Source organism: Cydia amplana, chromosome 21 (genome assembly GCF_948474715.1).
Source record: "Cydia amplana chromosome 21, ilCydAmpl1.1, whole genome shotgun sequence".
Taxonomy (NCBI): Eukaryota; Metazoa; Arthropoda; class Insecta; order Lepidoptera; family Tortricidae; genus Cydia; species Cydia amplana.
In genome coordinates this window covers 831,854-1,329,498 of record NC_086089.1, presented here as the reverse complement: position 1 = coordinate 1,329,498, position 497,645 = coordinate 831,854, and the positions used below count along the sequence as shown (strand labels likewise).

Here is a 497,645-nt window from a genome sequence, read left to right as displayed (position 1 = left end):
CTACCCCTTCCCACTTCCTCTTCCACTTCTCCTTTATACACTCTCTTTGTCAGCCTTCTTTGCTGCTATAAGATTCATAAGAAATGTCTTGTTTTGCTGTCGCTAGCACTTGCTGCGAGCGCACTTACCGCGCGCGCTGCAAAGTTATAATTCCGTTCATTACTTGCCCAGCTACACTAATTGCAGCAAACTTGGACTGCTTTTTACCAAACACCTGCGAAATGAATAGTCTGCGCGGATTATGAAGTTTTTGCACGTTTTCAGTGTAAGAAGTTGAAAAGTTTGATATCAGTCTGTCTATCAGTGCGCTGTGTTTTATGTTTGTCGTAATGAATATAATAATATTATAGAGGTGTACACGACACCCACTTTCCCCACTTTTCTAGTTAGGTATTTAACTTTTTTTTAATTAGAATGATAGTTGAATCACTTATTACATGACTTATTCTTCAGTTTAAGCTCTCAGAGAATCTTCACATAACCTCAGAGCTTCATGGTCGTAAACTCGGCAGTACATCGCCGTTCCTCGTCCGGCTCAATCTCCATAAAGCGAGGCTCAGCTCGTCTATTTACAAACGATTTTAACTCGACGGCAGCTTCAAACTAGAATCATTTGAACTACAGAAATTATGAAGTAATATTAGAAGTTTTGCTGTGTATCAAAACCGATTGTTAGCAGCTAAAGGAGACGTATGATATGCAAAATAACATGGAAACCGCAAATCATTGGGACATTCATTAGCTTAGTTAGCGCATGCAATGCCCTAAGCTAATGAGGGTACCCTTACCATGAGTTTTATGCACCCGTAACCATAGTTATATAACTTCTCTTTAAATAATAATAAAATAAAAATAAAATCTCAAACGCAGTGCGTCTCGCTTGCATCAATGCCAGTACAAGGGAGATGCATTGTGAAAAATATCAATATTTGAATTATCCTTAATTAAGTGCTACTATGTTTCTCAAGGAATTATGAAAATTTCAACCGTCTACATATTACAGTTCATGAGATACAGGCAGACAACAGAGGCTTAGAAGTAGGTACGGTCTTATTGGTACTTTTCTGATACAAAAACCTAAAAAAAGGAGGTCAGCTTCGAGCAACACCGTCTTCCGACACTTCGGAAGGGACGAGCCCAAGCGATATCTTACCGTACAAATCATTCTGCCATTTTTTGCGGGAGAAAATTGCACACAGTCGCACTTCTCACTCACTACACACCTCGAGGTACAGTTGTACCTATGCTTCGGCAGAGGAGAGGGGAAATAGTACGAATGCCGTCTCCCTTCCGTGTGGATCGCCGGAGGTCAGTCTTGTATTAGCTGGCCTGTAGCGATGCAGAAAACATGGTGAATCACCAGCCTGGCTTTATCGGAGTGCAGCGCTATATGGGGATGAACCATACTCATAAAACCACACCTACACTTACGAGCAATGCCAACGGGTAACGTTTGTATTGAATTTCTGTATTAAATTAGTTATTTTCATTGCTCTTGGGTGCAGTTATGTGAGTTGTGTGCAATAAATAGTAAAGTAGGGACGACTTTAGGGATAAGGAATGCGGGTTTAAAATGGTAGAGTTATATTCTTAATTATTTTTTGCGTTATTTTATGTCCATATTCGAGTATAGAAGAATGTTTGACATCATATTTGTATACATATCTCAATAATTAATATAGCAATAAGAAATGGTCGGCGATATATTATGCAAATTTCTAATTTTTTTAAAAATGAGTGGTGTGATTATTTTACACGGGTAGAATTAGTAAGTAATTAGTATGTAGTTGAATTTTGCAGATCATATAATTTCATAATTTATAAAGCAAAACTTTACCTAGATAAGAGGTTTTCATTATCGACAAGAAATATTTACTTAAATCACCACATTAAAAACACTCTCGAAAGTGTTACCTAAAAAACAAAATCAGAAAACCCGTTTACCGTCAAAATTAATGCCTCCTTTCCCCATACGAGCCTAAGTAACGGTTTACTAATGAATGGGCCAAAAACGTTTCCCAAAGTATCACATCCCAAACTATGTTTCCCAAATTATCATTTCCCAAAAAAATGTTTGGCAAAACAACTTATCGCAATTTTTCAGTTAGCAATAGTCTTTTTTGGCAAGTTATTGTTTAGCAAATAATTACTTGGTCAAGTTTCATTTTACCAAGTATTATTTAGTCAAATGTATCATTAAGCATAACTTACATGTCCCAAAATTTACGCAGATCCAAACGTAAACGTCAAGCGTCAACAGTACCCTTACCACGAGTGTCAAAACTGACATATACGCTAACGTCTACGTAATTCGCTCTTACTGACATATTAGTGCGAGCGAGATGTAGGTAACTATATAAAGTAAATTACATGGTTACGTATATGTCAGTGTTGACACTGTCAGTGACTCATGGTTCGGGGTACTGATTGTAACCGTAAAGTTCCAATTTTAAAACGTATTTATGTGTGGGTTGTTTCACGTTTGCCGAACTAACACGACAATTGATGTAAATATAGTAGTTTATGCAACAGTGATATAATAAGGGTTCTTAAAATTCAAGGGTCGAAGTTACAAAACGAGACGTAGTCGAGTTTTGTAAAAAAAGACCCGAGAATTTTAAGAACCAATTATGAGCTGTTGCATACATTACTTTTTCTATGACAGCTGCAGCAAAAAAAAAAAAAAAAAAAGTTATTATTAAAAAAAAGAGTTATTATTAAAAAAAAGAGTTATTATTTAAAAAAAAAGAGTTATTATTTAAAAAAAATTGAGTTATTATTTAAAAAAAAAAAGAGTTATTATTGTAAATGAAAACATACCTCTTTCAATCAAGATGATCGGAACTTGTATCTTTAAAAAAAATAAAGCAGTTGTATTATACTCATAAGATGACTGCTAGCAGTCATCTTATGAGCCTATAGACAAAGCATTCAAATGACATTGCTTTAGATATCACTGTCAGTCATTTAATTGACACATTTAAGTGCTGGAGTAGAAAAAATATATTATGATTTTGACATTTTGATGATTAAAATTTTTAAAAACATAGTAATTTTTTTGGTACTGCATTGTACCTACTATTGTATTATTTCCAGTCAGAATCACGAGCTCTTTCAACCCTAATTACGAGAAAAAAAGTGTCCCCATTATTTCATACAAATGCACCAAAAACTTGTGGACATTTTTTCTCAGTAAGAATGGAAAAAGCTACTGATTCTGAGTAGAAATCTATATATATAAATGCAAGTGTCCTGACTGACTGACTGACTGACTGACTGACTGACTGACTGATTCATCAACGCAGAGCCGAAACTACAAAAGCTAGAAAGTTGAAATTTGCACACTAGGTTGCATTTGTAAAGTGTACAAGAGATAAGAAGCGATTTTGAAAAATTCAACCCCTAAGGGGGTTAAAAAGGGGATGAAAGGTTGTATGGGGTTCAAGTTTTAGTTTAAGGTAGGAATTTGAAACTTTGTGAAAATGTATTATATTAAAAAACAAGAAAACTAATTTCAGCGTTTTCGAAAATTCATCCCCCAAGGTGGTGAAAAAGGGGTTGAAAGTTTGTATGGAGATCAAATTTTTTTGTGAGTGTGGGACTTGAAACTTTGTATATGGGTATGTTATTATAAGACAGGAAAAGTAATTTCAGCGTTTTTGAAAATTCATCCCCTAACAGGGTTAAAAAGGGGTTGAAAGTTTGAATCCATTACAAATGAAACTTTTTAGAAAGGAATAATAGCCGATTGCAAAAAAAGGAATTGCGACGTTTTAGGAAATTCAACCCCTAAGGGGGTAAAAAAGGGGATGAAACTTTGTCTTGGGGTGCAAATTTTATTTTAAGCTAGGACCTTGAAACTTCGTAAAAAGGTATGAAATTAAAAAACAACAAAAATAATTTCAGTGTTTTTAAAAATTCATCACCCGAGGTGGTGAAAAAGGGGTTGAAAGTTTGTACGGAGATCAAATATTTTTTAGAGTGCGGGACTTGAATCTTTGTATAAAGCCATATTATTAGATCTCAAGAAAAGTTATTTCAGCGTTTTCAAAAATTCATCCCTTATAAGGGTTAAAAAGGGGTTGAAAGATTGTATAGGGTTTAAATTTTTTTTCAAGCTACGAATTTGTAACTTCGTAAAAAGTTATTTCATTAAAAGAGAAGTTTTTAAAAATACATCCCCTATAAGGATCCAAAAGGGGTTGAAAGTCTGTATAGGATTCAAATTTTATTTAAAGCTAGGAACTTGAAACTTCGTAAAAAGGTATTTTATTAAAAAACAAAAAACCCCATTCAGCGATTTTAAAAATTCATCCCCCGAGGAGGTGAAAAAGGGGTTGAAAGTTTGTATGGAGATCAAATATTTTTGAGAGTGCGGGACTTAAATCTACATATATAAATGCAAGTGTCCTGACTGACTGACTGACTGACTGATTCATCAACGCAGAGCCGAAACTACAAAAGTTAGAAAGTTGAAATTTGCACACTAGGTTGAATTTATAAAGTGTACAAGAGATAAGAAGCGATTTTGAAAAATTCAACCCCTAAGGGGGTTAAAAAGGGGATGAAAGGTTGTATGGGGTGCAAGTTTTATTTTAAGCTAGGAATTTGAAACTTTGTAAAAATGTATTATATTAAAAAATAAGTAAACTAATTTCAGCGTTTTTGAAAATTCATCCCCCAAGGTGGTGAAAAAGGGGTTGAAAGTCTGTATGGAGATCAAATATTTTTGTGAGTGTGGGACTTGAAACTTTGTATATGGGGATATTATTATAAGACAGGAAAAGTAATTTCAGCGTTTTTGAAAATTCATCCCCTAACAGGGTTAAAAAGGGGTTGAAAGTTTGAATCCACTACAAATACTTTGAAACTTCTTAGAAAGGCATAATAGCCAATTACAAAATAAAGTATTTGCGACGTTTTTGGAAATTCAACTCCTAAGGGGGTTAAAAAGGGGATGAAAGTTCGTCTTGGGGTGCAAATTTCATTTTCAGCTAGGAACTTGAAACTTTGCAAAAAGATATTAAATTTAAATACAAGAAAACTAATTTCAGCGTTTTTGAAAATTCATCCCCCAAGGTGGTGAAAGAAGGGTTGAAAGTTTATATGGATATCAAACATTTTTTCGAGCGCGGGACTTGAATCTTTGTATTTGGGGATATTATTAGAAGACAATACACGTAATTTCAGCGTTTTGTAAAATTCATCCCTTAAATGGGTTAAAAAGGGGTTGAAAATTTGTATGGAGATTTTTGAGTGCGGGACTTGAATCTTTGTATGAAGGCATATTATTAGAATTCAAGAAAAGTAATTTCAGCGTTTTTGAAAATTCATCTCTCAAGGTGGTGAAAAAGAGGTTGAAACTTTGTATGGAGAACAAACAGTTTTGTGAGTGCGGGGCTTGAATCTTTGTACAAAAGCATATTATTAGAATACAAGAAAAGTAATTTCAGCGTTTTTGAAAATTTATCTCACAAGGTGGTGAAAAAGAGGTTGAAACTTTGTATGAAGAACAAACATTTTTGTGAGTGCGGGGCTTGAATCTTTGTACAAAAGCATATTATTAGAATACAAGAAAAGTAATTTCAGCGTTTTATATAAATAATCCTATAAAAGGGTTAAAAAGGGGTTGAAACTTTGTATGGGGTTCAAATTTTATTTTAAGCTAGGAACTTGAAACTTCGTATAAAGGTATTTAATTAAAAGAGAAGAAAACTAATTTCAGCGTTTTTGAAAATTCATCTCTCAAGGTGGTGAAAAAGGGGTTGAAAATTTGTATGGAGATCAAACATTTTTGTGAGTGCGGTGCGGGTCATGAGTTAAAAGGGTTAAAAAGGGGTTGAAAGTTAGTATGGGGTTCAAATTTAGCCAGGAACTTGAAACTTCGTAAAAATGTATTTTATTAAAAGAGAAGAAAACTCATTTCAGCGTTTTTGAAAATTCATCCCTCAATGTGGTGAGAAAGGGTTGAAAGTATGCATCGGGCGCGATTTTTTTTTAAATAGTGGAGTTGAAAATCTTCTAAGGGCCACGCAAGAGGGATTCTATCGAGAATTTTTTTTTTCAGTTAGGGAGCTTGAAACTTCATGAGTAGTTTGTGACAGACAAATTTCATGCTTTGTATAATTATTAACAGTCCCTACTGCTATCTTCTTTAGGTGGTCGCCGACATCCGTTAGGGCATGGCAATTAAAGAAGAAGAAGAAGACTACTATATTTTGCCGCATTAATGCTCTATGCTCATGTAGAATATATTACCACCAGGCACCAACATACAAATCCACGCGGACGAAGTCGCTGGCAACAGCTAGTATTATATAAATTCAAAATTCTAACAGAACGAATTTAGGTTCAAATTTAAATCGAGATGATGCCTACTTGCCAAATTTGCGAAGTGACAATTTGATCAAACATCTTTTTGGAATATAATATTAGCCAATAAAAAACGTTTGCTAAATAAGTTTTTGTCCTAATAACATTTGACAAAGTAAAATCATGCCAAATGATAATTTGACCAAATAAGTTATATGCGAAGTGTAACTTTGCTAAAGGTTCCTTTGGGAAATGAAACTATTGCGATAAGTTTGTTGGGAAGTGAAATTTGGCGAAATGTATTTGGGCCAAACGGAAGCACACCCTAAGTAACGCTATGGTGCTGGTGCTACGTCGTAGTCTGTAGCGGATTTTTTCCATTAATGGTGACTCTACTCTCTCCACTAAATGAAAAATGTATATTGAATTTTCTCTGAAATGCTCAATAACGATTATTGTGACTCCTAAAACATTCTCCATTTCCATATTATTATGCTGAACATACATAATTATATGTTTAAATTACAGCAACGTTTCGTTGCTGCATTTCAGCATAATTAAATATTCAGTAACTTGTCTACCGGTCCCCAAAGCTTCCTTGAATTAAGCTGTAATCTCAGCGTCTTTGCTGTGCCGTAGTAACATTAAATTGCCATTCACCTTAGAATTTCCATTTTACCAACTGAAATAAGGCGGCAATCCAGAGTCACCATACTTTTAAACATACAGTAGAATGAAAACTAGATATTTAGTATAATATTTAAAACTTTCGCGTTTTGAACACATATTAACTTTATTATTAGCGCAATCAGTACTCGCTTACTGCATTACCGTTTGGGGCGGTGCTACCAAAACTAAGTTCCTAGAGCTTGAAAGGGCTCAAAGAGCACTCCTAAAAGTTATGTTGTTCAAACCCTACACATTCCCTACTAGCGACCTATATATTATCTGTGACCAATTGTCTGTACGAAAACTCTACATACTTCAGCTCACACTAAAAACTCATAAAAATACCAATTATAAGCCAGACACAAAAATCTCACGCAGAAAAAATAGCAATGTTTTGATCATTCCGACAGTAAAAACTGCATTTGCTAGGAGGCAACAAACTACACAATCTGCCTACCTATATAACTTCTTAAATAAACATATTGATATTTATTCCTCTTCCAATTTCGAGTGTAAAAATAAAATAATAAAATGGCTAAAATATAAAACTTATAATGACATAGAGAAAATAATATCTAGAAACTAATGTAATCGTATTTAATTCATTCACTCACACATACACAATCAAACACACACACACACACACACACACACATACACATACGCCCGCGCCCGCGCGCACATATTTATTATATAAAATATTCTTACCATTATTATTAAGTACTTACCTATTTCGTACACTAGTCGCTGGACTACTGTTCAGAAAATAACTGGAATTGTACCTATTGTTGCATATACAGTTTTTAGTTTTTAGTTTAATATCAATATTTGGCATGACACCTACTGTTTTTGTAATTCTAATTCTAATGTTTAATTGTAATTGCTTGTTATCTAATGTTAATAGCATAATAAAATAAAATAAAAAACTAACTGTAAGTTACCAACAGTGGAAGAGCGGTATTCTCTTAATACAAGTATTTACAATACTTAAAAAGAGGTACCAGCCCAATTATGAAAAATTGTATGCTACCAAATAAATAATTTTAATTTTTAATTTAATTTTAATTTAATTTTAATTAACTCATATTTATAGACGGGTCTATCGCGAAATTTATTTTATTAAGTAATAGTACCTTTATTTACTGACGTTTCGACACAGGTTTCACTGGTCGTGGTCGTGGTGTTAGCCGCAACATAAATTTCGCGATAGACCCGTCTTTAAATATGAATTAATAGATATTTAGTGTAAACTATATTACCGACAGGCCAATTCGAATGTACACTGACATCAAAATGATGTCATTCAGTAATCGTGGATTAAACTCGTACTCGTCAGTAAAATGTAAATGCGCGAGTGATATCGATACGCAGTTTCATAGGACACCAGAGTTGCGAAACACCAAATACGCAGAATATCAGTCACAAAACCAGAGCCGACCCATAGTTTGGTCTGCTCATAAAGATTTTGGAAATTACCATATTTAATCAAGTTTATTAAAATTATTTATTTATTTAGTTAATTATTAAAAAAAAAAACAAAGATATCCACTTAACAGCTAAAAAGCACTCAAATCAATTCATCCGTTTGGGAGCTACGATGTCATAGACAGAAACACAGTATAATAGAAACCCTCTATTTGCTTTTATAGTAGTAGTAGTAGTAAACTCTTTATTGTACAAAAATACATATAAAAAAATAAAAAAAAACATACAACCGAATTGATAACCTCTTTCTTTTAGATTTGGAAGTAGGTTTATAACATACAAGTAGTGAGAAGTACAAAGGCGAACTTATCCCTATGAGGGATCTCTTCCAGTTAACCTTTGAGTAGATGAGAGGAGAAAGTGAAAAGAGGGTGACGAATGCAGCAAAATGTACAACAAGGTACCAAAAAGATAAAGGATATAAGTACATACAAAATTTATAGGAAAAACATACATATATTACACAAAAAGAAATGGGGAAAATACACTAAAAATTGGAAAGAATTAGAAAAATATAAAGCAACTAAAACAATAGAAATACCTATTGACAAATTAAACAGCCAAATCAGATAACCATAGCTTCTTTAACGTCTCCTTGAACGACGCAACCGATTGTGCCTGCCTGAGCGAAACAGGTGCTTTTGGGGTTAAAAAACGGCTTCTTAGAATTCTAGATCAACCAGTACAGTAGTGCGCACGATAACACATCGGAATATAACCTCAGCACTTTATTGCACAGGACTTTACTTTCCATCACATTGGCTTAGAATTTATTGCGGCGGGATATGGGGCGCATTTCGGGAAATTTGGTCCTCGCCCATAAACCCCCAAGGACGAAAGAAGGGTGTTAATGCTTGTCCTTGCGTGTGATTATCTGCATCGTAGGTTTGAAATCGATGTAACAGTTTCTGTGGTTAACTGCCGCTGAAAAAGAATTGTTAAAGTAAGTGTAAAATACACAATAACACCACAGAGCCACTCTCGGCACGACCGCTCGGCGCCACGGTTAACAGTCAACTCCCCCCACTCCTGCAGGTGCAGTATACTACATCCCTTCCTTATTAACGAAAATAAAAGAGTACTGATTCGTTCTGGCTTGTAATCATTCAATTATTTGGAAATCGATACATGTTGTATTTGAGCTAATTATACATAGATTTAACACAATAATCATATTAATCTTCATTTTGGTCTTGGTCCGGGTAGGGTGCATTTTCACTATTTTTATTTATAACAGCCCATTCACCAGTTTCGGCTTTCTTGAGGTGAACAACATTTCTGCGATATTCTTTCCCAGTCACATCATTCCTTACTCTAACATCACCACCGTTTACGTCTGTAACAGTGTGCGACTCAGGATTAAAGTTGGGAGTAAGTTTGTTATCTTTTATTAAGTTTTTGACATATACCTTTTCACCGATTTCTAGATTACTGTCCGCTGCTTTCCTCTTCCTATCCGTATATTCCCGTCCCTTTTCTTTCTTTTCTTTATCCCTATCTCTTACATCTGAATCAAGTATTTTGCACTCCATATCAGCCGCTGTGGGTATTTTGTCTCGGAATTGCCTTCGAAAGAAGAGTTCCGAAGGTGTTTTACCTGTAGTGGAGTGCGGAGTGCTGTTGTACATTATTAGGTATTCTAGGAGATCATCTTTCCAATTCTTTTTTTCTACCTGACTGATTCTCAGCCGTTTAAGCACATCTCTGTTTTGGCGTTCGACTTCGCCGTTCATCTGCGGCCAATAAGGAATCGTATTGTATATTACAATATTGCATTCATTGCAGAAAGTCTTGAAGGTTTCGCTGGTAAACTGATTACCATTATCGCATGTTAGAGTCGCAGGATATCCCAAACGGGAGAATATTTCTTTCAGGACCCTGACCGTGTCTACAGCCGTGATACTTCGCATAATCTTGATTTCTTTGTAGCGACTATAGTAGTCGATGAGAACCAGTAAGTAATCGTTTGATGGCAGAGGTCCTAAAAAGTCAACCGCGACATCGATCCACGGTTCGACTGGAAGCTCTCGTCTCTTAATAGGGTGTGGGGCGTTCGGTGCTGAAACGACTGTGCATCATTTACAGGCCTTAACTCTGTTTTCAGCGTCTCGATCTATCTTTGGCCACCACACTTTGGTTCTGAGACGAGTCTTCATGGCTACAATGCCTGGATGACCTTGATGTGCAGCTTCCAGTACTCTGCCTCGAAGTTCTTTGGGGATAATCAATTTGTTCCCTCTCAGAGGAATATTTCCTTGGAAACAGATCTCAGCTTGGAAAACTTTATAAGCGCTGACCGATTCATGCCATTTGTTTTCATAGATTCCACTTTTAAGCGCCATTATTTCTTCATCTGTGGCACAGACGGCTTCAATTTCTTTAAGTGGTACTGCTGTCGGCCTGCTGTATTGTACGATAGCATTAATATAATTTTCATTGTCAAACGGTTTGGGACTGATTGATTGGCAAAGCCGAGAAATGGGGTCGGCAATATTGTCCTTGCCTGGCCGGTAAATCACCTTGTACTTGTACGCCTGCAACCGGAGAACCCAGCGCTCTATACGTGCGCATGGTTTAGATCTGGGACCAAATATGGTTTCCAAGGGCTTGTGGTCGCTTATAATCTCAAACTCTTTGCCGAACAAATATGTTTTAAAATGTTCGACTGCCCAGACGAGGGCTAAGGCCTCTTTCTCGGTCTGGCAATACCTTTTCTCACAGTCGGTTAGGCTCTTGTTACCGAACGCTATGACACAGGGACCATCTTGGCCTATTTGTATCAGTACGGCCCCAAGGCCCACTGGAGATGCATCAGCTACTATTTGCGTTCTGTCAGCTGGATTATAGTAGCCCAGCGTTTGTATATTTGACAACCTCGCTTTTAATGTATCAAACGCTTGTTCTTGGGAGCTAGTCCAATATTTACGAAGGTCCGTCGTTTTGCTCAATTTAAGTCGTACAAGCTGACGAAGGGGCTCCGTTAATGATGCCAAATTAGGGATCCACTTTCCCACATAATTAACCAATCCGAGAAAACTTTGAATCTCCTCGACATTGGTTGGTCTCTTCGCCGACTGGATGGCTTGGATATATTTATCCAGGGGTTTTACCCCTTTAGCAGTGAGTTCATGGCCAAGGAACTCAATTTTATCTGTCTTGTAAATGCATTTGGTTTCGTTCAGCAGGACGTCGTTGTCCTTCAACACTTGTAGGACTTTCTTAAGCCGTGTGTCATGTTCTTTTTCATCAGATCCGTATATAATGATGTCATCGATGAAGTTTGCAGTGCCTTCACATCCTAACAACATCTTCTCTAGCACCTTTTGGAACATTTCCGGCGCGCATGACACCCCAAACATCAACCTTTTGTACCTAAATAATCCTTTACTGGTGCTGAAGGTTGTAATGTGCCTGCTGTCTTCGTCAATCTCCAGTTGATGAAAAGCGTTTTTTATGTCAAGCCGAGAAAATAATTTCGCTTGTCTGAAATGAGGCAGCAATTCATCCATCGTAGGAAGAGGGTGGTTCTCCCTTATAATAGCTTCATTAGCCCTCCTCATATCGATACAAATTCGAAGGTCACCATTTTCCTTGAGCACAGGTACCATAGGCGATACCCATTGCGAAGGACCGTTGACCTCTTCTATAATATCAGCTTCTTGGAGTTCGGTCAGTTTTAAGTTTACTTTTTCTTCCAAAGGTATCGGTATTCTTCTATACGGTTGGATAACCGGTTTTACCTTATCATCGATTGGGATTTGAATTTTAACACCTTTGAATTTGGAAAATGTACTGATGTTGTTAACCGGTATGCCAGTCTGAAGAACACCGAGTTGTTTTGCCGTTATCCTTCCCAAGAGGTTACGCGACCCGTTTCGAATGACATATATGGTAGCCGTTGTTTCAAGTCCATCACGAATGTATATCTGTGTTTCGAATCTCCCCATTACATCCAGTGGCGTTTTACTGCCATAGGGCACTAATGTCTTGTCAGGATTTGCGATTTGATTTGAGGTGTTCACGTTATGGCTCTTTAAATATTCCCACGTTTCATCAGTAATGATATTGCACCTACATCCAGAGTCTATCAACATCTCAATAGTGACACCACCGACCTGACAGTTGATAACTTCATCATTATCCAGATGGAATACGTAGTCCACTTCTTCAGTTTCCTTTTGTGAGTGGTCAAACTTTTGCCTTTTTGCTTTATCAAATTTTTCATTTTTTTTGTGTTCAAATTTCCGCTTTAATTTTCTAGTTTTGCAGTAATCTTTAAAATGTCCGACAATACCACATTTTAAACATTTTTTGTCCCTAGCAGGGCATTCCGGTGCAAAAGACAAATGTTTATTGTTACCGCATCGGTAACAAGTCTTCGAGGTACCTCTAGCTGGTAATTTCTTAGTGTCAATTTTATTGATGTCCGATTTATCCATGTCAGCCTTAAATGATCCGGTTTTCCCAAAACTGTCTAGTTGCCTATTGACAGTCTCCAGTGTGGTAGCTATAGTGATCACTTGGTGTAAAGTGACACTATCGCCGGCCGACAAAATCTTTTTCCGTAATTCAGAGCTATTTCCTTTCTCAATGATTTGGTCGATTAAATGTTCGTCCTTTGCCATAAATTTACATTTGTCAGACTGTTGACGAAGTCTCACAAGAAACGCTTCAAACCTTTCGCCTTCATCCTGTTTCATAAGTCTAAACATGTAGCGTTCATAATATCTACTCTGCTTAGGAGAAAAATAAGCATCTAATTTTTCCATAGCCACATTGTAGACATCCACGTCATCAACTTCTTCGGCATGAGCACCCGGCAAATTGTAATAGACTTCTTGCAGAGCAAGGCCACCAAGATGTAATAAGGTGGCCCGCTTGACCACGTCATCATCAATATTAGCGGCCAGAAAGTATATCTCAAGCGCCCGTTTCCATTTCTCCCATCTTACACCGACGGAAACCGGGTCGCCGCCACAGTCGAAATGGTCTAAACTTGGAATTGTTGATGTTACTTGTGCCATTTTGGTGCGATCTGCAACAACAAGTGATTCTGTATAGTCTAATTTGCAACTACACAGGATCCATTGCGCGCCTAGTCAACATTCACCACATGTCCACATCACACATGACCACCATATCTCGTAAACATCCACAACCAGGGTCTGTCATATTGACCTTTCGTATAACAGTCTTCCAAATCACTTCTATATACGGCCTGTCAAATTGGCCTCTAATAACTCAGCAACCATAGTCTATCATATTGACCTTCCATATAAAAGTCATCCAAATCACTTTTATTATTACGTGGTCTATCAAATTGACCTCTCATATATAAATATAACTTTAACTCGGGCAAACCATGGCCTATCTAATTGACCTTTCATATAAAGGTCTTCCATAACACTTTTAATATCTACATGGTCTGTCAAATTGACCTTTCATACCCGTACAACAAAACAATAACAACAGTGAAACTATGGTCTATCGTATTGACCTTACGTGTAACTGTAATACCCGCCATAGGTAGGTACCGGCATGGCCCATCGTATCGACCTCTTAAACCAAACGATTAATATTACCGTACCTACCCTAAGATCTTATTCACTTAAATACAGTTATTTATGTGTAGGTACATCAACGTACCGGTAATGACTTTTATAACATTCGCAAGCATTTCTTGCCTATGAAAGCGAATACCATTCTATTATTTAGCCGTTTGGTAGCACGCGTCATCACAACAAATAGCGGTGTAGTTGTACCTAATAATTATGCACCCCAAATTAATTATAACACCGTTAATTTAATCCGTATTTTAATGTAGTAAACATGTTGCAATACAAGTGCTAGAAGTGACTTAATTAAATCTGATCTGATCATTCATTAACGGTACTTTCCGATCATACTAAAGTAAGCTGATTTCCATCTAAATAGGTAGGTACTTATGGTTTCAATGCAAGTAAACAACACAATAATGCATGAATGCTCCGCGCTGCCCGTCAGCTGGTGCAAATTTCGTAAACAAGACAATTACCACCTTTTCTATCACTCGAGCCGTAACGAATAAGTAACAGTCGTTGTTTACTATTCATATTAGGTATATTAATTTCATAGCTAATAAACAACACCTCGATATAAAGTTCGCTTCCATTCGTACCTACATTTTTAGCTAGGTAGGTACTTACTTAATGTTCCTTCCCTTTCCTTTAATTAAACAATTTTCCTGAATGTACTTACATTTTCCTCGTTCGCCACTTGTAAAATACACAATAACACCACAGAGCCACTCTCGGCACGACCGCTCGGCGCCACGGTTAACAGTCAACTCCCCCCACTCCTGCAGGTGCAGTATACTACAGTAAGAAAGTCTACGTTTAAATAAAGAATTAGGTTTCTGATTGGCTTAATTTTAATATGATGGTGGATGAGCGTTCTGTATGATGACGAAGCCTGCGCTGTGGATCTGAATGAAAGTATACCTATGCTGTTATTATTATGTTGTTTAATAAATAAATTCAATTTCAATAAATAAAAAAATATATAATTCATAGGTTCAAAATTAATTATTATAATAATGCTTACATAAATAGATAATTACACATTTTCTGAAGGTGAATTAAAAACTATAAATAAAGTCCATTTATTGATGCGTCCTGGGCCCATAACCTGCAGAAAGAAGTATTTTATATCAAAGTCAATATAAAAAAATACGTTATTTCGATTGCTAACAAGTACGTGTATAGTCTATTAGCTTTTGCGTTTTAATTTTATGGACTAAATATTATTTCTAGAGAGAACAGTTAACAACTGTGTCATGTCGGAAAGTTAGTTAAAAAAATATTATCCTGTGAAACAGGTTAACAACTTTAATTAGTCCACTCCGTGCGCCAAATAAGGATGCAAATACTCTGAACAGTAAGTGGAAGGGGGACGGAAAACAATAGAGTCGGGATATTCGGCGTGGGAAAATGTTCAGTGAAGGTATTGCTCAGTTTGTAGACCACACAAAGGATTCGGGGTCGTGGTGGCAATGTGGGTGGTTACCCTGTTTTAGGGAAGATTGTGGTAATGTGGGGAACTTAATAGTTCTTACTTATATTGTTGTGGAAACTTTACATAACAATAAATAATAAAGTCGATGGAAACGTGAGTTTGACTCAAAAAACGTCGATAAACATTTTGAGACAGTGCGCAACCCTCAGTGCGCGAGCAAGACTCTTACATGCCTGGTTTTATTTTTCTTTATATTAATCAAGCTGAATGCTTCCCCTTACCTAATAATTCTCTATTAATTTGGTCTAAAATTCGTGTAAATAGTCGCAGAAAAGGAAAAAGTACAGCAAATACGACTCCAGCGGCCGTGACTTAATCGCCTGCAGTACTCGTAGCATACGAGCGCTAGAATTCGCTCCATCCGAGCGGAAAATGCGTCACTACAAACGCGTAAAAATAACCAGGAAACCCGCACCCGGCGCTGGCAACACCGACGGAAAGCCGGGAACCGGGCTCGAGCTTCAGTCGGTCGCCGGATCTCGAGCGGCGTAGTCACGCCGAATCCCACCGCGCTCAAATTCCGCCAAAATAGAACACCGAATTCAATAAACTGACATAAAAACAAAGGCCATTTTCCAAATTAGAATTAGTTCGTTCGTTTTTCGTACATATTCCTTCGCGTGTGGACTTTTGGTATTTAAAAATGGAACTAGGCTAGGGATGTGCGTAAGGTTCGAGTGAAAACGCGTTAAGTATTAATAAAAGCCTGTTCACTTCAGGTGAGTGTAAACATTTAATATTGATGAGATAATTTTTCAGGGAAATGCCTTAGCATTTAGATGGTAAGCAAATGACTTGGAGATTATTTTTTATTGTTCTTTTGTTATGAGTTGGAGACATAAGATTACGACTGTTGTATTAAGGAACAAATGGATTACTTTATCGTTGTTTAATACCAACTTGGGGATTGTCAGGAATTAAGTAAAGATTTAAGTGATCTTGACGAAAAATAATTTGTAAAGGTCAGTGCTCGAAACGTAAAACCATGCTTCAAAAAGTGACTTCAAGACACTTAACGGGAAAAATAAAGTTAGTTAAGTTATCAGGTTTCCTGTTGTTTCTAATAGATGGCATTCATATTATAGCTTATTTGACTTATTTGTAGAAACGCATCTTCTGCATTAGCTATACTCATAATTACACATCGGTAACTCGTGGCATTTAGGTAGCACTTAAAAGATTAGTGATGAGCACACATCGGTAAGACACGTCTTACCGATGTGTGCCACGGCACTTATGTAGCACTTGACAGTTTCTAACAGACTAGTGATGTGACAATGTTCTTCCTATACGAGTCGAGAAAAAGAAACCACAAAAAAAGGAATTAATTAAACTAATCATAATACACAGAGAGGGCAATAGTTATTTGTACAACAAGAGATCAAAGTTTGATATTTCTTCGAGTGCTTATTTTGAGTCCCGTGCAAGCGAAAGATTCTATAGTAGAATGCGATTTTGCTCACTGTTTTTAAGTAGCAAAGTACCCTTGTTCGAACTGCTGAGGTGAAAATAATGTTGATGCCTGTCATTAACGTCAACACTAATTGACCATTTGACTAAGATAGTTGTACTAATTTAACACATTCATTGCCAGTGCGGGCTACGCGCTACCAGCGTAGCTCCGATGACACGGGAATAACCGTATCTAGCGAAAAGCGCCTACTAACAGAGAACTCGCCTAGCGGATTGCTGGCAGTGAATATGTTTAAGCTAAATCTACGGTTTCACTCACGTATGAATGCGTTTTAGTGAATATGTTAACGCAAATCTCGAGTAAAATCATAGTGTATTTCTACAAAAACATGAAATGTAACCACACTTATTCAACCTAACGTAACGTAACGTACGTTAGGTAACGGAGCCCCGACCGGCATGCAGGCTGAATTTTAAAAACTTTGATAAAAGTTGCATCATGTAGGTACTTACTTAGTTTAAAAACTTCGACAGAACGGTGCATGACGATGACGTGAACTTAGGGGAGGTAGTAGGAGCCGAACGGTGTAGTTCTACGAGTAAGTTTCGATCAATTGAGAATCTTCTATTTGCAATAAACTTTGGCGAACGTGAGATTAGCTACATTTTAGATTTTTTAACGTTATTTTAACGAACACTGACGCTATTCGCCAATTTCGCCATCCGCATCGATGTAAGTAAAGGTGTTTAACGAATATTTTATTGGTCTTCAGCGGCAGTATCACTTCACGAAATGGTACTTTCGGGAAATGCACAAGTTATAAAAAATACTCAAACCACTCTAGGTAGTGTAGGTACATGTCTATGAATTCTATGATAGTAGAAGAGTTTTCTCGATCCCAGGATCCATGATTTCAGCATCAAATCCTAACGAATCACAATAAAACGAACTGTGATGTACATAATACTGAACTCCAAAAACCTCAGATGGCTCAGATAATATCTTGAATTCGGTAAAAACGGTTTAACTGTGGCTAAAAAATCTATGTTCCTACCTAAAGGCAATGTGTAAAAAATGGTAATATTATACTACTATACAAAGTAGTCCTATACCTAGCTATAAGAATACTTGCTATACCCTTTATAGGGTGCCATGTGATTCTATGTTTTTATTGTACCAACTATGTACCATGGTTCGCAATATACCATTTCTGATTTCTGAAAAAAAAAAACATGCGCACAATTTTATTATTTCATATCGAACCCCGGGAACTCATAGGAATAGGCACGAGCGATAGGAAATGGTACGGAAATGACTCGTTTGCTTGATTCCGTAATGCTGATCGATACAGGGTAATTTGGTAGATTAAGGACGGATCCAGTCATCAGCGCTAAATACTGATGTATGGGTTAATTTAAACACATATTATTGTAAAATATGTAAGCAGAGTATATTCAGCACAAGAGTAAAAACAAGAACAAGAATAGAAAGAATAACAAGCACGTCAATCACATATGTCATATGCCGTCGGCCAGGATTACAATAAGTAGGTTACTATTCTACAGATATGAAACCTCTAACACGCCCTCTTAATCTTGGACGACTTCCATCAAGTCCTGAACAAAAGACTCGTGTTTACAATATGGCAATGCCTTCGTAAGTATATCAGCAGTCATCTGCTCAGTAGGCATATAAGACAACTCTATGACGTTATTCTCAATAGTCTCACGAATATAGTGATATCTAACGTCCACATGTTTAGATCGTTTGTGGAAAACTGGATTAGTAGCCAGCTTAGCAGCAGACTGGTTGTCACTATACAAAGTAACAGTATTACTACGACCTGTCAACTCAGCAAGAATCGCACGGACGTATACCGCCTCTTTAGCAGCTTCAGACAAAGCTATATACTCCGCCTCGGTAGACGACTGTGAGACACAAGATTGCTTGTAACAACCCCAGGAAATGACATTCTTACCTAGCTTAAATAAATACCCCGTGTATGATTTACGATCCGCCCCGTTAGCCCAATCAGCGTCAGTAAATCCAAAAACACGAAATTTATCATTAACATCACTTTTCCTGTACACAAGACCTAAATTCATTGTACCTTTCAAATAACGTAATACACGTTTGGCCGCAGAAAAATGTTCAGCTGTGAAACGATTATTAAACTGACTAAGAAAACTGGCAGCAAATGAAATGTCAGGTCTAGTGGTCACAGACAAGTACATCAGGCAACCTATTAACTCCTGATATGGTAGATTACTATTGTGGGTAACATTATCAGAAAACTTCAGACCTAAGTCTAAGGGCGTCTTTGCGACTTTACAGTCTTTCATACCGAACCGTTCGAGCATCTTTTCGATATAGTTTTTCTGACTCAGCTTCAACTCACTACTAGTGCGATCTACTTTAATGCCTAGCATATGTTTAACTTCACCTAAGTCTTTTATAGTGAAGTGAGACTTCAGTGACATTTTCAGCTTATTTGCAAGCTCGTCACAATCGTAAAATACGAAAAAGTCGTCTACATAAAGTGCGATAATAATGGTTCGCTTACCCACACGGCGACTGAAGATACAGCTCTCGTACTTGCTCTGCGTGAACTTCTCTGCGTGTAAAACTTCCTTTACCTTATCGTACCAGGCGCGGGACGCCTGCTTTAACCCATACACAGCTTTCTTGAGTCTATAGACTTTATGCTCATTGCCTTGTTTGATGAATCCTTCCGGCTGTGACATATAAATCTCTTCACTCAAATTGCCATTCAGGAAGGCAGTTTTAACGTCAAGGTGATCAATCTTCAGATCTAAGTCGACCGCAAGAGACAGCAACATTCTCAACGAACTATGTCGAACAACAGGAGAATACGTATCCATATAGTCAATTCCGAACTTCTGGGTAAACCCTTTCGCAACCAATCGTGCTCTATAACACGCTATTTTTCCATTAGCGTCGCGTTTTATTTTGAATAGCCACCGGTTCTTCACAATATTTTTGCCCGCCGGTCTATCAACAAGCTCCCAAGCCTCATGCTTATTAAATGAATCGATCTCATCCTGCATAGCTTGTCGCCACAGCTTGCTATCACTCGACTGCAAAGCCTCCTTGACAGTTGTCGGCTCACATGCCTCTACATCGAGTGCCGACGTAACATTACATCTCGGTAATCTGGGTCGTAAATTATAGACTGGTCCGTCACCATGCGGCTCCCTTGAAGCACCGCCTGTATCAGTAGATGAACTCGGCATCTGCGCGTCCGCCTCAAACCAAACATCAGGTACTGCTGGCCTCTCCGCCTCAACCTGAACCTCTACATTTGGTAGCACTGGCATCTCCGCCTCAAGCTCGACCACAGGCTGATCTTCCATAAGACTCTCTTCATCGGTAGCTCCGCCGTCACGTACAGGGAAGAATATCTCCACCGACCGTTTACTGGTGGCACCTGGAAAAATTGTTTCATTAAAAACAACATCACGACTACGAAAAACTTCATTTTTCGCCAAATCGTACAGCCTATATCCATTACTCTCATAGCCAAGAAAGATACAACGCTTGCTTTTGGGTTCAAGCTTATTCCGCTTCACTTTATCAACATGAGCATAAGCTTCACAGCCGAAGACACGTAAGTGTTTCAAGCTCACCTTCCTCCCTGTCCAGGCCTCCTCAGGAGTCTTGCCCGAGAGCCTTTTTGAAGGAGACACGTTTATCAAATACGCTGCCGTACGAGCAGCTTCAGCCCAAAATTTGTGATCTAGGTTTGACGTGTACAACAGACATCTTACTTTTTCCAGAAGGGTACGGTTGAGCCTCTCGCTGGCTCCATTCATTTGAGGACTATACGGAACTGTCACCTGGTGGACTATTCCCTTACCTTTCAAAAAATTGTCAAGTTCTCTGTTCACATACTCGGTCCCGTTGTCAGATCTCAGGGCTTTCACTTTATCACCAGTTTGAGTTTCAACTAGAGTAATAAAGTCTTTCGTGTACTGACTCACCTCGCTTTTGTGCTTCAGGAAATACACGAACACCTTCCTCGTATGATCATCCAAGAATGTCAGGATGTACCTCTTGCCTCCAAGCGAATTCACCGGCAACGGACCGCACAAATCAGTGTGAATTAAATCCAACCGATTTGCAGCCACAGACTTCTCAGGACTGCTGACAAAAGGAAATCGCGCTTGCTTTCCTTTCAAACAAACTTCACATGCGACATCTTTACAAGGGTCGTCCTGAAAACTAATATCATTAGCAAGTCCCTGCCTCAAAAGCTTCATATTCTTGCCACTCAAGTGGCCAAGACGCTTATGCCAAGTTGCAGTGCTAATAGTCACGTTCGCCCTTAGACTAGAGGTCTGAAGTTTGTACACACCTCCTACGTCATTTGCCTTAATCAAAACATCGCTCAACATAGAAATTGTACAACCATTAGTATCAAAATGTACAATACAACCATTCTTAATCATTTGAGAAACAGATATGAGATTAACAGACAGTTTAGGTACAAACAGCACGTTAGTCAACATCGCCTTATCCGACAACTTAACATTACCTATACCTGTGCACTGTAGTTTATCTCCACTAGCAATAGTGATGTATCCACTCTGCGATCTAAAGTCTGTCATCAAATCGCGCCTGCTAGTCATGTGATTCGTTGCTCCCGAGTCCACATACCACGAAGATTCAGAGTAAGCTTCAGTGCTGTATGCTGACAAGTCACAGTAGCCTAAACAACCAACGTCGCTACGACAGTTTTTCTTCAGGTGACCTTTTTGTTTGCATTTCCAGCACCACGGTTCTCTCTTACGATCAGTAGTGTCCTTCGTTTTAGACTCGGCCTTGTGCCGTTGCGCTTTTCTCGTCCAGGAGTCACTCGTAGTAGCGCCTTTTCTCATAGAAGACAAGCACTCACTCGAATATCCACGAGTAGTCCACCGTTGATCCTGCAGCAATTTGGATTTGACAAGATCGGCCGTAATGACAACTCCCGAATGCTCAAGTGCCATGATCATGGGCTCGTAGTCCGTCGGTAAACCTTTGAGCATCAGCGCACCAAGAAACTCGTCATCAACTGGTTTGTTCATATTCGCTAATTGTTGCGCTAGCGATAAAATCCCATTGACGTAAGCTTCCATGCTGTTGAAGTTCTCAAGTTTGACAGCGCACAAATTCTGGAGAGTTCTCACTCTAGAACCGAGACCTTTATCATCATACGCACGTTCCAGTGCATCCCAGGCGTCTTTCGCCGTGTTCGCCGACATCAAATGTACGAAACAAGACTTCTCGACGCTCAAACAAATCTTTGATTTTGCTTTTTCGTCACGTCTATTTCTTACCTCGGGCGTTGTAGTGTCGCCCTCGGCGTAGCCGCTTACACAGGTCCATAAATTGTCGTGTATCAAAGCATTTTTTATAACAAATTTCCATTCGACGAAATTTTCACGTCCACGTAATTTTTCGTGTGAGAAATGATTATTGTTACTTTCCGACATATTCACAACAACGGTAAACTATTTTACGCTGACCATAACCTGATGTATGGGTTAATTTAAACACATATTATTGTAAAATATGTAAGCAGAGTATATTCAGCACAAGAGTAAAAACAAGAACAAGAATAGAATGAATAACAAGCACGTCAATCACATATGTCATATGCCGTCGGCCAGGATTACAATAAGTAGGTTACTATTCTACAGATATGAAACCTCTAACAAAATAACGAAATCGACGAAATGAATTGAGGCAATGTCTTGAATATAGTGAATATATCGTTCAAGGTATCTAACATATCTTATACCTTTAAACAAGCAATTCTTGTATATTTATTTATTTATTCCTATATATATTTTTTTTGAGGATCTCGGAAACGGCTCTAACGTTTTCGATGAAATTTGCTATATGGGGGTTTTCGGAGGCGAAAAGTCGATCTAGCTAGGTCTTATCTCTGATGGGAATTTCAGAGTATTTATATGTCTCCCATATATTATCTATTTAACTAATCAAATATTAGCCTGAGACCTACTGATAATAGTGATAATCAAACTAAGTTTGAATTTTATTAAGTGTGCATGTACACAGATTTGAAGTCACAGATTTGAAATTTTGTCACTTTTCGAATAAATGTAATGCATTAAGGTTCCAACATCAACACACAATATTACTCCAAAAATCACCTTGAAAGTTTAAGATAAATCAGTTAATTTTATACCATTTAATGATAAATATTCATATTTTCAGCGAAACCGCAGTAATAAAATATAAAGCTGCGACCTCATTACGGCCCCACTGCCTAACGACTCGGCTCGACAAGTGCGTGCTTCTGTTCCAACGCACGGGGGAACTCTGATTACGCTAATTACACAGCTTAATAAGTATTGCAAAAAAAAAACATAATAGAATGGCTAAAAATTACACGCATGTACAGTCGCCATCAGATCTGTCGGAGCGATCGAGGTGTTCAAAAATATTAGAACACGCACTCTAACGCCTTGACAATAGAGGCGTGTTCAGATATTTTTGAGCGCCTTGGCTGCTCCGATATATCTGATAGCGACTGTACAGTCAACCAATATGATTCCTAGGCCACTTAGAACCATTCACCTACATACGAGGGCTGTTTGATAAGTACCCGTTTATGAAAAAAATAATCAGTTGTTTTTGTTTATATGCATTTATTTTTCTTCATAGTCTCCTTTTAACTCTATACACTTGTTCCACCTATATTCAAGCTTCAATAAACCATCCAAAAAGTATGATTTCGGAAAGTCATTAAAATAGGCCTCTGTGGCGGCAATGACTTCGTCATTTGATCCAAATCGCTTACCACCGAGCCATTTTTTCAGGTTGGGAAACAAAAATAAATCGCATGGGGTCAAATCTGGAGAATACGGGGGGTAAGGCAATAGGGTGTAGCGTAATTGTGTTAATTTAGCCATCACAACTCTAGACGAATGAGCTGGTGCGTTGTCGTGATGAGACAGTACTTTTTTATTTTTTAAATGGGGTCGTTTGTCCTTCAACCCAGCGTCAAATTCATCCAATAAATTGGCATAATACTGCCCTGTTATCGTTTTCCCCTTTTCTAAGAACTCAATATGTATAATACCCTGCGAATCCCAAAAAACGGTCGCCATGACCTTTCCAGCCGATGGAACGATTTTTGCTATCTTTCGCGCAGGTTCACCCGGTAAAATCCACTGTTTCGACTGCCCTTTCATTTCCGGGGGGTAGTGGTGACCCACGTTTCGTCTACGGTCACGAAACGACGCAGAAACTCCTTCGGGTTACGTTTGAACACGGCCAAACACTGCTCCGAAGTAGTCAGTCGGTTCCGTTTTTGCTCCTCCGTGAGTAAACGCGGCACCCACCTCGCCGATACTGTCTTCATACCCAATTTTTCTTCTAATATGTTTTGTACCCGCTCGATTGGAACATTTACAGCATCAACGATTTCTCGAAGTTCAATTCGGCGGTCGGCTAAAACGATATTTTCAATTTTCTTAACCATATCGTCTGTAGTCACCTCAATTGGGCGGCCTGGGCGATCCTCATCAAAGACGGTTGTTCTCCCCCGCTTAAACTCGTTAAACCAGGGCCCCTATTCGACATGTGCAACTGTCAAATTTCGCGTCATTTGAAATTCAACTGTTGAAGTTCATTTGAAGTTCATCAAGTGCTGAAGTTCATTTGGTACAAACAATAATTTAACAAAAAACAACTTTGTTTTATTATTACTTTAAGGTTTATAATGGTTTGGTTTGGTTGTCACCTAACTGTGGATTGCTAATGTCAAATTTTGACAAGTAATGATTCCAAAGGTAGACTTGGTTCTCTATGACCTTCGGCACCATCTTGGAGTTTTTGACGTGCGAAAGGGTAATTTATAGCAAAGAGTAAAACTTTTTTTTTTCAGTACGTAAGTTTACATGAATTAATGACATCTTGTGAGCGATAGACCAACGAATGCGCTGTAGGCGATGCGGCGGCGAGTAGTGGAACTTACGTGACAATTTCCATCAATCAAAAAGGGACTACATTGCTGATGGTCGATAAAGGCTATTAATAATTGAATTTTAACAGCAAGAATGCCTTATTGACAAGCGATCTTTTTGTTGAACCCACACCTACACGTCAAATAATGCTTGCTCCACACATTCTCCTATAAACGCTCAAAATTGTTAAAAAAATGAAACAATTTACTCATCACCTCTCTCAACTCAAGCTGCCTATTTCTAAACCACGTTAATAAACCACAAGCCTCCTGTTGGAGCTGAGATTTAAATATTTTAGGTAAATATACCCGTCTCGCTAACGGAAGCGGCACCTAAAACTAATGCGATAAGGACAAGGTGAAAAATCCTGCGTAAAAATCTCAAATATCGAGGTCGAGTACGAAACCTCCTGTTTCCTGTTTACTTTTAACTGTTTCCTCCTCCAAAACTTAACCAATCGTAACCAAATTTGGAAATCTAAATGATTATGAAATTATCTGTGTCGGACCGTTTTGCTTTTTTGGCTAATTGATATCAGTTTTGAATACCACGCCTCTCATTGCGGCATAGTCAATTAGGCCATTTTGGCCATTTTTGAAGGGCTCTAGCGCCTTAAAAAACAAAAATATCAAAAAAAGCAAAACGGTCCGACACAGATATTGACAATATTAATCTGTGTTAAAAAAATCATTGCTCTAGCTTCAAAACCCACGGAGGAAACAGTCGAGTACGTTTGTATGGAGAAATGACCACTCCTGTTGGCTCTTAACACATTTCGTAAACCACATATTCAGAAAAGTCCGTATTTTATTACTAAGTGGAACATGAATAGCTTGTATTACTTTTTTGGCATAAAAGTAATCTAAATTAGTCAAAATATTTTGACTAAATATTGCGCTACTGCTACCTACTATATAGGTACCTACTACCTTAGTAACTTGGTAACTTTGTCAGTCACCAACTATTTTGATGCTACCTACAAAGAGCATCAAAATAGTTGGTGACTGACAGGTCAGGCTTCGGTCTTGGTAAGTAATATAGTCAAATACAGTAGGTCATAAGACCTAACATTACTACCAAGACCTAAAAGTACCTATTGTTTAATATGTATCTACTCAAAGATGATTTTTAATTAAAGGAGATTAAATACATATATGTTATTCAACTACAAATAAAAAAATTAGATCTATTTCAGTTTACACATTTTTTTTCGTTTAATTTTAATAAAACATTAAAGTTTTTAAGCATTCAACTTTATTTAATTTTCTTCACTTTATTATTTTCTGATATTTAAGTAGGTATGGTGTTTCAGGTTGGTAACAGGAAATAAGAAAACCACACCTCTCCAAAAACTCTGCTGGTGATTCACATCTGTAAGTTTAAATATGAAACATGATAAAAACACTTAAATTAAAAACTTAATGTCTGGGAGACCGAGTTTTGCTCGGGAAACATATAATAACCCAAAAATGCGCGTTTTCCCAGAGATAAAACCTAGCTAGATCGATTTTGCGCCCCCGTAAACCTCCATACAGCAAATTCCATCTAAATCCGTTTAGAGCCGTTCCCGAGATCCCCGAAATGTATATACATATAAATAAATAAATAAATTTACAAGAATTGCTCGTTTAAAGGTATTAAAAACTTATAAATAAATTATTAGCCCTAAATCCTGGTAGTGAGTGTAGTGACCTACCAAGTGCGGTAGGGTGCCCTTCTGCAGGCTGCCCGCTTGCCCCGCTGGATAAGAATGCTGATCCGCATCATCAAAAGCATACAGATATAAAGCGCTTTGACAGCTCCTCATAGAGGCAACGCGCGCTAGGCCGCACGCCATAAATCTAAGCTAAAGTCTTAAATTCGAGATCATGAACATGAAATATTGTTCGCTATAATATTAAAATCATAGGTATTAGACCTATGATTTTACTATTATAGCGAAAAGTTAGCAGGAGACGGCCGTGCCGTGGTCGTGATAGGTACAGCATGCGTGGACCAGACAAGCAAACCCTGAATTATGTCCCTACCTATTTGACTATACCTTTGTTCACCTATGTATATTTACTCTTCTTTCCAAGATAATCATCTTTTTCAAGATGTAACCCGTATAATCGGGCTGTATAATTGCCTTAATTTTTTTTACACAAAGTTGTATGTAATCTTAATTCGATAATTAATGATGTTTTACATATTTATCATATACTATTTTGCAAATTTTTCTTGGATATTTGTACGTTGTTTATTTCGATTGACGATTACTATGACAGCGTTTTTTTTTTTCTTTTCTGGCATTTACTACAGTAGCCAGTGTCATGTCGATATAAAAACACTTTAAAAATGGAAAGGTTGAGTCCTCAATACAGTGACATTATAACTCTAACAAGAACCATCCAAAGGGGGGTGGGGGGAAATTTCGTTATCTGCCTCTCTATCACTCTTGCATATACGAGCGAAATTTAATGGTGGCAGATAACGAAATTGGTATCGCGGCAGGCCCTCTTTAAACAAACCGCCTTGATTCATCAATGTTATATTTATTAGGAACAAACGTTGACTGCCGACTGTTCTATATATTATACTACTCTTTGCTGCCCACTTCTAGCGCTGGCGGTACACCGCGAAAATCAGTAAAATGCTGCAAATGGTGTTAAAGGTCTGAAAATCGGTACGATTGATCTTTAGGACATTTGAAACAATTTGACCCGAAGCGCCAACAAATAAAAAAAACGAGAGGAGTTATGACGTCATGTTTTTTTGTATGAAATAAAAAAAAATGTTTAGAAACCTATCGTGTATGGTATTAAACGAAAGGGCTTTCTGAGCCAATGCTAAAAATATATCACATAGTTACATTTCAGTCATTTTGTTTAAATTATAATAAAAATAGTTTTCAAAACATACCAAGTTTGGGCTTCTCCAGATACAATACCATAATTTTTTTTTTGTAAAATATACCTTTAATTATCCCTAATATCCTCATATCTAACCCTAATAAAGCAATTTTGAAATTATTTACATTTAGGTTTTTTTTTTTAATTTTTCAATTTTACAAAGTGTAATAATAGCCCTGCCGAATTACTCAATACGAGTAATAATGTCATTCGGGTAAAATAAGAGTATTGAAACTTGCTTTTTCTACTCCCGTACTTTTATTTGTCATTTAAAGGGTCGTGCACACACCTTTAAACCCCTAACTTATCAACACAAGTCTTTAGTCTATTCCCCAAAAAAAATATTTGTGCATACACGCAGTATCTTTTTGGCACTTTTACGATACTTCGTGTAATCACCACTTAAAAAATATTGTATGGAATACATTGTTTCCAATCTAATTTTAATTGTCATTTCTGACAGATGAGTAAACCATATACATGTTTTGGTTAATGGTACGATTATTTTCATCTTTATAGGGCTGTATCTCCTAAACCGTGCGTCGTAGCACAAAAATAATCAAATTTACGTTCCCCTTTGAAACTCCTAAGTAATATTTAGAAAACACAAAAAACAAAAAAATAAAGATTTTTTTTATAGGGTTGTATCTTCTAAACCGTGCGTCGTAGCGCAAAAATATTAAAATGTTCATTCCTCTGTAAGAAACCCTAATTAATATTTAAAAAAAACACAAAAAAGAGATTAAAAAAGACAAAAAAAAAACTTTATAATGCTGTATCTCCTAAACCGTGCGTCGTAGCGCAAAAATAATCAAATTTTCGTTCCCCTTTAAGAGACCCCTAAGTAAGATTTAAAAAACACAAAAAAAGAAAAAGAAAGAAAAAAAAAGAAAAAGAGGAAGAAAAATATTTATAGGGCTGTATCTCCTAAACCGTGCGTCGTAGCGCAAAAATAATAAAATTTTCGTTCCCCTTAAGAATCCCACGCACTGAACAACCTATCACATTAGGACATGAAACAATCATCATCATCCATTTTTATTATTATTTCATTGCATTTCAAAGTAAGTGCTTGGTCGTAGAAAAAGTATTGTATGCAACGTTGTTTAACTGAGTCAAAAAATACTAGTGGCGTCTTTATTAACAATTTTCGGTTGTTGTTTGTTGTTATTGTTACTCACGCCACTCGCCTTTTTTGACCTCTCTTAAACAACAGTTGCATAAAATACTATTACATGTTCCTTTGGTAATATCTAAGCTTTAAGTAAGAAAAAGTTCTGATGAGTGGGGGGCGGAGAACTCGGGAAAGGGGGGACGTTAAAGGTGAGTTTTTTCGGTTAATTCTTTCTTAATTATTACATAGACAATTTTTACTACGACTTATAGATTCCGAGATATAAGCGACTTTCTGAAAAAAACCGTTATATATTAATTTTATGCTTTCTTTTTAAATATTTAATTGAGAGATTCATAGATCACACTATGTAAAATTGAAAAAAAAAAAAAAAACCTAAATGTATATAATTTCAAAATTGCTTTATTAGGGTTAGATATGAGGATATTAGGTATAAGATTAGAGGTATATTTTACAAAAAAAAATTTGCCGTATTGTATCTGGAGAAACCCAAACTTAATTGGTATGTTTTGAAAATTATTTATATTATAATAAAAAAAAATACTGAAATGTAATGATGTGATATATGTTTGGAATCGGCTCAGAAAGCCCTTTCGTTTAATACCAAACACGATAGGTTTTTAAACAATATTTTTTTATTCCTTACAAAAAAAGATGACGTCATAACTCCTCTCGTTTTCTTTTTATTTGTTGGTGCTTCGGGTCAAATTGTTTCAAATGTTCTACAGATCAATCGTACCGATTTTCATACCTTTAACATCATTTGCAGCATTTTACTGAATTTCTCGGTGTACCGCCAGCGCTATATAGGTATACTTGGTCAACCAGATCTTGACAGTAGAAAAAGGCGGCAATTTTGAAAAATGTAGGCGCGAAGGGATATCGTCCCATGGAAGATTTGAATTTCGTGCCTTTTTTTACTGACAAGATTTGGTTGACCAGCTATATACATATTATACTACTCTTTGCCTACGCCTTTGTTTTAAACTTTTTTTTAACAAGTTTTCACAGACAATTAAAAATTTGACATAGACACATCAAGGCGGTTTGTTTACAAAGGGGCCTATCGGGAAGTGCGAAAATCGAAACTCAGCTATTTGCCTCTTTATCGCTCTAATATGCAAGAGTGATAGAGAGGTTAGATAACAAAATTTCTAATTTATGACTGTATTTTTCTTTAAATATTTTCAAATATAATTAAGTTGCGTTGTTTTATCACAAAGTTAAAAAGACTTAAAAGACCACTGTCTGTATCATCACCATCAGATCAGCTCGATGGTAACCATAAAAATATTGTATTGTCACCCATATTACATATTATGTACTTATGTAAATTTTCAGCTTCATTGAACACCCGAGAAGTGGGTCAAATCTAGACACGCGGTAGCGTGTCCAGCCAAGTTCAAAGAAAAAGGAACTGGCGACGCAGCAACCGTGTGTAATATTACACGAACCATTTCGAGCTACTTTTGACCCCTTCACAACTTGAAACCTACTTAACCTACACACATGAAATTTGGCACATGTATTCAAGTCCCTTAGCTTGTTCAAAATACACTATTTCATAAACATAGCTCAAACAGTTATTGATAAATTAACCTTTAAAAACCGGCATTTTTGTGACTGACTGACATATAGATCAAAAACCTAACCCACTTCCAGGTGACCTATAAACTTGAAATTTGGCATCAAGGTAGACTATTAGGTGTATATAGAAGGAAAAATGTGAAAATTGGAAATGATTGATATTTTGATGGAAAAAAAAATAATTAATACTTATAGACCAAAAACCTAACCCACTTCTAGATCACTTAGAAACTTGATATTTGGCATCAAAGTCGACTATTAGGTGCATATAGAAGGAAAAATGTGAAAACTGGAAATTATTGATATTTCGATGGAAAAAAAATAATTAATACTTATAGACCAAAAACCTAACCCACTTCTAGATGACTTAGAAACTTGATATTTGGCATCAAGGTAGACTATTAGGTGCATATAGAGGGAAAAATCTGAAAACTGGAAATTATTGATATATCGATGGAAAAAAAAATACTTATAGACCAAAAACCTAACCCACTTCTACGAGGGGCGTTCAAAATATTCTCGGTATTGATATCTTACAACCTCTTCTAAAATTTCTTTCGTTACTGGCCGCTAAGGTTTATTCATTGACATTAAAAAAAAGTATAATTCGAACCGAGATGTTCTTTTGTTTTTCTGCAATTGCTGAACAAACATGAACATCATGTGGGAATTGACAATGTTAACTAAATTAGAACATCGATGCGTGATAAAATTCTTGACAAAACAGGGTAAAAATCAAAAAACCATAAAAGAGGAAATGGATTGTGTTTACCGTGAGTCTGCTCCTTCTTTATCTACCATTCAAAAGTGGTCAAGCGAGTTTAAACGTGGAAGGGAGAGTGTTGAAGACGACCCTAGACCTGGCCGGCCTGTAGTAGCTACTTCACAAGAAAATATTGATAAAGTGGAAAAACTTATATTGGAAGATGGTCGAGTGAAGGTAAAATCTATAGCACAAGTAACCAATCTCTCTATTGGTACCGTACATGATATTATCCATGACCATCTTAATATGTCAAAAGTAAGTGCAAGATGGGTTCCGCGAATGCTGACTCGGCTTCAAAAAGACATGCGTGTAGCTTGTTGTTCCGATTTTATTGACCTGTGCGGTGAAAATCCTGATGAGGTGCTGCAAAGAATAGTTACTGGAGATGAAACCTGGGTTCATCATTATGACCCAGAGAGTAAACAAGAGTCCATGCAGTGGCACATTAAGGGTTCAGCTCATCCCAAGAAGTTCAAGGTCATTCCTTCAGCTGGCAAGGTCATGGCCACGAAATTTGGGGATTGTGAAGGAGTATTACTGATCGATTATAAAGAAAAAGGTGTAAATATCACAGGACAGTACTACGCTAACATTCTACGTCAATTAAAGGATGCAATCAAAGAAAAGAGGCGAGGAAAGTTAACCAAAGGTGTTATGCTTCTGCATGACAACGCCCCCGTCCATACTGCTCATATTGCCAAGGCAGCTATTGTTGAATGTGGGTTTGAAACTGTTACTCACCCACCGTATAGTCCGGACTTAGCCCCCAGCGACTTCTTTTTGTTCCCCAATCTTAAAAAGGATCTGCGTGGAAATAAATTTTCCGATGATGAAGCATTGAAGGCGGCAGTGGAGGAGCATTTTTACACCAAAGATAAAAAATATTTTTATGCAGGATTAAAAAAAATAATTGATCGATCTTTTAAGTGTATGAACATAGGGGGGGAGTATATTGAAAAATAAAAATATCAAACTTTTCGTACTTGTTTGTTTTCATTCTCATACCGAGAATATATTGAACACCCCTCGTAGATTACTTAGAAACTTGATATTTGGAATGAAAGTAGACTATAAGGCGTATACAAAAGAAAAAATGTGAAACTGAAACTTTTTGACAATTAACCGCGCGTTAGCGAGGGTCTCCTTTTCAGCTTAGGCAAACTGCTTTCATGATGAATACTATAGTAATTTCTGTACAAAAAGTAATGATATCCCAACAAAAACATAAATGTGAAATGAGAGCCAAGTTCAATATTGAGAATATGTGTCGTTGTTAACTCGCCGACAAAAGAATTGAGATCTATATGGGTGCCAAGTTCTGTGCTGTGTAGAAAATCCTGAAATTATAAAGGATTTGTCTTGGCTAGTTTTTACGTATAGGCATATAGGTAATATATATTTTTCTGTTAGTTTTTCAAAAACTTGGTTTGTTGTTAAAAACTAGCCAAGACAAATCCTTTATAATTTCAGGATTTTCTACACAGCACAGAACATGGCACCCATATAGATCTCAATTCTTGTGTCGGCGAGTCAACAACGACACGTATTCTCAATATTGAACTTGGCTCTCATTTCACATTTATGTTTTTGTTGGGATTTAATTTGCATGATTTGATTGGAACCACATTGGAACAGACAGACAACCAACGGGACAGATGAAACTAAGTAAAAGCTTGAAAAAATGTGGCTTTTTCAATTTCTATTGCAACTTCAGATGAAAACGGGGTCTCTATTGTTTCCCAAATAGTTTTATAATGTATTGTTTGCTCGAATTTTCGTTAGTCATAATTCATTTGGTTCAGAAACGCGTCACTTTTCAGGATTGCCATAAAACAAATCTAACCTAACCTAACCTATCTATAGGATAACCTAACTAAAATCTTGAAATGTTAACGGTTTCAGTTTTATGAGTAATGATAATATGACAAACAATACATTATGACTTAAAACTTTATGGGAAACAACGGGACCCCATGAAAACGTCCTTATTGAAGCATAAGGACCCTTAATTTATGGAAAGCCACATATAACAACCAATTCGAGGCTACTAGGTGGCAAAATACGACTCAATACGAGTAGGTAGGTCAAATACGCGAGAGTAAGGATTTATATTTGGCCAAATATTCTTGTGACAAAGTTATTCTTCCTCGCGTTATCTCGATTTTGCCACGGATCATGAGAACCTATTGTTCGCTTGACAATTAATCCCAAGGAATAGCGTAGGCACTAGTTTTTCCGAAAGCAACTGCCATCTAACCTTCCAACCCAGAGGGTAAACTAGGCCTTATTGGGATCTGTTAGGCTGTTAAAGTTTAAAGTTACCTACTCGTAAGTCTCGTAACACAACATATAAGTTTCACATAACAAAATTACTTACATATATATATATATTATGTACCTAAACATATTACTTTTCTAAAAAAAGGACTGAAATCTAGTGCTGCGAAGAAACGGTATTTTTGTTCGGCTTTTTTGTTGCTATTTTGGCATATGGATACATGGTAGAAGAAGTAAGTATGGAATCTTCCTCCGTTTTGCGTGGTCCGACGCACCTGGCCGGGTTTTCGCGATTTTCCGTCAATGTCTGTCAATACCTTATTTCTTATGAACACCTAAAATAATAAGTTTAAAATTAATCTCAATGTCTCCAGTTTGCTGTTCATTCAAACTGACAAAATCCAAATTTCTGAGGCAATATACGACCGCTGTCTTATATAAGCCATTAAAATTCATCATGAATAACCCCACGTTGCGTTGTTATAAATTTAATTAAATAAATAATTATTGTATTTAATTTATAACAACTAATTAGGCATAGCGTCCAATTTAGAATATGACACAGGCACTAGTTCTTACGAATTTTACCTTAATTTATTAATCAAAGGACCTGAGGTAAAAGTGAGAAGAGGTTAATAAGCAGATGCACCAGCTAGTCGCCGACGCTCCGCTTCCCCCGGGATTAGCCCTTAAGCCTGCACCTAACAGACTGGCTCATAGGGGGCTATGAGCTTGCTGTTGCGTCAATTTTCATTTTTAGAAAAAAAAACTAGTCTACTAACTACTAACAACACAATAAATGCTTATTTTGCCGCATTCTTCACTATCTCTCCCTATTTCACTGCCATCTAACCCAGAGGACAAAAAAATAGCTTATTGTGGCTACTGGCTACTCCGTCTTCCTCATGACTCATGATATTTTACTTCACCATAAAGTAATTGGTGTAATATCAAATGATATTTTTCACACAAGTTACAAGAAGTTCATTGCTAAGAGCCGGGGTTAGGACCCACGACGATTGGTTTAAAATTTAAACTTTATATATAATTTGTTACCTAGTAATTATACTAAATCTGTTTTCTTTTTGACATTTAGTGGTATATGTATTGCTGTATGTTTATTGTCAAGTTTTTTTTAATTCTGGACAATTGTCATATATTCCTTTTCATGATAGATCTACACCAACGCAACTGCATGTCATGTTCTTGCGGTTTATTTTTATAACGCCAAGATCGAAATTTGACTGTTAACTCCATCTTGCGTCGAGTAGGGGAATCAAAAAACTATAGAAAATAGAAATGTAGTTTACTCTATGCCATAGAATCCCCTTTTAAATGTCATAAATCCAAACATGGCGGCCATACCAATAGACAACCAAGTCTAGCGATGAAATGATTTGTTTACATGAGATTCACTGACAGGTGACACACTTTACCTATTCGACAACCCATGATTGTTCAGATTCAAATGAACTTCAACATGCGACGTCAAAAGTGGCATGTCGAATAAGGCCCCAGTATCTGACGGTTGTCATAGAAGGAGCACATTCATGGTAAACCGCTTGCATTCTTACTTTTACTTCATCACATGTTTTTCCTTCCAAAAACAAGAATCTAATTACAGACCGATACTGCTCTTTCTCCATTTTCACAATTTTAAGTTCACGCTTTCACTGAATCGCTGTCAAATGAGAAAAAAACAAAAGAATGCTGTTTTTTTTAAATTTTCCCACCTCTGAAAAATGGCTTAAAACGATTGTATACATATTTTCGGCCCGTGATATTAATACATTTGGAAAACGGGTACTTATCAAACAGCCCTCGTAATACATCCATTGGTTTATCTTCTACGACCATTGGTCATAAAATAAAATATCGATTAATTAATCGATTCTAAATATGATGAAACACAAAAATGCCTTACCTAATGCTATTTTTAATCAAACATTCATTTTTTTGTTAAAAATAACAATGATATCCGCAAGGGCACGCACGGCTTTCCGCTCATCGCTCAGCGAACTGCGTTCAGAGACGATCCTGAACTCGCTACAATTTAATGCGTAAAGCGTGATCCTACCAGTCAACAACTAGGTTCATAAGGCTGTACAGTAATCGCAGTCAGTATCGTAAAATTAAAATCATAAATCAAGTAAAAAATAAACATTAATATACATGAATTTATAATTAATAAATGCCAGACAGAACAACCCCATATTTCAGGTTAAAATCGCATGCATTGTAGGTACTTAAATATAAATTGTTTAAAAGAACTCCTCGATGTTAAAACAAGAGAACGAATGCGTTGAAACATGGAGTGTATTCAATTCGTTCTTTCATTAAATACTTTCTATGAAAATCAATTAAAAGTTTTCGCGATAAAAAGTGGATGGATAAGGGAAGTCCTGGGAATCGTTTTGTAACTGGGCTTTAGAAGTTTTTTTGCTTTGGAACAAGCTTTCAGTACGAAGTTTCTTTTGTATTTTGAAAGGTAAGTAATCGTGTTTATTAAATTGACGGTTAAATGGAATGGTTACCCTGTGAAGATTGTTTTTAAAATTTTATTCTGATGTTTAAAATCAATTCACTTAACTGAGTCATAGAGAAAAAAATACATAGAGTGCTCACTCCATACATCAGTTTTAGTACCAAAAAGACTATTAGCATCTAGCATCGAATAGCGGAACTATCAGTACTGCTACTTGATAATAGATGTAGCACCGACCGGAAAGTCTTATGCTGTTGAGATAAGACTTTCCGGTCGGTGCTACATCTATTGTCAAGTAGCAGTACTGATAGTTCCGCTACTCGATGCTAGATGTAGACACTGAAATTAATAGTCCGAACTGATGTATGGAGTGAGCACTCTTGTCTTACTATATTTCTCTATGACTAAGTCGAACGTCGAACCGTGACCGCTTTTGATTAGATTCGATTAAACTGCTTTTTAAAAGCTGACAAGAAGAAAAATACCTGGCGTATTATTCTGATTGTAATAAAAAAACATGAATTTGATCCGGAATTGATAAGGATATTATCTGTCAGTGTCAAAAGTGATGTTTCTGATTGGAGATGTGTCAAAAGTGACACTGACAGATCATATCCTTATCAAATCCAGATCAAAATCATAACCTGTTTTTACAATCAGAATACGCCTCCTTCTTACTGGACATAAAACACGAGCCGTAAACCACCATAGTAATAACAATCAGGCAAGTAAGTTTATATCTTGACTTGCAAATATAGTCTCAGAGCCGATATTAACCAGAATATGTACATTAATTATGTACAGTTCGTAAACCTTATTACAAAAGGCATAAGGTCCAGGTGGACCTTGACGTGATGTACTGTATCAAGTGTAAAAATATGAGTGCATACAACTTACTCAAAAATATGTCCCATAGTTCGTAATTCACTGACATAAGGGCTATGGAACATATTTTTGACTATGATGAGTGCACCCATATTATTATACTTGACTGTACCTACCTAACGGCTCTCAAAAAAATTACACGAAGAGTTTTGGTTCTTGGGTAGCGCTTTAGGCTTTTAGGAATAAAAATGTTAATTCATTTTTAATATCCGAGAGTGAGTCCACGAGTTTGCGCAATTAATCTTAGGTTTTCCCAGTCATTGTGGCAACGGGCATATTTTATCCCGAATTATATATTATTATATAGTTAGTTTCGCTTAGTCAGCGTCCTACTTTTATAAAGAACTTTTAAATGGAAAAATTACTCTTCAGAGTGCTAGAGCAGCATGAGTTACACAGAATTTAAGTTCAAAGCCCGAGTTTCCAGTGTATGGGCGTAATTGCTTCCTGTAGGAAACACGGCGTGTGAAAAACGACCTTTCTACTCCACCTTGTTGCTGCTCGCCTGGTACGTACTCGTATACATTTTGGAGCAGCGCGATGCAATTAAGATTATATTGCTGAGATCGTTTGTAAGAATTCCACAGCACAGCATTTTATCGGATATTCATGCTTAACATTCATATGAACACTAAGTGATAGTCGATTCATCAATGAAATGTGTCTATTTCAGCAAGTTCCAATTCCAATGACCAATTCATACGAATCTGATCTCATTGCCAAATCTCCAACACACCATATATTGATATCTGTACTGCTAGTAGACGGATGTATGCGGCAGTAACAGGTGAGCAACAGGCAGCCTTCTGACTAAAAGTGTTATCTCTGCCAATCTGTGAGATAGCTGTGCAACTAAATCGAAAGTTTCAGTTTCACTAGAACATTTTTGCTTTAATGTTATGAAAGCAAACGTGTTCTCAATCTAACTAATAATAAACGATCACTGTAGCCTACCTAATAAGAAAGGTGTCAGAAGCATTTACGGAATGTACCCATAATAACTTCTGAGTCAAATATCAAATATCAACATTTATTCAGCAAATAGGCCACAAGGGCACTTTTACACGTCAATATGGAATTTACATACAGCAAAAAAAAACACATCAATAATTATAAAATACAACTAAGCCGTAAATATCAAATCAAACTAACATAGAGATGTATAAAGCCTCTAAATGTCGAATTACAAACAACGATACAAAAACTATAATCTAAAATTATTTAGAGATGTAAATGTCTCTAAGTGTCATCATAACTAAAAGATTACAATATATAGTAGTTAATCAAATTATCCTTAGAGATGTATAGGGTCTCCAAGAGTCAAAATCCTGTATACCTAATTAAAACATTCATTAAATTAAAGAAAATGATAGTAAAAATAAAATAGCATACGAGAACCGAATGAGGTGTGTCCATGTAATTATACTCAAAAATAAAGTTACTAAATATAATAGCTCGTGTTAGCTTAAATAGACCAGTCTCCACAAACAGCACCCGTTCACGAGTATGACGCGTATCTCAGCCATCGCCTCTCTCAACCTTCTTTCGGGAAAGTGGCGACCCGATCAACAACGCCACCGTAAGCAAAGACTTTTAAGCGAGCATGACATATTCAAGCTGCCGGGCCATATTAATATTTAAATTGTAATAACGTATAGCTGTGAGACACAACATTTTGTTCTTGTATGTTACATGAAAAACGGTATATCTTCACATAATTACTAAGCAAAATGCCCTATATTGACTAAGAGATGTATAGGTCTCTCAAGTGTCAGAATCATTAAAAATATAAATATGTACAAACAAATTAAAAATAAAATTAAAACTTAGAGATGTATAAGGTCTCCAAGTGTCAAAAACTAAAATTAAATAAAATTAAATTAAGCAATATAAACAATATACCTAATTAATCGAGAACATGATGGAGTATAATCTATATATATAAATGCAAGTGTCCTGACTGACTGACTGATTCATCAACGCAGAGCCGAAACTACAAAAGATAGAAAGTTGAAATTTGCACCCTAGGTTGCATTTATAAAGTGTACAAGAGATAAGAAGCGATTTTGAAAAATTCAACCCCTAAGGGGGTTAAAAAGGGGATGAAAGGTTGTATGGGGTACAAGTTTTATTTTAAGCTAGGAATTTGAGACTTTGTAAAAATGTATTATATTAAAAAACAAGAAAACTAATTTCAGCGTTTTCAAAAATTCATCCCCCAAGGTGGTTAAAAAGGGGTTGAAAGTTTGTATGGAGATCAAATATTTTTGTGAGCGTGGGACTTGAAACTTTGTATATGGGGATATTATTATAAGACAGGAAAAGTAATTTCAGCGTTTTTGAAAATTCATCCTCTAACAGGGTTAAAAAGGGGTTGAAAGTTTGAATCCATTACAAATGCTTTGAAACTTCTTAGAAAGGCATAATAGCCGATTACAAAATAAAGTAATTACGACGTTTTTGAAAATTCAACCCCTAAGGGGGTTAAAAAGGGGATGAAAGTTCGTCTTGGGGTGCAAATTTCATTTTAAGCTAGGAACTTGAAACTTTTCAAAAAGATATTAAATTCAAATACAAGAAAACTAATTTCAGCGTTTTTGAAAATTCATCCCCCAAGGTGGTGAAAAAAGGGTTTAAAGTTTGTATGGATATCAAACATATTTTCGAGCGCGGGACTTGAATCTTTGTACAAGGGCATGTTATAAGAAGACAAGAAAAGTAATTTCAGCGTTTTTAAAATTTCATCCCTTAAAATGGGGTAAAAGGGGGTTGAAAGTTTGTATGGAGATCAAAAATTTTTTCGAGTGCGGTACTTGAATCTTTGTATAAAGGCATATTATTAGAATACAAGAAAATTAATTTCAGCGTTTTTGAAAATTTATCTCTGGAGGTGGTGAAAAAGGGGTTGAAACTTTGTATGGAGAACAAACATTTTTGTGAGTGCGGGGCTTGAATCTTTGTACAAAAGCATATTATTAGAATACAAGAAAAGTAATTTCAGCGTTTTATAAAAATAATCCTATAAAAGGGTTAAAAAGGGTTGGAAAATTTGTATGGGGTTCAAATTTTATTTTAAGCTAGGAACTTGAAACTTCCTATAAAGGTATTTATAGGAAAAGGTATATATAATAAAGGTATTTAATTAAAAGTGAAGAAAACTAATTTCAGCGTTTTTGAAAATTCATCTCTCAAGGTGGTGAAAAAGGGGTTGAAAGTTTGTATGGAGATCAAACATTTTTGTGAGTGCGGGTCATGAGTCTTTGTACGAAAGCATATTATTAGAATACAAGTAAAGTAATTCCAGCGTTAAAAGGGTTAAAAAGGGGTTGAAAGTTTGTATGGCGTTCAAATTTAATTTTTAGCCAGGAACTTGAAACTTCGTAAAAATGTATTTTATTAAAAGAGAAGAAAACTCATTTCAGCGTTTTTGAAAATTCATCCCTCAAGGTGGTGAAAAAGGGTTGAAAGTATGCATCGGGCGCGATTTTTTTTTAATAGTGGACTTGAAAATCTTTTAAGTGCCACGCAAGAGGGATTCTATCGAGATTTTTTTTTTCAGTTAGGGGTTTGAAACTTCATGAGTAGTTCGTGACAGACAAATCTCATGCTTTGTATAATAATTAACAAATTATTAACAGTCCCTACTGCTATCTTCTTTAGGTGGTCGCCGACATCCGTTAGGGCATGGCAATTAAAGAAGAAGAAGACTACTATATTTTGCCGCATTAATGCTCTATGCTCATGTAGAATATATTACCACCAACATACAAATCCACGCGGACGAAGTCGCTGGCAACAGCTAGTTCTAATCTAATTTTGTGAAAGGATCGTGCTCTGTAGCATTGCTTTTAAACTAGGATGTTGGGTGTGATGTGACTGGCTTGTCTAGTGAAGCGTATACGGTAATAGAAAACACTCCCGAGATTAAATCGAAGCGATTCTTTGTAGTATAACTAAGGGCTCATTTAGCGAGAGATATGTTGTTTAGAGCTAATAGAATCACTTAATTTACCTATTCTCACTCAACGCAGATCTAGAGGACAAATTTTTATTGGTTATTTTATTAACAAGCACATTCCTCGCTAAGCATCCTCGGTACTTGATGGTACTTGATCGGAATTGGATGTAACCTCAATAGTCCGCAATATAACTAAAATCGCATGCGAGTTCGCCGCTGTCTAAATGAGCCCTAATTATACAAATGGCAGAACACAATGATGTGTGAATACGATTCTTTGTTGTGTTGTCATTGGATCTTCACAATCGCCAAACATAGATTAATTGATTGAATCTAGATTGAAAACTGTAGTAATAATATAGTTTCATGAATATAAGCGCGACCTAAATAACAAATAGCGCAAATCATAAGCTCACTTCTCATCCAGCCATGCGGGGAGGCAGGGTCCATTTATAACTATCCAGACCCGCCCAGTGAGGTTGTGCCGACAGGCTACATGGCCAAACTTGTATATTTGATTATCCTTAATTTTTTGCGTGAATTTGTTGTCCTTTTTATCTGACTGTTTTTGGAGTAAGTATAATATGTAAAGTCCGAGTACATTTTCCAACTGCAGAAGCTGCGCTGGTCAAGTTCAAAATTTCTAAGAAAGATCAAATCGTTGGTACATTGGTTGCATTGTCATCTTGTCAAGGCTTGAAGAAGTTGCGGGAATTCTTAAAATATTATGGATCAACTGTGTCTAGATACCTGCTACTATCTATGTCTATGTTATTTTTAAAGTAACTCGTGTATTTGTTCTCAAAAACACCACTTAGTGTAGTGGAACTGCTGAGAAAGACCTTAAAAATTTGAAAAGTGTAATTAGTATTTATCGAGTTAGAACCGTAGTAAATATAGCTGATACTTATACGTAAGTTTGTATTAAAATTCAATTAAATAATGTGCTATCTCCTCATTTCTTCATTAGCAAAGCGGCATTAGCACCAACTGATTGAGAGCGATAGCCTCGGAATAACCATTATAACAATGAATTCTGATTACGTATACTTATCACAGAGCCCAAGGGCATGCTTTAGCTGGTATGCCTGAGACGAATGTTCTACAGCCGCGAAATCCATTGGAATCACGACCGAAAGAAGACCCATTTGTAACTGCCGACACGCCCTTTCCACGTCCGTCTGACCCTTCCTGTTTGATCTATGTTAATACCTATTTAATACTTTGAAGATTTTCCTTATAATATACTACTTGTTTCGCGCAATTAATGTAGATTCGTCCTATTAAGCCTTATTTCTTGGTGTTAATTGTACGATATCAATATTATTCGTTTATCATCATAGAATAACAATATAATAATAAGTAATGTCGTTTAACATCGCCCAACTCAACCTATGAGTCTCTACTCTAATAGGATCTCCTATTCGAACATATGAAAATTATGACGTTTCCATTCGCTATAATTCTCTTTGTTTGTAGGACACGCTCCGCATTTTCATTATCAGTAATTAAATCAGTATCCAAAACGGTTTTATTACACGTTTACACGTTAGTATTATCCCCGTTCACTCCGCTAACCAATCAGGAGTCGTGACGTCACGCCACAGCCTCCTTCGGGGCTTCCTTTGTAACCCGCTCACCTGACGTTTACATTTGCCTTATCTGCCCTTATTATATAACTGAAGCTGCCCTAGTGAATTATTTATAGCAGTTATCTATCATATTTGGGGATATACAAATATACAGACAGGGTGGGCCGTGTAACAGGACCTAAATAATTATGAGTTTCCTATTTTGTACAATATAAGCGCAATTTCACCGTATGTCTTAAAAATATATCTACGGATAAATTTCGTAACTGAACAAAAATTTACATACATTTTTTTCATCCCAAATTGAGATTTCGTGTTTATTCCATACGTGATTATTATAGATTTAGGAGTTCTTCAAACTTACCAAATTTTATCAAAAAACTCCACAGTAAAATTAAAATCGGCCCTGTACTCGTATGCCCTGATACCGCAGCTTAAGGACACAGGCATCTCCAGCGATGTTACAAGTTCTTGATATATTTTTACTTAATCTACCAAGATATACCTATTTTATAAATTTATAATAGACCCTCGTATTGTGATTACCAATCAAATAACTGTCTTCAAACAAGAGAACTTGGAAACAAGAACCACTTAATAAGATTGTAAGTTAGGTAGAGGAGTCTTCGTTTTAATTTAACGACGACTTGATTTTGCTCTGTAGTGATCTTAAAATCAGCCTACTAAGCGAGTCTTGTTGAGTAGGTACAACATTTATTGATAAGAGTCGTGGACGTTTTCTATGATTCATACTCATTCCATATTATGTGATAATTATTTATTTTCTAGAAATGTATTCATATTGCCTAGCAATCTTTATTAGGATTTTTAAGTCGAAGTGTAACATTTCTCACAAATGTTTATTTTTATTAAGATATTCGCTCCTGTTGCCAGCCCACCCTGTATGTATTTATATGTGCGAGGTAAGATATTCCCTCGGGAGGCGGTCTTCCATTTATGTTTGTAATATTTATAGCCACGCACGGTGTATTGATAGAGCATGGTATAATATAATGTGTTTACCATCGCCTTATAATTTAATGGAGACCCTTGGTTTATCGGATCAAAGGTTGCTTGTACCCAACTAAAGAAAAAAAATGTTATAGTTTTTTAAGTGAGCTTAGAGAGCTTGTGTAATTTTATAATTGACCGAGCGAGCAAAGCATCGCTGTTTCAGCTTGGGAAAAAATGCTTTCTCAACCGATCGATTCACGTGAAATTTTGTCAGAAGGTTTAATAATTACCTTTAGTGATAATAATTGGTCCTGCTTTATAATTACACTACTCTTCAATGCATTAAGTAGTAAGATTTATTTTAATATTTATTTAAAAGACAACAGAAATTATGTTATGCTTATGTCCGTCGTCAAAGACTCAAAGAGTCAAAAGAGAAGAGTCGAAAGCTTCTAGAACTTTACTTCATTGTTGCTATCTTAAAGGACTCGATCTACCCGGTAGTTTTCTCAATGCCTTAGTGAATAAACCTGCCATTTCCTCGAGCCGAATAATCCGGTGAAGTGCGATTCGGACTCATTCTCTGAGGGCCTACCGCGAACAACGCTCGACGTGTTGCCTCTCTGTCGCACTTGTGAATTCGTACGTAAGTGTGACAGGGAGGCAACACGTCGAACGTGGTTCGCGGTAGGCCCTCTGAAGGTACCGAGCGAGATCACTTTTTAAGACTACTTACCGTATAATTTCTTCGAATTCTGTACCTCTACGGTTTCTGTACTCGTAATTTGTCCAATTAAAAAAACAGTGGCGTTCCACCATGCAATTTCCAATAATCGCAGAAAGGCAAAATGCTCTGTTTTAAACAAAATCTTGTAACGTAGCATGGTTTACCCGCTAGCTAAAATCACTACATAGTATAAAACAAAGTCGCTTCCCGCTGTCTGTATATAGGTATGCTTAGATTTTTAAAACTACGCAACGGATTTTGATGCGGTTTTAATAGATGAGAGTGATTCAAGAGGAAGGTTTATGTATAATCTGTTAACCCGTGCGAAGCCGGGGCGGGTCGCTAGTTCTGCATAAAGGCGTAATGACGACGTGTCGCGAGGGTTATCATATTCACTGCCTACGTTTTCGTAGCGATACGCTCGTAGGCGATCTCAGCGTTTCCCCGCTTGGTAGCGGAAAGCGACTACGAACAGAGAATCCGTCAAGCGGTTTCCCGGCACTCACAGGCGTATTCGAACAATAAGATACGTCAAATATTAGATATTGAAACGATATGGATCGGATATGTCAGTGTCAAACAAGTGTCAAAAGTGTCGTGGGTTCATACCCACCCAAGACAGTGAATTTTTCCACTTTTAATTTATTTCGAAGCTTAATAGCATCGTTCGCAGACGTTTCTGTTTAATACAAAATTAATTTAGTATGGGATAGCGCATCGTTACTGGTGAAGTTCCAATATGATTTGGAACTCTGGTAGCCGTTTAAGAAGTGTAGGACTCTTACGGTAGATGTCGCTATGAGCCTCCCTAGGGCTCATATATGGTGGAAATATTCGCTGAATTGGGTACGGTCTTGGTAGCTCAGATGGCAGAGCACTGTACTAGTGATCCAGTGGTCGTGGGTTCAAGTCCCACCCAAGACAGTGATTTTTTCCACTTTTAATTTATTTAGAAGCTTAATAGCATCGTTCGCAGACGTTTCTGCTTAATACAAAATTAATTAAGTGTCAAAAGTGACGTTTTTTTTGAAGAAACGAAACAATATCTGACGACCGGTCTGGCCTAGGTGGTAGTGACTCCTGGGTTCGAATCCCAGTAAGGGCATTTATTTGTGTGATGAGCACAGATATTTGTTCCTGAGTCATGGTTGTTTTCTATGTATTTAAGTACATATTTGTATATTATATCTATCGTTGTCTGAGTACCCACAACACAAGCCTTCTTGAGCTTACCGTGGGGCTTAGTCAATTTGTGTAAAAATGTCCTATAATATTTATTTATTTATTAATTATTATTATTTAATATCTAATATTTGACGTATCTTATTGATCGAATACGGCTGTCAATATGAGAACAGTAGAAGATGTAGGCTAAATGTGTTTTAACCCTCTAGTTGATACGAAGCCATATATGGCACTAGCTGTTGCCCGCGACTTCGTACGCGTGGATTTGTATATTGGTGGTTATATATTTCTACATTAGCTTAGAACATTGTGCAGCAAGTGATTGCGGTAGGACGGTTAATCATTTGTTAATTATTAATATTATACAACGCATGAGACTTTGTCTTTCACAACCTACGAAGTTTCAAGCCCCTAACTGAATAAAATTGTCCTCGATATAATCCCTCTAAACCCCCTTAGAAGATTTTCATGTCCTCTATTTAATAAAACCTACTACCTAACTACCTATTTACGAAGTTTGAAGTTCCTAGCTTTAAATAAAATTTGAACCCTATACAAACTTTCAACCCCTTTTTAATCATTTTAGGGGATGATTTTTTAAAAGCTGAAATTATTTTTCTTGTATTCTAATAATATGCCTTTATACAACGATTCAAGTCCCGCACTCAAAAAAATGTTTGGCCTCCAAACAAATTTTCAACCCCTTTTTCACCACCTCGGGGGATGAATTATCAAAATCTCTGAAATTAGTTTTCTTCTCTTTTGATAAAATACATTTTTACAAAGTTTCAAGTTTGTAGCTTTAAATAAAATTTGAACCCTATACAAACTTTCAACCCCCTGTTTTAACCCTGTTAGGGGATTAATTTTACAAAACGCTAAAATAACTTTTCCTGTCTTCTAATAATATCCCCAAATAGAAAGATTCAAGTCGAGCTTTCGAAAAATTGTTTGATATCCATACAAACTTCCAACCCCTTTTTCACCACCTTAGGGGATGAATTTTCAAAAACGCTGAAATTAGTTTTCTTGTATCTTAATTTAATACCTTTTTGCAAAGTTTCAAGTTCCTAGCTTAAAATAAAATTTGCACCCTAAGACGAACTTTCATCCTCTTTTTATCCCCCTTAGGGGTTGAATTTCCAAAAAATGGCAATTACTTTCTTGTAATCGGCTATTATGCCTTTCTAAGAAGTTTCAAAGCATTTGTAATGGATTAAAACTTTCAACCCCTTTTTAATCCTGTTGGGGGATGAATTTTACAAAACGCTGAAATTATTTTTCCTGTATTTTAATAATATCCCGAAATACAAAGATTCAAGTCCCGCGTTCGAAAAAATTTTTGATATCCATACAAACTTTCAACCCCCTTTTTACCACCTTAGGGGATGATAATTCAAAAACGCTGAAATTAGTTTTCTTGTATTTTAATAACATATATTTTTACGAAGTTTCAAGTTCTTAACTTAAAATAAAATTTGAACTCCATACAAACTTTCATCCCCCTTTTAACCCTGTTAGGGGATGAATTTTACAAAACGCTGAAATAACTTTTCCTGTCTTCTAATAATATCCCCAAATACAAAGATTCAAGTCCCGTACTCTCAAAAATATTTGATCTCCGTACAAACTTTCAACCCCGTTTTTACCACCTCGGGGGAAGAAGTTTTAAAAACGCTGAAATTAGTTTTCTTGTTTTTTTAATTAATTACCTTTTTACGAAGTTTTAAGGTCCTAGCTTAAAATAAAATTTGCACTTTATCCCCCTTAGGGGTTGAATTTCCAAAAAATGGCAATTACTTTCTTGTAATCGGCTATTATGCCTTTCTAAGAAGTTTCAAAGCATTTGTAATGGATTAAAACTTTCAACCCCTTTTTAATCCTGTTGGGGGATGAATTTTCAAAAACGCTGAAATTACTTTTCCCATCTTATAATAATATCCCCATATACAAAGTTTCAAGTCCAACACTCACAAAAATATTTGATCTCCATACAAACTTTCAACCCCTTTTTCACCACCTTGGGGGATGAATTTTCAAAAACGCTGAAATTACTTTTCCCGTCTTATAATAATATCCCCATATACAAAGTTTCAAGTCCAACACTCACAAAAACATTTGATCTCCATACAAACTTTCAACCCCTTTTTCACCACCTTGGGGGATGAATTTTCGAAAACGCAGAAATTAGTTTTCTTGTTTTTTAATTTAATACCTTTTTACGAAGTTTCAAGGTCCTAGCTTAAAATAAAATTTGCACCCCAGGACAAAGTTTCATCCCCTTTTTTACCCCCTTAGGGGTTGTATTACCTAAAACGTCGCAATTCCTTTTTTTTTGTCATCGGCTATTATGTCTTTCTAAGAAGTTTCAAAGCATTTGTAATGGGTTCAAACTTTCAACCCCTTCTTAACCCTGTTAAGGGATGAATTTTCAAAAACGCTGAAATTACTTTTCCCGTCTTATAATAATATCCCCATATACAAAGTTTCAAGTCCAACACTCACAAAAATATTTGATCTCCATACAAACTCTCAACCCCTTTTTCACCACCTTGGGGGATGAATTTTCGAAAACGCAGTAATTAGTTTTCTTGTTTTTTAATATAGTACATTTTTACAAAGTTTCAAATTCCTAGCTTAAAATAAAACTTGCACCCCATACAACATTTCATCCCCTTTTTAACCCCCTTAGGGGTTGAATTTCTCAAAATCGCTTCTTAGCTCTTATACATTTTATAAATGCAACCTAGTGTCCAAATTTCAACTTTCTAGCGTTTGTAGTTTCGGCTCTGCGTTGATGAGTCAGTCAGTCAGTCAGTCAATCAGTCAGGACACGTGCATTTATATATATAGATTAATAATATTCATTGGCATATGGCATTAATAATATTCATAACTCTATTGGCATCCATTAAAGTTCAAATTTAAAAAAAATATTTTTTTAAGAACCCAAAAATCCATGCGAGCCCGAATTTTACGTCACAAATAAAAGACACAATGTCACTATCGTTGTAAGGGTTGACATCTCGCTTATTCTGAATCGGCCATGAATAATGTATGCACTCTGTCTCCGTCTATCCTCGCCGGGTGACTCAGGTCATCTCGCTCGCTCTAGGGTAAAGTGTCGAGTTATTTGTGCCCGAACGAATGCCTAGTTGTATTGTAACTCATTTGGGTGAGGTAAAGTTTATGATAGTGTTTATGGCTGGTCGTTTTCTATGGGTTTTCCTGTTAGTTACTTACCTCGTTTGGCGGAAAGTTAAACATTTAGGCTAGTATAGTTAAGGATGACTCACGCTAGACCTGGCCGGGCTCGGACCGAAGTTTTTAAAGGATGACTCGTCCTTTAAAAACTTGTTTGACTTTTCTTCTTGAAAAGCGTCTCCAGTATGCTGTATCCGCACCTTTTTGTGCTTTTTGTGCGCAATAACTATATAAATTACATAGATGTCATACACTAAAAAAAATACTTGAATTTACTTGGTTCGGTTTACTCTTGGGTTTACTTTTTAGGGTTCCGTAGCCAAATGGCAAAAAACGGAACCCTTATAGATTCGTCATGTCTGTCTGTCTGTCTGTCTGTCCGTCTGTCCGTCTGTCCGTCTGTCCGTCTGTCTGTCCGTCCGTATGTCACAGCCACTTTTCTCCGAAACTATAAGAACTATACTGTTGAAACTTGGTAAGTAGATGATTCTGTGAACCGCATTAAGATTTTCACACAAAAATAGAAAAAAAACAATACATTTTTGGGGTTCCCCATACTTCGAACTGAAACTCAAAAAAATTTTTTTCATCAAACCCATACGTGTGGGGTATCTATGGATAGGTCTTCAAAAATGATATTGAGGTTTCTAATATCATTTTTTTATAAACTGAATAGTTTGCGCGAGAGATACTTCCAAAGTGGTAAAATGTGTTTCCCCCCCCCCTGTAACTTCTAAAATAAGAGAATGATAAAACTAAAAGAAATATATGATGTACAGTCGACGTCAAAGAGATCTTTACGACTAACGTTACAAAAAATTATTTACACGACTTTATTGTCATAGCATTTAGGTCGTGTAAACATTTTTTTGTTACTTTGGCTGTAAATTTCTCTTTGACGTCGACTGTACATTACCATGTAAACTTCCACCGAAAATTGGTTTGAACGAGATCTAGTAAGTAGTTTTTTTTTATACGTCATAAATCGCCTAAATACGGAACCCTTCATGGGCGAGTCCGACTCGCACTTGGCCGCTTTTTTTAAATTGATAAGAGTGATTGAAGAGGAAGGTTTATGTACCTATAATGGCTCCTCTACACGATGGGCCAGCGCCGGCCACTCCAAGGGACGCAGCCATGCGGTAGATTGAGATAGCAATATCACTTGCTCCCTCTAACGCATAAATGCGTCCTTTGGAGTGGCCGGCGTTGGCCCATCGTGTAGAGGAGCCATAATTTGTTAATGCATTCACTGCCAGGGGGCGCGTGGCCTAGGAACAAACTTGTATGACGCTCGACGCACATGTGCGTCGGTAGCAGAGCCGGGGCGGGTCGCTAGTAAGTAATATTTGTAGCTCTAATTACAATTTTCCTTTGAATATCATTATACAGTCATAAAAATAATAATTAAGCCTTTATACGTCCCACTGCTGGGCACAGGCCTCCTCTCATGCGCGAGAGGGCTTGGGCTATAGTCCCCACGCTAGCCCAATGCGGATTGGGGACTTCACATACACCTTTGAATTTCTTCGCAGATGTATGCAGGTTTCCTCACGATGTTTTCCTTCACCGAAAAGCTAGTGGTAAATATCAAATGATATTTCGTACATAAGTTCCGAAAAACTCATTGGTACGAGCCAGGATTTGAACCCGCGACCTCCGGATTGAAAGTCGGGCGTCATATCCACTCGGCCACCACCGCATTAATGCGAATGTAATGCGAGTATTTCAATGATACAGTCATATCATTGAAATACTCGCATTACAATAAATAATAAATTTGAAACGAAATTCAGTGCTCCGTAATAATAACAAACCATTATATTCATAGCAAATTGACTTTTTATTAAAAACAGCCTGTTCTACCCGTCACCTGTTCCTCTTGTTATTGGCTTTCCTTTTTAACCGACTTCCAAATCTCAAAGAAGGAGGTTATCAATTCGGTTGTATGTTTTTTATATAATTTTCTCCGTTTAAATTTTCTTTGTTTCATTCAGATTATTTCGGTATGTTGATTGTACCTTTTTTGTACAAAATACAAAGAGTATTCAAGCTTTCTTTGTTTCAAAGTTGAAAGTATTGTTTGCTATTTATAAATAATAATAATTTGAGCCTATATACGTCCCACTGCTGGGCACAGGCCTCCTCTCATGTTTGCTATTTAATTCATTAAAATTTAAGATGAATTAAATATATGTAAGGCATTTTACAAGTTTTGATTACTCCTATTTTCCGCTTATACTGTACAGCATAACTCTAGCATAATTTAAACTAGAAACTCAACTAAACTAGATTGTAGAACTTGAGGCTTATTCTGATTGTAATATTTAACAGGTTATATATTTGATCTGGATTTGTTATCAATAATTATGATCTGTTAGAGACGAAAGTGACGTTTCTGGTTAAAAAAATGTCGCTTTTATTACAATCAAAATACGCCTCCATGTAATTAAATACGTGAATTTCAAGTTAAAAAGTTAATTGTCAGTAGTTAAAAAGCTGTAATATTAAAGATCTACTTGTCTGCCTACTTCAAAATAAAATTTTAGAGTCTGTGCGGAAAGAGAAGAGTCGTGGAATGTATGGGGCCCAATACATTCCACAAGTTTTCTCTTTCCAAACAGATTCTACCAAAAGATAATATCTAACAAAATTTGATTACCTATACAAAAGTAGACATTAGTAGATATACAAATTAAATATCGTTACGTACGGAAGGCACATTTAAGTAAATTTCCTATTTTACAAACTGTGAAAAAGATGAATGTATTATTTAAAACAGCCGCCGTATTTAAAGAGGAAACATCTTCTGTTGTCACAGAGCTAACAATTAATCACTGGGAGCTCGACAGCACAGCGGCGGCGGGCTTTGTCCTCGTTCGGCTAAGCTCGTGTTTCGGCCGCTCTGATGTGAGCTAAAGTTTATGCCAAATTGCTAAGTACATATATTTTATATTGCCGTAACTTTTCACTCGACTACCGGAAGGATTATGCAACCGATGCTGTTCGATGCGAAGAGGTTTTTTGAAGTGAAAACTTCTTTAGCGGCGCTGGGCACTTTTTGAGGTGGGGAAAAAATGATAAACTCGAGACAGCGTAAGGCGATCACGTAACCGTAAGGGGCGTAAAGCGATCACGTGACCGTAAGCCCCGTAAGATGGCCACTCATAATTGAAATGGCATTTAAATCAATAAAGAAAAACTCAATGTTATATGACATTTATGTTGCGGACTCCTTTTCAAGACTCTATACCTATGTTCAAATAATTTGACGTTGTCATGGCAGTATGTAAATAAACATGTAAATGAAAAAGTGTGATCTTATTTGAGAATGATAATAATATATAATAAATAAATAGAATACCTTCGCTATGTATCGTGTTACCGGGCGTCGGTAACATAGTGAGGTGAGTTTTCACTTTTATCGGCACTCCCGGAGTGCAACCGTTGTTGCTTGTTTTTACGAAAATTACCGTTACAGTTTTGAATGATTCATGGTTAGTTACACTAGACATATCGACCGGGATATGAACCGTGATTACCTTTTGTATTGTTTCCGAGTTCCCGATATTAGAATAAATGTGATATATTAAAATGATTGTATGTTCTTAAACATATTGTGGTGACCCCGACGTGTTGGTGTGAGATGATTTATATTGATATGTATGTTAGAGTCAGCTGCAGAGATAAATGACCCCCTCTGCATATAAATTTGTTTGCAGGACGGTTATACATGTCTGCAGCTGACTGTACTCAGGTATAAAGACGGGCGCATCTGCGTAATCTTCCTGCAGCCGTATGTGTGAACCTCGTAAATTTTATCACTACATTTCCTTGATGAATACCTACGCTTCATGTTGAGAAGTTTTATTTTAATGGATAGAACCTTTTCTCAGAGTACAGTCACCTGCAGTAATATGTTACTATTTGAAGGCTGGAAAAATATGTGACACGCTGTTATATGGCTCTACAAATAAGATCGTGTCAGATATTTTTGCGGCCTTCGAAGAGTAACATAATTATTATTGCAGGTGACTGTACTGTTGTTGCTGTCTTGTAATGATAACGACTGTGATTATATAATACAACGCAGAATATTTACATCGGTATGCATAAATCGTGTGGCATAGTTTTTGGTATCCAAGGCTAATTAAGGTAGCGTTTAATTTTTACAAACTGCTAAACTTAAATACTTAATTATTCTTGCTGTAGTTAATTTAGGTGTACTAAAGTATATTCCTCAGTAACCTTTTGTTCACACAATAACCCGTCTCGTTAGCCATTTTGCTAGAGCGATTTTATTTGAACACAAAATGAGCCTCGTAATTTAATAAACAGCCCAAAACAACCCTTATCCCGTCAATACAAGGTCCGTATTTGTTCTGTACGCAAACCCCAGGTCCGCATTCAGGGGTATTAATTAATAATTCGTTTTGCGCCGTGTATTTCGGGGTGAAGAAAAAAAATCGTTCCGACAAAACAAATGACGTCATTAGCATCGTTCACACGGCCAGGAATTTAATTATTCTCGGCCGAAATATGGTACAATTTGTGCTGATGATTGTTTTTTTGAAAGCACGCAGATTTTTAATTAGTTTCTGTTGGAAATTAGCTTCGTTTGTTTGTTTTTGTTCGCTTAATTGGTTAATTAGCGGTATACGTAGTTTACATCGTATTGTTATGTTTTGTGATTATACGGAAATTAGCAAAATTAATTAGAACGAATAAAATATGTCTTACGTCTCGAAAATAGTCTCTTAAAATGATACAGTATTCATTTATTGTTAAATCAAGTTGACTAAAACAGAATACCTATTTGATTACTTACTTGATACTGTCAAAAATAATTGGATATACTTTGTAATTGCTTTTGAATTCTTAAAAGATAAGAAATTCGTTTTGGATGCCTGCATGTTTGAATTAGGATATAATTAATAACTTACAAGATATACATTTAAATTTGTTTAAGAAGTATAAAAAACATTAAGTCTCTTAAAGTGAAACTGTCACTTTAAGAGACTTAATGGCTCCACACATAATAGATATTAGGTACGTTAGCAAGTACGTGTCTGTATTGCGTTATTTATGTAACAATTTCGCTTGTTCACGTACAAATATAAAAAGCGGCCAAGTGCGAGTCGGACTCGCCCATGAAGGGTTCCGTATTTAGGCGATTTATGACGTATAAAAAAAAACTACTTACTAGATCTCGTTCAAACCAATTTTTGGTGGAAGTTTACATGGTAATGTACATCATATATTTTTTTTAGTTTTATCATTCTCTTATTTTAGAAGTTACGGGGGGGGGGACACACATTTTACCACTTTGGAAGTGTCTCTCGCGCAAACTATTCAGTTTAGAAAAAAATGATATTAGGAACCTCAATATCATTTTTGAAGACCTATCCATAGATACCCCACACGTATGGGTTTGATGAAAAAAAAAATTTTGAGTTTCAGTTCGAAGTATGGGGAACCCCAAAAATTTATTGTTTTTTTTCTACTTTTGTGTGAAAATCTTAATGCGGTTCACAGAATACATCTACTTACCAAGTTTCAACAGTATAGTTCTTATAGTTTCGGAGAAAAGTGGCTGTGACATACGGACGGACAGACAGACGGACAGACAGACATGACGAATCTATTTCCGTTTTTTGCCATTTGGCTACGGAACCCTAATAAGTATCGCTAGCACTAATATGAAACGTGTAGAAGATACGGATACATTGCATTGACAAATTGAAGCTCTGGCCCCTATTTCACCACGGTGACAGGTGCGACAATTGTCGACATCACTGTTGCTGACGTCACAGGCCTCCATAGGCTACGGTAACCGCTTACGCTTACCATCGGACGGGCGGTGTGCTTGTTTGCCGCTGACATTTGATTTTTGAAAAGTCTTTTATATCATTATTAAATTTTACAACGGGACTTAATCGCGTATCTAAGTTTTAAGATTTACCTCCGACGTTTCGAGGACGGCGTTGTCCCCGTGGTCTTCTCCGAGACCACGCGGCGTCGTCGCGATTAAGTCCCGTTGTATAATTTAATAATGTGTAAAAATCGTGAAAGTTTAAATCAGTGTCTTTTATATCGTCAATAAATAAGTACTTATTTTGCGAAGCTAATGACACTTGTGACAAGAAACGACAATTGTCACGAAATTACGACACAGAACTCATTTCCTGTCAAGAATTACACGAAAAAGACACGAAATTCTTTGAAATCTTGTGAAACTTGTCATAAACATCGCAAGAGAAATATCTGTTTTTTCTGATACAAAAAGTTTTTTTTAAATAATACAATGATGGTGGCAAACTGGAATACGACCCGCCTCATGGTAAGCGGTAACCGTAGCCTATGGATGCCTGTGACGTCAGCAACAGTGATATTTTACAATTGTCGCACCTGTCACCGTGGTGAAATAGGGGCCTGGTGCGAGCAAATGGAATTGGTGGCCGTTACTTCACTGAAACGGGCATCTACTACTTTCGACATTTGCCTTTTAGAGTCGGTTGCACCGAACCGTCTGTCAGCGTTAAAGCGTTTGCTAAATTTTATTGTATGGGAAGATTCTTACTTCGTTACGTCGATCAGTCCGCTAATCAACCACAATTACAATATTAGCCGGTCGTTAACGCCAAAGATGAATGTTCGCACTTGTATCGTAAATAACTATAATAAGCTTTTATAACAAACAACACTTTAATATTAGTGTTCCGATCTTATGATTGTTCTCCGTGTTGCAGAATAAGGATTAAGTTGCTTAGAAGAAAAACAGGCTTGTTGTATGGTGGAATTTACTGTAATTCTATGTATAATCGATATAATAAATCATCTATTACCTAGTATCTATTACATTTTGAACCAAATATAACATGTTTGTAGTTGTCAATACGAGTAAGTAGAGGCGGGCACACGAGTGACATGTAATTTATCTTACACCCTTTACTTTAAGTACGCTTCGCAAAAAATATTATATTTAGAAAACATTTTACTGTAGGTAGGTATACCTACTTTTCTAACAGTCTTTCTACTGCTTATTGAATCGATTTTAAACGAGCCCAAGTTTGAGCTGGTGACGTGGATCTGTAGCAGAATTTGTATTTTATCGGGCTCCAGGGGCCCGTTTCTCAAAAGCTTGTAACTTGTAATACAAGTGGAAGTCCCTTTCTAACAAAAGCTGTCAAACTAAAATTAAAATTACTGTACATAATTATTAACTGGCTTAATTAGGATAAAAAATAAATTCATTGACATAATTAAATTGATTGTATATATAACATTAAATGATTTGGAATTAATAATTAACCACATTGAAAATAAATAATAACATGAATTGAAATCGATTGCATAATAAAATTGTAAAAATATAAAACTGTAAAATGTAAAAGTGTATAAACATAAAATTCAGAATAAATACATAAAACATTCGGCTTGACGCCCACACTTGTAACTTGTGAATGACAAGTTACAAGCTTTTGAGAAACGGGCCCCAGGTAGACATTGAATGACAGGTGAAACTAAATAAAAACCTTTAGGTTAAAGGTTAACTTGATGAGTTGTTGATAGATAAGATTCAGCTTAGGACCGGCTCGGAAGAGTGGCGTAGGTACTTAAATTTTGCTCAGATAATAAATTCTAGATGATTATTGTAGTGGGTATACTTATAAGTATAATGCTTATAATAAGGTACCCACCTTGAGATATGGATCATTTTGAATACCTGTCATACGCCATCAGCTGTTTGATTCGGTCCCTATCCCGTACTGCGATGATAATCGATACAATAAGTTTTTTTTGGCCGGTCGTGTCAATTGCATTGCTGATTGGAGACCATTTCGGCTTCACATACCGATTTGAATAATTGGGTTATACTTTTTAATTTATTATCTGTGTTAATTTTAATTTTTATAAACAGAAACGTCTGCGAACGATGCTATTAAGCTTCAGAAAAAAATTAAAAGTGGAAATATACTGTCTTGTATGAGACTTGAACTCACGGCCTCTGGATCGATACTCCAGCGCTCTGCCACGTGAGCCACCAAGACCTCATCCATAGCTAGCTATCTATCTGTGTTATTTTTATTTATGTGAACAACTAACTATTCTAAACTAACCGAGGACATGGCTTTGTATGCAGAATATCGATTAAGTTACGTGGCGGGTTACCAAAAGCGGTGCAGTTTGCTCAAAGTTTAAAGCGGACTAATCCAGGCTGTGCGGTTCGATTAAATTCAATCGAGCTCTTCCGATAGTTCCTGATTGTTTCACGGGGGTTAGTTTCACTGCGATCAGTGTGGGCAACTTAATAGACGACAGTTCTCTGGAATCCTGTGGCGTGTAGGTAAGTACTTAACCTACGCATTGCGGGCACTTAGAACACAGATTATAGTTATACAGAGTGCTTCCTGTAACAGGAGCAATAAATTAAACTGTAGGCTGTACTCCTCAAACTGACCAACATTTGTTCAGCAACTTTTGAAAATAACTCAGGTTTTGATTTTTATTACACTTTAAAGTTTATTCTAAGACGCAATGTATTGCAAATTTTGTTATGTTTAAAGCGTGACAAGCAACGTCAAACACACTGATGTCAGCGTACATTGAAGGCAATATTTATTTTGTATGAAAAAGAGGAAGTCTAAAGGATTCATAATTTTTAAAAGTTGCTGAACAAATGTTGGTCAGTTTGAGGAGTACAGCCTACAGTTTTATTTATTGCTCCTGTTACAGGAAGCACCCTGTATAATAGTTCTCTCAGAACCTGGGTCTACTAATGTATTACGTTATTAAGCGCGAACTGGATATTTAACACAGAAAAATACACGTGTATTTACCACTTAATATATTACAAAGCTTTAAAAAATGGGATAGAATAAATTCTTCAACTGAATTTAAAATTCGTAGGTTCTTAATTGGGGCATGTCTTTACTCAACAAACGCAGACAATATTTATTAATGAAAAGGATTTTCTTTCTATATGTTATATATATATTTTCTGCTATTTATTCTGGATTTTCATTTAAATGTAGGAAATAATACGTCCCTAGCCATATTTGGCAAGGCGAAAACGCATGTCATGCTTAAGGTGAAGTGGGTTCAGAAAACGGAGTTTTAAAATATTCGTAGCGCTTTATTGGATCATTATATGGCTGCCATAAATTGTATAAGCAATCTTCAGGCCTATTTCTAGGGAACTCCACGATTCGAATCCTAAGTTTTTGACTTTCGCTCGATAGAAAACAATCACGAACATAGGTAAAAAAAAAAACGCAACAATCACGCTGATCCATAATAGTACATTTCAATGCAAGTGTGAAAAGTGTGTTATTATTTACGAGGCCCGAGATGTCTTTTATGAGCCGAAGGTGAATAAAAGACACGGGACAAGTAAATAATAACACTTTCACACGTACATTGAACGACATTTTTTAATACATTTGCGAAAAAATCACAATAAAACAAATATTAGTTACACGATGGTTACACGAGTACTTACAGTTACAGTTACGAATTTTCGCTTGAACTGGAATGATATTGTATATTATAATTCAGCACTATAAACTACGTTCAGCATTGATTTACATCATTGCAAAAATTAATCACATTAACTCATTTCATACAAAAACACTCTTAAAGTTACAATTTCAGTTTATTATTTTGATACAACTCAATTTTAAGTGAAAATAGCGGGCGCCGGTATGGAGCCGGTTTTACTTTTTAATTTTTCATTTTTTCTGTTAACGACAGCCAACGCGGCAATGATAGTTTTCCATTCAGCCAAATTGTAAAAAGTTTTTTAGTGAAATATCGTATTATATAACATTTTATATATATAATAACAAATAAATATTTACTTTATATCGTGTAACAATACTTTTTGTACGTATTGTCTAATGTCAAAATAAAAATTATATAAAGTTTTTGATCATCCAAACTTTTTGGTGTGGCCCCACGTTGGGCGCCATGTGTAACGTGCTGTTTTAAAGGGGTAAATGAAATGGTAAAGCTCCGGCTTGTTCAAGAAAGCTACAGCACGTTAGCACAGTAAAACAAATGAAATTAAACAGTAAAAATGTGGTGTCTAAAAAATGCTTGCTGGGGAACTTAATTTGGAGTTAAATGGTGAACAAAAATTATATTTAAGAACTTTATTTATAAAGAAATTTTCCTGCCTATGGAAGTTTGTGTTTAGGTCTAAACCCGGGACTTCTGTGTGTAACTCTAGTTTGTTGTTATACTAATGTGACACCTATTTAATGAACTTAGATCAGTGGAAAGCTGGGCCGCTTGAGAGGTCCAGAATAAAGCTTCACACAGAATTCCGCTTATCTAAAGAAACTAAATTTATTTTAATACTATGTATGTACCAGGATTTCCAAATGTTTTTTATGCTACTTCAATGGTTGCTCATGATCTTAAACTGACTCAAAAATTGCAGCTGGCGCTGATGCCCTTTAAAACTAAAACATGGAATAGACCGACCTCAAGGTGAAGACCTTCCTCTGAAACTGCAGGGTGACAGGCTGGTTTCCCCGTGAAGGCTAGTTGCTGAGCGGAGGCGTGGAGCTCAGGATCGCGCACGTGGTATCAAGATGACGTGGCAGAGGCAGACTGCGTGTTCAAATTCCTCGAACCAGGAGGACTCCAAAACTATGCTCTAATTTCTCTAAACTTCTAAGTTGAATTTTCAAAATTGGTGAAATTCTGAAATATGGTGAATTTCTGAAATATCGTGAATTTCTGAAATATCGTGAATTTCTGAAATATCCCGGCTCCTGTAAACCGAGAAATGAATATATTAGCCGACGCCCTTTTGGCCGCTAGAGAAGAAATGAAACACTTGGAAATTTAGCTCACCGCACTGAAAGCTGCTATGACTTCTGGCGGAGCGCTCCCTTCCCTCGAGCAGGAGTCACCCTGCAAAGAACCAAAACCTGGTTAAGAACTAACCCACAACGTTTCGCGCCATTGTGGAGTTGATCACAACTAAATTTCATCTGTACTCACTCAGTGGCGTAACCGAAGGACTCAAACTGCTTCAGCCTTTCCGACCACCATGGCGAATATGTGGTCCTCCAACAAATATCGCTCATGCGAGCGAGTGTCCCCAGAGGGGATCTCAAATCAAATGTGCATGTCATCTTGAAATGACCTCCTCATATGTAGAGGTCAGAGGACCTACACAAAGGTGGGGTTGTAATCCCCTGAAGACACAAATCCTTCGAAAATTCTTACTGAATTATCTAGACAACTCAGTCTTGAGCCTAAGAAATATATTTTTACCATTAAATCTAAAAACGTTTCATTTCAGAGTCCTTTTAGGAGACTGAAGTTCCTGTGTATTGTTTTATATCTAAATTCTCGTTTGCCTAAAAAACATACCTAAATCATACAAAGTTTTTCTGGAGTGACCACATAAATATCTTAAGTTTTACTTATTTTTATTTATATGACAACCCCGATACAGATAAACATCAAGAGGTGCATCTGAATGCAACAGATTATGCATAGAAGTGCAACCAATCTATTTTGTTTAAGACATTGACGACCGGTCTGGCCTAGTGGGTAGTGACCCTGCCTGTGAAGCCGCGGTCCTGGGTTCGAATCCCAGTAAGGGCATTTATTTGTGTGAGCACAGATATTTGTTCCTGAGTCATGGTTGTTTTCTATGTATTTAAGTATTTGTATATTATATATATCGTTGTCTGAGTACCCACAACACAAGCTTTCTTGAGCTTACCGTGGGGCTTAGTCAATTTGTGTAATAATGTACTATAATATTTATTTATTTATTGTTAAAATCGTTGAAATAAGAAAGGGTATTTTACTTTTATTTATGAATCATACCAAAACTAGTTAATTAAAATTTAGGAAAATATACTACGTTACAACGTATCGATTACGGTCAGAATTAAATTAAAAAAAATCGAAAAGTAAAAAGCACTAGTTCGCAAAAACAAAACTTTGCGAACGCTAAACAGCTACGTAAAATAGCACTTTTTGAGCAACTGTATTAAAAAATATTCTGATCTAAATTACCAAGATGTTCTTACGTACAATCGTTTCGTTCAATCACACAAGTCTTTCAGAAGGAATCGAACGTTTTAAGGTTAATAAAAGTCAAGTGTATCGTAGTGTCCCGTAGCCCCAATATTCATCTCACCCACCGATGTTCATTTCCCGTACGTCGCTGCTTCGTGCTGGAGGCAACTTCCTCTCCAAAATTACCTAGATATGGCGAAGGCGGCGATGTACTGAACTGTCCAAATTGTCATATAAAGTCTACGCTGGCTTTCGTGAATAAACCCGCTCCGCGTAACTTGCTCCGCGTTCTGAGGCAGCATATAAATGTGCTCGATTTGTGAACTAAACTCTATTTATCAGATACAACAAAATAATTCAATCACCTCAATCTAACTCACAATCTGCCGTAGCGAACTCTTATTTTATTATTTGGAATCAGGAATGAAACATATTTATTTATGAAACATCGTTAATTCTCAGTGATTTGATACTTTCATGAACTATTTTATGAAACACACTTAGGTATTCACTGAAAAATATCGTGTATCGTAATTAATGTTTCAGCAAAAATAAGTTTTTATAACGGAATGGTTGCCAAATAAAATACTCAGTTTCAGTTGCCAAACAATTTGTTGATCAAGTTATCGGATCCCCATAACAAGGTTTACGTAAAAGTTACTCGGGTACGGAAAAGATACTATAGATAGTGAATATCACGACAATTTTCGTTCCGCGTTAAAGTTTATAGGTATGTATCTTGGTTATCATGGATATTTATTGAAGTGAAAACTTCTTTAGCGGCGCTGGGCACTTTTTGAGGTGGGGAAAAAATGATAAACTCGAGACAGCGTAAGGCGATCACGTGACCGTAAGGTTTAGATGTCCACTCAATTAGATGGCATTTAAATCAATAAAGAAAAACTCAATGACATTACATGAAAAAGGTTTTAATCTTGTACGGGCTGAAATACGAGGATCTCACAGTTACATTCTAACTTTATATCATTCAAATATAATTCAATAAAGCTACATCTTGATGAAATCGCTAATAAAAGTGAACTCTAGTACTGGTGAATAAAACTCAAAATATCATGACCAAAATATATTTAGATGCGAGGTCTGCAAGGTAACTTTACAATTTCTATTCGAATTTTAAACAATTAACGTTACAAATTTAAGCTCACTGGCCAGCAATTTCGGAACTAAAGTTTTTCAGTTAAAGAAGTTTTCATTACTTCAAAAATTATTGATTTTAATTTCTTCGCAGATCGTGCAATCAACGTCTCCTAGTATATATGTTTACATTTTTCGCCTTATTACAAAGGAGTAAGGTGCAAAAGTGTAAACATATCTTTGTCGTCGACTGTACATAAACTTCGACACAATTTAAATAAGCATTTAATTTTTAATGGACCACTATTCTTGGTAACTGAAAGTTGTTCTATTTCTAACCTTCTATCTGTTGCGAAAGTGATCTACGTCGCCAAACGACTTGAGTCACAGCAAGGTAAACAATTTGCACACGGCAATATACGCCAATTATGGAGTTTACCGGCGTCGTGTAATTAGCTACACTACACGGCACGGCGCGGCGGAGGCTCTGTGTGCTGATGGGGGATTAAGATGGGTTGTTGCTTATTAATAAGCACAGATGGCGCGGTTTGTCCTTGTGGTGACTATTGAGGGCACTGAAAATGTTTAGTTCTTTTACAGTACATATCGCCGCTATACTTACTCAACCTCGTATCTGCAACACTCATTTGATGACAAAAACACCCGTATTCCGAATGAAAGAAAAGCGACATTTCCATCAAATGATTGTTGCAGATATGAGGTTGAGTAAGTACAGCGACGATATGGCGCTACTTTCCAGAACTAGTGCGGGAAATAGCACTGTCCGTGCGTATGTCGAAAGTTTAAAGTGCCATATGTACTGTAAAACGTTGTACGATACACGTGCGAATAATAAGCACAACTCGTGTCGATTTAAAACACTCCCTTCGGTCGTGTTTTAATTTATCGAATTTCCTCTTTTCCGCACTTGTATCGTAAATAACTATTTTGGTGATATGCGACTTTTGATACATTTTGCTACAGAAAGAATGGCTACACTGTGTCATTACAAATTCCATGGACAGTTAGCTTGATCCGACTCTAACCCTTCGAGTCATTTATGGATTGTGAAACTTGAGAAGATTTGTAGATCGAAATAATATATGCTGTCTCATTTTTAGGGTTCCGTACCAAAAAGGTACAAAAGGAACCCGTATTAATATCTCTTATCATGAATATAGAATGTTGAGCAAGAACTTTGAATAGGTACTTTACCTTTAAACCGTTTTCTACTCTGGTATTGCACAAACAACAACAACACAAATCCCACTAGAATATTTCAGTGATCACAAATCTCTGACAAAACTTACACATACTTGTATCTCATTAAATCATCTCATTCCAAACAGAACCTTGCTCATTGTAGTTAAGATACAATTTGGAAGCGCATGAAGAATTAGTACAGAGCTGCGTGCTTTCCTCTTTAACAAAGAGACTAAGGGCCCGATTCGGATTTTGAAATAGACATCTGTTAGATATCTTTTAGACATCGCCAAGATACGATAACGATATGTTTAAGATCTAACCTGACAAATTTGACGATTCTGGAGATACTCTTGAACGATTTCCACAAGATATGGCTTAGAGATCCAATTCACATCTAATAGATATCTAACTATATCTAACGTAAAAGTGACATTGGTTGCTCGAATTGCGCTGCAAAAGAGAACTAGTTGAAATCTAAACTATAACGTATCTAGAATCGATCTAGTACGTGTCGTCTCTTGTGAATACCTTGAAGTTCGAATACGGCAGTAAGTTATCCTCTGTGTAGCCATGGAAGGGTGTAATCCTTAATGCGGATTACGTTACGTATTATGATAAAAACACGACAGTGCTTTGGTGTATAATAAATGTGAGTTCTGCGGCTGTAGTTTTGTTATACATGATGGTAAGGCTCCATTACGTTTTCTATTATCGCAAGGTCCCTAACTTCTGAGGGTCGTTTTACAAATAAAGAAAGCCTTTGTTAAACTCATGCTATATGGGAGAAGTGAATTTAAGAGATATTCTTGTCATAGAACTAAATACTCAGTTACATTCTAGATGTTATACATACATGCTTCATATATCCGCGCTATTCATATGACATATGACATAGACTTACACTTCAGCCATTAAAATAAGTTTTTGACAAAAATTTTATTTTTGGTACAAGCTTTTATCGCTAACTGTACTTTTCTTACGACAGACAACTAATACTCATTGATACAATTCTAAAAACCCCTAACACAATTAGGTTGCGTTGTTTCATCACAGAGTTCCTATGGCCACCTCCTGTCTCCATCATCAGATCAGTTCGACAGTACCATATTATTGTATTGTCATCAGAACTACATACAGCTGCCAATTTTCATGATGCTACGATCCTTGGAAGATGGTTAAATTAGTTACCTTAGATTCCATTACATAGTTACATACACGTCGACCTAATAAAAGCTTGTTAAAAATAACTGAAAATTTTAAGACAAAACTTTTTCGTGGAACCCAAAACGTGCTCACGTCTGCGTCTGACGGAGGTTAAAGGGTTTCATTAATGAGGCTTATTAAGATTAATATGGCCCGCCATTTATCACAATTAAGATTGGTACTCATTTGAAATAAAATGTTTAAAATACCACTTTTTTTACATAAACGGTACAATTGCCTTAAATGTTTGTTTCAGAATATTAAAATAATTAAACATCATAATAGTAGCTTCCGAGATAGGGCGCGTTTTATAAGGGTCAGAATTTGTTCCTCTCGGAGTCATATTGCTACGGCGTAGAGGGTCTACAGAGGTCTACGTCGTAGTCATTTGTAGCGAACAATACAAATAATTATATATGAAACAAGATATAAATTCGCACGTTCAAAAAATCCTAAATGTGTGTGTGTGTATAAAGTGTCGAAGTCTAGTCAAAGGTCCCTCTTTGTCGCTTACCATAAAGACGAGATTTGCTTGTATCTTTATACTAATAACTAGTCAAAGCGTCCTTATGGCAAGCGACAAAGTGGAAGTTTTTGCTGGGAAAGGACACATATGTACATAGTCCTTTAACGTCCACAGTCTACGATAAATTATTTCTTGTAGCTTTCACTAATGGCAGGAATTTTGGTCGGATTAGGTACTTTTGCCTTTATTGTAATACTGTAAGTTTATAAACGCTTACCTTATCGAAATTATACATGCACAATTTATAAACTGTACACCGTACTGTGCAGTAGCTTTTTGAGGCATCCTGGGAACTTTCTAATTTTGCATAAACGCTCCCCGAAGTACCAAGTTTTGGGTATAAAAGAGAACAAACAAGTGTGTTTAGTCCGCCGGGGAGTACATGCGGGTTGTTTATCGCGCTGTTTAGGAGCCCCGGCGTCTAGGCCTTGTGTTTCGGCTACACAACAACCCCATAAAAATATTACATGTATAAAATATGTCTAGTTGTGCAGACGTTTGTTTGTCCTGTGGTTTTATGGGCAGTGATTATTGTCGCCTTAATATGTAAGATAAATAAGTCTTTGTGTCAAAAAACAGTTTTGATATAAGCTCATATGTAATTACAAGTTTTTATTAAACTTGAAATGTATGTATCTAGATATTGTGGACGCATTTCCTATTATTCGATTGAGCTGAAACTTCACATGTAAGTTAGGTGACAATGCAATAATACAGTCAGCAGCAGAACTTGCTAAGCGGGCGAGGTGTTCTAAATGATCTTGATGCGACTTTATTGTTAAGAGAATAAAAGCGCGTCAAGGTAATTTTGAACACCTCGCCCGCTTAAGATAAGATAAGATAAGATAAAAGATAGTTTATTCAAGTAGGCATAATTACAATGCGCTTATGGATGTCAAATAAAGCTAGGTAGACCGGCTCCAACCCTACACCTCTGCCCCGAGAAGATTTAAATCCCCCCTCAATTGGAGGAGCGTATCCCAATATGGGACCGGCAACAAACTCGGCGGGACACATCTTTAAAAAAAAAATTACATCTTATAATTAACATGCATTACGAGAAACTTAGCAACTTCTACTGCTGGCTGTACCATCGAGCTGATCTGATGATGGAACAACGAAACCTAATTATGTTGGATTTGTTAAAATTGTCTCAATGAGTAGGTATTTATTAGTGGAATGTTTAAGGAGGGCATCGTCAGCGATAAAAGCTTGTATCAAAAATGAAAATGTTGAAAATACCTACACTTATTTTCTCTGTGTTGTTTCAGATCGAGTCCGTGCTATGTCCGTGCGCAAGAGCAAGTCAGTGAGAGTGAAGTGCGTGTGATGCGAGCCGGCTGACCTCTCTGCCGTGACACCGCAGCGGAACCCTGGCGAAGAAAACCGTCAGGATGGCCGACCCTGATGCGTTCGATGACGAGGTGAGTAAATTATAGTCAAAGTGAGTGAGTTGAGTGAGTGGTGAGTTTATTTGTAAGACGTCTTAACTCAAGTTGGTAGATATATGTATGTAAGCCGCTTCTGTGAAGTGAAGTGTCTCCGTTTTAGCTTGGGCAAAAACTCTTTAGTATGTAGGAGGCTGTAGTGTCAACCGATTCTCGTGAAATTTTGTGAGCTTTCAATTATTGTGTATTTTTATCGATTCAGTTTTTGGAATACTTTCAAAAGTTTCAAACATAGACTAATAATCCTCTAGACTGAGTTTAGAGCAATTATTTCATGAAACCGATGCTGCCAAAAATACGGGGGTGCGGGGGGACGAGGTGAGCGAATCCCGTGCCGTGATTGGTCCGTTCAAAGACACGGACCAATCACGGCACGGGATTGACTCGAAGATGGAGTAAAACTACCGTATGAGTGGCAGAGGGGGTTGCGTTACTATGCTCAGTCTAGAGGATGTCTTGTCTGTGGTTTCAAATGACGGAAGCATTTTTTCAGTTATTGTGCAAAGACAGACTCGCGAAGTCACAAAACCTCTAGTTAATATAAGAGCCTTCGTATTTCATTGTTCTTACCTACAATTACCTACATTGTGACCTTATTTTTATAAAATGTCTGACCTTGTTTCTCCAGCGCCATTCCTTATTTCGGGTTGCCACTGAGTAGAAATCTTGACCCATAGGTAGCTCACTTTTTAAGCGGCAAAAGCAATCTTTATCCCACTTCAGCTTCGTCTGACCAAAGTCAGTCTGACCAATATACGTTGATAAAGAATGCCAGATTTAATTTTTATGTACAACCAAAAAAAATCCTTCTTTAAAAAAAGCGGCCAAGTGCGAGTCGGACTCGCCCATGAAGGGTTCCGTATTTAGGCGATTTATGACGTATAAAAAAAAACTACTTACTAGATCTCGTTCAAACCAATTTTCGGTGGAAGTTTACATGGTAATGTACATCATATATTTTTTTTAGTTTTATCATTCTCTTATTTTAGAAGTTACAGGGGGGGGGACACACATTTTACCACTTTGGAAGTGTCTCTCGCGCAAACTATTCAGTTTAGAAAAAAATGATATTAGAAACCTCAATATCATTTTTGAAGACCTATCCATAGATACCCCACACGTATGGGTTTGATGAAAAAAAAATTTTTGAGTTTCAGTTCGAAGTATGGGGAACCCCAAAAATTTATTGTTTTTTTTCTATTTTTGTGTGAAAATCTTAATGCGGTTCACAGAATACATCTACTTACCAAGTTTCAACAGTATAGTTCTTATAGTTTCGGAGAAAAGTGGCTGTGACATACGGACGGACAGACGGACAGACGGACAGACAGACAGACATGACGAATCTATAAGGGTTCCGTTTTTTGCCATTTGGCTACGGAACCCTAAAAAACGATACGTTATAACAAAGTTACGTAGTATTTAAACAACAAATATTTAACCGGAAACTCTTATTCATATTCCACGAGCGCCGACAAAGGACTTTATTCCGCGCGGCGAGTTAGTTTCCATTTAACTTTTTGACCGCTTGTTTACCCACGTTACTGCAAGTTAATTGTTCAGTGAACAGAGAACAGACCAGTTAGCTCTACGGTTGCTGCATTCCAATTGATATCCGATTTAAGTTCGAATATGATTTGTAATTGTGAGTCCGAAAGTTTCAATTACCTAACTCACAGACAAGACATCCTCTAGACTGAGCATAGTAACGCTACCCCCTCTGCCACTATATACGGTAGTTTTACTCCATCTTCAGTTTTACTCATCGGCACGGGATTCGCTCACCTCGTCCCCCCGCACCCCCATATTTTTGGCAGCATCGGTTTCATGAAATAATTGCTCTAAACTCCGTCTAGAGGATTCCTAGTCTATGACCTAACTTAATAAATTTAGTTCATACGTTTGATGTGATGTGATTGCTTTGAGGAGAAAGCAATCATGTGCTCTAAATTGAAGGAAATTTTAAATTAACTTTTATTGTCAACTTTGGTGCAATCAAATGTAATTTTGATAAAAAAAAAAACCGGCCAAGTGCGAGTCGGACTCGCGCACAGAGGGTTCCGCACCATCAACAAAAAAATAGAGCAAAACAAGCAAAAAAACGGTCACCCATCCAAGTACTGACCCCGCCCGACCTTGCTTAACTTCGGTCAAAAATCACGTTTGTTGTATGGGAGCCCCACTTAAATCTTTATTTTATTCTGTTTTTAGTATTTGTTGTTATAGCGGCAACAGAAATACATCATCTGTGAAAATTTCAACTGTCTAGCTATCACGGTTCGTGAGATACAGCCTGGTGACAGACGGACGGACGGACGGACGGACGGACGGACAGCGGAGTCAGTAATAGGGTCCCGTTTTTACCCTTTGGGTACGGAACCCTAAAAAGCCCTTTCACTCACTCACAATTAATCATCAGGGTCGATCTGTGTTTGAAACCCCGGGTAGATACATGAATTTGACTAATTTCAGCTCCAAACTTTTCTTGGAAGTATAAGTTGCTTCCGTGATCTGATAAAATAAAATCCTTAGTTAAATGGGGATCCCAAAATTATTACTTCATTTTAATATTTAAATTCTATAACATTTACTGTTTATTTTTCAACAATATTTCTACGAAATACAGACATTATTATTGTTACACGATTTCAACTTATATTTAAAAATATGATCAAATTTTAATATTTAAATTGTAGACTGCAAGTGAGTGACCCTTCCAAGTTGAAGTACGTTTGGAATGATGAGCACCCTAGACATTGGATCACTATTCACTTAGCTTACCGACGTCTTATCTACACGGCACCAGTATAAACTGGAACCTTGATTAGGTATAGATGCCACTAATTCAGAAGCCTAATTATACTAGGAGCTCAATTGAGTTAAAAGCTTCCGTGAATTATGTAACTATTGGAATTCTGTTAGAATAGCTGCGCTTGGACAGTAATATTCCTCCATCGAATATTACTCAACTTTGGTTCCGAAAACTGACTTTAGTACGAATACTTAAAGTTCAAATTTCAATTTACGGTATGAACGTGATGCGAGTTTGCGATATATACAGATCATGGTTGTAATTTCGAGGATGTCCTGAATTCCGATTAGTTAATTTCGAGGAGGAACTGGTTTAATAAAGTTTGCGATTAAATTAAAATCGGTAATAAAGTAACACTCCCTTGCTTTTCGAGGTACAGTCGGCATCAAATATATCGGCGCGGCCAAGGTGTTCCCAATATCTGAACACGCACTCTAACGTCCTGACAATAGAAGCGTATTCAGATATTTGTGAGCACCTTAGCAGCTCCGATATATCTGATGGCGACTGTAAGTACTTAACTGACATTGCAACCAACACAGTGCTTTGCTCGGGTAATAATTTCATAGGCAGTAGTGAGCACATACGATCACTAATTCATTATCTGTCCGTCTTTGAAAATTTGGTCGCCTCCAGAATCTTAATCCATATTTTAGTGGTAGTGTCACGCACAATGACATCAATTTAGACCCCGGATTCTTGTCGCGATCACGTGACAAAAGGGTGATTTGGGGAGTAAATGGAATGGTAGAACAAGATAATACTTAAATTATAAGATAACTAATAAACTTTTCAAATATGCTCCGTTAACATCTGTCCCAGTGGAAAGAAGCTTTTCTTTTTTGAAGTGGATATATTCTGCTAGAAGACGTAGCCTAACCGCAAGTCATTTAGAACAACTGTTGATCTGTTACGGAGAGTCCGTTAACAATAGAGCGACGTCGACATTTTAATCTTTTTTTTTTGTATTATCTTATCTTAATAAATCCGTATTAATTAATAGGTACTGTTCCATTTACTCCCCAAATCACCCTTTTGTCACGTGATCGCGACAAGAATCCGGGGTCCATCATGTTGGTTTCATAATTTTAACATCTGAATATGCCTCTTAAAGTCACGTGCGCGCATTGTCGCAAATAGCGACCATAAGAATAACCGTCACTTTTATAGTAACACTGCAATTGCATACATAATATTCACATGAAAACATTTCAGAATTTCTCTAGTAGGAATACTTTGCATTTAACTGTCTTACTTGTGGCATACGGTCACATATTTTGTGGAAATACGCAATCTACTGGACGAATGCTCGTGCTCGGCTGTATTATGCATATCAAATCCTTGAATATACGTCTCGGTGGCTACATAGCAGAGATCAATGGCATTGAACTCGTGGGAAATGTGAACAGATTTCAAGACGAAATGATATAGGTATATGGCGCTGATTTTTGTTCCTGTACATGTTTATTGAAGAAATACATTATTCCCTGATAATTTCAGAACTCTGTAAATAAAGTAAAGTATTCTACAAAGTTTCGAAATCCAGAATGAAGCGATTATCGTCCAATCGAAAACTTGAATGAAAATGGTAAATATAATGTTTTTTAAGGTATTGGCAAAAATCTGTCAAAAGGAATATTAGGAATTCGGTATCCAATAAGGCACGTCACAATGATAACCAATAATGCAGTATCGAACTACATGGCAATATCGGCAGCGATAAACAAGAACGGCAAGGGCTTGCTGTTGGCCGACTGTGAGCTGTGCCAATGCCAATTAGCGCCCGATAAAAGAATGTTTTACGGAAAACGGATCAGCCGATTTCATTTCATCAGCGCATTTGTTTTTATAACCATCTTCAAAAAGAAGACGCACGATCACTAGAGGTTTTAAAACATACCAGGAACAAACAGCAGCATTCTGGATAAGACCCTCAAGAGACAGAAACTCCACAGAAGCCGTATTTGCATGTGTCTACACGGTGGGAATCGTGATTTCGCACTAAATCGACTTGTCGATTCGATTCGAGACTAAACAGCTGCTTCGGGTTATTGTTTCTATGCAAATTTGTGGTTTGATGTCAGGGACGTGTGCGGTGGCGTGAGAATTACACAATACGAGTACAAGACAAGAGAGATTGGTAACAATACTAAATAGATGACCTTTTGCCAGCCAACGGTTCCTGTAGAACCCGTAAATGGCACTCGTATGCAAACTGCCACGAGACAGACGCATTTAGGAGTAATCGTATGCGTGAATGTTAGACAGTGTGCGGTCAGCAGCAGAAAATTGCTAAGTGGGTTACGTGTTCAAAATTACCCTGACGTGCTCTTATTCTCTTTTTCTACTCCAGCACTTAAATGTGTCAATTAAATGACTGACAGTGATATCTAAAGCAATGTCATTTGAATGATTTGTCTATAGGCTCATAAGATGACTGTATGTTTTCATTTATAATAATAACTCTTTTTTTTTTAAATAATAACTCTTTTTTTTTAAATAATAACTCAATTTTTTTTAAATAATAACTCTTTTTTTTAATAATAACTTTTTTTTTTTTTTTTTTTTTTTTTTTTTTTTTTTTTTTTTTTTTTTTTTTTTTTGCTGCAGCTGTCATAGAAAAAGTAATGTATGCAACAGCTCATAATTGGTTCTTAAAATTCTCGGGTCTTTTTTTACAAAACTCGACTACGTCTCGTTTTGTAACTTCGACCCTTGAATTTTAAGAACCCTTATTATATCACTGTTGCATAAACTACTATAAGAATGATAGGTGACCAAACAATGATAGGTGTGATGTTGTGCCGATGTTGCTATTCCTGTTTTTACTGGGTTAAATCACCTTGTGATATATATTAGTTAAAATATCACAAAAAATAGTTATTTGAATTTAGTTTTATGCGTTCATAGATGGATTCTTAAAAAAACAAATTCAAGTATAGGTTTATTTTTTGGTGATAGAAACGTTATTTATCAGACTTGCATTCAAGAATTAAAAGTATTGAAAGCTACAATTACTATATGATTTGAATAGAAAACATTTCTATCGCTTTAAAAGGTGTCTTTACTACGTGTGCTGAATACTGAGCCCTCAATACTTTATCTTTGAAAAGATAGGGAGGCTTTGCAACGTTCGTCTTTCAAGCTACACTTAAGACGCCTGCTTTGGCGCTGAGCATTTTCAATTCACTGAAACTAGTGACCAACTTGTTTATGTATGTCCGAGTAACTACATATATATCTATATATATAAATGCAAGTGTCCTGACTGACTGACTGACTGACTGACTGACTGACTGATTCATCAACGCAGAGCCGAAACTACAAGAGCTAGAAAGTTGAAATTTGCACACTAGGTTGCATTTGTAAAGTGTACAAGAGATACGAAGCGATTTTGAAAAATTCAACCCCTAGGGGGGTTAAAAAGGGGATAAAAGGTTGTATGGGGTTCAAGTTTTAGTTTAAGCTAGGAATTTGAAACTTTGTGAAAATATATTATATTAAAACACAAGAAAACTAATTTCAGCGTTTTAGAAAATTCATCCCCCAAGGTGGTGAAAAAGGGGTTGAAAATTTGTATGGAAATTAAATATTTTTGTGAGTGTGGGACTTGAAACTTTGTATATGGGTATATTATTATAAGACAGGAAATGTAATTTCAGCGTTTTTGATAATTCATCCCCTAACAGGGTTAAAAAGGGGTTGAAAATTTGAATCCATTACAAATGCTTTGAAACTTCTTAGAAAGGCATAATAGCCGATTACAAAAAAAAGTAATTGCGACGTTTTACGAAATTCAACCCCTAAGGGGGTAAAAAAGGAGATGAAACTTTGTCTTGGGGTGCAAATTTTATTTTAAGCTAGGACCTTGAAACTTTGCAAAAAGATATTAAATTAAAAATCAAGAAAACTAATTTCAGCGTTTTTAAAAATTAATCCCCCGAGGTGGTGAAAAAGGGGTTGAAAGTTTGTACGGAGATCAAATATTATTGAGAGTGTGGGGCTTGAGTCTTTGTATAAAGCCATATTATTAAAACATAAGAAAAGTAATTTCAGCGTTTTTAAAAATTCATCCCTTAAAAGAGTTAAAAAGGGGATGAAAGGTTGTATGGGGTTCAAGATTTATTTTAAGCTAGGAATTTGAAACTTTGTGAAAATGTATTATATTAAAAAATAAGAAAACGAATTTCAGCGTTTTCGAAAATTCATCCCCCAAGGTGGTGAAAAAGGGGTTGAAAGTTTGTATGGAGATCAAATATTTTTGTAAGTGTGTGACTTTAAACTTTGTATATGGGTATATTATTATAAGACAGGAAAAGTAATTTCAGCGTTTTTAAATATTCATCCCCTAACAGGGTTAAAAAGGGGTTGAAAGTTTGAATCTATTACAAATGCTTTGAAACTTTTTAGAAAGGCATAAAAGCCGATTGCAAAAAAAAGGAATTGGGACGTTTTAGGAAATTCAACCCCTAAGGGGGTAAAAAAGGGGATGAAACTATGTCTTGGGGTGCAAATTTTATTTTAAGCTAGGACCTTGAAACTTCGCAAATAGGTATTAAATTAAAAAACAACAAAACAAATTTCAGTGTTTTTAAAAATTCATCCCCCGAGGTGGTGAAAAAGGGGTTGAAAGTTTGTACGGAGATCAAATATTTTTTAGAGTGCGGGACTTGAATCTTTGTATAAAGCCATATTATTAATTCTCAAGAAAAGTAATTTCAGCGTTTTCAAAAATTCATCCCTTAAAAGGGTCAAAAAGGGGTTGAAAGATTGTATAGGGTTTAAATTTTATTTTAAGCTACGAATTTGTAACTTCGGTAAAAAGTTATTTCATTAAAAGAGAAGAAAAATAATGTTAGCGTTTTTCATAATTCAACATTTAAGGTGGTGAAAAAGGGGTTGAAAATTTGTAAGGAGGTCAATATTTTTTGTAAGTACGGGACTTGAATCTTTGTATAATGACATATTATTAGAATACGAGAAAAGTAATTTCAGCGTTTTTAAAAATTCATACCCTATAAGGGTCCAAAAGGGGTTGAAAGTTTGTATAGTGTTCAAAATTTTATTTAAAGCTAGGAACTTGAAACTTCGTAAAAAGGTATTTTATTAAAAAACAAAAAACCTATTCAGCGTTTTTAAAAATTCATCCCCCAAGGAGGTGAAAAAGGGGTTGAAAGTTTGTATGGAGATCAAATATTTTTGAGAGTGCGAGACTTAATGCTTTGTATAAAGCCATAGTATTAGAACACAAGAAAACTTATTTCAGCGTTTTTAAAAATTCATCCCATAACAGGGTTAAAAAGGGGTTGAAAGATTGTATAGGTTATAATTTTATTTAAAGCTAGGAACTTGAAGCTTCGTAAAAAGGTATTTTATTAAGAGAAAAGAAAACTAATTTCAGAGTCTTTGATAATTCATCCCCCAAGGTGGTGAAGGGGGTCGAAAATTTGTATGGAACCCAAATATTTATTGCAGTGCGGGACTTGAATCGTTGTATAAAGGCATATTATTACAATACAAGAAAAGTAATTTCAGCGTTTTTAAAAATTCATCCCCTAAAAGTTTAAACAGGGGTTGAGAGTTGGTAGAGGGTTCAAATTTTATTTAAAGCTAGGAACTTCAAACTTCGTAAATAGGTAGTTAGGTAGTAGGTTTTATTAAATAGTGGACTTAAAATCTTCTGGGGGTTGAGAGAGATTATATCGAGATTATCGAGAACAATTTTATTCAGTTAGGGGCTTGAAACTTCGTAGCCAGGTTGTGAAAGACAAATCTCATGCGTTGTATAATAATTAACAAATGATTAACCGTCCCTACTGCTATCTTTTGCTGCATAATGTTCTAAGCTAATGTAGAATTTATAACCACCAATATACAAATCCACGCGTACGAAGTCGCGGGCAACAGCTAGTGTAATATAAGACCAAGTTCAATTTACGCCTCTCTGTAGCTAAACGTCGTAAGATGGTAATTCATAATAGATCTGGGGGCACGGCAGTGCCCCCGCCAAGTCGAGCAAAACAAAGAGGCACGGCCGAACCATCCTTTTCTCGAAGCGATTCAGGCCATTTTCGACGTCCTGTAATTTTGTGCTGGCTAAAGCTAGTCACTTACGTCATTATACGTATTACAAATTAAGGTTGAATTATTTCTATATTTCATGTTTGAGAGCACTAAACTCAGATTTGTATTACTTAGGTTATGTGGTTAAACGTGAACGCAATTAGCCATGACGCTGTATCGCTAGTCGACATCTTCTGGGCTCTAATTCCTATTACTCATTTGGTCTCTGAATCCAGTTTAAGTGTATCCCTACAAGCGTTAAAGCGGTAAGTATTCGCAGGTCATACTTATGCTGGTTTATTTAGTAACTTTGTCGAGAGTGTCTCCGACCGCCGACACCTGGTATGTGCTTACTGTTTTGTTCTCTCTTTCTAGGGTGGCAATTAGGTGGCAATAAATATCACTAAGTAGGGCATTTTCAACGATTTTCCAAACAAGGAGGTTTATGACAGAATTTATGTCGGTTCTTGCAGTTGTTAGGGTTCCGTAGCCAAATGGCAAAAAACGGAACCCTTATAGATTCGTCATGTCTGTCTGTCTGTCTGTCTGTCTGTCTGTCCGTCTGTCCGTCTGTCTGTCCGTCCGTATGTCACAGCCACTTTTCTCCGAAACTATAAGAACTATACTGTTGAAACTTAGTAAGTAGATGTATTCTGTGAACCGCATTAAGATTTTCACACAAAAATAGAAAAAAAAAAACAATAAATTTTTGGGGTTCCCCATACTTCGAACTGAAACTCGATTTTTTTTTTCATCAAACCCATACGTGTGGGGTATCTATGGATAGGTCTTAAAAAATGATGTTGAGGTTACTAATATCATTTTTTTCTAAACTGAATAGTTTGCGCGAGAGACACTTCCAAAGTGGTAAAATGTGTGTCCCCCCCCCCCCCTGTAACTTCTAAAATAAGAGAATGATAAAACTAAAAAAAATATATGATGTACATTACCATGTAAACTTCCACCGAAAATTGGTTTGAACGAGATCTAGTAAGTAGTTTTTTTTTAATACGTCATAAATCGCCTAAATACGGAACTAGGGTTTGCAAGATCCGTCAATTTTTCGGATCCGGATATTTCGGATATTAAAATTTGACGGATCCGGATATCCAGATAATTCGGATAATACGGATCTGTATAAAGAAAGGTGACGAAATTTACAACTTACATACAACGAACAGCTAGTAAAATGTAAAATGTTCATATTTTAGTTAATTATAATTATTATTATTATCTCAAAACAATATACATAAGTATAATAAGATATTCAGTGTAGTCTTAATTAGGTATTCCTATTAATAATATTAATGCATTTTTCTTTTAGGAGGCCGTAGTCGATTTGTAACCGAAAACGCCAAAAATGAAGTAATTAAAGCAAATTTATTTCTAACACTGATTTAAACTTTCACGATTTTTACACATTATTAAATTATACAACGGGACTTAATCGCGTATCTAAGTTTTAAGATTTACCTCCGACGTTTCGAGGACGGCGTTGTCCCCGTGGTCTCGGAGAGTCTTCTATAAAATTTATTTCTATATATCTGCTCAGAATTATTAATTCTAAAGGTGCCTAAAAACACCGCTTTAACTTCGGCGTTTTTTCTTAAATTTGCCATTATAAGCTCACAAAATAGAAAATGGAGAAAAACTTACATTTACTTATGTACTTTTATTATTTTATACCGGTGTGGTGTGATATAATTATACTATTAAAAACGTACTTACTTTACCTTGGTAAAATAGCTATACCTTCAGTCGTTAGATTGAGAAAAATGGCTTAGAAAAACCGGCCAAGTGCGAGTCGGACTCGCGCACGGAGGGTTCCGCACCATCAACAAATAAAAAACCGGCCAAGTGCGAGTCGGACTCGCGCACGGAGGGTTCCGCACCATCAACAAAAAACAAGCAAAAAAACGGTCACCCATCCAAGTACTGACCAAGTATGACTGCCATTATAAGCTCACAAAATAGAAAATGGAGAAAAACTTACATTTACTTATGTACTTTTATTATTTTATACCGGTGTGGTGTGATATAATTATACTATTAAAAACGTACTTACTTTACCTTGGTAAAATAGCTATACCTTCAGTCGTTAGATTGAGAAAAATGGCTTAGAAAAACCGGCCAAGTGCGAGTCGGACTCGCGCACGGAGGGTTCCGCACCATCAACAAATAAAAAACCGGCCAAGTGCGAGTCGGACTCGCGCACGGAGGGTTCCGCACCATCAACAAAAAACAAGCAAAAAAACGGTCACCCATCCAAGTACTGACCCCGCCCGACGTTGCTTAACTTCGGTCAAAAATCACGTTTGTTGTATGGGAGCCCCACTTAAATCTTTATTTTATTCTGTTTTTAGTATTTGTTGTTATAGCGGCAACAGAAATACATCATCTGTGAAAATTTCAACTGTCTAGCTATCACGGTTCGTGAGATACAGCCTGGTGACAGACGGACGGACGGACGGACGGACGGACGGACGGACGGAGTCGGAGGAAAAAACTCGTTGAATTTATTTAAAAATAGTTATTTGTACAACAAGAGATCAAAGTTTGATATTTCTTCGAGTGCTTATTTTGAGTCCCGTGCAAGCGAAAGATTCTATAGTAGATTCACGAGCGTAGCGAGTGAATCTAATTTAGAATCTTGAGCGTAGTAAGGGACTCAAAAGCGCACGAGATGTAAATAACTTTGATCTCGTGTAGTTCATAAAACTTTTCACCTCAGCAGTGAGAACATTTAGACAACCCGAAAAATGTAATCCTTCTTCATCACTTACCTATTTAGTCATGTTTCTTAAGATATACTAACAATTAAGTATAATTACCACAATCAAACACAAAAACAAACAAACAAACGTAGTAAATTTCAGTAAAATAGGTAATATATGAAAACAACGACCATCAATTGATTGACATTTGAATCGGCAACTTTTTTTTTGTAAAAAAAAAAACATTGTAAGATACGGTCCGAATTACGGATACTTACTATTTGTAAACTATTGTAGAGATTCTTAAAAGTATAATTATTTATTTTACGTAATTTACTGCGTATTTTTTGAGTTCATTATTTTAATCGTACAATAAATTACGTAAAATATAGTGTTTTTATTAGTTTTTATCAAATATGAAACTTTATTTTCATTAATTACATATTAAGAATTCATACTTGTATGTGTTTTGGAACGATGCGTTCTGACGTTTTTCGGGGGTCTATTATAAACCGTCAATATACCGTTGAATGTCGTTTGAAAATTTTTTTGTGTCTTTCTTTTTGCTAATGACGTGAAAGCGACAGAGATAATAAAATCCAAGTATTTCGAACTTGTATTAGACCCCGCATGTTGAAATGACATTTGAATATTAAGGTCACTTGAATGTCATTTTGTCTCACTCAGTGAGCAAAATGCGATTTTGCTCACTGTTTTTAAGTAGCAAAGTACCCTTGTTCGAGCTGCTGAGGTGAAAAATATATTATAAAAACCCAACACAAGTAATAAACAAACCTTTAGTTCATTGCAATGAAAAAATGGTCCATACATATTTAAAAGTTTACTTCCATTACCATAACTCATAGACGCCATTTTGAAGTTTTGGAAAATATTGTCAGTTCCTGGAAATTCCCAAAGCATGGTGGCACGAGCTAATAATGTTTAGTCTCAGAAACATGTTAATGGTATAACGATGTTGCTTAGTAAGACAGCCGTGGCGGAGCAATAACAATTGCTAAGAAAGCGTAGGCGAGTCCTAGTTCTCGGGCAATCTAGTGTATCCTGATCTTTAGATCAGTAACAACTACGTGTATTCGAAGAACGCACTTAAACTGGTTAGTTTACACTCTCAATTCGCTCTTGTTAGGCAGGCGATCGGAATACTACTGAGACGCTCACACCATTTGGATAATATTCACTTTGAAATGTATGTTGTATTTAACGGCAGACTCATATCAATTTAATTATATATGGAAAGCGGCTGAAAGGGAAGCTGATCTAACTCTCTCAGTTTTAATATATTAAAAGGTTTTAAGGGTTAAAACTAACTATAAGATTTTAAACACCGACGAATTTAATCGTACCTACGAGTAGTATTGTTGATTTGTAATTTGCTTCACTCAGTAAAAAATATGTGTATTGTAAGCTCACATTTTTCTTCGTCAAAATGATAAAGTAAACTTAGTACTGTATTAAGATGCTGGTACTCCACTTCAGTTGCTGCCATTAAGTTCTCCTAACTGAATAGGTCGCCACTGAACCTATCTCGTGCAATCTCGAATTACTCGGTATGTAAATCAGGGGTCCCCGGGCATTAGCATATCTCTGCGATATTGCGGTAGTTTCGATGTATTGAGGAATTCTATTACCGTTGGTTTTAAGTTCGTTCATTACGTTTCTAGTTCTCATGCGGCATTTTGTTCCTCGTGATTGGTTTGGTCTTTTATTGATTTATTTCCAAGAAACTTCGCTTTAGTGCAGGGATAATAAATAAGCCCTTTTGCTAGTATGGCTTTTTATATTAAATAATGGTACGGAACCCTCCACCGTGCGTGGCTCGACACGTTTTTAAATTAATAACAACTCGCGCCTACCAAAAATTGTTTTGGCTTAAGTTAAGAACGTTCAAAGTTGATAATATTAATAACACTGCCAAAGAAATATCAAAAGATAAATTCTGAAAACCGTGCTGCTTCAAACCGATTGACGTGCACAAAGCCCACAGTTCAGCAGTTTCTTTCTGCTACTAAAGTTTTGACACTAAAGGAACATTTACACTTGTAAAGAAAGTATGATATTGATTTGATACTAGTCTCAGCAAGATAAATCTTGCTTATTCACAGTAGTACGAAAGCGACGTGGTAAGATTAATATCAAATTGATGTCATATTTTTAAATCTAAATGTCTTTGGGTCGTCAACCCTAGCGTGAAAGCATTCCACAAATTAATTGATATTTTGAAGGTTGATAACTTGATAAGTGAAATAACGGCCATTAGTATATAATCGTTTGTTAAGTTCAGCCGGTTTTATTCCGGACGTTGATTTATGAACCTCTTTGGTGCGCTGCTGCCCTGGTAATGGAAATAGGTGATTTGTTACCGTTGTTACGTTAAAAACCCCGTGAGTCTGAGTTGGACAACATGACAAATAATAGGGTAGTACTTTTGTACGGTTGCCATCAGATATATCGAAGCACCCAAGGTGCCCACGAATATCTGAACACGCCTTTATTGTCTGAGCCCCACCTAAATCTTTATTTTATTCTGTTTTTAACCGACTTCCAAATCTAAAAGGAGGAGGTTATCAATTCGGTTGTATGTTTTTTTTTTTTTTTTTTTTTATGTTTGTTACTCCATATCTCCGTCATTACTGGACCGATTTTGAAAATTCTTTTTTTGATTGTATGTATATGCATACAGATTGGTCCCGTTTTTGTCAAAACCCAGTTCTGATGATGGGATCCATGAGGAATCGAGGGAACTCCTCAAATCTTAAAGGCATACATATAGTGATTTTTGTGTTTTTATCAACAAATCAAGCATATACATTCAGAAACGTGACATTTGATGAAGTGGAACTGCTGATGATGATCAGAACAGAACTCTTCAACGACGCATAGTTCACGTTTGGCGATTTGTCCTCTTCGTTATGTTTGTTAAGCAAGTTAAGTTTTTAAGTCACATTTTTGTCAAGCTCGAGTTCTGATGGTGGGATCCATGAGGAATCGAGGGAACTCCTCAAATCTTAAAGGTGTGCGTATAGAGATTTTTGTATTTTCATCAGAAAATCAAGCATTTTTATTAAAAACTGTCGCATTTGATGAAGTGGAACTGCTGATGATATCAGAACAGAACTCTTCAACGACCCATAGTTCACGTTTGGCGATTTGTCCTCTTCGTTATGTTTGTTAAGCAAGTTTAGTTTTTAAGCCACATTTCTGTCAAGCTCGAGTTCTGATGATGAGATCCATAAGGAATCGAGGGAACTCCTCAAATCTTAAAGGCATACATATAGTGATTGTTGTGTTTTAATCAACAAATCAAGCATATACATTTAAAAAGTAACATTTGAGGAAGTGTAACTGCTGATGATGACCAGAACGAAACTCTTTAACGACGCATAGCTCGCGTTTGGCGATTTTTTCTTTTCGTTATGTTTGTTAAGCAAGTTAGGTTTTTAAGCCATATTTATTTGACGACTGGTCTGGCCTAGTGGGTAGTGACCCTGCCTGTTAAGCCGCGGTCCTGGGTTCGAATCCTAGTAAGGGCATTTATTTGTGTGATTAACACAGATATTTGTTCCTGAGTCTTGGGTGTTTTCTATGTATTTATGTATTTGTATATTATATATATCGTTGTTTGAGTACCCACAACACAAGCCTTCTTGAGCTTACTGTGGGATAAAGTCAATCTGTGTAAGAATGTCCTATAATATTTATTTATTTATTTATTTATTTATTATTTATTTATTTATGTCAAGCTCAAGTTCTGAACATGGGATCCATGAGAAATCGAGGGAACTCCTCAAATCTTAAAGGCACACGTATAGAATTTTCTGTATTTTCATCATAAAATAAAGCATTAACATTAAAAACTGTCGCATTTGATGAACTGGAACTGCTGATGATGATCAGAACAGAACTCTTCAACGACGCATAGTTACATGTTTGGTGATTTCGAATTTCGACTTTGACTTGGACTGGGACCCGGACTCGGATCCAGATCCGGACTCGTACCCGGATCCGGTTCGGACCCGGACCCGGACCTGGACTCGGGACTCGGACCTGGACTAGACCCGGACTCGGACCCGGACTCGGACACAGACCCGGACCTTGACCCGGAAAACCACTATGATACCTAAACTAAATAAACCACTATGATTACCTACCATAAAATGTAGGTATAAAGTATGATGAGGCCAAACCCCTCCCGCTCAAACCCCCGTACACCGCACCGCATGCGCCGTTAAGTGGGTTAGGTTAGGTTTGAACTGCTATCCTCACAGAACCGAACAAAAGTGGGTTAGGTTAGGTTAGAACTGCGAGCCTTACAGAAACGAAATGCTTCCTTTTCTACATAGCGCACCATCTACAATAATCTTTCACCGGGCCGCATAGAAGTCGGTTTTTTTTTCTTAAAAATTATTAGTATTTGTTGTTATAGCGGCAACAGAGATACATCATTTGTGAAAATTTCAACTGCCTAGCTATCACGGTTCGTGAGATACAGCCTGGTGACAGACGGACGGACGGACGGACGGACGAACGGACGGACGGACAGACGGACGGACGGACGGACAGCGAAGTCTTAGTAATAGGGTCCCGTTTTTTACCCTTTGGGTACGGAACCCTAATAGATATCGTTAGTGTCAGAGTACGAGGAAAACACCATGTTCTGATTAGGATATGTTTGTATTTATAAAACAGGGACAGTGTAAAGTTCAGTGTAAAACTGACCGTTTTCTCATAAGACTTTCTTCTAATTCTCGTTTTCGCTGCAAACGCCTGCGTACTCTTCCGAGCCATTTCATTTTTTGTACAGTATCAATTGGTTTCGGTGAGTATGTTTCGCCAGGTAATTCGTCTCCAAAGTCCTGCACAAAAGACTTTTTAGGCAAATCAATGTCTGGGTAAAGGGTTGTAGGGTTGACGGATGTTGTACTGACTGAAGCTCTAGACACTTTTCTAGATAACGATCCTAACCTAGGTTGTCTTTTCTGTTTTGTTTCCTTCAACATGGGATCAAAAAGTTTTCTGGAAAGGCCTAGGATGCCTACAGTTATTCCTAATGCCTGGAACTCTTCCTCTGGTAAAATCAAAATACGCTTTATATACTTTAGCCGAGGAGTCAAGTTTGGGTACTTCACGACGCCGATACCCGACATACGGTACGCGATTGGGCGTTGACAAAAAATTTCATTTATCAAAGGTGATTCCGTTTTGAGTAATCGATCTCTCCGCACGCATCTGCCTGACATTAACAACTGTTCGTTGACATTTTTAGCGGCTCGGAAGTTATATTTGTGTTCTGCAAAATTAAATCTATCCGATTTAAATAGTCGACTGATCTCAACTTCGATATCCTTTCCAGATTTTCGTCCGAGAGCTATCCAAACGATCTGTATGATCAGCCGAAAAAGAGTTTCGTAGAAAACTGCGTCTCTCACTGATGCGGACAACTTTTTTTTAACACCCATGTGATGGTATTTGTCGAATCGGTCGCCGCCTAAAATCATTGTGCTGTATTCTTTTGCAATGAGAAAGCGGAGGTCTTGTAAGTCTTCGCTTAGCTCTTTTTCATATGCTACGCTGTTACTAGAAGGAAGTCTCTTCTCCAACGAGCGGAAGCTCAGTGTTTCTTCTACTTGCAGGTAGTACTGGCAGTAAAATATCAGTGCTCTGAGGAAACGTTCAGTAGCTGGCAAATGCAGTATTTTGACTATAGGTATGGTGATGAATTGCGCCGAGGCCGAGAACAGGACGACGTCTACTATGTCTTGTAGCGTCACTACGTCTCTGACGTTATTCTTAATTTGCCTTTGATAACGCTTCTCAAATCTAAGAAGTTCATATAAGTCGGGACTATCAGCGAATTCTAAGGATTTTATTATGTTAGAGGCTTGGACACGATCGGTTGGAACAGTCTGGGTCTCTTCATGAATGTTGAATTTAAACTCGAGTCTGTTATTAGCATCGTCCCACTCCCAAGAGCCATCCTCGTAAGGGCTGATAGAAATATCGTCATCTTCCATAATTTTATTTATTTATGTGCACTGAATGTGGTCCTTAACCAAATTACTTTTATTTATTCTATCAACTCACTCCATTTGAATAATATGTGCATAAAATGTAAATAAAATATAAAATATGTAAACCACCTATAAAATTATAATATGACATTGTTTGGGGGTCTGTCAAAAATCTATATGGCAAAGATCTCTAACTTACATACCTATAGGTATTAACAGTATTATAATACTGTTCAACTCAAAATTTGAAAATATTATTTGTAAAAACTTTAATACACTAATACATGACGAGATACAATTACACTTTAATAAAGATGTCAATGTATAAAATGTCTCTTCTACTATAACTTATGTCTATGGATGACGTTGACTGTTGTCTGCTATCCATCAAGTGACCCGTCTACTCGTTTGCAACTTTTTTCGTAAAATAACTAGTCTCAACTGTCTCCAGCTGGTAATATTTAAACTTGAGTTATCGTCTTTGCAACTATTCCAACTCGTGGTAAGTGTTTCGAAGTTTAAGTAGCGCCTGAATATTAATTAAATTTATCAAAACTTGAAAACTTTCCTTTTAGCAAACTTAATGCTTTCCAGGTTCCAGATTAACTTTCATATTTCTTTCAACAATTTTGGACAGAGCTTTTGAATAATGAAGATAGTTAACGTTTTGTTAAGAATATTTTATTACTTGGTATTGTTATAAATTCATCTTAAATTTTAAAGCAACTATTACGAAAAATACTTACACTATTTCATTAAAAACTAAGAACCTCGATATACAGGATTGAATGGAAGTTCTTTTAATAATAATTTAAACTAATTTTAGCATGCCATAGGCCAAGCGCTCCTTAAGTTGCAACTTAAAAAGGACTGTGGAAAGAAGAAAGCTTTCATTCGATATAATATATAAGCATGTTATTTGTTAGACGGTAGTAACGAAAAAATTTGGTATTCTCAATTTTAAAGTCAGGTCAAATAGCTTGTGACACATACACACAAACTTCTCTGAAATGTTCGCCGCGTCGGTGACAGTGACACATGCTTCCGCGACCGGCATTGCGAAGCATTTCACAACGTTCAAGTGCTTTAGACCAAATTCATTTCTAGGTTGCATGATACATATTACCCCCTGTTGACTTCTGGCGTAGCTGCTAGCTTGTGATATTTATTGCACACATAAAATATACGTATAACAAGCAAAATTATTTACCTATAGATAGATAGATTTAGCATTTTTGACTACAAAGTGCAGGACGCTTTCAGTTCATTCCTACAGTAGAAACATTCAATTTTCAAAACTACACCGCTTGCGAAGTTAAGCCAATGCACCTTATTTCCATTCCATTATCCTTTCTATATTATTTTTAATGATTATGTAAGTGGCGAGTAGGTAGTTAATATTCACAGCACATTTCAACTCTAATACCTCGATGCAATTCGCCGTTCCAAGTCGCGCATACACATTTTATATTCTATCACAACGAAAGAAACCGCGAAGAAATTCTATCTCAAAAATAAATTCCTTATTGGAATACTTTGTACGCACCGCTACATAGCCTCGAGAGCCGAGCGTGTGATAAATAGGACAGTAAGTATTCCGCATATCGCAAAAGTTGAACAACAAAGTTCATGAAGGCAACATAAATAACACCTATAATAACGGCAGGGGTGTGTCGACGTTATATATGAAAGACAATTCGTGGAATGTCTTTGTTTCTTTCTTCTTTTGAAAACAAAAGATCGTGAGAACAATATTGCAGTTGTGGAGTGCTTCCGTAAAGGCAAGGAATGTTTTATATAACTGCAGGATTTTTATTGTCAAGAGTAAATTTTATTTCAACCTGATGGAACTACCGCGTACCGCAGCGCCGGAGGCTGACAGCAGCTATTAGGATACTACGTGATCATTGAATTTGTGTGACGCAAAATAGTTTTGTGATCTGTTCTTTATTTTATGGAATGTTAAATTGTGGTCTGCTGTTGTTTAAATTGGTTAACAGCTAAAATAGCCAAGTAGTCAGCCCAATGAAAAATCTATAAATATTATTTAAAACAACTTTGACAACAATAACAAATAACTTCAAAAAAGTTGACATCGATACTTACAATCATATGCGCTTGTTACTAATTCGTTTGAAGTTTATGCCGTTAATTCTGTTACTTTGGGTACCACATATATTGAACTAGCGACCCGCCCCGGCTTCGCACGGGTTAACAAATTATACATAAACCTTCCTCTTGAATCACTATATCTATTAAAAAAAACACATCAAAATCCGTTGCGTAGTTTTAAAGATCTAAGCATAGGTACTTAGGGTCAGACAGACAGTGGAAAGCGACTTTGTTTTATACTATGTAGTGATTAGTAAGTACTGTTTTATAGCCAAAGGTAAGAATATGTGTTAAATAAATAATGCAAGTTTATATAAGACAAGCTCTGTTCATTTATTTCTTACACCAAAAAACCCGGAGGCAGCACTACGTTCTTTCCAAATTTTTGTAGCCACATCCGCCTCGCCTGCTCCTCAATTTCCATCGGATCCTCTGTCGTACTCGTCCTCGCCCTAGCCATATTCTGAAGATATGATTCATACAAACTCATCCTAGGAAGCACGGAGCTATCGCCGGTGGGTTCTAATGGCACATCGATCGGATCAAACGGCAAAGTTAACAAGAATTTTCTTGGGTCCTGGTAAATGTTTCTCGGATCCGAATTTTCAGGTTTTGGAGTTTGAGTAGAGGTATTTGATTTTGTTGCTCCTACTGTCGTCGGTTGTAGGGTGGTCGGACGGTTGTTCTCGTCCCAGATGATGGAGTCGAGCCACCTGGCGAAGCTGGAGACTTTGGGGAAGGCGTGGCTTCTGGAGTAGAGCGCGCAGGTGTGGAGGAACGAGGATACGGCGACGAGCGTGTTGTTCTGAATCACCGCACCACCGTTGTCTCTCTGAAAATTATATACATACTTACATTGAAAATACATTGAGCGTAATAAGTAGTTGCATTCATACTGTTTAGACATACAGATTTATTTAATTTTATACCAGTTTTTTCATGAAAGTCCCCTTATTGAGGACAAGTAAACTCTGTCTAAATATGTACCTATATTTATGTATATTCTTGTCTATTTATTTTATTATGTTTCGTAAACATTCCATCGAACTTATTTGTTCGTTTTACTCGTGGTAAATTACTTCTAAAAGAGAAAAATATAAACCTACATCAAATAACGATTTATAAATAAGCTACTAGGGAGGAAAGCGTAAGAACAAATCTCCAAAGTCCGTGAGTTTTTGTGCGGTTTCGCTAAACTTCTGCCCGAAGTTGAATATCACTCGAAGAGTTTTCTAACTTTGTTAAGGTCCTGTTTTTAATATTGTTTCAACTAGTCGGTTTTTAAGGGATTTACTTAATTTATTACTAATGCTACAAATATTACAAGCAATAAAGTGTACCTTTACATGATATTTTACGGGTTACTGTTGTAGAGGGATATGCTTTTAGCAGTTTATGCATATTTGTGACTGTATAGATATGCTTGTGTGGTGTGTTCTACTGTACTATCAAAACTATTTATACTGACCTATCCTTAATGTATAAGGTGTCAATCGTTTATGACACTATATATATATTTTGATTTGATAAAGGCAATTTTTTCCACTGACTGTGAAAAAGGAAGAGATTTTATTAACGAAAAAAAGGAAGTGCACGTACCTAATTTACTTTCTATACATCTCACTCGTACTCGTATATTAATGCAAACGAGATGTATAGAAAGTAAATTACGTTCTCGATTGCGTAAATGTAAGTTTTGACACTGTGAGTGACTCATGGTACGGGCTCTATTTATGTATTTGTCTCAATCAAAACGCACCTACATCCACACACAATATTGTTGGTGATTCATAAACCCCATCCAAACAAGCCGAGGGAAAAACAAATAAGAAAGTTTCTTCCACAGTTTTGTCCACGCTATCTACTAGGGTTTGTTTTTCAATTGACAGATATGCAAACGAAATAAAGGGAACGAGGCGACAGCGCGAGTAGGGCTGCCTCGTGGGTTCACTTAAGTTTTTAGGGCTCCACAACTTTTATTCAACAAGTGATTTCTGAAACTTTCTGAATGTATAAAATAAGTAACTATTAAGGACAATGTAGAAAAAACCGGAATTAATCAATTTTGCTTGGAAGGACTATCATGGGGCAAGGACTCTCGTATTTAATTATCAGACGGTCTAGCATGAGTTGCGTTCTGGCGCGCGACTCCATACTTGAAGTCGCGCCAGATGTATGGAGTCGCGCGCGAGAACGCAACTCATGCTAGACCGCCAGAAAGGAAACGCTTCGCTGCTCCTGCTGTAAGTGAAGTATGTGTACAAACGTTAGAAGCGAAGCGACGCAAGACCTACCTCCTCCTACCTGGGACCGGTTTCTGAAAAGCTTGTAACTTGTAATACAAGCGGATGTCACATTTTGACAGCTTTTGTTAGAAGGGGATAGACAATCTTGTCCACATTGATTTCATGAAGAAAAATTCGACATTTCTCATGGAGCTGTAGTCTTTTTCAAATTTAATTAATTTAAGGGTTGTTCTTATCTTATATAAAAGTTTGAAAGCGCCCGCACGTTCACATTACCAATACTTTCCTCGACTCTACAATTTATCTACCATATGTAACATTAATCCACTTTCAGACCGATGCATGCAAATTCAATGCTGAATTTAACACTCCAATGGATTAGGATAAGAGCATGCGGCCATGTTTATTTATGGATATTGAATAGCGTTTTTCGTTTCCGTCCTTCAGTACTGTACATCCAAAGGCTTGTGGGGAATTGATTGCAACCAGCCCTATAGACTTGACCCATTTTCACTGTACTCAAGTAGAAAAGGATAGAAATATCTGTCGAGATGAGACCGTTTAGGCCCTGGTCTCCTATAAACGCCATCGGCCGCTTACAGCGTCTGCGTCACGATGCTTACTATAGAGATGTACTGTTGTGGTCTGTTTTAGACGTCGACGTCAGCGTCTTTTTTGTTCAAAAACGTTGACGCTGACGCCAGACGCCGCGTACAGCATAAAATAGGAGACCAGGGCCTTAGTTTTGATTGGTGCCTTGCTGTCACTGGTAAACTGATGCATTGCGTATTTATGTTTTGTTAGGTTATACGGGAACTGAATATTGTAAAGAACATTTATGAGCTAAAGAATTATGACGTATCTGTGAAATGTATTATAGTAGTTTATGCAACAGTGATATAATAAGGGTTCTTAAAATTCAAGGGTCGAAGTTACAAAACGAGACGTAGTCGAGTTTTGTAAAAAAAGACCCGAGAATTTTAAGAACCAATTATGAGCTGTTGCATACATTACTTTTTCTATGACAGCTGCAGCAAAAAAAAAGAGTTATTATTAAAAAAAAAAGAGTTATTATTTAAAAAAAATTGAGTTATTATTTAAAAAAAAAAAAGAGTTATTATTGTAAATGAAAACATACCTCTTTCAATCAAGATGATCGGAACTTGTATCTTTAAAAAAAATAAAGCAGTTGTATTATACTCATAAGATGACTGCTAGCAGTCATCTTATGAGCCTATAGACAAATCATTCAAATGACATTGCTTTAGATATCACTGTCAGTCATTTAATTGACACATTTAAGTGCTGGAGTAGAAAAAATATTTATAAGTTCAGCAAATTCACATTTTAAGAAATTTAGGTATACACCATCGGATATATTTTCTTTTGATGTTATTTATTTTTACGATGGAGACTAATGCCTTATTTAGCTTTCACAGCACCTAATTGATCTACTTAGATTCAAAGATTCAAAGATTTTATTTGTTCAACATAGGTAAGTTACAAGATGTTAAATAAATGTTTCAGTATCACTATGTCGTTCATTATGTATTGTTCATTGTGTATTGTCGTATGTGTTCATTAGTTATTAATATAATATTTAACTAGTGAAAAAAAGCATCAATCGATAAAGGAACACTGTCAGTTAATTTCGCTCCCAAAAATGTATGGTATAGTCAGCGGCAGAAGTTGCTAAGCGGGCGAGGTATTCAAAATTATCTTGACGCGACTTTATTGCTAAGAGAATAAGAGTGTGTCATGGTAATTTTGAACACCTCGCCCGCTTAGCAACTTCTGCTGCTGACTGTATAACCGCGTATGTCTCTGCTCCAACATAACTGCCATATAATAATGTACGTAAATGAGGTGTAGCGCCAGAGTCAATTTTAGGTCCTGTACTTTTTATGTTCTTCTCAGGTAGTACATACCAAACTGTTATACTGTATTATGCTTCTACTTTTATCACAACGTAGTAAGGATAATAAAACCGGCCAAGTGCGAGTCGGACTCGCGCACGGAGGGTTCCGCACCATCAACAAAAAATAGAGAAAACAAGCAAAAAAGACAAGCAAAAAAACGGTCACCCATCCAAGTACTGACCCCGCCCGACGTTGCTTAACTTCGGTCAAAAATCACGTTTGTTGTATGGGAGCCCCACTTAAATCTTTATTTTATTCTGTTTTTAGTATTTGTTGTTATAGCGGCAACAGAAATACATCATCTGTGAAAATTTCAACTGTCTAGCTATCACGGTTCGTGAGATACAGCCTGGTGACAGACGGACGGACGGACGGACAGCGGAGTCTTAGTAATAGGGTCCCGTTTTTACCCTGTGGGTACGGAACCCTAAAAACAAACCTACCCTGCAGAAGTGCCTGTTGGGGTCCTTGACGCCGCCCACGCAGATGTAGTGGCCGGTCATCAGCTTGGTGTAGGACTCGCAGATGGATGCCTCGATCACCGGCGCGTTCACTTGCCGCATGTGCTGGAAACAATTCAATGTATTATACCACTAGCCACCCGCCCCGGCTTTGCACAGGTAGTTCAACGAATTTACACAAAACCTTTGCAAATTATACACCAAAACCTTCCTCAAGAATCACTGTATGAACAAGTGAAAACCGCATGAAAATCCGCACACTAGTTTTTGAGTTTATCGCGAACATACAGACAGACAGACGCGGCACCTAGGGGACTTTGTTTTATAATATGTAATATCTGGGTGACCGAGCTTCGCTCGGAAAACATATAAAAACTCGAAAATGCGCGTTTTCCCAGAGATAAGACCTAGCTAGATCGATTTTTCGCCCCCGAAAACCCCCATATAGCAAATTTCATCGAAACCGTTAGAGCCGTGATCGCCGAAATATATATATAAATAAATAAACAAGAATTGCTCGTTTAAAGGTATTAGATAGATTAGATAGACAGATAGACTGGCTATACAAGTATACACTTTATTATACCAAGTGAAGTCGAGATGCAACACGTACCAGTACTTTTAATTTGAAATATATTCTGGAATCTATGAAACATTTACTTTGGGAGTATTTACATATTTATTACTAATTGCATACTTGAAGAACGTTATGAATATCTTTAATACAATTCCTTGTCCACGCTCGACAGAGCTGCACGTCAAGGGAGTGATAAATCAGTCGCTACAGGCCCCGCGGGGGCACTTCAAACTTAATCCATATGTGGCCCACATGGCTAATTCATCTAGGTATACACTTGATCGATGAGCTAGATCTAACAGCCTGGCGCATTTAGTCTGCGGAGTTAAGGGTGTCTCGGGATACATCGTGCAAAACAAAAATGTATCAGTTCAAGTAAATTTTATGCTGTTGTTATTAAGGGTGTAAAATGTAGGCTATATTGTACGATTATCAGTTGTAATGCTTACCCCGGTAGGAGTCCAAGCAATCATGGTGGCTAGGAACCCAAGGGTCACCGGTTCATCGGGATTAGGTAGCCGCACGGCGCTCACTCGAGAACTGAATGCTATCGGCGCTTGAAGTTTCACTGCAGTCACTTTCAGGTCAAAATTGTTGATCATCATTTGTATCTGAAATGTCAAGTAAATATTAGGACAGTGGATGCTCGTATTCTTTACTAGCTGTTGCCCGCGACTTCGTACGCGTGGATTTGTATATTGGTGGTTATATATTCTACATTAGCTTAGAACATTGTGCAGCAAGAGATTGCGGTAGGACGGTTAATCATTTGTTAATTATTAATATTATACAACGCATGAGACTTTGTCTTTCACAACCTACGAAGTTTCAAGCCCCTAACTGAATAAAATTGTCCTCGTTATAATCCCTCTAAACCCCCTTAGAAGATTTTCATGTCCTCTATTTAATAAAACCTACTACCTAACTACCTATTTACGAAGTTTGAAGTTCCTAGCTTTAAATACAATTTGAACCCTATACAAACTTTCAACCCCTTTTTAATCATTTTAGGGGATGATTTTTTAAAAGCTGAAATTATTTTTCTTGTATTCTAATAATATGCCTTTATACAACGATTCAAGTCCCGCACTCAAAAAAATGTTTGGCCTCCAAACAAATTTTCAACCCCTTTTTCACCACCTCGGGGGATGAATTATCAAAATCTCTGAAATTAGTTTTCTTCTCTTTTGACAAAATACATTTTTACGAAGTTTCAAGTTTGTAGCTTTAAATAAAATTTAAACCCTATACAAACTTTCACCCTGTTTTAACCCTGTTAGGGGATGAATTTTACAAAACGCTAAAATAACTTTTCCTGTCTTCTAATAATATCCCAAAATAGAAAGATTCAAGTCGCGCATTCGAAAAAATGTTTGATATCCATACAAACTTCCAACCCCTTTTTCACCACCTTAGGGGATGAATTTTCAAAAACGCTGAAATTAGTTTTCTTGTATCTTAATTTAATACCTTTTTGCAAAGTTTCAAGTTCCTAGCTTAAAATAAAATTTGCACCCTAAGACGAAGTTTCATCCTCTTTTTATCCCCTTAGGGGTTGAATTTCCAAAAACGTAGCAATAACTTTTTTTTGTAATCGGCTATTACGCCTTTCTAAGAAGTTTCAAAGCATTTGTAATGGATTAAAACTTTCAACCCCTTTTTAACCCTGTTGGGGGATGAATTTTACAAAACGCTGAAATTATTTTTCCTGTATTTTAATAATATCCCGAAATACAAAGATTCAAGTCCCACGTTCGAAAAAATGTTTGATATCCATACAAACTTTCAACCCTCTTTTTACCACCTTAGGAGATGATAATTCAAAAACGCTGAAATTAGTTTTCTTGTATTTTAATAACATATATTTTTACGAAGTTTCAAGTTCTTAATTTAAAATAAAATTTGAACTCCATACAAACTTTCAACCCCCTTTTAAATGAGGGGATGAATTTTACAAAACGCTGAAATAACCTTTCCTGTCTTCTAATAATATCCTCAAATACAAAGATTCAAGTCCCGCACTCTCAAAAATATCTGATCTCCGTACAAAATTTCAACCCCGTTTTTACCACCTCGGGGGATGAAGTTTTAAAAACGCTGAAATTAGTTTTCTTGTTTTTTTTTAATTTAATACCTTTTTACGAAGTTTTAAGGTCCTAGCTTAAAATAAAATTTGCACCCCAGGTCAAAGTTTCATCCCCTTTTTACCCCCTTAGGGGTTGAATTACCTAAAACGTCGCAATTCCTGTTTTTTGTCATCGGCTATTATGTCTTTCTAAGAAGTTTCAAAGCATTTGTAATGGATTCAAACTTTCAACCCCTTTTTAACCCTGTTAGGGGATGAATTTTCAAAAACGCTGAAATTACTTTTCCCGGCTTATAATAATATCCCCATATACAAAGTTTCAAGTCCAACACTCACAAAAATATTTGATCTCCATACAAACTTTCAACCCCTTTTCACCACGTTGGGGGATGAATTTTCAAAAACGCTGAAATTACTTTTCCCGTCTTATAATAATATCCCCATATACAAAGTTTCAAGTCCAACACTCACAAAAATATTTGATCTCCATACAAACTTTCAACCCCTTTTTCACCACCTTGGGGGATGAATTTTCAAAAACGCTGAAATTACTTTTCCCGTCTTATAATAATATCCCCATATACAAAGTTTCAAGTCCAACACTCACAAAAATATTTGATCTCCATACAAACTTTCAACCCCTTATTCACCACCTTGGGGGATGAATTTTCGAAAACGCAGAAATTAGTTTTCTTGTTTTTTAATTTAATACCTTTTTACGAAGTTTCAAGGTCCTAGCTTAAAATAAAATTTGCACCCCAGGACAAAGTTTCATCCCCTTTTTACCCCCTTAGGGGTTTAATTACCTAAAACGTCGCAATTCCTTTTTTTTTGTCATCGGCTATTATGTCTTTCTAAGAAGTTTCAAAGCATTTGTAATGGATTCAAACTTTCAACCCCTTTTTAACCCTGTTAGGGGATGAATTTTCAAAAACGCTGAAATTACTTTTCCCGTCTTATAATAATATCCCCATATACAAAGTTTCAAGTCCAACACTCACAAAAATATTTGATCTCCATACAAACTTTCAACCCCTTATTCACCACCTTGGGGGATGAATTTTCGAAAACGCAGAAATTAGTTTTCTTGTTTTTTAATTTAATACCTTTTTACGAAGTTTCAAGGTCCTAGCTTAAAATAAAATTTGCACCCCAGGACAAAGTTTCATCCCCTTTTTACCCCCTTAGGGGTTTAATTACCTAAAACGTCGCAATTCCTTTTTTTTTGTCATCGGCTATTATGTCTTTCTAAGAAGTTTCAAAGCATTTGTAATGGATTCAAACTTTCAACCCCTTTTTAACCCTGTTAGGGGATGAATTTTCAAAAACGCTGAAATTACTTTTCCCGTCTTATAATAATATCCCCATATACAAAGTTTCAAGTCCAACACTCACAAAAATATTTGATCTCCATACAAACTTTCAACCACTTTTTCACCACCTTGGGGGATGAATTTTCGAAAACGCAGAAATTAGTTTTCTTGTTTTTTAATATAGTACATTTTTACAAAGTTTCAAATTCCTAGCTTAAAATAAAACTTGCACCCCATACAACCTTTCATCCCCTTTTTAACCCCCTTAGGGGTTGAATTTTTCAAAATCGCTTCTTATCTCTTGTACACTTTATAAATTCAACCTAGTGTGCAAATTTCAACTTTCTAGCTTTTGTAGTTTCGGCTCTGCGTTGATGAATCAGTCAGTCAGTCAGTCAGTCAGTCAGTCAGTCAGGACACTTGCATTTATATATATAGATTAAATCATTTACTATACCTTATATCCTTAAACGTACATATTGATTAGAGAAAGTGACTGACTCTTGGAGTTTTTGCTTTGTAATACCTACAGTCTACACTATATTTTGACGACCGGTCTGGCCTTGTAGGTAGTGACCCTGCTTGTGAAGCCGATGGTCCTGGGTTCGAATTCCGGAAAGGGCATTTATTTGTGTGATGAGCACAGATACATATTTGTTCCTGAGTCATAGTGTTTTCTAATAAGTATGTATTTATCTATATAAGTATGTATATCGTCGCCTAGCACCCATAGTACAAGATTTGCTTAGTTTGGGGCTAGGTTGATCTGTGTAAGATGTCCCCTAATATTTATTTATTTATTATTATTTATTATATTTTAATATCTTAGTTTTAGACTAAAGAAGTATTCATTTGTTTCAGGTACGTCTTCTTACATTGCTACTTACTTCTGTTAATAATGGTTCTAGTAAAACGTAAAGTAAGTTATTTTAATACAGTTCAAAAATCCGTAGAAAGATAAATACCTTACTGGAAGCCGTAATCTAAACTTTTAGAAAAAGTAAGATAAGTAGGTACTAGGTACCTAGGTACTAACGTTCAATTTTATGTGTTCTTAGTAAAAATAAAATAAGCTCAATTTGCCCGATTCTACACCTACTTACTTACGAAATAAGGTTCTTTACATAAATTATTCATTTCCGCGTCAGGACTCGAAACGGCTTTCCCGAATTTCCCAATTACTCGAAATACTCGTGATAGCTTACGCAAATGTATATTATTAGAGAGGTGCCCATTGGAACGTAAAGTTGATGAGTTATAATAATTTATCCCTGAGCTACATATTACGGTTCACTGAATTCCGGTTCACTGACTGATTCGTTAAAATTCGCTTGTAGAAACATGAAAACGAATAAAAGTCACAGAATCAGGATTGTAATTATTTACATAAAATAACTTCTTTATATTTTTTCTCGGCACCACCTACTGTGTATTCTAATGTTCTTGTCTCCACTAACCAAAGGTTGTCGGGAAGAGCTCGCACTTAAGCAATAAGATCGCCTGTTGTTATCACTATCCAATTGGCTTTGTTTATATTTCTGTAGGTACTTGTATTGCTCGCTGTGTGAGGCGTGCAAAAAAGAGTATTGTATTGTAATAAATTCAAATTTTGTTAAGACTATTATCCACAATGCTATTCAAGAGTAATCTATTTTTAAATGTTTTACGTTGTAAGATATAGCGAAGGAGAGAGGTAATTAATAACTATAAACATATCACGAAGCGATCATTAATTAAATTACTTTGTAATCGTTTCAACAAAACTTTAGCGCTACTGAAAAATAGTAGAAAAACTTGCAGACTGTTGGAAAATTAAATATGGATAGTATACTAGAGCTCATTTCAATATTAACGTCAGGTAAAACGTTAAAAATTTAAATTGCAGCATTGAAACCACGGCAAAGGAAATGTTCGAGCTGTATGAATTACCGTAGCCGCGGGAAATTAACGGATTTTCAGGCTCAAATGTTTTCCAGTGTACTTATACTTTTACTCACCGGATGTGTTCCACACTAATAAGGCTTGTATACAAAATGTACACGAGTCTCATATTCAAATCTGATTTATATTATGCTCCAATTTATGAGATGTTTGTACCTAATTGTAAAGGTCAGAGCACACTGGCTGTGCGTGTCCGTAAAGATCGGTTTTCCTAGGATAGCGGTGCCGTCATATAGCGGCCGTCTCCATACTAAATAATACGGCTAAATATGGATGTCGTAGTATTTGTATGCACACGGCCGCTATATGACGGCACCGCTATCGGAGGAAACCAAAGCTTAAAACTTGCATGTGCGCTAAAAGGTTGGAATGCAAGCGGTGTGCCGTCTCTAATAAGGATCTGACGCGTCTTTATTGGTAAGAGAATAAGAGCGTGTCAAGGTAATTTTGAACACCTCGCCCGCTTAGCAACTTCTGCTGCTGACTGTACATGTTCAGACCTACATGTTTTGTGATTGTCTCGAATTATATCATATTCCTCGCGTTGTCCCGGCATTTTGCCACGGATCATGGGAGCCTGGGGTCCGTTTGGCAACTAATCCCAGGAATTGGCGTGGCCACTAGTTTTTACGAAAGTGACTGCTATCTGACCTTCCAACCCAGAGGGGAAACAAGGCCTTATTGGGATTAGTCCGGTTTCTCACGATGTTTTCCTTCACCGAAAAGCGACTGGTAAATATCAAATGATATTTCGTATATAAGTTCCGAAAAACTCATTGGTACGAGCCGGGGTTTGAACCCGCGACCTCCGGATTGTCTCAAATTATATAATGTATCTTTTTATCTTATCTTATATAATACCTTATCTTATCTTTTATCTTATCTTACCTTGTGAAGCGTCCCGCCTTTGTTATTGTATGAGCTGCCCACGCGCACGCTGTAGTTGCCCAGCGCCCGGTGCGTCACGTACGACGCAATTACGTCTCTGAAAGATAATCGACTTCAATAAACGCTAACACCCTTTGATCGCGATTCGATTGAAGTTTAATTTGAGAAATTGGAAGACAATTTATTAAGTAGCTAGCGACTTGTTCGTTAAAGGTAAAACATTCATACCTAATTGATTAAGGGGCAAATTGAACATTTTCTGTGATATGTTGTTGCATTAAGTTGAGTACACTTATAAGTTAGAGAGTCTATAAAGAGTCTATAAATAAGCTTTCAAATTCGTTTTTAACTTAATTTGGACTTAAACTTGACTTGAAACTTGATCCTACGTGGATGTTATTAAAACCTGGAAAAGGACATAATATACATTTTATTCGGGTATCCATCGCCTAAGGGGGTCTAACGCGGAAATGCAGTTATAGGATGAAATAAGTAAAGGGGATAGTTGGACAAATTTTACACAGGTGAATTCACTAGGAGAAGTAAGTAAGTACATTAAACTAGTGGCTCTGTGAGCTGTAGACCTCGCGAGCAGAGCTTAAAACTGAATAAATGTATGGCTAAAATATTTATTAAAATATAGGTATAGTACATGTAATATAAACAAAAAATTAAAAACTACATAAAGCTACAAACAAAAATTAAACGAATACGCTTAACCCGCGCTTGATAAATAAAAAATACGAAATTTTTCATTTTTTCAAAATAAAAAATAAAATAAAAAAGCGGCCAAGTGCGAGTCGGATTAAAAAAAAACTACTTACTAGATCTCGTTCAAACCAATTTTCGGTGGAAGTTTGCATGGTAATGTACATCATATATTTTTTTTAGTTTTATCATTCTCTTATTTTAGAAGTTACAGGGGGGGGGGGACACATTTTACCACTTTGGAAGTGTCTCTCGCGCAAACTATTCAGTTTAGAAAAAAAGCGGCCAAGTGCGAGTCGGACTCGCCCATGAAGGGTTCCGTATTTAGGCGATTTATGACGTATAAAAAAAAACTACTTACTAGATCTCGTTCAAACCAATTTTCGGTGGAAGTTTACATGGTAATGTACATCATATATTTTTTTTAGTTTTATCATTCTCTTATTTTAGAAGTTACAGGGGGGGGGACACACATTTTACCACTTTGGAAGTGTCTCTCGCGCAAACTATTCAGTTTAGAAAAAAATGATATTAGAAACCTCAATATCATTTTTGAAGACCTATCCATAGATACCCCACACGTATGGGTTTGATGAAAAAAAAATTTTTGAGTTTCAGTTCGAAGTATGGGGAACCCCAAAAATTTATTGTTTTTTTTCTATTTTTGTGTGAAAATCTTAATGCAGTTCACAGAATACATCTACTTACCAAGTTTCAACAGTATAGTTCTTATAGTTTCGGAGAAAAGTGGCTGTGACATACGGACGGACAGACGGACAGACGGACAGACGGACAGACGGACAGACAGACAGACATGACGAATCTATAAGGGTTCCGTTTTTTGCCATTTGGCTACGGAACCCTAAAAATGATATTAGATACCTCAATATCATTTTTGAAGACCTATCCATAGATACCACACACGTATGGGTTTATTGAAAAAAAAATTGAGTTTCAGTTCACAGTGTGGGGAACCCCAAAATTTATTGTTTTTTTTTCTATTTTTCTGTGAAAATCTTAATGCGGTTCACAGAATACATCTACTTACCAAGTTTCAACGATATAGTTCTTATAGTTTCGGAAAAAAGTGGCTGTGACATACGGACGGACAGACAGACGGACAGACGGACGGACAGATAGACAGACAGACAGACAGACATGACGAATCTATAAGGGTTCAGTTTTTTGCCATTTGGCTACGGAACCCTAAAAACAACTATACGAAATTTAAGTATAAAAAAAATACAGAAAGTTATGTAGCAGTATACAATTACTGGGGATGGAACCAGGGACCTGCCGATGCAAACAAAAAAAGCGAACGTTTGCAAAATACGCCATTATAGTTTTTACTAAAGCTGACGAAATTTAGCTACTCATTCTCAAGTAAAAACTAAATATCTAAATACCGCCAAAACTGAATTTTTGGCCATTTAATCTATAAACATATCTCAAAAAGAAAAAACTCTTATGACACCGATACGACTATTTGTTTAGGCGGGAGCTATCACGACTCCGCCATTTTGAAAAATTTCCAAAAACCGGATCGACAAATTTTTTTTATTTAGTCATAGAATTCGGTCACAAAATTTCACGAAAATCGGTTAAGAATTGCGACCTGTAGAGAAAAACATCCGGACATACAAAAGCAAAATGCCCGAGTCAAAACGTAGACCTTCGCTACGCTTCGGTCAATAAGTAAAGCACGGCAAGTGATATAATAAATTTAAAAGTGAAAAAATTATTGTCTTGGGTGAGACAGTAATTCTAAGCCTAATAGCATTGTTCGCAGACGTTTCTGCTTGTTAAAAATAAAAAATAAGTGATATAATGTTCTCGAAATAGACTTTCTTACAAAAAAAAACTTATTTATTTAACTGAAAGAATGCTCGGACAGTTGTTTTCTTTAATCATATATAAATCTTGAAACAAAAGTCTCGGCCTACCTTGAAAAGGTCGCGGGCTGCGCACATAAGTTATGCTTTGATGTTGATAAATAAAGTAGGGGGGGGGGGGGGCCTAAACAGCCCGGTCAATTATTCGGGGGCGGACAGAGGTAATAAAACGGGGTTCTTTTCAATAATGAAAGTAGGTACTTACATCGAGTATTCTAAAGAAATTGGTACAAACTATAATCACTCACGTTTTGGCATATGACATTCGGTACAGTCATTAAGAATCAACTGTAACAACTAAAAGCTTCTACTTACTCTAATATAATTTAAGAAATTATGTGTAACATGTAAACCTTTTGAGCTTAATAAACTTTATCTTATCTTATCTTACTTGACTTGCTAAGTGACAACGGTATGCACGGGCGACTTCACCGAACTATTTCCTCCGCTGAACCATCATTCACTCCGTCATTACGCCTTAAAATGACGCGGCGTCTCCAAGACTTTTCCATCTTTTTTCCCGTCACAAATTGTCCGTGACGAGAATTTTCCGACATGTCTTGGAGCTGATCGGCAATTTTCCCAAGAAACGTTTATATGACGGTATTTTATAGTGGCGTTAGGTTGCAGACAATTTTCTTAAAACACGCGCGGCAGTGCTTGCGGGCATTTTATACCCTGCTCTGCCCTTTCACGCTTGAAAGGCTTTCTACTTGCGTGTGGTAGGTTTTGTATTTGAACCCGGGTCATACCCAGTAATAAGCAGTGATCGTTAATTTTCCAGCAATTTTAGTGCAGCATAGTAAAAATAAAGGATTATCTTCAATTTTTTTCTAGGGCGAGGATTGGTTAAGGTTAATATTACTGTTATTAACCCTAATTATCTATTCCACCTAGAGTAGGGCATATAGATGCTTTTTAACCAACACTGCTGCACCAAAATTGCTGGAAAATTAACGATCACTGGTAATAAGTTATGCATTCTACGTAAGTATAGCTCAAAATAGAAGATCAAAGAAAACAGTTCATAACATTATTAAATTGTACAACGGGACTTAATCGCGTATCTAACTTTTAAGATTTACCTCCGACGTTTCGAGGACGGCGTTGTCTCCGTGGTCTCGGTCTTCTCGCGATTAAGTGCAGTTCATAACAATTAAGAGATTTTAGAAATAAACGTCGGTGGCTTTACGAGATTAAGGAATAATGAAGGTAATGATTATACTGCACACGTTTTAACTTTAAAGTTTTCGGACTCCTTTCCGATGGTAAAAAAAATACCTATATTGCGACACTTTCTAATAGAGAAACTTTAAAGTAAATACAGGGATTTAGTCCAGACAGGTCCAGTCCGTGGTTACGTCTTTATCACATAACTGCAAACCACCAGAAGGTAGTCGATTACTATAGTTTAACGACTTTAGGAGGGTCAGGCGTTATCGCAATTAGGATCTGCCCTAACATACCGTAATAGACCCTGGATTTTGCGCGAATTACCATCGGAGTGACATAGTGAACTTTCTCGATTATTTATTTTACTAGTTCTTATATTCATATGATTTTTAATAGGAAGGTATAAGAGTGGTATAGAATAGGCACTGAAAATAAGAAAGTATTAGTTTCTGGTAAACCGAATTGCATGCTCGAATACGTTTTGTTTTATGGCCTGAGATTTCTTTTTGTTAAATAGACGAAGTAACTGCCTATTTACCTATAAAATGTAGCGATGTTATTAGTCTCAAGTTATGATGCCCCAACAGCGAGTAAGATACTTATATTACTACTTATATCGATTGATAACCAATACCGATAATCGCATTAGCAACTTTACGACCAGGTTTCATTACATGAAATATGCAACCAATCCCCAGCTGGAACCGAATCCCTTTAACCTTTCTAGTCCAAAAACTCAACCTCCCAATAAAGTTGCGAACTGACCGTATTCCCAGCTGGTGTGCCGTTTGAGCCAATGTAAACGAGGCTTAACTACTTACCGAGTTGCGCCGTGATTAGTTTACAATTTATTGGATTAATTAGACGGCCTGATAAATGGACTCAATGCTTAGACAACTTTTGTTGACTTCTTGTTTATGTTGGCATGAATCGCAGCGATGAGGAAAGCACATTTGAATTTGTGATAATATTGGTGTTCGAAGTTTAAAGTGAGCGTTAACACGTATAAAGATGTTCTTTCATGTGAAAAATGGCTTCAGTGAACATAAGATCCCCGGTCTGTTTAATAAACGGAGAATATACCGAAGGAGTTCACTTGTAAATGATTTACTTACAAATATTAGTAAAGCACATATGATATTAACTTACTTATGTTATGCTTACCTATACATATATTTACTTATTTTATGTATGTAAGTAGATAGATATTATAATAATATTTAACCCACATGTATTACTTTACTACTACTATTTAAAGGGATTTTTAGAACAGTTTCCCCTAGCTTCAATAAGGTAGACAAACCGAATGAATTCTTTTGACAAGGCGTTTGTAAAGGTCACTACGCTATAATGCCACTAACGCCTATCCTCATAAGACCCTGCGTACACATTTTTGTACATATTCAAAAAAATATTTTGAACTTTCATTAAGTAACTAAGGGTTCCAAATTCAAAAATAAAATAAATGCATCTGGGTCTCAGAAGGCTATACATACTTACTTAGTTTAGTTACGAAATGGATTAAAAACAGGTGTTTATATACTTACGAGCCAAAGCACTTGGACTGCGTAATGAGCCAGTACGTATTGAGGATTACAAGACTGCACACATATGTGTCGTTGTTCGTTAGCGACGCCGCGTACGGGTGCTGGTAGATCCTGGTCACGGCCGCGCCCAGACCCTCGCTGCTCTCCTGCGCTCCTTGTTCCGGGTTATCTGAATTTGAACAAAACTATGATCATTATCTTTGTTGCCGAATGCCGAAACCAAGGAGTTGGTGGACGAACCTAACATCATCGGTGAAACGAAATCCCACAGACTTCGCTGGTTCGATCGCCTAATACCAAAGTAGGCGATCGAACCAGCGAAGTATTTCAAAAATGGGAGAGGATCGGGCTGCCAAAAGGGCGCACTTGGGGGACTTGGGACGACCTGGTGGCCGTCCAGTGGGTCGGCCGACTCGGCTCAGATACCGCTAGGGAGATAATGTAGAAGCAGATCTGCGTCAGGTCCAAGCCGATAATAGGCTACATGACTAATTTTTTTTATGGTATCAATCGATCGGGTTTGTTTTTAGGATCAAATGTCTATATGGGACCCATTGCATTAAAGTAACACTAAAGTCAGAAATTGTAGTCAAAGGCCGACAGTCGCACTTCACTCGCGAAACGCCCTATACAAAACGGCCAAGGGCCGTGACGTCATCGCCCATCTTGTAGTATGGACAAAACAAGAAAATTGCGTTTTTGTCGGTGAAATATTGCGTTTATGTATATAGTTGCTATACAATATTTTTTTGGATGAAATGTAAGGAATCGAATGGTAGCCTTACTTTTATCGTTTTTGGAAGTTAAAAAAAACTTAAATTTTGAAACTTTCAGGTCCTGTATTTTTGTAATTTTTCAATATTTTATTTTAATATCCACATTATTGTGATAAATTGCTCGTTTGCTATCTATTTTACTAGATTTTGTTATAAAATTCAACATGTGTCATCATCCCTATTGGCAGGAAACGGCGTAAAATTAAGTAAAATAAATGTAGGTATATTTAGAGGTTCATCGGAATTTTCAAACTAAGATACAAGTGTAAGTCGCAAGATGCAAGTAGCGATATTTGCTACAAAAGATCGTCTAGCCCGGATTAACCTGGATTAGTAAGCACGCTCATTCATTAAATGTGACATCACGCGAAAAAAGCCGGAGACATGTTTCAAAGACATTCACATGTCGCCTTAGTGTCGCAAAAAATCGGGACGCTACCAAGATCAATTCTCATTCACTCAATGGACACTCTTAATTACAAGTTCATGCAGGTTTATTTTAAAACATTTTAGTTAAAAATATTCAATTCTTATATTTTTGTAAAAAAAATGTGAGATTAGAATGAAACTCGTGTTCAAAGAATGCATTATCTGACGGAAACTATATATTGCTCAAGCTTAATACTTTCTATGTAAGCTCAAGGGATAATTTTTTAAATCATACTATTTTACTTGAATAGATAACACTGTTTGTATGTCTCAGAAAGAAAAATTAAAATATTTGAGTCAAAAACTAAACCATAAAATCTATAGCAATTTATGTAGCTCATTGAAATGCGTTTACGGAGGCTCTTGCAACTTAACTTACCATTTTCGTCTAGAGTAGGTGGCACCGTGCGATTGCTGTTTTCACCGCTGCCCAAGGTCTGCTCGCCTGGTACATGACAATTGAATCAATATTGGCAAACGTGATTGCATACAAACAGGCAAATATTTGTACTTGTAGTACAGGCTGGTTAACAAGGCGCATGTTGAGTTAGATGCATGTTATAATATATGCACGTAGATTGTAGACGTAATGTGACATCGCGATGGTTTACTCGAGATTTTATTAAAATAGAAATCATTATAGAATATTGTAATATTGAGTATTTAGGTACATTTTCTTTTAATTTTTATTTCCGATCTAAACCATTTTTGTAGGGTCAACAAATCACTCACCACAACAATTATAATAATAAGCCCTAACTCAATGAGTTCACGCTATTTAGTTGCATTTTCATTTCAAGCTTTTATTACCGACTGTCCCTTTTTAGGGTTCCGTACCAAAAAGGTACAAAGGGAACCCTTATTTGCACTGACAACAATAATTATTCACCGAGGCATTGAAATAAGCCACAGTTCAATGCGGTTGCGTTGCTTTATTGCAGAGTTCCTATAGCAATTTTCGGTGCTACGTTTGCTCCAAAATTACGTAAGCAGTAGAAATTATTTGAACAACAACAACAATTATTTGAAATTATTTTACGACCGGTCTGGCCTAGTGGGTAGTGACCCTGTCTGTGAAGCCGATAGTCCTGGGTTCGAATCCCGGTAAGGGCATTTATTTGTGTGATGAGCACAGATTTGCATCTGTGTGATGGGCATCTGTGAACCAGTTGAAATTACTTAACGTAGACGACGCTGTATGCGGAATCTTTTCTTTAAACTTTTTAAAGCTATTGTTCGCTTAATAAACTGAAGCTGAAGTTGGTCAGAAGCTCGTTAAGTTGCCAGTCGCTGCATTTCGATCGACGTGACCGCGGCGCTGGTATGAGTAGTTGAATGTTAGCAAACAAACCGCAACTGTTGCAGAGTTTAGAGTTGCCGATTGAGGCTTTGATGCAATCTAACATGACTATTGTTTGGCCTAACAATCTAAGTATCAACAGAGATAAGAAGTGGTATTAAACAAGTACCTACCGATTTAAATGTAAAACAAAATGAAACTAAACGCATATGCGTTTGGTATAAGTACTAGCTTTTGCCCGCGGCTTCGTATGCCTGAAATTATGATGATAATTGATAATAAATAATTGATAATTGATTTTTTGTGTTTCTATTTATGTACTTCGACGGGTTTTGTGTAAAACTGGCATTCCACATAAAATTACCGATAGATTCATTAAAGTATGTTTTAGATAGCGACGCAATCAATCTTATCTTCTAATCTAGTAAACAAAATCAATACAATCTAATGCGTGAAACAAACTGAAACTAATCGTACATAATAGTACAATATTAACCTCTATATAGCGTGCTCGACTGCCGTAACGACGATATAACGTACAATAATGTGATCGTGTTAGTAGATAATGACTCAGTTTATTGACAGCGTAATTTTAAATCACTGGCGCACAATGGAATTATGAAATTGATAAGGATCATGAAATCGATATTGTACGCTATCCGGTGTATCCGGTGTCCGGTTTGACTATTCGTGGTCATTAAATATTATTGTTAGTCTCATATTTTTAAAAAAAGCAGTCGACTTTTAAAAAAATGGGCGTTCCCCAGACTTTACCTACTTTTTGAAATGAAAACTTCTTTAGCGGCGCTGGGCACTTTTTTGAGGTGGGGAAAAAATGATAAACTCGAGACAGCGTAAGGCAATCACGTGACCGTAAGCCCCGTAAGGTGGCCACTCATAATTTAAATGGCATTTAAATCAATAAAGAAAAACTCAATGTTATTTGACATTTATGTTGCGGACTCCTTTTCAAGACTCTTTACCTATGTTCAAATAATTTGACGTTGTCATGGCAGTATGTAAATACGTAAACATGTCAATGAAAACGTGTGATCTTATTTAAAAATGATAATACTATATAATAAATAAATAGAATACCTCCGCTAAACGTATGTATCGTGTTACCGGGCGTCGGTAACATAGTGAGGTGAGTTTTCACTTCTATCGGCACTCCCGGAGTGCAACCGTTGTTGCTTGTTTTTATCTAATGGATCAATCCACCGGACTGTTCTTTTAATATCTTTTTCTGTTATTACCCACTCGATGGGCTTCTGAACTACATGGGGTTCACAGAACCTTTGAAATAGATTGACTGACTTTTCTGGATTTTTCACGAGTATATCGTGTAAGTTTTTTTATGTGGATATTTAATATTTATGTATCAGTTTTTCTTTGTTTTTAAACATGAAGTGTTAGATATTATATTTTTCGTCTTACCAGAGTCCTCTTCTTCATCCGAGTTGAGTTTGGCCCTCGCGTGCCAAAGGGCGCTGAACACTAAGAGGTACGACAGACTCGCGCGCATGTTCTTGACTATAGTCGCCGTCTGATTTCGGCCAAACTGTGTGGAAAGTAGGCACGTGAGGCTAGTTCATGACACGAGTTAAACGTAGAGCTAGGAAAGGGGGTATCGTCTTGGGTCGTCCCATTCGTTTTTCGTCAATTTCTTAAATTAGTCCTATTCTGCTTTCGTCACTCATTCTACATTGAAAGCCACCGACTATTGTGACGAATGTAGAATGAGTGACGAAAGCAGAATAGGACTAATTTAAGAACTTGACGAAAAACGAATGGGACGACCCAAGACGATACCGGAAAGGGGTAGGGCAATTTTTATTTGTAGATATACAGAATATTTTAACTTTATTTTTCATACTATTGCCGATTTTACTGGTGTAGCGTAGCTGGGGCTGCGTCACAGTAGCGGAAAATTGAAAACTGCACTGACTGTTTCTTTAAATAAGTACGTTTAAATTCGAATGAAACCTACAGGCATATAAACAGATTTATAAAAATAATGAAATCGACGTAAGTTTATGAACCCTGTCGTATCAACGTGTGGCATGTTGATAGATTTTCACCTCTCATTTGTTTCATCAGTGCGGCTACCATTAGTTTGTCACTGACATAAACGCCGTCGACAACGTAATTTACTTTCTATACATCTCGCTCGTACTCGCATATTAGTGCAAACGAGATGTATAGAAAGTAAATTACGTTCCCGATAGCGTAAATGTCAGTTTTGAAACTGTCAGTGGCTCATGGTACGGGCTCAGTTCAAGCCAGTTTTGGTAAATAAACCTCCATATATACTCAGACTGAATTTGCCAAAAAAAACAATTGATAGTATTTTTTACATACTTCTTTTTGAAAATCGGTTTATGGATCCCTTGCAAAGCCAAATCGTCAGAGACGACGAATGTCGACAAACGTCAGTATTTTGTAAATATATAAAAGCTAGCACGTAAATGAAATAAATAATAGAATGTGCCGGTACTAAATCACTCCGCGGTCTAGGGCGGCGCACGCAGGATGTTTTCATCTCGCGAATGTTTGTGTCAACACCGATATGCCGTAACGTTTTCTAGCAAATTGCGCGAGAAAGGAGCGCGACAATTTTCCACCCGTATTTGATTTGTTAGGGATCGAGGGTCCCTGACAATTGGCGGGTACGCACGTCTAAACAACTATTTACAAATATTGACGAAGGTCTGAATGGTAGCTTCGGTTGTTGTTTAAGTAAAGTTTTTTTTGTGTTCGACTTTTTTGTTAGCCCATCCCACGAGTACCAACTAGTTAAGTACTTATTGCTTGCAGATTATATTATTAGATCAACTTTAAAGATGGCAGCTTACGTTGAAGCACTAACAGTTTTTGTATCCATAAATTTGGTGAAAAACTCTTAATATAATTTATGCACTTTAAATTTGAATATGAGAAGAGTAAACAAATGCTAAAAGACAAAAAAAAACATTCAATAAGTGGACTTTTACAGCAGTTTGTTGGACTGATTGTCCTATATTAAAAGGTCCTATATTAAAACAAAAACCTCCATAAGAACTACTTCAATCTTAATTGTTTTATAGTAATTAAATTTAATCGTTTATTTTTCCCAAGGCACTTGGACTAAATAATGTTTTTAACAAAAGGAATGCGCCCTTCTGCGAGCCTGGGCATAGAGGTAATAGAAAATAACACGGCCACTGCTATTATCAAACTATGGTATCTCAACGGCATCGGCACGTTGGTCTTATTTATTATTTGAACTTGATTCATACCAATGAGAGAGACAGGGTACTGCCATAGAGAAACAAATACATAGAGTGCTCACTCCATACATCAGTTTTAGTACCAAAAAGACTATTAGATTAGTCTTATCTCAACAGCATAAGACTTTCCGGTCGGTGCTACATCTATTGTCAAGTAGCAGTACTGATAGTTCCGCTACTCGATGCTAGATGTAGACACTGAAATTAATAGTCTGAACATCAGTTGACGATGACTTTCACTTTTCACTATTGCTGAAAGTCATCGTGTTTAAATTGGAGAAGCCTAAAGATCTACACACAAGTTATTTGCCATGCAGGTATTGTGGTATTCTATCGCTGAAGTATCAATTTGACAGTAATATTTTGTATGCACGATATGCTTGTAATAATTTTAAAAATATTGATTTATTGTGTCTCATACAAACTTCATAATTTTTGCTTTTACGTTACATAAAGAATAACTGATGAAACTAGTCTAATATGCTGGATGTTGTAAGATAGATCACCCAGCGAACGTGCATACAGAGGTCACTGCAAAGCGCATTGTGAGCCAACGCCCACACAACAGGGGTCCCTGGCGACGAGCTCTAGTAATAATTAAACAGCATTGTGCCCGTAACTTGCTGTGTCGTACATATATTTGTAATACATGTTGTTGACACAACTCTTTATATTTTCATGTGCAAAACAGTTTATCTTTACGCTAGCCATAATTTGCGGTTTTTTAACGCATCTTACAGAGTTCATGATAATATATGTTTTATTTATTTTATAAGTTAATAGTTATTATAGTTAGTTAGTTTTATTTTTATAATAATTGACACTGTTGTTTCTTTATTTAATATATAGTTTTTATGTATGTATGTATGTCTGGATGTATGTTTATGGTTATACGTATTTAAGTATGTTTATCTTTATTAATGTTTTGTGTTGTTTGGTTATATTCAATTCGACTTTTCATAATTCTTTGCGCCACCTACCGTATATTCTAATTCTTTTGTCTCCGATACCCAAAGGTTGTCTGGAAGAGATCGCTCTTAAGCGATAAGACCGCCTGTTGTTACCTCTATTGTCTTTGTTTATGTTATTGTACATTTATTGTAAACTACGTGTATGTGAGGTGTGCAATAAAGAGTTTTGTATTGTATTGTATTGTATTGTATATGTGTGTGTAGATCAAACAACATTGACTACACCAAAAAAGTAAAGTTTATTAGAACAAATTAAATTATTTTCAGAAAATATTTTAATTTGTTTTTATTTTCAAGTAGACTCACTACTACATATATAAATTATAAACTTTAAATAAATGTAATATACTAAGAAAAAGTGACCAAGGCCTCCAGTGCCCCAGGCTGGAATCGAACCAGCCTCCAGCCTGGGGCACTGGAGGCCTTGGTCACTGTTTCTTAGTATATGACATTTATTTAAAGTTTAAAGTAAAGTTTAATGTTATTATGGGGGATGTACTCAAAAACATCTTTAAGAAGAAGTAATAAATTGAGTCTTATTGCTAAAAATAGACTTGTTAACTAGCTACAACAAATGAGAATATTCTCTGTAATATTATAAATATTACCACCAACATCGCCCTTGTTGCACGCCCCCGCATTGTTGATTTTCATAAAGAGTTTTGGCGGAAGGGTGTCGCGTTCCGGGGTTCCCCGTTGCTACGTGACACCGCAAACTCGCAAAACACTCCTCTAATGTGCTTTAGTTCCTCCGTTTTTGAGTACAATAACTCTTTTGCTCACCTTGAAAATAAAACACGAAAGAATATACATAAGACATACACATAAACAACAGGCAGTTCCCAAGCCCTAACCAAGTTGCTAAACGAAACTTAAACAATGTATGGAAATAGTCACTTGACTCTTCGTAGCAGCTGTCATCCAGATACTATATTTTTATTACTTTTTATTTTGCGTTTGTGGATGTACGATTGTCATCTTGGCTAGGCCCTCTGGGTAGACTACCCAACTTGACTATATAGCCTAAACTATATATTCATTATAAGACTGTTGGAGATTTAAGATAGGTATGCTATGTAATCGGTCCGAAAATATACAATGCTATCCCAAATGACATAAAAATCATAGAAAAAAATAACTCATTTTATAGGAAATTAAAGAAATGGCTAATTAATAATGCTTTTTATGACATTCGATAATTCTGTGACATTTAATTTAAATTGAATTTACTTTAGTTTAATTTTTAAATTTATGGTTATTTCTTATTCTAGTTAACCTGACATTGTATAATTTGTTTTTTCTACTCCAGCACTTAAATGTGTCAATTAAATGACTGACAGTGATATCTAAAGCAATGTCATTTGAATGCTTTGTCTATAGGCTCATAAGATGACTGCTAGCAGTCATCTTATGAGTATAATACAACTGCTTTATTTTTTTTTAAAGATACAAGTTCCGATCATCTTGATTGAAAGAGGTATGTTTTCATTTACAATAATAACTCTTTTTTTTTTAAATAATAACTCAATTTTTTTTAAATAATAACTCTTTTTTTTTATAATAACTCTTTTTTTTTTAATAATAACTCTTTTTTTTAATAATAACTCTTTTTTTTAATAATAACTCTTTTTTTTTAATAATCTCTTTTTTTAAAATAATAACTTTTTTTTTTTTTTTTTTTTTTTTTTTGCTGCAGCTGTCATAGAAAAAGTAATGTATGCAACAGCTCATAATTGGTTCTTAAAATTCTCGGGTCTTTTTTTACAAAACTCGACTACGTCTCGTTTTGTAACTTCGACCCTTGAATTTTAAGAACCCTTATTATATCACTGTTGCATAAACTACTATTAAAGTAAACTTTGCTCATTATGTTATCAATAATAGAAAATGTAATTAAGAATAAGTGTTAATTTAATCTTATCTGTACCTACAATGTTTTGACGTGTAATGTATTGCATATACAAAATAAAGAAATATGAAATATGTAAAAAATTGTTTTTTATTATATTATGTTTATGCCATACAAATTTTAGCCATGCATTATAGTTCGTTTTTTTTAGCATTAGAAAGAACTTGAAAGAAGGTAAGCAATTTTGAAATATCTTTTAATTGAAAAACACTTTTGAAAAATCAATAACTATTACTTATGAAAGCAGAAGACTATAAAAGATCGTATTAGATTCATAATTGTTACATATTTACCGTAACTTATTTTTAAAATGTGTTTTTAAATTAAAAAACCGGCCAAGTGCGAGTCGGACTCGCGCACGGAGGGTTCCGCACTATCAACAAAAAACGAGCAAAAAAACGGTCACCCATCCAAGTACTGACCCCGCCCAACGTTGCTTAACTTCGGTCAAAAATCACGTTTGTTGTATGGGAGCCCCACTTAAATCTTTATTTTATTCTGTTTTTAGTATTTGTTGTTATAGCGGCAACAGAAATACATCATCTGTGAAAATTTCAACTGTCTAGCTATCACGGTTCGTGAGATACAGCCTGGTGACAGACGGACGGACAGCGGAGTCTTAGTAATAGGGTCCCGTTTTTACCCTTTGGGTACGGAGCCCCAAAAACACATCACGATTGTTTACCTTATTTCTAATGCTAAAAAGGCGGCCAAGTGCGAGTCGGACTCGCCCATGAAGGGTTCCGTATTTAGGCGATTTATGACGTATAAAAAAAAACTACTTACTAGATCTCGTTCAAACCAATTTTCGGTGGAAGTTTACATGGTACAAGATACAAGATACAAGACATTTATCCATAAAAGTCAATGTTTTACAGGTCAGGTAGGTACGTATTCAACTAATACTAGTAGGTACAGCATTTCAGGAGTGATATTTATGTCACTTAACTTATTATAAATAAAACATAATTGTAAACATAACAAATTCTAAATCAGTAGTATAGTCATTAGGGTCGCATATGGCTTAACCAGTCATCATTTTATTTATATGGTATACATTTGATTATACATCTCAGGTTATACATAGTACATAAATTACTTAGGGTTAGTGCACGTTTCAACAAATTCGTCGACGCTATAGCATGCTAAGTCAGTTAACATTTTTTTAAGATTTCTGTCAAACTTTAATTCAGTTTTTGATAGTTTTATTTCCTCAGGTAGCAAATTATATAATTTTAGGCCTAAGATCCCAAGTGACTTCCGGGCCTTTGCGAGCCTGCACCGCGGGACAATTAACAATTGGTAATTTTTTTTTTTTTTTTTTTTTTTTTTAAATTTTACATAAAATACAGCATTTTAGTACCTTAATCTAATGTTTCGCCAAACTGTGAGACAGTTTGTTGGCGGTGCGCTCTAGAGTAATCTTAAGCTAAATTAGGTACACTAATTATTAATAGTAACAAGTTAGCATTAGGAACATAAATTTACTTATATGTATGTATCTTAAATCTATCTTGCGAGACAGCATCACACTCAACTATAACCATGCGTAGATCTTATATCGTAGAGATAAGGTCCACGCACGGCCATCCAATCACATTAAATTGTATTAAGCTTTGTTAATGAATTACTTTATAAATATTATGTATTCCAATTACACTTTACAGTCTAGCCTAGTAGGATTTCAATTGAATCAGTTAAGAGAGATAACCTAACATATATAGTATTTGTTTAGTACATGACATTTCAGGACATGAACATAACAGGGAGAATTCTTATAATATTAAAGCGGCACAAAAATTTGTTAAAAATCGAAAACAAGTAAGAAAGTAGGTAGCTAGGTTAAGTTTTCATATTTGTGTAGTAAAATCTGTTTAAATCTCGACTTTAATCTACCTATGTTTAATTTAGGTGTTTCAAGTAAAAGAGGGTACTCGTTATAAATTTTGGGAATCAAGTATTCTTTTGTTCTCCGGCCATAAAAGTTTTTTGCTGACGGTTGCGTCAATCTTATTTTCTTAGCAGACCTAGTGTCACGCTTACTTATTCTTGTTATTTTACAATCATCAATGTAGTAACTATGTAATACATTTAAATATACAACCTTACAATGCACAGGAAGTATCTTACAAGTTGAGAAAAGTGTATCATAATTATGTCTGTGCCTTTTCCTATTTTTAAAACCGACCAAATATTTAAGTAATCTTATCTGGAGTATCTTTATTTTATCTAAATAAGTTTTAAAGGTAAGTCCGTAACAGCTGAGTCCATAGCTTAATAATGCGTCAGCAAGTGCATGGTAAACAATGTGCAAGGTGCGTTTATTAACAATTCGATTTAGGTGGTAAAATTGACCCAAAATAGACCTAAGCCTATTGCATATTTGATTTATGTGAGGTTTGAAATTGAAATGTTTATCTATAATTAAACCCAGATACTTAAATTCCTCTACTACTTCTAATTTATTACAGGTGCAATTATTTTTATTTTTATGTAAACATTCATATGAATGTCCTACTATATTAATTTCACATGCCTTTAAATTTTTTGCTATTTTGTTGTACGGAGAAAATATATGCATACATTTAGTTTTATTTAAATTCAAAATTATTCCATTGTCGTGGGCCCATTTAGTAACATTCTCAAAATCCACCTGCACTGTACTCACCATGTCTTCGACGTCCTTACCGGCGAACAACAGGCACATATCATCCGCGTACATGTAGACTGTGCAGTTTTGGACTACATTCGCCACGCTGTTCACATGCATGATGTACCCGACCGGCCCATATACAGAGCCGGTCGGCACACCGAGAGTGACATGCGCATCGGATCCCGACTCCCCGTTGATGGTCGTTCGTAGGGTCCTGTTGTTTAGGTATTCGCGGAACCATTGTTTCGTGGGTCCTCTGATGCCACATTCATCCATTGCCTGCAACAGCTGCTCGTGGTCCAGCGTGTCGAATGCTTTTTTATAATCAATAAACAAAGCAATAACCTGTTGTCCGCCGTCAAGGCACCTGTTAACATAATTAGAGAACTGGGTCAAGGCTGTAGCGGTACTACGTCCCTTCCTGAAACCATGCTGCGCTTGCGATATTATATTGAAATGTTCTAAAAAAGTGCTCATTTGTCCTACCACAACTTTTTCCACTATTTTATTTAATACAGGCAAAATAGCAATTGGTCTATAATTTGTATAGTCTAAATGGGAGCCTTGCTTGTAAATTGGCCTAATTATAGATTTTTTTAATTGATCAGGGTATAGGCCTTTCGATAAACACAGATTAATAAACTTAGCCAAAATTATACTTAGGTCGTTTTTAACACTTTTTACATCCTGAACTCTTATTTTATCCGTACCAGGTGCTTTCCCATAACTCAATTTGTCAATTATTTTTTCGACATCGCTGCCATTTACATTTTTGAATCTAAAAGACACATTACTCTCGTTTACATAGGAGTTTCTATCTAAGAACTTTTGATCGCAATTATGTTTAATATCTACAATTTCCTGTGTAAAAGTACTTGAAAACTGATTACAGATACTTTCCACATTATTTGTTTTTCCCAAATATTTCATTATTGTGCTGTCTACATTCCCCTTAACTCGACCTATCCAATTATTAATTTTGCCCCATATTTTTCGAGAATCACCCTCACATTTTACAATTTCATTTTGTCTGAATTTATTCTTAGCAACATTTATAATTTTGTTTAATTTATTTCGGTATCGTGTATATTCTAATCTCAAATTCATATTTTTAGGATTACTTTTCCAAATTCTAAATAATGTATCCCTCTGCGCAATCATGCTTTCTAATCCTTTATTTATCCATGGTTGTGTTACTCTTTTATTTTTTCCCTGTTTACATTCAGTTAATGACTCATTATAGATGTTGCTAAAAACAGAACATATTTTTTCATATAGGATCAAGGGACAGTCGATTGTTAACAACTCAGACCAATTTATTATTTTCAGCTGATCTATAATTTTACGGTTATTCAATGCATACTTATCCGCACGCACATTCGGGTCATTATCGCTTGTAACTAAGTCCAGCCGTATCCCTATGATGTGGTGGTCGGACAACTTGCAGGTAAGCATGTGCGCGGCGGCGGCGCGCGATACACTGCGCCTTCGCACCCACGCATGATCGATACACGATGACTGCAGCCTTCCATCTACTATCGCCTCGCGCGTTATCTCCGTCGGCGGTATAGCGCACTGGAGACCGTATTCACACAACATGGTTTTATAACTTGAAATAATGGTATTCATATCGTCGCTTGATAGATCTAAATTCATATCCCCGATCACGATTACGTCCTCATTAGGGGGAATCTGTTTGAGTAGGTATCTGACTTCTTCCACAAACTTTATCTTGTTATTTTTAGGCGGTCTATAAAAAGAGAAAACATGTACTATTTTATCTTCGTTCTTCAACTTCCCATGCAACATTTCCGCTGATGTAATATCCCTCTTATCCGCAGTAAAATCGAGGTTATTATTCGCATATATCAGCAATCCTCCTCCTCTACTTTCTTCTCTCGTATTAGAGTGCAGATTATATCCAGGTATTGAATAAAATGATAGTTCTTCTTCTCTGACATTTACTTCTGATAATATAAGCAAGTCTATTTTTTCATCACATTGCTTCAGTAATACAAGGAGCTCTCCAAACTGCTTTCTGAGTGACCTAATATTTAAGTGTATAATATCTAATTCTTTCGTTTTATTTTTAATACTATCACTCCATAGTGTTGTACTGTCGTATCTAGTATATTCGATATCCTCATCTAAGAAATCGAATGCACTGTTCATAACTTATTATATATTATGTAATTTAAAAAATCAAGTAGTGTGTATGCGCTCAACAACGGCGCCTGATTATGTATTATTATACTGTTTACTCAGCCGTATTTCCAATGTTTTCAATTAGGGATTTGATATCCTCTTCGCTTCTTATATTATAGATTTTCTTTTCTGACTCACTCTTCTTTACTAATATGTTAGACTTCTGGAACCACACATAACTGTACGTAGGTTTTAGCTGGTTTTTAGCGGACCAAAATAATTGGCGTTTGAACTTAGTCATATCCTCATTGATATAGATCCTTTTTTGATTGTTATTACCAAAAATTGCGCCATTAGTGAGACGAGTCTTGCGCTTGTTTATCCATTGGTCCCGTGCTGCCTTTGTGCGCATGGTAACAACGATAGGCCGCGCGCGCGCCTGCTTATCGCCGAGTTCTGTGTCTACCTTCTTCTTTGGGGCACCCACTCTCCGTACCTGCTCAATGTCCTCGGTTTCGAGATCAAGCTTTTGTGCAATAGATGCTACTACTTCGTCTAGTTTTTCGTGTTCGAGCTCGTCTACGCATGCCAACTCAATTACTTTCTCTTTCTCTTTCTGTTCGAGCATCTCTACTCTTTCCTCCAGGGCTACGTTGCACTTTTGTAAATAGACATTTTTCCTCTCTAACGCGATAATTTTACTCTCTGCTCTTTCTTTGAACTCGACCAGCTCCCCATATCGTTCTGAGTACTCATCTATCCGATCTGACATCTCCTGCACTTTTTTTTCGATATTGTAGACTATTTCGAGCTTTTTGTTTACCTCCTTCAGCAGAGCCTCTACCGTAACGTTTCCAGGTTCCAAGGAAATTCTAGGCGTTGTAGGAGAACCTTTATTTCCACAATCATCGCACAGTTCTTTTAGGCCCACCTTTCGCGCACATTTCTTATGCAAAATTCCATCACATCCACCTTTACACTTGATGGTATCTTCCTTGGCAGTCGATACAAACAATTTACACTTTTTACATTGCACCATTGTAAATATTTTTAGCACCGCGTACCGTAAACAATCACACAGCAACAATCAACACGTCCACACTCAGAGCGCTCGGAGCGGAATAGTAATGTACATCATATATTTTTTTTAGTTTTATCATTCTCTTATTTTAGAAGTTACAGGGGGGGGGGGGACACACATTTTACCACTTTGGAAGTGTCTCTCGCGCAAACTATTCAGTTTAGAAAAAAATTATATTAGAAACCTCAATATCATTTTTGAAGACCTATCCATAGATACCCCACACGTATGGGTTTGATGAAAAAATTTTTTTTGAGTTTCAGTTCGAAGTATGGGGAACCCCAAAAATTTATTGTTTTTTTTTCTATTTTTGTGTGAAAATCTTAATGCGGTTCACAGAATACATCTACTTACCAAGTTTCAACAGTATAGTTCTTATAGTTTCAGAGAAAAGTGGCTGTGACATACGGACGGACAGACAGACGGACAGACAGACAGACAGACATGACGAATCTATAAGGGTTCCGTTTTTTGCCATTTGGCTACGGAACCCTAAAAAACGAACTATAGTTGTGTCGAATCATAAAGGTCCTTTGATTTTATCGAAGCTGTGATAAACATTTATGTATTACTAGGTCAACCCGTATTCTCGTTTCAAGAAGTCATATAACTTCACACTCGGACCGAGCTCACACGAAACCAAACGATTATTCTAAACAGGCTTCAACCCTCCATCTGCGACGGCCTTAATTGATCCCAGTTTGTTCTCCAATTACAATTCAGCCCTTTATTTATTGTTTCCAATCCTATTGTTGGGCGAGTATGCTCAGGCGATAATCGACAAATTAAACTGTCAGCGCCTTTATTTTACCGGGATATTAAACCTTAAAGCCCCGCTAAACGGCTGTGTCTGCAGCTAACTAATTAAGGATCTGACATCGTGAAAACAGAGTTATAACTGACGCAGGGCGTTTAGCGAAAGCGGCCCTTTGACGGGTTAATCTGCGCTTTACCTACTGCAGTGTCAGCCATTATAAAAACAGGTCGTCAGGGCGAAATTTGGTGCAAATTTGCGCTTTCGTTATTAGGATACTCAAAGGCACTAATTTAAAGAGGGACGCGTAAGTCATGTCGCGCGCGCGGGCGATGTATGTCTGTGTAAGTCTATGTAAGTCCATTTTTTTGTGGTTTACCTACTTGGCAAGATTTTTAATTAAAGCCTGGCATTTGAAAATATCATAGGTGCCATCTGTTTCGAGCCTACACTTTTTAACCTTATTTCAATCAGGTAGGTACAAATATTAACGGCGATTGAAAATCGTTTTAAGATTGTCCTTTACTTACACAATGACGTCTTTCATTTCTGTGAATTCGAACTTGTGGGGTCCTTTTGTGCGCTGGCAATGCTGACATTCAGAAAATAGCTTTTCCAACCTACTCGTTACTACCTGTACTTGTAAATATATAGTAGGAAAAACTTAAACATTCTCAGCGACTTTATTAAAAGCGTGTAAAGGTAATTTTGAACACCTCGCCCGCTTAGCAACTTCTGCTGCTCACTGTACGAGTATTGTTAGTTATTTCTAACATTATTTCTTATCGCGAGCCAGAATACCAACAAAATACAAATAAATTGGAGCTTATCTTCCTCCTATGACCACAACTGCAGTTCAAGGTCCTCAGGATATTACGCCATTACCGCGGGTCCCATTAACTGGATGGAGTCCCCTATCCGTCCGTTTTTCTCCCATATCGTGCGGGCCAGTCGTTCCCGTGATGTAGTGCCACGTGATTAGGGAAGTCGCGGCAGTTTACTGGGCAGTGGTTGAGTGCGGTATGCTCCTGAGACCTTGGCCTAAATTTGTGATAAGTTTACCAATTGAGTGTTATTTAAATGTATTAGATTGTCCTTAAAATTAATATACCTATTCAATCAGTTTAACATCTTTTTTATAATATAGGCAAATGAGCAGACGAATCGCCTCATGGTAAGCGATTACAGTCACCCATGAACGACCGCAACACAAGAGAGGTAAATGCGTTGCCGACATTTAAAAGAGTACGCTCTTTCTTGAAGGTCCGTATTGATCTGGAATTACCGCACCAACGAATTTTTTACTTTCAAAAAGATTGATGCATGGTGGATATCAAGCAATTGTATTATTCGGAACAAACGTATTTTCAAAATGACGAAAACTTAGTCTTAAATAAAGCACACAACCGTGATTTTACTATTACGTTATCACTTACTTCAAATCCGAGCATGGACAGCATTTAAAAAGTTAGTCATAATAACGTGCCATCACCATTCTTCAGAATGAATAATGCAAAGCCGAAGTTTGAACTTGAAGCGACTGCACTTGTTGCATCGTCTGCAGCCGTTTCAGCAGGCCAGTTCTGTGTTCTACATCAAATTGACGGAGTGCGCGATTAATATTATTGGAATGTAACTGTTAGGATTAATATTTGTATCTAGCTATAGTTGTAGCGTAATGGTAAATGTTATACACTGTGCATTTAGCAACCAATCTAAGAACCGTGTGCGTGTATTCTCCGAATTCTAAAGTTTTGTTTGCCTAGAATAGCGGTGTCGTCATATAGCGGCCGTCTCCATACAATAATACGGCTAAATATGGATGGAGTAGTATTTTGTATGGAAACGGCCGCTATATGACAGCACCGCTATTCTAGGAAACCAGAGCTTAACCTCAAAGCTAACAGTAACAGAATAAAACAAATCATGAAAAATATTAATGAATGTAGGTACAGTGTAAAATAAATGCCATACGATAAATAGTTAAATTAAAAATGTTTCGGACTGAAAAAGTATTCGCTATGAAAATTTAATTAAAATGTCAAGTATAAAATGTCGGCACCAGAGTTTTGATAACCCACGCAAATGATAAAAAAAACCTTAAGTTTAGCTTTAATATTTAGCAGTTATGTCATTCACAACCTTTTACGGAATTTGTGTGTGTATGCGAGTGTGTGTATGTGTGTGTGTTCGTGTAATCATTTGCCACAACTCTCCTGCCGGAACCTAAATATATACCACAAGAACTGCACATTAAAAGTCATGTATGTGTACTTATCTAAAAGTCATACTTTACAACACAACCCTTCCTTTGTAACAAAACATACCTAGGTACATATTTCCCACAAAATCGATCCTCCACACCAGCAGCTCGTACATTATTCACCTACAAACCAGGGCTTTAAATACCGTTAAAAAGTTGGTATCGTTACCACAAGGTGACAGATTTAACGTTAAGTTGTAACTAACGTTAGACCAGGTACCGTTAGTTATACTACTCTTTACCGGTAACAAAATGGTAACGTTAGCAGCTGTCAATTTGAGCTAACGTTAAGTCAAAGGTATCGATACACCATTGTTAACGTTAGTAGGTAACGTTAACAGCTGCTTATTTACCGTTTGATTAACTGATAGGTGCCATCATCGTTGACAATCGAGCGAATGTTCATTCACTCTCAAGCAGAGATGGGCAATTTTAATAACAAAACTTCCGTGAGACAAAGACATATTAAATGGAGATGGGCATTTCGTAATTGATTCCTGGTTCCACGATTACTCGAAATTACTTTGTAATCTGATTACCGATTCCCAGATTACTTTGTAATCTAACAATACCGAATTACTAATAGTGGAGTCAATATAAAGTTAAAGTTACATTAATTGCACAGTAAAATGTTTCTACACGGGTGAATTATATATCATATTGAATACCCGTCTGCGAATTAACAACTTGATATCTGTTCCCGTTTTTTAGAAATAACATTTTTTTTATTTTATATTTTATACTACCTAAACAGTAATTTCTAACTAGAATTTTTTTGAAGAATGGGCTATGAAGCTTACACGACTACACGGTCAGAATTTCTCCCGACAATAATATTAATTATAGATTTAATGAAAAAAACAATAATTTTGTAAGTTTTCCATTACCGAGAATATCCCACACTGAGAGAAAAGTTTACTATTGTGGTTAATTTAATAGTATTTGTTTCGATCATGTTTAATTTATCTGCCCGAGGAACTGCTATATTCGCAGAATAGCAGCATGATTTTGGAAACAAACAGCAAATAATGTTCTACACAATTAATGGACACTTCTAGTTTTTTGGCAGTACATAACTGTACAAGTTATTGAAGACTACATACTTATTTTTCTCGCAATAATTAAATCAATTTCCAGCATAAAAAGTCAATGAAGTATGCTGTATTTCCAGGCTTCCACAGAGGCCAAGTCAAACTTTGTTTAAGATGTCAAAAAGATATCATTTTGTTATCATTCGCCCAACTGTCTCGCTCGCACCAATACATATTTCATCTAGTACGAGTGAAATGCACGCGCGAATGATATAAAATGACATCTTTTATAACAAAGTTTGAATTAGCATCAAGGTATATTAGGAAAATATACCTTATGACTTATGGCATTGCGTTAAGGTTTAATAATTCAATGCATAAAGTGTCTGTGTTTATGTGAAAAATGATAGGTGTCAATTTTTATATCTATTCACAAAACGTTTAGAATACAGGATGCACAGTCAGATATAAATAGACCCTTAAAGTCTTACAACTATCTATGATACTGGATCTCAAGCTTATTTGGTTAGTAAGTACCGTCCACCAAGTTATACTTCGAATAGCCACCCGGACAAATTCCAAAGCTAATTTCGAATTTTAAAATTTGACAATTCACGAGAAGAGTAACGTAACGTCAAAGGATATGTTTGTCCCTTTTCAACGATCCTGTCATCCGATGCTTGAGTAGAGAAACTAAAAGAAGCAAATGTCAGCAATTCGTAACGCTTAGTTTTTGTTAGCGATAGCGCATCGCGACATGAGAACTGGTATGAGCCTGGCTCTCGATTACGTATAATTGCAAGGAAACTTGGGATCAAGTTATCTTAGTCAATTTAGAGCAGTTGGAAATCAACTCATTGTGAAATTTTTGAACGTTTTCAAATAATTTGTTGGATTAAGTAGTAAAAGTGTTACAGTATGTTATATATTTGTGATCTACTCACAAGGCCCTTTCATTTGGTACCCCACATGGTATGTTTAAAAGAAAAATGGTAAAAACTTTGCATCACAGTAACTACTCTCACCACTTTCGCGCTTGTCATCTCATATATTTGTGTTCAGGATATTATACTGAATACACTGATACCAAATATACTCATATCCGAGACGACATGAGCGTAAATTTCTCTAGAAGACTTTTCGAGAAAAGGCCAGGCTACAATATCTTTACAGGTAGATTGATACTGAGTGTATTAACACCATGTTCACCCATATCCAAGACGATATGAACGAAAAGTAACCTAAAGCCACCCTACCAACATTTTCGTAACAATGAGAGATTACACTGATTTAAACTTTCACGATTTTTACACATTATTAAATTATACAACGATACGCGATTAAGTCCCGTTGTATAATTTAATAATGAGAGATTATTTCTTGGAAATAATGTTGTAATATAAACTCCTTGTAGAGCACCTACCTGCGAAGAGATCGTGCTGTCAAAGTTGTTAATGATTTAATATAATATTGTTAGTTAACTAAAGTTTTATTAATGCATCATTTCATCTTATACACCGCGGGATTTAATAACCCGAAAGATTTAAACCACGTATTTTTGACGACAGTACGAGTAAATAATGTTATATCAACATGGGTCCAATTATATATTTTAATTAAACTACTATTTCAGTACAAATTAAATCATATTAATTTACCGCTTCTTTGTGAACAAACCTTTATTCAGAGAGTGAGCGAGTTTAATTAATCTCAAGTGGAGAAACAGAGAGCGAGCATGACATTTCACGAATCACTCCGATATCATACGATGCACGGCGAATGCAGAGACATGTGTTCCATGACAAGAAGTGTCAAGTTATGTCTAGGATCATGTTTACGTTGAAATTATTTCAATTGATTGGCACCTCAAAATACCACAAATTGTATCAAAACTTTATTAATTACTACAACAGTAGGTACAGTGCAGTTATTATTGTTGAAACTTTGCGATAAAATCTTTTCCTTTGAGTGAGATAACCAAAGCCATTAACCATGATTATATCCGAAAGAAATCATGTCTCTTATTGTTTTAACTCATACTACAGCTGGAAAGGGATGATTACTTTGTTAAAATCAATGAATGACCTTTTGTTAAAATATCGATCATGCTTATCAGTACGTATTTTAAATTCGATGTGTTGATTTATACTGAGTAAAGTAAAATAAACAACTATGTTAAACAATTACGCTTTTTTATTAATTTAATGAATTAGGTTTTCACACCTGAGGATGCCGAAGACCGGGCAAAGTGGAGAAGGCTGAGCAGGAAAGCGGACCCTGGCGCTAGACCGGGAAAACGCTAGGTTGAAGAAGAAGAATGAATTAGGTTTTCGAAGTGTGTACCACCGTTTTCAGCACAAAGATTTAATTTTAAACGGATTTCATTATTTAGGTTTACAAAAGTGTTCTTTATTCCTTCGGAAGCCGTTCGAATTTTTATTAATAATTCTTCTCCAGACTTCACTGGTGTTGAGTATTCCTTCCTTATCTTTCAGAGTTCCCCATAGAAAAAAAAACCAATGGCGTTAAGTCGGGTGACCGGGCGGGCCAGGTTAGGACGTTGCTTCCACGGCCAATCCACCTCTCAGGGTATTGTTCGTCTAGCCAATTTACGAACTGGGAACGAGGCTGAAGTGGGTCCGTCGTGCCGGAAGCACATAGTTCTTCGGGTTTCCAAATCCGTACACAAAGTGAATATCCGCTAAATGAGCCGGAGGATAATGCGGCATGGCGAATTTTATTTATTACAGTCAATCAAATTTAAAGATTTTATCTTGCGCATATCTTGACATCAATTTCGTCATTTTCGTCAAACTATCACCCAGTTATCGTGAAGGTAAATAGTTTGCACTCTCGTGATTGAGAACAGAACAAAATTTCGTTAGAAGTTCGAATTTGACTAATAACCATGCAGTTAGTGCGTCTGCGTGTAAAATTAGTTGGTGGCTACGTCACGCATAAGGGTGTGTTAGAATTGAGATTTTTTAACTTGTGATTTGTTTTAAATAATTAATATCTCTTAAATTAAGGGTTTTTGGACTATGTGTTATATAACTTTATATACTCTAATTAGGATCTAAAATCGTTGGTTTAAATCTTTCGGGTAATAACCCCCGCGGTGTATATAACCCTATTACCCTTTGAATGACCTTTTTCACGTTTTCTACAGCAATGCAGTCGACTGCAGCAATTTTGAAGCGCCACATTGCTACCGACTGCATTACTGTGGTAAATGTCAAAATCGAAGTTCCTGTCTGGATTTTGGCGTCCATTAAAAATAAATAATCAAAGGAGGTCATCGATCAAATGGCCCGGAGTACAAGCCATCGTTAACTGGTAGAGAATGCCTTATGGCATTAAGTCCGCCTCTTGTACTATAAGGTTTTTCTTTTGTGCAATAAAGATTAACCACTTTATTCATAAACTTTACGGGCCTGATTTAGTTCAATTATGTTTATCCCTTACTTACAAATACATAAGTTAAAGTGACAGATAAGGACAAACGATTATTACTATTATTAGCTAATTGAAGTTTGTAGCGCGTTTATGAATAAGGGGTTAAAGAAATAAAATAAATACAGATGATGACAGTAATTATATACGCATTTTATTACGGAAAAAGATTTAATATTGGGTGTAAATGAAACGGGAATTGGAAATGTAAAATAAAATGATATTAAAATCTCGAGTGTCGGATTCATGTTTTGATATATTTTTTGTATTTTAATAATAGTTTGGATTTATTAAAAGAATGTGACATATTTTGTGGAGATTTCTTTTTAAATATAGTATTTGCAACATAGGTTATCACATCTCAAAAAATCTCTGGTGTGAGAATTCATGTAGAGCTCTCATACATTATGAACTGTGCTGACCAGACTATTTTACAAGCAAGCAGTAGCATCAATAAATAGGTGTCTCATTTAATATAATCCGACTAAATTACATTTCAGCAACACCTCCATATTTCACAAAAAAAATCAAGACATTATCCAACCTATATAATCTTGACGTATATTATATCAAAGACGCCTGTACCTAATATAAACCGACCAAGTAACGAATTAGCTATACCATCATATTTAACAAACTAATTTATGACGTTTTGCAACCTTCTTATTTTGGTAAATATATTCCGACACAGCCGGGTGGTATTTTATCTGTCCAATCTCGGTCCATTGTGTATTTGCGTCTCACATTTTGCTTAATGAGAGAGTGAGACGCAATGCATATTGGACAAAGATCTTAAACAAGTAGAATACCACCTCTTTCATTTGATAAACATAAAGAATAATGACAAAAGACTATGAACTCTAACTACTAGAATTAAAGTTGAGTTTTACTAACGTACATAATAATCTTTAATGTATTTTGACTGATTCTATTTCAATTTGACAGAAGCCCTGCCGTATTTATGGTCAATAAGGTCTACTGGCCTTAAAATTGTGTATGAAATTACAAGCAAATATCAGCTTAAAGAATGATAGTGTTAACGTTAGTTTGGTAACGTTAGTTTATAATGTGAATTGGGTAACGTTAACAAGCCCTGCAATAAAAAGTAAAATTACCGGTAAAATTAACGTTAACTAGCTAACGTTATAATAATGTTAAGTTATCAAGTATCGTTACCATTTACTACCGGTAATAAGGTATTTTTATGATTTTAACGTTAAGTAACGTTACTTTATAATGTGAATTGGTAACGTTAACAAGCCCTGCTACAAACTATTATGAAAGCCAAAGCAGCGGGCAATTGATCATGCGACGATATTACGGGGACGTGACGGGGCGAATTTTATTCTCGGCGACATTTTTTTTGAGGTTCACAGGTTTAGAGTAGACAAGTTTACAGCAGGCTTATAGACATACGTTATTACGGGTTACCTAGTTTAATTTTTGTTATCTAACTAAACTAAGAATGACAGGTATCGTCTTGGGTCGTCCGGTAACGGGTCCGGTAACATTCGGTAACGAATGAGAATAAAAAAAATAGAGCAGAACAAGCAAAAAAAAAAACAAGCAAAAACACGGTCACCCATCCAAATACTGACCCCGCCCGACGTTGCTTAACTTCGGTCAAAAATCACGTTTGTTGTATGGGAGCCCCACTTAAATCTTTATTTTATTCTGTTTTTAGTATTTATTGTTATAGCGGCAACATAAATACATCTTCTGTGAAAATTTCAACTGTCTAGCTATCACGGTTCGTGAGATACAGCCTGGTGACAGACGGACGGACGGACGGACGGACAGCGGAGTCTTAGTAATAGGGTCCCGTTTTTACCCTTTGGGTACGGAACCCTAAAAAGAAATTGACTAACATCAAACATGCCAAAAAAGATGATGACGAATACCGGAATGAGCCCGGAATAAGAAAAAGGCAAACAACAAAATATAACCAAAGATGAAAAAGACCACCGATGAACTTGACGAATGTAGAATGGGTGACGAAAGCAGAATGGGTCTAATTTAAGAACTTGACAAAAAAACCGGCCAAGTGCGAGTCGGACTCGCGCACGGAGGGTTCCGCACCATCAACAAAAAATAGAGCAAAACAAGCAAAAAAACGGTCACCCATCCAAGTACTGCCCCGCCCGACGTTGCTTAACTTCGGTCAAAAACCACGTTTGTTGTATGGGAGCCCCACTTAAATCTTTATTTTATTCTGTTTTTAGTATTTGTTGTTATAGCGGCAACAGAAATACATCATCTGAGAAAATTTCAACTGTCTAGCTATCACGGTTCGTGAGATACAGCCTGGTGACAGACGGACGGACAGGGGAGTCTTAGTAATAGGGTCCCGTTTTTACCCTTTGGGTACGGAACCCTAAAAACGAATGGGACGACCCAAGACGATACCATTTTAGGTTACAAATAGTCTTAAATTACGCTCAACTAGTTTGTACTACCTTTTGACCTCGGTGACAGTCAATCTACTTAAAAATCAAGACGATATAAAACTAGACAAACAAAACGCAAATATGAAAATAACATAGTTACAACTGTTTTCATCTTGAATTCTGCTGGCCATGTCTCATTTGTGGTATGAAACGACCTTTAAGTTTTTTGTACATCAAAGCCTGCGTAAACGTGCGGCATTTTCATTGAGCGACCGTTTTCGCTTTCAGGCTTCATAAATTGAATTCTGCTGATTTATATAAATTTACAGAAATTAGTTTTCCCCCCGAGTTTTCCCTGTATTTTTTTTTACTTGCATAAGTAAATCGTTCATAACATCATTGAAAACACGCCTTGCTACCTGTACCTAACTACGATTAAATATATAACATCCTAACCTGCTTTTAACCTACAAGTTAGTAACATTGAAGATAATATGTATCTACTTTCGTAAAAATGTAAAACTTGAAGGATATGGTTTGGACCAGTCGCCAATACCATCAGAAAAATGTTTGTATTTAACTAAAGACGTGTTTGTTCGAATTTATTTGATGTAATAAATAAATATGCAAAACATTTATAGAAATACTTTCATGATTCTTTGTCCGTCTGTCAATAGGTCACACTTCGCTTCTTATCACAGCAGATTTTGTGTAATTTACGGTTCAATTATATGTATAATTGGAAATCTCAAATATGTCAGTTGTAGTTAAGTCGACGTCGCATTTCCTATAAAATAAATCACGTTTAATTATCAAAAATGTAAAATTATAAAAAAACAGAATAAGCAACAACAAAAACATGGCGCTAGTGCAGGGTGGAGGTAGACGGGCTAGGTATGGCTGCACCGTCATTGAGACATTTGAGACCGAAGAAATGTTGGATGGGTTTGAATTTGTGCCGTGTCCCACGGATACACATGCTGGTGGCCATGGACCTAGAATATTACGGACGGACTGTCACCTAAGACAAACTGTGACACTGCAATGGCGGACGGTTTGAATGTGTGCGTGTAGACGAGTGTTACCATGTAACACAAATTCTCCCGTAATGGTGAAACAATTATTTTTAATGTCGTCCTTGTTTTCAAATAAAAAAAATAGGACATTTTTACGTTAGACAATAAAAAAGCTGTGTACGTATCTGATTTTATAGGTCTTGAAAATGCGCAATATTGCACAATTATTTTGTGCAAACATAATTTTCAATACCTAATGATATTTAGCATCGTAATGAAATCAGTTCGTCATGTTTTTTTAATTTATACATTTAACTTGAAACATCTGGTTTTCAACAATAAAATTATAATACATAGAGTTTGTGCGGAAAGAGAAGAGTCGTGGATTGTATTGGGCCCCATACATCCCACGACTCTTCTCTTTCCGCACAGACTCTAACAAACAAACGTTAACTATCAATGCATGTAAGCGTCTAATCTCCTTAGTATCGGGTATTACCATACCGACCTAGTTTGAAATGCACAATCAATAATTTAACCATTTACCTAAATGATCTCTTAATACATAATGATTTAATAAGAAGGGTATCAATTACCCTACTTTCGAGAAATTACCCTATTCATGTTACTGGTCACACTTCTGTTTTGCAGTTTGATAATTTATAAACAACAAATTATCGTGGTTTTACGTACTAATTGATCAACTTAAGTATCTGGGGGCACGGTAGTGCCCCCGCCAAGACGAGCAAAGCGAAGCGCAAGGGCACTACCTACCTTTTCTCGAAGCGCTTCGTCGTTTTTTTGAACCCTCATAACTTGGGTTTGGATTATACCAGATAAACAAAATTCTCGGGATATGATGTCAATAGTGGACTTATTAAACATAAAAAAATTCAATTGCATAGCTCTTATACTTAAGATTTTATTCATATCTAAAAAACCCCGATTTCGTCACTGACTCACTCACTCACTGTTGATCATCAAAACCTCTAGGGTACTTCCTGAAGTCCTAGGAAGCTGAAATTTGGTATGTAAGATAGTATTAGTACACAAACAACAAAAAAATTCAAAAACTTGAAATTTTTTGCCGCTAAGGGGGGGAAAAGGGGGGTGGAATGTTGTATGGGAAATCAATAACCGCTGAACCGATTTAGTTGAAATTTGGTATGTAGATAGTTTTTGTAATGGGGAATGGCATAGAATACTTTTCAACTCCAAAATCACCCCGTAAGGGTGAAAAGGGGGTGGAAAAGGGCGTTAGGGGAAAAAGAGGGTTGAAGTTTGTATGGGGAATCAGTAAAAAGCAGATTGTATAAAAGATGCCCCGAGGTACGTATTTCAGGATTTTTAATAGTAGGTCCTTAAATCACACGCGCAACCCTTTAAGTTAGGGGATGGAAGCAACTTACAAAAAGAAGTGAAATCCCACCAAAAACATTTTCATGTAAAATGTTGCCAAGACGAAACCTTAAGGCTCGCACTGACAAAAAGTTATCAGATCTCTTGTAGAGCCAAGCTTCTAACTCTACAAGCCCTAACTTCACAAACTCTACACCTTAGTCAAAATATGTGGCTTGGCCGTTTCGTTACTCCAAGAACTACTGTATTATAAAAAATAATGAATATAGTGAATATATTTTTCACCTTACGTCCATGTGACAGTAGTGAAACGATCAAGCCACATATTTTGACTAAGGTGTAGAGTTTGTGAAGTTAGGGCTTGTAGAGTTAGAAGCTTGGCTCTACAAGAGATCTGATAACTTTTTGTCAGTGCGAGCCTTAAGGTTTCGTCTTGGCAACATTTTACATGAAAATGTTTTTGGTGGGATGAAAAGTTATTCCGTGACTATTTTTCTTTCGATCGGTACAATTCTAGCAGGATTTAACTACGCATGCCGGCATATTTTATATTTTTCTTCGACATGTTTACTTCAATGACGTTTCGATTCGTCTGACGGCAAACTGGTGGATGTGGGCTGTCAATGTGTGTGTGTCACGCGTAAATACTATGAAACTGGTGGATGTTGGAATAACAGTTGTGTTGTAAGCGAAACTCTGTCCGTAATATTATAGGTTCATGCTGGTGGCTAGGATTGTTATATTATATTATACGTCGCATTTCCTTAAGTTTCTTATTAAAAATATCGACTTCCGGCAACAGGATAATGACGACAGAAATGATCACGGATTATCGCTGACGTTGTTGGTGAAAATCTGACAAATGAGTTTCACGTTTTTCGCAAAGTGTAAATTTATGCTAATCTTAAGGAAATTATGGGACGGTGAAAGGTGAAATTCAGAAAAAGATGTTTTAACTAATAACCAGAATAGATACCTACCTACCTACCTATACCAACTGCTTGTAAAGTTAAGTGTAGTTAGTGAAATAACGGATAGTTTATTATACATAATTTTAATGTCAGTTTTATCGCCAAGTTTGTCAACATTGTAATTAACACATAATAATGATAACTTCGAAAACCATTTCTGAGAAATTAAAAGATAATTATAAAAATCGAATAGTCGTGAACTGTCAACAGCCGCATTTGTTTCTTTGGAATGTAACCCAATCACAGTCATTTACAAATATGTTTCCGGTTGTATAATTAAATTCAATTGAATCGAGATAACGAGCACCCTTTACAACAAATCAAAGCAACTTTGTCGTCGAAACCCAAAGCCTAATGGCGGCCATTTTGGCAATTTTGGCGCGGAAACGACTTCCGCGTTATATAGGAGATTAATGGATATTTTTGATACACTTTGTTATTATTATGTTTGTAGTAACGGAGGAAATGAGCTAGGATGATGAAGCTGGAGGTAATTAGACCCAGTGTTCCAGTGGATATTTGCTTAGTGTTACGTTCTAATGCTTTCAAGGACAGTTGAGAAAACTCGTAACGTCTCAGGAGCTTAGTTTGAGAGTCGTGACGAAGGTAAAGCTATCATTGTCATTCATCTAATTAGTCCATGTAATTAATGAATCGTGAAGTTTACTAAGTATTTTATCTACGAATGCTTTCTACAGGCTGGCTATTACTTCAAAATTAAAAGAAAAGTTTGCCAAACCAGTAAAAGAAGTTAGTCAAAATACCATTACCTTTTGTGTATCCTAATAAAATGTTCTCTCTTCCTAAGAGTTATCCTGGACTTAATGAAGTTATCTAATACCTTTAAACGAGCAATTCTTGTTTATTTATTTATTTATTATATATATATATATATTTCGGGGATCTCGGAAACGACTCTAACGATTTCGATGAAATTTGCTATATGGGGGTTTTTGGGGGCGAAAAATCGATCTAGCTAGGTCTTATCTCTGGAAAAACGCGCATTTTCGAGTTTTTTTATGTTGTCACCCAGATATTTTAAAATTATGCATTATTTCGCTAAAATGCCTGTTCATGCCTTCCAAATCCTAACAAAAAGAAAACAAAACATGGAAGATAACTTGATACTGTAAGCGAACTTTTCCATTTTGGCCGTTGGCACTGTGTCAAATGACATCACACGTGTTAAACCCTTTCCACGCCCGTATAATAGAGGGCCTGGAAGAAACGCCTTCAACGACCTCCTAGCCGTTTTCCGGGTCGCCTCGTCCCACGTTTAATGACGACATTAACCGTTAATTCCACGTGCGAGTACCGGGGGGCCTAACCAAGATGACAATCGTTCGCAGAGAAAGGCAACGAAGTGCTATCTGTCTCTATCGCATTCATATGGAAGAGTGACGCTATAGCGTTTCGTTTCGCTTTCTGCAAACGATTGTCATCTTGGCTAGGTCCCCGGGTCTCGTCACGTCTCACGCCGCAAATCGGATTTATATTTATTGCTTACCAATAAAACCAGCGAGCTCTCAGGACGGAATCTGCAATGGCATTTTATATTTATAAGTGAAATATACCGCTGTGCCGACAGTGTATTTATGTTGTTAGCAAATATGCATGTTTTAGGCTGCACTTTTAGCTGTCATTATTGTCTTGGAGACAGCGTCACAATCACGACACCAAAAACTGTATGGTTTTTTACTTTTCTCAAAAATGGACGGCAAAGCCGACGTTGCCGGTTAAAAAATAAGTCGCAAAGTGCGTAGTTTATGGTCATTCAAAAAATTAAAAAGTTAAAAACATTGCAGTCTCGATTTCGGGACTGCAATGTTGCATACAAATTGCATTATTTAACGAGTTCCAAACTTTTTAAAACTTTAAATGGCCATATCCAATGAAGGCTTAGGTCCATTAAACAGCCAAACCGATGATCAGCACTTATTATTATAATGTTGGTACCGCGACTATTTAGGTGTCTCAAATACGTTGGGGTATTTTCAGCAGAAAAATACACTTCTTTTTTTTGAAAGGCGGCAAGCAAATCTTTTTAATGGTTTTACTTTTTCCTGTGAAAATTAGAACGTTGCTTCTGTAAAATATTTCTATTTATTGCACCATTTTTGAGAAAAGCTCTATACATATATGACTCGGCTGGAAGGTACTTGCTGGCTTCGGATTCAATTAAACGGACTCCCAAAGTCGTCCGTTTAAAACGAATCCTCAGCCTGCAAGTAGCTACTTCCGAACCTCGACAATAATGTACTATTATTTTAAGCAGCCTGTTTTTTATGTATCACTTATTGTTCAAGCCCAGAACCCCAAATTTGGTCAAATCGTTACAATCAAAGCTGCAATGAAGTTGCGCCCGATGACTAAGTGTTATTTGCATTTCCAATGTTGTTATTTACTGCCACTAAACTGTAAAGTTTTCACAAAAAGTTTTCAAAGAAATTAATCTTACTCGACTTCAACTTATCTTTCAATTTAAGATATGCAGAATAAACCCGCTTTGAGCGTTATTTACCACAAAGTCGATAAACTCTCAATTTATCATACTTCGAACAATGGGATTTTTGTATAGACCGCCACCCTTTCGGGCGCTGCTCTGATCAATAACGGCGTGATTGATATTCGCTTGGATAAACAAACGTTTGGGGCGTTTAAAAATGAATATAATAGGACTGCAAATGAATGGATTAGAGCTCAAAATTGGACGGCAGAGAGGATTCATGTGAATGAGCAGAATTTTGAACCTGTGTGAAATTTGAATTATCGCATTCAACAGATTAAACAAAACCCACAAATTTGTGTAATATTTAGCATCGAAATACGGAGATTCGTATTGCCTAAATATATGTATTGCATCTCTTTCCTTAATTGTAAAAGATACCTTTCAGGATATTTGAAATCGGTACTCAATCATGTACATGTACATTTTAAGGTCAGGCGGAGAGAAAGGACCATTAGTTCGTTTTGTCCGGATTGATTGACATAATGACAATCTGAAAAACTCGTTCTTCACAGTCACGGTGTTTCATACCTTGACTTTTTTAATTTGTTTTGACGTAACCAAACCAGTTTACCAAGAAGACTTACATGAAACCTCGGAAAGAATGTATCACTACATAGTATAAAACGAAGTCGCTTCTCGCTGTCTGTCTGTCTGCCTGTATGCTTAGATCTCTAAAACTACGCATGGATTTTGATGCGTTTTTTTAATAGAGTGGTTCAAGAGTGGTTTATGTATAATTTGTGAACCCGTGCGAAGCCGGGGCGGGTCGCTAGTTCTTTTATAAAGTGGTGGTTTTTGGACTGATTTTAGCTGCCTCGTTTTGCAGCATTGCCGTAACAAACTAAAAATCCTTAGTTCTGATCGTTCCCCCATCGTTCCAGAAGCTGGTGGTGGGCAACGCCACGCAGCGCAACTGGCGCGGCATCCTCATCGCGCTGCTGGTGATTGTGGCCGTCCTGGCGCTGATCGTCACGTCCGTGGTGCTGCTGACGCCGCCCGACGAGGGGCCCAGGATCAAGGGCCGCCGGCTCCGCATACAGGACCTGCTCAGCGACGAACTGGTGCCTGTTAGGTGGAATGGGACGTGGATCTCTGGTGAGTCTATTATTAAGTCAGTTTCATTTCGGCGCGCAACTCAGTTATTACAAATGTGGTTTCTGGATCTAAAAGTTTAGGATATGCCAATCTAATTTCTGGTGATGACTTAGATGCATCGCTTTGATTAGCTGTGTATAACCCACTTAAGATGCGGAAGTTAGTTAAAGTACGCCTATTGTCAAGAACGTGTATTTGAAAGGGTGGATGAGGTAATGCGATTTCGGGTTGATATTTGTCATACGACTTGCCATCAGAACATGTTTATGCACAGTTAAATCGATCGTACCCCCAAATTCAAGGACATACGGACCACCAATGCTCAGCAAACCAGTGTGTATTTAATTATTTAGAGCCTGCTGTGTCCCAGTGCTGGACAAAGGCCTCCCCCCGTTTTTTCTATTCCTCCGGTATTAATAAAATTATCCTGCTATTAAGCATAATAAGACAGTGGCATAGGCATCCCCGCACCAAAGACAATTAATATTTTGGAAGCTATTTGTCGAGATAGTGACTAAAACTCCGTATTTCGTAATAAGACTAATAAGTAATTGTTCTATGACAGCGATTGTAAACATCAATCAAGATAAAAGGAATATCGATTATATTGTCTACGTAATACAATACAAATACATATTTAATCAGACCCGTCTGAAGAAGCTTTACTTGATTTAACTAATGCAAACTCATTTCAACATGACAGGAGTATGTACGTTTAACGAATATCAATGAATGAATTTTCCGAATTCTCATTTTGTTTTGACGAGCGTGAAAACATGACACAAACGTGATTCGAATACGAAATGAAGTGCTCAACACGGATTCGGGTTTTAAAAGTATGATTTTAACTTTATATATTCGGATTTCATCTCTTTTGCAACATCATGTTGCACTGATATTATTGTCATATTAGTAGTTTTCGCCTCCATCAGAGATCTCGCTAACTCCTTAAACTCAAGGCTGATCATTCTTATGTTTGAACTTAGAAAATAAATTTATATGAACTACGTTCTTACTAAGTTTAATAATTGAAGAAAACTTAAGGTATCAACCACTAAACATATACAAACATGAATAGTGCACCCATACAATGTCATATACAATGTGATATTCGTATTTGACGCCTTCTTAGATATCATTGAGCAAGACAAGCATAAGCAGATAAATTATTTGTAACTTAATTATGTAGGTGGGTGAATCAACTTTTTCTTGTCATAATGTTACGTGTATTAGCAGTAATGCAAGCAGAAGCATGTAAACATGTAAATAAGTAGACCGTTCTTCTAACAAACTATTCTACAAGAATTAGTTGATCCACCAGTATGATATAACGTTTTCAAAGTCTAATAACTAGAGTTGCTTTGTACTAGTAATGACGTCTAAGACAGTGGTATGTACTAATTAAATAGGCTGTCAAACGACTCATAAAGACGATAATTGCTTCTAAACTGACGTCGTTCACGTAATCAGACGGCAATAAACAATTGTAATGTTTCTATCTCACAAAACTTTAGCACTGCGTCTGCGAACTTCAAAGGAACTTTTACAGTTCTCGTTTCTTTGAGACTGAAATAATTCGAAGCGACTTTTTCACACTTGCATCATACAAACGTACATTTGAATCTCGACCATGACTTAATAGCTCAAGGTTCAAATTTGATTCGCAATTTAAGAGCTCAAGAAATTTTTCTTCGGGTTTTCTTTACCGAAAGTTTTCCAGTCCTAGTGCCCTAGTGCTCTTCAGACTAGACACAACTTGAGCGTATTAAGTGACTTTTAGTGTAAGAGTCGCGCACGGTGAAACCTCGAGTCTGGAGCATATGTCGCTACGTTTCAGGAGGTAGGTGCCGGGGATATAAAAAGTATATGCAAACTGACTTCGATTTTGAAACATAGTTGGTCAAACCAATTTGACAGTAAATAAGAACCAAAAAAACTACACTCATCCTTTTCTTTTGGGTGCTAGTACTAGTGTTGTAAGACAAAGATAGTATGATCCTCTCTATGTTTGAAATGACACAGTCATTTCACAAACTATAACTCTTCTCTTATTCGCCTAAAACATTTCTTTTAAATGTATTTTATCTTGTATAAAATTAAATAATTTTTCAGTCATTTGCTTCAAATGTTAGGATCAATTTTTTAGCTAACGAAAATGATGAGTTACAATGTTTTAATAGGATCAGTTATGAACTGGAACATCTTTCAAAATTGTTGCATTTTCCGATTTAATCCTCCCATTGAGATTGTTACGAAGATGATTGTTGTAAAATAGTATTTTATGCAACCGTTGTTTAAGAGAGGTCAAAAAAGGCGAGTGGCGTGAGTAACAATTTAAGGCAAAGCCGAAAATTGTTAATAAAGACGCCACGAGTATTTTTTGACTCAGTTAAACAACGTTGCATACAATACTTTTTCTACGACCAAGCACTTACTTAGTAATAAAATTGCAAATTTAACAAATATTTTTAATTCAAGAACTAGCAAAAACGGAGGGTACGGGCGGGAAAAGAATGAACGAATGAATGAAATTAAAAAAAAACATGTCTATGGTTCACTTATTTGTCAGAGATGACATTTAAAATAAGGTTGGCAACACTGTATTTCATTCAATATTTTTTAAGTGGTCATTACACGTAGTATCGTAAAATCGCCCAAAAGATACTGCGTGTATGCACCAATTCTTTTTTGGGGAATAGACTAAAGACTTGTCTTGACAACTATAAGGTAGGGTTTTAAAGGTGCACGACCCTTTAAATGACAAATAAAAGTACGGGCTTTTATTTTACTCCCTCGTTGCTATGGTGACTTGTATACATCACTTATCTCAGTTTTACGGCGTTTTTACGGGCTATTAGCACCCCATTCCTGTGCAGAATATAGTTTATGACATCCTTGGTGATTTAACTTTCTAGTGTATTTATATTCATTTTGGAATGGAAAATACATTGTGAATGACAAATGAAATTCGCGACGGAAGATATGACCATCAAGTGGGTTTTTAATTATTATCTTAATAATGAAAATATACTTTGGATAAAAAGTTTGCTTATCTAATCCCTTGGCTATATCACTAGTTATTTTATACTAAATTTACACTGCTAATACCATAGCTCATAGCAGTACATACCATACAACTCAAAATAAGCGATTATTACTATTAGATACCTATGTTTTAATAGTGATGTTTTTCTATAGAACCAACTTTAAACTTTTTAAAGTTGTAATTGGAGCGTGCTCTTGCAAATGTAGCCTAGTTTCTGTTTTTTTCATGGCATCATACAATAAAAACTTATTATGTTCACTCCATTATTTATATAAATTCATCTGACAGCTTGGGGTAAGTTATTCTGCGTCGTTTCATTAACTCAGTGGTTCCTAACCTGGGGGTAATTACCCCCGTGGGGGTAAAACTGGTATTTTACGGGGGTAATAAGCTAACCTAATATAACAATACAACAAACGTACACGTTTTATTTTTTATTACCATTGGGAGGAGGGGTAAAATCAGGTTCTCTAGTTAGTCATAGGGGTGACCGGACTGAAAAGGTTAGGAACCACTGCATTAACTTCTGTTGCTTACTGTACCTTGGTTCCCTACAGAAACTAAAAGAAATTTTAGTCACGTTTATTTTCAGCCCAAAGCACTGCAATGCGACATGCGCAACAAACACCACCTGTCGATCAGTTCCTGTCGGTTTTTAATTAGGGTATACTAAATGTGTTGTTCTAATTAGTCAACCTTTTCAATAAAATCTATAATATTCCATGCATTTATCAATAATCTACTGTCAAATAAAGACCAGCTTATCTTTTTTAGGTGTTGAAAAAGAAGTCAAAATTCTTCTAGGAAAAGTAATAAACATTTCACAACACGGAACAAAGTTAAATATCATAGAACAGCCATCAACCGACCCGCACGTAATAGCTCAACTCCTCATTTAGTGTCTATCACAAACAAGAACACATCGTGGCGTTTCCTCCGGTAAACATTCGGATATAGCGGCGTGTCGTGAGCCAAACAATGCATTAGTGCGGCCATTGTCCGCCATCTTTATTTGTCTGTTATGGCAGTGGGCGCAATAACTGAATTGGGAATATTTCGGGACATGTAATGTACACATGTCGTATTAATGTTGGCAAGATAGGTATCAGTTATGATCTATGGTTATTTAGTTGACCACTCAATCCGTTTACCTTTTAACCGCCAGCAATTTTTGAACGAGCGTGTTCGTGTCGCCATCGACAGTAATTGTACCACGCAGAGTAAGGTTGGCATAGTTACGGGAGTTATAAAATGTGCTGTAAAAACCAAATCAGATCTTTGTCTTATTTATCAGACTGTGGCGAAATGAGCTGGATATGTAATGTCTTATATATCTCTGGCGGTTAAAGGGTTAAACCCTCTTTCGTATTTTAATGCCTTTTGATGTAGCTGTCGCAAGAAGTATATTAACGACGTACATATTAGTTAATAAACACGTTAAATACTAAGCTTATTAAAATTGATCGTTAATGGAAAGTACTAACCACATAGGCAAAGAATAGCTTAGCATAGCTTAATTCAAATCGCAGCTGAAATTAAACGAAAATTTTAATTGCGCTGCAAGGCTAATCCTCTGTTTAGTTTATTATCATGGCCGCAGTACAGAGGCATTTTTACACCAGGCACTTCGAATCCTTGCACCGTCAAACCAGTATAAGTGCGCTCTTGGATTGCGCATACTTGTTATATTTCGTGGGCCTAATCGCGATGGTTCTTCGTAGAATTCGACTTGGTGGAGTCTACGTGACCATGGACTAACCTATTAGGACTCGCAATCGCCATTTTGAGTAGCGTGACTTTATATTTAGTTCCCAAAAGTATAGCAGATGTCTCTAGTAGTGTCAAATGTTGCAATAAGTGTGATTCTGTATCAATGCCATGTGACGGGTTGGAATGACAACTATCGTCATGCTCTCGTCTTGCCTCAATGTTGATAATATATTTCGTGAGATGGCGCTTCGACCATACCCCGTACTGAATTCGTTTCATTTGACGCATTTTTTTTGGATGTTTGATATTAAAAAAATATAAATATATTCATTCATATAAAATATAAATATAATAGCATTAGCGATGTCTTACTAATTTTAATAACTCGTAATACATTTTTCTGTCACATAATATTAATGTTACCGACGCGCGGTAACACGATACATTACATTTATAGTACATTATTGCAGAGGCCGGGAAAGAGCAATTCGTGGATGAGTTTCGATTTTGTCGGACGACGCGAAGCGGAGTCCGACAAAGAAGACGAATCCACGAATTGCTATTCCTGCCGAGGCATATATAGTGCTTTTCTCCAAACATGCGAGGAAATAAGCTCAAATAATAATTATTTAAGCATCAAGCATCACTCAAATCGAACCTTCACATCAAGAATGTCAAAAACAATTCCCCTCTAATTAATTTTTAAAAGTTAAAGGCACAAACTTATTCGGCCATTCAGTACCATTCAATATTCGTTCATTCAATATAATTGTGCAATATAGTTGGTCAAACCAATTTGTCAGTTAGTAAGAACCAGGAAAACTATACCCATCCTATTCTTTTGGGTGCTAGTACTAGAGTAAGACAAAGATAGTATGATTCTCTCTGTCTATGTTTGAAATGAGATAGTCCTTTGACAAACTATAAAAGCTTTAATATTAACACGGATTTAGATCCTTAAAAAATATATAAAAATAATCTTTGATTTTATTAAGCAGTATTCGCACGATCAGACACGAGCACAACGGTCTTGTAAGAACGAGACATGAAAGGCTTACTATCTCACTCTATCCTATAGCTTGAAATGATAGCTGATCGGGTCGTGTAGACGCGGCTCGCGGCTATAATAATTGGCTGTTTACGTTTTTTATTTTTAAAAAGTAAAAAACACTACAGTAATAAGTTATTACTGTAGTGTTTTTTTACTTCCCGTCCGCTAGAAAAGGACAGCGATAGTTTGATTTTTTTAAATTAGAGTTTGACAATAACGAAGATCTTCCCGTACTATTTTTGCTACAATAAGGTGAACATTTCCGAGCATATTGGAGAAAAGTATTTTTACCTATTTGTAATATATTTGATAAAGTTCTATTTTTTTATTGACATATTTATTTACACTGGGTACCATGACAACCTCAAATATTATACTCAACATATGTAACAAGTGCGAGTTGGACTCGCGCACGGAGGGTTCCGCACCATCAACGCGGCCAAGTGCGAGTCGGACTCGCCCATGAAGGGTTCCGTATTTAGGCGATTTATGACGTATTAAAAAAAAAACTACTTGCTAGATCTCGTTCAAACCAATTTTCGGTGGAAGTTTACATGGTAATGTACATCATATATTTTTTTTAGTTTTATCATTCTCTTATTTTAGAAGTTAGGGGGGGGGGGGGGACACACATTTTACCACTTTGGAAGTGTCTCTCGCGCAAACTATTCAGTTTAGAAAAAAATGATATTAGGAACCTCAATATCATTTTTGAAGACCTATCCATAGATACCCCATACGTATGGGTTTGATGAAAAAAAAATTTTTGAGTTTCAGTTCGAAGTATGGGGAACCCCAAAAATTAATTGTTATTTTTCTATTTTTGTGTGAAAATCTTAATGCGGTTCACAGAATACATCTACTTACCAAGTTTCAACAGTATAGTTCTTATAGTTTCGGAGAAAAGTGGCTGTGACATACGGACGGACAAACAGACGGACAGACAGACAGACATGACGAATCTATAAGGGTTCCGTTTTTTGCCATTTGGCTACGGAACCCTAAAAATAGAGCAAAACAAGCAAAAAACGGTCACCCATCCAAGTACTGACCCCGCCCGACGTTGCTTAACTTCGGTCAAAAATCACGTTTGTTGTATGGGAGCCCCACTTAAATCTTTATTTTATTCTGTTTTTAGTATTTGTTGTTATAGCGGCAACAGAAATACATCATCTGTGAAAATTTCAACTGTCTAGCTATCACGGTTCGTGAGATACAGCCTGGTGACAGACGGACGGACGGACAGCGGAGTCTTAGTAATAGGGTCCCGTTTTTACCCTTTGGTTACGGAACCCTAAAAAGGTAAGTAATGCATAAAGGCGTATCCAGACTAGTCAATTTTTCGCCAGTCTGATAAAATTCTCCGATCGAATCAGGCCGAGCGGACGCAAATACCAATTTGATTCCCCGATCAAATAAGCAGGTGCGGACACAAAAATGCCAATTTTCACAGTAATTATCTATGGAATGCAAATTGGTGATTTAATTTGTGTACCTACGTGTGGATGCTAAATGAGATTGGCCAATTAGTGGGTATCCAGACGGGACTGATCAAATCAGTCGATTTGTTCAGGAAAATATTTGGCCAATCTTATCTTGCCTAGCGTCCACACGTACAGAAATTAAATCACCAATTTGCATTCTACTATGAAATTTGTCATTTTTGTGTCCGCACCTGCTGATGTGATCGGGGAATCAAATTGGTATTTGCGTCCGCACGGCCTGATTCGACACGAGAATTTGATCAGATTGTAAAAAGTACGTACAGATCCTAGCATTCCATAGATACTAGCTTCGAAAATTGGCATTTTTGTGTCCGCACCTCCTGATTTGATCGGGCAATCGAATCAGTGAGCCAAATTGCCGTTTGCGTCCGCACCTCCTGATTCGATTCCCTTCCCTTCCAGATTGGTGAAAAATTGACTAATCTGGATACGCCTTTACGTATTTGACGTATCAAAGATATCTTTGAAAAATCGAATATAGGTATAGATCAGTAAATAGGAACAAAAAAAACTATACTCATCCTTTTCTTTTGGGTGATAGTACTAGTGTAAGACAAAGATAGTATGACTCTCTGTCCTAGCGAGCGCAACTTTGAGATATTCTGTCAGAAAACTTTCAAACGTGAAGTAAGTAAACATCGTAATAATTTCAATGAAATCTAATGATATTACAGTATAATTATTCGACATATTTGGACGACGGCTGTATTGACAATTACATTAGCATTGTGGTTTTCAGTTAAAATGAACGTGCTTCTGACGGGAACAGGGTTTTTCGTGCCATAACCCATGAAATTTGGTCGTTACCGGCACGTACTGGAGGTGCAAGACATCTGGCAAGGCGACAGGAGCTACATAATCAAAGCCCGAGTGGTTCGTCAAGCCTCTGTGACGGCGACAGCGTATAAGACAGCCTTAATTCGTAATATCAATCGTCATGTTACTAGAGTAACATGCGATTGTTTATAACAAAAGTGGCAAATTCAAGCAGCATTGCAGCACTAATTTACTACATCAATCATGAAGAGAGTTCCACCTAAACCAGCCAGGAACAAAAATGGGGCAAGCCAAGTGTTCGACAATTTACGAACGAAAAGTATTCCAAAGGGAGATACTTCCACGAAATGTATCCTACATCAAAGAAACACAAGTGTGAACCTTTTCAGTTCGATGTCACAGATTTAAAGGAAGATTGTGCCTTGAAACGTGTACTGGAAGTTGCTGAAATAAATTGTACAGAAGATATTGAAATTTCCGTTAGCAAGGTTGTCGGAAAATTTAGTAGAACAGACTGATAAAAAAAAAGAAGAATGTGTTACATGTCTTGAAAACTTTAGTATTTTTAGAAAAGAGTTTGATGTGTACAAAAGTGAAGCTAGACTAAAAAGTCATAGAAAAATTTTTTTTAGTCATAGAAAAAACATTAGAAAAACTTTTATGAAGCAAATGTTGCGTTGGCAGATAAAGACATTTTTAAATTCTGTAGTGACCCAATAGAACAATCAATGTCTGAAGAGTGGTACTCGGCGAGGAGACTAAGAATTTCTTGTGTCGGAGTGATTGTTAGCAAAGATCAGCCTTGGTTGTGCACTAGTGTAGATGGTGTTGTTATATGCGATGAATGTGTCAGTGTTAGTAGAAGTTAAATGTCCTGTATGTTGTAAAAACCACCTATTGCAGATTTTGATAAACAAAAATGTAATGTCATAATGTGCAATATTCGCAGTTTGTGAATGATCAACCAGAATTAAAAAGAAGCAAACCATATTAACTTATACCCAAATCCAAGTGCAAATGTATGTCACTGGTATGACTATGTATGATCTCTTTATATATTCACCAAAAGGTAGTTGTATAGTAAGAGTAGACAGAGACAAAGACTTTATTAAAGCAGCAATTTTAATAAGTGAATAATTTTACTTCGCTCATTATCTACGGCTCTTGTATTCTACAAGAACAAACCAAACTTTGAGTGAGAAAAACCAGCCAAAGCGTAGTTTTACAGAAAAAATATAATCAATACAATGTTAGGTAATTAACTTTTCAAATAGTAGTATGTAGTAGTAGTATTAAGTAAAATAATATGTTTAAATGTTGTTAACTCAAAATGTTTATTACTGTTTTTTTTATATGTATAGTAAAGCTGAATATTGCAGTATCACGCTTTGTGAAAATTTGCAATACGCATACCTAGCTGGAAGGCCTGTAAGTAAGGAACTCAACATTTTTATATCTTAGAATCCTAGCATACCTAAATATTAACCTGACCTTATTTGATTGTTTTTGTTTTGTTTTAATAATCTTTAGCTTTAGACTATGTTTGATTCTGATGTATGTATTGTCCCTACCACATAAGCGTTTTGGCATCCTTAGCTGTAAGTTTATGCATGTGACTGAAATAAAGGAATATGACTAATGGTATGTACAGTAGAGTTCATAAATATGTATGCATTTCTTAACCTTAATCCATTGTACTTGACTTGACTGTACATTAGACTTATAAAAATGTTGATCAGTCCAGTGCTTGGACATATTAAACCCTAACCTGACTGACACATTTTCATAGGTCCACGGGCCCATGTTATAAATATGTGGTGGTCAATGCCTGTGGTTCCTTATGCTCCATGTGCATAAGGGTCCTTCAGGCATGAAAAGTCACATAATATTTACAGGTTTTATGTGTGAAATAAAAACAAATTTAAATAAAAATGCAATGTTTTAATAGCTTTTTAAATAATGTAAATATTGTAAAAATAACTGTTGTTTTATTTGTTTGAAAATATAGGTGGTTGCAGGTTTACTAGTACCCAACAATTAACCTTTTAACCGTCAGCAATTTTTGATCGAGCGTGCTCGTGTCACCACCGACAGTAATTGTACCACGCAGAGTAAGGTTGGCATAGTTACGGGAGTTATAAATGTGCTGTAAAAACCAAATCAGATCTTTATCTTATTCATCAGACTGTGGCGAGATGAGCTGGATATGTAATGTCTTATATATCAGACTCTGGCGGTTAAAGGGTTAAACATGTAATATATCATCAATATGATAAAATAACATACTAGAACAAATTAAATTATTTTTAGAAAATATTTTAATTTGTTATTATTTTGAGTAGTCACACTACTATATAAATTATAAACTGAAATAAATGTCATATACTCAGAAAAAGTGACCCTAGCCTCTAGTGCCCCAGGCTGGAATCGAACCAGCGTCCTCTGCTATCGCGGCAGGTGCCTGTTACCTCTCGATCTCGGTCGGTGGTCTCTGTTTTTTTCTGAGTATATGACATTTATTTCAGTTTATGATAAAATACATTTACAGGAATTTTATGTAGTATCTGATAAATTATTAAGTGCTGCATTATTCTTTCGACATGAATTCTGACTCGAGCTATTTTATAAGTTGCATCGGTCACTTCCCTTGTAAATTCACCTTTATTCTGGAGAAAAGGTGGCATAATAATAGTCTATAGGTAAATTAAACAAAAGTCGTCTCCTTCACGATTTTCGTCGACATCTCTTCTAAATACCTAAAACTGGTATGGATGTGTTCCTCGTGGTCTGTAGAATACGAATTGACCGGTTTTAGTTTATGGAGGGGGGGACGTGTCGAAAAAAAGGGGGGATAGTGGGCGGCCGACCAGCATTGATATGTTCACATCTTGAGTCCTAGGGAGCGTTCAAGTATTACGTAACGAATTTGGGGGTGGGGGGGTTCTTGTACAACGTTACGATGCGTTACAAAGGCGGGAGGGGGGGTTTAAACTACGCGTTACGTAACATTGTTTTTTAACCCTTCAGAACTTTTCGCCACTTTACGGTACTTTACGCAACATAATTGTGGCCTTTAGGGGGGTTACAGAAAAACGTTACGGCGCGTTACATGGGGGGGAGGGGGGGTCAAAAATGTCCAAAAATTGCGTTACGTAATACTTGAACGCTCTCCTATGGGACCGATCGGTTCGTGTGAGATGTCGTTTGAAAGAGTATTAAACGTGGTATTATTGTTTCATAATAACCGTAGTCATAACTGTAGTCGTTTACAAAATATTGTAAAATATATGATTTTTTACCGTGCATGGATGGCATAAGTACTGACAAAACATGCGTCTAACTCAATAAATTATAACTTTACCGCAATTTTTTTTACATGTTTCGGTGGCTGCCATTCCTCAACCCACCAACGGAGCGGCAGCTGACGTCCACGAGGATTCATCATACGTAGCCGTTAATTGGTCATGGAAACCTGTTCGTGGCTCGCGGTCTATAAGTTTTAATGGTGTATGATATTATATAACCAAGTCATAACGTAGCGGCAGCTGACGTCCACGAGGGCTCATCATATATGGCCGTTAACCAGTATACGAGTTTTCACCCGGGAGGCGATGACTGACGAAATTTGCGCCTGGCTCGGGGTCTATTATGTTTTTGGTAAGCTAATGAAATGTCTCGTATATTTTGTAATAAAATAATTGCGGTATAGTTGTAATTTATTGAGTTAGACGCATAGTTAATCATTTCATTACTTATGCCATCCATGCACGGTAAAAACTCAAATATTTTAAAATATTTTGTAATTGACTACAGTTATTATGAAACAATAATAGCACATTTAATACTCTTTCAAACGACACCTCACACGAACCGATCGGTCGCATAGGACTCAAGATGTGAACAAATGTGCTATTATCTATGAAAAGGGACTTTATTGCCGATGGCGCTTACGACACTGACATCGATAAGCAAAAAACGTAGTAGTTTAAAATTGGGGATTCTGGCACATGTTTAGTTGTTTTGATTCCCAATTTAGCAATTAAGTTTCTTTGAATACTGGAACATTCAATGTTGCTGTCTATCCAATGCGGAGGTAAATTTATGTTATGTGACGCTGATGAACTGATGAAGTCATGTTGTGTTAGAAAACTTAAATTGGATTTAAAGGTCCCTTTGTAGTTTTTTATAATTAACTCTTAAACGGTGGCCTGTAGCAAAAATGTTCTGATACATAAGTAATCTTCATAAAATTTTCTACATTAAATATTCTATACGCTTTTTCGCTAGGATCAATATTTAAAAAAATATTTAAGGGAGAAAGTTAATTATAATCAATTGTTAATATTTTTTGTAAATAACTCGTAAACGGTGGCCTGTAGCGAAAAATGTTCTGATACATAAGTAATCTACATAAAATTTTCTACATTAAATATTCTGTACACTTTTTCGCTGGGATCAATATTTAAAAAAATATAAAAGGGAGAAAGTTAATTATAATCAATTGTTAATATTTTTTGTTAATAACTCGTAAACGGTGGCCTGTAGTAAAAAATGTTTTGAAACATAAGTAATCTACATCCAATTTTCTACATTAAATATTGTATAAAAAATTCGGTAGGTTCAATATTTAAAAAAATATTTAAGGGAGAAAGTTAATGGGGAAGTTAGTGCACTGAGTTGTCCCTTTTGTCCCAGGCGATGCCGCTTGACACAATTGTTCCTTGGATCATACTTAATTGATCTGAAGTCTTAACCTGGATATTAACTTTTGGCTTCCCCCCAAAAAGGGAGAGGAGAAAAGTGGTTCCGGCTGTACACTGCGCTCTGTTTGATATAAAACCGCAATCCGATGATTGATTGACATAATTGTTCTCCCAGAAGCAGGTTCGTGGGGTATTTGTCTTTGGTACGGTCGTATAGAGGGCGGCTGGGTCACCTCCATAAAATTCCGACTTTTGGTCTACCGCTTCCGGTCAGAAAAATGTTTGACGGCCCGGCCAAACGGTCGGATTTAGGTGGGAGGTGCTCGACCAAATGTCATATTTTACCCTGGCAGATTTTGACGCCGCCATTTTTTTTTTCAAAATGGCCGACTTTATTTTTTTATTTTTTCAAGTTTGTCCTCGCGCGCCGAAATTTTGGTCACGAAAAGTCGGGGTCCCCTAGATTCCTATGAAAAATTTTTTTTTTGTAAAATGTTTATTTGCGGAAAAACTGGGCACTTTTATTTTGTATGGTAACTTTTAAACGATGGATGATAGGTGGGGGGTGCTCGACCAAATAACATAGAGGGCCTCGAGGGAAATAAAACTGCATTGAAAAAAAATCAAACTGGCCGACTTTTTTTTTTTTAAATTTCAAGTTGCTCCGAGCGCACCGAGATTTGGCATGGCAGGAGGCCTACGGCCTTCGGCCCGCCGTTTCGCTTGTCTAAGCCACTTTTACTATTGGGTCGTGTTTAAGCTCCAACTTCCCCCTCTCGTGTAACGCTTCGGGTCTTCGGCCCTACGCGGAGCTCGGCCTTCGGCCTTCGCGAACCTCGACGCTTCGCCAACGCTCGCTTATCAAGACAGTTGACTTGGTAGAACGCTTGGAAGCGCTGCATTCACGCAGCTCGGTTTTCGGCCTCGCTTTAAATTACTGGGGGTTGTACGCTTGGGAGTCGGTGTGAAGGCTCCGGGCCTTTGGCCCTCCGCCGGGGTCGGCCTTCGGCCTCCCAGCCTGAAGCTCGCCCTTCGGGCTCGCTTAACACAGTTTTTGTATAGGATTTTGCTTGGTTCGTCATTCCCGCAGCTTGGCCTTCGGCCTCGCCTAAAATTACTGGGGGTAGGCCACGCTTGGACACTCGGGGTGAAGCTCCAGGCCTAACGGCCCTCCGCGGGGTCGGCCTTCGGCCTCCCAGCCTGAAGCTCGCCCTACGGGCTCGCTTAACCTACTTGGAAATTTGACTTTTGCCCGTGTCCGCCGCCATGTTGGACTTTTCCAAATAAATTTTTCACATAGTATTCTTGGGCCCCCAGGCTTGTCGCATCCAAATCTCAGCGCGCTCGGACTAACTTAAAAAAAAAAAGGCCATTTTGAAAATTTTTAAATGCAGTTCCATTTTTCTCGAGGCCCTCTATGACATTTGGTCGAGCACCCCCCACCCATCACGCACCGTTTAAAAGCTGCCATACAAAATAAAAATTACCATTTTTTCCGTCATCTTGGGTTTTATAAAAAAAAAAAAAAATTTATAGGAATCTAGAGGCCTCTATCTCCTGCCATGCCAAATCTCGGAGCGCTCGGACCAACTTGAAAAAATTAAAAAAAAGTCGGCCATTTTGAATTTTTTTCAATGCAGTTTTATTTCCCTCGAGGCCCTCTATGACATTTGGTCGAGCACCCCCCACCTATCACGCACCGTTTAAAAGTTACCATACAAAATAAAAGTGCCCAGTTTTTCCGCAATTAAAACATTTTACAAATAATCTAGGGGACCCCAAGTTTCCGTGACCAAAATTTCAGCGCGCTAGGACAAACTTGAAAAAATAAAAAATAAAAGTCTGCCATTTTGACAAAAAAATGGCGGCGTCAAAAACTGCCAGGGTACCTCTATGACATTTGGTCGAGCACCCCCCCCACCTAGGTCCGACCGTTTGGCCGGGCCGTCAAACATTTTTCTGACCGGAAGCGGTAGACCAAAAGTCGGAATTTTCTGGAGGTCACCCAGCCGCTCTCTATACGACCGTACCAAAGACAAATACCCCACGAACCTCCTGGGAGAACAATTATGTCAATCAATCATCGGATTGCGGCTTTATATCAAACAGAGCGCAGTGTACAGCCGGAACCACTTTTCTCCTCTCCCTTTTTGGGGGTAAGCCAAAAGTTAATATCCAGGTTAAGGCTTCACATCAATTAAGTATGATCAAAGGAACAATTGTGTCAAGCGGCATCGCCTGGGACAAAAGGGACAACTCAGTGCACTAACTTCCCCATTAACTTTCTCCCTTAAATATTTTTTTTAAACATTGAACCTACCGAATTTTTTTATAGAATATTTAATGTAGAAAATTGGATGTAGATTACTTATGTTTCGGAACATTTTTTGCTACAGGCCACCGTTTACGAGTTATTAACAAAAAATATTAACAATTGATTATAATTAACTTTCTCACTTAAATATTTTTTTAAATACTGATCCCAGCGAAAAAGTGTACAGAATATTTAATGTAGAAAATTTATGTAGATTACTTATGTATCAGAACAGTTTTTGCTACAGGCCACCGTTTACGAGTTATTTACAAAAAATATTAACAATTGATTATAATTAACTTTCTCCCTTAAATATTTTTTTAAATATTGATCCCAGCGAAAAAGTGTACAGAATATTTAATGTAGAAAATTTTATGTAGATTACTTATGTATCAGAACATTTTTTGCTACAGGCCATCGTTTACGAGTTATTTACAAAAAATATTAACAATTGATTATAATTAACTTTCTCCCATAAATATTTTTTTAAATATTGATCCCAGCGAAAAAGTGTACAGAATATTTAATGTAGAAAATTTTATGTAGATTACTTATGTATCAGAACATGTTTTGCTACAGGCCACCGTTTACGAGTTATTTACAAAATTATTAACAATTGATTATAATTGACTTTCTCCCATAAATATTTTTTTAAATATTGAACCTACCGAATTTTTTTATAGAATATTTAATGTAGAAAATTGGATGTAGATTACTTATGTTTCAAACCATTTTTTGCTACAGGCCACCGTTTACGAGTTATTAACAAAAAATTGATTGATTAATTGTTTGATTATAATTAAGTTTCTCCCTTTTATATTTTTTTAAATATTGATCCCAGCGAAAAAGTGTACAGAATATTTAATGTAGAAAATTTTATGTAGATTACTTATGTATCAGAACATTTTTTGCTACAGGCCACCGTTTACAAAAAATATTAACAATTGATTATAATTAACTTTTTCCCTTAAATATTTTTTTAAATATTGATCCTAGCGAAAAAGCGTATAGAATATTTAATGTAGAAAATTTTATGAAGATTACTTATGTATCAGATCATTTTTGCTACAGGTCACCGTTTAAGCGTGCAACTTCATGTGATGTTGAATAAAACTTTTCTATGTCTATGTCTAAGAGTTATTTATAAAAAACTACAAAGGGACCTTTAAATCCGATTTAAGTTTTCTAACACAACATGACTGATCAGTCCATCAGCGTCACATAACATAAATTGACCTCCGCATTGGATAGACAGCAACATTGAATGTTCCAGTATTCAAAGAAACTTAATTGCTAAATTGGGAATCAAAACAACTAAACATGTGCCAGAATCCCCAATTTTAAACTACTACGTTTTTTGCTTATCGATGTCAGTGTCGTAAGCGCCATCGGCAATAAGCTCCCTTTTCATAGATAATAGCACAAATATCAATGATGGTCGGCCGACATCTTTGCCCCCCCCCCTTTTTTCGACCCGTCCCCCCCTCCATAAACCAAAACCGGTCAATTCGTATTCTAGAGATCACGAGGAACACATCCATACCAGTTTTAGGTATTTAGAAGAGATGTCGACGACTTTTCTCAAAACAGGCCGGTTTCCTCCAGTCTAAAAAAACAATTTCTTTTCCACTTTCATCAATTACATTCTTTATTGCCGGAAATCCCTTATCAGCCAAGACAATATCCCAATTTTTTAAGTAGTCTACTAATCCTGACTCGTTATTTGGGAGACACTTTTTCTTCCACCACATTCTTTTGACTTGAACGATATGAAGCCTCCCTGGAGTAATACCAATAAGCACTTTTGAGGTAAAACCCTTTTTATAGTGTGAGTAGCAATACACACGATTAGCAAAACTTGATGGTACTTCTATACTTGCTCTGTAGGTACTATAGGCAACTCTGTACTCTAGTGTTACTATACTCCGGACGGAAGCATTCTAGCCAAAAAACCAAATTTGATGTAACAGCTGCTACTTCTTCAACATACGGGCAGAATATTCTTGACACTGTTGTTCTATGAATACCGAACAAAACACTGAGTGCTGAAAATGTGACACCAAGTTTTATTTTCATCAAGAAAAGTAGAAGTCTATCTTTTTCGCTCACCATATAATTTATTTGTGTAGTTTTTAATAAAAAGTTGAAGTTGTTAAGAGTAACACCTGCAAGATCTACAAGCTGCGGCCGATTGCATAACAAATTACAACTTGCTACAACTAATATTACAAGCGGAACTCCTTTTCTAATTTAACTTATTAAATAAGGAGTTCCGGTTGTATTATTAGTTGTAGTTTGTTATGCAATCGGCCCCTGTTCGTTGGTTTTAATAAATTAAAATCCAGCAAAATATTTACTGTCAGTTATGGTGGCTAGATCCAGAGAAATACTTTTAGCAGTATTACAGACTTCGAGTTTTGTTATTTTAAAATGCTTAATAATCTTCGTACACTGGTACTGATATCTACATATTTCTGTTTGAACTTCGGCATCACGTTTTTTTACCATAAAATATGTACCTGTTGCACGTAAACGTCTTTCCTGGATTTTGTACACCTGTATACAGGTCCACTTGACATTCACTATCAATATTTTGAAGTCACACTAACACTATTTTCCAGCAATTCAAAGTCACTTGTATTAGTTGTATTAATAGCACTAACAGCTTCTATTTTTTCGCGTTTCTTCGTTCCATATAACGTTGGAACCTCGATATTGCCGCATTTTCGTCAATCCGTCTTGATTTGTCTCGATTCTTGGAACATAGCTGGGACTGGCTTGTTCATCACTTTCATCAGCCTTTCTACCAACAATAAAGTAAGCACTGCAAATTCTGTCGTCCGGTTTTGAGTGCCATCGGGACTATAACAAAATAATTCACCGTTAAAACTTGATACGTTTACAACATAAATCAAATTTTTGCGTATTTAAGGAAGGTATGATTTTAGAGGTTAGGTTAGGTGACTTACTTTTTTTCTCCTTACGGCAATTATCCATTTATTGCGTGTTCTTGTTTCCACACTACTTTTGGAAATCTATAAAATTTGCAGTCACTATTTCTGCTAGTGTTTACACAATTAACGACAACACATCTTGCTGTGAAGACCATTTTTATCTAAAACATATACATTTGATTGCTATCTGTGACAAAAAACGAAAGTCAGCCCTAATTATAATAATAACAACTAACTCACACAATGACACGTGTACAGATGCGCTGTTCACACATAGAAACGCAAATGATGCGGTAGTATACTCGGTCAACCAGATCTTGACAGTAGAAAAAGGCGGCAAATTTGAAAAATGTAGTCCCATAGAAAATTTGAATTTCGCGCCTTTTTTTACTGACAAGATTTGGTTGACCAGCTACCTAATATTAAAATTATTGCGCCATCTATCCATTCGTTTAAGAAAAACTAAGAACTACACCTTAACAACTACAACGTCTACAACTCTTCTAGTGGCAGCGCCCTCTTGCGGAATGGGCTACACAACCTACAGCCCGCTGAATGACCGACGCCATCTAAGTCTAATACAAAAAAAATGTTTTCTTCCGGGGTACGCTACTCAAAATGGCGATTGCGAGTCCTAATAGGTTAGTCCATGACGTGACCAATGTAATAGACGTTTAGTAAGTAGGTACATAGGTTAGCAGCCGTCGCGCCAGCCGCAGTCTCTTGGGACTGGCGCATATACCGCGAGTTAGGTCTTTTGATAAATAAAAGAGGTGTTATAAGGTTTCTGTGCAAAACGTTTCATTTTACGTCATATTTTATTGTGACATTTGTACCCTTAAACATTTAAATCATCATCGCCATCTTCCTAGCGTTGTTCCGACTTTTTGCCAAGGCTCATGGGAATGGGAGCCTGGGGACCGCGTTTTTTGTGAATTTTATTTTAGTTTTAGGTGTATTTACATGGAACGCCATCGAAATTGTTTTTGTATGAAAATTTAAATTAAGTTATTAATTCAACATTCATTTTCGTAGCGAGCTTAATTGTGACATTTCTACGGTGTCTTAAAAATTAGAAACTTTCCTATTTGTATTTTGCGAGGTATTTTGCTATCAGACACTAAAATCATACGGAGGTTTATTTAACCTTAACCGTACTAACACAGAATGCTTAATACAGATTTTAATTACCTACAGCATAGGAAGCGGAAAAATCCCGGCTGAGAGGGATCAAGCGAACTGAGATGAATTCTGTAGTGCGCGCCCAGATTTCCTTAATTCATTTACATCTTGAAAGCCGCTGGTCGGGTGGAGAATGAATAAAATATGCTAGTTTTTCTTTTAGATTATTTAGTTTTCAGTCTTCGGTTTATACCAATTGTGATACGAGATCACTAAAGCTTGAATAGGTAACTTAATTTTGAAACATCTTTCTACAATAGTATATGTGCCACTAAAGGAACTAAAATGTTCCATTATTTCTATGAATGATCGGTTCTTCTTACGAAGATTTTTATTGAGTACCTACCTAAGAAAAATTACCCTTTTATATTTGTAAACACAATGTTGTGTACTTTGGGAACCAATCAAATTATTTTTTCTACTCCAGCACTTAAATGTGTCAATTAAATGACTGACAGTGATATCTAAAGCAATGTCATTTGAATGCTTTGTCTATAGGCTCATAAGATGACTGCTAGCAGTCATCTTATGAGTATAATACAACTGCTTTATTTTTTTTAAAGATACAAGTTCCGATCATCTTGATTGAAAGAGGTATGTTTTCATTTACAATAATAACTCTTTTTTTTTTAAATAACAACTCAATTTTTTTTAAATAATAACTCTTTTTTTTTTAATAATAACTCTTTTTTTTTTAATAATAACTCTTTTTTTTTTTTTTTTGCTGCAGCTGTCATAGAAAAAGTAATGTATGCAACAGCTCATAACTGGTTCTTAAAATTCTCGGGTCTTTTTTTACAAAACTCGACTACGTCTCGTTTTGTAACTTCGACCCTTGAATTTTAAGAACCCTTATTATATCACTGTTGCATAAACTACTATTATTAAATACTGCCTTCACCACTCGTCACTTTTTTTCTTTAATATATGACATCTATTTCAGTTTACAATGTTTGGGTTTGGATACGTTGAAGTAATCGCATAAAAGCAATAACTAAAGCCACCCTCCTTCCGTCCTCATCCGATAGTATTCTCGCAATAGTGCTAAGCGAAAAGTTTCCGCTGACACTTTTCCACCCTTCCACAGATTTCCCCATGGATTTTCTTCACTAATTGAAAGTGGTTTACGTCTGTCAACATGTCACGCTAGAAATATAAAGTGGATATGTCGCGTCACTTATTTGTTTCCCCCGTTCGTTCTTTATTCCAACCACCCCATATGATACTGCGTAGTTTTTTAGGGTTCTGTACCTCAAAAGGAAAAAACGGAACCCTAATAGGATCACTCGTCTGTCTGTCCGTCCGTCTGTCACAGCCTATTTTCTCCGAAACTACTGGACCAATTAAGTTGAAATTTGGCACACATATGTAAGTTTGTGACCCAAAGATGGATGTGTAACGTAAATAAATAAATTTTAAATATGGAGGCCATTTTTGGGGGGTAAATGAGAAAATTAAAAAATAAAGTTTTTCAAACTATATTATGTTACATATCAAATGAAAGAGCTCATTGTAAGAATCTCAAATATATTTTTTTTATAATTTTAGGATAAATAGTTTAGCAGTTATTTAAGAAAATAGGCAAAAAATGTCCATTCCCCCCCTTATCTCCGAAACTACTGGGTCTAAAATTTTGAAAAAAATACACAAAATAGGTCTTTACCTATAGATGACAGGAAAATCTATTAGAAATGTGCAGTCAAGCGTGAGTCGTACTTAATGTACGGAACCCTTGGAACGCGAGTCCGACTCGCACTTGGCCGGTTTTTACTTTTTATATAGTTAGAGCAATAACAAATATAATATAAAAACGATACAGTTCATTACGAGGTTTTAATATTGCGTACCTAATTCAAGTATGGCCTTGTAAACATACTAACTTAGTATAAAGTTAGCTAACTAAATAGGCTATCATATTATCGTTCCTTAATAGTCAACGAGGAACTCTTAGGGCTCATTTAGACGGCGCGCGAACTCTATTGAGGTTACATCAATTCAGCCGACCGATCCAATGACGCAATGTAATGAAACTCGCATGCGAGTTCTCGCACCGTCTAAATGAGCCCTTATAGTTTCGCCATATCTGTCTGCAAAGGTTTTGAGTTAGTTAAGACACAATCTTGACCCGTGACTATAACTCTCTACATACTAAAATATTGCAAATGAAGATACGGGGCTCTTCTGATTTACTACGGCAGTAAAAGAAAACCTATAACTATATCAGCTCAATAAATACCGTATTTAATTTAATAAGGAATTTAAGACAACGTCTTATAGCTCCCAAATATTATTACTTGCTTATTTGCTCTGTGAAGTTACAAAGCTCTTACAGGAATTCTTTACATTATTTTTGCCAAGGTACATATAGGAATGCTGACAAATAACGATGCCACAAAAAATAAAAGTGGTAAGATGAAACGGTTCATAAAAGGTCTTCACAAAATGCCTCGAAGGGAATCTCATTTTCGACAGTGACTTCCGTTTGCCTACGCTCAATGGGTAAGAAAAGACGAAATCAATAATAATAAATACTGTCCTTAATAGTAGTTTATGTGACTGCTACATAATGAGAGGCATTAAAATACGAGTGTGGGTTTAAGAAACGAACATTAGTGAGTTTCTTAAAAGGATCACACGAGTGTTTTAATGCCTAATTATGTACAGTTACATACACTACTTTATCTAAACACATAGGTACTTAAAACTAACTAAAAGATAAACTGTACGTCAAATGGCGGTGAATGAAAACTTTTTTCACGCATGTCACACATCCGTAGTTTTTAGGGTTCCGTACCCATAGGGTAAAAACGGGACCCTATTACTAAGACTCCGCTGTCCGTCCGTCCGTCCGTCTGTCACCAGGCTGTATCTCACGAACCGTGATAGCGAGACAGTTGAAATTTTCACAGATGATGTATTTCTGTTGCCGCTATAACAACAAATACTAAAAACAGAATAAAATAAAGATTTAAGTGGGGCTCTCATACAACAAACGTGATTTTTGACCGAAGTTAAGCAACGTCGGGCGGGGACAGTACTTGGATGGGTGACCGTTTTTTTGCTTGTTTTTCTCTATTTTTTGTTGATGGTGCGGAACCCTCCGTGTCCGACTCGCACTTGGCCGGTTTTTATTTTTTAATTTCTAGACAAAAGAATGAAGTCCCTATTCTCATGTCACTCGAGATCAAATATCGTGCGGTTTATATTTAAAAAACATACTAAATTGACGTTTCGTATTGATAACTGTTTTAATATATATGGATACTAGAATAGAGACCCACTTGAGTTTTGACTGCTGTTCCAAATTTAAACTCATAACCTTACAAAAATCTATAACGTTATGTACATTCAAATACAAATTTTCCTACTACCACAGATAAGAAAGTTCTCATAGTAAAATTGGTTGTAATAAAGCTTGTAATTTTCTACGGTTTCTAAACGCATTATAGAGCACTAATGACATGTGTGTAGATAAGTATAATTCCATCGTAATCGATTTTCGTCTGTATTTCAAACCTCATAAAGTCAATTATGCCGACCATTTATAAGAGTGTAGTTCGCGCGTTGTTTTTGCCGCAAAGATAAAATGTGGGCATTGCCGCAAGAGATTTGGCACGCTTCCACATTTACGAGTAGCGAAACTTCATTTAAGTAAGTAAATTACAACTTCTCTTCGCTATTATTTCCTGGTATTTCAAACAAAATATGAAGGTTTCCATGGGCGCTTAGGGATGATTGATCACTAGAAAATACGTACTTTCCAAGGTCGCGAGTTGAGCGATCGAGGATATGTTTCAATTATTTACGTTTAAATAAAGCCTTATACGAGTAATCTATAAAGGATTGATCGGGCATTATAAATTATAATAAAAATGGCAATATGTTACGACAAAAGTTCAGTGGAGGAAAATTAATAACAGCTATATTTTATTTCTATGTTATTGCAACCGATATTACCCACATATGAAGCAAACTCCGCTCATGTAATATTGCGCCTTATGCCAGCAAGTGCCGGCGCTACGGCAAAGTGATTCTTAATATTCCCTCCCGCAGTAAATCAAAAGAAACTCGCAAACAAAGGAAAACGATTGCGAATAAAAATTAATTTACATAAAAACCGTAAATCTTTTAGGCCAACGAAAGCTGACATTCTTTCCGCGAAAAAAACAGTCCATTTTCAACCTTCGAAACACCGTGTCTCTTTAACAGCTCCTTTGTATAAGTTACCTTGGATGGATTCAGTTTTGGTTTACAAAAAGGTCTTCAATTCAAGAAGGTTCTTAAAGTCTCTAAAAATTTTAATTTGCCCGAGTTGCGGACACGGCCCCACGTCACGTATTAAATCATTCGTCCGTTAGAATAAAAATAAATTTCTTCAAAATGAGATTGTATTAACGAACGAAAAATAACAAGAAAATAAGTAGAATTTTACGTAAGTAGGTATCACTTGTATACTAGAGCACAAAAAGGTGAGTTGCGTTGCAAATAAATTAAGGGTATGTGCAGCAAACTAATGTAATGTACCTAACTATCAAACAGGAAACCTCAAGCGTTACGTTACATACTACCACCGCGCGTGACATTTATTATTAGTTTATTTATGAGCAAATAGGTGCAGCAGTAATGCAGCTGAGGTTGACATCCGAACGTTGTCCCGATCGACGGTTGGAGACGTACAAACAGCAACACCCTTAACTGTCCATCGGTGAACCTTATGCCTTTTGTCCACCTATGGACAGTTAACAGTGTGGACGATGGTACAGTGAAAAGCGTCAAAATTGTCTGATGTCAAACTTAAGCACAGGTAACAAACCACAACGAAAACATTAATATTAGACGCACCGTCTACCCGGGATTTGTTATGCTATCAATCACAATCACTTCTAATGTGGCGTGTCAAATGTGCCCTGTTTCAAATAAACAGATCCACTCATCACGCATGCATCCATTAGGCAAATGCCGATGCGCGGCGCAGCGCAGGCATGCATTTTGCATAGGATCATATCGACAGCAGAGAATAGAGCATTATTCACGTAGTGGGTTTACTATTGACACCAATATAAACTTTTTAACCTTTTTACCGCCGTAGACTGATAAATCGGGTTCGCCGCGGTCTGATAAATAAGACGAAACTTCGTGTTACTTCGTACCGCCGGCGACACCAGAACGCTTGATGAAAAATTATATGCGGTTAAAAGGTTAATTGATACTACATTGAACTTTATATCCATACCCTGGTTTGACGGGTGCAATCTGTAGTAGTAGTGCTTCGACAAGTGAAACTTACTACAAGTCGGTATCGATAAAATTATGACGTACGGCATGACGCAGACGTGCTGCCGCGCTGTTTGCACCCTGTAGTTCCATAATCGTACAGGTTGGCAACTACATAACGCTTTAATCTTTTGGACGCCAATGACCGATATATCCGCACCGTAGGTTCAACGCCAAAGACCGAATAATCGATCACAGACCACAGAGCAACATCGACCTACGTGCATATAAATAAAGTTCAACTTCAGTTTTGACACTTCAATGATGTGGCATTCTGTGTGACAGCTTTTGTCTTTGACACGGCGTGGAAAAGGTTAAAACCTAGTGGTATGTATTATTTATTTAGATTAATTCATAGCCTTTGCCCTGCAAAAGGCCGTGACGAATGTTCTCCGAGCTTTTAAATAGAGGACCCCATAAGTAAAGACTTATTTCGTTCGGCTATAAATTTCGACCCTTTTGTCCTTGAGAGACATTTGCGGCCGCTCTGAACTGAATAAATAATCTAAATATATTTCACGAGTTTCATGATAAACAGACTGACATAATTTAGCATATTATATTCTTCGTGTTATTTTATGCACTGCCGTGTAAAAGAATATACAGCATAATATATAGAGATACCACACAGGAATACGTTCGCCTTTGATGTATTTAATTCACTCACAGCCTTTGTAATAAAATAACACCACCTCATCAGCTTACTTTAGTTATCCTGGGGATAATTATTCAATTTATAAATACACTAGCGATCCGCCCCGGCTTCGCACGGGTTAACAAATTACACATAAACCTTCCTCTTGAATCACTCTATCTATTAAAAAAACCGCATCTAAATCCGTTGCGTAGTTTTAAAGATCTAAGCATACATACAGACAGACAGACAGGGAAGCGACTTTGTTTTATACTATGTTGTGATACCTACACAAAAAGAACTTTAGTTTGTATTAAGTCGGTAAAACAGCTATTGAATTTGTGAAAACAATTTGCGATACGGATGTACCGTATCGCAAATTGTTTTCACAAATTCAATAGCTGTTAATTAAATGGTAATATATTGAAAATTTAAAAAATTACGTTTAAACTCTATTCAAAACTTGTAAACTGAACTGGAAACTGTAAATAAGTTTGCGGGACCACGCATGCAGATTTGCAGCGCGACCGTGCAAAGAGTTTACTAATTTTGTTGGCTGATACTCGCCCTCACATTATTCGGGGCAAAACTTCGTCGGTGTTAACTGAGTTTTCATGGATCCCTCGACAAAATATTTTAATGAGAAAATGCATTATGTATGTTTGCCTTATGACTTGTGGGTCTGCTCGCTATCAGTATACGTACGATTAAGTGAGAAAGAGATTTATCAGAACCGCAATATGCAATATGCTGTAGGCACATAAATGGATGTATGTAGGTTGGGTATGTGTGGGTAATATCTCAATTTTAACACACTTCCAAAAAGAGCTGAGTTCTACACAAATAAAAATCTGTAGTCGATTAACCATAGTTAATGTAGTTCTAACTGGTAGTGTTTGGAATTCGTGTATTCGTATTCTCTCCGGGAAATGGCAATTCGTGAATTCGACTTCTTTATCGGACTCCACTTCGCATCGTCCGACTGAATCTAAACTCATCCACAAACTGATTTCCCCTCCTCCCGCCTCTGCAATAATGTTTTAGAGTTAGACCAAGATAGGTAAGTCTGCAACGATTTTGATAGCACACGCAGTGCAAGTGTTATTTTAAACGTCAAACTTCTATGAAATCATAACGTATAAATAACACTTGCACTGCGTGTGCTATCGCAAAATCTCTGCAGACCTAACTTGGTCTAACTCTATTAACGTTTTCCAGCATAGACTAGCCCGATTCAATTTTATTTTTGCTGGCAAGTGCCACGAAAGTTCACAGCTGTGCTAAAGAGAGCTTAAAGCCTTTTTAAGCCTTATGTAGAGTCGTGCCGCTATCTTCCTACCAGTTTTTAGGGTTCCGTAGCCAAATGGCAAAAAACGGAACCTTTATACATTCGTCATGTCTGTCTGTCCGTCTGTCTGTCCGTCCGTAAGTCACAGCCACTTTTCTCCGAAACTATAAGAACTATACTGTTGAAACTTGGTAAGTAGATGTATTCTGTGAACCGCATTAAGATTTTCACACAAAAATAGAAAAAAAACAATAAATTTTGGGGGTTCCCCATACTTACAACTGAAACTCAAAAAAATATTTTTCATCAAACCCATACGTGTGGGGTATCTATGGATAGGTCTTCAAAAATGATATTGAGGTTTCTAATATCATTTTTTTCTAAACTGAATAGTTTGCGCGAGAGACTCTTCCAAAGTGGTAAATTGTGTCCCCCCCCCCGTAACTTCTAAAATAAGAGAATGATAAAACTAAAACAAATATATGATGTACATTACCATGTAAACTTCCACCGAAAATTGGTTTGAACGAGATCTAGTAAGTAGTTTTTTTTTAATACGTCATAAATCGCCTAAATACGGAACCCTTAATGGGCGACTCCGACTCGCACTTGGCCGCTTTTTTTATTAGAAACTTTCTACACAACTGTTCCCATTAGCGTGCATGTTTATTTAAAGTTAAAAGTGGAATAAAAATGACTCATAAAAGTGTATTAGTTATACATTCAAATGTCAAATCAAATATCAAGATTATTTATTTATCAGTTCGTTATGGACATACTTCGTTTTACAAAAAATATCTACTACATAGATATAATTAAGTATTGACAATTAAAATACGTGGAAATCGATGAACGTTGAACAAAACTACTTAACTATATTTCATACATGTTTTCATGTTAGGTACAAATGTAATCTATCTACATTGGCCAGTATAATTCGTACATTGATCGCTTTATATCACGACCACATAACCACTGACGTGTGCTTACCCACATTCTGTTAATGCGCACATATCGTGGCTGGTCGAAGTGGACCGACTTCATTAGTAATTGAAATGCTGCTACAATAGACTGAAGTTTTTAATTTTTTAAACATTAGAGGCCTTCCATTAAAACCCCTAGTATAGGTGGGTTATTTATATCCAAGTAAAATTATATTGTTTTTGGCTATGTTGTATACCTAATACTCGTTCTCATGATTGTGAAACAGATATTATTTAATGTCTTCTGATTATATATGTCTGTACATTGTCCATCACATATATCGAAGCGGCACAGGTGTTTACAAAGTGCATTTTTAGATATTTTTAATTTTGAGCACTTTAGCCGGTATTTCGTTCTCGCAAATGTTACTTATACGTTTTTAAAATACATTTACATTTATATTACATTATAAATTGCAGGCATTTCAATCTATAAGAATTCATATTATGATCGTGAAGTCACACAGGGCGAGGTAATTTACAAAACAATGTATTCTACTTCCAGGAACCTCTGTTTGTACCTTAATAAACGTCACCCCATTCGCTTAATACAGGGGCTTATTTGAGGTCCAATAATCAGAATAGTTGTGGCTATATCGCGGCCACAATATCTGCCCGCGTCGCTAATAGAATGCGATAATGTGAGAGAATCATAACGACGGCACAGAGTCGGTGATGTTCCAAGTGTATTAGGTCACGTTGTAGGTTTATCTGTTTCTATCTTTTATCTGTGATGTTAAAGAAGAACGTCTGGGACTTAGATGATGTCACGTTACATTTTACTAGTTCCTGTAGAATTAGAAGATCACGGAACATATCAGAGGGAAAGGCATATAGCTTGGTTTACTTACATTACGCCACAACAGGTATTACAGGTACAGGTTACAGGTATTATATTTAACAGTCCGCAGATTCAAATCGAAAAATAATCACAGCTTTAGGGCGTTCGCTACCTGGCGATTGTAAGTAAAATCCGTTGCGCACGTCCGCGCTACAGTTAGCGTTGCTCGTACCTACTATTTTTCGTAATCCAACTCACCCGCTCCGTGCAAATGCGCCAGCTACATACAGCCCTCTTCCATGGAGCCAGAATATCGTGCACTGCCCTTGCCCAACGGTGCAACGAAGATCTTTTCTGTCCCAGCGATCTTTTTCACATGAGTCTAGCAACGTAGCAACTGTTACCCTTTGTTCTCCAGTTAATCTTCTAATTTCAATTCGTTCTCGCAGAGAAACGTAGCTCGTTCTGTTTGGTATTTCACTCAAATTTGTCGTTATCGGACTCGAATGGCCCGTAGCGGATAAATGTCACGCGGGTCGGGGCCGAAGTTTAGTTTCCGGACGCAACTTGCGAATGTGATTGTGATTCAAAACAAAACTGCAACAGCTGCTCATTTGAAACTGTCGAGATATTATGCGATCTGTGAATTTACCTCACTTCTGTATCAAAACAATTTTTGATTATAAGTTTTATGCAAAGCTTTCGAAGTTGGTATATGTCAAAATTAATTGAGATTCTCTACAATAAAATTACGCAATAGTATTCTTAAAGTTTCTATATCAAACATATTATGTATATCTCTTTTATTGGTTTTGTTTGGGGTGTGATCCACTAAAAACCCTTCACCAAGATTGTCTGTCAGTTAACACATTGGAGCAGTCAAGCGAATCCAATCAAACATGTTTTCCTTCGATCGGCATGAAGAGCCTTGTAGCCGGAAAACAATAAAAGTGGTATAAAGTGTTACGAGCACATAAGTGCTTCACGTAGAAATGGTGGAAGAGTCTAACGACCACAATATGTTGTGTTCTATACATAAAGAGAAGATACTAAATGGAAGTCGATGTGCTTGGACTATTACACATATATTTAAATGAAACTTAAATACGGATCAGTTTGTGTTTTTAATATTTTTGCATTGCATTCGTATTTATAGCCATATAATGCCTAAATCTGCTTGTTATTTGTTCATATTCAATATAGACATTGATATCATTCATTTTCACTACAATTTTTGTAGATTGATATTTTTTTGATAAATATGAAATGTCTCGGTGGATACAGTTTCGTATCATTTCCTGTACTTAACTATTCAATACGGAACTTGGTTAGCTCTGGAAAGACCGCAACTCGTTAACAGTAAAAGGGCCGTAAACTCTGATCTGTCGAGTAATTCCAGTCCCTTGCCAAGTACGGACGAAGCGAACGCCCGGACAAATCTTTATATACTCAAGAACAATGAGAATGAGTCACTTTGTGTGAAGATTTCTAAAAGAAAGCGACCCGTATACGCTCTTGGATGGGAATGCGCTCTATTACAATCTCATGGCATTGGTAAAGATTACTTAGGTATAGTCATAGGAGTTTTCAAGTTTTAAACTCGTCTCAATTTTTAGATTCTGGACAGTCAGTATGTCGAAATTTAAGTCTTTTCAGTACAGATGCTAGTTTAATGAACTATGTAAAATGATTGTGAGCGGTCTCTTGGAGTTGGCCAATGTTTCTTATGTGTTAAACATAGTTTAAAATAATATATTAATAAACTCAGTGTTTCATCGAATATAGTAAACGTTACATGGCGCAGCCGGTAGGATTCTATAAATACTCAAAAAGGATTTGTCTCGAGACAAATCGCAGTCTCATAAAACTAATACAAAATTCTTCAATTCTGAGCTTTTAAGACCCAAGCTATTGCCAATAGCCAACCATTGCATGGTTTTTGCGCCTGCGCAATCATTGGAAATTGACGATCCGATGACAAACGGCCATGCAAACTGGTAGATTATAGTCGACTACGTGATCCGGCAGTAAAGTCGGCGATTTGACGGCCGCAAGTTTTGATGTTTAACGTACCAGGGGATTTATCGTCTTGGTAATGGTCCATCAAAACCGATCATCCTGTATACCCGCAAAAGGCTTTGAAACATCGGTTTTATTCACGTGTACAAAGTCGCTTTTTATCGTAATTTACTAGCTTTGCCCGCAACTTCGTCTGCGTCTCAAACTATTTCCATACCGAATTTCATCTTAATGAGTTCAGCAGTTTAAGCGTGAAGAGATAGCAGATAGACATAGTTACTTTCGCATAATATTAGAAGGGATTTATTTTCCACTGTTGCCACGGTCTCCCCCCTCTTTTTCCGGTCGTCATTCCTTATATTTTAAATAAACTTATTACATAAATAAAAATTACACCATTTTCCTAGACGGGTAGAGATCACGGGATATTACTCGCTACAATTCATGCAGATATATCATCTTTAAAATGTTGAACATTTCCAAAACAAACCAAATATTTATCGATATTTCAAAACATTTCATTTCTAATATTTTACTACTTTAAGATAACTCATTTTGCGGCTAAGTGGTCCCATTCCCCCTCCGATAGGCCGCCCCCCCCCCCCACTCAGTTGACGTTTGGCAGTGACAGTCAATAAATAAGCCTAATCGTGCGTGGGAGTCGAACCGGGCCACTTAGATCCCATTCCAGATTGTTTTTGACAGCCGGTGACAATTCTGCTGATGCTACGCCTTGTATTCTGGCAAGACACAAAAAATAATGGCGAAGCTGTAGATTTTAAGCCAAGGTTCAGCATTAATAAGGTCAGGGCTTGGGGTCTTGGAGATCTGATAACTTTTTTACAGTAAAAGAGTCTTGGCCGTCAATTTTACATGTCTCATTCCATCCAACTTTCTCAAGTTCAATCCTCTCACACCAATAAAATAATGTGTATTATATTTTCTAACCTAGATATTCCTCTAGCTGTGTGCGAACTAAGCTCGTAGTAGGCTGGTCACATACTCCTATTTGTGTTCTACACGCGGACCCAATTCGTAGCAGCGTAGACACCGTGCACATTCGTAGCACGTCGCTACAGCCGATTTAAGAAATATACCAACTATAAAACTGGATGTTATTGGTACTATAACATGTAACATGGCAAACCTGCATAGTGCAGCCACCGCGCGCACTGGCCGGTTGTAAAATAAAAACTAAGCCATTCGCCCGTCTTTTGTTTTTTCTCATCAATATTCAATTGGAATTCTGTTGCAAATTGCACAACTTTGATTTTATTTATTAAATGAGACTCGATGCTTATGATTTGTACTAAAAACTATATACGAAGGCTGCCACTAATGCAGGTAATATTTGTATAATTGTATATATAGTATTAAGTTTCTGTTTATGTTTAAATTAAACCTAATCCAAGTCTTATTTGTACGTCACTGGTTTCCTGTAACGAAATGAGGCTTGGGTTAGGTTCCGACCCGACGTCTAAGAACGTACGATTGTTGCAGCCTTTACTTCTGCCTTAAAACTGAAGAGGTACTTATTACTGTTGCTGTTTCTTTTGATGGATATTTGCTGCTGAAGTTTTTCTCTGCGTGGACCTTGCTGAGCCTACGACATCGGATGCGGTAGCACCCGCGGCCAGAATTGATCGTTTGGTTCGACAAAGATCGGGATGCAAGAACGTTAAGGCCAGTGACGATATTTTATTTGTTTAGGCTTACGTACTGACGAAAATTACTTTATTTTATTGTACATATTTTTAATATTATATTGTTTTACTATATGAACCTAGTTTCATTTTCTACCGCTCTAGTTAGCCGGTTACAAACATTCAGACCAATTCCAACACTGACATCAAAATTATGTCATTCAGTGTATTTTGCTCGTACTTGTCCGTACATGTATCGCAGGTGAGACGCACGATAACTAAATGAGATCATTATTTTGATATGTCATAAATGTCACTTTTAAGAAATTAAAACCAAAATCAAACGCATTTGGACTTTATCTTTAACTAAATAAACATAATTTATAGACTTTTTCCCTGATTTATTTAGCTATCTGTATGCCAAATAACATCCAAAAATAGTCACGTGTAAACATGGAGTAAACATTCAAACTTTCACACGTATAAATATTAAGTTTCGGCGGCGGCGTGCTGTACGGCTACCATCAGTTTGGCACTGACATAAACGCCGTCAAGAACGTAACTTACTTTCTATACATCTCGCTCGTACTCGCATATTAGTGCAAACGAGATGTATAGAAAGTAAATTACGTTCTCGATAGCGTAAATGTCAGTTTTGACACTGTCAGTGACTCATGGTACTGGCTCTGAAGTCGGCTGATGGTTAAAATGGTCTTTAATAAATTCAATATTGAAATACTATATCAATTCCATTTCAATGCTACATTGGTACAATCGGGCCTTTAAATAGCTCCAGAGGACATAAGAATAAAGAATAAGAATATTTTTTATTAATAATAATATTTTTATAAATATTTTCCGTATCAATGTAGGATAGGGTCACAAACCATTTTATGAGCTTAGATTTAACATTTGATAAGGAACATGTTTTTAGATCGACAATTTTGCAAACAGAGTTATATATAAATGGGTGCATATGGGAAGTAAACCTCTTGGCGTGAGATGTATGGACAGCAGGTACCGGGACTCTATGGGCCCGATTCGGATTTTGTAATAGATATCTATTAGACATCGCCAAAATACGATAACGATATGTTTAAGATCTAACCTGTCAAATTTGACATTTCCGCGATTCTGGAGATACTTTTGAACGATTTCCACAAGATATTACTTAGAGATCTAATTCACATCTAATATATATCTAACACGATCTATCGTAAAAGTGACATTGGTTGCCCGAATTGCGCTGCAAAAGAGAACTAGTTGAAATCTAAACTATAACGCATCTAGAATGGATCTAGTACGTGTCGTCTCTTGTGAATATCTTGAAGTTCGAATACGGTAGTATATATACATAAATCGAGGAGGCCAAACCGCATCCATTGAGCGTATCTGGCTTGATTTATGTTAACTATCCCGTCCGAGTCTAGTTCGGCCCGTAAATATATCTTTATGGGGAAACTTTTCTAATCGCATGGAAAAGATGCTGTGTCGGTTTGCTTTTATGAGCGTTCTAGTTTTCAACGCGAGGCTGTACATCTGAAAGCTAATGTCTCAGCCACGAAAATACGCTTTGAGTTCTGTTGCCAGCGCTGGCTGTCGTGATTTATTCTTGTTAGGATAACTTTGGATGATGTCGGCGTCAAGCAAATTCGCTAGATATTGTTCATTGATGATCTTCGAGTAAGAGTTCAATTTTCAATCAAATTTTTCAAAAAGCGTGCGTGCAATAGTCTCATGCGCAGACAAACCATAATAGAGTTTAAAAAAATATATAAATAATTATTTATTTCATTGGGTTTGATGTTTCTCAGTGCTATTGATAAGAATCTGTGTTGGTAGTGAAGGGCTGTAGCCGATAACTATAAATGGCATATCCACAAGAAAAACTGAAGTTTTTAGGAACATTCTATGCTAATATTCGTGATTGAATTTAATCAAGATTTCAGAACAATATATCCAAATTAAATAAGTATGTACAACCAATTATTTATGTGAAAATTATACATAGTCTAGAGCAGCGGTCGGCAACCTTTTAGCAGCCAAGGGCCACATAGTTAACGAAGTTGACGCAGGCCGTACTTTGTTAATATTTAATGACTTTATCAGACATTGTCGTTTGTCAATATTAGATACAAAATAGCCAGGGAGGCTCGCGGGCCGCAAGTGACAGGTTCACAGGGGTTGCCGACCGCTGGTCTAGAGTCTTATATACCTCAATACAAATCACGATAAAACCACAATTTTGAATCATTAATATCTAGGGATTTCTCCCGAATTAATCATGACAATGTAGACACTAATATTTCATTCTGCAACGCCCAACGTAACTCAGCAGAATTAATGTGAATGCAAAAGGGTGTAGTTAGATTTAATTTAATACCTAGGTACCCCATTACCATAACTTAGCATTCAGTTTTCTTACTCCGACTCGCTGAATTGTCTCCCAGGTAATAAAATAATTCAAGTGATGTCACACTACGTTCGCTCTGACCTTATCGTTTGAACAATTACTGCAGTTTCAGATATTTTATAAGCGCATATAGCTTATAATTTCATTACATTTTACAATGCAGTTGAAAATTGATTATTTATTGCGATATCTTATTGGAACCCTTGGGGCGCGAGTTCGACTCGCACTTGGCCTATGTATGAAGAAACATATAATTTAAGCTCCCTTTATAAGGTTCTTAAACTAGCATGCTATTTTCGTTACATTGCGGTTTAAATGGGGCTTTACAGAAGAAGAAGAATTGTATTATTTCAACAGAATATCGTATAACCTCTCAAATGTTTGTAACATTTGCTTAACAAATATTGCAGATGTTCTAGACTTGGCATTCTGTTTGCAACCGAAAAACATTCCGTATTTAGAATGCCAACTTCTCAACGACTTGTTTGTGGCATCTGATAGCAAATCACTATCAGACAATGCTCAAAACATCCTCAACTAACATACTGAAAGAAGCCGTAATTTATTGTTGAAAGGGTCTATTATTGCTTGTTTTGATATGAACTAGAGTAAAATGAGCGCCGTAAACAGTTTTATGGGCAGTTCTGCCATTCACTTTGTTGTCGAGTTAATAATTTAACAATTCCGAATAGTAACAGGGTTGAAACACGCTATCGAATTATATTTGAATATAGTACATAGTCATAAAACTGCATTAGATTAAACTTAAGTATCCATTAAAGATTCCACCAATAAAAAGTGTCCTTCGCAGGAATAATAAAATAAGTTTTTGGCAAAAATTTAATTTTTGGTACAAGCTTTTATCGCTGACTGTACTTTTCCTACGACAGACAAATAATACTCATCGAGACAATTCTAAAAACCCCTAACACAATTAGGTTGCGTTGTTTCATCACAGAGTTCCTATGGCCACCTCCTGTCTCCATCATCAGATCAGTTCGACAGTACCATATTATTGTATTGTCATCAGAACTACATACAGCTGCCAATTTTCATGACGCTACGATCCTTAGAAGATGGTTAAATTAGTTACCTTAGATTCCATTACATACTTAGTTACATAAGGTCGACCTAATAAAAGCTTGTTAATATCAGTCTGGCTCAATTTATTGAGATAGTCTCAAATTATTTTTCAGCCAGTTGAAGTATAATTTGACTTCAATACAAAAAATACCCATGAACCAATTTAATAACTGTCGCAGTTGTGGAACAAATTGAATTTAAATACAAATTGAGAGTTGATGGTGGTTTTTTGGCGTCGCCACAAATTGCCCAGCTGGAACCGTATGTTATGGATTAATATTTGATTGCTCTGTTTTTGCCCTCTGCCACAGAATAAATCATAGTACTAAGTACAAAAGACTCACTCACTAACAAAACGCGTCTGTTACGATGCACAGATATGGCCGCTAGGTGGCGACAGCGCCACGCGCGGCTTATGGCTTTCCCCAAAATTGGGGCCGAACGGATGTACGATTTTAGCTACCTGTAGCAAAGCGACGAAATCGCGGAGTGAGACACGCCTGCCTCTGCGTATAGTCAAGGACTAATTTAATACATTCATGGATTCGTAGGAACTCCTTGTGGTTACGTTCATTCATTATGCTTGCAATGTGTGTTTGCTACAGCTTTACTACTTAACTCTGGGATTAGTGGTCTGTTGAAAATTAATATGTAAAATAAAATCACTTTTAAGTGAATCTATATATATAAACGTGAAAGACTTGACTGACTGACTTAAATCAACGCACAGCCCGAACCGCTGGGACTAGTCCCAATTTGGCAAGTAGGTTCCTTATAAGGTCTAGGGGTCCACTATAATAATAAAAATTATAATAATTTGAGCCTATATACGTCCCATTGCTGGGCACAGGCCTCCTCTCATGCGCGAGAGGGCTCGGGCTATAGTCCCCACGCTAGCCCAATGCGGATTCACCGCATCCACGATTCCGCATCCGCAATGCGGATTCATTGGGGTCCACTTAGAAAGGATTTTTCAAAATTCGTCCCCTAAAGGGGTGAAATGGGGGTCCAAAGTTTGTATGGGGAAAATATACTAATCCACGGGTACGAAGTCGCGGGCAACAGCTAGTGCTCACATATAAATCTGGGTAATTAAATTGAGTTTCTATAACTATGTTTAACTATATATAAATCGAATTGTAGTGTGCCCGCTATACTTGTCTAACTTTCGACAGAGCTACAACTATCCAAAGAGGCCAACAATATAAGTAGGTAAGGTCGCTTAATAATAGCGAAATAAAATTTGAATACAATTTACGTTTATCAGAAACGAACGCGAAGTGACGTGTCACGATAACTATCGGTGACGCAGTTCCATTAACGGAATTACGTGTATTTACCAAGCGACCACACGCTACACCGTTGCGTGTGTTTGAATACTTGTACTCAGAAGTCAAAAGTTCGTACCCTCATTGCAACATTAATCTTTTAGTTTAGATATTATCATAAGTTGCATATTAAGGATTTTGCAGCATAGCATTTGGATTTGTTTGCTTATAATTCTAGAAAACAAGGTTCTTCTAACATAAGACAATACATAATGGTACAGGTCTAAAGAATGAAACAAAAATTAACTCTTTTTTACCCGTCATGAACCTTTTTTCATTCGCTGCGTTATTCGTTGACGTGACTGCATGAAAAGTGCATTCATAGTACAGGATAAAGTCAATGAGTTTGTCCATGAAGCTAGAATGTAATAGATCAAGACATGGCACTAAATATCGTAGCCTAGAAATTGAATTAATTAACGAAGTAACGTAAGGTTGGCGCCTTAGCATAAGCATGAGTTGTATCGAACACATTTGTCATTAAAATACAAATGAATATTTCATTTCCGTGTGACAAACGACCACCACAACACATCAAATTGTCAGCCATTTTAATAACATTGGTTGCCGTGAACCGCATTGAAGGGTTGTCACAAACCCCGCCTCTGCATCACGTCCGCGTCATAACGTGATCAATAACATAATTGCCTACTTAATATGCTCGAGTGACTACGGTCTGTATTACATGATTAAAATAACCCTTAAATATACCTATAATTAAATGTTACAACTTTTGCTAAAGTTATTTGGATCCATTAAAATGTACTCGTACAATATGAGAATTCGACGATGTTCAGCCAGAATGGCCAGATTGTTCTAAAATACTGCAACTGCAGAACATTTTGCTTTTTCTGCCCTCCGGCCGGAAAGTTTCAACTTTCGGTCCGCTGCGCTAAACGAAGTTGCCGCTTTCCGGTTTCGTCGAGCAGAAATATAGTAAACAAACCTCGGGCAGTAAATAAACAGAAAGCCTTTTGATATTGACACTTTTGACATTGACGGATCAGTATCATATTGGAAACAGATCTAATAACTAAAACTCGCTTCGGCCTGTTAGAAATTTCTGATCGACATATGTAGCTATTAGGTATGTAATAAACTATTTATTGATTATATGACTCTTCTGAGTATGTCTTAGTGTAAGGCCTGAGTGGACGCTCGAAGCGGAGCGTTCGGCGGGGCGTGCAGCGTGGCGTCGAGTTCCCAAGTGATTTGAGCAGCGTGCACTAAGGCCGCTCCTATACGTTTGCATTTGTTTAACATGCACGCCGCACGCCCCGCCCCACTGCACGCCCAACTCGAGCGTTCACTCAGGCCTTACACTTAGGTTACCACGCGGCAAGCGGTTGTAGTTACCACCGCGGTAACAACAATAAAAAAAAAAAAAAAAAAAAAGTCATTTATTGTCGCTAAACACAGTAACAAAATAAAACAAAAGGAAAAAGAAAAAAGAAACAATAAGCACATAATTTTAAGTCCAATAGGGTTGCTGACTGAAATCAATCATGAAAATCACACTAACATACGGTCTGATTGTCCACAGGTGATGAGTTTGTGTACCGCGACGCGTGGGGCGGCATCAGCCTCATGTTCGCTGCCAACCAGTCTTCCAAGACCCTCATGCCCAATACCACTTACGTAAGTAAGAGTTGATCTGGGGGCACGGCAGTGCCCCGCCAAGTCGAGCAACACAAAGAGGCACGGCCGTACCATCCTTTTCTCGAAGCGATTCAGGGCATTTTCGACGTTCAAATTTACAGTGACATTGTTTACAAAACACACGTTCTTGTTTTGTTAAATAAATAATGTCTATCTAGCTGGCATTAATTTTTGTGGGATTTTTATGAGTATAATATATATTTGATGGGTATACGAATAATCGAGTAAAAGCTGCTTGTTCTTAGAGTTATAGCCAAAGTGTGAATATACATAGGTATATTGCAAAACATACTTGTTCCGTGTGTTGCAATATTTATGTAGGTAAAGTCTATTTTTTTATTCGGTAGACTAAAATGACATTTCATAGTATGAAATGACACATGATGTTCATACTATGAAATGTAATTTTAGTCTACGGAATAAAAAAATAGACTTTAGGTGTTTCACCACTTAAGCTCTCATTATTGAATTAATGCTGTACACTAACTTTTTATATTTATTCCATTGTACCTACAGCCTGGCAAAAAAGAGTAGAAATTAAAAAGTGGCAACACTGTAGTGTTGCCACACGTCCCGTTTTTCTTAGATTGATTTGAAAGAGACGACACTACAATATTGCCACTTTTTAATTTCTACTCTTTTTTGCCAGGCTACCTACTTACATTACTGGTATCTACGATTGTGACGCTACTTAATAATAATAGAAAGTAATTATCCAAGTAGATTAATAAAGATATGTAAGCACTTTATAATACCTCTATGCTCTATATTTCAAGATTAACCTCGACTTTGAAAACAATTTGAATATAACTTTACCCCATCTTAGTTATTAAAAAAGTTCCAAACCGCCGCCGTATTGAGACGGCCCGTGACACTTATTGAATTTTGCCACAGCACGGCGGCTCTCGGTGAAACAATAGACACAGACACACAGTAACCCGTAACTTATTTTTGATTATTGAGCAATGACGTTTAAATAGTATAGCATTGTACTTAATTTGTAAAATATAATACATATTGAGTAATAAAACCATTTACCTCAGCTAACATGACTCGGGAACAAATATTGAATCGTTTTCCTTACATTTGTCCAATCTAGCCTTACGAGTATATGAGAAACAGAAAATCACTGGTTAGATGGTAGGCTAATTAGTCTTCTGTAGATAAATGTAGGGCCTACCATCATCATTATCTTTGCACATGGTAGTTGCAACGACTAAGGAGGTAGTCTTCAGCCTACATCGACAGCGATGACGCCGATGACTGTATTTAAACCAATGGCCGATCGGCATCTCTTACCGCTTCGGTCACAGACATATCTTGACTCCTGTGGTGGTCCCATTAGGGCATATAGACAATTATTAAATACTGGTTTTTTTCTGATCTGTAAGAACAAAAGAGATATATGGCCCTATTGGCGTATATCAAGTCCAGTATAAACATTCTTCATTAACATAGATAAAAACAGCATCTAATAGCCATAGCTATAGGTATTAATCATTGCAGACAAGACTACTGTTGTCTATTCCACTACGCCCCATAGTTGCTGTGACCTTTGTTCTCCGACATCCCGTGATTAATCGCGTTCGAGAATTAATTAACACAGCGCCGACTAACGACTAATGACTAACGACTGACTAGAGCGGACGTCCTGTGACGGTTAGTCGACGGGTTTGATCGCTATGGGTATCATTTCATTCACATTTTGATGGATGGGGTTCTTACGAAGTTATATTTGGACTAAATTTTCTATTTTCGCTCATTATTTAAACCGAAAGGTACTTGTACCAACGTATTTATTTTGTCCTGATGTTAAAATAGTTGTGTGAAATTTTGCGACCGAACACTATTTTCCTGTTACTTCCTAACCTAGTTTTGTTTCTATTTTATGTAGGTATTATGTAGAATTAAGTAGATATTATAATTTTCCTTCCCAGGCACAATCAGCAGCAGAAGTTTCTAAGGCCGCTTTAAATGAGCAATTCTTGTATATTTATAAATATATTTCGGGGCTATCGGAAACGGCTCTAACGATTTCGATGAAATTTTCTATATGGGAGTTGTCACGGGCGAAAAACCGATCTAGCTTCTTATCTCTGAGAAAACGCACGTTTTGGAGTTTTTATATGTTTTCCGAGCATAGCTCGGTCTCACAGATATTATGTCTTAATATGAAACAAATTATCAGATACAGTCCCATCTACTTCATCTAGGAAAGAGAGAATATTCAATTAGTAACTACTCGGTCCATATCGAACTAATTAATTGCTCTATATTGAGCCATATTCACATAACGTGCGATGAAATTTCATGTAAGCACTATTCCAGATTTTATTAGGCCATTCACCTAACCCGTGCCCGTACTTCCTTCTATTACTATTTTCTATCCCTACCCAAACTTAAAGTGTGATAAGGAGAGCAATATTACCTGAGGTCCGCAATATTGGGAAACATATTGGTCGGTTACTTCCTAAAACTCATATGGTTCTCTTTCGAAATTTGCAAAATGAATCTTGTTTAAAATAGAACAAGGTTGCTTCCGAGTTGGTCTGCAATTATGAAGGAGGTTTTGAGGATATTAAGCAATGTATTTGTATTGGGGAAGGTGTTTGACCTATTAAGGCGATCAACTGTTTGGTGAGAGCTATCTGGCGAATTAACTGTCAGCATCTAGTCCGCAGTAAAATAAAGGATTAATCCCTGCCACTTCTTTCCGCTATCGCTCTGTAACATTTCCATCTTCATACTTAGATGGTTGACAGTCCTCAACTGTGCGTTTCTCCAGAAATTTCTTGCGTCACACAGCTAAGCTGTAGAATGAACTGTCGCCTGCGGTATTTGCGGACCGATACAACCTTCAAGAAAAGAGCGTACGCCCATCATAAATGCCGACAACGCACTTACAATCCCTCTGGTGTTGCGGGTGGGCATCAGGCGATTCATCTGCTCGTTTGCCACCTATGATTATTAAAGAAATTACCATTTTATTTTTAAGTTATTTGTATTTACTGTACGTGCAGTTATACACTCTGTATCAGAGCTCCGACCAAATACGTCTACGTTTAAGTTGGTTTCGTTAATTCATAAGTTCTATCGAAATTATACTAAATCCTGCAGCTATTTTACACTAGCCAGAATTCAAAAATCCGCAAATTGCAATTCATAGATGAACCTTTATAGAAAGACCTTTGAAATGGAAATATAAAATGACATGGATATAATTGTACTAATTTCGCTTGGAAAATGTATTAGTCGTCTTATTTAACTTTAATTACCCGAAGATTGTTTTGGAAGCAAAATAGCTTCGTGAAAACGCGCCGGGTGGGTGCTTTTCTTTCGAAGGTCAGACTTATTTTAAATTGCGCCAACCTTTTGGTTATACTGGGGCACAGAATAAATAATAGTACTAAGTACAGAAGACTCACTCTCTAACAAAACGCGTCTGTTACGATCAGCACAGATATGACCGCTAGGTGGCGACAGCGCCACGCGCGCCTTATGGCTTTCCCCAAAATTGGGGCCGAACGGATGTACTTTTAGCTACCTGTAGCAAAGCGACGAAATCGCGGAGACACGCCTGACTGGGGACGTAGCCAAGATGACAAGCGTTTGCAGAAAATGAAACGAAACGCTATCGTCCCTCTTCACTCTTCCATATTAGTGCGATAGACCCAGATAGCGTTTCGTTTCGCTGCGAACGATTGTCATTTTGGCTAGGCCCCCTGTTCACATCCAGTAGTCGACAAAATTCTGTCTTGAGAGTTAGATATGTGTGTTTTGTGGTACAAACAGCAACCCTCTTAACTGTCCATCGGTGGGCCTTATGCCTTTTGTAATAATGTTTACGAACTGTCAGTTAACAGTGTGGGCGATGGTACGTGTTTCTTAGTTTTAGCATTAAGCTGTTCACCCTACGAACTCTGCCACTATAACAAATAGTGCACATTTTCCGTCAGCTACAAAACCTCGTTAAGTTCCGTCCGCTCGGTTAGTTACCGACATCCAGTTTTCCGTAAAAGGCGGTAAAGTCCGTGAAAGTGCGGCTCGGCGGCAGAGTGAGCCGGCACGACGAAATAGGCTCTTATTTATCTGTACTCGTTATATATACTCTTTGTATAAGTAACGCTCTAATCCGTTGCTCTGTTTATCCTTCTGAGGCAATTGTTTTGTTTCGTAATTTGAAACCGTTAGTTAAACAATAAAAGTTCAAAACAGATTGTGAAATATGCCTACAAAAAATTGTACCAGGGGTCTCAGGCAGATATACCTACTTCTTGAAGTTATGAATTGTCCTTTAGTATTAGTAATCGATGTAATAATTATGATAAGGTAAAAAGTTTCATGAATTTGTGTTCTAAAGTCGGTATAAGAATAAAACCCTACTTAAAACTCTTCTTCAGATCGATTCTCTTTACTGCCGCCTTCTTTAATATTTTGTTGTAATTTTTTAAGACATCAGCTATTTTGAACTAGTTAGGGATTAGGTAACCTAGAAGCATCTCAGAGGTAACGGCTCGGTGATGCCATATTTAGCAAAGTTTGACAAGAAATTACTGTCACTATAGAGTCGATGGTAATAAAAGAGCAAAATAAAATATTGAGATAACAAAACATCATAAATTAACCTTTAGGCGTCGCGTCCATAAATGCCGTATAGAGATGAAATATCGCCGGCCATCCGGAGTTATCGTTTAAATGGTTTTCGTCTGATAAATATTTTCATTTAGAAATTTGTCATATCTGCCAGACTAGCACATGATTGGCCCGACAGTATCTCGCGGCGAGATAGACTACCCGTCCCTCTTTTATTTATTAACATAGAAAAAGTGGGTCAAATTTAGCTTGCAAGATTTGACACGTACAGTCACCAGCATAAATATATAACTGTGGGCAGCCATGCAAAAATATCATATGCTCCATTGGAGCCGTAAGTATATGACGACACTACCTCGGTAAAAATATGTGATGCTTTGTGGCCGGCAAAAATATCGTTAGTCTGTATCCGCATAAATATCGGATAGGGTTGCTTAAAAATATTTGATTACTCATAAAAATCAAAATTATGTGATTAAGTACTCTCATCTGGCATAAATATCTCTCCGCTGTGAATGCAAATACATCGGATGGCAGACGGACCGCCTATATATCTGACACGAAAGCATAGTTAACTGCATATTTACATACATAAGTAGGTACATTTCAAGTTAAATAAAAGCTTGTAAAAAGACCAATCATCTGCTAGGGGTGCTGTCACGTATACCTTAATGAATTTTCATTTAGTTTTTGGGAAATTTCCGCAATTTGCACATCTGTATTTACTAGTCTCTGGTCTGTGGCTATACAAGTATACAACGAGACGTGTAGTGGGCCCACTTGTTGGACGGCCCCAATTTATTACGGCGGCTACAATATCGGCCGAGCGCGAGTGTTTAGCTTTTATGACAGCGCGATGTTTGATGGATAGTTTCGGTGAAATAACCGAAATAAGCCACGTATTTCTTTTGTGGATTGTTTATTTGTGTTTACCTACGGTGTAAAGTCCGTAGCAAAATTATTAGCTGAGGCATTCACCCTGTATATCGGAGCGGCCAAGGTGCTCACAAATATCTGAACCCGCCTTTATTATCATGGCGTAAGAGTGCGTGTTCAGATATTATGAAAGCCTTGGCCGCTCCGATATATCTGATGGCGACTGTACATCATATTAACACTAGGTTATCTTGCACAATAATTGCCCTCTATATTATTAATTAAACTATCAATAGAGCTATGAACCGATCCAGGTCATAGCCGTGATTTTGGAAATTAATCCAAGCGCGTGACGTGACGTGTATTCAGCGATAATATCTAAATTGCCAATCTAATTGAAAATATATTGCACGGATTAAACAGGTGACGGGCGCAATTTGTTAAATTAGTGATGGCAGTTTTAATCCTTACCCGGCACGAAATGCATTAAATAATTTGTCATATTTGCACCGGGTGTCTCTCCCGGGGTTCTATGAGTTTATAATGACAGGTAGATTATGAAACTATCTTTTTTCATTTAGGTGCAAATATCAATAGTTTTTCAACATTTCGTAACAGCAACAGTGCGTAATCATCTCAGTGGGCCTTAACGTCTCTATTAGTCAGGCGTGGCTCACTCCGCGATTTCGTCGCTTTGCTACAGCTACAGGTAGCTAAAAGTACACCCGTTCCGCCCCAATTTTGGGGAAAGCCATAAGCCGCGCGTGGCGCTGTCGCCACCTAGCGGCCATATCTGTGCTGATCGTAACAGACGCGTTTTGTTAGAGAGTGAGTCTTCTGTACTTAGTACTATTATTTATTCTGTGCTCTAGTCAAGGCTTGTTCGCACTTCTCAGTCCGTGTCATAAGTGCTATCGCTTGGTTTCAATTTACTTGAATGCCCCAACAACAACCCTTAAATCATTTTGGAAAAGAGCTGATTTTCCTCAAATCCTGGATCGATTTTTATCAAACGTAACTTATAACTAGCGCAAGAAAACTCGCTTTCACGTAAAACACGCACGCATTAAAATCGGTCCATCCGTTTGAGAGCCACGATACCACAGACAGACAGACATTGGCGTGAAACACATAACACCCCTCTTTTTGTGTAGGGGGTTAAAAATGCGAAAATTCGCTCAAGATCCTTGTCCCAACACAGTATAAAACAAAGTCGCTCCCGCTGTCTGTCTGCCCCTATGTATGCTTAGATCTTCAAAACGCAACTACGCAACGGATCTTGATGCGGATTTTTTTAAATAAATAGAGTGATTCAAGAGAAAGGTTTATGTATAATTTGTTAACCCGTGCGAAGCCGGGGCGGGTCGCTAGTACACATACAAAAGGTTAAATATGTTCCGTTTGTTGCAGAGAGTACTGGAGCCGGCCTCGTTCTCGGTGTCCGCGGACCGGCGCTTCCTGCTGCTGGCGCAGAGCCTGCGGCGTCTGCACACGCACTCATACCTAGCGCGCTACACCGTCTACGACATACTTACCACGTGAGTCCCTTCTGACGGCAGGGTTGAAGGAATAGGCGACACAGCTGGTTTGTTACATATGTGCTAGGTTCATTCACACGCACTCGTACCTTGCGCGCTACACCGTGTATATGACACCGTATGATTGTGAACCCGTTAGTTTATAATCTAACGTAGGTTAGGTTAGATTATAATCTGCCTACCGTCAGTTTATAATGTAACTAGCGAGATTATAATATGACGAGTGTTTACAATTTTACGGTGACATATACAACGACATACTGACCACGTAAGTCCTTTCTGACGGCAGGGGTGAAGGAACACTAGGCGACACAGCTGGTTTGGTACTATGTGCTAGGTTCATTCACACGCACTCGTACCTCGCGCGCTACGCGCTACGCCATATAAGACATACTGACCACGTGAGTTCAGTTCTGACAGCAGGGGTGAAGGAACACTAGGCGACACAGCTGGTTTGTTACTGAACGTGCATCTACACGCCCTCATACATACCTCACACGGTACAAGACAAAGCAACACTGACATCTGTGGGTTATATGTACCTTGAGGTGCATCACAATTGTCTTTGACTGTATGCTGCTTTCATAAATTCATAAATTGTAAAAATGAAATGTCAAATGCCGATTTAGTATTAAATCAGATTTTGATCCCAAAAGTAATGACGAAATTAAAGGATTATCCCTCGCCCTTTAATTTTACCAGATAACGTTTGCCGTTCCCGAAATATCGGCGGTTTGACGACGCTCCTCAGGCCTCGAGATAAGAACTAATTATTATTTTCTTAATTAAGAAGAGCCGACGCTAAACTTTTGGTCAATTTGGAAAATATATCTGAGAGGAATCTCCGAATAACTGAAAATTATTAATTGGTATGTAGGAGGGATTTATTATTGAAGCAAAATTCCTTAGAATTGATTTTGCTAAAAATATACAGCTCTTAAACTAAACCAGTACTATCCTAAATGTTAAACTGAATTTTGGTTCAACCACCCGACTTTTAACAAGGATTTAAACCTCAAGCTAGTTAGCTAAAACGAATCTAACGACACCTCACACATAGCATAAGCGTTTTGAGCCATAGACTTAGCCAAACAAATATACATACATAAAAGTACATACAGTCAAAATCACTCGCCAATTTTAATAATGAACACAGCAAAGTTAACTGCTAGAACATGCCTTTTCTAGAGCCACTTAAATTCTTCAAGTCTTCGTTAATTCTTAGCAACACAGCTTGAACTGAAGAACACTCCATTGGGCTTCAGCCATAGACGAACTAAATAGATGGACACGCGTTGTCAAGTTTCTATACCCGAAGGACTATTATCAATATCATGCTAAGCTTCAGGCGAGAGCCTGTAGAAGGACCCCCGAAGGGCCCGAAACATGTCGCCAATAGCGACTAAAAATTCAAGTCAGTGAAACCGTTGTCGTCTAAACAGTTTAAATTATATCTCACGAAAGTTTTATATCGATCATGCTAAGCTTGCTGCTTTCCGTTTGTCTATCTGTCTGCAGGCTTAGAATTAATAGCAATATTACTAATATCCATGTGTACAAGCTATAATTTTCTACAACCGCATTAAAAATACAAACTTAAAAAATAGGTAATCAAGAATAAAGTTACCAGTAGCAATATCGCAACCTGTGACTTTGCAAAACTTACAAGTATGTTCGTTGGACACTGTCCAATCACAGGAACTTGTCCATAATATGTCCGAAGTCGTTGGCTCCAGCTGAGGCATAATCGGATCGGCGTTCTCAAGTAGAAAGACACTCGATGGAAAGTGATCCCCGACTTGGTTCTTTGGCTGCATTATTAGAAGAAAGAATTCTAATTGGCAAATTAAGCAATGCTAAAAGATAAGATACAATAATAGCTAAAGTCTTAGTAAAGATACAAATAGTATAATAGTTCTGCTTTTCATTTCAAGTTTGTGATTTTTCAAGTTAATCTTTTAATTGGGTCTAATTTATCTTGCAAGATTTGACGTGTGGGTGTGTGCTGCTAACTTATTATTTTTCTTTTGTCTTTCCTGACTTGTCTGTAATTACCGCCTCAAACCAAACCATTAGCTCACCTTGAATAAAGTCATTCGGTTCTAAGGAATGCCCTTTACTTAACGAGTCCTCTGAGGTCCGCGGCTGGTACTTTTAACGGGTCCCTCGGCAGTTTCGGTTCGTCACCGAGCGCCAGAAGGAGTGAAACGAGCGAGTAATTTATTTTTAAGGAAGTTTTACGCGTTTTTTAGGGTTTTGACTGCGGGGCCTGGAATGCTGATTAACTCCTTAAGTTATTTAATTTGTGGTGTGAATCTTTTGCAAAGAACGTTTTATTAAGATGTGTCTCGATAGCACAGAAAATACACATATTTACATACAGCTTACTAATATGATGTCGAACCATTTGAGAACAGTCAAACACTTTTTTTACTTTCGCAATTGAAAGGTTTCGGATTTTCCCCCCGTGAGATCCCCTGTAATACAGCGCAACCCGATGCCGAGTCCTAGGGCCGCATAAAAAGTAATGGGCTATATATTGACCCTAAGTATCGTGTTGCGGAGCTGCGGCAGTAAATGCAGAGTCCCTAAACTGGTTAACTGAAGCAGACAGGACAAGCCTTATGCTTTTATAGATACTTACGATTAATATAATTATTTTAATGGGATAGGTTATCAAATGATATGTTTTATATTATGGCGGACAATACAATTAATACCCGTTCAGAACTGAACTAATAATAACGTCAGTTTAAATTGACGTTTCTGCTTGATAATATGTAAAACAGACACCAAATTTTAACCCGTGTTTATAGCACGATAATGTTTTGTTTTCAGAACTAGTTAAAATTCACAACACTGTATAACATTTCTGTACCTAAATTTCGTCATGAATTATTTCTGTTTTCCGTGTACGATCTAAAAAGAATGGCGAAAAGAAGTAAAAAGTCCGAGCAACTGAACAAAGCAGTGTTCCGTGCCGCTGCCACTTTTCATTCACTCCATTGTGAGAACAAAATAAAACTGCTGGGCCGAGAAGGGGCATGCCAAAATCAACTTTAATGTATTATGTTAAGATTGATTATGAAACGGATTCACGGTGGTAGCAGCTCGGCTGCTTCGTGAATTCATAGCCTTAGCCTGTAGTTTGTACCTGCCTTAATGAAACGTGCTCCGAATTCGGGAAGAAAGAATATCGGTGTTTTTGCGATGAAAGTGTTTATTTTTCTCCCCTTTTTAAGTGGCTGGAGTCAATTTATTCGCGAAACCATTAATGATGTTCTTTTTCAATAAATGGGTCAATTCCTCTTAATTATTTTTTATTATATTACAGATATTTTTGAATTGTGTTTTTAATTTCGATGGTTTAGTAAGATAATGTTATAAGGAAGGAAGTAGAGTGAATGGTATTGTATGACACCTACCTATTTTGGGCAGATATTTGCCTATTATTACTCTTACACGTAGTTTATAATTTCATATCTCATACTGTTTTTCAAATCTGAAAAGTAGTAACTCTGTGAAACTGTTGAAAAGTATTGACAAAATGTAGACTCTATGCAATTGTTCAGTTATTTCTTGTTCCGCTCGCAATAAAGAGCAAAAGTTAAACTTACAGTCAAAATATATAAAATCGCGCAGATCATTTTGCAGCGCGTGTTTAAATAAAACATAACCAGGATTTGAACCCGGGACCTCCTGCAGAGTAGGCAGGGTCACTACCAATTATAGTTCTTTTTTTTAGCATTAGAAATAAAGTAAACAATCTTGATGTGTCTTTTAATTGCAAAACACATTTTAAAAATAAGTTACGGCAAATATGTAACAATTATGAATCTAATACGATCATTTATATTCTTCTGCTTTCATAAGTAATAGTTTATGATTTTTAAAAAGAGTTTTTCAATTAAAAGACATGTCAAGATCGCTTACCTTCTTGCAAGTTCTTTCTAATGCTAAAAAAACCGGCCAAGTGCGAATCGGACTCGCGCACGGAGGGTTCCGCACCATCAACAAAAAATAGAGCAAAACAAGCAAAAAAACGGTCACCCATCCAAGATCAGATTAACAGCCACTTTCTTAATTTACCTACTAGAAGAGGTGTCACCCTAACCAGTTTAATGTATTATGAGTTCCATAGATTTGGTTCTGCGAAGTTCATGTTAAAACCAGTAGATGAAAGCACTGTTTTGAGGATCATTAAATCCTTTTCAAGCAATGCAGTAGGCACTGACAACATCACGTTGGATATGGTTGAACTTACCTTGCCTAGAACCCTATTTATCATCACAAGTATCATCAACCAATCCATCTGCACTGGTGTTTTTCCAGATGACTGGAAATCGGCGATAGTTAGGCCTATACCCAAAACACCTCAACCTACTGACTTAAAGGACCTCAGGCCTATTAGCATTCTGTGTTTCGTGTCGAAAATTCTAGAAAAAGTGGTATGTCGGCAATTAACAGATTTTTTAGAAGCAAATAACATATTACCAAATAAGCAGTCTGGATTTCGGAAAGGGCGCAGCACAGCCACGGCACTCCTGGACGTGATCGATGACATACTAACAGCGCAGGATAAAGGAGAGGCATCTATCCTAGTCCTCCTAGACTTTTCCCGTGCCTTCGACACTATAAATATTTCACTATTGCTGTCTAAACTTGCTTACTATGGTTTCGACGTCGGAACCATAAAATGGTTTGATAGCTATCTCTCTGGCCGTTCGCAGAAAGTTGGGCTTCGTAATTATTCTGGACTAACAGATTACTCTTTAAATGTATCTGTAAATTGCGGAGTCCCTCAGGGGTCGATTTTGGGTCCCGTTTTGTTTATTTTGTACGTGGCAGACATTGCTAGTTGTATAAAGAACTGTCACTATCACATGTATGCAGATGACCTACAAATTTATAAAACGTTCCATCCTCGGGAGACACAAACTGCTGTGGAGCTGTTGAATCAGGATCTTGATCGTATCGACGTTTGGTCTGGACAGTGTGACTTAGTCCTTAACCCCAACAAGTCAAAGTTTCTAGTGCTTGGCACTAAAGGCCAAGTTGACAAAGTCACCAGGTTTGATATTAATGTTATGCTCGGGAGGGAACGCCTCGAACGAGTCTCTGCAGCCCGTAACCTCGGCCTACTCTTAGACGAGGGCTTGCGTTTTGAACAAAATGTACTCGATGTCGCTAAAAACTGCTACTATAGATTGAAAGTACTATATCAGGTTCGTCAATATCTCAGTGTCGACCTTAGAATAAAATTATGCGACACTTTAATATTATCCAAACTCAACTATGTCGACACTGTGATCAATGGTTGCTTACTGGCTCGTTCGAAGGCACTCCTTCAACGCATCCAGAATGCTTGTGCCCGTTTCTGTTTCCCCATCCCTCCACGTACTCATGTCACCCCTTATCTTAACAGTGGTAAGATGTTGAAAATGGAAGCACGTCGTTCGTTGCATTTTGCGACCCTACTTTTCGGTGTAGTAAAATTCCAACAGCCCCAATACCTTTTTAACAAGTTGTCGTTCTCCTCCCGCCCAATGAGAGATGCCATTCGACTTCTCTGTCCGAGACGCGGCGGTTGCGCAGCGTTTCCTGGCAGTTTTCGCTATTCTGCCACGAAATGCTGGAACAACATACCCCCTCCAATACGTAACTTAAAAACATTACATACTTTTAAACTTAAATTTAAACAATATCTTTTCAGCTTGCAACTGCCGTGTTCTTAGCGTTCCATGCAGCTTAGCTAAATATTTTTTTTTTTTTTTTTTTTGTTGGTTAAAGCCGTCGATCGTTGCCTTTTCTGTAAACCTATTTACAACTACCAACTCACCTATTTTATATTATATTTCTTTATTTATTCGAGTTCCCTTTTTTATGTATATATGCTCAACTATATTTAATATTATACTAAATACATGCTTTGCCTGACTATATATATTTACATATTCCCAACCCACTCACTTCCATATCAAATTTCACTTTTTTTTCTTTTTCTTTGTCTTCATGTATAAGTTTGTAATTTGTGTTAAATATTAATTAGGTACTGAATCACATTTTGACACTGCCTTTACTGTTCTGAGCTATCTTCTTGCCCTGGGCTCCACGGAAGACCAGCGCTATAGCATATATATTATGTTAGAGCATATGCTGAGTGGTGTCCATTTGTAGCCTCTATAGCAGCATCAAAACTACGATTATTATTGCATGTTAGTTTAAGCTACTAATAGTTTTAACTGTTTAGTGTATAAGATCTTCTTTCTTAAATGTATATGTGTGGTGCTGTATGTAGATGGTTTTTGCAATAAACGTTTTTCTATTCTATTCTATTCTACTGACCCCGCCCGACGTTGCTTAAATTCGGTCAAAAATCAGGTTTGTTGTATGGGAGCCCCACTTAAATCTTTATTTTATTCTGTTTTTAGTATTTGTTGTTATAGCGGCAACAGAAATACATCATCTGTGAAAATTTCAACTGTCTAGCTATCACGGTTCGTGAGATACAGCCTGGTGACAGACGGACGGACGGACGGACGGACGGACAGCGGAGTCTTAGTAATAGGGTCCCGTTTTTACCCTTTGGGTACGGAACCCTAAAAAAACGAACTATAGGCTAGGTGGCCGTTACACTAAGTAACTTTACAACAACGAAGTTAATTCTACGAGTGAGACTCATAAAGAAAATATAAACATTTTATTTTTCCATCTGACTGAGCGTATACACTTGGTTAGTAATCAAGATATCATTTTATACGAGCTCGCATGTTCACAAAAAAAATATGCGAACCTCATACGGAGTCACGAGTAAAAACTCTCCCCTAGAGATTATTTCGCCTACCGTTTTGTATTTTCTTATCTCCTGGTTCTGGTGGCCGGGAATGCAATGGCTTAAGTGAATCTATTTTGCATAACACGTATGGGCGCCTTTTCTACTTATATTTCCATGAATAAATAAAGAGATGAGTCTAGGAATTTTAAATGAGCATGCCCTCTGCAGGCGGAATGCGAACCAGTCTTTTACAAATTCTAAGGGAAGGCCAAAATAATATAAAAGGAATGTGTAAATTGCCACGTCTAGCTCGGATAATAGACCTTCATCCTTAAAACGTGAAATATTTAGTCCCTAAGCATTAAGTGACCTATTTTAATTGAGACATTAAATAAATACAGTCCAGACAAGATGAAATTCATTAGTAGAAGGTATGCTGAACATGGAAATTTTAAAATGGTTTACTTACTGTTAGTGAAAAACCAGAATTCCAAATTATTATTTTACGATCACGATAAAACAAAAAAGCGAACAGTATTATATCGCTGTTATCTATGAACACTTGCCATGCGTATAATCTAATAAGTTATTAAGAATTTACTTTATTGCCTGTTTAGGTATTTTTCGAATAAACTCGCACAGTACGTGCATTTTGACTAAATTTTGCATCTCAAGCGAAGGTCTCCATTTCACCTTGGTCAATTTTCCGTATAATTTCCAAAATGGCGGAGCCATGGCTCGCGTGGTCTACAGTCTCACATACTGCCGTATTCGAACTTCAAGATATTCACAAGAGACGACACGTACTAGATCCATTCTAGATACGTTATAGTTTAGATTTCAACTAGTTCTCTTTTGCAGCGCAATTCGGGCAACAAATGTCACTTTTACGTTAGATAGAGTTAGATATCTATTAGATGTGAATTGGATCTCTAAGCCATATCTTGTGGAAATCGTTCAAGAGTATCTCCAGAATCGCGCAAATGTCAAATTTGACAGGTTAGATCTTAAACTTATCGTTATCCTATCTTGGTGATGTCTAAAAGATATCTAACAGATGTCTATTTCAAAATCCGAATCGGGCCCATAGCCTAATCAAATATTAACCACAACCTTTTGTTCCAGCGAGTCGTATCCCCTAACGCCGCTACCGGACGAGGTGGGCGGCGGCGTGGTGACCGAGGGTCCGGCGCTGCTGCTGGCCACGTGGACGCCCAAGGGCCACGGGCTCATCACGGTCAAGGACTGCGACATCTACTACCGGCCCGCGCCGCGATCTTCAACTGGCTATCGCGTCACCGACACCGGCAAGCCTGGGACCATTTATAATGGCGTGCCGGATTGGTTGTACGAAGGTGAGTTTAGATTATAATATATGTACATTTTACTAGTCGGTACTTCGTAAGCGTCGTAATAGTACATTAATTGTCGAGGTTCGGAAGTAGCTACTTGCAGGCTGAGGATTCGTTTTAAACGGACGACCTTGGGAGTCCGTTTAATTGAATCCGAAGCCAGCAAGTAGCCTTCCAGCCGAGTCATATATAGTGCTTTTCTCAAAAATGGTGCAAGAAATAGAAATATTTTACAGAAGCAACGAACTAATTTTCACAAAAAAAAGTAAAACCATTAAAAAGATTTGTATTTGAGACACCTAAATAGTTGCGGTACCAAAATTATAATAATAAATGCTGATCATCTGTTTGGCTGTTTAATGGACCTATGCCTTCATTTGATATGGCCATTTAAAGTTTTAAAAAGTTTGGAACTCGTTAAATAATGGAATTTGTATGCAACATTGCAGTCCCGAAATCGAGACTGCAATGTTTTTAACTTTTTAATTTTTTGAATGACCATAAACTACGCACTTCGCGACCTATTTTTTAACCGGCAACGTCGACTTTGCCGTCCATTTTTGAGAAATAGTTGTGATGGGGTCACGTTCGCCGGGGCGGGCGTGGCCTCATACAACTCCCCAGTTCCAGACAGGAACCAGGGTTTCCTAGTTAGCTCAGAGGAGAGAGGGGTACAGGGTAGCTAATAGAAACACAGATGCAAAATGATAATCGACGGGCTTTTATGCCGGTTTATTGAATCTAAACTATTTAGGGCTTAAGGCTAGGTATCCTAGGCTAAGACGGCGCGGGGTGACTCCGTTAGTCACTACGGTACGCGATCCCTACGCTACACGCGATTTGGGATACTCGGGATCCCCAAAGGGTAAGGGGGATGAAGACGGATAGGTATACAGGACGATCCTGGATCTAGGGTGCCTACGCGGAAACCCCAGGCCGGCACAACCGAGACGCAGGACCGGGATAGGCGGGAAGCGGATCGGGTGCCTACGCGGAAACCCCAGGCCGGCACAACCGAGACGCAGGAACGGGATAGGGGGGAAGCAAAGGAACGGGTGCCTACGCGGTAACCCCAGGCCGGCACAACCGTGGGAGAGCCGTGCTCACAGCAGAAGGCGGCGAGGACGACTGCCGACGGTACGGACGCGCGCTCGCGCTTTTATAGTGGCTCGCGGGGTGCGGCGCGCGGAGTGGCGGGGGGCCGATCGTCGTGGGTGGTCTGCGCGGCGGTGAAGCGCGATGGCTTGGTGCGTCGCGTGGCGGTGAAGCGGGATGTTGTGTGCGCGCTGTTACAGCGCCATCACAGTCCCGTCACCCGTCTGGAGATTTTTACCTGTTGGGGAAAAATCACCGTCTTAGTACATGATGCCTTTTAATGTCCCCTTCCTTTATCCCCCTTTTTTTTTTTTTTTTTTTACTTTCTTTTTTTTTTGTTTTTTTTTTTTTAATGTAGACATCTATACTAAATGTATGTTTATATTTTTCCTCTTCATGCTATGTTTTCTCTTTTCCCTTATGGTTGCTTTCGGTGCTTTCATTTCTGTAGGTAAGTAATGTAGATACCGGTTGGTTTCTTTATTTTTGTTTTAATTTTTCCTCATTTTTGTATTTTGGCGTTGAGCCTTATGTCGCCTTATTAAGGTTGGTTTTTGTTCGGTCGTGTTGTATTTAGTTTTATTGTGTTTTTTAATTTTATTTTATGTCAGTTTAATAATGGTATGGTTTGATATCTTTTATATGGGCGGTTATGATCTTTGTTCTTCTCGTGTTATCCCGTAGTAGGTATATCACTGGTGATTTTTGTTGAAACACTACGTATGGTCCTAGGTATTTCGGTGCTAGTTTTGCGGAATAGTTGCGGTTTGCGTTTGATAGGGTGAAATTTCTTTTTAGTACAAGGTCGTTTACTTGGGGGGTCCACTGGCGTTTGTTTCCGTCGCAATACCCTTTTTGTTTTCCCGATGCTTGTTTTTGATTTTTACGTATGATATTGTATATTTCCTGTAGTTTGGCGAATCCTTGTACTTGTGGCGTCGGAAAATCGTTCTGGTCGTCGGAAAATTGTTTGTTATGCGGTAGTTCTGTGTTGTGTCGGGGTGGTTGTTTGTTTGCTTCCACATGTCCTTTCTTGAATAATTTTACTAGCGGTGCTGTTATCTCAGAGTAGTTTGGTATGAATTTGCGGTACCGGGATGTCATCCCTATGAAGGTTCTTACTTCTTTAGCGGTTTTCGGTGTGTTTTGGTTCGTGATTGCTCTGATTTTTTCTTGGTTCATCTTGATGCCTTGTCTTGTTACTGTGTGTCCCAGGTATTCGATTTCTGTCTTGGCGAACTCGCATTTGTCCCTGTTTATGCGTAGACCTGCCTCTCTTCTCCTTTTAAATACTTCTTGTAGGTGTTTGATGTGATCCTGGAATATCGGGCTGTGTGATCTTTCGATTACTCCCTGTTGTAGCATCTCGTTTACTTTCTTGTTAATAATTTCTTGTTGTTTCGGGTTTCTCGGATAGTATCTTTGTTTTACAGGTTCTGTGTGTTTCAGTTTTATTTTATGTTGTACCCAGGTGTTCCCTTTTGGGCTTTTTTGGCAGAGCTCGAACTGTTGTTGTAGCATTTCTTGCAGTTGTGCCTGTTCCACTTCTGTGAGTGGGTGGTCTGGTGGCTGCTGCGCGGAGTCTAAGTTTGTGGACGTCTGGCGTTGCTCTTCTGGCTGTGTTTCGTGTGTCTCCTCTTTGTTCTCTGCGGCTTTTCCGTTTTCGCCTCCTCCGGTCTTCTTGTGTTCTTTCCGTGTACTCTTTCCATCGTGTTCTTCGGGTTCTTGGTCTCCTCCTGGCCATTTTATGGACATTCCGACTCGCTTCAGGATGTCCATGCCTATTATGATGTCCGTTGCTGCCGGTAGCACTCTTAGCCAATGTTTTATCGTTACTTCATTGATTTTGAGGTTAACAAGTAGGTTATTGTGGGCTCGGGTGCGGGTTCCATTCGCTAGAATTATTTCTCTTGTTTTTACCTTGTCTTGGTACGCGATGTGTTTGCATTCGTTGTACACCTGTTGGTTAATGTAGGAGTTGGTCGAGCCTGTGTCTATGACGCCTCGGTATGGTTTTCCCATTATCTGTATATCTACATACAGGCGATTGTCATTCGGTTGTGGGCTGTTTGCTGCTCCCAGTTTTTCGTAACCTTTCCTGGTTGTTTTCCTGCAGCAGGCCCTGCTGAGCACCCCCAGCTTTCCACACTGGCTGCAAAATATCTGGCGTCTGCCTCTGCATTCGTCTGCGTTGTGGCCTGGCTTCCCACAGGACCAGCAACTGGTTTTGGAATCATATCTCGGATGCACTGTTTGGCTCGTACTGTCTCGCTGTTCGGGTTTCGGTCTCTGGTCGCTGTGTCGTCCGTTGGTCCTACCTTCGGTCGTGTGTTCCGGTTTTTCCTCATCTCTCCACTTTCCATATTCGGTGGTTTGCCGCCACGTTTCTGGTGATGACATGGTGTCGTCCGTAGATGTTGTTATATTTTCATACTCCTTTCCTAACTTTAATAGTTCCGGTAGGGTCTTGTAGTCTTGTTTTTTGATGTATAGTTTGTAGTTACGTAGCATATTCTCATGGATGCGGTGTAATTTTTCTGATTCGTCAAGGTTCCCGTACCTGCGTACTAGCGTCTGTATGTCTGTGACATAGTCGGTGAATTTTTCTCGGACCCTCTGTTTTCTTGCTATGATCGTGGCCATTAAGTCTTCTTCGTAGTTGATTGGGTAGTAATACTGTTTAAATACCTTTAGGAATTGATCCCAATTGCTCCAGGTTTCCGAGTTGTTCCTGTACCATAATAGTGCTCTGCCTTGCAGGATGCGTGGTAAGGCGGGTAGTATGTCTTCCTTCTCGACGTTACTGGCGTTAATGAGTTCCTCCAGTCTCTCTATGAATTCAACGGCGTCGTCTGTGGTCCTAAATGACAGGTTCCACTCTTTTAGTAACTTAGTTATTACCTTGGCTTTGTCTTCTGCCATGTTTTCTTCTTTCAGGATGTCTGCTAGGCCTTTTCGTATCTCCTCCACGGTTAGACCCTCGGTCGGGATGTCTCACTTCGTAGCTTCTTGTATTAATTGGGGCTTCTTTAGCCGGTATATCCAACTTGTAGGCATTTGCTGTACCTACCGGTATGGTTGCCAGGTACCTGATGTCGTTACCTGCAGTCTGGTGCCTTCTGGGCTTCTGGTGCCTGCATATACAGGCCGGTTGTAATGTTCGGACGGGTAGCTGTACGGGCGGGTACCTGAACGGGCGGGTGGGGCGCAATATCTCCCCTGAAATAAACTTGTTAAAGGCACATTTAAGGGCCCTACGGTACAAAAATTTATTTATTTATTTATTCCTGTCCCTCTCGAGCACCGGTTCCTTCCAGGATACCGTTTAGACTCCTACGTGAGTTATTTCGTTGGGCGCCAGATGTGATGGGGTCACGTTCGCCGGGGCGGGCGTGGCCTCATACAACTCCCCAGTTCCAGACAGGAACTAGGGTTTCCTAGTTAGCTCAGAGGAGAGAGGGGTACAGGGTAGCTAATAGAAACACAGATGCAAAATGATAATCGACGGGCTTTTATGCCGGTTTATTGAATCCAAACTATTTAGGGCTTAAGGCTAGGTATCCTAGGCTAAGACGGCGCGGGGTGACTCCGTTAGTCACTACGGTACGCGATCCCTACGCTACACGCGATTTGGGATACTCGGGATCCCCAAAGGGTAAGGGGGATGAAGACGGATAGGTATACAGGACGATCCTGGATCTAGGGTGCCTACGCGGAAACCCCAGGCCGGCACAACCGAGACGCAGGACCGGGATAGGCGGGAAGCGGATCGGGTGCCTACGCGGAAACCCCAGGCCGGCACAACCGAGACGCAGGAACGGGATAGGGGGGAAGCAAAGGAACGGGTGCCTACGCGGTAACCCCAGGCCGGCACAACCGTGGGAGAGCCGTGCTCACAGCAGAAGGCGGCGAGGACGACTGCCGACGGTACGGACGCGCGCTCGCGCTTTTATAGTGGCTCGCGGGGTGCGGCGCGCGGAGTGGCGGGGGGCCGATCGTCGTGGGTGGTCTGCGCGGCGGTGAAGCGCGATGGCTTGGTGCGTCGCGTGGCGGTGAAGCGGGATGTTGTGTGCGCGCTGTTACAGCGCCATCACATAGTTATTTGTACAACAAGAGATCAAAGTTTGATATTTCTTCGAGTGCTTATTTTGAGTCCCGTGCAAGCGAAAGATTCTATACTAGATTCACGAGCGTAGCGAGTAAATCTAATTTAGAATCTTGAGCGTAGTAAGGGACTCAAAAGCGCACGAGATGTAAATAACTTTGATCTCGTGTAGTTCACAAAACTTTTCACCTCAGCAGTGAAAACATATTAGAGAACCCGAAAAATGTATTCCTTCTTCATCACTTACCTCTATTCACTCATGTTTTCTTAAGATATACCAACAATTAAGTTTTCACCTCAGCAGCTCGAACAAGGGTACTTTGCTACTTAAAAACAGTGAGCAAAATCGCATTTTGCTCATTTTGTCTCACTCAGTGAGCAAAATGCGATTTTGCTCACTGTTTTTAAGTAGCAAAGTACCCTTGTTCGAGCTGCTGAGGTGAAAAAGTTATTAAACTGGCTTTATTATTTTATTTTAGAAGTTTGTATATCGAAGCAATCAATTAGGTACAATCTCTTAGTGAATATAAATAATATCCATAATCTCTTAATTGGCTCAACAATTAAAGAAGATCGATAATTTTGCTCACAGAGTTTATCTGCTAAACCATTCTTTAAATAAATCTCCTTAAAACTGGCTCCACTAAACTACTTATCATAAAACTTACCCGTATAAATAAAGAAAACTTGGCTCCACGTTCTGCGATAACTAACTCCCGCGTATGGCACTCCTCCAAGAGGCCAGCCGAGATACCAGGGTTACATAAATTGCACCAATTTTAAATTCGATTCGGATCGGAACAGTATAACGAGCACGCGTGGCTCAACTGCCTTGGATGCTCCGAATTTCAAGAAGTTTTTCTCAAAATGTTAAATTTTGCGGTACATATTATGTGGGGAAATGGGAGAGAAAATTAATTCTAATGTCAGTTCCATGCACAGTTAATTAGTTAATTAACTTCCAACGTTTTTGTCGATTAGTGTTAGTTCAAAACTCTAAAGACACTATATTGGACTAGTCTAGCTAACTTCTGCAAGTTAATTATCAGCCAGTAAGTTTTCAACTGCCAACGTTCGATTTCAGCAAACTTTTAAACTCCGCGTGTGACTTAGGTTGGTAACCAAAAGAAAAGTTTGGGAACAGAAAGTTCAACTAGCGATGTTTTGCCAACAATAATAAACTTTAATAATGTGATCATTTTTGGTAGAGCGTAAAGCGACTGATTGAACGCATAATTCGTAAAATCTTGTCTCTAAAGGACATTAGGAGTCGATTTTGGTTTAACAGTTGGATATGATTTTCATGTTGATCATGAATCGTGTCAAATCAATCGTGTCGTGTCTAATAAATGCAAGCGAAATTCCTGATTGAATTTTGTCAGCATCAAGAAAATATTTAGCCCAATCAACGCGTTAAACATAAACATAATCGGCCTGTAGCTTTATTATGACAAACTGCCGCTATATTCTTAAAGAACGTTATTTAGGATATTTCATCGGCCTCTTGCGAGGTGTTTTGTTTTAATTTGGCCGGGGGCGCGAGATCGTTCCGTGCCGCCGCGCCGGTTGTAAATGAGCGCTACCTGCCTAATGACTCGTCTACCTTCGCCGGAATCTGTGCGCCTGGTAACTTCATCTTGCAGCAGATTGTCTATAAAAGGTTCTTGTGAAAATTACTCCATTTTCACCATTTTGCTTGGCACCTCTGTTCGTGCAATGCAAAACAAAATGTTGGGACGTACAGTAAACTGCAGAGTTAAGTGACACAAGTGACATAAACAATTGTTTGCAGGGAGGGTCACTTAACTCTGAAGCTTACTGTACTATTAAAAACTAATCATCATATCGAATTTTAGACGCTGAATCCAGACTTCAAATTACAGCCGTATTCGAACAATAAGATAAAACGTTTCTTTTCTTTAAACAAAAACGTCACTTTTGACACTTGTTTGACACTGACATATCCGATCCATATCGTTTCAATATCTAATATTTGACGTATCTTATTGTTCGAATACGGCTGTTAGTTAAAATTGGTGGTAGTAAGCTTCTGCACCATTAATATTTACTTCCACAGATTCTACCTCCATTACCGGGATTGTGTTCACAACTGAACATAAATAAGTGATATATTATACGACAGTATTTTGTAATTTGTCACGGCATGCCTACTCAAGTACTCAGTTATATTATGTATGGATTTCCAATGTTAACTGGTAATGCTGTAATAAAATTCTCCCTCACAGTTATACGAGTATTCGACTTTGCTGGCAGTAGGGCGTTCTTACATTATTTCTTGTGATTTATAGTCATGTACTGCTCCCCAGGTAGATACTAAAACTTTTTGTCTGTGTAATAAATATGCAAGATTCTACATACCATAAAAAACGACACTATGAAATATTTTCTTTCGAGCTATACTAAATCTCGGGCGCAATAGATCGTAAGAGAACCTGTCAGATATTCCTACACATTATATAATTTTCAATAGCCTGTGCTAATGTACAGGTTCGTTTCGTTGTAGCGGCATGACGATGCGTTTCATTTATACAACTCTGTTTGTATATAAAAGGGCTTAAATGCCTTGAATTTGTAAGCATATGGGCTTTTTGTGAACAAGTGATATCGGGAAACTGGTGCTGGCAGTTTGAAGGCTGTCTTGTAATGATACGAACCCTTTTTGTTGCCAACCGCTGGAGTTTTCCTGCAGACTCTTTCAATACATATCCATTTACACGTGTTTTTCAACAAATCTGTTTATAATAATTAAAAAACTATTAAAATAATCTTTATTTTTGAAATTGTTAAAGAACCTTCAGTCCGCGGTTAACTTTCAGTCTGCATTCCGACTTCGATTATCAAAATAACGCAAAGTAGAATTATTAGTATTATTACGGACCAGTTGGCCGCAGGAGCGTATTCCTAAAACGAATATAATAAAATTGAAAAAAGAAATGAAATGTCACCGAAACATTTCCTGGCATTGTTTTTACCCAAAAAAATATTCAAGTTCAAATGACCTTCAATAGGTTCTTATTTTAAGGAGTGTAATACGAATCCTGTTTTCTGAAAAAACGCTCAGCAATATCCTACAGAACACTGGTTGCGCTGCCAGACTCTATCTTGTGTCGATTTTGTACCATCCAATTCGCATCTTCAGTGCCGTTATATTGAAAAAGATTGCGGAATTGATAATATCGAATTTCAAACTGCTGTAGATGAAACTTGGAATAGACTTCTTTCGTTTCAGTGGCTTTTTCGTACCATCTCTTTCGGAATAACGAGTACTTTGTAAATAGCTTGTGTAAGTTGTAACTTTATGAGTTTTATGACTTCCAACGATTCGGATTCGAACTTTTGCCTTTTTGAGTGCAGAAACAGATTCTGCAACTATGCATCTACCAAAGCCATCGGTGTATTAAAATATTTCAGACAATTACTAAGAAAGATTTAGACTTACAGCAGTATTCGAACAATAAGATACGTAAATATTGAAACGATATGGATCGGATATGTCAGTGTCAAAGAAGTGTTTCGAATACGGCTGTTTTTGTCAGGTTTAAATTCAATTTCGTATTTACTCAATTTTTACTACAAAATCTAAATGAAAATTAAATTTTCCAGACCAGTAGAGACTGAAATAGTAGTAGCATAGTGTAGCACAGTACACTGTTTTAAAGCCGTGCAAGTTGTTGCCACTTAATAAACTGTGACGTTAACATTTTACGGCACAGAGTCGAGTCATGAGATTTAATAACATAACCTGAAAGCAGAAAATTTATGGTCCCTTACTTTTGAAAATACAATCACATTTGCGAGTTTATATAGCCACTTTACTAATGGTAATTGGTATTGCAGTCGTTTTACCACATTTTAAGTAATCTGGCTGGCTCTACTATTTATAAACATGCCTATTTAAAAGAATGATTTGGTAAATTTAATTCGTAAAACCCTCCTTTTATGAAATCGTTTAAAAAAATGTAGTTTCGTGCTTGTCTTTCGACGTAAACAGAAGAAGTAAGTTCTCTTTCTTCATACTTATCTCATTTTTTACTAATATCGCAGAATTAATGCATTGCATTAGCAAATAGTCTGACCAAGCATTAATAAAATATGAAGATGCGCTTTAGTGAAAATGAGATTAGGGTACGTGCACCAACATGTTTCCTTCGCTCAGATGCACTTGCACCGGATGACCTCGGTGCACCGATAGCAGCAAAACCTTTATAAAATCTAACAGCTTTTCCTGCCATCGCCGCAGTCTCGGCGCAAACTCACTCGGGCGCAAAGCTTTTTGTGCACCAGCTTTTATACGTTTTTCTATGAAAGCTAATGAGCCAGCGGAGCTTGTAACATATGAAGGCTTTCATAGCGTGTGCCTTGTTCTTTCGGAGCACCTCTCAATACAGCCCGAATGAGTATTTTTAATGTAAATACTTAAATAAACGGAAATATCTACGAATACCTACACTTAGCTTGATTGAATGTTTTGCTGTAGCATCCATTCAACGAACAACCTTTAGGTGATTCGATAATAAATAATAATAATACTTAAAAGAAGTGAAGCTACTGTGGCTGAAAGCTATACAATAAATAATAACATTTACAAATACATTCGAAAAACCTTGCCCTTTCTGCTTCGTCCGTCGGGAAACAATATAAAATAACTATCCCATAAGCTGAAGTTATTTATCACTCCTCGCGTTCGATAATCTCTTGCCGGATGTCGCGAGTCGAGTCGCTTCCCGCGTGACACACGGCCTGCCGAGTTAGATGCCTAATGCTCTTTGTCACTGCTGCACTCCCAGTAATCTTTGTGATTTATCTAGAAAATTGTATCTTTATCTTGAAACGTAGCTAGCTTGGCTTTTCTCTAAGTCTTTGTTGTTATTTTAAATTGAATATGGTAAGTAGTAATTAAATGATTTCAGTCAAGGTGCTATTATTATTCTAGTCCAAGAACTGAAGTCAGGCAACTCTCGTCACCGTTGTCGGCCTCGATAGCTCTGCGAATTATAATGTTTGTGAATATCACAATGTATCGCTAAAAACCTGTATGTGTCTACTAATAGAGCTACAATTTAGGTAATTTCTTACTATGTTTTATTTATTGAGTTGACTACCTAAACTTTAATCGTGCTCCTAAAGAGAAAAATCCCGTGTGTAACGGAAAGATACCTATAGGTACCACAACCTCGCAACGTCTGCCATTTATAACGGAGGCCCATTTAAATGATAATTTTTCATCACTTAGACTTTTTTTGAAGTTAATAAACCATTGTCCCGACACGATCTGTTAGGCGCTGGGTTTTTATCCGCAAGATATTACACTTAAATTTTCAGAATATCCATTGTTCGAAGTTCATATCGATTCCATCAAATTCTCCAATAGAGCTTTGTATAAAAAAGTTATTGTCTTCACGGGATTGTAGTCATGAGTAAACTTGAAAGCACGATTTTCGATCCTTTCTGATGTATATTCATTGTATTTCTGTAAAGATATTGAAGGCAATATTACAACGTTGTGAACTATTACGACTGGCCGGTGAATAAAATCACTGTCAACTGGACAATGATAAGCTTGAGAATAGACATTAGGTAGAACTAAGCTTTTGAGGCATCTTAAAATGTATCTTAACGTATTTATTTACCTTAAAGTAGCGTACGATAGTTTGCTACTGATCATTTCACTGAAATAATGGTAATATATTTAAGACTATGAAGAGATACAAAATCTAGCTTTGTTGACAATTAAATCAATAACAATTCAAATCATATATCACGGTTGATAATAAGCGCTTATATACTGTGATGCCATACTTATGAGTAAACATGCTTCTTGTTAATTAATTAGATCCTTTAAGAAGATAACGCATAATAGCTTCGTCAACCAAGCGAACTTATTTTACTATATATAAAATAGATGTATATGCAAACCTTGAATATGGAAAGTTTATTTCCACTACTAACTATACGGAGAGCAGAACCAACGAAGAGGAAACGCGAGCCGACAGTAAACACATTAACGATAGTCGCAGCCCGAAGAGTCGCTCGCGTTACATTAGCCGAACCGGAGACAAGCAATAGTAGTTACTGTTAATCTCCATACCAAACCGCGTAGACACCGTCAACATTGTTATTATATGGCGTTATTAGAAACGCAACGCCGCCGTGGATAGGTAGAAAACGAGACGAATCTTAGTCATCTTTAGTTGTCATTATAATCAGAGATAATCCAGTAACTTTATGCATTTAGCGTTTGCGTCAAATACGGTAGTTTTGATTTTTTGCAGACTTGTTTATGATGAATAATCCATTCCAATCCAATCCAAGTTTGAGACCTCGAGCGCCGAACGCAACTTTGTTTAGTTTGTGATAGTACCTTCTCAAGAAGTTTTTAATGTAGACTAAATTTGCTACAATAAGAGATTAGAATTGTCTCTGTAGATCTAATAATGCACTACATCTGTAAATACCACAGGGAATTGGATGTGATTGAAATTTCTTGATTATTTGGACATGCCCAAATGTTGCCATCAGGAAACCAAATGTAGTTGTTTTGTCATAAGGAAAGGCATAAAGATAACGATTCTATTCTATGGGTCTACGCTTTGTTAAGCAATCCCATATTTATTCACGAAATATTTTTTGGCGGCTTCTTCAATAACATCCGTCCTATCCGTCGCGTTGTCGCCTGTGCTGTGTAAAGTTTAGTAAGTAAGTTTAGTGAAGACAGTCGATATAGACGTAACAACATACCTATAGAATCTGCAAGAAAAACAAGCTAATGTCTTCCCTGTATATATACTTGGTCTAGATACTTGAATGTATTTCATCATATACCCTGTTCAGTGTTCTTCTCTTCAGTCAGGAAAGGCCAGTAGGGCTAGATGGTCGCGCCTTTATCGCCTGTCACCATTGTCACGTTCTAATAAGTTGTAAGTGCGAAAGTGACGCATAACACGACAGGCGATAAAAACGCGTCCATGCTATCCGTGCAGCACTATTTTGTAACATCAAGTGGCCAGAAGTGGCCTGTAATTGAATGTGTCTGACCGTACCGAGTCTACCAGGACGTCAATTCTAATTTGTAAAATCTTAACTTAATATTAGGTACATGACTAACAGTGCGCAAGGCACCAAGGAGCAGAAGCGAGTGTACACTGCGGGTAATGTCAAATCGTCATCAAATCATGTTGATATTTTTATAATTCTAATCGGTTTCTGAGACAGTAGCTAAGCGACAAGATGATACACTCCATTACATTACACTTACATCACTTTAGGTGAATGACCGAGAGATGTAGGTTAGCAGCTGCTAATATTATTAGTATCATCTCACGAGACAGACGACACACAGGGTGAATGAAGGTTGATGTGATTAGAATATTCGATCATGATTATGTACTAATATATTTCTACAACGAATAGACACTGGAATTTCTTATCAACTAAAACTTGGTTGTCAATTTGGGTTTTAAAGTAGAAAAGGGGAGCAAAAGTTCAATAAATAAAATATGACTTGTTCCGATTTCTATAAAACTTGGTAAAAGCGTAGCAGGATTAAATAATTGACGTGTAATTCAAGTTTCAACGTTATGCTGTGTTTTTCTGTATTCAAAAAAACTAAAGAAAAACAACTCATAAAACCAAAAATACTTCACTTTAGACTGTGGAAGCAATAATTAATTAATATTTCTGAAATGCCTTGGCAAAAATTAATTTAGAATTCATTTCCTAAACAAAGAAACAAGATACTTCAATTCCATTACCTTTTTGAGGGATACAAAATAAGCCAAGAAACGCAATATTTTCACAAAACAAGGTATTATGAAATGTGATGAGAGGAAAAAGAACCGAATTATTTAAATTAATTATTATAATTAAAGTTGTATGGAGTGTACCCCTTCTATCCTCGAATGTACCCAACCCTGTTTGTGCTCGGAATGGTGGGATATAACCAGCTAGAGGTTAGAAGGGAATTGGCACTAGCCTCTTATATATTTCAGTTAGTGCGAGGAAAGATCAGTAACCCAGAGTTACTAGAGACAATAGGTGTTTATGCGCCGCCACGGTACGTGTGGCGGAGGCGCAGACCGCCTCTGCTGGCCGAGCCGCACGCGCGCACCGGATTGATGCACACGGCCCCTTGGACGAGAGCCCTGCGCACATTTAACCAAGTTGCCAATTGAACTGACGTATTTTATTGTTCTGAAAGTGAATTTGTAAAGGTTCTTCGATCAACACGGGCTTCCGACACGTCGGAAGGGATAGGCCCAAGCGATATCTTGACATTCAAATCATTCTGCCATTTTTCGCGGGGGGGAACGTGCACACAGTCGCACTTCTCACACACTTACATACAAAATCCAATCTGTAATGACGACACAAATACATAGAAAATGACACCCTACACAGACAAATCTTGCACACCTCGATCTGTTTTTGTGTACGGACGAGTCACAAGTGTCACAACACGCACACTAACACATTTTCGTCAAGAGATGAGAAGTCGGATTTGTCGCTCGAACGATCCGCATTTTGTACTGGGCGAGAAAAATCGATAAATCTAACAATTACATGAAACTAAAATATAATCATTGTGTTTAAATGTAATTAAACGTATGATATGTAAAAAAAATATTACATGTGAAATGTAACACCTTCTTTTTGTAAATTTGATGTCCCCGACCTCTTTTTACAACAAAAAACCGAGCAATTGGCATTTTTTCTGCTGCTGTGTTCACTAGCGCGTCTGGACTCGGTCTAGTTTAAAATCCGAGCGCAACTAGTTTTGTTACCCGCGCTAGATCAGTTGATCTTGTACCTAGGCAGAGGGGAAATAGTGCGAATGCCGCGTCCCTTCCGTGTTGGTCGAAGTAAAGGTTACATTGTTTGTGTTGTGTTATTCTTAGTTATAGTAATTATAGTATATACCTAGTTTATAAGTAATTAGCTCTTAATGTTAATAGCCTGCCTTAACTATCGCATTGGGAAACTGTTAAGATAGCTGTAAGATTTATTAAATAAATAAATAAAATAAATAAATACCTACAGACTAAAAAGAGAAATAGGGCAAGTATATTAAGTTATGTGATTGACTCCTAAATTTTCAAGTGTCTAAATGTACTGCATTTTTGACACAAAATGCATTGGTATTCGATAAAAAAAAAATTAGTTCTCATCTCTAGTTATTGATACGATTATTAATTATTAAAATTTGAACAAGAAACTTCAAACAAAACTTGTAATAACTAGAAACATGTAGTTTATCAAACCTAATCAGTGTATTCACCCTGTGAATAAAAGCGGTTCGGTTGGCATTGCGTGCATTGACGCAGATGCAGCCGACTGCACGCTGACGCCGCGCCGCGCTAACATTAGAACACATGCACATGCACATTTGCTACTTCACCAGACCAGGACGCGTAGCCAACACGCCAATCGCTTACGCTCCGTAGCGATCGAAACGCAACTGTCACTGTCGCACTAATATGAAAGGGTTATAGAGACACAAAGCGATTCGATGGCGAAGCGATAGCGATTGTCATTTTGGCTAGACCGGCTGGCCCCGTCATAGACTAGGAATCCTCTAGACGGAGTTTAGAGCAATTATTTTATGAAACCGATGCTGCCAAAAATACGGGAGTGCGGGGGGACGAGGTGAGCGAATCCCGTGCCGTGATTGGTCCGTTCAAAGACACGGACCAATCGCAGCACGGGATTGACTCGAAGATGGAGTAAAACTACCGTATAAGTGGCAGAGGGGGTAGCGTTACTATGCTCAGTCTAGAGGATGTCTAGTCTGTGGGCCCCGTAGACAACATGCCAATCGCTTACGCTCCGTAGCGAACGAAACGCAACTGTCACTGTCACACTAATATGGAAGAGTGATAGAGAGACATAAAGCGATTCGATGGCGAAGCGCAAGCGATTGTCACCTTGGCTAGGCCGCCTGGACAATGGCCTTGGCCGATTTAATATCGTTAGTGTGACTTTATTTTCAACACGAGGAGTCGCAGTCACCGGTGATAAGCGTTGCGCTAGCTCTGTAGCCATCGACGGCGATGCGAGACCCCGTAAACCCACAAGCGCCGCAACAAACATCTACAACAGATGCTGTGGCCAATGATGAGGACTTTTCTTTTTAGCGTATGTAATAAATTATCAATGACATATGTAACTCCGTATAAGATTAATAAAGTCTAAGGAAAAAACGTGCCTCGGAAATCAAGAAAAAGTCATTCTCGGACAGATGGCGCACACACCTTTGGCCTATGCTCGGCTAGATGGCGTTGACGACACCGTTTCATATTTAACAATTTTAACACATAGGTATCAGTGAAAGAACATGGGTCGAAATGATATAAAAATAATAAAATAATTTATCCATATAGGTATAAACATTTTTTGATAGTTTAATACATTTTCATTTTGAGTTTTAATCGTGTGTCGATAGATGGCAGTAAATTTACTGTAACTACAAAATTTACTATGACAGGACCCCTCTATACCATCTATTCTCTTTGGTATTATGTAGCAGCAGCTAAATCCGATACGCCTGCACTTGAGCCCGATTCAGAATTAGCAAATTATGATTTTTAGGGTTCCGTACCCAAAGGGTAAAAACGGGACCCTATTACTAAGACTCCGCTGTCCGTCCGTCCGTCTGTCACCAGGCTGTATCTCACGAACCGTGATAGATAGACAGTTGAAATTTTCACAGATGATGTATTTCTGTTGCCGCTATAACAACAAATACTAAAAACAGAATAAAATAAAGATTTAAGTGGGGCTCCCATACAACAAACGTGATTTTGACCGAAGTTAAGCAACGTCGGGCGGGGTCAATACTTGGATGGGTGACCGTTTTCTTGCTTGTTTTGCTCTATTTTTTGTTGATGGTGCGGAACCCTCCGTGCGCGAGTCCGACTCGCACTTGGCCGGTTTTTTATACGAAGATTTTGCTTTTGGTGATTGGCGCGCATCTCATGCGCGGTTTCCCTTTATTTCGCATGCACCAATTAGCGTGAGCGATCCTCAAGGTAGTATCAAAACCAGCTTAAAACCATAAAATGTTCTTAAATCTGAATCGGGCATATCCAAGATTTTCTCCAGAAGAAAGTTGTTTTCAGATCATCAGCATATTTAATGCCATTATTATGCAAGCCTTTATTCACTTATCTTGTAATTAAAGCAAACACTAACGATTTATTTGGTCAGTTTTAACGTCGGTCTAACTAATCAAATATCCATTAGCAAAAAAATATTATCGTAGAGTTATAATTACTAAATATTCTTAATAAAATAAATTTGACTTGATGAGAGTATCCAATATCATATTAAACTATTTGTTCTGGTCACTTCATATACATAACTACATTAGTACTTAGTACTACTTCACAATACACATTCTCTTTGTTTAATATATTACGTGAATGCAGATTGCCATCTGTTTCTCGTATTATTATTTGAGTTCAAGTATTCTGAAATGTGTGCAGTAATAAATTATGTTATTGTTATTGTTATGACTCGTATTACCCGCACTTCTGTTGTTATTGCTCAGAATTGCGTTGCGTCCGGACTTTACTGAAAATAGGTTTTCTTGGTATAATCCTGCCTTGGAAATGCCAACTGAGAAGTTATATCGCAATAGGTTATTTGACTTTACTTGTTGTGAATTTTATGTGTCATAACAGTGTGTTTTTATTCCACTTTCTTTTATCATAAAGTTAACATACGTTAGAAGTTTCATCGTTAAAAGAAATGGTAAATGCATTAATTAAATGCTTGATAAAGTTTCTTGAAAAAGGACATAAGATTACAGAATTGAAAAACTAGATATTTACAAATTAGTCTACGCGAAAACATCGGATCAAAGTTAAGAATATTACACTACGTCGTCTTATTGAATGACTAGCCTGTTTAATGACACTCGTAAGCGGTTACAAATCCAATAGTCAAATACCATAGCCTGTTGGCAAAGAAGTAGGTACATGATACAATTAGACAGTCGTCATGGCTATTATTCATTGTATTATGGTCATTTGGGTCATCGCGCCAGTCAAGTATTATTGGAAGCAATATCATCGCGCGTTCTGCTTCTCTGGTGCATGTTGATATTTAAACATTCCCATTTGTTACAGAGGAGATCCTAAAAACGCGGTCGGCGCTGTGGATGTCTGCCGACGGTCACATGGTGCTGTACGCCACCTTCAACGACACGCTCGTGCTCGAACAGAAGTTCCCGTGGTACGGGCCCTCGCTGGACACTGATGACCCGGCGAAGGTACACGTACTCCTTGCAAGACGTTGATTGAAGTGTGCGAACAGGCTTCTATTGTATACACAGTTGAACGTGCCAAGGTCACAAGTTGTGAGCCACATAAGTATCAGAATAAAATCTAAGTTTGACGGACATTGACAGCAGATTTTACTTAGACGGGAGCACATCCAGAAATCATACGCTCGTAATTGAGGTGCGGTGGCGTTTTGCCGAGTCTTCAAGGTTCCTTATTACACCACGTTAGCGATAACTACATACTTGAAATCAACATGCAAAATGATGCAAATGAATGACAGATAATCTATTCTACTCCTTTCACTATTACACCTTACATTGATGTAATCCATGTGAAGTATTTGTTTTTTTCTGGGCATAAGCCGATACCCAATTCTTCACTTTTATTATAGACATACCCGGAGATCAGAAGCGTAAGGTACCCGAAACCTGGCACGATCAACCCCACGGTGCGGCTCACGGTAGCCGACATAGCAGACCCGAAACACATACGCACCAGGCACTTAACACCGCCGAAGAGTATACTTGAAGATGGGTGAGCATTTCATCCACAACAAGACATATTTTCGTTGCTATTGAGTGTTTGTACATGTTGATATTTTTTCAATGCATCAGCTGGAATTGAAGTTATATCTGTTGGTATCGATCTATTACCATGTCGATTGAGATGTCTTCCCTGTTACAATTTATTTAATAACTCGTAGCCCAGCACGTTCTGTTTATACCTATAAACACGAGAAAATAATATGGTAATAAACATTGAACCATGTAAATGAGTACCTAAATGGTTTTCAATGAAAACCTGTTCCATAAAATTCGTCGCATATTTTCCAATCTGTTAGGTATTAACTTCGCATGAAGCATTCAGTTGGCAACGGCCTTTATAGCTCCGCGGCTTTACTGCCTTGTGCAATCAAAATAAAAGGATATGTTCTGCTTCCTTTATATTTATTGCTTTGCTTTACTTCTGAGATTGAAATATCAGGTGGATGGGAACAAAAAGCGAGTCTGTGAAAGCGGCGAAGCACACGTGTTGGATATATGGATGACATGACATGTTTTCAAAAGGTCTGAATTTCAGCCGCTTCAAAACGAGAAAAGTGTGCATGAATCCGTCTTTTGTACAGTCAAGGTATTAAATATCGCCATGGACAAATTGCTAAAAATACGTGGGTCAATCAACTATATTTCTTGTTGTTATTCTGTCCCATCAACGAGGAGACAATAGTAGCATACATTGTTAGAAGAACTGCTGTACCATGTTCTACTAACATGCTCAGTAGATGTCACATTATGGAAAGGTATAACTACCATAAAATACAAGTTTGGTTCATTTAAATACGAAAAACCTAGAAATTTAAGAGTCCGAGAGTTCAGGAGACCGTAACCATAGCATCATGTGACAAGAAAAAGTTGATTAACCCAGGTACACTATAAGGACGTTTTTGATCTTATATACCTTGACATTAAGGTACTTATTTTTTACGTAATAAACATTTAGTAAATAATGGAACAAGTACATACAAGTGAACTGCGAATGTAATACGTTCCTACACTAACAGGATTTTAAAAACCCCGATTTTATACATTTGTAATGGAGTAGGATCTTTGCCGTCGGGTTTTATTTACCTTTATTTTATAAAAGGCATTTGGATAGAAGTCAGCTGAATCCCGTATAGGAAAGATAGTAATATGTATAATAAGAATAGATTCGCAAATCCAGTGTAAGCCTGACAAATAGAGCCGGGAGGCTTAGGTAACCAAAGATAAATGCGGTGTCCCGCTGGCTTATACCACCAACAGATATACTTCCGGTGCTTTGCATATTTAGCCTGACTACAATATCCGTAGTTAAATAACAAAACCCTACCTGGGTACACCTCGTCAAAGTGTCACGACAGAAACTCCATAAAACTCGATTGCTAATAATAATTTACCCTAATTACTATATCGCTACTTCATTGAATAAGCCGGCTTAGGAAAAAGGTCTTACTTTCTATTTACGAGTAGATATTATGTTCTCGTTTATTTAACTTAGTTAGAGTTTTACAATGTGAGTATAAAAGTACAATATAAAAACACTCGGAAAACATTACAAAAATATACAAAACTTTATAAAAATACAGACATTATAAAAAACTTAACCTAGGGTGCCGCCGGCAGCGGGGCAGGGCCCAAACTGCTGGTGGTTAGGGCCGCAGAGTGAGGAACCGTCATACTATACGCGCCGTGTCCAAAATTACCGCCTTTTGCATCTGACCCTTGATCCAACCACCCAGCGAGAGTCTCAAGTGTTAGTCGAGACTCTTCGCTAAGATGAGACCGTTCGATGACACGACTATCAGGAAACATGATATTATGTTTATTGTTGTTGTAAGCGAAGTACCTAACTTTTTTTGTAGCGACTACTACTTCACAAGCGCGCAATGGGTCTCACTGACAGAAGTGTGCGTGGTGTGGCTCACTCGCACGCAGAACCTCTCCGTCGTGTCCGTCTGCAAGAGCCCCATGTGGTACTGCCAAGAGGTATGTTCTATATATAATTGTTAACGAGATACTTTTCAAACTAATTCAATCGTACCTACACACGTGATGGCGTTAGTGTTTTTGAGGCAATGGAGAACGTCATTCTGAATACTGCTGATGTGTTCCTGGCTATTTTTTTTTGTCTGACAGGTGTCTGCTGATGTCTTCCTGACTATTTTTTTTGTCTGACAGGTGTACAGGATATCATCAAGCTCGGACAGCTGGGTGGAGTCTGCGCCAGCGCCGCTCTGGTCGGCCGGCGGCGGGGCGCTCGTGACCCTGGCCCCCATCAGGGACGGCCCCGCCGGCCTGTTCCGGCACATCGTCCGCGCCGAGCACAACGCTCACGGGCCGAGGGCGTTGCCACTCACGCACGGCAGCTTCGATGTTGTCAAGCTGTTGGCGTGGGATCATGCTAATCAACACATGTAAGTTATAGTGATGTATGAAACAAATAAACATGCTTTTACCAAGTGACTGTAGGTTAACTAATCGGCCTAGCAGCGCTTGGTATATTGTAGTAATCGCCTAACATGCATCGAGTTTATAGTTAACTAGCGACCCGCCCCGGCTTCGCACGGGTTAACAAATTATACATAAACCTTTCTCTTGAATCACTCTATCTATTAAAAAAACCGCATTAAAATCCGTTGCGTATTTTTAAAGATATAAGCATACGTATGGACAGGCAGACAGTGGGAAGCGACTTTGTTTAATACTATGTAATTATTAATGCGAAACTGAAGCACAAGATAGGCTACCCATCAATTTCTAATTCAGTTAGAAAAAGACGTACACTATATACTGTCACGGCACAATCGTGTTAAAGGCTCAGTTTCATTGGCGTGCGAGAGATTTCCATAACACCAATATGAGTTTCACTAGTCGTTTTATCGCCTTACTGAGTTATCGACCAATGAAACTGACTGCCGACAGTAAGTAAGACGTAGCTGAAACATAACAACCGAAACTAGCCGGTAAACAGTTGAGTATCCTCAACTCAAACAAGATTGCGATTAGCCAGTTGGGCGTAGTTCTAAAACTACCTAAATCCTAATGGATTTAACCGCTTGCAACCAACAACAACCAAACCAACTCTCGAAGTTTCCTTTTCCTTGCTTTTGAAGACAACAACTAAGTAGTTACGATTGATGGTCAATCAATAATCGTTCTTTGCCCTTTGGGCTTGGTTTGCCTTGACCGATTCATTTAGGACAGCATAAGGGTGCCGAGAATACTAATTAATAACAATCAATTATAACTAAAGGTCGACAGGTAGGTATGTCGTAGGAATAAAATATATGTACTTAAAACATGTTAAAGTCTTGTTTCGTTGACTAACTGCCGTATTCGAACTTCAAGATATTCACAAGAGACGACACGTACTAGATCCATTCTAGATACGTTATAGTTTAGATTTCAACTAGTTCTTTTTTGCAGCGCAATTCGGGCAACCAATGTCACTTTTACGATAGATCGTGTTAGATATCTATTAGATGTGAATTCGATCTCTAAGTAATATCTTGTGGAAATCGTTCAAGAGTATCTCCAGAATCGCGGAAATGTCAAATTTGACAGATTAGATCTTAAACATATCGTTATCGTATCTTGGCGATGTCTAAAAGATATCTAATAGATGTCTATTACAAAATCCGAATCGGGCCCATTGTATCGCTTATGAAACGTTTGCGGATGTCACTGTTTCCGGTTGCCGCTCATGCGCGAGATATTTACATTTGACAGAGGATCGGCTCTACTCGTATACACACGGAGTGGACAACGCTTGAATTGTGTTCAGACAAATAAATGAAAAAAGCGGCCAAGTGCGAGTCGGACTCGCCCATGAAGGGTTCCGTATTTAGGCGATTTATGACGTATAAAAAAAAACTACTTACTAGATCTCGTTCAAACCAATTTTCGGTGGAAGTTTACATGGTAATGTACATCATATATTTTTTTTAGTTTTATCATTCTCTTATTTTAGAAGTTACGGGGGGGGGGGACACACATTTTACCACTTTGGAAGTGTCTCTCGCGCAAACTATTCAGTTTAGAAAAAAATGATATTAGAAACCTCAATATAATTTTTGAAGACCTATCCATAGATACCCCACACGTATGGGTTTGATGAAAAAAAATTTTTGAGTTTCAGTTCGAAGTATGGGGAACCCCAAAAATTTATTGTTTTTTTTTCTATTTTTGTGTGAAAATCTTAATGCGGTTCACAGAATACATCTACTTACCAAGTTTCAACAGTATAGTTCTTATAGTTTCGGAGAAAAGTGGCTGTGACATACGGACGGACAGACAGACGGACAGACGGACAGACAGACAGACATGACGAATCTATAAGGGTTCCGTTTTTTGCCATTTGGCTACGGAACCCTAAAAAGATTTGAAAACACGATTAGCCTCAAACGTCTGCACAATCTATCATCCAGTGATGCTGCACCGTCACTAAAATCATTATTGATAAAGTCACCTTTCAATTTCAAACAAAATTCTATGTGAGATCTATTGTTACCACATCTATAGTTCAGTATTTTTGGCATCGTGAAGCGCGACATATCGTTATGTAGCCACGGTGGAACAGATTTGGACTACGGCTGCTAGGTCATTTGCCATCGACCATATAAAATACAGACTATACGCAACCTCAACGATATTCTGTTTTGCAGATACTACCTGGGTATACCAGAAGGTAAACCAGGGCAGCAGCATCTGTACATGGTGTCGTCAGAAGCGCCCCGGCCCGGGTCGCCGCAGAAGCTGCCTTACTGCGTCACGTGTAACACACAGGTCGGTCTCTACCACACCCGAATTTGGAATGTAATCAACGTTTTTTTTGTATTGCGTTATAATTATCCAATGCCACAATAGACAATGAGGTTAAAAACGCAATGACTTTATATACAATAAAATTAAAAAAAAACCAACGCAATTATATGATTTAAATTTCTATCTCACAACATACAATTTCACTTAATTCACGCATGCTAATTTCTTAGCTATTTGTACTGTGATTGTCAGTTTGTTTTACCTCATATAAAACAAAACTGATAATCCGATTTGATAACATACTAAAAACTGCAATTACTAAAAAAATGTCTTCAGACTACAGACTACAAACATTTGTTTGGTTTCAACAGTTGAAACCATTATAATTTGTAGGTTTTCTCTCTAATAGGTAGGTTTATACATCCAAAACTTATGAATACTCACATAAATAAAGAGATATTTACAGAACTATGGTAAAGCAAAAATATAATTTACTGAATAAGTACACTCTAATTTTTGAATACACTAATCAAGCGAAAATGCCACTCTAAAATCACGCCCGCCTGAAAGGTAAACATTTTAAGGTAAATCCTTTTTAACAACACATTCGTGCTCGTTTTCCGTTGACCCTGTTAAGGGCAGTTAATTCGATTTTACTCTGTATTTATAGAATGGCCTCTCGTGCCCAAATACGTATTTTCCTGCACGTCCCTTTCAGGGAAAAATTCAAGCGCTCTTTTTTAGCCGAAGTAAAAGGTACGGTAAAATTATTTGATATTCAAAGATACCACTGTATTATTGAAAAGGATTATTGTCAGGGGGAGATGTATGCTTACAGATTTTTAGGGTGTTGCTAAAATGGTTCCGATGAAATTATGCATACCCATCCATGCAAATATCTTTTAAATCTTGAATTTGGTTTTCCAATACGGCTAACGTACTTTTTGTTTCTTGTTTAAAAGTTAAAATACATTAATATCACACAAATAAGAATCTAAAAGTATTATCTAACTTTAAATATACGAAACTCAAAATATAAATATCACCGTTGTAACAAAAATATAATTACAAATGAAGGGCGTCAATTACTTACATGCAAGCTTATGAGTAGTTAAAATAGCACACTTAAAACTTAGCAGACCAGCCAAGTGCTTATTAGACTTATCTCAGCGTAGGATTCCGTAGCCATAAATACAAACGTGTAAACTACAGGCGGTGTCAAAAAATGACGTACCTATATGCTTAATCATGTCATGTCATGCGTATTGAGCATAATATGCCTATTAGACAATTAACGCACCATTATTCTTTGCACACACGTTTGTTCTCTTCGCTATCTAACCTCTAGCCGCCCATACGTCAAACCTTGCCAAACAAAATGAAATTTTATTTTGTCAACACAAAGTTCAAATTTGAATGGAACAGGAGACCTTTTTATAGGTCTCTGGGTGGCTAGAGGCTAAGTGTAAGGCCTGAGTGGACGCTCGAAGCGGAGCGTTCGGCGGGGCGTGCAGCGTGGCGTCGGGCTCACAAGTGATTTGAGCAGCGTCATAGAGAAAAAAATACATAGAGTGCTCACTCCATACATCAGTTTTAGTACCAAAAACACTATTAGCATCTAGCATCGAGTAGCGGAACTATTAGTACTGCTACTTGACAATTCCGCTACTGATAGTTCCGCTACTCGATGCTAGATGTAGACACTGAAATTAATAGTCTGAACTGATGTATGGAGTGAGCACTCTTGTCTTACTTATTTCTCTATGGCAGCGTGCACTAAGGCCGCTCCTGTACGCTTGCATTTGTTTAACATGCACGCCGCACGCCTCGCCCCGCTGCACGCCCAACTCGAGCGTCCACTCAGGCCTTACACTAAGGTACGCCGGGTCTATCAATATTCATGAGCGCGCGAACACACAAACAAATACGTCTATGATTGTGTTGACGCAGCCTCCGCGGGGTAAACACCCGCAGATTATGTGCTTGATTTGTTGCCTCGAGGATATATCGAGTGATGTAGTGTTTCCTCGCTTTAATCTTTATTGCGGCCAGATTAAAGCTAACATGCGCGATTTATGTGCGGGATAGCGGTATTAGAACAAATTAAGAAAAAATACATTAGATAGTATTCAAGACAGCTTGAGAGATTGCCAATGTTTGTTTGTATTAAGAAGCCACAACATATCTACTTCATTTCGTAAGTTCCTTTTAAGTTTCTCTACATGACTGAATACATATTTAATGAATAGTGCAATAGCACAATACCTATAGAATATCATACCTAGGCATCATCATCATCATCATTGGCCTTAAAGTCTATTACAGACTATTGAAACAGTGTCAGGTAGGGCGACAACGTTTTTCGTGGCTATGTAAGCCAATACGGGAGCGGCAAACACGACCACAGGCCTGGCAGGTGTAAATTACCCGTGGCGAACAAAGTGTCGGGCTGATGACCTAGGCATAATAGTGTTAATAAATATCGGTTTAGGTTTACTACTTTTGACACAAACATTATGTATATTATGTTACTGGAAAAGCACGTATTTAGTGAAAAAGCATTTTCCCTAGTTAAAAATATTTTTAACAAGCTTTTATAGGTCGACCTGTATGTAACTATGTAATGGAATCTTGCAAGTTAAATTTGATCCACTTCCCGGTTTCCGATTGAGCTGAAATTTTGCATACACATGTAAGTCGGGTGACAATGCAATATTATGGTACCATCGAGCTGATCTGATGATGGAGACAGGACGTGGCCTCTGTGATGAAACAACGCAACCTAATTGTGTTAGGGGTTTTTAGAATTGTCTCGATGAGTATTAGTTGTCTGTCGTAAGAAAAGTACAGTCAGCGATAAAAGCTTGACCCAAAAATGAAATTTTTGCCAAAAACTTATTCCGTATAGCTTTAGTGAAATCACGGTTTCACTAGTGAAAACCAGTTTGAACTCGGATTTTTCAGCCAAAACTCGTTTTCGCTAAGTGCCTTGGTGAAACCTATGTAGTTTTTTGACTACCTAGACGATACCACTGATTATATCAGGACATCTACCTGCACACTTGTACCCCATTGGCCTTTGCGTCTATTGCGGACGATTTATGGTGCAAATCGGAGAGACAATGACCTCTCCAGACTTAACACCGCCTGGGACGGAATTAAGGAAACACAGGGATGCCCAGCACCTGCATTACCCTCTCGGCTTCACTGTCTTAACCCACAGGAAAGGCGAGCCAATACGTGTACAGGAATCTGCCGCTTATTTCAGGTTGGACCCTACTCGCGCCTTACGGTAACTCCATTCCGGGATTTAATTTTGGAGTATCCTTCTCCTAGATGGATTGCAAGCCAATGCTAAGAGGTCCATCTTCCCTGTGACGAAACAGCTTTTTGCTTCGTTTGTGGACTTAGTCGCCTCGTACGACACCCTTATCCCATGTGAGGGTTGGCGCTATTCTAAAGCCGGCCACCACACGGCCAACTTGTACAGTTGACGTATATTCAAAGTACGAATGTTTCACAGCCTTCCCCGGCAATCAACCTAGAGTACTACGGCAACCTGGCGTCCTCGGGCGACAGTTGGGACACAGACTGGGACGAGGAGCTGCCAGCCACCTCGCCCTCGCCCAACGCCAGGAAAAAGAAGAAAAAACGACCTGGTATGCTTTAAAATACAACGTTCCTTGTTCCTTAACCACAGACAAGACATCCTCCAGACTGAGCGTAGTAGCGCTACCCCCTCTGCCATAAATATACGGTAGTTTTACTCCATCTTCGAGTCAAAGTGTCTTTGTGTGACGTCCGTGTCTTTGAACGGACTAATCACGGCACAGGACTCGCTCACCTCGTCCCCCGCACCTCAGTATTTTTGGCAGCATCGGTTTCATGAAATAATTGCTCTAAACTCCGTCTAGAGGATTCCTAGTCTATGGCTTTAAAATACAACGTTCCTTGTTCCTTAAGTAACATAATGTTAACTAAAACTAAACTAGTAGCTCTATGAGCTGTAGAACTCGCGATTGGCTGCCAATTTCCGCCATTTAATTTTTTTTTTTCAAAAAAACGAATAGACAGAAATAATCTAACTACCGAAACTGCTCACAAACACAATCAGTTGAAAAACGCGACCGGCAGATGAGAATATCCGAAAATAAGAAAATATTTTTGCCCAAGCTGAAACGGAGACCTTCGCTGATGCTCGGTCAAAAATAAAAATGAGAATACATACCTAATACATCGACCAACTATTTCGTAGACAACACACTAGAAACTAGGCTAAAGTGGTTTGTATATGTAGACTGTGCCAGTATACGAGAAGAGTACTTTACGTTTTATCACCTATTAGCACTTGATTATTTCTGCCATTTACGCTCATGTATCTTTGCAAGCATTAAGCTTAGGACTTCGTAATGGCTCGTATCAGTTTATTTAGGCCTTAAATTAAAGTAGCCACGTGCTTAAACATACAATGTCGCGGAGAATATGCAAACGGTTCTTGAAAGTAAACAATATTGCTTTTAAATGGACTCCGGAATTCCGGGTAAAACCAACAACAGTGTCGGAGTATATAATCCGCCTTAGAACAACCAAGCGTTCCGGACAAATTAACATTTTGAGCTGGCGCCGACACCTAGTGATTTTTCACTTTTAGATCTTTTCTTTCTCTTCCTGCTACGTTAGCAAACTTTGCTTTTTAACAGAATTTGATGCTAGATAAGTATGAGAATTCAGAAGTAACTAGTGGATCTGTGAGGTGTAGACTTCGCGAGCATAAAAACCGGACATGTGCGAGTCAGTTTCGCCCACCGAGGGTTCCATAGTTTTTAGTATTTGTTGTTATAGCGGCAACAGAAATACATCATCTGTGAAAATTTTAGCTATCACGGACGGACAGACAGACGGACAGACGGCCAGAGGAGTCTTATTAGTAATAGGGTTCCGTTTTACCCTTTGGGTACGGAACCCTAAAAATGAAAAATGTATGGCTCCGATGTTTTGAAAACATAATTTTCTATATTTTAATCGTCGAACCTGCTCACGAGAATCTGTTGATAATTGCGACATGGAGAACATCTGGACATACGAAAGCATTTTTGGTACTTTATTAAAAGCCTCTATCAAAGTAATTGAATGAAAAACGAAAACATATTTCTCAGTCCTTACATAACATAAGATTTCCTAAACGCAATTTGTAAAGTATTTGGCAACTTAGTAGACGAGCCTTCGCCTACGCCGAATGGCCTAATGAAAGCTTATGCCGCATCGAATTTATAACTTTTATTTTACAGTCTTTAGCCGGCAAGTGAAAGACATTTGTAAATTTAGATGAGGAAACATCAAGTCAATAGCATAATTAAATAAATCTCTCGTAAACAATGTTAGCCAAATCGCCCTTATCGTACAGTCGCCATCAGATATATCGGAGCGGCCAAGATGTTCACAATATCTGAACACGCACTCTAACGACTTGACAATAGCGGCGTGTTCAGATACTTGTGAGCACCTTGGCCGCTCTGATATATCTGATGGCGACTGTACAGTCACAGTATAATAAAGAGTACTAGCATACAGTATGGACGCTCCCTGCCTCCCGTTGAAAGTGCCGCCCACCCGCTGAGACCCGCTCTCGGTTACCTCACAGTTACCCTACAATGACTTATCTCACTCACACAAGCATGGTACGCGTTCACCTACACGAGCTTAGGCTGTGTGCGTAGGAACTCGTTTGTTTCATACATTTGATCGCCAGTGTCCGAGGTGTGGTATAGTGTCCTATTGCCCCCAGAACACATAGAACAGAACCTGCCGTGCCTGTACCACGAGGCGCACTTCAGCCCGTCGTCGGCGTACTTCGTGCTGGAGTGCCTGGGCCCCGGCGTGCCAACCACCAGCCTGTACCGCACGCTGCTGCCCGAGCCAAGGATGCTCGTCCACTTGGAGAACAATACTGATGTCAAGGTGAGCTGACACTCGGCAGTGGTGACTGAAGAGTACTTAAATAACTTGCTGTTCCATTGAATTTTTTTAAGACTTGACGAGCGATGCCCCTGTTAGTAGGAGCGAGCAAAGCACGCTCACAATTTAGGGCGTCACCCGAGTCACTCGGCCTAGCTATTGGTGTGTATGGCGTCTGTAGAAGCAAGAGCATGCTCCCAATATCATGCTACCTTTTCTTTCTTCCGTGATTAAAACCCTTATCTTTTGCTAGGACACTTGATATCTCAACTGATTTGAAATTAGTTAACGGTGATACATACTGCCATTTTGTTTAGCGATAGTTCAATAATTTCTATTTATAATTTTGAAAACCTTGAAACAAGTATTTGATCGGCAGGAGCGGTTATCGTCGATAGCCATCCCGACGCCGCGCACGTTCTCGGTGCAGCTGTCGAGCGGGCACACGGCGCGGGTGCGGCTGCTGCTGCCGCCCGGGCTCCGGGAAGACGAGGTCACCAAGTACCCGCTCGTCATGAAAGTGTAAGTGCCGAACAAAGACCAGACAAAGTGTGTGTGTGTGTCCGCGCCGTTTCGAGCTGAGGAAGCAGAAGAAGGCGTGTTGTGTGCAATCGTAAATCCTCACGACTTGTTGTGTGTCCAAGTGTAAGAACAGTCGTCACTTCTTTGAAAGAAATCTTGTTCTGCCATAAAAAAATTGTAACTAATGTATGGGATGCGTACAGAGTTACCGCTTTGCAACTTTGAGTAGCAGTGAGATTTTTTCAAATTAGTGACGATTTTTCGCTTTCGTTAAAGCCGTATATTGTAGATACAACATTATGGGCTGAATTAGATGGCGCGCGAACTTGCATGCGATTTTGGTTACATTGCGGACCATTGAGGTTACAACAATTTAGCCGACAGATCAAATGACGCAATGTAGTGAAACTCGCATGCGAGTTCTCGCACCGTCTAAATGAGCCCATTACTCTGGTCCTATTTCTACACGGTTCTCTAAGTTGTCACATTGAACAGGCACGGCGCGCCGGGCACGCAGCTGGTGACGGAGCGCTGGGCGCTGGGCTGGGGCGCGCTGGCGGCGGGGCGGGGCGCCGTGCTGGCGGCCGTGGACGCGCGCGGCGCCGGCGGCCGCGGGCTCGGCGCGCACCACGCGCTGCACCGCCGGCTCGGCACCGTCGAGCTGCAGGACCAGCTCGAGGTGGCGGAGTGAGTACCGCTGTCAAGCGGGATTTACATTACGAAATTAGTGGCGTGAAATTAGTTTTACCTACAGTTTCACGTGTAATTTAGTATTTTCGTAATGCATGCTATTATTTTTTGTTAGTATATACTTATGTTCAAATGTACCATTAATGTGATGTTAAATAAAGTTTTTCTATGTCTATATATGTCTTCTATGTCTATGTCTATTTCACGAAGGCAAATCAATTTCGTGTCCTGCGCGATTTTTTGGTGAAATTAGTGTCGTGCAACGTGAAATTAGTGTCATGCAAATTTCGTAGTGTAAATGCGACGTGAAAACTTAGTGTCGCGAAAGTGCCTGCGCTGTGCGGACTTATAACTTTGATGCTGATGGGGCCCTGGTCACTGCGATACTGACGATTTCGGAACCCTATTTTTTACGAATTTACTTTCGCATATATAACTAGTACTACTTTCATGAAACAGATTTCAAAATGCATTGCACAAATGTCGTAATGTAAACCCCGCTTCACGAACTGGAGCACTAAGATACTGGAGCAACCTCGCTTGTCTGCAGGGGATGCAACGCCTTCTACTGGCAGACGAGTTTAAGTTCGGTGATAGATTTTTTAAAGCCACGGAATATCGCCAGTCTAATAAGAGACGCTCGAATCCAAAGGAATGCACGCGCTTGACACCGGTTTATTATAGGTACGATCAGCTTCCGGTGGCCGAATAAAGGACCTACTTCCTGACAAGTCAATGCAGCTTATGACGCTGAATTCTAATTTTAACGTTATCAAAACTTCCCTTGTCATATCACTTCGTTGAAATCATTTACCATTTGCCGCTATACAAAGAGCCAATTCTTCGCGTCCTAAGAGTTTCGCAATATCCAGGTACTTACGTGACTCGCTACACTTCATCGACTCGCGTCGCGTGGCGGTGTGGGGGCGCGCGCACGGCGGGTTCCTGGCAGCGCTGGCGTTGGCCAGCCCGCTAGACGTGTTCCACTGCGGCATCGCCATCACGCCTATCGTGCGCTGGAGATACTATGGTAAGAATTTGGAAACGTGAGTTCCTGAGTTCAGGTCAGCTCGCTAAGCACTGAGCAGTCAGCCATGCGTGCCCGGGATCACGGATATCATTGTTTTTATATTGTTATTTGCTACGAGTAGTTGACCGAAGCGTAAGCGAAGGTCTACGTTTTGACTCGGGCATTTTGCTTTTGTATGTCCGGATGTTCTCCTCTACAGGTCACAATTCTCAACCGATTCTTGTGAAATTTTGTGACCAGATTCTATGAGTAAATATTTTTTTTTTGGCGATCCCGTTTTTGGAAATTTTCAAAAATGGAGGAGTTGTGATACCTCGCGCTTAAACAAATAATCGTGTCGTAAATACATATACTTTGGCACCTAAAATAATTCACTTTAAAAAAACTTTTAATATAAATATTATGAGCTAAAAAAGCGAAAATTGTGTCATTTACGTTTATATTATTGATAGTTATATATTACCTTTCCGTGTCTTTTATATCGCATTCAACATAAAGCTTTTACGGCCGCATTGTCTTGTGAAAAAGTGAGACCACACGTACGCTCGTAACATTTAAATGACAGATGGTGACAATTTACGTTAAACTATAACAAAGAAATGTTGCTAAATGACAGTATGTTGACAGCGCGTTCGAGTAGATTTTAGCTTTATGTGCTAGCCACAAGATCGTGTTTTGTTCATCCAAGTTATTTGAGCAGTTAACGGTTTTGCGATAGCTCAGTGTTGTATTTTTATAGAGGAATCCCATTAGATAAGACATGAGCATCAGCTGGTTACTCCCTAATGCCCCAAAGTGCTTTTTGTTCACCAGCGAGCGTATAATATTATATCCGTAAAGTTGACGAATATATAGTTTCCAAATTTTGGAAAGGAAAATAAAGAACGTGTAACTAATTATTAGTTGCTCGAGAGTCGGACAAAGCAGTAATAGCAAATTAATAAATGAAAAATATTAAATATTATTTTATATATGTAACTGATAGAATACTCATGGAACCCTAATTGAGAAACGAGATTAATTCTAACGATATTTGGCATTTCTGGGAAGTTTAACAACTTGGACAGATGAAATTAAGCTGACAAGCGAAATTCATCTTCATTATTTTATGAGCGACATTATGTTATTTAAAGGACTTATCAAAGTACCTACTACAGAGATCACAGTTTTCAGTTCCCTGTAAAAAGTGTTTGGTTGTGAGGTTGTGACACCTTTTGAGCTTAGTTATTAAAAGTGGTCGAGAAAAACTATTATCTTTAGGCACCTACCAAAAATGTAACACTCAAAACATTATAACATTAAGAGAGGTATAGGTCTAATAAATAAAAAGCTGTGTAACATCTAAATATAAACCAAATAACCTCGTAATACCTGCCTATACAGTAAACCTTGTATATTTGTAAAGAGTCGGCAAAATACTTGTGACCACTGAAGTTGCAAGTGAAAAAAAAATGACGCCCTCTTGTTCGCCATTGTGTTTCATATTAAAAAAAAGCGGCCAAGTGCGAGTCGGACTCGCCCATGAAGGGTTCCGTATTTAGGCGATTTATGACGTATTAAAAAAAACTACTTACTAGATCTCATTCAAACCAATTTTCGGTGGAAGTTTACATGGTAATGTACATCACATATTTTTTTTAGTTTTATCATTCTCTTATTTTAGAAGTTACAGGGGGGGGGACACACATTTTACCACTTTGGAAGTGTCTCTCGCGCAAACTATTCAGTTTAAAAAAAAATGATATTAGAAACCTCAATATCATTTTTGAAGACCTATTCATAGATACCCCACACGTATGGGTTTGATGAAAAAAATATTTTTGAGTTTCAGTTCGAAGTATGGGGAACCCCAAAAATTTATTGTCTTTTTCTATTTTTGTGTGAAAATCTTAATGCGGTTCACAGAATACATCTACTTACCAAGTTTCAATAGTATAGTTCTTATAGTTTCGGAGAAAAGTGGCTGTGACATACGGACGGACAGACAGACATGACGAATCTATAAGGGTTCCGTTTTTTGCCATTTGGCTACGGAACCCTAAAAATAGGATTACCTATTTTTCATGTTCACAGCATCCGCGTACGCGGAGCGCTACATGGGCTTCCCCAACGCGACGGGCAACTACCGCGGCTACGCCGACGCCGACGTGACGAAGCAGGCCGCGGCGCTGCACGACAAGATGCTGCTGCTGGTGCACGGCACCGCCGACGACAACGTGCACGTGCAGCAGACCATGGCGCTGGCGCGGTCGCTGGCCGACCAGGGCAGCATGTTCAGACAGCAGGTGAGACCCTTACGAGACAAGATGCTAGTGCTGGTGCACGGCGCGGCTGACGACAACGTGCACGTGCAGCAGACCATGGCGCTGGCGCGGTCGCTGGCCAACCAGGGCAGCATGTTCAGACAGCAGGTGAGACCACAGGACAAGATGCTGCTGCTGCTGCACGGAACGGCCGATTACAATGTGCACGTGCAGCAGACCATGACGCTGGCGCGGTCGCTGGCCTACCAGGGCAGCATGTTCAGACAGCAGGTGAGCCCCCAGGATAAGATGCTGCTGATGGTGCGTGACATTTTAGATTACAATCAATCTCCAAATAATCATCCAATAACGTTAATTTTCTACGCATATGACATATCTTCACACCACATATCTTCTCTTATATTTTGGTTTTGTCTCAAAAGCCCACTTTCCAATCAGATCTACCCAGACGAGGGCCACAGCCTGTCCGGCGTGAGGCGGCACCTGTACCGCACCATGTCGGCGTTCCTCGACGACTGTTTCCGCAAGCAAGTGCCGCCGGAGACCAAGGCGGGGCTGCGGAACGGCGGCAACCTCGACTGAGACACGTGGCGGGACGAAGAGTTGTACTCGCGGTGAGCTCCTACTTTAGATCGATAAATCTGTCCTTTATTTTTTTATCCCAGATATGAATAAATTAAATATTCCACTGTTTTATTTATATCGCAAGCTAAATTTATTAAATTCACTTAGCTTATTGAAGCAAATTGCCAAGACAGACAGCTTTAATGCCCCAAAAACAATAAAATTAAATGATAAGATTATGTATACACTTCAGTCCACTCACTCTATTGTACAGCCGAATTGAAACAAGGACGGAAATTATTTAGCGGAGCATGAATTACGCTGCCGTGACATTTTCACAGAATTTAGAATCTTTAACTTAGCATTTAATAGTCTTTTGTTATGTACCTTATATCTTGGAATTGTTTTGTGCTCAAACATTGACATATTTATCATTTCCAGATAATGAACGGAGTCGTCGGCACATTGTAGCAACCTTATCCTATTAACCTGTAGTACAACAATTCCATATCCTGACCCCAATACGTCTACTGCCAAGGAGTGGACAGCTCTGAACACATAATCATGTATGTGATAATACATTAGTATTAAAGACATTTTTATCGTGTTATAAACCCTGTCAATGAAATGCGACAGCTATAAAATTAGACGGAGTGATTTGACTATGATTTTATTTGAAGTTAGAAATGTGCAGCCTATGGCTGATGTTGCGTCAAGAATCGTGACGGGTTCAATTCGGTTGTGTGTTCGGGTAATGCATTAGTGTGAGTGTTCAGCGGACCAGCGATTGGTCGAACCACAATGCCTCCTCGTTGATAGAGGGTGATCGTAAATAAATTGTTTAAACGCAATTTGAAAATTTAACAAACTTAGTTAATTTTATTCAGGTTAATTAGAAAAAAATATTCAAAATTTTCTGGAAATCAAATTTCAAAATATTCTTTTGCATGTAATATATTCGCAAACTTTCTAACGGCTCTTTAATTATCTTGAACATTTCTGCGAACAACTTGTCCTAAGATACAATATTTGTTTAAGTAACAAACGTCATACAGTTTTTTTTATATTCTTGTTAGTAATATTAGTAAGTGATCTGTTTTTATTCAACATCCTATTTTGAAAAATGTTCAGGATATTGAAGTCCCAAATTAGATATCCCAAAGAGAGGTGTAAAATGCAATCCAACTAGGACAACATAAGGAATTGATAGTAGTTCTTTAGTCAATGAGTTTTGTGATCTTAATAGTAGTTAGCTCATATTATACTCGTAGGACTTACCCATCGTCATTTCTGCTCGAGAACGCTCCGTTTTTGACTTCTGTAACCTTTTTGCTGGAGAAACTCATATACACTTGTTAAAAAGTGATCAATAAAGTATGAATTTCTCTGAGGTTTTCGTAGATTCATAAATTTTTAAAGGGTTAAATTGTAAACGGCTTCATAGCTATCGCAAATTTTCTATAACAGACCCAAATAAAGTTTTAATTAAAAACATAAGTGTGTGTCGAAATCAAGGTATGTTTTTATTCAGCAAAAGGTTGTTGACAAACTTAAAGCTTACAATTACAAAATGTGTTTTATAAAAAAAAAAATTCGCCACACGTAACTTCAGAAGTTAGCGTTATAGGAAAAAGGTAAAGTGTAATTTCTAAATGACAAATAATTGTACAGTAGTAGATATTAATAATCATTCACTATTACGCACGTTTTGTGGAGTGGTACTTACACTTAGGTCAAAAAATTTAAGTATGATTTAGGGTTATGCGTCTTTCTGTGGATGTGTGTATGCCTTATTTTCTTAGTTTATCTTTATAGACATGTTACAACCTTCTACTTGTTTGTTATTGTTTAAAATAACCCCTTTACCAACGGCAGCATAATTATTGATATTTCTTGGAGCTATTTGAACGCAAGAGTTTGACGAGTATGTTACGAGTTTAATTTGTTACCACTGCAACAGTGAAGCCAAGTAGAAAAAGTTTCTATCTAGTATATGCTATACTTATTAAGACTTAAGCCGCAACCACAACAGGTTAGCCTCTCTAGCCGGTGCTAGCCGCTATTCTAAAGTACCACTTTGTAAGACGTGCGTTTTTACATAATTATATATTTGAACTTAAACAAAAAATTGCTCATTCTCATGTTTCAAGTTTGCATGCCCTAGTCACTTTGATAACAGATTAGTATTTTAAAGAAATTTTATTAAAGACCAATAGTTAAATTAACAATTTTAAAATATATCTAGTAAAAAGAGAGTATTGATTAGTGAACTTTGTGCATTAATACTATTTAATACTTTTAGAATGGTTTAAAATTGTAAACTTAAAAATAATAGCAATAATGGTATAGTGAAATTACCTCTTAAATTAAGTAAGCACTTTTCTGATATCGCACCCTCATCAAGCATTGATAAATTGTCATATTAATAATATAACGGCGTTTCTATAAGTTTTAAACTAAGTAGAGTCGGTGAAGTTAATCGGGAAAATTTTACAAACTCGTTTTGATGAGTGCCCATCTCTTATATCCTAAGTAACAATTTATACTTCGTTTTTTTTAGCATTAGAAATAAGGTAAACAATCTTGATGTGTCTTTTAATTGAAAAACACATTTTAAAAATAAGTGACAGCAAATATGTAACAATTATGAATCTAATACGATCATTTATATTCTTCTGCTTTCATAAGTTTTTGATTTTTAAAAAGCGTTATTCAATTTAAAGACATGTCAAGATCGCTTACCTTCTTGCAAATTCTTTCTAATGCTAAAAAAAACGAACTATAGTATTCGTAAAATTTAAACAATAAACTATTTGCAGCACAACCCAATCGGTGTTGCAGCGATGATTTTTTTTAGAAACGAGTTTGTCGAAGTTACCCTTGTTCCGACTAAAGTTAGTCGCAAATTACAGGAGACGACTAAATTCCGGCACGTTCAGGACTTCATAAGTACCTACGAAATTTTGTGATTAGCTTGAAACTTCCTTCGACAAAGATAAATGGTCTTACAGTTCTACATTATGAGGTACTTACGTGAAGAGCAGCTTGTCGTTTGCCTAAGGCTTTTATTGAAAGATTAGTATATTGGTATCACTGTTTCCTGTAATTTGTCGTGAAGCACGTTTTCAATACTGGCTGCTCCTGGCTCTTACAAAAAAGAAAACAAAGAAAACATATTCAAATCTTTTACAACATTTACTGTTGGTTTTTTTTTGAGTCCAAGAGCAGCCAGCACAGCGAAAGTGTGCAGAAAAGAGAAAACGAAGACCTAAAGTGCCAAATACGTCGTTATTCTTGTTGTGTAAGTATCGTATAAGACACAGTTTGATTATATTACAACGCTGGTTTGTAAAGATCATGTAACGATGATAATGACATAACTTATGACGTCACGTATTAGTAAAATCACATTACTTGACGAATTCTCTGTTCATTATTTTGTGGATGGTCTAGATTATTTAGTAATAACTAATATCCAAGAAACCAAGTTTTTGGCATATAAAAATAACCCCTATGTCTTGTAACTTAAGACGTAAGATCGCAATTTCATTAGGGACTCAATATTTGCTTACTCTTGTTAAATAGATTACGATCAAGATACGCACAGATTGTGAAATTTTGCCTTATTGGTGTTGGTTGTTCTCTTCTGTTCGTCGATTTGGTAGAAAGCCAGGGTCTTCGGGGGGCTATGTAGCATTAACATGGCTACGATATGTCTATGCGTAAAAGAGAAAATATGTAAGAGGGAGAACGCATTTTACTACGAGTTTTGTAATAAGGCCCGAAAAATACCCTTGGACTATGTATGTTTAAGTGTTGGATGTTTTGTTTTTTGCCCAAAATTGATGCAATTTTATTAAGAAATATATTAAAGGTTCCTCATTATACCGATGTGGATAATGTCAACGATAGTACATAATTTGCATCATACTGCTACGTAAGTACTACGTACGGTTATCACTGCTACGTGCTAGTTCTATGCGGCGTAGCGCTGGGTCTATTCGTAGAATGCAATCCACCAAAATCTTTCATGTTTCTGATGAAATTAGTGTTTATGTTTTGTTTTTGTATTGATGTCATGTTTAATTTTAACGTACACAGAAACGTTTGAAAACGGTAGTTTTTATTGTGTCAAACTAAGTGTTATACACAGAAAGATATAAATTATATTGTGGAATTCCTATATTATTTACTTAACCATTTAATAACTTTGTGATTTGTAATTTTGGTCCAATCCAATAAAAGTATTAAATTAGCTCCCATTCTATTTCTAAGAGTTACTAATTCAAACTATTCTTCTGAAGCAACAAAATATTTATATTTTATTCAAGTAGCAACACACTGGGTCTTACATAAAGTATTTAGTCACGTAAAAGTTAAACTTTATACCGCAAAAAGTAAAAGAGACGATGGCAAAAGGCACTTTGCTTATTTTTAAGGTTTCGCATCACGAAATGAGAACTGAACGGAATGTCATGAGAGAAAATATTACTAATTTCACGAAGCTGAAAACGTGAACTGGCTTAAATCTTTCAAAATTAACAATTTAGGGTGTTCACGTTGGTTTTCGTTGAACGGTGGAATCAATATTTTCCATAAGTAGGTACATTGCTTTTGAACTGTTCGGATTTGGAATAAATTGGAAAATAACTGTGTTATTTAGTTAATTTTTTTCTAGTCAAATTGTTTCTCTAAACAATCTTTTGCCATGCCATGGAGTCGGTCCAAGTTAAGTCTGCAGCGCGTTTGATAGCACAGAATGTGGATATGTTACTTTAAAGGTAATATTTTCTTCGAAATTTGACGTTTATGGTAATACTTCCACTCTCTGTGCTATAAAATTCGCTACCTACAGAGTTTAACCTTGGTCTAACTCTAGGTTAATACCTACTTATCGAATCGATTGATATTTTCGTGTTTAGTTAAGCCAGTTTACATTTCCGATTCTTGTAGTGAGTATAATAAATATTTAGATACTTATTCATGGTAGGTAGATATACCTACTAGGAGTAGCTAAATATTTAGTTTATCACATTTTAATTACCTATCTTATTTTAAGCCCTACAATACTTATAAGTAAAATTTGCTAAGGCTGTTTTTTTTTTCAGTAAGTTTGCCCTGTCAATAGTGAATATTGTTTGAAACTATAGCCTTTTTGAATCGTTGATATTATTATTCGTTACAAATACTACGAACCGTATTTTCACAGTTTAGAGCGTATGAAACTTAATAACATCCCCATTTCCTGAAAAATAAAGAATTTGTATATTCGTTTCATAAGCTAGTTTAGTTTCTGTTCTCGTAGCTTTAGGTTAGGCTTGTTGTTTTAGAGTTTATAATTAAATATTGTTATTTCCTCTGTAATTATCGTTGGCTATGTCAACAAGGTTCGGCGTGCAGCCCTCTGGTCTTCATATGGTAAATTTAAACGCTATCGAAATCGAAATGACACAAAAATATAGCAAATGCGGATATTTTAGTCTATATGTACAAGTCAAACGAAGCCCTAAAATTAACAATGGGTTTGAAACGTCCTCTAAGAGCTCTCAAAATAATTAAAAACCCGATAAATTATGTTTTACTCTAAAACATCTGGGTAAAATTCATCGTTTTGAAACAAAATGCTTCAATCTCTACTAATCAAATACTTAATAATCTGTTTCAATCTTCGTAAGTTTGTATCCTACCGGCTGCGCCAGATAGTATTTTAAATAAAAACGATTAGTTGCACTTGTTATTGTGTTTATTTTTAATAAATGGAACTTTATTAATATGAACACAGTCAAATAATAATTTATTATATTCATATAATTTTTTTAAGAGTGCGTTCATATAGGTACGTCGAACCGTTATAAATAGTAACTATCTACTTTTGTTTCCAAAAATACTCATAATATTCAAATGTACGATATAGTCAGTGAGATCGGAGTAAGCTCTTTAAGTTTATTGAGATTCAGTTATGGAATAAAGGACTTCGGAGTTAATTGTTAGGGACATTATTTGTATAGGCCGAACAATAATAGAGCAATGGAGTTCTAAATTAATGTACCGGTTAAGTAAACTTGACACGGCCAAACTTAAACTTGATGATGACTGAACGAATTATTGTGTTTGTTCATGTAGGTATATCACAGAGTTTAAAGGCAATCCGAAAGTTAGTTAATATCTCCCAAGGTATATATTATGAAGCGCGTTTTAAATTAACACATTCACTACCAGACAAAAAACAGCGCACTACCCCAGAAACCGGTCGTCTATAGCTACGTATAAAACAACCCGCCCAGCGGGTTGTCCGGCATCTGAGCAAAGTCCACGAGCGCCCACCAGGTGGTTTCCTGGTAATGAATGTGTTAATTAATCGTTTTAAATTACTTCATTGATTATAAAACTGGCTTATTGTCAGATGCTGTAAACAAACTTAGTAATAGGGTCCCGTTTTTACCCTTTGGGTACGGAACCCTAAAAAATACCTACACGCCATGATCATTGTACACTTGTAAAGTTTTGAAGTCTAAGAATTTAATTTTAGTACCTTTTCGTACCTTGGCAATGTGCCAATCAATATGAAAGTCGCTAGGGACCTCATACTACTTATTATCACCAATTTAATTCCTTGACCGTATTTTAGAGGGCTGCACTTTAAACTGTACAAAGTACCTACTTATAATTAAAGTATTACCTTACTTGTAAGTATCTACGCTGTTATTGCTACAAATTTTATTTACTGTTAAATATCGTATACTTCAATCACTTGGTCGAAACTATTACCTATTGTATTATGAAATCAATAAATAGATATCATACAATTATGTTGTGTCATTTCACTATCCCAATCTCATGTTATTAAACATTTCAGGATTTTTATTATATCAGGGTTAAATTGAATAAAAAAATCTTTTCGTCTTTGGTTTACGCGTTGTTAGAAATTAAATCAATATACACGATTTTAACTTTTATCAACTAGATAACTTTTTTCTAGCTTCATAGGCCAATTCAAACGTACACTTTTATCAGAATTATATTTATGATAATTAAACGATTTCATATGAAGATAAATAGATAATATCTGGGTGACCGGCTTCGCTCGGAAAACATATAAAAACTCGAAAATGCGCGTTTTCCCAGAGATAAGAACTAGCTAGATCGATTTTTCGCCCCCGAAAACCCCCGTATAGCAAATTTCATCGAAATCGTTAGAGCCGTTTCCGAGATCCCCGAAATATATATATAAATAAATAAACAAGAATTGCTCGTTTAAAGGTATTAGATAAAAATATTTTAATCATGTTATTTAGCTATCGTGCTTCTCGCCCGGTCAAATAGGTACATGTAGGGACAAGTATGAAATGCACGATAAGTGGATGACATCAGACAAATAAGTCAATAACATTTTGATATCAGTGTACGTTCGAATTGTCCTGTCAGATGGTCATCATGCAATATCATGTCACCAAACATGTCACTCTCAGTACCTACGATACCTACCTCGCCCAAAAGTTATATTAAGAACACGAACTACTTATCCATTTCAAATCTAAAAGTAAACCGGCTAGGGTCAACTATTTCCAAATGAAAACTCCCCAAAAACAAAGCCCAATGCCAGCACTCACAGGTGTTTATTTCTAGCCGCCCTTGACTCGTCTGCAACTCTGCTACGACGCCCCTGACACCCCCAGAATAACCGAGACCAACATGCGGATGAGGAAGCTGCAGTGGGTACAGACGGCAGATTACATTGTTAGGTTCTACTAAAACACTAAATGATGAAAATGTATGGTTGAGATGTATGCTGCTGAACCTTAAGTTAACCTTAGTAGCTATATAGGTACTTACTTATAAACTGAAATAGATATCAATATCATATAGGTACCTACTAAAGATAAGGTGACCAAGTCCAACGGTGGCGGAGGCCAGAATCGAACCGGCGTCTTAAGCTTACGCGGCTAACGTCATGACCACTAGGCTACCCAGCCACGGCGAACCCCTTTGAAAGGCTATGCGTCTTTTGACCAACTCTCAGCGCGAGCAGTTCGTACTATACGACTAATATATGGTATTATTAAATTGTACAACGGGACTTAATCGCGTATCTAAGTTTTAAGATTTACCTCCGACGTTTCGAGGACGGCGTTGTCCCCGTCAGAGTGACATCCCTAGTGCGCAAAACGTTCAAGCTGATAAACAAGACCAAGTGCGGGTAGTTCGAAAAACTCGCGCGGTTAGAAGATGCTGATGTCAACTTAAGCCAGTCTTCTCCGAGACCACGGGAACAACGCCGTCCTCGAAACGTCGGAGGTAAATCTTAAAACTTAGATACGCGATTAAGTCCCGTTGTACAATTTAATAATGTGTAAAAATCGTGAAAGTTTAAATCAGTGTAATACAATATGGTAAATTGAAAGATATGTTTTTATTAACCGCACCTAATCGGGTTAATGACTTTGGCTGCTTATTTACAAACTACATCTGTGTAAGCTTCTAAAATTTACAATTGATATCCAAACCAAATGTTAACAACTAAAAACGAGGTTTTTCTGCTAACGCTACTAGCGAGTCTATAGCCAACGACAGCCATCCGAATATACCTACGCTTGAAAAGTTCAAGGGCGCGCCGTTTCAGGCTTCTAATAGGTATATCTAGGGTTTGCATGACGGATCCGAAATGTATGGGAAGATCCGCGGATCCGGATCCAGATCCGGATAATTTCATACATTCTGGATCCGGATTGCAAACCCTAGGTATATCTATATACCCCGCTATCGCTAAGTTCGCTAGTCACACGTCACACATCGCTGGTTTCTCGCTTAGTTGTAAATAGGTACTTGTGCTCATCACAAAATGCCCTTACCGGGATTGGAACCCAGGACTATCCACGTCATAGGCAGATTCACTACCCCCTAGTCACCGGTCGTCAAATTGACGAATGTTTGAAATGTCACCATATTTAAGTATTATTTCGGTTAAACTATAGTTTTTTCTTCGCAAGTGTGATGAAAAATACTCGTATTGTGTGTAGATAACTCCGGGGGTAAGAATATTGCAAATTCGAGTCTTTAATTCACTCTGGCCTGCGGCTGTCGTGAATTAACACCCTCGTTTCCAATATTTCACTTACCCCCCTCGTTGCACAATGTACTCATTGCCAGTGGAGATGTTTATGCCAGCTTGCTTCAATGGCAGTAAAATAACTTAACATTTGTTAAGATACTCGTATTTATCTTAATATTACTCTGACGTACAATCAGGGTAGAGGGAAATCGGGTTTTGGCGCCCTTCGTTGGAGTTTTCAAGCGTATTTTACACCCCACCCCCCCTCGCCACACTCGCGTCTTTTAAAACTTTTTTTTTTCTAATTTGCCATTTTGGCGCCCCCCTTTGCCATCCGGCGCCTAGAGCGGCCGCTCCATGATCCGGCCCTGCGTACAATAAGGTATAGGATGATTGGATACATCCAGTGTTGGCCGAAAGTTAATGCAAATTGAAAATGCTGGCCATTAACCATTATAAATTGAATCGTAAACTATAATCGTCCGATACGGTTTAAGGTTCAATTTATAATGGTTAATGGCCAACATTTTCAATTCGCATTAACTTTCGGCCAACACTGGATACATCCCAGTAAAGTGTCCTGGTCGACATCACCAATTCACCATACTTATTGCAAACCTAACTTACATGTAACTGTAAGGCTGCCTTGCCTTTCCACTGAGATGGAGATGAGGGAATAGCATTGGTACGAATCCACATCTCTTTGCTCTGCTGGATGCCTGTCTCCTCTCATCTCCCTTGCAACCTGGAAAGGCAGCCTTAACTCAGGTTAAGGCTGCATTGTGTTGAACTTACAACACAATACTACAATGAAACTATTTAATATTTGTAAGAAATATACTCTTTATTTACAAAGTATCTAACCAATATTTGAATAAACTAAACCCTTATATATACAATATTCACAAAACCAACTAGGTACTTAATTATAACTTATCTTTTCACCATTTGCCCTTTACCTTTGATTATACAAGTTCTAAAAACATTTACAATGTCATGGAGAATAGTTCATAAGAGGCACAACGCTATTCTTTAAAAATGGTGTGCGGCATAATGCACATGATTCCAACGCTCCATAACTGCATTCCATACAAAATATATGTCCGCAAGGCAGCACACAGGGCTGAACTATCTCTTCCAAGCATGCTACACAGGATTTGTTACTATCGACTTCATTGGGAAACTCTCTCATTTGGTCCATGTGTCTCTTGGCCTGATAAATGCTCTGACCACAAGACACGAAAGCATGTAGCAGAGTTACCATACCTAATAACCTTAAATGAGCATAGTATGCTGCAGCGGCTGGTCTAACTTGCACGTAATCTATCCCTGAAGCGGTCTTCCCAAGCTGTATAGGTCCACCGCTAATATAACACAGAGCTCTGTGTATGCTTTCAAACTGCGGCAACATATTAGCCACAGCCTTAAACAACACTACCAGCGAGTTTTGGACCGCAGGTTTTAACGTAGCATTTTGTTCAACGGCAGTTTCAGCGTAACGAAGTACCTTTCTAGTCAAATTTTCACCAAAGGCTGATAACAAGATGCTGAGAAGTCTATTGCCGAATGTTGGGAGTTTAAGGTACGTTTCGTCAACTTGAACGATTCCGGAGTATTCTTCGCCGAGAGTCTGCAAGTCGTTTAGCGTAGTGAATGATTTGTAGAGTAGGGAAGACATAGGAACGGCTTTAGACGCATGATTTGAAGGCATAAGCCTAGCCAATGATCCTGCAAGTTGTTTCTCGTAGTGGTCGTCTTTCTGCCACGCTCTGAGAACCTCCGCTGGTTGGGCAGTCGGCAAAGCCATGGTTTTGCACTTTTCAACAGTTCCAATCAATAAGTTTAAGTATTTTCCTATTAAACAACATACATCCTACTCGTTCATTTTATCTATTTACTTTTTTGACAGGTCAATCATGACATTAAAATGACAGTGACATATCGACCTTTTCCACATTTTTTTTTAATTCGTCCTTCTGGACAGGCTAAGACCATAGGCCATACTGCCTCGTCTTCGGTAAGATTAAATACCTTTACCACAGACAGTAGGGTGATGATGCGCGTTATTTAAGTTCAGGGTTGCCAAAGTAAAAATGGTATGTTGTGATCTTTTTTAGGGTTCCGTACCCAAGGGTAAAAACGGGACCCTATTACTAAGACTCCGCTGTCCGTCCGTCTGTCACCAGGCTGTATCTCACAAACCGTGATAGCTAGACAGTTGAAATTTTCACAGATGATGTATTTCTGTTGCCGCTATAACAACAAATACTAAAAACACAATAAAATAAAGATTTAAGTGGGGCTCCCATACAACAAACGCGATTTTTGACCGAAGTTAAGCAACGTCGGGCGGGGTCAGTACTTGGATGGGTGACCGTTTTTTTGCTTGTTTTGCTCTATTTTTTGTTGATGGTGCGGAACCCTCCGTGCGCGAGTCCGACTCGCACTTGGCCGGTTTTTTGGTCTGCAACACGAGGGTTTAATTTAATGCCTTTTTAGACGGCAAATATACTTAACTCTCTATGAATCTGGTGATCCTGGGAGGATATCGATGGTGTAGTATCATAGATCTCGAAGTATAGTTATGTAAATTCGTCTACTCGTTTGCCTACTTGTTTATATACCATAAAAAAAATTCAGTATGTCCGTACCGCATGCTCATGCTAAGGCCTACCAAGTGCAATTTAGGGTATTGTAGTACTAAGTTAATCATGTTTTAAAGTAGTAAATAATACACTGAAATAGGTTACTTAACTCTAGGTTTTATTTGTTTATCAAAACTTAGATTTTTCAACACAATTTTCTTATGTACTTATTGTTAAAATATGTAAAAAATACAAGTCGTAAATCTTTAGTCCTCGTCTTGCCTATATGGTAACGTTGGAGGAAATGTTTCTACCCATCAAAAACATTACATATAAATAAAAAAAGATGCAAGTCTACAACGCAATTCTTCAACTACAAAAAAGTTTTGAGATGTAATGTGAAACCAAGTCGGTTATTTAACCGCAGCATGTTCCGTCCATACCTTTCTGGTGAGGCGCGATAATGTGACAAAGTAACTCAACGAAGGCTTTCAAGGAATACAACGTTCCAGCTACTTTCGATTCCAACGTGACGTCATTCAAGGTCTCATTTCGCACGTCAACAGAATAACTTAGAATGGTATTCCACCTGTTCAGTGCCATTGCGTCTCCCTCTCTCATTAAGCAAAATTTGAGACGCAAATACACATTGGACCAAGATAATGGACAGATGGAATACCATCCTTAGACGAGACAACCTTTAAGTCATTGGTCAGATCTGGAGGCACTTTTACAAGTTAGGCGACAGCGACGCGTGTAGAATGGTACTAGGGAAGTCTTTTCGCTTCATTTTAACTTTTTACTTAACAATATTAAATGCAAACATGACGAGATAAGACATAATGTATCTGAAAGATTGTCAATAAGATCGTTCGTACTTCGTACGTATGCGGTAAGGTCCAGTCATCAGCAATCATATGTTACACAACGAAGGCCACAAAAATATCTGACACTATCTTACTCATACGAGTAATCGTATCATAGATACTTGTAGAGCCATAAGAGCGTGATACATATTTTTGCGGCCTTCGAAGAGTAATTATAATTAACATATTGAAGGTGACTGTCCATACCACATCAACCTACCTCTCGGACGAGCTAAAATGCTTCTTATCAAAATGTAAGGTAGGTAGATGCTTCCAAAGCAGTGCACGCTCACGCTACGCACGGATTGACGATGTGATACACGCACCACGCACACGCTAGCGCGCGTGGCTGGCGAAACCGCGCGAGGCACGCTATTCACGCTACGGACGAATGTGTGAGGAATGGGGATGAGCGTTTTCCAAAAAAGCGGTCAAGTGCGAGTCGGACTCGCCCATGAAGGGTTCCGTATTTAGGCGATTTATGACGTATAAAAAAAAACTACTTACTAGATCTCGTTCAAACCAATTTTCGGTGGAAGTTTACATGGTAATGTACATCATATATTTTTTTTAGTTTTATCATTCTCTTATTTTAGAAGTTACAGGGGGGGGGGAGGACACATTTTAACCCTACCCTACCCTACCGCCCTTAGGAACCCTAAAAAGTGTACATTTCATTCATGTCTTCAAAATATTGACTTCTTGGGCTCATTTTACTCAGAATCATTTGTACATTCACGCCTCATACACGAAAAAATGTGTCCCAAAATTTTGTATGAAAAAATTTTTTTCCAGCGCGTCACGTTCATACAAATAAAAAAAATGTTCATACAAGTATGTGACGATCAGGAAAGGAAATTTTTGGACACATTTTTTTATGTATGAGGCGTGAATGTACAAATGATTCTGAGTAAAATGAGCCCAAGAAGTCAATATTTTGAAGACATGAATGAAATGTACACTTTTTTTGGTAAACGCTCGGATCACGGCTCGGAACCGGTTTTTTTGTAAAACCCAAAATAGCCCAGTATTTTTAATTATTTTAAGCTCTTTACGTAGGCATGAATCATGTATTTAGGTAACACCTTCGTATTATTAGATTGTCCCATTAAAAATGAAATAATAAACCAAAGAACGAAAAAGAACGAAATAATACCGGTATTTTTTGTATGAAGAAAAAACCGGTTCCGAGCCTTGGCTCGGATACACGCAGCTGATCAATGGACCCACGATTGTGACTGTGCGTGAGTAACGTGCGCACTGGGGTTCCGGCTCTGGTTGTCCCACACGTGGGACACTGGGCCCCGGGTTGCCGGTGGGTATGTGTACAAAATAGATACAGTACAGAAGTCAATCACATGTATGTACTTCACTTTTCATACCTACGCTCGGCGGTCGCTCTAGGGTTGTCAATTATGATTTATGTACAAAAAAACTATCGTGGTAGTGGCACTCGTATCTAGTAGTGGCCGGGGCGGGATGTTTACCTACCAACCTAACTGTTCTGTTTAACGTTAAAACAAACCATCGAAATACAAGCAGACACCTACTTACCTCTCTGAAACCACTGGTAGTTTAAAAAACGACAATTCACCGTTTATTGTTGAATTTAAACAACCGTCCATTGAACAGTTATAATAACATCTTTATTGTTTCTCCATTGTTGCACAAAAAAGTTCACAGGCGCGTGTCTCAAGCGGTTGACACTCGCGCTCGCACTGGTCCCAACCGGTCCGAGATATCGTGTCCGTGAGCAGTGTCTATGTGTGCGTTGCTCGAGCGCACTTTGTATGTAGATTGATTTCTGTACTGTATCTGTTTTGTGGTATGTGTTCAGACGCGGCGCCGCTTGGCGGCGGGCCCGGCGGGGGGCGTGGCGGCGTGCGTGCGGCGCCGCCCGCGCCGCGCGCCTTCCTCGTCCACCAGCGGCGAGTCCCAGCCTGCAACGTGACGTATACGATTAGGAATCTTTTTCAAATAGTACTAAATTGTACATTAAGAGCTTGTACCTACATTAGGCAGGGGGGTGTCACTCCGCAGTTTAGGTACATTTGGCCGGCGCGCCCATCGGACAGCCGTATGGCAGTGGGCTGCCGCTCGGCGTGCACGATAGCCGTGTCACGCGGCGCTCGCGCAAAATTGAAAATACAGAATGGCTTCGAAACTTACTTCCGTGAGAATCAGACATACTATCTCCGGATAAAAAATGTATGTTTACATAATCAACGTTTGTAATTCCTACATATTTATCTTAAAAATAATAAATCGGTGGGTATAAAGTCTATTTTTTTATTCGGTAGACTAAAATGACATTTCATAGTATGAACATCATGTGTCATTTCATACTATGAAATGTCATTTTAGTCTACCGAATAAAAAAATAGACTTAAGGTATAAAAACTTGTCAAGTGATAACCCCGTGCCGACACTCACAGCTCGGTCATAAAACTGCGGCGCGCAAAGGAGATTCACGGTTCGTGCGCGGTTATAAGTTTCAATTTTGCTTGCAGGCAGCGATATAGGTGTAATTTTATACCTAAATCTGACTTTTGTGAAGGAGTGAATTTTCTGTACGGTAGTACTATTAGTTATTCTGTGCATTAGGTATACCGTAAAATGGGGTGAGTAGGTGCAAAACTGACATTCAAACCTCGATAACATTTTATTTTTACATATGCAAACTGAATGGTGTATATAATAAGTGTTCCGGAAGTTTGTATTTTCGTTTTTATTTTATTTTGGGTAGTTCCATTTCATAACTTTGACGATAAACAGGAAAACCCACCTCACCCCGTAGTCCCTCGTATTTGGGGTGAGTTGGGTTTTCATACAAAGGTGATTTTGGAAGATTGTTGGATCGATTTTTTTTTATTATGAGTATTACTATAGCTCCAATTTAAATTGGAATGCATTGTTTTTGTGGCAGTAGCCTTAAAAAACCATCTCACCCCCCTTTCAAACCTTCTCTCCCCATTGATAACCCAACTGTCCCCGCGAAGCCTACTCACCCCATTTTACGGTATGTGCTCAAAATCTAACATTTAGTTTCAAATTTTACAAATGTCAACTTAGAAGTAAAGTTGAAAACCTGTCAGTTTTCTAATGTATATGGTATACTGTCAGAAAGAGTAATTATCAACCCAAAATGTACTGTAGGTAAATAACTGATCTCACAATGGGGTTGGTAACTGGTAGATGGCGCCAGCATAGGTTTTCCCCTCATCTAGTTTTGTTCTATGAAATATGGCTTTCAAAGGGCTAGCATCCAGGATACAAGCCATTAAATTCCACAAAAAAACAATAAATTGACACAATCCTAGGGATTGACAGCAAAACTTATACCAGCGCCATATGTAAAATAACTATACGACAGTACTTACGCTTCACAAGATGTGTTTTGTTTATAATTTAACTAACCTTTACTCTTTGGAGCTCTATCCTTATGCGACGTGGATTTCCTGCCAGTAGAGCTGTCGCGGGGACCAGAAGCATTGGAGTCCCGTGAGTCTCGTCTTCGATCTACCAAAACAAAAACAATGACATACCTATTTTTTTTTTTTAATTGTCACAGTTAATAATTCTTTGGTTGGCATTATAACTCACCATAGTCCTTCTCAGATTTGATGCTAGGTGTGTCCGTGGAGGCGTGTGAACTGCCGCTCTCTTTGCGGGACTTTGGCTGCGCTGATGCACTGTCTTTGCGGCCTGCTGGCACCACTGCGTACCAAACATTCATTACATATTGTTCTTATTAAGGTGGATGAGTTTTTCTTACGAAAAAAGGTCTTAATGCATTTTATGTTAAAATACGACAGGAATTTTTGATCAGTTCCTTCTTTCCTTCAATAAAGTGCATAAAGGTCTTTTTTAGACACCAATTCTAATCTAAGTAAATATTCAAAGATTTGAATTGCCATTACATTAACTTGCAAGTGTAATTTTCATTTTTGTTTTATATTTTTACATGTTCAAATGTTTGAATATTCAGCCTGTGAAAACGACACATTACCTAAAGTCCATTTTTTTATTCGGTAGACTGAAATGACAGTTCATAGTATGAACATAAAATGTCATTTCATACTATGAAATGTCATTTTAGTCTACCGAATAAAAAAATAGACTTTATGCATTTGTATGTCTAATAGAGAAATTAAGATCAATAAGATGAGATTTTAAGATATTGTTAATCAATTTCGCGCGGCTTAAATTGTTCGTCTTTACGAGTTATATCAAACAATTAAAAATGCAACATATTATACTACTTATAAGTACTTACACACAAAAGTGAAACCTCAAACGAATAATAACCAATCCACTTTTGTGAGATTAAAACATTCATAGTTATCAGAGACAATTAAACATGAGAAACTGTTAATACTTCATACATTTCATGGGTACTTTATTATTTAGTCGATAGGACTCAAAAGGACTTGCCTGACTTGCTTATAGAGCTTACTAGATGGTGTTTTCTTCACTATTTATTTGTCCCTGTCATTATATTGAAAAGAATATTGACCCGCTCACCACATACCTATAACAAATCACTTTCTAATAACATCATGCACGTCCTGCACCATTCAAAGTCCATTCAGTCCAGCCATGCTTTTTTTCTATTCCATGCAACATTGAACCACAGCCGGACTTAAGCCCCGTCTCCATATCGCGCGGCAAACCATCGAACATTGGCTCGCGCGGCAGCCGCGCGCAATGGATACCGGGCTGCCGCGCGAGCCAACTCGATGCGCCCGGTATCCATCGCGCGCGGCTGCCGCGCGAGCCAATGTTCGATGGTTTGCCGCGCGATATGGAGACGGGGCTTTAGAAACTCAAACAACAATAACATAATAGCTGACCATTTTAAGTAGATTCACTCATACAGATGTTGACATAAACTAATCATATGTACAGTCTGCAGAGATAACTGAGTCCTGTATAGAAATTTGTTTGCAACTCTCTCAGCAGCTGACCGTACATACAATGTATACTCTATAGGGATTAGAAAACACAAATTATAAATAAAATTTAAATATACCTCTCTCTAACTTATTCCATGAGTTTCAACACAGTCTAACATCTGGTTTTACCATACAAAAGTAACAACTTGATATAAATTTTAACGGAATAAAAGAGTAATCTTGTAAGAAAGCAACAATCAAAGATAGTAATGAATCTGATAGAAACTTAACACATTCACGGACACAAATGCTATAGCCATAGACTAGGAATCCTCTAGACGGAGTTTAGAGCAATTATTTAATGAAACCAATGTTGCGAAGGGTGCGGGGACGAGGTGAGCGAGTCCTGTGCCGTGATTGGTCCGTTCAAAGACACTATTACTCGAAAATGGAGTAAAACTACCCTATATTTGTGGCAGAGGGGGTAGCGCGACTATGTTCAGTCTAGAGGATGTCTTGTCTGTGGCTATAGCATACACATAGTTTTTGTTTCCTTTGGCCTATGACACATGACGTCACTTTACTGTCTGCGAATGTGTTAAGAGCCAATTGATCCGATCCAACCAATCAACTCGGAATAAACATAAGATGACCCCTCACTACCCGCCCTAAATACCTTCTACCAACATCAAATGAATAATGGTGATCCTTCAATGGTGGCATGACTAGAAACAAAATGATTGCTACCTTTTGGAGTACTATCTTTAGAGGCAGTGCCCCGCGAACTGCTTCTAGGGGTCGAGACCTTTGGTGAGGGGCTTCGGGCTTCTAGGCGAGTTGCTAAACCAATTTAAAATTAAAGGGTAAATTTATAATAAAATATTAAAGCTTTGCAGGTTAAATGTATGCTTTAAATGTTAAATTATTACCTTCCGCGTCGTCAGATAATGGACCATCCTTAGATTTTTGCTTCATAAGCGTACCAAACTCGCTTTCGGGCAAACTAAATGGAACCTCGTGATTTGGAAAAGGAATCGGTTCCGTGTCGTCTAGCATAGATATATCGTAAAGAGACTCTAAGTGCTTCCAAATATCTTGCGTGGAGATCTCTTTAGTTATTGAATTTGAGAGTTTTTCCCAAATACAAGCCATCTGAAAATGTTTGTTGATGCCGACCGGTTTGTGGTTGGCCATGGCGTAAAATAACTGATTTTCCATGTCTACGTCCCATTCTACTGTATCGGCTGGTTTAGCTTCTACTTCTTCTTCACTGGACACCATGATTAATTATTAAATTTAGATCGTTTCTTCGTAATTTAGTTTTCGTAAAGCGAAAAACAAAGCAGTAGCACAGCGCCCATGGCGAGCATGGCGGACCAAATATTTTGACATTGACATTTTTTTTCTATGAACCGCTACCTGCCAAAGATTTCTAACTTTGATGTCTAAAAGCCGTAACAGACTACCGCACCGCACCGCGACCTTGGTGCGCCGCACCCTATCCGCACCCATAAGTGAGAGCGAGAAAGAGATTCTATGCCATAGAAGGTAGCATCCTATAGAAGTGGTCTACACGTGCCTCCGTGAGGGACAAAACATATAAATTCGACCAATCATAGCGTCGCATTGCGCCGCTATGATTGGTCGAATTTATTTGTTATGGGGGCAACAAATGAATTCGACCAATCACGGTGGTCAATTTACGGTGGGGAATAAAACAAGATGTGAGACTGTGACAAGGACAAACAATAATAGCGCTTTCACTGCTACTCCTACTGAAAGATACATAAGACTATCCCGTTCTGTCAGTTATCCCCACCACTCATGCCCAATCCAGTTATACTAGATTCATGTTCTATGCAAATTTACTCTATTTGCACATGGCAACACTATTTCAAACTGTCAAATTGGCGGCTCCTCATCGGCTCCCTGCATCGGCGATTAGTGGCTATATTTTCGTGATTAAGTTTATTATTATGGAATTCTGTGTCTTAATTGCTGCTTTATAGTAAGATAGTGCTATTATAAAATCATGGCGAACCATTACGAGGTGCCCAGCTGGTAAATATCTATAAATTGCATGTCAATCTAACCCACAAGTGCAGTCGCCTGAATAACATGCATCATTTGTTGTAATTAAATCAGTGTTGAATTCAAACTAATGAAAATATTTTATTATAGTTAATTAGCCTTATATTCTTGAGTTTTCCTAAGATCAATCGAAGCGGAAATGCAAACAATTAAATAAACCCTCACCTATAAAATATAAGGGTTGTTGAACTTTTAAAATTAGAGTTGTTATCTTTTTATTACAGGGCTGGCAAACCACCCACTGGCCTGCACTTGGACGTGTTGAAAGGCGACAAACTAATACAGAAACTAATGATAGATGAGAAGAAATGTTACTTATTTGGCCGGAACCCCCAGATGAATGACTTCTGTATAGACCATGCCAGTTGTTCTCGAGTGCACGCGGCGTTTGTGTATCACAAAGATTTAAACAGAGCATTTTTAGTTGATTTGGGAAGTAGTAAGTACTGTAATTAAAATTTAAAATTAAATCAAGTACTTTATTATTTCATTCCCAGGCCGGACAACCCAATAGTCGGGATCATGGTACTACAGCTTTATTTCACGAAATTGTTGTGGCCTGGCGTGTGTGTCTTACGAAATGTCTTGCTTGGCTGGGTGGCAATGAATTTGTTAATATACTTTTATTTATTGTTTAAGATCTATCATTATCAAATTAAGTGTTAAAGTTAGAGATGCCCCGAATAGTGGTTTTGGCCGAATACCGAATATTCGGCATAAACATGCGAACTTTTTGAGTCACAATTATTATGAAAACTGATCGCTAACAAAGCTCAACGTTAGTTGACGTTATCTAAGATATATTTTTGTTTGAACAGCATTAATGAATAAAGTCAAACAAAACAGATTCATGATAAAAATAAAAAAATTTTTAATCAAAAAATGCTCAAAAAAGGGTCTTTGTATTTAACAACTTTCCAAGAACACAATCTAAATATACCTACATAGTTTTTGGTTATTTTCATTCTGCAATTTTTAGGGTTCCGTAGCCAAATGGCAAAAAACGGAACCCTTATAGATTCGTCATGTCTGTCTGTCTGTCCGTCTGTCTGTCCGTCTGTCTGTCCGTCCGTATGTCACAGCCACTTTTCTCCGAAACTATAAGAACTATAATGTTGAAACTTGGTAAGTAGATGTATTCTGTGAACCGCATTAAGATTTACACACAAAAATAGAAATAAATTTTTGGGGTTCCCCATACTTCGAACTGAAACTCAAATTTTTTTTTTCATCAAACCCATACGTGTGGGGTATCTATGGATAGGTCTTCAAAAATGATATTGAGGTTTCTAATATCATTTTTTTCTAAACTGAATAGTTTGCGCGAGAGACACTTCCAAAGTGGTAAAATGTGTGTCCCCCCCCCCCCCTAACTTCTAAAATAAGAGAATGATAAAACTAAAAAAAATATATGATGTACATTACCATGTAAACTTCCACCGAAAATTGGTTTGAACGAGATCTAGCAAGTAGTTTTTTTTTAATACGTCATAAATCGCCTAAATACGGAACCCTTCATGGGCGAGTCCGACTCGCACTTGGCCGCTTTTTGTTTTTAAGTAGGTGCAACAGATATTCGGTATTCGGCCGAATAGTAGGGAACATTCGGCCGAATAGCGAATATTCGGCAAAGTGGCCGAATAGGCCGAATACCGAATAGTTGCCGAATATTCGTGGCATCTGTAGTTAAAGTCACAATTCATCTTTATGGGTACTTTTAGTATTAAAATTGTATTTTAAACTTTCCAGCTCATGGGACTTATATTGGTAAGATGCGGTTGGAAGCCCACAAGCCTACACAGCTGCCCATAGACTCCAATTTCCATTTTGGGGCTTCCACAAGAAACTATATTATAAGGTAATTATAATCATACCACCGAACACAAATATGATGAGTTCTATAAAGTACAAAATAAGGAAATCTGAAAGGGTACTAAACTTGGTACTGTGTGTGATTGGTAAGTGTGGATATACATCTGAAATCAAACTCACAAAAAAAGCAGTTGCTGGTCACAATGTCGACCAAACTGTGTACTAATTAAAAAAAAACTGAAATCCAAACAGCAATATATGATCATTGTCAAGAGGGTGCTGTTATTCTCATTTCCGCCAGAGTGCAGCACTAGTGACTTAAGTATACCATAAGTAACTTATACATACTGTACCTTAAACTGTTTTTAGGGTTCCGTAGCCAAATGGCAAAAAACGGAACCCTTATAGATTCGTCATGTCTGTCTGTCTGTCCGTCTGTCCGTCTGTCTGTCCGTCCGTATGTCACAGCCACTTTTCTCCGAAACTATAAGAACTATACTGTTGAAACTTGGTAAGTAGATGTATTCTGTGAACCGCATTAAGATTTTCACACAAAAATAGAAATTAAACAATAAATTTTTGGGGTTCCCCATACTTTGAACTGAAACTCGAAAATTTTTTTTTCATCAAACCCATACGTGTGGGGTATCTATGGATAGGTCTTCAAAAATGATATTGAGGTTTCTAATATCATTTTTTTCTAAACTGAATAGTTTGCGCGAGAGACACTTCCAAAGTGGTAAAATGTGTGTCCCCCCCCCCCCCTGTAACTTCTAAAATAAGAGAATGATAAAACTAAAAAAAATATATGATGTACATTACCATGTAAACTTCCACCGAAAATTGGTTTGAACGAGATCTAGTAAGTAGTTTTTTTTTATACGTCATAAATCGCCTAAATACGGAACCCTTCATGGGCGAGTCCGACTCGCACTTGGCCGCTTTTTTTATTGACAAGTTTTCACAGACAATAAAATATGTCATTGATACATCAAGGCGGTTTGTTTACAAAGGGCCTACTGGGAAACGCGAAATCGTAACTCGGTTATCTGTCTCTTTATCGCTCGAATATGCAAGAGTGATAGAGAGGTTAGATAACAAAATGTCGACTTTCTCGTTTGCGGTTGACCCTTAGATTGTTTACTGGTTTTGGGAGTGGCGCCCCCTATGCAGACTTTCGCGTAATATTCCCTATTGATCATATATTACTGGTCAGGTTTTACTAGTACATGTTAGAAGAGGATGGTGCAAGGTTTATATCAAATTTGGAATGCAACCTTTTTCTGACATTCTTATGTAGTTCTGACTTCTGTCACAACTGTCAGTACTTTATTATTATCTTATCAAGACAGAGAATTAACAATTTGGTTGACACAAAATTATCTAAATAAGGAAACCAAGGATGTTTTCAATGGTTCTATGTATGAATTGATTTAATGTAACAGCTTCAAATTCAATAGTATGTGATACAGATTTCTGCAGGTTATTAAAGTAGCTGCCATATGTTCACATTCCTAACAAAGTAGACCTTTTGCATAATACCCCAATAGTGTAATTTAAGTTGCAAAGAATGAACTTGCATATTGATTGTTGACAGTGTTGCAAAGAATAAACTTGCATATTGATCGCTGGCAGTTAGACAGGTGCTTTAACCCTTTGAACACCATGAATCCTCAAAGGCGTCTTAAGAAATCGTATCTGTGGCACCCAGAACGCTTATAGGAAGTGCTATGGCGTACATTGTCAAAGTAACCTTCAACGTTTTCAGTACGGTTTATATTTGCTAACTTATGCCAGAGATATTGGCGTGTGTACATTGGGTGTGATGTTGGCAGAGAGCGGCCGATGGGCAACGCTCGAGGCATAATGGAAGAACTCCCGAACACTGAGACAGAGGGTGCGCTGCTCGGGCTGCCCGAGACGCAGACCGAACTAGATGTAAGTTACCCTACCGCACAGACAATCCAAGCTCTAGACATAGCATAGTCGCGCTACCCCCTCTGCCACACATACGGTAGCGTTACTCCATCTTCGAGTCAATCCCGTGCCGTGATTGGTCCGTGTCTTTGAACGGACCAATCACGGCACGGGATTCGCTCACCTCGTCCCCCCGTATTTTTGGCAGCATCGGTTTCATGAAAGAATTGGCCTAAGCTCGGTCTAGAGGTTGGATTGTCAGTGCCCTACCGCTTTACATCTACTATCCTAGTCTGGTGTGACCCTGCCTATGAAACAGGTGGTCCTGGGGTTCAATCCTGAGTTAGGAATGTTTCTGTGTAAGTAGACATATATGTAGAAGTAGGTGAGGAAAGGTATATGTAGATTTGCATTTGATATGTATTCTCGTAGCGTTTCTATTAGTTCCATCCAATACATTAGGTATATCTTTGACTTGATTTACTTATCAACAACAGTTAATATTTAATTTTGTCAATCACTGGCTTTGCTTGAAAAAGTTTTACGTACAGTAGCCATCAGACATATCTGAGCGGCCAAGGTGGTCACAAATATCTGAACACGCCTGGCGCTAGAGTGCGTCTTCAGATATTTTTGAGCACCTCGGCCGCTCCGATATATCTGATGGCGACTGTACCTATACTATAACATTCTCACTCTTTCCAGAATTTAACGGAATTCAACACGGCTCATAACCGGCGGATTTCCATGCTGGGTATCTCCACGGACGATGGCAGTGACGTCATGAAGGTAACACAATATACAGTCCTTTATTTACCGACGTTTCGACACAGGTTCCACTGGTCGTGGTCGCGGCTGACTGATGTCCCAGCAAAATGTCAAAACAGATTTGTGCAACTACCCGACGAAATTTCGTTCAAAACGCGAAAGTTAATATTATACAATACAGTCCGTCCAAGGGTCTTCAAACACCTACCGACGTGGAATCGGTAAATACCTATAGATAAAAGATTTATGTATACGCAATAAGAGCCAAGACATGTCGCTCTTTTTCGAATTCGGTGTATTCCCACTTGTCCCCACGTGACCGTACATGAGCCGGGGACAAGTGCGAATGATTTTTATGCAGCGCCTATCCCCATCTGTGCTCGGTGGGGACAAATGGTAATACACCATTTTTAGGGTTCCGTACCCAAAGGGTAAAAAACGGGACCCTATTACTAAGACTTCGCTGTCCGTCCGTCCGTCTGTCACCAGGCTGTATCTCATGAACCGCGATAGCTAGACAGTTGAAATTTTCACAAATGATGTATCTTTGTTGCCGCTATAACAACAAATACTAAAAATAAATAAATATTTTTTTTAAGGGGGGCTCCCATACAACAAACCCGATCTTTTTGCTCTATTTTTTGTTGATGGTGCGGAACCCTCCGTGCGCGAATCCGACTCGCACTTGGCCGCTTTTTTCTTTTGCATTTTATGGACCCTTATTTATATACCTGTTTATTAGGTACCTATATAGTATATACCACTATTTTTTTAAATATTTTCAGCCACCAACGGGTACCAAACGCTCGGCATCGACACCAGCCGGCGGCGTGCTAAAAAAACAGCGCCGGAACGTCTCCTTCAACGAGGAGGTAGACATTATCAACCCCGAGGACATCGACCCCACCATCGGCCGTTTCAGGAACCTGGTCAAGAGCACTATAGTGCCTAATGCCAATAATCCGCCGAGGAAGCTGAAGCTACAGAGCGCTGATGATAGTGAGTATTAGCATATTAATATCTGGGTGACCGAGCTTCGCTCGGAAAACATATAAAAACTCGAAAATGCGCGTTTTCCCGGAGATAAGACCTAGCTAGATCGATTTTTCGCCCCCGAAAACCCGCATATAGCATATTTCATTGAAATCGTTAGAGCCGTTTCCGAGATCCAAACATGAATTGCTCGTTTAAAGGTATTAGATAGATAAATATTATAACTACTGAATTACACTCAAAGATACTAAATATTAAATTAAAAATTAATGAAACCCTTACGCACAAAAATGCCTCACATAATTTTGGAGAAGAACTGATTCTCTTCAAACTGCTAGAACTTATTTCATCAAACAGCTGAGCACCACCGTAAGGAAACTCGCTTTCACGTAAAAAAATCGCATCGTAATCGGTCCATCCGTTTGAGAGCTACGTTAACACAGACAGACATTGTCTTCAAACTTATAACACCACTCTTTTTGCGTGGGGGGTAAAAACATCGCCATTCATTAGAAAATAATTAACCCGGTTGACTCAAAAAATTGGGAACAATCTCGCATCTAGATCCCTAGTCCCAAATTAAGCAGTGTGTCTTTATTTACAAAGATGTGTATTTTACTCGTATGTTTTCAGGGCGTCAGAAGTCTGGTAAATAAAATTTCGAATACATTTGGTTATAAAGTCTGACACGATATATTTATTGGTTATCTTCAGTGAAGCTGATAATTCTAACAAACCCAAACACAATCAGGTTGCGATGTTTTATCACAGAGTTCCCATGGCCACCTCCTGTATCTATCATCCATATATCCAACTCATGCTAGACCGCCAGCTCGATGGTACCATAATATATCATTGTCACCCAGTCAAATATGTGTGTGAAGTTGTGAAGTTTCAGCTCAATCAAATAAGTTTTTGGCAAAAATTTCATTTTTGGTACAGTCACATTCAATAATATGTTGTTCTTCAAAGGACGCAAAAATATATGAAACGCTCTTATTCCTCTACAAATAAGATCGTGTCTGATGTTTTTCTTCGCCCTTCGTTGTGCAACATATTATTGCTGGTGACTGTACAAGCTTTTATCGCTGACTGTACTTTTCTTACGACAGAACTAATACTCATCGAGACAATTCTAAAAATCCCTAACACAATTAGGTTGCGTTGTTTCATCACAGAGTTCCTATGGCCACCTCCTGTCTCCGTCATCAGATCAGCTCTATGGTACCATAATATTGCATTGTCACCCGACTTATGTGCATGCAAAATTTCAGCTCAATGAGAAACCGGGAAGTGGATCAAATTTAACTTGCAAGATTTGATTACAGACCGACAGACAACGGGACAGGTGAAAGTAAATAAAAGCATGTAATAAATAATAGGAAATGGGTCCAATTTAGCTTGCAAGGTTTGACCCAAACATACATACATTGCAAGCTAATTAATAGTACATTATTGTCGAGGTTCGGAAGTAGCTACTTGCAGGCTGAGGATTCGTTTTAAACGGACGACCTTGGGAGTCCGTTTAATTGAATCCGAAGCCAGCAAGTAGCCTTCCAGCCGAGTCATATATAGTGCTTTTCTCAAAAATGGTGCAAGAAATAAAAATATTTTACAGAACTTACAGAAGCAACGTTCTAATTTTCCATTAATTTTCACAGAAAAAAATACAACCATTAAAAAAATTTGCTTGCCGCCTTTAAAAAAAAAAGAAGTGTATTTTTCTGCTGAAAATACGCCAACCTTATTTGAGACACCTAAATAGTCGCGGTACCAACATTAAGCCTGTAACAGACTATCGCACCGCACCGCGACCTTGGAGCGTCGCACCCATAAGTGAGAGCGAGAAAGAGATATCTGTTTCTCGCTCTCTATTATGGGTGCGACGCTCCAAGGTCGCGGTGCGGTGCGATAGTCTGTTATAGGCTTTATAATAATAAGTGCGGATCATCTGTTTGGCTGTTTAAGGGACCTATGCCTTCATTTGATATGGCCATTTGAAGTTTTAAAAAGTTTGGAACTCGTTAAATAATGGAATTTGTATGCGACATTGCAGTCCCGAAATCGAGACTGCAATGTTTTTAACTTTTTAATTTTTTGAATGACCATAAACTACGCACTTCGCGATCTATTTTTTAACCGGCAACGTCGACTTTGCCGTCCATTTTTGAGAAAAAGCTTGTATTTGTATATCCGCAGGCCAGCACCACCACTCGCTGCGCCTGCAGGAGATCTCCCGCGGCGCGGCGCTGTACTCGGACCTGCCGGCGCCTAGCTCGCACCTCAGCCTCATCGGCGCCAGGTATACTCTTTTTCTACTCCCGTACTTTTATTTGTCATTTAAAGGGTCGTGCACACACCTTTAAAACCCTATCTTAAAGTTGTCAAGACAAGTCTTTAGCATTTGTGCATACACACAGTATCTTTTTGGCTCTTTTACAATACTTCGTGTAATGGCCACTTAAAAAATACATTGTTGCCAACCTTATAGTCATAACACACTGTCGTACCGCAACGCGACCTTGGTTCGTCGCACCCATAAGTGAGAACGAGAACGAAATATATCTTTCTCGCTCTCGCTTATGGGTGTGAATGTCATATCTGACAAATAAGTGAACCATAGACATGTTTTTTTTTTTAATTTCATTCAGTCTTTTCCCGCTCGTACCTTCCATTCTTTGCTACTTCTTGAATATTGTGAATCTTGAATATGAATACTATTGTGCCTGTCGAATGAAAACTTAACTTTTGTGTTAAAAAACAGTGTGTCTTTCAAGTTAAAATGGATGAAGACAAAAACTTAGTGTCTACGCCTGAAGTAATATCAGTAATAGCACAAGAATCACTAAAAACAGGTAGATACCGTAGGTAGAAGTCCACTAGATGACATGAAAAATATTTGTAAAATTTACAATTTTATTTCAAAGTAAGTGTTTGGTCGTAGAAAAAGTATTGTATGCAACGTTGTTTAACTGAGTCAAAAAATACTCGTGGCGTCTTTATTAACAATTTTCGGCTTCGCCTCAAATTGTTACTCACGCCACTCGCCTTTTTTGACCCCTCTTAAACAACGGTTGCATAAAATAATATAAACTGGCCTCGTAGAAAGACTATTCAATTTTGTTTTTTAAAACCACAATTCAGAGGCGCCGTTTTCGCGGCAATGCCGTTAACCTCCAAGCCATCCGGGTATGCTTAGGTACCTATTAAAATTTCTTAATAGTTAAGTAAGTATACTGGGTCAACCAAATCTTGTCAGTAAATAGGAACAAATAAACTATACTCATCCTTTTCTTTTGGGTGCTAGTACTAGTGTAAGACAAAGATAGTACTAATGGCTCTGTGAGCTGTAGACCTCGCGAGCGTAGCTAGCTATTGGGACCGTGCACGATGACAGCGCCACACAGCGGTTTGATCAATCAACAATACAAAGATTTTAATTTATATAATAAGTGTAATATAAATATAAAAAATACAAAAAGTTATGTCTTACTGGGGATCGAACCCAGACTTTCTGTGTGCAAACAAAAAAAGCGATTGTTTGATGATAGTTCTTAGCTAAGCTGACGAAATTCGGCTACTCATTCTCGAGTACAAAGTAAATATCATAATACCGCCTAAACCAGCAATACAATTTTTCTGCATTTTTTGCCATTTACTATGTAAATATGTCTCAAAAAGAAAATACTCTTATGATATCGATACGACTATTTGTTTAAGCGCGAGGTATCACAAGTAATAGTACTAAGTACAGAAGAATCACTCTAACATAATCTTTAATAGAAAAAAACCGACTTCTCTAACTACTAGCCTAACCCACTTAACGGTGCTTATACTTTATTTGGTAATATGTATACATTTTATGGTAATCATAGTGGTTGATTTAGTTTAGGTATCATAGTGGTTTTCCGGGTCAAGGTCCAAGGTCTGGGTCCGAGTCCGAGTACGGGTCCGAGTCCGGAGTCCGGGGCCCAATCCAAGTCAAAATCGAAATTGAAAATCACAAAACGTGTACTATGCGTCGTTGAGGAGTACTGTTCTGATCATCATCAGCAGTTCATCTTCATCAAATGCCACAGTTTTTAATGTAAATGCTTGATTTTCTGATGAAAATATATACGGATGCCTTTAAGATTTGAGAAGTTCCCTCGATTCCTCATGGATACCATGTTCAGGACTTGAGATTGACATAAATGTGCCTAAAAACCTAACTTGCTTAACAAACATAACGAAAAGGACAAATCGCCAAATGCGAGCTATGCGTCGTTGAAGAGTTCCGTTATGATCATCATCAGCAGTTCCACTTCATCAAATGCGACAGTTTTTAATGAAAATGCTCGATTTTCTGATGAAAATACAAAAATCTCTATACGCATGCTTTTAAGATTGGAGGAGTTCCCTCGATTCCTCATGGATCCCATCATCAGCACTCGAGCTTGACAAAAATGTAGCTTAAAAACTTAACTTGCTTAACAAACATAACGAAGAGGACAAATCGTCAGACGTGTGCTATGCATCGTTGAAGAGTTCCGTTCTGATGATCATCAGCAGTTCCACTTCATCAAATGTCACTTTTTTGAATGTATATGCTTGATTTGTTGATAAAAATATAAAAATCACTATATGTGTGCCTTTAAGATTTGAGGAGTTCCCTCGATTCCTCATGGATCCCATCATCAGAACTGGGTTTTGACAAAAACGGGACCAATCTGTATGCATATACATACAATCAAAAAAATAATTTTCAAAATCGGTCCAGTAATGACGGAGATATGGAGTAACAAACATAAAAAAAAAATAAAAAAAATAAAAAAAAAACATACAACCGAATTGATAACCTCCTCCTTTTAGATTTGGAAGTCGGTTAAAAACGCGTCTGTTACGATCAGCACAGATATGGCCGCTAGGTGGCGACGGCGCCACGCGCGGCTTATGGCTTTCCCCAAAATTGGGGTCGGAACGGATCAAATATCAAATATCAACATTTATTCAGCAAATAGGCCACAAGGGCACTTTTACACGTCAATATGGAATTTACATACAGCAAAAAAAAAACACATCAATAATTATAAAATACAACAAAGCCGTAAATATCAAATCAAACTAACATAGAGATGTATAAAGCCTCTAAATGTCGAATTACAAAAAACGCAATAACAGTAGTATTGAAAAAAAACACAAAGATACAAAAACTATAATCTAAAATTATTTAGAGATGTAAATGTCTCTAAGTGTCATCATAACTAAAAGATTACAATATATAGTAGTTAATCAAATTATCCTTAGAGATGTATAGGGTCTCCAAGAGTCAAAATCCTGTATACCTAATTAAAACATTCATTAAATTAAAGAAAATGATAGTAAAAATAAAATAGCATACGAGAACCGAATGAGGTGTGTCCATGTAATTATACTCAAAAATAAAGTTACTGAATATAATAGCTCGCGTGAGCTTAAATAGACCAGTCTCCACAAACAGCACCCGTTCACGAGTATGACGCGTATCTCAGCCATCGCCTCTCTCAACCTTCATTCGGGAAAGTGGCTGTACTTTTAGCTACCTGTAGCAAAGCGACGAAATCGCGGAGTGAGCCACGCCTGGCCTTAGTGAGATTACGAAGTAAAAAAGCGGCCAAGTGCGAGTCGAACTCGCCCATGAAGGGTTCCGTATTTAGGCGATTTATGACGTATTAAAAAAAAACTACTTACTAGATCTCGTTCAAACCAATTTTCGGTGGAAGTTTACATGGTAATGTACATCGTATATTTTTTTTAGTTTTATCATCTCTTATTTTAGAAGTTACAGGGGGGGGGGGGGACACACATTTTACCACTTTGGAAGTGTCTCTCGCGCAAACTATTCAGTTTAGAAAAAAATGATATGAACGGAACCCTAATAAACGGTTGTGTTTCAGACTGGGGCTGTCGCTGCCCAACCCGGCGCCCGACGTGGAGCTCGAAGGGCCGGAGCCGCACGCCGCGCCGCCGCCGCCGCACGCAGGTCGCTACCACTACATTACCGCTACCGCTACCACTACATTACCGCTAACGCTACCACTACATTACCGCTACCGCTACCACTACATTACCGCTACCGCTACCACTACATTACCGCTACCGCTACCACTACATTACCGCTACCGCTACCACTACATTACCGCTACCGCTACCACTACATTACCGCTACCGCTACCACTGATAGCTGTAAAACATCACATTCACTCATTTGTCACCTCACATCATCACTCAATTTATTCATTTGACGAGTCAGACATCGCATTATTATAGAGAATTTGCCAATGAATAAACTCAGTTATGGAAAACTGTTAACCGTCGTAAATGCAGTTATTGCAGGGGAGCACAAGAGGGGATTTTTAGGGTTCCGTACCCAAAGGGTAAAAAATGGGACCCTATTACTAAGACTTCGCTCTCCGTCCGTCCGTCCGTCCGTCTGGCTGTCACCATGCTGTATCTCATGAACCGCGATAGCTAGACAGTTGAAATTTTCACAAATGATGTATCTCTGTTGCCGCTATAACAACAAATACTAAAAATAAAATAAAATAAATATTTAAGTGGGGCTCCCATACAACAAACGTGATTTTTGACCGAAGTTAAGCAACGTCGGGCGGGGTCAGTACTTGGATGGGTGACCGTTTTTTTGCTTGTTTTGCTCTATTTTTTGTTGATGTTGCGGAACCCTCCGTGCGCGAGTCCGACTCGCACTTGGCCGGTTTTTATATGCCATCCCTGCATATAAAAATTTGGTCATAGAATGTACATATTTGTTTATTAATTTTGCTAATAACTGTTCGTTTAACTTATATCCAGAATTATGAAATCTTTCCATGCCAATATTAAATGAAATGTTTAATTGACAGCCGCAGAAGAGTCGGGCCCGTCCAACGAGCCGAAACGGAAGAAGTACGCCAAGGAGGCCTGGCCCGGCCGCAAGCCCGGCCTGCTGCCCGCCGTGTGAGGCTGAGCCGTGCGAGCCGTGCGAGGCGTGCGAGCTGTGCGAGCCGTGCGAGCTGTGCGAGCTGTGCGGGCCGTGCGAGAAGAGGATGCGTGCGGGGGAGCGGGCGCAACGCTCTAATACGGTTTTGATAGCACAAGTGCAAGTGTTATTTTAAACGTCAAACGTATAAATAACACTTGCACTGCGTGTGCTATCAAAATCATTGCAGACTTTTAGTAGATGTCTTATTTGTCTAAAAAAAAATTGACGAAACCCTTCAGTGGCCGTATTCTAACCGGCGTCTTTAGCTATCCTCCCAAGGCCCAAGGTCCTACCTATAGTACCTATTCAGTTCGATGTAATTTAACCTCTAGCCGCGCCGCCTATAAAAAGGTCTCCTGGTCCATTATAATTTGAACTTTGTGTTGACAAAATAAAATTTCATTTTGCTTGGCAAGGTTTGACGTATGGGCGGCTAGAGGTTAAACCATGTTAAATTGGAACAGAGTCGCTTTTGCTTTGTTTCGTTCAATTTTCAATCAACGCAAAATCAACTCTATTTCCTACAATTTAGGTTAAAATTTCAGTGGCAAATTTTGGAGGTTTTGTTTGTATGGCCGGGCTTTAGGATGCTATTGCGGCTAACCATACACCCCTACGCGACGTCGCCATGGCCACTGGTATATGACATATATTTCAGTTTATTGCTTATACACCGTGTATGACATTTTAGCCTCTAAATCGCAGTCAAGAATACACCTTTAACCTTTTGGACGCCAATGTCCGATATATCCGCACCGTAGGTTCAACGCCAATCGATTAATCGGTCACAGACCACAGCAACATTGACCTACGTGCATATACAGTAGCCATCAGATATATCGGAGCGGCCAAGGTGTTCACAATATCTGAACACGCACTCTAACGCCCTGACAATAGAGGCGTGTTCAGATATTTGTGTGCGCCTTAGCCGCTCCGATATATCTGATGGTGACTGTATATAAAGTTCAACTTCAGTTTTGACACTTCAGTGATGTGGCGTCTGAGTGACAGCTTTTGTGTTTGACACGGCGTGGAAAAGTTTAACACCTGTCGGGTTTTACCAGCCCACGGTGTATATAGTAGGTAGTTAACTTTAAAACACAAAAAAAAATTGATACATATAATTTGAATTTCAGAACTGCTATGTAAAGCAACTGTGTGCTCAGACATGTTATTAGATTGTTGCGCCCGCGCCTACCTTTTCAGCTAAATATGGATAAAAAGACTATCACACATGATGTTTGTAGCTAATAAGCTAAACCATGTAATTTTATAAATATTACTGTAAGTTCGTTTCTTTGTTTCATTCATTTTAATTCCTAACTATGAGTATATAAAGCCTGACCAGGAATATATGATAGATCATATATCATATCTTTAATGATATAGGTGGTAAACGAGCAGAAATCTAAAAAATATTGTCAGTGTTATAAATTAGTTCCAATGAAATACCGCAAAATGGCGCATTATCATATATTACTGGTCAGAATTCAAGAAAAGGCAGGCAACGCACTAGCAAGGCTGCTTTTCCACCAGAGATGTAGATACGAGGTAGCTGAGCGGTGCTAGGATAACAATATGTTTTCCTTTCACACTTAGATGGTAAGTGCATTAACTTTTAGGGTTCCGTAGCCAACAACTCTTTATATATAGCTTTAGTGTTTCATACCCAAAAGGTGACAAGGGGAACCATTTACTACCAAAATTTCCTGTTAGGTAGGTACTACTAAGCCTCTGTCACCGGCAACCAGGAATCAGTCTTAAGAAATAGTTATTTATTTTATTTTAAAGTAGAATCTTGAGCGTTGCGAGGGTTTCAATGCACAAACTTTGCTACAGGTGAAACAGAAACATTTTCACACTACACCAGGCGTGGCTCACTACGCGATTGGCTACAAGGCCTACAAGTACATGCGACCAACACCAATTTTGGTGTCTAGCCATAGTAATCGCCGCGCACCGCTACGGAACGGACGCCTGCTCGCGCTTGCGCCACCTAGCGGTCATATCTGTCGTAATAGACGCTCTTTGTTAGAGAGTGCATCTTTACCTAGGTACTATTATTTTATTCTGTGGCTACACACACCGCACACTAAGTAAACATTAAAGACATCAGAATTGAAGGGATGTTTACAAAAACAACATAACTGCTTGGAGCGGTTGACACTTTTTTAAGAACATTGTTAATCGTTTCAGGTGTCAACCAGTGTAGTCAGTTATGTTGTTTTTGTAAACATCCCTTCAATTGTACTCGGTACAGCACTCCAAGCCCCAAGAGTAATGAATAAGTAATTCCAAGTTCACGAAGTTGCCGACTTTCGGATTTGTTGAAAAACGTAATATGATTTCATTTACGAAGTATCCATGTGTCTGAAGCGAAGGCCGGGAAGTCTACTACTGAAACTCATATATTACAAATAGATTCCGATAATCAAGCCGTTTTTACACTACAGGAAGTATAGGTACCTACTTAATTATGTAGTGAATGATCCTACCTATCCCATCGTATTTTCTTGGTACGCTCGTATTAGTCATGCAATTTCAGTCTTTAGTACTTTTTGTACTGAGACCGACTGAAATATCATGCCACTTTCGTACCTTTCGTGAAAATACGATGGGAAAGCTCATTAGTAATGAGTCATTACATCTGTAAAATGGTAGGTTGAATTAGCGTATCGCCGGTCAGTTTCCTAATTCGTCAATTTTGCTGATTCAACAGTTTAATGATTAGACTGTTTCTTAATTCGCCAATTTCCTTTTTTGCCAGTTTCACTAAATTGTCAGAGCCCCTATTAAGCCAGTTTCTTGAGTCGCAAACTTCCTTATTCCTCAATTATCTTAAGTTGTCAGTTTTGCTATTTCGTCATGTTTATGATTTGCTACTTTTTTGGGGTTCCGTAGTAAACTAGGAACCCAGCTGTTTTTAAGGCGATCTTAAGGCGATACAAGACATATTTTTGTACTCGGCTAAAAGTCACGAAATGTAAGTTTAATATTTTTTTCTACTCCAGCACTTAAATGTGTCAATTAAATGACTGACAGTGATATCTAAAGCAATGTCATTTGAATGCTTTGTCTATAGGCTCATAAGATGACTGCTAGCAGTCATCTTATGAGTATAATACAACTGCTTTATTTTTTTAAAGATACAAGTTCCGATCATCTTGATTGAAAGAGGTATGTTTTCATTTACAATAATAACTCTTTTTTTTTAAATAATAACTCAATTTTTTTTAAATAATAACTCAATTTAACATAGTCATGTCTTATTGACTGTACCTACCTACAGGAGAATAGCAGATGACATAACTTTGTATGGTGTCGGATAATAGTTTTAAAATAACATTTAATAAGGTGACTAGAAACATCAATGAAGCATCAATAGGTTCATCTTTTGATTCTGCATCAAGCCTTGGTCTCTTGCTACTTGCCACACGACCCTGAAATCACCTTGTATATTTGATACACCGAAACCTGACCGAAACACGACTATAAGACCCTGGCAACTAGTGAAACTGGCGAATATAGAAACCGATTATCTAGGGGAAATTACCATTTGACCAAACTTAAATTAAATTAGCGATAAGACCGCCTGTTGTTACCTACATTTTTGTACCTGTTCATACTTTTGTACTATTTCTTTTGTAGTGTGCAATAAAGCATTTTATTATTATTATTAGCACATAAGGAAACTAGCAAATTTACGAAACTGAAGCCTAGCAAAACTGGCGAAAGAGTAAACTGAAGGTTTAGGAAAATGACCCACTAGCGAAATTGTCAACCTAGTGAAAATGACCAGAAGGTAAACTGTTGAATCAGCAAAATTGACGAATTAGGAAACTGACCGGCGATACGCTAATTCGATTGATTGCTATTAATGAGTCTTTTACTTACTACTCCAATCCATAGGTACGTACAGTTAATGATTTTAGTGCTGTAGGTGCCTACTTATAATAAAACAAATATTTATAACTACTATACAAAAGTCCCAGCACGATCTCCGTACATTTGCGATTTGAGTCACACCGTACCTACATGAATGCAAGGGCGTTGGGGTAAGCAGTGTGCTTACCATAGGAGTGCCGCGACAGTAATACACCAGCGAGATAGCCTACCCATCTTTTTCTAACTGTTTAGAGAGTGACTAACATCTTCAGTAATGTTCGAACAGAACTCACTTCACTCTATTGTTCGACTAGACCGTGGTACCGCACGCACGTCGGTCCGTCCATTAGGTTAACGGTAAAGGATCGGATGCTCCGCGTCTCTTTGTGAATGTTATCGCTGCGACTTCGGGCAGATATAGCAGAGTAACTACTTGCGAGATACGGTCGTTGGGCCGAGCTACAGGTGTGCCTAAGTTTTACTTAAGTCAGGCGTGTCTCACTCCGCGATTTCGTCGCTTTGCTACAGGTAGCTAAAAGTACATCCGTACAGGCGCACTTTTGGGGAAAGCCATAAGCCGCGCGTGGCGCTGTCGCCACCTAGCGGCCATATCTGTGCTGATCGTAACAGACGCGTTTTGTTAGAGAGTGAGTCTTCTGTACTTAGTACTATTATTTATTCTGTGCTTAAGTGTAGGTTTCTTTATAGGTACCTACCTTTAAACGAGCAATTCTTGTATTTCGGGGATCTCGGATACGGTTCTAACGATATCGATGAAAATTGCTATATAGGGGTTTTCGGGGGCGAAAAATCGATCTAGCTAGGTGGTAAAACGCACATTTTTGAGTTTTTATGTTTTCCGAGCAAAGCTCGGTCTCCCAGATATTAAGTAGGTAGGTATATATACCTATCTACTATAAGTATGAAATGTTAATGTACCTATCTCTTTAATTAGTGAACACAAATAAATATTTTTAGTAGGTGTAGGTACTAATAGAAAGGCAAAGGAAGTAATAGTATTTTAGCAGTCTATATACCTATTACTTAGGTTTATATAATCGCGTATTTTTCAGTAAAATATTCTCATAAATTGGCATTGAACCGTGAAGCTATTTGAAAGCATTCGATCCACTCCAATAAAACTAGCGACGCAGCGATACGTGCGGATATTGAATAATATCCGGGCAAGCCTTCCAACCTTTTGATTTCGAATAAATCGCACAAAGCCGCATCGAGAATGCAATCAAGCACAACAAAATACAATGAGATAATCCTGAATACAACACAAATACAATGGAATATTTGATTATTTCTGCTTGCACGGACTAAGGTTTTATTTTATGGATACACGTGTATGTACCGACACGTGTTCACGACCAGTAGCACGAAATATGTTGACCTATTTCTGCTAATATTACGAGTTTTCCGTAATATAAAAGTAGATACCTAGGTTTATACAAACACATGATCGAGATTAAAATATTAAATGCTCGTAATATGTTGTACGCAAACCTAGGAGAATATTTGCTACAGAAAGGCTTTATTACGTCAGGTACAGTCTCCTGCAATATTTACCCCAACGAGTCACGCAAAAACATACGTCGTCCGACGTGTCAAATATTTTTGCGCTCTTTTTGAACTGTTACTGGATTTATCAGTGACGTTTCTGGTAGAAATAATGTTACTTTTGACAGTGATCGATTTTATTTGTAGTATCTAATCCAGATCAAATTCATAACCTGTATTACAATCAAAATACGCCACCAGGTATAAATTGTATGAAAACATCATGTGAAGTGCCCTCAGTACTCGTAGTGACAGATCTTTACCCAACTACCTACATAATAGGTACTGCGTAAAGTACCTACGTAAATTAGTATTCTAATTATTACGGGTTGTGAGGTGGCATTTTATACTCGTAGAACGAATGAATTTATAAATTTTTTCTACTCCAGCACTTAAATGTGTCAATTAAATGACTGACAGTGATATCTAAAGCAATGTCATTTGAATGATTTGTCTATAGGCTCATAAGATGACTGCTAGCAGTCATCTTATGAGTATAATACAACTGCTTTATTTTTTTTAAAGATACAAGTTCCGATCATCTTGATTGAAAGAGGTATGTTTTCATTTACAATAATAACTCTTTTTTTTTTTAAATAATAACTCAATTTTTTTTAAATAATAACTCTTTTTTTTTAATAATAACTCTTTTTTTTTAATAATAACTCTTTTTTTTTAATAAAAACTTTTTTTTTTTTTTTTTTGCTGCAGCTGTCATAGAAAAAGTAATGTATGCAACAGCTCATAATTGGTTCTTAAAATTCAAGGGTCGAAGTTACAAAACGAGACGTAGTCGAGTCGAGTATTATATCACTGTTGCATAAACTACTATTAAGACACCTCCCAGATGTAAGTGGCGTCGGCGGTTTTATAAATTTGTAATGTTTAGTTACTTACTTATAACGAAAGCTTCTGTAATATGCCGCTCTAATCCAAGGAGGATATTATGTGTGTAAGCCTTAACCATATAATAGGTATATAGGTACCAGTGGCGGCGCGTCAAACATATCCATAGGCAAGCTGAGGCTAATTTGGCTTACATATTTCTTTTACAACTCTACTCAAACGTCCAAAGACAGGCAAGCCGATAGGAATCGACTTTTATGGACGCGCCGCCACTGATAGGTACGAACTATTGTATATTAATATGTGGTATTTTATAAATTTAATGACATTACTGATCGACAAAGCCTTAACCATATAATAGGTATATAGGTACCAGTGGCGGCGCGTCAAACATATCCATAGGCAAGCTGAGGCTAATTTGGCTTACATATTTCTTTTACAACTCTACTCAAACGTCCAAAGACAGGCAAGCCGATAGGAATCGACTTTTATGGACGCGCCGCCACTGATAGGTACGAACTATTGTATATTAATATGTGGTATTTTATAAATTTAATGACATTACTGATCGACAATCTTAGATACCTACATTTTGAACACTTATGTTATCATTTCTATTCCTACTCCTTATTCATTTCTACTCCTTTTGCGTTGTTAGTGGTTTCGTATATTATTTATGAACTAATTAACATATTAAATATACATATTAAACAGGCCAGCTCCATTCCCCACTTCTGCCTGACCATCTTTTGTACCATATTTCATGCAAAATAAAGTTATTTGTATTGTATTTATTTGCGTAATCGATAAAACAGCTCTGTAAGTACTCGGGTAATGTCCTATGAAAACCGTTCATGATGAAAATTCACGGGAAAAGAAATTTTATTAATCTAACGTAATTCTTAAAGCATTTTGTTTCTACCGTGCCCTCGTCTCTTGTACAGTCGAAAGTTTTAATTTATGACTCATATTGTACATTGTCACAGTGACAATAGTATGAGGTCTCTAGCGACTTTCATATTGATTGTCACTGTGACAAAGTACGAAATGGGTCATAAAACTCATAAATTAATACCTTCGACCGTACAATTTTTGGCGGACGACCGTAAGCCAGATATTTAGAAGGAAACAGAAGATACGTATTACGTGCCGCGTGAAACTTGCGACGGAAGATATGGCCATCGCGCGGGTTTTTAGCGTTTTACAATTATAATGAATGAATGAATGAATGTTTCTTTATTCAGGCAATAGACCCATTACATAATTTTAAGATAAAAATACAATAAATTTAAAAATAAAAATATATAAAAATAAAAATAAAAAGGAAAGAAATGTAAAAATAAAATAAAACTAAAACTATAATGAAAATATACTTCTGTTTAAATAAGAACTCATCATCTTCCTCGCGTTATCCCGGCATTTTGCCACGGCTCATGGGAGCCTGGGGTCCGCTTGACAACTAATCCCAGTAATTGGCGTGGGCACTAGTTTTTACGAAAGCGACTGCCATCTGACCTTCCAACCCAGAGGGTAAGCTAGGCCCGTATTGGGATTAGTCCGGTTTCCTCACGATGTTTTCCTTTACCGAAAAGCGACTGGTAAATATCAAATGATATTTCGTACATAAATTCCGAAAAACTCATTGGTACGAGCCGGGGTTCGAACCCGCGACCTCCGGATTGCAAGTCGCACGCTCTTACCGCTAGGCCGCTACTTCTGTTTAAGAACTATGGGACAATTATTTTAGAGTAGGTATAAGTAATAATATTCACCCACATTTTTACACTTAACTGTATATACCTTACCTACTGCTGCGGTAGGTATGCAGGGTAACGACCCTGCATGCCTACCGCATAGGTGTGGAAAATAAATGAAAATCAGCCACGTTTCGAGATCAACATAATACGGCTTGCCATCAGGCCCCTATTTCACCACGGTGACAGGTGCAACAATTGTCCTCCCGATGCTAAGCGGTAACCGTAGCCCATGGATGCCTGTGACGTCAGCAACAGTGACATTTGTCGAATTGTCGCACCTGTCGCCGTGGTGAAATAGGGGCCAGGTGATACGCTCGGGATCATTATGATGAATAACAGTCAGCACTTGCCGGGGAATTAAATAAAAACATTGCCTTCAAACTGTTCTGTTTTGGCCTTTATCCCGAGTTTAATAAATAAATAAATAAATATTATAGGACATTTTTACACAAATTGACTAAGCCCCACAGTAAGCTCAAGAAGGCTTGTGTTGTGGGTACTCAGACAACGATAGATATTATATTAAAAGGAGATAATGACGGTTGCGTACGACGTCATGCTACGTCACCGCCGCCGCCCCTCTCACAAGCCTTTATAAGCGGGAGCTCACCTCAGACCGGTCTCTTTTTCTGCACCAGCGACATTGAGTAAGGGTTATTTACGGAAGCCTTTGTCAGTTCTGTACATTTGTAGATTTGTGTAATTTTGTTGTTAATTACTAAGATTACTTTAATTTTAAGGATCATAGTTGTGGAAATTTAAATAAATAAGTCGATTTGTTTTTAATATTTTTATTTAAATCCTGGCCATCGCTAAAATCAGAAATGGGATAGTGCCTATCGCCTATCGTAGTTTTTGATAAACAGCGAACATTTATTGAGATAAAAAAAAAAAAAAAGAACAATGGCCGAAAGATCCACTCGTAATAGGGGTAGGAGTAGGCAGACTAATCAATCAGTTCCAGGAACGGACGGCCTCCAGGAGCAGCTTGGCGATATATTAGCGCGCCTTCACGCGCTTGAGGGCAGCGCGCCGGTAGTCCCGAGCCCGGCCAATGGCGTCGCCAACCACGTGGAGCAGGACGCTAGCCACGTGGACGCGGCCAGCAGCCTGGACATCGCTGCTCCCGGATCCAGCTCGCAGGCTCCGTCGGTACTACCTGGATCAAGTGCTAGCACCGTCGGAGAACCAAATGCGAGTTCTACTGCCGCACCTGATGCTACTGACCGGCTTATTGGAGCCCTTACCGCATTGACAAAAGTAAGATCCAACCATTATTATATTTCAAATTTTGATCCAAGTTTGCATGACATCGATTCTTGGTGTGAAGAAGTTGAGAGAGCTCGTGATATCAATCGTTGGGATGACAACGAGTGCCTTTCTAGGATATCTAACTGTTTGAAAGGGGACGCTCGTAGTTGGCTTAACGAGTGGGTTACCAACGATCGTTCGTGGACGAACTTCAAACTCGAATTTAAACCATTGTGCTCGCGAAGAATCGATGTTGCTAATATTTTATTTAGCGTCATGTCAACAAATTCCGACAGTTATACCACGTATGCAGAATATGCAAGACGTTCATTACTCAGATTGAACATAGTAAAAGGATTAAGCGACGAGTTAACGGTTGCTATTGTTATACGAGGTATAACTGACGCTCAGATTCGTGCTGCCGCGACTAACGCTCAATTATTGCCCAAAGATCTAGTCGAGTTTCTTTCTATTTATACAAAACCTAATTCAAATATTGCGCAATCATCCACACGTCCATCACGCAGTAGGCAGATTGAAACAAATAACCGGAAACGCGGTCGCACTTTTAATACGCCCAATCGTGAATTAAAATGTTATTCATGTTTTGAAATAGGCCACCCGCAACGTTTTTGCCCTAAACGACTTAAACAGCCTGACGCAAACCCCAACAAAGACGAGAAAAAGCCTTCTGCCACCTCGTCTAATGGTAACGCGAACATATGTTCATTTTGTAAGAAACCGGGTCATGACGACACAGTATGTTTTGCTAAGAAGCGATCAGAATCGCGGAATAAAAACAATGTAAATTTTTGTCGAGAATTAACGGGTAGTCCGGACGACAGTGATATAACAACGGCGGTTATACAAGGCATACCTACAGATGTTTTGATTGACAGTGGGTCTCGCTTCTCGTTAATCAGTAGGTCCGTGCTTAAACATTTTGAACACACTGTACTACCCACTTATCAAGTTTTGCGCGGCATAGGCGGTAGTATCGTTTGCACTGGTTATGTAACATTCCTAGTTGAATTTAGTGATTACGCGTTGAATGTTGATTTATTGCTTGTGCCCCCTGAGTGTATTAGTGTGCCTGTGATAATTGGGACGGATGCTTTGAACGGCGAGGGAATAGCATACATTCGATTAAATGGTGAACATTACGTTACTCAGGTTTCTAATACTAGCGGTAAAAAGGACGTGTTACATGTGCAATCCAGTGAGCAACAACCGACCAATAGTTCGCTTACCGAAAGCGATATCAATAGTCCGCTTACCGGGAGCGATCGTGAGAAATTATTTACAATTATTAATGATTTCAAAGACCATTTGATTGAGGGCACGGCCCATACAACTGTTACTACGGGCGAGATGCACATTGAATTGACAAGTAACACTCCTATTAATTATAGACCGTACAAAATGTCTATCGATGAGAAATCTAAAGTGCGCGAGATAGTTCGTCATCTATTAGACAAAGGTATTATTCGCGAGTCACAATCACCGTACGCTAGCCCGATACTTCTTGTTAAAAAACGCGACGGAAAAGACCGTATGTGCGTAGATTACCGTGCGTTAAATGCCATTACGGTGAAAGATCGCTTTCCACTGCCTCTTATCGAGGACCATATAGACCGTCTTGGCAAAAGCAAATACTTTAGTTGTTTAGATATGGCCACTGGCTTCCATCAGATAGCACTGGATGGCGATTCGATCCCAAAATCAGGTTTTGTAACGCCCGAAGGCCACTTTGAATATCTAAAGGTCCCGTATGGCCTTTCTAATGCGCCTGTTGTTTACCAGCGAATAATAACAAAGACGCTGAAGCCACTTATTGACGCGGGTAAAGTTTTGACGTACATAGATGACGTTTTAATTTTAGCCTCAACCGTTGACGAGGCACTTGATAACTTACGTGAAACTCTTGAAACGTTGACTTCCGCCGGGTTTTCGATTAACTTAAAGAAGAGTACCTTTGTCGCTACAGAAGTAGAGTATTTAGGTCGTAGGATATCACATGGTCAGGTTAGGCCGAGCGAAAGAAAAGTAAAAGCCCTGATTGACTCTCCTGTGCCTACAAACGTACGTCAAATACGACAATTGCTTGGGCTAGCCGGTTACTTCCGGCGATATATACCCGATTATGCAGCTAAGACGGCTTGCATAGCTAGATTGACGAAGAAAGGGGTTCCGTTCATATGGGGTGAGGAACAGGTCGAGGCTCGAAAATATTTAATTGAGTGTCTTACTAATGAGCCCGTGCTCGCAGTATTCGATCCTTCGCTGCCAACGGAACTTCACACAGATGCGAGTTCGGTTGGATACGGCGGAGTACTGATTCAAATACATAATGATAACCGTAGGCGTGTGGTGGCCTACTTTAGTAAGACTACTCAAGGCGCCGAACCTAAATATCACTCATATGAGCTGGAAACCCTCGCTGTCGTGAAAGCTTTACAACATTTCCGCCATTACTTGCTAGGAGTTCCTTTCAAAATAATAACAGATTGCAATGCATTAAAATTGACAGAACGAAAGAAGGATCTCCTACCACGTGTGGCGAGGTGGTGGATATATATGCAGGATTTCAATTTTACGATAGAATACCGAAAGGGAGTAATGATGCAACACGCTGATTATCTAAGTCGAAATCCTGTAGATGTCTGCCACATAAATAAACCAAAAAACTGGGCACAAATTGCTCAATCCGCGGACGAGGAAACCCGCGATTTGATTGACAAAGTTAACAATAATGAACTTGACGCGTCTCGTTACGTTGTGGAAAATGATCTGTTATATTATAAGTACTCTCCTACTGGCGAGGAATCCAGGTTACTGTGTTTTATACCTAAGGGTCACAGGTTGAGTTTATTACGTATCTTTCACGATCAACATGATCATATTGGGATCGATAAAACTACGGATCTCATTTTGCGACACTTTTGGTTTCCTGGATTACGCGCTTTTGTTAAAAAATACATAGCACATTGTTTGATATGTTTGTCATCAAAGAAAATACCTAGAGCTCCACATCAACCGATCTCTTCGTGGCATAAGCCCGATGTTCCTTTTAATACCATACACGTTGATGCATTAGGTATATTGCCAGAGTCAAACGGTTTTAAGTATGTTTTATTAATAGTCGATGCATTTTCAAAATATTGTTTGCTTTACCCAATGATTAAACAAGACGCAAATGAGTTGCAAAATTGTTTTTGTAACGCAATCTCTTTGTTTGGTACACCCAAACTTATAGTTTGCGATAAGGGTCGTATGTTTGAAAGCTCTCTGTTTCAAGGTTGGGTAAAAAGTATAGGGTCTAGCATACATTTTATAACTCCTCAAATGCACGGTGAGAATGGACAAGTGGAGCGATATAGTTCTACAATATCGCTCCACTTGTCCATTCTCACCGTGCATTTGAGGAGTTATAAAATGTATGCTAGACCCTATACTTTTTACCCAACCTTGAAACAGAGAGCTTTCAAACATACGACCCTTATCGCAAACTATAAGTTTGGGTGTACCAAACAAAGAGATTGCGTTACAAAAACAATTTTGCAACTCATTTGCGTCTTGTTTAATCATTGGGTAAAGCAAGCAAACAAAAAATAGTCTGTGGTCTACTAGCCTTTGGAGGCTTCAACTTGTTGTTAACAGCACAAAGCAGAAAACTATTCAAACTTCCCCTTTACAATTGCTGGTCGGTATTGAGGGTACGACACCGTTAATAAGGACCCTTATTCGCGACGTAGCTCTTGATAACACGCAACCAAACCGTGAAGGCCTTAGAGAGTTACAAAGACAACGCGCCACTGAATTGTTAAATGAAAATCAACGAAAGCAAGACGAACATGTAAATAAAAATCGCCGGGCGGAGCGTATATTTAAATTAAATGATATGGTTTTTGTAATTAAAACTTCGCAGATGACTGGCAAGCTCGACTCCGGGATGCGTGGGCCTTACCGCGTCACGAGAGTGCTGCCTAACGGTCGCTACAACCTGCGACTGATTGGTGGCTCCTACGGCAAAACTACACAAGCCGCCGCTGAGCATATGGTTATATGGCGCGGAGAATGGACCCCCGAGTCGTGTGGTGCCTTCTTTGACAGTGAGTACATGAAATTCCATTCTATGTAGCTTGTACATGCAAACAAGGGGCCTCTGTATTTGGTGCTACGTAGATAGACATGCTAACTCGGTGCCTCTGTCCGTAAACCGCGTCATACGTAAGTAGCTTTTGACTGCTTGCGTTACAGGTCACGCTAACTCTGTGCCTCTGTCCGTATTTGGTTGTGTATGGATATGCTAACTAGGTGCCTATGTCCTTAATATATAAGGGCCACGGCGTTTATAACACCTGCCCAAATTTATAGAACAAAGGGTTAAGCTAACTAGGTGCCTCTACCCATAAGAGACAGTATTATTGGATAAGCAAACTAGGTGCCTCTATCCGTTCATGACATGCAAACTAGGTGCCTCTGTCTTTCAAGTTTATTAATGAACTGTCTTTTAATTTATTTTGTTATCAATTCCAGGTGACGAGGATACTGCATCTGGCACGATCTCTGAAACTATCAGCCCACCTGCCGATGGGAGTCAGCCGGGTCCAACTCCTAGCGCCGCGCCCGCGCCTCCTGAACCTAACAGCCAGGAGAGCCAAGCCGTAGAACGCACGAGCCACCAGCTACCATCTGCCAGTCACGCAATAGAGAGCTCCGCCAGACGTATAGACAACGGCGACAATGACGTTCGTGACGCTAAAACGCAGGAGCCTAGACGACCATGTGGTCGAGGGCGACCACGTGTCAGGAGAGGCCGTAAAAGGAGATAATGACGGTTGCGTACGACGTCATGCTACGTCACCGCCGCCGCCCCTCTCACAAGCCTTTATAAGCGGGAGCTCACCTCAGACCGGTCTCTTTTTCTGCACCAGCGACATTGAGTAAGGGTTATTTACGGAAGCCTTTGTCAGTTCTGTACATTTGTAGATTTGTGTAATTTTGTTGTTAATTACTAAGATTACTTTAATATTAAGGATCATAGTTGTGGAAATTTAAATAAATAAGTCGATTTGTTTTTAATATTTTTATTTAAATCCTGGCCATCGCTAAAAATATACAAATACTTACATAGAAAACAACCATGACTCAGGAACAAATATCTGTGCTAATCACACAAATAAATGCCCTTACTGGGATTCGAACACAGGACCGCGGCTTCACAGGCAGGGTCACTACCCACTAGGCCAGACCGGTCGCCAATAATAAGAGAAGGTTGTGTTTTTTTAATGTCTTATACCGATATGCCATGTCATTCCGAACATACAAGTATGGTGATGCATTTTTTCCCCACCTCAAAAAGTGCACAGCGCCGCTAAAGAAGTTTTCATTTCAAAAAATCCTCTTCCTCTTAGCGTTTTCCCGGTTGCATCCTAAAGGAGTCCAGGCTCTGTTTTGCCAATTTAATCGAATCTGCGCAGGCAATAGCATGAAAACGACTGACGATTCATCTTCCGATCCAGATGGGAAACTGGATAGGAAGATGAAGATCCAAGCCTTATTTCATTAGTCCAGCACGCGAGCTTTTCCTTCACAGAAAAGCGATTTATAATATCAAATGTACCTACCTATATTTCATTCGTACATCGTTTCAAGAAACCCATTTGCCTTTTAGCCACAAATTGGCCGACATACGTGTCCTAAATATTAAAACCTCTGTTCCCTGAAACTAATAGGTAGTGATTAATTTACCCACAACCCGCCATATTGGATGCATCGACGTACAGTCACCAGCAATAATATGTTACACAACGAAGGGCGCAAAACATCTGACACGATCTTATTTGTAGAGGCATAAGAGCGTTTCATATATTTTTGCGGCCTTTGAAGAGTAACATATTATTGAAGGTGACTGTACATAACAGTTTCAGCGTATTGATTTGAGCTGTTTCCCGGAATCCACCCTGCGGCGTCCTTTGTTTCATTATTTTGCCGGCAATATGAACAATCGGATGTATTTGAGATATTATTACTATATCTTCAGTTATAATATCTTAGCTAATAACATGTGTACTTATCAACAAACAAAAGGTTAATTCGATTATTTCGTGAAAAAACACCAACCATAAAGAAAAGCCTGTGAAAGATTGTCTATAACCTTTAACATTTACTCTAATGTCTTCGAGACGCGCAAATATATTTTTAGAACGTTGGCTTGTAAGATGTTTGAAGTAAACTTGATTGTACCTGCATATTGATTCAAAAACCGGCCAAGTGCGAGTCGGACTCCGGGTTCCGCACCATCAACAAAAATAAAGCAAAAAAATCGTGTTTGTTGTATGGGAGCCCCCCTTAAATATTTATTTTATTTTATTTTTAGTATTTGTTGTTATAGCGGCAACAGAGATATATCATTTGTGAAAATTTCAACTGTCTAGCTATCGCGGTTCATGAGATACAGCCTGGTGACAGACGGACCGACGGACGGACGGCCGGCGAAGTCTTAGTAATAGGGTCCCGTTTTTTACCCTTTGGGTACGGAACCCTAAAAATCAGGTTTGTGCCTGCGGACATTTGCTCTTTTTAATAAGCTTTGACGTCACACGCTGCCATACCTATAGGCACCGAAGTTTCACTCCATAGTTACAGTAAATAGGATAGACGATACCTGCAACTGCTAGAATACTCCTGGAATCGCAAATGCACAATAAGAGCAGTGAAACACGCTAACTGTAGACATGTGACTAACTGTGGACATGTGGTTGTGCAAGTTGCGGATTTTGGAAGTGAAAACTTCTTTAGCGGCGCTGGGCACTTTTTGAGGTGGGGAAAAAATGATAAACTCGAGACAGCGTAAGGCGATCAGGTAACCGTAAGGGGCGTAAGGTTTAGATGGCCACTCATAATTTAGATGGCATTTAAATCAATTTCTTCTTTCTTCTTCTTCTACTAAAGAAAAACTCAATGTTATTTGACATTTATGTTGTGGACTCCTTTTCAAGACTCTTTACCTATGTTCAAATAATTTGACGTTGTCATGGCAGTATGTACATAAACATGTCAATGAAAAAGTGTGATCTTATTTGAGAATGATAATAATATATAATAAATAAATAGAATACCTCCGCTAAACGTATGTATCGTGTTACCGGGCGTCGGTAACATAGTGAGGTGAGTTTTTACTTCTATCGGCACTCCCGGAGTGCAACCGTTGTTGCTTGTTTTCTAAAACTTGGATATGTTCTTAGAAATTTCTAAAAAATTAATAGAAAGTTCTTTTTTGGAAACAGAGTTTTAATTTCTATAGAAAAATAACAGAAGTTTCAGAAATGTTCCTTTGTAGAAATGGCATAGGTACCTATAGCAAGGTTACTTTTAACTTTTAACCAATCATAAAAGCTAATAAGCTGACTTATGCGAAAATCGGAAAATTAAATACCTATACTTTTCAATAAAGTAAAAAACTAATTATAATTTATAATCTCACATTTTAGTTTCCGACTTTTTAATTCATAGTTTTACCAATATTATAAACCACAATATTTTTAACAAACCATGATACTGTTGTTTTCAAGCTAATAAGACAACAGGTATCAATAAGAAACAGTTGTGGTCGATCTAATTATAAATTTATAAACAAAAACCTTTTACAATTTCTACCAAACACGGTGTACATACCTGTCTCATTCTTTCCCATTTTGAATACTCCATTGCGGCATGCAATATTTTCACCAAGTTCCGAGCCATCGTGATTGCGGTAAAAGCATTGCTAGGTAAGGGGGATCACTAATGGGGAGAGAGGGTGGGAGCACCTGTTGCGAGTTTCATAACTTGGTTACTCTGTACTCGCGGGTATAGAGATAATAGCTCACAGTGAAGTTTGCCGCAAATGTCAATTGTGTTCTGATTATAATGCTTTTGGCCCTTATTTTGTAAAAGGACAAATTGCTCTGGTGGGTTGCGAGAGAATTCAATCGGAAAACGAAACATGCATTAGGGTTTTCGAAATTATTATTTTGACTTTGATACCTACAAATGAATATGCTTTTGAAGTACCTAATTATTATATGTGAGTTTTATGTTTAATTGTCCTTAACATCAGATATTAGACTAAAACACAATAAATTCATGTCATGTCATAGTAGTCTATACTCTAGTAATTCTTTAACATCGACAAAAAATATTTCGTCTCTCTACTCTAAAAATAGGTAATAATCAGTTTTTCTCACGTACAACACGATCAATCTTTTCTAAATACAATATACGAACGGAAATAGATAAAAAGTCCTAAATAAGAGAGGTGGCAAAAAATTTAATCTAACATTATGTTATGTCTGTACCTACATGTCCCACCTACGTTCACAGATAACTTTTTCATCCTTGTAAAAATAAAACTTTAACTTGAGTATGGAACTCCATTTCGTCTCGAAATTTTCCGCCTTTAAATACTCTCCTGTATTTCAAAGGCTAAGGTAAAATTGAATCGGGAACTTTCGAGAATTCCTGAAGGCCGATTCGAACTTACAAATTGATGCCAATCTCTATTTATTTTGACATTATCTCGTTCTACTTATCGACCGAGAAAGCAAAGCGAAGTATATGGTTGCTATAGGTACAATTTGAATACCGCAGTTAACTTTTGTGGGCAACTGTGGTGCAACAATAAGTAACTATAAATACTATAATAGCTAAGATACCTAATGTTACCGTATTGCACAGTGTTGTTCCGCAATAAATCGGTCAGATAGAATTAGACCTTATTACACTACGCAATCTCCAGGGCTAGTCGGTTAGGCAAAAACTCGCACGAAGAACTAACATTCTAAAACTGGCTGTTTATGACGAAAAAACACACTTTTCCTTATCGGGTGGTCAAAGATTCGGGTTAACTACAAGAATGTTGGTGCTTGCAAGATGCGCGGCGATCAATAACTGTTCTATTAAATAAAAAAAATTAAGAAAACCCATACGCTATAATGTCATTTTGGAAAAGAGCTGATATTTACTCTTCAAACTAGCTAAAAACCACCGCAAAAAAACTCGCTTTCACGTAAAAATAAACCCGCATCGATATCGGTCATCCATCCAGACAAACATATAAGATCCCTCTTATTGCGTCGGGGGTTAAAATATATAAATAGCACATTTAGTAAATTCGAATGTACCTTGATAAGTTTAGGATCGATCACCGATCAATCAAGGGGTTTACCCCTGTCAGATTTTTTCGTTATTGTTTACCGATTTTGTTTGTAGGCATATTCTCCAAGAAAAACACCTACGTATTTGAAAAAATAGAGAGCTACACAAGCTACAAAAACTAAAAAACCGGCCATGTGCGAGCCGGACTCGCGCACACAGGGTTCCGTACCATTACGCAAAAAAACTGCAGAAACAACACATTTGTTGTATGGGAGTCCCACTTAAATATTTGTATTCAAGCTATCACTGTTCATGAGATACAGACTGGTGAAATACAGACAGACGGACAGCGGAGTCTTAGTTATAGGTTCCCGTTTTTACCCTTTGGGTACGGAACCCTAAAATGCTTCAAAACAAAATAAATTATTCTCTCTAAATTAACGTTCCATTTGTTTTTCAGCGATATTTTAAAGATTTTAGTTATGAAATAAGTAATATCACCGACGTTTTCCAATATCTCTGCGCTCCAAATTTGAAAGTTAAAGTGATTGATGAATCCTTGATTTAAGTCTACATAATTAGGTCTTTAAATTCTCGGGCGTGTCTTTACAAAACTCAAACCCTTGAATTTTAAGGACCCTTATTATTATGTACCTACCTGTTGCACAACATACTATTTTATTATTATTGCTGTTGTAGTTTGCAATGAAAAAGTGTTTCAAACTGAATTAAGGTCTACCGAGGTAAATGCGTCACTTGAGTTAAATGCGTCTTTTAGAAGACGTCTTCTAAACGGAACATTTTAGAACTATTGCAACCCTCTATGTTTGTAGTGTGGTTACTGAATTTCTATAATAGTTATAATATGCTGCGTCTTGAAGATATCTTCAAATGACGCATTTACCACCAAAGACGCATTTACCTCGGTTGACCTTAAACCATTTTGAAATTTGGAATTGCTCGATATTGTCATTTGATTGAATTGTTCCCTTTAATTTTACAAGGCGCAGTCGGTAGGATCCATCCAAAAGTATAGGGATAAGTTCGCCTTTGTACATTGTATATATTTTCTTCTCCCGTCATACATAACCTGTCTTATGTACCTAGTTCTACAGTAAAGTGTTTTCATACATACATACTATTCTCTTCTTTTTAGGGTTCCGTAGCCAAATGGCAAAAAACGGAACCCTTATAGATTCGTCATGTCTGTCTGTCTGTCTGTCCGTCCGTATGTCACAGCCACTTTTCTCCGAAACTATAAGAACTATACTGTTGAAACTTGGTAAGTAGATGTATTCTGTGAACCGCATTAAGATTTTCACACAAAAATAGAAAAAAAAAACAATAAATTTTGGGGGTTCCCCATACATCGAACTGAAACTCAAAAAAATTTTTTTTATCAAACCCTTACATGTGGGGTATCTATGGATAGGTCTGCAAAAATGATATTGAGGTTTCTAATATTTTTTTTTCTAAACTGAATAGTTTGTGCGAGAGACACTTCCAAAGTGGTAAAATGTGTCCCCCCCCCCTGTAACTTCTAAAATAAGAGAATGATAAAACTAAAAAAATATATGAAGTACATTACCATGTAAACTTCCACCGAAAATTGGTTTGAACGAGATCTAGTAAGTAGTTTTTAATACGTCAGTAGTTCAGTAGTCAAATCTAACCTACTTTAAGATCTCACATTTTTTTTAAATAACAGCAATTGTTATAGGTATCCAATAAAGCAAAGAAATAGAGTTTAATACTTGTTCATAATGTTATTTTTTTCCTAGAAATACATATTTGGATTTTGTAAAGAACTTGGCACTCATTTAGATCTCCATTCTTTTTGCGGCGAAGCCCACAGCCAAGAATAATTTTTGTATTGAACTTGGCTCTCCTTTATTACATTTATGTTTTTGGTGGGTATCAATATATTAAAACAAATATTGTCAATAATCCCAGCGAACGCAGAATAATAATTTGCTCTGCAAATGCTCCATAAGTGCAACTAAACTAAGAGCTTATTTCGGCAAGGTCAGCAGAGGTCAGCCTAGAATAGGTCAAGAGCAAATCCTCTAAATGTCAGCAGGTGCTGCGAGTCAGGGATGTCACGGTTTTATGTGGAATCCTGATGCATTAATTATGAGTAATGTAACATTTAAAAGCAATAAACACAATATACCTACAGCTTTGTCGCTACATTTTATTTACGTAGAAAGCGTATTCGGATTTAAAAAAAATATTTTTCACCTCAGCAGCTCGAACAAGGATACTTTGCTGCTTAAAAACAACTTGAGTGAGACAAAATGAGCAAAATGCGATTTTGCTCACTCAGTGAGCTTCAGATTCACGAGCGTAGCGAGTGAATATAATTTAGAATCTTGAGCGTAGTAAGGGACTCAAAAGCGCACGAGATGTAAATAACTTTGATCTCGTGTAGTACACAACATTTTCCACCTCAGCGCAGTGAGAACATACCTATTAGACAACTTGAAAAATGTAATCCTTCTTCATCACTTAATACCTGCACTCATGTTTTCTTAAGATATACAAACAATTAAGTTTAATTACCGCAATGGAAAACAAAAACAAAACGTAATTAGTTATTTGTACAACAAGTGATCAAAGTTTGATATTTCTTCGAGTGCTTATTTTGAGTCCCGTGCAAGCGAAAGATTCTATAATAGATTCACGAGCGTAGCGAGTGAATCTAATTTAGAATCTTGAGCGTAGTAAGGGACTCAAAAGCACACGAGATGTAAATAACTTTGATCTCGTGTAGTACACAACATTTTTCACCTCAGCGCAGTGAGAACATACCTATTAGACAACTTGAAAAATGTAATCCTTGTTCATCACTTAATACCTGCACTCATGTTTTCTTAAGATATACAAACAATTAAGTTTAATTACCGCAATGGAACACAAAAACAAAACGTAATAATAAATTCCATTAAAATAATATAGAAATAACAAACATTAACTGTACACTTCAATCGACAACTTTTTTTGTAAAAAAAATCTTTGTAAGATACGGTCCGAATTGCGGATACGTACTATTTGTCAACTATGGTAGAAATTCTTAAAAGTAAAATAATTAATTTTGCGTGATGATCTGTGTATTTTTTGAGTTCGTTATTTTAATTGTACAATAAAATACCTAAAATATAGTATTTTATCACTTTTTATCAAATCTTAATCTTTACCAAACATTCAACAAAATTCTATGGCGCAAATTAAGAGGCTGCATGATGTATCTATGGAAACTTTTAATGCCATCAAGAATCTGGGAATCGATACAACAACCTGGGATCCAATTTTGGTTCATATTTTGGGCCAAAAACCATCCTCAACATTTTTATTTATTAATTATTAAGAATTCATACTCGTACGTGGTTTGGAACGATGCGGTCTGAAGTTTTTCGGGGGTCTATTATAAACCGTGAATATACTGTTGAATGTCGTTTTAACTTTTTTTTGTCTGTTTCTTTTTGCTAACAGTGTGAAAGGGACAGAGATAATAGAACCCAAGTATTTCGAACTTTTATTAGACCCCGCATGTTGAAATGACATTTGACTATAAAGGTCACTTGAATGTCATTTTGTCTCACTCAGTGAGCAAAATCGCATTTTGCTCACTGTTTTTAAGAACCAAAGTACCCTTGTTCGAGCTGCTGAGGTGAAAAATAAATTCCAGTAAAATAATATAGAAATAACAAACATTAACTGACACTTCAATCGACCATTTTTTTTTTGTAAAAAAAATCTTTGTAAGATACGGTCCGAATTGCGGATACGTACTATTTGTCAACTATGGTCGAAATTCTTAAAAGTAAAATAATTAATTTTGCGTGATGATCTGTGTATTTTTTGAGTTCGTTATTTTAATTGTACAATAAAATACCTAAAATATCGTATTTTATCAGTTTTTATCAAATCTTAAACTTTATTTTTATTTATTAATTATTAAGAATTCATACTCGTACGTGGTTTGGAACGATGCGGTCTGAAGTTTTTCGGGGGTCTATTATAAACCGTGAATATACTGTTGAATGTCGTTTTAACTTTTTTTGTCTGTTTCTTTTTGCTAACAGTGTGAAAGGGACAGAGATAATAGAACCCAAGTATTTCGATCTTTTATTAGACCCCGCATGTTGAAATGACATTTGACTATAAAGGTCACTTGAATGTCATTTTGTCTCACTCAGTGAGCAAAATCGCATTTTGCTCACTGTTTTTAAGAATCAAAGTACCCTTGTTCGAGCTGCTGAGGTGAAAATAACTATATTAAAATGTCAGTAGGTCACGCGTGAGTATGAGCGCGATGAATGTTTCAAATTGATATCATATTTTTAAATGTGAGTATACCTCAGGGCATAATATTTTCATTTATAATAATCATCACAACACAACACAAGCCTAATTGGCCTTAATGTACGCTTAGTCAATTTGTAAGAATGTCCTACAACAGAACACTGATTACGCTTGATGGGGGACTGTTCCATCAGTCAAGTTATACATTATTAGCTGTTGTATACGACTTCATTCACCGGAATTAGTACGAGCATATTGGTTGAATTAGTCGTACATGAATATTGTGAAGCAATAAAATCCCTCCCTCAATCAAAAATATTTGTTATCGATACACACTTTCCACGCCTTCAACTTCAACTTCAACATTTATTCAGCAAATAGGCCACAAGGGCACTTTTACACGTCAACATTGAATTTACATACAAGCAAAATAATAATAATAATACATCAACAATTATTAAATACAACTACAACTACCAAATCAAACTAACGTAATACAATTACTTAGAGATGTATAAGGTCTCTTAATGTCGAATTACATAAAAAAACTATAATAATAATTTTAAAATAAAAACAAAACAGATACATGGAAAAAAAATTTAAACTTATTTAGAAGTGTAAATGTCTCTAAGCGTCAGAACTAAAAAATAACATAGTTTATCATATTATCCTTAGAGATGTATAGGGTCTCCAAGATTCAGAATCCTGTATGATTAACACATTACGAGAAAAGAAAAAAAAAACATACGAGAACCGAATGAGGCGTCTCACTGCAATTAAATTAAAAAATAAAGTTACTAAATATAATTATTCGTGTTAGCTTAAACAGACCCGTCTCCACAAACAGCACCCGTTCACGAGTACGACGCGTATCTCAGCCATCGCCTCCCTCAACCTTCATTCGGGAAAGTGGCGACCCGATCAACGACGCCACCGTAAGCAAAGACTTTTAAGCGAGCATGACATGTTCAAGCTACCGGCCTATATTGATATTAAAATAGTGATAACACTTAGCTGTGAGACACAGCATTTTGTGCTCGTATGTTACATAAAAGACGGTATAGCTTCACATAATTACTAAACCGCGCCCTTTTAAAACGAATGATTTTTTGCTTTCTAATATTGCCTACTCATATGTTTTTCTACGAAGTTTCACTCAAAACATAGGTACTTTTAACCCCTTTTCAACCATCTTTGGGACTAAATTTTTCAAAATGCTAAAAACTTTCTTGTTTTCGAATAGAATAGAAACACTTTATTGACAAACTGTGCTATATAGATGCTCTTCAATGACTTTTTACTTTTAATACACCTCAGTGGAAATGTAAATTGCGTCCAAACAAGCCCAAGGACCGCTACTGAAGACGTCCGCGCTCGCCGTGTTTGTTATTTGCAAGAATGTTCTTCGCAACTTATACCGATCACTTCACTAAAGAGAGACCAACATTGTCTGGCCTTCCGAATGCATGAAGTTTCTCGACGTTAAGGTATACTACTTAGTAGTAGGGACGTTCTCATATTCGATAGATAATGCTTTGTGAATAATACCAGTGGAATAGCAGTGGAACGCCTACGGAGCGAGAATTTAAAGTTCCAAAGCGGACAAACTAGCTCCAATCCAATACCAGCCTTATTCCGTTTGGTTTAAACGTTCATTCCCTTGCATTTTTAAGTCAAACTAAAATACTTTATAGTACAATAATTGTATTTCCTACTCGTAAACTGGAGTTTCGAGAGAAGTTTTTAGGATGCAGGCAATGCAGTAGTTGTTATTGGTGAATTTGACTTGTACCTAATTTGTCGAACGAAACTTTCGGTGGCAGTAAAGGTGCGAGTTTTGAATTTTGCGCTAGTACACCGATGTTTCGTCAATGTAATTATTCTTACAATTAAATTTTTAACGGATTCCTTAATAAATAAATAGGTAGTGATCAAGTAAAATGAACAATGATTTAAATTTGTATAGGTATGGATTTTAGAAATTCGTATTAAGTTTCATAAAACAATATTTCAATATCCAGTCAAACATTAATTTTGTTTTAATCATGTATCCGCTATAAATAGTAAAAAACTCGTATTTTACTGATCAAGAACAATGAACATCATTAATTAATAGTTAAACGTGAAATGAATTACACATTGCGATTGCTGTGGAAGTTATTAATTTAACGGTACAAAATTGACAATGATTTTAATGATTGATTCTCACTTCTATCAAATAACCGCGATATGTACATGTCGCAGTCGGATTGTATAATCCGCCGTATTACATTACGGCTAGCCGTTTTACAAAACAGGGGCGTTTTGAAATGCGGCGGTTCGACGATTAGCCGGATTGTCATTGCGATACGTTCTTCAATAAGGCGGCCTACGTTTAGCCGCATCGTATCTACTATTTAGATTGTAGAGTGACCAGTTCTTTCGGTCGCCTACGTAACCGGAGTTTGACAATGTTTGCAATTTAATTTATTTTTACCATGGTCCCACCGCACTACATGTGTTTCGGGCGGGGCTCCGTCTAGTTAAGTTGCGAAGCAAATGTTTTTTGAAAAGAAACAGTCCGACGAACTCCAGATTTGATGGACACCCCAGCGTTTTTCATAGTTTGTTGTTGTTATGTCAGGCAGCGCCACGAGTGTTAAAAATGGGAACTAAAAACTGTCAAAGCGGCGGCTAATGACTCGCTGTATTACATTACGGCTAGCCGTGTTGAAGAACGTATGGCGCCGAATACATTCCGGCGGATTTTCATTCAGCCGCATTCAATCCGGCTAATCGTCGAACCGCCGCATTTCAAAACGCCCCTGTTTTGTAAAACGGCTAGCCGTAATGTAATACGGCGGATTATATAATCCGACTGCGACATACATATACATACACGATATGAAACATGAGGCCGACGACTCTATTTTAACAATGTGTTATGATTTTAAACTGAGGGCCTACCGCGAACCACGTTCGACGTGTTGCCTGTCTGTCACACTTGTAAATTCGTACGTAAGTGTGACAGGGAGGCAACACGTCGAACGTGGTTCGCGGTAGGCCCTCTGGTTTTCTTGGTGATTGACGGGCATCTCCGTCGCCTTCCACTTCATTTAGCATGTACAGTCAGCAATACTATTCCATTAGTACAATTGCATACAAAATTCTATGCAGTGGGGTACCTTTTCTCAGCAGCTGACTGTCCTATCAGCGTGAGCGATCTTCCAGTTCGTATCTAACTAAGATCTAAACCTTCTGGTATAACTATATTTTCACTTATCACTTAGCCGTAGTCGGGTAAAAAACAGAATTGAACAGAATTTATCAAACACAATCCTCGATGAATTTGATGTATAGGCCGTTCAGTAATTTTCGTAATGAATAGGTTCATAATAACATCGCAACGCACCGCTCGGTTCGCCACAACAATGGTGTATGTTATCGGCATAATGGATGCCGCTTTATGTGGATAAGTAGATCTTATTTATACCTGCTACGAGGAATTCTTGTTTATATATTTCGGGTAAATTTGCTGTATGGGAGACCGGGAGTTTTCGAGGGCGAAAATTGATTATAGCTAGGCTTTATCTCTGGGAAAAAGCTCGGTCTCCCAGATATTTTATTTTAAACGATACACAGTCATAACATTTTGTTAATAAGATAATTACATGCATAACCTTTTACCTAAACGTCGCGATTATAAAAGGTTGTTGCCATCCAGTACTACTTGTAGCCATTATAGGAAGATGTCGAGTAAGTGTAAGGCCTGAGTAGACGCTCGAGTTGTGCGTGCAGCGGGGCGGGGCGTACGGCGTGCATGTTAAACAAATGCAAGCGTATAGGAGCGGCCTTAGTGCACGTTGCTCACATCACGCGTGAGCCCGACGCCACGCTGCACGCTCCGCCGAACGCTCCGCTTCGAGCGTCCACTCAGGCCTTACACTAATACACAGAATAAGGTTCTCGTCTTTCCTGTGGACATACTCAAAGTAAGTCTAAGACGTCTATATTTTTACCACTTATTTCCTTGTCTATTAACCCAATATCACACAATATACAATTTCACTTAAAATGTATAGGAATTTATATTTACGTCACACATTATAATCTACTTATTAAAACTGGCTTATATATATGTCGGAGCGAGACACCAGAAGGACGTATTGCAGTGTTACAGTTCATAGCTTTAAACGCCTGTATAAAATCGATTAGCAATGTTTGGCTACATATTATTTGCTTGTAACGGAATCCTAAAGTTGCGTAGAGAGTAACGCCACCATCTATTGGCGTATTGATGAACTAAGATGACAGGTAGAAGGCTTTGGAACGTCAAGAGGGGTATCTTGAGTGAACGTAGGCACGAGCAGGCATTTTTGTCGTTATGTTGGTAGACTGGTCAGGCAGGTTTACCAACTTGAATTTGGAGGCGGGAGCGGTTGGCTCCGCCGCTGGAACTGGCTTCCTTCTTCTTGATCGGACCGCGCTAGAGATCGGACGTTAGCCAAGCTCGTGCCTAATTCGCTACGTTCCTGAAGGCTTACACCTGAAGGATTATTCTGAAAGCTTATAGATTCTTACGTTCTTTAACCGTTTAGCTAAGTGTTTTATTCCAAGTGTTATTTTGATTTCTTATGTGCCATTATAAGCTTACTTTTGTAAAATAAAGAAACTATGTGTTGTTTTGAAAAGATGTGTCCCGCCGAGTTTGTTGCCGGGTTAAATCTTCTCGGGTCAGAGGTGTAGGGTTGGAACCGGTTTAGTTTGACTGAAATAAAGATTTGAACGATTTCATGTGATCTTTTTATTTGCAATTTAACCAGTCAACATTCTAATAGCAATTAGTTCTTTTCATCATTTAGTACTGAAATATAGTAGGCACTAGTATGGTTAATGAGTCCGAATGTTTATTTCATGCGTTTGTAGCATACCTACTATTTTGGCTGTGAAGTAATACATCTAGGTACTACCCCCACGCGCCCACCGCCATCGGGACCATCCGTCGCCGATATCAGCAAGTGGGATAGATGCGGAGTTTCATGTATTGCTTACACAGCCACCTGGGAGCGTGGTGTATTTCTGGTGACCTACATTCCATAATCTGGACACTTTGTAATGGTAAGCTCACGTGTCTAACCTTGATTGAATGGTGAGTGTAATTCATTGTTATTTGGTGAGAATTATTGTGAAATTGTGAATTATGATTGAGGCAGTCGAGCATAGCGGTCGTTACGTGACGTCATCTCTGGTATCGCCGCGTTTCTTTACAATTAATTTTTGTAATCCATTTAGATCGAGGCGATCTCGAGTTATTTTGATTTGAAATCCATACTGTTAATTAAAACCAAGTATTAGCTATCACGACGTGATATTATTTCATCGCTCACTTGTGAATCTACCCTCAATAATTGATTTGAAAATACAATTAATTTTTAAAATCCGTTGAAATCTAAGTGATCTTAAGTTATTTTGATGTGAAATCCATATTTTTAATTAAAATCAAATATTGGCTGTCGCGACGTGATATTATTTCATCGCTCACTTGTGCATCTACCCTCAAAAAATATTTTTTTTTCATAAAAATACAATGCACCGTTAGAAATTGATCCTGCTGATTTGCCAATGCAAGCATTATGTAATCTTTACCCTGTAATGTTTAGTAATTAATAAAATTGCGACAAATTATTGCTCGTAATGCCGTGATAGATCACAAATCGTGTATACTATGGAAACATGAGCTACGCATATGAAAATTAATGTTACAGTGTCCTGCAGCCGGAGCCGAGCGAGCTTGCGGACGCCATTGCGCCCGTGATACAGAGGCGGCTGTGCAGTATCTTCTGTGCTGGAGATTTGGAAATAAAAGGACAGGTTTCGTTCCAATTGTTTATTAGTGAATTTTATTTTGAGTGTAATGGCGAAGCATAACAGTCGAACGTAACTAATAAGCTGTCACTTTTCGTATTGGCCCATTTACCGTGTTACTTATTTTTGGAACACGTGTTTGTTTGTTCATGGAATTAAATAAAACGCACTCATTGAAGTTTAAATTTTATTCTGAGATTTTTGAAGTCCCGTGTACATTGGAAACATGTTTTTGTGTCTGCTACCTTGCATTTCATAAACCTTTTGAGTTTAGCCTGCATACATGATAAACCTGATACCGTGCAAATGATGATTTCAGTAACAGCCAGCTATGTTGAACCACATCGTATCTCTCGCAATCTGCCGCAGCAACGGCAACGGCAAGCGGAAAGGATCAGCCTCCGTGCTTGGGTTGGACCTCACCACCACCACCTTTGACTTGGTCGCGTGCATCATACTTTGTTAAGCTGGTGAGCAGTTCCCATTTTGTTGGGATTATTTTGAGATGTTTTACTTCTGCATAGAAGTCTTGAGCGAGTTTCTGTTGTTAAAGCTAAAGAAGAAAGCTATCTTTAGTGATTTTGATCAGTAATGTTCAGTTTCAGTTGATCAGTTGACGCTGATAGTACCAATGGTTCTGAGTAACATGATTTAAAGACCTGTTTTTATTTTCTTTTTTTTGGAATTCACTGTTAACATTGTTTTGCTTTCGACGGACTGAAAGCTTGTACTTTCGTATGGGCTGAAATCACGCCCGATGGACTGGACAATACTGTCATGCTTTCGATGGACTGAAGGCACGCCCGATGGACTGGGCAATACTGTTTTGCTTTCGATGGACTGAAAGTATGCCCGATGGACTGGGTATTGTTTAGTGACCGCATCAGAAGTGCCGGAGCATGTAAGAGGTGCACGTGGTCTGCTTTTTATGTGCAGAATGCTCTTTGCGAGGAGTAGCACTTACGCGGCTGAGATGGTTACTTCTGACGAGGGTCTGGTATCTGCCGAAGGACTGGCAATGCACCGAAGGACTGGTGTTGTTTTGTTAAAAATGAATTCCCGTTTATGTACTGTGTTCATATGAGTAAAATTGGAACTATCAATTCAGAATGTTATTTATTTTAAGATGTCTTACAAAAATTTAGATCACATATGACCAATTTATTTTTTAATGCCAGATAATTTCCCCGTAAATTGATATTGACGACAATAGTAGTGATACTGTCGAGCAATGAATTAGAGCTGTTATGATTTGTGTTTTTGATGTTTGGGATTGTTCTGTTTTCACATAAATTTGAGAATATCCGCCAGATGGAGGCGATGATTATTGGAGTGCATCCGTTAGAAAGCGGCGATGATTATTGACGAGTATTTTTTTATTTAGTCGTTGCTTGATGGACTATTTTTGACTAGAGAATTGAGGATTGTTAAAGTAATTTTGAACAATTATTTTTCTGGTTTGATTGATGACAAAGTTTGATTTTAATAGTAATTTGAGTGAGACCCAAATTGTTGGTCAGGAATGACCGAGCGATGAGATACTGTGCTGTATGTTTTGTTTCAGTATCAAATGCATACACCCACACACGAGGACGTGTGTAACGCAGGACGGCCGTGTCGGAGCGAGACACCAGAAGGACGTATTGCAGTGTTACAGTTCATAGCTTTAAACGCCTGTATAAAATCGATTAGCAATGTTTGGCTACATATTATTTGCTTGTAACGGAATCCTAAAGTTGCGTAGAGAGTAACGCCACCATCTATTGGCGTATTGATGAACTAAGATGACAGGTAGAAGGCTTTGGAACGTCAAGAGGGGTATCTTGAGTGAACGTAGGCACGAGCAGGCATTTTTGTCGTTATGTTGGTAGACTGGTCAGGCAGGTTTACCAACTTGAATTTGGAGGCGGGAGCGGTTGGCTCCGCCGCTGGAACTGGCTTCCTTCTTCTTGATCGGACCGCGCTAGAGATCGGACGTTAGCCAAGCTCGTGCCTAATTCGCTACGTTCCTGAAGGCTTACACCTGAAGGATTATTCTGAAAGCTTATAGATTCTTACGTTCTTTAACCGTTTAGCTAAGTGTTTTATTCCAAGTGTTATTTTGATTTCTTATGTGCCATTATAAGCTTACTTTTGTAAAATAAAGAAACTATGTGTTGTTTTGAAAAGATGTGTCCCGCCGAGTTTGTTGCCGGGTTAAATCTTCTCGGGTCAGAGGTGTAGGGTTGGAACCGGTTTAGTTTGACTGAAATAAAGATTTGAACGATTTCATGTGATCTTTTTATTTGCAATTTAACCAGTCAACATTCTAATAGCAATTAGTTCTTTTCATCATTTAGTACTGAAATATAGTAGGCACTAGTATGGTTAATGAGTCCGAATGTTTATTTCATGCGTTTGTAGCATACCTACTATTTTGGCTGTGAAGTAATACATCTAGGTACTACCCCCACGCGCCCACCGCCATCGGGACCATCCGTCGCCGACATATATATGTCGCAGTCGGATCGTATAATCCGCCGTATTACATTACGGCTAGCCGTTTTACAAAACAGGGGCGTTTTGAAATGCGGCGGTTCGACGATTAGCCGGATTGAATGCGGCTGAATGAAAATCCGCCGGAATGTATTCGGCGCCATACGTTCTTTAACACGGCTAGCCGTAATGTAATACAGCGAGTCATTAGCCGCCGCTTTGAGAGTTTTTAGTTCCCATTTTTAACACTCGTGGCGCTGCCTGACATAACAACAACAAACTATGAAAAATGCTGGGTTGTCCATCAAATCTGGAGTTCGTCGGACTGTTTATTTTCAAAAAAAATTTCCTTCGCAACTTAACTAGACGGCGGGGCTCCTATTTCTGAGCAGTTTGCCCTTCGGGCATCTGAAGCTACCTAACGAACCTAACCTACCTACCTATTGATTTAGTGAGACGTCCGTGAAAACATTACACTTTGGGCAAAAAAGCGTAGGTAGGTAAGTAGGTTAGGTTAGTTAGGTAGCTTCAGATGCCCGAAGGGCAAACCGCCCAGAAATAGGAGCCCCGCAAAGCGGGGCTCCGTCTATTTAAATTGTGGAAATGTTTTGGAAAAGAAACACATGTAGTGCGGTGGGACCATGGTAAAAATAAATTAAATTGCAAACATTGTCAAACTCCGGTTACGTAGGCGACCGAGAGAACTGGTCACTCTACAATCTAAATAGTAGACTAGATACGATGCGGCTAAACGTAGGCCGCCTTATTGAAGAACGTATCGCAATTACAATCCGGCTAATCGTCGAACCGCCGCATTTCAAAACGCCCCTGTTTTGTAAAACGGCTAGCCGTAATGTAATACGGCGGATTATACGATCTGACTACGACATATATATGTGTGTTGTGTGTTGTCCACAACAGGAGAGACTACTTTTATTATTTAAGTAAGTACATATCTCGAATACATCTTACTGTAAAGACAAGCAAAAACAGTTGCACTCCGGTAGTGCCGATAGAAGTGAAAACTCTCCTCACTATGTTACCGACGCCCGGTAACACGATACATACGTTTAGCGGAGGTATTCTATTTATTTATTATATATTATTAACATTCTCAAATAAGATCACACTTTTTCATTGGCATGTTTATTTACATACTGCCATGACAACGTCAAATTATTTGAACATAGGTAAAGAGTCTTGAAAAGGAGTCCGCAACATAAATGTCAAATAACATTGAGTTTTTCTTTATTGATTTAAATGCCATTTAAATTATGAGTGGCCACCTTACGGGGCTTACGGTCACGTGATCGCCTTACGCTGTCTCGAGTTTATATCATTTTTTCCCCACCTCAAAAAGTGCCCAGCGCCGCTAAAGAAGTTTTCACTTCAATAACACAAATGACAAAATTGTCTAGCAAATCAATGCGATAAAGTTCAATATTACCACTTCGATAGTAAATTGGCAACAAGTTCAAACTAACCATAATTGGATAGCACTTGTAGTTTGCTAACAAGCAATACACAAGCAATAGACGTACATATCGAAATTCGAATATACTTTATCTCTATTTCTCTCGATTTTGCATAATTGGAGTGACAGAGATACACGACGCGACGCCGATAGTAATGTTTGCAGATATACGTCAGATGTCAGTGTCACCGCAGTCACATTACCTGCTAGAGTCTGTGCGGAAAGAGAAGAGTCGTGGAATGTATTAGGCCCCATACATTCCACGACTCTACTCTCTCCGCACAGAGTCTAGTTATGCAATAGAAGTTTAATTTGATTGCTATACAGGCTAATTCGAACGTTAGCAACATGCTAATCATATCAGGAAGCTGTCAATCGTGCGGGAGTCTCGCTAATACATGTACGGACAAGTCAGAGTGAAATGAACGCGCGAAAGACAGCTAAATGAAACATAATATATGATTCGAATATTATTCTTATAGCGGTTTGATGTCAGGTGCACGTTCGAATTGGCCTTTAGGTAAGTGTCCATAACCTGTGCCATAACTATATGTGTAAATTGCTAGGTTAAAATTGTTATAATTATAATAGTTCCGTTTCTCTTTTGTTCATCATCATCATCATCATCATCATCATATCAGCCCTTTATCGCCCACTGCTGAGCATAGGCCTCTTTCTAGTATACACCACTTGTCCCGGTCCTGAGTTAATCTCATCCAGAAGTGACCCGCAATTTTCCGAATGTCGTCCACCCAACGAGCCAACGGACGCCAGGCGCTTCTTTCATCCGAAAGCGGCCACCATTCTGTTAACATTTTAGTCCACCGGCCATCACTCTGCCGAGCAACATGACCCGCCCAACTCCATTTTAGTTTGGTACGTGGGTCATACTGAAAGTTTCTGGATTCTGATATATGAGAAAACTTATTTTTTCTAAGTGGCCAGTCCAGGAATTTTCAGTATGACCTAAGTAATAACATTTTCTTTCGTTACACACACATTGTGAACTTGGGCCGTTCTTAGGGAATCGATTTGAATGCGAAAAGAGTACTGGAACATCATCCGCATCATGACTCAAGCTAGAATGGTCCGGGTCCAGGCCAAGGCATCTGTCATTTATTTTTCTATCACGTGATCACCGCGCGATCACCCATCATATAAAATGAAGTGTCCATCGCCTCGGCCCGGACCCGGACCATTTTAGCGTGAGTCATCCCTTACTTATTACTTCCGCACCTCTGAGCGGTTTAAATATACGGCCAAATTTGCTTTGTTTTATAATTCTGTTTTTCTACAGAAAACGTTTCCAGGAACAAAAACTCAGCACAAATGTAGTATCAATTAAATATGAATATTATTGTGTTCCGCTCGCACCTTGGCAGTTCAGCTTTAGAACGATGAAGCGCGCGTAATTAATTTGTTTTTATTTTACAGTAAGGAAAATTCATATTTTAGAATAAGGTCCTTGGGCTGTTAAGCCCGTAGGGCGTAGATTATTTTAACCGAGTCTTCACCGAAATAATGAAACCGCGATTCTCATAATAAGAGATGGGATGCTATTTATATCATTACATTATTGTCTGCTCCTTAGTTAATGTAATTTTCTAACAATAGCTGTAAATTGCGCCTATTTCTTTTGCTCTTAAAACCTTATATTTAATTAACTGTTTACTAATATTCAGTCTAAAAAACAACACGTTTTACTTAGTGATCGTTATCAGTTTCATCCTTTTAGGCTTATTTGGTACTAGCGACCCGCCCCGGCTTTGCACGGGTTAACAAATTATACATAAACCTTCCTCTTGAATCACTCTATCTATTAAAAAGAACCGCATCAAAATCCGTTGCGTAATAGTTTTAAAGATCTAAGTATACTTACATACGGAGAAACAGACAGCGTGAAGCGACTTTGTTTTATATATACTATGTAGTGAAGTGATGCAGTAATGAAGAATAAGATAGAGTACCATCCTTATGTTAGCAAGCCTGTGCCAGTAAGATTGTCATACGAAGTTGTGATGGCAAATACTTATTATTTCCGCGATTTAATCCCCATTATCATTTTAAAGAAACTAACTACATAGTATAGAGTATAATGTTTATTCTAAATTGGAAATGGCCTTTACAAAACGAATATAAAACGAAAGCCGTTCCTGAACAGCAGGTGTTATAATATTCATGCTGTTTTCGGGTTCCGCGTCGGGCGTCGACCTGAGAATAATAGGCACATTCGAACGTTCACTGACATCAGAATGGTATTTGAATAATGTTATGTAGGCTTCATGTGTCTCGCCCACACCAATACATATACCTACGTAAAAGTACAAGCGAGATGCACGATATTTAAATGCCATCAGTTATATGTTATTTTAATATAAGTGTATACGTTCGAATTAGCCTCTGCCAGTCTAGACACGTGAGCTCTAGCTCGAGGTATACCTACTCATTTTATTTATCTGACGTTTGTGACACTTTATGAGAAAACGTACTCGTTTTAACTTTTCATGTGGAAGTTTCTTATACATAAGTCGTGCTACAGTCAGCAGCAGAAGTTGCTAAGCGGGCGAAGTGTTCAAAATTACCTGGACGCGGTCTTATTCTAGTTTCCAGCCTCGGGCACTGAAGGCCTTGGTAAATTTTTTGTTCGTACCTATATGACAGCTATTTCAGTTTATAATTTACTGACCATACTGAGTTAACGAAATAAACACTTTAATGATTTCTTTAACGCAAACATTTGATTTTGAAATATAACGCAGCAGCCAGCTGTAATTAATGTTATATATTAAGTTAGTAATTAAGTTAGGCGCGCCCACAGTTCGCAACTCAGTTAAGGTGTCCATAGCTACACGATGTAAATTGTAAACTGAGGTTGCTTCTGACGATAGTTTCCATGTTTTTTCGTTATTTTTTTTCTCGCGCGTATAACGCCAATAACATATTATATGGTTTTCTCGGGTGTATCGCGAATTTATTTTTGCGACTTTATTTTCGACGTTTCGACGCCGGTAACACCGCGACACGCATCGTGGTTAAAATTGTACATGTTTTAATATGTGTTCAAAACGCGAAAATTTTAAATTTCTAGGTAGAAAAGGTAAAGCCTTTATTAAGTATTTTATTCGAATTTAAACTGTTGTGAGACATACTAACATTGAATAATTTTACGGTTTAGACCCACTTGTTTTAAGTCGCGATACACCGCCGTCGTGAACGCTGCTCGCACTGTTAGTGCTTGAAAAAGGAGACCTAGGCTCTCCGAAACATGTCGCGCGAGTGACTTCTCGGAAACGGCTCTAACGATTTCGATGAAATTTGTTATATGGGGGTTTTCGGGGGCGAAAAATCGATCTAGCTAGGTCTTATCTCTAGGAAAACGCTAATTTTTGAGATTTTATATGTTTTCCGAGCAAAGCTCGGTCTCCCAGATATTAATAATTATTTGATATAGGTACTCGTATAATCATGAAATTATTACTGGGTATCATATATTAATTTACAAAAAAAGGATTAAATACATATTATATCTTGTATCTTGTAGGTAGCATCTAGGGCTCATAAGACGGCGCGCGATCTCGCATGCGAGTTAAGTTACATTGCGGACTATTGAGGCACGTCCAATTCAGCCGACCGATTAAATGCCGCAATGCAAAGAAACTCGCATGCGAGTTCTCGTTCTTACACCTTCTAAATGAGCCCTTATATAATAATATACATACTTAAAATGTGCTAAGTGGCAATCTGACACAAATAACTTATTAGAACTTAAGGTTGGTAAATCAAAACCACGAAACGGAGTAAAATTATCTGTTTCATTTAAGACTGGGAGATTTTATCATTTGTTAAAACTAGACATTAGCAAACATAATTACCACGAAACAAAGTTGTGTGATCATAGACAAAACCACGGGATAATGACAATTATAAGTGGAAACACCAGATTACAAACTAAATCTAGGTCAAAGATAAACAGGAACAACCCATTAAATGACTTGCGTAAAATCGCGATCCATTTGCAAATGTCGCGTGACGGCACAGAATCCGTTTTTACACGAGCACTATTCACACTTAACCCACTTAATTTTCTTAGTTTAATCGAAATACACATAATACATATATATTGAAAGTAATTCTTTTACAAAATGTAGTTTTGTTAGATAGGTATTTATTTACAAACAAGAGTGATGATTGCGAAAAGGAAGATTGTTTACGTACAACATAAAGTTAAGTAGGTACCTACTTAACATAAAAATCGGTGTTCAATTAGGGTACAAACTATCGAAGCACTATGTTGATCTGAAACGAATTCCTTCTTAGTGTAAGTGTAAGGCCTGAGTGGACGCTCGAGTTGGGCGTGCGGCGTGCATGTTAAACAAATGCAAGCGTATAGGAGCGGCCTTAGTGCACGCTGCTCAAATTACTCCTGAGCCCGACGCCACACTGCACGCCCCGCCGAACGCTCCGCTTCGAGCGTCCACTCAGGCCTTAGTGTAAGGCCTGAGTGGACGCTCGAAGCGGAGTGTTCGGCGGGGTGTGCAGCGTGGCGTCGAGATCGCAAGTGATTTAAGCAGCGTGCACTAAGGCCGCTCCTATTCGCTAGGTGCACGAGTGGTGCTGCCCTCATTTTGGCAGACTTTCTACGTTAAATCTTATGGAGTAAAATTAGTTCAAGCGGCTGCCGCTAGTACTAATGGCGGACATTCCATAAGATTACCTGTGTTTGTGACGATCAGCGCCACTTCCCCCTCCACCGACTTCGCACCTTGCCAATACGTTTGCATTTATTTAACATGCACGCCGCACGCCCCGCCCCGCTGCACGCCCAACTCGAGCGTCCACTCAGGCGACACACTTATGATCTGCGTCAAATGAACTTGAATAAGTAACGTATTTCTGAATAAGTTTACAGCGACTATGCGTTTCTGAGAATACCTAACAAATCTAACAATGCTTCGTTTCCTTGAATTTCTCATAAATTCCACAATACAATCTGGATTTTGATAACAATGAAACCAATCGAAAGGAATTTCCACTCAAATACGAGTAATAAACTTTCTGAATCGGTATAATCATTGCGGGGTTTTGAGTCACGAGTAACAAACATAAGAAGAGAATTTTAAAAGTTATACTTATGTTCTTCCTTTGCATAATATAATAAGTAACAACAAAATCATCGATACAACGTACGTTTCTTGCAATAAGGGCTCATTTAGACGGGGCGAGAACTCACATGCGAGTTTCATTACATTGCGTTGATCGGTCGCCTGAATTGATGTACTTAACCTCAATGGTCCGCAATATAATGTATACGAGTTCGCGCGCCGTCTAAATAAGCCCTAAGAGGCCAACTCGAACGTACACTGACATCAGAATGATATCTCAATGATATCATTTAGCTGCCAAGTGCAATAAACTTCTGAAAAAATGTCTGGCTATGGATATGACTTTCATAATTATTGGAATAATCGAGAGTTTAATGTTTGAAAACATCGACGAGAAATAATAAGAGATAGATAACTATTAATAGCATCCTGTATTTATTTACAAAGTTCGACTATTTCCAATATATATCAAAGCCGTATTTATATGCCTAATATTTATATTAAAATTACAAATTAAGCCAGCATACTAATAAGATTTATTTGTGACTAAATACTAGTTATTAAATATTGTTTAGCTATGCTTTGTCACAACCCCAAACTGAAATAAATTTGTTATCATTATATTACTCGTATCATTATAGAAGTATGAATAATTTTGATAATTATTGAAATTTGAAACTCCAAAGCTATCGAGGTATGAAATTAAGCAAGACATTGACCTTTAGATCTATAAATACAAACTGTATTAATTAAGTAAAAGTGTTGAATCTTAATTAATTTAGTGCTTGCGTATTCAGCGTCTGAGCTGGCCACTGCGAAGCCCTATCAAGTAATCGGAGATAAGTTCACGAATTTAATTTAGCGCAGATGAGATGAGTTGTTAACTTGGGTGAAAATATATGGAAGTGAATCTCTGCCGTAGCCGCTAGCTGAGGCGCAACTCAAAATAGCCATGCCAGTACGCTCCGTAGCGATATTGAAGAGTGATAGAGAGACACCAAGCGATTCGATGGCAAAGCGCAAGCGATCGTCACCTTGGCTAGGTCACCCGGACCCATTTTGGAAGTTAAACAACAATGTTCTATTGATACCGTCAGGGATAAAAGTTAGAGAATAAATGCTGACAAACAACGGACGGTTCCAAATTCCTATAAATCATGCGTCTAAAAGTATTCCGCACTTATCCCATGAAAGTCCGTATCAAGTCCAAAAAATATTTGAAATATTGTACGATGAAAAAATATGTAATTATGTTATTATCATTTATTAAGCGCACTAACTTTTTAAAGAATCTTTACAAGTGTGAAGTAAAAAAAATACTGTAAAAGTTTACCAACTAGTCGAAAGATAGTCTGCACTTACCCCAACGCACCTTGTTTAGATTTTATAAATGCATGGTATACATGAGTGTTTAAAACGTACTGCCGTATGTTTCCACCTTAATTCTAGCTTATTTGCGAATTTTCTCAGGTACTAGTTTGATGTATTCGATTATGCAAAGGGTTGGCGTTGACGCGAAAAAGAAGCATTCAGAAATGTATATTAAGACACCAATTCGATTTCAAATAGCCACATCGCCACCGAATTTATGAGAGCAAGCGAGACGAACTGACATTGAATTTTAGGTTTCTAAATAAGCTTCCCGAGCAGACGAACGCTTCTCGCTAATAAAATGCAATCAATGTTGTTGAAAATGTACAGGCAATTTGCTTTGATGTTAATAAAAATGCAATTTGCCCTCGAACTTGACGCGGCATCGCGTAACTTCAATAACAATTTGTAAAATGAAAATAAAATGGACATCTAATATCTTGATAGAAACTATCTTCGTATTTTACTGTGAGATTGTATTAGATTTGTTGATGAAAAAAAAATATCGCCTAATAAAATTACTGAACCCTAAAGGCTCATTTTTGGACTTGACTTGGTTTAAAAAAATGGTACTCTTTTATCTGAAAATGTCCATGTACATTGTATAGAGAACCTCTGTTCTGCAACGAGCGAGCCCACGCCACCCCCACAAAAGGCTTCTACTTCTATGAATAGTTCGATATTTGCTCTCGTACATTGGCGTATCAATTTAAAGGTACTTGTTAAATGAATGGTAAAAACAGACTGAACGTACAGTCCCTGCCGAGAAAAGTAACCCTTTTTGATTATAAATAACCAAGCTCAAGGACATTATCTGCAGATGATTATAGCTTGTTATTGAAGTGAAAACTTCTTTAGCGGCGCTGTGCACTTTTTTAGGTGGAGAAAAAATATTAAACTCGCGACAGGTCACGTGACCGACAGATTCGACAAATTGAAAATTCGTAAGACGGACACGTGACCTGATCGAAAAACTGTTACAATGTCATTGAGTTTTCACTTCTGCCGGCACTCCAAAAGTGCAACCCGTTGTTTTTTTATTTGTTCGTAGGTATTATGTGTAGAAGAATTTAAAACTAAGTAAGTACATATACAATGGCGTTGAACAAGAAGCTTGTTTGTATGTGCGGATTTGAAACGTCGCGATAGCCAGTTTATCACTTAGAATAGAGACATTATTAAGGTTTATAGCTGACCCGAGAAACCATGGTCACAACGCGACAATAAATATAAATGACGGACGACCCAGAGGACTTTCTACTCAATGAACGTATCAAATTCAATCTTTTCTCAATATCAAGCTTCGCTAAATATCCTATGAGCCAAAAATCTAAACAAGAGCAGCCTGATTAAAATTTTACAATCTTAGTTATGGTTTTGCAATGGTTTTGATATATTTCATATTTCTTTATTCATAAAATTACAAACTTTATATGTCAAAAATTTATACTTATAATTAGTCAATTTCAATACCTACACGACCTTAAAGATCGCTCACACTGATTGTGCATGCGAAATTAAAGTCGTGCGTGAGATTCTCGTCAATCACCAAAACGATCATCAAGGTCGTATCAAAACAAGTTCAAAACCATAAGAAATGGGCAAAAGTGAATCGGGCTCATTGTCAGAAAAAGGGAAAGTCATGAGTCACGATCCTTTTGAGGAAAACGTTGAGGGAGAGTGGATCTGGGACACGAGCGATTATATATGCCCGGCGCGTGGCTTCTACCCTGCGTCGACACCTGTAACTGCCGGCATATTATGTGACTTTTTATGATAGGTATATACACCCCTATTAATATTATTATAAATGTGAAAGTAACTCCATAGTCTGTTGCCTCATCAGGCTGAAACAGATGAACCGACTAAGATGTAATTTGGTATGGAGATAGCTTCAGGCCCGAGGACGGACATAGCATAGGTTTTATCAATTATCATCATCATCGTCACCCCACGCAGAAGCTAGTAATTATATAGGAATAAAAATTCCACAATGTCATTCCTCTTCCAAAGAAGACGTGATTTTTCACATTACGTTTACAACGACCGTAGGCTGATTCGATGTACCTATATAAAACTTTTAAATAGCTTGATTTACGATTTAACGACAGATATTAGAATTTTATTTTTATGCGTTCATTAGAATGCGGGAGAAAAGCTATTATTTAGTTTATGGACGATAAAAAATCGGATGGGTTACTAGACTAGCCGATATTATTTCATTCTGAATTAATACGTTTGTATAATAACCTACGGTTTTAATTGTCCTTATTATAGTTATAGCTATAACATGGTTTGTATTTCAGTATCCGCGTAATTTTTAGGGTTCCGTAGCCAAATGGCAAAAAACGGAACCCTTATGGATTCGTCATGTCTGTCTGTCTGTCCGTCTGTCCGTCTGCCTGTCCGTCCGTATGTCACAGCCACTTTTTTCCGAAACTATAAGAAATATACTGTTGAAACTTGGTAAGTAGATGTAATCTGTGAACCGCATTAAGATTTTCACTCAAAAATAGAAAAAAAAACAATAAATTTTTGGGGTTCCCCATACTTAGAACTGAAACTCAAAAATTTTTTTTCATCAGACCCATACGTGTGGGGTATCTATGGATAGGTCTTTAAAAATGATATTGAGGTTTCTAATATCATTTTTTTTAAACTGAATAGTTTGCGCGAGAGACACTTCCAAAGTGGTAAAATGTGTGTCCCCCCCCCTGTAACTTCTAAAATAACAGAATAATAAAACTAAAAAAAATATATGATGTACATTTCCATGTAAACTTCCACCGAAAATTGGTTTGAACGAGATCTAGTGAGAATTTTTTTTTTATACGTCATAAATCCCCTAAATACGGAACCCTTCATGGGCGAGTCCGATTCGCACTTGGTCGCTTTTTAAGTAGTAGCGTAGTTTTTAAATAGTTGCATGATCTATATAATTCTGTAGGTAACTGCATTATCGATGGAGTTAACAATATTAAGTTTTTTTTTGCAAAATTCACTTAATCTAGACTTCAATGAATGCAATAACATATTATTATCTACGTGCAGGATGATACTACTTGTGGATATATTATACTACATACACTACACATACATACACTTTGCATATACTATTGTATATCCACAAGTAGTAACATCGCACACGAGGATGGAAACCAACAGCTGCCTACAATTAACATGCAAAGTCAAACAAAGTCGGCCGCGCATGGGTTAAGTCACAGAACATATTAAAGAGGTTAGAATGGCTATCGCGCGCAGTTAGTATCGGAACCGGTGTCGCCGCTCGTTCCTCTCCACATTTACTAACACTCGCGCAACGGTAGTAAAAACTTGTGTGCGTGGTGAATGGATACGCCTCCTTTAGACAGATTTGATATCTGGCTTCTTAATCTGAAGGTTATTGTGGCGCAAAAGGCATGTTTACTTCGTTTTCGGTCAGCGCGGGCGAGTAGCATGCGAGCGTTTGCTCAAAACCGGCGGCGACACGTACCCTGCTCGCATCGCCATTCTAACTTGTTCTGTGGGTTATGTAATGCCAACACTTGACTCCTGAGCAAACGGAGCGACCGCGGTCCGAACCTTCGGGAGCTCACTAACACAGTTATTACGTTTGAGTTAGAGCCACGTTTACAGAATGTATGGAGCTCGCAGAAGATCTATTTACTGGGGTTTTTGTTATTTTTCTTCCTCTTATTCGTATTCTTCATGATTTTGTCCAACAGGTCAATTAGAACGTAATTTAGTTATACTTATCGCGCCATATATTGGCTCGAGCAAGGTGCACTATAGCTAAATGACATCATTTAGTTATCATTCTCATGTATTTCGTGAATGAAAAGAAATGGGTAATTTGGTAGTACTGTCGAAATGGCCTGTAGGTAAGTCAAAATAATATAACAGTGACTATGACTATCACATATTAAAATTATGTAAAATGAAAACAAAATAAGTATACCCGGATAAATAAAGTAGTTATTAACAGATTTAAACACGTCTGAAAAACGAACTGAAGTAATTTATAAAGATTGTGAATATGTGAAATTATTCGAATATAATTTAGCGGTACCTAAAGTGACCAGTACCTATTAATACCTACCTACCTATATAATTTGCTTGCTAAGAAGTGTTTTCTTTGCTACGAACTGCTACGAAACTGCAGCTACGCCGTAGCAACTAGAAATTACTTGAGAACTGAGAAGTTTGTAAATCAGGAGGGCAATTCAAACTTCTAGTTATGAAACGGTTATGGATATGATCTGTCGTCTATCAACAGTGATATTTCTTATTGAAGAAATTTCACAGTTGTTGACATCATATCCATAACTGTTTCATTACCAGATTAAAAAGTTTGAATTGCCTTCCAATCTAATGTTAATATCAATGTGACAGCAAAACAAGACATAATTTATGAGTTCTACTACTACAACTACCTACAATCTTGGATTCATAAATAAGTATAGACGCATCTATGTAAGAAATTGGTCAGTAATGGAAATAAAATATGTACCTGTTTTTCTTAATCTTTGACCATGACCCCAGAAAAAGATTCAAAACATCTTGACAATTTATTCAAATTATTAATATTCGCGGACCGAACGGAATATAAAATAGGTACTTTAATATTATTAAGCACGAAGTAACACTAAGCAGAAAGTGTCGCCGGGAGCGTGGTTTATTTCACGGCAACAAGTCTGGTTTCCGACGCCAAGAACTGTAGTTACAACCCCATACAGAGATAAGAAAACTAGACAATAGGGTATTTGGATGTATTTAAAATAAATTATTTTACACCATGCATGAAATAAAGCGCCAAAAGATTAATAGAGAAACGTAGACAGCAGTTACTATAGTTACAACAAGTTTACACAAAATAAGCAACAACGGTTGCACTCCGGGAGTGCCGATAGAAGTGAAAACTCACCTCACTATGTTACCGACGCCCGGTAACACGATACATACGTTTAGCGGAGGAATTCTATTTATTTATTATATATTATTATCATTCTCAAATAAGATCACACTTTTTCATTGACATGTTTAGTTACATACTGCCATGACAACGTCAAATTATTTGAACATAGGTAAAGAGTCTTGAAAAGGAGTCCGCAACATAAATGTCAAATAACATTGAGTTTTTCTTTATTGATTTAAATGCCATTTAAATGATGAGTGGCCACCTTACGGGGCTTACGGTCACGTGATCGCCTTACGCTGTCTCGAGTTTATCATTTTTTCCCCACCTCAAAAAGTGCCCAGCGCCGCTAAAGAAGTTTTTACTTCAAAAACAAGGTAAAAATTATCATATCACAAAAGCGATCTTATCCCAAGAAGGACTACTAGGTTTACTGTTTTACTGGCTCACATGAGACGCTATGCTCGCCAAGCATCAGAATAATGTCCAAGAATCCTCATAATTCCCGTAAACCGTCCCCGGTGGCAGTCTCCCCCCGAGCGCCGACCGGGACGGACGCGTCGCGCTCGATCCAACAAGTGTCACCCTTGTAAACCCCCCATACCGAACTAAATCGGTTCGAGACCCCTTTAGTGACGTGTAAAGCTTGGATTTTTTAACTCGGTAAGATGCTTTAAATCAATATTGTTGAACGCGTGGATTGTAACCTGTTGCTGCCGCTGCCCCGTCGGTTCGGGACAATTTTGACATTTCCAATATACTCAAGGATAACTATAGTAATTTTGATAATTTATTTAGTATTTATTGATAAAAATATCTTCTGTTAAGATAATATCGATTTTAAGACTCCAACGCCGGATTAATCTTAGTTTTGCGCCGACGATTTGAAATATATTAGGCATGTAATTTGTTTACAATATTATCGCGGTTTTAATAAATTGAATATTCTTTCAGTATGTTATTTGTTTATTTTTAATAATAGTAAATGTTTATTGTTCAAAACATGCTATATATGAAGTTGGAGCCCTGGAAACTGCGTTAGTTTACTCTGTGTTGTATCCCCAGTACTTATTTTACTAGCCTATCGTGTATTTATGATTCTTATATTCTTGTAAACTGAATATGAGAAGGTTTATAAGTAGGTAAAGGTATACTTTGGCAGCAATACCAAACAAAGTCGTAATATTTATATATGTTATTAGAGGATATTATATTCTACTTAATTGCTACAAAATCATGCAAATAGATTTCTAGCAACAGGCCACATAAGCTAACCAATGTAAATTGAAGCGCAATCGTTAAAATATGCATTACTTGCATTTATTAAAATCAATTTTATAAATTACTCTACTGCAATTAATTGAGTTACTAAAATGCCTTCTTTGTTTCCAGGTTCAGTTAATAAATCTCTTCAATTTTCACAAACACATTTCACAAATAATATAATAAGGGCTATATAAAACCTCACAGCTGAAAACAAATCAAATGATACCCTCTTGATAACCAAATCTGTAGCGCGCCAAAACAGCAGACAGTATGTATCTGTGTATAAGACATTCAAAAAATATTTCCTTTTTAATCTTCGTCAAGTAAACACGACGAGATTGTTTGTTAACTCATATGGAAATTTAATAATACTTTTTATGAATATTTGTATATTACAATTGAAAAGCACGGGGGGGGGGGGGTCGAAACGGGGAATTATTCACAGGTCACATCTTTATACATATTTCACTTCAGTTTTCGATAAATCGAGCGTACATTGATATGCAATCACAGTACGCAATACATTTCCAATAACCATCGCTAACGATATAAGTTATAACATTTGTACATATAGGGAGCCGAAGCCGTGTTGCATACGAATCTAAATACAGTGCCAACCACTTAAATAGCCTCACCTATATATTGTGAGTATTATAATTATACGTGATTATTTTTATCAATATATCTTAAATTTGAATTGTACGCCCTGACGTTTATCGAACGACACATTAACAAGTCCGAATTTGTCTGCGCGCGAAACGTTGTGGACGCAAGAGCTAATACGGGCCGTCCACATGAATAGCCTCAGTGTAACATAATCGTCCAAACTGTGCATTTAAGTTTCGCTTTCAAATTTATTTTATTATGATTAGATAATACAGATGGCATTCTATTAAGAAAAAACTTACAAGTTTAGAAATTGAAAAGGTTAATTTTTATTTAACTCTAAAATTATCCCATCGTGAGATAGCTCAAAAAATAGGTCGCAGCCCTAAAGTTATTAATAATTATGTTAAAAATAAGGAAAATTACGGCCACCAGTATAAAGGACGCACAAAATTTGCCACTACGGATCGTGAACGTCGACTTATTTTACGCACTGCTTCAAATTCCACCAAGACCGCCAGGCAAATAGCTAGTGAAATAAATACTAGAGCACCTCTCTCTACAGTTCGACGGATTATTAGAACATCATCCCACCTCAAACGAAAAAAAATCATGAGTAAACCTCCTTTGCGCGAACAACATGTGGCGGGTCGACTGTCTTTGGCTAAAAAGTACATGTGCTGGAAAACCGAGTGGCGAAATGTGATTTTTAGTGATGAGAAAAAGTTTAATCTAGATGGTCCAGATGGATTTAAATATTATTTTCATGACCTAAGGAAAGAACCGAAAGTACTATCACGTCATCATTCAACTCTCGGATCGGTGATGGTTTGGGGAGCAATTTCTTACTATGGTACTGTTGATTTAATTGTGGTAGACGGAAGACTAAATTCTGAAAAGTATTTAAATTTATTAAAAGAAACAAAAAGTAAGATCAGAAAAGTAATAGGTAGAAAAAAAGTGTTTTTTTAGCATGATAATGCTCCCATACACAAGTCAGCCATAGTTACAAAGTGGTTTGAAGAAAACCAGATTGAAGTTCTAGATTGGCCATCCTTGTCCCCTGATCTGAACATCATGGAAAATGCCTGGGGTTGGCTTTCTCGGCAAGTATATTACAACGGAAGACAGTTTAGTAATAAAGAAGAACTCATTCAAGCTATTTACACTGTTTGGGATTCTGTGGACGTTAATTACATACATTCTTTATATGAATCACTACCTAAACGTATTTTCGAATTAATAAGGTCTAATGGAAGGTATACGAAATATTAAACGAGAGTTTTAATAACTAAACAGTATCTTTTAGCATGTGAGGCTATTCAAGTGGAAGGGTCAATTTATTTGTTTGACGTTATTTCTTAAAACTTTGATTAGATAACAATAAATATTGTATTTACTATTACAAGGCTTCTTGTTTTATTTCATATTTAATGTTTAATATATATCTCCTTTTTATATTACTATGAGAAATATTAATTTTGTTGAGTGAGGCTATTCAAGTGGCTGGCACTGTATAATGTACCTACATATTGACTTTAAGAGCCACGTCACAAATAATCATTAATTTATAGTTGTATTTTATTTTTCTTTGTTACCAACTAATATAGTTGTGTAGACAAAAATATGGATACCTGTACGGATATGATGGTCGTTCTTGTCTACGTGACAGCGTGATAAAACGGTGTCCGTCACTTTCTTTCCCACGGTGTTAAACAGTGACAGTTATTTTATCACGTGGATAAAGATGGAATAAGCTATCCATAATAGGCTGGCTGGTGTCTGAAATAAATATTTTCATTTTCATTTTCATTTCATTTCATTTTAAAACATATTGAATAGAGTCAAATGCTAAAGATTGAACCGGCATAAGGTTTGCAACGCACATTTGGTAGAAAATCGAGTTCTAATCTAACAATGTATCATACTTTTTAAAACCTGTTATCGAACTTCAACTTAAGAAACGACATGGGGCCAACACATGTGTTCTCTCTTTAATGGGCCTCATATTTTTTGTCTCCAACTTATTGTGATTTTTCTATCTATTTAACTAGATTTTATTATGAAATTCAACATTTATCATAATCTCTATTAGTATGTGAACCGTATTCGTGAGACTATAAGTAGATGCTAAAGAGACTCTATTCTTCTAGTCTAGTTGAGACGTGGTGTCCCGTCAGATTGAAAAAGGTTCTTAAATTTTCGTTTGATCTTATAATTAAAATTCAGAGCACGTAATCGGTCGATAGAATTGGACTTACATTGGCATCAATATTATAAGTAAGGAAGACATACTCGTAGAAGAGAAAATTATACAAAACAGAAAAACATATGATGGAGAAAGTGCCACGAAATGATCTCATCTCAGCATGATGCTGGCGACTTCCAGTAGATCCAGCGCAGGCACAGACAGACATGTCTTTTTATTAAAAAAATGTGAAAAACGTTTTATAAAATTAGTTTATATTACTTATGAAAGCAAAAGAATGTAAAAGATCGTATATGATTTATAATTCTAACATATTTGCTGTGTCTGTGTCTTATTTTTCAATGGTGATTTTTAGGGTTCCGTAGCCAAATGGCAAAAAACGGAACCCTTATAGATTCGTCATGTCTGTCTGTCTGTCTGTCCGTCTGTCCGTCTGTCTGTCCGTCCGTATGTCACAGCCACTTTTCTCCGAAACTATAAGAACTATACTGTTGAAACTTGGTAAGTAGATGTATTCTGTGAACCGCATTAAGATTTTCACACAAAAATAGAAAACAAACAATACATTTTTGGGGTTCCCCATACTTCGAACTGAAACTCAAAAATTTTTTTTTCATCAAACCCATACGTGTGGGGTATCTATGGATAGGTCTTCAAAAATGATATTGAGGTTTCTAATATCATTTTTTTCTAAACTGGATAGTTTGCGCGAGAGACACTTCCAAAGTGGTAAAATGTGTGTCCCCCCCCCCCTGTAACTTCTAAAATAAGAGAATGATAAAACTAAAAAAAATATATGATGTACATTACCATGTAAACTTCCACCGAAAATTGGTTTGAACGAGATCTAGTAAGTAGTTTTTTTTTATACGTCATAAATCGCCTAAATACGGAACCCTTCATGGGCGAGTCCGACTCGCACTTGGCCGCTTTTAATAAAAAGACATGTTCAAAATCGCTTACCTTCTTTCTAATGCTAAGAAAAGCGGCCAAGTGCGAGTCGGACTCGCCCATGAACGGTTCCGTATTTAGGAGATTTATGACGTATTAAAAAAAAACTACTTACTAGATCTCGTTCAAACCAATTTTCGGTGGAAGTTTACATGGTAATGTACATATTTTTTTTAGTTTTATCATTCTCTTATTTTAGAAGTTACAGGGGGGGGGACACACATTTTACCACTTTGGAAGTGTCTCTCGCGCAAACTATTCAGTTTAGAAAAAAATGATATTAGAAACCTTAATATCATTTTTGAAGACCTATCCATAGATACCCCACACGTATGGGTTTGATGAAAAAAAATTTTTTGAGTTTCAGTTCGAAGTACGGGGAACCCCAAAAATTTATTGTTTTTTTTCTATTTTTGTGTGAAAATCTTAATGCGGTTCACAGAATACATCTACTTACCAAGTTTTAACAGTATAGTTCTTATAGTTTCGGAGAAAAGTGGCTGTGACATACGGACGGACAGACAGACGGACAGACAGACAGACATGACGAATCTATAAGGGTTCCGTTTTTTGCCATTTGGCTACGGAACCCTAAAAAACGAACTATAGTTTGTGCTACGACAACGAAACGCTTTATGTCTCTCTAACACTCTTTTATATTAGTGCGATAGAGAAACAGCGTTTCGTTGTAGCGCAAACTAGCCAAAACGCCAATCGTTTGCGTTACGATAACGAAACGCTTTCTGTCTCTCTATCACTCTTATATAATAGGGTGAAAGAAAAACAGCGTTTCGTTCTTAGCGCAAACGATTGGCACCTTGGCTAGATCCCGATTTTCCGAAGATATCATATATGGGTTTCAATTGTCATTCAATAAATACCAATATGATTTCTAAGATTCTCATAATTTTCTGACAAGTATAGGCTCGAGTGCGAGTGTCATGTATAAATGCTAACAAAATAGGCATTCTCGAGAAAAACCGAAAGTAACGATGTTGTCACCGAGCATGAAATGATTTCGTAAGGCTTTTCCGAGGTTTCCCCACAATATTTGTTAACTTTGACACCTCATTATGGTGGCACAGCCGAGTGGTTCACGCGGGTGATATGATTCTGTCAGCGCTCGATAAGATAATGCCGTTATCTTCCATTGCTTTGATGAATTTGAGTATGCGTTTGAGGTTGACATTTTGCACACGAATGTATTAAAAAGCTTTAGAATTGCTGTGATTTTTTTTTTAATGTTTTGTTCTATTTAAGATTAACTGTTATGGCTATTCGATAAAATTTGTAGTAGTTCCCGCTTGAAATAATGAAATATATAAAACTACGTGGATGTTACGCTTGATAAAAACAATTTGCTTTTATTATGTTTCGTATTCAAAACATATTAAAGTTTATACTTTCAGGAAACAGTTGTAACTTTTAGTTAACTGCACAAGAATACAGTTAACGATTGAACGAGTGTTCGAATTTCACGTTTTGTGAAATTATGCGTCGTGGAGCAATTTACCTAAGCGAAAATCCGTCAATCTAATTTTGGTCGCAAAATGACAATATTACCATTCATAAAGTGACGATACGTAATGAGTATTGTGTAAGCAATATGTTAATTAAGGCAGGGTGCGGCTTCGTGGATAATATTTCGGTATACTTCGGTTTATTACTCCCTTATATACCGGGTTTTCCCTGATATCGGATTTCCGATAATTTGAGAAAATAACAGGCGTATTCCAATTTTAGTTATTCGATCTGTTTCCGATATGATCCTTTATTTCATTTACAAGCTTTTATTTAACTTGCCCTGTTAGTATGTGAGTTTGTTAGTTAGTGTGGGTCAAATCTTGGAAGCTAAATTTGACCCACTTCCCAAATTTGCACACATATGATAGTCGGGTGACAATGCAACGATGTACCATCGAGCTGATCTGGTGATGGAGGCAGGAGATGGTCATAGGAACTCTGTAACAAAATAAAACGGAACCTAACTGTGTTTGGAGTTATTACAATTGTCGCGATGCGTACCTATTAGTTGCCTGTGGAAATAAAAGTAGACAGCGAGAAGAGCTTGTATAAAAAAGGATTTTTTTGTCAAAAAACTTATTTATGATCTAGGAGGCAAATGTTTATGTCATACCTACCCGTTTGGAACACGCGCGGCAGACGCGTTTCAACATGATAAAGATATGTAAATTATGTAAGTATTGTAAAGCTATACAAATTCTTCTTTGAATGTAAATGATAACACAAGCATAAATATGTCATGATTTATGTAAACTTATTCCTTTCGCATAATATGTATAATATTGTTTCATTAAAACTATTTAACCGAAACGGTGCAAAAAGTATGCGAGCGGAGAATTTGCATGAAATTCACCGTGGCCCGTTTTCGGGGAAAATTAAACTTTTAGGTACCGACGTCTTTAGTATTTAATTTATTCCAATTTCAAACCACTTGCAGTGCGCGGGTAGCTGTCCTGTGGGATTCTGTTGCTGTAGGTATATTAACTCGTATGGGGATAATATCCACGTTAATTTTAAAAGTGAAAGTTTAATGCCTTGGGTTAGACTTGAACTTACGGCCTCTGGATCGATACGCCAGTGCTCTGCCAACTGAGCCACCAAGACCGCATCCATAGCCAGCGAATCTTTCCACCATATGTGTCAAAGAGACCCTAGCGATATCTACCGTAAGAGCGTTACACTTCTTAAATGGCTACCGGAATTCCAAGTCATATTGGAAATTCACCAGTAATATTTATGATATGCAATAAGTGATTTCAATTTCAATTCCAATTTACTTATCAATGTATTCTAAGCTTAATAGCATCGTTCGCAGATGTTTCTGCTTATTTAAAATTAATTCACATTAATTTTGTTTTAATATAGCAGGAATAGGTAAGGGCAATACATTGCTGGTCGTGGTCGTGAAAGGGTTCTACTTAGGGGGAGGTTTTTACACTACGAGAGAGTATCCGAAGCGTGCATGTCTTAATTATTAGGTATATAAATTGTCGTGGGTACCATAAGTACCTTTCTATTAAAGTACCGAAAAGAGATTACCTGATGACCCATTAACGGCTTAACGTTAAACTGCAATAACAACATTTTCCTATAATGGGTATTATTAGTCATGTTTACTTAATAGCTTTGGGATTATTCGTGACGTCCATTATGACGTATCATATACTTAATGCAATCAACATAGTCCTGTGAATCTGTGTACAGCCGCAATCAGATATATCGGAGCTGCACAACTGCTCGCAAATATCTGAACACGCCTTTATTGTCAAGGCGCTAGTGTACGTATTCAGATATTTTTTCTTTTTTGGCCGCTCCGATATATCTGATGCCGACTGTACTTATCACAGAGTCCAGGCAGGTAACACCGAACAATAAACCGATGTTAATAACTTTAAATATAGCCCGATGATATTAATAGTCATCTGAATGAACCACTTAAACGCATTCTAACTTTATTAACCCTCAAGCTAAATATATATTGCTTTGGAATATCAACCTTAAAATCTACATCTCAAATGCTTTTCTTGTTTGTAGAAATTGTAAGATACGCGCTTGAGAAAGATGGAGAATGTAATTTCGGAGCAACGGATTTCCCAGTTAACAATTGCACTTGATTCATTCGAAATCAAGCTTTAATCCTAATGGTATAAAACTATACGCGCCTGCACATTTAGCTGGCGTATTTGTTTACACGATACCGACAAATGCGTTCAAATACCTCGTAGACGAACGAGCAAAATGACGTAAATGTGATTAGATTTGAAAGAACATACGCTTTTTTAGGGAAAAAAGTGGAAAAATAACTACTGAATCACGAGTTTGTTTAGAATAGCGTTATTTTAGGCTACGGTCCTTAATTGAAGCTATACATAGCTTTATCAAAAGAAGCAAAGGTACGAGTAGGTAATTATAATCAAAAATCCTATGAGAATAATCAAACATACATATCACCCGTTGTCATTTGCGCACCGGTTCCAGATATTTACTGGCAAATTCACTTCATGTAAAATGTACATACAGGCACCATCTGTCAAAATACCTACTGGTTAATGCAGAATTGTAATTGTACATGGTGGTTGTGAATGTTATGTGGTGTGGTTGAGTAAATTTTTAATCACCTTTGATACCGTAAAGCAATACTACTGAAAAGATCTAGAAACAGTCTGTCGTATTCGAAGTTCAAGATATTCACAAGAAACGACACGTACTAGATCCATTCTAGATACGTTATAGTTTAGATTTCAACTAGTTCTCTTTTGCAGCGCAATTCGGGCAATCAATGTCACTTTTACGATAGATCGTGTTAGATATCTATTAGATGTGAATTAGATCTCTAAGTAATATCTTGTGGAAATCGTTCAAGAGTATCTCCAGAATCGCGGAAATGTCATGACAGGTTAGATCTTAAACATATCGTTATCGTATCTTGGCGATTTCTAAAAGATATCTAATAGATGTCTATTACAAAATCCGAATCGGGCCCAGTGTCTCAGAATCAGAAAGGTAAGTATTGAAAATCAGCCATGATCTACGAAATTAAAATTTTCTTCTTCTTCTTCCTCGCGTTGTCCCGGCATTTTGCCACGGCTCATGGGAGCCTGGGGTCCGCTTGGCAACTAATCCCAGGAATTGGCGGGGGCACTAGTTTTTACGAAAGCGACTGCCATCTGACCTTCCAACCCAGACGGTAAACTAGGCTCCCGTATTGGGATTAGTCCGGTTTCCTCACGATGTTTTCCTTCACCGAAAAGCGACTGGTAAATATCAAATGATATTTCGTACATAAGTTCCGAAAAACTCATTGGTACGAGCCGGGGTTCGAACCCGCGACCTCCGGCATAGAGAAAAAAATACATAGAGTGCTCACTCCATACATCAGTTTTAGTACCAAAAAGACTATTAGCATCTAGTATCGAGTAGCGGAACTATCAGTACTGCTACTTGACAATAGATGTAGCACCAACCGGAAAGTCTTATTCTGTTGAGATAAGACTTTCCGGTCGGTGCGACATCTATTGTCAAGTAGCAGTACTGATAGTTCCGCTACTCGATGCTAGATGTAGACACTGAAATTAATAGTCTGAACTGATGTATGGAGTGAGCACTCTTGTCTTACTTATTTCTCTATGCCTCCGGATTGCAAATCGCATGCTCTTACCGCTAGGCCACCAGCGTTTTTTTACGAAATTAAAATCTGAATTTGAAATTAATTTAATTGAATTACCTATTACGAGTAGGTATTTATAAATACCTAGGAATCTCGAGTTGCATTATTATTGCTCAAATGAAGGAACTGATACCTTTATTCTCTTTTTATATGGCGCCTCATCAACAACACATTGACGTCAGTCATAAAGTTGCTCGCCGCAGGATCAAACTAGCTTATAATTGGCCTGTTTCATACGTTACCTCCCGCAGAGAGACACTTTATGCTTTACTACCTTCTATACAATGTAGTATCCTATGTCAGGTTAAAAGACACCTTAATGAAATGGTTCTAAGTCCATTTTCGACTGAATCTATTTGCCAGGTTGTGTCCTTTTGGCCGGCCGCGTATAGTTTGCTGGAGCGATAATGGGTTAATAAATGATGATATTTTTACTCATACGTACCTACATAACTGCCAATATTGATATTTTACGGCGTCAATCATTAAATGAAAGGTTAAACTCAGCAGCGTACGTACGCTATTACTTGTAACAGTATAAATCTTTATTTTTGTCCAACACACGCTTTGATTCTTTATTTTCGACTGCGCATTTAAAGTATCTATTGAAATTATATTAAAAACTTATTTGTATGTTCTTTCACACTAGAAAATACTTAGCCACACATGTGCTACCACGACAAACCGATACTCGCATTTGTCACATTGATTGGTGTTATATTGACAATCAATGTTCGGTCAGAATAACTCCCCTGGCTCTCTCTGAGCTTTATTGCTCTGAGTTCTCACTCGTTCAGTAGCCGTAACCGGTGCACCTTTGTAACACGACACGTGTATGGAATTTGCCATAACATATGTAAGAGGATTTCATCCCTTCCATATATGCGGAGAATTGAATATTTCAGTATGTTTTATATTATTAAACCCCATTGCTCGGTTTTGTCTTGTGTGAGTGAATATAAAAATTTGTATTACCTATTTCTCTTTTCTTTGCTCGTCAAAGTTGTGAAAGTTTTAAGATAAGAAAGAAACCAAAAAGATACAGTGTTTTGTTTATAATTCTAAAGACTGATGCATCCTACAAGTACTTTGACTTATAGTTATGAATTTAATCTAGATATATTAATCAGTAAATCGTAAGCAATCGAATAATTAGTTAAATCCAGTAAGAAAATGCGAAGTATATAGTCTGTGTTGTGGACTCTGACGCTGCAGTGCCCAGAACGTAGATATGAAGCAGCTCATGGGAGTTTGTACAAATAAATAAGATTCTGGCAAAAAAAAAAACATTTTTGGTGCAAGCTTTTATCGCTGACTGTACTTTATTTTCCACAAGCAACTAATAGGTACTCATCGAGACAATTCTAAAAACCCCAAACACAATTAGGTTGCCTTGTTTTATCACAGAGTTTCTATGGCCACCTCCTGTCAACATCATCAGGTCAGCTCGATGGTACCCTAATATTGCATTGTCACTTGACTTACATATGTGTGCAAATTTCCAGCTTAATTAGAAGTCGGGAGGTGGGTCAAATTTAACTTGCAAGATTTGACCCGTACAAACATAACTACATACATAGGTACATTGCAAGTTAAATAAAAGCTTGTAATAAAACAGATGACACTTCACTAACTTGTGGAAACAAACAATCATCAAATAAAATCTTGTTATAAAGTAAGTAAAGTACTTAAATATCTCTAGCGTTTTATAATGGGCGACGTTTTGTCTGTCTGAAATTTAAACACTAAAGGTGACAGTCCATTTCCAACCGCAGCTGCACTACTGTTCATTTTACTATGGAAATTGACAGTAACAGCGACGCGTTCAGTACCAGTAGTGCAGCTGCGGTCAGAAATGGAATGTTACCCTAAGTGTAAAACTTAATTCGTTATTCCAAGTCTGACTTTCATGAGTTGTAATGTTACTGGCTTAATCACTTGACAACAACGTGTTTCAAATGTGTTGACATGTACTGTGTTCAACTCAAGATAATAGAAATTTTGTAAGGGTCACCCAAATGAGACATTCCTTTGTAAGTTTGAGAAGATACGGCAAGATTTAATTCAATTAACTGAGTGTTCATTTGACAAATCTGAAAGGTCAAATAGTTTAAAAACTGACACCCGATTTCATAATATTTTCGTACAACAAATAAACTATTGCTAATGTAGCTAAATGAGATGTAGACCTCGAAATAAGTTTAAAAATGTAAAAACAAAAGAATACTTAGGCATATGTAGGTACATCGTTTAGTCATTATCACAGCGAACTCACTATCACTGGCGCTTAAGTCCATTATGCCAATTTCCGTCATACAATTTTTTTCCCAAAAAACGAAACGAAAGAAATATTATACTCCACCACCGAACCTGCTCACAGAATTTCACAATCGGCCTGCAGAAGCCGAAAGCATTTTTGCCCAAGCTGAAACGGAGCTGAATTAACTGTAGTTTCCTATTCTGATTGGTAAAAAATCATAAATAGCATGTGAAAAAGAAAGAGAAATGCGACCTGCAGAGGAGAACATCCGAACATACGAAAGCGTTTTTGCCCAAGCTGAAACGGGAGAACTTCGCTAACGCTCGGTCAGTAACAAATCAAATGGTGCACCAGCTAGTTAATGTTAATAGGGTGGAACACATATACAACCATAATAAGGTACATGTATGTACATATCTATTTGAGTAGATGTAATTTCAATTCACGAAACACGATCATAGCCTAGACCACAGAATAAATAATAGTACTAGGTACAGTGGGCCAAGAAAGTGGTCTACCAGTTTTGACAAAAGTTTCTGCGAGATCTAACGATCGCTAAGGTTGACAATTGTCACTGACATAATATGACAATCGACCTTGTTGTCTCATGACGTTCAAACGAAGCTCAACCGTAGGGTGGTAGACCACATTTTTGGCCGACTGTACAAAAGACTCACTCTCTAACAAAACGCGTCTGTTACGATCAGCACTGATATGGCCCTAGGTGGCGACAGCGCCACGCGCGGCTTATGGCTAGCCACCAAAATTGGTGTGGAACGGATGTACTTTTAGCTACCTGTAGCAAAGCGACGAAATCGTGGAGTGAGCCACGCCTGCCTAGACAGACGTATACAGGCTCGTGTTACAATCGCCACGCTAACGATTGTCCCGCAACGCGACGCCTGGATTTATTGTTCTCTATCGATCCTGCGATATTTTTGGACTCGTATCCATGGGTTTAGGACACGGGTCGTACATGTGTGATGTGATGTCAGAGCTCAAGATTTAGGGATCGGGTTGCCACAAGTCTGATTGAACGGGATGACATATTTAAATATTTTAGGACATCTTAAGGGCAGGTTTATCGTAGTTTTGGGAGCGACGAGGTAAGATACATAAATAACAACTGAAGAGTCAAACGCGTCGACAACACGCGCATTTATAATAGATAATAAATATTATAAGTACTTTTTATTTAATTCCAAACCACCTTTCTTATCCTCTCCAATTAAAAAGCTACATTATTTGTGAGTTGTTCGAGATGTACTTAACCACATGTCGAACAAATATTTAATGTAGTTCGTACACAAAAATAAAACACCTACAGACAAAAGAACGTGTCATCAGGTATTGATGAATGTGATGATAATGAGGGATGTATTTTAAGGGATTATTCTTCATTTTTACCGCCCACATATTATTGGCTCCGCGATTTAAAAGTCTGATATTCAAGACGTAACAAAATTACAAAGGTTCTGTTTATTCCCCTTTCCTCAGTGACGGCAGCCTTCCTATAATTTGCGTGGGTGGCCGAGTATAGACGTAACTCAATAATTTTATTCTCTGAAGCAGAAACTCCTTAACATTTCGTAAAACTCGTTATAATTGTTGGAAGAACATGGTCTGGAATATTTAAGTAAGTACGCACTCTGGTTTTATAATTATTTTCCTCCATCATTACTCTTAAATGTGGTTCTTGAGTTCGTGATTATTTTCATATTTTGATAACTTCAGATAAGTGCCGGTAAAAACTCGCGTTCCAGAGTTCTCACACTGTAGAATCGGCTAAAGTATTTAAACAGTTTTAATTTAATTTAAGTTTCAATTCTTCAGTTATGTTCTGTAGATACCAGAATTATTAAAGTGCATTACTTAAATTGACGACATTAGAAAGACGGCAGGGCCGAGCTGGCATAGAACCGCCGCGTACAGAACAACATGGAAATCCATGAAAGAGGCATATGTTCAGCAGTGGACGCAAATATGCTGAGAAGAAGAAGAAGAAGAAGATTACTTTAATACAAGTGTTCTTTATAAACGACCACTTTCTATACTTAGTTAGAATAATCGGAAATGGATTCTACTTATGTAATTGAGACTCAAAATACTTACGAAGTCTTAAGAGCCACCTTTTAAAATTATCGAGTAATTAATGTCATTAACACATTCAGTGCCGAAAACCCGACTATCGGGTATTTTATGATTTCGGTTGGTCTGTGACTCTGCTGTGTTTTGTTCCCAGGCCGGACGACCCGATAGTCGGGATCGTGGTACTACAGCTTTATATGACGAAATTTGTGTGGCCTGACGCGGATGTCTTGTTTGGCTGGGTGGCAATGAATGAGTTAAAGGGTCTAACGCGATTAAATTTTTTTTCCGACGTTTCAGCCAGGTTCCAGGCACTAGCTGTGGTCACGGAAGATTGACATTAATTATGTGTACAAAACACGAGAATCGATAGTGTTAAATTTTCGAGTTCCTAAAATTCAGACTACCAGGACTTTAACCATTACCAACTTTCCAGTTTTTGAATGAGCGCCGTAACTCCAAAAGTCAAACAGGGAGGGATTATATTATTTACGACTTTGTTTTCGATCCCTGCAGCTCAAAAGAGCATTGAAAAACTTTCTCTTACAGATTAAGCGGCTTAACTGACGTATTATGAACGAGTTATGAAGTATTTTCCATTTATAGGTATTCTATAAGCTTTTCAACTGGCGGAATATTAACACACAATTTTAATGATTTTAAAGATTTGCGTAGCTTTACACTTTAAAGAACGATATTCATTTTAGCTATTATAACGATATTCATTTTAGCATTTAAAATTAATACAAAATAGAAACCAAATTAGGTATCGAATGTTTTGAATGAAAATTAAAATATCCATATGTAAATCCAATATCCCGCTGACATGAATATTCATTTAATTTCCATCAAATATATCCGTGTTTATTTCACAAACTTTGTTTTCATTTCGTTTAAAATATTCAAGAGTATGCCGCGTTAACAACCCTGTAAACAAAATCGCCAGTGAGAGAGAGATTTTTTTACGCGAATACGGGAAGGGAAGGGTTATGATTTTAGTAGGCTGCACGTATAGTCACAATGGCGGTAGAACAGTCCCAACCTGTAAATATTTATGAAATAAAACTATTAAAACGGATTACATCGCGTATATTGATTTTATACCACATCCCGACGTTTCGAACCCTACAGCGTCATCCGTTGACCACGAACGCTGTAAAGGGTTCGAAATGTCGGGATGTGGTATTAAATACAATATACGCGATATAATCCGTTTTAATAGTTTTATTTCATCAGTAATTATCGCGGTAACCGAAGACAATATTCTGTAAATATTTGCCGTCCAAGTGCATAATTGAAGCTCCGCAAGGGCCATTCATGCCATTGAGCAGTTAATCCGCTACTGAAGGTAATGGCGATGGCGAGAGGCAATCTGGGACACCTTTATTAGAGCCATAAAGTCAGGTCGCTGGGCCTTGTGGTAACTTTGTGCCAGGTTTAGCAATGGGCTGAAGATTGATTGGTATGTGTACAGTTTGGATGATCGAACGAGCGAGCGAAGCGAAGTGAAGTTCTTATCGAACGAGCGAGCGAAGCGAAATGAAGTTCTTACATTCAACTTGGAACACGCGGCTGGCTAGGGGCACGTCCCGGCATTTCGATGTTTTTAAGCTGACCTATCAGAGGATAGTTTGATACACAACAACTTTAGTAAATTTGTTCTAATTTAAATGAAATTAGGCAAACGTATAGTTAAGGGCATTATATTTTAGTCATTAAATTATGACCAGGCTTGATCAAGGGGTTATGGAGCTAGAAGAGTCTAGAAAGCCAAAAAGCTATTTGTTAGGGGTCTTGCTATTATGGTCATATTGTTTGCAAGAAAGTATGGTCGAGTTTGGCATCAAATGAAAGTGCTCGGCTCACACATTTAATAATATTGATTTTGAATTTGCCATTTTAAAATAATTAGCGACATAAAATAAACATAATATAGGCATTTGACATTTGTCAAAAAAGATTACGCCTTACCGCAGATAGAGTCTGTGCGGAAAGAGAAGAGTCGTGGAATGTATGGGACCCAATAACTACCTGTATTCCACGACACTTCTCTTTCTTTTCGAACCGCGAGTTCTCAGTTCGAGGCGAACTACTAGTATCTAGATTAGTGTACTATGATTACTTGTACCATTATATTTCTACTCAGTACAGTCAGCCTTTTATATATTGTAGCAATTAAAGTAAGCATTTCTATCAAGACAGATCTCTACTACTATGGTAATAAAGATGTGTTCCGAAATATTAAGCCTCTTTCGGTTATCCTAATCTGATGCTAGATGTTGGTACTTACGAATAAAGGATGACAGGCTAGACCGGTTCGAGCCCGGGCCGAGGCGACCCGCACGTCATTTTCTATGACGGCTGATCAGATCACGTGGTGCTTTCCATAGAAAACGAAGCGCCGGAAGCTCCGGCCCGGCCTGGCCCAGTCTAGCATGAGTCATCCTTTAAGAGGTTTGTCCGATTATTCAATTTATTCACCAGCTCATAGCCGTATTCGAACTTCAAGATATTCACAAGAGACGACACGTACTAGATCCATTCTAGATACGTTATAGTTTAGATTTCAACTAGTTCTCTTTTGCTGCGCAATTCGGGCAACCAATGTCACTTTTACGATAGATCGTGTTAGATATCTATTAGATGTGAATTAGATCTCCAAGTAATATCTTGTGGAAATCGTTCAAGAGTATCTCCAGAATCGCGAAAATGTCAAATTTGACAGGTTAGATCTTAAACATATCGTTATCGTATCTTGGCGATGTCTAAAAGATATCTAATGTCTATTACAAAATCCGAATCGGGCCCTCAGAGTTAAAAGATCATATCGGTTGGACTTAGTGAAAGTATGAAAAAATGATTTAATCCGCAAAATAAAAAGTTTGTAAAGAAAATAAAAAGGCTGTAAATATTAGTTTACGGTATCTTTTTAAAGTCCACGTCAAGGTGTTACGTGTATCAACCCCGGGCTGAATTTAGAGGTTATAAATTATGGCGACCGCGCGCTATTCAAGACAACCATTTTCAAATGAATATTTTGTAGAGCCCTAAAATCACTTCGAGTAATGGAGACTAACTTTACAATGAGTAGTAGGTACCTATTTATGTGAGTTCTGGCATGGTAATACAATTGCAATTGCAATTACACTATACAATTACATTACATTATTGTTGTTGCAATTTTACTATACTAGAAATATTTGAATAATTATTCAATGTCACTTAAATGTTTTAAATAAAGGAATTATAATATATTAAATATATTTCAAATACCTAAAACTAAACATCTTTAATGAGATTTCATCAATCTTTTTAAAATTTAAATTTAAAATAATTGTCACTCCACTGTTATCATTTACTTTTCATTTGCAATAGGTATTTTAAAGATTTCGATATTGTTCCCTGCATTTTAAAATCTCGAAGGCCTGGCGAAATCTTTTCGCAGTATCAGGCGTGTCTCACTCTGCGATTTCGTCGCTTTGCTACAGGTACCTAAAAAAAGCGGCCAAGTGCGAGTCGGACTCGCCCATGAAGGGTTCCGTATTTAGGCGATTTATGACGTATTAAAAAAAAACTACTTGCTAGATCTCGTTCAAACCAATTTTCGGTGGAAGTTTACATGGTAATGTACATCATATATTTTTTTTAGTTTTATCATTCTCTTATTTTAGAAGTTAGGGGGGGGGGACACACATTTTACCACTTTGGAAGTGTCTCTCGCGCAAACTATTCAGTTTAGAAAAAAATGATATTAGGAACCTCTATATCATTTTTGAAGACCTATCCATAGATACCCCACACGTATGGGTTAGATGAAAAAAAATTTTGAGTTTCAGTTCGAAGTATGGGGAACCCCAAAAATTTATTGTTTTTTTTCTATTTTTGTGTGAAAATCTTAATGCGGTTCACAGAATACATCTACTTACCAAGTTTCAACAGTATAGTTCTTATAGTTTCGGAGAAAACTGGCTGAGACATACGGACGGACAGACAGACGGACAGACAGACGGACAGACAGACAGACATGATGAATCTATAAGGGTTCCGTTTTTTGCCATTTGGCTACGGAACCCTAAAAAGTACATCCGTTCGGCCCCAATTTTGGGGAAAGCCATAACTAAGCCGCGCGTGGCGCTGTCGCCACCTAGCGGCCATATCTGTGCTGATCGTAACAGACGCGTTTTGTTAGAGAGCGAGTCTTCTGTACTTAGTACTATTATTTATTCTGTGGCAGTATACTAGAATATAACAGTAGGTAAGCAAATGAAGCAAGGCCCTAGAGGCTGTACTAGACAGCAAGCATATCCAATTACAATATGGAACATTGGGATGGACATTCGTCTGACCCAGAGTCAGTGCTCATGAGGGTTGGAGACAGTTTGAGGAGGCCTATGCCTTACGGCACATCAAACTGAGAGATAGAATATAAAATATTCAATTGTAATATATGTTGTTCGGAATAAAAGGCTTTATTATTATTAAATGAAGCAAGGGACATTCACTGCTGGACAAAGTCTCTAATGGCTGTTGTAATACTCGATCCCTGCCATACAATACAGTACGATACAGTGTTTTTCCGCGATTTTTACTATGTATCCGACCTTTATAGAATACGTATTACGTTAAGTTTTCCGATATATGTCGATACTCTAGAACTTTTCGGACCCATCGATAATCCGTTACACGTGCAATTTATAGCCACCTACAGGTGGTTGGTAGGTAGTCACAATCTCTGATCTGATCTCGCTTCTATTTATGAAGCCTGTATCAATGTATAGTTTTGAGATCCGTACGTCCCACGAAACCCTAAAAAATGGACATCACTATTAATCACCCACCATACGTAGGTTATATTACTCGTATTATTGTCAATAGTTATCGCGATATACTTGATACAATAACGCGAAAGATCAAATCCTTAAAAATTTTGTCACGCAATATTTAATAAATCTCGTTACATTCCGACTACAAATCGCAGATTGCCGCATATTCGCGTAATACTACTTAGTATTCCTGTACGAGAGAGAATCTACGAATTCGCTAATGCTACAACAGGGCTGCATGTTGTTAATTCGATTAGCGCCGTCTGCTCTTGTCGCTGTATCTAATTTGTAGCAAACATTCTACTAAATCTCTGTCTGCACATAAGTACCTACCAATTTCGTTCGGCATGAACATCGAGAAATAACATGTGTGAGGTGTAAATCTCGCTATCGTGCTTTACGAGTAGGTATTTACCCCGTTGTAATAGGAGTAGATGTCATTATATACATCATCCTTGTCATCATATACGCAGGAAGTGTCTGCATTTAATAACGTCATCGTAAAGTTGCCATCAGATATATCGGAGCGGCCAAGGTGCTCACAAATATTTGAACACGCCTCTATTGTCAAGGCGTTAGGGTGCGAGTTGAGATATTTAGAGCACCGCGGCCGCTCCGATATATAGGTATGGTGGCGACTGTACACGCTTCATTGGGGGTCTAAAAGCCGGTCATAAAGTGACGGTCACTACACAACATCCACACTGTCTCAGTCTATATTTCTTAGTTATGAATAACATAGCTTAAACTTAAGCTGCAAAACTCCAAAATAAGTGAAGATACCGCGTACACTGTACAGCCTATATATACATGGTTAGGTCTTCATATGTATTTTATGTACATATACAACAAATTTTTACCCGTCAGAATGGCACCCAAAGCAAAATCTCGCTATCGTCTTGGGCGATAAAAAAAACAACGGGTTGCACTCCGGGAGTGCCGACAGAAGTGAAAACTCAATGACTAGTCCAAAATGTCTGCAGCACTACTTAATGTATAATTGACCCATCCTCCTTTCTATTGAAAAACTTTAGTTCCGAAATTGCTGGCCAGTGAGCTTAAATTTGTAGCGTTAATTGTTTAAAATTCGAATAGAAATTGTAAAGTTACCTTGCAGACCTCGCATCTATCTCGCATCGCATATTTGGTCATGATATTTTGAGCTCTATTCACCAGTACTAGAGTTCACTTTTATTAGCGATTTCACCAAGATGTAGCTTTATTGAATTATATTTGAATGTAACTGTGAGATCCTCGTATTTCAGCCCGTACAAGATTAGAACCTTTTTCATGTAATGTCATTGAGTTTTTCTTTATTGATTTAAATGCCATCTAAATGAGTGGCCATCTAAACCTTACGGTCACGTGATCGCCTTACGCTGTCTCGAGTTTATCATTTTTTCCCCACCTCAAAAAGTGCCCACCGCCGCTAAAGAAGTTTTCACTTCAAAAATCACGTTTGGTACATATGTACAGTCAGCTGCAGAGAAAAGGTAGCCCCCTGCATAGAATTATAGAAATTCGTATGCAACGGTGTTAAGCGAATAGTATACATGCTTCGATATGGTTAATCACCTGCACTAAGGTTTCTAGGTCACCTTTGAGCATTGAATATTGCCAACGAAGCTACTATTACTGCCTCCGTACCTACGCACGATGCAATTTTCTCTTTGACACCGGATAGGATGGCATGCTGCTTGCTTGTGTTTACAGAATTCATTTGACACCTTGTAATGACGAATAAGCGAAGAGAAAACTATGATTAAAAGTAAAAATAAACTAATAAAACGCTGAAAAGCCGTCTAAGCTAAAGAGCTTTCCAAGTAAGTAGACTTGCCTACAAAATGTATTTAGGTAAACACTCGAAAGATATTAAGCTTTGTTCTAAGTAAATACTAAATAAGTTGGGTTAAGACACACTTGAAATCTTGCCCACGCCTTAGCATGTGCAGAACCTGACACCTTTCAAATCCTTCAGCAGCGACCCGCCTACTTCCCAGATGCTATTTCCATCGCTATCCTATCGCACACAGAACATATTAAGAGCCAACAGGAGCTAAGATTTAAATATTTTAGGTAAATATACCCGTCTCGCTAACGGAAGCGGCTCCTAAAACTAGTGCGATAAGGACAAGGCGAAAAATCCTGCGTAAAAATCTCAAAAATCGAGGTTTCGTACTCGACTGTTTCCTCCTCCAAAACTTAACCAATCGTAACCAAATTTGGAAATCTAAATGATAATGACATTATCTGTGTCGGACCGTTTTGCTTTTTTGACTAATTGATATCAGTTTTGAATAGCACGCCTCTCATTGCGGCATAGTCAATTAGGCCATGTTGGCCATTTTTGAAGGGCTCTAGCGCCTTAAAAAACAAAAATGTCAAAAAAATCAAAACGGTCCGACACAGATATTGACAATATTAATCTGTGTTGAAAAAATCATTGCTCTAGCTTCAAAACCCACGGAGGAAACAGTCGAGTACGTTTGTATGGAGAAATGATCACTCCTGTTGGCTCTTAAAGAGGTTAGAACGGCTATCGCGCGCAGTTAGTATCGGAACCGATGTCGCCGCTCGTTCCTCTCGCGCAACGGTAGTAAAAACTAGCTAGCGCCTTGTGTGCGTGGTAAATGGATACGCCTCCTTTAGACAGATTTGATGTCTGGCTTCTTATCTGAACGTTATTGTGGCGCAAAAAGGCATGTTTACTTCGTCTTTCGGTCAGCGCGGGCGAATAGCATGCCAGCGTTTGCTCAAAACCGCGGCAACACGTACCCTACTCGCATCGCCATTCTAACCTTATTACTTGTTCTGTGCTATCGCAACACCTCTGGCTTCAATATTAATTAGTTTTACGGATGTCCTGGTAGCGTTATACTGGCTCACCTAAGATCCTGAATCGCCTGCACTCGCACAAGCAAAAAGAATGCGCGGCTTGGGACCAATGTGGCCCTTCAGTCCGCCTGACTAGTCCCTTCCTTAGGTCGGAGCACTTCTCAACTCCAAGACGCCGCCTCGAGTTGTCGAGGGCTCTTGCGAACATTTCAAAAGGTTCATAATGACACCGCAGTTGATATCGCCTGTCGTGGGCGGTGGAAAGTATTCAACCGATTTAAAAATAAGTTGCAGTCGCAGCTGTTGTTGCCAAGTTGTTTGATAGGCTTCTGTGATCATTACATACTTAGGGTCAAGTTGGGTAAATATAAGACACGCGGGTAAAAATAAGACTAAGTTTTTAACACTCAAAAACTTATTCTATTTTATTCCTATTCCATTTACAAACATGTATATACTTGTTTTTAAATGGAATAGGAATTAAATATAATAAGTTTTTGAGTAATAAAAACTTAGACTCATATTTACCCGTGCCTTATATTTAAGTAGTAACCTTGAACTAAATATATGTATAAAACAGGCCCTACGTTTAACAGGCCTGAATTACAGTAAATCTAAATAAATACATCACTAAATCACGAGTATCACGGCTAATCCGGTTTAAACTTATTTCACATTGGTCGCCATAACTGTTATGGCATACGAGTAACATATAGGTAACTTCACTCCTATTTATATTAATTGCTAAATAGCATGCACGCGCTACGCCCATGTAATCAATAAATTTATCAATCACCTGTCACGTTCAGTCATCAGTAGGCATCGGAGTTTTTGTCGCATGGTAAGACTAATAGCAAGCTATGGAGTGGACATTTGCCATAAATGTAAACTCTTATTCATACTCATACTCATGATTAATTTTATTTAAGGGCTGCGCATGAGGTAAAGGGTTAAGTAGATACCTAAGTTTAAGTTACCTATCAACTACCTAGCTTGCAAATACATAAAGGAGCCTCGTCTGCCAACAAACCACTCTGTGGTTTGGCAGAAGAATATATGTAATTAGTTATAAGAAAGATCTCTGAATAAACGTTTTATTTATTTATTTATTTTTTTAATATGAGAACAGATTACTAAATAGTTACTACGTATATGAGTTTAATTTATTAAATCTCATTTGTTGCAATAGAGCCGAAAGTGAATGGAACTGTCACCTAAGAAAATAACCTTCCACAATTAAAAAAGTTATGAATTAATTCTATCACTACTGTCATTGATTAGTTGTTTACTTGAAAGATATTTTACGTTTCAACATGTGTCCGTGTATACTTTCATACTTATTTAAACGAGAAATTGGAAAGATTAATCAGATGTGCGATTTGGTCGAATCAATTTTATCAGCGGTCAGTACCTACATAACATTAGGTCTTTCGCAGCGATGTAGTTTGTATAGTTGTATGTTAAAATAGTTGAAGTTATGAATTCATAATCTAATAGAAAAATATTTTTTTATATAATTTGACTAAGATAATATACACGACTGACCGCTCTAAAGGCATTTTAAGATAAATTAAATAAATGAGTATGAGTATGAATAAGAGTTTACATTTATGGCAAATGTCGACTCCATAGCTTGCTATTAGTCTTCCCATGCGACAAAAACTCCGATGCCTAGTCATCAGTTTATCGAGTTTGTCAAGCACACCGATATTTCTACGAAACAATAATGTGGTCTAATAAACTAGGACATTACTTCATGTTTACATGGCTTGTGACAAATTATAATGCTTTCCATATATCAGCTGCATTATAACATTAACAAAGTAGGAAATGAGAGTAGGTATACATGTCGGGAATATTCGAATTATTTAAATCTGCTATCATCAAGTTGTTACCACTAGTAACAGGTGGAAAAAAACAAGCAACAACGGTTGCACTCCGGGAGTACCGATAGAAGTGAAAACTCACCTCACTATGTTACCGACGCACGGTAACACGATACATACGTTTAGCGGAGGTATTCTATTTATTTATTATATATTACTATCATTCTCAAATAAGATCACACTTTTTCATTGACATGTTTATATACATACTGCCATGACAAGGTCAAATTATTTGAACATAGGTAAAGAGTCTTGATAAGGAGTCCGCAACATAAATGTCAAATAACATTGAGTTTCTCTTTATTGATTTAAATGCCATTTAAATTATGAGTGGCCAGTGGCCACCTTACGGGGCTTACGGTCACGTGATCGCCTTACGCCCCTTACGGTCACGTGATCGCCTTACGCTGTCTCGAGTTTATCATTTTTTCCCCATCTCAAAAAGTGCCCAGCGCCGATAAAGAAGTTTTTTACTTCAAAAATTCTAGCTTATCCTATGGTAACAACTTGGTCATACTGTGAATAACTGAGGAAACAAAAACCCATTACACATTATGTAACACACATACGTGTATGTACGTAGTAGGGACCCAAGTTAACGATTAACGGCCCAATTCAAACAATCTTTATAAGATGTCACAGCGATACGATAACGATCTGTCAGTGTCAAAAGTGACTTTGCCTCAACCAAACACGTCACTTTTGAGACTGACAGATCGGTATCTTATCGCTGTGACATCTTATAAGCATTGTTCGAATTAGGCCGATAGTATCTCAAAGAAATATAAGCGGCACCCAAAAACCATAACCGAGGCATCTTGAAGACGAAATTGAAATTATGTTTGCACTTCTTTTGATATCGAACCAAGCAAAGTATCGTTCCGCTTACGCAAATAGGAGGGAAAGATTGAGTGCTCCGGTTTCCAGAAAATTGAGTTATGTCGTTTTATCGCGCGGGGAAATAGCCTATTGTAGCGTGATTCGGCTTTTTATTTAAATTGAAATTAGCTATTGTGTATTTCTTTTGTAGCCTTTATTGTTTTTTTATTGTTCCTTTGTTGCTTTTATTTTCTTAAAAAAATAAGGAGGTCGACTCGATAAAATGTCATATTACTTTGTATTTATGATACGACCTTGATACGACTTGCAATCGCAAATTGCCAATATAGCGATCGAAATGCCACATGATATGAAAAGTCTCGCAGATTTTACCATTCCTCTACCATTATAATATACTGATACTAAGGACCCACCCCGGGTTCGCACGGGTTAACAAATTATACATAAACCTTCCTCTTGAATCACTCATCAAAATCCAAATCTCATCAAAATCCGTTGAGTAGTTTTAAAGATCTAAGCATACATTAGGGACGGACAGACAACGGGAAAGTTTAGAGGGAAGTTTAGATAGTAAAAATGATCCTCAAATTTATTAGTTAAAACAGCGGTATTTGTATAATAAATAGTTGTACTCGTATAGGGTATAGGGGAAGAACGTAGGAGATAGAACAACTACTAAAATGTTTGTTTACTTTACCTCTGAATTGGAACGAATGTTCAGCTATGAGTTTCCAAAACTTTACATTCTATTTTCTTTCTTGTATTCCATTCCTATTTTGGTATTTCCCAGTATTGCATGAAATCTAATTTAATTTAATGCAGGCACCGTTGCACAAATTAAAATCAGCACCCACGTAGCCAACAACTCAGTAACGCTTCAGGATAGCCAGTATTAAGTATCTCCTGTGTTGCTTACTTGTTAGCGTGTCTAAGGGTCAAAATACACTGGAGTGAAGTTCAAGCTACGGGATACCTAATTCAACATGAGTTCAAGCTACGGGAATCAGGTAGGAAGCTGTAGCGCCAATATTTGTAGCGTTCGCACGGCAACGCTCGGACGCTTACTAACTCTGAAATAGACAAACATATTTTTTACTCTCATCCTTTAAAAGTATGTACTTTACAGCAGTGAAGGCAACGATGCACGATGTTATAAAAACATGCTTGTTATAAGTACGTACACATATGTCGGTGCATTTAAGTAATTGCTTTTAACAAGGTTCTTAGAAAGTACTAAGTAAGTAACTTATAAGATGTATTTATTTAATAAAAACACTTAAAATAAAACCTTATAAAAAAAAAATTGGCCTAGGTCGTGGTCGCTCGGTGGGGTGCCCAGAAGGCTGGCTGCATTGCCCCGCTGGATGGCAATGCTGATCCGCTGGGCAAAATATTGGCCAGCCCTCTGGTCACCAGAAGCCTCTATAAGGCGCTTTGACAGCTCCTTATAAGTAGAGGCTACGCGCGCTAGGTCCCCACGGCCCCAGGGTTTCCACCCCAAACGCCGCAAATATGTAGCTACTACCTAGTGTCTAAGATGTAATTAAAACTTTGATAAAGTGATTATTTCGGTTTCTTGTACTTATAGTTAACTAATATTTTGAGAGTGACACTGTTTATTCAAGTAGAATTCGAGCATTGATCTCTATCTAACTAAACTAATAACATTTTATCAACCAAAAACGTAACTTTTCACACTGGCAGATCAGTATCATATCGCGGTGACGTCTTATAAGCAATGTTTGAATCGGGCCGTAATACTACTTGTCAAACCAAAGAACAAACATCGGGTTTGACTGGGTAAACTTAGGAAGTTTAGGAACTAAGGAGTTTTGGCGATTGACTACAGAATAATATTACATTATTGTACTTACTCGAACATCAAACGGTGTGGGCGGCTATTATTTACATAGGTACCTACCTACCTACAAATGTGTGTTCGTGCGCCAAGTCACAGAATAAATAATAGTACTAAGTACAGAAGACTCACTCTCTAACAAAACGCGTCTGTTACGATCAGCACAGATATGGCCGCTAGGTGGCGACAGCGCCACGCGCGGCTTAATTATGGCTTTCCCCAAAATTGGGGCTGAACGGATGTACTTTTAGCTACCTGTAGCAAAGCAACGAAATCGCGGAGTGAGACACGCCTGGCCAAGTTTTGTGAAACATTTTCCTGCAATAAATATATGATACCATTCGTAGCAGAAAATTAAAAGTGGACCAAGGCAACCTTGAAGTACTTACTTACGTTATACGAGATAGCACGTGCTCTCGGGAATTACACACGTAAAGTCGATAGAAGCGACGGAACTTCTTACGAGTCTGTGAGATATTTATGTTTATCGAATCGAAGGTAACCAGTGAGTCAACAATGTTTGAGTATGTTAGTACCTAAACCTTGAAATATTCACGCTCGAACATAATATCGTCATTTACGTGGCTCGGTATGTTTCACATTTAGGCTTTGATAGGCACTCAATTTGTTTGTGGTGCCTTGGTAAATTCAATTGTAATGTACCTTGTGTTTGCCTTTAATTTTAAAGATGTTATTTAAAGTGAACTTGTTTTGAGAGGCAGGCTTCGCAATTATCTTAAATATGCAAATGTTAAATAAATTGAGCTGAAGAAATTAACACAAAAACGTAAAATTAAATAAATTTGTCTAAATTTTATTTTTGTTTGAAGTAAATGTGGCTGCAACTGGAGTGAGCCTGTATGTGCTGGGATATTTATTTATTTACAAACAAACAGTCTCGTATTTACATTAGATACAGATGTATTTAGTAATGTTGTTGACTTACAGTGTCCTTAATAAAATAATAAATCTTTTATTGCTACAAATGGGTTACAATTTACAAATTTTCATTACACAGTCTAACATAATAAGTAATAAAATACACACATTAAAATAATATCCTTAATTGAAATAATACCGTAAAATGGGGTGAGTAGGGTCAAAACTGAAATACAAACCTCGATAACATTTTATTTTTACATATAAAAACTGAATGGTGTATATGTTTATAATCTAACGTAGGTTAGGTTAGATTATAATCTCCCTACCGTCAGTTTATAATGTAACTAGCGAGATTATAATATGACGAGTGTTTACAATTTTACGGTGACATATATAATAAGTGTTCCGGACGTTTGTATTTTAGTTTTTATTTTATTTTGTGTAGTTCCATTTCATAAATTTGACGATAAAGAGGAAAACCCACCTCACCCCGTAGTGCCTCGTATTTGGGGTGAGAGGGGTTTTCATACAAAGGTGATTTTGGAAGATTGTTGAATCGATTTTTTTTTATGCGTATTACTATAGCTCCATTTTAAATTGGAATACATAATTTTTGTAGCAGTAGCCTTAAAATCCCTTCTCACCCCCCTCTCAAACCTTCTCTCCCCATTCATAACCCCACCTCTCCCCGCGAAACCTACTCACCCCGTTTTACGGTACCCTAATTTAAAATCCCCTAAAATCATCCAAAAATCATGCTTCGAATGACCCCGTTTCCTCCTACGCCATGCTACCATCATCTGATGTCCAGACCTCCCCCACCAATTTCAAATGACCTAATTTATGAATAGCCCCTAGGTATCTGTATCTGCTAGACACTCGAAAAACATTACTCTCAGCGATTCGGATAAAAAAGACATGCGCATTGAGATCCTTTTCGGAAGTCCATTGAAAAGAATAATCAGAGCTTTTCGCCAACCAAGATTACACGTTGTTCACGGTCAGTTGCATCCCACGCTGGCAAGTATGGCCATCATCAATCGTTGACGTCACGCTTTGATGTGGTGGCGCCTCACGGGGCGATGTGGGGCCGAAAGTTGCGACTAATTGTATCCGGGCCCTTGCCGTTGGCGCATGTGATAGAAAAATAGCGGTTTATATGCCACCAGGTGGAATTCGATGACAATAATGATAAAGATGTTGATGCTTGCTTTGAAATAATGAACTACTTATTAAAGTTTTTTGGTGTTTCAAAAAAACAATCAATGGCTGGCATGTCACTGCTGGGCACTGTGCACATATAATACATACAAGTTTCCCGATCCTTTATCGATAAGCCAGTGGTAAAATATACAATAAATTAAGTACCTACATGAATTACGAAAAGCTCTAAGGTATGAGTTTTGCACCACTGTCTTCGGTTTGGGAATCACAAGCTCGACCAGACAGTTAACACGAACCAACCACATAAAAAATTGCCTAAGCAGTAGTACTAAGATAGTACATAAAATATTGATACCTCATAAGATAAATACCTACCAAATAGCCAAAATCTCATCAATTCGTCTTTGCGGCGCATTAACAATGTCGCAACTCCGTGGATACAAACCGGACACTCAACCCGGATTCGTTAGACATTCGTTAGTTTGTCGCCACTACCTATTTGGTAGAGTTGCTCACACCTCGAAAAATAAAAATATTCTCTGTGGCTTTTGTGTCAATTTCCCGAGAAATAGGTATGAGGTGGCAATCTTTCCTAAGGATCGGCTACATCGCTGCTCAAAAGACGGTGACGTTATGCTCAGTTTAGGATTCCGTAACCGCATCGGATCAAACGAGCGCATGCACGGTTGAACGTGATGGCGAAACTGAACACAGGCGTATTTAGTATGTCTTCTTAGGATCTCTAAAAAAGGGGAAGACATCCTAAGTCTTCGCTATGTTATCTCGATTTTCCTTCCTTTTTATGGAACGCTCTAATAGCTCATGTAAGAAACTTCGTGTCAGATATTTTTGTGCGGTTCGTTGTGGAAGATATTCTAGCAAGTAGAACTGTAGGTACGTTGTACTCGTACGTATATACACCTCGGCAGTTCATAAGGTTGACTGAGCAATTGATTAGTGAAATCCAGGGGTGACTTCACGCATGATTTGCTTTCAAGATACTTGTGATGAACCCATAACGTGTTGATTTTGCACAATAAGACGAATTGCTTCGCCGAACCGAATTAAACTTAAAGGTTATTGTTTACTGTTAGTGGGTAGAGAGTGGTTGGTGTACTGTACATCATACATAATAATAATTAAATAACCGGGCACCGACTTCAAACATATCAGTTGGATATGGAATCAACTTCAATAGGATAATAATATTTTCTTTTATCCCTTTTGAAGTCGGTTTACTTTTTTTGTAAAAATATTTAATCTACGAAGTTTCCCGCGTGTGACTCTTATCAATGTGGAGACCGTACCACATAATAGACAAAACTAACTACATCGAAAAGCCACGCGCGGCAAACCTCACATTAATTGCCCCGTCTAGACTCGAGGCGGAGGCATGCTTCAGCACTCGCAACTTAGTTCCGCCACTTTGCTCTAGCTAACTTTGTACCTTCATGTTTGATATTAATTTGTATTAAAACAGCTTCACTTAATAGAGATACTATTCGTATTAAGCTTTCCCGCGATGGTAAGATTTTTTATGAATAGGTATTTGATATTTTCCTTAATACTGTTTTTTCTTCTTTTACAGGTTAAAGTGTGATGAGTACAGTGACCCAGTGGTAAATAATGGCTGTGAACAGCCCTGGTGGTTACCCCCCTATTTCCCCCAAACCCCACACTCCAAAAAGTCCTCGTCACTTTGTCTTCCCCCAGAAGAGTCCCTCGGTCGCATCTAGCACCTCTTCTTCTGGTTACTACACCCCTCAGTCTGGATGCAGCTATGACAAGCACAATCAGCCCCCCAAGTCACCGCTAGCGCACGGACATCGCAGCCCCATGAGTCCCAGACATTTCAATTTCCCCCAAAAGTCTCCATCAGGACGCTCGAGCCCTTGTAACCCTAGCCTCGACAGGCAAAGCCTGCACTACTCCGCATCTCTGAAGCACGGTCGACGCGAGAAGTCCCGATCGCCGAAACCGCCACCTGTTCATATACACACTAACCCCGGCTATGTGTCTCCCAATCGCACGAGAAAATTGTACGGCTCGACATCCACTGTCGGTTCCCCTAGGCTAGTGACGTCACCCAGCATTGTCTCCAGTCACACTGACGATTCGATGGATGCTATGCCAGGAACTCCCTCTGCAATGCTTAACGACGCTGACGACGAAGCGACGACAACATCCTCGAGGATCTGCCGTAAATCAACATCAGATCTTACAGATATAACTGATGACACGCCTCAAACCCGATCGACCAGTATTAGTAGACCCTGCTCGCCTATGCGAAGAGGTTCCATGAAGGGCGGTCTTGCATATCTAGCCAGTAGAAGGGGCTCAAGAGAGTCGACGATGTCAAATTGTGATTCGGTGGAGGACATCGGGCCTCTAAATTTTCAAAATACGATGCGTGGTAGACAACGGCGGACTTCGAATTTCTTAGAATTGCCAGGTGAGTACAATATGCTGTCATAACAGTAAGTAGTTACTCGTTTCTAGTAAGCCAATGAGCTTAGGTACTGTAAAGGTACTCTACAACGTGACAATGGCATAAATATCTGTTAAAGTTAAAATTGGAATTTAAAATTAGAGTTGTGAGCTTCAAATATGCTATAAAATAAATGATTTAGCATGGATTCGAAAAGTTATTAGAAATGGCCATTAAATTGGTAGCTTCATAACACCGGCCGCGGCAACTTTTCTCATCATTTAACGAACTTCCCGAACATAATGCAGGAACTTTTTTAACTACTTATCCGTTACCCTCAATATGAGTAATTTTGTGAGATTTCTTCTCGTAAAATAAAACAGGTAAGGTGACATTAAAACAACCGTTACAAAATTTCTTATAAGTTGGAACTGGAATGTACGTGAAACATACATATACCACAGTGGGTTTTAAAAAATCCATGTTTGACGCTTCGCCATTGAATGTGCACCATTTCAATTATATGCGCTATTGGCATTTCTTTGATACACTTTCATAGCATGAGAAATGAATAGTTATTTGTACAACAAGAGATCAAAGTTTGATATTTCTTCGAGTGCTTATTTTGAGTCCCGTGCAAGCGAAAGATTCTATAGTAGATTCTAATTTAGAATCTTGAGCGTAGTAAGGGACTCAAGACTAAGCGCGCGAGATGTAAATAACTTTGATCTCGTGTAGTTCACAAAACTTTTCACCTCAGCAGTGAGAACATATTAGAGAACCCAAAACATTTATTCATTCTTCATCGCTTACCTCTATTCACTCATGTCTTCTTAAGATATACCAACAATTAAGTTTTCACCTCAGCAGCTCGAACAAGGGTACTTTGCTACTGAGTGAGCAAAATCGCATTTTGCTCATTTTGTCTCACTCAGTGAGCAAAATGCGATTTTGCTCACTGTTTTTAAGTAGCAAAGTACCCTTGTTCGAGCTGCTGGGGTGAAAAGTTATTTTTGTGCAGTGGTGGAGCACTCCCGGCCGCGCGTGTGCTCGCTGCCCGAGAAGCCGTACAACCCGCGCGTATCGGACGACCTGTACCGGCTGCGAACCTTCTCCATCACCACCAAGGGCGGCATCGTCAACTGCGGCGACTCGATCTGCAACCGCCGCTCGCGCTCCAACACCTCCGTCAACTCCACCAACAGCAGGCAAGTGCAGAATAAGTTTTTTTTGACAATATTTCATAAAGTAAATTCAATTTGTGACAAGATTTTATCGCTGATTGTACACACAACCATAGAGAAATATAGTAAGACAAGAGTGCTCATTCCATACATCAGTTCAAACTATTAATTTCAGTGTCTACATCTTAGCATCGAGTAGCGGAACTATCAGTACTGCTACATCTGTTGTCAAGTAGCAGTATTGATAGTTCCGCTACTCGATACTAGATGATAATAGTCTTTTTAGTACTAAAACGGATGTATGGAGTGAGCACTCTATGTATTTTTTTGTCTATGACACAACACACACAACAATTGGATCGTGTTGCCGAGGTCGACCGAATAAGAGTCGAATAATACTTATTTCTTCATGTTGTATCATTGTGCAGAGAAAGCTCATGGTAATAACAAAGACCGAAGATCGGAACTCTTTATTCAAACTATTCATATTTCGAACCCTTGTAAAATAATATTGGGTCATCAGTCGCTCTGAGTCCATCACATTACGTTCCTAATGGAAATCTCTGGAATTACCCAACACGAGATTATCCTAATACACATAAACAGAGCGAACACTATCATTACACAATGATCTGACACAGCACAGTCAGCTAATCAGATTAGGGCAGATTTGTGAGCGATGTCCGTCTCGCGTGCCGCCTTCTGACCCACATACCACAAGATGAATGAAGCCGTTAGTCGCACCTCAAAGGAAAATGTCTCCGCGTTTGCTTTACCCACAGCTAGTCACCTTAGCCAAGCGATAAACAGCTTTAGCACAAAGTTTTAAAGTCTCAAAATTTTAGTATGCTGTGTCATGTTGATTTTTGACTAGATCGACGTGGTCGTTTGCGGGCAGGTCGTTGAGGCGAAACAATTACACGACTGCCCCAAAAAAGGAGTGTATTGTTTGGTCATTTGCTCTTTATAGAGTGATATTCTGAATATCCTTACGCGTAACTACTCAAAGGCTATGTCGGGGCACATAATTAAGTCAATTTCCTTCGGTGTTCTTTTTCAAAGACATGTATTCTTGTGAAACTAATTAATATCCGTCGCGTCACATGTATGCGGGACACACTAAAAGTATTAAAGAAAGAGAAAACTTATCGACTTTAAAAAAAATCTCTCGTCGGGGTTTTTATTTGATAATTGTTAAAATATGATTAGAATACTCGTAAAACCTGTAAGACCCAAAGAATTTAAACGTTTTGTTTTAATAAATAATAATAAAATTATAATATTTACCATCCCAATGGCCGACGCGGAGTGATGTCTAACCGAGCTGAAGTCGTTTACGAATTCAGGAATGGAGCGAAAGTTTATTTCATTTCGGGACAATCAGTCAACGTCTGTTGGTGGTGGGTTTTAATAAAAGAACACTACTCGGCTGAGTCTGTATGCAAATATGAGTTTTGTCCAAGTTTTCGACAAAGGCGTCGTGATAATACATTTTCATAATTATGGTACGAATTTTCCATTAAGGTGTCAAGTTAAAGGTGCTATTAGTGCTATTAGTTTCAATGATAAATAGTTTCACAGTGACATTTTCCACTTAAAGTGGCTTGCCTATAGCGATTTTTTCCACATTAACAACAGGTAACTACATGTATTTTTGAGCGTTCAGAAGGTAAATAAGTTAAGTTAATTCCAATAATTTGGGTTCATTATGATGTACAAACCGTACTTGTAACGGTGGCAATTAATATGTACCTAAGCCGCTAAGAATCTTATGTCAATATCAGTGTACCAAGATACAAGTGGCTTAGAAAGAATAGGTTAACTCGACATTTAAAGCTTGGTTGACAAAAATATTTTTATAAAACAACATAATTATTAATTATCATGAATAGTTCAACTGCTTACTTCGATTAAAAGTCTTTCTAGCTTGAAACCCTACCTACCTACTTTTATTATTTAAAAATTTCCAAAATTACAATAGGCGCAGTTACAATAAAAAACGTCATGATCTATTCATAAATGAATCTGAATATCAAGCCGTGTAAATTTAACGAAGCACACTAAAGAATTAATAACAACCAAGCGAGGAAAATTTCACAATCTTATTTCAGTACCTAATAAGCTTTTTGAAATTTAATTTGAAAGAATAAATGAATGTATTCACAAAATCTTCATAGCAAAATTGTTTTATTTCATTTTATTAAAACTGAATTAATGAATGCGGCGCGGCGTGCCGCAGTACGCGATACACCGCCGTCGTGAACGCTGCTCGCACTGTTAGTGCTTGAGAAAGGAGACCTAGGCTCTCCGAAACATGTCGCGCGAGTGACTTAAAACAAGTGAGTCTAAACCGTAAAATTATTCAATGTTAGTATGTCTCACAACAGTTTAAATTCGATGAATTAATGGAACTGGGAATTATTATACTCGTAGTTAATTTGTTGTCTTTGTTATAAGTCGAAAAACGTAAACATAAATATTATAGTTATACCTATCTTTGACGTCAACTCTACGTCCAACGTACTCTATTTTGGATTTATTATACTAACTTTGGTCACCATAATATTTAAAAAAATATCTCTAAGACAAACTACTAAATTACTATACCACAAAATAGAATAATCAAAAACATGAGTACCTAGTAACTTTTCAGCTACATCACGCACATCCGTCTATCAGAGAAACAGAAAACCTCTAATTTGAAATTATTTTATTTGCACTATATAATTATCTAACCCATTACCTGCAAACTTACGAACATATCGTGACGCCACTAATGACAGTTTAATTGTACTTACTTATAATTTATGTGACGCATAACGTAGCAGAACAATAATGAGCGCGGCTGAATTAATTGCCTATTATTAATTATGCCAGGGACGGACTTTGGGGTTTTTCAGATATTTTGTAGAATCCTGCCTGTGAAAACTGTACCTATTTACTTGAACCAGAGGGTCTCGATCAAGAGATTCTCGCATTAGTTAGTTTGATGTGTAAATACTTAAAAACATATGACATAAACAAAATTCAGAGTATTGTTTAATACCCGACCTGAGGGGAAAATTTAATGTGTTTGAATTATAAGTTTAATGTCAAACATATTAAACTTATAATTCAAAAACACATCACATTTTAGAGTTAACCAATATAATTATGAATACACATATATACACATACATTAATAGACGGAATGTCTATTCATGCCGAATGAATCATTCACATGGTTCATTGTTAATGGAACGGCTTTGTATCTTAGGCTTGCCAATACCTGGGCCATTGCCCATTACTCATATAAATCGATAACCATTACGGGGCGCCTGGCGAAAGGCTTAATCATTATTGGAAACTGGTTGTGGCAGATCAATGTGTCTTTAAATTATTGGCTACCTAAAGTACTTCATATAGGTGCGGTACTTATGTATAATATACAGAATTTTGCATTCGAACAAAAGTACGATAAGGTAGTCCGTGCACTTGTACGGCGCTGAAATTTTTAAAAGCCTTGAACACAACAGTATACGAGATGTAGTTTTAGAGGAGACTATTAGGGATTCAATGGACGTCCAGGAATGGTTTATAAAAAAAAAGTTTTTTACTTTTTATACAACGCAGCTCTAAAAATGTATAACCTGGACAATCGTTTCATAACTTTTATTACACTTACCGCTCATTGTTGTTTTTGTCACAGAGTATCCCTTTATATAAGCCCGAATATTTAATCATTTTATGAAAATTGTGCTATGGGGATAAATAACATAATGACTGCCTTTGTGAGGACCTTAATCCTGACTAATAGAGCCTTAACCGAACAGAGATTTGCTCTGGATTAAAATTTAAATAATTAAATAAAATTAGTGAAAATATAAATTTGACGGTATAATCTGAAATTCTTTATTACATACAGACAGTTAGCCAAAAAATCACGTGTAGAAAAATCACATAAAAATATAATGCAAATCATCAGAAATCATTTTTCCACGAAAGGAACTTCCACTTGTATTACAAGTTACAAGTTTTGAGAAACGAGCCCCTGGTATTCATCAACCACACACAAAACGATTGTGGCCTCGAATATCCAGTTCCCTGGACACCCAGTCCCCGTATGTCCAATCCCCGAATATCGAGTCACTATAGCTTTCTAACAAAAGCTGTCAAAAAGTGACATCCGCTTGTATTACAAGTTACGAGCTTTTAAGAAACGGGCCCAGCAGTAAAATCGTTCATCGAATGTTTGTAATTCGAAGATCAAAGTTGCACTCGGGGAGTCTGTATACTATACTCGTATGTATAAGTAGAGTATGACATTAGTTTAATACACATAGTTTAATCTACATCGTGGCTTAATCAACGAAATAGATACAAAAGGGGATGTCTCCATCAGTGTGTTAATCAAAGATGGCCGCCAGGCTCCTCGCCACAAACGGAATGAACCCTCGGTTCAGATTGGGGACTGAAATTAGTGTCGTGTTTTTAGCAAACGGGTCCTGTCGCCGCCCTGTCAAAGAAGCTGTCTGTTTTGTGTGGAACACAAGGATCATCATCAACTTTGTCACGTCACCTACGTATAGGGTTACCAGATGACAGGAATTTTCCTGACATGTCAGGAATTTTGGCCTTTTGTCAGGAATGGGGACGGAACACGAAAATGTCAGGAATTTTTTGAATTCATAGACTTTATTATAAAGTACCTTTTTATTTACTTAAATTAATCAATTAATCAAAAACATTGTGAAAAAATAATAAATGAGATCCAACAACTTATCAATAACTTCTTAATTATTAATTAACAAATCTTTAATCAAGCATACATATACATGACGCGCGCGGCTCGGCTCAATCGGATGGCCATCGCTAACGGCTAGAGACCCCCCCCCCCCGTGTCGTCGTAAAAATATGAATGTCGGAATTAATAATAAGTAAATTTCGGAAAAATATTCGAAAATCAGGAATTTTGTCAGGAAATTCTAAATTTGTATCTGGTAACCCTACCTACGTATCAACTTAATTTTGTGTGCTGGACTGTACTTCTTTAGCGGTAATCAAAGTCTTACTAGTCCGCATTTTCAGCCTTCATCATCAGACCATCTTGATGGTACCCTATCATTGCGTTGTCCCGAAGTTTCTTAAACATGCTATTCAGCTTAACTTAATAAATGTAAGTATTGTTATAGGAGCAATAAATAATATTTACTTAGCCACTAGTGTTAATATGTCTTATTGTATTTTTTGTAAACAGTTCCATACATAACTTAACCATCGACATTAATCCATTAGGATCAAACATTGTTCTGCGTCTGACCTTTCGCGGAATTCAAATTATTCTGGCTTTGAAACGCTTCAAGATTACTATTGTTGTCCCCATTTAGAGTGTCTTGAAGGGTCACTTCCGGGGTCCGGGCCCCTTGTGCCTTTTGTGGCGTTCGTATTATCAAAGTGCACGACACAATCACATTGTTGTCTATTATTGTGAACTTGTCGTAAAGGCAGCTAGTTTTCAACTTGTGAAACTTTTTGTGTAGTGAATAGTGATAGTAGTAGTCTGCTTTCAAGATATTTATGGAATTCATAAACGTTTGTGAAATTTGAATGATTTGTCCGTACCTATCCGTTATTATGATACTTCTGTTTGTTAGAAGGAGACAAAGTTTAACATGTTAATAAAACTTTGCTAAATATTATAAATAGACATGTCTGCATCTTGTTTTAACAATTTTTCAGAATTATTGGCATTTCATGGTTTTCGATGGCCAAGATTCTCTTTGGATCGCTGAGCCAAAATAGTTAATGGTTTCATATTCTTTTTTTGTGAACCTTTTGTTCAAATATTAATTAGTTGAACTTTTTTTATTACGGCGCTTCTTTTCTCTTGAAAATACTATTTTTAAGCACTTATTTATAAAGCTAGAGCCGACATCAACAACTTCTATAATAGCTGTGCGAATTTCTCGAAACAAGTAAATTAGGCGCTCGGTAATCTGACACCTTATCAGTTAAATTGCCAGATTTTTGATTATGATGATTATGGAAGAGATCGCTTTTTAGCGATAAGACCCGCCTGTTGTTTACCTCTGCTTGAGTTTCTGTATTGTTTTCTTTTATTGAGGTGTGCAATAAAGAGTATTTGTATTGTATTGTATGAGAATTATTTTGTTATAGAAAATAAATTCTATATACCTACTTATATCGAATGACGACATTCAGCTGTGTAAACTGAACTTAGAGAGCGGTCACCTGAGTCGCTAATTGCTACATTACTAGGCGTGTCAGACTGGCAAGCGCCGGAATACCGAGCGCCTAAAGCAGTGGTGGACAAACTTTCTTCATAGGGGGCCAGAAAGTTTAGGAAATGTATGTGGAGGGCCAGAATTGTAGCCTAAATTTATTTTGAATTGCGATTTATTTTTTAATCGTGAGCCAATGCCATATATTAATTCTTTCATAGGACCGGCGGCGGGCCAGATAAATCCATTCGCGGGCCGGAGCTGGCCCGCGGGCCGCACTTTGCCCACCACTGGCCTAAAGTAACTGTAGATACCTATACACTTGTTTAATTTGTTAATATGACCGGTGCTCCTCAGGGCGTCGGACCGGTCCCCGTTCGACGGGTCCTGCTGCTCCGGCTACCGGCCCGTGGACTCGGCCAGCCTCGACACCCCTGACGAGGACGAATTAGATCCGGTGAGCAAAAATACACGTAGCTAACTGTAAATATATAAGACACAATGCGCTTGAAGTATCTGATCTACCACCCTTGAGTATATTTCCAAATAGGGTAATTCCGGGGTAGTTGGCCATAGTTTTTTTAGAACGTGATAAAAAAATAAGTTTACATGTAATTAAAGAAATCTTTATTTCTTCATAAACTTTAATTTGATTTCATAAACTTTCGAAAATGGAACAAACAAAAAATTATTTCTATTGCGATCAGCTTGAAAAAATGTTTCAAAAAAAATTTACAATTGGCCATATATCCCGAGGTGTCCGGGAGTGATGACCATACCTTTACAGGAGAGATGGCCATGCCACAACTCTTAATTTTAGTAATGTTTATTATTAATTTTTATTTTCCAAGTCCCTTTTCTTCTCAAGACCCAGTTTAGGCCACCGAATACCAGCAAACAGCACACTCAATGCAATCATGGAGGAGAAGAGGCTTGTGATATTTTCTCCCACACCTGCAATAGTTATCTTTCAAAATTAACTCCATTTTCCTATTTTATTCGTTATCATGCATAGGGGGACATCGTCATTGATATTTGATAACCTTTGGAATACTTAATTCGTGATAGATACATCTTCATCACTCTGTGACTTCACGGCCATATGGCCATAATACCCCAACTTGAACTGGCCATCTCTCCTTTTTTTCCGGGAGAGAAGACCATGCCTAAAATCAATGTAAGTTGAGACTCGAGCTTCATTCTTATTTAGGTTAGAACAAAACTACAACCGTATACTTTGCACCAGAAGCAAATAACACCATTAGAATAAGACACTAGCATCACCACCATGTAAAATATGAACCCTCTAAATAATATTTGCTCTAGTCAAAACAATCAACAAGGATTTTATGTACTTCTAAATTTTTCTACTCCAAAATTTTGGCCATATCTTTGCTCCCAAGCATGACGTGAAGCGTACTAAACAAGAACTAGCGACATCTAGCCATCAGAACCATGAAATATTTCGATGGGCAATCTCCCCTTTATGGCCATCTACCCCGGAATTACCCTAGAGATTAAATCTTGATAGTTCGCATTCAAAAGTATCTGCAATAATCTATGAGATTTGCCACTGATGAGATCTGATTATCACAGCGCTGCTTAACTGCAGGCATTGACTGTTATTATTAACTTTGAAATTCATTACAGATACCTAAATACAGAGTGGTGTTGCTCGGCGACGCCGGCGTCGGGAAGACTGCACTCGTTTCCCAATTCATGACGTCTGAGTATATGAACACTTACGACGCGAGTCTGGGTAAGCAGTACGTTCAAGAAATGGCCACGCTACGCACGGTTTAAAAAAAATCGATGAAGAAGCGGCACTTCCACATCGGCACAACTTACACAATATTGCGTGCGTAGCATGCGCCGCAATGTGCTTTAGCTTTCAATTTACCTATTTATCTTTACCATAATGAATGCCTCTGCTTTTCATTTACCTATTTATCTTTTATCATTATGCATGAATAATGCAACTGCGTAGGTGTTTTATGAAATGCTTTTTCTTGCCGTTTTTTGTTACAAAACTGAACTTGATTACACGTTGACATCTGTAAACATACCTATATAAAACCATTTCCGTTATTTATATATTGACAGACAATACAATCTTGATCTAAACTGATTAAGGTGATAGAGGAGCTAAACACACATATTATAAAAGTCGCTAAGAAAGAATATTCTTTAAAATTCAACCCCTAAGGGAGTGAAAATGGAATTGTAAGTTTTTAAACACTACAGGGATGAAGAAAAACACTAAATAAATATAAATTTGATTTTATATTGAATTTTCGCTCATAATTAAAATATAAACACAACAATAAAATCAGATAGTGGCTGAAAAATCTAACTCGATTCGTCTAACTACAAATCTCAACCATAAACCCCCTTACCTCCTTATTGGCTAAATATCCCGGGCTATAAACAAAACATCATTAATCCTGTATTTACCTGTTCGCTGAAGAAATTAATAAACCGAGACTCCGCGTACTTAATAAAACCCAATTTCATTGTAATTTATCATTACCGCCGGCGCCTTTTATTAGGTAAGACTTGATTTTCGGTCTGAAGACGATAACGTTTGGTTATCTCGTCTTATCCTCGCAGTGTTTGTCTTGGTTTTAGAACACACTCTTCATTTTATAACCGTTGGGTAAGTTCAGGGCACGACTGGCTGCCGCTGCTGTGGAGGTCTTTTGGTGCTTTGTCGATTACCATGATGATAATTATGAGTATTATGACTCTTAATTTGTTCTAAAATATATTAGTTACTACGTACTAATGTTTGTCATAACACTCATAACTAAAATGATTGCTATTATTTAATAATCATCTGCCCAAATTATATCTGAACCGTTATTTTTTTTTATAAAAATACAAATACATAGTACATACAATGATTTATGTCGCAGCATACTTATGTAAATTGTGTAACATAATGAAAACGTATTTTTCTTTTAGTATTTCATATCGTTTTAACTTTATCAATACAAATTATTACCGCCTGCCTTCTACATAAAAGTCTTACTGCTGGACACATGTAGGTATCTATAATTTTGAAAAATAACTCTTCATTAGCTATTTGTGGTAATCTAAAGGATTTCCATTTCGAAATACCTGCAGCCAGTTACGTAGTTACGAAACACATGCAGCACGGACTAGCATAAATGCATATTGTACGTGCATCGAATGCAATTCGAAGCAAACCAAGCACCAGAATAAATTGTCTCTGTGCCGATTTGAGATAACATTGCATCTCTGAGTCACGTGCAAATATGCACTGTACCCTGAATGGACACGGTTGGAAATCGTATAACGTTGCCTGTATAGGTAAAATATTGAACTGTGTAATCGAGCAGAGAACCATTTCGATAATTGGTATCTATTGAACGTTTTATTTCAACACGCCTATATCTTCGTGTCATAGAAGTGAACAAATGGATGAGCCGGGTATACCGGTGATTAAAATATGTACTTTGAAATATCAATATTACAGATGTTCTCTCTCTCTCTTTCTCATCTTAGCATTTATCTCGGTTGCATAGTAAAACATCCAGACTTCCAGAGTCCGTAAAGCTACTGCTATAACTTTCCAACGAAAAGCAGCTCTTATAACAAGTTCCTTAGAGTATTTTTTTTTTCACCGAGAAACAAATTATTGAGCTGAAATTACTTAAAGTATAAAGTACACGACCATACAATTCTAAAGGATAAGGGAGGGACGGGTCTTAATTGAATTAACGCTAACATGACCAACCTTTTTATATCGAAAAACACTAATCATTCATGAACTCATAAATCCGAAGTATCCAAAACGTAATACAGTGTGGGTCTGTGCGTGCAAAAACGCTACCATATTGCGTCGGCACACCCTCGTCACCCGCAGAAATAAGGATTAGTAAAGTACACAATCTAATTTCGTTTATATTAAGGATAATTTCATTAAGATCCCACAAACTCACTCTAAGAAATTCGGTCACAATTAAAAAGGCCGGCCGGAGTCGCATAATTAATTTTCAGAAGTTTTACGGTCAATTACAGTTTTGGTGGCATTTTTTTCTGTAAAGAGAATAATTTGAAGTGGTACTGACGACAGGTACTCGTTGAAGTGGTACTGACGATAGATATACTCGTACCCACTGACTTTAGAATGATATTTTAACAATTACTTGTGCGGACAACTCTGAGCGAAAACACACGCGAATAACTGGTAACTGATATGATTCCAATATCAATCTAATATCGCTTTGATGTCAGTGCACGTTCGAGTTGGCCTGACCTGAGGGCCTACCGCGAACCACGTTCGACGTGTTGGCTCTCTGTCGCACTTGTAAATTCGTACGTAAGTGTGATAGGGAGACAACACGTCGAACGTGGTTCGCGGTAGGCCCTCTGTAAGTTTCTACGTGCGGGTTAATATTCTTTGCAAGTAGATCTAGTGGATGGATGCTACATGCAGCCATATTCGAACTTTAAAATACGTCAAATATTAGATATCTACCAGACATCACCAAGATATGTCAGTGTCAAACAGGTGTCAAAAGTGACGTTTCTTCAAACAACATCGTCACTTTTGACACTTGTTTGACACTGACATATCTTGGTGATGTCTAATATATATCTAGTTTAAAATCCGAATCGGGCCCCATGCTCGTGGAACGCGTTACGCGTGCTGCATCCTACATCGTAGCCCATAGGACGACAATAATATCCTCACTGTGTAATGAAAATCGGGACCGCTATTGGAACTGTAAAAACTTGTTTGTTGACGACTGGTCTGGCCTGGCCTAGTGGGTAGTGACCCTGCCTGTTAAGCCGCGGTCCTGGGTTCGAATCCTGGTAAGGGCATTTATTTGTATGATTAATACAAATATTTGTTCCTGAGTCTTGGGTGTTTTCTATGAATTTATGTATTTGTATATTAAATATATCGTTGGCTGAGTACCCACAACACAAGCCTTCTTGAGCTTACTGTGGGACTTAGTAAATCTGTGTAAGAAAGTCCTATAATATTTATTTATTTGTTTTGTTATTCATATGATAAATATGAGCTTGACAGAACTTGCGATGCACCACGCTTTTGCTTAAAGCGTGTTAAAATTATATCAAACCATTGATATAATTTATTTAGATATTTCTCCATACTCTAGAATAGACATAGAATAAACAAATACGTAACTTTTATTCGATACAACTTATAATGAAAGGGTTTCCATCCAATATGCAAGAACACAAACAGAATTCAAGGCAGTTTCCTCCTCGATATAAACTTTACGGAATATTGAGTCGTTCATAAAGCGATTGCGAGGTCACGTGATTGTTAAACATTTCGTTGCGTATGTTGACAAAGGGATTTCATATTTATATTAATCTGAACATTTTGAACGATGAAACTAGAACAAGAAGGAAAATGAATTGGAGCAAGTCATCATCCATCATTGGCCACAGCATCTTTGCAGATGATAGTTGCAGTTACTAAAGAGGTATTTTGGGGAGGTAGTCTAGAGCCTACATCGACTGCGATGACTATTATACTAGATCAATGGCCGTTCGGAATTTCTTGCCGCATCGATCACAGATGTGTCCAGCAGCTCTGCAAATTCGTTTCTGCTTAACTAAAATCATAGATGTCTTTGTTTTTTCACGTTCTCTTTAAAATAGAAGTTTGACTTTAAATAGAACTGACGATATTAGCCGACATTTTAAATGAGACATTTTTACAGTGCACTTTTAAAAATCTTATTTGAAATCAGTTGACAATGATAGCTAAGATATTAAAGATGAATAATTAATGAATAAAAAAATCTAAAAAACATCAAAAAGAAATATGAGCTGCGTTGCTGACTAGCCCTAAATATATGTGATCCATAAATATATTATATAATTAAATATGCAAGCCCTAAAAATAAGTCCAATAACACCTGTTAATTTAACAAGCAAATATGTCTTTTAAGGCACCAAAGAAGTCTGGGCGTCTTTTTTGATCGCTAAACGACATCATTACTGCTACAAAAGTAACGAAGCTCTATATAAAACGGAAGGCGGTGATTTTTAGCTGCGCGCCCCTCATTCATCAAGGGATGTTTGCTCGGCGCCTGCCAACTTGCGTGGGTACCAACCCGATTTGCTAAGTTTAGGATTGTAGTGTGGAATAGACATATATTTGGTCAACCAGATCTTGACAGTAGAAAAAGGCGGCAAATTTGAAACATGTAGGCGCGAAGGGATATCGTCCCATAGAAAAAATGAATTTCGCGCCGTTTTTTTACTGACAAGATTTGGTTGACCAGCTATAAATAAGTTGCGTTCAGTTTTTTTTTATTCATTTTTATTTGTGCAATGCAAATCTGCTTAGGGTATCGTAGTCAACAAGCAATCCTTATATTTGCCTTTCCATATTCATCTGTTTATCCATTTGTCTTTGGTCTATCTTATGGACGATAAAACTGTAATTAAATGTACCTAATTGTTTTTTAGGTTGTACCTACCGATAATCCTTACTTAATAGATCAATAGCTGTTAGAACCAAAACTCAATTATACCATACGATGTCGCAACGTGCCACGACACGACGTCGTATCGTGTAATTGTGTTTTGGCCCTAACAGCATTTTAGCGATAAAAAATTAATAGAAATCACTACATAGTATAAAACAAAGTTGCTTCCCGCTGTCTGTCTGTACCTATGTATGCTTAGATCTTTAGAATTCCGCAACGGATTTGATGCGGATTTTTTAAATAGCTTGATTCAAGAGGAAGGTTTATGTATAATTTGTTAACCCGTGCGAAGCCGGGGCGGGTCGCTATTTAGTAATAATTCACAGTTTTCTTTTGCTCTTTTTTTCTATTTTTCTCCACTACTTCTAGAAATCTGTTATTTCACAATTACATTGGACCATCACTTAAGCGAATAAAATTTTCCATTTACGATAAAGGCACGGGAAGATTAGCAAGTCCGGAGTGAGGTCGGCGACCGCTCTAAGGCTTGATCCATTAAGATTGATAGTTCGGCCGGTCAGTCGGTTCATTCCTTTGGGAGTTTATTAACCTAGATATATGTACTTACATATAAACCCTTGATAAATCTAAGCTTTTCTCGTTAGTACGCAGTTAAAAGAAAGAGGGCATCTAATAATGCTATCATGGTCGCATTTTTATCACCTGTCAGGCTATGCGTCACTTTCGCACTTACATATTTGTTAGAACATGACAGCCATGGTGACAAATGATAAAGAGCCGGCCATCTTAGCCCTACAGGGTGTGATTCATTTGTACTATCTTAAGGTTAAGTCTGGCCATCTTTCAAGCAAACACCAAGTACAAATACAACAAATACTAATTCTTTATTTCTGAAATAGAATAATAACAGTGTTACATTTATGCTGACTCCCACGCTAGACATAGCCTGTCCTGTGGGAAAAATAATACGATTTACAGTAAAAACAATGATATAGTAGGTATACTATCGGTTAATTACAAAAATGAGTTTTTTTTTAAAGAGAGATAATTATTTAGGTAAACGCTAAATTTTAGGAAGTATTAAAATAAAAGTATTTTATAGTCAAAGAATTTAATCCATACCACTTTGTTCCTTGTCAGTGACAGTGAATATGACAGTCGCTACGGACCTCATACTATTAGCACATTGCTTTTATTGCGCATTTGTAGAATATTTCTACAAAATTATAGAATATCTCCCATGTTTAACTGACAAGTAATAAATTACGTGTAGAATATTGGTAATAAAATCTCGCAAATACTCGTAGAATGGATGTTCATCCACTTTCATTTTGGAGGCAAGCAGAAGGTTATTATTATTTATTCCAGGGATTTGTAATATTGCGAACTACTTATATTGTGTAACATCATCCGTACACTTACAATCCGTAAACCTTTTTACAAAGGCTTTTTACCTTTTTTGGCGTATTTTCAGCAGAAAAATACACTTATTCTTTTTTTTAAAGGCGGCAATGCAAATCTTTTTAACGGTCTTACTTTTTTCTGTGAAAATTAGAACGTTACCTCTGTAAAATATTTATATTTCTTGCACCATTTTTGAGAAAAGCACTATAATTATGACTCGGCTGGAAGGCTACTTGCTGGCCTCGACAATAATGTACTATTATTTCACCCGCTCGGATGTTTTTAACTTCGACTATAAAATGTGTTGTTTTACTCGCCCGGTGCAATAAATATACAATCCCCAAGGGCTCGCAGTAATAGATTACCTGCTTGAGAGGGCCCGCGGTCTCAGGGGACGATATAATTGATTGATATTATCTTATCATGGCTGTTTCACTTGTTGACTCGCTTGAAAGGAGGAAATTTCGTAATCGATGAGTAACTCAAAGTTGAGAGCTTGGTGAGCCTTTTCAATTTTCACCGTCTTATCATGTTCATTAGTTCAATTTCACTCCTTTAGGGGCCCGATTCTGATTTTGAAATAGACATCTACTAGATATCTTTTAGACATCCCCAAGATACGATAACGATATTTTTATGATATATGTAACCTGTCAAATTTGACATTTCCGCGATTCTGGAGATACTCTCGAACGATTTTAACAATGTCTAAAACGTCTCGTTATGTATTTTTAGATCTCAAAACGATTTTGAAACGATCTTAAAACGATAATATAACGTAAAATTGACATTGGTTGCCTGAATTGAGCTGCAAAAGATATCTAGTTGAAATCTAAACTAGATACCAACATCTAGTACATATCGTATCGTTCTCTTCTCTAGAACGGATCTTGTTTTCCGAATATGTTTTTGTAAATAAAAGTCCTATATATGTTGTTGATCAATTCCTCATGCAACAAATAATTCTAAGCTGATAAAAATAGACTCATTTATTATATAATAAGTGGTATAAAACTAAAACTAACTACAATTAAAATAACTAAAACTAAAAATGCAAAATGCCTATCAAAATGTTGTGCCCTTGGTAGGGTGCCCATCACGCAGGCAGCGTTCCCGCGCTGGATTGCTATGGCCAATCTTTCAGCGAGAAAGCTGCCTGCGCGAGGGTCACCAGGTAGGTCAAAAGTGTCCCAAAATTTCCATACATTTTTCGATCTTTCCATTCCGCGACCGCCATACAAAGTCTATGAAAAATGGGGACGTAATGGAAATAAAAACCTTAGGACACTTTTTTTCTCCTATTATGATAGAAAGAGCTCGTGATTCTGAGAAGAAATAACATAAAACATCGCAAATTTGAAAAAAAAGTGTAGGAGACAACAAAAAAAAAACGCCCATCTGATAAGGTAAGTAGGTACAGTATTTATTATCTCATATAAAAGACTCATCAGTCATCGTACAGTCAAGTGTAAAAATATGGGTGCATATAACTTCTCAAAAATATGTCCCATAGTTCTTAATTCGCTGAGCTCTGGGACATGTTTTTGGGTATGATGTGTGCACCCATATTTTTACACTTGACTGTACATCAACATCCACTTTCCACATGTTACGCTGAATTTTACAAATTTGTTTAAATCGTTCGTTTAAATTTAGATTTTTTATTTCAAGAATTGTATCACATGCTTTTAAGCCGCTTTCATACTCTTCGATTTGATGTAATGTTTTGCATGTTTTTACAGTATAGTTATTATTGTAAACTGTATCTACGCACCACGAATAGATCAATGCATATCCAGCTCTCTAGTTTCCACCACTTGTTACACATATCACTACATAAAAGTACAGTCGAGTGTAAAAATATGGGTGCATATAACTTCTCAAAAATATGTCCCATACTTCTTAAGCTATGGGACATATTTTTGAGTATGTTCTGTGTTCCCATATTTATTCACTTGACTGTACATATTTCAAACAATTGAAATAAAGATACGAGTATTTGTACGCTTAAAAGATTCTTACTGTTCATCAACGTACGAGTATTAACTTCTTGTTATGCACTGCATGTTACGAGTATCTAATTTATAGTTTTAAGAGAAATAAAAACGGACACAATAATAATCACATATTTACATAATGTAGTCGTTTTCAATTATTTCAAGTTTAAACTAATCCCTTTGGTAGTTAGAATTTTACCTATCTGTAGTGGAAATAGACATAAACATTTTATTTTTCAGTTCTCCCGTTTAACTAAACATATTACAATACTTTTGTTATATATTTAGTTTGAAACCAGGCGATTGAACAATGAATAGTATTCATGAGTAGTTTGATATAGCTTTGCTGCTGTTACAGGTTATGGCCATAGACCATAGAGCGGAACGTGGGCGGGAGGTACCTAATACTCGTTTAAACGCCTTTTAAAATTGATATACGTCGTTCATATTATATTTGGTATTCATTGTGACAAATTTCAGTACAGCCTTTGTTTTCAAATATTTTTATATACTTAACCGAAAACTATTATAAGAGTGACAGATGGTGAACTGGCTATCGTATGTCAACTCATTCAACAATGTCATATATTATTAATGTGGATGTATGGTAGCCACGTCACTAAATCATTCTGATAAATCAAATTTGTGTCTCGATATCTCGACAATGTCACAAGTATCGCCAAGTCATAAACTGTCAAAATTAATTACTGATTATAACTAGCTATTTGCTAGTAACCATGCTGCCTTAACGCAAAGTCTATCTCAAGTCCTAAATATGCAAACATAAAAAGGCGCACAAATTTATAATGCTACAAAAATCAAAGCTCGAAAATCCGTACCTGCTATTAAAGTACTATGGTGACATCTTCTTTACCTCACTCAAAGCCATTTACCAAGGTAGCCGGAACTCCCATTAGCTACCATCTTTATCGATAATATTAAATTCCACAAATTGATATTGACTCAAAATGTACTTTCATTTGTTTCATCACCGATAGACAGCTGTCAGTTAGTGAAAAATGAGGTTACTGTTTTAATTGCTCGCGATCGGCATTGAAATAAATTAATTGTATTTTCATTATAAGTAGGTACCTAAGTTTTCACGTAATCATTTGCTATAGCCGCGGCCTCCATGGACTAAAGATCAATAAAATGTATATTACTCACAAATCTCCTTGCTGCAAATAACTTGCTAGTTTTGTCTCATAATCTTGTTTTGTGTCAATAAAATATACCCGGTAAATATAATATCGGTCATCGAAATCACTAGATGTTTCTCTATTGAAACGGAATTAAAATTCACTGGTTAACAACTTATTACTGTTTTGATCTGGTTTTGATACGACCCTGATGATCGTTTTGGTGATTGGCGTGCATTTCACGCACGGCTTTCATTTCATTTCACAGGCCAATCAGCGTGTGTTAGAGCTCATTTAGAGGCGCGCGAACTCGTATACGATTTTAGTTACATTGCGGACTATTGCCGTTACATTAATTGAGCCGATCGATCAAATGACGCAATGTAATGAAACTCGCATGCGAGTTCTCGCACCGTCTAAAGGAGCCCTTGTTTTAAAATTTATATCAAAAAAGATCAAAACCGTAACATGTTGTTCAATCTGAATCGGGCCCTTGGTTTTATGATGTTTTTCACCGCTCCCGCCCACGCCCGCGGATGCAACCTTAGTTTTAATTCTGGCTGACTGGCGCTAACTTTTTTGTAAATAACACAACTTCTTTTTACTTGCTCACGTTGGCGAAGCTAAGCGCGGTAAGTTCCCGACACCCGCCCTTAACATCCCTGTCAAACTAAGGGCTCATTTAGACGGCGAGCGAACTCGTATACGAGTTTAGTTACACTGCGGACCATTAAGGTGACATCAACTCAGCCGACCGATCAAATGACGCAATGTAATGAAACTCGCATGCGAGTTCTCGCACCATCTAAATGAGCCCTAATCCTTGTACCATGTTAATGTCCTAGAGTAATCATATGTTTTTAGCCTAGATTACTTTTACGCTGGAGTCAAAACATGTTGGATAACAGGGTACAAATTATTAGATATTTATAGTCCGTGTCCGTGTCAAAGTGTAAAATATATGTTCATACACACTACTTTAATGTACGGACATATTTTGGCACTTTGTCAGTGTGGATTTAATATGCCGACTGTACAGTACGTACTTACAGCAACACTCCTAACTGTACTGTGTGTCGTATCTCCCCCAGAGTTTAACAGTGTGGGAGATGGTACGTAAACGGATTTCAAATTTTGGTAATATATGTGCGTGTAAAAAAAAAGTGTTATCATTAGTATTGTGATTAGGATACGAGTATTTAACTATTCGATTACCTATCCTTTTGTTCATTCATCAACATTGTATGTTTCATTTATCACTCACTTCACTTCACATCACTTTTAGGTCATGTACGATGTTTCCCCTCGGGAAGAAATATATCTTGGATCTATTTCATATATTGTTAATTAATTCCTATTTTAAGTAGGGCGCCATTAGCTTTATTAAATCATAAATGTCTAATGAGTTTGTTACTCTCAAAATAAACTCCTTAAAGAGTATGGAGTGAATAATTCATTAAATATTAATTAGCTAAAACTTAAGATTTCGCCAAATACGCTCTATAATAAATTTATGTCTGAAGTTTTTACACGAAAATGAGGAAAGTTATACAATACGGGACGACCGACAATACCGGGAAATTATTCCGCCCCCATATATTTACAAAATTTTCGGAAAAATATAAGTGCATATACAGGATGTTTCCTGTAACACGAGCAAATAATTAAAACATATAATTATTATACTATAAAACTTTTGTTAAACAACTTTTAAAAATTATGAATCCTTTAAACTTCCTCTTTTTCATACAAAATAAATATTGCCTTCAATGTACGCTGACATCAGTGTGTTTGACGTTGCTTGTCACGCTTTAAACATAACAAAATTTGCAATACATTGCGTCTTAGAAAAAACTTCAAATTGTACCTAATAAAAATCAAAACAAGTTATTTTTAAAAGTTGCTGAACAAATGTTGGTCAGTTTGAGGAGTATAGCATTCAGTTTAATTTATTGCCCCTGTTACAGGAAACACCCTGTATAGGGGAATCAACTTTTTCTTGTCGCTTGTTACCATGGTCACGGTCACCTGGGTCACTTTAAAACCATGGTTTATATTATTTAAACAACCAAACATACATTTTATGGCAATTGTAAGCCCTCCCATAACGGTCATATACTTAGCATACCTATGAGTAGATCGTAGTATAACATCAAAAAAAGTTTGATCCACCTATACCTATAGGTACATGTACCTTAACATAAATTACAACTTTTAATTAATCGAAGCCACATCGAAGCTAAGTATATATGCCAGGTATTGGTAGGTAGAGCATGCAAATAATAAAACTTACAACATAGTACCTATAATCGTTTTTGACGCTACGGGCACGAATCTAACGACTTCAAAATCCAATTCCAATGTTACCTAATTGGCATATTTATTCGTACACTCATAATTATATAACCCTTCCATTGCTTACTGATAAAATGTCGAATCTCAAAACAAGTTTCACAGTGTCATACGACATCTTGTGAACGCAATATAAACCACAATGGTTAGGAAATTGAATCAGCTCTGCGTGCTAGGTATACTCGTAAACGCACGACCACGTATTACGGTTTCATCCTCTTACAGTGATGAAACGAGCCCAATGATATTGGGATGAAATTAGGTACAGATTAGTCCTATTGCGTAACAACGGAGCATTTCCAATGTGAAATAATAATTAGAGATGCCACGAATATTCGGCAACTATTTGGTATTCGGCCTATTCGGCCACTTTGCCGAATATTCGGTATTCGGCCGAATGTTGCCTACTATTCGGCCGAATACCGAATATCTGTTGCACCTACTTAAAAAGAAAAATTGCACAATAAAAATAACAAAAAACTATGTTAGAATATTTAGAATGTGTTCTTGGAAAGTTTTAAATACCCTTTTTTGAGCATTTGTTGATTAAAAATTTTATTTTTGTCATAAGTCTGTTTTGTTTGACTGTATTCATTAATGCTGTTCAACAAAAATATGTCTTAGCTAACGTCATCTAACGATGAGCTTTGTTAGCGATCAGTTTTCATAATAATAGTGACTCAAAATGTTCGCATATCATGCCGAATATTCGGTCGCCGAATATTCGGTATTCGGCCGAGAGAGGGGCCGAATATTCGGTATTCGGTATTCGGCCAAAACCACTATTCGGGGCATCTCTAATAATAATACACTGGGGCCGAAAATGTGTCATATCATAATTATGGATATTTCCAAGTTTATGCTTAATATTAGGTACTAATAATACGTAACGTACTATAGTAATGTAATACGTCTATTTTATTGAAATGTCTTGGTGGATTTTCATAAAATAGGTTTTAATGCCCTATAGGTATCTCCCTAAACCTGCCTGCCTGCCGTAAACCTTATCGCGTATGCATAAGATCCACAAATGATCAATCAACAGTTTTAATGTTAGCACACATAAACATTCCGATACCGGCATCGCGTAGTCCATTACAGTGTATCAACAAATAGTAGCTTGTTTAGACTCGCTGATGTACCAAAAATACACAGATCCGCGCTGTGTCAGCATGAACCACGGAGTGTTAGAAAACAAACACGTGTTTATTTATTTTTTCTTGAATACGTAATCACTAATCAATGAAACACGTGTGGCAGACGTAGTAAAAACGATAAGGATTTGTCAACTTAAAACGGCTTTCTTGGAACATATCAAACGACACCTGCGATAGGCGCTTTGTTGCTGATCAGTGGGCTTAGCACGGTAGCAGTTATCACGCAATATGGTATAAAATATGTGAATAAAACGTTAGTTACCGACGATTATATCATGCATACTATGGTAGCAGACGATATATGGAGTTATCCACATTTGACAGCGGTAGATGACAGAAGACAATTTGCATAACATGGGGGTTGGATAATTTGACATATTATCCCATTTTGACAGTTCAACTTAGTTAATTTTATCTAAGTGCTTCTTAGGTGACGATAAGCCTTGTCGTGAAAGCAAAACTAGTGAATAAACCTATTACAAATACAAATTACAGGTAAATATCCGTTTTTCTATGATTATATTGAGAGTTATTAGTTACAATGTTCCGCTTTATATAATATAGTCAATATTTTATTTGCAGGGAAGTCAAATTTTATTATTCCTACTCGCGGCTGCTGTTGAAGAAACAAAGCGTCGAAAAATCTCGTGCATAGCTTTAAGAAACGCTTGCAACCCGTTTGATATGCCAGACGAAGAGTTTCGGCATATTTACAGAGTGTAAGGAGTGTGCAGTGCATTTATGTGCCGAACTTAACGCAGAGTCTCAAAACGGTGATGGATTACCAAAACACCTTAAAGGTAAAGCTTAATAAAATTGTAGTGTTTCTTTAAAGTTAATATGTATTCCATGTAAGACAGGCGTCTCAATGACAATGCTACTAAACTCTTAAATACTATCTCATATTATAATTGTAAAAATTAGTATGTTAAGATATTCTGTTGCACAATCTTATACTTACTAACAGAGGTTACTTATTTAAGCCACTTTTTACCTCAACATTCATATCCTAACCTAAAGGGGAAAGTCTACTTACCTAGGTACAAATATTACATCTATGTTCTTATTTGTTTTAGGTTTTAACAGTATTAGCTGTAATACTGGTAGCTGATGGCAACTACCAACGCGGGACTAGTCAAGATGATGGCTTGTCCATTGGCCAGACTACTGTAAGTCAATACCTTTCTCGAGCAACTTGCACACAGAAGGTAAGTTCTCTTGAGCACTGAATTAAGTACTTACTAGACATAAAAAACTGTGACGTTCCACTAGGCGTGTCTTAGTAACTTTTTTGAATAAGTATGAGTGTGGCTGTATTGTGCAATGAGATAGGTAACTATTGTTTGATAGTTATGTTAAGTAGTTACTGGGTCTAGGATACATACTGTTATTCTTCATATTCAATTATTCATTATGTGAAAAAAACTGACAATCACAATATAAATTCCTGAAAATCTACCATGTGTAATTTTAAGTGAAATTGTATATTGTGAGATAAATAAATCATATCATATCATATCATAATCTGGGAATGCATTTAAGGTTTAACTAAGGTATCCAGTTCTAGTTCTAATGTGCTGCATTGTTGACAAACATACTTAGTCATATTTTTATTCAAAAAAAATAATACAGGCCTATTGCTTGATGACTAGCGGAATGCGCAGCAAGCAGCAACCTCGAGTCTAGGACAAAACTTAACTTTCATATTTTTGGTGTGCATCAGTAAGCGTTCATATTGCTCTTCACGAGACTCTAATGGATAATACATACATATAAAAACTAGCGGATAATATATATAAAAACCAATGGATATTATTCCCCGAAATGGTCGTTCCCGTCGATTAGTTACTAGTAGCTATATTTTGGGTGCAAATAGCCTGCACTCATGTGAAAATATTTCATTCATAGCTGCCACATGAACCTGCTGTTACTTATTTCCTTATTTTTCTTCCAGAAAACTTCTCGTGGATACAGGGGGAAATTAAGGAAGGCGCTCCCCGAGGACTTCCTAAGCATCATGCACAAAACCGGCTGTTGTTAAGAGCCCATCAACCTGCACACTAGCGCCACTGCTAAGTAATCGTGATTATTTCAATTTAACGAAATATATTTAAAAAAGGGGGCCGCTACGCATTGTATCTTGTATTAAAGTACCTTTTGAATACTCGTACATCAAACTAGTTTCTATGTTGCTGGATTCGTCAATCTATGCGTCCAAGTTAAAACGGCCGTTTTTGTTTTGAGTTTATAGATTGACGAATTCAGCAACATAGAAACTAGTTTGATATATTCACAAGGTACTTTAATACAAGATACAGTACGTAGCGGCCCCCCTTTTTTAAATATCTTTCGTTAAATTGAAATAATCATGATTATTTAGCAGTGGCGCTAGTGTGCACGTTGATGGGCTCTTGAGAATGTGCGCGTGCGAGCCAGCTTAATAAATACTTATTTCGCCTATAACCAACTATGTTTTACTATCACACAAATACCTACCTAATCTATTTACCTATTTTTCTATGGTCAATCTTCATACAAAACAGCATTCCCCGCATGTAGGTGTCGCTTATTCTTATTTTTCATTTTAGCGTACAAAATCTGTCACTGTTACTACTTATAGCTTCTAAACGTATTTAATCCGACTTTCATATATATACACTATAGTATAATTAAAGCATTTTAAGCACGTTCTTATTTAAAGACGCATCTAGTTAGTCTGTGGCGGTCAAAAGGTTAAATAAGAATATTCCTAAATGCTCTATTATGCTATAAGTCTACCTACTTTAGTAACTATAACTACGGTCAGACAGAGTTTAATACTCTAATAATTAATGTTAAATTTTAAAAAACTATGTTAAATCCATTAACAACAATGTCAATATTCTCGCGGCGTTGGCACTGTTGTCAGTCTTCTATGTTTACTAGGTAAGTTAAGAGCCCGTCAACGTGCACACTAGCGCCACTGCTAAATAATCGTGATAATTTAAATTTAACGAAAGATTTTTTTAAAGGGGGCCGCTACGTATTGTATCTACATAGTATTAAAGTAACTTTTGAATACATCAAACTAGTTTTATGTTGCTGGATTCGCCGATCTATGAACTTAAAACAAAAACGGCCGTTTTAACTTTGGACGCATAGATTGAAGAATCCAGCAACATAAAAACTAGTTTGATGTATTCAAGAGGTACTTAAATGTGACGGAATCTATGAAAAGGGACCTTATTGTCGATGGCGCTTACGTCATTATTAAAGATGCTCCGATATAAATATAATGCCGCGCGATGTAAGCGCCATCGACAATAAGGTCCCTTTTCATAGATAATGCCCCAAATACAAAATACAGTACGTAGCGGCCCCCTTTTTTAAATACCTGACGTTAATTTGAAATAATCACGATTATTTAGCAGTGGCGCTAGTGTGCACGTTGATGGGCTCTTAACAATATCGGCTCTGTGCTGCTGGAGAGAATATTATAAATGGGTAAATAACACAACTATTGCCAAAAAGATAAACCAAGTTTATTTTCACATTAAATTTTGGTATACAAACAAATCATTAATTGTCGTCCCCGGTGCGAAAGTGCCCATGATGCTAGCAACTTTTCAACGCTGGATTACTATGGGCAGCTTTTGCACCAGGAACGGCTCGGAGCGAGGGCCGTAATGTATAGGTATACATAGTAATGACCTGAAAAGGGAAAAAGTGTTTTGGTCTCAGACACACTCAGAGTACTCAGACAACGATATAACCGGAGAGTTAGCCACGGAAATAGGTACTTATGCAATTTATAGAGCAACGTAATCCCTCTAGTTAGTGTGCCATACTATCATTATTAATTAATCCGGTCGCCTGGCAGCAGTTCAGCGGTGGGTGTGAGAGTGGTTGGGCAACAACGGAGTTGTAAAATCAATTGAAGGTGTGCAATTTATAGAGCTCTGTGTTTGGTGTGATATTATAGCTAATTATGTATTTAATTCAAATATAACAATGCCAGGCGTTTTTGCTTTACGTATATAATCCACTCGTACTTTTCGCAATCGTACTTTTTGTACTCTGTCACAGAATAAATAATAGTACTACTCTGTTCGATTACGCCTAGGTATGTGTTAAGAAAAAGTAGAAGACATATACAACTATGCGTGAAGCAATTGTGAGTCAGGTGGAATTTGCTCATGGTCTTCCTGCAGGCGCTCAAGTGGTTTGTGTACTTTCATCACCTGACACTACTATTCCCCCAAATAAAACGCCTGGCATTGTTATATTTGAATTAAATATATAATTAGCTATGATATCATTTTACAACCCCTTTGTTGCCCATCCACTCACACACCCACCGCTGAACTGCTGCCATGCTGGATTAATTAATAATGATAGTATGGCCCACTAACTAGAGGGATTTCGTTGCTCTATAAATTGCATAAGTACCTATTTCCGTGGCTAGCTCTTAGACTAATATATATAATATACAAATACTTAAATACATAGAAAACATCCATGACTCGGGAACAAATATCTGTGCTCATCACACAAATTAATGCCCTTACCGGGATTCGAACCAGGACCGCGGCTTCACAGGCAGGGTGACTACCCATTAGACCAGACCGGTCGTCAAAACATATATATGTACTTACATAAGAGAATTTGGGACGTTAGCCGCGTACCCTGCCTCGTTTCCAGCCTTGGCCACCGGTGGACTTGATCACTTTATCTTTAGTGTATGACATATATTTCAATTTATAAGAACTGAAACAAACTACTAATGATGTCGCGGGGTAAACTATAAAAATACTAACGCGTTGGCCACATTGCGCGACTGGCTCCGGCTAAGGCAGGGAAGGCTAGATGGGAACGAAAGGTCCGATCGCTGTGTCTCGCTACAACCTATGGTTGTCGCCTTAGCCGAAGCCAGTCGAGCAATGTCATGGCCAAGCCGTAAGGCTAAAGGCTTCGTCACACAGGCGCGTTTTCCGGGCGGGGCGTTAGCGGGGCGCGCCGCTTTTACATATAAAACGCTCACGCCCCGCCCGGGAAACGCGCCTGTGTGACGGAAACTTAAGCGTATGCTGAGACGCAGGCGACGTAGGTCACGCAGCGCAGCACAGAGCGATTTTTGTAAAGTATAGAACGTCCTTTAGGTACGCACACTCCAGAGTAAGGACGTTCCATACTTTACAAAATCTGCTCTGTGCTGCGCTGCATGAACTGCGTCGCCTGCGTCTCATAATACGCTTAGCCTAGTGGCATTATTCATAAAAGTGTTACTGCCCTGAATTAGCTATGAATCGTTTGTCTTTATCTGTCATTTTGACTTAGATAAAGATAAGATAAAAGATAGTTTATTCAAGTAGGCATAATTACAATGCGCTTATGAACGTCAAATAAAGCTAGGTAGACCGGCTCCCTTATGTATTTGAAAGAAAGGGATAAAAAATTATTTAACTAAATCAGGTCCGTAAAGTTTTATGAATAAGGTGGTAAGTACATATCTTGTCAAATAAAAATGATATTTTTGATAAAAGTTTTTATTGCCGACTATAAAGGCCCCTGTACACAATGGGCCATCGCCGGCCAAACCAAGGGACGCAGCCATGCGGTAGAATGAGATAGCAATATCACTTGCTCCCTCTAACGCATAAATGCGTCCCCCAGAATGGCGCATTGTGTACTGGGGCCTTAACAGGCAATTAATACCTACTCATAAAAACAATTTCTAAGAAACCCAAACACAAATTAGGTTGCTTTATATATATCAAAGAGTTTCTTTGCCCACATCCTGCGTCCATCATCAGATATTCGGTGGTACCATAATATTGCGTTATCAGTTATCACCCAACTTAAATAATGTATATTAAGTTTTAGCTCAATCGAATAAAGAGACGTGGGGTCTAATTTATCTTGTAATATGTACTTGATACATACATTGCAACTTAAAGGTTTGTTAGAAAAAACCTTTTAAATACCACTGTAATAGTTTCACCTACATATGCTTAACAAATAAACACTTTTACTATTGACTTCGAAATGCATGGACGTGCCTGCTGAGAAGTGTGTTCCAGGCAGAAAGTCAGAACTTTTTTTTGGCGCACTCTCTCGTTTTATAGCTAAATATTATGACTATCCCTTTTCTAAATAAGTCATTAAATAATTGAGGCTGCAGATTTTAGTTAATTTCTATCGTGTCCTCGATAACTTGAGTGTCCTCCAATATGTTATGACTGAAACAGAAACAAATAGATTAGATGAGGTCATGATTCTATAGTGGCGCAGGCTAGTACAGAGGTTCATTTGCAAATTATAAGAAATTAATGTCATTTTTAGAAAGCTGTCGTTTTTAAGTCAGGGGGATTTTATAGTTTCATTGGTCCGATTTCGTTTCGACTGAAAATAAATTAAATTTTGTTCCAGTAACTATTAATCCGTTATTTAAAGCATTTTTGTTATTATTATTTTATTAAAGAGTACCTATTATGTATTAAAGTGTAGTCTATGCCACCTGCGGCATAAAAACATACCAATGAACATCTTATTCAACAATATTTGTCTCAGTAGTTAAGCTTTTATGCTAGGGTAATACACGACACAAACATACCCACACACATACATACATACCTACATACATAGGCTGCTAAAATCATAATTCTTCCCATTGTCACGTATACAATCAAACCACTTAGGGTATTGCAAATGAAAACATTTAAAATAAGAGTACCTACTTAAATCTTTCAATTAAACTGCTGGCAATACACACTAGGCTATGCCTGCGCAGTTTAGTATGTACACTGTACAGTTCAACTGCACAGGTAAAGCCGGTTTGGAAACTGCAGTCGAATGCCTTTTTACCTGTGCAGTTAGACTGTACATAAAAATTAAATATTAATAATATTTTATCCTTATGTCTTAGATTCATGGCACAAAGTGTGGTGGTGTTTTTCTTTTGTCAATACACTTGAATTCTTACATACAAAACCAGCTTCTACAATATTCAGACAGGGTAAAAAAACAATTTTGAAAGTGAGGTCTACGGGTTCCAAAGTTTTTAATTGTTGTTACAATCATTATGACCTTTTTCTGCAGTGTGAAAAAAATGTCAATTGGTAGTTTAGTAGTGTATCTTTCAATGTTGTTAACTCTAGTTTACCAAAAACAAGTATAACAAACTAGAACTTTCTAGTTAGGTAATTAATCTACAGTTGGATCAACTTTTACAACATCCATTGTTGCCATGACAACTTCATGCAATTATAGTAGTCATAGAACAGTTTTTAACAAACTTTTGTCACTTAGTAGAACATAGTCATAGTAGAAGATCAGTGTCAATAGTTTTAAATGGCACAATAAACTCTTCATGATTTTAGTTTAAGAAAGGTGTACTTACATCTCCAATCCTTGATTCTTCTGGATCCATTTTAGACAAGCCAGTTCTCCCGGTAATTGGTTGAGTTACCGCTCACTGCTAGCGGAGCCTGGGTTGCTGCCACATTGATTTTTCTAACTTTGCAGCTCAATTAACGACAAGTCTGACAATAAAAATAGAATTTATAGATAATTGACACATTTAACAGCTAAATTGTATTCAGTGATGATTTGATGACCCTACCTGCAACGGTAGTTAGAAACTGGATTTGGGCTAATATCAACAAGATAAACAACAAACATTAACACATTAACTGCCAGCGACTCACTAGGGGAGTTCACTGTTCGTAGGCGCTTTTTGCTACATACGGTTTTTCCCGTGTTATCGGCTACACTCGTAGCGCGTAGCTCGCGCTGGCACTGAATGTTTTAAGTAATGCTAAGTTATGGATGTTTCTTGTGTCCATACTACAAACTTTGCTTAGTTTGAGATGAGGTTGATCTGTATTAATTATTAGCATAGTACTTACCGACTTCCATGCCTGCTGCCACTGATGCCACTGATCTGTACGGATCGTGCTCTCATAGAACTTGTATGCAGCACTGCACTTATCTCTGGCTTCCGAGAGGCTCATGGTCCTCCCTGTACTCCCTGTAGGCGAACAGGGGATGCTGAGTTATATATTTTGCTAGCATTTTCTTCTGCGTCAAAGAATCGACTGAAAAACATATTCATGACAAAATCAGTTATGATCAAACGAATTATAACTTTTTCTGTAAATAAATTATTGGTTTTTAGAGAAACTTACATTATGCGTGGCATTTTCTTTAGATTTCACAGTAAATCAGTATTTTTCTTCAACTTGGTTTGTATTCTGATATTTTCACTGATCACGCGCGTACGCGATGCTTGTCAATGTCAAATTATTGTCAATTGACTCAATTGTCAAACACGATTATCCGTGCATGTTATAATGTAGGTCAATTTGTATAAAGCTGTCACTCATTTAAACACTTTTCAATTTGGAAGTGTAGTAATAAAATTGACTATTCATGTTCAAACTATGTCCGACACACGTCCGACATATGAATAAGGGCAGCCATTGAATAGATTTTTCATAAGCTCTACGCATAGACAGTCGTGGTCACTATCGTATGATAGTCGATAACTTTATTCAATATCGACGTGGTAGGCTTATCGTAGCTCGGGGCCATGCTCAGCGATATGACAAATTTACCAATAACGTTAGAAGACAACGTATCATACCACGTGCAATATGATACGCCCGTGCTAAGCCCGCTGACTAAAAGTTTTCATTATTTCGTTCTTTAAGCTGTTATTGAGAAACAAATGAGATATAACAATTATACAACTCGATATAATACTGGGTTTACACAGGCTTAACACTAGTATTTAATTCAACAAAACATAATTCTAAAATGGTCTTACTAAATTGAAGACTTGGTAAACTGTACCTATTGTGTTAGGCGATTATGATATTAAATCAATGAGCGTTCATTAACATAAGTTCTGAAATGTTGCCAATAAATTAACATTCAATAGCAGAATTAGCATTCATATAGTTATTACATTTAATTTATATTACTGTTCTTCGCTTAAGATCAAAGGATTAGAAAATAGCGAATACAGATGCTGTGATGTCTGGGCTAATATTTTGCTAATAACATAGGTCTTCAGAAACACAAACGTGTAACTTTACTTCAATTTTGTGCCGTAACTAATCATGTTCATAATCTACATCTACGACAAAATAAAACTACCTGCCTACATGTCCATCCAATAATATCCTGATGATCCGAATTCCCTAACAGATCTTTAACACCTTAGTTCTATTCCATTAACTGATAAATGTTGTTGCAGATGACGAATTCGGAGAGAAGTCAGTGTCAGTACTTTTGGACGGGGAAGAGTCTGAGCTTATATTTATCGACCACCCGAGTACTGAAATGTCGGTTAGTAATCAAACAATACGCGCAAGAGAGATGACACTTAGTTTTACACGATGTTGATGTCTAATTATTGTCTAAACGGCGGGAATTCAAATAGATTGATACTGGAAATAAATATATGTCGAAATTAAACTTTCGTGAGACATATTTTAAACTGTTTAGATCAGGTGTTCTTCAGGCACTCGAGCCTGAAGAAGGACCTCCGACGGACCCGAAACTTGTCGCCAATAGCGAATAAAAATTCAATTGAATGGAACCGTTTTGGTCTAAACAGTTCATAAATATATTACAACTAGAAACAAAAACGAAATTTTCTTTTTGACTGTATTGGTATCAGATTTTTAAGCACTAATGATCAAAAACGTTTTCTACCTGAACAACCGGTCTGTGAAATCTTTTCTAGAAAATATATATTTTTATCCTTATTACTGTTTTGTATAAGTAGATATTTTTAGCAATTTGCGTGGGTATAAATATAAATAGGGTAGCTCAATGCGCGTTTAAAATATTCTGCAATCTGAAGTACCTACTTGATTAAATTTAGTGCTCAAATGATACTAACTAAAATAAACTACTTTAGCTTCCTAAGCTTACGTACACTGAGCAGCAGAAGTTGCAAAGCGGGCGAAGTTCAAAATTACCTTGATGTGCTCTTATTCTCTTAACAATAAAGTCGCGTCAAGATCATATTTTTGAACATCTGACCCGCTCTGTACCTATTTCGAGATGCATTTTTTATCCAGGTGGAAAACTGCTTGTCAACGTACGAGCCTCACGCCTGCGTGGTGATATACTCGGTGGTGGCCAGGAGCTCGTTCACGCGGGCCGGCGAGGTGCTGGCGTACCTGGCCAGGGAGTTGTTCACGGTGGAGCGGACCGTGGTGCTCGTGGGCAACAAGGCTGACTTGGCTCGGGCGAGACAGGTGTCCACTAATGGTGAGGAACAGTTTGTCAAAGGGCTGTCTCATTTCAAACATAGACAGAGAGATCAATCTATCTAAACGCTAGTACTAGCACCCAAAAGAAAAGGATAAGTAGGTATAGATATGGTAAAATATTTATGGTCGAATATTAAACTACCAAAATAGAAACATAAAAGTTAGATTTAACCTGTGATGATGTTGATGAATTTACTAAATTATGATAAAACTACAAGTTTATTATCATCACTGCACGTAAAAAGCAAATTATTAGCAGACTCAAGTAGTAGTAGTAGTAGTAGTAAAACACGTTATTGTATAAAAACCAAAACAAAACAGTAAAAATAACATTCGTCATTAGTACAAAGGCGAACTTATCCCGTCAAGCCATTTTATCTCGCTCAAACTCGAAGCCAAAGCTTGATAAGTCCTTGCAGATGTTCTACCTTTTCGTGGAACCTTTATTGCCAGCTTAGTAGGGCTCCTGAGTAGGTAAATCTTGCGACTATATCGGCCAAAATATGTTTTCTGCCACTAGAAATGTATTTATTTATTAATATCTGGGAGACCGAGCTTTGCTTGGAAAACATAAAAACTCAAAAACGCGCGTTTTCTCAGAGATAAAAAGCGGCCAAGTGCGAGTCGGACTCGCCCATGAAGGGTTCCGTATTTAGGCGATTTATGACGTATAAAAAAAAACTACTTACTAGATCTCGTTCAAACCAATTTTCGGTGGAAGTTTACATGGTAATGTACATCATATATTTTTTTTAGTTTTATCATTCTCTTATTTTAGAAGTTACAGGGGGGGGGACACACATTTTACCACTTTGGAAGTGTCTCTCGCGCAAACTATTCAGTTTAGAAAAAAATGATATTAGAAACCTCAATATCATTTTTGAAGACCTATCCATAGATACCCCACACTTATGGGTTTGATGAAAAAAAAATTTTTGAGTTTCAGTTCGAAGTATGGGGAACCCCAAAAATTTATTGTTTTTCTTCTATTTTTGTGTGAAAATCTTAATGCGGTTCACAGAATACATCTACTTACCAAGTTTCAACAGTATAGTTCTTATAGTTTCGGAGAAAAGTGGCTGTGACATACGGACGGACAGACAGACGGACAGACGGACAGACGGACAGACGGACAGACAGACAGACAGACAGACATGACGAATCTATAAGGGTTCCGTTTTTTGCCATTTGGCTACGGAACCCTAAAAACCTAGCTAGATCTATTTTTCGCCCCCGAAAACCCCCATATAGCAAATTTCATCGAAATCTTTAGAGTCGTTCCCGAGATCCCCGAAATATATATACATATAAATAAATAAATATACATGAATTTCTCGTTTAAAGTTATAAGTTGTAAAGGATCAGATCCCTTATAAAAGTTCTTAAAACAGTACTTATACGATGACTGCAAAGAATTGTATTATCCTTCAACTTATCCGAGCAATATCTCTGATAAATAATGTTCAGTTAGTTCAAGTTTTCAGCAAACAGGCCCGAGTCAATATAGTAATGGAAGGCTCCATGAGTGCGGTTCAATCTCGCGAGGACCGTGTACGGGACACTCACACAACACTACTCAACGGCAAAATGTAAAATCACTTTTATATCTGAGGCAAAAGAGTCGTGCGCAGATATTTTGGCTATGTCAGCTGTGTTATACTTATATGTTTGTGTTTTAAATGGCTTAGTAGTGGAGTGTATGTAAAATTGAGTTTGTTGGTCTGTTGCAACTATTGCTGCAATGTGTGAAGTTTCTACGTTGGTAGATTTTTTCAGAATTAGTCGTTATTGTGACTATGATATAAGTATTGATATGCATACGTTGTGGTATTGATCCTCAATTTTAGGGTTCCGTACCTCAAAAGTAAAAAAGCGGCCAAGTGCGAGTCGGACTCGCCCATGAAGGGTTCCGTATTTAGGCGATTTATGACGTATAAAAAAAAAAACTACTTACAAGATCTCGTTCAAACCAATTTTCGGTGGAAGTTTACATGGTAATGTACATCATATATTTTTTTTAGTTTTATCATTCTCTTATTTTAGAAGTTACAGGGGGGGGGGGACACACATTTTACCACTTTGGAAGTGTCTCTCGCGCAAACTATTCAGTTTAGAAAAAAATGATATTAGAAACCTCAATATCATTTTTGAAGACCTATCTATAGATATACCCCACACGTATGGGTTTGATGAAAAAAAAATTTTTGAGTTTCAGTTCGAAGTATGGGGAACCCCAAAAATTTATTGTTTTTTTTCTATTTTTGTGTGAAAATCTTAATGCGGTTCACAGAATACATCTACTTACCAAGTTTCAACAGTATAGTTCTTATAGTTTCGGAGAAAAGTGGCTGTGACATACGGACGGACAGACAGACGGACAGACGGACAGACAGACAGACAGACATGACGAATCTATAAGGGTTCCGTTTTTTGCCATTTGGCTACGGAACCCTAAAAAACGCTACCCTTATAGGATCACTCGTTCGTCTGTCTGTCTGTCTGTCCAATTTTTTTACCAATTTTTTAATTATTTACCTACCTATAGATGACAGGAAACCTTATTAGAAATGTGCAGTCAAGCGTGAGTCGGACTTAATGTACGAGTCTAACTCGCATTTGGCCGATTTTATCTCAATCTAATAAGATACATATTTTAGATATTCACTTTGTTTCAATTATACTGTGATATTTGTTATTTATCTGTGGCAGAGGGCAAAGCGTTAGCGACGTCCCGAGACTGCAAGTTCATCGAGACATCGTCGGGTATCCAGCACAACGTGGACGAGCTGCTGGTCGGCATCCTCAAGCAGATCCGCCTCAAGGAGACCCGCGAGAAGAAGCAGGCCAAGAAAGTCGGGAAGCAGGTAATGTTCAGACCTGTGATAACTCGGGGCATATTCTAGGGATTTGATATCGATAAAAAAGATGTCGATAACTCGATATATAATAATACACGTGCTCATTTTCAATCAATTCACTGTCAATAGTCGTATCATTTCTAGTATCATTACTTTGACATAACTCAAATACTGAAGCAAGATATTTAAATAACTTCATTACTTACCGTCATTCCTATTCCTATTTGCTATTCCAAATTTAAACTCATAACGATACAAAAAATTATAACGTTATAACATTACAGTACAGATTTTCCTACTACTACAGATAAGAAAGTTCTCATAGTAAAATTGGTTGTAATAAAGCTGGTCATTTCCTACGGTTTCTGAACGCATTATAGAGCACTAATGACATGTGTGTGTAGTATAAGTGCCCCTAGTTATCCCAGGTTTGGTAATGTTCTACAATCGTATCACTACATGCGCGTTATACAGTGCTCATGCAATCGTACATATTCAATGTTAGGAAAAGTCACGTGACTAGTTCCATACATTATTTAAATTTCGAGTGGCGATTTCTATTAACGATTGTCATGTTGGCTAGGCCCCCTGTAGTTCCAATGTGTTTGTGCTATCGCGAGCTCCGAACGGTAAATTTTGACGCCACATTAAAATTATAAATCTCAGAATTGGCTAAGTCCAATTCGCCGCTAATAACAATAGATTTAACAACTTTGGTACCTAAGTATTATGTTAGGTATGTTGCTATTTACTTGGATAATTGATATTACTCGTAAATGTTTTTGATAGTTAATGAATAATTAATTTGCTACAAGGATTAAGCATTATGAATTGTTTACTACTTAAGCCTATTAATTAGTTTCAGACAAAACAATTTAAAATTAAATTCGAAGGTCAAATTATAATTCTCCGATCACGAATTTCAAGCGAAGTCCAGAGGCAATAAAAGAAATATGAATCCCAGACATTAAAAGAAAATCCAATTTACACAATTTCACAAATCAGCGAACAGAAGTAATCAGTACCAAAAATCAATTAAGATTTTTCGTTTGAATAATTCAGAGGGCCGACCGTCATAAGGTTCAAAGCTAACCATCAGGATTATTGGCATAATTAATGGCGCTTCGGAAAATTTTCTCTTTCAATGATTACAGATTTTAATTAGACAATTTCAAAGTACAAACGAAATGTTTTTCACAGGAATCGAAGCCTTCGAAGCTGGCTAGCTCCAGGACACACATATCTCTCAGTATCGCGAGGGAATTGCTCCAGAAGATCTGCATCAACGACATTTCCAAGTCAAAGTCGTGTGAGAATTTACATGTCCTTTAAACTTAAGGTTGCTTGGTTTACTTAGAACAAAAGAAGAGTGAAGGTTGATTCACAAAAGCTGGCGTGACTTGTGTATAAGTACATGAGAGTTTTGACAGTTCAGTGCAAATTTCGTGCCAGCTCTTATGACCAACCAAACTATAAGACACGCAAAGTAGTGCTCAATATTGAAGACACAAATAATAAGTGAAGTGTTTGTGGTGTGAGATAACAAGATAGAATTATTAGGACTAGTGTGATAAGGGAAAAGTGTGGACTGAACGAAGATGTAGTGACAAAAATTGAGAAAGGTATGTTGAGATGGTTTGGACACGTGGAAAGAATGAGTGAAAGAAGGTTGACAAAGAGAGTGTATAAGGGAGAAGTAGAAGAGAGAGTTGGAAGGGGCAGACCTAGGCGGACTTTCTCTGATCAGATCGGGGAAATCCTGAAGAAAGGTCAGGTTAAGAGCACCCTAAACCGGCGAGCGTGTATGAGGAATGTTATGAAAGTAACGGAAGCGAAAGAGGCACGTCAGAATCGTAACAAATGGAAATCCTGCGTACCCTTCCAGGAAATAGGCGTATGTATGTAAGTATGTACAAATAATAAGTATGTAGAGGGCGCAGTACGGCCAATACATTACATGTTATCGAGGTAACTAGAGCTGGTTGTCAAGCGCGAATCACTTTTCCACAAGTCGTAGTCACTGATGACAAGGTACGAAATGGTACTGAAATTAAATTCCTTGATCGTACCATCTACCTACTACCATCTACTACCTCGTGTCAAATTTGCGGCTTCAATATTTTGCACCACTTTGTGCGTATTTTTCTTAGAATAGAATGAGATGTTGGATTTGTGTAATAGTAGTTAAAGAATGTAATTATTGGTTGACAAACTCTCGTTGATTCTGAGAGTGTAAAATGACAAAAATAAAGTATTTTCGTACTATTGGATGTTACCAGTCGTAGAATTCTAACAATGACAATAGAATCGCAAAGCGACAATTCTATTTCAATTATTATACCGATGGTATTTAAGTCTCGTTAAGGGGCTGAAATCGTGCATGAATACATAATTTGATACCTAATGCATTTGACGCGTCTAGCCGCTATACCTTCATGGCTGTCTAAAAACGTGATAGAAATTGATTGATGATTACGCGGAGAAATACTACGATTTTGGAGCGTATTTATTGATGGATAATATCAAATAAAATATGATTTTATTGATGTATGACTGACACTTGAACTTTACTGAATTTCTTTAGCGTTTTCATTTTAGGTTGTGTATATTCTTCCCTTAACTATAGTTGAATGATTAGGTAAGTGTTCTCTTAATAAAGTGTTCTCTAAAGTATATATTTTTCTCAAAAATGGACCTCAAGGTTGACTTAACCGGTTTAAAATTAGGATGTGAAGTTCATTTTTCAATAACGACTATTTTCTTTCTGCTTTTTGATATTGCCTCAACTTTTTTATTCGATCCATGAAATACCCTGCTTTCTCAAAAGACAGGTATTTAGACTCGAGCTCTATCCAACACATGAAAGTCACTAAACACGCGTACTTTAGATTGTTTTATAAAGTAATTCTATACGAGTATAAGGCCCGATTTCTATTTCATTCTTTTATCGTCAGATTTCAGTAAAATTTGCCTATTCTGTACATAATAAGCGCAATTCGCCGAATGTCCTAAAAAATCTTCCACGGAGTTCCGAAAACGTATGGTGTTGTCGTTACTCAACTGAAAATTATATACATTTTTTGTGTCACGAATTAGAATATGAACGAGGAAATGAGATCTTCAAACCAGTCAAATTTTATCTAAATGTACGAAGAAAAAATATCGACAACAACTCAATTTTCAATTTATTTTAGACATTTGTCATTGGCTTGTAATACCAATCATTCGTGAGCCTACGCTGACACTCAATTATTTAAGTACCTTTTCGCCGTATTACATTCGTATAGAACAAATAACATACGTTAGTCGATTCAATGTGGTAAATTCAGTATTTTTGTGGTACGTCGTAAAAATTAAAAAGAATTAAAAGTTAATTTTCCGTCTATTAGTATAAATCCTTTGCCTAACAATTACACTGTATATACTTTCATTAATTAATGTGCGATTATAGATATTCTCAAAGGTGGTTTTCAAGTTTACTACTTAATCTAAAATAAATTATATCAATGTAATTTATTGGCTAAAAAAACACTGGTAGCCTAGCGATAAGAGCGTGCGACTTGCAATCTGGAGGTCGCGGGTTCGAACCCCGGCTCGTACCAATGAGTTTTTCGGAACTTATGTACGAAATATTATTTGATATTTACCAGTCGCATTTCGGTGAAGGAAAACATCGTGAGGAAACCGGACTAATCCCAATACGGGCCTAGTTTACCCTCTGGGTTGGAAGGTCAGATGGCAGTCGCTTTCGTAATAACTAGTGGCCACGCCAATTCCTGGGATTAGTTGCCAAGCGGACCCCAGGCTCCCATGAGCCGTGGCAAAATGCCGGGATTACGCGAGGAAGATGATGAATGTAATTTATTGGCTACCTGGATTACTTTGCATTTCCACAATAAAAATAAGTTTAAGTTAATTTTCGTCTTAAATTAAGTAGATAAAAAGTAAATGTCAGTATTAAGATTAAGTCTTAGAATAAGTACTACTTCATACGCTTGTTTAGAAAAAAATGTTATGAGATGTAACCATTATGACATTTATGACTTAAATATAGGTGTTAACTATTAGACTCTTATTATATTTTTCTATCTATAAATACTTTTTACAAGTTTTACATTTTACGCAAATGTTTTGAACTTTTACCTGTGTTACTAAGTACTGTTAAATAAATGTACACTTCCCATATCTACTTCATGTGAAATAACAGTTTTTTCGAAAAAAAAAAATGTTTTTTATTAAATATTTTACCCGTTTCAAGTGTCGTGAGTTTTCCTGTTAATATAATTTCCGATACGAAAATCGAAAGGAACATTAGGTTGATCTACATTCGATACCTAAACTCCAACGGAATTATAATCCCTCCTTGGTATAGGAATTTGTATTAGTCTCGTATAGACGTGATCTCGTAAAAGATTGTTTTTATGAAGACAGAAAAACATGTATTTTTTGCCCATTGTACAACTCTTAGCATGACATTGCATACAGTACTTGATTTAATACAATAAAGTTTTAAGTAGTAATTTTAGGTACAAGGTACCAATAACCAAATTTCTATAATGTAAATAAATTATGTCCTTTGATAAACAAAATAATTGTTAACTGAAACTTCCTTCAATGAATATCACAAAAATATGGGCATTTCAATTCATTGATGATACGTATTGCCAGTCTTACATCAGAAGATTCTGAAGTAGGTACTCGGTATATAGGCAAATCAATCAACTGTGACCTCTGTGACTTGACATAGGGTACAACCTTGTTGTTTTCCAGCTCAGTAGACAAGGGATTTTCATATCAAACGCGCTGACACCTGTCGAAACAACACTCCTATATTAAAAGCCCTCACGAAGCCATTTTGATCTTGGGATCTGTTTAAAGTGATGGTTGACCGAACAGTTCAATTTCATCAAAATCGTCTGACGTTTGTTTAATGTTTTAACTTTATTCCCCCAAATGTTCTGATATTTGGTCTGAAATAACGAGTTTATGTAACCGAAATACACTACAATCAGTGAAATGCTATAAATTCTTTGAAGTTATCATTATAATACGATCCATATTGGTATTTGTACACCTAAATATATATAAATACATACAGAAAACCAATAGGTACTTAACAGACCTTTCATTCAATCTTTTATGAGTGGGTGATAAAAATAATTTCACCAAACAGCCCCAACCAACCTCATTAAAAATGAGTAATTAATCTTTTCCGCCATCTTATGTTTGTATGAGGGGTCTTTGACTCTTGGCATTTGAATAAATTTCCATACATTTGCATATTGTAATACGAATCTTTGCGCTCGATCAGGCAAGCGCTTCGGACCGTCGGTATATTGAGGAGGCGTGATGAAGTCGATTACTGTTTGCATATGAGCGGACACCTTTCTCATTAAAGGCCACACCGGATACGTACGTAGTTTTATACTTTTACGGTATGCAAGGCAGAACATATCCGTCTTTAGCTTTAGCTCCTAAAAAAACTAACCATGAGAATTTCTGGCCATGTTCAGTTCAGAGTTCAGTGTAGGGATCCGTGGTTACCCGTCCCTCATAATTGAGTTATAACGGTTATAATTGATATTATGTTCATTACAGGCAAAAGGAAATATCTTCGTAGCACTAGTATACCTACCTTTTTAATAAGCAGGGAAAACTGAAAAATGGCTCATGCGATCATATTCACCATACATTTTATTTTCACCTCAGCAGCTCGAACAAGGGTACTTTGCTACTTAAAAACAGTGAGCAAAATGCGATTTTGCTCACTGTTTTTACGTAGCAACGTTCGAGCTGCTGAGGTGAAAATTTAATTGTTGGTATATCTTAAGAAAACATGAGTGAATAGAGGTAAGTGATGAAGAAGGAATACATTTTTCGGGTTCTCTAATATGTTCTCACTGCTGAGGTGAAAAGTTTTGTGAACTACACGAGATCAAAGTTATTTACATCTCGTGCGCTTTTGAGTCCCTTACTACGCTCAAGATTCTAAATTAGATTCACTCGCTACGCTCGTAAATATAGTATAGAATCTTTCGCTTGCACGGGACTCAAAATAAGCACTCGAAGAAATATCAAACTTTGATCTCTTGTTGTACAAATAACTATTGTGTCTAGGTTGTGAAGTGAAAACTTCTTTAGCGACGCTGTGCACTTTTTGAGGTGGGGAAAAAATGTTAAACTCGCGACAGATCACGTGACCGTAAAACGGTCACGTGACCGTAAGACGGACACGTGACCTGATCGAAAAACTGTTACATGTAATGTCATTGAGTTTTTCTTTGTTGATTTAAATGCCATCTAGTGAGCTTCGCTCTAACTGGTATTCATATAACTCGAGTACTAACAGTGATGTGCTTAGGAGTTTCAAGTAATGCAACGAAATAACGCTAGACCTCATTTTGCATTTTGCACTAGTCATTGAGTTTTCACTTCTGCCGGCACTCCCTGAGTGCAACCCGTTGTTTTTTTAATGGTATTTGGCTGAATTATTATCAAGCCATAAAATTACAAATAGAAAACAAGAAAACTATTTGTACTGGCGCCATCTGTAAAATACCTTGACCGGACAATCCCATTATATCCCTTAAATTTGATGTAAGAACAAACCGTAAACAAACCACATATATATTTAAAAATATATTTCTTCTATGAAATCCCGGGAATTTTCAGACCTCAGAATACCTAATCTCTATGCCATCTCTTTGTTATTTCGCTGAAATTGAAATAAAATTATATTAAGCATTTTCTTATCGTGTTTCCCCTTTATAAACTAAAACAATTCGACAACAGAAATAAGGAAATATTTTTATGCTGATTTGAATATCTGTGAGTTCTGTGAGGTAAGGGTTTTGTTTCGGTATTTATTATATTTAGTGTTTTATTCTTCACATTATTAACCGATTTTAAACAGTAGTTATGTAGTATACCGACTCGTGTATGTCAGCCTTTACGGCTGTCTGTCTCGCCCTTGCCCTCCAACCAAGATGGCGTCTAGTTTTGGTAAGACAATAACGAAGGAATACAGCATTAATTAATTGTGTAACCTGCGTTTTATTTCAAGATACCACAGTGGCGACGAGATAGACGAACCAACAATAAATCACAGTTTTAATTAATAACGAAGTGTATTTACCAAGTGAAAAGTCACAATTGCAATATAGACGCCGTGAAATCGATCTGCTTTTGTCTCTGTGTAATGGCGGCCTCTTGAGGAAAATGCAAAATCTTGAGAACGCGTGCCACAATAATTTTTGTTTAAAAGCGAAGAAGTTAACTTTAAATTAAATGTCGGACACCGAGCACAGTGATTCTACAGACAACAGTGATAAGAGTGTTGTAAACATAACATTTGACAAAACCGGATGGATTTACAAATTGTCAAAAATTGAATTACAAGAATACTTGAATAAGTTAAATATCACATTCAACGAAAACCAAACCGTCGACGAATTGCGGCAAATATTGGTGAAATATTGCAAAGAAAAACAAAATAAGAAAGTGAGCCAACCTAAGATGTCACACGCACACATAACCCATTTAAATCTACAACCCTTTGATGGCACTAAATGGGAATGTTTTGAACAACAATTAGAATGCTATATTACATTGAATGACGTGCCAGAAGAGAAAAAAGTGCCTCTCTTGTTAACAAAGATAACACCGCAGGTTTTCGAAATTTTGTCATCACTGTGTAACACAAAAAAACCTGCAAGTCTCTCTTATTCTGAGCTCACTACGATCTTGAAAAACAAATACGTACCAAAAAAGTCCATTGTTTTGGAACGCGCGACGTTCCGAAGTCGGAATCAGCTTCCAAATGAAAAAATAGAGGATTATATTACAGAACTTCGGAAGCTGGCTGGCAAATGTCAATTCAAGGACTCCGAGGATCAATTAAAAGAAAAGTTCATTGACGGTGTGCACTCCAAACTCATTAAATTTGAATTACTAAAGGCGGATACAAATCAGACATTAGAGGATTATATCACTTTGGCTAGAACTGTAGAAGCGGCATTAAAAGAAACAGGGCAAAAGGCAGAAGTGGAAGCCAATGTTTACTATCAGCAAACTAACAGAAATAAATCATTTCAAGGAAGACCAGCAAGAGGGAAGCCAAACATGAATAAAGGTACTAGGTGTTATTGCTGCGGTGGTGATAATCATCTGCGTTCAGAGTGTACGCTGCGCCAAAAATATTGTTCGGAATGTGGTCAACAAGGACACATTTTTAAGGTCTGTCCCAAGAAGAAAAGTTTCAAAATTAACTCTATACAGAAAGAGGAACCCGAGGATGCATCAGAAAACAAAAAAATAGATGAGTACCAAATGTACTATGTAAATGTAAGTAAAGTGCCTCCTCATATGTTAAATCTTAATGTTGAGGGTTGTATGGTGGAATTTCAGCTCGATACAGGGTCTGATGTTACTGTTATTCCATTGAAACAAAAACAGATGCTATTTCCTGATAAGGACATAAAAAAATGTAATGTTTTATTTAAAAATTTTTATCAAAAAATATCACAACCGTTAGGAATATTGGATAGCTTGACAGTAACATTGAATAATGTAACTAAACAATTAAATAGTTTTGTAACTGAGAACACACCATGTATTATTGGAAGAGACTGGTTACAGGAGTTAGGATTATGGCCGCCCAAATTTGTAATGTCAAATGAAGCAAATGTAGTAAATAAAAAATTTAATAATGTTTCAGAAGCCAGAGCTGCAATAAAGGAAAGGTTCGCAGAAGTATTTAGTGAAGGATGGGGAAATTTTAAAGGTGAAACCATCAGCCTCAAATTGAAAAAGGATGCCAAACCAAAAAGCCTGCCGGTACGCCGAGTTCCATTTGCACTTCAAGACAAGGTAAAAGCTGAAATTTCTAGACTTATTAAAAATGGTAGAATTGAACCCGTGGAAACCAGCCAGTGGGGTACACCTGTGGTTCCAATTTTAAAGGGAGATGGCTCGGTAAGGTTATGTGGAGACTACAAATTAACAGTCAACCCACACTTAGAGGTGGATCACTTTCCATTGCCTCATGTAGAAGAAATATTTAATTCCCTTAATAATGGAAAATACTTCTGCGAGCTGGACCTGAAAGAGGCATATCATCAGGCACCATTAGACGAAGCCTCAAAAGATTGTACAGTTATTGTTACTGAAGTGGGCACATACAGGTATAATTACCTTCCTTATGGTGTGAGCACAGGACCAGGCTCATTTCAGCGGCTCATGAGTAAAAAATTATCAGATATTCCAAATACTGCTGTATTTATAGATAATATTTATATTAGTGGTAAAGATCTTCAGGATACAGTAGACACTTTATCCAAGGTTTTAGAGAGGCTACAACAAAGTGAATTTAAGTTAAAGATACAAAAGTGTAAATTTTTTGAAAATAGCATTGATGTGTTTGGTTTTACAATTGACAGTAATGGTATACGGGTAAATAAAGATAATATAAAACCATTGCTGCAGGCTACACCACCCATAAATGTAACAATGTTGAGGTCATTTTTAGGCAAAGTTAACTATTATTCTCGTTTCTTAAAAGATATGGCAAGCATATTGACACCATTATATGAATGTACCAAAGAAAATAAATTCAACTGGACGCACCAATGTGATAATGCCTTTGTTATGATAAAAAATAAGCTGGCTAACATGGAAAATCTAACTCATTACGACCCAAACTTACCTTTAATTTTAAGTTGTGACGCATCAGACACAGGCTTGGCTGCAGTAATTTCAAACAGAGACAGGAACGGAGTAGTTAAACCAATTGCTTATGCAAGTAGAAAACTTAATGAGACAGAGATTAAATATTCTACTATAGACAAGGAAGCTATGGCCGTAGTGTTTGGTGTGACAAAATTCTATAATTATACATATGGTAGGAGTTTTGAGTTGGAAACTGATAGTGCAGCTTTAGTACGCATTTTTGGCCCAACTAAAGCCATTCCTAAAATGGCAGCAAAAAGGTTGCAACATTATGCAATTTTTTTGTCAGCATTCAACTACAAAATTCGACACATTAAAACTGATAAGAATCCAGCAGATTTTTTATCACGCACCCCTATGCTAATCAATGAAAATACAGATTCTATGCATCCTATCTGTACCGATGCAGAGATAAGTAATATTTATTATATTCAAAATTGTGAAATTGAGAATTTGGACTGGAAATCTATACAAGAGGCAACCAGAAAAGATGTAACATTAGCCAAAATCATTAGATATACCATGGACGGATGGCCTGACTTAGTGACGGAGAAAGAATTGTCAACCTATGGTAATAAGAAAACTGAAATAAGTTTTGACAGAGGTTGCCTTTTCTGGGGTTATAGAATCATCATACCAGAGTCATTAAGACAGGCAATCTTATTAGAACTACATAAAAGTCATTTCGGTACTGTACGTATGAAGCAGCTGGCACGCTCTTACTTCTGGTGGCCAGGCATAGATGCAGAAATAGAAAAAATCACAAATGATTGCCTTACTTGCCTTTCAGTTCGAAATAATCCCACTAAGGGGCACCAGAAATCGTGGCCAGTGGCCCCGTCTGTATGGTACCGCATTCATGCGGATTATTGTGGACCATTTTACAATAAAATGTACTTAGTAGTGGTTGACAGTTACAGTAAGTGGCCAGAAGTTATAGAAATGAACTCGATAACCTCATCTCGTACAATCGAGGTTTTCAATAGTCTTTTTGCACGTCATGGCTACCCTGTCCACTTGGTAACTGACAACGGACCGTCCTTTACATCTTCTGAATTTAAAGATTTCTGTAAGCTGAAAGACATTAAACATACCTTTACTCCCCCATACCACCCTGCGACCAATGGAGCAGCAGAAAGATTTGTGGATATATTCAAAAAACATGTGTAAAAATTAAAGAAAGCAGAGGAAATACAATTCAATCAGCAATTAATTTATTCCTTTTTGATTACCGAGTAACGCCACATAGTACAACAGGAGTGACGCCTGCTTCGCTCATATACAATAGAGATCTCCGGTCCCGGTTCGCTCTGCTACGACCGCCGCCGGTTATAGAAAGAGCACAACATATGCTAGAAAAGCAGAGGGAACAGGCATCGGGGAGTAGAAACATAGAATTTATGGTGGGAGAAAAGGTAATGGTTAAGGATTATAGGAAAAACAGACAACCTTGGATACAAGGAGTAATAGTGGAGGAATCGATTCCTAACACTACGTATATCATAGACGTGGAGGGGTGTAAATGGAAGCGACATGTTAATCAAATGTTGAATTGTAGCCTTAGTTTATTAGAATAAGATACTCGTAGGACATCCTAGGATGTGCACGTATGTGTGATGCCAAGAGTAAACGTAGAAATAAGTATGTTATGTGAAAAGTTAACTACAATAAATAAAGTCTGTTCTTTTAGCTAGCGAAAGAAGTTGTTAACTAAGTACAGTTCCTTAAGCTTATATTGTTTTAAGAATAAGTTCTAGTGTAAGATAGAGTGTAACATTTCACGGGACTCTTTAAAACTGTTGGGGGAGAGTGTAGTATACCGACTCGTGTATGTCAGCCTTTACGGCTGTCTGTCTCGCCCTTGCCCTCCAACCAAGATGGCGTCTAGTTTTGGTAAGACAATAACGAAGGAATACAGCATTAATTAATTGTGTAACCTGCGTTTTATTTCAAGATACCACAAGTTAGAAGACTATAATTAACATTTAGGGCGCGAGTAGGTACACGGTGCCGCCTCCGCGCCGACACCGCACCGCCGCAGCACCTACGCACTATGTACACGAGACGCGTAAAACCCGCCGCCGCGCCTCCGCATACACAATAGCGCGAAGGTGCGGCGGCGCGGCGGCGGTACCGTGTACACGAGCCCGTGCGGCGGCGGTGCGGTATCGGCGCGGAGGCGGCACCGTGTACACGCGCCCTTATATATAGGTACCTACTGAAAATTGTTCACACTGACGAAGACTGCGGGAAGCGCTTACGAACATACAAATTCATGTCAATTTGGATGTCATTCGGCCCGCACTCTACTCGATATACTCGGCGTAAATGTCGACGACAGAGGGCCTATCGCGAACACCGAAATTCGCAAATTGCGAGCATCTTTCTCTGTAACTCTAATTACGTCTTAATTGAAAAGAGAAAGATGCATGCAATTTACGAAGTTCGGTGTTCACGGTAAGCCCTCAGCAGCTCGCGAGGTAAGTAACTATCCTATTTTTTTTTTCAGCACCAATTTTTTAGGGTTCCGTACCCAAAGGGTAAAAACGGGACCCTATTACTAAGACTCCGATGTCAGTCCGTCCGTCCGTCTGTCACCAGGCTGTATCTCACGAACCGTGATAGGTAGACAGTTGAAATTTTCACAGATGATGTATTTCTGTTGCCGCTATAACAACAAATACTAAAAACAGAATAAAATAAAGATTTAAGTGGGGCTCCCATACAACAAACGTGATTTTTGACCGAAGTTAAGCAACGTCGGGCGGGGTCAGTAGGTACTTGTATAGATGACCGTTTTTTTTCTTATTTTGCTCTATTTTTTGTTGATGGTGCGGAACCCTCTGTGCGCGAGTCCGACTCGCACTTGGCCGGTTTTTATTTTGCTTGTTTTGCTCTACTTTTTGTTGATGGTGCGGAACCCTCCGTGCGCGAGTCCGATTCGCACTTGGCCGGTTTTTAATGTTGATTTTTCTTTTTAACCGACGAAAAAAACGGAGGAGGTTCTCAAGTCGACGCGTATATATATATTTTTTAGGGTTCCGTAGCCAAATGGCAAAAAACGGAACCCTTATAGATTCGTCATGTCTGTCTGTCTGTCCGTCTGTCCGTCTGTCCGTCTGTCTGTCCGTCTGTCCGTCCGTATGTCACAGCCACTTTTCTCCGAAACTATAAGAACTATACTGTTGAAACTTGGTAAGTAGATGTATTCTGTGAACCGCATTAAGATTTTCACACAAAAATAGAAATAAAACAATAAATTTTTGGGGTTCCCCATACTTCGAACTGAAACTCAAAAAATTTTTTTTCATCAAACCTATACGTGTGGGGTATCTATGGATAGGTCTTGAAAAATGATATTGAGGTTTCTAATATCATTTTTTTCTAAACTGAATAGTTTGCGCGAGAGACACTTCCAAAGTGGTGAAATGTGTGTCCCCCCCCCCTGTAACTTCTAAAATAAGAGAATGATAAAACTAAAAAAAATATATGATGTACATTACCATGTAAACTTCCACCGAAAATTGGTTTGAACGAGATCTAGTAAGTAGTTTTTTTTTTATACGTCATAAATCGCCTAAATACGGAACCCTTCATGGGCGAGTCCGACTCGCACTTGGCCGCTTTTTTTTATGTATGACCACGCATAACTTTTTAGAGAGTAGTTCGATTTTGATAATTATTTTTTTATTGGAAAGGGTATCACCCGAAGTTGGTCCCATATAAATTTGGAAAAAAAATCCAACCTTAAGGGTAGGAAAATAGGAAACTAAAAATGGAAAAATAAAAACTTTTACAAAAAAAACCGACTTCAAAAAGATGAAATAAAATATTAGGTATCCTTTTTGAAGTCTATGCGTTACCGATATGTTTGAAGTCGGTGCCAAGCCAAGTAGTAACAATACCAGTCAATTAAAAATAATCAGCTTTATGGCTATAAATCCCATTTTTGACTGGTATTGTTACTACTTGGCTTGGCACCGACTTCAAACATATCAGTTGGTAACGCATAGACTTCAAAAGGATACCTAATATTTTATTTCATCATTTTTGAAGTCGGTTTTTTTTTGTAATTTAATTAAATGTTTCTTTTTATAGAAAACTAAGTATCGGATGTCTTGGCCCGAAATCGGATCGTTCTAGCGTGAGTGGCCGTCTATGGTCAACGAGTTCATAACCGGATATAGGTATATAGTTTAACTAGTATATACTAGTTAAACCGTATTTATTGGCTTAAAAACATTCGAACCCATTTTGGAATATAGGAGCGTTTGAACTAGTTGGTTAGTTTTACGGTACGCTCTGATATCACGAAATGAACGGAGTATTACAACAGCTCGTGAACGAGCTCCGATGACAATAAATAATAATAAGGATCGGAAGTTATTGGCGAGGAAAATCTCTAGAGACTAGTTTTATTTGCGAGTTCTGATAACGGTGAGTTTATCGTGACTTATGGTTCTGCTACCCTTTTCTAATCTATCAGCAATACTGGCCGAGTGCGCCAATCACCAAGACGATCGTCAAGGTCGTATCTAAACCATAACAAAATGTTAAATTAGAATCGACCTCAAGCACTAATAGGATAGACTCAATTCCCGGTAACAATCGATTGCCGATGGAGCTGATTGTACTGTCTGCTCCCGTTATTCGAACGAGCGAGCGAAGCGAAGTGAAGTTCTTACATTCAACTTGGAGCACACGGCTGGCTAGGGGCACGTCCCGGCATTTCTATGTTTTTAAGCTGAACTATCAGAGGATAGTTTGATACACAATAACTTAAGTAAATTTGTTCTAATTTAAATGAAATTGGGTAAACGTGTAGTTGAGGGCATTGTATTTTAGTCATTAAATTATGAGCAGGCTCGATCAAGGGGTTATTGAGCTAGAAGAGCTTAGAAGGCTAAAAAGCTATTTGTGAGGAGTCTTGCTATTCTGGTCATCTTTTTAGCAAGAAAGTATGGTCGAGTTTGGTATCAAACGAAAGTGCTCGGCTTACACATTTATAATATAGTTTTTAAATTTACAATTTTAAAATAATAATGTAACATTTTGGCGAACCGCGAGTTCTCAGTTCGGGGCGAACTACTAGTATTAAGACAATAACCACTTCCACGAAGACTGTAATGCCTGGACCTGTTAGAGAACAAAGGCTGGAACGAGCGAGTGGTTATCATTAGAAACAAGAAGTAGGAACTAAAACTGGGGAAGTGGAAGGTACACGTGTCGTAAGAACTACCGAAAACAACTTATTTAGAACGAAGATACCTTTACTCTATATTAATAAAAGTTTTTTTTTCCTTTTATACTAATAATTAAAATGCAACGTAACTAAAAAAAATAAGTTTGGAGTTGATAAATTAAAATAATTAAGCTTTATTTATCAGTTTTAATCACAATTTTATTTAATCCAAAAACCAATTAATTAACTCCTTCTGCTTGTAATATTAGTTGTAAATTGTTGAGCAATACTATTTTAGTGAGTCGCGATAGGTACACGTGACATCTAGTATCAAGTAGCGGTACTAATAATTCCGCTACACGAAGCTAGATATCGACTACAAAAATAATAGGCGTTTTGATACACTGATGACATTTTAAGGTAATGTTTGTATGAAGAGAAGTAATATTAACGTCTTGGCGGCGACAGCCACACGCTGATAGGAAGGTGGACAATATACGTGACATAGGTACTATATAACTAATGACACACACACATGATCATCAATCAAATTTTAACGACGCTGTTATCTTGACCGATGTAAACAGAACAGAGGCTAAAGGAAATCATCAGTTACTTTATAGTATATAAATACTTATATGTATACATAGAAAACCAGCCATTGAGAGGAACAAATATTTGTGATAAACACACAAATGCCCTTACCAGGATTCGAATCCGGAACCTCCTTCTTCGTAGGCAGAGCCACTACCGACCATATTCTAGTAACAGCCTATGTAACTATTTCGCTAAGTTGTAGATGTCACCGTAAAATTGTAAACACTAGTCAGTTTATAATCTCGCTAGTTAAATTATAAACTGACGGTAGGGAGATTATAAACTAACCTAACCTACGTTAGATTGTAAATAAACGGGTTCACAATCTTACGGTGTCATTAGATACCATGGTCTAATAAAACATGGTCTTCTCTTCCCAGAGTGTCACTTGTCTACGTCACAATAACATTGCCACTTTATTTCAACATAACATGTTACATGGGTACATTATATCTATGGTTAATAAGTTAAAATATTTCTTTATAATTTAATAATTTTCATTTATATGTATTTTATCTTAAATTTTACAATAACACGTCATTTTTAATTATTCGTTAGCAATATCTTCCGATTCACGAAAGAAATTTCAGACGTTCGGGTAATTCTGTTTACACTACTGGCAACACAGGATAGCGCTGTCACATTTGACAATCCGCCATTTTGTCCCTGACCGTCATCCTTGTCGAACGCGTATTAATTGTTATTTCCTTCTCGCTCAGTGTCAGCAGTCGCAGTGTTTTCCAAACTTTTCACGTCGTAAGCTTGGTAATTAATGTTTTGTTACAAAAATGGTTGGCTGCTCTATTCGGAACTGTAAGAGTAGGGGTGAAAAGTGCAGTATAGATTTGTTTTATTTTACTATGTTTCTACATGAATAACTTAAAATTAATGCCGTTAAAATAATTTTCACCGTTGGTTAAAATTCTCCCACATTTTAAAGTTTGAGAACCTGTAAACAGCATGATGACGTAGGCAAGTGACAGTTAGGTCATTCGCGAATCTCGGAAGAGAGTACCAGGCGGAGTATATTATTATACCATGTTAGATACTAATCCAGAGACATTCCTAAATATATAGAACCCACATAAACTGAAATTGCGATACTCAAGCTATAATATAACCTATTACATAGGTCATTAAGCCGGCTTGTGCGGGATGTCCGCACGAAGGCTAGATAATAAGGAAATGACGTGTGCCGAGCGATAGAACTATTATTATCTCAGATTACTGAAGCGACCCTACTAAAAACACCTGAGCCCCTTGAAATCATGCGGCATCCGCAAAAGTTACGTAAATATTAATTAAGAACTGGAATTTGACTAACGTATCTGTTTCATGTGAAAACTGTAGAGGTAAAGATAAGGTATCAAATTTAATTGGATTGAAATCTGGGAAGTCTTGGTTAAAATATAATAGGTAAGGAAGAATATTAATTATACATACATTTACTAACGCTCAAACGACTGCTTATTTAATGAAACAAATTGAAAGCAAAAAAAGTTCGTATCGGACAACTTTTGTTACACTATACCTCATAAAACAAAGTCCCCCGCCGTGTCTGTCTTTGTTTATGTACCGTAAAATGGGGTGAGTAGGCGTAAAACTGACATTCAAACCTCGATAACATTTAATTTTTACATATGCAAACTGAATGGTGTATATAATAAGTGTTCCGGACGTTTGTATTTTAGTTTTTATCTTATTTTGGGTAGTTCCATTTCATAACTTTGACGATAAAGAGGAAAACCCACCTCACCCCGTAGTGCCTCGTATTTGGTGTGAGAGGGCTTTTCATACAAAGGTGATTTTGGAAGAATGTTGGATCGATTTTTTTTTATTATGCGTATTACTATAGCTCCATTTTAAATTGGAATACATTATTTTTGTAGCAGTAACCTTAAAATCCCTTCTCACCCCCCTCTCAAACCTTCTCTCCCCATTCATAACCCACCTCTCCCCGCGAAACCTACTCACCCCATTTTACGGTATGTTCGCGATATACTCGTAACTACTGAACGGATTTTCATGCGGTTTTCACCTATCAATAGAATGATTTTTGAGGAAGGTTTAAGTGTCCAATATTTTTATGTTTTGTGTAACCCGCAGCCAGGGCGGGTCATTATAGTAAAAAAAAGACCGGTTTGTCATGAATTAACAGCACATACAAAATCAAGTGTCGGATTTTGATGCGGTTTTTTTAAATAGATAGAGTGATTCAAGAGGAAGGTTTGTGTATAATTTGCTAACCCGTGCGAAGCCGGGGTGGGTCGCTAGTTCCTTATAAACCTGTTTATAAAAGCAGTTTTATTTTCAGCTACTTAGGAAGGCGCCAGTACCTATTTATGTTGTTTATTTGTTGTAATTTATTTTCTATTGCCCCAGGCGAAAAAACATCTTGCAGATACTAGCATGGATACCAACATAACTTTAGAATTTCCCGAAAGGTTATATAATTACGAAGTTAATTATTGTAGAATATTACCTGTAAATCAATTCTAGGAGTACACGTTGTCCATAAAAACATTGCAAGATAAATAATGGTTTGTAAACAATGTAAAACTGTAATGCACAATACATTTTATGCTCAAAGGAATTGAAGCGCAAGGGAAAGTGGAAGGGAAGTGTAATGCTGCCTTTCCACTGAGGAAGAAATGAGCGAAAATGAGAGGAGACTTGCATTGGTTCAGCCCTCGGCTCCGCTGTGTTAACGACCAATGCCAATGGTTGATTCCCGCAAATTCGCCTCTCATCTCTGCTTTAGTGCAAAAACGCTTTACGTCTCTAAACCGAGAGTCTGAACTCCGTCCAAGCTATATTTTATTGCCAAGTGTCACGTCAAGTATGGCTCGCTTATAGGAGAAGTTGCATTACTGCTAAGTCGGTACAAACCATTGACGTATATATATCTCAGGTCTGGCCTTGCGGGCAATAAGAATGGGGCATGAATGGGGCCAGTACAGCGGTGTGACACCGCTACAACGCGATTGGTTGATGAGTTCGCATCACGCGCGCGCGTTGGTCATATTGGTCGCAACTAGTTGCTTTAGTGTAAGGCCTGAGTGGACGCTCGGAGCGGAGCGTTCGGCGGGGCGTGCAGTGTGGCGTCGGGGTCAGGAGTAATTTAAGCAGCGTGCACTAAGGCCGCTCCTATACGTTTGCATTTGTTTAACATGCACGCCGCACGCCCCGCCCCGCTGCACGCCCAACTCGAGCGTCCACTCAGGCCTTACACTTAGACTGCACGATTGGCTCGAATTCGTGAGTGACTCTGCTGAACTAGAAGTCAATGGTACAAACTTGTCATGGTCGCTCTTTGATCATTTCGTTCAGAATGGCTGAGCAACACCGCATCGATCGACGAGTAGGTACCATGCTAGCACGATGTAATAAATAGGGTGTCCCTTTCACCAAGTAAGTATATCTAATGCAGCCCAATAAAACATCCATCTACGCTGTCTTAACGCACAAATATCCTCTTACATGACACCGTAATAAAACGAATTTTCACACGTGTGTGTATAATGAACTAGGTACGTCTGTTAACCGACACGTTGTAAACCTTACTGGAAACTTATTATCATATAACCGCCACCGAATGGTCAAATTAGACGGTTTGGGTTAACGGTTTAACCGCTTAACCCCGGGTTAGTGGAATGGTGCAAGTCGGTCTTATTCCTGTTAGTACCTTGTCAAGAAACGTTATTCTTGTTTGAATTGTAACTACATTTTATCATCAACATTAAACCAAACCAGTTCAGGTTTCAAGCGAAATATAAAAAGTTTTCGTTATGTGTCTACCCATCTGCGGCATACTAGGTTACGTAAAGATGAAAATCTAGCCTTCCCAATGACGAAAAGACTAAGTGTAAGGCCTGAGTGGACGCTCGAGTTGGGCGTGCAGCGGGGCGGGGCGTGCGGCGTGCATGTTAAACAAATGCAAGCGTATAATAGGAGCGGCCTTAGTGCACGCTGCTTAAATCACTTGCGATCCCGACGCCACGCTGCATGCCCCGCCGAACGCTCCGCTTCGAGCGTCCACTCAGGCCTTACACTTAACACAACTGTTATTAATGAATAATCTCTGGGAGACCGAGCTTTGCTCGGAAAACATATAAAAACTCAAAAATGCGCGTTTTCCCAGAGATAAAACCAGAGCTAGATCGATTTTTCGCCCCCGAAACCCCCCATATAGCAAATTTCATCGAAATCGTTAGAGCCGTTCCCGAGATCCCCGAAATATACAGGGTTGTCCAAACCATGACGTCCAAAAAATTTTTTTTACATTCCTCGCGTCGTGGGCTGTCAGAATATACCCCATGTATGTTAGCCGATTTTTCGTAGTTTTCGAGTTATGATTTTTTAAACTTTTAACTTTTGTTATGAAATTCCGGGGTTCCCATACAGGGTGGCTAAAAATAACTGGATTCCCGTTGCCCGGGAGGTTTTGGGATTATACTGAGCAAATTTTACTATGGGACCAACCCCGAATTGCGAAAAAAAAATTTGGCTTTAATACATTTTGGCTGTGGTCCATTTTCTATAGAAGGTTAAATTTTTATTTCGCGATTTCGGGGTTGGTCCCATAGTAAAATTTGCTCAGTATAATCCCAAAACCTCCCTGGCAACAGGAATGCAGTTATTTTTTAGCCACCCTGTATGGGAACCCCGGAATTTCATAACAAAAGTTAAAAGTTAAAAAAATCAAAACTCGAAAACTACGAAAAATCGGCTAACATACATGGGGTATATTCTGATAGCTAACGACGTGAGGAATCTAAAAAAATTTTTGGACGTCAAGGTTTGGACCACCCTGTATATATTACATATAAATAAATAAACAAATATACAAGAATTGCTCGTTTAAAGTTATAAGACCAAGTTATTTAACAATAACACTCCCCTTACCTTCCGTTATAATTCTCAGCCCTCAACAAAGCTGAGCGCCTACCGCGAACCACGTTCGACGTGTTGCCTCTCTGTCGCACTTGTAAATTCGTACGTAAGTGTGACAGGGAGGTAACACGTGGTTCGCGGTAGGCCCTCTGACTGCGCAATTTTACGAGAAACCCGACACTGCATTCAGACCGGACAAAGACTGGCTGAGGTTAATAAGTCGTGCTTCAAAGGTCCTTCGGTTGGGGCACAGACAAGACATCCTCTAGACTGAGCATAGTAGCGCTACCCCCTCTGCCACAAATATACGGTAGTTTTACTCCATCTTCGAGTCAAAATGTCTTTGTGTGACGTCCGTGTCTTTGAACGGAAAAATCACGGCACGGGACTCGCTCACCTCGTCCCCCGCACCCCAGTATTTTTGGCAGCATCGGTTTGATGAAATAATTGCTCTAAACTCCGTCTAGAGGATTCCTAGTCTATGGGTTGGGGAGATCATTTTTTCCGGTCCTTTAATTAAAGGTTCTATTCAGCCGGCACTTCTTCCTTCAAATGGCGTCTGAACAGTTTTATTGTTCCGTAGACAGCAATAAAGCCTTGAGTTTTATCAAGCCATCATTTTTAGAAATGATTGCTATGAAAGCTTTAAAAATAAGACATAAGTACTTACTTTCTACACTTTCAACAAAAATGATGAATGCCTGCTTTGAAGTGATACTTTATAGAATAAGGAAGCCCTAAATTATATTGCTAAGAGCAGGAAGAAATACAGTTTAGATTGGACCTGGGGATCCGACCTTTCCCCTCCCTTTTTAGGCACGGTAAGATCTCGTAGCTACTGAGCCAAATCAGCTTTGTTTGACCTTAGGAACAATTGTATTAAGCGGCATCGCCTGAGTCAAAAGTGCATACTCACTGCACTCACTTAGCTTACGAGCTCAATTTCAAAAAAATCTAAATTTTGAAAGCCTTTTTCTCGGAAACTGTTCAATCTACAGAGACAGATCTAATCTCAGATTGTAGAAAATTTAGTCTTCTTTAAAAATGTTTAAGGAAGGTACTATCAAAAACTAGTCCTTATAGGGTTATAATCGCCCAAATCTAAAAGAAAACCTAAATTTTCGCGGTTTTTTCGATTTTTGACAAAGTTGCGTTCGGCGCTCGAGGTCACAAACTTGGATTATTCATTGGGCCAACATCATAAACAAGTCTACAAAAAATCAGAACTACCGGATTTGGCGCAAACGCAAAATGTATAAAATTACTGGATCAATATAACTCTCCGTCATTAAACCACGCATATGGCTTTTTTTTTTCCAAATACTTACATCCGTGAAAAAGTCCTACATTAGGTCAATATTATTTACTCGGACATTTACCTTAAAGAAAAGCTTTACAAACCGTTCGCATGTTTAAAAAGCATCTCATAAATTTTTCTTTCAAAGTTGTCTTGTTTCCCACGTTTTTCATCAATTTTTATGTAATTAATTAATACCTATAAAAAAACTTAAATTCTTAGATTGTTAAAGCTTGCCGCTGCGTAATCCCGGACTTGTATTCCAATTATTTTACCTGTTAACAAATAGAAGCCGAGGCTTAAAACAGGAAAACAAGAACAATTGAACAACACGAATTTCTTTCAGACTGGGTATTTTCTGGCAGGTACTTGAAGCAATAAGGGCTGCAACCCAACTGCAATTTGAATGGGAACTGCAAACCGAATGCACGCCAACTTTACCGTCGGCATGCAGTTCCCATACAAGTAGCAGTCAGGTTGCATTAACTTTCTATAAGCTTACTATCTATCCAAATCACTTAGTGATACCGAGCGAGAGAAATGGCAAATACCTACCTTATATACCTGAACTCATTGAATATGTACCGAGTACTTTAATTGAAAGGTTTTGGAGGCCCGTCGTTTCAGTTCTACCTGCGTTTTATTAGACCGTTTTACATGAATTACTGATCCATACTAAAAATACAAACTTTTATTAGGTAAAAGTACTTAGGACGCTGCTTTACCTGACGCCATCTGTGTCTTATGTGTCGTAAATTATTAATTTGTTTTTAGAACAAATTTTACTTGGTCTGCTCACGCAGAACACACGTTTATTAATTGAAATGAAATATAAATATAAATAAATCACTACGTATGTTTTTCGTGAAAAGCATAGTAATAAACTCGCATGGTATAAGGTTGCCGAAGTGTTGACTCGAAAACTATTAGCAGCGGTCGTAGCATGGTCGCATTTTCATCGCCTATCGTGTCACGTCTTAGGCTGGAAACAAATTATCGGACGCGGCTGACGGTATAGGTATCTAGATAATGAATATACACTGAACTGTGCAAACTATCGGAGGTAAGCCGTGGACGTAACCTTGAGCCTTCGGACATCCGACAGAAATCTGGCGCGCTGGATGTTCCTGACTGTGCACACTTTTATGTCGCGCGCGTCAGCCGCGTCCGTCAGCCGCGTCCGATAATTTGTTTCCAGCTTTAGAACTACAGTCGGTCTAAGGTAGTCGGCTCTTTATCGCCTGTCTCGTTCAAACACGTACGTAAGTGCGAAAGTGATGTGTATGTCTACGTCTCTGGCCCAACACACTCTCGGTTTATGCAATATATTTTTATAAAAATTGGTACCGACATTTTTACTCAGTGCAATTTTCACCTCAATGAACTAAATCTGTATCTACCAAGCCCCAAATAATGTGGACAATAAATGAATCAATCAAAATCCGTCATTATATTATGGCATGTTTGACAAGGGTCCGCAACGTCGCTGCGAGCGTAGTCCTCAGATATTTATTGGCATAATTTACCGGCTGCTCTAAATACCTGGGATAAACGTGGACAGTGATGAATATATGGGTTTACTAAGCAAAATTTTTAGGTACTTTAACAGTTTCCTTTGTCCGAAATTTACTGAGCAGAAAAGTAAGGTTGTAAAAAAGGAAGTGAACATGTAATTGGTTGTAAAGCATCCTTCTATTAATTTCATTATATACCTACCTATTAGAAATGCGAGTAAAAATGTTTAAAAGTTTTCATCCTCCTTTCGCCTCCTCAGGGTTAGAACAACAAAAATCCGTCCTTAGCGAGGCTCTACAAATTGTGAAGAATGTGTATCAAATTTCTAACTTCTACCTTTTAAGGTTAATTCTGTGCTTTTTCTGTCAATATTTAAGTAACGAAACGGTGTTTTATTTAGGTACCTATACATCTTAATTTATACAATGCTTTTCAAAAGCAAGAGCACGAGAAATTTAAGACATCTGAACCTGAATAAAAAAATGTAATATCTCGTTACATTTTCATGGAGTTCAATTTCCGACAAAAAAAAAATCACATAAAAAAATATTCGGATTATCCCTTTAGGAGATAAATTAAAAATAAATCTGATAGCATGAAGAAACTCAGTGACTAGATTTTGACAATTTCTAAAATCTTTTAAATTAGACGAGGAACGTTATTTCATTGAAATGCCGCGCTAAAGTTTTTCAATAAATAAATCCGTTCCTTTGACACGCCTGTGTTAAAACTTAGATATTCAATGACGAAATAATTTCACAAAGACGTGTGAAAACATTCCCGCTTTGCGTTATAATTAACTTGTTCTTTGATCTTAAGATATGTAGGCAAAACTGAACAATGTATTTACACCCTAAGAACCTGTATCCTTATATTACAAGTCTGATTAAAATACACAACCATAGTTTTTGAAGTGAAAACTTCTTTAGCGGCGCTGGGCACTTTTTGAGGTGAGGAAAAAATGATAAACTCGAGACAGCGTAAGGCGATCACGTGACTGTAAGGGGCGTAAGGCGATCACGTGACCGTAAGCCCCGTACGGTGGCCACTCATAATTTAAATGGCATTTAAATCAATAAAGAAAAACTCAATGTTATTTGACATTTATGTTGCGGATTCCTTTTCAGGACTCTTTACCTATGTTCAAATAATTTGACGTTGTCATGGCAGTATGTAAATAAACATGACAATGAAAAAGTGTGATCTTATTTGAGAATGATAATGATATATAATAAATAAATAGAATACCTCCGCTAAACGTATGTATCGTGTTACCGGGCGTCGGTAACATAGTGAGGTGAGTTTTCACTTCTATCGGCACTCCCGGAGTGCAACCGGTGTTGCTTGTTTACTAACAATACGGTGAGATACAGTGTGTGTGTGTATGTACGCTATATCTTTTACACACACACCTTACATATATAGGTACAGCTTTTATTCCGTATTAACATGTATTTCCCTTTGTCATGCTTAACAAGTTTAATAACCATTCACGTCCGCTTCACAACGGATTAATCCTTTGAATTGAATGGCAGCAAATTACGACAATATCCAGTTGTCCGAGCCCGGAGGCAGACCGACGCGCGTCATCCACAGAGACATGCCGGTGACGGCTTTGTCCCCTGTGCAACCATGTTGAACTGCTCCACTGCACGTGTAACACACAACTCACTATAAAGACTATACATATTTCAATATTTGACACATAAATATTATAAATTCAGAAATCCACCCTTAAGGTTTGTCAGCGCGCCATGGAGCGTAGTATTCTCGGCGTGAAGTTGACCGATCGCATCAAAAACACTGTACTACGCTCCAAAACGCAAATAGCGGACGTAGCTGAAACAGCCGCCAAGCTGAAGTGGGACTGGGCGGGACACGTTTGCCGTATGCCGGATGATTTGTGGGCTAAAATAACAACCAATTGGGTCCCACATCAAACCCGGGGTCGCGGCAAACCTCGACGGCGATGGCGAGACTGATGGCCTTGACGCCTTTGAGGAACTGGTGGGAGACGGGTCAAGACCGGGATACGTGGAAAGGGAGGAGGGAGGCCTTTGCCCAGCAGTGGGACACTCTAGGCTCATATAAATAAATAAATAAATAAATAAAATATTATAAATACGGCTACTTGGTGCGGCGTCGGATCTCGATATTCCTCACTCGGTCTAGTCGGTCTTAAGAGCCAACAGGAGTGGTCATTTCTCCATACAAACGTACTCGACTGTTTCCTCCGTGGGTTTTGAAGCTAGAGCAATGATTTTTTCAACACAGATTAATATTGTTAATATCTGTGTCGGACCGTTTTGTTTTTTTTGATATTTTTGTTTTTTAAGGCGCTAGAGCCCTTCAAAAATGGCCAAAATGGCCTAATTGACTATGCCGCAATGAGAGGCGTGCTATTCAAAACTGACATCAATTAGTCAAAAAATCAAAACGGTCCGACACAGATAATGTCATAATCATTTAGATTTCCAAATTTGGTTACGATTGGTTAAGTTTTGGAGGAGGAAACAGTCGAGTACGAAACCTCGATTTTTGATATTTTTACGCAGGATTTTTCGCCTTGTCCTTATCGCACTAGTTTTAGGAGCCGCTTCCGTTAGCGAGACGGGTATATTTACCTAAAATATTTAAATCTTAGCTCCTGTTGGCTCTTAAAGTTTGATGCCGAGCATGGCGCGCTCCATGGCTCTCTGTGCTACTCGTATTTTATGCAGAGCTTCCTTAGTGAGCGTCTATGTCTCGGCACCGTATGTCATGGTGAGATGCATCATATATGTATTATATAGATGTACAAATACGCAACGCACTTAATAAAGATGTATAAATAGGTACGCAACACATGGAGGAAAATCTTGCAACATGTCGTAAGTGAAAGATGAACTTTACAAACTCTTATTTACTTATTAATCTTGTTACCAAGTAATTTGTAATAAATTGCCGATTCTGATTCACAAAATAGGCAATATTCAACATTGATTGTAGTCTCACATATTATTCCGCATTAAAGCCAAAACAAGACCCAATTGTTTTGGTAATAAGAGTGATTTTAGGTACCTATAGAGTTCTAGATAATAAGACCCAGTAACAGGATGTGCCAATTTACGCTACACGAGCTTTTGTGGTGTAATTTGATTGTATATATTACGCAGATTACGTATTATGTGCATGAGGGAGCTGGGGGGGGGGGGGTATGTTTATTCCAATAATGCCTTATGACGAGAGTAAAGACAGTCTCAATCCACAACTTTGGTTAATTAATTGGTGTTTACTTGTGTTTATTGTCAAGTTTAAAAACTTTCAGTCCGGATTAGATCGAATTTTGTCAATGATAAAGGGTATTTTTTTAGGTACCTATTCTTAATAATGAATACGTTCTTAACCCGCTTATTTTTTAACCTTGACTGACACTTTGCTTTGCAAAAGGATAATTAAGCAAATGTAACCTTAACTTCGTAAATAGCGTTATTGTGGGTGCAAATAGAGGGCTAGGCAGATGTATGATTAATTGCCTCGCTTTGATACGACCGCCATTATAAACGCTGCGCTGAGTGCTATAACGTGTTGCTGGCCTGTTTCGGTGACTTCTTGTTTGTTGAAATCAATCAGCATTTTGAAGTGAAAACTTCTTTAGCGGCGCTGGGCACTTTTTGAGGTGGGGAAAAAATTTAAAACTCGAGACAGCGTAAGGCGATCACGTGACCATAAGGGGCGTAAGGTGCGTAAGGTGGCCACTCATAATTTAGATGGCATTTAAATCAATAAAGAAAAACTCAATGTTATTTGACATTTATGTTGCGGACTCCTTTTCAAGACTCTTTACCTATGTTCAAATAATTTGACGTTGTCATGGCAGTATGTAAATAAACATGTCAATGAAAAAGTCTGATCTTATTTGAGAATGATAACAATATATAAAAAATAAATAGAATACCTCCGCTATATGTATGTAGGTATCGTGTTACCGGGCGTCGGTAACATAGTGAGGTGAGTTTTCACTTCTATCGGCACTCCCTGAGTGCGACCGTTGTTGCTTGTTTTTCTAAACATTAACTATTACACCCATTATTTCACAAATTGACAAAGTCCCTCAGTAAGCTCAATAAGGCTTGTGTTGTGTTGTGGGTACTTAGAAAATGATATTTAATTATTTATAAATACATAAATACATAGACATAGAAAAGACATCCGTGACTCAGGAACAGAAAAATCCGAGTCACACAAATAAATGCCCTAACTAGGATTTGAACCCGAGACCGTCGGTTTCATAGGCACTATCACTACCCAATTGGCCAGACAAGTCGTCAATATTTGTCGTCGTGCAATATATAACTGCAATCATATGGTTAAAGAGCTAACTATGATTTAATTAAAACACTCCAAGGATTATTTCATACAAATAAAAATACCAAAAATTTCACATACATCGTTTTAAGCACATCTATAGCCCCATTCTATTATGATCAACTACACAACAGGCAACCGTAAAGTTCCGAGTCCAAACTGATGTGAAAGTTGAAGTGGGTGTTTAGTTTTCATTAGTGTAGTTGTTTGTTACTGAAGCAGATATAGTATCTGGCGCAAGTTCTATTCAAAATTGGGTTTAGGGTTCCGTAGGCAACTAAGAACCTTAGTTTCGCCATGTGTATCTGTCCGTCTACGACTTAGCTTAATAAGCTATAGAAATTTGCCTATTGTGAGTTAATTCATGGTAACTTGGAGGTATATTCTGAGTATCAAATATTATGTGTCACTGTTGACATTCATTACCGTTTTCTAACAAGACTAGCTTCTACCGGCGACTTCGTCTGCATGAAATGATGATGATTGATAAAAACTATACTATAATCCTTCTCCGGGCTTCAAACTATCTCCATAACACATTTCATTTTAATCGGTTCAGCGGTTTAAGTGTGAAGAGGACAGCACAAACATACAGACAGACAGAGTAACATTCGCATTATTAATATTAGTAGGTGTTATAATACTCGTTAAGTTCTAATCGCCCTCTTGGTTAATTAGCTTTTATTTTATACTTTTATAACTACCACGGGACTTAATCGCGTATGATTTACGTTTATTTATGGCCTGACGTTTCGAACGTGACGTTACGTTTGTGGTCACAGGCAGGTGGTGGTACTGGTAGCTTTTATTTTACTAACACATCAACGCTACGAGTGCTACGCCGTAGGCCGTAACAGTATTTTTCCGCTACGCAGTAAAAATCGTCCGTAGCCCAGGAGTCCTATTCAAATTTTACATTTTGTTATGGATTTAAACTGGTTTTGATACTACCTTGACGATCGCCTTGGTCATCGCCATCGCACACACGACTCGCTTAATTTCAAGCATCAATCAGCGTGAGCGATCCGCAAAGTCATATCAAAACAAGTTCAAACCCATAACGAAGTGCTATATCTGAATCGGGCCGCTAGGACGCATATAGGACCGCTGCAATGAAGTTATGAGCCGTGAATGTCTAATAATAGTAATCTGGTGAGATCGCAACAGGGGCGAACTAAATGCCAGTAGGCAAAACTTTACTCTACAAAGTCTACATCATTTCAAGCCCGATATTATTGTTAAAACTGTGAGACTCCGCTTTTTTCCGCTGGCACGATTGTGTAAAGATTGGTACTTTTTGCGGACCGAATCCGGGCGGGTCGTATTATGAATATCTTTATGATTATGATACAATACTCGTATCTCAGTAGTAGGTAAATATCAAGAAAATATAGGGACTAAATAAGGTGAATTGGGGTAAACTTACAAGGGGGAAAGTTTTGAAAATGGGTAATACCTAATTAAACCAGAAGCACTTCATACTTTAGCAACACTGCTACTGCCACGCTTATCACGGAATCACTGTTACTATAATAGAAAGTACTTCTAGTTTATCCAGCTTTTGAAGTTACAACGCACCTTATTGGGACTGTTACATATATTTAAATACATGTTTTAAGTTACAAACTTGAAAGGTTTGGTATTAGGTACACGCAGTAAATGAATGCCTCGGTACGTAAATCCTTACCATTTTATTAATAGTGTACCCACAGTGTGATGGATGCGATGTTCTGCCAGCGGTGCACCTGCGTCCCGGTTTGTGGCTCAACTTTAATGAATTTACATTTTCGGTGCTTATGCAAATGTACTTTAAATGCAATGAAGACAAATCTCATTATAAAAACATTTCTACAAAATACTTAATCAGTTTTTATTTCTGCGCAGTGCGCAGTGTCTGATATGAAAATCAGTTTATTTTATAGATTGGCCCGTCAGTTTCCTAATTGCATTCTTTTCAGTACGTTGTAACTGTAGGTATCTACTTTTTAGCATATTTCCCAATTAATGAGTTTACAAATACATATATAACTATATATTTGCAATACAGGGTGGTATATTACTATGATCTTTGCTGAAAGTATATTGTTATCTAATTAATTTTCAATCAATTTATTATCATTTTAAAGCTAGGTTAAGTAAAACAAAAAGACATTAAAAATTAATCATTTTACTATAGGTGACAACCCTAACTGCCACTATAAAGTTACTGTTTACATTTGCACAGTATGACAGATGTCACTGACTTCACATACCTAGAATACAAATTTACACTATTTACATGCGATGTTCAAAAGTACCGCCATGTCTGATTATGCACGCTGCTGCCCGTGCTCGCGTATGTCGGTGTACCTGCGACAACATTTGGGTGCGGATGTTTCTCCTACGGAGAGTTTCAAAGGCAACCGTAAGCCTATGTCTCATCTCTTCTGCGGTGTTACACTCTTCTTTGATCACCAAATCTTTTAAAGTACTCCACAGAAAGAAATCGAGCGGCGTTAGGTCCGGAGACCTAGCTGGCCAACGGCGTGGTCCAAATCGTCCAATCCACTGACGTCCGAAAAGCTCAGTCACTTTACGTCGCACTTCATGTGTGGAATGGGCTGGTGCTCCATCTTGTTGGTACCAGATAAGTGATCTTTCGGCCAACGGCAAATCTTCGAGGTACTCGAAAAGCTCCGTATCTAAAAGATTCATGTATCCCACTCTGTTGAGAGTTGGTGGTAAAAACACAGGCCCTATAATGGTGTGTCCGTGAATTGCCGCCCAAACTGTTTCGGTACTGGCGTAAGGCTTTGGCGGCATTGTAATTGCACTCTACGTACAAAAAAAGCAAATTTAAATAACCTCTAGCATTCAATTGAGGCATTTTGAAAATTTGTAACACGATATGAGATTTTTGCCAATGACACAACGTCAAATTGTATTCAATCAATCGTCAAGCACTTTTAACTGGCCAGTATGATTAATAAGTCTTAAAAAGTTTCGTCGCTAAATGATAGCTTTGTTACTCTCTTAAATATTCTTAGCGAAGATATTGCACTATTAAAACATTAGATTAACTTACCGATGGACAGTTACTAGAAAATAAAGAGACAGTATGATTTTCTTTGTCTGTAGTTGAAATGAGTAACTTCTTTGCTAAACTTTGGTTGGTTTAACCTTCTTGTTTATTATTTGTGATCGGCAATCTAGACCTGTCAATTCCTACATTTATTTAGCAGTGACATGTAATTATCATTTTTATTTTCATTTTTGTTTGCTACAAAAGGTCATTAAACTTATTTTCATGACGTCATCGCCCGATCAACTTGCTAGGGTTGAAACAAGTGGATTTTTGCACTAAAGTTTAACCGGCTTTATCTCGTAAATTGTAAGGAATATGAACATAGTTCATTGGGAAAATATAAAGCTATTAGGTCGAACAATTCCCCGTTTTTGTAAAAGTTCTTCGTTCTGTTCCACCCTGTATATATTCTCTGTTCGCTCTTTACATAGATCCGCATAGTCACAAAAAGTGTTAGTTCCTCATAGTTACACGTACGGGAAAAAAGATTGGTCCCATCCGCTTTAATTTTGCTGTTATTTTATAAATGCTGTTATTTTATAAATGCACTCTGTATATATATATATATGTCGGGGAAGGATGGTCCTGGCGGCGGTGGGCGCGTGGGGGTAGTACCTAAATGTATTACTTCACAGCCAAAATAGTAGGTATGCTACCAACGCACGAGATAAATATTCGGACTCATTAACCATACTAGTGCCTACTATTATTTCAGTACTAAATAATCAAAATAACAACGATCTTACGATGGAATCGGATTCGATAAAAATAAAAAGATCACATGAAATCATTCAAATCTTTATTTAAGTCAAACTACACCGGCTCCAACCCTACACCTCTGACCCGAGAAGATTTAACCCGGCAACAAACTCGGCGGGACACATCTTTTCAAAACAACACATAGTTTCTTTATTTTACAAAAGTAGGCTTATAATGGCACATAAGAAATCAAAATAACACTTGGAATAAAACACTTAGCTAAACGGTTAAAGAACGTGAGAATCTATAAACTTTCAGAATAATCCTTCAGGTGTAAGCCTTCAGGAACGTAGCGAATTAGGCACGAGCTTGGCTAACGTCCGATCTCTAGCGCGGTCCGATCAAGAAGAAGGAAGCCAGTCCCAGCGGCGGAGCCAACCGCTCCCGCCTCCAATTCAAGTTGGTAAACCTGCCTGACCAGTCTACCAACATAACGACAAAAATGCCTGCTCGTGCCTACGTTCACTCAAGATACTCCTCTTGACGTTCCAAAGCCTTCTACCTGTCATCTTAGTTCAATAATACGCCAATAGATGGTGGCGCCACTCACTACGCAACTTTACTATTTCGTCACAAGCAAACAATACGCAGCCAAACATTGCTAATCGACTTTTACAGGCGTCTAACTATGAACTGTAATGCTGCAATACGTCTTTCTGGTGTCTCGCTCCGACACGGCCGTCCTGCGCTACACACGTCCTCGTGTGTGGGTGTATGCATTTGATACTGAAACAAAATACTCAGCACAGTATCTCATCGCTCGGTCATTCCTGACCAACAATTTGGGTCTCACTCAAATTACTATTAAAATCAAACTTTGTTATCAATCAAACCAGAAAAAAAAAATGTTCAAAATTACTTTAACAATCCTCAATTCTATAATCAAAAATCGAGCAACGACTAAATAAAAATAATCATCAGTAATCATCGCCGCTATCTAACGGATACACTCCAATAATCATCGCCTCCATCTGGCGGATACTCTCAAATTTATGTGAAAACAGAACAATCCCAAACATCAAAAAACACAAATCACAACAGCTCTAATTCATTGCTCGACAGTATCACTACTATTGTCGTAAATATCAATTTACGGGGAAATTATCTGGCATAAAAAAAAAATTGGTCATATGTGATCTAAATTTTTGTAAGACATCTTAAAATAAATAAGATTCTGAATTGATAGTTCCAATTTTACTCATATGAACACAGTACATAAACGGGAATTCATTTTTTAACAAAACAACACCAGTCCTTCGGTGCATTGCCAGTCCTTCGGCAGATACCAGACCCTCGTCAGAAGTAACCATCTCAGCTGCGTAAGTGCTACTCCTCGCAAAGAGCATTCTGCACATAAAAAGCAGACCACGTGCACCTCTTACATGCTCCGGCACTTCTGATGCGGTCACTAAACAATACCCAGTCCATCGGGCATACTTTCAGTCCATCGAAAGCAAAACAGTATTGCCCAATCCATAGGGCGTGCCTTCAGTCCATCGAAAGCATGACAGTATTGCCCAGTCCATCGGGCGTGCCTTCAGTCTATCGAAAGCAAAACAGTAGTGCCCAGTCCATCGGGCGTAATTTCAGTCCTACGAAAGTACAAGCTTTCAGTCCGTCGAAAGCAAAACAATGTCAACAGTGAATTCCAAAAAAAAAGAAAATAAAAACAAGTCTTTAAATCATGATACTCAGAACCATTGGTACTATCAGCGTCAACTGATCAACTGAAACTGAACATTACTGATCAAAATCACTAAAGATAGCTTTCTTATTTAGCTTTAACAACAGAAACTCGCTCAAGACTTCTATGCAGAAGTAAAACATCTCAAAAGAATCCCAACGAAATGGGAACTGCTCACCAGCTTAATAAAGTATGATGCACGCGACCAAGTCAAAGGTGGTGGTGGTGAGGTCCAACCCAAGCACGGAGGCTGATCCTTTCCGCTTGCCGTTGCCGTTGCTGCGGCAGATTGCGAGAGACACGATGTGGTTCAACATAGCTGGCTGTTACTGAAATCATTTGCACGGTATCAGGTTTATCATGTATGCAGGCTAAACTCAAAAGGTTTATGAAATGCAAGGTAGCAGTCACAAAAAACATGTTTCCAATGTATACGGGACTTCAAAAATCTCAGAATAAAATTTAAACTTCAATGAGTTCGTTTTATTTCCTTCTATGAACAAACAAACGTGTGTTCCAAAAATAAGTAACACGGTAAAATGGGCCAATATGAAAAGTGACAGCTTATTAGTTACGTTCGACTGTTATGCTTCGCCATTACACTCAAAATAAAATTCACTAATAAACAATTAGAACGAAACCTGTCCTTTTATTTCCTTAAATCTCCAGCACAGAAGATACTGCACAGCTGCTTCTCTGTCACGGGCGTAATGGTGTCTGCAAGTTCACTCGGCTCTGGCTGCAGGACACTGCACTGTAACATTAATTTTCATATGCGTAGCTCATGTTTCCATAGTATGCACGATTTGTGATCTATCACGGCATTACGAGCAATAATTTGTCGCAATTTTATTAATTACTAAACGTTACAGGGTAAAGATTATATAATCCTATGCATTGGCAAATCAGCAGGATCAATTTCTAACGGTGCATTGTATTTTCATGAAAAAAAAAATATTTTTTGAGGGTAGATGCACAAGTGAGCGATGAAATAATATCACGTCGCGACAGCCAATATTTGATTTTAATTAACAATATGGATTTCACATCAAAATAACTTAACATCACTTAGATTTAAATGGATTTTAAAAATTAATTGTATTTTCATGAAAAATCAATTATTGAGGGTAGATTCACAAGTGAGCGATGAATAATATCACGTCGTGATAGCTAATACTTGGTTTTAATTAACAGTATGGATTTCAAATCAAAATAACTCAAGATCGCTTCGATTTAAATGGATTACAAAAATTAATTACAAAGAAACATAACGATCCCAGACATGACGTCACGTAACGACCGCTATGCTCGACTGCCTCAATCATAATTCACAATTTCACAATAATTCTCACCAAATAACAATGAATTACACTCGCCATTCAATCAAGGTTAGACACGTGAGCTTACCTTACCACGTGTTCAGATTATGGAATGTAGGTCACCAGAAATACACCACGCTCCCAGGTGGCTGTGTAAGCAATACATGAAACTCCGCATCGATCCCACTTGCTGATGTCGGGGAAGGATGGTCCTGGCGGCGGTGGGCGCGTGGGGGTAGTACCTAAATGTATTACTTCACAGCCAAAATAGTAGGTATGCTACCAACGCACGAGATAAATATTCGGACTCATTAACTATACTAGTGCCTACTATTATTTCAGTACTAAATAATCAAAATAACAACGATCTTACGATGGAATCGGATTCGATAAAAATAAAAAGATCACATGAAATCATTCAAATCTTTATTTAAGTCAAACTACACCGGCTCCAACCCTACACCTCTGACCCGAGAAGATTTAACCCGGCAACAAACTCGGCGGGACACATCTTTTCAAAACAACACATAGTTTCTTTATTTTACAAAAGTAGGCTTATAATGGCACATAAGAAATCAAAATAACACTTGGAATAAAACACTTAGCTAAACGGTTAAAGAACGTGAGAATCTATAAACTTTCAGAATAATCCTTCAGGTGTAAGCCTTCAGGAACGTAGCGAATTAGGCACGAGCTTGGCTAACGTCCGATCTCTAGCGCGGTCCGATCAAGAAGAAGGAAGCCAGTCCCAGCGGCGGAGCCAACCGCTCCCGCCTCCAATTCAAGTTGGTAAACCTGCCTGACCAGTCTACCAACATAACGACAAAAATGCCTGCTCGTGCCTACGTTCACTCAAGATACTCCTCTTGACGTTCCAAAGCCTTCTACCTGTCATCTTAGTTCAATAATACGCCAATAGATGGTGGCGCCACTCACTACGCAACTTTACTATTTCGTCACAAGCAAACAATACGCAGCCAAACATTGCTAATCGACTTTTACAGGCGTCTAACTATGAACTGTAATGCTGCAATACGTCTTTCTGGTGTCTCGCTCCGACATATATATACAAACTAACAGGCACGTGAGAGAAGCTCTCTCACGTGCCTGTTAGTTTGTGCAGCGCAGGGGGATCTATTCACTAAATCGAAAACACGTAGTTTTCATCGCATCAAGAGTAGGTCCGGTGAAAGGGCCTTTTATGCGGCGAACGTAGGATCCGGGCTTTAGAAAACCCTTGTGAATGTAGTATTTTTAACGAATTTGATGGTACTTTTTATCTTAAATTCTGGAGTAATAATAGACTTTCAATCTTTTTTTTAGAAAATACCTACATCATTATTATTTATTTGTTACCAAAACATATATCTTTTCCTAACATTACATTAAAAATACATTAAAATTAACTATAAACGAAATAAAAGAAATTTGACTTGGTACTATTTAATAAACTAAACTTAACAAGGCCACAACCTAGTCAAACAACTCGTCACGCGCCCTTCCAGACGTAAAACCTTTCAGTCTTACTATTACTTTTTGGTGAATCAATTATGTAGGTAAATAAACATAATCTTATACATGACCCTCTAATTTATCAGTAAAACATCACAGAATCAGCTAACTTAATATGTAACCGTATATTACAGCAACAACAACAATACAATGTGCCCGTCTAATAAGCCAATAGTTGGATTTCAGAGACCAGCCCGATGATTACTTACTTAGGGCGGACACAAATGACACGAGTCTAGACCGGAGGCTTTTGGCTCTCTAAAGTCTAGGGGAAAGATACTGACTGTGGGCCCGATTCGGATTTTGAACTAGATATCTATTAGACATCACCAAGATACGACAACGATATTTTTAAGATCTAGCCTGTTTTATATTTGACATTTCTGCGATTCTGGAGATACTCTTGAACGATTTTCACAATGCCTAAAACGTTATGTATTTTTAGATCTCAAATCGATTATGAAACGATCTAAAAACGATAATTTAACGTAAAAGTGACATTGATTGCTCGAATTGAGCTGCAAAAGATGTCTAGTTGAAATCTAATCTAGTTGGTATCTAGTACATATCGTATCGTTCTCTTCTCTAGAACGGATCTTGTTTTCCGAATACCGCGGTGTGTATTCTCAATTTACGCGAACGCAGCGCTGCTCTAACACGCAAACTGGAAATGGAAAAAATTCACCGCTTCGCGCAAGACTTGTGAACTTTCAGAACACCAGTCCGATCATTCTTAACCAAGTCGCAATTCGGAAAAATCATCACTTTTGGACGCCTCTGCTCGGATCCGGACTGTTCTAGCGTGAGCCATCCTTAGTGGGCTTCCTCGGACCCCGTATTTAGAACTGTTTTGGAATAACTTGGATACCGCCGAGTTACAACCATGTGATTTTTGAGATTCATATATAGGCCCATTATAAAATGTTTCAATAGAATGATACTTTAAACTTTGATAAACCACAAATTCTCAACGGAACCAATGTTAACAAAAGCTTGTAAAAATCACTCAATTTCGTACCCCGCTGCGGAGGTCCGCTGAAAAGTTTAAATTGAATGTTCGATGCACATACCTACGGCCCACGCCAACGTGCGGCTAAGCTTGTACCCAGTCCTTTGAGCGGGTTGCCAAACCACCGGCGTGTGCCTGCGGTGACACGTTGACTGCTGCCACCTACACAATGTCGATGCAAACACTGGCGTACCTATGCTAATCAAGGGCTTTGTAATTTGAGTGGTTTAATAACATAATGTGAGATCCCACGCATTTAATTAAGTCAGGGAAGCAACCGATATAAAACTGCCCCCTGTGTGTAATTCTAACATTTACGAGTATGAGAATAATCGGTATTTTGCCCAACACGTTTGTTTAGGTCTATGAAGGTATTTTTTTTAGAATGTGCTATAATTTAACGAGGGCTGTAGGTTTATCTGGCTACTTTTAGCATCACCATACTACATATTATCAATACTCTTAACCGATCATCGGTAGACGTTATTTCTTTTAATTTCTCTTGCTCTGAAAGTGCCTCATTGTTTATCCATGAAGTGGGTTGAAAGTGATACGTTTCATCTCTCTCTCATTAGCTATGATGAAGTGGCAGTTAAGTAAGGTCGATGTTACGCCACTGGTTACACCTACTTATACGCTTGGAAATCAAAACGACTTCCACATTATCCGAATAAAGACACACACACACGCAGATAAGCTTCCTCTATTCATCTTCCTTAAGTAGCAAGGCGCCCTTGACCTTGTACCCTTGGTCCTTAGCCACATGCGGGCGAGGTCGCAGTAATCATTGTAAGCGCAGCTGAGCCTTAATGGCAATGGTGGTATAATAACACGAATAACTGCTTAGTAAAGGCAAACCGATAATGTTGATCGTGAAATCTAGCGAGTAGATTAGGGGTGAGAAAGAGGGTTTAAAAAGACAGATTTGTGGAGAATTGTTCCGAGGGAAAAATGTGTTAAATAGGCCCTGCCGTGAAAAACTAAACTCTAAGTTTCTTTAACTGCCTCTCTATCGCTCTTGCATGTTTAAGCAAAAGAGAGGCAGATAAATAAACTTCTATTTTCGTTTTTCACTATCGCTATCTAATTACGCGTGACACACTGCAGTTTAGCTGAAGTTGATTTGGCGTAAATATTGTTTTTTTTTTATAGGAGGCAAACGAGCAGACAGATCGCCTAATAGTATGCGATTACCGCCACCTATGGCCACGGAATGATTAGTCTTATAAACTTTTTCTGGGTTTGGGATTAAAAAGTTACAATTGTCCACCGAGCAAAACGAGGTCTTGGGTGATCTTTCTGTTTGTAAGTTCCATTGTCGGATATTTTGAGTTATCTATCTTTGACCAATGTTCATGAAATATTGCGGAAACGTACCTACGCGTAGAGACCCGACTTCGCTCGGTCGATGACACGGGTTTATTTAATTTCGAGTAGGTACCCCTATAAAATAAATTGTTTCCGATCACGTTCAATCTCAGCTTCAACCCACACTTGTAGCAAATAAACTTCATTATAGTTTAAAGGCTAAAATAGTACAGTGACTTGTCATGTTTCACGCCAAATGGAATTCCTGTGTTCTAATAATGGCCCGTGGAGCCCCGCTGTTGCGATGCAATAATAAACCTGCAACTCGAGATTTTTCCGACGTCGCTTGCTGAAGTATGTTTTTAATTCTAGGGGGTTAAAATGCCATTATGTGGAGCCAGCTTTTAAGAAAAACAGAGGGCTTTCTAAGTGTATTTATTTTTTTGTCATGAATGTTTTATACAACAAGTCATGTTCAACAAGTCTTTGTTGTACTGATGTGTGTACATATGTTGAGTTTTTACATGCATTGAACATAATTCACTGCCACGCGAGCTACATGCTTCGAGCTTCGAGCGTATCTGATAACACGTTTCTCCCATTTGTAACAAAAAACGCTTAAATATGAACAGAGGACAGAGGACCTGTCACCTTTAAGGTGACAGTCCATTTCCAACCGCAGCTGCACTACTGTTCATTTTACTATGGAAATTGACAGTAACAGCGACGCGTTCAGTACCAGTAGTGCAGCTGCGGTCAGAAATGGAATGTTCTTTGTTTTCAAACTTTTGCCTACTTTAATATTCAATTGAGTTAAATAAAACAATCATAACAATGCAATAGCTAAGCTAGAAAAAAATCAGGGACCCATTTTAGCTCGAAAATGCAACAGACATCTAGAGATGGGAAACAAAACATAGGAAACACGTCACCTGACACGTCCTCAAAATAAGTCCCCAGTTATTCCTCCTCTGAGCTCATCAATCCCGGATCGCCGTGGCGGCCCAGGCCGCGGAAAATGGGAAAATTCCTCGATATATCCGAGACGGAAAATACTTAAATTGTCCCGGATCGAGTTGGTGTGAATCTCTGAATTTATTAAAGTTTTTTTCGGTGATGCCAATTCAGCTGGTTCGATAATTTTCTAGTCTGATTTGCGACTTGCTCCGCCAGCGTTATTTAGTGTGTGGTGTGAAAATGGAATACGAGTATTGAATAAGTAGATCAAAGAGTAAATAGACAAAAACGTCTCGTCTGCTTTCCCGCAAACAAAAGGAATGAAATACAGTGAAACCTGGTTAATTGACACCTGGATAAATGCAAAACCTCAATAATTGCAACCAAAGGTCCGGTCCCAGTCCCTTGAGACCAAAAGGCCTCTATAATTGAAAATTTTGAACCTCTATAATTGAAATTTAGATTTTAGTGCTTTTCCTAATTTTACCTCTGTTATTCTAATTGACCTCATCGCAACTAAGACCTCTATAATTGACACTGTGCAAAAAAATCCGTTATTTTAGCTCTTCTTATTACCTCTATAATTGAAACGAGTCTTTAAGTAAAACCTCTGTTATTGAAATAATGTAGACTTGTAGAGAGCAGAAACAATATTTTAATAGCAATGATAATTTTATTTTAAATCTTCACCCAGAATTCAATTTATTAATTGGGTATCTATAGTAGGTGAAATAGTTTTGATTAAATCAAAAACATAATATATATGCTTTTTACATTCCAATAAAACTTTCTTCTACAATTCAAGGGATTGTTTAAAAAAACCCAAATGATTATAAGCAGTAACTAATGTAGTTAAGTGTAAAAGTGTAAGTTATAATATACAGACCAGAAACCCAGAATCTACTTTCAATGGTTATTTGAACCTCCATAAAAGCAATTTCTCAGAACGCAACCTCCATTAATGAGAACCTCTATAATTGACACAACGATTTTTTGAACCTCGTTAATTGGCACGACCTACTTAAATGAAAAACCTGGTTAATTGACAAAAAATTGCCGGTCCCTTGAGATTGCAATTATCCAGGTTTCACTGTATAGGAATTGAAACACAACAAATCGTACACGGTAGAAATCACAGACAACTCTAGTATAATGTGATTTAGTAGGTTCCTAAAAAATAAACCTAGAACTGAGTTTAAATTTATTCGATTTGTACATTTATTTTGAAATGTTTCTATTCATTTTCCCTTATGCCGTATCTTATCTTTCATTTTGTTACCCCAAAGGCTTTTATAAATAGGATAAAGGTTTTAATCTTTTAAATGAAACCTGACGTTCGGAACATTTTCTTACGGCTTAGGTCTAAATGATTAATGTAATTACACGTGCATTTTGTTTAAGAGTACTTAATCACTCTCGGATTACTAATTACGGAGGCTGTAATTCCAGTTTTAAACCGACTTCGAAATAAATTTGGGGAAGTGTGAGAAGTGCAGTAAGTGTTCCGTGTCACATAGGTACCTATTAATATCGTTTCAAGATACGAAACACGTGTACAAGGTAAAAATATACTAACATTAATTCTCAGGATCATTTTCAATTAAAACAACTAATATATGTAGGTACACGATAAGTACCTATCCCATGTAATCAATCAGTAGAGACGTTTTCGTAAAATCACAGGGGGTCTAGGCAATATGAAAATTGTACCTACATCGACAATCGGCATGATATTTAGATGAAAAAGACACGTTATACATTTCCAGATATAATTTAAGTTTCGATTAGCGTTTTCTATAAACAATTGTCATCTTGACTAGGCTCCGGTCAGATACAGTCAGCAACTCAAATTAAACAAACGAACAGCCCCACGGAAGGCTTTAAATTCCCAAAGGGCGGAAAAAATGGTAACAATTAATTCCTTTGAGAACGTGACCCTAAAATGTTACCACGTGTGTGGAATTATGGAATTGAGCACGGTCGACGCGACGCGGTTTTAAAAATACTAATTTGCATAATTTGTAAAAATAAAGATAGCTAATGTCTGTAACCAGTGGAAGTAACGCGATTTGAACCACAAAGAGAAATTCTGAAACCGTCACATTTGCCAAATTACAGACGATTGCAAAACCAAGCGACTATTGCGTACGTGGACCAGTATCAACTTGGACCCTCAAAAATGTAACTTATAGGATGAATTGTGGCAAGTTTACAGTCTTTGCCGCCCTAGGCCCCAGGCCCTGTAGTATAAGCACTAGCCGACCTTTCTCAGCATCCATCATATGGACTGTAGCCCCAAATATCTGGCTGCCCTAGACCCGGGCCTACTCGGCCTTATGGCAAATCTGCCACCGAGGATGATAAACATATCAGGGTGGGATTCCAAGATCTGCATTAGTCCGTTCTAGAAAATATAGAGCGTCAAGGTCTGTCCTAGGTCCTATGGTGTAAAGAATCACTCACGCTAGAACGGCCCGTGCCCGGGCCGAGGTGTCCGCCTTATCATTTTCTATGACGGCTGATCGGTGATCACGTGGCGCTTTCCATAGAAACCAAAAGCGCCGGAAAGTCCGGCCCGGCCCCAGCCCGGTCTAGCATGAGTCGTCCTTTACATGTACCTACATAAAAACTAAAAACCTATAGTTACATATTTGTTGTCCCTGTTGTGAGTCACATTTCAAATTCGAGTATATAATTCAGTTATCCATTCCATTATTATTCCAATCCAAGGAGCGATATCCAACAAGAATAGCGAAACAAACTTTAAGATAAAGTTGAGTTGCGAATTTTATTTCCAAGAAAATACCAAACAAGAACTTAACCCTCTCCCAACATTGCTTAACAAATACTTTGTTAGGTGCTACTTGCAAACACTTTCTTCGTGGGTGGGGAGCGAAACCCGTGAAAGCAAAGATTAGGGTTACCTAATCCTATTGTTTTGTTTGTAAGGTTCCGTACCCGAAAAGGAGAAAGGAGGCTCGGAGGTTCGTTTTAAAAGGCTGTTAATCTGTTAATAGATCAATTATGTAGGTACACGTAATTTAAACATTTTATTGCCTTTTAGTTATTTTTTATACTATAGGAGGCGAAAAAGCTCATGAATCACCTGATGGTGAGCCGCAACAATAGGAATATTGTATGTCTGTGTGTGGATATAAGAGTGGTTAGTCCTACCTTATAGTCTTCTATCTGCTTCGCTCTTTCTGCCTCTCAAGCACCATCTGATGACAACCATTAAGTAGAGTCTGCGCGGAAAGAGAAGAGTCGTATAATGTATTGGATCCCATACATTTCACGACTCTTCTCTTTCCGCACAGACTCTATACTAAACGATTAAAGCCGGTCAAACAACTTTGTCAGTAGAAAAAGGTGCGAAATTCAAATGTTCTATGAGACGGTTATACCCTTCGCGCCTACATTTTTTTAATTTGCCACTTTTTTCTACTGACGGAAATGGCTTGACAGACTATATTAAAAACAATTTTTAGATATTGTACTACATTGGTGCAATACGGACCGGTCCGATGATATGTCAAACAACCATGAATCTGTCAATGTCAAATTTTATTACGTCACTGTCATTTCATTTCACTAGAATTCGCTTACGGAAGGCATAGAATTAGAATAGACAAGAACAACTGTCAATCTTCAAAAGTGCGACCAAAAATGAAATGCAAGTGTGTGCGTAAATTGTCTATGTGAGATCAAAAATAGTGATGTCATGTTACAATCTGTCGGTGTTTGATTGCTTTATCGACTACTTTTTCAAATGTGTTATTTTAAACGTTAAAATTCTACGACATTATGATGTATAAAATAACACCTGCACTGCGTGTCCTATCAAAATCGTTACAGCCTTATCTTAGTCTAACTCAGCGGTTCTCAATCTTTTTTTTTGACGGAACCCTTTTGGAAAGCGAAATACTTGATGGAACCCTACAATAAAACAATAGTTTTTAGAAGTGTATTTTTTTATTAATAAGCATAATAATTATGCTTATTTTATTATTCTAAATTATTCTAAATTCTTGCGGAACCCCTGCAGGGGTGTCGCGGAACCCTAGGGTTCCGCGGAACACACTTTGAGAATGGCTGGTCTAACTCTTACTGTGTTGGAAAGTGAAGTTTAAATTTACTGCTAAACATCTGCACCTTCAAAAAGGTATAACAATCGTTATTATTTGAAGTCGGTTATAAAGGTTAATATCTTAATTATGTCTTGTGAAGAAATGATTACATAGCTATTAATATACCGACAAGTTATCGATACTGTCATCTGAACATTTTGTCAAGCCCTAGCGTAAAGTAACAGTTTCTGTTTTTACACAAAATATTTTAAATTATTGAGTAATATGATAAAATATTAGCACACAAAGGAAGAAAAACTTATAATCAACTGTATAAACCGGCTTCTTACACTTTTTATGCTGTTAATTTGACAAAATATCGTTAAGAAAATTTCGCTCGGAATATCATTATTCCTCTGAAATAAGTATTTGCTAGGTTTATTTGGCCCCGTGACACTGAAATCCGGTACACTAGAAGACACTATCTTCATTGTATTACTTTATCAAATAGTTTTCTTCCGAATTTGTGTATATTTTTCAAATTGAAAATTACGGTGATACGCTCTTGGCCGTCCGCGGCCGTCGTCAAACTCAAAAATGGCCACGTTTTCTCATTTGTAGTCTGACTCTTTCGCACTCATGCGATGTTCATATAAGCCATCACGTATATGAACATCGCATGAGTGCGAAAGAGTCAGACTACAAATGAGAAAACGTGACCATTTTTGAGTTTGACGACGGCCGCGGACGGCCAAGAGCGTATCACCGTAATTTTCAATTTGAAAAATATACACAAATTCGGAAGAAAACTATTTGATAAAGTAATACAATGAAGATAGTGTCTTGTAGTGTACCGGATTTCAGTGTCACGGGGCCAAATAAACCTAGCAAATACTTATTTCAGAGGAATAATGATATTCCGAGCGAAATTTTCTTAACGATATTTTGTCAAATTAATAGCATAAAAAGTGTAAGAAGCCGGTTTATACAGTTGATTATAAGTTTTTCTTCCTTTGTGTGCTAATATTTTATCATATTACTCAATAATTTAAAATATTTTGTGTAAAAACATAAACTGTTACTTTACGCTAGGGCTTGACAAAATGTTCAGATGACAGTATCGATAACTTGTCGGTATATTAATAGCTATGTAATCATTTCTTCACAAGACATAATTAAGATATTAACCTTTATAACCGACTTCAAATAATAACGATTGTTATACCTTTTTGAAGGTGCAGATGTTTAGCAGTAAATTTAAACTTCACTTTCCAACACAGTAAGAGTTAGACCAGCCATTCTCAAAGTGTGTTCCGCGGAACCCTAGGGTTCCGCGACACCACTGCAGGGGTTCCGCAAGAATTTAGAATAATTTAGAATAATAAAATAAGCATAATTATTATGCTTATTAATAAAAAAATACACTTCTAAAAACTATTGTTTTATTGTAGGGTTCCATCAAGTATTTCGCTTTCCAAAAGGGTTCCGTCAAAAAAAAAGATTGAGAACCGCTGAGTTAGACTAAGATAAGGCTGTAACGATTTTGATAGCACACGCAGTGCAGGTGTTATTTTATACATCATAACGTCGTAGAATTTTAACGTTTAAAATAACACATTTGAAAAAGTAGTCGATAAAGCAATCAAACACCGACAGATTATTAATATGTTGTAACATGACATCACTATTTTTGATCTCACATAGACAATTTACGCACACACTTGCATTTCATTTTTGGTCGCACTTTTGAAGATTGACAGTTGTTCTTGTCTATTCTAATTCTATGTTGCAGACCGATCATGTTTTTGCTTATCTAAACTAAAAGGATAAGATAGCTGCGACCTAGATTAAATTTTAATCACGTATTGTTACCCCGTGAGTTCAGACACGATGTTGTCGCGCTACGTGGTGTCGCAGGTGAAGCACAACGGGTACTTCCTGGCGGGGCTCGCGCTGGGGCTGTGGCTGGCGCTGGCGATGGTGCCGCTGGACGACGCGCCGCCATGTGCCGCGCCGCCGCTGCCGGTGCTAGACGACTATGAGCCACAGCGCGAGGAGAGGCCTGATGTGAGTTTGTTGGTTCTTTATTGTTAGCGAGGTCAAGGAACTTGAATGTTGATATGACCTGTGACATGGTTGAAACTGTTTACCTATGTTTCAGCCAATTTTTACACAATTTCAATGTTGATCCTATAGTAGAAGTTATTCAGTGTTATAATCACCTCAGTATGGTAAACGGCTTTAAACACCTTATATTGATAAACCGAACTAGATGTCATATATGAAAGGAAAAGTGACCAAAACCTCCAGTGCCCAGAACTGGAACCAAACCATCTTCTCTTCTGCATTTTTGGCAAACGCTAACTGCTAGGCCAGCATGATAATCGAATCAACTTTTTCTTGTCACTCGTTGCCATGGTTACGTTCTCCTGGGTCACTCTTTAAAACGTGATTTTTGGGCATTTAAATTCATCAAACACGCTTTTTTGTGATACCAAAGAGAATTAAGGAGATGTCTCTGGTGATACTTATAAACCCTTTCCATTGAGGGTCGTCTACCAAGCGTGTCAGAGAAGGTCAAGTACAATATCTTCTAACAAACTATGCTACTATTGTCTCTTGGCTGACCGGACAGAATAACAACAAGAAATAGTTGATCCACCCATCAGCAGTAAAAGGCCTGGGTCCCTTTTTGACCTTGTACTTATTTATCTGATGTTTGCAGCATGCAGCGGTAGCAGCAGGGCGAGCAGTGCAGCGGCCGCGCTACTACAGCACGGAGCTGGGCATGCGCGCGCCGCTGCTGGCCGGCGTGCTGGCTGGCGCGGTGGATGCGCGCTCCGCCGCCATCAACGACACCGCTCATGTCCTGCAGCCAGCGTTGAAGTTCTTCATCACTGCTGATAGCCGCCAGGTCTGTGTACAAGAGTCTTACTTACTATGCTTTGCATTTGTTGACTGACCAGTTTAGTTTTAGTTAAATTTAAATTAGCACAACACTATTTTGTCAGGCTGTACTTTTTTATGCCTCCTAGTTATTATTCTGAATTAGTTAATAAAATGGGTAACAGTGTTAAATGTTGATTTATTTCTCAGAGTTGTAGTTTTATCTTCATCAATATACTGTACTCATGGTGTCTGTATGTCCACCACTATTTCATAGGCTTCTTATCTTATCTAGATTCAATAATGGTTATTTAAATTCAATAATATCTCCATTATTTATACATATTTGAATAGAAACTTATTTCTAAAATGTTATGCTGCACGGCGCGTCATCGTGCACCTTGTCGGATTGCATTAAGGTTGATATTGGGCTGTATCCTTGCGTCAGTTATCGTCTTTAGCGGACAAGGGTTTATTAACACTGCTTGTCATTTAATGTTACCCAATATCAATTTCAAACTAACATGAAAATGTCCACAGGCGTCAAGCGGCCTAGCAAACGTGGTGGGTTTCACAGACTCCCGCGCCCTACTGCGGCCCTTCCACGCGCTCAAGTACCTCGCTGACAACTTCCTCGACGAATACGACTTCTTTTTCTTGAGTGCTGACAACGCTTACATCAACGCGAGGAGATTGAAGCAGCTGGTGGCCAGTATCAGTGTGTCGCAGGATGTGTACATGGGCGTGGTCGAGGGCGACAGCCAGTATTGCTCGCTAGGTATGTAATTATAAGTCTGTTTTTTAATCAACAAGAATGTTTTGTGTAGGTCAACAAGTTTAGAGAAATCTGCCCTAAAATTGACTCTTAATAGGGAATATTACGCGAAAATCTGCGTAGGGGGCGCCACTCCTACGATAAGTCACAATCTAAGGGTCTACCGCAAACGAGAGAGTCGAAATTTTGTTAATATTCGAGCGATAAAGAGGCAGATAGCTGAGTTTTGATTTCGCGTGTCCCGGTAGGCTTTTTGGTAAACAAACCGCCTTGATGTATATCAATGTCATATTTTATTGTCTGTGAAAACTTGTTAAAAACAGTTTAAGGTACAGTATGTATAATCTATGGTATACTTAAGTCGCTAGGGCTGCACTCTGGCGGCAAAACATTGCAGTAATACTCCTTATTACATAGTCTGTTTTTAATCAACTTTAAAAAGATTACAAGAATATTTTGTGTAGGTCAACAAGTTGAGAGACATCCGCCCAAAAATGTATCGCAATTGTCCAAAAATGAGCTATAGAAAGCTCTTGCCCGTTTATGAAGTGAAAACTTCTTTAGCGGCGCTGTGCACTTTTTGAGGTGGGGAAAAAATGTTAAACTCGCGACAGGTCACGTGACCGACAGATTCGACAGATAAGGAGTTTTCACTTCTGTCGGCACTCCCGGAGTGCAACCCGTTGTTTTTTTAGGGTTCCGTACCCAAAGGGTAAAAACGGGACCCTATTACTAAGACTCCGCTGTCCGTCCGTCCGTCCGTCTGTCACCAGGCTGTATCTCACGAACCGTGATAGCTAGACAGTTGAAATTTTCACAGATGATGTATTTCTGTTGCCGCTATAACAACAAATACTAAAAACAGAATAAAATAAAGATTTAAGTGGGGCTCCCATACAACAAACGTGATTTTTGACCGAAGTTAAGCAACGTCGGGCGGGGTCAGTACTTGGATGGGTGACCGTTTTTTTGCTTGTTTTTTTTTGCTTGTTTTGCTCTATTTTTTGTTGATGGTGCGGAACCGCACTTGGCCGGTTTTTTTAATAATTGTATTGTTTGTTAACAGAAAGCGGCATCCTCCTATCGAACAGCGTGCTCCGCGCGGTGCACAACGCGCTCGACTGGTGCGTGCGCAACTCGTACTCCCCGCACCACCACGAGAACCTGGGCCGCTGCGTGCTGCACGCGGCGCGCACGCCCTGCACCAACTCCATGCAGGTACAGCCACCAGATCACACAGGCGTCCACACACTGACGACGGAAGACCCCACAAGGATAGGGCGCCGAACCAGGCTCCGCAGCAGGTATAAATAAATAAACTAGTGGCTCTGTGAGCTGTAGACCTCGCGAGCATAGCTTATTGGGACCGTGCACGATGACAGCGCCACACAGCGGTTTGATCAATCAACAATACAAAGATTTTTTTTTTTAATACTAAGTTTAAGTGAAAAAAAAAATACAAAAAGTTATGTCTTACTGGGGATCGAACCCAGACTTTCTGTGTGCAAACAAAAAAGCGGCCAAGTGCGAGTCGGACTCGCCCATGAAGGGTTCCGTATTTAGGCGATTTATGACGTATAAAAAAAAAAACTACTTACTAGATCTCGTTCAAACCAATTTTCGGTGGAAGTTTACATGGTAATGTACATCATATATTTTTTTTAGTTTTATCATTCTCTTATTTTAGAAGTTACAGGGGGGGGGACACACATTTTACCACTTTGGAAGTGTCTCTCGCGCAAACTATTCAGTTTAGAAAAAAATGATATTAGAAACCTCAATATCATTTTTGAAGACCTATCCATAGATACCCCACACGTATGGGTTTGATGAAAAAAAATTCGAGTTTCAGTTCGAAGTATGGGGAACCCCAAAAATTTATTGTTTTTTTTCTATTTTTGTGTGAAAATCTTAATGCGGTTCACAGAATACATCTACTTACCAAGTTTCAACAGTACAGTTCTTATAGTTTCGGAGAAAAGTGGCTGTGACATACGGACGGACAGACAGACGGACAGACGGACAGACAGACAGACATGACGAATCTATAAGGGTTCCGTTTTTTGCCATTTGGCTACGGAACCCTAAAAAGCGATTGTTTACAAAATGCGCCATGATAGTTCTTAGCTAAGCTGACGAAATTCGGCTACTCATTCTCGAGTACAAACTAAATATCTAAATACCGCCTAAACCAGCAATACAATTTTTCTGCATTTTTTGCCATTCACTATGTAAATATGTCTCAAAAAGAAAATACTCTTATGATATCGATACGACTATTTGTTTAAGCGCGAGGTATCACAACTCCTCCATTTTTGAAAATTTCCAAAAACGGGATCGACAAAAATTTTTTATTTACTCATAGAATCTGGTTACAAAATTTCACAAGAATCGGTTGAGAATTGTGACCTGTAGAGGAGAACATCCGGACATACAAAAGCAAAATGCCCGAGTCAAAACGTAGACCTTATACGCTTCGGTCAACAAGATTGCCTGTCTAATATCAACCAAATTTATGGGCCATTTTATTTAAAGTTGTCCCCTACTCTTTTTTTTATTTTTCAATTTCTATGTTATTTCTACTCAGAATCACGAGCTCTTTCTATCCTAATAGGAGAAAAAAAGTTTTTCCCATTCCGTTACCATTTTTCATAGACTTTTTATGGCGGTCACGAAATGGAAAGATCGAAAAATATATGGAAATTTTGGGTCACTTTTTTTCTCCTATTAGGATCAAAAGAGCTCATGATTCTGAGTAGAAATAACATAAAAAAATCCCAATTTTGAAAAAAAAAGTGTAGGGGACAACTTTAAATAAAATGGCCCTTATACCATTTATTTATTTATTTTTTGAACAAAGCTTTTGTTGCTCATTGTACAGCTCCAGATATAACGGAAATGCAAAATTAAAATGTCAAGGTTTAAGAAAAAATTAAATGCTGGCCGAATTATAATTATGATTAATTTTTGTTCATTTAATTTTGACGTAAACGTCCTTTTGTATAGGTATTGTCACTTGTCACTTGTTTTTCACACCTTTCATCTTGCAAAAATCCTTTTTAACACGCTTTTATTAGGTCGACCTGTATGTAACTAACATGTAATGGAATCTTGCAAGTTAAATTTGATCCACTTCCCGGTTTCCGATTGAGCTGAAATTTTGCATACACATGTAAGTCGGGTGACAATGCAATATTATGGTACCATCGAGCTGATCTGATGATGGAGACAGGAGGTGGCCATAGGAACTCTGTGATGAAAGAACGCAACCTAATTGTGTTAGGGGTTTTTAGAATTGTCTCGATGAGTATTAGTTGTCTGTCGTAAGAAAAGTACAGTCAGCGATAAAAGCGTGTACCAAAAATGAAATATTTGCCAAAAACTTATTTCTTTTCTCTGCATTTTGTGAGCTATATTTACCTGTCCGTTTTCTTCTGGCCGGTCGGCCCCGCTCGGCGGGTGCTGCTCGCTGAACGCGCGGCACACAGGTGACGGGGACTCGCTAGGCGGGTTCGGCTCACTCAGGGTACGCGCCACCTGTGGTGGAAATATCCATTGATGACAATACAATAATATGGTACTGTCGAACTGATCTGATGATGGAGACAGGAGGTGGCCATAGGAACTCTGTGATGAAACAACGCAACCTAATTGTGTTAGGGGTTTTTAGAATTGTCTCAATGAGTATTAGTTGTCTGTCGTAAGAAAAGTACAGTCAGCGATAAAAGCGTGTACCAAAAATTCAATTATTGCCAAAAACTTATTTTATACAGGGTGAGACCTACGTATCAGCAACTCTATCGGACCCTCTCCAACTGACGCCATCTTTAGCAGACGCCGTGACGGCGCATCCGGCTACACCGCCGCAAATGTACTCGCTCCACGCGTACGTCTCTAGTGTGCTGCTGACGAGGGCCAAGGATGAAACGCGAGCGCTGCGGAGGGCTCTACACCGGGGAATACGCAGTCATCCGCCTGGGTAACTATAACTTTTTGAGTGGATTCATGTACAATTTGGCTTGGTTAAACTTCTTTCGCTAAACATCCAGTTAATGTAATGCTGATTTGCAAATATCTCTTAAGTGATTTCGGTAGCTTTTCGTTTTTATCTTGGATGCCTAAGGGCTCATTTAAACGGCGCGCGAACTCATACGATTTTAGATACATTTCGGACCATTGAGGTGACATCAATTCAGCCGACCGATCAAATGACGCAATGTAATGAAACTCGCATGCGAGTTCTCGCACCGTCTAAAGGAGCCCTAAAGGTACCTTTGCAAAACAGACTTTAAAAGAACAGACGTTTTCCAAAAAGCAGTTAATTTTGCGAATGAGCTTATAACGAAGAGGATGAACCCTTTGAACGCCACGCCTGTGGCGAGTCATAGTGAACCTTGTCGGAATGCACGAAGGTTGATATTAGGCTGAAACTGCGCGCGTCCGTTGACATCTTTGGCGGTCAAAGGGTTAACGACTGGATTTTTCAGAGACATTTTACCAATTTGTTAATTAAACTGTTTAGATGACAACGGTTTCACTCACTTGAATTTTTAGTCGCTATTGGCGACATGTTTCGGGACCTTCCGTTCGGGACCGTTGTCGCCTAATCAGTTTAAAATATGTCTCACCAAAGTTTAATATCGGATTTGTTAATTCATTATATAATTTATAATGTTAATTTCATTAACTTCTCGTAGTATTTAGTATAGATTCCTAAATCTGGAAGAGCGAGGTCTCCTGATACAGGTACTTTATACCTAATAGGAGGACTCGTGTGTTTACCAACTAAGATTGAAATGAAATAAATGATTATCATCATAGCATTTCATAATCATAGCATTTATTCGTGATAAACTATAACATACACAAGTACACAACAAACAGAGAAAATTAAACATAAAATAAATACATAGTTTACCACGAAATGGTCCCGCCTCAGCATAATGCTAACCCAGAAGTTAGCGCTGATCTTCCGGCGAGGCCATTTGTGGGTCACGAAACGAAACGCAGTTGTACGACACGGCCCCATCATAAAACTGAACGCGCCTTAGCGGCGGGAAGTGGACGGCGATCAGCGCCATCTATCTGCCGGTGAGATGTCATGATGACATAAGGCCATGTCGTACAACACGTGCTGATAAAATAACAATTATCTTATCATATTTTCCGATTTCCGAACCGATCGTAATGGAGACATGTTTTAGGTTCCGCAACGGCACTTGGCCGGGCGGGCTGCGCTCGGAGCCCGGGCTGGCGGCGCCGGCGCCAGACTCGCGCTTCGACCACCCGCGCTGGGTCTCCTTCAACCGCTCGCACGCCTACATGCTGGACGATCTCACCTCCGTCCGGCCCCTGCCCCGAGCACACATCGCGGCGCTCGACGTGAGTACTTCACGCCACTTCTCCCCTATACAGATCACTCGCGACCACAGACAATCCAACCTCTAAACATAGCATAGTCGCGCTACCCCCTCTGCCACACATACGGTAGCGTTACTCCATCTTCGAGTCAATCCCGTGCCGTGATTGGTCCGTGTCTTTGAACGGACCAATCACGGCACGGGATTCGCTCACCTCGTCCCCCCGCACCCCCGTATTTTTGGCAGCATCGGTTTCATGAAAGAATTGGCCTAAGCTCAGTCTAGAGGTTGGATTGTCAGTGCTCGCGACTCTCATCCTTTAAAGCAGCGGTCGGCAACCCGCGGCCCGTGAACCTGTCACTTGCGGCCCGCGAGCCTCCCTGGCAATTTTGTATGTAATATTGACAAACGACAATGTCTGATAAAGTCATAAATATTAACAAAGTGCGGCCCGCGTCAACTTCGTTAACTACTATGTGGCCCTTGACTGCTAAAAGGTTGCCGATCGCTGCTCTAAAGTTCTAAACCCATTCACTTAGGGTCGGGTGCACCAAGCCATCTATCATCGTTAAAGCATACATACATATAATCACGCCTATTTCCCGGAGGGGTAGGCAGAGACTGTGGTGTAGTATATACTTAGTACATAAGCATTGCATATAAAAACATGTATCTTGCCCAATTAGATCAGAATAAATCATGATCTTCATCGAAGCTGTTGTTTGATTAACGCCATCCGTACATGGCGACCCTGCCTTTTAAGGCAGCGGTGTCGTTCCGCAAGTGCAAGGTTGAATTAAGATGTGAGATGTGGATGTGTGTCGATGAAGATCATGATTTATTCTGATCTAATTGGGCAAGATACATGTTTTTATATGCAATGCTTACGTACTAAGTATATACTACACCACAAGTACTTCACGCCACTTCTCCCCTATACAGATCACTCGCGACTCTCCTCTAGTTCTAAACCCACCCACAGGCCCTTGGCCCATATGGTGGAAAGATTTGCTGGCTATGGATGAGGTCTTGGTGGGTCAGATGGCAGAGCGCTGGAGTATCGATCCAGAGGCCCACCCGAGACAGTAATTTTTAGGGTTCCGTACCCAAAGGGTAAAATAGTTTAGGCGGCTCTGAATAGTTTGCGCGAGAGACACTTCCAAAGTGGTAAAATGTGTGTCCCCCCCCCTGTAACTTCTAAAATAAGAGAATGATAAAACTAAAAAAAATATATGATGTACATTACCATGCAAACTTCCACCAAAAGTTGGTTTGAATGAAATCTAGTAAGTAGTTTTTTTTTAATACGTCAAAATCCCCTAAATACGGAACCCTTCATGGGCGAGTCCGACTCGCACTTGGCCGCTTTTTTTTTTGTTTGTTTTGCTCTATTTTTTGTTGATGGTGCGGAACCCTCCGTGCGCGAGTCCTACTCGCACTTGGCCGGTTTTTCCACTTTTAAATTTATTCTAAGCCATCCACTTAAGGTCGGTTGCACCAAGCTATCTGTCATCGTTCAAGCGTTCTCTAAATTTGATCGTATGAGAAGCTTCATAGTTCACTGATGAGTGGCTCAATCAGCCTGCTTATAGAGAGTATTACGCGAAATCTTCCTTAGGGGGCGCCACTTTCACAATCGGTCACAATCTAAGGGTCTACCGCAAACGAGAGAGTCGAAATTATGCTATCGAACCTCTTATCACTTTTGCATATTCGAGCGATAAAGAGGCAGATAGCTGAGTTTCGATTTCGCGTTTCCCAGTAGGCCCTTTGTAAACAAACCGCCTTGATGTTTCAATGTCATATTTTATTGTCTCTGAAAATTTGTCAAAAAACAGTTAAAGGTATGGCATACGAAAGGCGCTAGAGTTGCGCTCTGGCGGCAGAACATTGCAGTAATACTCCCTATTTGTTAACTTGAGATTGGATAAGATCGGGATCTTTTAGGATGTAATCAGAATATCAGTATAGTATTTTATACAATCGTGAGATAACTACAAAAATAATACTTCTTTTTATAACCCAATTGTTAGAATGTGTCGTCAGTACAATGATTTAGTATCACAACATAGAGACATCGACATTTTCAACTCACGGCTAGCGGTTTTCAAGAGGCAAGTCGTTAAGGTTCTTGGCCACCATACTACACAACAACAATAGTAAGCAATTTAACATGTTAAGATCATTTATGTAATTTAATAATTAAGTCGGTTTAAAGATATTTTTATTTCTCAAAAAGAATAACAGTAGTAGTTAAGTAGTAGTGTTTTTTTTATAATTTTAGGATAGTTTTTGCTCGTTATTATTTATTGTTCTTGCCGTGCTCACTTATTTTGGGTGGCATTTCTATACAAAGCCTACCACTTTTATTGTAATCATGTATTGAATGTCGTCTGTATAGTGTGCCTTATAAATAAATAAATAAAATAAATAAATAAATGGAGAGCTTTTCAGTCGAGTACCGAACTGTGTTTAGGCAACGAAGCTTGCTGAGTTGCCTAAGTAAGGTACGCGATATATATATTGTTTCAGATGGTGTGGGAGACGGCCCGCGCTTGGGCGCTGCGGCAGTTCGGCGCGCGCGACGCGGCGCTCGTAGAGGGCGCGCTGCGCTGGGAGCCCGCCACCGCGCTGCGGTACAGGCTGCTGCTGAGGCTCACGGGAGACAAGGACAGTGGACAGGTAAAACCACAGAATAAGTAATAGTATTATCATCAGTGATCGGGGATTTCCATGCCACTTGGGGTGAATGACCTCAATCATTATGCTAGTATAGATATGCCGCGGGAATCCGGGATTTTTGTGCGATATAGGAGAGTGTTTTGGCATGTTACTGTTAATCAATTAATCATGCATTGCATATATTATTAATATTAATAATTGAAAATTTGATTACAGATCAATTGAATATATCAATAAAACCACTAAGCTCGCATTACCTTATCAGTTTTGCATTGCCTTTCAACGACCGAGTCGAGACCCATGTTTTTTACAGTCCTTTATTTTATAATAGTAGTTTATGCAACAGTGATATAATAAGGGTTCTTAAAATTCAAGGGTCGAAGTTACAAAACGAGACGTAGTCGAGTTTTGTAAAAAAAGACCCGAGAATTTTAAGAACCAATTATGAGCTGTTGCATACATTACTTTTTCTATGACAGCTGCAGCAAAAAAAAAAAAAAAAAAAAAAAAAAAAAAAAAAAAAAAAAAAAAAGTTATTATTAAAAAAAAAAGAGATTATTAAAAAAAAAGAGTTATTATTAAAAAAAAAGAGTTATTATTAAAAAAAAAGAGTTATTATTAAAAAAAAAGAGTTATTATTTAAAAAAAATTGAGTTATTATTTAAAAAAAAAAGAGTTATTATTGTAAATGAAAACATACCGCTTTCAATCAAGATGATCGGAACTTGTATCTTTAAAAAAAATAAAGCAGTTGTATTATACTCATAAGATGACTGCTAGCAGTCATCTTATGAGCCTATAGACAAAGCATTCAAATGACATTGCTTTAGATATCACTGTCAGTCATTTAATTGACACATTTAAGTGCTGGAGTAGAAAAACGAATTATCAACACCGAAATAGCGTTTACTTTTCGAACAGTTTTGTTCCTATCGCGGGCCAAGTGGCGTATCCATATTACCATTTCGACTTGATATCCCGCGGTGCGGCATAGAAATCCCCGATCACTGATTATCATACAGAACGGACACGCACCGCCCCGCCCCGATTCGGATTACCTCGCCCGCGACTGGCCGCGACATGAATGTGTGCGTAAGTCGCTCTACTGAGAGCATGTCAGGATTCCGTCAGAAACTCAATGACGCGTGTACAGACATATAAACGCAAATCATTTTTGATGTATGGCGTGTCCGCCCTGTGGGTAAAACAAAGTTTTAGTGGAAAGTAAAACAGTTATAATCAGAGATTGGCGGGGGTGAGCTATTTACCTTATAATTTGACAAGTCTTACGTCATATTATAAGGAAAATAGCTCACCCCCGCCGATCTCTGGTTATGATTCTAAGAACAGTCGCCATCAGTTACATCGGAGCGGCCGAGGTGCTGAAAAATATCTGAACACGCACTCTAACGCCGTGACAATATAGGCGTGTTCAGATATTTATGAGCACCTTGGCCACTGCGATATAATATCTGATGGCGACCGTACATATTTAGTTTTCAGTCATCAAATGGGAAATGGGACGAAATTTGAGAAAAGTACTAGGCGAAATGGAACTAAACGATTATTTTTAATACAAAACTTCGTTCACGGAACACTTATGGGATCACTTTGGTCTTGCAAATCGTTTAAAAAACAATTTGGAACAGTTATAGCAATTACCACCACTAATATTGTAAATAAGTCAAAAAGTACTTTGAGCATCATCTATTTTGCGTTACCCTCAAAAATTGTTTGTGGAATGGGGCAAAGCTGTAACATATTAATTCTGTTGACAGGCAGTCCGTCTTCGGCAGTTGGAAGTGGTCCGCCCGTTAGGCGCGGCGCGGCTGGCCCCTGTTCCGTACGTCACCGAGTCCGCACGGCTGGCATTGGTGTTGCCTGTGCTACTTACACAACATGCGTTAGTACCTTGCTTAGTCGTTAGTCCATCTTTAAATTCATCATTAAATCTAAAATAACATAACACTTCACGTACCTAAATGTGCAGTTATGGGTCCTAAGCGCTACTTGCACCATTCACCTAATTCGGGGTTAACCGTATATACCTGGAGTTATCATGGTTACCTATACAATTTGACACTAGGTTAACGGTTTAACCGCTTAACCGCGTGTTAGTGGGATGGTGCAAGTGGGCCTAAAGCTTTGGATTCCTCCGAAAACGGTGCCGTCATATGACGGCCGTCATATAGCGGCAGCAAAAGACGGCCGTCTTTACGGTGGCGACATGTGGAAAGTACCACGGCGTCATAACACACCGTCATCCACCAAGGTCAAAGCGGCAAATTTGAAAAATGTAGGCGCGATGGGATAACGTCCCATAGAAAATTTGAATTTCGCGCCTTTTCCTACTGACAAGATTTGCTCGATCATCTATAATTTACTTGGAGGATGAAATATCATCAGAAGAGGAAAATAATCGTAGTACGGAATCATTTATTCAAATCTCGTGTCATTTATTCAAAATGGCGTCACCGCTATCTAATAAAACGTTCACGAAACTATCGACACCGTCATGACGGCCGTCATCTTACGTTACGTTGACAATCAACGTAACGTAACGCCGTCTAGGAAACCGCGCCATCTTGTTTACATAGACAACGTTCTAGTGACGTCAGTCAACGCTATATAGCGGCCGTAATATGACGGCACCGTTTTCGGAGGAATCCAAAGCTTAAGGCGTATAAACAAAGAATACTTATGATGAAAATATTCATGATGGGGTCGAGTGACTAAGTCTTCTCAAAGGTCGCTTGAGGCGATTATTATATTTTATGTCAATTTAAAATAAGCTTAAATTTTACTGATTTAGACGACAGACGAGATTTTAAGTAGGTTGAACTTTTAGCTAAAATAAGGATGCTAAGCACGAAGAACTTCGTGCATTGACCCGCCATTTCATATCTCTGTCGCACAATTATATTGCTGTCTCGCTTCTGACGGCAGTCAATGCCAATGTGCGAGCTGGACAGCGTGCGATAAAGACAGAATATGACGGGTCAATGTACTTAGTTCTTCGTGCGCAGCATCCTAGCTTTAGTTAAATCTAATACCTTTAAACGAGCAATTCCTGCATATTTATTTATTTATTTATTTATGTATATATTTCGGGGATCTCGGAAACGGCTCTAACGATTTCGATGAAATTTGCTTTACGGGGGTTTTCGGGGGCGTAAAATCGATCTAGCTAGGTCTTATCTCTGGGAAAACGCGCATTTTCGAGTTTTTATATGTTTTGTCACCCAGATATTTTTAGGGTTCCGTAGCCAAATGGCAAAAAACGGAACCCTTATAGATTCGTCATGTCTGTCTGTCTGTCTGTCCGTCTGTCCGTCTGTCTGTCCGTCCGTATGTCACAGCCACTTTTCTCCGAAACTATAAGAACTATACTGTTGAAACTTGGTAAGTAGATGTATTCTGTGAACCGCATTAAGATTTTCACACAAAAATAGAAAAAAAACAATAAATTTTTGGGGTTCCCCATACTTCGAACTGAAACTCAAAAATTTTTTTTTCATCAAACCCATACGTGTGGGGTATCTATGGATAGGTCTTCAAAAATGATATTGAGGTTTCTAATATCATTTTTTTCTAAACTGAATAGTTTGCGCGAGAGACACTTCCAAAGTGGTAAAATGTGTGTCCCCCCCCCCTCTAACTTCTAAAATAAGAGAATGATAAAACTAAAAAAAATATATGATGTACATTACCATGTAAACTTCCACCGAAAATTGGTTTGAACGAGATCTAGTAAGTAGTTTTTTTTTTATACGTCATAAATCGCCTAAATACGGAACCCTTCATGAGCGAGTCCGACTCGCACTTGGCCGCTTTTTTGTTATCAGTGAACAGCAACAATTGGAAGACGCTGCTGCCTTCCTCACGCGCTACGAGGCCGTCTGTCTGAACAAGGATAAGAACACTAATCTGGTTATAGTAAGTTTTGTTGCAATGGGTTTTTGAAGTGAAAACTTCTTTAGCGGCGCTGTGCACTTTTTGTGATGGGGAAAAAATGTCAAACTCGAGACAGCGTAAGGCGATCACGTGACCGTAAGGGGCGTAAGGTTTAGATGGCCACTCATAATTTAGATGGCATTTAAATCAATAAAGAAAAACTCAATGTTATTTGACATTTATGTTGCGGTCTCCTTTTCGAGACTCTTTACCTATGTTCAAATAATTTGACGTTGTCATGGCAGTGTGTAAATAAACATGTCAATGAAAAAGTGTGATCTTATTTGAGAATGATAATAATATATAATAAATAAATAGAATACCTCCGCTAAACGTATGTATCGTGTTATCGGGCGTCGGTAACATAGTGAGGTGAGTTTGCACTTCTATCGGCACTCCCGGAGTGCAACCCGTTGTTGTTTTTTTCAAGCAATCGGGCTCTCTAATCTTTTACAAGCTTTTATTCAACTGAAATGTTTGTAACTCGGTAAGTTTTCTTCGAAATTTGCAAACCATCACTGACATACAGTTAGCAGCAGAAGTTGCTAAGCGGGCGAGGTGTTCAAAATTATTTTAACACGCTCTTATTCTCTTAACAATAAAGTCGCGTCAAGATCATTTTGAACACCTGGCTCGCTGAGCAACTTCTGCTCCTGACTGTACTTATAAAAGACCGATTACAATGTAATGTAATATTATCATCATATTGAGTAGATCTGATGATAGGAACTGTGATAAAACAACGTAAAATCTCTTGGTTTGTTACAATTGTCTCAATTAATAGTTGATGACTAATGTCTATGTAAAGAATCAGTCAGCGATAAAAGTTTGTTTCTAAAGTGATGACTATCTTTTATATTAAAAGTATTTTGGCAAAAATTTAATTTTTGGTACACGCTTTTATCGCTGACTGTACTTTTCTTACGACAGACAACTAATACTCATCGAGACAATTCTAAAAACCCCTAATACAATTAGGTTGCGTTGTTTCATCACAGAGTTCCTATGGCCACCTCCTGTCTCCATCATCAGATCAGTTCGACAGTACCATATTATTGTATTGTCATCAGAACTACATACAGCTGCCAATTTTCATGACGCTACGATCCTTGGAAGATGGTTAAATTAGTTACCTTAGATTCCATTACATAGTTAGTTACATACAGGTCGACCTAATAAAAGCTTGTTAAAAATTACATTAACTTGACTTCAACCTTATAGGTACTAGTGACAGAAGGCACGGAACCAGAACAGGCATCCTCGCTTCGCTCGGCCGCCGCGGCCACAGCCAATAGGCACCGCGCCAACATAGAGGTCCTGTCAGCCACACTGTCGTCTGCAGACGAGACCGAGTTACAACGAGCGGCGCGCGCTGGAAGAGCAGCTTTAGAGGTACCTAACAATCAACGTCTCGTACAGAAATATTTTGAAGAAAGAATTTGAAGTTTACATTTGCGAAATGCTAAAGTTAGAGTAATTTTTTCCTCCCTACAAAATAGTTGTTGCTTGATGTGTAAATGATTCACAACAGTTGCATACATGACTAATTCAACTGAAAAACTATGACTATCACGCGTTAAGCTTTGGATTCCTCCGAAAACGGTGCTGTCATATGACGGCCGTCATATAGCGGCCGCAAAAGACGGCCGTCTTTACGGTGGCGACATGTGGAAAGTACCACGGCGTCATAACACACCGTCATCCACCAAGATCAAAGCGGCAAATTTGAAAAATGTAGGCGCGATGGGATAACGTCCCATAGAAAATTTGAATTTCGCGCCTTTTCCTACTGACAAGATTTGCTTGATCATCTATAATTTACTTGGAGGATGAAATATCATCAGAAGAGGAAAATAATTGTAGTACGGAATCACTTATTCAAATCTCGTGTCATTTATTCCAAAATGGCGTCACCGCTATCTAATAAAACGTTCACGAAACTATCGACACCGTCATGACGGCCGTCATCTTACGTTACGTTGGCAATCAACGTAACGTAACGCCGTCTAGGAAACCGCGCCATCTTGTTTACATAGACAACGTTCTAGTGACGTCAGTCAACGCTATATAGCGGCCGTAATATGACGGCACCGTTTTCGGAGGAATCCAAAGCTTTATTCGCGAGATACAAAGATTACTGTTAATTATATTTTGTCAACTATTAAAGTAGACCTTATCATAGCATAGCCTGATATTGTCTTATTATCTTATCCCTGTATTTTCTTGGTTTCTCTACTAAAAGCAGGCGTGGCTCCGCACAAGTACCTACAAGTACATGCGGCCCACACCAATTTTGGTGTCTAGCCATAGCAGTTGCCGCGCACCGCTAAGGAACGGACGCCTGCTCGCGCTTGCGCCACCTAGCGGTCATATCTGTCGTAATAGACGCGTTTTGTTAAGCTTTGGATTCCTCCGAAAACGGTGCCGTCATATTACGGCCCCTATATAGCGTTGACTGACGTCACTAGAACGTTGTCTATGTAAACAAGATGGCGCGGTTTCCTAGACGGCGTTACGTTACGTTGATTGTCAACGTAACGTAAGATGACAGCCGTCATGACGGTGTCGATAGTTTCGTGAACGTTTTATTAGATAGCGGTGACGCCATTTTGAATAAATGACACGAGATTTGAATAAATGATTCCGTACTACGATTATTTTCCTCTTCTGATGATATTTCATCCTCCAAGTAAATTATAGATGATCAAGCAAATCTTGTCAGTAGGAAAAGGCGCGAAATTCTAATTTTCTATGGGACGTTATCCCATCGCGCCTACATTTTTCAAATTTGCCGCTTTGACCTTGATGGATGACGGTGTGTTATGACGCCGTGGTACTTTCCACATGTCGCCACCGTAAAGACGGCCGCTATATGACGGCCGTCATATGACGGCACCGTTTTTGGAGGAATCCAAAGCTTTAGAGAGTGAATCTTCTGTACCTAGTACTATTATTTATTCTGTGCTAAAGTATCGTAAAACTTGTAAACAGGCGGGGCTGGCGAGGTTGCCGCGCGACGCGCTCGTCCTGCTCGCTGACATCGCCATGGAGTTTAACGAGGAATTTCTCAACCGGGTAAGGTTATGTTTACTTTGAACCTGGGCAATATCATGAGGTAGATTGGTGGTCACTGGACACAGTAAGAGCTTTGCATAGTGTTAAAACCTTAAATATCAAAATGTGGACGTGAAGTAGGGCAATATTTTGCGCAGTAGATTGAGATATGTTCTGTCAAACGTTAGCGCTTAAAAATCTAGTTAACTCATATAATATACGGAGCTGTACAGCGCCATTTACTTTCATCATCTAATCTGCGGCTAAAATATTCACCAATTTACACTTCTTTGTGTTATTTTGTCTATGATAATATCTGGAAGACCGAGCTTTGCTCGGAAAACATAAAAACTAAAAAAATGATCGTGTTCCCAGAGATAACAGCTAGCAGGATCGATTTTTCGCCCCCGAATATAGAAAATCTCCATATAGCAAATTTCATTGAAATCGTTAGAACCGTTTCCGGAATCCTCGAAATATATGTATATACATATAAATAAATAAATATACAAGAATTGCTCGTTTAAAGGTATTACATTTTGTCTATGATATAGTGTGAAATAATGTTATTCCAGGCCCGTATGAACAGTATATCGGGCGTGCAATGGTTCCTGCCGTCTGCGTTCGCCCGCTACAACACGTACACGCACCCTAAGGTGGTCGCGCCCGACGGCTCGCGGCCGCAGCACCACACGGGCCGTTTCACGCCCCGGGACCCCGTCCTGGCTGTGTATAAACAGGATTATATGCAAGGTACACTTATGGAACACATATAGATTTCCATTTAAAGTGAACTTTTTTCGACCAAAACATCGTACGGGGTACTGTACACACAGGGACCCCGTACTGGCTGTGTATAAACAGGATTATATGCAAGGTACACTTATGGAACACATATGGATTTCCATTTAAAGTGAACTTTTCTCGACCAAAACATCGTACGGGGTACTGTACACACAGGGACCCCGTCCTGGCTGTGTATAAACAGGATTATATGCAAGGTACACTTATGGAACACATGGATTTCCATTTAAAGTGAACTTTTCTCGACCAAAACATCGTACGGGGAACTGTACACACAGGGACCCCGTCCTGGCTGTGTATAAACAGGATTATATGCAAGGTACACTTATGGAACACATGGATTTCCATTTAAAGTGAACTTTTCTCGACCAAAACATCGTACGGGGAACTGTACACACAGGGACCCCGTCCTGGCTGTGTATAAACAGGATTATATGCAAGGTACACTTATGGAACACATGGATTTCCATTTAAAGTGAACTTTTCTCGACCAAAACATCGTACGGGGTACTGTACACACAGGGACCCCGTCCTGGCTGTGTATAAACAGGATTATATGCAAGGTACACTTATGGAACACATGGATTTCCATTTAAAGTGAACTTTTCTCGACCAAAACATCGTACGGGGTACTGTACACACAGGGACCCCGTCCTGGCTGTGTATAAACAGGATTATATGCAAGGTACACTTATGGAACACATATAGATTTCCATTTAAAGTGAACTTTTCTCGACCAAAACATCGTACGGGGAACTGTACACACAGGGACCCCGTCCTGGCTGTGTATAAACAGGATTATATGCAAGGTACACTTATGGAACACATGGATTTCCATTTAAAGTGAACTTTTCTCGACCAAAACATCGTACGGGGTACTTTACACCCATGGACCCCGTCCTGGCAGTGTATAAACAGGACTATATGCAAGGTACAGTCAGCAGCAGAAGTTGCTAAGCGGATGAGGTGTTCAAAATGATATTGACGTGACTTTATTGTTAAAAAAATAAGAGCGCGTCAAGGTAATTTTGAACACCTCATCCGCTTAGCAACTGCTGCTGCTGACTGTACACTTATGAAACATATGGATTTACATTTAAAGTGAACTTTTCTCCACCAAAACATCGTACGGGGTAAGTACTTTACGCCCAGGGATCCCGTCCTGGCTATGTATAAACAAGATTATATGCAAGGTACACTCATGAAACTCATATGGATTTACATTTAAGTAAAGGGAACTTTTCTCGACCAAAACATCGTACGGGGTACTGGCTGTGTATAATAAACAGGATTATAATATATGCAAGGTACACTTACGGAACACTTATGGATTTACATTTAAAGTGAACTTTTCTCGACCAAAACATCGTACGGGGTACTATACACACAGGGACCCCGTACTGGCTGTGTATAAACAGGATTATATGCAAGGTACACGCATGAAACACATATGGATTTACATTTAAAGTAATCTTTTCTACATCAAAACATCGTACGGGGTACTTTACGCCCAGAGACCTCGTACTGGCAGTGTATAAACAGGATTTATATGCAAACTATGTACATAATTTATCTAAATATAGTCGGTCAAAACAATTTGTCACTAAATAGGAACAAAAAAAATTATACTCATCCTTTTCTTTTGGGTGCTAGTACTAGTGTAAGACAAAGATAGTATGATTTTTGTTTAGTTTGAAATGAGACAGTCCTTTGACAAACTATAGCTAAAGCACGTTTATAATTGATTCCCTACTTATCCGACAATCACAGCATGCATTATAAATTAAAACATCAATTTAGACGTGTTCTGTTTAAATTCACAGCCGCATCCGATTGGCGCGCCAGCGGAGGCTCTGAGTCGGCCTCAGCGGCCTCAATACTTGCGGCCTCGCGGCTGCGAGCACTGCGCGCGCCCGAGCCCGGCCTCGTGTTACAGCCGTCGGCCCCTCCCTGCCGATACAGCGAGGTATTGTCATAGATAACCAGACTACGGGGTTATTGACAGGTGGTACCGGCCTCAGCCTCCATCCTAGCGGCCTCGAGACTGCGGGCATCGGCCCCGCCCTATCGATACAGTCAGGTATAGTCATAGCTAGACTACAGGGTTAGGTGTTCACAGTCGGGAGTCGGTCTCGTGCTGCAGAAGTCGATTATCACTCGTCATAATACGTCTCGAGGATCATCTACAGAAGCAAGACCATTACAGCCAATGCTCGCCAGATTATTAAATCTAATTATGATGGTTTATTTATTTTTAGTTCAAAATTAAATAGCGGAGCCATGGGAGTTTGCAAGAACTACAGCTCATAGGGCAACTACTTTATTAATAACTAGTTACCCGCCCCGGCTTCGCACGGATTACACAAAACCTTAATAAACCTTAATAATACCTAAACCTTCCTCAAGAATCACTATCGACAGGCGAAAACCGCATGAAAATCCGTTAGTAGTTTTTGAGTTTATCGCGAACATACACACACACAAACAGACAGACGCGGCGGGAGACTATGTTTTGTAAGGTGTAGCGATTTCATATACTCGTATTCACAAAAACATGTCTTCCTCTCTGGTTTTCTATAAGTAAATACCATAGAGAAAAAATACATAGATTGCTCACTCCATACATCAGTTTTGAAAACAAAAAAACTATTAATTTCAGTGTCTACATCTAGCATCGAGTAGCGGAACTATCAGTACTGCTACTTGACAATCAGTACTGATAGTTCCGTTACTCGATGCTAGATGTAGACACTGAAATTAATAGTCTTTTTGGTATCAAAACTGATGTAGGGAGTGAGCACTCTATGTCTTCTTAATACAAATTTTCAAATTTCACATATTTTATTGCGTTTCATGTGTAGGTACATTTGATGCTTATATATAGCTTAAAGCTAAGTAGTCTCAACATGAACCCTGAGAGGGTATAGCAACATTAAATATGCATTATAAACAATATATGAACTAACTATCTTGATTCGTAAAGTAGATGGTACATGATACCCTGTCAGGGCATTGCAAAATCTCTTAAACTCCTAAGTTAGTACAAACGTCATGCATATAGGGTTTTTTTTAAACAATACTCAATACTCTTTGGTAATACATTATTTCTGTCGTCTGTTACAGAACCGCGGCTCATGTCTGTCGAAACTACGCGAAGCGGGAGAGTTCGAGCTGCTCGAGTTGGGCGCGAAGCACGCGCTCGCCAAACTCGAACTCGAGGTGAAAGCCGAACTCGAGTGATACTCGAGTGATATCAATATGTCATCAGTGTAGCGAAGTGTAGCGTAGCGTAGCGCAGTCAACAGCAGAAGTCACTACTTTAACTCACATTTATAGACGGGTCGAAACGTCTGTAAATAAAGGTAATAATAGTTATTTGTACAACAAGAGATCAAAGTTTGATATTTCTTCGAGTGCTTATTTTGAGTCCCGCGCAAGCGAAAGATTCTATAATACTCGCTACGCTCGTGAATCTAATTTAGAATCTTGAGCGTAGTAAGGGACTCAAAAGCGCACGAGATGTAAATAACTTTGATCTCGTGTAGTACACAACATTTTTCACCTCAGCAGTGAGAACATATTAGAGAACCCGAAAAATGTATTCCTTCTTCATCACTTACCTCTATTCACTCATGTTTTCTTAAGATATACCAACAATTAAATTTTCACCTCAGCAGCTCGAACAAGGGTACTTTGCTACTTATAAACAGTGAGCAAAATGCGATTTTGCTCACTGTTTTTAAGTAGCAAAGTACCCTTGTTCGAGTTGCTGAGGCGAAAAATAAATTTCGCGATAGACCGTCTATAAATGTGAGTTGATATGTGTTCGAAACGCGAAAGTTTTAAATATTACACTACTTCTTTGTTTAGTAATAGTAGCTTAAATTTATACGATCAAATGTCGTTCTTGTAGTTTAGCAACATGTATATTTGAATAGCAAATGACCACTCTTCACTAGTTTAGTTATTTGTAGCGACAAACGTCATAAAAGTTGTAGGCAGTTGTCCAACAACCGGTGAACAGCGAGTAGCGATAGGCAATTTTTTCTCATAATAATCATCGGCTGTGACCAGCGATTAATATTCATACACATGGGACCCATATCTACACGGGTACGTTTCTTAATCGAAGAAATAGTTGATCGCTTTGTCGCTACAGGTCTGAAAGCTGCCTTAATACGATTTTCACTGAACATATCCTATTCTAAACTATTAGTAGATGACAGATTATAGTATTTTATGCAACCGTTGTTTAAGAGGGGTCAAAAAAGGCGAGTGGCGTGGGTAACAATTTGAGGCGAAGCCGAAAATTGTTAATAAAGACGCCACGAGTATTTTTTGACTCAGTTAAACAACGTTGCATACAATACTTTTTCTACGACCAAGCACTAACTTTGAGATAAAATTGTAAATTTAACAAATATTTTTAATTCAAGAAGTAACAAAAATGGAGGGTACTGACGGGAAAAGAATGAATGAATGAATGAAGTAAAAACATGTCTATGGTTCACTTATTTGTCAGAGATGACATTTAAAATAAGGTTGGCAACACTGTATTTCATTCAATATTTTTTAACGCGAAGTATCGTAAAATCGCCAAAAAGATACTGCGTGTATGCACAAATTCTTTTTTGGAGAATAGACTAGAGACTTGTCTTGACAACTATAAAGTAGTGTTTTAAAGGTGTGTGCACGACCCTTTAAATGACAAATAAAAGTACGGGAGTAGAAAAAAATAATTAAGTCAAATTAATTAAATTAAAATTTTTGAGTAAAACACAACCCTGTTATAGGCTCGTTGGCGAAAGCGAAAGCTGAGAAAGAAAAGAAAACATGTGTTTGAAGTAACGTTTATTTAACTGCTTGAAAAGTTGAAAACCAGAACCTAGAAATCTAACTAAATGCATTTATCGTGATAATACCCTGATAGAGATATATTATGTGACAATAATATGAAATAAATTACTTTTTATACTTTCGACTGCATTTTATTAGTATCCTCGTTTGACCCTTGTCCCTTCCTTTCCTCTCCTCTCTCACTGTCTCCAACCAACGAAAGGTCCTTTAACCTTTTAAACGCAAGAGGACGCAAAAGGCGTCGTAAGGAAAAACTCATTGGTACGAGCCAGGGCTATAACCGCGAAAATCGAAGTTCGCAAATTGCGGGCATTTTTCTCTGTCACTCATCATCTTCACTTCATTGGAGTAAAAGAGAAAGATCCTCGCAATTTGCGAATTTCGGTTTTCGCGGTAGCCCCTCAGGATTTGAGACCGTGACCTCCGGATTGAAATTCGGACGTCATATCCACTCGGCCACCACCGCTAAAATGGCAAAAAAGAGTAGAAATTAAAAAGTGGCAACATTGAAGTGTCGTCCCTTTCAAACCAATTTATATAAGAAAACGGGACGACACTACAGTGTTGTCACTTTTTAATTTCTACTCTTTTTTGCCAAGCTTGTATATCAAGTATAGCTGGTCAACCAAATCTTGTCACTAAAAAAAGGCGCGAAATTCAAATTTTCTATGGGACGATATCCTTTCGCGCCTACATTTTTCAAATTTGCCGCCTTTTTCTACTGTCAAGATCTGGTTGACCGAGTATAATAAAAAAATATTTATACTGGGTCAACCAAATGTTGTCAGTAAATAGGAACAAAAAAAACTACACTCATCCTTTTCTTTTGGGTGCTAGTACTAGTTTTAGACAAAGATAGTATGATTCTCTCTGTCTATGTTTGAAATCAAACAGACCTTTGACACACTATAAATTAAAATTTATAGAATATCGGTTTTTAATATTTTGTCCTTAGGTAAACTCGCGAGCTTTCTTTTACGTGACTCGAATAGCGTGCAAAAGCGGAAATGAATGGCGGCCGGATTTAAAAAGCGAACCTGTCACGTTCGCGTCAGCTGTCAAAACAAGTCGCGAGGTGCGGTTGATGGCTGCTGATGGCGTTGGCGTAACGAGAGCACACCACACCGAGGCGGCACGGCTGAGACACGGCATGAGTAACGCGTGACAGTGGAGTCTCTCTCGCTGGCGAGGCTCGCGGCGGCATCACACGCATCAGGTGGGTTTGTTTACGTCAGCCATGTGACTGTAAACTGCGCCGCGGCCTTCGCGCGGTGTAATCCAGTTTATCCAGTTAGAGGCCGGTTGATCGCACTGACGCTCTCTCTGTTGCAGGAGCCTGCACCATGCAAGGAGCGGAGTGCACCAACGGATATGGTAAGTGCGCTATTCTGTACATCTCTTTGTCGCGAAGTTGCTAGATGTTTCTTGACCCTAGGCTAAGCGACACAGTTTATTTTGACCGCGTTTACGTTTCTTGTATTGAAACATTGGTCGCTATTAAGAATTCAACAGGTTTTGTATATTCATACGATGAAACACGCGTCGCGTAGGATTTTGGCAGGTTATTGATAAATAATAGGTGCCTAGTAAGCCTGACCTTTACTAAACAGTATTAAGTTTGAGGCACAGTTCAGTGTAATTGAGTTATGAGCTCAAAGTCAAGGTATTCATGGAAAGCAAGCCTGTTAGCGTCTCAGATAGCCATTGTAGTGTGACAATACTTTCTGTAACACATTGTGTTGCATATTTTACTGTGGTTTTGTGACTGTACTTGTTTTGGTTTAAAACAGTGCAAAACAATATGATATTTCACTTCAAATCTCATATTTTTCCTTACATTTCTTAGATGCCAAAACCTGAGATACTAAATTTTATTAAAAGTTTCTACGTAATTGAAATTTAAGTGAAAAATGGAGTGATTGATGATTATTATAGCTGTGATGCTTTAACAATAACACATGCTAACATTGTTAGGTAATCATAAGATGTATTATGAGGAAAACCTATTTCTGGTTAGATAACAACCTTCTTTCTAGTCACAAGCTGACGCAGTACTGGTACTTAAAATCAGACAAAATATGCACACCAACAAAACAAATAAAATATGCACACCAAAATCAAAATATTGATCACATAAATATTGAATTGTGGGGCATAGGTGGAGTAGGTACATAATACTAATATTATGTCACATACTACAGTAATATTGATTTAAGAATCCGAAATGTGTAGCATTAAAGAGAAATTTATCTCTCCTAGTAGAGGTCTTAATTTTCTATACTTTTGTGACATATCCTGGATTTGGATCGAGTAAAAATAATGTAAGATGAAGGAGCGGGAAGGTGGCCATGCCATTGGAACTCTGTAACTAAACTAACTAAACCTATAAAGTTTAGGCTAATTACATTAGTCATTATGAGTAGCTATTTTAATGTTCTGTTTGACACACATAAACTACTCTTTTAATTGTTCTAGGTTTTCTATTTAAAATAAACTGGAGTCAAGTTAAAGTTTTACAATACTTGTTAATAAACAAGAACTGAGTTTGAGCAATGAATAAATTGACACTGAATTCCAACAATGACAAATTTTACATGTTATTGAATGTGCTTATCACTGGTATTTACTAGTTTATAGCTAAAATGCGGCATTGAAAGTATAATGGTCATTTGATACGCTGTAGCGTATGTATGTGTTGGTTTGATTGAGTGTAGCAGATCCAATTGAAGGAATTGTCTCGGGCAGTGAGTGACCACCCATTCATAAATTTAGCAAGGCATTGCAAATTGTGTTATATGGTAAAATAAATATAGATTGTTTCGCAAGATTACACTGAACAAGTTATTTATTGCATTCTAGTTTTTACATGATTGGCTTAATAGTTATGTACCTAATATCTGGGAGACCGAGCTTTGCTCGGAAAACATATAAAAACTAAAAAATGCGCGTATTCCCAGAGATAAGACCTAGCTAGATCGATTTTTCGCTCCCTAAAACCTACATAGCAAATTTCATCGAAATCGTTGGAGCCGTTTCCGAGTTCCCCGAAATATATATACATATAAATAAATAAATATACAAGAATTGCTCCTTTAAAGGTATTAGATTTCCTTAGGTAATTATATTTAGTGTTTAATAATAAAGGCGAAGTTATCGCTAAAGCATTATGTACAATAATAAGTAGTTAGCACGCTCTCGCTGATAAGATAAGTGCTTATAGGCAATCAGAATTTTTCCATAGATATGTAAAACTTACAATAGAATTACATTTTAGGAATTTAATGAACTCAGTGGAACTAACTAATAAATTGTTCCAAATTCGATTGTGAAATGTTTCACAATGTATCTATGATCAATTGATCACATGCTGTAGTCGCTAATTGTCAATGATCGGAATTGGTAGTGCCATTTCACGGGACTTCGGTGCTTAAGCTTAGTATGGATAATACCTTTTCACCCTGAGGCTTCATATGAAAAGTTTAACATTTTAGTGGGTATCGGCAAGTAACTGCGAGATATTTGACGTCTGGCAAATCGGACATTTATTTTTTCAAAGAACACATTGTTAGTTCATATAAATTTTAGTTCGGTTTTGAGAATATACTTGTGCTAAACTACTTTTCTTGTAAAATGTTAATAGGGAATATTACGCGAAAGTCTGCGTAGGGGGCGCCATTCCCACGATAAGTCACAATCTAAGGGTCTACCGCAAACGAGAGAGTCGAAATGATGTTATCTAACCTCCCAATCACTCTTGCATATTCGAGCGATAAAGAGGCAGATAGCCGAGTTCCGATTTCGCGCTTCCTGGTAGGCCCTTTGTAAACAAACCGCCTTGATGTATGAATGTCATATTTGATTGTCTATGAAAACTTGTCAAAAAACAGTTTAAGGTACAGTATGTATAAGTTACTCTATGGTATACTGAAGTTACTAGTGCTGCACTCTGGCGGCAAAACATTGCAGTAATACTCCCTATTCCTTGGCAAGATCTTAGATATATTATTTTTCTCAAAAATGGACGGCAAAGTCGACGTTGCCGGTTAAAAAATAGGTCGCGAAGTGCGTAGTTTATGGTCATTCAAAAAATTAAAAAGTTAAAAACATTGCAGTCTCGATTTCGGGACTGCAATGTCGCATACAAATTCCATTATTTAACGAGTTCCAAACTTTTTAAAACTTTAAATGGCCATATCAAATGAAGGCATAGGTCCCTTAAACAGCCAAACAGATGATCAGCACTTATTATTATAAAGCCTATAACAGACTATCGCACCGCACCGCGACCTTGGAGCGTCGCACCCATAAGTGAGAGCGAGAAACAGATATCTCTTTCTCGCTCTCACTTATGGGTGCGACGCTCCAAGGTCGCGGTGCGGTGCGATAGTCTGTTACAGGCTTAATGTTGGTACCGCGACTATTTAGGTGTCTCAAATAGGTTGGCGTATTTTCAGCCGAAAAATACACTTCTTTTTTTTTTTTAAAGGCGGCAAGCAAATTTTTTTAATGGTTGTATTTTTTTCTGTGAAAATTAGAACGTTGCTTCTGTAAGTTCTGTAAAATATTTCTATTTCTTGCACCATTTTTGAGAAAAGCACTATATATGACTCGGCTGGAAGGCTACTTGCTGGCTTCGGATTCAATTAAACGGACTCCCAAGGTCGTCCGTTTAAAACGAATCCTCAGCCTGCAAGTAGCTACTTCCGAACCTCGACAATAATGTACTATTGATAGCACTATAACATACATTTGAACGAAATTATTTGTTAATGAATTTTTTTGCTGGATTTACCTGATGGTCATACAATTCGTGTTTCAGAGACAAGTTTGGCGATATAAACTTTAAAAATCTGTTATTTGATAGTAGAAATATAGAAGGCGATATATTTGCCCATATCCATGTTTATTAAATGAAAGGGTAGCCTGGGCTATTATTATTATTATTGATTTATATTTAGAACAATGGCATAATTCAATGCTTTAAATTATTACATGCTAGCAACCTACAAATTATAGTCTCGGAATCCCGAGTCTTATCCATGTTAAGTACAATGTTTGAGGTCATTCACCCGAAATGGCACTACCTATTCCGATCATTGCTAATTGTGGCCATGTGTCCATAATGTTGGGTACATAATTCTATTAGCAACAATTTTTTTATTGCCATCTATCAGCAATAATATAGGGCATCTTTAATAGGTAGCTCGCCCGGTTGGTGCTCAACTTACGACATTCTTAATGATGAGAATTTTAACATGTAAACATGTTGTCGTCTATACTGCACTGCCACGTTTCCATAGTGATGGATTGATCACTAATGAAGTAATGATTCTCTGCTATTTTTAAAGCCCTGCGCTGCGGGCTTATGGCGCGGTTATACACTGCGCTGAATCTGGGTGTATCGCCGCATCAAACAATGTTTCTTGGCAACGCAACCCCATAGGTTCCTAGATTTGTCAGCGACCGCATTAGGTGACCTGCCTTATTACACCTTTACGACGTTTTCAGCCTTTCGGTCTTATCCCTAAGTATTTATTATCTTAGTCTTACGATAATGCGGATTGCGTTATGTTATTATAATCATAATCGGCTGCCCTGAATAATTCTATTTGGCAAATCTAATAACGTCTTTCACTGCAATGAAAAATCCTTATTCCTAGTATTCCCTTAACGTGACCAGCCTAACTGCTTATAGGTTTCACAACGTAAAATACAAAGCGAGACTCGCCTAGTATGAATAACTATTCGAAAGCGATTGTCGTCTCAATTGTGTCATTTGAGCCACTTTACTCGGCAGATAACTGCTGGTGGTATAAACCTAGATAAAAACTCGATATTGTCAAATTAAACGAGACCACTTTATTTATGAAGTGGAAGGCCGCGTGCGCCGTCGACATATTATGCCAGGGGAACTAATCTCGTTTCATTAATGGTATTATACGCAGATACTCTGCAAACTAATATAATGATAATAGGTATCGTAAATCAGGGTTAGGATAGTTTACTTTGTTAGGTACATTAAGAACATGGTAAGAACATCATATTATCATAAATTTCAGAATAAAGGCGTTACGCACAGCGTTACGTAGACTATGTTATATTTTACGCATGTAAGTGTTACTTTGAATATTTTTAACTAGTGGCTTTGTGAGCTACAGATAGACCTCGCTTTAATTTAAAAAAAAACCCGGCCGAGAAGGACTCGCGCACGAAGGGTTCCATACCATTACGCAAAAAAAACGGCAAAACAATCACGTTTGTTGTATGTTTGTTGTACAGAATAAAATAAATATGTAAGTGGCTTGCATATTTATTTTATTCTGTTTTTAAAACCTACGTATTTGTTGTTATAGGCGTTATAGCGGCAACAGAAATAGGTACATCATCTGTGAAATTTTCGACTGCCTTACCAGCTATCACGGTTCATGAGATACCGAACATACGAAAGTATTTTTGCCCAAGCTGAAAAGTAGGTGCCGCATCCAGCACCATTCAGCGTTTTCAATGATTCCCTTATTTAATAAAGGCAAGGTTTTTGTTTCTAGAACCTATTAGCCTTTAACATACCGGATCAGCTACCTAGTATCCGTTACTTCGACAAGTCCTCAGCTCTCATATCGAATCTAGTCCCTGTTCCTATACGTATAGAGATACTTTTCAAATGCCCTGCGCCAGTTTAGTACCTACTACGGACTGGAATGCGGTGGGCCTTCGATTCTTCGGCGAAACCTATTAGCTGTGTTCATGACTGTGGTGACCACTTGACGGTTATGATGGTTATGGGATGATGATGATTGATACACACTGCCCTATGCCATTCCTCGAGCCTCAAACTATCTCCACATCAAATTACATCTAAATCAGTTCAGCGGTTTAATCGTGAAGAGGTGACAGATAGACACACTTTTGCATTTATCTACACCAGCCTGTTATTAAAATACACCCAGTAGAGAGGTGTAAGATCAAATTTTCCCAAGTCCACAGGGAAAATTTGATCTTACACCTCTCTACTCTCAATTTATTGAGTCAATCGATCAAGTTGATACTGACACCACAGAATAAATAATAACTACTATAGGTACAGAAGATTCACTCCCTAACAAAACGCGTCTATTACGACAGATATGACCGCTAGGTGGCGCAAGCGCGAGCAGGCGTCCGTTCCGTAGCAGTGCGCGGCAACTACTATGGCTAGACACCAAAATTGGTGTGGGCCGCATGTACTTGTAGGTAGGTACTTGTAGCGACGCGACGAAATCACGGAGTGAGCCACGCCTGCTGACACTAAGGATCTAGACTTCTAAAGGGCAAAATTATTAATATTTAGGCACGATCAGAGGAGCACAATCGAGAACAATTTGCTCAGAGATTAGATAGTCAGGTTCGACGGCCGCTTTATTAGGTATACAGTCAAGGTCAATATTGATTAGCATAGGGCCAAATATATTAAAATACACTGTAGGTAGTCGAGTGGTGTTTAAATGAGACGCTACTGTGTGGGTCAAGTATTATGTTTGCGATATTTGAAAACACGCTAACCCAGACTAGAGTAGGTACATAATATAAGTATCGGAGAGCATGAGAAATTAAAAAAATATTCCGGCTGACTGACTAGCTGAATAAACAATTGTGTTGCCAGAGACATTCGATACTTGCTGGTCGCGACCACATCGCGGTTATTGCCTGACAGGCTCAAACTGTTAACTACCCGCAGAGCAGAGATACTGTCGCTAAAACAAAACGATTATATAACGCTGATTTCCTCGTTACGCGATACGCACTCATTTAACTCAAGCGGTTAACGGGTAAAATCCTACGAGTATGAATGAGTATATGTGCCTACGAAATCGGCTGGTCATCAAGTCATAGTTTTTGTCTTGGCGACCCTAGTGTGTCTATCAACAGAGTACGATTAGTATGGTTATGAGTATAGGACTATGTCCTGTCTGCTAGTATAAAGGCCGGTTATCTCTAAATTAAGATCGCGCATTCAAGAAGAGATGAATGAATGAATGGTAGTACACACACAAGTAAAAAAAGTATTGTTTTATGTTTATAAAGGACGTGCTGTTGTATGTCTATATCTCTACGGTGCAATATCGATATCATAAATACTAAACTTATTTGATACGCGTACCTATAAAGTGTCCCACAACTTGATCTCGATATGATGATATCCCTAATAAATACGAGTACGTTGGTAAAGTTGACAGTTTTATAATAGGTACATATCGCCTACTGCGAGGAGACGGCCGGTACGTTTTTACAACCGCCTAGGCGTAGGTATACTAGTTATACATATGTATACAAACATTCAATTAGTGTAAGAGCTAGGTTTGGCGTGCTGCTATGTAATAAAGTATGTAGGGTTAGATAGACATAGAATAGGCAGATACTAGGTATTACTTACGTAACCACAGGTAAAATGTTAAAGAAGTTTGACTCGGCTATGGTTTACCTTCGTAAATAGTGGTTTTTAGCCATTTAATTATTGTTAATTTTCAATATTTTTGCCCCTGTTCGGTGATAGCTGACCCTCAGTTCAATTAGCCTATGTCAACTAGGCCACAAAAACCATAATTTGACATCCCATTTATCAAAATCGTCTCAGTAGTTTTGCTGGTAGGATGGAACACCCGATATAATCATACACTTCCTTTGACATCCTATTTATCGGCCAGCGCCGGCCACTCCAAGGGACGCATTTATGCGTTAGAGCAGCGGTCGGCAACCTTTTAGCAGCCAAGGGCCACATAGTAGTTTACGAAGTTGACGCGGGCCGCACTTTGTTCATATTTATGACTTTATCAGACATTGTCGTGTGTCAATATTACATACAAAATAGCCAGGGAGGCTCGCGGGCCGTAAGTGACAGGTTCACGGGCCGCATGCGGCCCGCGTGCCGCGGGTTGCCGACCGCTGCGTTAGAGGGAGCAAGTGATATTGCTATCTCATTCTACCGCACGGCTGCGTCCCTTGGAGTGGCCGGCGCTGGCCCATCGTGTAGAGGAGCCACTAGATGGAATACCCAATGTACCTAAAGGGGCCCAGAGAGTACCAGTTCGCCGGACGATATCAGCCTACGCAAAACGTTACATCTCCGGACAACTGACAGGCTGATATCGTCGATCATCAGTGGGCCCCTTGAAAGTTCCGAACAACTGACAGGCTGATATGGTCCGGCGAACTGGTAATCTGTGGGCCCCTTAACCCTTTTGCTTTGCTGTTGTTGGGTAAAAAGTGTAAACCGGACAATTTTTTTTAAAGATAAAATACGTAATCTTATCTTTAGAGTTTCGAACTCGCCAATTATTTACGGAATAGGTACAGTAAACAGGAAGAGAGGAAGGAATTGAGTTCGTTAGTCACTGCTACCTGTTAGAATGGTCCTTGCGTGAGATTGTTGTGATTCGGTCGACCGCCCGTTGACAGCAGAGAAACACGTGAGAGTGAGGCCGCGTGACGTCACTAGTCTTCCGTGCGTCCGTGACGCCTATTGTCATCTTCACAGATCATTTAGGGGCGGTCGATTTCAGTACCATTGCGTACCTTGTTACAGTGGCAATCAGTATGAAGGCCGATGTCTAATATGATTGTCACTGTAACAACGTACGAAATGGTACAGAAATCAAATTCCTAACCGACCTAGTAGCCAGGCGTTGAATAAAAACTACGGAACCCTAACAACCAACGAAACAACAAAAGCTAAGATGGTGAGGTGAGATGAGCCCATACCATCCGTAACAGTGAAGACACACGGGTCTATTCATAGCAGTAATTTCAGTACCTACTCATTCCGCGTTAGATCAATGTGTATTTAATGATTAGTTTATATCTACAGTTGACAGTCATTTAAACATGTTATTGGCTTCAAAACGAAAACTTTTCCGTAATAGATAAATTGCCAGTATTAGCCTGCGTCATTAAATGAACCGCCTAACATGAAACTTAAGACCCTGGAAATAAAGTTGACAATAGCATGTTTATTTACGTTTAGGCTCGAGTAAGAAATGAGTTCAATTGGGATGCCCTTGACCGCTGCTAGACGTAAAGCTACCTGTTTCATTATCAGCTGTGTGAGCGAGTGAGACAGCTTTCTTTCAGTTTTTGTGGGAGTAGACAGCACGGCATTATAACCAGACTGACCAATATATGTTGGTTTCTGTCCAGCCTAAGTAGTTAGAGATACAGGGGTCATCTTGTATTAGGGATTTGTACGCAGTTGAGACGATGTTTTGCGATTAGTAGGCAGTTTTTGCAATGTCAAAGTACAATGGACGACGTATTCATTTGGCGTATTGATCCACCGTGCTTCCACCTTGCAGTTACTATACTTAAAACGGACAAGGTGGTCACAAATATCTGAACTATTTTGAATAAGGGGGGCTTTGTTGTCAAGGCGTACTTACAAACTCTATAATAACCGAATACTAATTCATTTAAAAAGTCCTACCTATTATACCTACTGTTGTTGGTTCCTATGATATAATTATATGAGATGTCGTCTTAGATTGAATTTCTTATTTATTTTACACACTTTCACGTGGCTTCGCTGCGTATATTTGTTTGTTTATTTCAAATTGGAGGCTGCAATACTCTTGCCAACACTTCTCTGACCGTTTTTGGATCTTATCACCGTACAATAAGGTTTGAGAATCGTTAGTCAGCTGTTTCGATGAAGGTACTAACATAAAAACTTTGAAATGCCCAGAGGTGGACCTTATACCTCAGCAATAAAGTTCGGCAACTGTCTGGGAACTGTGTAGACGTGGGTACGGATATCTTATCGAGGTCGTCACGTGAGTTGAGACTTGCGAATACAAGGTACTCCGCCGCGCGTGCCTTGGACACGTGCATCTGACTGATTACTTAGATAGAATATTATAAGACAACACGCGATTACCATAAGGGACTGGCTTTGCAACAAATCGCATCTATTTTTGATTGCGACATTTGTTCGAAATGCTTGTGTAGTTTCGAAAGTCACATGCTATTTGTTGCAAGGACTGTAGAGCCCTGTACATCGAGTTGCAAAATTGCATGGACACATTACGAATGGGTGTAAATTGGCGCGCTTCCATACGTATTATGTTTGAAAGGCGATGAAAATTGTAACAGCGTCATGACACTGTACCTACCGATAAGCTTTACCAGAAATATAACCAATTCGACCAAGCCGTTTGGAGAGATAACGCATAGGTATGGATGCAAAACACAGACAAACAAACAGCCTCTCAAGCTATTGCTTCTGCTATATGCATTCCATAGGCAAACTACTTCCGACAAAATTCCATATTGCTTACAGTTCAAATGTAGCTTCTTTGTATCATCAAAAGTTCAGCGCGGGAAGTCACCAGCATCATGCTGATATGAGGCTATTTCGTGGCATATTCTCGTTATTACTTTGTGTTTACGAATAAAATATTTCCTTGTTGTAATGTCTATACATATTCTCTGATGTCAGGCGGCGCGTCACCTGAACACGCGTCGGCCAGCGACAGCGAGGGCGAGGAAGCGAGCGCCGGCTCCGGCGGCGAAGGAGCCGTAGAACTCCTCGCTGAAGACTTGGAACTACCAGCGCGCGCCCTCGCCTCGCTCAACGCGCTACGCAAGTCACGACAACACTTCGACGTCCTACTCGTAGCTGGGGGCGAAGAAACGCCCGCACACAAAGCGGTGCTCGCTGCTGCGTCACCGTATTTGTTAGAAACTTTAGCGGAGCCGTTACATCGCGTAGCGGGGGTTGACGCGGCGTCGCTACGTGCGTTAGTAGAATGGGCGTACACAGGAAGATTAGTAGCATCTGCTGGCGCTCCAGCGCGGAAGCTGTATGAAGCTGCATGGCGGCTGAGAGTAGAAGGAGCGAGATTGGCGTTAGCGGAGAGGCTTGTGCGACGGGCGACGCCGCAGGATGCGCTAGAGTTGAGAGCGCTGCCGGATCTACCGCCGCAGCACAGGCATCATCTTGACACGTTTATTGCTGCACATGTAAGTATACCTATATATAAGCTTGTGTAATGTTTCATTTCTAAAAGCATATTTTAATGAACACTAATGTTAAAATAGGTGTCTGGACAACGTTTATAGCTTAGGAGTTATGTATGCAAAAGTTGCCAGAAACGCTCTAAAACCGTTTTATTGTTTACGAAGATTAAATTTAACACGAAGAGCAAGTATCTTTTGCAATGATAACCATTAATTTTAAAGTCATATTTCATGGAGCTATATTTCATTAGGATTGTCAAACTGTTTAAATCTGTGAAAATCGAAAATTGGAACTGCCTTAATTTCTATGGCTCTTGCATATTTAAACGATAGACGCAAATAGACGAACGAACGAAAGAGCGGTTCGCGGTAGGTTCGTTACGAACACTTTTAGCAAATAAAATTTTGCGATACGATAGGTTCACTAATCCATTTATTTGCCCATCCAGTTCGACGAGATCTGCGCCTCGGGCGCGCTAGCGGCTCTCCCTTCAGTAACCGCCGAGCTACTCCGGGAGTCCTCAGCCGAAGATGGTGGCGAGGCCCCGCGTGCGGTCGCCGACGCGGCGCTCGTGTGGCTGAGGGAACGGTCATTAGATGAGGAGTTATACTCCAGGACACATCTATTGTTCGTGGACGGAGGGGGAGAGTTGAAGGACTGTGGGGAGCTGCCGGCCGCGAGGACTGATGCGCCGGAGCTACAGGAGTATCGGCGTGAGGTGAGTGTGCAAGCCGATGCTATTGAAATAAGAATAGGTGCTGTATTATTGCAAATACTGTTAGGAGTGAGTGGTGGATGAGCTGTGTTCGATACATTTGTTGTTTGTGGATGGAGGGAGAGAGGAGCTGCTTGCTGCAAGTGTGCCGTAAAAGTGCATGGCGAATTTATCATTGAATTTATTCATAATTTCTCCATGCAAATTCGCAGCTTACTGTACAAGCTGATGCTATTGAAATAAGATTAGGTGCTGTATTATTGCAAAACACAGTTAGGAGTGAGTGGTAGATGGGCTGTGTTGGATACATTTGTTGCTTGTGGATGGAGGGAGAGAGTTGAGGATTGTGAGGAGCTGCTTGCTGCGAATGTGTGCAGATGCCAGTGTAAACAGAATGGGTACTGTATTGACACAAACACGTGCAAGAATTTACGGCTCGTCGGTGTTGCATAAGTTATAGAATAATATCTGGGTGACCGAGCTTCGCTCGGAAAACATATAATAACTCGGAAATGCACGTTTTCCCAGAGATAAGACCTAGCTAGATCGATTTTTCGCCCCCGAAAACCCCCATATAGCAAATTTCATCGAAATCGTTAGAGCCGTTTCCGAGATCCCCGAAATATATATATATACGACGATATTTGACGACCGGTCTGGCCTAGTGGGTAGTGACCCTGCCTGTGAAGCCGCGGTCCTGGGTTCGAATCCCAGTAAGGGCATTTATTTGTGCGATGAGCACAGATATTTGTTCCTGAGTCATGGTTGTTTTCTATGTATTTAAGTATTTGTATATTATATATATCGTTGTCTAAGTACCCACAACACAAGCCTAGAGCTTACCGTGGGGCTTAGTCAATTTGTGTAAAATGTCCTCTAATATTTATTTATTTATTTATTTATTATTTATATAAATAAATAAATAAATAAACAAGAATTGCTCGTTTAAAGGTATTAGATAAGTTAGCAAACAGTTAAAAGACTTAGTTTGGAATTCCAATCTATTGATCCACAGGCCGTAGAGCGTCGACGCCGCGACCAAGGCATCGGCGCCACAACGCCCAAACCGCTCGCAGGGGGCGAGCTTGGCGCCCGCGAGCGCGCTAAAGGCGCTGGCGGCGACTGCGCCGTATTGGCCGCGAGGTCGCTCGGTCCGAGGGCTACACAAGCGTTGCTAGCGGTACACGGGAGATTGGTGGCCGCTAGGGTGGCATGGAGACCTGCGGGCGGACCGGTCGCGCGCGGCGGAAAGCTTGGACACACACAGGTTGGCTTTACTTCACTCACAGATCACACACACCCAGTTGTATCAGAGCATAGAGAAAAAAATACATAGAGTGCTCACTCCATACATCAGTTTTAGTAACAAAAAGACTATTAGCATCTAGCATCGAGTAGCGGAACTATCAGTACTGCTACTTGACAATGGATGTAGCACCGACCGGAAAGTCTTATGCTGTTGAGATAAGACTTTCCGGTCGGTGCTACATCTATTGTCAAGTAGCAGTACTGATAGTTTCGCTACTCGATGCTAGATGTAGACACTGAAATTAATAGTCTGAACTGATGTATGGAGTGAGCACTCTTGTCTATATTTCTCTATGATCAGAGGGACTATTGTACTAATGTCGATTGTGTTTCAGGACGCCCCACCGGAACCGGATGGCGAGAAGCGAGCGGAGCTGGCTGGTGGACGCTGCGCGCACGGCGCGGCCGCGCTCGGCCAGCGATTGATAGTTTGTGGCGGGTATGCGTCTTTTCTCAAAAATGGACGGCAAAGTCGACGTTGCCGGTTAAAAAATAGGTCGCCAAGTGCGTAGTTTATGGTCATTCAAAAAATTAAAAAGTTAAAAACATTGCAGTCTCGATTTCGGGACTGCAATGTCGCATACAAATTCCATTATTTAACGAGTTCCAAACTTTTTAAAACTTTAAATGGCCATGTCAAATGAAGGCATAGGTCCCTTAAACAGCCAAACAGATGATCCGCACTTATTATTATAAAGCCTATAACAGACTATCGCACCGCACCGCGAGCTTGGAGCGTCGCACCCATAAGTGAGAGCGAGAAACAGATATCTCTTTCTCGCTCTCACTTATGGGTGCGACGCTCCAAGCTCGCGGTGCGGTGCGATAGTCTGTTACAGGCTTAATGTTGGTACCGCGACTATTTAGGTGTCTCAAATAGGTTGGCGTATTTTCAGCAGAAAAATACACTTCTTTTGTTTTTTAAAGGCGGCAAGCAAATTTTTTTAATGGTTGTATTTTTTTCTGTGAAAATTAGAACGTTGCTTCTGTAAGTTCTGTAAAATATTTCTATTTCTTGCACCATTTTTGAGAAAAGCACTATATATGACTCGGCTGGAAGGCTACTTGCTGGCTTCGGATTCAATTAAACGGACTCCCAAGGTCGTCCGTTTAAAACGAATCCTCAGCCTGCAAGTAGCTACTTCCGAACCTCGACAATAATGTACTATTGTCTACTTTTCATCGAAGATTCATTGCATATATCAGATGAGTAACGGTCTAATGCTTCAGCGACGAAATCCACGCTCCGAGCATGCGTTACTATTATTGCAAAGGTTCTACTCGCTGTGTTTTTCTTTATTTACAACTAGCGACCCGCCCCGGCTCGCACGGGTTAACAAATTATACATAAACGTTCCTCTTGAATCACTCTATCTATTAAATAAACCGCATCAAAATCCGTTGCGTAGTTTTAAAGATCTAAGCATACATAGGGACAGACAGACAGCGGGAAGCGACTTTGTTTTATACTATGTAGTGATTTCTAGCAACGAAAACAGTAGGTACATACGTATACGTATACCAGAAACAGATATGTATTATGTTTCTGTATGGTTCATGCCAAGTTTCATGTCATTGACCGAAGCGTAGCGAAGGTCTACGTTTTGACTCGGACATTTTGCTTTTGTATGTCCGGATGTTCTCCTCTACAGGTCACAATTCTCAACCGATTCTTGTGAAATTTTGTGACCAGATTCTATGAGTAAATATTTTTTTCTTGTCGATCCCGTTTTTGGAAATTTTCAAAAATGGAGGAGTTGTGATACCTCGCGCTTAATCAAATAGTCGTATCGATATCATAAGAGTATTTTCTTTTTGAGACATTTACATAGTAAATGGCAAAAAATGTAGAAAAATTGTATTGCTGGTTTAGGCGGTATTTAGATATTTAATTTGTACTGGAGAATGAGTAGCCGAATTTCGTCAGCTTAGCTAAGAACTATCATGGCGCATTTTGTAAACAATCGCTTTTTAGGGTTCCGTAGCCAAATGGCAAAAAACGGAACCCTTATAGATTCGTCATGTCTGTCTGTCTGTCTGTCCGTCTGTCCGTCTGTCTGTCCGTCCGTATGTCACAGCCACTTTTCTCCGAAACTATAAGAACTATACTGTTGAAACTTAAGTAGTAGTGTTGTAAGTAGATGTATTCTGTGAACCGCATTAAGATTTTCACACAAAAATAGAAAAAAAAGAATAAATTTTTGGGGTTCCCCATACTTCGAACTGAAACTCAAAAAATTTTTTTTCATCAAACTCATACGTGTGGGGTATCTATGGATAGGTCTTCAAAAATGATATTGAGGTTTCTAATATCATTTTTTTCTAAACTGAATAGTTTGCGCGAGAGACACTTCCAAAGTGGTAAAATGTGTGTCCCCCCCCCTGTAACTTCTAAAATAAGAGAATGATAAAACTAAAAAAATATATGATGTACATTACCATGTAAACTTCCACTGAAAATTGGTTTGAACGAGATCTAGTAAGTAGTTTTTTTTTATACGTCATAAATCGCTTAAATACGGAACCCTTCATGGGCGAGTCCGACTCGCACTTGGCCGCTTTTTTGTTTGCACACAGAAAGTCTGGGTTCGATCCCCAGTAAGACATAACTTTTTGTATTTTTTTTTTCATTTAAACTTCGTTTTTTTTTTAATAAATTAAAATCTTTGTATTGTTGATTGATCAAACCGCTGTGTGGCGCTGTCATCGTGCACGGTCCCAATAAGCTATGCTCGCGAGGTCTACAGCTCACAGAGCCACTAGTATTGCTTCGATTGTATGGCGGCGGCTATGTTATTGTCACTCTAAACCACAATTTCCTCGTGTCTAATCTTCATATTTGTAAATCACTTGTCTTTATAAATTCTTAGTCTTTAAGAGCAACCACTGTACTATACTTTTCTCAATAAATTATTTGTATTTGTATTTGTAGCAAAAAAAGCGCTGGTGGCCTAGCGGTAACAGCGTGCGACTTGCAATCCGGAGGTCGCAGGTTCGAACCCTGGCTCGTACCAATGAGTTTTCCGGAACTTATGTACGAAATATCATTTGATATTTACCAGTCGCTTTTCGGTGAAGGAAAACATCGTGAGGAAACCGGACTAATCCCAATACGGGCCTAGTTTACCCTCTCGGTTGGAAGGTCAGATGGCAGTCGCTTTCGTAAAAACTAGTGCCCACGCCAATTACTGGGATTAGTTGCCAAGCGGACCCCAGGCTCCCATGAGCCGTGGCAAAAATGCCGGGACAACGCGAGGTAGATGAAGTGATTTGTATATTTTCCTCTTAGTTACGACCGCGCCCGCGTGCTCCGCAACTGCGAGGCGTACTGCCCGGCGACCAACGCGTGGTCGCCGCTGGCCGACATGCGCGGCGCGCGCGCACGCTTCCCCGCCGCGGCGCTAGGGGGCAGGGTGTACGTGTTGGGAGGTTCTGACGGACATAACGAGTTGGACTCGGTGGACGCTTTCGAAGAGGTACTTATTAATGACTAGTTGTCATCAGGGGTTCGCAACTGTGAGGTACCCATGCTGTTGAAATACAATCGATTGATCAAATAGAATACTGCAAAGTAACAACACCTATCAAATTTTGCTCGATGACCTGATTTTTATACGACCAATGCGAAGCCAAATAGGATAAGATTTTAGCAGTTTATTGTATGTGTGTAACGTGTTTGTAAAGATGGAACCTCTCGAGTAGAAACCATTCGGTCAATTTTGATAACTGATCTGTAGTTTTAAATTTTTACTGATTACAAAAACATGCCGTGTTAAATTTGTGCGAATATTTGACGTGTTAAAAAAAAGTAGATATAACTAAATCCCTATTTGTTGTCAGGGCGGAGAGACCGGTTTGGGCAAGTGGAAGCCTCGCGCTCGGCTGCCGGGCGCGCGCTCGCACGCGGCGGCCGCGGCCGACCACGAGCGCGGCATCCTGTACGTCGTGGGCGGCTGGGCCGGCGGACGGAGCCTCAAGGCTGTGCACAGGTAGGTGGTACAGGTAGAGACAGAGAGAGACAGGGAGAGACCGGTTTGGGCGAGTGGAAGCCTCGCGCTCGGCTGCCGGGCGCGCGCTCGCACGCGGCGGCCGCGGCCGACCACGAGCGCGGCATCCTGTACGTCGTGGGCGGCTGGGCCGGCGGACGGAGCCTCAAGGCTGTGCACAGGTAGGTGGTACAGGTAGAGACAGAGAGAGACAGGGAGAGACCGGTTTGGGCGAGTGGAAGCCTCGCGCTCGGCTGCCGGGCGCGCGCTCGCACGCGGCGGCCGCGGCCGACCACGAGCGCGGCATCCTGTACGTCGTGGGCGGCTGGGCCGGCGGACGGAGCCTCAAGGCTGTGCACAGGTAGGTGGTACAGGTAGAGACAGAGAGAGACAGGGAGAGACCGGTTTGGGCGAGTGGAAGCCTCGCGCTCGGCTGCCGGGCGCGCGCTCGCACGCGGCGGCCGCGGCCGACCACGAGCGCGGCATCCTGTACGTCGTGGGCGGCTGGGCCGGCGGACGGAGCCTCAAGGCTGTGCACAGGTAGGTGGTACAGGTAGAGACAGAGAGAGACAGGGAGAGACCGGTTTGGGCGAGTGGAAGCCTCGCGCTCGGCTGCCGGGCGCGCGCTCGCACGCGGCGGCCGCGGCCGACCACGAGCGCGGCATCCTGTACGTCGTGGGCGGCTGGGCCGGCGGACGGAGCCTCAAGGCTGTGCACAGGTAGGTGGTACAGGTAGAGACAGAGAGAGACAGGGAGAGACCGGTTTGGGCGAGTGGAAGCCTCGCGCTCGGCTGCCGGGCGCGCGCTCGCACGCGGCGGCCGCGGCCGACCACGAGCGCGGCATCCTGTACGTCGTGGGCGGCTGGGCCGGCGGACGGAGCCTCAAGGCTGTGCACAGGTAGGTGGTACAGGTAGAGACAGAGAGAGACAGGGAGAGACCGGTTTGGGCGAGTGGAAGCCTCGCGCTCGGCTGCCGGGCGCGCGCTCGCACGCGGCGGCCGCGGCCGACCACGAGCGCGGCATCCTGTACGTCGTGGGCGGCTGGGCCGGCGGACGGAGCCTCAAGGCTGTGCACAGGTAGGTGGTACAGGTAGAGACAGAGAGAGACAGGGAGAGACCGGTTTGGGCGAGTGGAAGCCTCGCGCTCGGCTGCCGGGCGCGCGCTCGCAGGCTGTGCACAGGTAGGTATAGTAAACAAGGCGGCGCAACAACTACACGTGCTTATCGATGGATTACTACTAATGATTTATGGCCCGGATGCTCAATTCGTATGGTCTTTACTATAGTACAGGTAGAGACAGACGGCGTTTATCCAAATTACAAGCCGTCACGTACACTATTGCAGGCAGCAATGGGGTTGGCCTGTCGAAGTATTTAGCAGATGGCGCCATCATAGCTTGCTTGCAATCCCTAGAATTGTGTCAAATTTTTGTTTTTAATGCCCTGGATGCCAAATCTCATAAAAAAAGGGGCAAGCTATGATGGCGCCATCTATGCAAACCTTTGATGGTTGCCAACCCCATTAAGGATGGTATTCCATCTGTCCGATATCTTGGTCCAATGTGTATTTGCGTCTCACATTTTGCTTAATGAGGGAGTCAGACGGAATTCACATTGGACAAAGAAATTGGACAGGTGAAATAACACCCTAACCATAGAGAAATATAGTAAGACAAGAGTGCTCACTCCATACATCAGTTCAAACTATTAATTTCAGTGTCTACATCTAGCATCGAGTAGCGGAACTATCAGTACTGCTACTTGACAATAGATGTAGTACCGACCGGAAAGTCTTATCTCAACAGCATAAGACTTTCCGGTCGGTGCTACATCTATTGTCAAGTAGCAGTACTGATAGTTCCGCTACTCGACGCTAGATGCTAATAGTCTTTTTGGTACTAAAACTGATGTATGGAGTGAGCGATCTATGTATTTTTTTCTCTATGCCCTAACTGACATAGTGTCATAATATTGTCTTCGGTTACCGCGATAGTTACTCATGAAATAAAACTATTAAAACGGTTTTTTTTTCTTTATTTAAGAAAGAACAGAAATAAGTACAGTAAAAGTTAATGATAAGATATACAGTTCAGAAGATGTGCACCTATCTCCTAAAACGCGCTCACTAAGAACTATGCATAATATAGGTAAGGTAATGCTACAGTAAACTTAACTAAACTTAACGTACACTATTATATCGCGTATATTGAATTTATACTACATCCCGACGCTGTGAAGGGTTCGAAACGTCGGGATAAATAAATAAATAAATAAATATTACAGGACATTATTACACAAATTGACTAAGCCCCACGGTAAGCTCAAGAAGGCTTGTGTTGTGGGTACTCGGACAACGATATATATAATATACAAATACTTAAATACATAGAAAACAACCATGACTCAGGAATAAATATCTGTGCTCATCGCACAAATAAATGCCCTTACTGGGATTCGAACCCAGGACCGCGGCTTCACAGGCAGGGTCACTACCCACTAGGCCAGACCGGTCGGTCGGGATGTAGTATAAATTCAATAAACGCGATAAAACGTGGAGTTCGGTTACGCGCACAGGGCAGACGCGTTGCAATTTATTTAAAAAATACTTAAGCTTACGGCGAGCTAATTTGAACCCTGCGCATATGTCAGTAACTACACTTTAAATTAGCGACATACGTGGTGCTTAGATCATTACCTGTCCGTTTATAACGAGTGCGCGCTTCGAAGTGACGTAGTGACCACGGAGCTATGCATCATCTACACCAAACACCGCCTGGAGGCGGCATTGTGGCAGGAGGCTCGGGACTACAACGTACACCGCCTGGAGGCGGCATTGTGGCGGGAGGCTCGGGATTACAACGCACACCGCCTGGTGGTGGGATTACGGTAGGAGGCCCGGGATTTAGTGGATCGCAACCGAACTTGGCGTTGTTTTTTGAACAAGATCATTTGGATAATGCACAAACCACCTTCCGCAACAAACGCAAACTTTCAAACGACAATGACCACATCCTTTCCGACCTAGCGGATTTGAAAAAGCAAATGTCAGAAATGATGGAAGCTTTAGGTAACAATAACAAGGCACAAACCAAAAGAATGAATCAATTGTGCGATAACGTGAATAACATAAAAAACCAAGTCACCGATATTCGTAAAAGCATAGACTGCGTAATTGTTGAGCAGAATAATATGAAAACTGAGTTAAACAGCCTTAGGACAACCATCAATGCTGCCGACACAAGACTAGAACTCTTGGAGTCAGATTTCAAAGCATTAAAAACGTCTTCTGGACAAACGAACACATCTCCATCAAACATTTTATATGAAGACGTGATTGTGGAATGCCGAGAACGCAACATACGAGCAAAAAATATTATAATAGCAGGCATTCCTGAACCGGACCCGGCGGTGGTAGAAAAGGCGGAATACGAGAATTGTGAAATTGTGAAAATTACTAGATCAATATATAATGACTGTCCAGAACCCAAACAACATTACCGTCTCGGAAAAATACAAGAAAATAGATCACGTCCTATAAAAGTGTGTTTTGCATCGGAGGAAACGGTTACATACATACTCAGAAACAAGAACAAGGCAAAACTAAACAACATCAAGATTTACTCAGACCAGACCCCACAACAACGGAAAGCACTTGAACACCTAAAAGTAGAACTCCAAAAACGTACTTCTGATGGTGAGGCAAACCTACGCATTGGATATGTAAAGGGGGTCCCTAAAATTCTGGAGTCACAGACAAAAAAATCCTCATCGACCGTCCAGATGATGACAGCAACAGAGAAGTGCTGACTTCATCGGGCGGTCGGATTTCTTACCACATAGCCACTTCCTATGCACAAATAAAGCTAAGTAAAAAATCTCTTAAATGTTTCTATGCCAATGTTCGAAGTATAATCAAGCCAGGTAAATTTGATGAGTTAAAATGCGTCATACAATCCTTTGACGCTACTATTCATATAATTGCACTAACAGAAACATGGATAAAAGATGAAGAGGAGGCCAAAAGACTAAACTTACCAGGATACTCGCATTTTTACAACTTCAGAAACAGTAGCAGAGGCGGAGGGGTCTCGATATACGTGCACAACACTTTGAAACACAATTTGATTGAGGAATGTTGCATAAATGAAAACCACTTCGTCTGGGTTCACATAGAAAAATTTTCCTTGGATATCGCTACAATATATAAACCAGAACGAACAAACTCGAACTCCTTTCTCGAAGAATATTCTCGTCAGTTGAGGCGTAGAAAACGGGTATTAATATTTGGCGACTTCAACTATGACATCCTACATCCAAAAAGTGCTACTAACGATTACAAGCAAATACTTAAGGAAAATGACATCACAATTCTAAATAAAATAGACCAAGAACATAGTACGCGACAGACATCAACGACAAATACGATCTTAGATCATATTTGCTCAAACCTAAAACATCATGATTTTCAAATGTCACTAATAGATTCAGCAATGGCAGACCATAAACAAATTTACCTCGCGATTAAACAATACCAGCCCCCCACAAAGAAAGTAATAGAGTATAAAGCATTAGACTATGTTAAACTAAATAGTATCATACAAGAAACAAAAGACACTGATAACTACATTTATGATGTTTTTGAGGTCAAATTAATGGTGTGCTTGCAAAAAAGTAGAGTAACAAAACTTAAAACATTGAATCCACCGCGACAGGAATGGATTAATAAAGACATCATTGAAGCAATAGACAGAAGAAATAAATTGTGGCAGAAATACAAAGCAAACAACACAGACGAAAGCCTAAGACAGCAGTTACAAGAAGAAAGAAAACTGGTATCAGAAAGTATACAAACAGCAAAAAAGACTTACTATCACAAAGCCTTTAAAGAATGTACGGATAAACCATTGAAAATGTGGAACCTGATTAGTTGTCTATCTAATAACAGGATAAAAGCCAACAACCACCCAGCTCAATTACAAGTGGATTCAAGAATTGTGACGGATCCAATAGAAATCTGCGAAGAATTCAATACATACTTTTCTACGATCGGCCTCTCTCTAGCAAACAAAATCCCAGTTATGTACACGCAATCTTACGATGTAGACAAAGGCGATAAACTTAGACACCTACAACCAACTACCGAAGATGAAGTACTTAAGATAATACACAACCTCAAAACGAATACTAGCTCCGGTTTAGATGAAATCACCGCCAAATCTATAAAATGTATCAGTCCTATAGTAGTCCAGGAACTTACATGTTGTATTAACAAATGCTTAGAAAATGGTACCTTCCCCAATAGCCTAAAAATAGCAAAAGTTACCCCAATTTATAAATCAGGTAAAAAGTCGGAACCTGGAAATTATCGACCCGTCTCTGTTCTCCCAACCGTATCAAAAATTTATGAAAAAGTTATTTATGCGCGTCTTGATAAATTCTTAGAATCTAAAAATTTTATTTCGCAGAAGCAATATGGTTTCCGACCAAAAGCTAATACCCTCTCTGCAACAATAGACCTTGTCACAAAAATAAATGTTAAAATTGATCAAAAACAAATCGTACTAGGAATATTTATAGACCTAAGAAAGGCGTTTGATACAGTAAGCCATGACATACTATTGAAAAAGTTACACCATCTGGGAATAGTAGACAAAGCATACGATATATTTAGGAGTTACCTTGAAAATCGACAACAGGTTGTAAAAATTGATCAGTGCAGAAGCGGTCCCAGATTCGTAACATATGGTGTCCCGCAGGGTTCAATTCTGGGCCCGCTTTTGTTCCTGATCTACATCAACAATATCCAAGACATAGGACTGACTGGGGACTTGACGTTGTATGCTGATGATACAAGTCTGTTTTACAATGGGAAATCTATTGAAGATATTATGTTGAATGTACAAAACGATTTAGACCTATTAAACAAATGGTTCCAGGCGAATCTACTTACCATAAACATCTCTAAAACTAACTATGTAATTTTTTCAGCAATAAATAAAAAAATTAGCAACTTTCCTCCACCATCAATAAATGGACAAGTCATTAATCAAAAAACACAGGAAAAATATCTTGGCTTGATTCTAGATTCTCAACTGATCTGGAAACCGCATATAGAAAAAACTAAAGCTAAACTTACCTCCCTCACAGGAGCGCTTCGCAGTATTGCACGATGTTTACCGCACAAAGTAAAATATCTGATATACAACTCTCTTGCTAAACCACATATTGAATATTTAATTGAGGTATGGGGCACTGCCGCCAAAACAAATCTAATGAAGATCCAAACAGCACAAAATAAACTTATTAAAACCTTATTTCACTATAACTTTCTCACACCTACTGAAAAAATTTACACTGAAACTAAAATAATGAATGTCACTCAAACATATATATATCATACCTGCCTGCTAATACGCAAAATTCTCGAAAAACGAATACATACACAAATAACCTTCACCAAAAAGCACCAATTCCAAAGAATAAAACTCCGAAATGCAGATCATCTAACATTACACCATAATAGAACAAACTACGGGAAGAAGAGTCTAGTATATGAAGGTGCTCAATTATATAACAAATTACCAAGGGATATTAAAGAATTAAAATCTATGAACCGGTTCAAAAAATACCTCAAATACCACATACTAAATAATTTAAACTTATTACATAAATAATCTACCAACATATTTAATCTTTATATTACTGCGAAAACTTAAATGCATATTTCTTATATTTTTCTTTTGTTAGAAGCATGTTAGAAGTATAAATATTGACCCATATATATATATATATAAACATAATAAAAAGTAAATATAGTTCATACCTTAAAATACACAAATATACAAAATAAAATAAACAGCAATATACAACAATTCTATATAATACTTTTATAACACTTAACGCTACACAGCTAAACGCTAGGCCTATGCCGATGCCGCATCCAATACGTTATACGTTAATGTTTACTCTAGCTCCTTATCGCTGAGCACTCGACGATGCGCCGCCGCACAGCAACAGAACTAGTTTGCATGCCGATTGTCAACTTACCTACATATGTTTTTATTAGTAACTGCACTGTTAGTTTAACTTGAAAATGTATTTTAGTTTATAATGTTCTCATGTAAGTGAATTTGTAATTCTTATGAGAATAAAGAATCTTTAACCGTATATAATCCGTTTTAATAGTTTTATTTCATGACATAGTGTCATTTACTTTTAACAATTTCCCCTGATTCCTTACCCATTTTGTTCTGTGTTCAGATACGATCCGGCCACGGACTCGTGGTCAGACGGCCGCCCCCTGACCACTGGGCGGTCGCAGTGCTGCGCCGTGCCGTGGCGCGGCTCGCTCTGGGCGCTAGGCGGCTGCGACGCCTGGCGCTGTCTCGCTTCCACGGAACTACTGTCTCTAGAGGACCCCGAGGTATGTCACCGGTGACATCTTCTATTGTTCGTTTTTTTTTAGCATTAGAAATAAGGTCTTGATGTGTCTTTTAATTGAAAAACACATTTTAAAAATAAGTTACGGTAAATATGTAACAATTATGAATCTAATACGATCTTTTATAGTCTTCTGCTTTCATAAGTAATAGTTATCGATTTTTAAAAAGTGTTTTTCAATTAAAAGACATGTCAAAATCGCTTACCTTCTTTCAAGTTCTTTCTAATGCAAAAAAAAACTAACTATAAGGGTGGTATTCCACCTGTCCAATTTTTGAAGTGAAAACTTCTTTAGCGTCGCTGTGCACTTTTTGAGGTGGGGAAAAATGATAAACTCGCGTGAGATCACGTGACCGTAAGACGGACCTGTTACATGTAATGTCATTGAGTTTTTCTTTATTGATTTAAATGCCATCTAGTGAGCTTCGCTCTAACTGGTATTAATATAACTCGAGTACTAACAGTGATGTGCTTAGGGGTTTCAAGTAATGCGACGTAATAACGCAAGATGGCGTTAACATTATACATAGTGCGTTTTGCTATAGTCATTGAGTTTTCACTTCTGCCGGCACTCCCTGAGTGCAACCCGTTGTTTTTTTTGTCCAATGTGTATTTGCATCTCATATTTTGCTTAATTCAATTCAATATATTTTATTTCGGACCATGACCATAGTGTTAGTGTACATTCCCTTAATCTTATGTTAGTGTTGTGTGTAATGAGAGAGTGAGTGGAATACCAGTAATACCACCCTAAGTAACCTTGGTATTTTACATTCGTTACGTCTTTTCCTTAAAAGCGGTGGTGGCCGAGTGGATATGACGCCCGACTTTCAATCCGGAGGTCGCGGGTTCAAATCCTGGCTCGTACCAATGAGTTTTTCGGAACTTATGTACGAAATATCATTTGATATTTACCACTAGCTTTTCGGTGAAGGAAAACATCGTGAGGAAACCTGCATACATCTGCGAAGAAATTCAAAGGTGTATGTGAAGTCCCCAATCCGCATTGGGCTAGCGTGGGGACTATAGCCCGAGCCCTCTCGCGCATGAGAGGAGGCCTGTGCCCAGCAGTGGGACGCATATAGGCTCAAATTATTTTTTTTATTATACGTCTTTTCCTTACTTGTAGGTGCGGTATGGTGTACCAGTCACCTGCAATAATAAGACCGCAAAAATATCTGACATTATCATATTTTGTAGAGCCATAAGAGCGTGTCACATATTTTTTGCGGCCATCGAAGAGTAGGATATTATTGCAGGTGACTGTACACAGGTTCAGGCGCAAATCCGTTTCCTTGACAATCAGGTACCGGTACGGATGTCGTACAAATTCCTTTCAGTGAAGTTAATAAAGGGATGGATGATTGCTCATCAAAATTGGGCGAATTCATTTTGACGTTTTTTTCTTTGACAAGGAGAGAGTTATTAAATACTAAGTGACTCAATAGTTGTGACAATTATTAAATACTAATGGCGTTATTCATAAACGGCTGCTAACTTAATCAGTTGATGATCGTCGTTGGTCCCTACCGCTCGTTATGCCATAGAGGAGGGACAAACGACGATCATCAGTTGATTAACTTAGCAGACGTTTATGAAAAACTCCGTAAGTGTCCCAATAGCTGACCGGCATTGTTACAATTAGTTTACAGTTCATTTTATGCCGTGGGATTTGTTTGACAGGCTGGTTGGACCGCCGGCCCGCTGCTGCCTTCAGCGCGGCGTTCGATGGGCGGCTGCGCTTGGCGAGGCCGACTAGTGGTCGCGGGAGGGTCTGACGGCGCGGCCTCCTTGCGCCGCGTGGATTGGTTGCTGCCGGGCGCCGAGCCTGCAGGTAACATATACAGAGGCCTGCTGTTATCGGGTGTCGTTTGTGGCGAGGCCGACTAGTGGTCGCGGGAGGGTCTGACGGCGCGGCCTCCTTGCGCCGCGTGGATTGGTTGCTGCCGGGCGCCGAGCCTGCAGGTAACATATACAGAGGCCTGCTGTTATCGGGTGTCGTTTGTGGCGAGGCCGACTAGTGGTCGCGGGAGGGTCTGACGGCGCGGCCTCCTTGCGCCGCGTGGATTGGTTGCTGCCGGGCGCCGAGCCTGCAGGTAACATATACAGAGGCCTGCTGTTATCGGGTGTCGTTTGTGGCGAGGCCGACTAGTGGTCGCGGGAGGGTCTGACGGCGCGGCCTCCTTGCGCCGCGTGGATTGGTGTCAAGAAAATTTCAACCACGGATTTCTATGTCTGCTTATCTGTTTAGTAACCGCGCTACTAGTCTTGGGGAAACGAAATTATTTAATATCAATTTTAACATCAATATGCTTGTAATAAACATACTGATTTCCTTCCATTTTTATTGTGGAACGTTCCACATTACAATTTATAGATTGTATATATACACTAGACATGTCAATCACAATGAAAAAATCTGGCTAACGTGAGATTCGAACCCACATCTTTGGATTACCGATCCAATGCATAACTAATTTTGCCAGCTAACCATTCGTCATTTACCGCGAATTCAACCATTGCAACCATGCTTAATATCTCAAAATCAACCCCATTTTATACCTTTTAAAGACGTTTAATCTTTAAAAGGTATAAAATGGGGTTGATTTTGAGATATTAAGCGTTTCCACGTCCAAATGTCTGGCCGTTGGCTTCGCACAGAAGGGTGTCGGAATCGGGTCTCAATTAAACTTGGCCACTGTTGAAATTTCAAGCTTTGCTCTCGCGCAGCTCAATCTTTGGCCTTGCATCGCTCGCATGGAATTAAGCCGCTATCTGAACCTGCAAGTTTTTGGCCCTGTTTGGAGCTCAACAGTTACTTTCGGCCTGTTTTAAAACGCTTGAGCATTGGTCCTTATCCGATCTTAGCTCCATTTCAGCCTCGGCCTTTGGCGTCGCACGAATACGCCCACAGGAAAGCTCCAGATCTTTAACACTATGTCTTCAGTCTTTATCGGCCTGCACCCTCGCTCTGCTCTCTTGCAGCTCGGCCTCGCACAGAAGCGCGCCGCAATCGGCGCTCCAGGCGTTCAGCCGTCAGCCAAGCTTACACTTGGCGTTCGTTTCTTAGCTGTATGCTTACCTGCAGCTCATCTTCTGGCCTCGCATTGGGAGGCGTCGAAATCAAGTCTTCGGTGTTACATGGAGCTCGGCGTTGGGTCTCACTTTTTGACATAAATGGGTTTTGATGGGTCGATATTGGTTAATGACGGAGCTCGTTTTTTTTTGGACTGTCGACAAGACGTTTCCCTGATACGGTCAATCCGCAATTTTTAACTTAGCACCAAAGATAAGGGCCTCGCTAAGATCTTCCGGCCAAAGCCTCGCCATGATTAAGACCGCCTCTGATGCCGCGCGATATCGCTTATCCACAGTTTATACGATATCAATTTTTTCAATTCAATAAATTATCCTTGAAAATAAAAAATGCATTTATTTCATAACTTTCTTACAGCAAAAACATGTTTTTTCGGTAAAATTTTGGTTTGAATTCTTTTTTCATTAAACGAAGGTGTTTCAAGGCCACGCCGCCGATTCGCCGCCGCCGCCGACCAATTTTGACCGGCGCGCCGCCGCCGGCTATATGCCTATCGGCGCTCATATCTAATACAGAGGCCTGCTGTTATCGGGTGTCGTTTGTGGCGAGGCCGACTAGTGGTCGCGGGAGGGTCTGACGGCGCGGCCTCCTTGCGCCGCGTGGATTGGTTGCTGCCGGGCGCCGAGCCTGCAGGTAACATATACAGAGGCCTGCTGTTATCGGGTGTCGTTTGTGGCGAGGCCGACTAGTGGTCGCGGGAGGGTCTGACGGCGCGGCCTCCTTGCGCCGCGTGGATTGGTTGCTGCCGGGCGCCGAGCCTGCAGGTAACATATACAGAGGCCTGCTGTCATCGGGTGTCGTTTGTGGCGAGGCCGACTAGTGGTCGCGGGAGGGTCTGAAGGCGCGGCCTCCTTGCGCCGCGTGGATTGGTTGCTGCCGGGCGCCGAGTCTGCAGGTAACATATACAGAGGCCTGCTGTCATCGGGTGTCGTTTGTGGCGAGGCCGACTAGTAGTCGCGGGAGGGTCTGACGGCGCGGCCTCCTTGCGCCGCGTGGATTGGTTGCTGCCGGGCGCCGAGCCTGCAGGTAACATATACAGAGGCCTGCTGTTATCGGGTGTCGTTTGTGGCGAGGCCGACTAGTGGTCGCGGGAGGGTCTGACGGCGCGGCCTCCTTGCGCCGCGTGGATTGGTTGCTGCCGGGCGCCGAGCCTGCAGGTAACATATACAGAGGCCTGCTGTCATCGGGTGTCGTTTGTGGCGAGGCCGACTAGTGGTCGCGGGAGGGTCTGACGGCGCGGCCTCCTTGCGCCGCGTGGATTGGTTGCTGCCGGGCGCCGAGTCTGCAGGTAACATATACAGAGGCCTGCTGTCATCGGGTGTCGTTTGTGGCGAGGCCGACTAGTAGTCGCGGGAGGGTCTGACGGCGCGGCCTCCTTGCGCCGCGTGGATTGGTTGCTGCCGGGCGCCGAGCCTGCAGGTAACATATACAGAGGCCTGCTGTCATCGGGTGTCGTTTGTGGCGAGGCCGACTAGTGGTCGCGGGAGGGTCTGACGGCGCGGCCTCCTTGCGCCGCGTGGATTCGCTGCTGCCGGGCGCCGAGCCTGCAGGTAACATATACAGAGGCCTGCTGTTATCGGGTGTCGTTTGTGGCGAGGCCGACTAGTAGTCGCGGGAGGGTCTGACGGCGCGGCCTCCTTGCGCCGCGTGGATTGGTTGCTGCCGGGCGCCGAGCCTGCAGGTAACATATACAGAGGCCTGCTGTCATCGGGTGTCGTTTGTGGCGAGGCCGACTAGTGGTCGCGGGAGGGTCTGACGGCGCGGTCTCCTTGCGCCGCGTGGATTCGCTGCTGCCGGGCGCCGAGCCTGCAGGTAACATATACAGAGGCCTGCTGTTATCGGGTGTCGTTTGTGGCGAGGCCGACTAGTAGTCGCGGGAGGGTCTGACGGCGCGGCCTCCTTGCGCCGCGTGGATTGGTTGCTGCCGGGCGCCGAGCCTGCAGGTAACATATACAGAGGCCTGCTGTCATCGGGTGTCGTTTGTGGCGAGGCCGACTAGTGGTCGCGGGAGGGTCTGACGGCGCGGCCTCCTTGCGCCGCGTGGATTCGCTGCTGCCGGGCGCCGAGCCTGCAGGTAACATATACAGAGGCCTGCTGTCATCGGGTGTCGTTTGTGGCGAGGCCGACTAGTGGTCGCGGGAGGGTCTGACGGCGCGGCCTCCTTGCGCCGCGTGGATTCGCTGCTGCCGGGCGCTAGCCTGCAGGTAACATGTCCTGAACACAATGACCCTTTTATTTTTTAGAGAGAAAATTCTAGGAAAGTGAATCTGCTTTGCACTAGTTTGTTTTGTAATTCTTTCGGGTACATATAAAATTTTACGACTGACTGTATTTATTGTCAATTAATTTAGACGGTAGATGTCGCTACGGTCACCTAGACCCATATGGTGGAAAGATTCGCTGGCTGTGGTTGAGGTTTTGGTGGCTCAGTTGGCAAAATGCTGGAGTATCGATCCAGAGCAGAGGCCGTGAGTTCAAGTTTCACCTAAGGCAGTCATTTTTTCCGCTTTTAAATGTGTCTACTCTCGTTTGAATCTTCTACCTTTAAACGAGCAATTCTTGTAAATATATTTCGGGGATCTCAGAAACTTAAACGATTTCGATGAAATTTGCTATATGGCGGTTTTCGGGGGTGTAAAATCGATCTAGCTAGGTCTTATCTCTGGGAAATCTCGCATTTTTGGGTTTATACATGTCTCCCAGATATACTAAACGGTTGTATGTGTGTACAGGAGGCAGATGGGAGGCGGTAGGTCTTCTAGGTATCTAGGTCTAGGTTTATACATGTCTCCCAGATATACTAAACGGTTGTGTGTGTGTACAGGGGGCAGATGGGAGGCGGTAGGTCTTCTAGGTATCTAGGTCTAGGTTTATACATGTTCTTCCAGATATACTAAACGGTTGTATGTGTGTACAGGAGGCAGATGGGAGGCGGTAGGTCTTCTAGGTATCTAGGTCTAGGTTTATACAGGTCTTCCAGATATACTAAACGGTTGTATGTGTGTACAGGAGGCAGATGGGAGGCGGTAGGTCTTCTAGGTATTTAGGTCTAGGTTTATACATGTCTCCCAGATATACTAAACGGTTGTATGTGTGTACAGGGGGCAGATGGGAGGCGGTAGGTCTTCTAGGTATCTAGGTCTAGGTTTATACATGTTCTTCCAGATATACTAAACGGTTGTATGTGTGTACAGGGGGCAGATGGGAGGCGGTAGGTCTTCTAGGTATCTAGGTCTAGGTTTATACATGTCTCCCAGATATACTAAACGGTTGTATGTGGGTACAGGGGGCAGATGGGAGGCGGTAGGTCTTCTAGGTATCTAGGTCTATACATGTCTCCCAGATATACTAAACGGTTGTATGTGTGTACAGGAGGCAGATGGGAGGCGGTAGGTCTTCTAGGTATCTAGGTTTATACATGTCTTCCAGATATACTAAACGGTTGTGTGTGTACAGGGGGCAGATGGGAGGCGGTAGGTCTTCTAGGTATCTAGGTCTAGGTTTATACATGTCTCCCAGATATACTAAACGGTTGTATGTGGGTACAGGGGGCAGATGGGAGGCGGTAGGTCTTCTAGGTATCTAGGTCTATACATGTCTCCCAGATATACTAAACGGTTGTATGTGTGTACAGGAGGCAGATGGGAGGCGGTAGGTCTTCTAGGTATCTAGGTTTATACATGTCTTCCAGATATACTAAACGGTTGTGTGTGTACAGGGGGCAGATGGGAGGCGGGCCCTATGCTGCGGCGCGCGCGCGCGGGGCTCGGCGTGGCGGAGCTCGGCGGCGCGCTGTACGCGGCCGGGGGGTTCTCGGGCCGCGAGTTCCTGGCCTGCGTCGAGTGGCTGCCCCGCCCCGACGCCGAGTGGACCATGCTGGCCGACCCGCCCCTGGTATGTACTACGCCTTATTTTTTTTTTTTTTTTTTTTTTATGTTAAGGAGAACCAACAGCTACAAACTTTAAATAGATAGTAAGATTAAAAACAGGAAGCCAATTACAGGAACTCACAGGTAGTAATCCGCACCATAACACTTGGTGCCACTAAGTATTACTCCTGTAATACTGTACAGTCACCTGCAATAATATGTGCCTCTTCGAAGGCCGCAAGAATATGTAACTCGCTCTTATGGCTCTACAAACGAGATCGTGTCAGATGTTTTTGCGGCCTTTGTTGTGTAACATATTATCGCAGATAGCAGGTGACTGTACGACATATCTTAAGCTTTGGATTCCTCCGAAAACGGTGCCGTAATATGACGGCCGCTATATAACGTTGACTGACGTCACTAGAACGTTGTCTATGTAAACAAGATGGCGCGGTTTCCTAGACAGCGTTACGTTACGTTGACTGTCAACGTAACGTAAGATGACGGCCGTCATGACGGTGTCGATAGTTTCGTGAACGTTTTATTAGATAGCTGTGAAGCCATTTTGAATAAATGACACGAGATTTGAATAAATGATTCCGTACTACGATTATTTTCCTCTTCTGATGATATTTCATCCTCCAAGTAAATTATTGCCCCGCCCCGACGCCGAGTGGACCATGCTAGCCGACCCGCCCCTGGTATGTACTACGCCTTATCCGCACCACAAATACTAGTAGTTCGCCCCGAACTGAGAACTCGCGGTTCGCCAAAATGTTAGATCATTATTTATAAATTGTAAATTTAAAAACTATATTATAAATGTGTAAGCCGAGCACTTTCGTTTGATACCAAACTCGACCATACTTTCTTGCAAAAAAGATGACCAGAATAGCAAGACCCTCACAAATAGCTTTTTAGCCTTCTAAGCTCTTCTAGCTCAATAACCCCTTGATCGAGCCTGCTCATAATTTAATGACTAAAATATAATGCCCTCAACTACACGTTTACCCAATTTCCTTTAAATTGGAAGAAATTTACTTAAGTTATTGTGTATCAAACTATCCTCTGATAGTTCAGCTTATAAACATCGAAATGCCGGGACGTGCCCCTAGCCAGCCGTGTGCTCCAAGTTGAATGTAAGAACTTCACTTCGCTTCGCTCGCTCGTTCGACTACTGTCAGGCGTGTCTCACTCCGCGATTTCGCCGCTTTGCTACAGGTAGCTAAAAGTACATCCGTTCGGCCCCAATTTTGGGGAAAGCCATAAGCCGCGCGTGGCGCTGTCGCCACCTAGCGGCCATATCTGTGCTGATCGTAACAGACGCGTTTTGTTAGAGAGTGAGTCTTCTGTACTTAGTACTATTATTTATTCTGTGCTACTGTACAACATATCTTGGTAGTCGACTAGTCCCATGACTTCATTGATTATATTTGGCATCCATATGTCATGGAGTCGTGGAAAGATGTCCTAATAGACTATATCTACTAGGACGTCTAAGACTGAAGACTGTATAATTTTTATCCTGTGCCCATTGAATTAAGTTATCCTCTTGGGGTGCAATGTCCTAATACGAGTAGAAATTACCTCCAATGAAATTTAAACCTTAATTAAATGGAACAAAGTTGCTTTCGCTTTGTTTCGTCCGATTTTAACAAAACAAATTCAACTCAATTTTGTAATACCGTTGATTCAAATTCGATTGCCAATTGTCTTTGTATGGTGTGCAGCTAGAAGTAATAGGATTCAAATTTTGATCATTCACTTTTCAGCCTTTGTATCGACTTACTAGTCGATATAAAGTATAATTTTAGTTCAATGGAATAATGGATATTTCCACCACAGGTGGCGCGTACCCTGAGTGAGCCGAACCCGCCTAGCGAGTCCCCGTCACCTGTGTGCCGCGCGCTCAGCGAGCAGCACCCGCCGAGCGGGGCCGACCGGCCAGAAGAAAACGGACAGGTAAATATAGCCCACGAAATGCAGAGAAAAGAAATAAGTTTTTGGCAAATATTTCATTTTTGGTACACGCTTTTATCGCTGACTGTACTTTTCTTACGACAGACAACTAATACTCATCGAGACAATTCTAAAAACCCCTAACACAATTAGGTTGCGTTGTTTCATCACAGAGTTCCTATGGCCACCTCCTGTCTCCATCATCAGATCAGCTCGATGGTACCATAATATTGCATTGTCACCCGACTTACATGTGTATGCAAAATTTCAGCTCAATCGGAAACCGGGAAGTGGATCAAATTTAACTTGCAAGATTCCATTACATAGTTACATACAGGTCGACCTAATAAAAGCGTGTTAAAATGGAGGATTCGATTTAATTTAAATAATCATGGCGTCCTGACTACAGACTAATGATAAACTCACTTACTCGTTTATTTTTTCAGAACGAAGCGACCGCGCATAACTAGCCATCGTGTCGTCCTTCTCACTGCAGTAACGAGTGACGGAGACGACGTAAAAACACGCTTCCGCATCAAGCAATGAGTATTATTAGGATCCTCTTCAGACCACAGACAACTGAGTTATTGTATGATACGAAGATTTCGTGGACGTTTTTGTGACAGCTGAACTTTACCATGGACTAACCTATAGGTTAGTCCATGACTTTACTAAAGTCGTCATATTTGTTTTAAAATTGCTGTTTGAGACGTCCATAAAACTGGATTATCTCTGTTTTTGCACAATGAAATTTTTGCGAATGTTTTTGAAGTGAAAACTTCTTTAGCGGCGCTGGGCACTTTGATGTGGGGAAAAAATGATAAACTCGAGACAGCGTAAGGCGATCGCGTAACCGTAAAATTTAGATGGCCACTCATTTAGACGGCATTTAAATCGATAAAGAAAAACTCAATGACATAATTCAATAAAGCTACATCTTGATGAAATCGCTATTATACATAGTGCTGCAGACATTTTGGAATAGTCATTGAGTTTTCACTTCTGTCGGTACTCCCAGAGTGCAACCCGTTGTTCAGAATCCAACAAACGCATTAAGTTAGGTGCCATCTAGTTGAAGTTTTAAACAACGGCCTCGAAAATTTCGATTCTGTGTATGGTAACTCAGTTGTCTGCGATCGCTATATAAAGTAGGTATCTTTATTTTCGCATAATTTTTAAACTGACACCTATGGTCCGTTTCTCAAAAGCTTGTAACTTGTAATACAAGCGGATGTCACTTTTTGACAGCTTTTGTTAGAAAGGGACTTCCACTTGTATTACAAGTTACAAGCTTTTGAGAAACTGGCCCCTGCTGTATTTCACAGGCGACTTTTCTAATAGACATGAATTCATTCAAGCTCTAACGATTGCCATATACAGCTGAATATATGGCACAGTCTCAGTGCCATATAGTAAAATGTTTAAAACGTAATGTTAAAATGATGCCCCGAATAGTGGTTTTGGCCGAATACCGAATATTCGGCCCCACTCTTCGAATACCGAATAGTTGCCAAATATTCGTGGCATCTCTAGTTAAAATTTTTATTCAACTTTCCATGTCTAATATACCAGTTGTCCAATGAAACATGTTTTAAATTTTCTGGAATATTTTAGACTGGTAATTATGCGAAAAGATGATACTGTGAAATGAGCCCGTATTATTAATGTTTTAGAATAATTTATTGTGATCGCGACTTAGTGAAATTGAACTCTACCTCAAAATTATTCGCGAGACGAAGCCTTTATGGGCGATTCCCAAAAAAAGTGTACAGAAATATACAGAATTTAATTTTCTGTGATTTTTCTTCTCATGATAGCACTATTGATTTTAATATGAAATATAAGTATCCATACCAGATAGACACGTTTTTATATGCATTTTTGCTGATATTTTACATACGCAATCTGGTACAGTAAAAGAATATAATTTCCGTACGATTTCGTACCTTGTCACAGTGACAGTCAATATGAAAGCCGCTAGGGACCTCATACTATTGCCACTGTGACAAGGTACGAAATGGTAATGAAATTAAATTCCTTGACTACCAATAGGTAGTAAGAAATTGGAGTAAGAAAAACCTCAAAATTAGCTGAAAAATTATACACTTTTTTGGGAAAATGCCCTCACGCATTTGCAAATTCGTTAGAAATTAGTTTGCGCGTAGCTATATATTACCTACGTATATTATACACGCGTTAGACGCTATGTATCGTGTAAATCCGGTCTCATGTACATATGGGTTCGCTATGTATACAATTTTTTTATGTACCGGTTTTCACTATCGCATTTGTCGCATGAGTATTTGCGTGCTAGAACCTCTGGGTGTTGTACACGTTTTTAGTACTATTTTAAACGTCCTATGATATTACATTCGTTTTAAAAGACCAATGAATTATATTTATTTTAATTGCAATGTATACGGATCACGTTTTCACAAAATGTATTGTATATGGAATTGTCGATTGTCATCTTTATAGAATAGCCACTAAGGGCCTATCGCATAAAAACATTATGTGAGTAAGGTTACGTGTTAGTGCATATCAAAATTATCTAAAATATCTAAACTATGTAACAAAATTCTGTCAATATTTTATTCGGCGCTGACTGTACACTGATTTGAAATATCTCCTGTCAAAAGACGAAATCATGTTAACACATTGTATTGAATTTTAGTATACGTCGACACAAAGGGCATACAACCGCCTCGATATTTGTTTTTTAGCGACTTGCATATGGGCAGGTCCACAGAACATATTAAAGAGGTTAGAATGGCTATCGCGCGCAGTTTGTAACGGAACCGGTGTCGCCGCTCGTTCCTCTCCACATTTACTAACACTCGGGCAACGGTAGTAAAAACTTGTGTGCCTGGTGAATGGATACGCCTCCTTGAGACAGATTTGATGTCTGGCTTCTTAATCTGAACGTTATTGTGGCGCAAAAGGCATGTTTACTTCGTTTTTCGGTCAGCGCCGGCGAGTAGCATGCGAGCGTTTGCTCAAAACCGGCGGCGACACGTACCCTGCTCGCATCGCCATTCTAACTTGTTCTGTGTGGGCGGGTCCATGCATTTATATATCGAATAACGTAAAGGTGCGTCCAGATCTGGTGAAAGTTCGCGAATCATTCGCTCACTGCACGCGCGCTATACCTCCAACTACGTAGAACACTGCATCTAGTTTGTAAGATCTGGACGGATCTCGAGGGACCTTGTGGCTAGCCTAGTACCACTCTATGTTAGTACTGTGGAGTAAAGTGTTTATATGATAGAGCAGAGTTGATTGTAGTAGAGATATAAAGTCTAAAAACGTGCTTTCTTGTTTGACAGCTGATGATGACATACCTAAAGTGTCTTTCAATAGAACTTGCTAACTATGTAAACAAAAGTTACTAGTAAATTGACATTCAGTGTCAATTTTAGTATGGCGGTTTGTTTACATAGTTAGCAAATTCTATTGAATGACATTTTAGGAGAGTATACGTTTTCTCTTGCTATTAATGTATAATTAATTTTCTTGATATGTGTATAATTAGTTTTCTTGAAATGGCTTTGACTTTTTAAAGGCCTTAGAGAGTGCCGTTTCTCTAACATAATTATAACTCAATTGTCAAACGTCATAATGTACACCGTACAGCACCATCTTTATTACCTGTCAAATTCGAAGCACGAATTTATAATTAGACTACAGGGGCCCATTTCTCGAACGATATTAGACTGATATAAAGTCCACGAACTGTCAAATCGTATGGGTTTCCATGACAACATACTAATAATATTAGAGTAATATCGTTCGAGAAATGGGCGCCAGATCTAGTACTGGGGCCAGTTTCTCAAAAGCTTGTAACTTGTAATACAAGAGGAAGTCCCTTTCTAACAAAAGCTGTCAATGTGACATCCGCTTGTATTACAAGTTACTAGCTTTTGAGAAACGGGCCCCAGGTCGCCATCAGATATATCGAAGCGGCCAAGGTTACAATATCTGAACACTCCTCTATTGTCAAGGCGCTAGACATGTTCAGACATTTATGAGCACCCCGGCCGCTCCGATATATGTGATAGCGACTGTCCAATCAATGAATCTTTAATAGAGGTATAACATGCGTCAAAAGACACTAATTAAGTTAATTTCCACTTTATTGTATATTATAAGAGGCGGGTGGTGGGACGGAGCTCCGCGGAGCGGCATTTTTTCTGTTTAACTGAATAAACTGCATTTAACAGCATTATTAAATTTTTGTTTTATTATTATACACCTAAACATGTTCCTTTTGTGATTTGACAGTCGGTTTAGCCCAAGCGATGGCGAAGCCGGACGGTCCTGGGTTCAATCCCGGTGAGAGTATAATTATGAGTAATGAGCATAGCCATTTTTGTTTTAAGTATTTTAATATATTTTGAGTAAATATTCTCTAAGGATGGTATTCCATCTGTCCAATATCTTGGTCGAATTGTATTTGCGTCTGACTCTCTCATTAAGCAAAATGTGAAAAAGAATTTATTACAATAAATAATTTAAATCGACATAAAGTCACTCACACTGGGCAGGACGCCGCGCGCCGTCGAACGAGACAAGCTAGCCAAACCTTATTCCTGCAAAGCATGCAGAAATAATTATGTAGAAATGAAAGATTTAAAGACTCATCTCAAACGAGTGCGGCGTATGTCAAAAACAGTCAAATGACTGCTTCTACGTGGCTTACCTAATTTATGTGTTGTTAAAGTATCAAAGCGCGTGAACTTTTTTTCGCATATATTACACTTATATGCCTTCTCTCCTACGTGATTTTTACTGTCTTTAAATCTCACCTTAATGAGATTTTTTTGTTACATAATTTGCAAGAGAACCTCTTCAGTGTATTCTTCTATTATGAATGAACACTTAAATTACATACCTACCTATTTGCCCAAACTGTACATTACAAATCGCACGCGTATAGCTTTTCACCAGTGTGTACTCGCTAATGTATTTTTAAACTAGTCACTCTCATGAACTTTTTTTCACGTTGTTCACAAGAATACAGTGTGACTTGTGTAGACTACCTAGTTAATGTGTTTTCAAAGTTCCTAATCGCCGAAAAGCTATTTTACATATTTCGCACGCTTCTTGCCCTGTGTGTATTCGTTCGTGTTCCTTCAGCAGAGTGTTTAGTTATAGTTTGTAGCTTTCTAGTAGAGCCCGAAGGCTTATCCTATTGTCTATTGTTCAGTAGCACGGCACGTGCTACTTACCTGCAAAAAAGGGTCTTAATTATTCTATATTTGGCACCTGAGCGCGGGCTAGTCCAACGCTCAAAAAACCAGTGTAGGTGCGCTCTCCGATAACGCGCCTTTGTTACGCATCTCGATGACACATTTTAGACTGGTTCTGTAGCGTTCGACTCGCTGGCACTCAGTAACCGAAGTACTGACCACACACATCGTAACAAAATATTTATCCATTAGTTCATTTTGAATCTTATTGCAATTTCGATAGGAGTTGTGGTTGTGGAGTTGTGGTCGTGGCACGAGCGGTTTTACTTAACAATAGACAACAGGATTAGCCGTCGGGCTCTATTAGAAAGCTACAAACTATAACTGTTTATTGCATATATAGCATGAGTATGGTTTTGCTGCCATGCTTGTCGGCTGCGTCTCCTCTTGTGTTAAGTATTCTGTCGGTGGTAGCCGTTATCAGATTAATGTCAAACTTTATAAAAATGGTTAAGTGCGGGATTCGTTTATTTCGCGCACCAAGGGTTCCGTACAAACTTTCAATTTTCTCATGTAACTTTACGACGATTTGACGAAAGTGGAGGACCCGCGCACCATTTAGATATTTTAGATTCTAGGACATGAGGATGAACACCCTGCCCATAGCTAAGAAATAACTGGTGACTTCGTGAGCTCTAGACCTCGCCAACCTCCATGGCTCCGTCATTTTGAAAAATTTCCAAAAACTCAATCGACATTAAAAATATTTGTAATTGTAATTATCGTGCTCACCTGTATAGTAAGTAGAGAATGTTCCGAACATTTACGAATACAAAATAATTTTCGCCCCAGCTGAAACGAAGACCTTCGCTTCCGCTCGGTCAACTAGGAACTTTGACTAAAACACTGTTCACTAGCGACCTTATTCGCTTGGGTTCTAATAAACTCCGGTTAAAACCTCCCCTAACGGCGACTTGCTATAAACAGAGTTAAGGATAAATTGAGTTGGGGTAACGTTAACTCGATAGCAGACCAGCCAAGCCATGAAGGAAAACAAGGTTAGTATCTGTGATAGTAAATTTTCTTAGATATTTTTATAGTGTCCGTTAGTGATGTTTTCCCGTTTTGGAATAAAAATTAAGGATTTAAAGGAAAGTCTTACCCGTAATGTTATATCTACCATATCTACCTGTACCTGCCGAGATTTTCTCGAGAAACTGGGGATAAACATGTTTAAATTTTTAATTACTTATATACCTACTTATTCTGCAATATTCATTATTTGTGAAAGTCAATTCACCTTAAAATTAACAGGCCTAAATTGGGTACTGATAGTAGGTATGCTTCGTTAAGTTATCGTAAGTCAAATGGTTCATAGTGCCTACATTTATGTCAATGATGGTTCCATAAGTCTTAATACTTTGATGAATGATTTGATAACAATCAGTGTTTCGATGGTACATTAAAATTTTAGCTTTTATAATTAGACTGCATTAAGCCTCTATGTAATAGTCAAGATAATGTTTCTTTACACTACAATTCCTAGGAACACTCTGTCTCAGTACCAAAGCTATTAACTAGGGTTAGTTACATACATTAATTCTAAGTAAGCTGATGCCACGTGTGGCCGTTCTTGTTAGTGAAGTCTTGGTCGGGTATGACACATAAAGGGTGGCCTTTATTGCATTGCCTTTAGGGTCATGTTCCTGTAAAGAGTTATGTTGGAGATAATTGATTTTTATCATTGCTTGCTATACTATGAAATTTGGGTAAAGGGTACAAAATTTGATGAGAAGAAATGTTCATTTTCGTTGTGACATAAAATTAATTTAGGGAAAGTAGAGCTGTCTTAGAGTGGTATTGCATAGGTCTGGGTTGTGTTTTATAAAAGAGCCAACCCGTTAGAAACAAAGAGTAACATTGAATACAGGATACAAGCGTGTTAAAAAATGCGACCTGAAAAGTGTTCTTAATAGAACATTCCAAAAAATAATGTTAGATTGACCTGTTCTACTATTTGATTTAATATTTTATGCCGAGTACATAACTTTTAACTATTCTCTTCACAAGCTATAAGGATTTAGGGCGTTAAATATGAAAGTTGCAATAAAAAAGTCAGTGTTTCTACAGCTCATCCTTCACTTTATCCATCTCACTAAAGTGCACGGCGTGCCTGACCCCATGCGCCAGCACCACCAGGCTCAGCGCCATCGGGTGCCAGCTGCACGGGTCCTCCAGCACTTTCCGCGACAGTTCTAGGATGCTCTCCGCTTTTTCTGGCTCCTTTTCTAGCAGGTATCTGAAAGAAAACAGAACATTTTTTGTAACCAACTGCCTACATTAGGGACTAAGTAGTACAGAACATTTTTGTAACTTTAAACAAAGTGCCTAAATTAGAGGCTAGTACCTACAAATAACTTTCTCGATTATATGAACTTGAACAGCAGCATTAAGGTACTAGCTATTCTTTGAAAGAAGACATCGGGAGATATTATGCATGCCTTGAATATCTAAAAATTTAAAGACGTTTGCGAAGCGCTTAACGCACGCGGGATCCACGTAGGGATTTCACCCTCTTAGAGGCTTGCGTCTAACAATATAGGTTGGTGATAATACGGATAATCATGATGATGATGATGAGAAGATAGTTCTCGGTTCCCGTCAGGTTGGGCAGTTTAAATAGACTACGAACCTAATTAGATAATGGTAAACCGATCGATGCAGTGGCTGGTATTCGAGCTGGGATCCATCCATCCGTCGTTATCCATCTTTAAAAAGCGGCCGTATTTAGGCGATTTATGACGTATTAAAAAAAAACTACTTACTAGATCTCGTTCAAACCAATTTTCGGTGGAATTTTACATGTACATCATATATTTTTTTTAGTTTTATCATTCTGTTATTTTAGAAGTTACGGGGGGGGGGGGACACACATTTTACCACTTTGGAAGTGTCTCTCGCGCAAACTATTCAGTTTAGAAAAAAATGATATTAGAAACCTCAATATCATTTTTGAAGACCTATCCATAGATGTACCCCACACGTATGGGTTTGATGAAAAATTTTTTTTCTATTTTTTTTCTATTTTTGTGTGAAAATCTTAATGCGGTTCACAGAATACATCTACTTACCAAGTTTCAACAGTATAGTTCTTATAGTTTCGGAGAAAAGTGGCTGTGACATACGGACGGACAGACAGACGGACAGACAGACAGACAGACAGACAGACATGACGAATCTATAAGGGTTCCGTTTTTTGCCATTTGGCTACGGAACCCTAAAAATCGACCTCATGAGTTACTTTTCAGTACATAATCACATAATTCCTTACCTAGTGCGATTAGCTTCATAGTTAAAGTTCTCAGCGATGCAGCCTCGCACGTCGATCCATGAGACGACTTTCCGGAACCAGTGACGGCGGAAGAACTCCTGGTAACCCAGCAAGCCACAAAGAGCAACTGAAACCAATCAAGAGGTTAGACTCTTTAACGAATGAGCAACAAGCATATGGAAACTTATAGAGGATCGGAGGTGTAGAGACATGGCGGTGGCGCGTGAATAGTGTCAGCATTTTGTATACAGGACAAAGGAACGGCAGCAACAGTCAGTCGCTGAGCGAAGAGCATAGAGTGAGTACAAACCTTAACATAAGTACGTACGTACCGACGCGCCGTCTTGCATATATTGTATTTATATTTATAGATTGTAGCCTTGTGTATTTAATTTCGGAGTCATAATTAAATAAGTGATATAAAATTTGACCTTTTGTTTACTTCATCTACCGGTCATCAATACCGAAATTGCAGTCGGGTTGCAGTCCGTCTGTATCGGTCCTAAATAGGAATCCGGGTTCCTTTTTGATGCAACTGGAAAAGTATAGTAAGCCTCAATAAGAGATCTAAAATATAGAATTAATCATAATCAAGTTTTATCCGCAAGAATAAGTGACCATGGCCTCTGTGCCCGACGCAGAATACCAATATAGCACAAATTGAAATATTTAATAGGTAGGTACCTACTTATTTTGCCTTCTTTCGTAGTAATATAATTCACTTTTTTGGTAAAATGGTTATACATAGGTATACACGTTATTAAACACGATTGGGTACCTACTGAGTTTAGTAGGTATTATAAGTAGAATCATATGAAGTATCAATAAAAAATATGGCGTGATAAAAGGTAGGTAACCTAGAAAGCTTTTATTTCACAGAGTTTTTTACGCCCCGAAGAACATAACTCTGTGGATATACTGAAATAAAAATATTCGCATATTACGCTACGAGTAGGTAGGGTAACGGCACCAGTGGCCAGCCGGGTACCAGTGGTCAGCCTTTTGAGCCGTTTATTGGTCATAAATATCTGGTATATTCGTTTAAACAAATCGCGAGTACTCAAATAGGAGCTTTGATTCCTTATTGGTTAATACGTCACACGACAGGTGCGGTGAGGGAACGGGGGGAAGAAATATACTCGTTCATACAGGTGCTGTTTGTCGACGAGTGCAATAGTGTCATGTCCGCCATATTTTTTACTGCACGTGGTGTTCTCTTAACAGGCAAGAAAAACTATGTTTTAATGTTAAAAGTTAATGTTTTTGTTAATGATTGGTTTATTTATTAGTTTATCTATTAAATTGCATTATATTTGAATGAAAATATCAATTTTTCACTTATAAATTGAGGGGGCTGGCCACTGGATAACACTTTTTTCCAAAGAATCCAGTGCCCAGCCCCCCACGGCTGACCTTTGGGTTATTCGTTTATTTTATTATTTTCGAGCCAATGCGACCGTTAGGACCGTTAAATTTACATTTTCAAATTTAGTTAGGCATGCCCTAGTCAATTTAAAGTAAAACCCAGTAGTCAGCCGCATTTGAAATAACGTTTTAATGCGGCTGAGCACTGGGTTTCGCGGATCCAGTACTCAGCCATTGACCTTGCTTGGTACGTCGCCGCCAAAAATATGTCCACATTTTTAAACCCTATCTCATTGAAATAAGGTTCAAAAGTGTATACATATTTTTGACGTTAACTATACATAACTATCATTTTGCTTTTTCCTGGTCGGTATATGACTGTTTATTAATGATAATTAGATCTGCATAGACTCGATTAATTATTTTTTACCGAATACCTACTAGGAACATAATTATATATTACCTGATTTACCTCATTAATTTTTGACGGATTAATTATTAGAAAATAAATATTGCAATTCTTAGTTTGCAAGAATAATTAAGTACCTATGGCCAACAAATTTCATGTCATAAGAATTGTATGTACCTATAAGATTTTTTATTTATTAAATAAGTAAACAAGTAGGTAAGTAATACATATGTATATGCAAAAAAATTATAAACTAAAATTAAAAACTACAACTAACTAATAACAATAACTAAAATAGTAATAAAAAATAGATATTTGTATAACATCGTTGATTTTGATATATGCAAAAAATTATAAACTAAAATTAAAAACTACAACTTACTACAATAATGATAACAAAAATTATAAAAAAAAAAAATATTATAATATCGTTGATTTTGATATAAATATGAGTGATTTTGATCGAATTATTATGAATAGTTTATATAGGCTGAGTACTGGGTACACAGAGGCTGCTTACTGGATTTTGGAGGCTGACTACTGGAGAAAAGTGCCACTTTTTGTTTAAACTTAATTAGAGATATTATAAAGAGGATTGTTATTTTTTTAAATATTTTGTTTTAAAACTATGATAAACAATTGATCTAACCATGTCATTTTTTTAATTATCCGACTAATCCTGTAGAAATGCCGAACGTTCAAACTTAAAAAAGTCGTTATAAGGCTGACTACTGGTGCCTTTACCCTATACGGGAGTTATAAAAAAGTTATCAAATTGTACTGATATTTAACGACGTTATTTTCATTTGTCTTAATAATTCCCGTTCTTATTGTGCTCCATATATTTATCATGATACTTATGTCTGATTGTCTGTATTGAAATAGGAAAATATCTGGGTCGTGCATACAGTAGCGAATGTTGGCTCGTCGAGGTTCTTAATATGTTCAACACTGTTAACACATTCACTGCCAGTGACCCCTAGGCAGGTTCTCTGTTCGGACGCGAAAAATTGCCTTTGAACAAACGGTTTTCCCGTGTCATCGGCTACGCTAGTAGTGCGTAGCTCGCACTGGCAGTGAATGTGTTAACATGAGACATTCTTATGGCCACCCCAAAGTAGCATATCCCGAGCGTCAGCACCTAGTCAGGCGTGTCTCACACCGCGATTTCGTCGCTTTGCTACAGGTAGCTAAAAGTACATCCGTTCCGGCCCCAATTTTGGAGAAAGCCATAAGCCGCGCGTGGCTCTGTCGCCACCTAGCGGCCATATCTGTGCTGATCGTAACAGACGCGTTTTGTTAGAGAGTGAGTCTTCTGTACTTAGTACTATTATTTATTCTGTGACCTAGTCAACTTTAAGGCTGATGCTCGCTTTCCATAGCGCTGACTAGACGCCGACGCTCAGAAAACGCTATTGTGGGGTCGGCCTTACTGTGCTCCATCCAGATGTCCCTGTTGAAGTACCCGCGGCGCGCGAGATACACCGCCTCACGGTACATGCCGGCACATAACGCCTCCATCAGCTGTTCGTCTTCGTCCGGGTCGTGCAAGTAACAACGGCGGACGTGGCGAGGCACCATTATATTCAACATTCTGTTATATAAAAAAAATATTGAGCCTATATACGTCCCACTGCTGGGCACAGGCCTCTCATGCGCGAGAGGGCTTGGGCTATAGTCCCCACCCTAGCCGAATGCGGATTGGGGACTTCACATACACCTTTGAATTTCTTCGCAGATGTATGCAGGTTCCCTCACGATGTTTTCCTTCACCGAAAAGCTAGTGGTAAATATCAAATGATATTTCGTACATAAGTTCCGAAAAACTCATTGGTACGAGCCAGGATTTGAATCCGCGACCTCCGGATTGCAAGTCGCACGCTCTTACCGCTAGGCCACCAGCGCTTATTCTTACCGCTAGGCCACCAGCGCTCATTCTGTTAACATGAGAAAATCTTTACTTTACAGACCGTCCCATTTTTAGGGTTCCGTACCCAAAGGGTAAAAGCGGCCAAGTGCGAGTCGGACTCGCCCATGAAGGGTTCCGTATTTAGGCGATTTATGACGTATAAAAAAAAAACTACTTACTAGATCTCGTTCAAACCAATTTTCGGTGGAAGTTTACATGGTAATGTACACCATATATTTTTTTTAGTTTTATCATTCTCTTATTTTAGAAGTTACAGGGGGGGGGACACACATTTTACCACTTTGGAAGAGTCTCTCGCGCAAACTATTCAGTTTAGAAAAAAATGATATTAGAAACCTCAATATCATTTTTGAAGACCTATCCATAGATACCCCACACGTATAAGTTTGATGAAAAAAAAAATTTTGAGTTTCAGTTCGAAGTATGGGGAACCCCAAAAATTTATTGTTTTTTTTCTATTTTTGTGTAAAAATCTTAATGCGGTTCACAGAATACATCTACTTACCAAGTTTCAACAGTATAGTTCTTATAGTTTCGGAGAAAAGTGGCTGTGACATACGGACGGACAGACAGACGGACAGACGGACAGACGGACAGACAGACAGACAGACATGACGAATCTATAAGGGTTCCGTTTTTTGCCATTTGGCTACGGAACCCTAAAAACGGGACCCTATTACTAAGACTCCGCTGTCCGTCCGTCCGTCCGTCCGTTCGTCCGTCCGTCCGTCCGTCCGTCTGTCACCAGGCTGTATCTCACGAACCGTTTTCACAGATGATGTATTTCTGTTGTCGCTATAACAACAAATACTAAAAACAGAATAAAATAAAGATTTAAGTGGGGCTCCCATACAACAAACGTGATTTTTGACCGAAGTTAAGCAACGTCGGGCGGGGTCAGTACTTGGATGGGTGACCGTTTTTTTGCTTCTTTTGCTCTATTTTTTGTTGATGGTGCGGAACCCTCCGTGCGCGAGTCCGACTCGCACTTGGCCGGTTTTTTTCATTTTGAGGTACGGAACCCTAAAAATCGAAAAATGACAAATAAGGGGCATAGTTTTCCATACACCAAATTGTGTAAACATACTTTCTATTGTGTTAATATCTAAAGAGAAAATGGAGACGTTTGTATGGTGATGCGAACGTCCCGTTTCCTCTTAAGACTAACCTGTGACTGAGACTGTAGGAGAAGGAAGGTGCGCGCGCATACAGGACCTTCTGGCAAAACTTGTCGTAAACGCACGGCCTTAAGGTCTGCGTGTCTTCCAGCGGCGTGGGGTTGTAGATTATTTCACCCAGGCAGTAATCTGGAGAAAATACATTTAAATATAGTTTGTGAAAACTGGCGTCAAAGTTAAAGTATGGTAAAATTACATTGCTTATATCATCTACACCTGCATTTTTAGGGTTCCGTAGCCAAATGGCCAAAAACGGAACCCTTATAGATTCGTCATGTCTGTCTGTCTGTTTGTCCGTCCGTATGTCACAGCCACTTTATTCCGAGACTATAAGACCTATACTGTTGAAACTTGGTAAGTAGATGTATTCTGTGAACCGCATTAAGATTTTCACACAAAAATAGAAAAAAAAGAATTTTTTTTTTGGGGTTCCCCATACTTAGAACTGGAACTCAAAATTTTTTTTTCATCAAACCCATACGTGTGGGTTATCTATGGATAGGTCTTCAAAAATGATATTGAGGTTTCTAATATCATTTTTTTCTAAACTGAATAGTTTGCGCGAGAGTCACTTCCAAAGTGGTAAAATGTGTGTCCCCCCCCCCCTGTAACTTCTAAAATAAGAGAGTGATAAAACTAAAAAAAAAAAATATGATGTACATTACCAATATTACCATGCATACTTCCACCGAAAAGTGGTTTGAACGAGATCTAGTAAGTAGTTTTTTTTAAAACGTCATAAATCCCCTAAATACGGAACCCTTCATGGGCGAGTCCGACTCGCATTTGGCCGCTTTTTTATGTGATAGTCAGCAAACGAGCAGACGAGCCGTCTGATGGGATGCGGTCATCGCCATCCATGGACATAAGCAACACATCACAGGAGCCACTTAAGCGTTGCCGACCCTTGAGAACCCTAAATACCCGCTTCTTGAAGAATCCACCTCCTCCTCCTGAAGAGTTTGCCGATGTAAGAGCTGTAGTATGTATCTGACTAATCATGCGATATTGCATGGTGCTGTCAATATTCAACGGTACCCAGTTTAAATATGCTTTAACATTACCTGAATCATCAATATTAATAGTGTATATCTGAGACTCTATAACCTCCTCAGTATACTTTAAAAAAATCTCTTTCGGAAATTTAACTTCATCCATATCTTGTTCATATTCATTGAGGGACACATTGCTCAAAATCCATTTTTTGAAAAGATTTCCTTTAAATTCACCAATGGCTTCTACTTGGAGATCCTCTTCTATAAGAAGATGACTAGCTGAAAAAGTGTCACATATATAACTACAATCCAAAAACTTAAACCTTATGGCTCGCAAACGATTTCATAGGGCCTGTGTAGGACTACACTTTGTAACCCTCAATGAGGGAGGCTCAGTATTGTGGCAGCCGAATTTTGGCGTTACCGCGTACAGACTTAAATTGCCGTGCTCAAAGAAGTTTTTTTTAGAATATGCTGTATCATAAAAAAATACGCAAAAGCGCGGGAAAAATGTATGGGAAATACGGCTACTTTATACCGTGTTTTATCAGAATGGCCGTGAATTTCCGTATTTTATGGCAATTACTAATTACTGTATCAGGAACAACACCGGGGAGGCCTATTTATATCATCATTGGATTTCAGTGGCTTATTTGTAGACTTACCCCTTTTCTGGATATGCCCCCAGTCCAGAGGCTTAATTTGTTTGGCAAAATAGTGTGACATAATATTATCCGCTTGCAATATTACACTCTTTATTAACTTCTCTAGGTCCTCCTGTATTTTGTTCTTGTTTTCGATCATAGTTCTCTTGAGAATAGCTAAAAAGGTCATCGTTATTACCAGCAATTCACTAAGTTGAAACCTTTCAAGTTCGTATTATAAGTATACCTAATGTCACTTCCATAATATAATGAAAACCTACAGAGATTTCCAAAGATATATTCCGTGGAGCGCCCTAGTATCACACGTGTGATACTTATCTCAGTTTGGGTCGTAGCGACTCAGTATCAGTCAGGGGTGTACCTTTGTTTTGTCGACAAACTTTTCATCGAATATTATTTCATCGACAACGATTCATCGAAACATTAGTACTCGTAATATTGTTTGGCGTTATTTTGTTTCATATACTACTTATTTCAATTTTTCTTACTGCGTAGAAATACTATTCAATGAATATTACTTGATCGCTGATTCGTTTCAAATTATTTTAATTGACTCAACTACTAAACATTGCAATTCATTTGTTCGACGTATTACTTTAATACATTTTTATATGTCGTACTACACATTTACATTTTTCTGTTGTAAGAATTTTAAAATTATGTATATAATTATCTCATACAAATATGTATAATAAAACTAAGTAGGTTTCGGTTAGGTTAGATTAGAACTGAGAACCCACACAGAAACGAACGGCTTTCAAAGTAGGTTTAGGTTAGGTGAGAACTGCAACCCCACACAGAAACGAACGGCTTTCAAAGTAGGTTTAGGTTAGGTTAGAACTCCGACCCCACACAGAAATGAACGGCTATCAAAGTAGATTTAGGTTAGGTTAGATCTGCCACCCCACACAGAAACGGACGGCTTTCAAAGTAGGTTTAGGTTAGGTTAGAACTGCGACCCCACACAGAAACGAACGGCTACCAAAGTAGGTTTAGGTTAGGTTAGAACTGCGACCCCACACAGAAACGAACGGCTATCAAAGTAGGTTTAGGTTAGGTTAGAACTGCGACCCCACAAAGAAACGAACGGCTATCAAAGTAGGTTTAGGTTAGGTTAGAACTGCGACCCCACACAGAAACGAACGGCTACCAAAGTAGGTTTAGGTTAGGTTAGAACTGCGACCCCATACAGAAACGAACGGCTTTCAAAGTATTACAAATATTAAATAAATATGAAATATTACAAATTGAAATAATATTATGCGTAATAAATTTTATTAAATGCAATCCAAAATTAAATAAGAAAACCCGAAAAGAAATACCACGATATAAACTATATGCATAATAACTCGAGTACCAATTAAAAGTCCGAGATTTAAATTTACTAGTATCGATTCTTCGACGCAATGACTTGTCGATGAAATGAAAATACTTGAAACGTTGTCTTCGAAATAACATTCGATGAAATGTCTGTCGGCAATTCAAGGGTAAACCATCAGTCAGGTTTGTGTTACTACAGATCAATATGGGTTAAATTGCTTTGCATCAATTTGTTGTCTGGTGGTCGTTCGACGGGATATGTATGAACTCTAAAGTTTTGTCTTATTGCACTAATCGTTTGATCACATACCTTTCATATAGAACATTCCCAAAGCACCATTGATGTCTGTTCTGTTGGCGACCAACACGAAATAGCGGAGCATCTTATCTAGACTCCGCAAGTAGTAATTCGCGTCCGCACTATCAGGAACCACATCTTCCGGCTTGAGATATTTCTCTGGAAAACTTTCACCTTTGTAGCCTTGACACGAACTGAATTGAAACATTAATAAGAATATAATTGAATATTTTGTAATCATGACGGCTATTAATCACTACAGACGAATACTACTGAGCCTTTTTGTTTGTGAAAGTGTGAAAAATCAATTTTAAATGGACATGTTTTCATTAAGTGGTTTCATGCTCAGTGTTTGAGTATTTTTCAATGAAGCGAGAATATGTAAATGTTTAAATCAATAAGAAAGACACCAAAAGACATTACGGTTGGTATAGTTTATACGTTTGAATATACTTTTGAGCTTATTTTCGTAGTGTTCGTTTGGTTTTCAACAAGGAATAATTATAGTATCGTCATGTTTGTCATACCTCATTGATTCTTAAGAGTAGTAACATTCAAACGTAGTAAAGCCTATTATTATTTAATAAGTAGGTATAATGTAGTCTTAAAAAATATATAAATTCAAAGTGAATATAATTCTGTTGCCCCTAATTTATACCAATGGTGTGGGATGTTGTTAGTGGGCGATTTAGACATTGAAACTTTACATTTTCGATTAAATTGAAGCATCGAATTTAATTCTATCACTATAATACCTTATCATAACAAAGCTATATTAAACTTAAAATCAATTAACTGAGAGCTTACTAAACAACGGTGGAAGAGTGTGAAATGTTTTAAACAAAAATATTTTGTTAGGAACCAACCTAATTGACATTCATCGAATCTGACTAAGATAACACTAACTTTTGAAGGAACTGCCCACACCCCATTCTAGTACCTAATGTTTCCTAAGTTAAATTGAATTTTGCAAAGAAGTATTAAGTCTTGTCCCGATGAGTACAAAGTTAATTTTACAACGTAGTTGTTTGAAAAATTTACATTCCAAAAATTCGCTTGGTTTGACGATTGTTGATTTGGTTGAGTTTTAAAAGATTTACTTTAGAGTTTGTGTATGCTTAGGAAATTCCGGCTTGCACTGTGTTTTTTTGATAATAAAGTATCTTTACCTGAGATTGTTCACCTTGGAGGGTAATCTGCCTCCTGAGATTACTGAACCAAATAACAATAGATTTCGTTTAAGCTAACTGCATCGAATTTGACGTGACAAAGTGCTGAGGTGCCATAATAATAAATGTAAATTGACTTTTATCGTGACACTTCCGCATTCACACTATATAGTGCGTGCTGAATTAAGTTGATACGACTCTACTTACTAAGGCGTAACTCGTTGTTCGCGGTAGGCCCTTTAATCAAAAACCCTACTCACCAGTGTATATACACACTTCGAACACGTATGTGCTCGAAGCCACTCAACGATATATCGGCCGATCGATCGGATGAAATATCGCTTACACGATGAATTTATAGCCGCCTGTGCTTGACTGATAGATTCCACGTCTCAGCTGCTTACCTTACTTCGCATAGCTCGTATCGTACTTCTACTTCAAGTGATTTTAGAACTTAAAGTGTGAGGACTAAGGATACAATTTGAGTTTCTTTGCAAATTAAAATGAGGCATTTTATAACAACAATCGCAATAGAATAAGAATATTCAATTACATAAATATTTGTGCCAAAAGGTCCCTATATAGGTATCCTAGGACACACAACGTGACGCTGATTTTCAGTGAGGCCTGGTAAAATACTAAAGCTAAAACTAAAACTAGGTATATGGTGGCAGGACCAAAACATAAAAATTCAACAATGAATAAATAATAATTATAAGGCTAATGATTTTATACATATCTATGTATCTTCTTTTGTCGGGCGCGTATGTGTATGTATGTGTGTGTGTGTGTGTGTGTATGAGTATGTGTGATGTTTATTTGTTGGCACGGTTGCCTAAGTGCTACAATTTTTGTTTATCTAACAGAAAGTTCCGGAGTTTTACTTTAAAAGAGGCGACTGATAGCAATAGCAATGTGAACGACTATTTATTGCTTATTATTATTTATTGTTTGTACAGATTTTTAGGTTCGTTATTAAATCTAATTGTAAAGAAGCATGTACAATTCAAACTTCCTTTCCCTGAAGTAATGTAAAGTTTTTATACCCATCAAAGCCTGCCAATGACCATATGGAAATTGGATATTAACCGCCATGGCCGAGCTAAAAGCGTTTTCAGATTGTCCGATCCGAAAGTAGGATACGATCTTAAAGGAATAAAATGTAAAAAAGTGCCATTTTAATTTTTATTTATACATTCACATTCACTGCCAACGTTATCGTAGCGCTACGCTCGTAGCAGATCCCAGATTGTCCCGATTTGTAGAGCAAACCGACTACGTAGAGAGAATCCATCAACCCAGGCTGTTCCTGGGCCAAAAGAAAATGATAATGCAAAAATAAAAGGACTTGATGCCACAGGGCACTCTCTACCAGTTATCTTCCTCCAAGGGTTATCCGACCTCCAATATCGGATCGGACGATGTGAAAACACTCTTATTGGGATTATTTCGGTAAAATAATAAGTTCCAATTGGTACGGTTCGGGGTTCGTTCAAACCCACGACCTCCCGTTTGGGAATTGCACGATTTATCGTCACTACTTGGCCTGCTTAGCTACTTCTACTGAGGGCCCGATTCGGATTTTGAAATAAACATCTATTAGATATCTTTTAGACATCACCAAGATACGATAACGGTATGTTTAAGATCTAACCTGTCAAATTTGACATTTGCGCGATTCTGGAGATACTCTTGAACGATTTCCACAAGATATGACTTAGAGATCCAATTCACATCTAATAAATATCTAACTCTATCTAACGTAAAAGTGACATTGGTTGCCCGAATTGCGCTGCAAAAGAGAACTAGTTGAAATCTAAACTATAACGTATCTAGAATGGATCTAGTACGTGTTGTCTCTTGTGAATATCTTGAAGTTCAAATACGGCAGCAAATTAGTGGAAAAGTAAGTTGGTGTAAATATTCAAAAAGGAATTCTCATTGAATAATCGCGAGACGATTTGGGTATAATACGACGGAGTTAGAATAAATAGCCTATTAGGTGTGAGCCGCTTCAAAATTTATGACTGCTATATCTTTAAGCAACCTTATCTTGAATCTTCATAAACGTTCGTTCAGGGACTTTGTTTACTGTAAAAAATATTGAATAAAAACTCACACCTGCCTAATAAAATGGCTTACAAGCCTTCACAAAATGTGACATCTAAGATGGCCCAACATTAATATCAGTGGAGAGGTCTGGGGGGTAACTAGAGACTCTTTATACAGAGTGCTTCCTGTAACAGGAGCAATAAATTAATCTGTAGGCTGTACTCCTCAAACTGACCAACATTTGTTCAGCAAACATTTGTTATTTGAGAAATAGGTGGGGTTCGATTTGATGATAGTTGCAGACCTTTATTCCATAAATTTAAAATTCTCCCCTTAGCTTCTATGTACATCTTGAAGGCATGCCAATTTATTAAGAACCACCCAGGATATTTTAAAAACAGAGATGACATGTTTGCAAGAGAGCTACGAGCCCAGTATAAAAATATGATATACCAGCCAGCTTGTAAATCTGATATCTATAGGAAAAATGCGTATAACATGTGTATTGTTTTGTTCAATAATCTCCCTCATGAATTGAGAATATTGCATGGAAATATATTTAAGAAAGAACTGACTAAATGGCTCCAATATCATTGCTTTTATACTATTAAGGACTATTTAAATTTCGAAATGTAATATTTAAATCATTCAGGACATAACTCTGACACCATCAATCTATTTTATTTTAGCTTATTTTTTTTAATGTGCATATTCGAACGAGCGAGCGAAGCGAAGCGAAGTTCTTACATTCGACTTTGAACACGCGGCTGGCTAGCGGCACGTCTCGGCATTTCGATGTTTTTAAGCTGAACTGTCAGAAGATAGTTTGATACTCAATAACTTAAGTAAATTTGTTCTAATTTAAATGAAATTGGGTAAACGTGTAGTCGAGGGCATTATATTTTAGTCATTAAATTATGAGCAGGCCCGATCAAGAGGTTATTGAGCTAGAAGAGCTTAGAAGGCCAAAAAGCTGTTTGTGAGAGGTCTTGCTATTCTGGTCATTTTTTTGCAAGAAACATGGTCGAGTTTAGTATATAATAATATCGTTTTTAAATTTACCATTTTGAAATAATTAGCAAGATAAAAATAAAATAGAATAAACATAATATATGTATTTGACATTTGACAGGAAATATTTCGGCTTAGCACAGATACAGTTTATTTTAATCTCTATGGTGGTGACTTAAATCCAGGGGAGGGACAGCCGTATACGAAGCCCTTTATTCGAAAAAATAGCGCCATCTATATTGCTTAATGCTAAACTTGTAAATGGCGCTTCAAAATTGATGCAAAAAAGCAAATCTTGTCAGTAGAAAAAGGCACGAAACTCAAATTTTCTATGAGACCATAGCCCTTCGCGCCTACATTTTTTCTACTGACAAGATCTGCTTGGCCAACTATATTATACATACTACTCTTTGCTTAAATCAATCAGTTAAGGGCTCCACAGACCTTGCAATAAATCCACGCGATCTTTGATCCATTGCCGCCTATAGAGCGACATAAAATAGTATAAATTAGGTAAATAAAATGGAACTCAAAAATGTCCATACTAAATTGTTGCCATGTGTAAGCATTTTACGTCAAAAATGTGACAGTTACGTAGAAAGTGGCGCCCTCATTTATTTTCTATTATTTTATGTCGCACTATACGAGTACCTAAGTAGGTGCAACAAAGTCAATCGCTATATAATTTTTGGTTACCCGCGAGTTCTCAGTTCGGGGCGAACTACTAGTATAAGTATTTCTATTTTTAATTTTATTTGTAATGAATTGACATTGTTTTATTAGGATTATTATAATTGTATTGCATGTACCTGATGTACCCGTATTATAATTTACAAACATTTTGCATGTTGGCTTTATGTCGACGGAATACTGATGCTATAACTGTATCAAGACCTAATTGTAACGTATTCTGGCAAATAAACATTTCATTTCATTTCATTTCATTTCAACTTTTGAAAATAATTCAGGTTTTGATTTTTATTACACTTTAAAGTTTATTCTAAGACGCAATGTATTGCAAATTTTGTTATGTTTAAAGCGTGACAAGCAACGTCAAACACACTGATGTCAGCGTACATTGAAGGCAATATTTTGTATGAAAAAGAGGAAGTCTAATGGATTCATAATTTTTAAAAGGTGCTGAACAAATGTTGGTCAGTTTGAGGAGTACAGCCGGCAGCCTACAGTTTAATTTATTGCTCCTGTTACAGGAAGCACCCTGTATATAGCCTTAAGTATATTATATTACATATTAATCTTTTCTTTTAGTTTTTACTGTACATTTTAGTACAATTTAGTTCATGCTGTACTGTACATATAATGCCTTAAATAAATAATGACAAATTGTGCGCAGTTGCAATGCAGCGTTACAATTAACAAAGCTAAAAGGAAACAGAAAATAAAATCTAGCAACAGAAGCACACTACAAAGAATTGTTAAACTGTTTAGCGCAATAAAGATGTAACTGAAATAAATAAGAACGAGCGTAAAGCAGATAAGTCCTTATTAATGTGCGGCGCGCCAACTGCGGCCACTTGGACCATAACTCTCCGAGCGGCCCGAGTCACAAGATATCGCTTTAAGGGCCCTCCACACTCGTGCGCGAATCGCGGCGCGAAGCCGCGAACGCGAGTGTGGCGTCGATTTCGCAGATTGTTCACGCCTTCGCGCATTGTTCCCCGTTTTTTGTCGGTTTTTCGGCCTGTGTCAAAGGAGGCGCAAAGCGCGAACTAGCAAGACTCCACATTACACACTATATTGGCTCATAAGTTGCAAGATAAATATGAATTATGTTATATAAAGCGGTTTTACAACCAAACAAAATGGAAAAATAGCCACAGCAAGTATGATGCCGTAGATAAATGACAGAAACTCGATCAGCTGATGCTTTTCCGCCATCTTGGCGAGAACCAACCTGCGAATTCGCCATGAAGAGTGCGACTGTGGAGTCACACGGCAACGTCGCGACATGTTCGCTCCGCGAAGTCGCGCCGCGATTCACGCACATAGTCTGGAGGGGGTTTTAGAAACATCACACATAGGTACTGCCGGGCTAGCCAAGGTGACAATCGCTATCGCTTCGACAACGAAATGCTTTGTGTCTCTCTATCATCCTTCCATATTAGTGCGACAGTGACAGTTGCGTTTCGATCGCTACGGAGCGTAAGCGATTGGCAGGTTGGCTACGCGATATCTACTCAAGGCACGCAAAAATATGCACTAGGTAATATTGTGTAGAACCAGAATACGCTCAGGTGTCACATATATTTATGAGTGATTTTCTGCGACTTTTAAGGCATTTTCAGAAGGCCATAATGAGGATGTATAAGAGTTTCCAGTTTATTATCTCTCATCTGCATGCATGTGTCTGATGGCGTAGGTTTTCATAAGTGTGTACGCGCCACTTGCACTACCCAACTAACCCGGGGTTAAACCGTTACCCACTCACGTGCATATAATGGCATGTACTTGTTTAAGACAGAATAATAGTATTTTATACAATCGTGATATAATGGCGAGATTTTCAGTCGAGTACCGTGTTTAGGCAACGAAGCTTGCTGAGTTGCCTAAGAAAGGTACGAGATTGAAAAGCTTGATTATATCACTATTGTATACAATAATTTTTCTACGAGTCAACAAAAAAAAATACTTAAAACTAGTAAAAGAATCATATATGTAGGTAAAAAAACCAAAAGTATACAGCTAAGATGCGCGAGCAGCCGCGATACCTTCATACTCGTACGCGACCCGGCCCCCGCGCCCCGCGCCCCCGGCCGGTTGGTCAACGACACCTTCTCGTAAGTCTCGTAACTTATGAGGCCCTGGTACTTGCTCGCGCTTTCGATTGGTCAATTTCATTATAGTTGACTAAACTGTATCGAAATGAATATTATAGTTGCCTAAACAGTATCGAAATGAATATTATAGTTGCCTAAACAGTATCGAAATGAATATTATAGTTGAGTTGGGGTCCCATAGTGAAAAAAGTATGCGATTTCACTTTGGTATACGAAGTCGTAATTCAAGCTTTGCAGTCGACGAGTAGAAAAACCTATATTTAGTACGATCGAGTTCTCCTTTAACGCCCACCTCACATGGCGACCCTGCCAGGATCGCCATGTGCGGACCTTGCCTGGCCTGCAAATTGTACTGGTAACCATGCTAACTCCAGGTTTAACCGGTTAACCCCGGGTTAGTGAATGGTGCAAGTGTGTTATGTTATAAATCATTACCTATCGCAATACGCTCTACACTTGTAAGTTACACACTGTGCTAAATTATTTCTCTTCAACGCATACTATCTTTTATCTTTTTGCTCCTATTACGTTTTAAAAGGAGTACAGAAATGATAACCCTAATAAAACTTATTGCCGTCGGCAAATCGGCCGTTTTTCACCGCGGCGCGGACCTCTCCTCGATACGCGCCCGAAAAGAATACAATTAAAGGGTGTTCGGGGCAGGTATAATGTCTTTTATTTTTACTTAAAAATGATTTAATTTTCACTTTTGCCGAACTGCTGAAATAAGGTATCTGATAAATAAAAATCCCTCTTTATTGACTATATTTACGACGTTACGGTGGTTGCACACACACACACACACACACACACACGCGCGCATAAAAATGCAAACCTCAAAACAGCAGCTGATAAAAATTTACTAGGTTAAACAGAGTAAAAGTGACGATCTTGACAGGACAGGGGTTCTATTTGACTTGAGAATGTCATAGAAGAATAGATGACGTAGTTACTAGGTATATGACTACTTTGGCGAGTGGCGATGTCAAAGTCGTCAAATTTTGCGATTCGAATTGTCATCTTATTTTCATATTTAAGTCTGTATTTCTTTGCCTTTAATAAGTAGGTATAAAAGCTTAGTATAAATAATCAAGTCTGTTGCTAAGCAGACCTTAAGCTCCTCTGATTTAATTTGGTTTCTTCCTTTCAAAGATATTTTAAATGTTTGATTTTCTCTCACAAAAATTGTTTAATTTCGCTCTGTTTTTGTTATAAACAGCAGACACCAATTTGTGGTGTTTTGATGGAATTATGCGATCGACAACACAAACGCAATTCTTCCTATTCGCGATTCCCATACAATATGGATTCCACACAACTGCAGTTTATACAGGGTGCTTCCTGTAACAGGAGAAATAAATTAAACTAAAGGCTGTACTCCTCAAACTGACCAACATTTGCTCAGCAACTTTTAAAAATTATGAATCCTTTAGACTTCCTCTTTTTCATACAAAATAAATATTGCCTTCAATGTACGCTGGCATCAGTGTGTTTGACGTTGCTTGTCACGCTTTAAACATATTATTATTATTGGAGTGGTATCGGGCCTTTGAGTGTCACGTCGACCAAGTATTGATCTATTGTGACGGCCCTTTAAAGTTCATTACTAATGCCCGTTGCATCCAGAAAATTACAGATGGGGGGAGGAGGGAGTAGGTACGCTCAGGTATGCGACGCTGGGCTATTGGCCGACACCTCAAGTCCACCATACACGTCCCCGTCGTCCCTGTATCTGCCGTCGCGGATCAGGGCCGAACCCACCCAGGGTCCCATTGGTGGGTGGGTCGTCCCTCCTGGGCAATGCTAGTGGTCGGATCGGGCGTCGCTACATTTACCAACTTACCCCGGACCACTAGTAGCAAAGTATGGGGGCCCCGCCTGGCGTGGGCCACGCATAGTGATGTGGCATCCCCACCCGCCAGGTGTTCCTTTCCTTACCCTAGAATCCCATCTTTAATCCCATGATCCAAATCGTCAATTCCTGTCTTTATTCCCGTCTCCACATTCCTTCTCCTGGGGTTTGCAGTCCGGAGCCTGAATGTGCGGAATAATTTTTCCGCACATTTGGGACCCGGAATGCAAACCCCAGATTCTCCTCTCCCAACACCATCCCTACTCCACTCCAAGAGGAGAAAACCTCTTTAAAAAACCCCAATCTAAGGTGGACCAATCGTGCCGAGAGATGCGTGGCTGAGGGGGAGCTCAGTCGCTAACGATGACCCTCGATACCGGGCGACCTCGAGGTGTATTTAGCCTTGTACCGGCAAGCGGGGCTCTGCTGGATACTGACCACATGTTTCCCTAGCTTCTCGTGGGATTTGTATGGAGAACATTAGCTTTAAACATAACAAAGTTTGCAATATATTGTGTCTTAGAATAAACTTTAAAGTGTAATAAAAATTAAAACATGAGTTATTTTCAAAAGTTGCTGAACAAATGTTGGTCAGTTTGAGGAGTACAGCCTACAGTTTAATTTATTGCTCCTGTTACAGGAAGCACCCTGTATAGAACGAATTTATTCTAATCATATAATGGTGTTAGTTTTAGATTCGGGAATTTTACTAGCTAAATAGCAACTATGTATATGTGCTTGAGCATACCTCGCCTTTAACAAAATGTACCCATCGATAACTACTGGTTTGCGCCGAACAGAAAGAGCGCACAGAAGACGAGTCACACAACACACATTTTGGGCCCTCTATCTTTTTAATCGCTCCTATTAAGTATTTAAAACCAAAAATGTATTTTTGTGAAGTCCCTACGATCAAGATCGATTCAGGCAGGTCTCTCGTGAACGTCGGGTTAATAATACTCATGATGATTTGGTTTCAGAACTATGGAAATTACAATCATGAAATTGAAAAGTGCACCCCTAATCGACCCTAAGACCTTACATCTTACATCGCTCGGTCGATCGATAGGGCTAACGACTCGATTTCCTATTTACGTCGAGATAACTAATCTCAAAGTCTTTGTCATCGTTAACAAGAAATTGAGTTGCTTAATCATATTATGAGGTGATTTTGAACTCTTGAATGTCGCCTAAGGCTTTGTTAAGGGGCCGAATGAGATATGCAGTGAAAAACTACGGTTATAATAGTCGTTTACGTGACTGCTATATAATGAAATGTAACTCTCACGTATAGTTATGTAGCGGTCACGCTCTGATAACATGGATTTCCGGGTAAGTATGTAGCGAAAATGATTAGTAGAAGCAAAACGACAACGTGTCGTGATTAGCGCTGAATGTGTTAAATACTCGCCTACTTTCTGGTCACTTGTAATTGCAAGTAACCATTTCATAAAGAAAATATTAAAGACTGGTTCAGGCCCTTAAGTGACTAGGTCAATTATTATAGAAATTAGATTACAAGGCTCTATTGTGGCGTGCCCAAGACATTATTAAGATTTCAACCCTTTGTCATCGTCGCTGGAGCCATAATTTTATGACTCAACGTCTCTAAGCCCGAATTGAGCATGTGTCTGGGTAATGAAGTTGTCTGGGTGGTAATTTTATGGGATCTGGCACATTACCGAGGCTAATTAATAGTAGGTACTAAAGAGTCCTTGAAGCCCTAAGAGTACTAAAGGAATTATTTTGAAGATTGCTAGATCTGAAACTTGTAACATATATTGATAGAATAGCCATATACATCCCTATATTTTGATTGTGTTGACTTTGTTTTTGAAACGACTTCAAAGCACAGCAGACGTAACATTTGTCATAAATTATTTAACTACAATTATTTAACTTAAACCAAACATATTATCTTTAAAATATTCTCCCTTGGCTGTGAAACATAAACGAAAAATGAAAGCATCATCATTAACAATATGCACAGTAAAAAAATCTTTGTCTACATATTTTTAGGCCAAACTAATATTTCAACTCGACATATTCACGCGACCATGAGCAAAACCGCTTTGACAGACAGGCAGACGGAGAACTGTGGATCTTTTCTTCATGTGTTCCCTTTCCCCTCCTTTCCCTTCCCTCCCTTCATCCCTTTTTATATACGAAACACTAAAACTCGCTCCTATTAAGTATTTAAAACCAAAAATGTATTTTTGTGAAGTCCCTACGATCAAGATCGATTCAGGCAGGTCTCTCGTGAACGTCGGGTTAATAATACTCATGATGATTTGGTTTCAGAACTATGGAAATTACAATCATGAAATTGAAAAGTGCACCCCTAATCGACCCTAAGACCTTACATCTTACATCGCTCGGTCGATCGATAGGGCTAACGACTCGATTTCCTATTTACGTCGAGATAACTAATCTCAAAGTCTTTGTCATCGTTAACAAGAAATTGAGTTGCTTAATCATATTATGAGGTGATTTTGAACTCTTGAATGTCGCCTAAGGCTTTGTTAAGGGGCCGAATGAGATATGCAGTGAAAAACTACGGTTATAATAGTCGTTTACGTGACTGCTATATAATGAAATGTAACTCTCACGTATAGTTATGTAGCGGTCACGCTCTGATAACATGGATTTCCGGGTAAGTATGTAGCGAAAATGATTAGTAGAAGCAAAACGACAACGTGTCGTGATTAGCGCTGAATGTGTTAAATACTCGCCTACTTTCTGGTCACTTGTAATTGCAAGTAACCATTTCATAAAGAAAATATTAAAGACTGGTTCAGGCCCTTAAGTGACTAGGTCAATTATTATAGAAATTAGATTACAAGGCTCTATTGTGGCGTGCCCAAGACATTATTAAGATTTCAACCCTTTGTCATCGTCGCTGGAGCCATAATTTTATGACTCAACGTCTCTAAGCCCGAATTGAGCATGTGTCTGGGTAATGAAGTTGTCTGGGTGGTAATTTTATGGGATCTGGCACATTACCGAGGCTAATTAATAGTAGGTACTAAAGAGTCCTTGAAGCCCTAAGAGTACTAAAGGAATTATTTTGAAGATTGCTAGATCTGAAACTTGTAACATATATTGATAGAATAGCCATATACATCCCTATATTTTGATTGTGTTGACTTTGTTTTTGAAACGACTTCAAAGCACAGCAGACGTAACATTTGTCATAAATTATTTAACTACAATTATTTAACTTAAACCAAACATATTATCTTTAAAATATTCTCCCTTGGCTGTGAAACATAAACGAAAAATGAAAGCATCATCATTAACAATATGCACAGTAAAAAAATCTTTGTCTACATATTTTTAGGCCAAACTAATATTTCAACTCGACATATTCACGCGACCATGAGCAAAACCGCTTTGACAGACAGGCAGACGGAGAACTGTGGATCTTTTCTTCATGTGTTCCCTTTCCCCTCCTTTCCCTTCCCTCCCTTCATCCCTTTTTATATACGAAACACTAAAACTCGCTCCTATTAAGTATTTAAAACCAAAAATGTATTTTTGTGAAGTCCCTACGATCAAGATCGATTCAGGCAGGTCTCTCGTGAACGTCGGGTTAATAATACTCATGATGATTTGGTTTCAGAACTATGGAAATTACAATCATGAAATTGAAAAGTGCACCCCTAATCGACCCTAAGACCTTACATCTTACATCGCTCGGTCGATCGATAGGGCTAACGACTCGATTTCCTATTTACGTCGAGATAACTAATCTCAAAGTCTTTGTCATCGTTAACAAGAAATTGAGTTGCTTAATCATATTATGAGGTGATTTTGAACTCTTGAATGTCGCCTAAGGCTTTGTTAAGGGGCCGAATGAGATATGCAGTGAAAAACTACGGTTATAATAGTCGTTTACGTGACTGCTATATAATGAAATGTAACTCTCACGTATAGTTATGTAGCGGTCACGCTCCGATAACATGGATTTCCGGGTAAGTATGTAGCGAAAATGATTAGTAGAAGCAAAACGACAACGTGTCGTGATTAGCGCTGAATGTGTTAAATACTCGCCTACTTTCTGGTCACTTGTAATTGCAAGTAACCATTTCATAAAGAAAATATTAAAGACTGGTTCAGGCCCTTAAGTGACTAGGTCAATTATTATAGAAATTAGATTACAAGGCTCTATTGTGGCGTGCCCAAGACATTATTAAGATTTCAACCCTTTGTCATCGTCGCTGGAGCCATAATTTTATGACTCAACGTCTCTAAGCCCGAATTGAGCATGTGTCTGGGTAATGAAGTTGTCTGGGTGGTAATTTTATGGGATCTGGCACATTACCGAGGCTAATTAATAGTAGGTACTAAAGAGTCCTTGAAGCCCTAAGAGTACTAAAGGAATTATTTTGAAGATTGCTAGATCTGAAACTTGTAACATATATTGATAGAATAGCCATATACATCCCTATATTTTGATTGTGTTGACTTTGTTTTTGAAACGACTTCAAAGCACAGCAGACGTAACATTTGTCATAAATTATTTAACTACAATTATTTAACTTAAACCAAACATATTATCTTTAAAATATTCTCCCTTGGCTGTGAAACATAAACGAAAAATGAAAGCATCATCATTAACAATATGCACAGTAAAAAAATCTTTGTCTACATATTTTTAGGCCAAACTAATATTTCAACTCGACATATTCACGCGACCATGAGCAAAACCGCTTTGACAGACAGGCAGACGGAGAACTGTGGATCTTTTCTTCATGTGTTCCCTTTCCCCTCCTTTCCCTTCCCTCCCTTCATCCCTTTTTATATACGAAACACTAAAACTACCAACACAGCTTTGACAATAAAGAAATATTATCTTATCTTGCCTTATTAAATAAAGTGTGGCTGCTAGAGAACCTAAACGAGCCAAGAGAAAAACGAAAACAAAATAACCGAAACCAAACACCTGCCTACATTTAAGTGCCTCTTAATTGGAAGTTACTTCACCGGATCTATTAATTGCTTCCTTTCTTCTCAGAATCCCGTGCTTATTTATATTTAAACAAAACATTTATTATCTCTGAACAACTGAACCATTAATCGTGTAGGACACCAAGCAACGTAGTTATTTTATAAAGTCACATGAACCCGTAACGCTGTATGTGATTATAAATCTGGATTACACATACGATGTTCTTAATCAAGTCGGCTGTACTAATCAGAATTACCTATATCTTCTTTCTAGTTTGTAAAAAACAGAATTTCGTAAAGAAAATCCCGTCAGTTAAGCTGTTCTTACTCTAAGTGTGTTGATGGCATGTTATTCCAATACATACTCGTAGCAAGCACTACTAGCTAATCTGTACAGTCATAGTCCGACCACGCTAAGTTTTCATGACAAATGCTATGTCAAATAAACGCCTATGGGATACTCTTCGTTTTCCTATGATGGATATTGGTGAGCACCCGGACCCGGACTGTTCTAGCCTGAGTCATCCTTAAACTTACGACTCTTGGTTTGAAAGCTGAGTGCGGTGCAGGTGCGTGGACATACCTATGTATTACTACAGAGATTAATTGATATAAATATTTACGTTCCTGAATTATCTATGTAGTTAGCTTGAGGCTATCCGGTGGCGAATGCACTAGTCCCAAAACGCACTATTAGTCAATACACTCTAATTTCGAAAGCCCCTCTTCTCATAAGAAACTAGGCCCAAAATACCATATTTCCAAAAAGGCTCATTCTCGATTTACACGAGAACCATTGAGAACTAGTCCCAAAATACACCTTTCCCAAAATACCCCAAATTGTGTTCACCTGTGCGTGGCGTAATACTTTATTCTCATAATGCGTAGGTCTCAAAACACTCTAGTTCCAAAATACCCTATTTTTTTGGAATGTCTCTTTGTGACTGCTTTCAGCCGTAATCATTACCCGTTTGATGCCTAAAATATTTTTTTCAAAAATAGGATTTACGTATTTAATTATTATTTTGAGCTATACAGGGTGTAATCGTTAAGTGTTGCTCGGCGATAGTTCCGTAAATATAGCAGATATCAGAAAATTTCAAATTGATATCGAAAGTGCATATAGTGAAAGTGAAGGGCAATATACACACGAGTGTTTTAATGCCTGTGTTGATAAAGCAGTGTATGGAACTATCATAATTAGGTGGGCGAGAAACTACCCTCATTTATGGCATTATTTAATTATTTAATGCCATAAATGAGGGTAGTTTCTCGCCCACCTAATTATGATAGTTCCATACACTGCTTTATCAACACAGGCATTAAAACACTCGTGTGTATATTGCCCTTCACTTTCACTATATGCACTTTCGATATCAATTTGAAATTTTCTGATATCTGCTATATTTACGGAACTATCGCCGAGCAACACTTAACGATTACACCCTGTATAGCTCAAAATAATAATTAAATAAATCCTATTTTTGAAAAAAAAATTTTAGGCATCAAACGGGTAATGATTACGGCTGAAAGCAGTCACAAAGAGACATTCCAAAAAAATAGGGTATTTTGGAACTAGAGTGTTTTGAGACCTACGCATTATGAGAATAAAGTATTACGCCACGCACAGGTGAACACAATTTGGGGTATTTTGGGAAAGGTGTATT

The 497,645-nt window shown here is 38.2% G+C and overlaps 13 protein-coding genes across 16 annotated transcripts; 6 read left to right on the top strand and 7 right to left on the bottom strand.

The window, feature by feature from the left end:
* Positions 1–10,541: 10,541 nt before the first annotated feature.
* Positions 10,542–14,771, bottom strand: LOC134658124 (uncharacterized protein K02A2.6-like). Its single transcript, XM_063513730.1, has 2 exons — positions 14,704–14,771; positions 10,542–13,501 (listed from the first exon to the last, which is right to left on the bottom strand). The coding sequence occupies exon 2, from the start codon at positions 13,488–13,490 to the stop codon at positions 10,542–10,544; it is 2,949 nt and encodes a 982-aa protein (XP_063369800.1). The 5' UTR covers positions 13,491–13,501; positions 14,704–14,771.
* Positions 14,772–16,159: 1,388 nt separating this feature from the next.
* LOC134658021 (dipeptidyl aminopeptidase-like protein 6) lies at positions 16,160–221,932 on the top strand. 2 transcript variants are annotated; one of them, XM_063513622.1, is made up of 19 exons: positions 16,160–16,238; positions 65,926–66,078; positions 133,744–133,954; positions 172,186–172,280; positions 179,181–179,308; positions 187,209–187,438; positions 204,782–204,924; positions 205,329–205,471; positions 207,339–207,462; positions 207,655–207,890; positions 210,141–210,261; positions 213,764–213,899; positions 216,026–216,198; positions 216,575–216,717; positions 217,213–217,404; positions 218,280–218,437; positions 220,511–220,722; positions 221,140–221,315; positions 221,707–221,932. In XM_063513622.1, exons 2-18 carry the CDS (start codon positions 66,049–66,051, stop codon positions 221,281–221,283), a joined length of 2,619 nt encoding a protein of 872 aa, XP_063369692.1. In that variant the 5' UTR covers positions 16,160–16,238; positions 65,926–66,048; the 3' UTR covers positions 221,284–221,315; positions 221,707–221,932. The 2 variants fall into 2 exon arrangements, with proteins under 2 accessions (XP_063369692.1, XP_063369691.1); XM_063513621.1 differs by having other exon boundaries at positions 133,741–133,954.
* On the bottom strand, positions 82,365–83,869 carry LOC134658010 (protein phosphatase 1 regulatory subunit 36-like). Its single transcript, XM_063513608.1, has one exon. It carries the CDS (start codon positions 83,721–83,723, stop codon positions 82,413–82,415), a length of 1,311 nt encoding a protein of 436 aa, XP_063369678.1. The 5' UTR covers positions 83,724–83,869; the 3' UTR covers positions 82,365–82,412.
* Positions 86,135–179,713, bottom strand: LOC134658032 (trypsin-5-like). Of its 2 annotated transcripts, XM_063513639.1 has the most exons (8): positions 179,710–179,713; positions 106,526–106,634; positions 104,168–104,233; positions 102,584–102,752; positions 97,264–97,360; positions 91,485–91,646; positions 90,441–90,563; positions 86,135–86,664 (listed from the first exon to the last, which is right to left on the bottom strand). In XM_063513639.1, exons 2-8 carry the CDS (start codon positions 106,611–106,613, stop codon positions 86,173–86,175), a joined length of 1,197 nt encoding a protein of 398 aa, XP_063369709.1. In that variant the 5' UTR covers positions 106,614–106,634; positions 179,710–179,713; the 3' UTR covers positions 86,135–86,172. The 2 variants fall into 2 exon arrangements, with proteins under 2 accessions (XP_063369709.1, XP_063369708.1); XM_063513638.1 differs by lacking the exon at positions 179,710–179,713 and having other exon boundaries at positions 106,526–106,664.
* Positions 116,121–117,150, bottom strand: LOC134658091 (uncharacterized). The gene has a single exon (XM_063513696.1). The coding sequence runs from the start codon at positions 117,072–117,074 to the stop codon at positions 116,148–116,150; it is 927 nt and encodes a 308-aa protein (XP_063369766.1). The 5' UTR covers positions 117,075–117,150; the 3' UTR covers positions 116,121–116,147.
* A 9,320-nt stretch (positions 221,933–231,252) lies between the features above and the next one.
* LOC134658099 (peroxisome biogenesis factor 10) lies at positions 231,253–232,230 on the bottom strand. Its single transcript, XM_063513706.1, has one exon. It carries the CDS (start codon positions 232,119–232,121, stop codon positions 231,309–231,311), a length of 813 nt encoding a protein of 270 aa, XP_063369776.1. The 5' UTR covers positions 232,122–232,230; the 3' UTR covers positions 231,253–231,308.
* Positions 232,231–235,598: 3,368 nt separating this feature from the next.
* LOC134658119 (MRG/MORF4L-binding protein) lies at positions 235,599–240,031 on the bottom strand. 2 transcript variants are annotated; one of them, XM_063513725.1, is made up of 5 exons: positions 239,590–240,031; positions 239,408–239,500; positions 237,369–237,482; positions 237,183–237,284; positions 235,599–235,705 (listed from the first exon to the last, which is right to left on the bottom strand). In XM_063513725.1, the coding sequence occupies exons 1-5, from the start codon at positions 239,939–239,941 to the stop codon at positions 235,599–235,601; spliced, it is 768 nt and encodes a 255-aa protein (XP_063369795.1). In that variant the 5' UTR covers positions 239,942–240,031. The 2 variants fall into 2 exon arrangements, with proteins under 2 accessions (XP_063369795.1, XP_063369796.1); XM_063513726.1 differs by lacking the exon at positions 239,408–239,500.
* Positions 240,032–240,563: 532 nt separating this feature from the next.
* On the top strand, positions 240,564–253,317 carry LOC134658034 (nuclear inhibitor of protein phosphatase 1). Its single transcript, XM_063513641.1, has 9 exons — positions 240,564–240,721; positions 240,976–241,190; positions 242,501–242,609; positions 244,399–244,501; positions 245,186–245,269; positions 246,034–246,247; positions 248,441–248,543; positions 252,157–252,242; positions 253,123–253,317. The coding sequence occupies exons 1-9, from the start codon at positions 240,693–240,695 to the stop codon at positions 253,218–253,220; spliced, it is 1,041 nt and encodes a 346-aa protein (XP_063369711.1). The 5' UTR covers positions 240,564–240,692; the 3' UTR covers positions 253,221–253,317.
* Positions 253,318–266,157: 12,840 nt separating this feature from the next.
* LOC134658073 (uncharacterized) lies at positions 266,158–267,438 on the top strand. Its single transcript, XM_063513672.1, has 2 exons — positions 266,158–266,658; positions 267,086–267,438. The coding sequence occupies exons 1-2, from the start codon at positions 266,448–266,450 to the stop codon at positions 267,379–267,381; spliced, it is 507 nt and encodes a 168-aa protein (XP_063369742.1). The 5' UTR covers positions 266,158–266,447; the 3' UTR covers positions 267,382–267,438.
* Positions 267,439–297,614: 30,176 nt separating this feature from the next.
* On the top strand, positions 297,615–364,863 carry LOC134658041 (uncharacterized). Its single transcript, XM_063513648.1, has 9 exons — positions 297,615–297,836; positions 327,621–328,484; positions 329,482–329,668; positions 336,223–336,322; positions 337,516–337,624; positions 359,614–359,705; positions 360,446–360,638; positions 363,350–363,504; positions 364,699–364,863. The coding sequence occupies exons 2-9, from the start codon at positions 327,659–327,661 to the stop codon at positions 364,828–364,830; spliced, it is 1,794 nt and encodes a 597-aa protein (XP_063369718.1). The 5' UTR covers positions 297,615–297,836; positions 327,621–327,658; the 3' UTR covers positions 364,831–364,863.
* A 43,662-nt stretch (positions 364,864–408,525) lies between these two features.
* Positions 408,526–429,520, top strand: LOC134658022 (chondroitin sulfate synthase 2). Its single transcript, XM_063513624.1, has 14 exons — positions 408,526–408,801; positions 409,460–409,648; positions 410,161–410,398; positions 411,462–411,613; positions 414,169–414,374; positions 415,600–415,777; positions 418,288–418,437; positions 420,216–420,340; positions 422,283–422,373; positions 423,613–423,783; positions 425,383–425,466; positions 426,021–426,198; positions 428,073–428,215; positions 429,373–429,520. Exons 1-14 carry the CDS (start codon positions 408,625–408,627, stop codon positions 429,487–429,489), a joined length of 2,199 nt encoding a protein of 732 aa, XP_063369694.1. The 5' UTR covers positions 408,526–408,624; the 3' UTR covers positions 429,490–429,520.
* Positions 429,521–432,125: 2,605 nt separating this feature from the next.
* On the top strand, positions 432,126–466,083 carry LOC134658151 (influenza virus NS1A-binding protein homolog A-like). Its single transcript, XM_063513760.1, has 16 exons — positions 432,126–432,322; positions 432,439–432,480; positions 442,571–443,094; positions 443,541–443,810; positions 444,823–445,074; positions 445,451–445,554; positions 448,405–448,591; positions 448,956–449,104; positions 449,301–449,462; positions 449,659–449,820; positions 450,017–450,178; positions 456,362–456,524; positions 458,225–458,375; positions 463,357–463,532; positions 465,353–465,469; positions 465,913–466,083. The coding sequence occupies exons 2-16, from the start codon at positions 432,450–432,452 to the stop codon at positions 465,934–465,936; spliced, it is 2,634 nt and encodes an 877-aa protein (XP_063369830.1). The 5' UTR covers positions 432,126–432,322; positions 432,439–432,449; the 3' UTR covers positions 465,937–466,083.
* A 6,693-nt stretch (positions 466,084–472,776) lies between these two features.
* On the bottom strand, positions 472,777–482,436 carry LOC134658031 (uncharacterized). The gene is made up of 7 exons (XM_063513637.1): positions 482,159–482,436; positions 480,529–480,684; positions 479,933–480,142; positions 478,859–478,997; positions 477,194–477,354; positions 473,987–474,113; positions 472,777–472,954 (listed from the first exon to the last, which is right to left on the bottom strand). Exons 1-7 carry the CDS (start codon positions 482,385–482,387, stop codon positions 472,780–472,782), a joined length of 1,197 nt encoding a protein of 398 aa, XP_063369707.1. The 5' UTR covers positions 482,388–482,436; the 3' UTR covers positions 472,777–472,779.
* Positions 482,437–497,645: the final 15,209 nt, after the last annotated feature.

Excerpts from the sequence above, each read along its gene's own strand:
- LOC134658124 (XM_063513730.1), bottom strand. The coding sequence starts at position 13,490 with ATGGCACAAGTAACATCAACAATTCCAAGTTTAGACCATTTCGACTGT.
- LOC134658021 (XM_063513621.1), top strand. The coding sequence starts at position 66,049 with ATGGCCGACCCTGATGCGTTCGATGACGAG. Across the intron at positions 216,718-217,212 it reads TACCCGCTCGTCATGAAAGT|GCACGGCGCGCCGGGCACGC; the intron begins GTAAGTGCCGAA and ends CACATTGAACAG. Across the intron at positions 220,723-221,139 it reads GCAGCATGTTCAGACAGCAG|ATCTACCCAGACGAGGGCCA; the intron begins GTGAGACCCTTA and ends CTTTCCAATCAG.
- LOC134658010 (XM_063513608.1), bottom strand. The coding sequence starts at position 83,723 with ATGGAAGATGACGATATTTCTATCAGCCCTTACGAGGATGGCTCTTGG.
- LOC134658032 (XM_063513639.1), bottom strand. The coding sequence starts at position 106,613 with ATGCGCGCGAGTCTGTCGTACCTCTTAGTGTTCAGCGCCCTTTGGCAC. Across the intron at positions 102,753-104,167 it reads ACCTACTCTAGACGAAAATG|ATAACCCGGAACAAGGAGCG; the intron begins GTAAGTTAAGTT and ends GTTCAAATTCAG. Across the intron at positions 86,665-90,440 it reads CCAACAGGCACTTCTGCAGG|AGAGACAACGGTGGTGCGGT; the intron begins GTAGGTTTGTTT and ends TATAATTTTCAG.
- LOC134658091 (XM_063513696.1), bottom strand. The coding sequence starts at position 117,074 with ATGGTGCAATGTAAAAAGTGTAAATTGTTTGTATCGACTGCCAAGGAA.
- LOC134658099 (XM_063513706.1), bottom strand. The coding sequence starts at position 232,121 with ATGGCTTTGCCGACTGCCCAACCAGCGGAGGTTCTCAGAGCGTGGCAG.
- LOC134658119 (XM_063513725.1), bottom strand. The coding sequence starts at position 239,941 with ATGGTGTCCAGTGAAGAAGAAGTAGAAGCTAAACCAGCCGATACAGTA. Across the intron at positions 237,483-239,407 it reads TAAAGATAGTACTCCAAAAG|TGGTGCCAGCAGGCCGCAAA; the intron begins GTAGCAATCATT and ends TTTGGTACGCAG. Across the intron at positions 235,706-237,182 it reads TAGAGCTCCAAAGAGTAAAG|GCTGGGACTCGCCGCTGGTG; the intron begins GTTAGTTAAATT and ends GTCACGTTGCAG.
- LOC134658034 (XM_063513641.1), top strand. The coding sequence starts at position 240,693 with ATGGCGAACCATTACGAGGTGCCCAGCTG. Across the intron at positions 241,191-242,500 it reads TTTAGTTGATTTGGGAAGTA|CTCATGGGACTTATATTGGT; the intron begins GTAAGTACTGTA and ends TAAACTTTCCAG. Across the intron at positions 246,248-248,440 it reads GCTACAGAGCGCTGATGATA|GCCAGCACCACCACTCGCTG; the intron begins GTGAGTATTAGC and ends GTATATCCGCAG.
- LOC134658073 (XM_063513672.1), top strand. The coding sequence starts at position 266,448 with ATGGTTTTTGTAATTAAAACTTCGCAGATGACTGGCAAGCTCGACTCC. Across the intron at positions 266,659-267,085 it reads GTGTGGTGCCTTCTTTGACA|GTGACGAGGATACTGCATCT; the intron begins GTGAGTACATGA and ends TATCAATTCCAG.
- LOC134658041 (XM_063513648.1), top strand. The coding sequence starts at position 327,659 with ATGGCTGTGAACAGCCCTGGTGGTTACCCCCCTATTTCCCCCAAACCC. Across the intron at positions 328,485-329,481 it reads GAATTTCTTAGAATTGCCAG|TGGTGGAGCACTCCCGGCCG; the intron begins GTGAGTACAATA and ends ATTTTTGTGCAG. Across the intron at positions 363,505-364,698 it reads CCAAGAAAGTCGGGAAGCAG|GAATCGAAGCCTTCGAAGCT; the intron begins GTAATGTTCAGA and ends TGTTTTTCACAG.
- LOC134658022 (XM_063513624.1), top strand. The coding sequence starts at position 408,625 with ATGTTGTCGCGCTACGTGGTGTCGCAGGTGAAGCACAACGGGTACTTC. Across the intron at positions 410,399-411,461 it reads CAGCCAGTATTGCTCGCTAG|AAAGCGGCATCCTCCTATCG; the intron begins GTATGTAATTAT and ends GTTTGTTAACAG. Across the intron at positions 423,784-425,382 it reads CTGGAAGAGCAGCTTTAGAG|GCGGGGCTGGCGAGGTTGCC; the intron begins GTACCTAACAAT and ends ACTTGTAAACAG.
- LOC134658151 (XM_063513760.1), top strand. The coding sequence starts at position 432,450 with ATGCAAGGAGCGGAGTGCACCAACGGATATG. Across the intron at positions 449,821-450,016 it reads AGCCTCAAGGCTGTGCACAG|AGACAGAGAGAGACAGGGAG; the intron begins GTAGGTGGTACA and ends TGGTACAGGTAG. Across the intron at positions 450,179-456,361 it reads AGCCTCAAGGCTGTGCACAG|ATACGATCCGGCCACGGACT; the intron begins GTAGGTGGTACA and ends TTCTGTGTTCAG.
- LOC134658031 (XM_063513637.1), bottom strand. The coding sequence starts at position 482,387 with ATGATTACAAAATATTCAATTATATTCTTATTAATGTTTCAATTCAGT. Across the intron at positions 478,998-479,932 it reads TATTAATATTGATGATTCAG|ATTACTGCCTGGGTGAAATA; the intron begins GTAATGTTAAAG and ends TATTTTCTCCAG. Across the intron at positions 474,114-477,193 it reads GGACATCTGGATGGAGCACA|TTGCTCTTTGTGGCTTGCTG; the intron begins GTAAGGCCGACC and ends GATTGGTTTCAG.